General features: G+C 36.3%; 9 protein-coding genes and 2 long non-coding RNA genes across 17 annotated transcripts in view; 6 read left to right on the forward strand and 5 right to left on the reverse strand.

The window, feature by feature from the left end:
• Positions 1-45,192: 45,192 nt before the first annotated feature.
• On the forward strand, positions 45,193-156,227 carry LOC125779274 (uncharacterized). Its single transcript, XR_007423242.1, has 3 exons — positions 45,193-45,819; positions 113,999-114,035; positions 156,135-156,227. It is a non-coding gene; the product is annotated as an uncharacterized LOC125779274 (long non-coding RNA).
• Positions 78,057-79,397, forward strand: LOC105225117 (odorant receptor 94a-like). Its single transcript, XM_011203454.2, has 4 exons — positions 78,057-78,805; positions 78,868-78,967; positions 79,023-79,289; positions 79,344-79,397. The coding sequence occupies exons 1-4, from the start codon at positions 78,057-78,059 to the stop codon at positions 79,395-79,397; spliced, it is 1,170 nt and encodes a 389-aa protein (XP_011201756.2).
• Positions 156,228-159,169: 2,942 nt separating the features above from the next.
• On the forward strand, positions 159,170-342,930 carry LOC105225098 (protein sax-3). 5 transcript variants are annotated; one of them, XM_049459802.1, is made up of 15 exons: positions 195,893-196,299; positions 199,132-200,019; positions 301,437-301,627; positions 306,847-306,949; positions 309,900-310,184; positions 310,320-310,460; positions 315,260-315,391; positions 317,204-318,141; positions 318,216-318,335; positions 318,600-319,020; positions 326,892-326,987; positions 327,240-327,486; positions 327,724-327,887; positions 331,798-332,029; positions 339,393-342,926. In XM_049459802.1, the coding sequence occupies exons 2-15, from the start codon at positions 199,797-199,799 to the stop codon at positions 340,813-340,815; spliced, it is 4,716 nt and encodes a 1,571-aa protein (XP_049315759.1). In that variant the 5' UTR covers positions 195,893-196,299; positions 199,132-199,796; the 3' UTR covers positions 340,816-342,926. The 5 variants fall into 5 exon arrangements, with proteins under 5 accessions (XP_049315899.1, XP_049315759.1, XP_049315698.1 ...); XM_049459741.1 differs by having other exon boundaries at positions 195,893-196,277; XM_011203435.4 differs by having other exon boundaries at positions 195,893-196,127.
• Positions 187,665-188,442, reverse strand: LOC105225096 (C-type lectin domain family 3 member A). The gene is made up of 3 exons (XM_011203432.4): positions 188,242-188,442; positions 188,068-188,176; positions 187,665-187,996 (listed from the first exon to the last, which is right to left on the reverse strand). The coding sequence occupies exons 1-3, from the start codon at positions 188,389-188,391 to the stop codon at positions 187,728-187,730; spliced, it is 528 nt and encodes a 175-aa protein (XP_011201734.2). The 5' UTR covers positions 188,392-188,442; the 3' UTR covers positions 187,665-187,727.
• LOC105225097 (perlucin-like) lies at positions 191,416-192,239 on the reverse strand. Its single transcript, XM_011203433.4, has 3 exons — positions 192,052-192,239; positions 191,866-191,974; positions 191,416-191,803 (listed from the first exon to the last, which is right to left on the reverse strand). The coding sequence occupies exons 1-3, from the start codon at positions 192,190-192,192 to the stop codon at positions 191,571-191,573; spliced, it is 483 nt and encodes a 160-aa protein (XP_011201735.2). The 5' UTR covers positions 192,193-192,239; the 3' UTR covers positions 191,416-191,570.
• Positions 342,931-402,762: 59,832 nt separating the features above from the next.
• LOC105225095 (C-type lectin 37Db) lies at positions 402,763-403,741 on the reverse strand. Its single transcript, XM_011203431.3, has 3 exons — positions 403,467-403,741; positions 403,289-403,397; positions 402,763-403,228 (listed from the first exon to the last, which is right to left on the reverse strand). Exons 1-3 carry the CDS (start codon positions 403,686-403,688, stop codon positions 402,975-402,977), a joined length of 585 nt encoding a protein of 194 aa, XP_011201733.2. The 5' UTR covers positions 403,689-403,741; the 3' UTR covers positions 402,763-402,974.
• A 3,987-nt stretch (positions 403,742-407,728) lies between these two features.
• On the forward strand, positions 407,729-418,343 carry LOC105225093 (apolipoprotein D). 3 transcript variants are annotated; one of them, XM_049446784.1, is made up of 6 exons: positions 407,729-407,888; positions 408,007-408,121; positions 408,396-408,526; positions 408,587-408,666; positions 409,372-409,467; positions 409,644-409,887. In XM_049446784.1, exons 1-6 carry the CDS (start codon positions 407,866-407,868, stop codon positions 409,778-409,780), a joined length of 582 nt encoding a protein of 193 aa, XP_049302741.1. In that variant the 5' UTR covers positions 407,729-407,865; the 3' UTR covers positions 409,781-409,887. The 3 variants fall into 3 exon arrangements, with proteins under 3 accessions (XP_049302741.1, XP_049302740.1, XP_049302739.1); XM_049446783.1 differs by lacking the exons at positions 408,007-408,121; positions 408,396-408,526; positions 408,587-408,666; positions 409,372-409,467; positions 409,644-409,887 and adding exons at positions 413,502-413,616; positions 413,768-413,898; positions 413,963-414,042; positions 415,224-415,319; positions 418,103-418,343 and having other exon boundaries at positions 407,739-407,888; XM_049446782.1 differs by lacking the exons at positions 407,729-407,888; positions 408,007-408,121; positions 408,396-408,526; ... (1 more) ...; positions 409,372-409,467; positions 409,644-409,887 and adding exons at positions 413,194-413,378; positions 413,502-413,616; positions 413,768-413,898; ... (1 more) ...; positions 415,224-415,319; positions 418,103-418,343.
• A 2,339-nt stretch (positions 418,344-420,682) lies between these two features.
• LOC105225092 (apolipoprotein D) lies at positions 420,683-427,863 on the forward strand. The gene is made up of 6 exons (XM_011203429.3): positions 420,683-421,062; positions 423,799-423,907; positions 423,968-424,098; positions 424,378-424,457; positions 424,555-424,656; positions 427,210-427,863. Exons 1-6 carry the CDS (start codon positions 421,040-421,042, stop codon positions 427,569-427,571), a joined length of 807 nt encoding a protein of 268 aa, XP_011201731.2. The 5' UTR covers positions 420,683-421,039; the 3' UTR covers positions 427,572-427,863.
• Positions 427,864-481,579: 53,716 nt separating this feature from the next.
• LOC105232826 (roundabout homolog 2) overlaps positions 481,580-576,716 on the forward strand; it is a 167,343-nt gene continuing 72,206 nt past the window's right edge. The window contains exon 1 of the mRNA XM_049446780.1: positions 481,580-483,403. Coding sequence (XP_049302737.1) covers positions 483,265-483,403 — 139 coding nt within the window. The 5' untranslated portion in view covers positions 481,580-483,264. The remainder of the gene's footprint in view (positions 483,404-576,716) is intronic.
• Positions 523,807-576,716, reverse strand: part of LOC125775832 (uncharacterized) — a 207,430-nt gene continuing 154,520 nt past the window's right edge. The window contains exon 3 of the long non-coding RNA XR_007421396.1: positions 523,807-524,934. This is a non-coding gene — a long non-coding RNA (uncharacterized LOC125775832). The remainder of the gene's footprint in view (positions 524,935-576,716) is intronic.
• Positions 570,701-574,091, reverse strand: LOC125775831 (uncharacterized). Its single transcript, XM_049446781.1, has one exon. The coding sequence runs from the start codon at positions 573,844-573,846 to the stop codon at positions 572,788-572,790; it is 1,059 nt and encodes a 352-aa protein (XP_049302738.1). The 5' UTR covers positions 573,847-574,091; the 3' UTR covers positions 570,701-572,787.

Consider the following 576,716-nt stretch of genomic DNA (forward strand, 5'->3'; position numbering starts at 1 on the left):
AACACACGCGACTGCACGCGGTGATGGTTGTATAAATTGATGATGAATGTGCGTATAAAAAATGAGACGATTAAGGTTATGGTGATTAGAAGTTAAAGGATGAAAAGTAGAAAATAAATGATCACTTGTATGCATAGTTGGGTATATTTATGGTATACATATTGCATATACAAATGTCATATATAAGGCTGGACCCGCCAAGAAAATATTTAGTATATCCACATGTCATTTGTAAGGCTAGAACCATGAAGAAAACAACAACTCATAAAAAACAAAGCTACGAAATCCGTTAGAACACTTTTTTGCCGCAAGATAATGGGTTATGACGCCCCAAGGTATGCTTCACCATTATTTTCGCTTATGTGCTCAATGAAAGCAATGAAAACAACCGTATCATAGATACCCCTGAGCAATTACTTTGATTGCTGCGTTCGCTTTTATTATGAACCAATAATATTTGCATTAGTTCAAGTCAATTGCAACAGCATCTCGTCTCACTGCAAGTCTCAACCGCAGATAAAAAAAACAAAACATGCAGAAAAGCAGCCAAGAACGCAGGGGCTGAAAGAAATTGCGAAAAAGAAAGTTGCAAGCAGCAAACTGCTGTTATTCCTTACGAGGGTGGAAGGTCAATATCGCCCAACACCTGAAGGGCTGCACGTAGCGCGCTTGTAACAGCAGATTAGTTGAAGAGGAAATTAATACCTCACACTTTCTGCACATCTATCTCACTTACGGCCGATTGGCGCTGCGTTGCGTGTGCCGCTTAATGTGGCATTAGCGCATAATCAAAAGTGCACACATTCCGTCAACAAGACACGAGGGGCTTATTGACGCAGCGCAGGCGGCGAGAGGGTAAAGTTGGCGCGTGCAACATGATACATGCTGCCTGGCTGGCAGCGCTTGGCTTGCGTGTGGCAAGCAAGTTGAGCATCAAGTAAAACGAATCTAATGGCGCGCACGTGCTGCATGCAACGCATTACTTGCAACATGTACGCGCACACACTGCACGACAGCAAACGCTAATGGATAATGGGCGCAAAGCTTTCGCGGAGTGTGGCAACAAGCCATCGGATTGTATTGAATTTTGTGGTGAACGGGGTGGACACTTTCCGGTCACATGGGCGGGCGCTTGGTGGTTGACATCGACTGCACCGCCGCCCCGCTGCTGTTGCGGGCGATAATTTGGACTCAATCCAGGGTTGTGTTGGTAACGGGTGATTTTTTTGAGGTTAGGATTTTCATGCATTAGTATTTGACAGATCACGTGGGATTTCAGACATGGTGTCAAAGAGAAAGATGCTCAGTATGCTTTGACATTTCATCATGAATAGACTTACTAACGAGCAACGCTTGCAAATCATTGAATTTTATTACCAAAATCAGTGTTCGGTTCGAAATGTGTTTTTATCGACAAATTTTGTTCAGCGATGAGGCTCATTTCTGGTTGAATGGCTACGTAAATAAGCAAAATTGCCGCATTTGGGGTGAAGAGCAACCAGAAGCCGTTCAAGAACTGCCCATGCATCCCGAAAAATGCACTGTTTGGTGTGGTTTGTACGCTGGTGGAATCATTGGACCGTATTTTTTCAAAGATGCTGTTGGACGCAACGTTACGGTGAATGGCGATCGCTATCGTTCGATGCTAACAAACTTTTTGTTGCCAAAAATGGAAGAACTGAACTTGGTTGACATGTGGTTTCAACAAGATGGCGCTACATGCCACACAGCTCGCGATTCTATGGCCATTTTGAGGGAAAACTTCGGACAACAATTCATCTCAAGAAATGGACCCGTAAGTTGGCCACCAAGATCATGCGATTTAACGCCTTTAGACTATTTTTTGTGGGGCTACGTCAAGTCTAAAGTCTACAGAAATAAGCCAGCAACTATTCCAGCTTTGGAAGACAACATTTCCGAAGAAATTCGGGCTATTCCGGCCGAAATGGTCGAAAAAGTTGCCCAAAATTGGACTTTCCGAATGGACCACCTAAGACGCAGCCGCGGTCAACATTTAAATGAAATTATCTTCAAAAAGTAAATGTCATGAACCAATCTAACGTTTCAAATAAAGAACCGATGAGATTTTGCAAATTTTATGCGTTTTTTTTTTAAAAAGTTACCAAGCTCTTAAAAAATCACCCTATATTAATCGAAATTTGGGGTGGGGGAATTTGTGGGGCGATTGCATACTGTGGGTAATTTGTCAAAAATCTTATGCGTTGCCAATCGCTTGTTTTGTTGTTTTTTTGGTGGAAAGCGGAAAGTTTACTTCGCAATGACTGTAACTGGGCGCCTGGTTGATTGGCGTTGCGGTTTTATTTGGATGGTGTTTAATGGTGCACACCTCGGCGATAAGATTATACGTTGCATTTGGCCGCAATCGGCAACGGCAAGGGTCATTTAAAATTTGCTTCTCTTAAGAGCAACTGCCGTAGCTTATCGCAATGCATACGTGTGTCTTAAGAAGCGTGAAGAAATTTGTGTGATTGTGATGAGGGAATGTTTAAAACAAATTTACGGAAAATTTCTACTCGAAAAATTCAAAATTTTCGGGTTCTGGAGGGGTATTGAATATGTCAGGGAAAACAATCAAAAGACCGGATTGATTTGTAGACCCTGAAAGTCTAATTGAGCCAAAGAAAACTTGTGAAACCTACTGAACCAGAAAGATGCGCTGACAGCAGAAGGGAGGTAATGGACGTCAGTAGAGAGGCCGGGAAACCATTCATACTTCCTACGGTTTGATGAGAGTCCACTTAGAATTTCGAAAGTTACTTGAGACCAGATGAGAGCGATTCAGGGGAGGCACTGAGTACTAGTAAGAGCCACTAGAAGACCAAGATACCTCCCGGTATAACTAAACAGAGTGACGGAAAAGTGCTCAGGATTAGTGAGATTATCAGACTAGCACTAACTACTATTAAGAGACTCTGGGTGCACCGGAGATTCAGTGAGACCAAGTGAGAGCTATTGAAGGTCAGGGGGAGCCACTGAAAGCCCCGCAGAGTTTGTGAGAGCCACTGACCACTGGTGAGAGAAACTAGAGGACCATTAGACCCAAGTAGAGATAATCAGAGTACTGGAATAGTCTTCAGAGTCAGAGAGATGACCGGATAAGAACTGACTACCCTTAAAATACTCTAAGAGCATCGGAGGATCAGTGAGAGACCGGAAAAGAATACCGAAAAACTAAAAAGAGTCGGCAAGAGACAGTGAAAATCTGTAAGTGCCCGGGAGAACAAGTGGGAAGCGCTGAGAGCACCGAAGAGGTGCAGAGGATCAGGGCGAACCAACGTATTGCTGTGAGATCCGGTGAGAGGAATTGAAAAGGTACCAGAGAGTCAGTCACTGCCAACGCAGGACAGTTTATGAGGGTCATAGAAACATTGAGAGCTACAGAGAATCCCTGAATACCAGTGAGAGGCACTGGGAGCATCATAGTGCCAGTAGAGCCAGTAAGAGCATGGCAGAGACTTTAAAAGCCAATGCAAGCCCAGGAGAAAACCAAGGAGAGCCATTGAGAGCTCCTGGGAGAGCCAGTAAGAGTAAAAGAGGGGCTTTAAAAGCACTGAGAGTTCGGGAGAAAGTGTGGGAGAGTTATCGAGAGCACCTGGGAAAGCCAATATGAACATCGAAGAGGTTTTAAGAGCTGTTGAGAGCCCGACTAAAGTCAGAGAGAGTCACGGTGAGCCCCTGAAAGTATCGCAGAACCGTTAAGAGGCACTGAGAGTAGCAGAGGGACTGTGTTAGCCCGAAAGAGCTAATGAAAAAAGCGGAGCGGATTTGAGAGCCACTGACAGCCCGGAAGAAATAGTGAGAACTTCTGAGCGCCACTTAAACGCTTTGAGAGCCCCGGAAAGTCAGTCAGACCATGGAAAAGCCACAATTTCCTACTCTAATTTATCCGAATTTTTATCTCAGTTATATTTCGTATACAGAATATCAAATTACAATATTTATTTATTTACAGCAATTATACCTTTGAACCTGCTAAGCAAACAATTCCGATTAAATATTTACAATATTGAAAATTATTTTTTATTTTTAATGCTGAAATGCAAAAATATTTTATTCCATTTTTAATGAGAGAGCAAGCGCTATGTTTATGCTCTAATCCACAGTTTAACAAACTATTTCAAACGAATGCAATATCAAGTAGTATTTAATTACTCACAATTCCAATCAAAGTATCGCTTTTCATAAATAGAAATTATGCATTTAATTATTTACAGAGCTTATCACCTGCTTTTTGTGCCTCCAGCGCTCTAATTACTCTAAACGAGAGATAAAATATTAATAATAATTTCCGCATTAACGATAGAAACGCTAAAAAGTTCTATTTACATATGTGTATATGTGGTTATATGTGATTGTATACGAGTATATTCGTGTATGTATGTTTGTACGGCTATATGTTTGTAGTTATGTGTGTATATGATTTTTTTCGAAAGTCATAAATCCCTTAGAATCGATAATAGCATAATTAATTGCGCCGGAAATTACTTTTACTAACCCACACTCTCGCTCTCTCTCTCTCTCAAACACACATGCATAAAAAAATTCGATTTCAATTAACATTCATATTTCCATGCGGAATGCCGACAGTTATAATCCCTTGAAAACGATTGGGGTATATGTGTATTTAAACCAGTAAATATATATGTATGTACGTATATGTATGTATAGTCAGTGCCAGAAATTGTTTGCGCTATGTCTCCAATAATCCATTGCATAGCAAAAGAGGGAAAACAAGTCGAGAAACCTGTCAAATTACTTTCGGGCTTCAATGAAAATGAAATTGTGAAATTTTATTAATCGTTTTTATTTTAACACAGCTTCCATATGTATATACTTACATATATATATTACATATATATTAATTAAGAGGAAATAAATTTGATTTGCACTCGCAACTCGTGAAATATCGCCAGCTTTTTCGAGCTTACTCCAGCCCTCATTTGTCTGTTGTGTAGTATTTCTTCCTATTGCCATTTATTGATTTTTTTTATCTTTCTATTTCATATATTAATTTCTATTTAACGTCTTTTCTATATAGAAGTTTGATATTTTTTTATTCTTACGAACTTCTTCGCTGCCAAACAAACTTATGTCGGTGTGAAATTGCGATTTTTATTTGCGCTTTATGAAAGCGGAAATTGCTCCATATGGTGACGGAAATGCTTGAAAACATAACCGCCGGCATATTGAGTCTCGATTGCTGCGACGCATGCATATTTATATATATCGAATATACATATTCATATATATTCAATATTATATTTATGTGTGATTCGATTTGGTTAACTTAAAAGCGGTAGTTTAAGAAGGACTGTTAGTACTTGGCGTCAGAGGAAATATCCGAAAATTCATGTAAATATGCCAATGATTCTGCTGGCTTTTAAATCACAGAACTAAAACTTATTTAATATTCTTATTAGCGCAGGTGTGCATCTTCACTAAATTATGAATCATATGTGAGCTAAATATCAGCATTGCGCCTAAATGTAGGCAACCGTTACAATTCTCCTTTTGCAATGGTTCAGAAAATATTCAGTGCTTCAATAATTCATTGAGAAATCTTGTTCGAAAATTAATGCATTTAGTCAAAATTATAATATTATGGTTTAACTATTTATTTCTTTTCTATAAGGTGTGTGTCCTGACTAAATTATGTTTCCAATGAATGCTGATATTTATCAATGCGCCTGAATGTAGGCCAGGCTTTCCTTTTTTTCATACAAATTCTTTAATAGTATCATATTTTCTTAGTTTACTTTGGAATGAGATTTTATATTTCATTTATAAAAAAAAAAATTTTTTAAATTAAAAAATATAATACAATATATAAAAACCTTATTGATGAAAAGTATTTTCCTGTATTAATACAACATTTTTTTCCATTCGTAGGTATGTGAACTAAAGCATATTTGGCAGCTGTTTTGTTACGACAACAAAAGTTGGTTAGGATTTCTCCGCGTCAAATTTGATCTTGAGTGTAAAAGGAGTCTATAGAGAGTTAAGTTTAGACTAATAAGCTAATGAGTTCCGCATAGACCAGTTTTGGTCCTTTGCGAAATAAAATGCTGTTCCCTTGCGAAGTTAATGAGGAGTAGATATTCCTTGGGATTGCAGCGCTTGTACAGAAACTGTGGTCTCTTAACAAAACCTCCAGTGTCTCATATCGTGGGGCTCCCAAATGCTTACAGCGAAGCCTTTCGAATGCGGGAAAAGTACCCAAGATGTAACGTTTCCCTGGTGCCTTGCTCTTGACATTTCCTGCTGTAATTTCGAACTGGCAGCTCCATGCTGCAGATGTGAGCCGCCACCAGACGGTGGTCAATGAGTATTCCAACAATGTTCCTACAATCCGTTCGATCGAGTTCCGCTAGGAACTTTGTATATTTCCGATCTACCATTTTGCATACGGCTTATGCACCCAAGCGGATCGTTCCATCGTGTTTGCTTTTTACTTACCATGCTCCTGTCCAGATCATCGTGCAGACAATGCATGTTTTCCTCAACATTTTCGGATGACAGCTCTACACCAACCTTGTCATTCTCGCCCACTATCCTTCTGCCCTCGATGTCTTTGTCATATGGCAGTCAGTAGAAGTGAAGTCGCTTTGCTGTGGCGACACTTTCCACTGCATTTCTGCTTTCTAAGACACTTCTGGCTAATATTCGGAACGAGGTTAAAGCCTTCATTGCTGATTGGGTGTCCAGCTGCAGGTTAAAAGGGTACCTTATGCATAACTCTAAACATATGTTCGCAGCAACTCCGTTCCTCTTAAGTCTTTACGGCAACCTTCTTTATTCTATATTTACTCTAAATCTTCTCTTCCAATTGAAAAGTGGGATCATGTAGCAGATGCTTGCCAAACTGCCATTACCCACCGAGTCATGCCCGAAGGTTCTGTGTTCACATGCAACCAATAGTCGAGCCACCGGTTTTGCCGAGTAGCTTTTAATGAAGAGGTCTATAGACGGCAGGTTCAGTATTAGTGTAAAAGCCGCCATCTGAGTGGTTCTTAAAGCTTCCGTCTCTGCGAGTCTATTAATCCTTTTTTTTTTTTGGCTTCCGATAGAATTTATATAACTTCAGCCAATAACTCTTTCCAACTTCATATACCCACAACCAATTACAAAATACATACATACGTGTGTCAATAATAAATTTCTCAAAACAAGGAAAGAATTCAATAAAGCACGCAATTACACCCGACACGTCTCCAACTCGTGAGAACGTAGGTGTTTCTCTTTGAGCAAATATTTCAATTAAAAACTCCAGCAACTTGTTTGTTTTAAAATTATGGCTGCCGGGTGAGCGAAGGTATTGAAACACATACATAGATTAATTACAAAAAAAAAAAATGAAATAACAGTAGAAAAAATGAAAATTTCACTTGAAAATCACCGAGTTATATTGCTTCGTAATTGCATTAAATTCTTTGTCCTTTTGTGGATTGGGAAAATTGTGAAAAAATTGCGAGAAAACCCACGTCTACAATCTGAACTAAGGCTATTAAAAGTGGCTAATTGGCAGGGCAGCAGTTACAAGCGATTTGGATGCAATTGAAATACCGTTGAACAGTGCTTTGTATGTGTATGTGAACGCATTTCCGTTAATTTGCTGATGTATTCCGTGTGTATGTGTGTAGAATTGTATGCTTGTTTATGACTTGTATGAATGGCAATTTCGCTTTCATTTCCGTTCGATAGCAGGATTCGCGTAATAAAATTGCTGCAGGGGGTTGGAGAATCGAAAAGTGTTTTCATTTCGAGACAAGTTAACTATATAAGCAATATATGATTGAAATAATTTATATGTTTTTATGCAATTATTTATTATGTATTTGTTTTTTAACGATTCCACAAATCCTTTTTATAGTTTTATAAATTTAAGGTTAAGTTCAAATTTCAATTTTGATAGAAAACCTCAAAGAACATATTCCAGTGCTTCGTCAGAGATCTAATATGTGATCTCAACTTGCTTAAAGTAGGTACTTTGTTTAAATGCATTGAAATCGGGAAGTCTTTTGGACCCTAAAGCTGCTATGGCAGTTTACTAGTAGTTCTTATTTGTCAAAAATAAGACGATTCGGTTACATTTAGGCCGCTTTTGAGTAGATTCCATTGTATAAGCTGACTTCTCGAATCTTTTTCATTTATTTTATTATTTCTGTTTTGATAGTTCTCCCTTATCAAGGTACTTAATTTCATGAGGTGCCCTTTATTTTCTTCAACTCTCTCAAACCAATCGAAGTCTACACTCGAGACTATCTTGGATATTCGAAGTCATTGCAGAGAGACCAGAGACTTTTCTTCGCTGTTAAATTGTCTGATTTTCATCTTAGGTTAGGTGAATAGGATGGTTTCTCGTGAGCTCACGAATAATCCCACTATGGATCAAAAAGACCGTCGCATATCGCAAAAATGCCTTGCGGCGAACAAAGCTGACCACGTGAGTGCCAATGGGTAGGTGTTCAGTCAGGACCTCTATCATTCCGTCGATGTGACCTTTGCTAAAAGCTAGGCTCATTGAAAAACCTTTTACGTTCGACTCTGCACCAGAAAGCTTTCCAAATCCCACAAGTGCTGGTGGCTAACTAACTGCGGATTTATCTCGTGCGAAGCCTAAAAAACCAGCGCCCCAAAGCACAAAGACAGGGAACCTCAACTCGTTTCCATTCTGATGAGATTTAGACTCCTTCTGCGTCAATGCGGCGCTGCCACGCGTTTTTCGAAAATTGAACACATTACGGAAGGCATTTTCCGGAATAGCGTTGATAGTCGATGTGCATGCTGCTTGGATCCCCTCTGTCATCTCAAAATGCTTGTCTTTCATCGGCATTTTCAAGTAAGGGAACATAATAAGTCCGAGGCCCTCATCTGGGCTATAGGGCGGCCTCGGAAGCGTTGGGATGTCGGACCCGATGATTCTTCGTTTGAGTCTCTTGAGGACTACCACGTAAAACTTGGCGTTGACGGTTTGTCCAGGAGAAACAAGTTGATGGTGGACGATGCCTTTGATGTCAAAAAAGGCAATAAGCATTGACCTCATTCCGGCCCTTTAAAAAAGCCTGGTGCCACCGAAACACAACACTTCTTGCTAAAGAAACATCTTGGTAAGCCTGCTTGATCTCTGTCGCAGATTTACCGACTTTCACGCATAATTTAACCTCCGCTCTAACGATCACTGCATTTTCACCTTGCACCACTCACAGAAACACGTCGCACAAAAATGTTGGTCCTGACTCTCCACATGCTCGGAGTCAACTAATTAGCTGCTCAATCGTTAGCTAGGAACGCCCTCTACCGAATCCAGTCGGTGCGCGCACGTTCCGAAGTATAGCCGCGGCGGAAGAAAATCCGTCCTATTACTTTCCGGACAAACCCTGTACAGCTTTGTTCGAGAAGTTATAAAAATAAAAAGGAGTTTTTTTTAGTAGTGGTTCAAAGCTCAAATCTATTCATGCTAATCACTATTATGAAAGAACTTTTTCCTTGGGCCTGTTGTGTACTTATATATTTGTGTTATTCTACTATATAATAAGTAACCCCATCCAAGTATGTCTCTCAGTTATCATAATTTATTTGATTTAAACGTGCTCAACACACTTAAAGATTCCCTAATTTTTTTTTTGGGCCATTTTGCACTCTCCAAACCCATAAGGCATAAATATAAAGTGCAAAACCAACCATTTCCCTACAAACTTTTCGTTAATCTTGTACAACAGCAATTGGCTTAGACTAAGCATTTCCAAATCCACTCTAAATCATAAGGCACACATTACACCCAGAAATGATGCGACACAAAGGGATTTAATAGCGTTTAAAAGGCTGCCGAAGAGTGCTTATATCTTTCCCATTGAGGATTTTTATTTCGAATATATTTTATTCCACATTTTTTCATTGCAAAAGAGAGAGAGAGGTAGGAGAGCGCAAAAATTGGCTTTTCAAAATGCCATCAAACGCAACTGTCGCCGTGTCAGTCGGCAAAACGTCGACTAGCCAACATTAGAAATGTGTCTTGCGTGCGATTTTATATGAAAATTATGCCGTGCCGCTGTTGGAGCGGCCGTAAAGAGGCGTCAAGTGGGTAGAGTGTAAATGAGGTTAGGTAAGGGAGGCTGTGCAGTGTAGTAAAGCTGCTTCAAAGCAAAGGTTTATGTAGATGCTCAGTAAATGTCTTGAATGTAAAGCGGAAAGTAATAACAGTAATATATTGGAAAGCAGTTAGGCTGAGCGCAAACTGAAATGGAGAGAAGAGGAGATGCAGTGTTTGTTAATATGGTGAATATGCTTGGTGAGATTTTACCAACTTTTTTAGGTTTTTTTTATAAAGTTGGATGACTGTTAGGGGTTTGGTCACTCCTCGGTCCTTCCGCTATGTGCTCAGCCTTATTTTTCGAAGTGTAAAAGTCACTTCTTCAAAATACGAAGGAGAAACCTTCACACAGGAAATATTTAAACACACATTTATTAAGATTATTTATGTTTAAGGCAAATCACAGCATATTTATGGTATTTATTGTTTACATTAAAATCGAAAATTTTTATTGCCTTACGGAAGCGTTTCGTGCGCGTCATAAAACGGAAGTGACGCGCTGCTGCTGCTGTTGGAGAGCGCGTTCGTCGAAAGCTTTTCCTACTGAAAATTTACCGCTTTATTGCGCGCACAATTGCCGGCATTTAAATTCAATAAAATGTGGCTTAAACAGCGCATTTACACTTGTTTCCGCAGCACATAAAACATCCGCGCCGCGGAGCTTGTCACAAAGCCGCCCGCTTGGCGGACACCTGACACCTGCCGCGCGGCAATTGAGGCGTACAACTGTCAATGTGTTTTAACGTGAATACCTGCCACTAGTAGACTTAAATCCACGGCACTCAAAAAGTACAACGGATCAAAATCAAAGCGTTGATCAGCGCCCCAAAGCATAAGTGCATGCACAACACTATACTTTGGGAACCATAGCAAAGTGCCGCCCCACACTTACACTTTGGTACCAATCAGTTCGGGTGAAAACCAAAGGAAAAACACCCTAGCCACCTTGGTCGGGTACGAGGCCTACCTAAACCTCTGCCGTACTTTGGGTCCGGCACCCGGCCGCAGTGCGACTCCACATTGGACAAAAGCCCTTCCTGCATTTAGGTCTAAACCACAGCCACCACGAATCTCCCCAAAGGGCCGAACCCAATGAGCAGATTGGAGCGAACTCCAAGGGCATTACTGCTCCCCGTGGTACCATGTTTTAGTCTTTGGTATGACCTGTAGACCACAGTGTTACCTGTGATCTACTGCCAGTCGGGGACCCTAAGAACTCCTAGGAATTCTTAAGGACCCGGCTGTATAATGTGTTGTTCGTCATTTCATTTTTGTGTTTGTTATATAATCGCAAACCCATTCAAATAATATGATAATCATTTCGATATAGCACTTTTCTGACACCTCATAACCATGCCGACATTAAAAATCTGACCTGTCAATGTCGGACATAGTGCATTTGGATTTTAGTCGCCTTTTACGACAGGCATGCCTTACCGCGGGAATATTCTCAATCCCCCTCCCCGCAGGGGGAGGCGTACAGCAAGCCGTTGTCCAGCCTTGTTGCAGCTTTTTAATATTCCCATAAACACTTTCGTTGAATTTACACGTTTATGGTGAGCTGCACGCCCCTCTCTCCCTGCAACACCAAGCGGCAGTTTTTCGTTGAAATTTTTCTTTTCCATGCATGTGTGTTAGATTGAATTGATGTACATTGATATGCGCGTATGTGTATGTATATGTATGTGTGGGATGCATTTGTATGTTTATGCATGTATGTGTCTGTGTATGCGCGTGCATTTATTTGTATGCATTTATTATTGGCATTTTGGTATTTATACCCGCATTAAATTAACATTTTTTCACTCTCACCCGCATACTTGTGAGACGGTCACATGTGTTGGTGTGGGTAAACATTACTTTTGTTGGTGTTTTTTGCATAAAAATGCAGGAAAAATACTTAAATTTCCTTTCGTTTTTATTATTCGTTGCTGTGCCCAACAAATGTCGAGTGGCAGGGGGCTGCCACAGCTGCCTGCTGGCGGTGCGCCGGTGGAGCTCATACATTTTCATCAATGGATTTTCTTATGCTTCACATTAGTTTGCTTGTGTGTGCGTATGCGGGCCGTTTTATTTGATAATCCTATCACGTTTTCGTCGAAAACCCGAGTTTTGTCACCACAAAAACATTATATTATAAAAGTGCGGGAAAAGCAAGAAGCCGAAAACAGGAAAAAAGGCAGTGAGGCAGTGAGTCAATGTTTGTCTATTTGTGGAGTTGCCAGATTGTTTCAAATTTTTTTTAAGAATATTATAAAAATGCTTGAAAATATGAAGCCAAAAGCTTGAAACAAAGTATGGAAGCTATGTTTGTCTTCTTGTAGAGTTGCCAGATTTTATAAAATTGATAAAAAATGATATAAGTAAAATTGAATTATAAAAGGCCCAAAACACGAAAAAATGGACTATGGCAATATTTGTCTATTTTTGGGGTTGCCAGATTTTTTTGTAAACATTTTTGATAATATCGTCCCCTCAATATAACAATAGCGTATAATTTTTTTTGGGTTTTGAGAAAATCGAGTTTAAAGTTTTTGTCAAATCAGATGTCTATACACTTATTGAAGGGAATTTTTGAACATGAAATTATACACCATTTTTTCTAATGACATTTTGACCCACTTTGCGGAAGTAGAATTTGACGAAATTTTGACCAGACATAGAATCAATGATGGAGATTCTAAATATGCAATAAAAAAATAATGGCGTATCAGCACATACGCTATTGTTATATTGAGGGGACGATATTATAAAAATGCTGGAAAAAACAATAAAACCAAAAATGTACTGTAAAAATGGCAATATTTGTCCATTTGGGATATACCAGATTTTTTAAAATTTTTCTATAAAATAATTGAAACTATATTAGAAATAGTCATATACAAGAAAAATTGTAGAAACAATATTTGTCTATTTTTGGGAGTTACCTTATTTTTAAAAACTTTGTGCTATGAAAATATAAATAAAGGTATATTTACATATCTATTTTGGAGTTGCCAGATTTTTTAAAATTTTGTGCAATTATTGTTTATTAAATTATATTATTAAAAGCAAAAGATAGGAAAAAATATACGGATACAATGTTTGTATATTTTTGGGGTTGCCAGATTTTTTAAAAATTTTTTACAGTTGTAATTAAAATAAAATTATATTATAAAAAGCCCGAAAACAGAAAAAATATACGAAAATAGTGTTTTGCATATTTTTGGAGTTGCCAGATTTTTTCATTTTTTTTTTGTTTAACTATAATATAAATAATACTATATGAAAGAAAGGCAAATACGTGAAAAAATGTTCAGAGGCAATATTAAAATATTTGTAGAGTTGCCGGATTGTTAAAATTATTTCGACTATTTTTCTTAATAATTAATACACCTAGTTGGTCTATTCTCCTCAAAACTTTCAGAGATTTATTTAAAGACTTTTTGACTAGTATAGAAGCCAACTGACAGTAATGAACATTTCGGTCTTTGACAAGACTTTTTAAAGGGCTTATAGATCCAACTTTTTCCTCCTTGTCTTCTTCCTCAGAAATAAGTTTTATGAAAAAATATTTCGGAACGAGTTTAAAAATATTTCTGTATGATAAGGCTTAAACCCATAATAACCAGTTATTTATTGATATAATCGCCTTATATCTGATTTGTCCAACTTTACTTCACAATTACTCAATATTTATTATTACCTTTCATGAATACTCTAGAAATCTGGCAACTTTGAATGCGAATCTTCGATTTTCTTTACCTCTCACATGCACGAACGAGGAAACTCGCTCAACAAATCATGTATGCATGTGATGAGTAGGCAATTATAATATTTGTCCCTTTGTTTTATAGCTTTTTTTGGGTATTAGTACCGTGTTCGGTAAAGGAAAAGCTGTGTGCTTGCTATAGGGATATACTCAAGAGATATACGAATACATAGCTGTGAACACATTCCTAACTACATGCAAGTACTTTTATGAGCAATATTTTCATGGCTTTAAGATCGTTTAAGGGATAAGTATTTTGATTTACAATTTGTGGCTCGAACGATACCTGCTTCTTCAATAAAAGGAACATGGCATTTACATAAATGATTTGTGCTTCAATGAGTTGTATCGTAAATTAAGAATCATTAATTTATTTGAGTATGTTCAGCAGAATGTGATGTTTAAAAATTCTATAAGCTCTGTGGAGGTGAAAGTGTCTAAAAGGTAATCTATAATATCGAGTGTTTCTCATCTATACAATTTAGGAATGGATATGGCAACACTTGATAGATAATTGATCGATATTCTTTTTTCTATTGTGACTTAAGATTCTCAAAGGTTTAGCAAGACCGTTAGTTTCACTTCTGGAAAAACGTTCTGATGAGGTCACCGATTATCCAACACTTTTCCATAAAGTCACCGTCCGATCCTTTACTGTTTGAAATGAGTGTACACGGTAGAAATCATTATAAATAATTTATAGTTAAACATCACGCCTTTCGCTTCATTTACTTTTAATCTCCTGAGTGAGATTCAGAATCCTGTAATATCTGTTCCGGAGAAACCCGATTATTTTTCCAGAAAGAAAAAGAACAAAAAGGTTTTGTGAAATGTGATGTCGAACAAGAGATCGGATCTCTAAGATAGATACTGAAGAATCTTGGATTCCACACCTTTACCAATCCGGTAAGATTATGTGGTATTCGGAACGTTTATTTCATAAAAATATATGGAGTTTCAGAAAGTCAAGAAAAAAATATTAGTTTCCCCCACCCCCGTCTCTTTTATTCCAAAATTGGTATAATATTTCACGAATCTTAAATATTTATTTGTGCCATAATGTCCAATCCTTTGTCAGAAAATCCTTTGTTCAACATTTTTCACCTGCTGCCGTAAGCAGCGAGTCAAGTAGGTGCTTAACGCTCATTTATAACGGCAGCAAACACCCTCTCCCGCACCTCGCCAGAAGAGCGTTCGCAAGGGTCCTAATACCAAAGCAGCACTTCATGCGAAAAGTATGCTATTTTTACAAGTTCCGCGTAGCCACACAGACACATATACATATGAATACTTTGAAGCATAGCACGCCGTGCAGCACGTGTGTGTGGCATGGAAAAAATATTAACGCAGTAAACCTAAAAATGATTTTCACACGTTGAAGGCGGATCAACGCCGGACTCAACAAGCTAAACAGCCAGCCAAGCAGCTAAGAACAATCGGGATTTTCAATAGCTTTACGATATTACTTTGTATAAAAAGCACCTGGGACACGGGCGCAACGAAACACACACACATACATACATAATGTGGCAATGTGGCAGGTCATAATCGTTTTGGGATCAATGGAGATAGGAAAAAAGTACGTGAAAATACGTAAAGGAGCAGTGGGGCGTTGCGCGGCGGAAGCAGCAATATTGAAGTGGCAGAGCATCGAAAATATATTAGAAATACATATGTTGCAACATACATATGTACATATTTCATAGCGCTGCGTGCCAGACAGGTTGAGGTGGCAAAGATAAACGGCTTCTAAATATTACTACTTCCATGCACTTATTGCTGTTGTTCTTGTAGCTGTTTTGCCTAGCATTTCGCTAGCTGCGCTGTCGACGTCCATCCGTTGTCATGCATATGCAAGTGTCACGCCCACATACACACATATCTCTGCATTTATAAACACTTGTATATTGGCAGCGCGCATGAATAATAGAATCCGAAATGGGAAGCTCGCATGTGCGTGCTGTTTACTGTTGCATCTGTGGCAAGTGGCAAGTAGCACCATTGTGCGTACATCAAACCGACTGCGTGTGGTGAAGAGCACGATTTTTGCGCATAAATAAAAAATATGAATCGATAAGCAGAATGTGGCAAAATCGTAAAAATAAAAGTGACGCTGAGTAACCTCAAGTCTACTTTGCATAGAAAAGGTATTTAGGTATGTGTGTAAGCACATAGAACGACCTCGGTTTTCTTGGCTTCATACATTGCCTGAATATTGAAGGTAAGGCATAACATCCCTGAATTTTAAATGTCCTTATATGCTTACCAGATTTCCGTGATTGTGACTGTAATTCGACAGTGAACCAAGTTTTTACTATTACCGGATCATATGTGAGAGACAATTGACGCGAAATCCATGTAAATATTTTCGGGATTCATAAAGTAACATACAGAGAAAGAAATAGTTAATAAAGCTGGAATAAAACCTCAATTATTACCGCTATCGTATGAGATTTTGAGTATCGTAACTCCGTTGAATTCATCTGTATGGTTAGGCTAGTTTATGTTAGATAAATAGGATGATTTTCCACGAAGAATTCAGCAAGGGACGCCTATACGTTGTGATGCCTAGAACTCCTAAATTTTGTTCAAAAGGACCGACACATATTGACAAAGTGTGTAGATCCAGTTATAAATGTATTGATGTGGCTAATGCCTATTCCAGCGGAGATGCTTCACCTTTAGTCTGGCGGTAGCTGGCCCGAAGAGTAGAAAGGTACTAGTTGTTTCCAGTTCATATTTCTCCCTGCAACTTGGGTCCCTAAAAATCTTTATCACCACCGAAGATGAAGGTAACTTCTCTATTTAATTCTGCAAGTCGAGTTATTTTCACCAAGAGTAGATTGAAGATCAAAAGGGAGTCGCCTTATCCGAAACCTCGTTTGGTATCGAACGGCTATGGGAGGTCCTTGAGTGAGTGCCAATGGGATTGTCTCTAGTTAGGATACCTATCATACCCACCATGTAAACCTGGCGAAAGCAGTTACAGTTTAATGTACCTTTTATGTTCCACTCTCAGCCAGAAGACTTCCGCGACCCTACAAGTTGCTAGTTGCTGACCAAAGCTTTCTAAGCTCTTGCGAGGTCCATAGCAATAACATCCGAATGCGCGAATGCTCTTTCCCATTCTGATGGGATTGGTTGATTTTTCTTGCAAACTCATTGGTTTAACAATTTTCGACAATTCCCCTGTGGCCGGGTACCCAGACAAGTGTAATATGTAATTAGGTTGATGTTATTGCTAATGAGGTCGTACCCTTATTGACTAGCTTTGAGTTCACTTTGAGTCTGATAATTATATGGCAGTCTGAAACAAGATGGGTCTCCTGTGCCTTTTGTCCAGTGACTCCATCCCACCCACTTATCCCTTATTGGTATGTGCTCGGTGATGTGGTCCAAGTTTTAAGCGGTGCCGTCGATGTCAGAAAGGATTTCGGAATCTCGCTCTCGGGGACCCTTAATAAGTTCGGTTTCACCGAGTTTGATAGCAACCTTGTCAGCAATGCAGCTATCGAAATGACTTAAATCTTTGGCATTAACACGAGAACTCTTTCAGCATGAACGCCAACCTTAAGTTCCTCCAGACTTTGGGAATATTGAATAATCTAACACAATCTGCGTGGACAGTGGCCAGTGAACTGAAAGACACCTTTACCGTCAGCTGAAGTGGCACAGGAAAGACTTTATTAATTCCCGGGGAATTGAATGGTTTCAACGAATTAAATAACCATGTGAGGTGGCGCTTGTCCAGAAGATCTAAGGCTATACGACCCACCTGAAGCGCTCCGAGAGGCACTTCATCAATAAATTGTTTCTCAGGAAACTGAGCATCTAGGAGTAGTTTTACTCCATCTGTATAGCTTTTTCCTTTTTTTCAAACAATTACCCCGGCGGGTTCATACGTGAACTAAAAGATTTTTTGAAGCGTTCCTAGTTATACGATATTCCACAAACTCTTCAAAACTGAGCTCCAGACTTTGACTTAAAGCCGAATTTCATAATGTCACTCTAACTTGACCCGTTAAGCCTAACAGAATAGGGTGAATGCGGCAGCATCTCGAAGTCCAATTCGTGGATTTTCTATCGTTTCCACTGACTTGTGACACGTTGTATTGGCTTGGTGGAGCAGCACTTTTTTTTTGGTATGTTTCATAAGTTAAAGTGAGTTCAGCAAAATTTAGAAATAATTCGAGGTTCAATGATGAGACATAGGGTATCTATAGTATTGCGTAGAAACGGATATCTAGGGATAAGAATCAGTTAAGGAATACTAACCATATTATTGTAGATAAAGCCTGGAAAATGTGATGGAAACGTTCTCCTACTAGAATCACTAAACGTTCGGTTTCGAAGCGCACAACTCGATTTAACGGTATCCAGAGAAACCTCATCTCAGCGGCATGGTTTTAGAGGAGCTATTATTGAAAAGAATATATAAAGTTGGAACTAAATAAGTAATTTCTCGCGGTGTCAGTTATTGGTTTGGTCTTTTCGGAAATACTAATTGATTTTCATGAATATATTAAATTTTAGGATATTGGGCTTGGGTCCTAGAGTTTAATCTCCGTCAAAATATTCAAGAGGAGGTCTCCAGTACATTTCTTAAAATCGAACAACTTCAACACCGAAAATGAAGGTTTACATTAGTCAGCCTTTCAGTCTTTATTCGTACTTAATCGTGTTCCGGTTTTAAGTGGTACAAAAAGCCACCGAATGACACTTGCATTAAAAAGTTATACGTTACCCGAGCAGTTACCACCCCTATCTCGCGCAAAATAATAATCCCGAACTACATCATTAAAAATAACGAGGCACAAAGTGTTGCAAGTTCAACAAAATTACAGCTAAGCTTTAGAGATAAGCATCTTTATGTGCACTTACGCATACACTTGCATATTGATGCGTTAAAAGGCAATTTGCCACACCAGCAAATCACTCAAGCAAATGGCAACCGATAATGGTGGCAGGCAAGCAGGCGGATTATCCCACCATACCTGCACAGGCTGCCACTTGCAACGCCTTATTTGCATTATGTTAAAGTTGCAAACAATCAACAACAACAACTACTACTGCTACAAATTTTAATGCTGATGGTGCAACTCGCAGCGAACTGCTTGTTGCAACTTGTTCACAAATTAATTGCATGCCACATGTAATGTAGTAAAATGCATTTCATTGGCAAATTAGCACCAAAGGCCCAAACGAACGCGCAGAGGTGATGAGGAAGGCAGTGGAGTGCTGGCGCGCCTCCACTTAAACACAAGCACGCCTTACTTCCGTTCCCGGCGCACACGCTCCATTACAATGCCGACCAGTCAACGGCGCAACCCGCGCGCCCAACAAACTGGCTTGCCTACTTTCTTGCAGCGCATTGCCGTTGTTAGCGGCATGTTGCATGCCGCTTGTAAGTCAGTCAGTTATGACAAAACAAGTTTGAGTAGCACTCATTTAGTCGTTTTAACTGCCCTAATGATAAGCTGTGCGCCGGCAACGGAGGGCGCACACCGGCGTTGCAACGCCACTCGCTGCAGCTTCATGTGGCATGCTAAGCACGCGTGTGTTGCATACACTTAATAAGCACAATCGCATGCGAGTCGTCACCACCAATTCGCACACTATCAGCTGGCAGCAGTTTCTTCCCCAGCACTCGCTGCTGCCACGCCGCGCTCATCTGCGTCGCCTTGTTGCAAGTGTGAAAGCCACATAAAATGCATGTCTTTACAACCTGCCATACAATAAATACCGGAATTAGTGTTGTAATTTGGCATTTTCATTGCATTAATGCGGCAAATGCATTCGTAACGCGCGTTGTTGTTGCATGCCACATGCAGCACATTTGCATAAAGTAGTTCGCGCATTGTCGCAAGTGCCTCTCACATGCACGCGAACTGCAACCGTCGAGTATTGGCAGCTTTGTTGCATGCAACAACAACAATAAAAACAACCGCTGATGAGTGGTAAATTAATTTTGTGAGATTAAGTCGCTGCTGCTGCCGCCGCGCTTGCTGATCACGCCATTGCCTAGGATGAGTCGGCTGAGCCTAGCTCAAGTTGCCTTGCCGTTGCACTTCCCACTCACCATAAAACCGCACGAAAACGCCTGACAAAAGTGCGTGTGTGTGCGCGAAAAGTACGCCTGCAACGCCGCGTTGATATTTGGCACGCAAGCACATTCAAATTTTATGCCCACAATCGGAAGTGATAACACGCAGCTTAAGTTGAAGAGGATTTCTAATTATCACACGTTGCGCTGTACCCAAGTTGCAGTAAGCTTTAGTACGGGAGCTTTGCAGTGAACACTTTTAAGCCGATATATGTCATAATATTTCTCAAGTTATGGAATCTATGATAGGCATTGAAGAAAAAATATGGAAAGATCGCTGTCGTGAACTACCTTAACCGAAGGTAATCAGACTACATCATCCCGGGATTAGTTTACCACTTTTGATGAGGGTATCCTCTAGACATGAAGATGGACTGCGGAGTATGGAAGATGTATAGTCGAATGATCTTCACGTCTTTCTTTCCAACCGTCTACCAAAATCAGCGAACATCTTCCAAGCGAAAAGAGTTCTATTGAACAACTACGGGCGGATACGGAAAGCCGCCTTATACACGGATAGCCAGGCGGCACTGATAGCTTTATCGACTCCAAGGATCAATTTCAGTGTATTATAAAAATACAGGCAAGCTTAAGGCTTTCTGACAGGTTAACTCGACGTATCAAAAATTTTGATTCCTGGTCAGAGGAAAGTTTACTGTAACGAAACGACAGACCAGTTGACAAAGCTAGGGACCTCTTCAGACTAATCCCGAGGAGAAGTTTTCTAAATTTAAAGGCTTCCGCGTCTTGCTTGTAAAAACCCCTATTGTACAGTAGTGCAATTCTTCTGAATGAGACGAAAAATAAATCTTAAGTAAAGAAATGCATAACAAACCCTCTACGGAGACCTGTTATCGTATTCAGTACGACAAAATACGATCTTCTCATCAATCTTTCAGTATTAACCCTCTAGTATAAGAAGCGCAAATACAATGCAAAAAATTTGTCGAGAGGAGTTTAGATCTTTAAGAAAAATTAGACTGAAATTTAAGTATGTAATAATGATCTTTAAGGTACTCAAAATTTCCATAGTCTGACGTCACACAAGCTGACTGCTGTGGTATAGTGTTTATATGCTGAAACTATGTCCAATTGCTTACTGGTATAATATGCATTATGTAATTGAGCTTCTGCAGTTTCATGTACGTAATTATTATTCATATTTATACATACTCAAATACTTTGTGTGTTCTTAGTTACTCGAAGCAACTTGGTATAGAGTTTTCGGCTGTTGTGGTTTGTTATTAAATATTACTTAAAGAAAGTGCGTGCCATGAAATTTGGTTAATTTGGAATGGTTTTGGTAACTTGTTAAAACGAAATCATTTGGTATATCCTTTAACTGGAATACTTAATGTAAAGTCGGTTGGTTGATTAAAAGGGAGACCCAAGAGCGCCAGTCCCACCTCAGTGCTTCAGCCTTTTTCAATCACCATAAATATGTTTCATCCTTACTCTCCAGGGCTATAATTTCATGGTGAATAGTCTTATATAAAAAAGAAATTCCGACTTCCACGGCAGAAATGTGAGCATCTTGGATTCAACAACCTTCCTCTCCAAGCTCATTAAAGAACCTCACTGCATCTTTTCTCCATCCACTGCTACATTATCACAACTCTACAATTTGGTTTGGCGACTCCATGATCCAAGAGATGCGGCATAAAATCGAAGCATGATCCGATTTCTGGATGTTCGGACTTGTTTTCACTTGGAAACTCAGACTCTATGAGACTGATAGCAACTTTCGCAGCCATACAATACGAACTGTGACTCTGAACATTTTTATTCTGTCTTAGTAGTAAGGGCTTTGACCGAGTGCTATCCAATGGGTATCACTAGGTAAAATTGTCATGAGAGTATCTCTTTCTCTTCCACTGTTCGGTCAATCAGGGTGATCATCTGCAATCGAATTTAATTCCCTCAATAAATCTAAGATAGGTTCAAAGCCCTTCATCGGTACACTATAGCATAAAGCTGCCATACAAACTGACCGATTCTAGTTCTTGTAAGAAATCTTTTGTATTTGTAAAGGATATTAATTCTACGGTGCAACCGAAGTTAACGTTTTATATTGTTATGTACCGCAAAGTTCCGCTACACCCACTAACCGCATTAGTTTTACTTTCCAGTAGAACATTCGCAGTCACTGTGACCACGCAGTGCTTGTTCCAACCTTTTCTATTGTGATTACTGTTTCTTTGCATATCTGCTTTATCTCACAGCCAACTCATTGTGTGTTTAGCATCTTTTGTGCTCCAAAAAACTACCGTATTGAACGAATTATATTTATCATTATTAGAAATCGAAAAGGCATTATAAATATTAGACAATAGAGAAGAAAGAAAGAATTCTGCGGCTTACAAGCGCCAGGGCTCATTAATCATCGCACAGTAGACAGCGAAAATATCCGCTTTTAATTAGCTTTGACAAAATTCCAATTAAATCGAGGAGAAAAGTGTGAGCCAAAAAGCTGCAACAGCAACAACAACCAAAGGCAACGCTTTGTGTGCGTAGAAAAATAAAAAACGCTTTGACAAATCACGACGAAAAATATTTTTTTTTCACCAACTTAACTTCACAAGCAATCAAAATGCCGTTGTATCCAAAAAGGTAACAGACAACAACAATAACAATGGCAACAACAGTATGAGTTACACATTAAAAGTAATAAAAACAAAATCAGAGCCACAACAATGCGGCGAAGTGCTGAGATAGATTTAAAAAAGTACCGTAACAAACGTAATGAGTAATGACAATGGGAAAGCCAAAGCCCAAGCCAAAGCCAAAACCAATTTGAACAACAACCACACGAAATTTATGCAGCCACTTGAGCTAATTGCCGGCTGCACTATTTGGAGCACAGACACTTACATAAAAATACACAAACAAACACATGCACACATATACACACATATGTATGAAGCCACGCGCTGCAAGACGCCCACAAATGCGTTTCACACATGTGCTTGTGCGTTTGTGTGAGTGCGTGTGGCATAATCGTAATTCAAATCTCCAGCATCCGAGAAAGCGTCTTGTGACAGCCGAAAAAAGGCTTGATTCATGGCAGCAAATGAATATCCAAGTAACACTCGCACTCGCACACACACTCACCAGGCTCAGCGGATTGCTCCATATGGCACGCCATAAAGTAAGTAGCGCGCCGGCGAGCGAGCTAGCGAGTGTGGCAGCACTTCAGCGCGTAAACACAAATGTTATCTCGGAAATTTATTGTGTAATCGCATCGATATGGCGACACCTACGGCAAGCAGCCACGCAGCCGCGCACTTAAGCCGCGAACTCTGCGCTCCACAGTGGCACAAAGGGCCGGGACACATCGGCAGGCAAGCAGGCAGCGTGCCACAATGCAATAACCAGTCGAGGCATTAGCGGACAGAGGTTGGCCGCAGGAAGCGCATTAGTGGCTATTGGAGCAGCATCCGCAAGTGGGGGCAGTTACATAAATATACACATACATACGCACATACACATACATAAATACTTAATATGTATGTATACGTGACTCGCTTTGTGTGCGTACAAGCTGTGGAAATTTCTTATCTAGCTGCTGCGATGCCATACTCGAGATATCTGCATGTGTGTATGCGCATTTCCGCGTATTTCGTGCCTGCATATGTATGGGTGTGTGCATGTGAACGTTGCTGCTGCTGTTGTGACACATTTACTCGCCGGCTTGGTGCGTGCAACAAAAGGTTGCAGCAATTAATCTTCACTTCAATTGTGTATCGTGGCAACGTTATGCTTATTATTATTGTTATTATTGTAGCTGATCATGCATATATAGTGTGAATGTAAAAATATTTAACATTATACGCACATAACGGTTTAATATATGCATAAATAATGCAACCGGGCTTCCCAAATTCTGTCGGGATGGAAATGAGCAGAGGTTACCCTATATTCGTGTGTTCGGGATATTTGCATCCATGCACCTAGCATGAGCTCGGCAATCGTTGGTCAGCAACCAGTACATTGAACTGCTAGCTCTTATCAACGGTCGCTTTGCCATAATGATAGGTTTGCTCATCGGACACTTTCCCATGATCACTCACCGAGTGAGGCAAAAGGTTTTGGAGGACATAACGTGTAAAACTTGTAATTAGAAAGATGAGGTGGAAAACTCTCCACTTCAGCTCCAGTTTTCGTTAGACTAAGGTTGAGGTATCTTGGTTGCCATACTTTTACAAAACCGGCTGGAATTGATATTGGCAGCCTCCATAAATTTGTGTTATGTTCTAGCCGTTTTTTTTTGTTTTTTGTTTCGAAGGTGGAATCTTTCATAGATGGCGTCAGTCCTAGACAGCATGCTGACTAATACTGCACGCTAAGGGTACAATTTTTTCGGGACCACACCTAGTAGGGATTATCATAATGTGCTGAACTTGCGTATAAGTACACCCACGTACTAAATCCTAACTCCGACTGCAGTTCACTGGTCCTACGGAACGATGGTTAAGCATTTCTGCACAGGCTTCAGACCAAGCCCAGGCAAAATTATCTCATCATGGGCACTTTTCTGGACTACTCTCTACTTCTTCTGTTTTCGATACTTCTTTGCGTTTCATTTCTTCTCAGTTCCTGGAGAGTTATTGCGAACCAATTCTTCACTTTATTCAACTCGAGTTTGCATTGTATCGTATGGTACACAATATTCTCTGGAGTCATAAGTTCACTGATAATAGTCTCTATGTCGCTACTCTCTACTTCGAATTTCGGGCAGTAAAGAAAATGTTCTGCGCGCTTTCACTACTATTTAGGCAGTCTGTCCGGTTATCGTGACCGTATTTATAAATCTAGTGAGATTATTGATGGCCCCACGAGAAATCAGTCTACGAGTATTACCTTCCTTACCTCAATATACATAATTATTCTAGTGCTTAATCCAGATTCCATCACGCTTGTTACTCCCGGATGTGACAAACTTTAGTGCTTTCTGGAAATTTCGAGTTTTTCAGTTTCATCTAATCTTTAGAGTGCTCTTCGCCAGAATGTTGAACAGTTCCGACTTCATATCCATAAAACCACGTCTCACCAGAAATGAGGCACTTAATATATGTACATATATAGGTCCTGAGTGTAGCATTGAAAGGTTTCATACTCAAAATAATAATGTTGAGTCGATTACCAGAAATCTAAGATCATCTGCTACCACTCTGGTGTCAAAACTCTTATCAGACCTCAAAGCATCTTATATTCACTCCTAATTTCATGCCTCGTCCTTTTTATGAAGCCTTCTTAAAATTTTCCCTGAAAAATATTTGCTTTTGACACTGTGTTAGTCAAGACCATGCGGCTGCACTTTAAAGAGTTGAAAGTGTAAAACAAAGGCTTAGTATTCTAGGTAACTGATCAACAGAAAAGGGTACCTCAAATGAGTTTATATAACCGTCAGGTCTCTATGACCCAACATCACCACCAACGGTTTAACACTTACCTATTCGCTTGAATTTCGACTTTGAGCGCCTCCAACTGCCTCTACTTTATGCGTCATAAGCCAACCAACTCCCATAATTCCCTACCTTCTTCTAAAAGTATATTGTAGCATCAACAATAAGCCCCCTGCCTGCCTTCTAATTGAAATTCGCTAATCTTATGCAGCATCCGTGTCATAAAAATGTTGCTACACACGCATAAATTCGCTCAAACAAGCGATGCTCACTCATTCAAACGTAAAAAGGTATGAGCACATGTGATCATATGTAAAATTGCCCAATATAATTTGATGTTTTAGCCACCTTTTTAATGATCTCACACACATAACTTTTTAATAATTTTTTAATCCACTCGCTTCTGGCTCTTCTTCTGTGCGCGCACTTTTATTATCAATTCCCTGCGCGCTTAAGTGGTGTCTATATGCGCTGTCAACTTTCGACGACCTCGGCGCGGCAGCTACTTAACGCCACCACCAGCACCACCAATGTCACCAGCGCTGCCACCGCTGCCACCACATTATGAGTTTTACTCGAAATTGCTGCTATTTTTATGGGCTTTCCCTCTGGTCTCCGGTGTGAGTATCTCAGTGTTGCTGTAAGAGTCTATAAAAATTGCGTTCCTGCACTTTTTGGTTACTTTGAAGACTTCAACGACGCTGCAGCGCCGCTACTTACACTTCGTGTTTGCTCCGATCTACCGATCTTCGCGAGTTATTTTCGTTGCTTGCAAGCGTTTGGCGTTCCAACGTGAAAATATTTTCGTATTAATTTCTATTTTTTCGTTTCTTTTTAATTTACTTCGAACTTTTCTTCAACTCTTCTAAAACATGTCACGCCTTGTTTCCCCAGAAGTGCCATTAAAATCGTGTTTTATTATTGCTGATAATCAGGCATTTCGAATGATCTATTTACTATGCATTTGTGTTGTGGATTTTATGTGCTCGCAAGTTGGCGGTCGTTGAGGCGCGAGCATTTCGGCTGAGTAGCCGAGCGTGACACCATAAAATATGTAAATGGAAATTTTATTGCATAAATTAATATTAACTAAGCGCATTTATTTTATGTTATTATTAATGCTAGGTGTTGGCGCTTGGCTTCACTGGCTGATTGAGTGGAATCCTTTGCTTAAGTCACTTAAGTTTTATGGCCACCGATTGTTACTTGTTGCGTTCGTATTAAGTAATGAGCTAATGCGTGTTGGCTATTAAAAAGTGCTTAGTGAGCTTTAACGCTTAAAAATTGAAGAAACATATGCTTAATGTCGTAAAAATTCAGTTACAACTCAAAAATTATTTAAATATTCGAGCGATCACCAAACCGCTAATGGATTTTCTTAGAAAATGCTCACAGTTTTGCTTTTGTCTGACCTGACTGAACTCGAAAAAGATTTTTTATAAAAATTGAAATCCATAACGATCACGTATTTTTTCATACATTTTGAAGAAATTCATTTCAGTTCTTCTATTTAAAAGAAGGAATATCGAGAAAAATATAGAGATAAGACCTATAAATAAGAAAGGAATGTCGAAAAAAATTTTGTGAGGAATGATATAGTATATGGTCTAGCAGAAAGACATCCGTTATTTTTACACTAAATTGAAGGTTTTATTTTGCATAATTAGAATGATTTTAAGGGGTTCGTGGTTTTCAAAAATTCACTTTTTCAGACGATCCAATTGTTAACAAAACAGGAACGAAATGAGAGTTTAGAGCACCCCTTAGTAGATAATTCCCTACCGACTTCACCATATCTATTCCCGTTAGGATGATAAGAATTATCCAGGTTGTCGTCGACATCTAACGAAAGATCCAAGGAAAGTGCTATTTCGACGGGGTCGAACCAAAGGAAAAAGGGTGTCAGATGAGTGGATTGGTGGGGCATGCAAAGAGGTGGCCAGTGTCAGGCGGAGACTCATTGCACGCAGAATATATGTTGGATATGTCAGGTTCTATTCTAGATAAGTAGGAATTTCACCTGCTACAATATCCAGAACGAAGCTGCGCAAGAGTCATTCTCGTTTATCGCGGCAACTCAGGCTCTTCGTCTGTAATGGGTAGTGGTTTGACTCCAAGAACGCCATTCACTGGAAGGGAGTTGGTGAAGGTGTTGATGGCTCCACTGCGAATGGTGGTCAGTGCTTGCGTCCGAAGTCCGGTCTGTGTATTGTTCAATTTTCAACAACAAAAAAGTTCCCGTCCGTCTATTATGGCTTGGCTACAGTTCCGTCATGAGAAAACTGTTAATTCGTGTGACAGTTCCACTTCAGTTGTACTACCTGAGATAGCGTATCAAATACTATGCTATTTAATACATTGTATGGTAATTTTCTCTGTTCTATACTCTTGTTGAATATGTACCTCTGCTGTAAGAGTATGGCTTTATAAGTTCAAGAACTGTGATTTTCAATTATTAGTTCCCATCATGGTTTGAGTGCTGTTTCGACAGAATCCATGTCTAATAAAAATTATCAAAAAAAAGATGCAGGCGAAACCGAGAATATAAGAAATAAATGTTTTTTTTTTTTTAATTGTCAAGAGGGTACTCAAAACACCTCGAAGAATTTATTCGAACTAATTTAGTTTGAGGTTATTTACTTACTATAATAATAATACATACTTATGTATGTATATAACATATACAAACTTTTCTCGAACATAAACTGACAGTTGCAGCACACTCTGAAATATCCAAAATCCATAAAATGTAGCGCCCAAATTATTGCTTATCACCAACAAAACGAAACAAAAACAAAAACAATTATTCACACATAAATTGAAACAATTTGAAGCTCAAAACTTTCTTGCCACACAATCTTCATGGCAAAATGATAAAGATAAATGATAGAAGTTTTGCAGTTTTTGTCGCAAAGAAAGTGTTAAAAGTAAGGGACGACAATGCAATTTTTATTCGAATGGCAAAAGTGAAAAAGAACAAACAAATGCAGCAAACAAAGGCAAATAGTCTGGGAAATTCTGTGAATTTGGAGTGTTTGCTTTGGAAATTTGCATATTTTTGCGCGAAATTTTCGAAATCCGAGTTGCTAGACAATGAGGAAATCATAACAGGAACTATTATGGTAATGGTCTTGCCAAACGGAAATTATATTTTTGAAAACAAAGCATAAGAAAGTGTTAGAAATGCTGCTTCACTGTTTTAGAAATTTTGTTCATAGAACTACAAATGCATAAAAAGAAGGAGAAGGAAGTGTCATTCCGTGTTGTGACTGGGAAGTTCGCAATTTTCAATCCCACAAAAGATGGTTGGAGTAGTTTGATTTTATTTTATTGTTGATTTTTGAGTTTTCTCTGGAGTTAAATACAGCTTAAGCTAAACAATGGAGAAGAAAGTACCTAGGTGTCTCCACTCACCCTCCAATAAGATTTTTATCCTTACGGGATCTATTGGACTAAGGGAAAGTAGTGTACTATATTTCCTGCGTTCCATTCTAACCCAAAGAATCTTTCAGTCGCTAAGAAACGGGTCGTTGACCAGAGCCCGCTAAGATCATGCGAAGTCTATTGGTCCAGTGCTAGAAAGCAATACGCCAAAGGAGATACAACTTGAACCCTTTCGGATGTGAGCGAAGCAAAGCTACCACAGCTCATCGGTTTTGCAGTTGTCAGTGATTCCGCTGTGACCATGCTCTCTAATGAGTCTAATGATAAAGAAACTTGATGCCATTCCAGTAAGAAAAAACAACCTTTGACTTAATTTGAGCATACATTTAGCGAGCTCAGCACTTGCGTTGCCGCTCTGCTGTCAGAGTAAATGTTCACCTTTCTGAAAGAGGCAACATTTCCTAGAAGTACGCCCGCGAAGTATGAGTTACTCTATAATCACATCGGCATCAAAGTAAAAATGGAGGTACCAATGAAAAAACATTTTTTTTTTTCAATAATCTCTCTTTAACCGAAAAAGAAGAAGATATTTCTCTCTCACTTTCTTCCAAACACATTTGACAATTTTGGTCAGTTATTGGTTCAGAATCATGCTGCTTTCCGTCAGCTCCAGTCTTAGTTTTCCTGACTACTGCAGCGTCTTTTAAGCGGAAGTGGCTGCCATATAGGTAGCAGTAGATCCATCAGCAGTCCACTCCGATTGTAGGGCAGCGATACTAGCCTTTAGGTCGCTCAAGGCGAGTGATGAATTGTCTGGGCTCCTTATCTCTAGTATCGAACTATTATAGGATTAGACTCGTTCGCGTTCCTAATCACAGTGGTTGCAGGAAGCTCTAAGGTTGATGAGCTTGCTAGGACAGGTACTTCAGTCTCAATAACTGCGGAATGGGAACCACGTCGGAACTCCACGGGCTTCGATTCATCTTAACTGGACTGTTGGTCTTCAAACCAGCTAGGCAAGCGTTGGTCCACTACCAACAGCTGTCCAGTTGCAAGGTATCTCTGGTTTAGGGTCGTAAGAGTTTTAGTTAACTTTTTGCTCTCAGCAAAGTTCATATTTCAATTGTTGTAGGAATTCTAAGTGGACACTGTCCGATTACGATTCATGGAGTAAATTTGAATCATCTCAACACTTCCTTCTTGGATTAGGATTAGACTCGTTTTCGCTGTGAGGTTAATGAGCTTTCTATTACAGGTACTTCAGTCTCAACTTCAAAGTCGGAACTCCACTGGCTTCGATTCTCGTGGTTCACTTCTGGCTGCAGACTGTGTCCAAGCATTGGTCATTCATTTTTGATATTAGATTCAAGGTTTTTGACGATAGCTAATATTCAACCACAGAAGTCTTCCGTCTGGGTTCATAAAGGATATTATGTACATAACAGTCAAAGTATAATTGCCTGTCAGGCTACGGGATCAGCCACCTAATCTATATACGTATATGTTTATTGGACAGTTTGAAGTTCAACAATAGTGGTAGGATGAACCTTGCTAAGAGTAAGTGGAGCATAAAAACTTCAACTTTAATCTAGCAATGAAGTTATTTACCGTTATCCAATAGTTATTTGAGAAATTGTCACCTTCATTTATCTACTTTATCCCTTCTTCTTCTCTGAGGTAGGGTTAAGAAACCATAAAATTGACTCACTCCGCCTACTAATCATACTCTATAAAACGCAGTCGAGTTCTAAAAGTTACTAATTTACAAAATACGACAGACACTTCGGTATGCACGTACCCATAAAAATTTTATTTCAATAAATTAAAGAAAAAAACAAAAAACTGAATGACAAATTACATTTCTATGCGAGCTCACATATTTGAGACACATGAACCCGCACCTACACTGCACTACAACCATTTAATTACTCACCTATTTGTGTATAGAAGACTCTTCAAAGCTCCATGAGACACCTCATATGCATACATTTACTTTTATTCACATCACTCTCCAAATTTGTTTTGTTATTTTTATAATTCCAACGGCGCACAGTGTTGCTTTTATTGGCCTTTTAATTTCTTGTTACATTTTAACTTTTTATGTGCAACAAACGGTTAATTTTCACAGTGACTTTACACATGTTGTCGCTACAAAATACTTGTAATGGAATGATAATTAAGAAAGCTTTTGCATTTTATAGATTTGAATAACGTCTTTTTTTGCTTTTTATTGCGCTAAGACCTATTTTACTACCTTTTTATATGGAAGAAATTGAAACTGTTACACAGTCATTAAACAAATAATAAAATCAAGTATGTGCGACCAATGAGTGATTTTTATTGATTCCCTTTTTTATTGGTTTTGTATTCGTCTACATAAATAGAAAAAAGAAAAGGCATGAATCATTGCGAGTGGAGCATGTGGAGACCACCTGGTATTGCTTAGTGTGGCTGTAAGCTCTTTAATTTTTTCTTCAGAATCAGAGCCAATTTTCGAGCTTTTATGGAGTTAAATGTATGTGTATATTCTTTAATTTTAGTATATAATTTTTTTGAAGAAGTTTTTAAAATTGTATACCGAAACCAAATTTTGAACGTTGTACCTTATCTTTGATAAACTCTGATTGAAAAGCCTTTAAATCAGACATCTTTTCAAAAGTGAATATAAAACTCTTCAAATCGACAGTCTCACAGTGAAATCATGCTAATAAATAAAAAAATACTACAGAAAGTATCTGAATCCAGCGTAGGATGGTCCTTCTTCCGTCCCCAGTATACCGACAAGTGTTGAATGACAAGATTCTCACAATTATTTCGGCAAAAATTTTATTAGAGGTTTTAAGAAAAACAGCTCTCTAAACCTAGAGTTGATAATAGGGCATATCTGCAGTACCTAAAAGGTTCATGTTCGTCTTCTCGGAATAGTCGGCTCAAACTAAATCAAACACTGGTTTAGAGCATTCGAAAACCAACCAGAATTTCGTAAACTAAGCTGTTATTATAGTGCCTAACTGGAAATTCGCTTTGTCAGACTCTCAAGTTTTAGTTGTTTCAAAACATGACTTTGTTGCGCGGACGTCCAAGTACTCACAAGTTTCTGTCTCTCTTTAAATACCTTCTTTTACCACATAATCCAAGGCTTGAGCAATAATATACAAGATTTATACAAGAGATTGTACGCTTATCGCGAACTATTTGCTCTTGTGTTCGGAAAACAGGACAAGTTAGGAATCCCAGCGATAGATATTCCGAATACCTCACTAACTTCGACTGCGTCTCTGATAATTTGGACTACTGCGTCAGAAAACCTACTCTTACTGGCATCTTCGCTGCATGCATACCTCTAAGAGATATGTGGGTGGGCTGGAGTATCTTGAGAAAACCGCAGTAAGCTTATTCACGGATGAATCGAAGCTGTAACAGAAGATTGTAGGGGAAATCTGCTGTCGGAAGTGCTCAATCCCCTCCTGTTTTAGACTGAGGGTTTCGAAAGCCCTCTGGCCATAAGTGAAAGATAACGGTTTCCTTTAGCTTTCGCCAGACTAAGCTTGAAGCATATCGGTTGTCACACTTCATGCGAACACGGCGAACTAGCTGATATTGATATTAACCGACTCAATAGGCTCTAGGAATTTTGTCGATAGGCGATGACCTTCTTGATCCATGTCTACGACTTCTGGGCAGAATGAACAGGTGTCTCTAGCTATCCAAGTATGATTACTTGTGACCTCACTAAATATCAAAATTTTTATCTAACCTAACCTTGGATAAGGTTCAGAGTCAGCTTCCGTGCTATGTTATAGATTTAAGTCATTATGCGAGAGACATTGACATAAATATGTCGTACAGTGACCTTAAATACAGTTACTTCTTATCTATATATGAGAGTAGACGTCTCGTGAGGACTGATTAATGGCAAACTCTGGATAGTCGTGGGCCGTTCACAAGAAAATCGGATCTGCGTAACCGAAGCGGTCGTGGATTTTCCTTCGCTCAAGTAGTATCAACTTGAGATGATCTTATTAGGAGAATGTTTTTTTTTGTCACTGGGACAACAAGGTCTTAAGTTTTGGCCGTCGTTTCGATGAGAAAAAATGTAAAACATAGGGTTCTATCTGACATACTCTCAGAATACAACAGAAATAAGACATCCGACTGTGCGAAAGAAGCAAAAATTTTTAAAAAATATGGGCTTTGGATTCAATTCAGCCTCTCTTTAAATATTTAATGAACTTGCAGCTCCTTTCACTGAAATTGGCACACCACCTTGATAATGATTTCAATTAAGAGCAGACTCTTCATAAATTGCCTGCCAAATACTTACTTACCTACACAAATGAAATCCGCATGGCATTGACATTGAGCTCTCTGAGCACATTTCGACGGCAATGAGGATTAAAAATACAATAATGAGTATATAATTATCATTATGAGTATTTATTATGAAAAGTCAGTGATGCAAAAAATTAGAAACGCATTTGAACGTTAATAATTATTCGCAAAAAAGAAGTGAACAATAAAGCCAGGTATATACTTATATTTGCTTGAATATGCATGCGAGCGAGAGTTCGGCAGCTAAAAATTGAGAGTTATTGCAATTTAAATGTCAAACGCATATTGACAGCGAACCCCAAAGCTAGCTTTCGGATATGTGTGAATGTTTTTGTATTTGCAAAAAATTTATGTGCATTTAAATAGACGTCTAAAGCTTAAAAACGCCGGGCTACCTGCCGAGCAGCTCGTTAATGTTGTCACTTTAAGCCCGAAGCGATTAAATTTTGCGCCACAATGAAGACGGACACACGCACACATACCCCCAACTATACCTAGAAAGGTATACTAAAGCTCGACGACTAACAGCGAGTGTGTTGGAGCGCCTGAGCGTTGGAGAACGGCGGAGAGCAGCGTCTGGCAGCAATCCGAACAGACGAAATAAATTAAAATCACACAAATGAATCTTTTATTTATGGACAGCTTTAATTAATTTAATGTGGCGCGCCAATGAATGTCACAAAGGCTACGCTGTCGCTGCTCCTGTGTGCTTATTTTTTGTTCGGGTGTGGCCGCCGCCGCTGACTTTTGGTCGGCAAGTAGCACTGCGAGCTGTCAGTGATGATTCTTATCAGTTCGGACAGCTGGTAATATTTCATTATTGACATTGCCACATTAAATACGTGGAAAATGCAAGCAGGAACCCTATAAATGGATGGATGCATGAATGAGTCGTTGAAGGTGCGAATTCGTGGCGCGAATTTTGCATAAACGGGGATGTATTTACTCGCAATATTTAAAAAAATAACAGTTAAATCGTGTATAAATAAGGACATTTTTTCAACTCGTTGGAAGTGGAATTGAGAATGCTATGTGGCAGTGTTCAAGATGACGGAACCAGAACCATGCATCGCAGTGCGGTCCCACACTCTTAAAGAGCTGCTCCGTACGGAGGAGAGAGTGGGAAGAGAAAAGCACTGGAAGCAAACAGCAGGAATGCGCCATGCCAAACTGCTTCTAGAAGGGTACATCCTTGCATGGTTTAAAGAACTAACCAACCTCCTTTGAGACAAATTCCGTCTCCTTGCCGCGATCTACACAGGACACTGCAGGCTCAGGAAGCACTTGTCCAACATATGTAGGTATAGTTTCTTGCGTATACTGCCGGTTCTACGACGTGGAACAGGGAACCTCAAAATACCTGATTCAGGATTGCCCTGCATTTTACAGAAGCAGGCTAAAGACCTTAGATTCTATTTACGTGGACAGGGATCACATCATCTCAGTCGCGCCCAGCAGGCTCTTGTTCAGGATGCTGGACCTTGGTGACCATATGTGGTATAGGGGTGGGCACAATAGACCGTAATTCACAGTGCAATATCTGAGTCGAACTCAGAAAACTCTTCAACAATCTCGCAATGAAACAGACATATCTGCTATTACCATTGTACTAAGACTTCAAATACCATTAATTAATAGACTAAAAAGTAGGACCAGACCTTTAGCATCAAACTCAGATCACGTGCGGTCGGATATGTTTCGAAATTTGAGTTTAGTCTGGAAGAAACTAAGTGGAGAAGATATATCAATCCTCCTCTTCAGTATGTTATTCCAATGGAAGGATCTGTACAGCTTTTTGTTCCGTGATCTGCATGGAATAACCTCTGTGTTAAGAACATAGTTATACCTGTACTTTATAACTGGTCTCATAAGGCTTTCCAGCCAAAAAAAATCGTAAAATTTAGATCGAGAGTTCGAAAATTAAAACTTTACCGATCAAGCGTCTTTATTTGAAGGAAGTTGCTTGTTCAAAGCTATATATCACGGATACGATTACCTTGTATACCCCACAATTCAGCAAAAAAATACAAACAACTAATAAAGGCATCGCCGCATAATTTATATGTGGTATTCCATATTAACTACATATACATACATATTAGGTACATTGCGGTTGCCTACGCCCGGCTAATATTCCCTTCTCAATACATCTCTCAATCAGCCAATGCTCCTTCGCGCTGATGTGTGAAAACGCAGTCAAGCGTGTGGACAAACGATCAGGCAGCAGCCAACAGGCAACCACTCGCAACCAGCCAGCGAAATGCAAATGTGAATCGAACAAGCACACCACACTGTATATGCCAGCGATTTACATATCCCTACGCGCATGTAAATTTCTGCATATGTAAATGTATCTGTGCATGTTTTTCGGCTACATTAATGTTGCCAATCAGCGCAAGGAGCATAGAAAAAATTTAATTTTTTTTTTCGTACAGACGATTTGCGATTTTTCATGCAAGTCTCCTTCTTGACACACATACACACCAGCATCACAAGCTTTGCATGGCCCGAACGGTGTATCCACTGATGCGGAAGGCATGGACACGCAGCTAATCACCTGGAAATAATGTATTACCCTAAAAATGTCTAAATGCCGAATGCCAAATGGCAAGCTAGCAAGCCGACAGGCTGCTTGAGTTGACTGCCTGAAGACGGGAAAAGGTTAAATCTATCAGAATCAATGAAAAGGACGCAGTTCACATATGCCACTGCAGTAATGGCCAGCGAAATGTCTATGAGTTTATACTGCAAAGACATCTGCTTCAGTGGCTGACTGACTGGCTGGTTTGGTGGCTGGGTTGGTGGCTGGTTAGGTGGCTGGGTTAATGGCTGGTTTGGTGGCCGGCTGGGTGTTTAGCCGGTTGGCAATCGAAATTGGCTGCCGCTGAGTTGGACTTGAATAAATTTGCTCACAATTGGCTGGCTATTGATTTTTGGCGGAGGTGATTTGGAGAACTTAATGATATGGACATCAGGCCAAGAATTAGCAGTATTTATTGAACGAAGAAGTATGTAGTTTTAAAGTTAGCATAATTTGCTTAAAGAGATTATACTAGAAATTATTTACTAAACTTGTACACCATATCATTCACGAATATTTGAGTATGAGAAAGCTCTTTGAAAGTGGGTGTCGCGGGAGCTCAGTTTTAAACCAAAACAACGACGAGCTGATGATTCGGAGTAGTGTTTGGAGATCTTCAAACGTAAAAACTCCGAATTTGTTTGTCGATATATGACAATGGATTAAACATGGCTCCATCATTTCATTCCGAAGTTCAATCGACAGTCATCCGAGTGGACTGCACACGATGTATCCGCTCCAAAGCGTGAAAAAACAGTCGGCTGGCAAGGTTATGGCTTCTGTATTTTGGGATGAGCATGGAATCAGTTTTAGTGACTGCCTTGAAAAAGAAAGGACCATCGACAGCAGATCCACCCTGCAGAATTCTGCTGAGTTGACAGTCCTTGGTCGACTGAAAATCCGGGTCCGTTCTGGTTGCATAGACTCGACAGTCATGGGAATGGAATTTTGGGGCCCTCGAAACATTCGTGCAGAATACGCTCAAACAGAACCAAGACTTGAATTGTTCCTGTTATTTTATGCAAAAAATAAAAGGAAACCTCCATATGTTAATCTCTTCCATTACTGGCTTTCATCTCGTTATTAAACTAGTTTTACTACAGTAATTTTAAATATTCCTTAACTTTATTATTCTTACTTATTAAAATACGCACAAAAAACTCGATATAAGTATATGGTAAAAGCATAACTCCCAGCAACTTTGGCTTACCTACTTCCGTTGTCGGCAGTTAATACCTTGAAACTTCCGTTACCTGTTACCTCTTTGCTCCAATTGCAAAAGCTGAGCGAAAACAGAATTTTTCTACGCACCTTGACTTCTACGCGCACATTCGCCGACTGCCTTCTACCAACAACTTGCAGCACTTACAACATTTACTCATATGAGATTTATTTTTTCCGCCCGTCGACACTGTTTCGTACAAAAGTTAAATTTAATTAAAAAAGTTTGGCATTACCAGCGCAAAAGTATGTAATAAGCACGCATGCCAGGCGAACCGCCAAAGTCGTGGCGTTCATAACCGCAGCCAACACAGAAACTTTAAGCAGCTGATAATGCGCGAGGCGGGTTAAGGCCAAACACGAAGATATGCGGCCGCTAGAGACTTGGCGCAGTGCGGAATGTAGAACAATAAAAAAAAATATATATAAAAAATACTATTTTGCAATAAAATATAGTATAGAAGTACTAACGAAATTAACTCATTTCGAAGTAGTTACTTTGGTAACTAGTTGTAGTCTAGTTATATTTTGCAAAAAAATAATAAATTATTATTTCATTTATTTGTACGGTTGTAAATTTAATGACCAAATAAGATAATTATTTTCAATAAATTTATTTCGTAACTAGTTACTTTTGGTCTAGTTTGAAACTAGTTTTATTTTTATGTAATATATCCAAATTGAGCTTCAAATTAAGATCTAATGGCCAAGAAATGTTATAACTTCCAAAACAAAAATCGTCACTAGTTACTTTTGGTCTAGTTTGGAACTAGTTTTTTTATTTTTATATACATAATATATGTAAATTGAGTCCCAAATGAAAATTAATATTTTGTGTTATTTATAATATTCATTGCAACTAGTTATTTTCGGACTACTCCTTTAAACATATATTTTAGTAACTCTTTTTCTCGCTAGCAGTTCAAATTACTCTTGTTTTATACATAGTATTTAATTACTGCTATGTGCTTGTAACTTGCGTGGCATTTCGCTACAAGAATTCACCTTCAACAAATATTTTATTAAAATTATTTTTATTTTTTAATGCCGTATGCTTTGTTGTTGTTTTTAATTTGTTGTATATTTCTCTGCACTGTTACTTTGCTGTTATGCTGCAGGCTTTCAACCTGCTCTTTATGTTGCCTGCCGTAATCTGCCTCCACTGACTTACTTGCCACAAAAATGTGTGCGCCTGCGTCTTTTAATTGACTCATAAGCCGGCGAGTTATGCAACATTGCAACAAAAACAAAAAATTTATTCAATTAAATAAAAAGCATAATGCCATTGAAATAATTAAATAAGAAGTTTAAAGTAGGTTGAGATTCTTATATTAAAGAAAGTAGCATGACTAATGGAGTTTGAAACTGAGTTGAAAGAAAGCAGAAATTAGAAAGAAGTTCAAGGAATGCTTATGTTTGAATTAAATGAGGGATTAACAATACTGAGGCAAAAGATGTCAAGGATTCTCAATTATCTAATTGCATCTATCATAATGGGCTCTAAGTAGAGATCTAACAATCAATCTTGTGCAGGCTTCTTTGGATTCAGCCTTTTTGGATAGTTTGCTGAGCAAAAATGCTCAAAAACATAATTAAAATCCATCTTAAGAGCAAAAGAGAGAGAGATGACTACATCTCTACAGCTTCATAAGTCTCATATATACATATACTTACCCGGCGATCTTTCTTATACATACATATATCCCGAGAAATCTAGCTTTTTCATTACGAGCTAAATTTTATACAAATATTACTGTCTAACCCCCTTTTTATAAATGCAATTTTCACTTTTATTACGCCAATTTCACAGGTTGTAATATGTCACGGCATGTCATGCCACATTTCCTCATTCCTACAACAACATGAGCATAACTTGTTGTATAATTTTTTTAGAGCACAACCACATTAAACATAGAGTTGCCACAGTGTTAATATAATTATAAAGATAATAAATATCTCTCGCAGAGATAGGCTTGACCGACCTTCACGGTTAGTAGTTTCATGAGCTTCATATAAAAACAGATTTTCAGAATGAGATTGTCTTAAATCAAACAAACTTTTCTATCGACAAGCTTCCTCAAAATATATCAGTAATTCCAGAATCAACAGAATTTCGGTAAAGAGCAATAACTTTTCGGAATCGGCAAACGATAGAGCAAAACCATTCGATTGTTCAAGTAGTATAAATAGTTTTGTCGAATACTGAAGAATTGAATGTAGGCATAAGCATATCTCCAGCTCCAGTTGCTAAGTATCGAGAGAATGTTTTGGGAACCTTACACTAATTGCCATCTGTGGTGGACGACGGACAGACTACTCCAGCAATGCCAATTAATGTCATTCTACACGTTGCACCTGCAGACATAGCTGGTCGGTGCTTGGCGGCGAAGGTTGAAATTTTTTAATGCTATGGCTGCATTCCTTTCAATCTAGATTACTGCACAGGAATGTTCTTCTGATGGTTTCTTCTCAGTTCACACCAGCGAGGGTTTGTAAGCGGAATGAAGCCGTTGGCAAAGGGGTGCATTGAGCTTTTTCATGGATAGATCGAAGATAAAGGGGAGAGTTAGTGTCGGATTCTTTGTAAGGAGCTTTCAATCAATTCTGGTTTAAAACTATCAGACCACCGTAGCGTCTTTAAAGTAGAGGTGGCTGCCTTCAAAGCAGCAGTAAATGTACTGTTCTGAGGTAGAGCTTCCTTTAGAAAGGTGTGCATTCGCTTCGATTGCCGAGCGGCTTTACTAATTTTGAGTTTGCTGACAATGCGCTGAAAAGAAGTCAAGGAGAGTTTCAACTCATTAGCAATAGCTTCAAACTTTTTCCATACTAGACTCATATGGAAGCTTGGTCACAGAGGAATCTCCGGAAACTGTAAAGCCGATGAGCTGGTTAGAAAGAACAAAATTTCCCCAATTTTATCTGCTCAGAATCGTGTCGGTTCTCTGATGTCTTATTTGGTTTTGGCGTTGGATATTTGGACCTCCAGAGCAAACGTTGCTTAAACATCAGAATTTGTGCGACTACGAACCGTAAGAAGTCATCCGAACTGCCACAAAGTGAACCATAAGTAGTCCTCCGAACTAGTGGATTTTGGCAAAGTCAATCTCTCAATCAATTATAGGTCTGATAGGTTTACATTCTGTCAGACGTTCTTTTCAAAAGCTGTATGGAGGAATCATCTGTTTGATCGATGAGGATCCGATGATTCACATTTTAGGAGTTTATGGGTAACACCAGTGGCGGATCCAGAGGGGGAAAAAGGGAAAAATTTCTGCGTGAGAACTTGCGAAGAATACTACAGGATCTCAGTGTACATTCCTCTATTGGATACAATTGGCGAAGATTTGAAGATGCGCTTTTCTAGAGAAGTATTGTCTGGAGCAGATAAAACAGTGCGGAAATATTAAAGATCTCCGACCCCAAATCGCCAATAAGAACTCACCTGTGATTGGCAAACTCTTAACGATCCGTGCCTAGGTGTACTTTCTAAAGCGAACTCAACTTTTTTGTTCAATTTACTGAAACTGGGACACTAGTCTGACAATTTATTGCGACTTGGCAACCCTGCTGCTGGCATGTCAGTGGGCGCATCCTAGACATTTTTTACATGCTAACAAACCGGATATGCGCCATAACCATTTATGCAGAAACTCATAAAACTAACCAGGCAAATGCACGGCAGACAATCACACGCACACACATACCGGTAAAACATACACACACATGGACTAAACTTACATTTACACACATCCAACTACACCGTGCCCTACCAATATGGCCCATAGTTGTATTTACCTTTGCTTGAATATACATACATATATCCCATTACAGCTAACCAAACTGTCTGTCTCAATTCCCCATACACGCCCGCATAGTTACACCAACTCCGTTTCCCCCCCCACTATTGCTTTGGCGAGCGTTTAGCGCACGCGATGTCGACTTGTCACCAATGTCGTAAACTATTTTGTTAACATTATTCAGGCATAAACGACGATGATTACGAAATGACTTTTTGTTGATTTATCTTTGCTTTTGTTGTTGGTGTTAAATTTTTTTCTTTGCGATTTTTTCCACCGCCATTTTCATGTCGAGTAAATGGGAGCGCAGCACTTGTCGTATTGTTTCGGCGCTATTTGCGAAAGGGTTGCCATGCATATTTACCGTTCTACTTTCTAATTTCGCTCGTGTTGTTGTTGTAATTTAAATGTTTCATGTTTTCTTTGGCGTTTTCGCCATTTTCGGTGCTTTACCGCAACAAACAAAAGAATGATGACATGAAACGGTGTCTGCCATGAAGATAGGCAACTATTCAGTTGGTGTTAGAGCAGTGAGTTGAGGCGGACTTGTGCTGGTATGCCCCACAGCTGTGACCTCAAAAATAGTAGCGCTACACTCTTGTTTATTTTACGAGAGCGAATGTATTTTTAAGCTTTTGCGATTTTTGTCTTTATTTGTATGTGTGTGTGCGTTCTAATGTCCACGGACTGCGACTACAGCTCGTCCGCTCGTCTAGACAGCTTTTGCCAAACCCATGCGGCTCGGTAAAGGTGAAACTAATGCAAATGGGTGCTAAAACAAACATATGTACATACCTAACGGAAGTATAAATATGTATATATATACAGGACCACCGTTATGGCTATAGCAACTCACATTAGACCTTTAAATATACACACTCCTTTCTAACACTTCCATTTCTAGTGTAAAATCAATCCCGATTAAACCCGAAATTTCGGAATTTTAATTTAACAATATTTATATTTTGGGGATAAAACCCTACTTTAATTATAAATGCAAAAAAAAATTTTGGTAAACAAAACTCGGGATCCCGAAATTTTCAAATCGAGCTTTTTAAATTTTTTTAACAAAGAACTTTTTTTAATTTAAAATTTACCAAAACAAAAATACAAATTGAAATTCCTGATCCCAAAGTTTTCAAATCGAGCTTTAAAATTTTTTTAACAAAGAAAATTTTTTTAACATAAAATAAAAAGTATCAAAACAAAAATAAAAAACAAAGATTTTTAAACTTTCGGGATCCCGAAATTTTCTACTCGTGTTTTCGGGATCCCGAAACTCAAAACGTTGCATAAAGCATTCGTATCCATCTGCTTACTGCCGTTTGTTAATTTTGTAGCCTTTGGAAACCCGATTCCGAAACTTAAAATATTGAACTTCTGTTCACCTGCTTTCTGCCGCTTGTATACATGTATTTATATGTAACTCAAAACTTTGCATTTCTATTCACCAGCTTAATGCTGTTTTTTTTTTATTTTTAGGCTTGCTTGCCTTTCGGGATCCCGAAATTTCAACCATTACACAATCCACTTACCTTCCTATACACCTGCCTGCTACCGCTTGTTGATTTTTAGACTTCGTAGTAGCCGTGTGCCGCTTCGTTGCACCATTCGAATAGTTATAAATTTTGCAATGAATTTATCACCCAATTAGTTTTAACAGCTTTACCCGCGTACAGACACTCACTCACGTGCGCTCACTCACTTTCTGCTGTGCACTCGTACTACTCATACAAGGACAGCAGTTCCACTACTTTCGTTGTTTCCTATGTCGTCCTGCGGTTACAGTTACCAGCCGGCATTGTGGCTGTTGGTGTCTAACGGTGTCACCGCCACTAACCTCGTTGACATTTGATGTATAGATTTTAAATGCCTGGGCAGCGTATTGTGGGAGCTTGTATTGTATGTACACTTGTGAGCTAAATGTATGTCCTGTAGAACAGAGCACCAATTTCGACGGAGGGTAGTCATCGCAAAGAGTTGTAAGTGGTACTGATATGTAGGGATTGCTTTTACTGCTCAGTTTCGAAAATTTGTGACCAATATTCCGAGTTTTTGTTCTTTACACCCAGGTAAGAGCAACAACCGAGCATTAAACTGCAAATTGTTTCGAGATCTTCTAGATGTCCCCTAAACTAACAGGTATTTTTAAGTGAATTTCTTATTATCGAATGATGTCAAACATATTATATATACTGCTTGACTATCAGATGACCTTGAGTGTATACATTAGCTTACTCCCCATGGTTAAGGTCTTCTAACATATTATACATATTGGTACTTCTTCAAAAGTTAACACCAATAATTTCTTTACCGGGTGTATTCCGGTTATATACGCTGATTGAGCTGCCTTCGTTGCAGGTGTTCAATATCCGCCGGCCATTTAGGCAATTAACCTTTGATATTTTGGTTTTGTTGCCAACGAATAAATAACGGTAGACAGAAAATATTAGTTTGATTGAAAGTCAATTTTCTATGAAATATTCATGCTTTTTATATTCGAATTTGCATCAGCATTGTATGATATAAAGTAACAGTAAATAAAGTAAAAAAATAAATATTTTTGAGCTGCAACTGATGTGGCAGTGAATACAATTATCAAGGTCCTGCGAGCTTCAGATGTTGATAGACTAGAGCTTACATGCTACCCTTTTTTTCGAGTTGCGAAAAATCATCAAAAGACGATTCAATGTTTGAAAGCACTTATTATAATTTTATTGATAATAAAACATTGTTTTACTTTTAATTATTTCTCATCTTACAACAGCCCCAAAAATACTATAAAAGTCTAAAAATGACATAATTAGAGTGTAAATGATTTCTTAAGATTCTTAGTCTAATATTTTGCTTGTAAGGATTCGATTCAGTTTCAGAAATCCGTATAATCTTCATAGTGTATACTTTCAAGGTCAATAAAAAGGCTCATATGCAGTTTTTTAAAACATCAAATGATCCTCCATTAGTTCTTATTTAATTTATAATTCAAAATTAACATTAAATACAAATAATACTTTTCTCCCAGTTTATGTATGAAGCAGTAATGGTAAGCTTTTATTATGACATGATCTCAAAGTCTTGTCCAAAGGCTAACGGAATGAACTTTTCATACTCTCTATTCCTATCAATTTTGTGATGTAAGGGCTATGCATTTATGTATGTAGCTGCTAGTGCGAGGATTGCCATAGTTGTAGTATTCGCTTTTTAAGAATAATTTAATGTTTTCTTACAATAGAAATCCTTTGAAAATCAGAATACCCATTCCTGAAATTTTCCACTTTCAACATAAGTAAATAAAGTTCAATCCTTTCCAATGCTAATAACAAAAAATCATAAAAAAGCCATGACTTAAAAACTATTCCATAAAATTATAAACGAAAATATGTTTGGAAGTTATTGGAAAAGCAAGGCAACGAAAGATAATATCAATAATTTAGTTTCTCTTCTGGCCTAAAATATCTACAATTTTTTTAACTCTTTACTTATTGTATTAATTTTTTACGAAAAATCAATATTACGAAAAATCAATATGATTGTACGATAACTATCAATAAAATAAAGTATCGAGAATTAGCTCGACAACTGGGTTCTTATATAAAAATTATCTTTAATCATTGTGTTACTTAGTTATGAGAAATCGAAATTACTTCCGATAAATTTCGATAACATATGTACAGATTAATTTTAAATTACTATGTTATTAACTTATTATATTAAAATCATACAGCATAAAAATAAAAAAATTTAAAAAATATCGATATTTCTTAATTTGTTGATAGTTGGGTTCTAATATCAATATTTTAGTTTCACTTTTAGCCTAAAATATCTGCATTTTTATTAACTCTTTGATTATTATTTTAATAATTTACGACAAATCGATATCATTGTCCGATAACTATCGATAGCATAAAGTATCGATACTTTTTAAATTACTCCAGAATTGGTTTTACATCAAAACTTTTTTGTATAAAAAAAATTAAAAAATCGATAACATTGTTCAAAAAAAATATCAATATATCTTAAATTGCCAATAATTGGGTTCTTTTGTCAATATCTTAGTTTCACTTTTGGTCCAAAATATGCTATATTTTTATCAACTTTTTATTTTTTATGTTAATTAATTATGAAAATTCGAAATTATTATCCGTTAACAATCGATAACACGAACATATCGCTTTTTATTTTGCGTTCTCATAGATTCGGAAATGCAAAGCCACTCAAAGTGGGCAATAAATTTATACATAAGTATGTACATATGTATATATGTATGTGATGTCCATTTATATTTTGTTATTTTTTTTTAATATTTTGCATAATCATTTCTCTATTAAGATGTCACACTCTAATTATAAGTGTGATGTTGTTCTACTAAATTCTCACATCCTAATAATATGTAAGTGAGCGTTGTTATTACAAAAGCATTGCCTACTACATTTTTGTTGCAATTTGTTTTTATTTTGCGCATTTTCTCTTATTTCTCTTTGCAGTCAGAGCCAGCAACAATTAAGGACAACAGTTACAAGGTCACGCATAAAATATTTCCGCTGCCAGCGCTCTGTGTTAATTAGTGAAGTTTCTGTGCTGCTGGACTAAAATCAACTTTTGGAGAAGTAAAACTATAAGCAAATTATTATATTAAAATAAAATATTATTTCACAAGTCAACAAAGTGAACATAGTGCAAATAAGTACAGACGAGTATATAATTAGAGTAAAAAAGTAAATAAATGAATTTTTAATAGTGCTTGAGTCGTTCGCTGCGTTTCGTTGTTGCTTCGGTTTCTTATTGCGTTGCTGCAATTCGTAATTTTCGCGAAGTTTCTACGGCAAAAAGTAATCGCGTGTGATAAGTTTTGTGCAGTGATTATTAGTGTAATAGTATTTTTATTAATTATGCGTCGTGTGTTTGATCGGTCAATGAAAATCGAGTGTGAAGTGTTGCATTGAAATCGTTTAGTTTGTCGGTAGTGTGTCAATGATTAGTGTTATTTAATAAAATATGCGAAATCGCGAGTGAAAATATAATAGTAATAATAGTAGAACTAGTAATAAAGCAAAAACTAAAGTGAAGACTGACTCTACAGGACTTTATTTTCTAAGAGCGGATAAAAGAAGAATAATGAGGAGAAGAATATGTGGTAAGTGTGCGTAAAACTGTTTTTAAAATAATTTGTTACATTTATGATTTACATTAAAGTACATATCGCTCATTTGCTGCAAGACCGGCATAAATCAAAAAACATGATTTTTGAGTTAATGCTGCAGAATTGTTCGTTATATCATACTTCATGTTGAGTGAAAAAATTCATATGAATACCTCTTATATGCTCCGCTTGAGAAGAGGTGTAAGGTTAGAGTCACCGTGTAAGGTTGTAGTCAGTTGAAAACTTTTAACGCGTTTTCTGGAAAATTGATTTTTTTGACTTATGCCGGTCTTGCAGCAAATGAGTGATATTATGTATTTGTAAAAAAAAGTATTTTCTAACTGGGAACAGATCCATAAATTCACCACAATGGTTTGGTGAAATAAAATATTTCGCGCTCTCTTGATTAATAGTACTTCAAAAACAATATAATTTCTCATTATTTAGTACACAACGCAAAAATGGTTTAGTTAAATTTTTTCCCGAAGTCGGTGCCTCTTCTTTGGCCCTGGGCAGTAGTTTAAGGTGGTATTCTAGTCGAGAGGCCTTAATTTCAAGCATTTGATTGAACTTTCAAAAATATTACAAATTAAAATTTTGAATTTTTTGTTGCATCATGTGATAGAAAAATACTTAAAGAATATTCATGCCATAATTCAAGTAAATCTTCTGATTTGAACGTGAGATATCAAAGCGATCGCCTCATAGGTAATTTCGAAAAAACGCGTTTTAAGTTTCATGCACAGATCTAACTGGTTCAGTTGCCACGACACTTAAACAGTAATGATTTAAATTTTGAACAATTTTTTTAGAAAGATACTTTTGAATATTTAAATTATCGAATGAATAAAACTAGAATATTTTCAACTCGCCATGACTCAGTTAAGGTTATGCAAGGAGATTATCTAAGGAAAAGTAAGCCATCTTCCCAGTTCTATAAGAAATGTAGGAGAACCAGAAAAAGAGTGAAGATTTACTAACAAGGCTTTTGACGATACTTTTACGCTTTTACTTGACAGAAAACTCCACTCCTGACCAGTTATGATTTCGTTTCTCTGATTTGTTAGTATATTAAAATTAGATACATTTTTATAGGTTTACTAAGTATATACCGGTAATAAAAGTTCCAAATCTCTAGATACCTGACTATATTTTATGTTAAATACACATTATATGATTATATGATTGACTTCTAAATACAAATAAAGGATAGACCGTGAAGCAAACCTTTCTTTCATTTATTTTCTGCAAAAAAATACAAAATACTGATGAAAACAATCAAGACTATCATACGAGTATACTATATGTTCGTATGCCTAAAAAAAATCCACCTGAAATTAAAATACCCCTCCACCTTCCCCCTTCATCTCTTCAAATCATCTTTTATGAGAAATGACTAACCACCTCTCAAGTTTTGTTATTTTTCTTGCCCAACAACAAATAGTAGAACAAATTTCACTTACACTGATTGTGATTGCTTTAAAAAATGTGCAAAAAAGCGCTCTAAATATACTAGCATGCACTTCTAACACTTGTATAGACTTTGGGGTGCAAAAGAAAGTTGGGATTTTTGGTATGATGGATGTGAATATAGTACGTACCCTGTAGGAAATTGTTACCCAAAAATTTATTGACGCTAACTAAAGATTTTAGGCAGGTTTTAACTATTTTTTTATAAATCCTGAATTTTCGGGATTGAGAAATGTGTGGGTTCTAAATTTTTTTTTGTGAATCCCGAAATTTTTCGATTGAAAAAAGTGCGGGTTGGGCGGAATTTAAATATCATTTTATAAATCCCGAAATTTCGGGGTTGAAAAAAGTGCGGGTTGGGCGCGTTTTAAACATTTTTTTACAAATCCCGACAAACGAAGTTATAAATTTAATTTTCGGGATTGGAAAAAAATTATATCGGGATCCCGAATATATTATCAATATATTTTCAATAGAAATTCATCAATGTTATAATATTAATGGTTTAGCTAATTTGTTGTATTCATTTGCGTAGGCAAGTGATATAAATTTTAGAACATAAAAATATGTAAAATGCGTAACCTCGGATTTTTTCAGTGGTAGCAATTGAGGAATGAAATATTTCCTAAAATCAATTGATGACTACTACTCGATTGTAGTATTATATTAAAACCTAATTTGAACCCAATGCCCTTCCGGTTGCGTAATCCGAATGTCGAGGAACGGACCCTCCTGTGGTTGTTTCGGGATTCCCGTTGATTTATTTCCGGATTTTTCTCGTATACTACGTTTTTAAAAATTTTGAGCAGAATTTTGAAAACATAACTAGCAAATCTTTCCTCCATCTGTCATTGATACTAAAATTTGAACAACACATCCTTACAGGGTCCTTAGAAGTAAGCTCGCCTGGTATGTACGCTTTCTCGATTGCTTACAATTCATACTCAGCAGCATTGATTTACATTTTAATGCTATTAGATGAAGGTGGCTGCTGCAGCTTCAAAAAAGAAACATTGCAAGTATTGCAAATTTTCTGGGGTGTTTTTGCCAACAACTGCTTCCCTCGCTTTCTTCCTTGTTCCCCATCTCCCACAGCGGCGCAACCACTTGACTTTCATATCCGGTTTGCATGCTTATTTGATTATGTGTTGTCGTTATTGCATTTGTTGTTTGTGCACTCAATATGTTGTGGTTGTTGTTGCTATCGCTGTAGCGTTTTCTACAATTGTTGCTTTTTTACTGCTATTTTCTTGATATGTTCTGTCTACGTGTGCGCTTTTTATTTCCTCAGTCATTTTTTTCTGCCTTCCCCATTACTTATTAGAATCACATTCCCGTTTCTAGTTGTCCTTCATTCGCTCTTACTCGGAATAGTTTTCTAATATTCGCTATGAGGTTTCTATTTATTACCCCCACCTTTTGTATTCTTTTGGCCATTGAAGCGTTCATATGTTTGCCGGGATTCTCATTTCAATTTGCAATTGCGCACTTGATGAATGTGGAAAGTTGAATGTTTTGAGGTTGGGGTGGTTCTTGGTAAGACAGCGGAAGTATGTGGGAAGTTTAGTAGAAAAAATTTGCTTGGTGATGAATGTAGAAAGGTTTTCTGAACGTGGTAACTGGTTTTATTATAGTCTATATAGCATAGTATCAAGTAAGAAATCGGAAGATATCATCAAATAGAAAGGGATTATTTTCGATTCTGTTCGAAATTAATATCACGTGATTTGTCTCATAGTTTCAGGTTAGGTAATTGGTTTTATGTCATGAAGGCATTGTGTTGTAAAAATATGTGTTAAATAACTAAAAATATAATCGATATTTTAGTCGATAATTCTTGATACTCTAAAATATCGATAATATTTTTACGCTTATGTCTTCTATATGGACTAAAATATTGGATACAACGTCTCACTTTGTTTTTGATGTTCATGTATGTACAGTATTAAAATAAAAATACAAAAAAACGATAATTGGTTAAAAAAAATATATCGATGATTTTTTAATTACTCGTTAAATTAGTTCTAATATTTATATTATACAGTTTTATAACAAAAACATAAATAATCGATAACACTTATCAAAAAATTTATCGATAATTTTTTCAAATGCTCGTTTTCTATAGAGACAAAAATGTTCAATAGGATAACCATAATATTAGCGAAATTTCAGTTTTTTCTTCATGTATATTTACAATGGAAAATTACATATAAGCAAATCGATGATTTTGTTCAAAAAATTTATCGAAAATTTTTAATTCGTTCGATAATTGAGATCTAATATTTATTTTATACAGTTACAAAATAAAACATAAATAATCGATAGCACTCTTCAAATAACATATCGATAATTCTTTCAATAGCTCGTTTTCAATAGAGGCCTAAATATTAAATACGATAACCGTAATGTTAGTGAAATAATACATACATCGACAATTTTTTCAATCACTCGTTTTCCGTAGAGATAAAAATCGATAATTTTGCTCAAAAAATAAATCGATAATTTTAAATGGGTTTTATAACAACATTACACAGCATAAAAATATAAATATGTGAAAACGAAAATTTTATTTAAAAAAAAATATCAATAATTCATTTTTTTATGAAGAAAATAAAATGTGGCAATGATAGTTATAATATTTGGTTGTCAAAAAAGTCTTGCGGTATTTTTATTGAATATATTTTTTTTTAATTGAAATTGAAATGAATTTTTGATGACTCGTGCCCAGCTCTTGACCGATGCTACGGCTGCTACTATGCCGGTCTCTTTCGACCAATTCAGCGATTTTATCGCAATTTTCGACGACAGGCCTTCCGGAGCGCGGCGCATCTTCGATCACCTCTACCCCAGAACGAAAACGTTGAAACCATCGTTGTGCGGCGGAAATGGAAACCCAATATATTGTATCTACATATATAAAATCAGCATTAAATTAGAAAAATTTCTCTATAATTTATTTCTTATTTCGAAAGAATCTCTACTGTATTCTAGAAGAAAATATCGATAAATTTGTTTTAAAAATTATCGATATTTCTCAAATTGTCGATAAATTAGTCCTAATATCAATATTTTAGTTTCTATGATAGTCTAAAATATCCAGAATTTTGTTAACACTTTTATTATTATGCTAATTAATTGCGAAAAATCGATATGTTTTCCCGATACTTATCGATAACAAGATATTATCGATTTTTATTTTGAGTTTATACTTAGTTCGGGAAAAATTTTGATGCAACTATTACACAATATATTAGTTCTCCCACATTTATAGAAAAAAGGAAATTTACGTTTCAAATTGAGTATCATTTTTCCCCTAGCAATCTTGACTCTAATACAGTTATCTGCAAAAAATTGTGCCACATTCGAACATCATCAGCATCAGCAGCAGCGCCCACTCCTGCTGGTTATGCAGAAAAGAGAAGGAAAGTAATCACGACAATTGACACAAATCACATTAAGTTCACTAATGAAATTTTTGAGATCCTTAACGAATGTGAACGCGATGATTGATTTCACGCCAAAACGATTTCAATCAGCACTTCCGATTTTCTTAAATCACACACACACACATACACATAAATGAGCATGTGGCCGTTGCAGCTTTTCTTTTCATGCAACATTCACAGCGCACAGCGTGCCACGTCCTTGCAACATTTACACGTCGGAGCTTGCACGGGTAGCGGTGGAGGAGGTGTACAGAAGAGAGGGCGCTGTGATATAGGGCTTGTATTTCCTTGCACAGCTGGCGGCAGCAGCGCTGATGTGGGGTCGGTTAGTTGGTCCTGCAACCGGCAAAGCTGCAAGTCAACTTACCACCCTGAAGAATTGATTGGTTATGGCGTCGCTGCTGAGGTTTGCAGCCGCTGCCGTTGCAATGTGTTCATTTCCGTTGCAGGAAAAATAATAAAAATAAAGAAATTACGAAAATTTGCTGAAAGAAAATGTTGCGCTTTGATTACGTGAAGCAGGGTGAGCGGAAGCCAGCCGATAGAACGTACGGACGGACAGCGCACGAACACTCATTGCCGGCTGCCACACTTCACAGCTTTATTGTAACAAAATATGGGTTATGACATGCTGTGCATATCAAGTCATCACCTACCCGCTCTCACGCTCCTCGCTCGCTTTTTCATATTTAACCTAGAAATGGTAGAAATTTCGACACGAACGTCTTTCCCCGCGCGCCCGCCTCCGCTGCATTAGCGCTGTATAGTAAATTAAGCACTCGGTGTTGCGCCACTCGGGGCGCGGGGTTGGCGGTATTGGTTGTAACATTTTGTTGGCTGGAAAATCAACTGTAAAATGTGCGGGTGACATGCTGACACCGGCGATAAACGCTGCTCGAAGTCAACAACTCGGCTGATAGCGGCGACGTCACTCGCTCGCTCATTCAAATGCCTTTGCTGAGCTGTGGGAAACTGTGTGTGACGTATATTGAGAGTTGAGAAAAAATTCAATATTACGATTTTGTAACCGTTTAACTGGTGGCACCAACACATATAAACAAATTCACGCACACACTGCCATTGATTTCGTATTCATAGCTGTTGTGGCTCTTCATGAGAATTTGTTGCAATTAATCGCTTGTCGTTGCCGCTTGACAAACCGACATTGGGGCAGAGCGCTCGGCAGCCAGCAGCAATCGCTGCGCTTTGCTAGAGTTGCGAGTTTCGTTTGCGGTCGCGTGATTGTAAGTGTTTTGGTCACACACAGTCACAATTGGGGCACATGCCACTTTTAATTTACCACAAAAATCATGCGAGTGCGCATTAATTGACGGTTGAAAGGGCTGACAGCGATTGTGATGCGTTTTGAGTGCAGCTATTAATTTTGGATTTAAGAGAAAAGAGATTAATATAGAAGGCACACTTTCAACAAAAGCGTGCAACAAAATTTAAAATTTCACAATACAAGGGTCTGGAGTTTTACGCAGGAACCCAGAAGCAGTTTTTTATTTAACTAGCCATCTCTATAAAAGAAACCCGTCTGAAGAGTTTTTCCAATAGAAATCTTTCATCATTATGTTCTGCAACCTTAATCTTTCACTTCATATGCAATAACATCTATAAAGTAGCTTGATATAATACATTCAAAAGTACCATTATTTTAAAATATTTGGTAAAAGGCCTTAATATATAAGTTAGGATAGGTTAGGTTAGTTTAAGAGGTGGATCCTTAACTGGGTATCTTACTTGGACAGATTAGATGGATTCGCTGGTCCTATATACTTAACAGATCACAAGATCCCGGCAAACAGAGAAATCTTTTGGGTATATCACAAATGTTGTTGAAAGGGCTAATGTCAGATCCGGTTATGTCTTTTTGTTCGCCGAAAGAAGACTGATGCCATATTTCATCGTCAGTGTTGTGAAGAATAGACAATAGAGAAAAAGTGCCTGGCTGTTTCCATTCCACTATCCTCCATACAACTTTGACAACTAGCGTCTGACATGTGTTTAGGATTACCTTCTGGAAGCCTATATATCAGTCTCCTGAGCCAAAAGGATCTCGCAGTAGTATGGGACCTAGTCGTCGAGCAGCGCCTACTAAGCACATGTGAAGTCCATTGGTAGATTAAAGACCGCAAGACAGGAATGGAAGTCCAACTCTGTCCAATTCCAATGCGGCAAGAGTGCTCTTTCTCGATAGCTCATAGGATTTTCAGTTACAAACGATTCCGCTGTGACTTACCTGATCAAACCCAAACAAATCTGCTGACAAAACAGTTTAATGCTATTTCTAGTGAGAGCAGATACTACTTGACATGTTTTGAGTGCACAATTAGCGAGTTCACCGCCAGTATTGCAGCTCTGCTGTCAGAGTGAATCCTCACCTCCTAAAGTTGAGATTGACTGAGAGTTCCTTACAGAATACTCCCTGTTCAATCTTACCTCCCTCTTCTTTACTGGCGTAGACATCGCTTAAGCGTTTATGGCCGAGTTAACAACAGTCCGAAAGCAGTTTCTTCTTTTTGCAATGCGCCGCCAATTGGAGATTCCAAGCGAAACAAGGTCCTTCTGCACCTGGTCTTTTCAACGGAGTGGATGTCTTCCTCTTGCTCTACCTTCCCCGGTTAGTACTGCGTCGAATGCTTTCAGAGCCGGAGTGTTTTCATCCTTCCGGACAACATGACCTAGCCAGCGTAGCCGCTGTCTCTTAATTCGCTGAACTATGTCAATGTCGTCGTATATCTCGTACAGTTCATCGTTCCATCGAATGCGACATTCGCCGTGGCCAACGCGCAAAGGACCATAAATCTTTTGCAGAACTTTTTTCTCGAACACTCTCATCCGTTGTTGACATCGTCCAAGCCTCTGCACCATAAAGCAGGACGGCGAGTGACTTATAGAGTTTGGCATTTGATCATCGATAGAGGACTTTACTACTCAGTTGCTTACTCAGTCCGAAGTAGCATCTGTTGGCAAGAGTTATCCTGCGTTGGATTTCGAGGCTGACATTGTTATTGGTGTTAAGTTTGGAGAACTAACGGCGCGTTTGTTGAGGCCAATGATATCATCGGCGTACGCCAGTAGCTATAAATTTTTATAGAAGATGGTACCTTCTCTATTTAGTTTTGCAGATCTAATTATTTACTAAAAGAATAGATTTAAGAAGTCGCATGAAAGAGAGGTGACTTGTCTGAAGCCTCGCTTGGTGTCGAACAGCTCGGAGAGGTCCTTCCCGATCTTGAGGGAGCTTTTGGTATTGCTCAACGTCAGTTTACACAGCCGTATTAGTTTTGGAGGGATACTAAGTTCAGGCATCGCAGCTTCTTCCCTCCTAGGTCCGACTTATAACATATAAGTTCGTTCTGTTTATGATTTCTTTGCAAACTTTTTAACTCCCGGAACAAGAATTGGATTTTTTGGATGATTAATATTCGTTTCTGTTCTCTGAAGTCACCGTCTACTACTGTTCCATAAGTTCATAAATTTATACTACATGGTCCTGCTGACTTATTGTTCAAATTGAGTAACAATATAGGATTTATTAGCTAAAGTGCTTCTTTAGGTTCGGTTAAAGAGGCGGGGTTTTCGAATATTTTTCCGAATGAAACCTCTTTTCTTTGTTTTTGTTAATGCTAGCTTTTTCTTAGGTAATTAAGTAAAGTAAGCACAGCATTAGTATATATCTATTTAATTTTCTTTAGTTATAGTCGAAGTATTAGCATGGAACACATGCTGAGATGCCGAGCAATTAAGCGCTGAAGTTGCTCTTGTGGCCAGCCCACCAAGGGCGGAGCCGTACGCGTCACAGCACAACCGTTAGGAAAAAAGCTGGTTCCCCCGGAGCTTCTAATGTGAATTATGAAACACTTTGGGCAGCTGGTTTATTGTTTTTCCTAATTTCAAAGATACATATATGTATATGAAAATATATACATATATGTATGTAAATTTGTATATGTAGCAATGTATAAAATTGTACGAGTGGTTTATTGTAATTGTTGTAGTTTTTGTAGCGCCGACAACACTTAAGTTCGCCTATAAATTAAATGTTGATAAAAAGCCAGCAAGCGGTCAAAGTGTTTTAAGTGTCCGCTGGCAAGCGTTTTGACACAAACAAGCGTGCAGACAGATGGACAAGAGCAAACACATCCATAAATACATACTTACAAATATGTGTATGTAGACATAAGCCTTTTAATAAACAAATACTTTGGAGTGCATTTAAAGCTCGTAAAAAAGATAAGTGCATGATACATATGTATATAAATATATATATGTATATATGTTTGTAAGTACCATAAGTACTATATCTGTGTCTATGTGTCTGCTTGTGCATCCGTCCACCACGTCACATTGTCTCTTGCAATGCATCCAAGGCTTAGCGCTGCTTTCTTCATTGTTTTTGTTTAATTGTGAGGCAACCCTGTGGCGATAAGATTTCTCTCTATTATTTTTGGAATTAGTTGAAAATTAAATCAAAATCAAAGAGGAAATTCTAATAAAAACAAATCATAAATAAGTCACAAATGTGGCGCATTCTACACAAATAACAAGTAGTAAAGTAAGCCTCTACACAAACAAATACATGCGTTCATGCCTTTTGAAGGTAAATAAAATGAGGAATCACTGCAAGACACTGCGCTTCCAACTGGTTCACTGCACTTTAAGTGACCCATAAAGTATCATAAAATTGCTGTGAACGCATGCCACACAGATGCAGCACTTCTTGCAGTAACCCTGTAGTAAAAATTTAGGCGGGAAATCCATTATTTCTTCATCTAACTGAATATTATTATATGTATAAAAAAATTAATTGTTTATATTTGAGGTAGAAAATGTGGACAAAAAATAGTGCTCAGTGTCTGTGACTTATACTATTTAACAGCCGTTTCTTAAGTTCATAAACTTTATTTTTTCATTAATCTTGCTTTCCGGTTGAATTTCGAATCATCTTAAGGCTTGAGGGTTATTAATATGTTCTTAAATGGAAAAATATATTTGTTTCTGTACTGATATTTCAACAAAAATAAAGAAAACTACTTCCTAGCAACCGTTCCATAAGTTAATAAATTTGTATTCTTGAATAAATTTACCAATATGCTGTATTTATAATCACTTCAAAGCACCAAAGTCGTCAATCTATTTATAATAAAAAATATTTTTCCTGCTGGAGCGGTATTTTATTAAAAATAAAGAAAACTTCTTCTTAAAAGCCGTTCCATAAGTTCATAAATTTGCATTTTTTACTTAACTTACCAACCGGCTGTGTTTGGAATCATCTCGAAGCACCAGGAACCTCAGTCTGTTCTTATATTAACAATATATTTCCTTCTGAATAAAAATAAAGAAAGCTACTTCCGACTTCCGTTCCATAAGTTCATAAATTTATATATGTATTTAAGTAACCTTTAGCCAACTGGCTGTGCCTAGAATCATCTTAGAGCAAGAAGGTTCTTAATCTGTTCTCAAATGAAACAAATGTATTTACTCCTGGACCAAATTTCAAACAAAAATAAGGAAATTTAGTTCCATATTGCTGTTCCTTAAGTTCATAAATTCAGTCGGCTCTGTTTTTATTCGTTTGGATCTAAAGTTACACTGACCACCAAATGTCTGTATGTGCATCTGCAATGATCGCTTGATACATCACTTTGGTCAAGTTATAAAATCTTCTTAAGTAATTCAATTTGAGCTCTGAGTAACATTTCCTATGGGGTTACATTTATTTTAGAAACTCATACGTATCGTATGTGTGGTCAAGTAACGGGTTTTTAAGTTGTTGCCGTAAAATCACTAAATATTATGTTGTGGAGACTCGTGCTTTGTAGCAGTAAAAATCATGAAAAAATTACCTGGCGCCTTCTAGTACCAAAATGTAAATTACTTAGACTTCTACAAAAATTCCAAAGGTAAAAAAAAATGAAACTAATATATCTAATCGATTGTTAGTAATACTAAATGGCGAAAGCAGATCAGTTTAAATAATTGTCAGTTATTTCACTACCGGTTTTTTTACTCTTCAATCAGCTGTTTCCTTACTCAATAGCTGTTTAGGTTTTTAAGAATTTTAGAAAATTTTTTTCTAAATGAAACATAGTCTTGCTAGAGTAGCCGATGTCTCTTGATTCGCTGAACTATATCAATGTCGTCGAATATCTCGTACAGCCCATCGTTCCATCGACTGCCGGTACTCGCCGTTGCCACTGCGCTTTTCTACAAAACTTTTCTCTTGAACACCCCAAAGTCCGATCAGGACCGGAAAGATCAAAGATTTGTATTGTTTGGCTTTGGTTCGACAAGAGAAGACTTTATTTTTCATTCCTACATCGTCCATAGTCCAAATTGGCACCTGTTGGCAAGAGTGATTCTGCGTTGGATTTCGAGACATTGTTGTTGCTGTCGTTTCCAAGATAGACAAAATTAACTTTTTGCTAATCTTAAAGAAAATTCTGCTAACGGTTTGAACTCTTACTGCTACCAACTTTATTTATTTCCTTGATGGATATTTATGAAGAAGGTTCCACAGTTGAAAATTCACTCGAAGCTTTACCATGATCATGGATATCATCTGAGAATTGGCATATAACCTACAACGGAAGGAAAAGGGTTAGAGGCCAGTGTTATGAGATGAGATTAATTCGCTACTAGCGTAGGAGTGCGTAGGGCGGCTGAACAGCCTATCAGTTTATAACTGAGTGTACCTTATAGGGTACAAGAGTATAGCCGAGAATGGACCAGCTGACGAGCTTGCCCGTTCGGCAACATCCAATAGTATGGTGGGTCTAGAACCCTGTGCAAAGGTTGGTCCTCTTACTATAAAGAAGCTGCTTTACAAGGAGGAAAAAGTAGGCAACAATTCCAAGGCGTGCACCAGGCAGAGTTGCTAATGAGTAGTTACAGACTGAGTCGTTTAAAAATGTAAACAAATTCCGGTTAGTTTTAATATGCCACACCAGACATTGTAAGCTTAAGAAGCACTTATAGTTACGACATGAGCCTACCCTCTTATGCAAACTCTCGAGAACCTGTTGATTAACTGCGCAGTAGTCTGTAGACGCATGATTAAGGCTCTTGGATCCATGTTTTCGAAGAGAGATCAAGTCGCCTCAATGGCACCCAGCAATATATTGGAATTTATCAATCTGTTGGTGCTATATGAGTCGTTGTGGCAGAGGGGAAGTCGCGTTACTTACCTCATTTATTATTTATGTATCTATCTAGAGGCATTTATACTTCGAAACTGGGCTTCGGGAGAAAATTATTTCGCCTAAAAACTTAGACAACTTTTTACAAAATGCAGCAAAATTTATTTACAGAAGCAAAATACGTCAAAAACGTGAAAAGTTTTAAAAAATGTCCACAATTTCACTAATATACGAGTATGCAATCACGTAAAATAATGCCAATAAACTAAATCCAAATTACTCAAGCAGTAGCTAGAAATCACATTTCTTTCAAACAATTGTTGTTGTTATTCCTGCAGAGTTTCAAAAAAAAATTTAAATTTTTGCAAATCAAATGCAAACGTGGAGCACTTACTTGGACGGACCGCCTGTGCTGACGTGCCACAAAACAAGCTTCCTTCAAGTGGCTGCGCTTAATCAAAAAAAGGAACAGACAAAAAATGAAAATGGAAATGAAAACAACGGAAGGGTTTTAGAAATTGCTTTGGCATTTTTTTCGGATTTTTTTTTTGTTGCGGCACGTTTCGATGATGAGGCTAATAAATTTTACAAGTGCCACACAATGGAAATAAGCGGCAAAAAAAAAATTTAAGAAACATTTGCTGCAGTGTTTTCAATAAGTTTCTTATGTGTGCTGTTGTTGTTGTTTTGAATTGCTTTGCTGATTTGATTGGTGGTATTCATTCATTTGCTCATACCAGCGTTTAGTCTGCAGGCTCGGCAAACAGCTGGCTTACTGACACACATATAAGCACAGGACTTTACACACACACACAAACAGGAAGATTTTACTATTTTACCTTTTCGGAGGAAATTGAATGAATTATTTGCCGATTTTTGCTGCCCCACAATGCGTAGCTGTTCCTGCATTGTTTCCACAACAAAGGCGCTGTGAAGTGGTGGCGCGGTGGCAAGCAGCAATCGGCAGTCGGCTATACGCATTAAGTAGCGTGGCTTTTGATGGAATGCCTGGAGAATTTGAAAGAAGTTGAAATACACACACACACACGTACAAACTTACACATATGTGCTTGTGTGTTTTTGAGCTGCTCAAATCAGCGTTCATGTTGCACTAGTTGTTGCTGTTTTGTGTAAAACATCAGCGAAATTTTTATAACATTTCACAATTCCTTAGAATCTTAAGTACTCTCGGCGCTGGCACGCATGTTGTGCTGTTATTAGACCATCTTGCTTGGCTGGCAGCCATTCAATTCTGTGGTACGTCCTTTTCGTTGTACAATGCGTGAGTGCATTGGTATATATATGTTATATATAGTTTGTTGGAAAGCCAGAAGAGAAGGGATGTGTGCGAGATTTCAATTAATAAATGACGTACCGTGGGCGATTTTGGAATTTTGTAGAAAAAAAAAATTTGGTAATTTTTTAGGTTTTTCGTGCAGCAACTACGAGTATAACAATATAATGGGTTGTTCGATGGTTGGCTGAAAAGGCAGGTTCAAGACCGTACGCGGCCGCACTTAGGCGTTCATTAGACCCATTATGCTCCCGGATGGTATCCGGCAACTCGTTCAATTTGGTAAACGACCTCTTTTTTACATCCCTGCAACCTAATATCTCTTAAGTAGGAGCATTGACAGCTGTGGAATATACAATTCGCTCAAATAATATTCCAACGTCTTCTCTACGCATGTTCTTTCATCTTACGCCAAACCCACCAAATTTGTGAAGATGGCGTTTTAAGGATAGGTGTCCTGTGTGCTGACCCCTACAATGTTTCTAAGTTCTCTTTTGCCTAAATGTAGAAGTTTATTAGACTAACAATACCCCAGGTTAACTTTGTGGTATACTCTGTTTGCTAGTGTACTAAGACCTGAGATGTTCCTCTAAGATTCGAAAGACCCTTCAAAAAGCTAAATGGTCTAGATCAGCTTACGGGAACTGCAATCCCAGCTGCCCCCAACCAACTCGTCTGCCTTTTCTTTTCCTGCAACTCCTATATAATAATTTATTTATAAATCCAGTTAATATTACCTGAGTTACTTGCTGAGAGTACAGTCATTGCGAACTTGCCTGTTAGAGCAGAAGCGTACTTGGCACCTTCTGTTATACCTTAAATTTTGGTTTGAAAGACTGAACTGTAATAATTTAGTGTTTAGCTAACTTCTGTGTATGGATTATTACAGAAGAAACCCGTTCCTGTGACTGTTTCAGCCTTTGATCCGTCGAAGCATATGTAGAATGTACCATTGGAACTATCGATCCCGAAAACCATTGGTTCATAATTTTCTACTGGTGAAGACGTTGTTTCGGACCCTATTGGCAAATGATTTAGCAGTACGCACTTTGCCTTCAGCCTCTCCTCTGTCTTAGCCTCTTCCGCTGACATATGCTGCTGGTCCTTCAAGCTTAACTCCGGTCTTTGTGTTGGCAGTTTTTGAGCTAGTCACAAGCGATGGCCCCTTTCGGAACTAGTTCCCTCAGATTCTTTTATAGGAGGTCCGGACTCTTTTAGTTCTTCATGTTTATAATTATTTCGGTTCATGTTTTGGAGCCACACTGAGCAATTTAAGGGCACCCAGCCAGGTTAAACCTCGGCACGTTTCACGTGACACCTTCCTCCTTATCGTAGTAAGCCTCTGATCTGAATTCGGTGTTATTGCAAAGCACGAACACACAGATAAAAAGTTTGACTTTAGCTAGATACCTTCCAACTGCAACAGAACCTTTGCGGTATCTATTATCAGTCAGCAGCCTCTAGGCGGTTCTTGCCAACATTCCGTTCGCTTTTTCTTTCATGAACAGTCACGGTCGAGTTGACAGCCATAACTGAATCCTTCAGTTATTATTACATAGTTCGTTTTTCATGTCACTTCATGCCTCCAGCAGAAAAGTATTGTATTCCACCTTGGCATTCGTGGTATTTGTCTGCGTGCGCCAATTGTTTTTTCTTTTCACTGCTTGGCGCCAAGTGAAGATCCCAAGCGAAGCCAGGTCCTTCTCCACCTGGTCTTTCTAAAAGAGTGGAGGTTCTTTCTCTTCTTCCCGGCGGGTACTGCGTGGAGTATTTTCAGAGCTGGAGTGTTTTCGTCCTTTCAGACTACATGACATAGCCCGCGTAGCGTCCTATATCTAATACAGCTCATCTTTCTTGCGGAAGCGATGTTCGCCGTGACCAATGCGCAAAGGTTCTTGGGTAGGGATGGTTCGTCTTCTCAGTTCAGTTAGCCTTCAAAGGAATGTTCTTTGGTTACACAGAGAATACTTGGTCTAAGACCGGAAGTCGTGAGCTGCTTGGGCCATATGTAAAAGAATCGTTTCTACACATGACTTCGTCATCCAACTTTTCCTATCTATCAATAAATATTTGTCCCTTTATCAATATAAGATCTACCGATCATAGAATTCAGTTTTGTCTATAATGAGATGTTATACTATACTCAACTGGTCATAGATTGTCGAACAAGTGGAGCTGTTAGCCGAAAGCCGACAAAAACCATGAAACCTTTGATTAGTGAAGACTTGCGTTCCCTGTATCACATGGCAGCGGTATCTTTTCAACCTTAAATATTGACATTCTGGCTTTTGGTTGAAGGTGCTTCTAAGAAACCACTTGAAAAAAGATGAACCGGAGCCGAAAACTTCTCGTACTCTGGTTTGTCCACGTTTTTAAGGTTCGGTATACTAATCAGCGTTACGTCAGCGAATGATTACTCCTTAATGAAACGATTTTTCAATGTGATTGAGCTCCGACTTATAGGAAAAGTCTACTGCCTTCAAATATTGTGGATTTTACTTTCGTCCCACGGTACCTTCATCCACATTTTTCTTTGGCTTTACCTATTCAATCCACTAGCCCCGTTTTCGGTGCGCTTTTTGGGTTAAAGTAGTGAGGCACAACATAAAATTGAAATATTTGCGTGCAATTTCCATTATATAACACAAACATTATTGAAGCGTATTGTTTTTTCCTTCGCTAAACGCAACATTTTGCGATCTTTATCAAGTTGCTTGTAGTAACTTCTCAGCACATACCCACCACCAAGGCGCGGATTGCGCCACACATGTGCGATGAACTGCATCCCTTAGTGGAATACTTTGCAGCGCTGGCTTGGCCTTACCTGCCAACAGTACCAAAAAAGAAGGAAGAAGCAGTTCTAAGATTGCAGAAACTTTCAATTTCATGTTTATGCGCCTTTTCGTACTTTTGTACTTCCGCGAGTAATTTGCCCTCCTTCATTTTTGTTGCACACATTTCGTACCACATGCAACAGCAACGGGGGAAGATTGCGTATGAGCTCGAGTACTTCATATGAAGGGGTAGTTTTTATTTGATTCTAAACGCCTTACAATATGCAACACCACACTACGCATTCACTCGCTTGTCGTGTAGTGATTCCACACGAATGCCTGTATTTATCGGCCTCACTAAATTCTTCCCGGTTTCTTTATGCCTCAATTGCATTTGTTTGTACGCACTTCCTTGCCGTGCAGTCAGCATTTGCCATCTACCGGTGCGTACTTCAAACTAAATGTTCACATATCCCCTTTATGTCACATGCAACGCCTCCACCCCCACACCGCTACAATTTTGACTTCGTTTAATTTGTAGCGCTCTTGACTTTTGCAGGCAGCAATAGCAGCGGCAGCGACGCAGCGCTACCAGCAGCACATTTAGCAGTTTTAGCAATTCTACTCCCCCAATGAAGTTAGTGCTTCGCCCCTGCAACCCACTAAACTCCATTTAGTTGCGCTCTTTTAACTTCTGCTAGCCTCTGGCAACGGACGCATGTCGGCATCCCTTTTAATTATGCCAACCTTTCGCATCTTTATCGTTTATTTACCGTTGAGTGGCTTCATATTGTACTGACATTAAGTAGTTTCCGACAAAAGCCTGTCGTAGCCGTCACTAACTCTTGCAGGTATGGCCCGTCTGTATGTCTGTAGTCGCTGTAGAGAACTCCTTCTGTTTGGAAATGTGTCCTCCCTTCTCATGTTTCGCTTTCTCTTGAAATATCTTCATTACTTCCTCAGCAGTTAAGTGATTTTTAATAGAACTTATCGCCGTTTTAATTATTTGTTTGTGTGCTCTAGTGTGTGTAGGCGGATTTGCCTTGCGTACTCCTTAAAATGGAAAACTAAAAGTAGAATGTTGTATAAATATTTTTACAGCATATGTATATGTTTATTTAAAGCTTGGATTGCCATACCACCGTCCTCTTTTAGTAAGAAACTCGTTGCATGTTCATCCCTGTCTTCGAGAAATTGTATAGAATTCTGTCGCTAACCGGTTCCTTTATCCGGAGTTTTCATAGACAGCATCGAAATGGACTCTTAAATCCAGAAATTCCCGAAAAGGCGAGAAACTCTAGGGTGAAGGGGAAATAACACGTAACTTTGGAAAGAGTTTTTGACAGAAAGAAAATTCAGGATACAGAATGAATATTTAATTACAGAAGTACTTGGAAAGGTTGGGCTCATACGCTCAAGCAAAATCTTTGGACTACACAAATTTATTCATTACGAAGGTTCACTTTGTCTAAGTAATCGAGTGAACCACGGTGGTCTCAATCTTACCTGGAATATATTTGACATTATACTTGTAAATTTGAGTACAAATTCCTTTCTTATAGTTCTCTCTGACGTGAAGTTTAGCTGGATCTAAACTATAGCTAGGCTTTAATTTCTTAACAATGTTTATTGAAAGAGATTTTCCGGAACAAATATCAAAAGTTGGTATAAGCCGTAAGCTCTTACTTTATATACCTTACTTGTTTGTTCCCAACATAGCCAGATCAACTTCATAGTTTCAGATCTGAGTTTTTAACAAGACAAACTTCGTAAACTCTGCAGTAACCTTTATAATTACATAACCGCTTAGCTGTGAATCCAAGTAAAACCGAAATGGTTTTACTTATCATCCAGATATCAGTTACAGAGACATGTCCTTGAATGGCTCGCAGCTACGCAGGAAAATTGGAGGGATAGTCTTCTGTTGGGAGCTTTAGGCTACCGGACTAATCTAATGTTTTTTAGGCAGAAGCGGCTGCAATTAAGGTAGCAGTGGATTTAATGCTCAGAACAGCATCTTTATTCAGAAGGTGACTATTCACCTGGATAGCAGAGCGGCAATATTAGCCTTGAGCTTGAAAATATAAGAAATTAGAGAAAAAAGAGAGAAAAAGTATCATGCTACTTCATCGTTCGTTCGGGTTCGTTCTCTGGAAACTGCAAAGCCGATGAGCTATCGAGATGGTACATCTGTATCCCGCTCCCATCGAAATAGAACGAGTTGGATCGCCGCTATCATTTTGTGCTCCCGCATTGGATCTATGGACATCGCTTGCGTTTACCAGCTCCTGTGCGACTGCAAGGTTTATTGCCCAAGGGCTCATCATGCAAGAATCGTATCTTACGGGATATGTTGCTATAGACATTTATGCTGTAAGGCCATAAAGCTGGTCGCAAGCAAACTGTTAAAGTAGTATTGAAGTATGTGAGGTGGAAACTGAGGTTATAACATCTCAGCAGTTATACCTTCAGCGAACCAGCAGACATAGCCTAAACTGTTCTTGGGCCGTCACACGTTTTTGAACGGCTCAAAGTCTTTTTTCGATTTACAAAGGTTTTTATGATAATTGTTTATGGGAGCTGTAGGTACTACAACAATTGGTATCTCCTTTTTTTTGGATCAACCATTAAACTTAACCTTTCTACGTCCACAACAGCAAGAATACAGTAATGTACAGTGGCTTGGGTGAGATTGGGCGAGAGATCCCCCATACCATACCTTCGCTACAAAGTATACATTACCGGTTTAGTTGAACTTTATAGCAGCAACGATATTTAAGTTCAAGCACTTATTTTTGCTGTGGCAACTTTTGCGCGTGGAAGTAGAATAAAGGGCTTATTGGCGTTTGTGGAACCAACTGGCTTAGATCGTAGGCCGTTATGGCACCATAATAATCGACTATTTGATGCCTGAAATTGAAGCGCGAGATGGCGCTACTTTCCACATATCGCATCAATCAATAGATTTATTGAGATAACGTTTTGAGCTGGTGATTGGCCTCTAAGTTCATGTGATATCACACCGTCCCACTTTTTCCTGTGGAGACATGTAATGTCTAAAGCATATGCGAACAATTCCGCTTCGATTCAAACCTTGGAGCAAAACAGCATTTCATACCAATACTGTATTTTTTTTTATAAATTGCCATTATACTCCTAATTTGTGTCTATACACTTTATATTTCCATCGAATATTAATGAGAACTATGAAAACCAGTTCGTAATGCACTCGGAACTTTCTTGGAAAAGAAGTCATTATTCAAATATTTGCTTTATTCAAATTTGTGTTCTACTTTGGTGGCCTTTGCCGGCCCATTAGAACGCTTTAACTTTTCTTTCTTTCTACTAAACAATATCTCAGCATTCGTTACCACTGTCTTTTATCACTTGCTAACAATGCATTTTTTATTGATTCCGACCAAAACATACCGACAAACAAAGAGGAGAAAAAATGTTTCAATTTTCCATATGCTTTCAGCTGCTTCGCCTGAATTTCCATATTCATTGTTTAATTGTTCGACATTTTGGGTGGGTGGGCACTGCTCATCTATTTTCCAATTGCTGCCGAGTCATAACGGTCAATGTGGCTGCAACTATGACTTTGACAATTCTGCTTGACTGTGTGCTTTTGAAGCGGTTTGTCGCCGACAAAATTTCAGCTTTTCATGTGTGTGTGTGTAAATATGTATACAAATGGTACGAGTGACCACACACCCGTAATTGTGTTGCTAGCAAGTTTATGAGCATGAAGGCATAGAGATAGATGGATGTAAATACATGTCTGTATGTATTGTATATAGATACACAAGGCTCTTGCTAAATTCTATGTCTCATAAATAATAGAGTGCCTTCATTTTTATTGTCTACTCATGTATATATGAATATGCATTCATTCATATGTATATTTATGTTTATAAATATGTATGTGTGCGTGCATTATGTCATTGTACAATCCAACATCGATTGACTTTGTTGTTAATGTCTAATTATAATTGAGATTTATTTGCTATCATTTTAATATAGTTCATATTTACACATACAGACACAACTAATTGTTTCGTTACGCACACATATACAAATACATGCATACATATGTATGTATGTACAATCATATTTCACAAATGAATAGCTTTGCTTGAATTTCTCTTTGGAGCATACTTTCTGCTTGCTTAATGCCAAGCAAATGATAAACTGTTTTCTTTATTCAATTGTTTTCCATTGCTTTGGTCGAAGGTCAATTGTGCAACATAGTTGGGATTTTGTAATTAATTTTCTTGATTTGCCGATTTACATACATATGTGAAATGTCAAAACTTACAAACCATTGAACATGCAAATGCTTGAATGCAAATATTATTGCAAGATAAATAATTTAATGCCAGCATTTCGATTGGAAACGAACTCTTGTTTAGAGGAAGCCACAGAGTCTTGCTTAAATCAACTAAACTTCAGTCAGTTGTTTGTGCCGAACTAAAAGAGAATGGAATTGGAATCGTATTAAGGTATTGCTAGGTCATTAAATAAGTGATCCATTCTTAGCAGACAGTCATTCAGGTCATAAATCAGTTGATATGCGGCTCAAGTTCGTCCCTGTACCATATGTCCTATAACTTTCGATGAGATCGCATACCTACTCGTTGCAATTATTTGGTTTCTACATGCTCCTCTGACCAGCACCTGGGCAACTGCGAGATCCTTTTGACACAGAGTAGAACGCAATAGCTCTACTGAACTATAATATGTACAAACCCATAGCAAAGTTCGTAATCGTAGGGATTCTTACCCGATACTGTCAATGTAAGACTAAAAATTGTCAGATACTAGTTGTAAATGTTGTTGGAGGGTGAGTCGCATACATCCAGACACGTTCTCCTCCATTGTTCAGCCGTTGAAAGACTGAGATTGTCTTGGCAGCCTTACCTTCGACGAACCAAAAGACATAGCCGAAACTGACATATCAACAAAGGTTTTAGCCTCAAAGCGCTTTATCAATTTGTAATGGTCTTGTAATCTATAATATAGAAGTCTTAATACCACACTGGACTGGCGTTCTAAGCTGTTCAAGTGAGATTCCTGTAAGGATCGATCTCTTAACCTAACATAACTTATACTACTGCTCAATCCTCGTATGGAGACACCTAACATGACTATTCGCTCATCAAAATTTCTTCTGGAGACACCAGTGTAAAGCTCACGTAAGACATTGATGGTCTTCTGAAAGCATTTCAAGTTTCAAGATGACCATTTACTGGTTCAAGCTGTGGCAGAAACAAATAAATATTAGAGTTTCGAGGGTTGACCCAAACAATTTATTGTTTACCGATTTTGTTTATTTTCTAAACGGGTCCTAACCACTGAGAAGAAATCGCATAAATATTATATATAATCCTTACTATATATAGCAGTTACTTTAAGAATTTATAACTGTTTGCACATGGAATACATTATCAAAGTTGTCCAATTTCATGGCAGGTTTGAATTCAAGCTGTTTAAGGAACGTTGATGCTTATATATAAAATTTTCTGTTTATGTAAATAACAAAAGATGAGATGGTAAAATATCGTCATTACTAACGCAAGACTGTCGACTTTAGCTATATTATTGAATATGTTTATTATCTATATATTTTATAACTTAAAAGATTATCTTCTACGTATCAAACGGCCCATTTGTTGACTTCAATTTTCGATGACTCGTTCAAGTACTTTGCTTGGTAACTGGCGAATGACACGCGTGTTGTTTTCCTTCAAGGCCTGAATCGTAGCAAGATTGTCCGCATATATTTTAGATTTCGATAGCAAACCATCTTGGTGACCAATCGGGCGACCCAAAACGTGAATTATCTGCTCGCCGAAGGGTTCTCTCAATAAATCTATTGATGCGTTATGTAGGAAATGGCACCATCTCGTTGAAACCAAAGGTCCCTGAGATCACGAGCATCCAGTTACGTTCTCACCGGCCTTCGAACCAATACCAAACCGTTGTTTTTTAAGGACGAAATGGCAATTTTTGAATCTCTTCAGGTTGCTCTTCGTCTCAAATGCGGCAATTTCGCTTTTTTACATACCCATTGAGCCCGAAATGGGCCTCATCGCTGCACAACATTTGGTTCGAAGTCGTTAGATCTTCATGGAAATTTTCAAGAGTCCATAGAGCGAAGCGATGTCGCTTGGGATGGTCGAGCTTCTTCAGTCCTTGCACAATCTTTATTTTGTACGCTTTGATACTCTCCACCGTCTTCGTGTACACTCTCAGCTACGACTGCTATAATTTCTTCAATGCGTGCTGGACGTGGTCTATTCAATCGAATATTATCCAATAACCTATAGCTTATAGCTTAGGTGCAGCCGAATTGAAAGTATTTTCTCGATACTAATGAAAATCAATTCAGTTATTGACACGCGCACAGTTAATAGTATGAGTAACCATAACGGAACCAGTAACAAAGCACATGTGATAAAATTTACATGTAACCGAATTTCGACTATTGAATTTCATGTGCTCTTAGACATAAGGTTGATCATACAAAGCATAAAGCATATCAGAAAATCAATTAAAATTTTTTTGGAGAATGCTAAATAATCAAATGAGCCAAAATAGACAGCTGGACAGTGGAGAAAAAATGCAGCAAATGAGAGCGTGAAATTTCGAAGCATCAAATAAATTGAAAACACAACCACATAAACATACACCAGAGCAAAACAAAAGCGGAGATCAATGCATAGAAATCACACTTTGATCGATGATGATTAAGTGGCAGCATTAGTGCTGCAGCAAAGCTATCGAAGCTGCTGCATGAGCAAACTGGGCGCACAAAAGTATGCTGCACTTTGTGATTACTTGTGTGTTTGTGTGTGTTTGCGAAAGCGAAGGGGGTTCAATAGCGCTGCCATTTATGACATAAATCAATAGCAAACCGCACAATTACAAATCGAATTAAGTGCGAGCATTAGAATAGAAGGGAAAGAGCGAATGCGTCTATTGAGTTATGCAGCAAGCATTTAAGCGCTTTACCAACGAAGGCAGCAGAAACAAACTTCCCACAAGAGAACAGCGCATGGCCAGCAACAACAACCACAGCTGAATAAAGTCAAAATTATGACCAGCTCCAGCGTTGCACTTCCTTTGATGTTTCGTATCAAGCAAACCATGTGGCAAGTATGCAAGGTGGAAGCGAGTTAAACTCGAGCTGAATTGCGCTTGGCATTCAGATTGATGGCGGGCTCATAACAAGCGCGTGATTGATATACATCAATGGATTTTCCAATTAGTGCCATCAATGGCCAAATGGCAGCTCATTTAAATCCCACGTTATGGATGGCATTTTAAAGAGGCCGCCGCCAACACCAACAACACCCCCATCGTGTATGCTCTCACAAGCGGCACCAAGAGCTCGTTTGGCTGGCGAAGTTAGCTTGTCGCAGTGTTGACCTATAACTTCTACGTTTTCCACTGAGTATTTGCAGAGTCTATTTTGGGGGTTACGAATGCCATTTGGCGCAAAGTGTGGCACGTAGCAAGTGGCGGCGTCGACAGCCATGCTTAAACAGGTAGTGAAATTATCCGGGTAACGGTGGCGTATTCAGTGAGTTTGTAGGCATGTGGAACGAAATTCAATGTCACTCCACTGCAAATGCACTAAGGAACTGAAACTGAATTGATAAGTCGGACTCGAACCCTGAAAAATTTGAACTTTTTCAAGTTACCGAGACAAACTTGGAAGATCTGTAAATTCTCTTCACAAATTAGGAGATTTGTTTCAGCTTTTCATTTTGCCTTTTTGTAAAACGACGAAGTTTTCATCAAAGCTTTATAGTCCACCTCAGCTGCTTCGATACTACACGAGTTTGTCCGAATAAAAGGACTTCGTATCTCAAGAATTAGAAGTCCTGGTTGATGCGGCGTCAGAAGTTCGAAGAGAAGATCATAAATTCGAATCCTCAGTGTTTATACGGTACAAACTCAGTAAAGATACAAGATATTTTTTCACTGTAGATCGGTTCCTCAGTACTCAGGCATCTTCGACCTTAGGGATTTGGAAACACCCATTGATTTAGTAGTAAGGGGTTGGGTGGAATAGTTTACTCATCGGTACTTCTCTAACTTCTTCTTAAAGTTATAACCAAGCCCATGCAGAAGATAGTTGTGAACTTCGATCCTAATGGCCGTGGAAATGCCTGACCCAGCAGATGTAACTAAGTCACACTGTGTAAATCCGTGAAGTGATCAAAGCATACGATACTTCAATGCAGATATCGGAGATTCCTCAGCCCAACACGCAAACCGAGTCAACAACCGCGCGTTTCTCAACAGAGTGGAGCTCTTCCCCTTCCTCTGCTTTCCCCGGCGGTTAGGAAGATAAATCAGATCCTCTGAGCAGCCAAAAAAGGCGAGGCGTTTGAAGGGGAACTAAAGTGAGAAGGTGAACTAAACCTCCTGAGGGTTCCGCACTGGGTTTGGGACTCACCACATAAAGAACAGTACCACTACCAGAAGAAAACTGCCTCGTATGAGAGACCATGGGGCCCCACAATTTCATAAAGTCTCCAGACTCTTAAGTCAACTGAGCTTCAATGAATTTTGGTGCTTCTTTCATATATAGGAAAAGGAGTTGTTGTAAAAGTAATTTCGGAGAATGCTAATCGAATTAAAACAAAGCTCTATGAACTCTAAACCAGTTTTTAAAGCTTTGTTTTTTGGAACAGTCTTCGATTTCCACCGAATGTCTTTAAGTTTTAATCAGACTACAATCCATTCTGAACTACAAACTCTGAATTCATAAAATGTTCTGAAGACACCGCCATTCTGCAAATACGGCCCTGCGCTAACTGTAAAAGCAACGCTAATGCAGCAAAGCAATCCCTCAAAGCGGCCCATCGAAGCGCTGCCATTGTCTGCGTAAGCTTCGGATACACTTAGCTCCGAATGTGCATTGCCTGGCATTAATGTTGCAAGCAGTAAGTTGCAAGTAGCGCTAACACGAAAATGATGAGATAGATGACGATTTATTAGAAAGCTGAGGCGCGTTGAAGACGATGAATGTACTCGTCGCGCTGAAATACGCGTGATAGTATTTGTGACTGGTAGTTTTCAGTGAAGTTGAGAGCTTAGCAGCACTTAGACGCGCTTAGATTTTCAACAGCTACAAGTGCAACTCGACGCGGCGTTGGAGAGAGTGAACCTACTACACACACACACTCCGACGGTAGCGGAGTTCATGCGATTTCCACGAGCACATTTCGCTATAATCCTCTTTTCGTATTTGCTGCATTCGCCTGTGACGATGAAGTGTAAAGTCCTGAAGTGGAACGCGGTATTAAATGCACGGGCGAAGGGAAGAAGATTAAAGTGGAAGTTTAGATGGCAGATGTGACATTGTTTGCATAACTAATTTTTTTGTAACATTTTAAAGGACATAATAAATTCATAAACGAGTACAACTGGGGTGCTTGGAAAAGATTGTGAAGACGTTTTTGGTTTGGTTTTGCTGCCAGGTGATTGCATTCTTGAAATGGTTGGGAATTTTCTGCTCTTAAGAATTGTCTCAATGTATCAAATCAGTTCTAATGTAAAGTGACTCTCCAGTATTAATAAAAGTAAGACTTTTTTGAAAATACGGGACATGTCCTATACTACGAATTTCGGTTTGAATATATATATCCCAGCAAAAGTAGCTTCAAGAGGGTTTCTTTTTTTATAAATCCGTTTATTCTGTAAATTTCAAGCGGCTCTGCACTACCTCTTTCAAGAGAGTCCATCTGGAATCCATTCCTTCCCAAGGCAGTTGGATTTATATCTGGCCAAGAACTATTCGGTCACGATTTCAGTGCAATCTGCGAGTAACGAGCTGTATACAAGGGACGATTCACAGGTTTCGAATACTGAAGCCCTTTCAGATATAAAAACCAATAAGTAGTTCCGGTCAGCTTTCACCGGCTACGGAAAAAAATGTTCAGAGAAGTTTTGGGTTGGACATGGTGTGTATTTTGGCGCCATAAAATTACCAAGAATCTATGAATTTATGTTTCAGGGCATAACCAATCCCACACTCTTATAGAAGTTTGAACCTGCTCGAGTAAGTTCTGCAGCTCGTATTATTTTCTCCAGCAGCAGATTGTAGAAGTCACACGATTGGGAGTCGCCTTGTCTGAAACCTCGTTTGATATCAAACGGCTTGGAGAAGTCCTTCCCGATTCTGACGGAGTTTTTGGTATTGCTCTACGTCAGTTTACATAGCCGTATTAGTTTTGCGGGGATACCAAATGCTTTTTTTTATGCTGTCAAAAGCAGCTTTGAAATCGACGAGTAATGGTGAGTGTCGATTCTCTTTTCACGGGTCTTTTCCAAGATTTGATATATGGTGAATATCTGATCAGTTGTTGATTTTCCAGGCCTAAGCTCACACTGATAAGGTCGAATCAATTTGTTGACGGTGGGCTTTAATCTTCCACACAATGCGCTCGATTGAACCTTATATGCGTTGTTGAGGGGGCTTATCCCACGGTAGTTGGCGCAGATTGTGGGGTCTCCCTTTTTGTGGATTGGGCAGAGCTTACTTTAATTTCACTCGTCGAACATGGTTTCATCCGACCATATTTTGCAAAGAAGCTGATGTATGCTCCTTATCCTTCTTCGCTGCTGTAGTTGACTAGCTTGGCCGACAATCCATCGGCCCCGCCGTTTTGTTGCACTTCAAACTAGTGATTGCTATTCGAACTTGTTCATGGTCGAGCAATAGAACGTCTGCTCCGGCGTAATCGAGTGGAGAATCGGGTTCACCATCTCCTGGTGTAATGCTTTCACAGCCATTCAGCAGCCTGGAGAAGTGTTCCTTCCAAAATTTTAGTATGCTCTTGGCATCAGCCACTAGATCACCTCTGGAGGTTCTGCAAGGGTTAGCCGCCGCATTTTTTTCGTAGAAATTTCGAGCATAGCCCCTGTCGGCCAGCTTATGAAGCTCTTCATACTCACGCATTTCGGCCTCTTTCTTTTTCTGTCTGCAAATGCGTCTCGTTTCACGGCTGTTCTACCAAATATTATTTTCGGAATGCGGGTAATGGTTCACTTCAGAATTATATATTCAGAAAGCTTGCGTGGGAAGAGCCGAGGTGAATAAAAGCTTAATTTAATGGAACCAGACTGCGTACAGTTTAGATGTTGACTGTCTACCCCTGGAAAAATTGACCCTAAGTTTGGGAGTATGCCTTTAAAAGCAAGCCTTGTGAAAAAATGTTTAGCTGTACTGATCATCTATTGATAGTTCTCTGCTATAAAACTAACTGGGATCTCTTTAGAATTTACCAAACTAACTAAGATCTCTTTGGAACATTCTAAGTCAAAACAACTTTCAAATGTATTAAAAAGGGAGACTTCGGGAATTCATTTTACGCAAAGATTAAAGGCTGGTATACGGGGGTACGGGAGTTTTCATAGCTTCATAAGCTTCATAGAGAGTATAGCATATGTAGAGAATGAAGAGGGGAAGTCGGAGAAACTGATGGACAACTAGTTAAGTCCTTTGAACATGATGGTAAAAATATTGATAAAATGAAGATGGTAACTGCCTGCCTGTATGTAGTTCGGTTATAATTCTAATCAATTTTTATAAATCGAACATTCTTTTTAAATTTTTTTCTACTTTTTTTCATTTTTCGATTGATTGCTAAACTGTCAATCCAAATATCGGCTTACAAAGCATTTTCAATACCGAATTGCGAACCTAATCCCTTGTCATTGGCTGTGCCTCACTTGAATTTCTAAAAATTGATTAACTAATCTCAGAGTAAATTGTCAAATGACACTTTGCACGCGCATAGTTGCAACAAACAACAACAACAACAACAAGCGTTTGTATGCACGTTCGAAGAGCTATGCAATCGTTGAAATCATTAGAATGCTTGTTGAGAGCGCCGAACGCCAATCAAAGCGTTCGAAGCGCCGCAGCGGATTCGTGCAACATTCTGTAATATGAGCGCAACGGCAGTTTTGTAGCACAGATGAAAACATATATTTGCTTGTTTTACACGGCCACCCCGTCGAGGTCACACGGCGCGCTACCCTCTCCACCGCGCTATTTACAAAAGTGATAAAATCATCAGATTAATTTGCGATTTTTCGTGCATTCGCTCGAATTCACATGAGAATCGACGTTTGTGTGGGTGGCTGTGTGTGTGGCGAGTTTGAGGAAGCGTGCAGCCTCTTTGGTTTTAAGTTTGCCATGCTCTATTTTGACGACTGCAAACCCTTTGTTGTTGCATTGCGCGGGCTGTGCAGCAGAGGCGGCAGCATCATTTTTCAACGTGCGTCACGTGCCACAGGCGGCATGCAAGCGCAATTATGTATATGGCAAGCATTTATTTTCACTGTGTGTGTGTGTGTGTGATTTTATGGCTCATGTTCTCATTTTGCAGTGTTTGTTGTAATTTTTTTGCGCTTGCAAATGGTAGCTCGTCGACAATGTTGCAAGAACTAATGATTGCTGTGGCAACAACGCCAATATACATACATATATAAACAAATACAGGGTGTGGGCGTCTGTGGCATCACCGCCGTGTGGCATTGACTGTGCGGTTGGTCGCTTTGGCTTACTGGCTGTATAACGGTACTGCTGTCGGTAACGTCTGTGCGTGAGTTTGAGTTGCACTATGCAACCAGAAGCGCGTCTGTTTTTTTAGTTGTGTCGCTGCTGCCATAATTTTTATTGTGTGCTCTCCTTTGTTGTTGTTATTGTTGTTATCATTCTGCAAATCGTTCTATTTTCCCCCACCACCTTTTTGTATGGACTCTTTTTTTGTTCCTCTTTGTGACATCGCAACTATTTGTTTTTGTTACTTTTGTTGTAACTAATCAACGCCCGCGATCGGCTTCAGCACGCTGCGCAACACACGACCTTCGCATTGCCGAATGTTGCAACGCAGCTGCCTTCATTGTAATTACGCGCCAGATACGCAATCAGTTCATATATGTTTGTGTATTTGTATGTGTGCGTGTTTGTTAAAAATGTTGCCATATAATTTTTATTATTCCCTTTCTTTTTTTGTTCTCCAAGGGTGACAGTTTTCATTTCTCTATTGTTGTGCCATTCTTCTTCTTTTCATCCTTTTCGGTGCGCCCTGATTGTGAGGGTGTATTTTGATTTATTATTTTTCTAGTCCAAACAAAGATTATTCTCATAATCGCTCAATCGTAAAGCGCTTCTCGACGTCTGCCACCTTGGGTCGCCTTGCGTTCGGTAATTATATGGTTTCCTTTGCGCTTAAGTGCCGTGTTCCTGTGCGAAATTGCTTATTTTTGTAACAAAACCTCGAAACGAATGATTGGAAGATTATCTCTGTGTGTATTTTGGAAGTTCTGTGAGAAAAAAATTCTAGGTTATGTCATAGTTTGTATAGAAGCTTACTTTAAAAAAGACAAGGACTAATTTTTCTTAGTATTCTTGTCAGATTCTATCATTTAATTACTTTTATTTACCATCTGATTCAAAAGATTCCCGTTTCTTGAGTTAAGAATAAGAAAAACTCTATATAAACTCTTCTCTAAATAGTGTAAAAAATGGTCTGGATATTATAGCCTAAACCTTCCCTTTTTGAGAACCTCTTTCACCTTAGAAGATAGCCTTTAAATCCTCTCTTACATTTCCTATTTGGTCTGATTTCAAGTGCTCTCACATTTAAACAATGAACTTTCTTTTAAACCTCGACGCTTAGATGGTGACTTCGACTCATAAAAAATTAAGATTTTGTCTTAAAAATAAGCCTCTGATTCAGCTGGATTATCATCTTGCTTGATGTTAGTCATTTAAGTTACACTTACTTCTTAATAATATATTCTGTTTTATCTTACTTCTTAGGTCTGACTAAGCCTTCTCCGTGTTATGAACCTAACTCAGCTAAGAACATAGTATTTTAGCTAATCATCTCTTAGATTCGCTATGTCATCACTTTTTTAGGGTTCTTACAGCTGTACATTGGACTTTATTCTCTGCAGTCGTGCTTAATGTGGTTTCTATTTCTTTGGGCTTCAATTCACAAACAGTCAAACTATTGTCTCAAACTTATGTCTTTGTTTCAGCTGCAGTTTCACTTGTCTTCCTTGATGTCATGCATTCCATTTTTCCTTTGTTGGTGTTATGACTGCTGTCCTTAGGTATCTTCGATTGGATATACAAAATACAAAAATTGAATATACACATTCCGTTGGAGCTCTTGGCCATAGCAGCCAGAAGTTGGCTTTCAATCCTCCTCAGGACTGTTTGCGAAGACCTAAACCATCCAATCGCACTAAACAGCATTCCATTGGAAATTCAAAAGCTCAGCCATAATGTATCTAACATAATACTAACCTAGCAGCAACATACCTATTCTGCCCTGAAGTCTTACAATTTTTCATTTCATTAGCAAAACTACAATGAAATATTGAGATGGATTTCCAAACATTTTGGAGGTATTAGCATTTAGTCAGTTCGTTCGAAGAGCTCATCATGAGTTGGCTTTATAGGTCCCTGTGAGCTTCGACTTGCCAGGAGCTTCTCAGCCACTACAAATGCAATTATTTTGAACTACTTAGGACTAATTTTTAATACAGGAAGTTTTCATGGAATAGGGACTTACGTCTAGTGTAGCTAATTGGCTCAACACAATAGCTGGAAGGCTGATGTACATACGTATGCAAATAATCTAATATTTGCATCAGTGGAGCCCTCAGAACAACGTCCAGCTAGGCACTAAACTTAATTTTACATTATTGGGTTCCCAATATTTCCTTACCTTTCTAAGAAGAGCGGGAAACAGGCGAAGATGGAAGGTGGCGCGCTCTCTGTAAATCAAGATACTGCCTTCCATCTACCAGACCGCTATAATGTATTCCAAGCGAAGATCACAGTTATCATAATAATTGTATATGACCCTGGCTACTGGCAGACATTTAAGCGACAATATGCTATAATCATAGCAAAGTCTCGGTTTAATCATTCCATGACGTGTTCAACAAGCAAGTAAATGTGTCTTGTTTACAATATGGACCGAATATGCTTCCTATTAAAATTAAAAATATAAAAACTTTAGTAGGAGTGCTAATAAGTTTCTGGCTAATATACATACTATACATGAAAGTGGATTAGGAGCGCTGTATAATGGCTACTGTAGGAGTTTTCAGGAGGTAGAAGAGATCTTATATGCGAATATAAGACTCTAAAATATATGGGAAAAAATCGCAATTATCGGTAGATGATTTCTTGATGACGTCTCGGTAATTGTACTGATAAAACTTTCCGTACTTATGAATTTCATCAGAAACATGGGATTGCTGAATGAGAAGGCAAAAGAGTGAGGTGACTTTGGGCCCAATGGTATCACAGTGAGCCCCTTAAAGTCCTCGGTGCGCCGTTAGACAGCCATTCTACCTACCTTCCTGTCTACATACCTAACTACTTTCGTATCATAAAACTTTAGAAAGTGGCGAAACGAACAAACAATACTGTATGTAATCTAATGGACTCCATTAACCAACTTGAGATAAAATAGCAAATGCTCATACGATTTTAAGACTGTATTAACATACTACACTCTTATAGAGAATTCAACTGGATATCCTTTTTGCTGTTGAATATATCTTTTGTTTCCATTACTATGAAAAGCAACTTACTTAACCTCAATTTTTAGCAAAGTTCACAGTTTAGGAGTTTTTTTTAGCCCACCTAACCACGAGTCGCATAAAAATACTTCTCGTTCAAATTTTTTCCAATGCGACCAATTTTCGGCTTAACAATTACTCCTACAAGTTTAATTTCGTGACTAACAATACTGTATTTCTTTGAAAAAGTTTGTAATTGATTACGAAATGACCAAGCATTGAATGTACGCCCAAAAACTAACCAAATTATGGCCAGCTAACTGTAATTAAAAAACTTTTATCGAAGTTTACTTTTAATTTTTGGTTGTAATTGTTGGTTTGCTCACTAAAAGCAATTATGAAAAGCCATAACGGTACATCTATATTTATGCTAAAGGAAAGGTCTTCAATTATGCAGAGTAGGAGGAAGATATATAAGTAACTTCAAGTTGGCTTAAGCTTGTCAGTTAGTCCAAAGTACTACTTCGCAATGGAGCTTCGTCAGCACGATAACTTATCCGGCGGACGGCGCGTCATAAAAATACTAAAACTGCTGGGCCTTTGGCATTACGGGGGTGCTATGAGAGTCCCCTACTTACTTTACTCCGGCCTGTTGCATTCCGTCTTTACTATACCATACACCATAATGATGTGCATGGACGTGGTGCAGGCATCGGATTTGGAAAAATTCACCAACACCATGTATATGACGCTCACCGAGTTGGGTTTGGTGGCGAAACTGGTGAACGTTTGGTCTTACTCCAGATTACTGGTCGACTTCTTTACGGCTTTTACACACGATCAGCTGTACCAGCTGCAGGACGGCGAAGAGCAGCAAAGTTGGCAACGTACGCAAAAATATTACAGCCGCGTAGCTTTCCTGTACTTCACGATGAGTTTGAGCACTTTGGCCACAGCCTTTGTTGGTGTACTCTACAGTGAGGATTATGAGTTGCCATTTCCATATGCGCCACCCTTCGATTGGCGCACGCCGCGCGGTTATTGGTACGCGTACTGCTACGAGTTGCTGGCAATGCCAATCACATGTCTGTCGAATTGTGCCTTCGATATGATACAGTGTTATATGTTGTTGCAATTGTCGCTGTGTTTCAAAGTGATTTCCGGACGCTTGGAACGTATGGGTGCTTTAAAAGTATGTAGTTCAACCCATGGATTTAGCGAGGTTAGCTTTCATCGAGACTTTGTCGACATAGTGCGGTTGCATGCGCGCACGAAGTTGTAAGTTTTAAGTGAAGTGTGGAGAGTTATGAGAAATTTTGTCTAAACATGTAACCTTACAGACTCTCTCAACAGTGCCAGACCTATATCTCGTTTCCCTTTCTCATACAAATTATTAGTTCGTCTTTTGTGCTCTGCTTCAGCGCTTATCGTCTACAGAAGGTAAATATCTTATCTTTATAAAAACAAGTCTACATTTTTTGTCAATAAACGACAGGTGCCGATTCTGGAAAATCCCTCGCAATTTCTCACGCTCGTTCAGGCAAATTTAATTATGGTTTTGCAAATTTTCATACCCTGCTATTGCGGCAACAACATCATCGAATATTCTAGTGGTTTAAATAATGCCACCTACAATGCGGAGTGGTTCCGTTGCTCGCCGATGATGCGTAAATATTTGGTCATTTATATGGAAATGTTGCAGCGTCCGGTACGTGTGCGCGCTGGAAACTTTTTTGACATCAGTTTGACCATTTTCACCAAGGTTGGTTATAAATGTGAATTTTGACTATATATTACTTCAAATACTTTTTTCTAGACCATGAACAATACATATAGCCTAATAGCACTCTTATTAAATATGAACAAGTGAAACGGAGCCCAAGACAGTTCATTGGAAGATCTAATTGTTTTTTATAGATTTTGTTTGCTCAAAATTGTTCATATTTGTTTTTTTTTTTGCTGAAGACGATCTCTATAATCAATGCTTCTTTGTGGCTAATATTGCATGGAAAATAAATTGCCGGTTTTTGGGAAACTAATTTACGACAAGTCTTTCAGTTTACCCAGCCTAAATTAGCAATAAGTTTCTTAGTTTCCTTTGAGATAATTTTGCTCGCTAACAGCACCATCTGAGAAGTTTTGATAGAAACTAAGTTCGACATTAAGATATGCTCCGAGCTCCTTTTCGGGATATGTTATTTAACCATAAAGGTCCATTCCTAAGAGTTATTGTTAACTAACGTACACAATTTTTATACCTTAGCTCCTTTTTTCTTTAGTGAAAGTATTTACGAATTAATACCACTGCGATCAAAAAGTAAGGTGAAATTATCAGTTAAAACTTCCGGGCATCAGGAAGGAAGATAATTCATTTTATAAGCTAGTTGGACTGTCTATAACCTTTGCCAAGCGTCTTTTTCTGAAAAATTTTTGTTAGTAACCAACGAAGAATGTTTTGCATTCGAAAAGTGTCAAACCTCGATTGGTTCTTTCGTAACGATAATGCACCATATCATACAGCTTTGGTTTTTCTCGACCTATTTGCCAAAAACTCGTCTTACAACGTTCCGCAACCGCCTTTTTGGCTTCGTGCGACCTCGTTGACCAGTTAATGGGGGACGTCGTTTTGATACGACCGATGATATAAAAGACGGTTAGAGGAAGGTTTTCTGCTACATATGACAGATAAGGTAATTTCGTTCCAGCGGATGAAAGAGTTAAGTGATACAATACCATTGGTCTTTCTTCCAAGGAACGGCATTATCAAAGGAGTTAACTTCACCAAGAAGTTCAAGATTATCCTTGGCAACAGGGTTGAATGATTCCACTCTCGAGCTACTGCTTAGGGATAGCACAATTAAGTGGTACTCTGACGAACTTAAAACGTAGGACTTAATCGGTGCATGATTCGCATTACCACGCACCAAATTTTCCATACTTATGAGAAGCTTATGGGAGGTTTTCGGAGCATTTTTCAGGCAGAAGTCTTAGCCAAAAGTCGATGCTTAGAGATGAACCTCCTACGCAACTATCGCAATAGTCAAGCGACACTTAAAACAACCACCTCCCATGAGATCAAATCACTACTGGTGAAGGACTGTAGAGAACGGCTGATAAGCCTAGCGGAACGTAACCAAGTGCACTTCATATGGGTGTCCGGTCCCAAAGGTATAGCCGGGTATGACCTGACATACTTCTTTCGTTCAGTAGCTTGTTAAAGGCAACTTTTTTTTTTGAACTTTTTAAGTTCTTGAAAGTCACGAATGGATCATTTCTTAATAATAGTCATACGGTGCGGGTACATTTTAGTATTTTGATCAAAATATATTTCAGATTTAAATTTCGTTGATCAAACAAGTAGACTGTAATTCTCAACAAGTGTACGTTATTTATATAATAAATATATGAACTTTAAAATATCGGTAAACATTATTATGAAATATTTTTTTTTTAAATAAACATTTAATTTTATTCAACGATTGGTATGTGGTGCTCAACCAATGAAAAAACGTACTATTACTTAGTTAAAATAAATTAGTTCTAGCTGGCCACCAAGCAACTTCAGTCAATATTGGAACAAATCAAATAATAGACCACATTATCGAACCATAAAGGCGATATCCTACCAGAAACTCGAAATGCTTGCACCACAAGCTGCACACATTGCAAACGGAATGCACTTTTTCCAAACACACACTGCAAATATTTGTAACGGGATATTAACCGAAATTCGTTAGACATTATGAAAACTCACACAACCATGCGAAAAGCGATTAGTTGGAATTACATAAAAATAGTAAAGCACTAATGTCTGTCAGGGAAAGGACATGTAGAAATGTTTGAGAGGGACCAAAGCATATAAAAATAGACCTAAGTGAAACTATATGTGTGACTAACACACACATATGTATGTGCAATTTAGTAAATATGTGTGCATTTAAGTCACCCAAATTCATTGGATTAAAATACGCAAACTCTACAAATTCACACATGCGCAGATTACGACCGCAAACAAACGCACAGACACTCATAGATATATATGTATATGTACATATGTATATCTACAGCCAAAAAGCAAATATATGTTTATTATACGAAGAGGAAACGGCGCTAATTTACCTTGCATGCATGCGCCGGCGCAGTGAAGTGTGCAACGTGCAGCATGCAACATCCAGCATGCAACCAACAGTGGCCAAACAATAAAAACAACAATGACATACGAATTGCCCGGATTTCCGTGCGTATTTGCACAACGGCCGAGCTGACCCCTCGGCCACTTGATGACTGTATTAGCACAGCCAGCCCGCGCTGGACCACTGCGTGATGCTCTCTAACGGCAAACGCTTGAGCACTCGAGCGCATGGCATTATCAACGCTTTGACGCTAAGTCATTCAATTGAAGCGACCATTGCGAATGCGACTTTTTGCGCTGTGATTGCCAGCTGGCGCATATTTTTGTCAGTTATACATACATACATACATACATATATACATTTTCTGAGGGGGTTGCATGTTTTGGGTATCTAATCAAAGTGCTCGAATGCGAAACAAATGAATTGTGCAAACAATTGTAAATCACAAATGCATTTATCACACACATATATACTTGTATATACATATGTGTATGTGTGCGCGCAATTTAAAATCGTAAATTTACTTCGTTACTTGCGAAGAACCATTCACGGTCGGCATTAGGTAGCTTGTGTGCATCAAGGTGTTAAGTGTTGATTGTATTGATTAGTGATTTCGAAAACAGCAAATCTCCAAATCACATTTGGATTTTATTGCCGCACACACTTCAAATTGCTTTTGTTGCTGACGCAAGTAGCATTGCGTTTTGTAGTTTTTGTTATTTGAAACTATTGTTGCCGTAAGCCGCTCAAATTTCACACAATTCCAATAGCTCTCTAATGCCAATGGGAAATTTCGCCAATGCGACGACCTTCAAATTTTGGCAGCTAAGCGATAAATCTTCAAATCCCTGCCACAAGCGCTCATACAATGACAATTTTTCGAATTTTACTCGCAAACTAACCATTTTTAGGTTGTGTAGTAACCGATACTTGAAAACATTGTAAACTGGTTGTAAATGCATTGTTTTACAGCTGTTATGGGTGTGTCAAATAACGGTAGAGTACAAATTAAAGTGCACATTATACAATTGTGGCAAGCTTCGTAGTATATATGCATGTACATACATGTACATACCTATATATGTTGATACATATGTATAGCAGCTGAGCTTTATAGTATATGTCTAACCCAAGGCCCACTTCAACTCTCTCTTCAACTTCCTTGCAACTGCAGCCGAGTCATAAAAATATGGTAGTTTCACGACGTCTCCAAAAAACCGCAAAGTATTAAAAAATAGGAAAAAAAACAATGACCGTCAACACAAATGAGTTTCTGCTTAAACGAATCGACACCCGCGGTACTAATATGGCAGTTTTACGATCTTTAGAATTTGATACCACTTTGCAGTTGGCGAAATTTGTGCGACGAGAAACGACAAGTTCCGTAAATAGCAATGCAAAGTTAACAAATTAGAGACAAGGTAGTAAAGTCGAGAGAAAAACAAATTAAAACAGGACAAAACGTTAACTTCGGCATTATTGAACAAACAGTCCATATAAGGACTGGATTTTTTTCGATCAGTTTGTATTAAAGCTCTATGTTATAGTAGTCCGATCTGAAAAATATGTTCGCAGATTGTGGATTGGTAGTGTGAAAAAATTTAGATCGATGTGGTGCACGTCGCCTCCTATCTGGTGCATCCTGGGTGTAATCTAAATGACCTGCGGTCTTCACGGCCTTACCAACTGCTGTACCTGACCTTACCATTGACTTAGACTATGAATAGAAATTTACGTTCTGGATTTCGGTTTGAAACCTAGGCTGGTGGCTGTGGCAATTTGCCACCTGAGTATACGGAGACTCAGCAGATATGGCTGGTGGGTTAATATCAAAATAGCCTCCGTTCAGTTAAAACCAAGGCAAGTCTCGTAGTAATCATAATGAAATCGTGAACAAGTGGAGTTGACCTGATAGTGAACAAAAACCTTTCCTGCGTTTCCTTTCACACTGGAATTAATCTCTGTTGCGGACAAGACCGGGAATACCGCCTGGCTGTCCGTATATATATTGTTTCTTTCTGTATCCTCCCATATTTTTTCAATAGAACTCGTCAGCTCTTCTCTATACCAAGTACTTCCAACTCAATAACAACCTCTTTGGTTAAAAAGGCATGAAATAATCTTGAGATTGATTTCCGTCCATGTCGTAATCTCAGTGCGAAAGTCTTTAAGCTTTTTGAACAGAAACTTCAAATTTAATCCATACATACCCATTCTGTACTTTTATGAAATTTACTTATGTACTATTAAGTATACTGTACTCAGAAGAAAGGACTCCATTCGGCTCTAGGTCTATTGTGCCCAATCTTAAGCCACAATGACCCACCTAACCTCAGCATATTGATAAATTCCTGTCACAGCGACCCACCAAGCTTTATCACATTGATAAATTCCGGAAATCAATATTGTTCCTGGCTACTATAGAAGTTCTAAGTCTCTCACTAGGGAGATCACAGATTAATTTGCTAGCATCCGTCTTGAGACCCCTGACCTTTCCTTTGTACGATAGAACCACGGTTCTTGGATCAGAAGGATGCTCAGATTGTCCGATGTGAACCTGCCCGCGATGACAGTGCAGGTTTATCTTAACAACTTCCACATTGACGGCCACTATATGATCGGTTCATCATTGCCGTCTTCCGCGCTGCCATCCATCGGGTCCATTAGCCCCTCCAGAGGCTACTGTGTAGAGGGAATCTTCTCTCCTTGTATGCATGTGCTCATGCCAGGGACTTCCAGGGTCTCAGCAGTCGCAGCCTGCTTTGACATGCTAGCGTCGATGTGAGTGGCATCCTCATTCATCACCATATTCTCCGTCGCTCCGCTCTTAGTGGCAATTTTAGGCTTATATGACCTTATGACCACCAAGGTGATTCGTAGTTCAGGCGGAAGCTTATTTTTGACTCATCGTCTATACAAAGGTTTAGTCTCCATCCGGAGACTTCGTGCTTGCTGCTGGTTTTTTATGAGCCCGAGAGCAAATTCAAATGACTGTGCATGGACGGAATCTCGTCTTCCGTTTTTGAGGAGAAGTTGAGGCCTTCTCAGGCTACCAGCTTGGGATTGATCTCATTCAGCCACATAGCGGACCTCTCATCCTTGTAGTCTACCTGCACCATGTCTCCTCTCAAGTGGACCCCGTGGAAGGATGCTGCGTTTCCAGAGCCTCTGAATACCTTTCCCATGAGGAGATCCTGAAGCAAAGAAAGCTCTTCCGGCTCCAATGTCTCCGCCGGGTAATTGAGAGGCAGGATAGCCATTTGGGTGCCTTCTATATACGTATAACTACGTCGTTTTTTCTCCAACCGGATTTGATTTTCGATTTGTTGGTGTTAGGTTCAGTCATCTTTTCCTTACAATAGCTTTTGACAACCCGCAAGAGTGGTGGCATGCAGCGCCTCTCATGCCCTTGCGTCTCAACAAGGTGCCTGCCATTCGCAGAGGGTAGTTATGGTTCAAAACGGCTAAAAGAATAATCTAAAAATATTGTCTTTTTATTCTTATCTTAACTGAAAAACGTATATGCCGCTTGACCTTCGACATCTGCCTAAGCGGCGGCGGCAGCTCGACGTAACTTTCGTTATGACCTAAGAATACTGAAAATTGCTAGAACATAAATATAAGAGCACAATACCAGGGAAAAATAAAGTCTCCACGCCCAACGTGGTCAAGCTGAAAAAGAAAGGTTATAAAAAGTCGAACGCACTTGAAACGTACAAGTTGTAAATCTGCATGTACCGCTAAAGCACAAAAACACGCTCGTAAAAAAGGTCTGAAAATTAATTCAACATATGTCAGTTATGCACTAGCGCTTTTATGTTGCCACAGCGTTGCATGCACCTACTACAGCGGCTCATATTAACGTGCGTGTACGCGATTGTGGCAAGCAAACTTGTTTGGAACGTGCAACCGCTTGATGCTACAAATCCGCTGCGCTCGCCGTTGCACATCCAGCCGTACAGCTATACAAGTCAATGCAACTGTGTGCGTGCGCGTTAAACAATAAAAGTCGCTTTAATGATCGGGAACGTCATAAAAAATATATTATGACATTTACATGACATGTCTACGGTTACGCGCTATTTTCGACGCTTAAACGTCAGACGACGGCAACAACAGCAACTGCGCACAGCCGTTAGAAATCCATTTTCCAGTGAAAATACGTGCGATTGCTTGTGGAGCATGCGCCGCCGCTTTGCTTTGAAACTGCTTTACAGCAAACAGTAGTTGTTGTAGAAACTTTGCGCTAATCTTTATTGCTAAGTAAGTACACATTCGTTTATTAGCGGCTTAAGCCGGGCGGTGTCATATGGAGTTTACCTGCCGACTTTACGTCTGACTTTAGTACTAGTCACAAAATGAGTGTCTACAATTACGTAGATTTGCGATAAGATACTTTCAGGGGAGTTTAGGATTGGCAGTAGCAGCCTAGCGGATTCCTTTGTGTGAGCTCTCTCGCAATTGGTCATTATGTTAATGAGTAACTCTCTAAATGATAAGGAATTCGTTAAAGGCACTTTCTATAAAGGGTATTAATAGACCTTTTGCAGACTTCTGGGTTAATTGATATAGACAACTCAAAAATGGTTTCATAATCGGTGTCCTTACATCCTGACTCGAAAAATATATCAGTCTTCAACTCGATCCTCTTTGTATCACATACTTTCACGCTTTATTTGGCAGAGAAGGTTTCAAGTTAGGCTAAAAAAGGGTGGATTGTGTAGAGCCACGCGGACCACCAACAGAACTCTTAACATATACACGGATGGATCAAAACTGACTGATGGAGTGGGCGCTGGGATCTGTTCCACGGATTATGATCTCAGGCGACCCTTCAAACTTCTGATATATTGCAGTGTCTTCCAGGCCAAAGTCTTAGCGGGACACCGTAGTAACCGACATAAACAAGATCGATATACAATATAATATATATACAAGTAGTACGTCGTTACGGATGGGTGGGTCGAAGTCTTCAGCTCAGCGTGCAAACTTGCGCTGGTTAGCTCCTGTTCACTGCTAATACCGAAAGGCAGAGGGAAACCTCTCTGATGTACTATCGAACTCTCAGAAATCAGAGTGTCCCGCAGACGTTTATTCAACAAGACTCCTAGAACTGGGTCAACTGATGACTGGGCGTTGTGTAAAACGGAGCTTTCAATGTACAAGTCCGAGTTAAGAAAGGCACAAAGGACCTCACGGAAAAGCTTCTGGGGAAAAAGTAGAAGGCTGTCAAGAGAGTTCTCTAGGTTCAGTCGTATTCTCGGAAAAAAACACCGTTTCCTCAGGTTATCTTAAGGATGCAAATGGAAAGTGGGCCTTAAGCAGTGATGATACACTTCAGATGCTCATTGATGCTCACTTCCCGAACCATACATCCTCTGGAGAGATACGCGCTCGGAGTGCTGTAAGATGACTGCCCGTCCTTTGTAGACCTTCTGGATGAACGATACTTGACCTGGGCGATCAATTTATTCACACATTCCAAGTCCCCGGGACTGGATGGCATCTTACATGCACAGCTGCAACAGGCCATTAAGGTGTCATGCAGCAGATCGGCATTTATCTATGCGAACTGCATCAGATTGGGTTACATCCCGTGGCCCTGGAGACGAGTCAGAGAAACGTTCATACCGAAGGCTGGTAGAAGTTCCCACATTACGGCCAAGGACTTTAGGCCCCTCAGCCTTTCCTCCTTCTTACTAAAAACTGTGGAGAGACAGATGGACTGGTACAAAAGGAGGTGCCTACAAGGTTTAGCTCTCTCTCCTTTTCTATGGATCCTGGTCGTTATGGACGTGCTTAAAAAACTTGAGGATCGTGATTACCAGGATGTTGAAAGAAAAATCTTTGTTTCTTCTAAAAACTTCTGGAGTGAACTTGAAAAGATGCCCAAAATAGGAATATATTTTTCTTGCAAATCCGACTAGATCGAACTTGATAGGAGTCTTCCACAAAATGAACGAGGAAAAATCTCTCTTTTGTACACATCCTACTGGATCGGATTTGACAAGGAGTTTTCGTATGGATATACAAAGTTAAATACTTAGAGTATTTGGACTTGATTACATAAAGATGAACCCATGCCCAATTTTCTACAACTTACCGACTGCTTCCTCAAAAATTACTAATCTTGGTAATGTCTCTCTGTGGTTGGATGATCTCACGAACCGGATCAAAACCAGTGACCGATGTTTAGATCGTTTCAACGTGTGTAACCGAAACCAACCTCAGTTTTTATACGGTCCAGGACCAGCATTATGTAGAAATATTGGGTTTCATACATATTTGTCGCCACAACAACAACTATACTTGGCGTCAGAAGAGGGTTTTCACAATTAATTAAACTACATGTTTCTCTTCATAAGCCAGTACAGTTCAGTTTATATAGTCCAACGCCTTGCCTCCAAAACCTCCACTTATCTGCTAAGAAACCGCAATTTTTCTTCAAGTTATCATTGCGCTTCTTATTTAAATATTCATTTATCTCTCGTTGGTTTTTTATTTATACATTTACATATAAGCCTTGCTTTTGTGTGCTTTTGCAATTTGTTATGCTGCATGCCACATGTGGCAGAGGCATGTCCTGCCACCCACACCAGCTAAATGTCAAGCCAAACAAAACCAAATGCAGGCACTCATGCTTGGCTAAAAGCGGCATTTAACACACACACCCACACATGGTCACATATACACAGACACATACAGTTACACGAAAGCACGTGCAACACATATGTACATATTTACCAACAAAGCAATATGCATACAAAATTACAGTCTACACATACATTCATATATTTATGCGCTTGTATTCAGTAACTTAACCGCTTGCTTGTAAGCGCATTTTCCTATATATGTGTTGGCGTGTGTGCATTTGTATGCCTTCCACAAATATTTGGACTATTTGTCGCCTACACAGTGTCGCAATTACCATGTTTGCTTAGCGCGTTGCATGACATTGCATTGTGTTGCATGCAACATACCATCCATCTTACCCTCCCAGTCGACGGCTTTATTCAGCTCAGCGCATTGTGTTTGCCAGCCATGGCGCATATTATCCTTTGTCAATGACAAACGCCTTCCTTCACGCTGTCAACAACTTCAATTCTCAGCCAACACCATCCCGCATTCATTCTATGCCCCAACACCGATGCGCTGCTCTATTCTAGTCTAGGCTTTGAACTGTGCTGCATTCTATTTATTCGATTTGCTAAAATGTCACATGCGGTCGGCCAAATGATGCCACACATCTGACGCCACTGCGCTGGGCTCAAAGCTGATTTCGGTTTGTCTTCATATTTTCATATGGATTTGGCGACTGTCGTCTCTGTATCGGCGCTGGTATTGTTGTTTGTAGCCGCTGACGTGTTGGCGTTGAAGTACAGTGTTTCATTCTCGCCGAAAATGTAGAATTACTACGGTATCTTAAGTAGAGGTTTCGAAAAATAAAAAAGCTTGCGCTTGTGATGAGTACGCTTAGAAGACATGTCTCTGCTTTGAGATGGTCGATTGGCTTCCGTTTCGAAATGGCGATGAATAAACAATTCTTGAAAGCGTTGAGCTTTGCCCATCCTCTAACTTTGTTCTTTAAAACCTTTTCTTAAATATACATTTCTTTCTTTTTTGCTGCGAGGAATGGGTTAGATTAGATTAATCTGGCTAGGCCAATAAGCCTCGCATAAACCATTTTGGTCCTTTGCTATACCAGATGGAGTTCAGTTGCTAAATCCAGGAGGAGTAGTCATCCCTTAAGATACCTGCACTTGACTCAAATTTTAACAGACTCTGCGTCCTCACTATCAATCGTGGGGACCGCAGATGCTTTCAGCATAGTCTTGTCAATGCGTGCCAAGTGCACAAGAGAGGCTCCATTGTTTCCCTGGTGCGTTGCTCTAGACGTTTCCTGTCTTCCCGTTCTGTCAGGCCTATCCTGCGGTTGTATGTCGCTACCAGAGCTGCAAAGGATAAAAACCAAGAAAATGAATCTCCAATCCCCGAAGAATCCGAGTATATATTCTATGTTGAATAAGTTTAAGCGAAATAACTAACTTAAAGTGAGAACAGATTTGTTTGACTGTACGATCTTTTTGACCCGCAGTGAGAAGATCTCCGAACTACTGGCTCTTATCAAATGGATCTAGCCGCAATGGTTGGTGTTCTGACGGGACACTGTCCAATAGGTTCACACGCGGTGCCGCTAAATCTTTTGTCGGATGCCAAAGCTGTGTAGCGTAAGACGAGGTGTAATCGTCTTTTCACTGCCTACTCTATTGCCGGAATAAGGTTGAACTATCTCGGTACACACACCTTTGGGGAATTTAGAGAAGTTGTTAGCGTCGATCTATGGGGATGATCCGCTTTTAGGAGGGAGCACAAAGGACAAGCACTTATCCACGTGAGAACCATCGATTTTGGACAAGCCCTACGACCCAACCTACGTACGTATAAGATCAAAACTTCTAGTTTTCCTGATATTGTTCTTTTCTGAATCTGTTCGTGACTCCAATTTTCAATATGTACAGTTTTGTTGCGAGTTTCCTTAATGAATCAACTCCAAGTTCAACTTACACCAGGATTATTGGACCTTAGCTCCCAGCCCGTATTTAGTTGTGTTGTTCTATTCAATCTCTCTCGACTTTGCTTTCCAAGCTTTTATAGAAATCATTCTGGTTTTGAAAACTGCGAAACCGAAGATATTAGAAATGTCGGTATTCTAATATCTTCGGTTTCGCAGTTTTCGATACCAGAATGATTTCTATAAAAGCCCTATATCATATACAGGTTCTTTACTAATTCTTTTACGGAGAAAGTCCGTCTGTCATTGCCATACGGTCCATGATATCCAACTAATGATGTGAAACTAAAACGGTCTTCGGGCTATTTGGAAGTTGGATTTAGGCAGACCGGAGATCGACTCGATAAAATACCCTCAAAAGCTTTCCTAATCCTCAAAGCAGAAAGATTTACAATTATTTTACTTACTCTTAGTGAGTAAAGAACTTTTTATATGCTTTTATGCTAAAAGTAATGCTGCTGTTAAGGATATTATGACTTCGGTACAGCCGTAGTGCAGCCGCTTTTTCTTGTTTTTTCTTGGCGCCAAAATGTAGGCAACAAATACTAAATCTGTTTAAATATACATGTTTCTTAAGGCCAAACTCACCTAGGAACACTGTATCTCTGCAGCAGCGACTTATTTAAAGTTCTGAGTGTAATCACGCTGCCTTGTAAATGTTCATATGTATATTTCTCTGCGTCTCTGTGTGTGTTGAGGTCTTGGCAGCGCCCCAAATACACAATAACAGCAAATTATTTAATATTCATAACATAATTTTGTGTGTTTTGCATTAATATTTGTTTTGCTATATTTGTTGTTGTGGCATGGCTTTGTGTTGTTGTAAATGCCGGCACTGCTGCACATTCTTCTAACATTGCCGTTATTTTTATGGAATGTATATATGTTTATGTTTGTCATATGTGTGTGTGTGTGCTTGTTTTATCAGCTGCAAATTGTACACTTGTAAGCATATTTGTATTTGTATTGGCCTGTGTGTGTATGTGTGTGTTTGTCTGCGTTTATTATGCAATGCAATAATTCTGTGTCAGCATGTTGTCTCCTCCGCATCGAGTAATTTTTAATAAAGTGCGCCTTCGGTTGCCACAGTTACACGCAAATATCCTGCCGCTTCGCCCCTCAACCACATCCTGCCTACAAACACACACACACACACATACTTGCAAACATAAATTCCTTGTTATCTCTCTTAAAGTGTCCTTTGTCCTTTTGTGCTCTTCTACTCTTCTTATTTGCATTTGTGCTTTTGTTTGCAACAACAAAAACAACAAAATCAACAACAACGACAAAACAAGCTGTTTGTGTTGTGAATTGCTCTTGAGTTAGCTCGCTCGGTCGTCTCTCCCCACCGCTCCGACGGCTGGTGTGTGTGCCTTTATATTTTAATCAAAAGCTCACAAGTTCACTTACAACAAAATTCTGAGAATTAAAATGTGGAAAATATGCATTTATCTGCTGGTTTTCATAGATTCGTTTTAGCATTTTAAATGAAGTGTGGCAAAAGCTGTCAACACTTCAATTTATATTCATTTGTGAAATGTGTGCGCAAGTGCAGCTTCGAGTTTTCTCGAGTCCTTGGCAAACTCGAACGTTTTTTCAAGCACTTAAATTACTTAATAATAAGGAAAATATGGTGTAAACACAGGTGCCACATATTTGAAATGAATTTTCTATGCAGAAACTGATTAATTTTAATAAATAAATGTGAACATGTCTGAAATTATATGCGAAGATGCTCGAGAACGAAGAAGAAGATGAAAGAATTTTGACTTAGTCAGCACTTTTAAGATCGCGGTTTCGTATTCTCTTGAAAAGCATTCTAAAATCGCATAGCGTTGGGTCTGTTATACACCAATTAATACTTTATGTGAACTGTCTGAGTTTTGGTCTCTGGTCATAGTAAAAAGTTGGCAACTGCAAAGCCGATGAGCTAGCCAGAGGAGGCATGGGAATGCGACTGAGTGGGATTTCTATTGGCGCCTTACGTTCTAACACCGGACCTATGGATCTCGCTTACGCATAGAAGGCACTGGCTTGTCGCAGAGAAGATCCACTGAACTACTTGCTCTTAGCAAAGTTTAGTTTGTTGCAATCGTGATGGTTTTTACTGACATAGACTTAGTCGAAACTGACATTAGCTGTCTCAACAAATTTGTGTTAGACTCAAAAAGCTCTGTTGATTTGTAAGTGATCACTTACATACTCGTATGAGTTTTCGATGTCAAGATGTACCGACCTTCTAAACTGTCTAAGTGAGATCTCTGTTAGAATCGACCTCTTAACTTAACGTGAATATGCTCACACTCTTATCTCAATTCTTCTCGGACACTCAGCTACTTCTCTGGTTTCACCGCCTCGTTCTTCTTTCTCAAGTCGCTAGTGCGGTGAATGTTAGTGACAGGAGATATTTTGTCTTTCCATCGTGCACCATTCATTTCCATTCCATTTTCCGTTCCATTTGCTTCGCTTCCTTATCCAGTCTGGATAAATCAGAACTAACGGCGCGGTTTTTGAGGTCAATGATATCAATATCATCCGCGTACGCCAGCAGCTGTACACTTTTGTACTTTCTCTATTAAGTTATGCAACTCGAATTATTTTCTCCAGATAGCTGGACTTCAAAAGCGGTGGGCTATCATGAGCTCTTATGTTGTCGCAAGTGATGCACTGAGCTCTTCGGCTTGCATAAGTATGACTTATCCCCAGTTAGCTAGTTAGTTATTTCTAACTGGTTATTGTCCTATCGGTCTCTACGCAGTAAAGTTGAGAACCTTTCCACATACCAGCATTAGAAACTATTTGGAGGAAAACGAGTTAGAAAACTTTCTTCTTGAGGGTCCCGGCCTTTGCGAGATCAAGGCTTAAATACCTGTGAGCTCACAATTTGAGATATCTCGCTGATCTGGTGGGGTTAGGAATAATTAATGCTGGCTTTAATGTGCTTTGACGACTTAACAGATCTAATTACAGAGGTTTATTTTATTTTATTGAGGAGTTTACAGCTTTCTATGGTTTCACAAATTACTTTATACAGTAGTTCAAGTCTGATCCCCCACATTAGGAACAGATATTGAACTCAACCTATCCTAACGATAGTTTCTAAGTACCCTTAACTGTCAGATCTACGTAACTGGTACGGACCGGGATTTTATCCGGCCAAGGACTGTCAAATCGACAGGTTACTGCCGGTACTACAAAAACAAAATAGTTTCTAAGTTTAAAAAAAGACTCGCCGAGTGGTATGCGCTCTAATATGTCTATATCGTTTAAGATTTTTGTGATCACTGGTTACTTCTTGCCTAAAATCTCACTTGTCTAATTAGAAATATAAATACTAAATTGAGAAGTTATCGATAAATGAGTGTGATACTCGTATGCCTGATTTAACTCAATATTATTTTTTACTACTCGATTTCTTGGTTTCAAATTTTATTTATGTTCAACATAAATGCTCAATTTAATGGTACATATACATTTAAAACATAAAATACGACGAACACTTAAGAAGTTGTAATAAAACTGGCCGGCTTACAACAACTTACTCACGACCGAGGCGCAGTGATAACTTCATTCAAGTGGAGATGTTATATACAAACATTAAGACTACTTAAAATGTACGACTCGAGGCGGTCTTGTGTTCATTACCATATTTTATCTTTTAATATGAAAATAAATACCAGCCAGATAATGTAGGAGAAGAAGAAGAGTCCAAAGGATATGTGCGGAATTTATAGCTACTTCTGTATATAGAAACAATTATATGTAGTAAATATGTATGTATGTATGTATATAAAGAGTGTATATTTATCATTTCTGTTGCGCATACTTGTATACATACAAATGTATATAATATATACTTACACAAAGTTATGTGTACATTTATTTCTTTGCTGCTTCACTGATTGACTCCTGCTGATATCTGCTGTCGAAATTTGATCCTGAAAACATTGATTTCAAGACCAAAGGCATTTTACGAACAAAGAAACGGCATATGCACATATACAGCCACATTCACATGCATATGAGGGCGTTTTAAATTTCTTCATTCAAATAAAAGTAGACATTTATGCGTGTGCGCTTACATATCAGTCAGTGTTGCATGTAATTGCTGACAGTTATGGGCAACTTGCAACATGCACTTGCAATAAATATACAGCTCTTACAAATACACATATATCGGGTTCAATTGCCTGCAGCGTACAGTGCACTTGTTAAGTATAGACGCAAATATTTACATATAAATATGTGCATATGTACATATGTATGTATATGAAATATATGTATATTAAGATGAACCCAAAAAAAAAAAGAAATATCGGATTAAGGAGTTAAAACGACCCTATATGTAGATAAAAAAAATATCCCCGCGAAGAAGAATTTCTAGCTTAATTTTGAAAGCTCTTGATGAGCATGAAAATATCCCATATAAATAAAACTTAAAAAATCTGGTTTAATTTAAAAAAATCGCGATTCCTTTAAAGCTTAAACTTTTCTAAGAAATTTGCCTCCGGGGATTTTTTTTCAATTCAGGGAAATTTTTTTCTCTTGCTGGGATATTTGCATATGGGCTTCTTTTTATACACATGTTTGAGTCGTAGAGCACTTTTCTTAAAATTCAAACTTAGGGAGATTTTTTAAATTCAGGGAAATTTTTTATATTTTCAGAGATATTTTTTTACATTGTTTTTCTTGTAGAGTGTTAAGTTTTTCAAAAATTCTATCTTAGGGACATTTTTTTCAATTCAGGGGGAATTACTTCTCTGCATATTTTTCTTTGTACATGGGTTCTTTTTTATACTTTGAAAAAATAATATTTCAGGGGAAATTTTATATTATAGATCAAAACATTTTCCAAGAATACTATATCAGGGAAATTTTTCCAATTTCAAGAAATATTTTCCTTTACAAGGATATTTTTTCTCCTATATAGATTTCTTTTTATGCATAAATTCAATATTGTAAAGCATTAAATTTTCTTAAAACTCTATCACAGAGAAAATTTTTCAATTAAGGAAATAGTTTTCCCTCTCATTGATATTTTTTTTTGTATATGGGTTTCCTTTTATTTATTTGTTTGATATTTTAGAGCATAAAATTAAAAAAAATTGCATCTCGAGGGGTTTTTTTAATTCAGAGCAATTTTTTTCCTTGCAGGGATATTTTGTCTGGGCATATGGACTCATTTTTTTATCATAAAATCGATGTTGTAGAGCATTAAATTTTCTAAAAAATTCTGCTTAAGGGAATTTTTTTCAAATCTGGGGAATTTCTCCCTTGCATGTTTTTCCGTATAGGGGCTTTCTTATATCCATTGTTGATCACAAAGTTTGCTAAAAATTGACTGGGAAATTTTTCTCGTGAAGGGATATTTTTTTCTCTCTTTTAATCCATAAATGCCATATTGTAGAGCATACTTTCTTCTAAAAATTCTATCTCAGGGAAATTCTTCAATTTAGAAGAATGTTTTCTCTCTCAGGGATATTTTATTATCCATAAGTTCGATATTGTAAAGCATAAAATTTTCCAAACATTATATATTAGAGGAAGTTTTTTAATTCAGAGTATTTTTTTTTGTTAGAAGGGATATTTTTTCTCCGTATTCGGGTTGATTTTTGTTCAAAAACTCGATGTTGTATAGCATACAGTTTTCTAAAAATTCTCTCGGGTGAAATTTTTTTCAATTCAGAGATTTTTTTTCTCTCGGGGGAAATAAATTGTATTCTTTTGGCACACCCTAATATCAAGAATTCATAATCAGTTTATTCTAATTTATTAAATTCTGCTTCAAGACTTTATTGGCTTAAGAAAATTTTCACAGTTTTTTACTTACATAAATATTTATATACAATTGTAAGTATGTATTTACTCATATTTTATGCATTATACAGAAAAATATGATTTTACAGTCGCTTTGTTGTTGCCTTGGCCGGCAATGAGCCCACACACAGCCAAATAAGTCAACACCCTAGGCGCTGCAAATTCCTTTATTTATTTACGACGCTTTCGAAATGTAATATTTCTGTGCATAAATATATACATATGCAGTTATTTGAATAGAATCTTCTCGGCTCTTCTTTTTTGCAGATAAAAAGTCGATTTTTGTTGCTTTTTTCTCAGTTCTTCGGATTTATGTTTTGCTGGCCAAACTAATTTCTTTAATGGACGTCATATTTCTTTGTGCTTTAGATAAATCTGAGTAGTGTTGCACATATCACACACATACATACATCTGCATATGTAAACACGCATTTATTTACTCGTATTAATACATTTTTGTTTGCCTCTTAGAATTCGATTCTTTTTGTGTGTTTGCTGCAGTTTTTGGTTTTCTTATGCTTGCAACAGCGACCATTTCTTTGTCTGACCTGTCATAACTGTTGTTGCCACCAACACATGTGGCATAAAATATTGGACTTGTTATATGTGAGCTTAGAAAACCCTACAGAAAATTTATTTCGGCGATAAGTTGATTAAGACCTTCTTTTTTGCCAAAAAAATCAAAATTGTTGTCGAAATCAAAAAAGAGGCCAATCTTAGGTGTAAATAGAATTTGGTTCTCAAGAAATGTTTATTTAGTTTTTGTCTTGTAAAAAATCTAAAAAATCTATAATAAAATCTAAAAATGTATTATGTTGTATCTGAGACTCAAACCCTCTATACTGAAATGGAAACCTTCGACACAAACCCCACGAGTACGAAAAAGCGAACGCTTTCCTGTCTCCTTTGTTGTCACTATCAATCTAAATACCTTGAACATTTTTTGATTTGGATTCTTATAAATTTTTCTGCATATATTGAATAAATTCAAAATTGTTTTAGGTTTGGAACTTCGCTTAATGATTTATAGTATTAATCAAAGACTGCCATATACAAAACCAGAAATTTATTTTACAGCAAATATGAATGACTTTCCAGCAGGTTAGACTACAAATTATTTTATAGTACATATGTTTCTTCTAATCTCCCTTAAACCTACTTGCATTTGTATAAATCTGCCTTCAAATTGGCGCTTGCTGTAGGTCTCGCCTGCCGACTGCCGCATATCCTGCATTCGCCGGTTTGCGGCAGGACATGTCTGCCATTGTCGCTGCCAAATAAAAACTTAATTCAAACTTTTAATATTTCCAAAAATTGTTCCTTTCTTTGGCGCATATTTCGTTGGCGGTTTTGGTGTCGGTTGCCAAATTTAGAGACGCCAGATTTATTTTTAATGTTTGATTGCGACTTCTATTAAGTTAATGTTTATGGTGAAGTTTCTGTATTTAGTGTGTAGGATTAGAATTATGATTTTGTTATAACAAAGTATATGATAATGATAGATCGAGTTTGATGACTTTTTCTCCAGTTGAAGAGCTTTTTGCTGAAGCATCATTTTCCATGCGAACTACTTGGCCTACCAGCATTTTTTGGTTTTTTATGGGCTTAACTATGTATATTAATATCGCCGTAGAACTCATACAGTTCGAGGTTTCCTCTTCTTCGTTATCTATTGCTCATGCGGACGGATACACAGATCTTGTGGAGAATAGTTCTTTGGAATGCTTTAAGTGTTTTCTCATCATGGTTCGTCATCGTTCATGTTTCAGTGGTCTATAATAGGACGGGGATAATGCGATTTTATAGAGCGTCTGCTTCTCAATTGCCTACTGAAAAAGTTATTCTGCATTTGATCTCCAGACTTAGATTTTGGTGGAATTTTTACTGGCTTCGAGGTATACAAGGTCCTTAACTTTTCAAAATTTACAGCTGAGAGAGTAAAAATATCATAAGCCGGGATAAGGTTCTTGTGATAACTTTAAAAATATTTTTACTATGGGCATCAGGCTTTGAAATCAAAATAGGGTTTGGTTTTATTAGATAAAGAGGTCAGTTCTTTAGACAGCTTAGATCGCCGGTTCATTGTGGTACCTAAAACTCCTATATAATGGATCAAAAAACTGTTACAATCTGACCCAACGCTTTGAGCCTATCACAAACTTGTTGAGACTGCTAATGTCGATTTCGGCTGCCTTCTGGTTTTGCCTCTCCTCATGACAACTAGCTTCTGAAAGAATTTTTAGTTTTACCGCATTAATGCTTACAGCACAGTTTTCAGTGAGAAACCTTTCGTTTACATCAAGAAGAGCTTTGCTAAGGACAAGTAGTTTAGTGGATCTCCTGCCTTTTAATCTATGTCGAAAAGATCTTGCAGTCCGACAGGAGCTAGTCGCCGACCACTGCCTTCTAAGGGCACGCCAGGTCTATTGTTCCAATAATAGAGCGCAAGATGACAACAGAGTTCCAACTCGTTCCGATTCCGATTTAGCGGGGAACGGCTGCTTGCTCATCAGCTTTGCAGTGTGCAGTGAATCCGCTATGATCAGGTATCAAAACGATACTGATGAGGATACTATTTCTAGTGAGGACAGACAGTCTTTAACGAGCTTTGAGGACCCAGTTAGCCAGTTAGCGAACTACGTGTTGTTATTGCCGCTCTGCGGTCGGAGTGAATGTACATCTCCCTGGAAGAGGCTGCACTACGTCTACAGCCACCTTAATAGCAGCCACTTCTGCCTGAGAGAGGTTTTTGCCCATCCACATAGTTCTCTTCGGTATATGAGCAGAGAATAAGCCGCCACGAGTGGCCTCTGCGACGCAGTGATCCAAGTTTTCAAGAATGCAGTTGTAGGAGGAGGGAACCCCGGCGTGTGAGTGTTCGGACTCCTTCATATATTTAACTTTCTGGAGCACCAATATACCTATTAGCAATATCAACGGGTACCTTGTGTAAAAGAAACTTCGGTTATAAGAAAAATATTATACACGAGTTTTGACAATTAAGTAATGAGACTGGTTTTATTGCCGCGCTTGTGGTAAACCTGTGACCTCGAAATTTCTCTTTTTCAGGCATGCCTCCCCTCTCCATTGATATATGTACCATCGATTTAGCTTGTTCAGTTCGCCTGCTGCGTCAAGTTGAGTAGACGTGTGTTTGCAGTGCTCGTCACGAAAATGGAAAAACGAAATCAAGAGCAACGCGTCGCTATAAAATTTTGCGCCAGATTGGGCGAAACAGCTTCGGAAACGTACGCTAAAATTGTAAGAGTGTATGGTGATAGTGCTCTTAGTCGTGCCCAGGTGTTTCGATGGTTGTATCCACGCGCCCCCCGCCCGAAAAAAGCTCGCTTGAGCAAGTCGAAGATGAAAACGATGATTATTGCCTTTTTTGATAGCCGTGGCATCGTCCACAAAGAATTCGTTCCACCGGGGAAAACTGTGAATCAAGTCTACTATTGCCAAGTACTCGAAAGATTGCGAAAACGAGTCAACAGGGTGCGCCCAGACATCGCTCGTAACTGGATCCTTCATCACGACAACGCGCCGTGCCACACCGCCCTCAGCGTGTCCCAGTATTTGGCCTCTAAAGGGATCGCCGTGTTGCAACAGCCGCCTTATTCACCCGACATGTCACCCTGTGACTTTTTTGTTTCCTAAAACAAAATCGGTGGTCAAAGGAACCCATTTTGAGTCGATTACGGACATCCAGGCGGCCGTGACGAGGGTACTCGCGGACATCCCAGTCGAAGCGTTCCAGAAATGTTACGAAGCATGGAAAACGCGCTGGAATCGCTGTATAGCTGCTCAAGGGGACTACTTTGAAGGGGATGGCAGAGTTGTAGATTAATTTTCCATTATACGGTTTTTATGGAATCATCATTATTTAATTGTCATACCGCGTAGTTATATTTTTTTTCAACATCGAAAAATGTTTGACAAAATTTTTATTTTTTTTTAACTTAGTTTCAAAATATTAAAAAAATATAGACTAAATGAGAAATAAAAAAATATATTGTGGCAAGTTCTAAAAATTTGAATATTTTTTTATAACTATTTGCATTTTTTCAGTGGCTGACAAACCTGAAGGAGCTATTGTAGCAGCAAGTATAAATAACAAAAACAATTTGCTTTGAAAACACAACAATTTTTACGACCTTTTGATTATGTTTATTTATTTGCAAGCCATTTTACACTTCAACTTAATAAAACAAAGCAAAAGCGCTATAACTTTAAAGTGCTATTACTTAGCAGCACGAGTATGCCGTAGACGTGTGAATGTGTGTGTGTGTGTGTGAGAGAGTGTATGTGGCATGCTTGGTGGGCTCAGCAACGCCAACGCCAAGCATTGGCAATGCCACCGACGCATTGGCGCTGTTTATGCAACAGCAAGCCACAACAACAACAACAAACGTGACAACAACAGCAACAAACGCGGCAACAACAACAATTGCAACGTAACGCTTGCATTTCGCACATGAAAGTGAAATGTAAACAGACGGAAAATGCACTCAAAGCAAACAAAAAATCATCTTAACAAAGTACAAGTGGAACTACAACAACAGCAACAGCAGCAACAACAAAACCTATACGAAACAATTTGAATGGAGAAGACAAGAAATGCCAAGTGGTAAAAATTATTATGGAAGAGAGAATTTTTAAGTAGGCACTCAAGGTAGTCACGCTAGGGGGGTATGCGGAGAGCGCGGCGCGATGCAACGAAGACTACAGCTGCAGCTGAAGGTGAAGATGCAAATGCACAGATGAAAGTAAGATTTGCAGCCGAGCGGTAGTTATTGTTTGTGTGCAACATTACTGCAGACGTGAAGCAGACGCTGACGAATGACAACAGCAACAACAACAACAATACACATTTGCAGATAAAGTTGAAGCAATTGAAGCTGCAGATAATGCAACTGATGAGGATGATGATGTGCTGGCTGTCAAGTCAAAGTCAAGAGCGGAAGAGTTGCCTGCTGCATGCTGCCGGCTTGCAACAACGGTAGCAACCAGCAATCAGAGTGCAATATCAATCTGCAACAACAACAACCATGACAACGGCAGCTAAGAATGCCATTGCTGTAATGCAGGCTCTCGAAAATAAATGACAACATCATCACAGCTGTCGGCAACGTCTTATATTGGCATCATCCGCCGCCACAGGCGGACGTCGTCCAACTTGATGGGCGAGTTGCGGCAAGTGGCAGTCGCTATATGCATACGAGTGAATCGGCAAGCAGCAGCCGCCTGCCTAGTAGCCATTTAGTCAATACAACCGACAATCATCGTCAACATCTCGGCCTGTCAACGGCGGCGTTTGCAACAGGCAGCGAACCGGTTGTCTGCCATGTGGATCGGCCCTATAGTAAGTAGCAACAACGGCAGTAAACACCTCAAGACAGCAGCAGTCAACACAGGGTACGGAGCTGAGGCGCGCGGTGCGGTGGCTAACGGCATTTTCGAGTGCTCAGCATTTAAGTAATACGGCCAATAAATGTCGCTCATTCGCTCACTCGTGCTTGCAACATGCATACCATGGATGACTGTTGCCGACTGTTGATTGCATGAATGGAATTGCATTTGTTGTTATTCACCGGTTTGTTGTCGGCCGGCTGACGTCCGCTGTCGATGTGTTTATGTCTTCACAAATTGAGGGCGAGCAGCAGTAGTAGGCCACTCAGCGTTTTTTTTTTTTGATTCAGCCTTGAAGTGTGAGTCGTTTGAAGTAGTGGAAGTGAGAATTTTAGTTTCCAAAGCAATGCAATTTTTTTAAATGTATTGCACATCGAGGTTAGTTTGGGTTAGAATGACTAAACCACAGAGAACAAGTCATAACAGTCACTAAGAGCTGTAGTTTGGTCAAGTTTAGAAGTCACGGTGACTTTCGTCTGTCGATTCAAAAGTTCAATTAACGGCATCTCGTGGGCATGGCAATGGGTTGAATACCAGATTCTATTAAGATAACTCAGTTTCTACGCAAGTTATTGCTAGCGCGAATAGACGAAAGTGCGAACGGAAGGATGAACCGATGGATGGACCGACTTATACGAAACGTACGGTGACAGACGGACGGATAGACAGACGCAAAGACGAACCAACGAAAGGATGGATTAACTGAAGGACGAACAAACGGACAGACTGATGGAAGGACAGACTTATACGAAATATTCATTGGATGGATGGCGACAGACGGGCGGATAAACGGAGGTAAGAACTAACGAACGGAAGGTTGGATTGAGTGAAGGACGGACGAAAAGACAGATAGACAAGGGGAAGGACGAATTTATCCGAAACAGTCGGTGACGGATGGAGATTAATGAAAGAATGGATGGATGGAAGGTTGGATTGAGTGAAGGATGGACGAACAGACAGATAGACAAGTGGAAGGACGGATTTATCCGGAATACTCGGTGATGGATGGATCAATGGACGAATGGATGGACGGACACAAGGACAAACGAACGGACATATTGATGAATGGAAAGACGGACTTATTCTTAAGTACACCGTCAAAAGGTTTTTACAAAAAGTATGAACTGAGACTCTTGACTTTAATGAAGTACTAGAATTTTGAGGCTCATCCCTGTAGGTAATATTGTATTTTAATGGGAGCATTAACAATGACACTGGTACTAACGTTCTTCTGTGATTCTCGAAACTTGAGTTACTGAAAATGATAGTATCTAACTAATTAAAGGACTATTTGTTTGTTGGTATCTGACTAATTCGGGAACCGTTGTTTCAGGGTAGTTGGCTAGTTGACCAAAACAAAAGGGGCCGATAAAAATCTGAGTCCATTTCAATTACGTGGATTCGACTGCCATGAAAACGGATTACCTCGGTTGTTAGTTCTCAGAAATTACAGACCTTGCTTGGATAAGATCGGTATCCATTCCAGTAACAAATAACCGGTAACAAACCTCTCTTGTTCGTTGACCTCACTACCGATCACATATTGATGGATATTTTGGTATTCCTGTTAGATCCTAGGACGCCTTGATGATAAAACTGTTGATAAATACCGGAAAGATCAGAGCTGAGTGGCAAATAGTTAAGATGGGAAAAACTGACAACACTGTTGTACTGTTAGATATGGGCTGAAATCAAATTAAGGAATTTAGAGCTACATGTATATAAATACAGCAAGCAAGGAAGCATAGTTTCAGACGAGTTTCAACGCTTGATGGTTTATGACTTGAAGCTCTCGATATTTTTTCAACTTTGGTTATAAGTGGCAAGCTAGGACGTTCCTGTATATAGTGAAAGTTCCCACTCACGTGTGAGTGAAGGTTCTTGAGAACTGTCTTCCGCTGCAAACTGCATCCACTCCATGTAGGTTGAACATATTCGCCGAAGACTTTTGATCTCTGGTGGGAATTAGTCACAGCAACTTTTAAAATTTGACTTAAATGAAGTCACAAGTACCTACCATTATAACGGTGCATCTCCTCATTGCTAATAAATAATTTTTCAATGCCACTTGAATGCATCTAATAATGACACAAGTGTCCTTGCAATTTTCTACATCATTTATTGCCGCTGCTCTTCGCGCTTCAAGCCGAGTAAATAAAATCGTATTTGAATCGGCACCCTTACCAAAGTTAGAGAATGCCCGGATCACATGACATTTTGCAAATACGCATACATATGTGGTGTGTGTATGTACATATATAGTGGCTAGATGAAAGACAATTGAATTGCCTGTTTTTACTCGCAATTAAACTTGAAAAATACAACAATGCGCCATAAGGTGGATGCTTGCGGGCCGGCCGGTCGCAGCGCAGCCGAAAATATGAGAGTGACAATGATTTATATTTGACAACAACAACATTTAACGCAACAACAATACGTAATTATGGCACATGTAAACAGCGCGATTAAATATGCCAACTGATGCAACAACCCAAGAGTTGCACGAACAGCGCGCCAGCCCAAGCGGCGACAGGAGCGGAATGGGACGCGGCGATCTATAAAATTTTTTTTCATTGCAGGTAATAAAAACTGCAAGCAACGGCGTTGGTAACAGCTGCGCTGGGGTGACATGCATGCGCACCCTTTATGCAACATCCCTCTGCGCGCGCTGCGTCGTTAGCCGCTTGGCTTCCACGTTGATTGCCTGAATGCTCAGGCGGCTGGCTGGCTGGATGGCTGGCTCTCAAGCGCCGCTGGACCGCACGGCTTGGTTGCCTATTTGCACGCTTGCAATTGTCGAGTGGCACTTTGACGCTTTGTTCATATTCATCTCGAAATAATTACTTTTTGAATAACATTCAGTGCGCGCGCAGCACACACACACACACGCGAACGCGCTCACTCGCACCAAAGGGGGTTAGCAGGCGGTCGCTTGCGTTGTGTAATCAGTGAAAATGAAAAATTGCCTACCCAGTCCAAATCTCACCGGCTTCTACGGCCGTTTTGTTGTTCCTCTTTTGCTTTTATTGCATTCGTCGCTTTTGGGTTTGAGGGCGTTGGTTGCATGCCGCATGGGCTTGTTACGCCCGCTCACATATGTTGACTTCGCTTTCCTGGCGCTGCAAAAAAGTGAAATTTCAATTTTGAAATTCAGCCAAACATCAGGTTAAATCTTCTATGCAAATGGCAAATTAAAAATATGCACAAACTTAAGCATACACTCATACACACACACAGCCGCACACTTGTTACGGTGCCTGTGTGCGTTTGTCGCATGTCAACATTTTTATATGACATGTGCACCGCCGCCACCGTCGTCGCCGTCACCCTTGGTGCGTAGAGTCAACATGCAAATAAATGCGTGTTGCATGAACCCTTTTGTGTTGTGCTCAGTGTTGCGTTTGAGCCGCAGCAACAATAACAAATGTGGCAATGCAGTTGCGTGGCGTATTTGCGTTTTCGAGGTCCACGAAGCGCTGTAGATTGCAGTGGCAGGTTGGTGAAGATTGGTGGGGATCTGGTTTTTGATTTTACAAATGTTATTGAAGTTTTTGAGATCATTATCTTTTCTAACAAAACAGTTTATCAGTTTTCGACACAATTTGATAAATTTTGTTTTCTGATTAAATCATATACCTTTAAAATACAAAAAACATGAAACAACAAAACACAAAAGTAATCTTAACCTCAGAGAGAGCTGAAATAATCGCCTTCGGTCGAACTTTGTTGAAGGCCACTTCGATATGAAGAAGAATACCCACAGCACAGGCTCTATGCAGAAGGGCTCTTCCAGCCATGATACTTAGGAGAGAAAAAGCAGAGGACAAGAGCTTTCAAGGACAGACATTCATACAGAACTGAAGACCTCAATGCACTCATCGAACGCGCTACCAGATAGCCTTCGTCGTCTTGAAGTTGTCAGGAGGAACTAATCTATGGGTCCCGCTTCCTGTTTTTAAAGTTTCTATGTGGTTCTCTGGCCGGTCTTGTTCTGCCCAGTTCAAAATAAGTATTCCTATGATCGTAGAAGAAATCCTCAATAAGAACCCCACATTCAGAGGTTAAGAAAGAAATTTGCTTTGCTGCCAAAGTGAGGTCGAGGAGTTTTTCCCTATATGCAGTTACAAAAGTTTCACCTTTTCTTAATATAGAGATCTTCACTGCAAATGAAACCAAAAAGTTACTCACCGCCAGCGTTTATGTCTAAGCATCCCCAGACCATATGGCTTGAGTTAGCGTCCTAACCAATGATAACAACGCCGACCTTCTTTCATCAGACATCCGCCAAAATCTACTTCAGTATCACTGGAGGTGGCTTCACATCGTCTTTGTGCGACATGTAGGCTGAGATAAATCATAGTTCTGAGACTTCGCTCTACAACATAGCAGTCATAAAGTCCTCATAGCTGAAATTACGTTAGAGGAAAGCATTTAGTGCCTTTCGGACCAGCAGACTAGCTCTGTCTACTGTACTGTTGACTTCTATTCCTGTAGCTTTTGACTCCTCTGCTTAGTCGCGGCTCTCATATTAGGACGACATCGGTTCTGTCCCATCCAAGAGGAAACAAAGGATTGGTGGATACCGCCTTCGTGTACTGGAGATTAATCTGAGGAACCTTCATCATCTAGATTTTTCTTCAGCAGTGCGCGTTCAGCACTTGCAAGACTCTCAACACAGGCCTCCTCGAATTGCTGCTCGAAGGGAACGAGTCTACATTCATGCCCGCTTCGGACTCTGTTTCCTTTTTTCCTGTTGCTCATGGATGCTGTGGGACATCCGCCGAGAGCATTAGTCCTTTAGAACTCAGAACTTTTTGTCGATGTAGAAAAAACTATCAAATAATTCGAAGTGTGTAATGGTTAAGTTAAATTTGGAATCAACACAACATAACCTACAAATTTTTATATAAACCGAAGCTAAGGTTCTCATGTTTGTCCTCTCGATTACAAAGTGGGGAAAAGGAAGCGGCGCTGTTACTTACCAATAAAAAAATCCTCAGCCTTACACCTCCTTTCATCAACTACGCCACTGCGCTACTTCAAAACCCCCCGCTCACCACTTTGCAACAGTGTCAACGTCATCACCATTACCAACATTTTTGTAATATTCGCCCTCATTGGCATACTTATGTACACCATATCCAGCGACTCCCACATCCCTCCACCCGCAGCTTGAAAGCCCTTGCCGTGCTCATCATCAGCATCAGCGCTCAGCGTCAACATTCTCATCAGCGGCTAAGCAAATATTTGCATAATGTCCGCAATGTGCAACCATATTAATTGCGGCCTACGCGTATGACAGTCGCACTGCAACGTCCACATGATAAAAAAAAAAATAACAACAACAATGAAGCAGTTGTGCAGTCAGTGCTAAGCATACACAGATTGGCTCCGCTCCGTACGCTGCGCTCACTTGACAACTCAGCTCTCGTCGCCGCCGGTTTTGTTATGCCATTTTAAATACTAACACAATATACAATTTAATATTTCAGTTATTTATTATTCTTTTCATTTACTCATAAACTCTTTTTTAGTGCTTTTTACCCTTCAACCCAATTGTCAAAGTGTTCGTGCCACAAATGTCGCGCTGCAAACGTTAAAAAAAACGGCAAAGTGTATTTAAATTCGAAAAACAGTTGCGGTTATTGCTTTGTGCCGTCGCCGCACTTGTTTCCACTATTTTTTCAAATGTTTACATACGGTACTTTAAACATTTTGGGTGCCCTTAAAAATTGCGACATATTGGCTTCGAATTAAGTCGCTTAATCAAATTACACTTTGCGGCAAGATTGATTGGCTAGTTGCGTTATAATTAAGCAGCCGAAGTGGTGGTGCGGAAACTAGCTGATTTGCATATGCAATTTGATTAAAACACACTGGGTGGGTGGGGTTTGGAGGTCACAAAACTACTAGTATTTTGCTTTAAAGGTCAAATTGTTGTAAAAAGCGGTTTAGAATATGGAAACTATTAAGTTTTCTGATTTCAGTTGCTTAGAGCTCATCACACATCAAATGGTCGCCAAAAGTTCGAAGAATCCTTCAATGAAGATGCGTAAAATTGCGACGAGCTCGCAGAACGATGCCATTAAAATGTCGTTACGATCGATCCAAAACCTCTTTCTACTGGGGAATGGTCGCTATTAATAAGGGGGTCTGGTCTCTCCTCCGACGCTGTTTTGATCTTGTCAACCCTGGGCAGCGATATTTCGCCTTCAAAGAAGAAGAAGAATTACAGCGGAATCGAAACAAAGTTGATCCATCTCTGTAGTGTATCATTACTGGTGATGAAAATGTGTCACTTAGACATCGTCAAGGAAAACAATGGTGGTCAAGTCGCGATAAGCCGACGCGAGGTAGAATCAGTTGCCTTATATTGCCTAAGTGCTATACCATGGCCTATACCAATAATGGCAATTAATGCTAAAGGAAACATAGCACCCTGGATTTTTATCGGCAGTCATATTTAAGGCTCAGGAAAACTGAAGATAAGAACCGCTCCGAAAATATACACGCTGAAATTTTTCCCTCCTTCAACTGCCTTTCTGAAACTTGGATCACAGCGTTGAATAGGCTACTTGTTGTGGCTTTGCCGACGAGGGTTATATGGATGGAGATAATTCGTTGTAGAAGAGGTGTAGTGAGCTTTTTTGCGGATGAACCGAAGCTTGGACAAAAGATGGTGAAGGAAGTTTCTTGTAATAAGCTCACGCCAATCTTAGATTTCGGTGACCGGACAACTGGAGTATTTTCAGACAGAAAAGACTGCTATTAAGGGGGCGGTAGACGAAGTGCAGCCTCTTCCACAGCGACGTGCATTCACTCCGACAGCAGAGCGGCAATACTATCGAGGGTCTGCCCTCATAAAGTAACTTTATCAACTCGTTGTTGTTGTTGTCAGAGCAGGAGTGTTCTGCCGAATTACAGTCCTAGGCCGGGTGTTGTCCACATCCATCGGAATGGGACTGAGTTGGATTTCCTTTAACATCTTGCGTTCTAGCACTGGAGCAATGAACTTCATGAGCGCTTAACAAGCACTGGTCAACAACCCGCTCCTGTGTGATTGCGAAATAGTTTAGACCTAGAGTAAAGCAAGCGATCGAGGTAACTACATACTTGTGCGTAGGTAAGTCTAAACGCGATTGTAGGGGTTTTTCCTGGAGTCTATCCAATAGGCATTCATACGGTAATACTTAAAATCTTGCCGGGCACTAGTTGCCAGGAGGAGAGAGATGTGGAAACATTCATGCATTTCTCCATTGTCTAGCGCATGGAAGCCGAAACTGTCATGGGCCGTCTTAACAAATTTGTGATCAGGGCAGGTACCACAACAGACCGACGTTGTAAGCTTTCCAAGTGAGATCCCTGTTGGGATCGTCCTCTTAACTTAATCTAATATGCTCAGCAAAGTCTGTAAACTATGTATATTGTCTTATCGCTTAGAATACTTTGAAGAGAAACCTATAAGCCTATAAGCCTAGGAATTTAACCACTTTGGCACAAACTCAAGCTCGAGGTTAAGAAAATTGATATAGAGAGTGAAGAAGAGGACAAAAATCTGGTCTTAAGCACTATTCAGCTCAAAGGATGCTTTGGACTGAAAACTGGGAAATGAGGGATTTTCAGATTTACTCCATAAACTTTAATAAAGTCAGCTTTATAGTTTCGCACGACCTGTTTACACACTTCTCTCTTTGTTTATGTTCATTTGGAGATGTCTAACAAAAACAACTCAAAACGTCATTTGAAATAGTTCTTGGTATTGCTTTTATTATTTTTTTCCGTGAATTTTTTAATCCAGCGTCCAATGCGCGCATCAAAACTAAACGAGCACAAAGAGTTTGTGTTGAACGAACACGCAAATCTCTTGTGACAACATAAATAACAAACACATGATTTAGTAGTGGTGTGCACAGGATCAGCGCAGGATCACTAGGAAATTTACAACCGGGATTACAAGCAAAGCCGAGCGTGGTCTCAAAAGTTGTGATTAAGCAGAAAACGCGTTTTCATACAAACATACTTATATGTTATAAGTAAAAACTGTGGTGTGGCAGCACAGAGCGACAAAAGGAGTGCATAAAAGTAAAAAAAATAATAATAATAACGGCACCCCGATGGTGCGGCACTCGAATAAAGTGATGATACACATGCAACACACACACACACTTGCACTCAAAATGCGAATGTTTCATAAAGCCAAGGAGGGATGCTTGCGGCATAAAGGCAGCGGCTCGTGTGATTAGCCCGACACGCTTGCGCTCGCCGCTCTCTTAGGCCGGAAATGGGCTGAGCCGTGTTATAGTTTTCGAAGCCTTCCACTTTTTTATGTTATATGACGTTGTATGTGTGTATACGGGTTTTATGGGTGCATGATTACGTTATAGTTTTTTCATCACAATTTCACTTTTTCCTGGATATCCGTTGCGCGGATTTGGCACATTTTGATGCGCAATAAATTTAGTTTCCTTTCTTTCAATTGATTATTTTTTTATTTTATGTTTTTTGTTGTTGGTATCCAGCTGTTTTTTAATTAAGCATGGTGTGCAGGGTTGATTTGGAGGGGTGGCCTGCTGTTGAACAATGCCTGGCAAGTAAATTACTTCGGATAACATGACCGAGTTGTGTCACTTGCGGACAGCAAGGGCACCAATTTCGAAAAGGCGGTTTATTAAGAGGGATGTAGGGTAGTAGAGGGAGCATGTTTTGTCGAGGTGATGATGGTTTATCAGTTGTGACGTAGAAGCGAGAAGGTATTTTTATGAGGAGAACATATAAAGGTTGAAGAGAACATATACAAGTAAAGAGAGATCAAATGTTTCATTGGCAACTTTGATAGTGCCACAACAATCACAGGTATTCTTGAGATAACAGATATGTGAATTATGGCAAGGTCCAAGCCTAAGTGATATCTATAAGATTGTTAAGATACTGAACATATTAAAAATATTAGCAACAAATCGACGAATATACATTCAGATGGGTCAGAAACACCCTCCACACTTCCTTGCACCATTCCGAAACAGTAAGAAGTAATGAGTCAGCCAGCATCAAGATATAAAGTAGTATTGATATTAGGAAACTAGGTTCTTAAATGACTTAGTAGACTCAATTGAGTTCATTAGAATCTTAATCGCAATACTTGAATATTTCGAAAATTAGTCTGAGGTAGAACAACGTCTCGGTTTTAATTGCTACTTTAGAAACTAGGAAAGGTTTCTTGGATAGATATTGTGAGTTTGGGTATAAATACTTGGGTTTCTACTTACCTCTCGTTTGTCTCTTCGTGATTTGAAACAAAACCGTTGGATATACATTAAGCTGGGCTAGAAACACTTCCCCACACTTCCTTGTACCATTCCGAAACAATAACAACTAACGGGCCGATAAGCGTCTAGATATCAACATATATCGATAACAGGAAAGCTTGTTCATAAATGAACTGGCTCACTTAAGGGAGTTCATAAGAATTTTAATCGAAAGATTTTAATTCTTACGAAAATCAGTATTTTGTGTAAAAAGCAAAGATTGTCAATGAGGTCAAGGATTCAAACAACCAAACCCAGTTTGATGGTCACGGGAAGAGTTAGAGATTGAACATTATAAAATGATATGCCAAAAGTTCATGAATCTACTCTGTAAGCCCCTAATAACTAACCTACATTATTCCACAATTTATCATCGCTTTTTATGAACCTCTTCAATGTCCGAACGATCAACTCACTCGCCATACGCTCCGCAATGATTGATGATGTACAAAGTCGCACTAAGCCCACTTAAGCATAAAATACAAAACGCAAATAGTTCCGTTGCGCAAGAGTGCAGCTTCCAGCGGAGGTGGCGAACATGCAACACCAATGAGATGACCATTTAACAGTGATAGTACTTGCATGCCACATACACCAAGAACAACGGCTTAAGCGGCATGCAATCTATAACAGATTAAGCAGTGCATCATGCCAACAACAACAGCAAAGCCGAACAAGCCCATAAGTCCACAATTTGGCCTAAGAAATCCGAGACACGTAAGCCTTAACTTGCAACAAAACATTTCGCAGGCCGTTCGGCAAGGCGAAATTATCCTGCGTTGTAGTGGAGAGGCAAGTACGCATTTAACGGGTCTTGTAAGCAGTTATGTAAGTGTGAAGGGTATTTATCTCACATATGTATGTATGTTACATGCTCTTGTTTCGCATTCATTGCAACACTCATGATTATCCTACTATGTGTTTCGGTTTTGTGCGGCATGTCACTGCTTTATGTCAATGTTGCACATATGTATATATGTTGTGTAATAGCACTGTTGTATTATATATGTATATATACAGTGTTGGAAAAAATAATAGAAACGGGTTGTTTACATATAATAAATCAATTATATCAATACTTGTTAAAAATATTTCTTGAAATGGCCTACCCTGCACAAATAGCTGTTAACAGTTACTGTTTTGCAAACCCGTTTTATTCCGCTAGTTTGTCTTATTTTTCCTTTATATGCGAGAGAGTGAACAAGTGAATAGTAGCGCTTGGAAAAAATAATAGAAACAAAACGTGTTTGTTAATATTTTTGCTTTTTAAAAGGTAAAAAATTTGTTTTTGATGCTTCTAATTGTGTTTTAAAATAATGTAAAATGAATTAAATTTATACTATAGGTTATTTTGCCATAAAAACTAATAAAATGGGCCGAGCCAAACACTGCACGGAAGAGGAGAAGAATGTAATAATTAACTTGAGAAAAAAAGGAAACTCAATGAGTAAAATAGCAGATATGGTTAAATGCTCCAAGAAGAAGGTGTTCACTGCCCTTCATAGTGCAAAAAAGCCTGAAACACGAGGTAGAAAACGAAAAATGACTGCTGGCGATGACAGGCGTTTAATTCGCCTTTGCAAAGCTAACCCTTTTCTGTCCTCTAGAGAACTGCAGGTGGAATTAAATTTAAATGTATCAACTCGAGCCATTAGGTACAGGTTGGCAGATGCCAAGCTTCCTGCCAGAACACCTAGAAAAGTACCCTTGCTGAGCCTTAAAAACAAAAACAACAGGCTTGCTTTTGCAAGAAAACATCTTTTCCGTCAAAATTGGAAAAATGTGTTATGGTCTGATGAGACAAAAATTAATATGTTTGGATCAGATGGTAAACAATATGTAAGACGTCCTACAAACACAGCATTTGATCCAAAATACACTAGAAAGACGGTTAAGCACAGCGGGGGTTCCATTATGGTGTGGGGTTGCTTCTCAGAGGAAGGCGTTGGTCCAATATTTTGGATAAAGAACAAAATGTGCGCAGTTGACTATGTTAACATATTGCAGACAATAATGCTTCCCTATGCTAAAGAGGAAATGCCAATAAGGTGGGAGTTTATGCAGGATAATGATCCTAAACATGCGTCGAAACTGGTAAAGCAGTGGTTTAAGAAAGAAAGGGTGCAAGTTATGGAGTGGCCGTCGCAATCGCCAGACCTAAACCCCATTGAACACCTTTGGGCAGACCTAAAGAAGAGAATCGGACCTTTTAAAGCCAGCAATAAGGACGAATTGTGGGCCCAGATTCAAAAATCGTGGAATTCAATTCCAAAAAGCGTTTGCTCAAATTTGGTTCATTCGATGCACCGAAGATGCGAAGAGGTAATTAGGCAAGGCGGCGGTTCAACAAGATATTGAAACAATAATATTTTTGTAAGAAGTTTGGGTCAAACTTTAATTTATGAAGAAATTATATTATGTTTCTATTTTTTTTTCCAGGCCAAAATTAGAAAATGGACCACAATTTATTTGTGTCTTATAGCACTTGCTAAATAAATCTAGATTTTGATTAACTTTAACAAATATATTAAATCGTAATGTATTTAAATTGAAAGAGTTCTACAAACAATAAAAATATATTGAAAACTGTACGTTTCTATTATTTTTTCCAACACTGTATGTACATACATGCAGGCATATATATATTCATACATTTGGCACACAAATACATACATTTGTAGATTTGTTTGAACTCATTACATCGATCTACTTATACGGCCTTAATGTCGGCCAGCTTTCTGTGGCATATTTTGCTTGTGTCATTAGCCGATCACTGCTACCACTACATATTACTATAACTAAGTGTTGCATGATTGCAATGACATTTATCTACTCGCCGACATAGTTGTTTCCCATGCGTTCGGCTTTTGAGCCTTTGCCATCGCCTGCAACTGCTTGTCCTGTCTTTTGCTTTGCCTTTCAGCTTGTTTTTGGGATTTTGTTTCTGATCTTAATGACCATGTGTGACAATATTGATTAACTGGATGCCTCGTGTGGCACTTAAGCCGGGTGAGAATTCTGCCTGAGGTTCATTATTATTGATTAAGACTCGTTTGGCAAGCTATTATGCACACGCACTCGCAAAAATATATACAAATAAATACATTATACATACATATGTAAATTATGAAAATGCATTTGCTATTAAATATTATTATTATAGTTAATTAATTATATAGTTAAGAATATTTACTGAAGTTATCAAGTTTCAATTATTATTATTTTTTTCTTACAGTAATTGGGCACTTGAGTGGATACTATGTAACACTAAGGTCAGTAATGTCATTTTTAACCTTTTAACAATATTGAACTTATTACATTTCTGGAACTGAACTTCAAAACAAAACAAAATAAAAAGTACCTTCGGTTGCGCTGAAGCTATAATACCCTCCAAAGCTGCATTTCTTGTACCATAAAAGGGTATAAAAAGATTATTAACTTGATTTGAAACGATCGGTTTGTAAGGAAACTATATGATCAAGTGATCCGATCCTAACAATTTCTTTGGAGATTGTGTTACTGCCATTCTTGAAGATATCTCGTCAGAGGAAATAGTTGTCCATACAAACTATTGATTCAGTTTGTATGAAAGCTTTATGATATTGTGATCCGATCTGAACAATTTCTTTAGAGATGGCACTATTGTCTTAAACAATAACCTTTGCCAAATTGCTTGAAGATGTCCCATCAAATAAAAAAGGTTTCCTTACAAGGACTTGCTTTTAATCGTTCAGTTTAGTTTAGTTTAGTTGTTATATCCAAACAATATATTCGGAGATTACAACGTTGTCTTAAAGAATCCTGAATTTATTGGATTTTCTTGTAAAATAAAAAAGTTTTTCAGTCTTGCATTCCATATATTATATGGATCAGTTTGTATGGAGTGATCCGATGTCGGTGATTCCAAAAAGTTTCAGATCGATATCTCAAATACTGAGGGACTAGTGGAGAAGTGCAGACGGCAGGTTAAATTAAATCAGATCGTCTCGTCGATTATTTATATCATATATTATATACTCGTACTTCATAGGGTATTTCCTTCTGGGTGCTACGAAGTTCTTGTCAAACTGAATGTTCTTGTTCAAGGTATAAAAAGTAACAATCAGCCTTGTCAAGCCACACCTGGTGCTTGATTCCAACCTTGTTACCAACTCTCCATGACTCATTGCGGTTTCTAGACCAAGACTTCTGTTAAACACACAGTCACTGTGCTTAAATTGCTTTGTGAACTTTTCATCCTAAAAATTGCTTTTACTAAATTTTTTTGGTTAGTACAGTTCCATTATTTCATCAGCAGTCGATTCAAATTGGATTATAATTGTAAAATCCTCCCTGAGGCATTGAAGTCATTGTAACTGATATGGGTGAATCTGTAAAGGCAATGCCAAAAAACTCGAATTGATCCAAAGAAAATTTAGTACCGACAGGCAAAGGTATATTGTTTCCTTACTATTTGTATAAAGTTTCGTATATCCCTCTATTAGAGACGCATAGTCTGCATTTTTTCTACATTTATCTTCAAAAATGTTTTGTCGCTACCATATGGAACGTTTTTCTAATTAAGAGTCTAGACCCAGAATCGATTGATCTTACTCATTTGAACATATATTTGTCCGTTGTGTTACCCAAAATCCTCTTAAAGTACATCACCTCATGGGTCGGCCAAGATTATCAGAAATTCATTTAGGCAGTTAATATCAATCACAACCACTTCGCTAGGCTTTCCAAATGTGGGTCTATTGATATATTTGAATTCCAATATGGCAAAAGACGAGCAGTATTTAGCCGCTCCATGTGTTAACCTATTGAACAGGGTCCAGTCAGAACATTTATAATTTTGGTGAAATTCGCTTTGCTAAGAGCCAGTATTTCGGATGACTTCTTACGGTTCGCTTTGGACCAGAAGTATCACGTAGTGGCACAGGTTCTGTTTGTTGATCAGTGTCTGCTGAGTGTTCAGTCAAAACATCTAAAATTGTAGAGAGATGACTTTGCAACAACCGGATGACCTCTTGCGGTTCACTCAGGGCCAGAAAAACCTCGCAATCGCACAGGCTCTAATCGTTGATGCTGAACGCCCCAAAAATCTAATGTTGGAACACAAGACAACTTAAAAAAATCAAATCGTTGCCAAACGGGAAATGTTCCGTTCTTAGCATGCTCTATGGTTTAGCAATTTACGGCGCTTCCGCTTGGACCAGGCACCCATAAAAGTCGACTCTAAGGTAATTCACTATTTCACTGATTTTAAGCTGAAGCAGACTGCAATTCGGAGCGGTATATCTAACGCTTCTTTGCTGGCAGCCACCTCCACTTGAAAGATGCTACAGTAGTTTGGATGCCTGACTACAGCTGGTGACAACATTTCCTCCTAATTTACCTTTTAACTTCTTACTATCCGTGAGAAAGCTCACTGCACATTTTCTTCAACAGATTTGCCCGAACCTTCTCCAGCTTTGCGATGAGGTTGTCTAGATTACAGAATGCAAACGAAGTGGTGGAGAGCTTCAAAGTGTTCCTGTCCATGGTTCCTAATATAACCAGCTTTGGCAATGCCTTCCTCATTTTGTCCTCGTTGTTTGACTTCCATGATAACTTCCTCTTAGGATAAGGCCTAAGTACTTCATCCTGTTTACTAACTACTGTCTACTGAGTTTCCCAAAGAGGGAACAGTAGTTAGGCATTTTGTATCTCCTAGAAAATAAAACTAACTCAGTTTTAGTTGGATTTAAGTCTAACCCATTTCTATCTGCTCACTTGGTTATCGCATTTAGATACCTTTGGGTACGATCGTAAACTGTATTTAGGAATTTTCTGATTACCAAAGCGGCAACATCGTACAACCACCCGGCAGCCTGGTTCCATCCTTTTGCTTCTGTTGAACTTTTAGAAATAAGAGAACTTTTCTCTGTGGCCATAATTCACTTGAGGAACAACTCGCCTTACACTGTTCTGCTTTGAGCCGCGCTTTTAAAAAGTGATTGCCAGTAATTTGCCAGCAAATCGTGCGCATTTTCTCACACATTTTCCTAACACTCAGACAAATATTATTACGTAAGTGAATTTCGTTGTTAATCTGCCAAATATGTGACAAACAAATATCATTAATTTGATACAGAAGGCGAAATGTTCCAACATAAATCGTAAATGTGCTCAATAACAGGCGAACGAGCAGGCAAACACAGGAGTTAAGGACACTTGAGAATGTGAAAAATCGACACACATTAATACTTGCATTATCGGCAGCGGCACAATGTGTGCACAAAGCAGAGCGAAAGGATAAAAAGGACATCACTTATGGGTGTGCGTGTGTAACTAACAAGCTAGATAGGACACTTCAGGAGCACACACATAAACAAAATTTATGTCAAGGATGTCGGCAAATGTTTTTCAATATTTTTTCCTTCGAAGCGTTTATTAATCTGTAGCGGTTACGCTTGAGCAACTTGGCAGCGGTGAGGATGCGCAGCCTGTTGGTTTCGTATCAATAACCTTAAATATTGTTTCGACTGTTTTTAATCGCTTGTCAAGCGCAGCCGCATTCGGAAGTCACACACTCTTCAAATTCGTCACAGCTAATTTGCAGTGACAATAAAAAATGCAACAAAGAAAGGCAGTTACATGCATACATTGCAACATGCCGGCATTATTCTAATTAACAATAGTGGTGTTTGTTGTTTTTTTTTTTAGGAGGCAAAAGGTGTGCAACCCGACGGGTCTTCTAAATTTTTTTTTATTCGAAACCGAACTTTTTAGATTTTCCAATGCAGTTCGGTACGGTTAAGCCGCTTGCCAGTTGTTGCCACGAAAATTGTTAGTTTTTCCAAGCTTCTGAGGGGAAGAAAAGGGAAACTTTGCTTTGTGTGTGTGTGCGCTTTTCACGCGCTCAAATGCAATCGACACTGTGTTGCTAATTAAAATAAATGATCGATCGTTTGCATTTGTCCAAATAATCAGAGTATACATAACGGCGAGCGGCAGTACAACTACTACACCAGCAAACACACCCTTAATCCAGCGCGGCATGTACTTTGGTTGCCCCTCAAGCTCGCAATTAGCTAGTTGGCTTACTTTGTCTATGCGACACTATTCCCTGCAACTACATTTTCTTGTTTGTGTATGTGTCTGTGCGGCAGTCACTCTTATCGCTGGCAGCATCTCGCAAAACGCATCGAATTTCATGCACACGCCATGCCAGGATTTGCTATGCTAATGTCCTTCAGGCAACGTTCGAATTGAGTCGCTCCGTAAATCATGCAACAACATACACACCCAGTTGTTGTTGCCGTTGTCCAAATATGCATTGCGCAAATACGCGTACGCTGGCAGTCAGTCATTCGTGGCCGGCGCTCTCGCTTCGTGTGCGTGCGTCAGTCGCATAATCTTACATTGCAATTTCAAGGATTAGTGGCTTAACTCTATGACCGGATTACTTGTGTTGCTCAAACAAGTCCTCAATCCCTGCCTGCCAGTCGCTTGTTTGCAGTCATCCTCTTCTCGCAGCCTCTACCCGCAGTTCCTTCGGGTTTCTTGTGCGAATATTTTCAATTTTCCAGTTCCGCTTTAATGCGCATAAATGGTTGCAAATAACTCGCAACGGACGGGTCTATGAGGTCAATGGGAATCGATTGATAAATATGCTCTTAGTATGTACACTCAATTGTATGTACCGTTGCTTGATTTGATTTGCCACTCAAGCAATTTTATGGCGCACTTTTTCACACGGTCCGCGGGTCCGGAGTTTCAAGCGCAAATGAGAGTGACTGTATTTGGTTGTAAGGTCTGTTTGAGGATAATAATACGAGATTTGCTGGTCCTCAGTTTACGGACGCTTTAATCAGCTGAACGATATTCAGAGGTAGGGTCGCTGTTTTGTTCTTGAAGACTGAATCCGTATTCATTTACCGATGGTGTAGTTAATGAGTTCTTGATACAAAGATCTCGCCTTCATGTTCTCATATTGTATCAATTAACTGAAATAATAATGCTTCCTCTTCTGCTTGAATATTATGTTCTTTCTTCTAAAAGGATGCTTGTAGAGTTCTAAATATAGTTGTTCCACAAGTTTTCTACAAGCGGAACTTAAGTTCATCCCCACTTGGCATTTCTAATAATGTTCAAGCATTTGTCTTGATCTCCTACCAGTTGTTTGAACACTTTCCATGCTTGCAGAACTAGAAATTCGGTTACCATTTTTCACACAGAAAGTTTTCTTTCGAATATTCTCTGATATGTTGTTATCATTGGCCAATTCTCTGCATCATACATTAAGTCGTGATAATGTGGTGTGCATTAGTTTTAGCTGCCGAAATTATATGGATATCCATCGAGGTAATATAACTCTTGCTGAAATACCTTTTTGTAACTTGAGATCCATTCTCGGATTGGATTGGAACCGAAACAACCGCCTACAGTGTTTCTACCCGAAAAAACTTGCAATGAGATACACTAAAAGCTGCCTTTTCGGATACAACTAAGATCAATAACTTCAAGGATACGAGGACGAATCTTATTCAGATTCAAACGAACATGAAAATAGTGATAGTGATAGTGATAGAGTGATCAATTTCGAGGTTCTCTACTTTTTCAAAGTAAGAAATCATAAACATCAAATTTAATAAGTAATATTTATTATCATTAGAAAGAGCATTCTTTGTGATTTATTTTTTGGAAATTGTGTCTCTCAAATGTTGGCTGCGGCTACGTCTCAGATGGTCCGCCCGTTGAATCCAATTTTCAATGACTCATTTCGACTGGTAACTGGTGAATGACACACTTGATGTTTCGCTCTAAAGCCCGAATCAATACAGGACTTTAGATTTTACACACCGCCACAGAAAAATGTCTAACGGTGTGATATCACCCGATCTTGGTGGCCAATCGAACTCTCAATAAATCCGTTGATTGATGCGATGTGTGGGAAGTGGCACCGTCTTGTTGAAACCAAATGTCACCGAGATCTTAAGCTTAGCCGTTTCGTTCTCATCGACATCATTTTTTAAGAAATATGGACTGATGAGTCCACCGACCGGCCACACAAAACCGATGTTTTTTCTGGATAAAATTGTACCTCTTGAACCTTTTCTGGTTGCTCTTTGTCCCGAATGCTGCAATTTCGCTTGTTTACATACACGGCATTCAGCCAGAAATGGGCCTCATCGCTGAACAAAATTTGGCGCAAAAACGACGGACCTAGTTTTGGAACTTTTCAAGATTCCATAGAGCGAGGTGATGTCCCTTGGTGAGGTCGAGCGTCTTCAGTTTTTGCACAGGCCGTATTTTGTACGCTTTGAATTTAGGATCTTGACATAAATGCGCCATATGTCAATCCGAGTTATTGCGAACGGAGTATATCGACTCTCCACGGTCACTCTAAATGTACACTCTCTGCTACGATTGTCAAATTTTAAATTAAAACTAAATTAAACTAAATATTATCTAATAATGAATAGTAGGTCTCAAAGTGGGTTATGCTGTTGCGAATAGTACAATCAGTAGGCCAATTAGTTGACCATCAGTCGAGCGAATAGCTCGTTGACTGTGAGTTTTCGTAATTTTCATTTGCATCCATGGTTTTACTTTCTGTAGAAAGGAAGTAATTCTGAATAGTTTGAAATTTATTTGCTCTTTTGTTCCATTACTATTTTACTGAAGCCAGAATAATATCTGGGAGACTCTAAAATATGAAAACCTGAAGAATATTAATTTTCAATTTCATTTGAATGTCAAAAAGTTCAAAGATTGGCTTACAGACTGGTTTACGGAATTGGTCATACTGACTGGGAAATGAAGTTTAGATTAAAGAATCTGGAAAATATCATACATGTCCTTGTTTTAAAAAATATATTTTGATCGCTGGATAGAAAGTTTAGAGTGGATACTTTTATTAGTTTTTTAACTTTATCTACTCTAAAGTGATTACTTTAATATTGTGAAACAATATTTCGAATAATGAATAATATAAAAACGTAAACTTAAAACAATTTTCAAAACAAAAAACCATTAAAAATACATTAACAAAACCAAAACATACCACAACACTCTAAAATAACAAATTCTTCAGAAACAAAAAGAAGCAAAAATACCGAAGCTATTAAGGACAGTATTTAACAAACCAAAAACACTAAAAATTTCAAAAAGTAAAGTACACAACACCCAGCGCTTAAGCACTTCTCCAAAGATTTGTTGAAAAATGTAACATTAAAATAAATGAAAAATGCGCTTACATGAAAACATTTCAGCGTTTCGGTAATGTACGATTTTTTCTCCACACTCCGCCAGATGCGCGTACGGCGCTCCTGCGCATTCCTTGTTAGCTGCCTGAATCAAAAAAAAAGTGGAAGAAATGTACACAACTGTTTGAAATATTCACTCGTTAGTGTTGTTATTGTATTCGTTTTTCAAAATCTCCGGCATTCATTAATCAAAGTGACGTATTTTAAAAAATGCACAGCTCAAGTATCTTCGTGTTTTTGTGGCTCGCATCATCAGCGTCAATTGTATCTATTGAGTAAAGTACCGCTTGTTCTAATGTTTGAAGTTTTTCGATTTCCTTTCGATTGCTTTTTGTTGCAATTTGATGAAGTGCCCGGTTCTTAACACTCTGTTGGGTGTCCAATATGCACCGGTTTGAGCCATAATCCCTTAAGCACATTGCGGGCTTGTTAAGTGTCGACATAACGGGGTGTCTTGCATGTTCTTACATACATCGTAGTTTGGTAGAGAGAAAAATTAGAATGAGGAATGGCGCGCTCTTTGATGCTATAAATTCGTAGGTGAAATTGATAAGTGGCATATTAATAATAAATATTATGCAAGAGATTGTAGGTGAATGTTAATGTGAGAAGAGAGTTTGGAATTTATTGGAGAGTTGACCGACGAAACCACGTTGTGGACATATCTGAAGATTTGTAGGCATTTTTTTCTGTCTTAATTAGTTGTGTATCGTGGTACAGCTTGTTGTGGATCTTTCAATGTACTTACCGATTGTGGTTTCCTCTTCTAAAGTACTCTGAAACAGTTCCGGAGATGTTTCGGTAAGTCTTATGGATAACTAAAAAATACAAATAGGTATCAATAATGAAAAACTGAGGTTTTGAAGGGTTTTTAGGTTAGAACACGATAGATCTATAATAAAATAAAAATACCCATAAAGTTAAGGATACGGTTAAAGGTAAGCCAGTCTAAGAAAAAAGATAAGGGTGTGGATGTGAATCACGATGAAGATGAGGATGGGTATGAGGATGAGGATGAGGATGAGGATGAGGACGAGGATGAGGATGAGGATGGGTATGAGGATGAGGATGAGGATGAGGATGAGGATGAGGATGAGGATGAGGATGAGGATGAGGATGAGGATGAGGATGAGGATGAGGATGAGGATGAGGATGAGGATGAGGATGAGGATGAGGATGAGGATGAGGATGAGGATGAGGATGAGGATGAGGATGAGGATGAGGATGAGGATGAGGATGAGGATGAGGATGAGGATGAGGATGAGGATGAGGATGATGAGGATGAGGATAAAGATGGACATACAGGAAGGGAAAGTGAAGTCGAAGCCGTTCTTCGTATCCCTACCGCTCTTTTTAGCATTCTCCGTGCAACTTTTCAAACAAAAATAGCAACAAAACCATTTTTTAACTGTTTATTTGTCACTTAAGATCACGTTGTCGTCTACAAAAATATTTTATTTCCATTTTCAGTCAACACATTATCCTCGAATTGCGTAAATCTCAAAAACTGAAAATTTTAAACGACCTACGCCACTTATAGTTGCAACTACAAAAACAATTCACAAGATAAATGCAACTTTAAAAGCCACAGACATGCAGTTAATAAATATAGCAGTTGTTGTTTTAAAATAAATTTATAATTTCAGCAGCGAAAACACTCATCCGACGCAAATTAACACACAATTTTCCATTTCCACTTTCATAAGCAAAGCAAAGCAATGAAGTATGAAAGTAAAATAAGAAAAAAAAAACAATAACAATAAAAAGAATAATGCACTTAAGTTAAGGGCACAAGGGCGTCCAAGCGGTTGCGTCAATTTCCAAAGCAGCCATTAAGTTCTCTCCGTCTGGCAATGTGAATCCACATATGTTTGCCACTAAGCATGTTTGTGTATTAGTTGTTGTTGTAGTCTGGCCAACTGACTGTCTGTCTGCCAATTTATGTACATATCTATGCATATTTGTAGCGCTGAATATGACACAAAAATAAATTCTCGCCAAAAGAATGTTTCAAGTTGCAGGCGTGAAATGTTGGCATGAGCAAATGGAAAGTTTCCCGTGCAACACTGGGCGGGCAGGCGATATGCTGCATGCCGCAGTTGGGGTTTGAAGTGTTTATTGGATGTTTGGCATTATAGGAGAAAATTGTGTTGAAAAAGTACCAGGTTGGAATGGATTTAGTGATGGAGGAGACTTATAGAGAAAGAAACTCGTAGTGTGAAACCCAAAATGCCAGGATCTAATCGATTTCAAGATCGAAGAATCTTATAGAAAAACTATATTTTTCCAAATTTCTTGACGACTAAGGAAACTCGAATTATTTAATATGGTTCGGTAACCAGACTGATGGCTCTTTTGGCCATCTCATCAGCTCTTTCCCAGAATTTCTTTGTGGCCTGGAACTCAGTATATTTGGGGAAACTTCTTTATGTTGTTAGCCTTCTCAGCCCCTTTCCTTACCACAAAGTCTTCTGCCTCGAAGATATTTCATTCACCAGCCTTAAAAGTTATTTGACATCCAGCTTTGAGCAATAGGTTACAGTTCCCATTCCATTTTCCATTTTTGACCCGTCTGAACTAACGAGTTTCGATGTCATATGAGTCAGTTCCTTATTAATATAATAGACAAAGGAAGAGCAATTGAATCTTTTATTTCGGATGAGTCCACAAGTTTCGCTACTTCTCTGCGATAGTTCACATCAATTTTAAACATCTAGTCCGGGTCCCGGTCCGAAAGTAAAAAGCTCCAGTTTCAACTGTTGTTAAAGAGGGGGGTTCTCAAGACGGTCCGGAGCTCAGCAACTTTTTGTTGCAGTCTTTTTCTTTTAAAATTAATGGATCAGATGGACCATGTCCCATAGTTTACCCGGGACCGGCTTTCTCCCCACGGCCCAACATATAGTTTACAACTAGTTCCGCTCTCACGACAGTCGGGTCTAAATAACCAGAACGAACTGTGATATTAACCGGCCACGAACTGTCGATACGGATCCGCTCCTTGAAATTACTTCAGGAATGTTTTCTGCCGCAGTAAGAACAATTAAATCCTCCACAGCGCCATCTATCGGATTTCATAAATTAAAATGTTTAATCACCGAACCCAAAATATTTGTTTGCGATTAAATTTTTGATTCATCAACAGAAAATTTTCAATTACCAAACAGTAAAGTGAGCTGCTGTTGTATTGAATGCAGTTCTGGTACTTATTTGACACAGTGTGGCAACTTATTATGACACGTACAGCTGTGTATACGCAATTAAATGAATGTAGTGAAAATAAAGTATGCAATATTTGAATGAAAATAGAGAATAACTGCAAAGTGCTAATTGAAAAAATAAATAAACAGAAACTTTTGAGTATATGAATGAGCAAGTTGAGGCGTGCGTGTGTTTGTGGCAGCTGCAGACAGCGTAAAATGCGTGCTGGCAGTACTTGCAACATTTTTCGAATTGTGTAATATTTAATTGCGCATAGACACACAGCGAAGTGGGGTTAAATAAGTGGGGAGCAATGCAGGAGCAGTGCCCTAGGAGGCGACAAAAGTGACTGACAATTGGCGGATGTGTGGAAAATTAAGTATTTAGTAGCAGGATCAGTAACAAAATTAGTCTCAGCGGCTATGTGTGGTGGCAGGATTTAATGGAGTCATGTGCAACAATATGCATTAGCAACTATTCTTCCATGCTGTTGAGACCCCCTTTGATGTTATTTATATACATATTTTGTACATTGCTGTATGTAAAGCCATAAAAATTCCCGAAAAACTCATAAAATTGACAAACAAGAAAAATTAATTTAATTTTAAATTTAGTTCAAGTGCAGAAGCCGAAAGCCAAAAGGTAATCACAGCATCACGGCAAACCCCTAAAGGGATTAGGGTTAATGCCAACGCACCAGCCGCACCAACGCACCACACACATGCAATCACTTATGTATATGCCATATTTTGAGTGCAGTTGTTGCACAAATGTCAAATGCGACAACAAAAGTCACATGCAACTCTTCGGTAATGGAGTTGTTTTCATATATAGAGTATTGTTGCTTTTATTGTTGTGCGTTCTATGCGCGTATTCGCTGCCCTGTGTTTGGGGGAGTAGGTTAATTGCTGGCCACAATAGTTTTTCGTCGTGAAAATCACACGTAACACAGTCGTCACCGCTCATTAATTAACCCCTTAAGTGCTTAAGTGGACTTATAAGTAATGGTGAAGTGACTTAAGAACACAAATAAATGCACAGACAAACACATACATAATTGAAGATAAACCTGTACAACACATTGTGCTTTAAATAGCGCAGACGTGTTGTAGCTAACCGCATACTTAACGTAATATACGGTGACATAATGAAGAATCCTGATGAATTGAATTTTGCAGTTCTCCTGGTTGATGTATAGCCGCTTTCTGTATGAGGTAATGAGACAATATAAAAATTCCAGACCAATCGTTGAAGTCTTAACAAAATTTGTAAGCACTGAATATTTAGATCTAAGAATGAATTTTAGAGATCGACAGCAAATTGTTCACTCTAAGTTAGTCAGGTAGTGTCTAACCTCACTTGAAATCCGTATAGCATTATCAGATTCGTTTGGATGCCTGGTTATAGAAAAATCGCTATATTATAGCTAGAGGGGGGCTATAACCTACCACATCGGCACAGGAACGGGTTGGATCTTCGTTGTCATTTTGCATTCTAGCAACAGTCCTACATACATATGTAAAGACCTCGCGTGCGCTTAACATGCGTTGGTTGACGTCTAGACTCTGCCCTACTGAGAGATCCTTCAAGTCCAGCGTAAAACGTAGAAGATGTACTGCACTGCTTGTTTTTAGCCAAGTTCATCTCACCAAAATTGTTGGGTTTCTTACCGGACATTGTCAAATAGATATTCAGGCTCTAAGGTTAAAAATCCAGTCAGAAGAAGGTGAGGATGAAAATATTAAGGCACTTTCGCCTTGTTTGTCCATCCTTTTCAAAACTGAGGTTGAAAGTTCTCGGCAGTCACACCTTCAGCGAATCAGGAGACGTACCCGAAACTGACGTAAAGCACCTCAATAAATTTGTGATCAGCTGAAAGTGCTTTGCCGATTCGTGAGGGTCGTTTTATCCAATTTGATACAAGAACTGCATATGGCTGAATAGCGTTCGAGCTTCGATCTTAACCTACATTTTATGGTATGTGACTTCACTCAAAGAAGCGCATAATTGTACCGGCAACATTTAGGTTATGTTAGGTTAATCTTGAAGGTCAATAAGACACGCTTAGACCAAATAGGTCCTTTGCGATACCAGACGGAGTTCACTTCCTAAGTTCAAGAAGAGTATTCATCGTTTAGGATGCCTGCGCTTGACGCGAATTTTAACAGACCCACAGGCCTTACTGTCGATATCTCCTTCAGTGTATCACACTGTGGGGATCCCAGATGCCTACAGCGTAGTCTTTCCAATACGGGACAAGTGAACATGAGACGATTCATTTTTTCTCCGGTGCCCTGCTCTAGACATTTCATGCATTTTTTCGATTTATCAGCCTCATATTGGGGCGTGTGTCGCCATCAGACCTGTTAGTATTTCCATCATGTTTCTACAGCCCCTTCTATCGAGTACCAACAGAAATTTTGTAAATTAAGAAGAAGCTCGGCAGAGGAGGTGGAGGTTCCCTTGACGCACCCTCAGCTCTTGATTTTGGACCATCAGGCTGGTGACTGGGTTTTTCCGCCACCTCCTGTAGGACAAGTGAAGTGGACTTGATCTCTTCCATTCTGATATCCTTTTCTACTTCACCATCTCCATCGAGAAGATTGGCGTCCACCACGCGAGTTATGGTTACCTTCGCTTCAGGAACCGATGAAATACTGCTGTCGTTTCGCAATATCATTGGCTGCCCCCGCTGTCTTGGACGCTGTCGGTTTGTCGTCCGCGTGCTTGACGTCTAGCTTCTCAGCTACGTCTTTATACTTCTTCTTTTTCGAGGGTGCCTTTAGTTCGCTCTTCGATGAATGCTGCCTATTTCCAATGAGATTATCATATGCTGGATCCGAGGCAGTGTGTGACTGCAACGGTAAGAGCTCGTAATCAGAAAACATAGAACTGTTGACGATAAAATGCCTAGAAAGGACTTTTTTTTTTACTGAATACACATATCCCAGCTTAGTAAAACATGTTCAATTGTCGAAATACATAAATTAATTCCTCATTGAAAGGCAAAACTTATACTGGTCAGTGCACGCAAAAAATGTTTGAGATATTATACCGTAGTTCTGGTTCCTTCAACAATCGGATATACGAACCAGATTTTTTACGACCAACGACTGTGAACTCGCCAGCATTTCTCCAAATTACCTTCGGAATGCTCTTTGCCGCTACAACAACAGCAACAACTAGACATTGTTCGAATAGTTATGACTCGACTAAAGTTACTGTAAGGTTGCTTAGGCTAAATAGTTCCTCCAAACCACATTTTAGTTCACTCGTAGCCCTAAAACGGGAAGATTAGTTCTTTTAAATATAAAGTAGTCATTGTGTGATCGATATTTTTAAAAATTAGGTTCCGGAGGCAATATGGAATAAAAACTCCGTCGATAGTCCACGATCCAATATTAACATTTTTTAACATACAAATGCTTTGTTTAACTAAAAGTAGTCACAAGATCGTCTCACATTTACTATATAAGATATAATGAGGGTATCTGATACTTATAATTAGAAAAAGTTCAGAACAGATAACAAAGCAGTCAGCTTTTCATCCAACATTTTCAATTTAGCCTTCAAAACTTATGATATATTTTGTAATGTATTCCAAAACAACTAAGTAAACCACTTACATATGTATCTATGAGATCGTATAATGTATTTGAAGAGAAAAAAGCAGACCGAAAAGGTGACGATCCCATAAACAAATAAAACACTTAAGCTAAAAAACTAAATCGCCAATAAATTTTACACTCAATAAAATCATAAATATCAAAAGCATGTAAAAAGCAACAATTTCAAACACAAAGCTACTCACAACTCGATATATAGTACTTATACATATTTATGGCTGGAGGCTTCATTAAGTGGCAGCGAGTGTCATGACACAACAAAACGCTTCCACATAAAATGTGGCAGACACCGCCAGCCAGCGAAGAAAGACGCCTACAACCGCCAAAATCGAGTGCGAGGGAGGCGATCACTACGCTGAAGAGCTACAACAACTGCACGTTGCTGTGAGATCGAACTAAAGTAGCTAGATGCTTGCTGATGGCGAGGAAAGTAAAGCGAAGGAAAAGAAAATAAAAAATAAAACTGCAGAAACTTAATGAATTCACTTAATGGCACATTTGTCTTGAGCGCTCGCTGCTGCACTCTAACAAAGTGATCTTGAAGGGCGTACACAACACTCAAAGCGAGTGAGCTCTGCTTGCAGACGATCGCTACATAATGCCGAGTCAATGAGGCGGTCGGCCAATGAGCCGCGAAATAAGAAAACAGACAGATGCACGAGTGACAAGCGCGAAGCAGATGGAGTAGAGCTCCGCACTGGATGTAGATAATGTTGCAAGTAATCAATTGGTGGCTTGCCTCAATAAAGACGGCGGTGTGTGTCGGGTTGGTATCGGCGTTGGTGGCGCTCCTCATTTCAACGCTTTGGCGTTTCAATGCGGCTGCCAAGATTTTGTGGAGGAGTTGGTGTGTTAGTGAGAACAAGATCAACAAGTTCGGTGAAAAAGTAACATATTTTACCGAAGCCAGAGTTGGGCTGCGAGATTGATGATATGCTAATGAGTTTGCTTCTGGCAACTCCGGCTGTGTGTGGAGCGGAAAGCTGGTGGTAGCTGCAAACTAATTGTAGTATTTTTAGTGATTGCAGGTTAGAGACTTTAGATCTGATCTTCACTTCCTATTTTGTTATAGATTTGATCGGTAGATTTTGTTTTTGTTTTAATGCATATGTTTCGGATATCCGAACGAAATCTTTATGTATTTTCTGGGAGCATGACAAAATGAAATTTAATGGTCCAGTGAGCGCTGCTTGTAGACTCCCGAAACCCACTAATACTACAAATGTCCCAATATTATCTGAATCCTCAAGAAATCATACATTCCTTATTGAGGTTCGGATAGTGTAATTTTGGGTAGTTAGGGAGGTATTCTTGTATCTAGATCCAATTTTCGCTATCTTTGAGTTAATTTTTCTTGGACCTAGTAAACAATGGAACTAAAAAGTAGTCTAGATTTGGTCATATCTATAGCCAACACACTGTGTTTCGGTGTCCGTTTCCGCGACAGTCGAAGTGGTGGAGTCCGGTCTACGTAACTGAAAGAGCCCGGATTTTTATCCGGCCAAGGACTGTCAACTCGACAGATACAACAGCAACGTCGTAATGAAGACGTTTCTATGAAGGTTTCTCTATGAAACTAATGTGTCGTCTTACCACGGTAGTACATCTCAAGTAATTGGATTTGCATCAGCCTGATACTCTTCACAAGCATTATGTTCTCGTTTTAACTTTTAGAGCTCAGACGTTAAGAGGATCTTTCTATAAAGTTTCCACTCAAAGGTTGGAATGACGTCAAGTCTCGGTGCTCGATCTTCTGACCGAAATCGTAAGTTCTATTCCAAATTTTTTCAATTCCAAATCTTCTTAGTGGTATTAGTATGGCCTGTAGTACCAATATACTGCCGAACCGATTTCATTGACGATTATATATATGCACCGGTTATTGGTTGTCGTAACAGCTTTCCCATAACTTTCCAGAAAATATTCCTCTCTACTTGTTGCGTATCTCTTCGTAGCCCGTCATTGTTTCACATTCTTCCTCTAGCAGTTGCTTTTCCCACTGTCTGCTCGCAATCTTGGCACTGTGTCAACTTTGACAGAAATGTCAGACGCGCCTATCGACATCATTTATCAATATTAAGACAAAATTAGCAAATTTCCATTTACATTCTCTCACATATATTTCTTCCAGATTTCGTTTCACTCACTCGTTTATTAGCGGTCTCGAGCCGAAATTATGCCTTTTTAAGCATTTCACGCGAGTATGTATGTGTGCGTGCTTTTTTGGCCCACTTTTTCTTCTTAATCTGCGCCAATTGATGTTTTCGTCTGAAGTGGAGCATATCTTTTGCTGCAATGATATCTTTATGGCATTTCTGCTGATTTATGACAGACGGAAATGACAGGCGATATTGAGCGAAATCTTAAAGATTTTTATTTTACATGAACGCTCCGAAAGCATATTCATTCATTTCACATGCGTGTGTGCCTGGAGATTTCTGTTGATTTTTCGTAAAATGTGTGGTGATATTTTGAGTGTTAATTGCCTGAATTAACCCAATTTTCACGAGAAGTTAAGTGGGGCTTTTAACTCTTTTAGTAGTGGTGATTCAAGAGTGGATATTTGAAAGTGTTGAGAGAAGCCAATTTCTTAGATTTTGTTATTTAATCAATATTTTCTTAATACTAAGGGGGCAGAGATTAAAATTGCTTACAAATCTTAAATAATATATATTAAGAACCATTTGAGAAGTACACGAATTATTTATATCCAGCGAATGAAGTGATTAATATGCATTTTAAAAAATTCAAACAAATGAATGAGAAGCATTGAGAATGTGTCAAAAAAGAGAGAACAATTATGAGATACGAGCTGACGAAACGAGTTGACAGCTGTTTCGTAGAAAACTATCACATATAAAGTTTAAAAAAACACAGTAATGATTAAGGAAATTCGAATGTTTTTTATTTAATGTTTAGTACTATCAAAACGATTGAGTTCTGGATAAAAAATCATTTGAATAGCCATGACGTCTTTTACAGAAACGAATTCGAAGAACCCAATTTTTTAGCACTTCTTCCAATAAATCAAGCCATGCGTCATGAATAGCACGTTCACTATTGACTTCTAAGGCTTGAAGAGAGTCTGGTTTATTTGACAGCTTTTTTTATTTGGCGCATAACTCAGATGAAAGTGAACCTCATTAGAGAATATGATTGTCTTAAAAAAACGATATCGTTTCAAGCTGTTCCAAAACAAAATCAGCGAATTTACGTCATTCACGGTGGTCCAATGGCTTCAGTTCTTCAGTGAGAACAATTTAATACTGTTGCAATCCCAAATCCTTTCACAAAATATGACAGGTTGTGCTGAACTGAATAATTTGTAAATGTTGTTGTGGCGTATATCTTTCCAAATCGAAATTGTAATTGTTTTCCTGAAAAGAAAGAAAAAATATTATAATTAGAATTGACATAAGAAAAATCGCCGAAACGACACTTCATCATATCGTCTCTAATGGAAAACCTTGATTTTTATTTAATCAGCAACATTTTTATATTTTACATACATACATACGTATGTACATATGTTAAAGGTCTTTGATCTTTGACAAACGATTTCTAGACTGTTTTGAAAGTAAAGCACTTTCGAAAATTTTTTAAAATTTTGTGATTGAGATTTAATTGAATAAAAAAAATCTGGAAAGATGGCTGATAACAACAGTTACGTTCATAAATTACTTTTATCCTTCCTGGCCTTCCTGGTATGCCCACAATGGACCAAAAATTCTTCAACCAGCAGAAATTCACTAAAGAACGATTAAAATTTATATCAAAAGTCATTATTTAGGCTATGTGGTAAGGTCTTTAGTGTTTCAAGCAATCATAATAATTATGAATTATCAAAGACCTGACCATAAATCAAGCTTAAAGCCAAGACTTTGCGAACTCTTGCAAACACAACACTTAAGTCACATAAAATTTAAAGAAAACCGCAATAACAAGTCGGATAAATGCGGCAACACAAGCCAATAACTACGTACGAACGTAAACCAAAGAAAACACCAACAAAAAACATGACACCGAACAACAACAAAGAGCTAACCGACCAATCAACCGCTGAGCTGACTAATTTATGCAACTCAATACAAAAAAAAGACAGAAAAAAACAGTAACAAAAACCACAACAACGAAGCAATTAATGCGCAACAATAAATAAGCCGAAAACACAACAACAAAATTAACTGAAATTTCGGGCGTTTTTCGTGAAGTATTTTTCGGCGTACAGGCGGCGTACCCGGCTGGAACGTACACTAATTGACACCTTTCAGATGTCATTAATGAGGCGATAATATGAGTAAGAAAGCAGAAAAAATAAATTGGCAAACACAGATAACGCAGGCAATGAGGGAGAAAAGGAATACAGAGACAAAGAAAAAACAAAAACACCAAGAGAGATTGCCGAAAAGCAGAGGAAAGATCAATTAATGCAAATTCATCTGCTGACGGCGATGAGATGGCAACAATTTGCGAATGAGCGACGCAGAAAAAACAACAATAAAAGTAGTACAACAACAAAAACGAGCAGCTAATGAACGGTGTATAATTTGTTGTTGTTTTTTTTCTGTTTTTTTTTTAAGCAGAAAAGTGTGCAGGAAGCGCTGAAGAAAGCGCTCTGAAGCAGGACACTTGGTTAGGCCGGCTAATATATGCATATATGCACGCATTTTTGTTGTAAACAACAGCTTAGCGGTAGTTGAATCATGCAACGCTGGGAAGCGTCACTCCAGCATGCGACCGTTGACCACCCTGATGAGTGGCAGAAAAAATCCACAAACACACAGTCACACACATTCTTCAACTTCCTCAACTGGAGTATCTGGGTGTGTCCCAGCGCTTATTTGTGTAATTAATCATTTGCGATACGAATGCGGTGGCGTTGCCCGATGATAAGCGCGTTTAAGTGGCGAATAAGACAATGAAAAAATGTCAAGATTATAAGCAAACTTCTTCTTCTTCAAAAAAAAAGACTAGAAACCACCGGAAAAAATCCAAAAACAGCATAATTGTACAATTCATTCATCCCTGATTCATGTGGAATAAATTCAGCTCATTTCCCACGCACGCACGTAATTTATTTACGGCACTCAATCGCTCTAATCAAATCATCACCATTACCAACTGCAAACGTGCTGAGCGGAGTGTGTAAATTCTACGTTGCTGCCGCAAACGTTTGAAATGCCATCTATCACCTAGTAACTATGCGCACTAACACACACATCCACACAAGTATGAAGACATGTAGTCAGTGCCTCGCAGTCATTTGGTTTGCGAGCAAAAACTCATTTGAAAACTACACACGCACATCGGCAATTAAGTTTTGCTGCATCCTTGCTTCGGTTTTCCAGTTTTCCTAATATCCTTTCGACAGGATATATAAGCATATATGTGTGCAACCTGCTGCACTTCTCACGCCGCTACACACACACAAGCACAGTTCCAACTATCAATATGTAGTGCAGCGCTTATCTAGAGACTCTTCAGCTAGTTTCTAAATAAACCATTCGGTAGTGAGTGGGTTTGTGTAAGTGTTCGTGTGTGTTATTATCGACGGCGCCATGCCACGTCCAAGTATCTTGCACACGTCTGCAAGCATCCTTAGCAAATGCAAGTGCAAGCACATACAGTGGATCGAGATATAAAAAGAAGTACTCAATTCTTACTTAGGCAAAATACTGGTAGAGTAGACTTTAACAAGCTTCTTTTGAAGCGAATTTGTCAGCTGCAAAATCATTTAGCAAGCAGTACCAGGACCGACTAGATAAAGACATAAAAATCTTCCAGCCAAGCTTCCGCAGCATTTGGTGCGGTACTTGCGATGTTTGTGGCCTTTTGATATCCTGATGGAACACAATTCCGGATCTTATTGGCCAAAGCTACCCGCTTCTAGGTGATTGTTTTCCTTAGATGGTCCAATTGGCGACCTATATTGGGACCTATATTAGCCCGAATTAAGAGTTTGGCCGCAGGATAGCAGTCCATAGTAAATTATTCCTCTGCCAATGCCTTTCTTTCTTCCGACGGCTCAGTTATTGACTGTATAAAATCGAATTAAGAGCTTCCTCTACCAAGCCCAACATTTTCATTTGACGTTTTCGTAAGTGACCCAGAGTTCTTCATCAGTAACCACCCACTTTAGAAGTGGATAGGTTTTGTTGCGATTCAGCAGAGACATGCAGATGGAAACTTAGTCCATGAGGTTCTTCTCAGCCTTATTTAGGTTGTCCTAAGCGGTTTTTTGTGCAACGATTCGCTCCTAGAAATCAAGACTGTGCTTACATGAGGGTTCGATTTGATTTTCATATATTTATCAATATTTTTGACACCCCAGAGTGAGCCGAAATGGAATCGACACTAAGCAAGAAACTCAGTACTATACCTGTAGTGATTCGAATTTGAAACAAATTTTTTCATCGAACTGATCTCGTATTTAATAAGATAATGGAAGAAATATTTCTTAGGAATTCCAGCCCTCAATGCCTCAATTCTACATGTTGCTAGACTTAGCTGGTGGGTGCTTGGTGGCGAAAGCCGCTATTAGACTTGGGAATCTGGCTATATGAGGGACCCCGGGCAGGGAAACACTGAAATTCTTCACTGCTTCGATTGCCTTCCTTCCAACATTTCTTGGCTCTCCCATCTGCGAGGAATTCATGGGCGGCGCGAAACCGTTGAAAAGGATTACAATAAGCTTTTTCCCGGTTGGATCGATGTTAAGGGGGAGAGTAGGTGGTGGAGTTTTCTACCAAGAGCTCTACGTCAAATAAAAAATGCAATCCGCTCAGACAGTTGGAATCGCTGGAAACTGCAAGGCCGATGAGCTGTCTAGGGAGGGCACCCTTTCCAAAATTTCATCCGACTCCTCAGCTCATCAGGCGCTGGTCAACAGTCACAACTTGTAAGACTGCGAGATCTTTCTGGCCTGGAATGAACCGTAGGAGGTGATCTGAACAACTGTTTCTTAACAAAATCAATCTTGTCTAGATGTTATGACTGGACACTGTGCAACAAGTTTACACGTGGCTCTGCTAAATACTCTCTCAGACGGTCTTTGCCGAAGCGGTATGGAGGCAGGTGAAGTGGAATGATCTCATCACTTCCTTCTCTATTGCCCAGCTTTTGCCAGACTGAGATTGAAATATCTCTATACATAAACTTTGGGCACAACTAGTGAAGTAGCTGGGATTGATTAACCGCCTTGATAAATTTGTGATAAACACGAAACGCTTCGTCGTTCGATGAGGATCTGCTGATCTTTGACTACGCAACGACTTCCAAGGATCTTTATTCTCCGTCTACAGTTTGCTGTCCAGTCTTGCAACTGGTGCTCGTAATTCCGGCATCATGTAGCAGAACCAGGTGACCTGGCACCCAGAGGCGAGCTTGGTTTCGAACTGTTAGGCTTTTCAGTCGTTCTATGCGGTTCTAATCTTGTTGGCTAAGATCGCCTTAAGTATCATTTGACTATCGCTGACCGATTGCCTGCAGCCTCTTCCATTCCTTGTACATTTTCTATTCTTCAACTATTGAACTCCAGTGCACCACTGTGTTTGTGCAAACGATAAGGATATCTTAAGGATGTGTCACAGTATCATGCCATAGCCACTAACTTACGTTTGTTGTTGCATTTCCACATATCCTTGGTGCATGCAACATGATGCAACTAGCATTACGGGAAAAAATACAGCTGTACACTCGTTCCACTCAACGTGTGGCGTCACGTCAACTCGTAATGACTCGTTTATCAACAGCAGCAAGAAAATGAACAACAACAACGCCATGTGATGCATCCACGTTGCAAGCGATCGTAATCAGTGTGCTGGACCGCGCTGCATTTAAGCGCAACGTTCGCTAGTTGTCGTGTGTATTTGTTTGTGCCCCGTCTATGTGGCAAGTGCAACTGTCTTCTAGCTCCTTCAACGCCTCGACAAGTGCATGCAATTCTTTCTTTCCTTTTGTATTTCGGGTTGTTACTGATCGGCGTTATTATTGTTTCAATTTCGGTGACACTTCTGCGTCCTTTTCTTTTGTTCGTGAGCCACTTATTCCAGCATTTGTCTTCCTTATGCTGGGCATGTCCTTTTCGGCAGCGCTGCTCGTAAATACTGTGCGTCTCTTTGATAAATACAGTTGTGTTTGTGTAGTTGTACAACAAATGTTTGCCTTGGTGGAAAGTCAGCTTGTCAGCGATAAGCAATCAATTGGCGCCAAGTCTTGCGTAATGTTTTAGTAGCTGTTTAAATTTTATTATATTTTAGTGTTTACCGTTCTCTTTTTATTTCTTTTTTTGTTATTTACTATTTGAAAGCGCCGTTTGACAGTCGTAATCGTTGTAATTGATCTTAGTTGAGTTCCCGGACTGTAATTGTATTTGGATTGGTATTTGCACTGCATGTTTTATTGCTTTTCGGAATTGTTGACAGTTAGAGTAGGGAGATACCTTGACTTTCTACCCTTAGACCCGTTAGTTTGCAAACGTGATATACATATGCTCTGAAGGAAAGTAGATTTCTAAGAAAACTAGCGAAAAATTTATCGAAAAATATCTCCACTTAGGCGCTAGCTGTTTCTTTCCACAACATTCTGATATCGTAATTTCGGTCATAGGCCGTGTTGTAAAAGAAAGAGGATTGCACCCGGATTAGTTTTTAGTAAGCGTCTCGTCATGTAGGAGGATGAAGCGAAGAATTCCTGCAAAAATCTGGCATTATTTGGTTCCAATTGGCAAGGTGGGAGGAACACCTATTCCACCTTGGTCGGGTTCGAAGCTAATCTAAAACCTCTGGCGTGCTGTGTGTCTGGCCCCCGGCCGAAATGCGACTCCACATTGATTGGAATTTTTCAGTTCTCTCTGCATTTAGGTTTAAACTACTACGAAGCTCCCCAAAGAGCCAAACCAAATAAGCAGATTGGAGTGAACTCTAAGGACTTACCGCTCCTTATGGTCCCGGATTTAAATATCCCGTCAGACCTTGCAGGTTTTGCTATTACCAATTGAGCAGCCATCAATCTTCATCAACCATCACTGGTGACAGTTGTTGCTTCAACTTGAAATATCTTTTCATTAGCAGGAATCTCACTCAAAACCTATAAGATCAGTCAAAGCTGAGTACTATAGCACTATTTCTGACAAAGCTTTGTTTATATACATATCTAGGCAAAGCCAAAATAAAAGTCTTACTGCATTTTGGGTATTAGTCGTCTCGTACAACAGTCATGCTTTATCGCAAGAAATTTCTATCTTCTTCCCTCTGGGGGACTGCAGAATCCATCGTGGTTTTACGTGGGTATCTGCCTGCGAAGGCCCAAATCCACGGTGCTTTCTATTGCTAGAAGCACATAGATCAAAACAATGCGTTGATCAGTGCCCCAAAGCATAAGTGCATGCAAAGCACTATACTCTGGAGAACCAAAGCATGAGTGCCTCCACATACACTTATACTTTGGTTCCAATTGGTTCGGGTGTGAACCAAAAGAAAACACCCTAGCCACTTTGGTCGGGTACGAGGCCCATCTAAAACCTCCGGCACCCGGCCGCAGTGCGACTCCACATTGGACAAATGCCTGCATTTAGGTTTAAACCACAGCCACCACGAATCTCCACAAAGGGCCAAAAACCCAATGAGCAGATTGGAGTTACCTCCAAGGGCTAACTGCTCCCCGTGGTACCAGGTTTAAGTCTTTGGTCTGAATTACTAGCTCCCCATAGACTCATTGACTGATTACCAGCTGATTCGCTGGGGGACTATAATAAGATTTATACTCCAGTTTCTGCTGTGACAGGGACATGAATTTTGGAAGCCCCAACTCCTTTTATAGACGAGCGAAAAAGTTTGCCACCTACCATTTCGATAGCAAACGGGATCCTGTACGTAAGACTGGTAAACGCTCCAACCCGAAAAACAGCGAATATTGTGATGGACCCAGTCAAGACTCCAGACAAGTTGAACTTTTCCCGAAATTAAATCATCTCCGAGATTACTATTAAAGGGAACGAAGCATCACGTCTCTTACGACTGACTGAGCGGGACAGTTATGGATCATCAGTTTCAGAGAACTGTAAGAAGAAAATTAGCAGTGAGAAAGCAAAGGAGAGCAAAAAGTTTTACGCATCGACCTCGAACTGGTTGGTTTAAAACCGGCATGACTCGTTTTAAAATTGTCCTCCAGTAGGCCATAAATTTTGTGGAAGATGTTGAAGCCATCTGCTCCCTGATAAAGAGTTTGCCCGAGCTATGGCATAACTCAAAGCTGAGTAGTGCAATGTTGTCCCTAAGAAGAGGTCCATAGACTAGTAAATACTCACAGCTTCATTAGGGATAAGGCGGCTGTAGGGATTACAGAGTTCACTGACTATGCGAACCAAACAAAATACAGAATTGAGGACTAGTCTGTGCTAGAACCTTAAATAGTGAGTAAGAAGTTCCATAAATTATGGAAAATATACTCCAAATTTAATCAGTTCGACAATCATCAAGAAAGTTTGAGAATCGCAAATCATTTAAAAAAATTGCAATGAAAAAGTGACTAAAGAAAAAAGGATCCGTGGTTTGATTACAGGCATATTTCTTCTACGTTTTTCCAGATTAGAAAAAGAACTGCCTACGATTTCGAAGACTTTTCCGTCTTTATATCAGAGGTGGGAGATAGGTTGCTTTTAAACCTATCTCTGTTATATGGTTTTTCATATATTAAATACTTATTAGTGTAGAAATGAGTAGTCTGAAACTTTGCTTGATTCGGTTTGGTCTCGAAAGCTCATGATTTGATTTTTTTGCTGTGCCCTGAACTATAGTTGTTAGGCTAAGTTAAGCCTCAACACGTGTCTTGCCTTATTTCCGTACATTCAGCGATTTTCTTAAAAAATATTCGTTCATTTTATTTATATATTTTATTTTTAGTTGAAGTGTGGTCCCTCGCTTTTGTTCCACGAATTATATGTATGTATATTTATTGTCATCTTACGTATTAATGAAACTTACGTATACCCAAATTTATTGCGAACAAATCGAAGGGAGTCCATATACCATATGAACTTGCTCTTCGCTTGTTCGAAACTCACAATGAACAACGCGTTTGGCGAAATTGCAGAGGCGTGAACGCATGAACCCGATTAAGTGTGCTGAGAAGCGTCTATAAATTAATCACGAAGATACAAGCGCGTAAATTCCGGCATTTCAAGATAAAGCACAACAACAATTGTGTATAAAAATACACAGACACCGCAGACTACACGAAAATATGTCGAAAACCACATATCACACATCCATTTTGGTGCAAAAGCCCATTTGCACAACGAAGTGCGAGCAACTAACAAAGAACAGTGACCGAAGAATTCCAATGAATCGCAGGAAAAATCGGCAGCGCCCAAAGCGCGCCTGTTGCAACTGCCAACGCCGGCAAGTGAGCTAGTGCAAGTGCAGTAGCACCTACCGCGGAATGAAACCTGGCATACACCGCGCCTCACGCGCCGCACACCTCGCGTTGAGGTAATTAATTTCAGCATTAAGTGCTAATTTCACGACAACGCGATTATTATTTTTTATGGCGTGCCGGCAGTAGCGAGTGCCGGCGTTGTGGAACGCTGCAGCGTTGCATTGAAATTTGTCTGGGCTCCGATTCGACGTGGCTGTCGTTGGCGGGCACGTGCAAATGCAGCACAAGATCTTGCACACTCAGCAGCGCTGTGTAACTTCGTCGAGCCATTGCGTGCTGGAAGTTGGCAGTGCGTGATTTTATGTCTTTATACGCCGGCACGCAGCTACTAAATTGGCAAGTGCAATTGCAGTTTTTTTTTTTATTTTTAAATAACACCCATGCAACTGCTACTTAATTAAAGCGCATAATGTTTAGTTATACATCAGAGTATGCGCGGGGTGCAGAGTCTAGCTAAGGCACGTGTCATAACTTTGAGCATCGGCATCCGCTTTCCTTACAGAACACAATGTAGTCAGTTGGATTTATTTCCTTAACCTCAGCATTGGCTTCCAGTCGGCTGAAGCTCATCTATTCAAAAGTATTCAGTTTTCCAGTTGGCCGTGGGTTTCTTACTGACGTCAATAGGTCCTTATATCGAGCTGGAAAATAAGAATAGATTTATATTTCAGAAATATTGCGAAATAATTGATAAGTTTCAACAAATGAGATTAGTCATGGCTTAGTATCGTATTATACACTTTAATATCGGGTTAATATCATATTTTGGTCATTAAATCGGCTGGAATGCAGCTAGACGATTGTTATGAGCTAAAGTTTACGTCGTGCAGGACATCGACGCTTTTTGCGACGTTTAATAGAGACTTGATGTCGAATTCTGATACTTCATCCAGTCCTTAAAAGAGGGAAGCTTCTAGATATCTAAGCCAAGTTCTTGATAAGGCCGCTTATAAGCAGAAAAGGTGTTCAAGTATCTCTCTTATACCTACTTCACTGGATCCACTAAAAACGGGTATAATACCTAGCCATCGCGACGTTCAGGGCTTTATTATCGGAGATTATTCTCTGTCTTTGTTTCTGCTACTTCATCCAGTCCCTAGCATTGTGAAACTCCTAGAAAAGGTGTTCAAGCATCCCTCTCATACCTACTTCGCTACACTTTCTGGATGTGAACGATGAATTCACTAAGAAGTGGTACAATTCGGAGCCACTGCCTAGTTCAGAGTTTCACTATCGGAGAATATTCTCTGCCTTTGCTTCATACTCCCAAAACCAGGCTTTAATTATAATCAATAACGGTTTGTTGAATTTCTAAGAGCTCTGTTGAGTTTTCAGGAACGTCCTACCTGTTTTTAGGTCGTAGAGATACTCCGTAACAATCTAGGAGGTTGTCATTATTCGCTTGTGGTCGGATTTAGTATTCGAAAGACATAATTTTCCTAGAAAAACAAGATTAAAGGGGACAACGGAGTTTTTCAAGGCAACCCAGGTATTTATCTCAAATGATGTACGAAATCTTAAACTGTATGATTTGCATTCTCAACGGCTTTTTCTATAAACTTGTATAAACAATAGATATCCGAAGTTATTTCGGCCCTTTTACCATCCCTCTTCTTATTTTCTCGTCCGATCTATTACTGTATTTAAGTAATGGATTTTATTAGTACACGGTTTCTTATCGCAGGTAACATTAAAGATATCATTGACCAATTTAAGACCGTTGTGATCCGTAATTAAGTTAGCTTGTGGGATTGGAAAATTAATACCTTATCGACCAACTGCTAATCCACACTTAGAGAGATTCAGTTCGATGAGGATTTCTTAGCAGTCGCCGCACGCTCGGTTCATTCTCTTTTTACATTTATCTTAAACAACATATTTTGTTGGATATTGAGCTCTATATAAGCCCAGGAAATATTTTTTCCACTTGGATGGGCTGTCTTGAAACACTGCCCACTTACAATTGATTTATTGATAATCAAACTCGTTTTATGATGTCCATTTGCCTCTGGGAACTGCGTATGTATAACATTTTTCTTGGGTGTCATTGAGGACTGAAGTCAGACGAACAATCTCTTATGCTTTTGAGGGTTGTGATCCTAACTTAGCTAGAAACATAGGTGATGGTGCTAGACTTTACTAAAATGCGACAATCCCTTAACTGTTACCTTGATCAGTTGTGGGTTTAATGTTTTCTAGTTTCTTCTCATTTTCATTGCTCCACATTTTGAGAAAATGTATCCGTACCTAATCAGATGAAATCGTTATCTCTTTTAACTTAGGCTTCAAACACGGCCACCAAACTAATAAAGTTTAATGTAGATGTCTCTACTGAAGAACACACCTACAATTAATTATAAAATAATTGCTAATAAAATTCAAATTTTTATTACCCAGTACAACGAAATTTTATAGCCCTTTCCAAAGAATGGGGAAAAGTCTTGAAAAAATATTGCATTTCCTTGTGTCAACAATTTCGCTCATAAATCTCTTATCTACGATCTCTCACTAACTGCGCAACAGACAGGTTACATCTTCGACTATTTATTTAGAGCATGAGAAATATGGTATAATCAACGCATGGATATGAATATCACTCGAAAAGTATCCGATAACTAACTACCGGCCTGTGCCTGCCTGCCCATAAAGAGAGTCAACCGACCTGTAAATGAAATTAACAGATACTCGTACGCGTATTATGTTACCGCACAGAAAGGCCACGGACAAGTTCATAAATTAGGTCAATAGGCATACGGAACACACGTACAGACCGACTCACGGAAGAATATAATAGAAAAGCGTAACGGAAAAGGAAGTCAAGCAAAGTGTGTAAAGAGAGTAAAAAAGCCGGCACTAGGATAGAGTCGTTGAGCAGTTGAAAAGCAACGGCATTTTCAAAACAATGCAAATAAATAAAGAACAATAATAAAAAACAAAAACGAAAACAACAATCAAAACGAAACAGTACCCCACAAGAACACAGGTATACTATGTGTTTGGTATTATCAAAACGAGTAGGATTTCAAAAACTGAATGGAAAAGAAATAGAAATAAATAAAACGTGGAGAAAGTAGGGGAGATTGAATGCGGATGCACCAAATGAATACACCTACCTTTTATGGAGTACATAGAGTACTTGGTATTGAGACAACTTTGTGAAGCTTCTCAGAATCGAATTCATATAAAAAGAATTGGGGTGATTGAAGTTCTAACTTTCTTTAAGACACATGTTTTGGAAGCGCCCGTATTTAGGGATCTATTACTCAAAGTCCTGGCATTAATCCAGAGGGTGTTTGCTTAGAATTTTACCGACACATTTCTCAATTCGTTAGAAATGTTCAAGAAGACCTATCTGATTTTGTTGTATAGTCCTCGAAGTCAAGAGAAGAGACGCAGTGAGCCTTTTCTCGGATGCATCGAAGCTCAAGAGTAAGGTTGGCGGGGGTGTCTTCTATCGAAAGCTCTCAATCAACTCTTGTTTCAGGCTACCACATCATTGCAATGTCTCTTAAGCTGAAGTGGCACCCGTCGAAGTGCAGCTTCTTTTAGGAAGATATGCCTCCACTCAGATAGCAAAGCTGCTGTACAGGCCTTGAACTCACTGACTGTGAGATCAAAGCTAGTCAAGAAGTACAGCAACTCACCAGCAGAAGCATCAAGTTACTTCCATATTAAACTTGTCTGGCTGCCTGACCATTAAGGAATCGCAAAGGAAATTGTAAAGCTGATGAGCTTGTCAGAAGAGGCACATAATTTCCATAAGCTCATTATAGTGCTGGATCAATGGGTTTCCAGCGAGCTCAGCAAGCGTTAGACAGCAACCAGCACTTTGGGATTCAAAAACCTTCTGTAGCTGCTAGTTCGTAGCACGGCTCACATCGCCGCAAAGACGCACTTCTTAACTGGACACTGTCCCATTAGCGCTAACGCGGTGAGGCTACAGCTTTTAGAGGACACAACTTGCCAAAGTTGCAATGAGGAAGATGACGTGGAAACATCTAGATACTTTCTCCTCCACTGTCCAAATTTCGCTCGAGTAAGGTTAGAGAATCTCGGTTGCCATACTTTTAACGAAACCGGCGAGCTGAATGGAGTAGATATTAGGCGCCCCAATAAATTTTTGGGAGACTCTAGGCGTTTCGTCGATATGCGACGGTCTTTTTGATTCGTATTTGTGAGTTCCGGACAGCACAACGGACAAGCGTGTTTTAGCAGTCAAAGTGAGGTCTTTTTTCGTGGCTTCAGCCTATACTCGTATCTCCAACGTAACCTAACCCCAGCTGAGGTTAACACTTTTAAAATCTACAGTTATTTAAATTCTACTTGGGTATAAAAATCCAAACACCGGCTAATTGTGTGTGTGTGGAGGTGAGCAAATCTCTTCAGGCAACACGCTGTTGACAGCGTCTCAGGCGCTGATGGCGGTAATACTGTTGACGAGGAGTATACCATTTGTAGCGGCAACACAACCCGCAGACCCAGTTTATGATTGCAAGCATTGGGAGCGGTTGTTCTGACGGACGGTCAGTCGCAGTGTTTTCTTGCCATTGCTGCTGCTGCTGACGCTGACGCTTGCGGCATTCAAACACAGCAGACTGGATTACATTTCAACATTTTCAGGTGTCACCGATAAGCATCTAAATACGGGTCGGCCAACGTGTTGCCGCGCGCACCGAAAGCAAGGTAAACCGCGCGCTGCACATGAAAGCAGACAAGAGTGCGAATGCCGGCAGTGCGTAGTGCGAGCGCGCTCATACTTCGTGGTGGAGAGAAGTCGAGCCAGAAGTAAGGCAAAGCTGCGGTGTGGTCTCATTATGTGGAAATTTCACATAATCCCGCATTTTTCATTTGATATGCGCATAAAGATAGCGGCCAGAGTCCACAAAAATGAATGAAACAAAAATGTGAAAAAAATACTAAATAAATAAACGTTATATAAATAGTTGAATAAACACCTGAAGAATGAGGCTGGCAGTCAGCGGTGTAGAACAACAATGCAGGTACACAACCAGTGGCGAAGATTGATTGCGGTGCACGGGGCAGCTATTTCGCGTTAATTTAATATAAATGATTTGCATTCAACGCATTTAGTCGACGTTCAGCCGTTCGCTTACATACAGACCTGCGCTGATAACGCTTGTAAGCCAGGCTTTAGTTTGTCTTCGAAATTGAAGGCTGTGAGAATCACTTTGTGTGGCTTGTGAGAGAATCACATTTATCGCGCTTCACGCCTGACATTTATGCGTATTATCGGAGATATATTAAAGTGATGAAGAAGTGTTACTGGTTAGACTGGAATTAAAATGTGATACGCTTAAGGACATAATAATCACGCATCTTAAGACCTTTTCGTATTCGATCTATATATTCAACCTTCGCTCAGGTGTTTTGTAGAATGTTTTAGGTATTTTTTCTCAAAAAAGAAATATACTCGGCGGTTCATCACTACCTGCTTAAGATAATGGAGCTAAGAGTAAAATCATGAGTTGCTCCACATCTTTCTTCCTCAAAGAGTTGTGAGCTTAATTGCAGAGCCGTATATAACGTCACATTGTCTGGCGATCACATTTGGCCTGCTGAAGACAGTCCTTTTTGTGAAACCAGCAGAGTTCGATCTCCTGTATCAGCAAATTGCCATGAACCCATCATAAGTCCGCTTTGTTACTTTATTTTTATTACTGCTAGTTCATCTAAATGCCTCAAAGTGTGAGATCTACAGGGCTTTAGTTGATTGATTGAAAAGAGTAGGCGCGCGAGCCCCAAACTGCAAATGCCGAACTTAAGCCATCATTAGGGCCATTGTGCTCCCGCGTGTTAACCCAATTTAGCTTTATCCAGCAATTCCGTAGAATTGGTAAAAGACTTGATTCTTTTCCCCAGCCAATGTCTCCTGTGTTATCTTAAAGTGCAGGAACGTTTGGAGCTGTGGAATACGGTCGAAAGCTGGGCATTCGCATTGATAATGTTCCCCCATCTCACCGTCTTTCAAGCATGCTCTGCATTCTGTCAAATCGACTCAGCCAATATTCTGAAAATAAGATCTAAAGGTTAGACGCTCAGTGACGACCCCTACAATATTACTTAGTTCACTTTTGCTTGGAAGTAGAAGATCTGTCCACCTTCAAAACTACCAAAAAAAATAAGTTCCAAGACCTGAGGTGTTCCTCTAGTGTTCGATCCGAAAAATTGAACTTTACTCAACCTTTGAATAGTCTGTCGCAGTTTGAGAAAATTGCCTGCACGGCTGCCCTCCAGCGGAGTAACTCGTCCCCTTTTCATTTCATTCTATTGCAAGATGATTTTTACCGAGTTTCTCACTGAGAGTCTAGTTATTGGCTGCTTGTATAACATAACGCAGAATATTTGGTATTGAAGCTACGGAGAGCCTTAATCATAGCATTATCCATTATAAGGTTTATGAACTTGCTGGTCAGAGCAGAAGCTCACTTGGCTCCTTCCATTACCGCCACAATTTCGATCTTATAGAGATAGAACTTTAGACATTTGCCATTTCCGGTATTTGAAAAGTTTGAAGCCAACTTCTATGTATAGATTTCTTCAGAATGAGTCTAAAAGCTTTAGGCTTCATATCGTCTTTTTCGAAGCAACTTCTAAAACTGAAATCTATTAAAATTTTAACCTTTCTGTACGGATTAGGAAAATGTCCATCTTTGATCCCACACCTTCACACATCCATATGATCTAGCTCTGTTGTTGATATATAGATCTGATGTAGAATTCCTTCTCTCGAAATAATGCCCTACCAATAATGTATCGCCGCCTTGATCTAAGAGCCTGAGTGGAGAGGTTTGATTTTTTGGCTTCTAGCTTCGTTTTTTTAAGCCATCTTGTTTAGGTCGATAATAACGAGTTGTCACAGCGATTTATTCAAAGGATCGGTAAGAGTAACTTTGAGGGACTCTTCACTGGTTTGAATTGTTAGACATCAATCTTTGTGGAAAAATGTTAAAATGTAAATGTAATGTACTAAGCCTTAGTCATTCCAATTTTAAGGGAATTTTGTGGAAACAGTTTTCTATTTCGGACTTAACTCAATACTTACTACCAATTAACACAAATTTAGAGTCCAGTAAACCCGAAATATAAAAATCTTCGAAAAAAATTTCAAAAATTTTCACCATATTCGAAATTCATCTCGAATAGTCACCACAAATTAATGATCTATTAGTTTTTCGCTCTAGATAATAAATCTTTATGTATAAGTATTACGCGCAGAAAATATTAAGTTAATCAGTTGCGCACTTAATCAACACAGATTAACTCATTATTCAACACTTTCGGTGGATCCCAGCCAAGCACGCCACATGCTTAATACCTCTAGATACATATTTACGCCAACTTGCGTGTATTTATTTTGGACTCTTTCGAGTTCTCGTGTCAGCGCTTGCTGCCAAAGCTAATTGTGTCGACAAACGGCAGCCAACAGTAATAACAACAGCAAGAACACGATCTTCAGGCGAAAAAAGTAAAGAAATCACAAAAATCTAAAAAAGCGCACACAGAGATCACAAAGTATTCAAATGAAATTGAAAAGCAAAGTATTTTCAGTGCGAGCGGAAAGTTTGTGTGTGCGGCATTTGAAGAATTCCCTCGGCCCAGTCATTCACTTTGGTTATTTGCCGCTAAGAAAATGTCATTAGCGGCGCCCATGTTGCGGTACAAGTTGAGGGCGATGTGACTGTGGCGGTGACGGTGACGAGTTGGCATTATCTTCTTTAAGTTTTTTATTTCCTTTGCAATATAAATATATCTCTGTTCCCTGAGTATTGTGGATTTGTGGCATGTTTGCACATTCGTCTGTAGATATGTTCATGTACCTTCCACCTTTACGCATCAGCCACTCCGCTTATTGATTGTGTTGATTGCTGGCTGTCGAAAATATTTAATCTTTAGAAAACACTTCAATACGAACATGAATCGGAAATGGTATGCTAGTTTGGGAGTCAAATTATAGGAATTGAGTCTTTAAGAGCTGTGCTTGAGAGGATAGATCGTATATTAGTGTAATATCAGCTCCTTAGTAGCTAAGAAATATAATGTAGCAGAACCATCGTCTCACAAATACACAGCATACTTCGGAACAAAGTTGTCTTCCGCAAAGACTTGTTTCTTAGAAGATAGATTTCATGGAATTATATTACCTGCGAAGACCTATATACTGTCAATAGATTTGTGAGTCATATGATTTCTATTCACCACGAAGCAGATGGCTGCCACGTCTTTCACTTTTTCGAAAAGAGCCCTATCGATTTCGAAAACAGACCTATTTTATTGGGATGAAAATATTATATCCATAGAACAGCCTTAAAAGCCACGTCTAAGAAGGTCTGTTTTTCTGTAAATGTGTTTCATGTCAGTCAATGAAGACGTAATTGAATGTTCCTTTAAAGTTCCTTAAGCTGTGGCGCATTACTAATCTGTTCAGTTGATCCCGTGCAAAAGACATTATGATCAGCTCTCTTCGATCATTTAGTGAAGAGTTGGTCCCTTGCAAGACCTATAAAACCAAGCTCTCTTCGAACTTTTAGTGGGCGCGGTAGTCCAGAACTTATTTCTCAGTCGATTCCTTTAGTGAATTGGGAAGTTGGAGTCTTTTTCTTGATCCGGTCCCTTGCAATAGCCATAATACCTAACTCACTTCGAGCTTTTAGTGGCCTCACCAGTTCAGGACTTTTTCCTCTATCGATGCCTTGCAAGAGCCACAATGCTTAGCTAGAGGTTCGCAGTCTTTTTAATGCTTAGCTCTCTTCAAGCTTTTTGTAACCTCGGCACCTCGAAGAATTTTTTCTGACTCCAGATTTAAATTTTTTTTGGACTGAATCCCAATGACCAGAGGGTTGATTTCGCAGACGGTATCCATTATTTGGAGACTATGTCTCTAGAACTGTTGGACCATTTATCAATCCTTTCCTCAAGTTCTTCAGTTGTTCCAGTCCCTACCACTTTTCAGTTCCATTTCTATTTGATAAATTTTTTTTAATCATCCATGAGTGGGGCTTAGGCTTGGGTGAAGTTAAAATGACTATTCGAATTTCGATATACTATAGACTACCATATCTAAACATGACTTGATATTTCGAAGATTTTTCAGACTCTCATAACCATGTTATATTATTTACAAAAAAAACAAAAATCTCCAGATTTTGTAAATAATATAACATTTGTTCCCTTATTTCATAGATATCAAAGATCTTTATGTCAGTACCGTTCGATTATAATTTTAATATTTAATTTTATTATACTTTCCTTATTGACCTTTGAACCTTTCCCCTCCAAGTTGCCCACAGCTACTCTTCTCCTTTCTAAAAATTCTTCATTCTGTCTTTCCTAACCGCACTAAATCTGTCATTAAGTTGTATGTAATTGTTGTGCAAGCTTCTTATAATTGTGTCATCCTTGTTGTTGTTATCGTTGTACTTAATTGGTTTCATTTAATTTATGAACAATACTCAACGTCACTGGCTGAGAATTTATTTTGGGATCAGCAGTTGACTCGACACTTGATTTGTGATTTTGTTTAGAGCAATTAAAAATTCCACAACAAAGATTTCGAAATACTTAAGTAAGTGAGATAACTGTGAAATTGTCGCATGCATTAAGTGCATTTGGAAATATATACACACATGCACATACTTTTGAAGATTGTTCAAAATGTAAAGATATATATGTATATATATAGATGTATGTATATATAGATATAGCTGTTTTGTGTTCAAGTAATTTATTTGAATTAAATCCAAACGAATAAAATGAAATGATGTTGCAAGAGTGATTTCAAGTATTTGCTTAGCAATTTCCTAGTGGATAATAAATCTCGGAAATCCTGCTGTTGAATTTTAAAGAAACTTTTCACATTTTAATCTTTTGTTTGCGCAATTTTTTTTCATAAATATTTGTAATTTTTATTAAGAAATTAGTTTTTCTTAAAAGTTATTAATAAAGTATTGTTTAACAAATTTCTTAATGTAAAAATCATTGCACATGTAAAGTCTTTTAGCTTTCTTGGTGAGCGGTGTTTATAGTGTTTAACCTCAAAAACTTGGCTTCTAGCTGATTTTCGCTTTGGTTCATCACATGCATCAGTGTCTTTTCTATGAAAAATACAAAGGCCAACAGAAATCAGCTTGAAAATGGGAAAAAATACCACTGAGGTACTTCGGAGTCAGTTTGTAGAAAGCACAGGAGAGAAAAATTAAGAGCTTAGGGAATGTTTCGGAAGTTTAAAAACTCTAGTAACTCTTATCTGGGATGTTTTCGAAAATATCTGAAGAGCTGCTGACTATTGAACCAACAAGAACTAGGAAGGACCAGTGAGGATCAGTTAGAGCTAACGAGAGCTGGGGTAGCAAGCCGATGGGAGCTCGGGGAAACCGGTAAATACCGTTACTAAAGTTATTATTATAGCGGTAAGAAACACCTCTGCGTTAATTTGAAGGAATGCTGCCGATTTGATGGTGTTTGGTCGGATAAAAATGCTGATCTTACACCCGACTGGCTCTGCAACGAACCAAGGGAGTTATAAATAGTTGACAGGTGCAGGGAAAGCTATGAATAATGATTGATACGAGATGAGAGTTAGTGAGAGTCATTAATAATTGGTTAGAGTCAGGGAAAGTAAAGTAAAGATCCTTTCAGAACAAGTATGAACAGTCGAGAATCGCTGAGAGGAAGTAAAAGCCACGACGAGCTGTTGAGAGGCAGCAAGAGTCAGTGAAAGCCAGAGAAAGTCACTAAGTAAGAGCTTTGATTAGGTAATTCCGAAATTAAAGGAGACGAGAGACATGGAAAATCAGAAATTCGATAAAACTGATTCGTAAGAAATACAGTACCTCGTTCCATATATAATCTTCAATAGTAAAAGCCCTTACTAGATTAAATCTGGGTCCGTTTATGTTACGTGCACCCAACTGTCGTGGGAACAGACCAAAGGAGTCGTAAATAGGCAACTAGTGTAGAGAAGAGCCAGTGAAAGTCAATGAGAGTAGAGGAAAGTCAGTGAGAGCCGTGAATAATTGGTTAGAGTCAGTAAGAGTAAAAGTAAGAGCCTTTGAAAACAGGTGTAAGCCATCGAGAATACTTGAGAGCCAATAAAAGCCAAAGAAAGCTGTTAAGAGACAGAGAGAGTTAGTGAAAGCCGAAGAGAGCCACTAAGTAAAAACTTTGATCTAGATTGATTCCGAAGTTAAAGGAAACGAGAAGTATGGAAAAAATCGAATCCTTAGAAATATACTAATTCCACCCAAATATGATCTTCAATGGCAAAATCCCTTTCTGGTCCGAGTTCGTTGCGCACAAAGAGAGTCGTAATTAGTCAACTAATGCAGAGGATAGCTAATAATAGTCTGTGAGAGCTAAGGATAGTCAGTAAGAACCATTAAAAATGGATTAGAGCCAGTGAAATCAAAAGTGAGAAAATTTAGGAGCAAATGTGAGTCATCGAAAAGCTATGAAAGTCACTAAGAACCACAGAGAGATGCTGAGAGCCAGCCAGTGTCAGCGAGAGTCGGAGAGAATCACTGCGTAAAAGCTTCAATTAGGATTAAATTCAAAATTAAAAGATACGAGAGACATGGGAGGACAAGAACTTAACAAAATCGATTCTCAAGAAATATATTTCTTCATCCTACACAAAATCTTCTACGACAAAAGCCTCTACCTGATTACCAGAAGTATCCCTTTTCTTAACTAACTTCGCATAAGCTTCTACATACCCTGTCTTCTTGTCTAATCTGTGACGTGTACACACTCCTCAGGCGATAGCTGCCACACACAATCTGACCGCTGCCAACAGCCAACAGCCGGCTGCCATGAGTGAGTCACGCAGCGCATTGAAGATGCGCCAAAATGTCGACGTGCCGCAAATTTAGCGACAATTTTCTGCCTTTAATTCACGATTTTTTCGGTTAACAGCAAATTATTTGTTCTTCGTCGCTGCTTATGCGGCTAATTCAAATGAAATGCAAATGCCACATTTGTGGCGGCGAAAAGTGAGCAAATCGAGTTGGTGGATATTGTGAAATGCCGAAATAAGCTGACAATTACAATAAACCGCAAATGCGTGGATGCGCCGCTAATGCCTCGAAATGTGTCCACCTAGGCGCTCGTATGGTTGTCGTTGTTGTTGGCTGTCGAGCGCTTTGTGGCATAGTCGAGTGAAGGCATTCTTCCACTTCATAAGGCCCCAAAGTAGCGCGCTTTGTGTCACGCCACTTGGCTGCGTGGCATATTGACGTTCACATTTGTGTGTGTGTGTCACACGCTGACAATTGCAGATGTGCACCAACAACAAATGCGTTGCATGCATACATACGTATTCACATTTTTGTTCTACTCGCGCATTTTCCGAGGCGGCAACTATTTTTGTCCGCCTTGGCACTTATCGACACAGCACCGCAATGCAACAGCTTCACCTATATGCCACCATAAACACATTCACATACGCAACATTTTATGCGTACATACTCGTAACGCTTTGTTGCACGCGTATTCTTATTGCTGCGCTCGCACTTATGTTGCAAATTAGTTGCTTTGGAATTAGCGCAGAAATAATTGTCTGTTTTTGACTTGCCTTGCAGTTTACTAAGCAAATAGTATTTGCTAGACGCATCCCCAACATTTGTTAGCGAAAAGCTTACGGAAATTGCCAAAAATATACGCAAGTTTATTGGCCTAGTTGCTTTTCTGAGAATTTCAAATGATTTCCACGCATTGAAACTGCGCAACTCTGTTGAAAGATTACTCATTTGTATTGGGAAGTAAATTGAGCTCGATTGGTGCTTAAGGCTTTATTGTGGCGGCAGGAAAAATGTCTCAAATAATTTCTTGGAATGTTGCCGACTTGATATTCTTTGGCTTGATAAAAATCGCGGTCAATTCCAAGGAAGTCTTTAGTCAAGTTTGGTTCCAAAGGAGCTTGAATCGAACAAACTAAACTCCATCTTTTTTTAATTGCGTAGACAACGCTTACACCGATTATAGCCGAGTTAACAGCAGCGCACTAGTCGTTCTTCCTTTTCGCTGTTTGGCACCAATTGGAGATTCCAAGTCTAGCGATGTCCTTCTACACCTGATCTTTCCAACGGGAATGGAGGTCTTCCTCTGTTGAAGTGTTTTCATTCATTCGGACGACATGACTTAGCCGGCGTAGCCGTTGTCTTTTAATTCGCTATGTCACTATGTCAATGCTATCGCATACTGCGGCATTCGCCGTTCCTAAAGCGCCAAGGACCAAAAATTTTCCGTAGAACTTTTCTCTCGAAAACTTGTAATGCCGACTCATCAGATGTTGTCATCGTCCATGCCTCTGCAACATATAGCAGGACGGGGATGACGAGTGACTTGAAGAGATTTGTCTTTGTTTGTCGAGAGAGGACTTGATCTTTTGGGAAGAGTTATTCTGACTGTTTCTTTGATGACAGGAGATATTTCGTCTTGCCCTTGTTCACTACCAGACCCATTTGATTCCTTTCCTTATGCAGGATGGAGAAAGCAGAAACAACGCCGCGGTTGTATGAGTGATAACAATATTATCGGCGTATGCCAGCAGCTGTACACTCTTATGGAAGAGCAAAGAGAATGGAGCCACGTGTAGAAGTTCACGCAAGTGAGAAAAGTTCTCTGAGTGTCATTTATTTTGGAGGTACCAGAAACGATTCACAATTTGCGGTCTTAGATCAAGTATCCTCTGAATAGACAAAAAACAATCGCTCGAAGGCAAGCTAAGGTAAGAAGGCGAAACATTACCCAGGCTTGTGCGCAGGCACGTAGCCAGGGGGCGGGCTAGAGGGCTGAAGCCCCCCCCGAAATAAGGAAATTTTTGAAATAAATCGCAAATAAAAAAGATTTATCACTGACTGAATCTTTAGAAACTCTTATAACACAACCCTCAAAGACATTCAACACCTCTATACATAACACCACAGAACTCGTAAACCAACAACTACACTAGCACGTTGACTGAAACTTATCAAAAGTCATTACTTAAGGCGTTGTACAAGATCCTTCATCTTGATAGTTGACGTTGGGTCTTGGAGGAGGGATGGCTATGACCGGAGACAGCAAAACTTGATCAGGGCATTCTAAATGGAGTTGCAAAACCAGGATAAGACAAACATGTAAATCCAAAAGCACGATATGTTTTCATTGCGCTAGTCACCGATTGAACCTTACGCTTTTCTAATACTATGCCATTACCTTCAGTAGCAGCACTGCCTTGTATTGTCAATGGAAATTAGCAAAATTTATTTAGAAAACCATTCAAATATGCAAACACAATCTTTTCCAGACGTTATACAGAAGCACGCACCATAAAGCAAAAAAAAGATCGGACTTGTTCGCCTTTGTGAAACAAGCGTTTATAGAAAGGCATGACGCATTATTAAGCTTTGTGGTCAATTTTCGTCTACAAAAAGCATCAGCGCTTTCTTAGCAAGCGGTAGAGAAAAGGCGATTTTTTGCATTAGTCTATTCGTACTTGTGTGAGTCAATTGTTCAGCTTAACCGCTGACCACTGTCTGTGCACAACTCCAATGAAAAAATCTATGGATGTTCTGTATCAGCAATGACACCGAGCCAAAGAATTAATAAGAACTCTGTCCACCAGATAATATAAGACAGCGGTATGGTTTTTTCAAACGATATTTTTCCAAACAGCATCCACAAATGTCTAAAGATCTTTTTGACACTTTCGCGTCAAACTACTTCGTGCTAATCCACCTTTGCACAAGCCCTGAAGAGCCACTTCATAGTTACAATTATTTGTTCCAATGCGTGTGATGCTCTGATTCAAAAACATGACAGAACGTTTATTAGCTGAATGAGGTATGATACTCTCGTACATTTCAAATTCTACTCCCAGGTTTTGGCTGCCAATTGGTAATGCCCGAAGAAATTAAAAAATTTAACTATTTACTTCGGGAGAGACAAATGATCAAAGAACAGCATTACAAATCAGAGTAATCGGATTGTGGTGTGCCAAGCTTATATCAATAGATGCCAACCATCGAAGTGTTGAAATTACTGCAACATTGGCCCCCCCCCCCCCGATGCAACGTATTTTAAAATATTCACACCTAACTGCTTAACAATATTATCAGACTCTTCCATTGACGACCCGCTGAAGGTGAAAGAACTTCTTTCAACCTAAACAAAGAATAAAAACTATTACAACGCAGTGTGATGGGCAATGAGCGGCTGAGTGCACTTTGCTGTTTATTGCTAGTGCACTGGGATATTAAAATAGATCCAGATGAAGTAATTAATGATATGGCAAACAAGAAGAAAAGAAAAATATTACTTATTTAAGTTACAACTACCAAATAATTTAAATAATATGGATATGAATTTATATTGTTTTTTTTTTTTTAATAAACAGAAAATTTAAAGTTTATATATGTTTTTACTTCAGCCCTCCCCGAAATGAAAAGCTGGCTACGGGCCTGCTTGTGCGCAGGGTTTCGGACCGGCCATGTCGTATATACATTTATTTGTCCTAGCTAGTAGTCTACGCTTCAAATCCTTCCATTCTGAAAATTTTCATCCTCTTTGAAGATATAATCAGAAAAGGGTTTCCACTGTTGTAGTATTAGAGGGCTATAAAATCACTAAAAGCAGTTCGTGTTCGATACTCTTCGAAACTGAACGATCATTTTGAGTACTTTTTATGGTTTTGTCCCTTCATAATATCTCTTTGAGTTTTATAAAGTATTGTAACACACGAAGTTACTATGTATTTACCAGTGCGTAGAACACAGGATGAGTCAATTTTATTTTTAATTGAATAGACGATGCATTTGTATATCCAGAACAGGATATAATAAGTCTGCCACGAAGTTTGTAACTCTAATCACCGCGAAGTGCACAGTTGATTTATCCATGCCCGTCTGTTTGTATATTCGCGGACTAGTCCCTCAGTTCTTTCGCCTTGAAATTTTACACACAGCCTCTTCTTCCATATATATAGGTTGCTCTTTTATCGGAACCGCCGGCATCAAACCACTATAGCATGCATACATCCACTTTTCATAAGCACTTTTTCGGATGGTCTTCAGCTCTTTCAGCGTATTTTGTTTTATCACTACGATCGACTGGAAACGGGTACCACGCAGCGGTAATTTCAGTTTGGTTAACAAAAAAAAACAATCACACGAAACCAAAAATGCGTTTCCGGTTTTCAATTCGGTCACAATCGTATTCTTTTTGAAAAAAGTTCAGCTTTATCGGGACGATTCAAGCAAGAAAGCTTTCATACACAAAATACCCAGCAAAATCGTTCCAATGGACTAGTCACTAGAGATGTTGAGCTCTCCTGTCATATCTCTCACACATGCCTGAATATTTTCAAGCAGCGCTTCACCTTCCTTTCGTTCACTTTTTTAATATTTTCATCAGTAGAAGAAGATCGAAGGGCTCCCAGTATGAGGCATGTCTTCAACGATCTCTCGACCGTCTTTGAAGTCTTTGAACATTCGTAAGCTTGTGTTTTTGATAAAATTTAATCACTGTAAGCCTTTTTAAACATTCTCAATGCACTTGTATGAACAAATTTTTGTTCTTGAAATATTTTCATGAAATTCGAAAGGTGTTATTTTCGATGGCAACGCTACAATATCTGAAATAAAATGGTAGATCAGACCACTATATCATATAATATTATATAAAGCAGAAATATTAACTGAATGATAAAAATCAAGTTCTTGTATAAAGAAAATTTTATACTTGTACTCTCACTTCGGTTCCTTTGTAACTTGCCCTCAGTGAATACTTAAGGACTTTTTCATACAAAGTTTTTAAATTAAATTAGTTGATTTATTTAAAATTTGTAGTTAATTTTTATTATCTTGTTTCATATTTTCAGTGGAAGATAACAATAACCTAAGAAAACAGTTACATGGTCACCCTGTGAACACTATTTGGGTTGCTAAAGCTTTGTAATAAAAGCGAAAAAAGAGTGAGTTAAAAAATTAAAAAAATATTAATAATTAATCTATATATGTATATAAAAATCAATGCCTCTTTCTTTGTAATTTCATCACTCATAAACGGCTGAACCGATTTGGCTGATTTTTTTTTTTGTTGTATTTGTTATTATTAGGAGAAGGTTCTTATGTAAGAAAAAATTACGAAAGTTGCCGGAAAACCCCTAAAAACAGCACCTTTTTTCTTTTCCCATTACAAGACTTTTTTAGTTTTGTATATACATACATACATACATATGGTACATTTTTCCGTAATAAAAATGATTGTTTGTTTTTTCGTAACAGCTAAACGCTCGAGAACGGCACGGCACCAATCTTCATGGAAATCAGAAGTTGTTCGCTGTGCATCTGGAAAGGGTTAGATATAAAGAAAACCATATACTTTTTCATAAGGAAAAGTCGAAAAAAAATTGGAAATTTTCCCCAAAGTGACTTTTCATACAATTCTTTTTTGTTTTGTTTTTCAAATATTTTGATTTGTAAATTATTTGCAAACGTTCAATTTGTGGTACGCTTACTTTTTATTCCGGGAAAAAATTATTTGGAAAACTTATTCATGTGAAAAACTTTATTTGTGTGTTTCAAAAAGAAGTGATCAAATTACAGATTGAAATTTGTTACGAAGCAACGAAGACATCGCGCTAATATCCGGTCGGCGTTCTTTTTGCCATCACGTAATACAGCAAGACTTTTCAAACACAGCTACGATGTTTAAATGGAACTTTAGCTTTGAAGCATACGTATGTATATACAAAGTATGGTGGCAGTCAGATGCTGGATATGTAACTCGGTTGAGTTGCATAAAAGAGGATTTGCCGCATCGCAGACATTCCTTCTTTGAATGGTGGATGGTGGTTACAACCAGATCAAATTGATGAAATCATTTCTGCGGACATTTCCTTCATGCAGACAAAGATCCATTATTCTACGAAGCGATGAAAAACAATACTGGGGCATGGCCTTGACGGACACCACAATCCTCACTTGCAATAAAATGCACGAAAACACTATCCACACGTTCGCTTTTTCTTTGCGGAAACGCAAACTGGAAATGACCGGATATCCAACTCTATCGCGGGGAGGGGGAACTCATCAGAACGACAATTGCAGGACATTTACCATTGCAACTTAGAGTAGTGAATATCGAAGTCGACAACATCATGGAACATAACCATATTCGCCGACTTATTGTCTAATTCACATTCAAAAATCTCATATCAATCGTTTATGTATTTTGGGCAGTTTGGTGTAATCTATAAAATACGTTTGTAAGTACGTCACCAATGAAACCAAAAATATGCGAATTATTGGTCTTAACGATACGGTCGATACGTGAACTGCATAAAGCGGCTTTGTAGGATCTTTGACGTTTTGCAATTCATGAACGTTTTTTCGACTGTGTTTCGTGCGTTCGCAGTTCATTTGGAGAATGGCTAAAGAGTGTTTTTCAACCCAGAGAATACAGTACAGCCAGCGGAAACACTTCCAACAACATTGACATTGACGAGTTTTTTCTCAAATTGCGTCAGTGATTCGTTTGCTCTATTCGGAAATGCCTTGATATTATATATCGTCGAAGAAATAGTTACGCAGACAGCAAGGTCAACCAGTAGATTGACATCCAGGTGTGTTCTCAACTAATTCCTTAGGACGTATTTACATAATCCACGCGAAAAACGACGTGGTTTAATTTCATTTGAGTCATTGCGCACTGTGAACGGTAGAGTGTGTGTAACTTTGCATGCAAGCAATTACAACTGCTGGAACGTGATAATAAATGTAATCAAACGATGGACGATTCGATAGCTACTTCGTATGCCACTGAAGTTCGCACACTTTTCGCGATGGTTCCATTCGACATATAGACCTTCAACTTCGCGTCAATTACGGGTATAACGAAAAAAAATTACCTTTACCGCTGAGATTTTCACATTGATTCACTAAGAATTGGAATAAAGGCAAAATTCCGATCGTCTTGACAATGACAACGAAGTCCGTTAATTATCCAGTGGAATTTCTAAATTCTTTGGAGACGCTTTGGTAGTGCCGCAGCATCATTTCGCGTCTCAAAAGTTGGTCAAAAAAGAGTCGGTCATTATTATGCTTCGCAATCTTCATGCGTCGAAAACTTGTGCAATGGAACTCGACTGGTTGTGACGGCAGCCCACCCCTATCGAATACCGGGGGGCAGGAATGCTTTGATTCTACGAATTCTTTTAAAATGTCCCAAACTACGATTTTGGCCATTTCAGTTCAAAACCTATTCAGGTTTTTCCCGGTTAAATGCATTTGAAATGACAATCAACAGAACACAAGGATAGTAGCTAGGAAGAGTGTGGATAAAATCTGGAAATGCGTTTTTCACTTAACGCGCCAGATATACGTGGCGTGTTCACGGGAGTTCAAAAACCCATGTTCTCTGAACATTTACGCACCAGAAAAGAAACCAAAAAAAATTTTCTTCATCAAGCTGCGCTACGTTAAAAAAAAAATTAGAAAAATCGCAAATAAATGATTTTCAACGCAATATAAATTCAACTTTCTTTTTATTTCAAAACATATAATTTCACGCAGGAAAACGGCTGCGGGGTCAGCTAGTATAATATAAAAATAATACGAATTAGAAAAAAAATTTGTGTTGTTCGGATTTTTTCAGTTCGTAAATTTTTTTTGAGAAAGTTGTTTAAAATCGGGGTTCTTACATTCTGTGTCGCGAATATATTCGTTTCAGTCGTTTTTCGTCGGACTTTTATTCGTTAATTGCTAATGTTACGCAATCTGTATTATTTTAAAGAGATCGGTTAACTTGTCGGTAGTGTATCAGAGCATTGCATAGTGTGTATTTTTCTGTTGTTTTTTTAATAAAATAATGCCACGAAATTATGTGTTAAAATAAATAAAATAAGTGATTGAAATGCAATGGGATTCGGCAAAACCACAAAATGGAAAATTTCGGCCTCTTATCGGCAATCAAGACAATCTACAGGCATACATATGGTAAGTTTTCGAAAAAATTAATAATTTATTTAGTATATAATTAATTTAATTAGTATTAATTTTTACAAAATTAATTAATTAATTTTAATTTAATTAATTTATTTTAATTAGAAGTTTAATTTAGTTAATTAAAATTAATTTATTAATAATTTAAAATTTTTCTTGAAATACCTAATTTTAGTAACTAAAAATTTTATATTATTAATTAAATAAATTAAATCTCTAATTAAAATTAATGCAATTTTTCTTGAATTTCGTAACTATTTCTATTAGCTAAAATTTTATCTGCAATAATCTTCAGTCCAATACACAAGATACTTATACTATTTTCTCTGTACTTAACTTGCCGCAGCAGAACAGAACACACGACTCCCATAGCGCCTTCTGATATAATCGAAACACCTAAAGGTGATTGAAAAAAATGCGAGTACGCACTTAAAGTTTTATTCTAAAAATATTTAAAGATTCTATTAGGTCCGCCACTCATACACACTTACTCAACGCTATCAGCTAAGTGATTATCAATGACTGCGATGAGTGAAAAGGTGTGCAACATGCCACAAGCAAAAGGTTAGGAGTCATAAAAACATGCAAGCAATACAAGAGAATATTGCTGCAATTGCAACAAAAAATTGACAACAACAAAAACAATAAAATTCCAACCCTTATCAAGAGTGAGCATGAAAAATGAATTGAATAAAATCGAAATTTACAAAAACACCAAAAAGAGCTCACAATTTAAATCCCTAAAAATATTGTTGATAAAACGCGTAAAGATGCTGAGCCAACGCGGCAACCAGCTGGAGAGTTGTCATTGTTATCTGTCGAAAAGAATTTACACCGAAGGAATAAAAACAAGTGCGGCTGCTGGAGCGTCTTCTTCTGCTCCTTCGCCGCGAACGCGCTTTCTGGCAAACGCACGGCGACAAAGTTAAAGCGCAACGTATCAACAACAAAAATATACGAATAAAAACAACAGCAATATACAAATAAGCACAACAACAATATATAAATAAAAACAACAACATACAAGTAAGTGTACGCAGCACAGCAGTCAGTCGCAACACACCGGCCGGCCGGCCGGGGTCGCCTTGTTGCAAAGGCGTCGATAAAACCATAGGGGGCCATAAATTCTTTAGCGCTCCAGCAGGCGGCCGTGCGACATGCACGCCACATTGCCACGCACGGTGTTGCAAGCACGCTGCTGCCGTTGGCTGGCTCAGAAATCAATGATTGGCAAAAGCCTTGCAGCAGTGTGGCTGGGGTTGGGTTATGGCCTTGCAATCTTAATACAAATTCGATTAAAAATCTCGCCTGTGCGTCTGCACACTTTTTGCTGCTGCTGCTGTTGTTGTTACTGTTGCTGGTGTTGTGTTAGACGCTGGTGACAACTAACGCATTCGCCACTTTGTCTGCGCTTTGTTAGCGCTGCGCGTTGTTGTGCGTCTAATTTCTTCCTCATATCGGCGCACATTCATATCTGTCAGCGAAGCTCCATGCCTTCGGCTGGCTGGCTGACTGCCTGCCTGGCGGCGTTGGTGTAGTGCGATAACTCTGTCACTTGCTTTGGTATTTGAATATTTTTTGTTGTACTATTTCTTATTCTTGTTGTTATTAATGCTGTTGTTTCATTGTTTATTGATAAATTTGGCTGTGATGGAGAAGGGTTAAGCGGTGTGCATATTACTCAAAAACCATCGCTTACACATGTACTAATGTTTATATGTACATATGTGTGTATGTATATTAGGGTGGCTAAAAAAAAATCGACTGTTTTCTTCTCACTCCGTACTCCGCAAAATTATTGAGATAGACAACTCTAAGAAAGGTTCTCCAAGTATGAGCTCTAATTGTAACGGGAATGTGTTCCGCCTAACGGTTTTCTATATTTTTCTTATTATCATTTTTATCTCGCTTCCAACTTAAAAAAAATATATTTCGTTTTATGGATTTTGTAGGAAATTACATGCTCTTTAAAAAGTTATTAGCGAAAAAAAATTGTTTGACAAACCCTAATGTACATACATGTATATGTAGAAAAGTATCTATTTCGCTTTATCAATTTTGTAGCAAATTGAAAGCTCTTCAAAAAAGCATTAACGAAAAAAAAATTTTTTTTGACACACCCTAATGAATGTACATGTATGAACATACATATATACATATGTATGTAGAAAAGTATCTATTTTGTTTTATCAATTTTGTAGCAAATTGAAAGCTCTTCAAAAAGGCAAAAAATTTTTTTTTTTTACCCACCCTAATGTATGTATGAACATACGTAGAAAAGTATCTGTTCGCCGCGCAAACAAAAAAATTGTCAGAAATATTTGATGCATGTTTTTATTATCGGCGCTGATTGAACGCTTCCCCTCACATGTGTTCTCATTCTTGTTGCTTTTTAATTTTATTTCTTCATTCTTCATTCTAATTCTGGCATCTACGTTCGCTTTGTTTACTTGTGTCAACCACTTTGAATCATGTTTCTTCCAAATTCAATAGATAATGGATTATTAATAGATTTATGTCGGTCATTAACGTTATCATAATTGTATGCAATGGATTCCTTCGCCTCGATTTAAATGCGCGTGCATTTAAAGAACTCTTTACGGATTGATTTATGGAAATTTACAACCAAAATAATAATAATAATGAGGGAAAAAGAAAAAAAACAAGAAAACTTATGGTATAAAAATTACTTTTTTTCCACTCAAAAATATAAATTCTACATTTTTTTTGTTGCTGTTTGAACTAGTCTGCGATGGGACTTCAATATTTTACTACACAAGCTGCAAGTTTTTAAGAAGTAGAACTTGCGAGGTCTTATTTTATGTTCCAAATAACTGTTTTTTAGCTTGCCTTACTGTCATATACCAGAATTTTCGGAGAACTTAGAAAGAGGCGTCTAAGGTGATCAAAAATTCGGATTTATCAAGCAATACACCTAATCCCAGCTGGAAACTCCTATGTGATTTCGCTTTTTTTACTACTTTGAAACGTGTTACAGACTTTGGAGAGTGTCGAATCGTACATGAAACTGACATACACATATTTTTGAAATAGACTGGTATAATCAAATACTTCGAACTTCAAACAGACTGGTATAATCAAATAAATGTGAAATTAATGCGACTATTTCAGGTAATGTTGACACTGTCTAGTGTTGAATTCGTCTGCTCACCCTACTTTAAACCACTTTCGGACGGGGAATAGCTTCTATATGCTTTTGATGACTCCTCGAGAAAACCCTCTATAAAAAATAATATACGAGTACAGTCGAACAGATGATATGGTTGCCAAGTCCCGAAGTATAAAATGCAAACTACGTAACTCCGTTTTTTTTTCAACATTGTTCCCTTCAAGGCTGACACTGATTATAATGATCCTCCAATTTTTCGATATCAATTTTGTAGTATGATTTGAACTTTGGTTAAGAATAGGACTCATTTTCGGCGATCACCTCGTCATTCGACGAAAATTTCTTCCTAGTGACCTTTCGAGATCTGAGGACAGAAAGTAGTTGCTGGGGGCCAGATTTGGAGAATACGGTGAATGCGGAAGCAATTCGAAGACCTAGTTTGCTTTGCTTCAAAGTAGGCCTCAGTTTCGAGGATCACCTCTCCACCTCTAAAATTTCTTTGCAGCAAGAAATAGTGGATACGGTAAAAACGAAAGCAATTCGAAGTCCTATTCACGTGTTTTTTCTATCGTTTTTACTGACTTATGAAACAGTACTTTCTTTTTCTCCAAATGCAGCAATTATCTGAGGATTTTGTCCTCAAAGTGCTCCAATAATGTAATGTAATAGTCGCTATTAATGGCCTTTTCAAAGGCAGCCAATAAAAGTTATTCCATACGTATCCCGAATTACAGACGCCATAAACAGCCGACTGTTGCGTTTTTTCATGCTTTAAAGCGGGTTCATTGTGTGCAGTCTACTCGGATGACTGTCGATTGGACTTCGGAATGAAATGATGGAGCCATATCCATCCATTGTCAAATATCGACGCAAAAACTCGGCCTTATTACACCTGAACACTGCCACGAATCATAAACTCGTCATTGTTTTTGAGCTCGCGCGGCAATCACTTTGCAAAGAGTTTTCTCCGACCCAAATATTCGTGAATGATATGATATACACATACAGTGCCTGCTATCTCGAGCAACTTCACTGTTTGGTCATCCAAAACTATTTTGTGGACTTTTTTGATGTTCTCCTTGGTAAGAACTTGTTTTGGGCGTCCACTGATTTTCACTGCCTTTAGTGTTCATTTCGCCACTTCTAAAGGATGCCAATCCTTGATGGTTGATTTTCCTGACTCGACTGCTGTAAAATGTATACAGCGCCTTTAAAGCTTCTTTTTTACTGGCGTAGACAGCGCTTACTCAGCTACTTTTATCCGAATTGAAGGGCACGAAATCTGAAGATCTTATAACTAACTAAAAATCATATTGATTTAATTCTACTCGTAGTTGCGCCATCTTTGCGTCAGACCGGGGACTTTTCTAGTAATAGCGCCATCTAGGTGTCAAGTCGAAGACTTTTCAATTTTTCACAGGTAAAAAAAAGTTAATATTTTCTTGATCGGTCAGTTTGTATGGCTGCTATATACGATAATATACCACGTACCGGGTATAATGAGCTTTCCAGATTTAGTCCACACTATTTGTCAGTTAAGACGTTCACTCGATGGCCTCCATCCACTAAGTTTAACATGGTCGTCGACTAAAACTTCCAACTTCATCGCAAAAGAATATGATCAATCTATGATCTGAATTTCGATCCGCTTTCGATATTCTTCTCAATGGAAGCAAGGGTACCTGAAATCTGTTTGAATACAGCTCTAAGAGCATTTATAGTTAAACACCGACAACACGCAACAACATACAATTTATCATCATATGCATGTTGCAACAACAAATACGCAACAACAAACAACACTTAGGGACACTCATATCAATAGGCAATAAATTTGCCTTACCAATTACAAAGGGCTTCCATGAAATCACTCATTATGAGTAATAAAAATTTCCGAATACGTGCGAACATAAAAGTATGAGTTATGAGCCAGCACACACATACACACCATATGCACACACACAATTCCGTAAAATGCATAAAGCTTTTCAACTGCATCGGCCTACCTGCCTGCAAGCCACCACTTGGGCCAAGACCTAGGGCCGCAAGGTGCAACGGAATGCAGCAACAGATATTTCACGCAAATGTTCATAAAGTTACAAATACACTTGCATATGCATATGGCTTATTCACAGCTTTGTTGGCTCATCGACACAATGGAACGCCACTTCTGCTGCTGTTGCTGCTTCTTCTTCTTCGTGGACCAATAAAGGGTTTCTTGGCCGTCGTATTTAATGCCGATTTATGAACTTTTATTTGAATACAAAACGCAGAAATTTATTTGCCATACATTTCTCATATGCACACACACACTTACAGATTTTTTTTATTTCCTTTGCCCTGGGCTGTGCCACACTTCATTTGTTGCCGTTGCGCTTGAGTGCATATAAGAAAGAAGGAGCAGGCGGAGGAGGAAAAGCAGCAACAAAAGAGTGATCTTAGCCTGCTGGCGGTTAGTCGCTGCTGCTTCCCAAGGGTCTGCTGCTTCTTCTTCTTACGTTGCTGCTGCTGCCACTCTTCCTCCTTTTCAACTTCTTATACTTTTCGCCTGGTCTGACCCGGCCGACCGCCATTCACCGCGCTAGCGATTTTAACGATGAACTTTTTCACTTGTACTTCAACTCATATTTATTATTCGATAATTTCTTACGTTTACAATTGGTTTGTTTCGTTTAAACACTTAAAATCGCTCGCACACACACACCAATCGGCATTCACAGGCTCCACAAGCCCCACGAGCGCGTTTACGTATGAGCGCCGATATTATTTATTTTTCTTTGTTGTTGTTGCTCTGCCACTTCATTTTGCTTTTGTTACATTTTATGTGGGTAATAAAATTGGCAGCCCCACAATAACAACAAAAAATGCAACAACACCCGCGTTTGGCTCCGCGTACTTGGCCAACTGCGTTCCGTTGTTGTCGATCGCTGTAGCCAATGCGCATTCAACCTGAAACTATGTACAAATAACTATGAAAAATTTCTGTTGAAGAAAGCGCGTTTTTCTTTCTTTCTTTCTTCCCATTTTTGCCTACCTCTAAAGCAGCAGTTATGATTTTAATATTTTACGAGCCCATTTTCACAATTTAATCGATTTACGCGAGCGTGTTAATGGAATGCCATGTGGCAAGGCGGCAGCTGCCGTGCGCGCGGAGCTCGTTGCGGCTTCGACGGTGCCTGCTTGTTGCTGCTAATTAATAAGTTTTACAAGCATATTGCTTTTGCATTAATATTTTATTGACTTTTGTTGCCTGTGCGTCATACTCGCAGCTCGGAGCTGATTCTTTATGGACTGGCAACACTATTTTTGGCGGAGTTGTTCATTATATTGCGAAGTTTTGCATTTCCGTGTGCTCGAATCGCTTCGTGAAATATATTTTTTGCTAATGATTGGTATACGCTATGATATGAAATTAAAATAGAATTCTTTACGTAAGACCCCATACCAGTGAGTAGTTAGAAAGAAAAAGGTAGTTCAGACAAATGGCTTGGCAAAACCGTGAAATCCATTTTGGTAATATTAGCTACGAAAATGCTAAAGAGAAACACTTATGTTTATGTTTTTATTTTACCAGACCGTGTCAGAACTATTCTTCCAACCGATTCAGTACTATCCTTCCATTTTTCTCAACTTTACCGGATCTTTCTCAGAATCTCAAGAAACGTTTTCCGCCACTTTTTAAATATCAACCAAAATATTTCTCAAGACCTAAAAAAATAAACCGAGAAATTATTTGACGGTACCTTTCAGCAACACAAGGTCTCCGTTTATGTTTCCTGGTATCTAGAAATCAACCCAAATAACTTTCTTATAGTTCGGAATAGTCACTTTTTTGCCAGAGCTTTGCAGCAACTGAAGGTCTCCGTTTACGTTTCCTAGTATCTTAGAGATTAAACCAATCATCTCCCTATTCGTTTGGAAAATAACGTGTCAGAAATTTGAGGGAATTCCAGATCTCTTCTAATTATTTCCTTTCAAAGCTTAGTCCGTATAGTACTATTTTCAAGACCAATATTTTTTAATATGATTGCCATAAGACAAATAGATTACGATAGAACTTCGTGAAACCTTGGAGTAACTCAGTAAATAGATCTCCGATAACGTTTCCTAGTCTCTGAAAGATCAACCCACGTACTCTACATTATACTCAAAGTATTAAGGATGCTTTATGGACTTTCAATACTAATTTTGAAGAAGTTATTGATTATATGCTAATGATCGGACAATATTTCTGTGTTGCTAGTTTGGTTTGAAATAGCCGAGGTTGGTTAGAAATCTTTAAGTTGAAACCCACACAAGTAACCAGAGAGAAAAAGAGAAAGATCAGGAATATTCTTTGGGAAAATGTTATTTTTCTTTTTCTTTATTGGCGTAGACAGCGCTTACGTGGTTATAACCGAGTTTGCAACAGCGCGTCAGTCGTTCTTCCTTCTCGCTGTTTGGAGATTCCAAGTGTTACCGTGTCATTTTCCACCCGTCCTTCCAACGGAGTGGGAGAGTTTGTCTTTGTTCGTCGAGAGAAGATTTAAATTTTAATTTCCTAGGCAGCCCAAAGAAGCTCCCGTTGACAAGAGTGGTTCTGCGTTCGATATCTAGACTGATATTGTTGTGGGCATTAATACTAGTTCCAAGATAGACGAAATTATGTACGACTTCATAGTTATGACTGTCTTCGGGCAATCTATCCTCGTAATATTAGGTGCAAAAAAGTTGCCGATAAACAGATAATTTTTCTTGTAAATAACAGTGGTCTGAATATGATTTAAAACTATCCTTCCATGTTTCTTAACTTTTCCGGACCTCAAGTGATAATTTCTATCCTTTCAACCATAAATCAAAACATTTCGCAATATCAATAAGACCAAAATATTGTACAATTAATGGTACCTTATCACAATTCAAGTTTCTCTTCATTAAGTCGGTATAGAATTCAAGATCTCTGTCTTAGGATCTCTTTTAGCCTCGATCGATCTTAAAATCTCCTAAGTAAATCAGTATAGAACACAGCCGAACTTATCCGATAGTTCGGATATCTTAGGTGTCCGGTAGAACTTGTTGAAACCTAATCGTAACGAAAAGTCTCCGCTTATGCTCTCAAGTCGCCTAAACAACAACTCAAGCATTTCTCCATTATGTTGAAATAGATATTACCAGAGTTATACCGGAATTCAGGTTCTCTGTCTAAAGTTTTTCAGCTCTTTACAGATCGATCCGTCGGTCTCCTGAACAAAGCAGAATAAGCCCGGTTGAATTTTAATGATATTTCGGGTATCCGGTTAGATTCGATTATATTTCAAATAATTTGGGATAGACTTTGACTCGATGTCTCCGGTTTCTTCCTCTAGTCTCTTAAAGATCAATTGAATATCACTATAGTATTCTCCATATTCTGTATTCGAAAGTTAAACGTTTTTAACCAAGGCATAACTAAAAGTTTCTGCTTACGCCTTCTATTCTATTAGATATTAAGATAAAACAAACTTTCAAGGTTTTCTTGTTTCAAGAAAAAAATATACATAAACCAAAGGCTTTCGTCATAAGCCCTAATGGAGTGTGAGAACTACGCGCTTGGACAAATTTTGAATTCAGAATATAGTTTTGAAACAAGTTACATAAATTATGGAAAACAAAGTTCCTTACTTTGTTCTAGTTAAGAGTTTTTACCATAACTTTGAAAAGGGCAAGAGTTTTCATTTCAACCTAACCTGGAATTTCCCTCCTATGTGCTACAAGGCTTCCAATTTGTCTCTTCATTAACTATAATTATACTTATTCCCTTTTACTTTTCCATCATACATATATTTATGTGTCTTCTCTTTACCAGTACTTCTGATTTTCTCATCTTCGACATATCCTTGCGTTAAATAATATTTATGATTATTGCAAAAATTAATTGAAACGTCGCTTAATAACCAGTTAAGTACATTGGCGATGATATTCGGCATGACCTAAATGCAAATTTAAGCCAATAAAAATATGTTTGCGAGTCAGTAAACAGAAAAATAACTATCTTGTTCGTCTAGACCGCAAAAACGCGCTTTTGAGTCAAGTTGAGATCAAAGCTAAATGGAACCGCATAATTTGACTTAAATGAATGACGAAAACGTTAACGAAACTGCCACCGCAAGCTGAAGCAGAGAAGAGCCAAATAGGCTAGGCAGGTCAAAAAGGTAGCAAGGCACGTAGACAACGGGATAAGGTTAGTCGCAAGACAAGCGAGCTCATACTTATCGGGTTGCGGCAGGCTGAGAAATGAGACTGGCTTATAAAAGATATACAGAAAAATGCATATTAAACGATAATTGGGTAAACGGAAAGGGTCCAAGCCAAAATAGAAATAAAATATGTGTATTCGTTAAGTAAAAGGATGCACGGGTAGGTCGGCACTGTGGCAAGTTAAGGAACGATCCTCAGAAGAGGTAAGATATCAGCAAGCATATCGAGTCCACAAACAAAATAAGAAGAATGGTGATCGTAAAAATATGGTTAAAAACCAACAACACAAACAACAAATGGTTCACATAACAGGCGTACCCAGTCAAGCGCCAGAACGTCACAGACCGTGAAAGAAAGATCAGCCAAAAGCAAAAGGAAGTAAAATATGCCGCCGCCCAGTTGACTCCGTGCAAGCGCTGACAACAGAAACACTCGGCGCAGCTCGCCAAAATGACTGCAAAATTAGTTGTGAACGCGACGTGCTAAATGCCGCGGCCGCCAATTGCAACAACAGCAACAACAACGAAAGCAGGATCGGGTCTTGCGGTTGGCGCACAGGTAAAGTAGAGCGTCTTCAAAGCGATCGCCCGATAACCGCTCTAATTGTTAGCACTTCGTTGGTGTATGTGTGTGTGCATGTTCGGCTGGAAGCCGATTAGCGAAATTAAAATGCTCAATAAACCGATAATTTGTGAATTTATGCCACATAATTTGTGTAGGAAATTTGAATTTGAACGAAAAGGCAAGGAGCATGCGCCGAAACGCAATAACAAGAGCTGGGCAGACAAAGACTTCGCGTTTATGTGTGCTCAGAAGGACTCGTTTATGTTGCGCATGCCCTTCTTATGTTGGCCCGCATTGTGTTGTCACGCTCTAAGTCGCTGGGTATAAAAATAGTTTTGGTTTGAGGAGCCATGGTTTTTTCAGCCGTTTGTAATTCGAGTGGTTTTATGAAGTATTTTTCAAATTTTTTCCGGTTTTTGTGTGCGGGCAGGGTTACCAGGTATAAGAACTGGGAATATAACATTGAGCTAATCAAATCTTTTATCCGTAACCAAGGTTATTTGCAATTCCCCCTTGAGTCTTAGATTGTAGTAACTTTCCTCGAATATAAGCTCTTACATTAGGTCTATTGAAGTCATTGGGACGAATCATCTGTAACTTATTTGCATTATTGATCCTGTATAACCTCCATAGCTTTCTATATCCCTCTCCCATATCTATTTTCCTGTTTCTCTATTTCTGTCTCTCTCTATATATATCTTTTTTTGCTGTCTCTTTCTCTCCGTCAGTCCTTTCTCGTTTTCCACTTGACACTTCTAAGCCTGAATCTTAGGTTTTGTTTCCTCATTTATAAAAATGGGGTCTGATTTATCTCGATGACCTATTTCCCACACTTTCGGGAACGGTATCGATAAATTCTGGTCTCAGCTACATCATTTGGTACACAGAAAAATTTTCATGTGCATATTATTTAAAAAAATGTTTTCATTCAACCGGCAACCCTACTTCAAACCTCTAATAAGTTCTCCACCAATACATATGTACACATATTATTTAAAAATAAATACCACACACTTCTAAATTAAATGGGTAAATGCATTTTATGGTTTCATAATTCGGTTTTGTACTCAGTATCAATGGAGCGTAACCAAACAGCGATTTGTCAAGGATTTCGGCGGGAAAATAAAATGAGTTACCGCAAAGGACACACAAGGAGCACACACATTAGTACATATGTACATATACTACATATTGACAGATTGTGTGGGAAAAGTAGGGCATATGCGTGGATTCGCTACACCAGTCATCCTGTGATGGTGACAATGACAGGACAGTGACAGGGCGCGAGAGACAGCTGGGAGTGTCCGACAGCGGTCGAAAATTTATTTTAAAAAATATAAATTTTGAGTGGAGGTTTTTGTGATTAGAAGGGGAAAACGACATAAATTGTAAAAAATATATTATAATTTCGATAAATTCAAAAATTTGGGGAAATTTATTTTCGAAATATATTTCGAAGAAATCTCCGAATATCTTAAAAACAATACATTTTGGGAAACATGTTTTCGAAATATTAGAAACAAAACTTGAAAAAAAAAAATTAAAAAAATGAAGAAAATATATTTTCGAAATATTTAAAAATTTGGGAAATTTAATTTGGAAAAATAAAATAATTATATTTTCAAAGGCACCTCCGAAAAACTGAATATTTTTATAAAATAGTTAAAAATTTGTATAAAATACATATTCAAGAAACTAAATTTCTGAAAATATATATTCGAAAAAAATGTATAAAAATAGACTGCATTAGAGCTTGAGAGATAGCTAAATGTATAAGAGTTCCTTAGAAAATTTTATAAAAAAAAATTTTGAGAGGAGGTTTTTGCAATTAGAATGGAGGAATACTTAAGAAAATGTTTAAAAATTTGTTGGAAATATATTTTCGAAAAATTAAAACAAAATATTAAAATTTTAGTTTAAAAAATTAAAAAAAAAATGTATTGAAAATGTATTTTAAAACTAAAAAACCATAGAATATATATTTCGAAAAATTCAAAAATTTTAGAAAAAATTGTTTGAAATATTTAAAAATGTTGGAAAACATATTTTCAAAAGTTCGCTACAATTTCCGAATATTTTAAAACTTCTATGAAATGACTAAAAATTTGTAGAAAATATATTTTCGAAAAAATTAAAATATAGAAAATATATAAAAAGATATTTTCGGAAAAATAAAATGTAGAAAATATATTTTCGAAAAAATAATTTGATGGTAACGGTTGAAAAAAGTCCGTATGGTAATAATGACTGGATAGCCATAGCTGAGGGTATCAGAATAAAAAAATTAGTGGTTTTGTTATATGTACATATATCCCAAAATTAAAAAAAATTTAAAAAATATAATTTCGAAAATTATAATTTTTTTCGAAAATTTAAAATATTTTAGAAAATATATTTTCAACAAATTAAAAGAGTTAAGAAAATATATTTTCGAAAAATTACAAGGTTTTAGAAAACATATTTTCGAAAAATTAAAAGATTTTAAGAAATTTATTTTCGGAAAATTAAAAATTGTAGAAAATATATTTTCGAAAGTTTTTGATTGGAAATGTAAAAAAAAATCTTTCTCCACAAAATTTTCGTGATTTTTTCTTTACTTTAAATTAGTAAATTCCAAATTTGTGCAATTTGAATAACCCTTTAAAAAATTTCCTATAAAATTGAAATTTTGAAAATAGGTTTTTGGGATTAGAAATGAGGAAGAATTTACAATTTTTATTAAGAACAACTTCAACAACTTGGAAAACTTTTCGAAACAAAAAATAATAGAAAATATATGTATGTATATTCGAAAAATTGTGGAAAATATAATTTCAAAAAAATCAAAAATTTAGTTTCAAAAAATTTTAAAAATTGTGCAAAATATATTTTCGATAGTTTTTTGAATGACAATTCGGAAAAAATATTTCTATAAATTTTTCTGCGGAATTTTCTTAAATTTAAATTGCAAATTTCTAAAATGTTGCAATTTGAACTGCTGGTTAGAAAACTTCATAAAAAAAAAAATTTTTAAATTTGTATACTGTGATTAAAACAAAAATAAAAGAAATCAAAAATATTTTTCAAGATTTTTTTGATTGAAATCTTATTAATTTTCACAAATGATTAAATTTAAGAAACATTGTTATTTGAAAAGTTTTTCAAAAATATAAATCTTAAGTGGATATTTTTGAGATAACAACAAATGATTAATAAAATGGCAGAAAATATATATTCGAAAAAAATTTTCGAGAATTGAAGAAAATTTATTTCGAAAGTTTTTGTTTAAAAATTTGGGGAAAAAATTTTTCGTCTTCAAAATTTTAGGTTGCAATTTTTTTAAATTTAAATCAGTAAATTCCAAAAATATTGCGAGTTGAAATTTTATTATTATTTTTTTAATTTTATTGATTTCGTTATCGTTGCAACTATGAAATATATAATTTCAAAAGCTTTCCGCTCATATAAAAATCTTTCAAAAAATATTTATTACACGTCTCTTCTCTCTTCAAAAAATTTGCTCTTCAATATTTCTGGTTCATCGGAAATGTTTAATTTGTACCGAAAGTAATTTTGCCCACATGAAAGGCCACAAAGTGGTTTTTCGCTTATTAAAATAAACAAAATTTTTCAATAATTAATTATGACCGGTAATTCTGAGCTTTATTATGCGCTATTTATTATCTCTGTAATGGATATGTTATGCTTTCATTAAGCGAAAAATGCTCACGCACACACACACAACCAGTTTTCGAGATTTTTCGAACATATGTGATAAAATATGAAATTTGTCTAATTAAAATGTTTGCATTAATACCGCAAAGTGGACGGCAAAATCCATAAATATGTATAATGTTATTTACAGCCACTAATGCACTAAGCCACCGCTGCCGTAATTATATATGAGTGTATAAAATAGTAGTAGTGTGGTGCAGTTAGTTGATATTATGTTTGCATTTGCACATTTTTCGACAACAAATTTACACTGCACTTACATTTGAAAATAAATATTTTCGCAACTAACTGTAAAAATAAATATGGCATGCAAATATTTATGAAAGCAGAAAGTTAGTTAAGGTTCTCTTAAAAATTGTGTTTGGTTTCAGATGAGGGCTAGCTATATATGTAGATTAAAAAAAATCATTTCACAAAAGCTGTATTACTATAATTAATACACAACATTAATATATCCTAGTGTGTTTTTAGTAAAAAGGAAATTTATGATTTTATATGTAGAATATTTCGAAGATTATGACAATTCAAACACTAATCAAAACAAGAAAAAGCCTTAACTTCGGTGGCATTGAATTTATAATAGTCTTAACAAATACAAAAGATTCTTTACAATAACTCTGATCGGTCTATTTGAATGGTAGTTATAATAACTATTTGCTATATTAACTTGATCTGAACAATTTTTTCAGAGATTGAACCGTTGCCTTGGACAATAACCCATGTCAAATTCGGTAAAGATATTTTCTCAAATGAAAAAGTTAAATTTCAAATTTTCTTATTCCAATTCTAAATTTATACTTTTTATCCTCTCTAAGTTCATCGCTAGTTAATTCCATTTTTGGCCAAGATGAATATTTCAAGTTACTGTAAACAATACAAATACCGCTCGTATGTCAGAACGTATAACATTAAAAATGTCAAAGTTGAAAGTTCCTTTTTTTATTCAACGGTGCATATGTACTTATATTAAGAAATTTCCTACATCAATAATTACAAGCTTAAAGTCTACATCTAAGTACTATACACCCACCATTGCCATAATTAACCCTAATTGATATTGAATTTCTTCACGCCCAGTTCAAAATTCACAGATCACATTTTATCGCTGTATATTAAATATGAACGCCGAAGACACTGAATCATGCTCGATATAGTGTTGTTGGTAATTTCGCTTTTTTTTGGCTTCAATGAATGTTACTCACCACAGATCAGATATTACACACTGAACTGTTTTAAATTAATGAAGAGAAAGACGTAAGGCGAGATAACCTTAATGGAGTTGTTTACTGTCATCATTGATTCGATGTGTCACTGGTGTTGACGGCATTCTTGATGGATCGGTATATATGTACTTGGGAGAGTCGTTCTCATTTTTTCATATTCGTTTGGTTTCCAAGTCCCTTGAAACTTCCAAAAAATTTGGTGGAAGGCAAGTGATCTAAGCCTCGTGTTCTATTGGAAAGTTTAGTTTAGAAGGAGGAAAAATTTTGATGGACACTTTTCCCTTGAACGTGATCGATTTCATTATTCATTAAATGTTTTTTCTGTTAGGCATTTCTTGACCAGATATAATGCGTATACCAATAGAGAGGACGTCATTCAGGCAGCTCGTTTGAATCATGTCTTTTTAAGTATTTGTTTACAGTTTTGTCAGTGTGTTTTGTAAGGTTTGCCGTTTCATCATGACACGTTCACCTTGGTATAACGCTTGGCAATTTTCCAAGATTATTACGGAAATTCACCGAAATTACTCCGAAATATTCACAAATTCAAATTCATTGAAAAATCATCTTCTCAGATGTAGCCCATATCTGGCTTAATGGTTTCGTCAGTGAACAAAATTGTCGCTATTTGGGTGAGTAAAATCCTCGTGTGGTTCCGGAAACGCAACAACATGGTGCAGATTTCAGTATGGTGGCATCATCAGACCCTATTTCTTACGAAATGAAAAAGGAAATGGCGTTACCATCAATAGCTGGCGTATTACGAGTAACATGATGGTGACGACGCGGACGATCCAACAAGATGGTCCGTCAGCTCATGCTTTACGTCTAACAATGGACACCTTGCGTGTAAAGTTTCGTGACTCGTTAATTTCGAGAAAGGGTGTATGTTTCTCTGGGTGTACATGTGTTAAATCAAAGGTTCGACCAACAATACTCGAGGACTTCGAAGACAACATTCCATGCACTATAGCCGAAATTCCAGCCGAAATACTGCATCGGCTCAAAGAAAATTAGTGCAAATGGGCGGAGATATGCCATGGTGGTCATTTCACCGACATTGTATTCAAATCATAAATGACATAAAATTATTAGCATAACCAAAAAAAAAACATCAAAGCCACTTTAATCAAATATGAAGGTTTTTTTCATTTTATTAGCTTCGCGTCGGTATTTTTGGTAGACTCTATATATAAATCTGGGTTCATTTCCCTTACCAACTACGCCATTGTATTTTTTTGTTATTGAGAGACGGTAAAATTACGACCGTGGGTTGAGTCCTGTAGATTTGCTAAGAAGACTACTAATTCAGTGAAGCTTCGAAACTGTTTATATGAAGTGACCGCGCCAAAGATCTCTATATATAGTGCTAAGGTTCAAGTATAAGTCAACGTATCTGGCTTTAGAGTAAAAAAATGTTTTCTTTGTTAGTCGGGAATAGTTAAACCAACGCCTCAGCCTCTAGTGTATCGAAAGTTGTGATCGGAAAAGGAGGATAAGCACAACCAACAACTTCAAAAAGCTGCAAAGGCCAATGCTAAGAACACATACGTAATAGTTTTAAATGATTCAGAGTACAACAGACAGTGTGGAACACAATGGGCTCGGTTATAAAACCGTTTTGCCTTAGAACAGAGATGTATTCCACATGTATGTATGTTTGTGTGTACATAATCTCACATGCGACGTGATGTACTTAAGTGAAATTGTAACATTACGAGCAATAAACAATAAAAATCAATTACAATGACAGCAGGCCACATCATACACTATAAAAACAACAGCAACAAGACATTGTTACACGTTGCATGAATCGAGCAGCAGATGTACACCCAACAATAATATGCAGTTACGAGGCACACCCAATATTTGTACCTGTCTGACAGCAGAGCATTTAACTTAGGTGTCATATCACCGGAGGAAATTCAAGAGCAGAGACGCAAAGGCGCTGGAAATGTTGTTGGTGCCTATGTGGCTGCGTGGCAGGACTGACTGGCAACTTCGACAGCTTGCGACCCACTCACAATGGGTTGGGCAGGAGATGACACATGCGTATGACAAATATATACGAATATATGTTTATATGTATATACATACATATATGTACATAGGTATATAAATGTGTAAGATAGATATACATACATATGTATATGTTGCTGTGCTTAGTTGCATGTGTTGCTGCTTTTAGTAGAAAAAATTGTCCAAAGCAGACATTCGCTGAGACCAAACGGTGTGTGCTTGCGTGTTAGGTACTTACATAAATAATTATCCACATTAGTTTATGTATGTATGTATGTATATATGTATAAAAGCCTCTAAATATACACCTTCGAAAGCATGGCTCAGCAATTTGGCCAAAAAGCCGCGCTTTTAATAATTCAAACAACAACAAAATGAAATTTTTTATAAATTTCCACCGATGACTTGTCATAAGCTATGCGGCATGCCACAAGTTGTACGCGTCGCTCAATAGCACGTTGCAATGTCAATGTCAGCACGTGTTTTCAGTTTGTTTATTTAGGTTCGATTTCAATTAGTCGACTTGTCATTGCTGCCACATGCACTTTCGTATGTACATATGTATGTAAATATGTCAAAACTTCATATAAAACGCCACAAGCACATACTTTGATACACACATATTACTTTAGTAATTGTTGCCCACACTGGCCGCCGGGTCATTCCACAATTCCTGCGAATTTTCAGCTTCGTCGCGCATTCAACGGAAAATTAACGATAGCTTAGTGGCGCACAATTTGTTTCTTCGCCGCTTGCAACGCGCAACAACAGTAAAAACATATGTAGAACAACAACAACAACAACAATGACAACAGCACCGCACTAACTTGTAATTAAAGCATTCAAAGGCGTGAAGTGTCGGCTGGATGGTTGATGGCGATCGACACCGACATCGACATCGAGTTCGCGTTCGAGTTCGAGTTCGCCACCGCCACGGGCTCTTCGATGTTATCGCCGCCTGGCGATGTGTTAGTGAAACCGTTGCTGTTGACATTGACACCAAGTGAGCGTGTAGCGTTAATGGTAGTGCCACCGTCAACGTTCATCAAAATCGGTCGGCAACACCAACAACAACAACAACGGCGAAATTTCAAAACAACATCCTCAATTTATTTTAGGTGCCACTGCAGCTCTCAAATATAATTGCTTATATGGACAGTGTGTTGATTTGGATTTAGTTTGGTGAGATTATATATTTTCGATGGTAAAGAGTTACATTAACTAATCTCTATCCTCCTTTATCTTTATAACTTCCTCTGAGCAAAGGGGGATTAGAATAGAAGTCTGCATATTGACATTTGTCTCAGCGGGTTAATGCGGTCTATGAGTGCAACAGTCAAATGGCAATCTCATTGGCTGTCGCCGCTGCCTTGCACGTTGTCGGTTTGTCGTCTGCGTGCTGGACATTTAGCTTCCCGGCTGCGTCTTTGCACGTCCTTTTTTCGAGGACGGCAGCATCCGATTGGAGAAGTGTGCCCGGCCGTTCTTCACCTCCTCTCTAGCCCAAGCGAGGCGTTTCACCTTTCCTTGCTTCAGGCTGGACTTGCCTTTGAGACGGTTGCATATTCCGACCGCCGCCTTGTAGCTTGCTTTTGCCTGTAGCCCTTCCTTGCTTGGATTCTTCCGGGACCCTCTCTTGTTGCTAGAGTTGGAACCCTCGGTCGCCTGCACTGAAGTGCGAAGGAGTTATTCTTCCCACCGCAAGCTGTTCCCGCTGATTGGAGGTGTGGCCGCTGACGATACATCTTTTACGATGTCTGTGCCCACCGGTGGTCTCCTATCGACGTTTAGACCGATAGCCCGTCTTTTACGATGTCTGTGCCCACCGGTGGTCTCCTATCGACGTTTAGACCGATAGCCCGTTTTGCTTCTTTCCTTCGACGTCCTCCATTTCAAGTTTTAGATTCGGTTGGTCTCTACCCCTAGCGTTTTATACCTACCGCCAGGTACCGTTCACCTACTTTAGACGATGCATATGAAACAATCTAACATAAGGGGATAATTGGGATAATACGTCAGCATTCGCTAGGAACTGCCTACCTGCAATGTAATGACTCTGACAGGAACCAGCTTGAGATCATGACATCGCAAGCAGCGACACCCATTGCCCAGGCGAAACCCGCACGGGAGATACAGCTAAAAAGAATTTCTGCCGACCGACTGCAGTATATTTCAGGCAGAGGTCTTTGCTATTGGGAAAGCCGCTGAGCTGGCCTCTAATGGATTAACAGAAAACTCCAGAGTCAACATCTACTTAGACAACCCAGCAGCACTCAAGACTTTAACCTAGTTTTCTGGTTCGGGCAGAAGTGTCTTGAAAAGAGCCAAAAGCTTCCGAAGCTTTTTTTATATTTTTTTCTATATATTCGAAATTCTATAAAATTTTTCTATAAGTCCACTGTGCAACAATGCGTTGCACCATTAACGCCTCGCCGAAAACTATATACTTACGATCGGTTGCCGACTCTCGTCTGACGCACTTTAATTTGTTAGTTGTTTGTTGTAGTTGCTTGATTTAATGTGGTTTTGTGGGTATACTCGTATTTCATTGTTGTTGTTTTCGCGTGACGCTTCTGAATCGCCTTGATTGTTCGACGCCGATAAACGCATGCGCGAACAAGCAACCGCCGCGTCCGACCATACGTTCATCAGCCAAATATATTTCAACACTCGCTGATTTCACACATGCGCTTGTGTGTGTAGTTCCATTGGACCGCCCGCTGTTATTATTAACGCCTCCGTAAAATTTTCGTCGAAATTCATTTTCGTTAATTTCTTCATTGTTATTTTACTTCTGTAAGTTGGTTATGTGTAGTTTTTGTTGCTTGTCGGTTTCATTAATTGTTGTTGTTTCTGTTGTGTTTCGATCGGCGGTGGTGATTAATATAGAATTAAAAAGAAATTAAGCCAATCGACAGCCAGTTTTGAATGTGTTAATTTTTTAACAAATTTTCAACATAACCTTTAAATTGCCAACAAAAGTACTCACCCTCCCTTTGGATTGTTACTCTGTTGGTTGATGCGATGATCTATAAGTTGTACAGCTGTATTTATCAGAATAAAGGGTTTTCATAGTCCGTTATAAATCGGTTTGGTTTTTCGACCAGAAACAGGATCGATCCTGGGACTCAAACCGAAATCCATGTTTCGCGAACTCGATCTAATTGGTGCTTCCCAATGTTATTGATGGCTTTGAAGTGGAACACTGTCTATGTCATTGGTTTGTTTGAGATAATCAGTCTATATACCATCTGATCAAATTTGACCCGGACTGGTATATGGCACATACAAATGGACTCGTTAAAAAATGTTCCTAGATTGGTACAAACTTTTGCCTATAGCATTAGGCCATCTAGCTCAATTAAAAAATGATTACTTCAAAAAGCTAAAGAAACATTGATTGAAAATTATCTCAATCGCATCGAAGAGATAGCAGACGATCTGAACTTCTCTTATAGATGGACTCAACACATTTTGGTTAAAGTTTTGGGTATAAGGCGTGTGAATGCCAGACTCGTACCAGAGGATCAGTTTCCATAACTACAACGATGTCGAGTAGAGGTCACAAAAGATAAGCTTGAGAACGTAGTTCAGAACCATCGATATATCAAAAAAATCCCTGACCTGCCATAGTAAACCCCATAAAAGTTTTGTTTTTCTTTTCTTATTCAACATAGTTCCCTCCAACCTCGTACTTTTCGAAACCATTTTTGTAGTTTGCTTCAAAATAGGCCTTAGATCCGGCGATCACCTTTTCACTAGACGAAAATTTCTTCCAAGGGAGCATTCTTTTAAGATCTGAGGACAGGAAATAGTACCTAGAGGTCAGATCTGGAGAAAACGGTGGATGCTGAAGTACTTCGAAGCCCGATTCATGAATATTTGTTATCGTTTTCACTGACTTTTGTTATGTCGGTTTTTCAAACGATCCTAAAACGCTATGTAATAGTCGCTGTTGAAGGTTCTTTCTTCTTTAAGGCAGTCAATAAAATTTATTCCATGCGCATCTCAAAATTCAGACGCCATAACCGACTGTTGGTGTTTCCACGCTTTGGAGCTGGGTCATCGTGAGAAGTCCACTTAGATGGCTGTCGATTGGACTTCGGTACGAAAAAATAGAGCCATGTTGTCATAGAATGATATTATTCACAAACTAATGATTCAAAAATCGAGGACTTCTCACGCTGATATGTCGTCGAAACTGTCCAACAATCTAACTAATGGCACACCAAACTAACCTCATCCATATTTAAACCCTATTCAAATGCTCGGTTATAGAAACCCCTTCTTTTGTGTCATATTTTTAGCTACAACAAAGTCTAGCTTTCATTTGAAGCCCGCTCCGAACTCTTACACCCTTTTATTCACCAAGTTTGCACGAAAGCAAAAGCAAACACCGAAATCAAAAGAGAAACTGCGTGCGTTAAAAATTAGTCACGCATCCAACAAATAGGCGTGTTGCATGCACCTACACAGTATGTAATAAAAGTGCAACGACAAATATGTAATTAAATATGTGTTCATACACGCATCGCAGATGAGTAAGCTCACTTTGAAAGCCAGCTTGTGCAAATCAGTTGCGTACACAGCGTTCATTCAACACATGACACACCGCAAAAACGTTGCAACAATGCTTGGCTGGCTACAGCAACATCAACAGTTGACAGTTTTACAATGAAAGCGTTGTTTTATTCGCATCATCTCCTACACAACATATGCTAATTGTGCAACAAAGTGGGTGTTGCATGACAAATTCAGCGTGTGCCAATAATGTGGCATGCGAAAAAAAGTGAAAAGTTGAAAATTAGTGACAAAAATAACTCAGTGACTTGAAGTGAACAGTTTGTCATATATAGAAAACAGGCAATTACATTATTTTTTATTTTTTGCCTAAATGTAGGCAAGGTTTTAATATATCACGCATTTTTCGTTTAAAAATGATGAACCTTGCCTACATTTAGGGTTGTGTTGGTAATCATTGTCAGCTTCGAAAAAACATGCCAACTCTTTGCCTGCTCTCATGTCATACCACATCTATATTTACTTTACTGTAAGGTCATGCTTTCGCTCTTTGTCTGTTGTCTGCCACTTGAGTTTTCGTGCTTTTTTAATAAATGCTTTTCAAGTTCTTAATCGTGCAAAATTTTGACTTTTATTTTTAAGCGTTTTCGATTGCTTGTTCTCTGTAGATAAGGGTTAAAGTGGAGCTTCAATATGCATGTACTCGTATGTGTGTTTGTACTGGTATAAAGTCTCAATTGAGGATTAAAATGTCATCTATTGAGACTGTTGATATGATAATTAATTTGTTCTCGGGTTTTCTAGTAGATCACGTTTCTATTTGTGTGAGAAATTGTTCAAAAATAATATAACTAGAGTTCATATGCCTTTTTATCATATCATCTATTATATAAATATCTATTAGCGACCGTCCTTTTTTGCTATATAAGGAAATGGAGTTCAAGACGGGTATCGAATTAGAAAATTTTAGATAGGTAAAGTGCAGCGAAACTTTTCCAAGATGCTTCATTTCGTTTATAGAAATCGGTTCTATTCCTTTGGTTGATCTCTCAGCTTGGCGAATACTTATTTTCGGTCCTTTGGGAGCCAGACGTGAACAACTGCTGTAGTTCGATGTTAGCTGTGGGCAGGGTGCCCGAAGCCTATAACAAAACATCACCTATAAGTCTTAATGTACGAGATTTGATGTGTTTTTCCCTTCTCTAACAAAAGCGGAACATTCGAAAAGAAAGTGTTGAGATAATTCTATCTTATCTCCTTCCAAACAGCTGATACAGCTGGCTCCGGTAAGGTGTTCAATTTTATTGCATGAATTCCGATTGGATAGTGTTCAGTTAGAGCTCCTACAGCAATTGAAAGTTGAACATTATTGAGATCGACGAGTTCCCTAGACCTCTTCGGATTTATCCCTGGCTAGAATGATTTTGCGACCACACTGTTTCCGGTAGTACACCAACACATGCTGAGATGGTCTGAGGCTCAACAGTTCAGTAGTGAAGCACAAGCTGCCAACGGAGCTTTCACTCGTTACCATTCCGCAGTTATTGAGCCTGAAGTAGAGAGCTCATGAGCCTTACAGTTTCCTGAAATGCTACTGAGGTAGCCAAACCTGTGTAATCATAAAGAACTCAATGCCTAGACCTAGAGTTGCGGTCGAAGTCAGCGAACTCAAACTTAATATCACTGTCCTCCGTATAGCCACCACTGAGGCTAAGCTTCGGAGCAGTAGATCCACTGCTACCTTTATGGCAACCAACTCCGGTCATATATACTTATATAGCTTTCGGGTATGTCTACAGATGTTATATGAAGCGATGCGCTCGGGAGCACAAATCGTGATTTATTAGTTTGTGCTCCTTTAGGTCCATCATTGTGAGCTGCAACTCGATCTTAGCCTTAGTCAAGGCATGCTGGCCTGATGTTGAGGCTTGTCAGAACTGAAGAAGCCTGGAGGGGTTATACTTACAGTCCTTGCAAGTATATTTAACACTCTTACATTTTAAAGTATTTTTTCGAATATTTTCCACAAAAAAATCGTCCAAGTGTTAGACCATATATCTTATCGTAGTACCTCAGCAGTAGGTAGTGGTGTTCGACGGTGATACCGTTGAGTTGAAAAGTCTTTAGTAGCTGATATGAAGTTAAGAATTGCTCCCTTTCTTAGTCCCAATACTTCTGAGAACAACGGAGGTCTATAATACATTTTGTAAAGCGATTACCCAAAACTAGTGAGAGCATTTATTCAATCCTGAAAAAATTAAGTTTACCAAAAATTTTAGTGCGCTTGAAATTCCAATCCAAAAAGTCACAAACACAACAGTTAGGTCTAAACACACTACAAAAGCAGACAAAACGCTTTATCGCCATTATTTCATGGTAACCTGTCATTTTGTTATGGAGATATCTTTATCGAGTCACATACTTATTTATGAACTTATAATAGGCGCTGTTGGTACAACTTATTTATCTATCGTCTGTATTAAAAGACTATATTACAAAATTTTATGATTTTTCATAGTGAAAGCGTCTTTTCATTGCCAACACTCAATGCTCAGTTCCATTAAAAAGCCATTATTCTGACCTATTTTTCTTGTTTTCCATTATGGAAAAAAATTGCCTTTTTCTTTCAACAAACCAATTTGTATGCCAATTTAATCACGATTTATGCACTTTATCACTCTTTTATAGTGAAGTATTATTGTTAAAACGAAAGCTATGGAAAATTGTAAATGCGTTGACAAATCGTGACAAAAAAAAACTCGCATAGAAATTAAACGCACAATTTTAAGTGGATTAAAATAAGCCCTGCTGCTAGGCTAAATTATGCTGTGCTATTGTTTTGTGCCGAGAGAGATAGAGGAAAAGAGAGAGTGTGTGTTTAAATGTTTATTTAAATATACATAAAATTAAACATACATATATTCTGATATGTACTTATGTATGTATATTTTATCTACGCTTGTCAGTACTTGTGGGAAATTATGTAAAAAAGCTTAAATTTTTTTAATGAAAATTATAGCTGCATCTGTCATCGGATCTCAGAATAAAAGTGCAACTGTGGAATTAGTGAAAATGTGGGAAGAATTTATTTTTATAATATTGCTAAGCTTTATTGGTACTGCTGACATTGGATATTGTATTTGTACTAATAACTTACTTAAAGTTTTCGTGGTCACTTTACCCTTCAGTTACTTTTAGGCTCTCCAGCGCGTCTTAAAATTCCTTTATATTAAAGTTTGCCTCAGAATAATAGAGAATTTAGTTCTTTTCTGAAGTCAAATCTTCTTTAGATATATGTAGAGCTAGCATCATATATCAACATCTTCTTGTATTATTCTTTGGTTATTTTTTTAGTTCCTAATAAAGTTTATTTATTTTTTAATTTCAATAAAATTATAATTTTACTGAAAGCTTATTTTTCGAGCTTTTATAATTTGCAAAACTCTAACTTTTCTAGGAATTAATTTTAAAAATTTTTATTTGCTCTACCTTGTGCCTTGTGTTATAGTGATGAAAGCCCCAAGAGTTCTAAAAGCTCTTAAAAGCTCAATTGGGGGAAAAATCTGCATTTGGTAGAATATGTTTTTTATTTAGTTAGTGTTAGTGATTTTATCGTTTACTGTTTGTTTTTTTAATCTCAAATATGATTTATATAGGGTGATTTTTTAAGAGCTTGATAACTTTTTTTTAAAAAAAAACGCATAAAATTTGCAAAATCTCATCGGTTCTTTATTTGAAACGTTAGATTGGTTCATGACATTTACTTTTTGAAGATAATTTCATTTAAATGTTGACCGCGGCTGCGTCTTAGGTGGTCCATTCGGAAAGTCCAATTTTGGGCAACTTTTTCGAGCATTTCGGCCGGAATAGCCCGAATTTCTTCGGAAATGTTGTCTTCCAAAGCTGGAATAGTTGCTGGCTTATTTCTGTAGACTTTAGACTTGACGTAGCCCCACAAAAAATAGTCTAAAGGCGTTAAATCGCATGATCTTGGTGGCCAACTTACGGGTCCATTTCTTGAGATGAATTGTTGTCCGAAGTTTTCCCTCAAAATGGCCATAGAATCGCGAGCTGTGTGGCATGTAGCGCCATCTTGTTGAAACCACATGTCAACCAAGTTCAGTTCTTCCATTTTTGGCAACAAAAAGTTTGTTAGCATCGAACGATAGCGATCGCCATTCACCGTAACGTTGCGTCCAACAGCATCTTTGAAAAAATACGGTCCAATGATTCCACCAGCGTACAAACCACACCAAACAGTGCATTTTTCGGGATGCATGGGCAGTTCTTGAACGGCTTCTGGTTGCTCTTCACCCCAAATGCGGCAATTTTGCTTATTTACGTAGCCATTCAACCAGAAATGAGCCTCATCGCTGAACAAAACACGCGCGCGAAACACATTTCGAACACTGATTTTGGTAATAAAATTCAATGATTTGCAAGCGTTGCTCGTTAGTAAGTCTATTCATGATGAAATGTCAAAGCATACTGAGCATCTTTCTCTTTGACACCATGTCTGAAATCCCACGTGATCTGTCAAATACTAATGCATGAAAATCCTAACCTCAAAAAAATCACCCGTTATGTTTCACACAGTGAAAGCTTAACTCTCGAGCTTTTATGATTTGCAAAACTTTAGAAGTCTAGGAATCAATTTTTTACATTTTTGTTTGCTAGATCTTGTTTGTTGTGATGGAAGCTCAAAAAGCCCTTAAAAGCGCAATTGATTGAAAAAGCTTTCATAAGCGTTAGGAAAGTTCCCTTGATTACCTATTAAAGATTATATTGATATGAGTCTTAGTTTGTGAAATACTAATATACAAATTGAGTGATTTTGAAGCCAATAGGGTTTTCACTTTTCTGAAGCCCAAATTATCTTTCAAAATAGTTTACAGATTCTTCCGGTATTCCAGCAATGTCAGTAAGATATCTGACTGCTAATCGTTGATTCTTAAGCACCAATTTTATTCACGGGTTGATGTTGATGGCCATCATGAACGAGGTTCGTCGTCCACGCGTTCTTGACCCGCTTTGAATAATTTGTACCAATCAGAAAAACATTCTCGCCACAAACAATTATCACCGAAGACTTTTTCCAACATTCTGAATCGTTGATTCCGCACACAAAATTTAAAGAAACTTCTGAAGACAAGCGTATACTAACCACTAATGATGTATTGTCCAACTGATAAGCTTCCAAGGTATAATATAATAAGAAAAAGCTTACAAAACTGTGCTTTAATTTTCGAGCTTTCGAAGTACTGTATAAAAAAGCTTTCATTCGAGCTTTCCTCAAAAGCTTGTCTTCAAGCCAGAAATAGTTAATATTTAAAAGTATAACTTTTTTAAGCTGGTTATAATTACTACTGATTCTTTATAAGCATCGTAAAATTAGGATTAAATATTTTTGGGTTCATTTTTTAATTTAGATATGGTTGAAATCATCATTGCAATTAGCATAAATCACGCTAAGCATAATGGCTTAACACTTTTCACTTTTCTTGCCACTTAAAATCTTATCACAGCTAGTAAAGGGTTTCTGTAAAGACACACTCAAGAGTAAAGTGATTTTGTGACCAAAAAATAAAAAAAAAATTGAGAAAAACTTCAAAAACTTGTTGGTCAGTCAGTTTTTACTGAGTGCCGGGTTTATTAATGAGTGTTTGCAGAGGTAAAAGCGGATTGTCGATAGAAAGAAGAATGAAAAAAAAATGTGTGTAGTATACAAATGCCCACAGGCCACTCTCTGATTTTGTTCTCACCAAGCGAGCTAAATACAAAGCAGACGATATTGATGATATTGAGTTGAATTCTAAGCGATAAATATAAAGAACACTCGATAGTACAAATTACCAAAAAAAATCACAAAAAAAAAATGTAAAAAAATGATTATACCAACTGTATAAAGAACGAGGTAATTGTTATGCCCAACCGAAGAAAGTCGTCAATTTCGTCGATTCTTTCACGCGGCGTGTGTAAAATTCGAAAATGTTAGATAGTAAGGGGCAGCAAATGAATGAAAAATCGAGTAGGAGGGCAATTGATGGCAAAGTAAAGAAAACATTTCACGCATGCGCAAAGCTGTATAGAATTATAAGTAAGTGTGCACACTAATCAACACACACACATATAAGTATATGCGTGGCATACACGAAATTACACGCACTGCATCAGCAAGGTAGGATATGGAAGGTATAAGCATAGTTTAAGACCGTAATAAGTAAATGGCGGTGATGATGATACCAAAAAGAGAAAACAACGAAAAGTCAGCTGAACCTTTGACACGGCCAAACAACAATACAAGTATATAAATATATACATATATGCTGCAATGATAGTGGCAATAAAGGTAGCGAAACAGGAAAACGTTGAGGCAGGTAGGCAATGTAGACTTGGCGGCGGACTAGAGCTGGTTTTTTGGTTGTGTGGTTGAACTGAGGCAGGTGTGTTTCGAGGGAAGCTATGTGCATACAATCTACGCGTTTGCAGCACGGTTGCTAGCGTATTTGACATCAAGTGCAGCTTCTTCTTTATTCTTGGCTCCTCGCTACCAGTTTGCTCACATATCCTTTGCAAATGAGAGAGATTTGAAAGACTCGTTTCTTTGCGTTTTGTGTGGATTTTGTTTTAGTTTTAAAAGGCAATAACTGTGTTGTTGTCATATGATATACAGTATACACAAACACACAAACATATATGTATATATACAGGTTGATCGCATTGCCAATTTGACACATACATATGTATGTGTTAATTTCCAACTACCGCTACATTTCGGCAGGTAATATGATCTTCTGTAAGACTTATGATTATTGCCTATTTTGATGTGTGAAGGAATGTTCCGAAATTTATTTGCCTTATACTAATGTTACTTAATTTGAGTGAAAATTGGCAACAGTGTATATCATTTTAATTCATATGTTTTTTCAGCATAATTTCAATATTTTGCCTGTAGTAGACACATTATTGCCTACTTCATTCGAAAGTGAAAGAATTTTCCGGTTTTTTTTTGATATATTCCGTCACCATTTTATTTAGCCGATAAGATTTAACAAGCATCCACAATTCTACGCACAGATAGCTTAGAAAATGCTATGTTTACATTTCTTTGTTGTTTCGGCTACCTTTGCCACTTTCTTCTGGCAGATAAACTTATATTTGGCGGCACAATCCTCATCGGACCACAAAGATGCCACAGTTTTTCCAATCAACAAGCACTTGTCGCTGTCATTGCCATTGGGTTCGTTAGTATCCCAGTTGGATGTGCTGAACTTTTCGCCGCCAATTCCCCAGACCCAGTTGCTGCCAGAAAGTCGGTTGCCCGCGGACCAGTAAGAGGTATCCTTTACATCTTTGTGTAGCAAAAACGGCAACATAATTAAATGATAAAATATTTTTAATCTTTATACAGCGCATACCCACCATACAATTCACGAAAGCCCTTGAAGAGTGTTAATAAGTTGAAATTTTCAGGTGCCACCAGTTCCCAGCCTTGTGAGTAGCAGTAATAGTTGGCTTCAAACCAGGAAACCTAAATATTTCGCATATTTTGTACCGTTATGTGTTTTGTTCACCTCAACCGTGTGTCATACTCACCTCCTTGCTGCTCACATAGTAATCGGTGTTGTCGCTTAGACTGCCCGGCCAGCCGAAGGAGAACTCATTATCCTCGCTCAGTGGTGTGGCTTGACTAACTGCCAGCAGCGCCAAAAATAACAGCACTAATTTACCGCTAGATTGTTTCATTTTTTAATGTTTGCTTTGCACTGTTTTGTTTGCAACTAATTTCGGTGAAATTGCTCGCCGTTTTTATATAGAGAGAAATTTTGCTGTTATTCCCGGTTTTTTTTTCTTGTTTTCAATACTCTTGTGTACTTAGAACATAATCGATGGCCTGACTTTGTGTCGGGCAATTTAATGTACACGGATTAAAAACTGTTAGTTTCAATGGATATTTTAGTTAAGTTAGTGCAAATATTTTGATTATTGTTTGTGTACATAGTGTTGTTATTAATTATTAAAAATACTCGATATATGTATATCTGATAGGCAATCATTTATCATGTTTGTTTAAGCTTTGGTGTGGCGTTACTGTAGGCATACAGTACATATGTATATGTATATACTTGTATATACCTACCAAAAATATATATATGCACACATTTATCCATTATCATATCACAGCTGATAATTTTGTTGCTTTTATTCAATAAAAATTATAAAATATAAGCAGTCATTTCACCTGCCACCAAAAGTTAATGAAGATCTAAATGATTTGTTGACATTACTTATTATACTTATTTCCATTACTTTCATATTATATAGTAAAGGGTGATTTTTTAAGAGCTTGATAACTTTAAAAAAAAAAAAACGCATAAAATTTGCAAAATCTCATCGGTTCTTTATTTGAAACGTTAGATTGGTTCATGACATTTACTTTTTGAAGATAATTTCATTTAAATGTTGACCGCGGCTGCGTCTTAGGTGGTCCATTCGGAAAGTCCAATTTTGGGCAACTTTTTCGAGCATTTCGGCCGGAATAGCCCGAATTTCTTCGGAAATGTTGTCTTCCAAAGCTGGAATAGTTGCTGGCTTATTTCTGTAGACTTTAGACTTGACGTAGCCCCACAAAAAATAGTCTAAAGGCGTTAAATCGCATGATCTTGGTGGCCAACTTACGGGTCCATTTCTTGAGATGAATTGTTGTCCGAAGTTTTCCCTCAAAATGGCCATAGAATCGCGAGCTGTGTGGCATGTAGCGCCATCTTGTTGAAACCACATGTCAACCAAGTTCAGTTCTTCCATTTTTGGCAACAAAAAGTTTGTTAGCATCGAACGATAGCGATCGCCATTCACCGTAACGTTGCGTCCAACAGCATCTTTGAAAAAATACGGTCCAATGATTCCACCAGCGTACAAACCACACCAAACAGTGCATTTTTCGGGATGCATGGGCAGTTCTTGAACGGCTTCTGGTTGCTCTTCACCCCAAATGCGGCAATTTTGCTTATTTACGTAGCCATTCAACCAGAAATGAGCCTCATCGCTGAACAAAATTTGTCGATAAAAAATTTCGAACCGAACACTGATTTTGGTAATAAAATTCAATGATTTGCAAGCGTTGCTCGTTAGTAAGTCTATTCATGATGAAATGTCAAAGCATACTGAGCATCTTTCTCTTTGACACCATGTCTGAAATCCCACGTGATCTGTCAAATACTAATGCATGAAAATCCTAACCTCAAAAAAATCACCCGTTATATGCGATAAATCCTATATCTAATTTGATTGCTAAGATGATTCGGGTCGGATCGGGATAAGCAGGAGACAAATTAAGTGTTAGGGCCTACATCTCCTGAGAATTTTTTGAATGTATATAAGGAAATATTTTGGCTCATATATAGTCATACGAAAGTCGTACTCGTATATATATTTTCCGAAATGATCGAGAGTAGGAACTAATAATTAATTGATTGTTCCTAAGTTGTTAAGAGAATTTTCTCAACCCATAATATACGGATAAGATGGCTGAAAAGTGCAGTATAAAGTAAATCGAACGTAGAATAAATCTACGCAACAGGAGGCACTTCGGACTGAGTAGAGAATTGAGTCATTCTTTTGCTATATGCAGAAGCATGGATGATAACAACATCTGATGAGTCGGCGTTACGAGTTTTCGAGAGAAAGGTTCTGCGGAAGATTTATGGTTCTTTGCGCATTGGCCACGGCGAATATCGCATTCGATGGAACGATGAGCAGTACGAGGTATACGACTACATTGATAAAGTTCAGCGATTTAAAAGTCAGCGGCTCTAGCTGACATGACTTAGAATAGAAGGAAACACTTCAGCTCTGAGAGTATTCAACGCAGTACCCGCCGGGCGAAGCAGAGGAAGAGGAAAACCTCCATTCCGTTGGAAAGACCAGTTGAAGAGGAACTTGGTTACACTTCAAATATCCAATTGGCGTCAAACAACGAAAAGGAGGACGGCTGGCGCGCTGTGCAAACTCGGTTATAACCGGGTATATGGTGTCTATGGCAATAAAGAAGAATAATATCCTGCATATGGTAATTTTGGCAAGGTACAGGTATTATTTACAGTAACATAAATCATTCATTTCGGTCAATAAATGGAATTAGATCGCGAACTTTTTCTCGAGAGCATTTTTCACAACTTTCGACGTCGATTATCTGAGCAACAGAACAACGATGAACTTATTTAATTCAGTTTTTAGCGATGAAGCTCCATCAGGGACCAGTGTTTCTCAATGGTATAGTGAATTCGATCGAGCATAACTAACTTGAGTTGTTTAAACTCAATGCAGAAAATATGTTCAAGAAATGAAAGTGACGAAACCTGGCAGCAAATAGCCTCGTATGTAGACTATGTGCTACGCACTAAAGCAAGGGACATGGATACAGACTTCCCGACCCCGGATCATTCGAGACAATAGAAGGCGACTCAAATAGCATCACACTGAATACAAAGCCGCAGGCATCCCTGGACTCAGATGAAGTAGAAACTGAGCTGCAACAAGTTCATCTTGGAATATTTGTCCTGAAGTAATGCGAAAGCTGTCCTGGGGCAAGGGAAAATTTCTTTGTAGAAGGGTGGAGTGTTTAGTGGGTACACCTTCCATTGGATGACGATCCCTATAAGATGTGGTGGGTTTAAACCTTATGACCTAAAATAAACAAAATATTGTTTGGAAATTCATCGAGATATCGGATTCGAGGCCTGGATATACATATATAAAAGAAAAACCTGCTTTAAATTTATACTGCTTTATTTTTTTATAATCGTTTTTTGGTTGTTCTTTTTTAGTTTTTTTACTGTTTTTGTTTTGTTTTATATCACATATATACATCCAAAAGCGCCATTGAAAATATTTTTTCCGCAGCGGGGTCCAATTATTATTCTGCATTAATTTGTGGAAACTGTTTTCTGGCAGATGAAATCATTCTGTACAGCACAATCCTGATTGGCCCACAAAATATCAGTGGTATTAGTTTGCACTAACAGACAATCACCAGAGGTGACTGGTTCGCTGACAGCCCAATTGGTGAAAGAGAAGTTCTTACCGCCAAGACCCCAAAGCCATGTTGACTCGTTTGCCAAACGGTTGCCAGCAGTCCAGTAATTATTTTGGGTCAGACCTAACGGCACATAAAGCACACAATAAATACTAATGAAAGTGGAAAATGTTACTCAAACCAACCGAAGAGTTCAATGAAGCCTTTTAACAGAAGGTCAGATGTGAAGCTGTTGGGTGCGACCAGCGACCAGCCGTTGGAGTAGCAGAAGTAGTTGGCAGCGAACCAAGAGACCTTTTGAGCCAAAAGTGGTTGCAGGAATGTATTAAATATTATTTGTGCACAAATATATAGCAAATCTCGGCACTTACGGGATTCTGGCTAACATAGTAGTCGGAGTTCTGTTGCAAATTGCCGCGCCAATCTTCTTCAATGACTCCTGTCGCCTTAGGGTAAGGTGAGGCGAAGCTCACTCCGATCAAGGCGGCGAGTAAAAGTGCGAAGTATTTCATGGTCGAATGTTTTGTTAACGAAATCTGATTGATAACTGATTTGCAAACGAAAATATTTCACTTTTATAGCCAAGCGTTTAGCTCTGTTTTTTGTCGAATTTTCGTTCGGTGTAGTTACTTTTTACGAGAATTATGATGGATAGTTACTGATAGTAAACACAAATCGGTGAATAAGTGAGTTCATTATGAATATGCATATGTAAATTATTGCGAGCGTAACGGTAAATATACTTATGTGGTTTGGAGCATGTGATTAATTACGCATTCGTTAATTGGTTGGAGTTGCTGATGGAAATGGAAAAAACAAGGTTTCCAATATTTTCTAAATAATGTTGATATATTTAATTGTACGAAACGTATTTTTTGCTTGAACTTTCTTTTGAAATGTCAACCTATTTTATCGCATGAAATCCATTACGGAATTTCCCTCAAACATGAGATATTCTAATGAGTCACTCGTGGCAAGGCGCTCGTGACGAGGCTCTAAAATTAATATGGGTTTAGTTAGGCCGAACAAAAAATAGGATATTTTTTAAATTTATAAACAGTAAATATTTATTATATATATGTATATGTACTTTAGTTGCTTTCGGGATCCCGAAATTTCGGGATTATGGTATGTCAGATTTATAAAAATGTATACTTAAGTTACTTTTGAGATCTCGAAATTTCAATTCTGAATCCCGAATTTTCGGGATCTAAAAATTTAAGAAATCAAAATTAAACTGGTGCTTTCAAAAATTCAACATTTTCGGAAATTTGCAGTGGCATGAATAAAACACGAAATAAAATGGAACATGAGTGAAAAAAATTTAATATTTGTTAAAACTGGTTTATATCTGAGCGCAGAATCTAAAAATGTTGAACATATGTAATATTATGTATGTAATTTGAAGTAGTGAGGCGTAATCAATAAGACACTCAATTTCGAACTCAAATTCAGGTGACGATATATTCTAGTTACTATGGAATCCCGAAATTGCGCTTTTGTATACTGAAATTTTGGGATTATGGTATATCAAATTTATAAAAATGTATACCTATGTTACTTTCGGGATCCCGAAAGTGCAATCCTGGTTCCCGAAATCCCGGGATTTAAAGCTTTAAGAAATCAAAATAGAAATGGAGGTTTTAAAATATGATTTTTTGAGAATTTATAACCAGAAAATATATAATTTAGTTACTTTCGGGATCCCGAAAGTGTACTTTTGAATCCCGAGATTCAAAATTTCTTTAAGTGTGTATTTTTTGTGTTATTTGAAAGAATTTTTTTATTATTTTTTTTTTTGTAAATTATATAACTTGTAAATTCAAAATATAATAATTTAATTCCTCAAAATATGAATAGAAATATGCATATACCAATTTCCTAAGGGGTTACTCTCTCATAAACGTATACTATATCTATATAGCTATTATGAATTCACATATGTACATACAAACATACATACATATACCGACACATAGTAATTACCGTCAAATAATTATTTCTCATGGTGGGTTTATAACAAAGTATTAGATAAATAATCATAATATTCCGTCTTAAAAAATATAATTGATCGATTTAGCTAAGGCAGGTGGCACTATTACAAGTGCTCGGTGTTTGATAGTCTATCAAAGTTCTAAAATATCCGATAAAGCTTCAAGTAATCAAGCACACGTGCGATTAATATCGACAAAAATACTTTGTGGATCTGGGTATACCAGATAACTCTAGCTTACACCTACACTTGGATTTGTTGTGGTCTCCTCATATGTTTGAAATTTAATGAAACAACTCTTACATGTATTTTCTGACTTAGAAGAGCCTTCGAAAAGAATCAGGAGAAGCCGTATATTTATGAAGTCGTAGATGGATTCATTGAAATTTGAGGAATGCACTGCGACCTGCGGTGTACTGAGCGCTCTCCTGTTAGCAAAACATTTCGCTTAACTCAGTCAAATCAGAAAGGCTGGTACAGCTCTTAGGTTAAATAGTGCAATGTGCTCTCTCTCGGCATTTAATTTTCCCGTAGCCTAACACTTTCTTTTTGCAATTGAGGGGTAATCCAGTTGTATGTGCTATTTTGTCTCTGCAGTTTGGTCACTGAAGCTGATGACACAGATTTGTGAAAATGTATCCTAATCTGTTCAGATGATACCGCAGCCTTCAGTGACTTTTATAAAATCTCACAAGTCGCCTTAATTTTTCCTGGGAAAAGCGATTAGATTCGTGAAGCATTTTGTATCAAACTTTTGCAGACTCGCCTGTCAAAGCCCAGACACTGGTGCGTTTTCAATTGCCTCTTTCCTCTTTCTGTAGCTCCTCTCGTGAAGTGTGGTGGCCTACAGCGAAGAACTCTTCCAGTCCCGTTGGGCTGGTTGCCGCAGCTTCTTTCATCAGGAGTTTGACTGGCTCATTTCCATTGATGCTTCTGTGCCCAGGGATCCTTGATAGTAGGACATTGTTTTCGGTGGCAACTCTGTTAAACATTTGTAGGCCCTCCAGTACCACTATTGATTTGATTTCAACGACGAGATCGCTTGACGTGCTGCTTGACTATCACTGTTAGTGACAAATCATTCACCGTTATAGCTTTTCTCTGGAACTATCTGCTAAAGGCATAGATATCAGCTTGAAAAATCCTTGGAAACCTACCCATCGGTAGTGAAAGTTGGGTATGAGGTCCCCCTATACTAGACCCAACTCGATCCAAGGTCATTATTGATATTTTTCAAAAGGTCTTGGTCCCGTGAAAATATTAATTTTACCATTTATCGGATGGTACGCCTTAAAATCCGACTACCATCATAATGCGCGAGTTATTTGGCGACTTATGCTAACGCTAAGTTTGCGAAACTATCGATAATAATATCAATATATCGATTGTTTATCGGATTATCTAATCGATACATTCATTTCAATACTAAATATCATTTTTTGTTACAGTTTAGCGAGTTAGTTTTTAGATATCATACCAAGTTTTTTCATGTTTGGGCTGAATATCGATTTTTTTTTTGTTTAGAAAACTGTCGATGCATTTACGAAGATAGTAGGCATTACAGCCTAACAACAATGTAAAACTCTTGAAATATTCAAATTTTTTGAATTTCATGATATTGAAAATCGATTTCCGAATAAGAATTTATTTACGAGTGTTAATCGCGCTCATCTTCCGCTTGAAACGACAAGCCAAGTATCATTCTTCCTCTAACATCAACAATACAGCAAAACACCGCTTATAAATGTTGCGCAACATTTGTTGCTGAAAGTGAAAATGCACGTAAGTGAAATGAAAACAATTGCATGCGCAACACAACAAACGCACACAATCACAGGCACGCAACAACAATACAATCCACCACATGCGCGTTCCGATTCACGGCGTTCCACAGCAAAATCAAACAAAACAAAAACGGCCTCGCGCACTGCCTTTGCAGTTGACATGCAACAAGCGTTTGCCGCCGCCCGCACGCTGCAAATGACCAACAACACACACACCTACGCATGGCACACACACAGATACAGCTACAGTCCACAATATTTTGGGATACGGAACATTCGCCGACTGCAAGTGTGGACTGTATCCGACAGATACGCGCACGAATCTCGTGCTGCGTTTCGTTTCACATACTCGTGCATATGTGTGCGTGCGTTTGTGGGTTTCTTTTGGTGGTTCGGCCGACTGCCCGGTTTGGTGGCTGCGTTGCAGTTTCCGCCGATTGCTCGAGTCAGTTGCTAAACGTTTGCCGGCCTTTTTGGATGTCGAAAATCATTGTTGTAGCGGTAGTGTGTGCCGTACGGTTGCGCTCGGTCTCAATTCGTCGTTTACGTGCGGTCGATTTTCCTGCTACCTGCCCAATTAGTTGCTGAAGTAAGGCTCGCTAAGGAAAAGCGAGAATCGTCAAGCCTAGGCTTGAACTGCTCTTACTCTACACTGTGCAACACAGAGTAGGTAGACGCGGGTGTTTCTTTGTTTGTGTTTGTTCTAAGCGCGCGTTGTGACAGAGTTCTAACAAACAGAAAAATGTTTCACAGATTTTCAGCAAGTATTGGAAATTTTACGAAGAAGTGAATTTTTGTGGCAAAAAAAATCGTTCGCTGTGTAAGTTACTAAATGCTAGTAGGTACGTGAAAATGTTTGCTGGACGTTGGCTGATTGGTGTATTGTGTTTGGAAAAGGTTGGAAGTTTGAAACATACATTTTGAAAAACTTTTTTTGAAGTGTCTGAATGTTCAATTTTTGGAAATAAATTGGAAGTGTGAAGAATATACAAAAATTTTTGAAAACAAATTGTATAATAACGAAATTATTTGAATATTTTATGAAAACTTATGAATCGCCAATTCATGTTTTTGATTTAAGTTACCTGTGAACCCGTTCGTTAACCAATTAACCAAAGTATTAGCAATTATAAGTGGAACTTTTTATATGAATTTTTTGGAAAACTATTGGATGATTTTGAGTTTTTTACAGTAAAAGAACCATGAATTTAAATTTATAAGTTCTTAAGTGTAAAAGATGACAAAATGAATAAAATAATATGAAATGCAAAGTTAATAATGAAGAGTTGTGCTACAGTGTATTTTGAAGGCATTCTTGTATCTTACCATGAGTGAGAAATATCGCTAAATAGTTGAAAAAAATTAATGGATAATTGAATACTATAGCCAAAATGTTTATAGAAAGATATGCATACAAAAAATCTATCAAAATTCGAAAATGATTCTGAGCCATTTGAAGAATACTTCTTATGGTAGTATTGCTTATAAGAAGTCATATTTAAAACGTAGAATAATACGAGTATATGAATACATACCATGAACTGGTTATTTTAAGTTCGCTACGAAGTTTGTTACACCCAGAAGGAAGCGTCGAAGACCCTACAAAATGTATAGATGAATGATCAGCATGCCATATTTAGTCGATTTACTCTTGTCCGTCCGCCATTATATATCTGAATTAGTCTCCCAATGTAGTGAAATAACTGTTCAGATCGGAGTACTATAGAAAAAAAAAATTAATATACTACTGTGATCAAATTAAATTTTTAATTTGTATTTCGCCTGTTTTTTGAATAGGTTTTTTTCCTCTAGTAGGTAGTACTGTTAGTGATATCTATGCTAAATTTCACGTCAAAATATTCATTAGTATTTGAGATAAGCGTCGTTTTGTGAGGCTCTAAAAGTGAATTCTTCGATTGTTACTATGTCTGAATTTATTGAACAAAGAAGTGCGATAATGTACCATCTCATACTGCATTGGTCATTCGTGATCATTGCACCACATTTTCAACTAATATCGTGCAGCAACCACCGCATTCGCCTGACTTACCTTCGTATAACTTCTGGCTATTCAGCAAATTCACATGACCACTCCGAGGACACCGTTATGACTCAATTGAGGATATAAAAGCTGAATCGAAGAAGGCTCTGATGGCCATCACGACGAATGATTTTTCCAAGTGCTACGATGACTGGAAAATTCGTTGGCAGAAGTGTATTGCAGCGGGTGGGGATTACTTTGAAGGAGAAATGGACAAAATTCACCTTTTAATTTGATCACAGTAATAGCAAAAAGCAATTACGGAAGTAATTGCACATTTTGAAAAAAAAAAAATATTCGAAATTCTTGGAAATATTTTTTTTTCAGGGTGGCGCTTTTATATTAGCTAATAGGCAAGCAAAAAATATAAAACATTTTTTTATATTTTTTTTTAAACACATGTTCAATATTTGCGTTGCCAGGCATTCAAGAAATATTTTTCCACAAACATTTTACTAAAAAAAATCAAGACAATATTCAAAATAATATAAAAGTGTATAACAAATAATATAATAAAAAACTAAAATCTATATATATTTATAATAAAAATATTGAGAAAATAAACAGAAGATATTGCGCAAAAAATGTACAGAAATATTAAATTAAAAATATTGGATTATGAAATAGAAAAAATTGTGCAAAAACATGCAAAACTATAGTCAGAAACCAAACCGATACACCATCAGTTTTTAATTTTTCTTATTGGAAAATAATTAACAAAAATAAAAAAAAAATATTATAATCTGTGGTAAGGTAGTACGAGTTTATAAAATATAACGAAAAAAAATTCATTGTGAGATAAAAGTAAATAAATATAACAATAACAACTTTGAAATGTATTAAAAAATAAAAATAATTAACTAAAGAATATAAATAATTATAATAAAAATAAAAAAAATCATAAAACCAGTTATAGTTAAAGAGTGAAACAAATTTTATAATAAAAAAGTATTAAAAATAAGAATTAAATAAAATAGAAAAATTATAAAAAATAAATAATATTAAACACAATCAAAATATCAAATATAATATCAAAATATAAAGCAAAATAACAAAAATTACAACAAAAATAAAATATAAAAAATTTATAAAACATTAAAAAGAAGGCGAAAAAATAATGAAACTAAACCGTATATAAAAAGAATAAATAGAAAGTATTCTCATACATAGTATGAAAAAATATTAAATAAAAATTAATAATTATTATTAAAAAATTTAAAAAATAAAAAAAATATAAAAAAATTATAAAAAGATAAATAGTATTAAAAACAAATAAAAAAATAATTAAAACAAATTTTATGAAATAATAAGATCTAAATAAAATAATAAAAATATTTAGATATTAAAATAAAAGATTAAAAACACAACAAAAAAATATTAAATATATTTGTAAAGTAATACTAAAACTAATTTAAATAAAAATAATAAAAAAAAATTTGTAAAAAACAAATAAATTAAAGTACAAAAATTAAAAAAAAAATAAATAAAAATATAAAAAAATAATCAAAATAAAAAAAAAATTTGAATTTATTTATGTTAAAAACAAATAAAACATGAAAAATAAAAAAAAGTAAACCTGTAACAAATATTTTTTTTCTTTTTTATTAAATTTTGTTCTCAAAAATCATTGCAGATTGGCAACCACTGGTCATATTATTAGACTTAAGTGAAATTCTACGGTTTATTAAACTCAAAGCGCAAAACTAAACATAAATTTTTAGATAAAAAGGGCTAACTGGACTTGCTGACATTGAAAAGTGCAACAAAAATATTTTTAAACAAAAATATACACAAAAAGTGAAACTTAAATCTTTGAAATAAAAATAATAATAAAATAATGCAAAAATAATTTAAGCTTAAAAATAATTATCAATAAAATATCGCAAATATATTGAGATTCTACAACAAAATATTGCAAAAAATATGATTTAAACAAAAGAAATAAAGCAAAGTGCCACAAATTAAAGCCACATTGTTGCAACAGCAATTCACACTTGCAACAAAACAACGTTAGTTTGCTGAAATGCTAAACCGTGGCACTCACATGCAGTTATAGGCAAACAGCTACAATAATAAAAAAAATCGTATTGACAAAGAAGAAGTGTTTTACTGGCAGCCAGTGAGCGCCTGCAGCTGGACGACAGCCAAGTGCAAAATACAAAAACAAAAGCAAAAAGTGAATAGAATTATAAATCAAAATCGCGCAAATCAAATATTGAGTGGAAACGAACAAGCAACAAAGGATTTGCTACAACAACACGCTTGTGTTTGCACTGCAGTTTACAAGTTTCAAATAAAATGCAACAAATAGCCGACGGCAATACGCCACATGCGTTGGCTGCGGAGTGGCAACAGCAGCAGCGACGACGCCAGCGGACAACTGTCGCCACACAGCCAATGCTAAAAATACATACAAATGCTGCGTCATCGCTGCTAGTGCGTGGCGCGCTGATGTTGTTGTTGTTGCTAATGGTCGACGACAGCGGTTTAGCTGGAATGCAGCATGTTGCAGCGCTTAAGGGTAAGTTTGCCACACAAAGAACCAAAAAAATAGCAGAAAATACAGAAAAAGTTGAAAACAAAATTAGAAAAAAAAATGAAAAGGAGAAAAAGAAGGGATAAATAGCGAAAAAATTGGAAAATAAAGAAAAAATTAAAAAAGAAGCAAAAAAGGGAGTAAAGTAGAGAAAAAATCGAAAAACCAAAGCGCACGCAGCAAAAGTCGCAAGACAGCAAAAACCAAAAATAAATTGTGGCATTAACGTAGCTACTTGCAACATTAGGCTGCGTTGTGGCACGCACTTTACTTGCCACAACGCATTTTCCGGCCAGCCAAACGACAAATTCACCAAAATATCCTCTGTAGGTGTGTGTGTGCATATAAACTTCTTGCAAGTAGGCGTGGTTGTTGTCTTTTTTCCTGCCTTAAATGTCGTTTGTGTGTTTTGCTACTTCCTTAAATTTTGTTGTTGCCCCTGTGTCGCCTGTGACTTGTGCGCGCTATCAGTTGGCGCACACAGTTCGTTGCACAATCACAACCCCACACACATACATACTTATGTACATATATAAATTACATACAAATACAGCGTTGCGTGTCTGTCCGTCTGCATTTTGTCACAGATATCTATAAATAGATATCAAGCGTTGTACATCTGTAGACGCGCTGTGGAGCGCCAGCAAGATTTATTATTATTTATGTGCATGTGTTTGCATTCGCTTCAGTTCAGAATGTCAATGGCTCATCATTTGCCGGCTTAACGGCGACTGACTTTGAGGTTGTTGTTGCTTGCTGTCGGTTGCCGCTAGTAGCACGTTGATTAAGTCCACGAAGTTGTTTTGTTATTTTAATTCTCATTGTTAATATGTCTGTACAAGTATGTACATACACATATAGATATAGCGAGAGCTAGATCAAGATAGACATCCTAAATAATGCTTTATATTTTCGTTGTTGTTGTTGCTATTTTCATTTATCCCACCAGCTATTGCCGCACAATTAGTGCGGCTGAACTTTTGTAAAGCTTGCACTGACTTAACTTAGATTTATATAAGTCCAAATTTTATGTGCTCCAAACGCTTTTGTTGTCATTATTTGTGTTTTCATTATTTTTGTTGTTATTAGTTTTGTTATTATTATTTTTGTTGCTGTTTGTGCGGTATTAAATCATCAGCAATATTTAATAACACTGTTTATTGAAGATAAAACGTTATATGAACATATCTGTTGGTGTATGGGTGATATAAGTATGCGTGTATTTATATGTTAATAACTGTGTGTAACTCATCTTCAGCATTTTCCCCTACCCTCGTTTGTTTTCACTAGATTTTCTATAAGCATAGCAAGGGCTTATACATCATTTTGTTGTCATTTACCGTTAGTGCGCTTGCCTTTTGTGCTCCCTACCACTCAAGATTGCCTTTATCATACCTTTGGGAGGTGTTAAGTCAAAATGTTAAGTGCTCTATGCGCCACAACACGTGTAGTCTATATACGTATTGTATATAGAGTTTAAATTGTGAATGTACTTGCAACACAAGTGGTGGCAGAGAGCAACTGGCATAAAGAAATCTACAGGAACTATTACTGAATGGCTTTAAACTGAGATTTCTAACTTCTAGTTAAACTTAAAGTTGGCGTTTAGTGGTACTTCAGTAACATTTTTGTATGTTTTATATGTTGCAAGAGCATTTGGAATGATTTCTCACGTTTAAAAAGGATTTTCATTATTCCTCTCTTAACAATTTTGTATAAGAGGCCTCTAGTCCCCATTATCCAATGACGAAGCAGTTCTTACTAATATTTGTTACCTTTATACAGTCCTGGAATCTTTGAGATTTTGATCAGTATAACTTCTTTTCTACTAAGAAGCTGCTTATTTGTCGGAACTACCGATTTCGGTGGTATAACATAGTATATAGCTGCCATACAAACTGACGGTTCAAAATCAAGTCTTCGTACAGAAAACTATTTTATTTGTACAGATATTTCCACTAAATTTGACTTAGCGGTTTACCTAAATCAGGGCGCCAAGTTCCGAAGTAACTAGTTAGATCAGACCACTAAAGCATATAGCTGCTTCACAAATTGATAGATCGGAATCAACTCTCCATACAGCTCTACTAGACTAGATCCTTTGAGAGATCTGTCTTCAGACATCGAATACTAAATTCAGGTTTTTCATACACAAATTGTGGTCAGAACAATCAATTCATTGACGAAATACACAAATAAAAGGCGCGAGAAGATCTCCTGTATCGACTTGAACAAATTATAAGTCTGCAGTTAGGCTATCATTTGTCCCATTGTGCTCCCACATGTTAACCAAATTAAGCCTTATCCAGCATATCCATGGATTTGGTAAAAGAACTGATTATTTTCCATCTCAAAGTCTCCTAAGTTGGAGCAATGCAATATGTCCCGTCTCATACGGCTGAAGGCTGGGCATTCGCATAGATAATATTCACATCATTTTCCGCGCATTATACCGACTCCACTTTTATCCATTTTCTGTAGATCCTGCGTTGACACCTACAATTAAAGTAAGCTCTCCTTTTCCTAGTAGTAGCAGCTTTTTGAAAAAGCTGAAGTGTGGGGCTCCCTTTTTTCTAGAAGTGGAAGCTTTTTGGAAAAGCTAAGGCATGGGGCAGTTGCATACATAATTCCCCGAGAGGGCCAGCTCGTCTGCCTTTTCATTCAAGAGGATAATATTGATGAAATTTTTGCATTTAACAATAAGAAAAATAATTTAAAGCTGTTATGAGATAACCTATTTTACAGCTTTTTAACATTAATATCTAGTTCAGGAACCAATCTAAGTATTTTTGAAGCTATTCGAACACTTAAATAACCGAAATCTGTAATATTATGAAGTGTAAAGACTAATTTCCACAGTTCTATAAAATGTTTTGGTACCATAAAAGAGCTGTCCTTTCTGGGTATCTCGTTGTTTTAAAACATCTAAAACTCATTTAATAAGCTACAATAATCTAACGTTCGAACTGTCGGTGCTTCCTCTAACTCAAATACTCTTGTAGTGTTCTTAAATATTTCTTAGTTCATTGACATTAGCTGTCTTTGGAGATGCTAAGGTTTGGAAAATAGCGAAAGAAAATGAAAACTGGCATACATTTCTGCTTCTAATAGATTATTCCTTTAAAAGATTCACTTACATTCTTATATTATTCGATATGAGAGCAGCGCTTAAACTTAGCAAGCAGAGAAATGGCGAATCGAAGACATTTATTTGGTTTAGTTCGCACATGTTTCGAGGTGTAATAAAAGATCTCAGCGTAGTTATGATATGCTTTTTTAAACAGGTGAGAAAAATCTTTTCATGGGGGTTTTTTACATACATATACGTGGCGGGTCCCAAACCTATCACAGAACCTTGAGGAGGGATTTTTCGCCTTCTCTCTTTCGCTCGTATTCAAACGGGTATTTTTTGGCTCCACAGAGGATACTTGGTCTATGATCGGAAGTTAAAAGCAGCTTGGTCCATATAAAAAATTATCGTTTCTACCACTTCCAAGTGAATCGTCGCGCTCTGAAAACTTTCCTTCCTTGCATGAACTTCCATACATGGCTCCATCCTCTTTCAGCTATAACCGCGTAGGCGGTGTCTATGCCAATAAAGAAAAAGGAAGAAGAGTGAGTAATCAGAAATTCTAGATAAATGTTTTTCATTGTCTCAAATGTTAAGTAAAAGAGTTATATACAGCTAAGGTAAGCTAAAAGAAATATCACCAAAAGCATAGTAAGCAGAGAAGCAAAGCGCTTTAATATCTCACTGTCAAACTCTACTCAGATTCCTCGGCGGATCCTTTTTCTTCGAATCTGATAACTTAAAGAGAGGCCTTGAGCACATTTTAGTTATTAGCGTGGTGTAAAAAATGAAAATATGAAGCAAAAGTAATGGAAGTCTACAATATTATAATTTTTTTTTTATTTTAAAAGTTATTTTGAAAGATACTTAAGCTAACATCACAGCCTTAGCTCAAAAGCTGCCACATAAATGTATAACTTGCTCCACTACTTTTGACTACTTTTAGACAGTTAAGTTGAGGAAATTCTTCAAGGAAAGGTTAACCTTCTCAGCGCTACATAAATAATTTCAATAAATAAGTTGCCATTCAAAGTAATTATCTTGTAGAAAATTTTTGGCCAGCACAAAAAAATACTATAACTCATATTTCAACACCACTTCGTTCGCAGCGCTCTCGAAGCCAACAACAATTGTGCACAGTAAAATTAAATTCCATATGCAATCACCTACAAATTAGGCAGCACAATTGGCTCTAACAGACAGACAGACGTACATAAGTAACTACACTAATTTCACATCCAAATAAGCATTCTAAAACAATTTGTGTTGTGAAAATTGCCTGTTCAGATTCGCATAGAAGATTAGTTGTACTTGCATCATACATGCAAACACACCTACACATGCGGCAAAACACACAATCAGCGCGGCAGGCGGAGAACAGCGAGAAAATTGCCTACCAAAAATGACCTACTTTCAGACGTAATTTGACGGCTACAACTACAAATACATAAACAAATAAATGTATGTATGTGTGTGTGAGTGCCTGCGCATAGTTTGAGCTATGAGCGCGCGCACAGATGCTGGCAATAACTAATAAAAAAGTTGGCAGCAGCAAAATTGAAAATAAAAAGCGCATTAAAGCCGAACGGCTGAAGGATGCCCGCAACAAAAACAACAAAAAATATGCAGAATAGCAATTCAAATAAGCGAAAATTCGCAGAAGTATATAATAATAAATAGTGGGCTGCAAAAGCAGCGCGGCAGCGGCATAAAATATGTGTTGCAACATTAACGGAGAGTACCTACAGACAGGCGCGCTGGGTGCCACGTTGACCTGTGAACAAATGTAGGCATGAGGTTACAAGCGCACAGCGCACACGCGGCAGCCTTGAGCAGCAGTTCGCCTGCATTCTTTATTGTAGTTGTTGTTTTGGTTTTTGTTGTTGCTTTCTTCTGCTAGCCGTGAAGAAAGGTGGCAATTGCGCACATTGTTGCTAGTTTTGTGTATTTCTTATTTTTCTGCGTCCATTTTTTTCTATGCGCCCCACTTTAGTTGCATGCCGCATCGCCGCTTCCATATAACTCATCAAAACGGTCTCTTGAGGCTGACGCTTGTTCTTGTTCGCATACATATTGCACTATCACTACTAGCTGCCACTGCCACAAACACGCACACACACACACATTATTTGTTGCATTGCCGGCTGGGCTAGCTTGTAGCAGTTAGTTGTACAACAAATGGTGGCTATGAATTGCTTTTGCAATTGTTGCAGTTAAAAGTTGCAAGCGGCTAAGCAAAAAATTGTTATAAAACACTAACTACAACAACAAACAAGCGTTACAAAAAAGTGTAGTGTGCCGTGCAGCACAGCGTGTGGCAAGTAGTGGCGCTGGTAACACCGACTCTTAGCAGCACGGCAACAAGACAAATGGTCCCACGGGTGACATTACCCTTTTTTGTTACAAGGACACAGGCGTTGCAAGTTAGCTTATGCGCGCAACCATTTATGCTTGTTGTTGTTGTTGCTGTTGCTAGTGGTTGTTTGCTGCATTCGTGGAGATTGTTGTTGCTTTGAAATAAGCACGCAGTTTCCCCCAGTGACGCAAACAAGGATCTGCTTTGCTGATAGTGGCACTTGCAACAAGGCTTTAGCACTCGTTATAGTTGGTTGGCGTTAGCGGGGTGGCTGTTGGGCACGCGTAGCGGCGCATATCTGCAAACATGCGTGTCGTTTAGTGCTAGATAATTTTTATTATTGCCCAGCGCGTACAGGGATTTACTCGTTTTTTTTATTTTTATTTATTTCATTTTTAATGACAACTTGCACTTGCTGCAACAGTGACAACTAACGCATGGGTGGCAGTGAGTTGGTGGTGGTTGCTGCCAAATGGCATATAAAACGCACAATGTTGGAAAATAATATGTGTTCGGGTGACGCAAACCCGTTCACATGCAGCCTTTGACCGTTGGTGCTGTGTGGCAACTACAAGTAACCTTTAGGGAAGCGGCTTATTTTACATTTCTGTCAGAGATATGTGCAAATTCATGCATTCTGATTCAAAATTATTTTTTGGAACGAGTAGTTACGAACTAGTTTCGTGGTAATTGATTATGGACCAGTTTATTAAACGCTTTTAAAACTTTCATTATGTCTAAAAATTATATGTCAGCCAACTCAAATATATAATTTACGAAATTCTGAAACTAGTTCCAAGCTAGTTACTTCTACACCAGTTGTAATAAAGCTTCAAATAACACAAAAATGCTGCTTATCTTACAAGAAATATATTTACTTTTCGAAATTATTGCATACGTTGCAAGCGCTGAATTCCAGCAGGGTGCACAGTCACACAATTGCTGCCGCAGTATGCGTGTGCGTGTGAAGGTGTTGCATGGAAAATTATGTGCGATTTATTGGATTGCGTGTCACACTTGGCGCACGTCAACGCCTGTTAAGAATTGAACAACGACACCAACAACAACAGCATCAGCAGCGACGGCTGCAGGCACGCTGCAGTCACAGCCGGCCAACACTGAAGGCGATCACGTGCGATAGAGCGTTTGAAAAAACAGCGCAACGCCACGGTAAACAGCGGAAATTGCACGTACAACAACAGCAGCAACAGTAGTAGCGAGATAAATGACAACACGAAGCCATTGGCTGGAGCACCGCAGACTCCAGCCAGCGCTTATGTTGCGACACGTTGCCCTAGCAAATGACAACAATCAGCTGCAACAGCAGCAACAACAGCAATAAACATGCATATGCCCTGGCGTGTTGTATCAGCTTCGGCTATCACATACAGCTGCATACATACATACATATATATGTATATACTTGGTGATTGCGTGCAACATTGCTTTTTTGTCCTCAAAAATAATTTCGTTTTGATTTTTAATTTATTTCTTATTTTTATTTTTAATTTTTTTTTATTGCTTGAGTGTTTTAATCATTCTTGTTGTTGTTAATTACAACCTCAAGTCCGGCTTGTTCGGCGATGGCTTATCATATTTTTTAAAAGGCATTTAATAAGCGTTTAAACGGCGATTACTCTGGAACACGCACTCTCTAGGGGCAACTGCAGAGCCTTAGCATTATGTTTGAGGCACCAATGTACTAGAGAATGTGTGTAAATATATAAATATTGTAGTTATGTATTTATAGACATTCAGTTTGTTGCAGTCAGTTATCAGTAATACCCTTGTGAATACCATTAATTAAGTCTGAGTTTTTAGTTAAGTTAGTAGACTTTTTCTTCATCGTAAGCAGTTCGCGACTAGTTACGCTGAGTAATATTTGGCAAAGGTGTGAAAAAATGTCATTTGTGGTAAATTGATGTTAACAACTTTTACATTGAAGCCAAAAAAAAATCACTTTTCTATTAAAAAAAAGTAATAATAAAACACTACTAACTAGTTATTAACTAGTTCAAGAGAATTTAGATTGGAAGAATTTTTATACAAGGGCTCATTTATTGGCGCGATTAAGACGGGTTTGTTACACATTCCATATTTAGAGCGATTAAGCAAGTTTTAGACCAAGTCTGGGAAGTCAAAATGCAACCCTTAGAACAAAGGAGTTATCAAAACAGGCTTTATAAGCATGTGAAGTACTGCAATAAACTTTTGAAGTCAAGAATTGTGTTAAAATTAAAGCTGTGCACAAATTTTTCCATGATATGTAAACTAGTTACATACGGACTAGTACGTAACTAGTTTAACAAAAACATAAATTTTCGAAAATTTAATCAAATTAAATATTTTGACAGAGTTTTGTAATAAAACGGAGCAATTTAAAATTAAAACTCAAGATAAATATGGCAGAACATTTACATTTTATAATATAAAAAGAATGAATATTTTCAAAAATTTTTTAAAAAAAAATATTGAAATATCTTAAATGCAATTAAGAACATAAAAACTATAATATTTTTAATTCTTTAATTCAATTAAGTATACAAAAAGTAAAACATTTTAATAATCTTATCTAATTTTGAACTAGTTTCCAACTTCCAAAAGACCTAGTTCAAAATTGTTTAAAAATTAATAATAAAAGCATAATTTTGTCCAATTAAACACAATTTTTTTACATTTAAAGTTCAAATTAAAACTAAAATTGAACAAAAAAATAAAAAATATGACAAATTATAAAAATTTTATACAAAAATATTTGAATATTTTCAAAAATTTTCACAATTTATACTGACATGCTTGGAAAACGTTTAAAAAAAAAAATTATAAAATTAACGTAAATTAATATAATTTGTAACTAGTTACAAACTAGTCATTAAAACACTTTTGAAAGGACTAGTTTAAAAATGTTTAAAAATCAACCAAACTAACCAAAAATTAAATTATTTAGTAAATTTAATTTAAATTTGAACTAGGTAGAAACTAGTTACTAAAATGCTTCCAAGATTACTAGTTCAAAAATGGCAACAAAAAAATTAATTTATATCATATTTAGTACTACTAAGCACAAATTACAGGTTATAAAAAAAATAATATTTTTTCGCCCATAATTTTCAATTAGTTACAAACTAGTTACTAAAATGCTTCCAAAAATACTAGGTCAAAATTGTGTAAAAAAAATTAATTTAAACCCAATTTTGTTCCCTTAAGCACAAATTCTAGTTTATTAAAAAATTAATAATTTTCCACACATAATTTGCACTCAAAAATTAGAACCTTAACGGAAAAATAAGGTTATTGCATTTTTTTGAAGAAACAGCGATATTAGATATAAAAGTAGAGAATATGAATATGTATACAATATTTTGACCTTTTATAACAAATTATTTGTTTATTGTTCGCGCTCAGAAGTGTGGAATTTGAAAAGCTGAGTTTGGATGGAATTTCACACTTTCAAAATCAACGCTACATATACATACATATGTACATATATTATATGTAGCATACACACATACATATTACCATTACTATATTTTAATTAAAACCAAAATTTACCGTAAAATTCTCTATGTTTCAACTCAAAACGAGCGTTGTTGCACTAACTATGCAAATATGCCGCAGGACTTCCTGTCTGCTTCCCAAGCCATAACTGAAAAGAAAGAGGCAAAAATTGAAGAAAAATGCGCTTGAGAACATGAAATTAATTTTCGAAGGCCTACAGCCATTCTGAGTCACAACTACCTCCAACAACAACAACAAGCACACAGCTGCAAGCGTAGAAAATCGGTTGAGAAAGAGAAGTTGGGAAATCAGAAAAGCCATAAACATTGAAAAAGGTTAGCCGAAAAGTGCATTGATTTGCTTTGGCATTTGCATGGCAGGGCTCAACGTTGCACGGATGTGGCTGCAGCACTGCGCATTGGTAGCGCATATGTGTGAGTGTTTGCTTGCAACTTCGCATTTGCTTGGTGGTGTGTAATTAATCTTCCAACGAATTAGCAGCCGCCAGCTATGAAATAAAAAACAACAAAAACAATAAAAACAACAAGAATGAGGACATATGTATGTATGTGCTGGCTTGTGGCATACATAATTCAATTACCAAGCGCAACTTTGCTTAGAAATCGTTGAGAAGTGACGCAGCAAGTGAGTTGTAAGTAGGCAGGGGCAGGAAAAGGAGGCTTTACTGTACATATTTGCAGTGAATCTGCAAAAGAAAAGTAGAAAACGAGCCACAAATAATATTAATAAAAAACAAAAATTAATATTTGCAAGAAAATAATCCCGCATTAAGGCCACAAAAACAACAGCAATAAATGCAAATCGGCGAAAAACTGGCCACAACGCGTGCTTCCTGTTTTTCCACAATTTTCTTCTCACAAAAACCGTGAGGCACACTAACGCTGCCACCACTGTCTGCCTACAACAATAAAAACCAACTACAACAATTGCAAATTTTAATTACTTTTACGCGACGCGCCGCAAAAGATGATAGCTAATAAATTCTATGCATTTGTTGTTGTTGTGCTGGCGTTGGTCAACAGCGCTGGCGGCCAGCAGCTAAGCCCAGCATGACACAGCGCATTTAGACGAAATTATTATTGAAGTTTCTATGTAAATAAAATAAAATATTGCAGGTTGCAAGCCACAAAAAGTGGCAAGAAGCAAGAAAAACTGCAAAAAAAAAAAAAATTAAAATTTACAGCTATAATGCCAGGCGAATTGTGGTGCTGCAGCAATGCTTTAGAAATACATATGCATATGCAAATAACAACTTGCCACATAGTGTTGCATGGTCAGTTGGTGTATTTATACATATATACATATTTATGTGTTTCATGTATATGTGCTTGCAGCACAACGCTGACGTTGCGAATCAAGCGTGGCAAGCAGTTGCTTATGCTTGCAACATCTACATTTGTACATAATATTGTGGACAAGCCTTGAACATATTATGGAAATGTGAAAATTTTCCGCGCCAACTATTAGTCTGGTCCGCCTAACCTAACCTTGGCTGCCGCTACTTGGGTTAGGCTGCTGTATATGCAACTGCCGGCCAACGTCACTCAGTGGGCTTGCTGCACACACAATGTTGAATATGCACAAACACGCGTTTTTCACTTCTCACCTGCATCAAATTTCAACGCCCACTTTGTTGTCTGTCTCTCTGCTTTTACACTCCTACTTTAGTGCGTAGCCGCAAAACGCTTCCGCGTTGCATGCCACATTTTTTTTTGCTCGCAACAAATGAATTGTTTTACGCGTGGCAAGTGTTGCACTTATTTTCGTATTTTATTTTATATACTTAATGTGCATAATAAAGCGTACTCATCTTGACCTGTGCAGCCGTCATCAGGCGAAATTTGCATTGCAATGATAAGCATCTAAGGGGCGATGTTGCATGTAGTGGTTGGGAGTGTTATTCTTACATACAGTGTATATATTATGCAGCTGTGTAGTATTTGAAGAAGCGCTTGAGTCACTGAACAGCCTAATATGCATATTAACACTTAACCCTTGAGTGCAGTTTGGGGTATTGTGAGCACCTTCTGCCTCGAGCATAGGTCAACCAAGGTATGAGGTTCATTACTAAAGCATAGTTCCGCATTTTGTAGCTATAATAACTATGAATTAATTTTACAAATAAGCAAGTCGCCTTATTGTTAAGAAAAATGAATTTTTATGAATCTTCTGCGCTTGGTTTGCCACTTAAGTATCCAGAATATTAAAAATTTAAGGCGAAATACGAAGAAAATGAGCTGAATTCAAAACCAGACTTAATAAAATAAATTATTACGCAAGAAGAAAAATATTGTAACTAGTTGTTAACTAGTTTCAAAAAACATTACCATGTCACCAGTTGAGCACATTTGGTTAAAATAATGTTAAATATAGTTGAACTATATTGAAATATTAGAAATAATGTATAATTTAAATTTTAGTATTATTTTTAAAATATTTTGCAACTGGTTACAAAAATATATACTTTGCGACTAGTTGAGAAGTAGTCGTTTACTACTCAAACAAAATCTTATACTAAATATTTAAAATTTAGTAATTTTATTGTATTTTTCTAACTAGTTACGAAAGTAGTTACAATATAACTAGTTGCAGACTGGTTGTTAAAAAACTATTTTAACTCTTTAAAATTTGTTTAACTGCTTTTTTCACTTCTACATTCATAATTTCCAATTATGCATACATACACATATATGCATGTATATGTACGAGTATGCAACATGCATTTCATTCAATTATTCCCAGCGTATCGGCTTGTTGCCTAAGCAAATATTTACGATCGAATTCTCATATAGCTTATGCCGTTTGCAATCTTATCGCATTGGAGATGAAATTTAATATTTGCAAAATTTAAAGAATCTTCAAATCGAAAAAGGAAGTGTGCACTCAAATGCGCTGCGGAGTAAACAAGTGCTGCAACGCACACACACGCTCACATGCATACATACAAGTACACACGCACATATATGTATACCACATCATGAGCAAGCGTTGAGCGCTTAACGTCCTCCAAGCAGGCACTCTTAGTTTTATATGAACCCTGCAACGTACAAATGTGGCTGTTGCATGCTGCTGCACTTGACTCCCAAACACACACACACACACGTATACGCACGCAAACGAAAGAGATCAAGTGTTGCTGATTTCCTGTCGCGTTTGCCTTAAGCTTTTTATCAATGCTTGACATCTAATATCGCGCTTTGGAATTAAATTTAATAAAGCAACAACAACAACAACAATAATAGACGCAATAATGCAGCACTGCAATGCCACACTTGCACACCTAAGCTGCCGTGCGCAAATATTTGCTGCGTGCAACATTTAGCAGCATGCCTCGAAATTTAGTAGCTTCTATTTGCAACAATATGTGGACAATTGTTATGTTGCATGTGCGTGTATGTGTGTGTGCGCATGCCAGCGCGTAATAGTTGCAAACATGCGTCCGACATGCCGCTAACCATGTACGCCAGACACTCGGCTGGTAGGCAGGCGAGCTGGCCAGACTGTAGCTGTCATGTGGCAAGTGCCACAAGCACCAACTAGCAACAATCTGCTGCAGCAATCATTGAACCATGCACAGACTGTGTTGAGGTGTTGAATTGCTGGTATGTTAAATTGCTGCTGCTGCTTGGCTAACGTGCAACATGTCCACTTGCCGCGCGATACGGCTTCGGCTTGCTTGCTTGCCTGCTTTGCTGCTTGTTGTACGGTTGCTTTATGTGAAATCTACCATAAATCTAAATGAATGTCAACCTACACTGACAGCAATTGCTGCTGCTGCCAGTCGTAGCAACTACTACAACTTGCAACAATATGTTGCCTCGTTACTACCACGTCGCTTCGGCTGGCTGTGCTGGGGTACGTTGCAGACGCCACTTGTGTGATAAGCAGTTTGGCAGCCGGCAGCGCAACGGCGGTGTGGCAAGTAGGTAGGCTCAACTTGATATTGCAATATATTTGTGTTTGCATTTCTATTTGTCTGTGGCATGCAGTGCGCGTAAATCCAAATGATGCACCACTTGCCACACACTTACAACAACACACAGCGTTATTTTATTAAAACCACTTGAAACTATATCTGGTTTATCGCTGCTTTAACTAAAAAGCGCTGAAGTGGTCATTTGCCGGTCGCGCTCAAGCCGTTGTTGTTTTTCTTGTAGTTGTTGTTGTGTGCATTTCGCTTCAACTAGTTGCGGCTGCGTAACCATAAAATTTCGCTTCGCTTCTTCGTATTACGCCATACTTAACGTTGCTCTTCTTCGCATGTTGCTGCTGTTGTTGTTTCCGCTATCTGCTAGAGCAGCTTAATTTGTTGTTGTGGCTTTGGCAGGTTCTTACCATATCTTAAATCGCTGCAGCACTAAGTGCTCTTCATATTGGTAATGCGACATTTTTCACTTGAAAGGATCTTTTTCAAAGCTCTTTGGCAGAACGGTGGCTTGTGGCAACAACAACGGTTAAAGGAATCGATGTCTCGAATCTCAAATTAATTATGAATGTATAAAAAACGACTTAGTTCGGCTACTCGAACATAGTTGGTTTTTGTTTTGTTAATATATATCTATAAAAGGTTTTGAAAGCTCTGCAAAGTACTCCAAAAGATATAGTTTTAAAATCGTTAAGCCATTTATAGCTTAAACTTAGTTTACATATTCGCATACAAAACACCATTCATTTCTTAAAGTATAAAAACTTGAAAAGACTCTATGAAAGCTTTGGAAAGCACTCCATGAGCTTTCAGGTTGTTTGAACTTACAAAAAAATTTATGTCAATTTAATTTAAAAAAAAATTTACTTTATTAAAAAAATAAAAGTAAGTAGTAAAGTTCTCAAAAGCTCTGTAAAATTGCAAAAGCTTTACATTTATTTTAAAGAAAACTAAGAATATTGCTTATATGGAAAACATATATGTACATATATGAAGAAAGATTTTGCTTTACTAAGTTTCTTTGACTTGTTTGCTCTCCCAAAAGCTTTCAAAAGCTTGTTTAATCGAGCAGAATCGTGTAAATATTTTTTTAGGTACTGAAAGCTAAGGACTTCGAAATTTATTTCAGTCTTCATACTTCTTTGTATTAAGCACCAACTGTCTTAAGCTGAAAGTGAGCTTTTTGCATAGATACGCTAGTTAAACTTTCGTGAATGTTAGGATTAGTAACTGTTGTGATTTTCCGGTAAATGTTAAAATTTCTTTGTATGTGAGAAAAAAATTACATCAAACGCTGTTAGAGATTTTTTTAAATAGTCGAGCTTTTGTGAAAGCTTTCATACTATAATTAACTACTATGAATAAAGCTTGTTTTTTTGTTAAAAATTGTAATACAACAAGCTTAAAGCTTTTAACTTTCAGGAAGATTTTCAAGAGCTTCCACGATTATGAAAGCTTGTAGTTTTAGACAATATATGCAGCGTATAAAGTACAATTTTGATAACCAATAAGTTTTTTTAAAGCATTTGTAAAAAGAAAGCTTCAAAAATTTCAAGCAGATTTTTCAGAGCTTTCATTATTATGAAAGCTTCTAGGTTTTGGGTCTTAGGTATTATGCAAGACATACTTATAAAGTAGGCAGTTTTGGAAAACGACTTTTAATAGCTTTTGCAAGGTGAAAGCTTTTAAAATCACAAGGCGATTTTAAGGAGCTTTCATGATTATAAAAGTTGAAAGTTTTAAGCATTATACGCTTAAAATAAGTAATGTTTTAAGCCCCTGTTCTACTCTCAAACTTATTAGTTATTTAAAGAGTCCCTTATTGAATCACAAATATTCTAACAAGACGTTTTGATCGGCTTATGGATTTAAAAAGCTTTTCGATTTTATGTATTAAAATAGTCACTAAAAAGGCTTAAATATGCCGCTTAAAATGCGTCCTTTGTCATCACTGCTCACCTCGCCTAAACTTCACTCGCATTTGTGGCATGCAACGCGGAAGTGCAACGTTCACATATCGTCTTATGAGCATTAAGGTTTTCTGTACTCATAATGCATGGCCGTTAGCTAATGCTTCCACCGCAGCCGCTGCCACTGCCACTTCCAAATCGTCGCATAACCAAAAAGCATTTAACCAAATTTGGTCACCGCGCTCATTTATGTAGAATTTATTAAATTTTTACTAAAACTGTAATATGAGACCACTTGAGGAGCACTGGCATGAATGCCATAAAAGTGAACACACCAACACACACACTTAGAGAAGCGAGATACTTTTGCCTTAGTGAGCCAGCAGACGGACGCTTAGAAGGCAGCTAGCGAATATGCATGCGGCAGGTAGTCAGCTGCATGCCACTTGTGGCATGTGTGTGACATGCCATAATCTGCGGATTGGAAAATTCCAGCCTGCCACACAGTGCTGCATGCCTCGACTAACGAGGCACATATATGCAATATGCAGCTTAAAATAGCAACGCTGCGTTGGGCAGCGACCGAAGGAAAAGGGCCAGAGGAAGTGGAAAGGCATTGGTGGTTAGTACGGAAAAATGCCAGTGTGTTGGCAGGTAGAAAAGAATCTGCAGTGGGCAGCTGCAATTGAGCTGCCGAGCTGCCTTTGATGCCGCCTCACTTGTTGCAAGCGCAATTCATTACAGCGAGTGACTTGGTCCAATCTTTTCCGATATGAGATTTGCTTGTTTATGCGGTCCATGCAGCATTTCAATAAGTCAAGGCAGCGCTGCAGCGTACTTGCAACATATTTGCATATATGTGTGTATGTACATATACATATTTATATTTATGCTTGTGTGCGTGCCTTTGAAAAGTGCTTTGCTGATTGATGACTGTCCTGGCTCAAAGTAATCGAGTGCGCTGCCAACACGATACACTTCTTTGTTGTATTTGTTGTTATTTTGTGCTTCTCTGCTGCCATTACTGCCATTGCATTGACATTTTGTTTACTGTGCAGCGCAAATAGACGGAAATTTACTTCAAAAGTCATAACAACAATTAGTTGACTAAATGACTAACTGCCTCTGCGGCTTCCTGGCTCGCCACACAGCGCCACGTGTATGTGTATGCGTGTTCAGCTGCTGCAAATTGGAGCCAACGAAACATTACAATTTTTATGAGCCAGATTGAATTACTGATGTGGCATGCAACATCTATGCACTGCGTACACATGCGCGCGGCCAACAGCCAGGCCGTTCACTTTGATGAATTTAAATATTTACATACGAAATGCGTGTAAATAAACAAAATAAAAAGGAGTACTATAAATTGTATATATGTATGTATAGTTATATGTGTGTCTGTTTGTACATATATTGCATGTGTCCGTGTGCGTGTATATTTAGTCTACGGCAGGCAAATTGTTTATAGAAAAGAAAATGACATCAATCGCAAACGACACTAGGCGCGTCAGTCAGCATGTAGTTAACAACAACAATAAAAATCACATTTTTTGTTGTTTGCATGTGTAAATAAATCACATAGGAGGTCGCTTGTAAGGGGTAAACGCGGTGTGTTGCACAAACAAGCAACCTTTTCTCTTTGTTTTTAGTAAAATAAACAAATTGACGACGGAAATTGTAGAGAGCTCAAAGAAAATGCTTCAAAAACCAAAAAAATACGAAAATATTAAAAAAAATAATTAAAAAAGGTAATAAAAATAAAAAAAAAAAAAATTATTAAAAAAAAAATAAAAAAAAATATAAAACAAAAATTAAAAATATAAAGAAATTAATAAATTTAAAAATTGAAAAATATTTATAAAAAAATAATATTAGAAAATTATAAAAAAAATAACAAATATAAAAAAAAAAAAATAAAACAATTAAAAAATAAATAAATAAATTTTCATATTAGAAGAGATCATAAAAAGAAAATAAAATATTAAAAAAAATAAAAAAAAGAATATATAAAAAAGCAATTTTCAATTAGAAAAGAAAAAAATATTTTTTAAAATGAAAAATTATAAAAAAATAAAAAAAAACAAAAAAAAATACAAAACAAAAATTTTTAATAAAATTAAATAAATTTAAAAATTGAAAACAATATTAAAAAAAAATATTAAGAAATAAATAATAAATATAAAACAAAAATATAAAATAATACAATTAAAAAAATAACAAATAAAAAATTTTAATTAGAAAAACTAATAAAAATAAAACTAAAAATAAAAAATAACAAAGATTAAAAAAAAATCAAAAAATTTAAATAACTTAAAAAAATAAAAAAAAATATAAAAGAACATAAAAAATATGAAAAGTAAATAAAGTATTAAAAAATATAAAAGTAATATTGATAAAAATTCTTAAAATAAAAATTAAAAACATATGTACATATGTATATAAATTGGTAAAAAATTAAAAATAAAATAAAATCTTAAAAAAGTCAATTGAAAATCCAAAAAGTCGAAAAAACTCCGAAATAACACAAACAAAAAATTTCAATCAAATATTTACATATTCATACATACATACATGTAAATATATGCACGTGTCTACAAAGAAATATTCAATTATTGCACTCTCACACGCAATTACATTCAAACACTAAATGGCAAACAACAAACGATTCACCACACATTTTGCGCCATAATTTCATGGGAAAATTCTATTTTTCAATATCTTATTCAGACTCGTGCAATTTGAGCTGTTGAAAGGTGCGCATGCGCGGGCGCTATGCCGTCAGTGCTTGACTCATGCGCATAGCGCTTGCTTGGTGCCGCCGTTATTAGCATGTCTAAAGGGTTTTCAATTAGCACAAACTATGTAATAGAATGGTATTTCACATAAGAGAAGGCATCTAGAAAAATATCTACAAAAAAATTTAAATATGTTCTGTGGTAGAAAGAACTTGCCGCCAAATGCAAGAAGATGTGAAATATACATATTATTTTGTTGTAAAACATTGTGGAAAGTTAAATTTTAAATAATTTCACGCTTGTAGAGATTAACTGTCTTGCGGAGCAGCTTTTAGTCTCAAGCGGAATGACTATGTCTTTGGTGGATGATATTTTGGGCTGAATATGAGTGAGATGAACTGTGATATGGATTCATTCCATAGATTTATTGGAGGCTTTTAAATGATAACTAACTATTAGCCAGCCATCCCTGATGAGATCATAAAATATAGTATATGTATGTCATTGGAGGTGTGAATTTACTTTTTCTGCGCATTTACTGGACAGCGTCACTATATAGCTTTCACTCATTGCCTTCACCATAAAGCTTTCACTAAAAACCTTCCTTTTGGCAAAAATATTCACATTTTCTCTTTAAAGCTTTAAGTGGAAATTCTTTTTTATTTAAAAATCTTCCCAACAAAGCTTTCACTTGAAAGCTTAATAATTTTATATTTGGTCAAATGCGTAGTTTTTTTTACATTTTAAGTTCTATATAGACTTTTTCTCAGCATTCACTAAATTCACTTTTCTTAAAATCTTCACTATGAAGCTTTCACTACAATTTTAGGGCTATAAAGCTTTTACTTAAAAGCTCTACAATTATGATTTCACCAAAAATATTATATATTCATACAAAAGTTTCACTTAAAAACTTCATTAATACTTTCATTATAAAGTTTCCACCGGAAAGCTTTCACTTAAAATGTTAATTTGATTACATGTGACAACTTGTGTAGTTTTTGATAATATTTTGATATTTTGAATATGATTTAAATTTTAATACGAAGTTCCTTTTTTGTTCCCTTAAATTCCTAACAGCATTACTTTTATGACTCAAAATTGAGATAGCTTGCTTCTAAGCGATTTCTGTGATTACAAAATTTTAAACTACCGATATTTATTTCTTTCAAAAGTGGTATACGTATTAGCCAACCTTGTATCTTTGAAATATACTTCCATAAAACAAAAACTTTTTTCGAATCTCACACCAAAAGCTTACCCACTTCGAATTAAAGCCTATGAAATCGCGGCAACGCGTCACGTCCTCGTATCTTATTACAATAGTGTTAATTGATTGCCCATTATTTCGGTGGTAACAACAACAACAACGAAGTAATGTGTGCGAAGAAAACGTGAGCGCAGTTGAGCATCCAATCAAACGGTTTTTTCAAAAGCTTCCAACAAATTGCGCTACACAACACGGCGCATGTCAATGATTTCTTCATTAGACTTTTTTCTATTTTCTTATTTTTTTTTAATTTTTTATTATTATTATTTTTTCAATTTTTATTACTTCTTTTTCAATTTTTATTATTTCTTTTTCCATTTTTTTCTAATAACAATTTTTATAATTATATTACTACAAGCATGTGTTGATTACATGCGAGGCGTGTAAAATGTATTTCGATAATTAAAACATTAAAAAATACAGAAATTAAATTAATAGAAAAAATCAACTAAATGTTGAGTGGCAAGTAAACAACACAACTCAATTAAAATGTTAGCAACGCCTACCGAAAATGTTGGGTAGGTGAGAATGGTTGAGTTGGTTGGTATGTAGAGATTAGGGTGGGTCTAAATTTTTATTAATTTTTTTTTTAATTTTTATACTTCGTTGGTTAGTAGACACCTTCAGACAAATTCTGTAGAAGTAGAAGGTTTAAGTGTAAATAAAAAGGTCCGCTACTATTTGAATAAAAAAAAAACTATAATAGAGAAAGGCTTACGAAAAAAATGATGAAAATGAGAAAAAAATAAATATATATGAACATACATAGAAATATTTATGAACATTAGAGTGCGGAAAAAGGCAATATTTTTTTCGTTTGATAATCTTAGGATTTTAGACACCTCTATCTCCAACTATGAGGTCATAATTGTAAGGGAAAGGTACTGTTTTCTACTTTTTCTTATTATCAGATAGAAAAAAACTTCAATACTGCCACCAAAATATTCGTTTATTTTGACCCACTTACATATTTAGAAACATTAATAAATGTAGGTATTTTACTAAACTAAAAAAAAATATTTAAAAACACCAAAAATATTTTTTTTTTTTATATGACCCACCCTAACACACCGAAAATTTTGGCCCACCCTAATATATGTATGTCCATATTGCATACATTTTTGTGGAATAAAAAACACCAAAAAATATTTGATTATTTTGACCCACCCTAACATATGTTCATAATGAACGTATCTTTGTAGAATAAAAAAAAATATTTAAAAACACCAACTACAATTTTTTTTCCAATACATACAATCCTGCTCACCAAAAATCTACAACATTTTGTCTATAAAAGACACAGGCACTCTAAAGAACATGCAGATACGTTCACACACACATACATACACACTCGTGAGCATGATGCTTGAAATGAAATGAATTCTAATTAAGTGATATTACCTTTCGCCTACTAATAATACTTATGCCAAGCATTTTAGACGAAAAAGAATATCAAACACACATACACAAACAAATGCATACACACATCAAGCACCGAACCGCTTAGTTCCAACGCCGCAAGGAAGGTGTGTGAGCGGAAAATGTGATAAAAAAAAATTAAATAAATTCAAAAATACATTCGCTTTGTATGACTGTGTTTTTTCTGTTCTTCTGCTGTCTTTCAATGACGCTTCGAAGTAGCAAGCTAAGCGTGTTCCAGCGTGCCCTGAGTGTCTTCTACTCCTCCACGTCAACTTAATTTATACCAAATCATGCTGAATCAATTAGTAATCAAGTCAACATAAGAATCAAGAAATATCAACTCATCACTTTTTCACATACAAAAACGCTGAAAACAACAACAAACAGCGCACAGAAAAACGCCGAAAACAACAAAAAACACATGCGAGCTGCATATGAAGTTTTAAAAGTTGAAATTTGAAGGGTAAAAATCGAAAAAAATCATTGTGGCACCTACATACAGGCATGTTGCACGAACAATGGGCGACGCACACACATATGGGTATTACTTTAGGCACTCAAGATGACGCTGTGCCGTGGGCACTACAAGCATGAGAATAGTTGGCAGTTGATGGCATAAGCAAGCAAACACACACACATTTATAGTGAGACAACAACACAACAGCGGCAGCATACAAGCCTAACAACGCCATAATGACTTGACGAAAAATTTCATACACGCTTTGTATGAATGCATATATGTGTGTGTGTGCTCTGAGTGCGCTTCCAAGAATTCTTAACTCCTCCGATAGTAGTCTGCGAGATGGAGTTAAAGGTGCGTCCAAAAAAAAGAAGAACAATAAGTAGAAGAAGAAGCAGAAGTATTGAAAATATGTCTCTAACAAGCGCAACATTTTTCGGCTGAAGCTGCCTGCACGCCGAAATAGCATAAATACCATAACATATAGGTCTGTTTGTAGATCGGCTGAATGTTCGTCTGTCCGTGCCTTATACAAATCACTCTTCGCGTCAGCGCTGTTAGCCCGGCTGCTTGTTGGCTTACTTATTGGCCATTGAATGTTTGTCGTCTGCTTGCCTCAATGGCTTCCTGTATGCGACAAGCATAACATCAACCGTGTTGCATATTCACTTTTGTATACATATTTACATGTATGCATGTATGTCATCAATTTTATTGCAGCAGCAACACAGCAGGCCACAATTGCATATTTATTTCGCTTTTTATGACACTCGGATATGTGTGGGGACATTAACTGCCTGCGCTTTGTTGGCATCGAGATGCTTATCAGCGGTGGCATGTCCAACGCTGAGTTGATAGCGATCAGCTGACTAACTTGACTTGAATTTTGACACATTCATTCATGGGTGGGTGACATTCATGCATGTCTTCTTCGACATTAATATTTATTGGAACGAAGTTATTGTGCTTTCATTTTAATATATGGAAGTATATGTTACAGCTATTAGAAGCTTGTAAGATCTAGTCAATGCGGAAGCAAAGCATTTAGTTTCATAACACTCAATTAGAAAATGCTAAAAAAAAAACAGTTTACTTTGGAGAGCTTTTTTTTCTTCAAATGCGCAAAAAGTTGTCTAAGAGAGCTTTTGATAATTATCTGCGAAATAACGAGCTTTCTTAGGTTCAAACACTAAAACCTTTTTCCAACCATTTTGAAAAAGCTTTTTACAGTAAGAATAAAAAAAATTTTAAAGTACAGAAAGTATTCCATAAAGCTTTTTAGTAGTTTTCCGCGAAGCATAGAGCTTTCTTTACTTGAAATTCAAATACTATTTTCAAAAGTTTTCAGAAAGACTTTTTCTATCATTAATCCAAAAAATATTTTTTTACTTCATAAGCTCAAAAATATTGCCATAGAGCTTTTCAAAAAATTTGCGTCGAAGATTAAGCTTTTAAGCTTAACTGCCTAAGAACCATGTCCAATCTTTTTCGAAATATTTTTAAGCTAGATAATAAAGAATTATTATTTTTTCTTCAAAAGCATAAATAGTTTTCAAAGTAAACAATTTAAAACTTGAAGTAACGAGCTTTCGTTGCATTAAACACTAATAAGTTTTCGAAATATTGTTAAAAAAAAAAGTTTTTAAAGCTATAATTAAAAAGCGTTTAAGCTGTTATAACTAATACTCATTTCTTGAGATGAGATTTGTTATTATAATTTTATTTAGTCTACTAAATATTCCGCCAAAAGCTTTCGCTGAAAAATTTTTGTTAAACTTGAGTTTATATTTTAAATAAATTTATGATATTAAGGTCAGCATTTTTCAGTCTAGTAAGATATTCACCCCAAATTAAAGCTTAAGCTGGACTGAAGACCATAGAAATGAAATGAAAGATATATGAAAGCTCATATACAATTATTATATTATATAAAGCTCTCATATTGACCTATGTTGACATGTAGGTTTTTTTTATAATTTAGAGAAATATTTGTTTTAATATACGTAAAAAGGTTTGAGAGCTTTCATGTAAGCTTTTGAGGAAAAACCTGAAAAAGCTTAGTTAAAACTCAAATGTACAAGGATTTCAATGCGTTTTTCTTTCATTGAATCTTTTGATATTTTTGTTTGTAAGAGCTTTTCACTTTACAAGACTTTCAGTGAGCTTTTTCATAATTTCGTTTGCAAAACTTGCAATAATTGAACCTTTTGATATTTTGGTTTGTAAAAGCTCTTAACTTTACCAGGCCTTAAGTGAGTTTTTTCATATTCTAGTTTGCGAAAGCTCTTAAGAAGTCTTTCTGTGAGTCTTTTAATACTATTTTGGTTATAAGGGCTATTAACTTTGCAAGTCTTTCACTGAGCTTTTTAAAAATTCAGTTTTTGCGAATTTACTAGAGATTCCAAATTTTAAAAATATAAAAACTTGTACTTTTACATCATGTACTAACTACAAAAATTCTTCCTAGTCATATCGAATCGAAATAACTAAAGAATATTATACTCATCTCTACGCCTCCAAGCGTCCGTAAAATATAACAAAAGAGGACTAAAAGTCGTTGAAGAAAATTAAAGGCGGCATCGCTGCCTGCACAATTCCCTAATGAATCAATCAATAAAATCATGCACTTAAGTCATTAAGAACTTGTATATACAAGTATTGTATATAGTATATAGGTGTCTGTTTATTAATTGGCATTGCTGGAAAAAGCAACGGCTGGCGGCCAATTCAACTAACTAAACGAAATGTGACTTGCTATCATGCCTTTGAAGTCTGCTGCATATAATATTTAGTACTAGTATGATATGTTTAGTCGAAGGAAAAATTAATAAAACAAACTACCCTCGCGCTCGGGTTCGGGCGCTGGGTATGTGAGAGTGCGCTTTTGCTTTCCTTGAACTTGCTGAACGTCATTAATGTTAATAAATACAAGCAATTACGATCATAAGTCAACTGTGCGGATACTTGAGTTAATTAATCACTTATAGCTGCGCGCTCAATAGCCGCGCGGTGCGTGAGTTTGTGTGCGCGCAGGCAGCTGCAACGATAGCGCTGGCGGGCGCTGGACGCGCGGCATACCACTTCCTTGAATTGTGGGACGGCGCATGGAATGCAGTGCCCGGCGGGGCAGGAAAGCTGCCATAAAGCATTTGGGGCAGCGACTTAAAAATAAATTGAATGCGGACGGAGGCGTGAGGCATGCGAAGAGCGTTGGCAGAGCCGTAATGGAGCTACGACGGCATAAAGAAATAACTAGAAGAACAAGCGCGACGAAATAGCAAAATGCGCCAACGACACGCATGCGCAGCGGCATATTTGCATATTTAAAATATGCATTACAAAGTGCGCACTTGAGTGGTGACTAAAAGCCAAAACAAAACAACAACAAGAGCGAACGAGCGCGCACAAAAGCAATGCAAAAACCGAAGCAAAGTCAACACAATAAGTGCTTGGTATAAATGGAGTAAAAGTGAAGTGTGTAGACGACCGGTCGGTCGGGCCATCAGCGGCAGCCGTCCATCAGCGCGCATCGATACACCGGCTGAAAGATGAGACGGCGCGCAGGACAGACGGATGGCCGGACAGACAGGCGGTTCAGTGATCAAATGTGTGCGCGCGAGGTTCTCATGCAGGCGCGGATGATTGATACATTTGCGTCTCATGTGTTGCACACATGCGGCGCGGCAGACAGCCGGACAGCGGTGCAGAAGACAACTGGCCGCAGCGCATGCAGTGGACGCATAAAGTAAAAAAGCAACGTAATGGCGCACAAAAACAAAAAGTGAACTAGAAAAACGGTGCACTGAAAAGAGCAAATTGAAATTCAAGTGCCCCAACTAGTGGCGGCGACGGCGGTGGCGCTGACCGTGAAGTACGTAAGTTGCCGGCGGCGGTCAGCGAGACGAAAAACCAGAGCGTGATCATCAATAAACCGCTGTGAGCTGTCAATAAAAATCAACGTAAGACGGGTAAAGGAAAAAAACAAGCATGTTACAACAACAACAATGTGAAAAATATGTATAAAGTGAAGTTTGAAGCAACATTTTAGAACTGAAAAAGCAGCAAGGCTTTGGCTTGATACAGCTTGAGCTTAGCAACATTGAAGATCGCTGTAAAATATAATACCAATATATACCCGTTTTATAACCGAAATTCAAGTATTGTTATGAGTATATGATAACCTATATAACCATTTAATAACCAAAACTCAAACTTGTTTCAATGTGAGTGTTTGGTAACTAAGTAGTATATAACCGATTTGTAACCGAAATAAATTTTTTTTCAATATGAGATAACCAAAATATATTCCAAAATCTAACACATATCTACAAATTACCATACATTCACATACTCTCATGCAAATGCCTTTCATATGCGTGCATAATTCTCTCGTTTGCGCGCGCTTCTTATGCATCCTCTCACCACTTTGATTAAGTGATTTCACTTTGGCACTACAACAACAACTTTCGGTGCAGACTTTCTTATTTATCTACACGCATTTCTAAAGCTCTTGGCCTCATGTGTCACGACCCCCAGTGGTGTTGATAATTTGTTGCGAGCAACAAGTGCAGCGAGCGCTGAAGGCAGCTGCTGTAGCTGCAGCGAGCAACAAAAAAGTCCACAAGCCATTGCTGATGTTTTTGCAACCTGTTGCTGTGCTGCACAACTTTAGATTTATGGGAAGCTGAGTGTTTATTAATGAGAACGGAAAATTGGTTGTTATGTGTGGCGACATACTTAAATAAATCTACTAACTTGCATTATAGTAAATATAGTCAGTCAAGCTTTAGGCTCTAGATAAAAATACCTATAAATACATGTATATATGTATATATTTACTACGATTTTTATCATTTTCGTAACCACTGACTAATATCTATTTATCTTCTTTCTATTTTCAGGTAAGCATCATTTAAAAACTTCCTTACAGTTATCTATATATAACTTAGACCAACAAGGTATGTCTTTCTTAAGCTGAAAAATATCTTTATAAAGCTTCTTTTTCGTAGCAAAAAATACTGAAATTTAGCCAACTCAAGCTTCATTAGCTGAGCCAGACAGAAATTCAGTCTGTCCAACATATGAATATAAATTCTCTTATGGCGAAAAGTAATGAAATTGCTTTAAAGCATCATTAGACAACAAGTCTAAAAGAAATTCAATAGCTTTAGCAACTAGTTCCTGTGCGATTGCGAGAACCTTCTGTTCTTGAGTAGAACGTATTAGATCTACTGAGCTACTTACCTTCAGAAAGCGTAGGAGCTCTTATTTGTCCAATATACAAGGTTTAAGACCTTAGTAAGGCCTAAGATCTTGTCGGACGCTAGTTCTTTAAATTGTATGAAGGAATATAAGCTGGAAACATCCATTGTCCAGCCTTTGCAGACTGAAGCTAAAGCATCTTGGCAATCTTACTGTCAGCGAAACAGAAACCAAAGCCGACATTGAAATTAGCCCCCTCAACAATTTTGTGATAGTATCACAGGGCTCTGTAAGCATCGTATGATATAGTTGTTGGCAGTTGTAGGTACCACAGCGGTACCTGGCTGCACTTGGTGTACCGCAGCGGACTGGTCTTAAGACCGACCTCTTCACCTAACCCTACTTAGCTACTATGTATAAGCTTTTCATCACACTAAAATTTGCTGGGGTACATATTTGTCACAAACATCGTGCCACATATAATAATTAGTACTTCATATTTTTAAAGCTTTTTAAGCTTTCGTAAACAAAAGCTCTATAATAAAAATTCATAAGTAAAACAGCAGAACATTTGTACATATATATATAGGTCTATAAAGGTTATTATTTTGTAATATCAGAGAATTTTAAAACTTTCTTGTTAAAAGCTCCTAAAATTCGTGCTTTTTTCAAAGCTGTTTATGTCGTGCTTGAATGAAAATTCATATGCAGCCAATCTTTAAATATTTTTAATATGAATTTTCAGAACAAAAGCTCTTAAAAATCGTGAGATTTTTAACTTATTAAGCTTTCATGATCAAAAGCTCTACAATAGAAACTCATAATTAAATATAGACCAAATATAAGTAGTTCTTAAAGTAGTTTCTTCAATTTCAGCATTAACAAAAAGTTTCAAAGCTTTTTTCTCAAAAGCAGCTCCTAGGAATGGGGAATTTTTTGTAACTCCTTAAGCTTTCATGAACAAAAGTTCTACATTAAAAATACATAAGTAAATATAAACCACAAATAGAGAGGTCTTTAATAGTTTCTTTCGTATAATCAAAATATTTCAAAGCTTTTTTCTCAAAAGCTCCTAAAATCGTGCTTTTACGAATCTTTTTGTGTAATAAAATTTCATAATTAAATATAGAACATGTATAGTTTTCTTAATATTGCATATGTATATTATCAAAATATTTAACAGCTTTTTCGTAAAAAGCTCCTGAGAAAATAGGGATAGCTTTCGTGTAATTTTTTTCAAAGCTTCCAAATGAAAACTGATTCGTATTTCTGAGATTTTTTCGTTTTCTAGTCTTTAAGCAAAAGCTCTTTTCCATAGTTTGGCAAAGCTTTCATTGAAAAAGCTCTGCTGTTGCTCTTCAAAGTAATTCTTTTTGCAAAACTAAACTTTTTCTTCCTTTCTACATAATTTCAGCAGTTTTTCAATGTACTTTGCTTTAAAAAAAGAATAAAAATATTTACCGTTATTTTAAATATAAGTACCAGCCGTTTTGAGCACATTGCAACATGCCACACATCAATCTACTTAATGGCGTATGACAAAGTGAATATTGCATATTAAAATACAGCAAAAAAAAACTTACAACAACAAAAACAAAATAAAATAAAACAACAACAACAAAAATAGAAACAGAAACGTTGTACCCTCACTACCAAAAGCATTACTAACTAAGCGCTAAAGGTTCATAACGGTTGTGTGGTATGCAATATGAAAGCTCATTGTTTCAACAGAAAATATGCGATAGAATACTGAAATGTGTATATACAAACATACATATATATGTATTGGTGTGTACGTGTTCTTGGCGCGCTACACCTTTTCACGTCAAGCCATAGCGGTTAACTAGTTCAAGCTTTGCAGCAGTGTGTTTGCAACAAAATAAATGTGGCTATTACCAATTTAGCTGGTATACGACATGCTTGCGAGCTTTGCTGATTGCTGTGCAGCCCTATCAAGGCAAGAGACACGCAGACTATGCTTGCCACATTTTTGGTGTTGTTGTGTTTTTTTTAGAACAATATCTTCGCTGTCTGCTACCTTTTGAACCGTCTATACAGTCATAGTCAGTTCGTCAGACGTGCCACCGCCCGTCCGTCCCGGCGTTTGTCAGCTTGTGTCATCATTACGTTGCGCCGTTTGCCGACGCTTGCGTGTGCAACATTGTGTTATTGTTATTATTATATATTTTTTCAACAACAACAACAACAACACCAACTAGCATTTAAGCCCAAATAAGTTGGCAAACAATGTGGTTGCTCGCAATATAGACGCTGCCCCGACTGCGGCTGTTGCAAATAAGGCGAAGCATGTTGGCTGCGGCAAGTCGGCGTGTAGTTGAATTCGTTAAAAGGGTTTTTATTCGCGCTTTTACCGATACAAGTACAACAAAAACATTGCAAAAATATATTTTCACTTTTTGTGCTCGCTTCTGCACTTTTTTCTTTCGTTTTTCGTTTCCATTTTTATTTATTGAATTGTTTATGTAAACGCATTGCTGTCGCAGCCGCCGTGTTGCACTTGCTTTGCTCCTTTTCGCCTGTCGTGCCCGCTTTTGATTGAGTTTTGTCTACATTATGTTGTCCGTTTTGTCAGCAGCAGCCGTTTTTGTTGCGGCAACCTTCTGTTTAGTTTGACATTTATGCGCGCACTTGCCGCAAATTGTGGCAAGGATATGATTTCATGTGAAACCCTATTCATTTATGCAGCGCTGCGACTTTTTGCCTTGTTTATTGTCAACATTTTGCGGAATTGACTTGCTGGCTTTGGAGCTCGAAAAAATAAAAATATGAAATAAAAACAAAAGCAACAACGCGAAACGCTAAAATAAATTACGAAAAAATATTTTTTCCGTCACAACAGCGCTGCTGTCACTTCCGCTGCCTTTCGTGCGCGCCACTTTTTCTCAAGGTTAAGCCGCCGCGCCGCCGCTGAGTACAAATGTGTGCGTCATTTTGTTGTTGCCGACTTAATGTTCGACACTTTTGTCATAAATTTCGATTTTGTCTGGTTATTAAATTTAATTGGTTTCCATTTTTTATCATAAAATTCTGTAAATTGTTCTATGCAACAACAACTACAGCGCGTTCTTCTTGCTGCTTGCTTGTGTTCCTCTTTATTTGGCTTCATTTGTGGCAGCGCTATTATTTCTCGCTTGCCCTTATTGTTGCTGCTGTTGGACATGGGTCATCATTAGTTGAGGGTGCATTTTGTCGATTAGCGCATTGCCGGCATTTATGCTCTAAATTTGTATGCAGTTATGCTTCCCTGTTTGTGGCTATGTCTGTCTTACTTAGTCTTCGGTTTCGGTTTCATTTTTGGTTTGTGTTGCGTTTTTTTAGGCTGATCCATGGGTCATTAAAGATTAGTGTGTTGTATTATTTATTTATTAGATTAGTGGATAAAAAATGATAGGCTTTTGAGGGTAAATGAAAAAAATTATATAAATTTTGCTGCTTGCCACAAAAATGTGTGATCTGAGAGATAACTACACTCGCACTCTTCTTTATGTTTGCTCGCTATAAAATAATGAATGTTTGATTAAAAAGTCTATAGCATTAATTTTCTTTGTAGAACTAACTACTATACATATATTGGAAGTATGAAATTTCTTGTTTTTTACTATATATAGAATATAACTTATAAATATCAACTAGGGTGAGTCAATTTTTTTTTTTAATTTTTTAGTATTTTGTTTTTAATTCTTGAGATATTTGTTCTAAAACGTATACTAATGCATTTGCTGCATTTTTTCTTGACTCATTCTCCCCTTTTCATCTCTCTTTTTTCCTCTGTAGCTCTTTTGCGTTTCTTCTTGGCGCCGAAATGTAGGCAACAAATATCAAAAGAAAAAATTTCTTAGTTAAATCATTAAAACATTATCGTTATGATGAAAAAACCTATTAAAAAACTTGTTACCATTTTTATCATGCATCGGTTCACTATAGCCATACAAACTGGACGATCAAAATCAAGCCCTTGTATGGAAAGCTTTTTTCTTTGAATAGGTATCTTCACGAAATTTGGCATGAGTTATTTTTTAAAGTGATGATGCAGAAATGCGCAGAAATTTTTTAGATCGGTTTACTATAGCATATTGCTGCCATACAAACTGTTCGACCAAAATCAAGACCTTGTATGGAAAACTTTTATATTTAACAAGATATCGCCACAAAACTAAACACAGTTCATAATCCGAAGCAAAGCTACAATCTCAGGAAGATTGGTTTAAATCGGTTCACTATGGCATATAGCTGCCATACAAACTGAACCATCAAAATCAAGTCCTTGTATGGAAAACTTCTTTGTTTCCAAAGCTATCTCCACAAAACTTAACACACTTCATGGTTTCAGTCAACACTATAATCCCCGCAGAAATTGTTCAGATCGAGCTACTATATCATATAGCTGCCATATAAACTGACCTGCCAAAATTACGACCTTTATCTTTTTTGTACGTTATTTATGCCAGAAAATATTTAAATGTGAAGCGTATTATATATTTCTTATTATAATTATTACTTCCAAAATAATTTTCATTTTTATTTTAGTAAGTACTGTTGTTATATACTGTATTCTGCGTTATCCTTAACCAAAACCCTTGAAGGTAAAAGTACTTAGTTTCGCCACTGTCACTAATTATACAGTTTACACCGTTAAATGACTGCAAATTATTAATAAATATATACATAATACAACTATATATACATACAAACACACACACATATATAATAAAACTTTATAGCGCTTGAGCCAGCAGAAATTCCCACCATTAAAGCAGCACACAACATTGAGTAATTAAAATATGCTTATGCCGCCCATTTTCAAGCGCACCTATCGGCAACAAAAACAACAAATATAGAGTCGCAAATGTTGATAAAAATAATAACAAAAGTAATAATGAAATAATGCCACTTCATACTCACATACATACATTCATATCGACCAAGCTTTGCCACCTCGCCACACAACAAATCCCTCGGGGCCGAATGGCGTGTGATTCACGCCGCGTTCAAACGAAATAGTTGACCAGCGCGCCACCACCTTTCACCGTCGCGCACCGGCAAAGCACATATTCACATGTTGCACCGGCAGCAGGCCGCCAGCCACTGTTGCCAATGTCATGCTACCACTTTTTGCGCTGCCGTTTTCGCCGCCACCAATGTTGCCATGTCAGCATGAAGCGCCCCATCAGCAACATCATCGTCGTCAGTCCCCACCAAACACCGACCGGCCGACGAAGCCGGCGCGCAATAATGGCGCACTGGCCGCAAATGCCGTCGTCAACGTGCTGTTGCATGTTGTTGTGTGTTATGCCACATAGCTGCTGGCTATGATGACAACAGCGCTTAATGATGACAGCAATGAATGCAAAAGTAACAGCAACAACAACGCGAAAGGCGAGCGCATGAAATGGCAATGTTGTTGCGCGTAGCAACGTCACCGTCGACGTCGACGTCGCAGTCAACTAATGACAATATGACGCGGCGGCAATGGTAATGTCAATGGCTGTTGATGGCGTTTATGATAGCCCGACGACATCAACTATATTACGGCCGGCATACATACATACATATGTAGGTGATATTTAACTCGCTTTGTTGTTGTGGCAAGCAACTGTGTGCCTGACTGTTGCAAGCAAGGCAAAGTATGACACAAAAAGTTAACCATTCGACGTAAAGGTTGAGGCAAGCGTTGAGGTGGCAAGTGAAAAAAATGCAAAAATAACAACAAACGACATAAAAATGTGGCAAAAAATTGCAAGAAAAATGAGAAAAATGCGCGCGCACTTAATTAAAATGAAATTTACGTGGCAACAACAGGCAAGGCCAGCAAAATGACAGACATAAAAGTTGCAAGCACACACACACGTGCAAGCTGACAATGATGATGACGATAATGATGACAGTGATGACACTTTGGCTGCCTCGCACTGCTGCTCAACGACTGTTGCATGAACGTGTGTGTTTGTAGTTGTTGCTGGACTAGTATTTAACTGCCACCTGATAGCCGGTGAACAACTTTGGATTGCTCTCAGCTGTTGTTTTTGCCATTTGTGCTGCAGCCTCGTTGATAATGTTGATAATGAGGGTTACCCCGCTTCAAAAATGTGTTCACACGCACACATGAACGTATACTCGCATATGTATTACACCTCTTTCCACTTGCACTTAATTATTTAAATTTGAAAATGAGAAAATGCGTACAAAATGCTGTTGAAAATGGAAAGTGAATCGCCTTTGTATACAGTAAGCACTCATTTATGTATATGTATGTGTGTGCGTGTGATACGGAGCGCCGCATTCCGTGCAGCAGCATTTACAGCACTCAATTATGTAGCATATAAATAAGTAATGTTCATGTACACGGCTTAAGGATAAATAGTCCCGTGGTTTAATTACAACCGAAAGTGCATTTGGCCACACATACCTTCACAGCCGCTGTAGTACCATATTTTTTTGGTATTATATACATACATACATATATGCTTACCTTCATGTATGCTTATTTTTATATATGGCAGCATTAAATATTAAACGCAATCCGTTGCGATTATATATACGTTTATTTGTTACCTGTAAGCTGCCCGGAGAGCCTTTCGACAAGCTTAAATGCAACAGCAATGAATAAAAAGCGCGCACAAAGCTTAAAACATATGATATTTAAACCAAAAGCTTTGCTTGAAACAGCAATTTTTATGTTGAGGCTTTTACTAATCTTTCATAGTTTTAGGGGATCCAGGTTTCGGATATTTTTTCTAAAAAATCAACTTCAAAAAAGCTTTTGAGCTTTTATAAATTCATAGTCTAATTTTCTCAAAGACTTATTTTTACATCTTGCAGAAAAATATACGTCTGCTCTCACAACATGCTTTCTGAGCTTTTGAAAAAAGCTTTCGAACTTTTACTTTTAATGTTCAAAGTAGTTTTTAAGCTCACGTAGCTTTTGGGGATGTGGTGTTCCGATATTTTTACTAAGAAATCATCTGTTCAAGAAGCTTTTGAGCTTTTGGAATGTTTTCATTTAATTTTTTTGAATACAAAATTCAACATATTGCAGAAAATTACAATTTCATTCTTAAAAAATGCTTTCTTAGCTTTTGAAAATGGCTCTTCGACTTTTACTTCGAATGTTTGAAGAAGTCTTTGGGCTTATATAATAATTTTAAGTATTATAAATGAGAAGTTTTAATCTTTCTGAGCTTTTTAAAAAAGTTGTTGAGCTTTTAAGCTTTGAGTGAAAGTAAATCAAAGAAAAGCTTTACAATTTTGCAGCGAATAGGTTTTCTATTCTTCTAAGTAGCTATCTGAGCTTTTAGAAAAAAACTCTTAACTTTCACTTCAAAGTTGACTCTTCAAAGAGGCTGCTGAAGCTTTTAAAATTTTACTAGACGAGATTTTGAGCTTTTACTATATTTTGATTAAGTTATATAAGGAAGTATGTTCCACTTTGAAACTTCAGAAAAATATATATGATTTAAACAAAACTTTCAATGTTTGTATCTTTCAAAGTAAATTCAGCTCTTTCCTTCGTACTAAAAGTTCATGAAAATTTTCGGCTGGTGATCGTAGAAAAGGTTTCTAACTTTCACACTACAGTTTTTGAACTTTCGCTGGAAAATACGTTATTCATATAAGCTTACTGATCCTTTGAAAAACTAAGGAGCTTTTGAGCTTTTTAGTTATTTGTAAAACAAAACTAAAAAGGGCTTAAGCATTTTAAAATCAAATATCATTTATTATATAAAAAATTATAGATTTGTTATCGGCAGTTTTTGTGTTGAGCTTTTTAAGGCAATTTCGAACTTTGAAGCTCAATGTAAACAAGCTTTTTATATAGCAATTGAAACAATTTAGTTTTTATGGACTGTTAAATTACAATAATTAGATAATGTCCAAAACTAATCTGTCTGTGAAGCTTTTGCATGTCTTTTGAGCTTTTGAGTTTATCTGAAAAGTTAAATATACACAGATATGTTCAAAAATTTTTTGTCATATATTCAGAAATTTCTACTTAAAAAGTAATTATTTTTAAGCTGTTTCAAAAGCTTAATAGCAGTTCATTATCTAAAAGACAGCTAGCTTGCAATCTAGCTGTCAAATTTTTAAAGTTTTTACGTGGCCCATCAACTTCTACTACTGGAACTACTTTTTCGGGGTAGCAAAAGCTCGAAAATTCACATAATATTGAAAATGTTGAGCACATTTTAAACATATACTTGTATTACATATTGATATCTGTTATACTGATATACTTGTTATATGTAGACTCAAAAGTTTTTGTTTCTTGTCGATAAAATTCCATGCCTTTTTCCAACTTTTTTTTAACACTACCAGTCTTTAACACAAAACTACAAATCAAATAGGAATTTACGCGCCACACGAATCACGCATAAAATGACTGCGAAACATCAAGCAACCCAATAGTGACAGGACACCAAGGACTAACAAGAAAACGAGAAAATATTAACAGGAAACACTGAATGGCGACACGCTTATTATTTATTATTGTGCGCCAAGCAGGTAGAGCAATGTGCGAATTGTGTTATTGAAGTGTGTATTTGCGTTCGTGTATGTGTGTGTTAAAATGCGTAACGCTTGCTTTTCGTACCGCATATCCTGTTCTCTACAGTTATTTTGTCTCTACGGGCTTTTGTTGTTGCTTGTATGCGAAAGAATTTGAGGTTTGTTCGCAAAAACTAAGAAAATTCTGACAGCCGCTGGATTTATTTATGGACAAATATACAACATATAACAACAAATATACACATACATATATATGTGTATAGATGTGTGGTGCATTTACGAGTATTTGTGTCAAATACTACTTGGTATTTAGGCGCTTTAGAATTTAGATGCCCCATGGGGTGTCACTAATATTGTTTTACTCGCTTTCTTCCTTTCTACACGCTCTGTGTCTGTGTCAATTACACTCGACCGCGCACAATAGGATTTTTACAAGCGTATAGGATGTGAATAGAGAGACTCTTATATGTCTATATATATTTGTTTATGTGCATGTGTGTGTGTGGCGATTGTGTGTGCCGATACGTAAAGAAAAATTGGTTTAAAGCAGATTTTAAAGATATTTTCGCACAATAAAATTCTGTAGTTGGGCTTAGCGAATGAAAAATGGCAGCAATGAGAGCGAGACCAAAGAAAATTGTGTAGAAGAAAAATGTGCTAATGCTGCCTACGTGTATGTGTGTGTGTGTGGCTGTGTGTCATACCTGGCTTTTCACCTACGCCGCATACATATACTTACATGTGTATGTGTATCTGAAATTTTCTTTTTGAAAACCATTTGGGTTCGTCGAGTGGCCACTTTCACGCTTACCTGCGCATGCACGCACACAAATACACGCATTAAGGTACCTTGCCAGTATATACATGTGTATGTATGTGTGTAGTCCCAATCCTAGCTGCGTAAAATGGAAAGAAAGCAGATAACAGCTACTATGAAAGCCGGCTCAACAAAGCGCGCTAACGAGAAATGGCTGCAGCAACAAAAACAACAATAATAATGCCGTTAGAAACTGTAAGCCGAAAACCGAAATTATTGGTAACATTTGTCCGAGCGCAGATAATCCGCAGTTTTTGTTCACGTTGTTGTTGTTTTTATTATTTTTCACCGCTCTCATATGCTGTTTCACCAACCTTTGCTGCTTTGTCTTTTACTTGCTGCTTGCGCGTGACCAGCTGCCGCATACGAGTGCACAGGTACAGCCGCTAGATTTTATAATAAGTATGCCGTTATGTACAAATATATAACTACCTACCTATGTATGTAGATATCTTTATAACGGGTGATTTTTTTTGAGGTTAGGATTTTCATGCATTAGTATTTGACAGATCACGTGGGATTTCAGACATGGTGTCAAAGAGAAAGATGCTCAGTATGCTTTGACATTTCATCATGAATAGACTTACTAACGAGCAACGCTTGCAAATCATTGAATTTTATTACCAAAATCAGTGTTCGGTTCGAAATGTGAAAATCCGCTTTTTTATCGACAAATTTTGTTCAGCGATGAGGCTCATTTCTGGTTGAATGGCTACGTAAATAAGCAAAATTGCCGCATTTGGGGTGAAGAGCAACCAGAAGCCGTTCAAGAACTGCCCATGCATCCCGAAAAATGCACTGTTTGGTGTGGTTTGTACGCTGGTGGAATCATTGGACCGTATTTTTTCAAAGATGCTGTTGGACGCAACGTTACGGTGAATGGCGATCGCTATCGTTCGATGCTAACAAACTTTTTGTTGCCAAAAATGGAAGAACTGAACTTGGTTGACATGTGGTTTCAACAAGATGGCGCTACATGCCACACAGCTCGCGATTCTATGGCCATTTTGAGGGAAAACTTCGGACAACAATTCATCTCAAGAAATGGACCCGTAAGTTGGCCACCAAGATCATGCGATTTAACGCCTTTAGACTATTTTTTGTGGGGCTACGTCAAGTCTAAAGTCTACAGAAATAAGCCAGCAACTATTCCAGCTTTGGAAGACAACATTTCCGAAAGAAATTCGGGCTATTCCGGCCGAAATGCTCGAAAAAGTTGCCCAAAATTGGACTTTCCGAATGGACCACCTAAGACGCAGCCGCGGTCAACATTTAAATGAAATTATCTTTCAAAAAGTAAATGTCATGAACCAATCTAACGTTTCAAATAAAGAACCGATGAGATTTTGGAAATTTTATGCGTTTTTTTTTAAAAAAAAGTTATCAAGCTCTTAAAAAATCACCCTTTATATCCATGTATACTCCAGTCCCCGCGTGAACGCTATACGCAGTGGCTTGCATGTTTATTTTGAATTTTCGCTAGGATATGCCTTCCAGGAAGCAACAGCCGCCGTGTTACCACGCACCTACGAAGTCCTACAACTCTCACACACACACGCACGCACACATACACACAACAAAATTTATGTCCATCAACTTTTATTTCGGCACTGTCCATTCAGCATTGCTTTCCGCTTTGCTTCGTTTCGGCCAAATTTCGGCCGTGTTTTGCCAACTCGACGGTTTGTCGGCCCAACGCCAGCTGTTCTACTACTCAGCCCACACTAACTGCTATGGCACTTTGTTTTTATTGCACGTGTTTTTGTTTTTCTTTGCCCATTTTTGTTCTTTTTTTTACCTTTTGGTGGCTCTATTTTGCTTTCGTCCAGCTATCAACTTTTTCGTTGCGTTTCACTTGAAAAATATCGGCAGTTTTTCCTCCATCCTTCACCGCATCCTTCTTCGGCGCTTTGACGCTTCACTGCCGTCTGCCTCGCTTTCTTATTTTTATCCATTTTTCGCCTTTACGAGTAGCAGCAAATTAAATTTTTCTATTGTGAAAAGTTTGCAAATAAAATTTAAGAAAACAGCAGCCGTAAAAACAAAGAAATGAAACAAAAAATTAGCCAAGTATTTTTGAACTTTGTTCGTCCAAATGTGCTTGGTCTAATACAGTTTGGGTAAAAAGGAAATATTCAACAGTTTTGCTGGTTTTCTAAAGTTGGCTGTTGCACATTTGTTAACAAAAAGTATATATAATTGTTTGAAAAAATTGTAAAGAATATTGATATTTATGTAAAGGGTTGAGCCTTATGTAGCTCTACATTCATAGTTGTAAAATCAATGGCTTTTCACTTAGTTGATCACGTTTGTCTTTTAAAAACGTCATATGCAGACCTTTATCTCAATAGCCAATCTGACAAAAAATTTCAAATAGCTGCTGTCGTTGGTTTTCATCAATGTGCTTTGCTTTGGAGAAGGTGTGATCCTACTTAGAAGCAACAAGTTTGACGAAATTAGTTTGGTCGAAAAAAGCTACCTAAAAACATTATCAGAAAAAAATTGTTATAATCTATAAAATCCAAAGTAATCTTGCTGAGAAAAGCAAGTTCAGTCGAAAAAGGTACATTACTAAGAAAAAACCTATATCTCTGAAACGATTTCGCAAATATGAAATGCGTTTTAAGTTTTCTTATCCCACAGATATATTGAATGATTACAATGTGAAAAATATCTATTTTAAGATCAGAACGCTTTCAAAAATTAGATCGCAGTAAAATGTTGGTTCCAGTCAAACTATTTTTTTTTTAATTTTTTCCTTTCAAAGTTTTCACCAAATCTTACAAAATTACTACGAAACCAGAGAGATTGAAAATATTAATTCATTCTGCCTGTTTAAACATTCGTATCTGACACAGTAATAAATCGTATAACTTCTCCGAAAATAGTGAGATGAATCTTTTGGCGGAAAATCATTTCTGGAAAGCGCAAGAAGTTTGTAGATGGGAAACAGTATAAAATTTCTTCTTGTTTGTTCACTATTTCTTCCTTCTTTCCTTCAAAAAAAAGTCAATATTTGACATTAAAAATGACCTATAGTCTTAAGAATACCGATTCCATACATATGTCGGAAACAATAACAAATCTTATGTAATTCTTCATGCAATGTCTAAGCCGGTGTTGGTTCTTTATTAACAATTTTTTCTCAAGTAGCTTATTCTTAGCGTGAATAGTTAGTTAGAGCGATCTCTAATACGATTTCAACTATCTTCGAAAGAGATAATTTTCCCATTTCCATCGATTTCAGTATTGTGATACTTATTATGAATTCCCTGGATTTCTCGCTTGTATTTTCATTGTGCTAAAAACATAGTGTCTATTTTTCCATAACCTGAAACAAGAGGTCACTTCAAGTTTCTAGTTTTTTCAGAGAATATTTGGTCTAAGATCGGAAGTCGTTAGTTCCTTGAGCTTATATAAGATAATTGTTTCTAGGCACTCCCAAGTAAATGGCGCTCAGAGGAAAGTTCTCTCTCTTCTCTTTCGGAAACTTCTACACATGGCTCCATACTCCGGGTAGGCGGCGTCTACGTCTATAAGGAATACTATAGCATATAGCTGCCATACAAACTGACCGATGAAAATCAAATTCTTGTATGGCATCTTTTGTATTGTTAGGGGTATTATGGCTTAACGTGTTTATTTGTTTCAGATTTCTACACATTTTTCCTACTCAGCACAGCTTTAATCAATCTTCTTGCTTCCTTTTGTCTGCACATTTTTCTCTCTTCTTCTTAGTATATTTATTATTGGCAATCTTTGTATTTGCAAATTCTGCTGCTTAACATTCTCAAGCCTTTTTTCTTGTTAATTTCACAGCTTTGAATTTTCCTTTTGGGCAACATTTGCCAATAAACTGTTGCCTTTCTTCTTGCTGTGGTTGTTGTCTTCAGCGATTTTTAATCTAAAATCTGCCTCCTTTGGCTACTAAAGAGCCTTAAGCGTTGCTGCCGCCGACGCTGCGCTTGCTGCTACTGCGCTAGGCGTCACCCAGTCAGACCACCCAAACTGCTGGCATATTATATATTTTTTTTCTTTCTAAAGTCGTGTCTTTTTCATGCTTTCAGCTGCATTTTCCTTACAAAATCATGGAGCATTCGAGTGTTAAACTAAATTTTTATTACAAACACATATTTTTCATGTTGCATTTTCATGTTTGTTGGATTTTTATTAGCTCCTTTTAGTGCAAACGTTGGACTCAGACACACATACAAGTGGAATTGTATATTTTTCTATATGAAATTTCGAAATATCTTGTTAATGAAATAGTTTGCTTTGGAATTGCCGCCTCGATTCCTTACTTACATGTATATAAATTTTTTTATATTTTTTTATAGCTTATTCTTCCCTTTCATATCCCTTTCTTATCCCACTTCTGCTTCATTTGCTCTTTATTAGCCGCCGCTTTCGAGCCGTAGCTGTCTAAGCATGCCTGCTCATAGTCTGCAAATAATCATAACAATAGCAATAACCGACTTTTTCACATCTACCATATGCGTATGCATGTATGTATGTATGTATTTGTGTGTGTGTTGGCAGCTAAGTACAATAACCATTTAGAACAGTTGGTTGCTCACAGCCATAGACAAGGTCAATGTGAGTGCCACAATCAGCAACATATTGTTCGTTGGCCATGTTGCGTAGCTAATGTAACTGCCTGCAACAACAAAAACAATATCGACATGCATACAGTGTGGCATATGCAGGGAAGTAGAGTAATAGCAAATAGTTGTTTAGAAATATAACAAGACATTCATAAATGGAAAACCAAACAATAAAGCGAAATGAAAGCGCAAGTGTGTGTGTGTATGTGCGTACGTTCAGTCAAAAATTGACAAGCATTATACGTTTGTTGCATACACTATATACTACATATGCACATACATATATCATGCTCGCCTGGTTATAAGTGTTGACGGAATAGCTGGAGTACACAAACAATAAAATTTACAAGATGCACGCACACAGCCACAAATTGTATTCACACACGCACACATATACATACACATATACACGCAACGAAATTTATATAAATAAAATGCATTTGCCACACCAACTGATGCTTTTTGCCACAGATAAGTGAAGTATTTGGTGCACTCAAAAGGAAAACAACAACAACAGTAAAAGCAATAGCTAATGATGTTGGTGTGGCTATAAATTTTATGGGATGTCCCTTAAATGGCGCACACACACACATTTATCACACGCTTTCCACACAGTTCGAGACGTTACAGTCTCTCCTTCACCGTCTCTTCTCGCCTTTTTCAATTTCTCGCTTTTTTTGTGGCAACATGCACAGCAACAACTGTTAGAAATATGCGTTTTTTATCGGAAAATGAATGAAATATGCTACAAATATCTATTTGGGTGCTGGCACACACACGCACATACATTTACTTACTCGTATGTGCAACTCCTCTGCTGCAGTTCATGCAACAAACTTTTAATTTACGAGCATTCAGTGTTAAAGGATGCATACAGACATTAAAGTTTTCCAAATTTTCTCATCAATTTTGGTAACAATTGGTTTTTGTATTTTTATGGCCTTTTTGCTTTGCCATCAGTTTCTTAAAATACATACATACATACATATATAAAGTGAGTATATTTGTATGTACAAAATTATATACTTCATATCCATCAGCTTGCTCTATATGCTGCTGTGGCACACATTTGTTTATGCCACATCATGTGGCAGTGTGTAAATTGATTGTTCGTGCAGCTGTGGGAATTTTCTAATTTACTGCCCAACTCCTAGTTTTCGTTGCAAATAAATAAATCTTTGGGGCACACGCAACTACTTTTTTCTTAATTAATTGGCAACCTTTCACCTTGAAGCTTAAATCTCTAACAGTGAAAGTGGCAGTCCTATTTAAGCAGCGAGTGCTATAAATCTAATTAAGGAAGCTTAATGTAGTCGTGGCGCATGCTTTATATAGTATATACTTTTCTCCTAAATGAAAAATCTGCATGCCACAAACTATAAATTTAGGGGTCTGTTTTATTGCTGAATGATTTGTGAACCCATAGTTTATTATGAATATAAAGTATTTCTATTTTTAGAGGGAAAAAATCTAGGTCACATATTAGTGGCTATTTTTTTTATAGAAATCTAATTTTAAAAAATTTCTCGAAGAAAATAATATATAATAAATTAGTAAATATTGAAATATAATTAAACCCAAATCGCTGTTCTTTAGTTATCTTAATGGAAACAAAAATAGACGTTCATAAATTAAAAAGTTTCCTCCTAAAAACTTGTTTCTGATCGTTCAGTTTGTATGGCAGCTATATGCTATGGTCATTCGATCTGAACAATTTCTTCGGAGATGGCTTTATTGACTTAAGTAAAAAATCAGACAAAATTTCGTGAAGATATCTTTTCAATTAAAATAGTTTTCCATACAAGCACTTGATTTTGATCGTTCAGTTTGCATGCTTTGGTGACACGATCTGAATGATTTCTTCGGAGATGGCATTATTGTCTGAAGTAGTAACCCATGCAAAATTTTGTGAAGATACCTCTTCAAATAGGGTATAAAAACATGCAAGTATTGAAAATATTTCGTAAACCCGTTCTCTAGACATGTGGCAATCTAACTTAGAGAAAGTTAAGATTCGGTAATCGAAGGTATTAAGTATATACTTAAGCATAGTATCAAGTGTAAATACAAAATTATTAGCTACTAGGTTAAAATAATAAGGGGGGTGCATCAGATTATCCCTACCAATAGGAGCTTCTGCCAAGTCTTTAACGAAGTGGTTAGCCTGGCGATATTCTGATGGAACACAATTCCCTTTCTATTGGCAAAAGCTGTCCGCTTCTCAGCGTTTGTTTCCTTCAGACGTTCCAATTATTAAAGGTACACCTCCGCAGTAAGAGTTTGGCAGTAAAGGGAGTAGCTTATATTAGATGACTCCCTGTCAATCCCAGCAAACACATAGCAATACCTTCCTGATCGTCCATGCTAGCTTGGGCACCATTTGCGCCGGTTCAGTGCGATTCGACCACGACCGTTTTCACTTGAGGTTGTCGTAAGTGATCTACTTTTTGGCAGTAGTTACCAACTGTTTCAGAAATGTATGCATCTTGCTGCGATTCAGCAATGATTTGTGGTCAGAAATTTTGTCAAAGAGATTATATGCTCTAACTCATCTGGCATTCATACATGAAACATCGCGTTTCATTTAACCAAAATATGCGAAACAGGTTTTTGCGCCATAGTTAGCTCCTGTATAAACGGGAGAGTGCTTACTTGACGGTCGCAGCCAACAATTTCTATTATTTTAACAATATTTTCGACAAGTGGTCTGCCTGAACGTGTTGCAACTTTGACATCTAAGTATAGTAACGGTATTGACGAAACCAAAATTGAGCTTGAATGACTCGTACAGTTCACGAGCATAAAAACCACTCACGTTTTCAGCCACTTGACTTGCGTTTTTGCCTCTATCGAAGAAAAACTGTAAAATACCAAGTCTGTTCTCTTTGCTAGTATCCATCTTTGACGCGTCTTCAAGCAATACTGAGTCAAGCTGTTACCAAACTGTCTGAAAGTTTTTTTAGCTGAAACCTTAGCTTTCTAATGACATATTGCGTAACTCGATTACGTTTCCACAACGACTCGATACAGATTACTAAAGCTAACTATTGGAAAAATAGATTTCTTTTTACTAGATCCAATATACTCCTCACTAATATATAGTATAATACATATTAGCCGCTAAAATTTATGAAAACTATATACTACTATATACTTACATATATATACTCGTATAAGAAAAATTAGTGCTTTTCGCTTGCCTTTCATCTCTCTCCTGCTCTCCTACAAGCAATCACACCAAGCGTGGAGAGCAACGGTTGCCACAACAAGTGTTGGCGAGTACGATTTCATTTAATTTATTCATTCACAATTACTTTTTAATCTGCTGATACGACTGATGAAACTGTGCTGCTTAATTTCCGCGCCGTCAGCGTTGCCACCATGCAGGAGCTCTTCTTAAGGCTTAAGCTAACGCTGCAAGCGCTGAACGATTGAGCAGCTTTTAATTGCAGACGCAAAGTATTGCACACATACATATATTTGTGTTTTTTTTTTTTTTTGTTTTTGTGTTAATGAAAGCATTGCAGTGCTATAATAAAATCACATAAACCTTTTTTCGCAAACAAAGAGAGAGAGAGAGAGAGCAACAACAGCAGTAAGGATTAAAATAAAAAAAGAGAATACAAAAAGTAAAAACTAAAAGAAACGCGGCAAAAACAATGAAGCGCTGCAGTAAGCCAGTCAGATCATCACAAAAACAATAACAATAATAATAATGTCTGCACGGTGGCTGGCTGCCACAAGGAAAGGCGCGGCGGTGTGGCGAAATTTTTTTAAACGAAATAATTAAATGAACATAATTCACAGCGTTCACCGCCTGAAGCGCTGATGGTGGCGGTGGCGATGGCGGTGGCAGTGGCAGTCGACGGCATGGTCGACGACAGCGCAATCTGCACTGGCGGCAATGCTTACTGCACTTCCGTTGCAGGCAAGTTGGCTGTGCGTTCAAGTGGCAAGTATATGTGCATATATATTTATATATATAAATATATGTATGTATGTATGCATGCTTATATATACATATGTATGTAATCGTAAATGTGTTGCACGAATCGCAAGCGCTTTTTTGCCGTCGGCGCTGCCGCAGAATGACAGCAGATTTTTCGTTTGCCTCGCAAACATCTTGCAACATGCCTTTTGGAGGTACAATCCACACACAAATGTAACATCTTCAGCCTCAACAGCAAGCATACATACATACATACCCACACATGTGTATGTATGTATGTGCCACCTCAGCGCCCAATGCCTCGTATCTGCAGTAATTAATATTTTTGTTGCCATAATTTATCTGCAATAATTTGTTGCCGATTGCGTACCGCCTCCCTGCTGCCACAAAGCACACAAAAGCATGCACATACAACTGCATGTATATATTTGTAAAAAATTATGCAACTATGTTTGTTGCATGTTAGCATTTTTTTTCAGCGAAAATTCCATTTTTTTAGCAACTTCTTCGGCATCTTTCTTCTGCAGCGCCTTCTTGTGCTGCCGCCTTAGCTCCACGTGCATATGCGAATTTATATTTTACTCGTTGCACACTTACATACAGATATGCATATGCTTTTTGTGGCACGGTTGACTGCCACTGCAACAAATTGTTCAAATGGAAATGTTGTATTCTCATGTTTGCGCAAAAAATGCATTTATTCATACATATTAATGTACAACTGCTTATGGACACACATACATACATACATACATACCCACGTTTATGGTATGTTTAAGCTTATGTGGGCCTCATGGTTACAAATGCATACATGAGCACACAAATCGATTAAGCTGTTTCCAACGTGTGGTCAGTGCCGGAGGAGGGTCGTGAGATATAAAAAAGAATTAGCGAAAAAGATGCGGCGAAGTTTACATTTTTTTAGTGTAGACCCTGTAGGAAATACTTCTTTAAAAAAATTTTTGGGTTCTGAGAAGTTACCTGAATTACATATGTATATAAAAAAAAAATCACTTTTAGTTGTTTCAAGAGTTATTTTAAGAAACGCAACAATAAAATTACCTCTTTCTATGAATACGATAAAAGCTTCAAAAGCTCTTTTCTGCAAGAGAAACAATATTGAAGTGTTATTCAAACTGAAAATATTACGCGATATGCCATAAAAACTAAAAATGTATATCGGCGGGAGAAAAGCTCGCAATGCTTAAAAAAGTTTGAAAAGCTCTTTTTATTAACGGTATGCAAACAGTATTGAAGTGTTATTTAAACTGAAAATATTAAACATTTTGCAAAAAAAAATAAAAATTTATACTGACTTATATTGAAAAAGCTCATAGTTTTTGAAAACGAAAAGCTTGAAAAGTTCTTTTTATTAACAGTCGTTATTATCGAGGAAATATATCAGTTTAAAAGTTTTTAGTTGTTGTAGCTTTAAACGTTGAAAGCTTAAAAGCTTTCATGCTAGAACAATAACTAAGTTCTTGTGTATGTGCTAAAAGTTTCAAAGCTCATTTCTGCTAACAAACAATATGCAAATATAATTTAAATTATGTGAAAAAACTAAAATATTTAATGACAGAAAAAAGCTCATTTCCGTTGTTTGAAAAAAAAAATAGCTTGAAAAGCTTCTTTTATTAAAGATAAAGCTTTTGACAGCCAAGCAAGGTTTACACTATTTAAATGAAGTCTGCTAAAAACTTTGTTATTTTTTTGTTGCAATTTCAAATTTGAAAAGCTTAAAGGCTTTCATATGCGAGCAGTGGAAAAAACAAGAAAATTGTTTGTTGTTGTGCGAAAGCTTGAAGTATGTAGCTAGAAACGAAAGAAATCGCTATCTGTCGACTCACATCAAAAGTTTGCGTTTTTAATCAACTTTGGAAGCAAAGCTTTTAGCTGACCTGAAAGTTAATGCTAATAAAAAGCTATCCAGTTGCTTAAAGAAATTTTTGGTTTAATTTTCATTAAAAATTTCGTACTTTGTCTTTATAGTATGTAAGTTTGAAAGCTTAAAAAAGCTTTTGAAGGTTAAACTAAAACCTTCAGCTTTACATTTTTAGTGCTTTAGAAACTTCACTTTTATAGTTTTATTGCTCCTAAAAACTTAACAGCTTTACATAGCAAACTGTACTGAAAAAGCTTTCCAACTTTCTTTTAAACAAATTTAAAAGTTTTATTACAAAGCTTTCCTTGAAAATTTTTTTTCTGATTTTAACAATTTCAGTTTTTGAAACGTCTTTCTTTGCGTCTTTGATTTGACTCAAAAATTGTAAAAGCTTTAAGGAGCTTTCGTAATCTGCATACTGAACAGTGGAAACAAATGCTGCTAAATATACCAAAAGTTCTGTTGAAATTTCTTACTCGCCCTCATGGCCACTTCCTGTTCCTTAAGCACATTTGTGCCTACAATTCCTTTCAAGTTTCTGTAGATTTATTAAGAAAATATGAAGCGGGCGGACAACTTCGCGCAGGAGGCAAGTAAGCGCCTTTACATTTCATATTTGTTTTATAAGCACTCAACGATGATTGCAACAACTACAAGTGCATATGTACAAATTTACGCATTTGCGCTGTGCGGTCGCTCGCTTGCACACACACAGCCGACAACATACGCTTTTACTGTTATGTGTGTGTGTGTTGAGTAACTGCGGCATTAAGGATGCGTAGCAAAAATTCAATTCAATATATTAGCGTTGTACTCACTGCTTTATGTTTTTGTTTTTGTATTTTTTTGTTGGTGTTTTCGCAAATAAATTGCAAACTTTTTATTTTATTGCTAATTTTCCCTGCCACATGTGCCGCGCCGCCGCCTATAGATGAAAGCGCTGCTGCACCAATGAAGCTGTGCGTCTTCATACAGCGCTTGGGGGCAGGCTATTGGTTGCTTTTGTTGTTGTTGGTGCCTCATCATCAACATGACCAACCGGCGTTTATGAGTTGTGGGCATTTGCGCTTGTAGTTGTATGCTTGTATGTGTGTGGCAGGTGCACTCGCTGGTGTTTACCTACGCCAGTGTGTGTTTTGTTGTTGTTTTTTGCTGCTAAACGCCAACATTATGTTGCCAATGAGTTATAACTTTATTTTCAGTGGGCGCCAATGCATTAGTTGACCGGCGCATATGCACATATCTAAGTGTGCATGTGTTGGTGCAGCGCTTGCATGCGTTCGTCTAAGTGAAAAATGTATAGGTTGCGGCAAATTTAGGCGCTGTGCGTCTTGTTTTGTGGGAATGTGAAAATTAAGTTGCAAACGCAATTAATAATTGCTGGCAGTGGCTTTTTATTGTTGTAGTTGGAAGAGAGTGCAACAAACGCATGCTATGATACCTAAAAGCAAATTGTCGCTTGTGAAGTTATGAGTAAATTTTTTTTGGAAATTTTGACTTCAAAATTTAAAAACTTCTTTTCTCATATTTTTTTAAATTCAATGAATTATATATATGTAAAACTTATTTCGATATTTTTTTTTGATTTTTTAAGTTTTCCTTACAATCTATACCCTTTGTGTGTCGAATTTTGCCCAAATAATCGCCTTGTATTGCTTTTGTAGGCTCCCTCATGCAAATATTTTACCTTTTCTTAACAACAATCGCTCGCACGTCCTTTCCACGTTTTTAATGCGTCCGCGCCTGCGCACATTTTGCGCATATTTTTCTCACGTAATCGCGCTACTTTGCATTTACTGTCAAATTAATCCAATTTAACGTTAAAGTCCCCAGCGTATAACGTAATCACCGTTGAAAATTACGCGCAATGGATACGCATGCGCGACCGACAATGCTTAATGGCACTGCACTGTGAAAAACTATTGAGCAATTTTAGTATAGAGGGCATTTTCAACTGATTGCAAATTTACTTTTTTCTAGTTATGAAAATTTTATAGAGAAGAATCTTTATCCCTGGAATATTATATACTAAGTTGGTCTCGATGATTGTAACATCCAGCAGGAATCAAGTGAGGTCTTATAAAATTTTTACATAAATACACAAATGATCTGCATGGTGAGCTGAGTCGATGCCTGTTCGTTTGTTTATAAAAAATTTCTTGGATCAAACTACTATACTATATATCGCTCATTTGCTGCAAGACCGGCATAAATCAAAAAACGTGATTTTTGAGTTAATGCTGCAGAATTGTTCGTTATATCATACTTCATGTTGAGTGAAAAATTCATATGAATACCTCTTATATGCTCCGCTTGAGAAGAGGTGTAAGGTTGGAGTCAGTTGAAAACTTTAAACGCGTTTTCTGGAGAATCGAATTTCTTTGCAACAAATGAGCGATATGTAACAAGATAACCTCACGAAAATTTTCAAAGTATTAATATCCAATGTAACCGTACAATCTCCGATTATATCGTTCAGATCGAACCATTATATCACATAGCTGCCATACAAACTGATTGATAAAAATCCAATTTTTGTATGAAAAACTTTTTTATTTGGCGAGATATTTTCTCGAAATTTTGTACAGCTTATTATTTAAAAGAATGATGTCATCTCAGAAGAAATCATTAAGATCGGTTCACTATAGCAGATAGCTGCCGTAGAAACCGCTTGACAAAAATTTAAGTCCTTGTATGGACAACTTTTTTATTCGACGAGATATCTTCACGAAATTTAACATGGATTATTACTGAAAACATTTCTATAATATCCGAACATATCGTTCAGATCGGACCACTATAGCATATAGCTGCCATACAAACTGACTCATCAAAATTAAGTTCTTGTTCGGAAAACTTTCTTATTTTAAAAGATATCTTGACAAAATTTTGCACACATTATTTTCTGAGACAACTGTATAATCCCTGAAGATATCGTGCAGATCGGACCACTATAAGGTATAGCTGTCATACAAACTGACCGATGAAAATCGAGATAAATCTACCTATACACCCTTCTATGCTATAAGAATAATGCAGCTGTGATGGTTATTTAAACTTTGAAGCAGCCATAGCTAACATGTTTGCTTTTTATTTCCAGAAAATTAAAAAAAAATTTAACAGAAACAACAAAAAAATATATATTTTTTAATAAAATTTACATATGGATATATAATATATTAATTTTATTGCCTACATTAAATATATATTTAATTTTTTTTTAATAATTTTTTTTTACTAATATTTCGTTTTTTCTTTCTTTCAGGTAAGTTTCAACAAAATCCACGTTAACGGTAAATATATACATTCAAGCTTTTACTATATCAAAACACTTTACAAATGTTAAACATAGTTAAAAATGCAAAGGCTTCAACAAAAAATTTCGCAGTGCAGCATTTTATACACAATTTCTGCACAAAATATACGCACAGAGGACGCGCAATTACAACAACACACCAAATATTGCCATAATGACAACAATGACAATGCCAAAGAATAGCCAGCACAGCAGCCGCTGTCTCTTCGCAGAAGCGCACACAGCCAAGGCAGTACGCTGATTTAGGAGGCCATTGCGCAAAATGTTACCTTAATTGCCTACAATGTCCAGCCGCAGTCGCAGCCGCTTTAAATGTGACCAGCCAGCCAGCGCGCCAAGCCAAGCAAGCAACCGCGCCGAATCGCACGAGCAGCGCGCAGCGTATGGCGAATGCCTTTAACAGCCAGTTAGGCACATCAAAAGGCCTTTTAGCAATATTGCTGTGGCTGCTGCTAGAGTCTGGCCTCCGCGATTGGCCGTTCGGACGATCGGTTCGTTATCTCGGCGCAATGTTGCAACGAATTTGCAATATGGGAACGAATCGCGGCAACTGATCAGCCGCATAAAATAATGAAGCAACGACGAAAACGAACGAAAATGAAAAAATAATAAATGAAATGCAAACAAAAATTGCAAATTGCATAAAAAATTCAATACAAGCTACGCTACGCTACGCTTATGTTGCTGCTACATGTTGCGCGCAGTTGTCGGCTGCTGTTGTGGCTAACCGAACGACGAGCGCGCGATCGCATTCCGCGGCGCGGCTAATACGTCGATTTTTTCAGAAGCTAACCAAAATGTGTTGCGCGCGTACGTAAAAATGCCAATAATGGTCGCGACCACTGCCGCGCGCAAACACACACACAGCGGCGCGCACATGTTACGTTTGCCGCGCTACGCACATTATGCGACTATGTTGCGCCCGACAGCGGCTACGGTTGCCACCGCGGCCACGGCGGTTCACCAAATCAGATACACATTTAGATTTTTCTGTTCTGCATAATGGCGATTGTTTACCATACATAAAATGTAAGCGCGGAACATCATCTGCGTTAGTGGTCGCACATCCGCGCGCGTTGCGCGCCATCTCTGACCAGGCCAAGGGGTCATTGTTATGTGTGCCTTTGTCGCCGCCTGCATGACACTATGGCAGCGGCGCGCTCAGATACGCATGAGCGATTTTTTGCGCTGTAATACTCCCCGCTTGACGCGCCTCACTTTGTTGCTGCGCAGGCTAGCTTCAACTCAAACTAAAGCTTAGCGCGGCGACAAAGGCATCCGCAGTTATTCTCCTTCAACATTTGCATGTGTTTGCATTTTAAGTGTTTCTGCTGCATTTTTTCGGCATTCAAAGTGGCAAGCAACAAATAAAATTGCAAGAAGTTTACATAACGCGCAGAGAAGAAGAAAACCCAAAAATCGAAAAAACTATAGGTACAAGTATTTATGTTAAATTCTCAGTGTTGAAAAATTCGCGTAAAATCCATTCACCGTGTCGAATATTTGAATAATGTGTGAACGAATTCTGTTTGCTTTTCGGTATTTGTAACAGACACGAAAAGTTGCTTTTTATGCATTGTTGCAAATTCAGTTGCTCACTTGTCTCAAGTAAGCTGGTTCGAACCTTTCGGCTTTTGCATATTTAATGCGCTTCATTTTCATAATGAGTCATGCAACTCAAAATCAAAACTTTCAGTGGTAAACTTGCTGTGAAACCTCTTAATCCGAGCTTTTATTTTTTACAAATATATAGTGGGAGCATGGCTAAGTCCGTTTGGTAAAATATAGCCACATTTTAATGAAGTTTTGAACATACTTTGAACAGCACAGCTTTTATTGAGCTTTTAAAGCAGTTAAAGCTTTCATTCAAAATTAAAACTTTGCTTGAATTGCATACGATTCATTTTCATAATGAGCATGATATACGAAATCAAACTGCTTTATGGTAAACTTTACCTGAAAGCTCTTAATCAAAGCTTTTATTTTTTATGTTCATATAATTTACAAAATTTAGATGAAGCGTACTCATAATTACACACATTTACTTAAACCAAGTCAAATTTTTATGAAACTTTGTATAAGCATAGCTTTTGCTGAGCTTTTTAGGCAGTTTGAATTTCTATTATAAATACAGTTTTTTTTTAACGCAAATGCAGTGTTAATCACGTATGAAAATTTGTTTCTTAGAAATCCCTAGAGCTTTTTCGATAGCTTTTTAAGATGACTTCACTTTCTCTCATATAAGTCTTCATACCGTAATGGTTGAAGTTTATTTTAATTTTTTCCTTAGAAATCCCCAGAGCTTTCTGCGAGCATTCTTATACAACTTCATTTTTTCAAATATGAGCTTTAATACCATAATTTCAGACAATGCCAGCTTTCGCTGAGTTTTTTCGGCAATAATTAGCATTGATGGAAAAATTATATAAGGTAACCCCTCCCTTAAATAAGTCATTATTATTATAATAAAAATCTTGTGAGTTTAATTTTCATAAAATTTGAGCTTTTTGACTCCAGAGCTTCAAAACTTTCAAAACTTAATTTTTGTAGAGCTTTTGGGAATATAACTTTATTTCTTACTAGAACCATAGAATTTCTTGACATTGTTGATGCTTAGAGTTTTCCACTGTACTTTTGCTCTGATGATTATAAATAACAGGTTTCATGTGCTTTCGCGCTGAAGTAGTACTTTCTGGAGAGTATTTTCTAGAGCTAGCTAGCTTTCCTGTAATAGAGTTGACCCCACATGCTTTGACACAATTAATTTTTGATCAGGAAACGCTAACCGTGCTTTCAAAGTATTGTTTTAGGAGCCAGCCATATTTCAGCGCGAAGCAAAGCTTTTTGAAGCTTTATTTGTTAGCATTCACAAAACTAGTGCAACAAACATTGTTAATATGCAAGTTTCTCATAAAATGACGGCATGTAGGAATTTAATTTTTATTTAATAATGGACGAAGTTTGTATCGGCTTGAAATAATAAGCTTTTCTGAAGCTTTCAGTTCAAACCGTCTTTATAAAAAATTACGATTTTTACTTTTTTTCTTGCTTTCGACCCATGGAGAATGTTTGTGGATTGTTTTCTTTTGAAAAATATACTATGAGCTTTTATAGTGCGTTTTGGAAGCTTTTTAGTATCAGCTAAAAAGCTTAGTTATTGATCGCGTATGTATTAGTGACCTGTTATTACTATAAAGGCAAAAATTCGTTTATAAATTTTGATGAGCTTTTTCCATAAAAGCTTAAATATTTACTCATGTTTTAAAATAATTAATTTTTATATGAAAACTGCACACAAATCATGAAGTTGAAGAAATTTGAAGCAAATATGATTCTATATAAATAAAAAGAAAGCTAGCAAGAAAGCTTTTTCAGTAAATATTACTAAAATATAAATTTTAGTGTAAATTTGCGAACATTTTTGTTTTCATTTGAATTAAAATACAACAACATCTTTCTTAGTCATTGTATATGCAGAAGCTGCAACAACAGCAATACACCAACAACGAATGTTTGCGCAAACAATATTGCATGCAATTAATTTAAAATTTCACAGTAACAAAAACAAATATTTTTATTAATATTTTTTTTCTTTTTGAAGTTGTCAGCTTGCCTTAAATGCAAAACTAGATTGAATAGTAAAATATTTCAAATACACATGTAAAATACGTTTCGCTCATAGCGACCTCCAACAAATAGAAACTCGCCCACAAAACTTTTATAAGTGAGCTTTCATTTAATTTGCAGAAAACTAAATTTACATATAGGCGAGTGAAAAATATTTGAAATGCAAGTAAAGCCAAAAAGTGCCTACAAGCTGACATCAGAAAGACATTTGGTGAGGAAAGCATAAACGTTGCAAGGTGCATGTGCAGTGGCAACTAATAAAATGAAAGCAAAACATGCAACAGCCGAAGACAAAACAAATATTTGTAAAACCAAAATGATGAAATTGTAATAGAAAAATAAAATTGAAGCATGTCAGCCTGTGCGAACACTTGCCAGCACAAGGAGGACCAGAACAGCAAGCAGCAACATGTTGCATCGCATAATAGACAGTAAGCTGCAGCGGCAGCGACAGCAGCACAGAACATGGCAATCGAAGAAAAACAAGCTAACCAAAAGCACCAGCACCAGAGCAAAAGAAGGGCAGTTGAGCTCTAATAGCACACTACAAGCATATGTATGGCTGTATGTTGCATGCAACAGCGATGTGTATGGCCTGCAGCCGAAAAGTACAAGACTGTGTTTGTGTGCGCACAAATCAATGCACAATTTCTATTAGTGAGCAAGACTGATGACCAAAATTGTGCGCCATGTACAGACAAGAGCAGCACAAATGGTCACAGCAACAACAAAAGCATACAACAACAACAATGCACGTTAGCGACTATGAAAAGTGCACTGAAATGATAGAAAAACAATGCTGTGTGGCAGCATATGCACGCCGCATGCCACTCAGCATTGAGGAATGCACGCATGCGCAAACATTGCACTTTCGGTTCACACACGCGCACACAGACACATGCACTTACGCAAAACTACCAAAGCAGCAGTAACAGCTATTGGATTTTGCTTTTTGCGCTGACCAACTAATGGCTGTAGCCAAGTTTTCCGTTGCCTTGTACCCGCCGGCGTCTGGCTGACCGTTGACTGCTGCCGCCTCTTTGCTCGCCAGCTCACCAGCTCTCCAGCTTTTAATGGGCATGTTGCACTTGTAAGCAAAATCTACGCTTGCACATGCAGTCTGTATGTTTGAGTGTGTGTGTGTGTGCATGTATTTATGCATGTGTGCATGTGGCATGCCCCAAAGCAACAGCAGCCGACAACTGCAAGTACAATGCAGTGCTACAGTTCATTGCAATATCAATTGCTGCCGCTGTGACTGACTATTATTGCTGCCGTTGCTTTTGCTGCTGCTGATGCTGTTGTTATTGCTATTATTGTTGTTCGCTCGCTGCTCGCTTTTGGTCTGGCTGTTGTAGTTTATTTTTGTTGTAATGCTTACTTGCACATTACCAGCGTCGAGTTGAAATTATGAGACCACCTTTGAGCATATTTGCTTGTGTTGCATGTATTATTGTTGTTATTGCTGCTGCTGCCGCCGCCGCCACGGTTGCCGTTGTGCGCTGTTCATTACATGCCCTCAACTTGTTGCTCACTCGCAATGTCTTTGTTTTTGTTATTCTACATGCGCGCCGGCCCCCCATACATCAATCGTTTGTTCGCTCGCTCGCAACGTTCCTTCGTTCGTACGGTCGCTTCGTCGGCTATTGTGCAAACAATTGTTGTTATTGTTTTTGTTTATTTGGTGGAAGAAATATTGTATGTAAAGTGATTTTTGTCTTCTTTTTCGGTTTATTACTTTTGAAATGGCTCCGCTTGGCACTTTGCTTTTGTCATAAAGGCTTTTAGGTGGCATAGGTCCACAATAGACATATACATGAGTGTGTCCGTTTCTAATTTGTTAAGTAAAGTTTGTCTAAAGAATTCATTTTCGATATTTATTATTATTTTTTGTACATGTACGGACTCATATTTTGGTTTCAATATCAAAAGAGCTTTTGTGTATTTGACACGCTGTCGGCGCTGGACCACGTACGTCGAACATGATTGGTTTTCGCGTTATCTAGATTTAAAATTTCGTCTTTATGACATCATTTCATGCACTCTAGAGCTTCATATTCGCAAGCTTTATTGAAAATCGCGTATTGAAATGTTTTTCTTAATCAAAACAGATTTCCTTTATGTTTAAGATATTTTTCAAAAGCTTTTAAAAAATATTCAGAAAGCTTTTACCGAGCTTTCATGTTCAGAAAACTAATTACACACAGTGTTTAGCTTAAGAAAGATTTAATTTAAATTAGAATATTTCGTACATGTGAAGAAAAGAAAACTTGAAGAGTTTTCCAGAAAATGTAGAACGTTTTCATCGAGCTTCATAAAGCTTTCGCGGAAATTTCATGTGAATCATGAATTAAAAGGCTTTCGAGAAAATGTAGAACGTTTTCATTTTCAACGAAAATTGAAGAGCCTTCGAAAAAATGCAGAACGTATTCATCGAGCTTCGTAAAAAAAATTGAAAAGCTTTAGAAAAAAATGTAGAACGTTTTCCTCGAGCTTTTATGTTTAATTTAAATTTATTTGCATGCAGTATCGTGTCAGAAAAAATGTATTTGAAGACAAAAAAATTTTAAGAACTTAAGAGCTTTCGGAAAAATGCGGAAAGCTTTCATTTATTCATCATTCATATTCAGATTAAAATTAAAATTATTTGCAGACAGTAGGAGCTAAGAAGCTACTTTTGAAAGAGAATTGCAGAGCTTTCGAAAAAATGTAGAAAGCCTTTATAGAGCTTTTCAACTTAAACGTATTTGAGTCTTTAATTATTAAAAAACTGGGTGCTAGAATAGAAATTCTGGAAGCTATTAGCCAAATATTACGTTGAGCCTTTTTCATTAGCCATTAACTATCAGTTTTATAACTGTTAGAACAAATCAAACAAGCAAACAAATTTTAAGAGCTTTCGGAAAAATTTAGAAAGCTTTCATCGATTCATCATTCGTATTCAGCTCAAAGATATTTGCGGCCAGTAGGAGTTTTTTACAAGCTTTTCATAACATCTATGAGCTTTTGGAAATATTTTGCTCCTGTTTCTATTTTTTTTTTTATAAAAATAGCGAAAAGCTTTCTGCAAGCTTTTCATGTCTATTGTGAGCAACTGTTTTTGCGTTTTTTACAACTAACTTTGATCGCAGGGTTCCTGTAAGCTTTCCATATCTGTTGCGAGCTTTTGGAAAGCTTTCGCTATTTTTTTTTACTTTTTTTATAAAAATAACAAATAGCTTTCTGCAAGCTTTTCATATCTGTTGTGAGCTTTTACTATTGCTGTTTAGCAACTGACTTTAATCGCTAACTCTCTGCAAGCTTTTCATATCTGTTGTGAGCTTTTGCAAAGCTTTTGTGCTTCCTTTGTACTTTCCTCACGCGCGTCGCTTTCACTCAACTTGCATTCACCGATTCTCCTTTTATTTATTTCGTTCCTTTTAGGTCGAATAAAGTTACCTGAAACACCGCTCCGAAACTATTCACAATCACTTTGTCATGCACTGTACGTACATTTTTCTATCTTCAAATAAATTCCTACATCTCCGCACTTTCTTTGCCACCAGCGTTGTCTATGGCTTTTGTGCTACGCCCTCGACAAACTCTATTATGTGCCTCATACGAGTACCTACAGTTGTCTTGAGAGAGCTATGCTTTTTACTGAATTTTTGTGTCTGCAAGCGGTTTGCTGTAAAAAGCTACAACTCTTATTTTTGGTGCCAAACTACGTTTCTGCTTAAATATTTGCTTTGTCCGGATTCTTAGCTTGCAGCTAAATTGATTTATTCATAAACAATGGCTGCTCACTTTTACAATTCTTCGCAAAGATTGAAGCTTTTGTTTTGTAGACTTATGTGCATAGCTCAGTTTATTTCGAATTCCTGCTGCTTCCATATTCACTCGCATTTTACTGTTATGTTAATTAAAGTAGCATGTGAATTTAATATTTGACTTCAGAGTCATGCTGTTAATGTGAAGCTTTGCGCATGCGCTTCACTCGTTGCTACGAAATGCAAGGTACTTTAAAAATATGCCGATCTATTCCCTACACTTTACTCTTGTTTTTGGAATTATTATGCATCCATATGTGTATTTGTTTACCCAGCTACTGCCATGATTTTATCGCTTTACCTCATAAAAGCTTTTGTCACTGAAGCTGCCGCCATACTTCACATTATTTATTTTTTGTATTCCTCAATGAGTTTTTTTGTTGTCGGTATATTGCTTTGAATATCGTGTTTCCCACATGTAATAATTTCCAAACATATTTGCATGAAGAGAAGCTTCTTATTTGCATATTTTATGTGACTTCACGCTCTTTGCTAGGCTTACATAAAAGCTTGATAAATGTCTTACTTGAATTGTTTAAATATTGATAAATTGCTTAGTGGAAGCAACATGCACACACGTAGCTTGAGAGTATTCAAATGCTGGACGATTGTACATTTCGACATGCTTTTCTGTTAAAAGCTTAAATATTCACAAATTTATGCAACTTTTTTTGAGTAGCTTAGTGACACTAAGTCGTTCATTTATATGTTAATAATATTTAAAAGGATTACAACACTATTTTCATAAACAAAAACATAAAATGTGGTTTGTAATTTATCATGTCGCTTCTTTTTGAAGAAGCATAAAAAGCTGACAAAAGCTCCGAAGTATATTGAATTGAAAAAAAAAAAGTATTTTGGCAAAAGTTCAGGTTTTTATTATTTTTGTAACGGGTGATTTTTTTGAGGTTAGGATTTTCATGCATTAGTATTTGACAGATCACGTGGGATTTCAGACATGGTGTCAAAGAGAAAGATGCTCAGTATGCTTTGACATTTCATCATGAATAGACTTACTAACGAGCAACGCTTGCAAATCATTGAATTTTATTACCAAAATCAGTGTTCGGTTCGAAATGTGAAAATCCGCTTTTTTATCGACAAATTTTGTTCAGCGATGAGGCTCATTTCTGGTTGAATGGCTACGTAAATAAGCAAAATTGCCGCATTTGGGGTGAAGAGCAACCAGAAGCCGTTCAAGAACTGCCCATGCATCCCGAAAAATGCACTGTTTGGTGTGGTTTGTACGCTGGTGGAATCATTGGACCGTATTTTTTCAAAGATGCTGTTGGACGCAACGTTACGGTGAATGGCGATCGCTATCGTTCGATGCTAACAAACTTTTTGTTGCCAAAAATGGAAGAACTGAACTTGGTTGACATGTGGTTTCAACAAGATGGCGCTACATGCCACACAGCTCGCGATTCTATGGCCATTTTGAGGGAAAACTTCGGACAACAATTCATCTCAAGAAATGGACCCGTAAGTTGGCCACCAAGATCATGCGATTTAACGCCTTTAGACTATTTTTTGTGGGGCTACGTCAAGTCTAAAGTCTACAGAAATAAGCCAGCAACTATTCCAGCTTTGGAAGACAACATTTCCGAAGAAATTCGGGCTAGTCCGGCCGAAATGCTCGAAAAAGTTGCCCAAAATTGGACTTTCCGAATGGACCACCTAAGACGCAGCCGCCGTCAACATTTAAATGAAATTATCTTCAAAAAGTAAATGTCATGAACCAATCTAACGTTTCAAATAAAGAACCGATGAGATTTTGCAAATTTTATGCGTTTTTTTTTTTAAAAAAAGTTATCAAGCTCTTAAAAAATCACCCTATATGAATGAAGGCGAAATATTAAATGGAAGGCTTAACTCAACTTGCTTATGCATCAGAAAATACAGGGCTAATATTAACAAAATATATTTGTATTTGAATTTTGTATGAAAGCTCTGAGCATATATGTAAGTAACCCATTTAGAGCTGCTTAGGAAGTATCAGTGAAATTTTCCAAAGCTTTTACATGTTGTTTTTGGAAACTTAAACTTTGCTTGAAGACTATGAAAGCTCTGAGCATAAAAGTAACCTACTTAAAGCTGTTTAGGAAGCATCAGTGGAAAGCTCGTACACGTTGTTTTTGAAAACTGAAACTTTGCTTCTTCTGCTGAAAAGTATGAAGCTCACTTACTTAAAAGTGCTTTGGAAGTATCAGTGAAAACTTCGAAAGCTTTTAGACGTTATTTTTGAAAACTTAAACTTTGCTTTTTAGTTTAAGAGCTTATAAAGCTTTCACAAAAGTACGAAAGCTCTAAGAATATGCGCAGTTGGCTGTAAGATACAAAAGCTCAGGCCACATTAGTAATATGCTTAAAAGTACTTGTGAGCTTTTACACGTTATTTTTGAAAACTGAAACTTTGCTTTAAAGTTTAAGATATTATGAAGCTTTCACAAAAGCAGAAAAGCTTTGAGAATACGTGCTACTTGCAGTAAGGTATGAAAGCTCTGAGCGCATAAGTAATCTACTTAAAGGTGCTTACAAGCTTTTACACTTTTCTTTTGAAAATTTAAACTTTGTTTTAAAATGTAAGAGGTTATGAAGCTTTCACAAAGTACCAAAGCTTTGAGAACATGTGACAGCATTTCTTACAAAGAACCATTGCAAAGTTTCGTAAGCTTTTAAATATTTGTAAAACAAATTTTTGATTACTTTAATCAAAGCCAAGACTACATCTTACTTTCTCAGAAAAGCTCCCTTAGCTACATGTGGAAAACATGGCTTGTACTTTATAAATAAAAAGTTAATTGAATTGTAATTTTTGATATGTAAAAGCTTGAGTTGGTGTTAATTATGATTTTATGCTTTTTTTTGTACTAAGCTTTCGAAAGCTTTTCATCATTTTGATGAAAAAAATATGTTTATCAATTTTTGATTTTTGGCAAAAATTGCCGGAAAAAGCTATAACAAACAAACGTGATATAAACAATTTTACAAAAAACTTAAAAGCTTTAAGCCAAAAATAATTATTATTCTACACATCAGCGCTTTGGCAAGCTCTCCGCATACATAAATCGCCTCCTTCAAAGCCCACTTCATTTATGCGTTTATTAACGTCAAGCCAAGCCATGTAGTCACTTAATTTACTTGAACAACAGCAATTTAGCCACTTTTTTGCTATTTTGAAAAATTCTCACCGCTGCGCGCTTGGTTTCCTTTACGGAGCACATCAATGTCGGCGCGCAATTGCTCTAAGTAGTCCCCGCGGTAGGAAACAATAATGAATATATCTGTCTTTTTTAAAATTCAATGCGATTCAATTATTTCACAAACGCTGCGGGCGAAGCAAAAAATTGCCTTCACCAACATTCGTGGACCGAAGAAGGGAAAATAATCGAAAATCAATATGAATAAATCGGAGCAAGGCGCACAATGATTTCATATCGCGGCCGAGCGCGCTACACATGCCGCGCATATAAACGCTCGCGCTACGTAGGCGCAAAGCCGCCGCTGCGCATGCGCAAACGCAACATATGTACGCATGCCTTCGTTTTTTTGCTGGCTGACTGCATATTCCACTATTTATGCGCGTTTGTGCCTACACATGCATGCCGCGCTTATTACTGTTTGCCCTTTTTTGCCTTAACATTGTTGCTATTCGTTTGCGCCGCTGCTGTTGCGCCTGCGCACTGTGCCCGCAAGGCATGCCGCATAGGAAAAAAATACACAATACACAATTGTAAGGCTTGTTCGCGCCCGCTTCAACGTTCTTTTGTTGTTGATGCGCAGCCGCGGCCATTAGGCTGCATTGTTTTACTTCTTCCTCATGGGCTGCTGCTCCTTTTTCTTCTTCTTCTTTTTTTCTTCTTCTTCTCCTCAGCATATTGTTGCAGCTGCTGCCCGAGCCACCAGTGCGCGCCTCCACGTTATCTCTGGCGCGGCGCTTTACTTGCTTTTGTTATTGTTGCGCATTGTTGTAGTAGTTGTTACTGCCTTGGTGTGTTTGTTGCTTTTTAGTTAGATTTTTTTGCTTGCTTTTGGCTTGGCTGCTGCTCCTGTTATTGTTAAGTTGATAACCATGTTCAAATAAATCACCTTTCGCTACTTTTTGCTTGCCCATAGTAGCTGCCGCCACTGTCGCTACTACTAACAGCCATACCGGCAGCAGCCGCCGCAGCGTTGCAACATGTCCTTTCCTAGTTGTGGCGGTGGCGGTGGAAAAAAATGCCGCGTTGCATGTTGCTCCTATTTATTTTTCCGCCATTGTTACCGCTTGTGCATTGTTTTCATATTATTTGTTGCTCATGTTGTTGTTGTTGTCGCTTGTAGCCTGGCGCGTTATCTTGACTTGATGCCATATTTAAATGCATACATGAGATATGCTTTTATTTATTTATATATGCATTATTTTAACATTTTTGCTCAAAGGCAAAGCTTTTCGCTTGAACTGCTGATGCTTCTTCTTCTTTTTTCGCTGCTTGCGCAAGACCCTAAACATGCAAGCCAAGTGTATGCACATACGTCGTAAATATTTTATCTTCCTAGCACAATGCCTTCAACTATGCTGGTCTGCATATGCCGAATATACACCATATACACACATATATATACATATTTACCATATATATAAATATATAAGGTTGCCGACATTTCTTACTATTTATGCATTGTTTAGTTATTATAACCATCTTTTGCTGCTGTAGCTTGGCCTCGCTTGCATTGTTCACATTTTTGCTTGCTTGCAGTTGGCGCATCCTTTTTAGTTACCTTCGAGCATGCTAACTCTGAAATATGTTGCGCTTAATTTCACATAAACATAAGTTTAGTTATGCAGCAGCCCAACCTCCTGAACCTCCTGGCTTCAATTGTGTCCAGGCCTTCCATTGCCAATGCCTGGCAAGCGTATGGAAATCTTTTGCTTCCCTAAAAAAATAAATTTAAAATTGCAGCTCAATTCGTTGCAGTCTTCAAAAGTTGCGCCAACTTCTCCGCACCCTCCTCGCTCTCAGTTGTTGCAACACTTCCTTGTCTATTCAGCCAAATCTAGCTCCTTGCCATCCGTCATTTCTTTCCACATATGTGAATACCTGTATACAAAGTTTCACTTCTCTATTTACTTTTTCTGTTACTCTTTGCCGCTATGCTTCAATGCAGCTGCTAAATTGTCTGTCCGCCCCTACAATATCCGCCTTTATTGTCCATTTGTCATAACTTCAGTACTTATGTATACTCTTAGTGTAATATTAAGCGCTTATGTTAACGTCTTCGCATTTGGAAAATCACAAACCTTCAGTCATACTGAGGAAATGCAAATGGAAATGTTAATAATAATAATCACATTACTTAATATTTGCTAGAATAAAAGCTTGCTTTATACATGGTTTATCAAGCGTGATTGCTAAGAAGGAATATTTCAGGAGTTCAAAGCTATTATAAAACACAATCTAAGTATAACAAAGCGGGCTAAAGTAAAAAACAATCTGCTATAAATATCCAGTTTTAAGTGAAAGCTTAGCAGAGTCACAAAAAGCTACCAATGGATGAGTTAAGACTCTACTTCTTTAACAAATTGCCAAAAAATCATCTAGTTTTAAGGGAACCCTTTACATAGTGTCAAAAGGCTATGCTATAAATCAACCAGTCTGAAGTGAAAGATCTCCATATCCCCAAAAAGCCATCTGGGGGTGTGTGAAAGCTGTTTTTCTTTGACAAATCGCAAAAAAAGTCATCTAGTTCTACGTGAAAGCTCTGCATAGTATCAAAAATCTACTTTTAGATGTGTGAAAGCTCTACTTCTTTAAAAAAAAATCGCTGCGTGAGAGTGAAAGCTCTATTTTTTAAATATAAAGTTTAAACCTTTCTGTCAGGAATTTGGTCAAGCTCAGCTAATCTTAGTTCAAGTAAAGCTTTATGAAATTGTTTGCAACAATCCTCAATTTGCGACAAATTATTTAGAAGCTTTTACAATATTTAAAAGTTATGGAAGACCTATCTGACCTAGTTTTTTAGAAGCTTACTGAAAGCGTCTAGTAACTGAATTTATTTTCAGAATATTTCTTAGAATAAGTGTTTTAAAAAATTTTATTAAAAGCTTCTAAATTCCACTAAGCTTTCAAAACCTTTTCAGTCATATCTAAGAGATTAGGAATATTTTAATCTTTAAGATGTATATGAAAGCTTAGTTAACCTCTAATGCGAGTGCTTTAGAACTCAGATTGATGAAAAGGCTTTAAAATAAGTAGTGAAAATATATTCAGAATATTTCTCAGAATAGCGGTTTTTAAAAATTTAATCAAAAGCTGGAAAATTCCATTGAGCTTTCAAGAGCTTTTCAGTCATATCTAAGAACTTGAAAATATTTGAATGTTTAAAATGTATGTGAAAGATTAATTAAGCTCGCTTTCGTGTGCTTAAAAAGCTTAGATTACTTTAAAAGCTTTATGTTACAAAATAGAATTTGAATCTAAAAATATTTTTCAATAATATTTTTTAATATTTAGTACATGAAATCAATATTAAAGCCTCACAATCACCAAATAAAGTTGTCTAGGTTGTAAGCTTTAACAGCAACAACTGAATGCTCTGATTATTTGTACCCGTCAGCAAAATTCCATTGTGAAACATACTAATTATGAACTTCAAGGTCTCCGCACTCCCCTACAAAGAAGTATTATGCGAACTAATTTTCCAAAGCTTTTGCTATTAGTTGCAATATTTGCTCATACTATGCGCCTATTCAATTAGCGTCATTTGCCGAGGCGACCACGCGCATAACTCAGCGCCAGATTGAGCGTATTCGCATTGCAATATAAACTTAATGCCATACGCTTACATACTATAAGCTTATAAAGATTTAATATGTATGCGTGTGTTCACAAAAAAAAAGCGCTGGAGACATGCAGCTCACGCCTCTTGCCAACAGTGGTGCCACCTACAGCCGTCAGCTGCGTGCCGATTACTGCATTTACAGCGCGCTCGGCGCTGGCAGCCGCTGCGGCGATTTGATTGCACCAGCTGAAAGGTAGTGATTTCGGCTGGCAAGCGCATTTAATAGCTGCTCTACATATGCGCGCTTAATGAAGTGTGCACGACATACTCGCAAGCACATGTGTTGGTATTTATTTGATGCAATAATTTCTGGCTTTGTTGCCTTAAATCAAAATCTAGCTTCATTGTTTGAATGCAGATTTTTCTGTGTCGAAAAAAGACAAAAAGCGAGAAAGAAAAACGAGAAAACGTGAGCTCTTGGCAGTCATTAAAAACCCACGCGGCTACGTTGTTGACTCAGTGGTGGAAAAAAAAAATGTTGTTGAATATGTATGCCATACATACATACACATATGTATGGTATGTGTATTGTTTATATAAAGATAAATGAGTTTATCTGCATACTCAAAGCATTCCGCTTTTTTAGATTTTTTTTTATTAATTTTCTACTTCTCTTTCCATGTTTGATGAATCACTTTGACAATTAGCATATCGAATTAATTAATAACTAACATATTTATGCATATGAGCGCAGACAATTGGGGTTACAGGCACCAGCAGCTTGAATTTAATAAAATTATAAACGAGCAAATTTATCAAAAATTAGCATAAATTAGAGACATAGTTAAAGCAAAATTGTAAAGATGGCTTTCTGTGTCGAAGATTTAGCTAACAAAAGCTTTTTGTTAAAAAAAAAAGAAATAAAATAAAGTTGAGATACATTTTTTTAATATAATAATAATTTGAGTTAGATTTTTCAATGAAACTTTTTAATTAACATTTTATTGGCCATGAAAGCTTTATTTAGAGCTTTTACAATTATTTCAAAGTTTTTTAGACATGTGAAAGCTCAAAAGTAAGGAATTGTATGAACATACCTCTTTGAAAGCTCTGCAGTTTTGGATATTATAAACTGAAAAATTTTGGTGAGCGTACGAAAAAGCTTTCAAGATGATGAGTAAATTTTTAAAATCTTTAAAATTATCTACTCTTCGAGAAACTTTCAGAAAGGCTTCAAACATTTTGTTTAAATTTGGCGAGCTTTCACAAAAGCTTCGAAAAAGCTCTGTGGCACCTGAAGCTATAAAGAACTTTGTTTCAATATTTTCATTTAAGAAGAAGAATTTTTTTTCAAACTGCGAAGCTTCAAGAGTTTAGTTTATGGAGTTATATACGCAGTAGTATTTTGGGAACCTTTAAAGAAGCGTCAAGAAAGCTTGGATGCGAAATTTTTCCACCATAAACTCCTAACATTTTTTACTCTACTTTTTTACTATGGAATGGGTTCTTGAAAAACCAAATAAGTGTTACGCTAAAAAGCTTTAAATGCTTCCAAAAAGCTTCGAAGCGATATATTTCCATAAAAAAACTAGTGTTACACAGAAAAACTTTAAAAGCTTATTAAAAGCTTCGAAGCGGTATATTTCCAGCAAAAAATTAGTGTTGGGCTCAAAAGCTTCCGAAAAGCTTCGAAGCGAGGTGTTGCCATCAAAAAACTAGTGTTATGCTAAAAAGCTTTAAAAACTTCCAGAAAGCTTCGAAGCGAGATATTACCATTAAAAATTTATTAAAAATGTATGCTTTACCTTTTCTAACGGCGATAAAATCATAAAGTATAAATATCTAGATATATGTAAAATACGTTAATGAAAAAAATTCAAGTACCACACCAAAAATCTTTAAAAGCTCTCAGGAAGTTTCAAAGCGAGTTAGTTTCACCGGCAAAAGCACTAAAGTATAATGTTTAAATTTTCTCATTTAAAAATTTAAAAGGCAAAGCCAATTTTTCATTATTGTAGTATTTTTATATTTTTCAAAATACACACTTCTCAGTACTCACAACATGTCCCAAAAATAGGCGCAACAAATAGAGGTAATTTTTCATAAACACTCGCTATTGTGGAAAAGTCTTAATGCGCGTAAGATTGATGACTGTCTGAACAAAACAAACAATAAAAAACAGAAAATGTAAAAATACAAAATAAATATAAAAAAAAACAAAAACCAAAAACACAAACCCAAACAGTTTAAAAGGCGCGAGCAAAATCGGTCGTGGCATGCCACTAAACACACAAAAACATCAATGCTCGTGTATGTTTATGCAAATATGTACATAGCCATTTGCATGCGTTATATGCATATGAAAAATCCGAAAATATTATATATTCCGTCACACAAATTCGAAGGCGTGATTTCGCTACACTCGCGGCATGTAAGCTTTTTGCTGCTGTTGTTTTTATTGTTTTGTGGTTATGTTAATGCATTTTTTTGTTGTCCAACTTAAGCCCTAGACGTCGCTACACCTTACAGCATAGAAATTTATCAAATTTGATTAAGTGTGTCGAATTTGCTTTTAAGTAGTTTTGGCGCTGGCAGCAACAACAAGTAAGGCAGCTCTATGCTAGAGAGCAAGTCTTCGAAAATAAAATAAAAAATAAAGTGTCAAGAAAACATTTAGCGGCAATTTGAGAGTTGGAAAAAACATTTCGGGCAGCAAAGAATAGCAACAAATAAAAGGTATATTTTATTTTTGTATCACGCGCACGGCTGCCATCAATTATCACCGGTTGCGCCTCTGTGTCTACGCCGCCTGTTTTCGGCTGTTGCAACGCTTGGGCTAAATATTTTTTCTCTTTATAAATTTTCAATGCTCAATTTTTTGACAGTGTCAAAGTATTTGACATGATTGACATGTGGACATGTTAATGCGCGCCTGTGTGCAATGTACGAACACATACAAATGTACCTGCGTATATACATACTTGTGTATGTGTAGCTATCTACGTGAAGGTTTTTTAGACGCCTTTATTGGCGTTTTGCTGATAATTTTTTTTCAATTAGAAAAATTTAAATAATTAACTCAATTAAAGTAACTGTCAATTTTTATTCAAATAAAAAAATTTAATTAAAAAAAATTTAAGAATTTTTTTTGGCATAACGTATGCTTTGTTTGTTGAATGGCCTTCGCATACATGCTTGCTTCACCCACCATTTTTTTTAGTTAAAAATGAAATTTTCTTATTTTGAAAATTTTAAAAACTTAAAAAAAAATTAATATAAATTTTATTTTAAAAATTTAAAAAAAAAATCTGCTACAAAAAAAATATTAAAGTAAAAATACTGTTGAAATTAATCCTTTGCTTTCCTCAAATAAATTTTTTTTTTGCATAAAAAAATTAATTTTAGTAAGAAAAAAAATTTAATTTAAGTTTAATAAAAAATTTTAAACCATTTTTTAATTTAAAAAAATTATCATAATTAGCAAAATTAATTATTATTTTTAATTTAATTTTTTTTCATTAAAATTAAAATTTTTACATTTTTTTGTATTAATCTTAAATTAAAATTACGAAAAAATTTAAAGAAAATTTTAATTTAAAAAAAAATTTAATTCTACATACTTTATGTTTTTTTAAACATAGTTTTAAATTTATTATAATTATAGTTATAATAATTTTTTTTAATTAAAATTTTTTAATTTTTTCTTATTAAAAAAAAAAAATATAAAAAAATTAAGAATAAAAAAATTTTATTTTAATTAAAAAAAATTAATTTTAATTATAATTATTATTAACATTTAATTATCAAAAAAAATTATTATTTAAAAAAAAATATTTTTTTATCTGTTTACTAAAAATGATTTTTTTTTTTTAATTTCATTTGAGACCTTTTTTAAATAAAATTTTTTGTGCTGTCATCAATCACAAACTTTAATTTTATACCAAAAATTCCGTTAATTATTGCACATAACCCTTCAACAACATCAAACGCGCGCAATTTTTCAACAACTCGACGCTTGCTTTAGCCTCTTCAGCCCGCCTAAAATGTGCGGCATTGGCCGCCGCTGTCAAATAGTGTATATATTTATCTCTCATGCCACAGGTAATTACAAGCAAAGTGAAAAGTAAACAGCATATTTAGTTCTATTCTCCACTTCCACACATAATTCATTAATTTTCCATGGACCAAACACGTCAACCAACAGTTGAAGTGCTGACTCAAAAACAAAAACACAACAACAAACAAACAGACGATTTCTCAACACTAATGAGTTCACGTGCACTTGCCACACTTTGTCTAATGCATGGCTTGTATGTCTGCCCACCGCCCCTCACAGCGCCTATAAGTATGCATTCGCTTGCACTCACACTCGCACTCGTTGCTCTAACATCACTTACCGTGCCCGCGTTGCTTGTTGTTCTAATGTTATGACAGCTCATCATCAACTGTCTGCCCGAATTGGCTGATTGTCTGTGCTAAATGCCCCTTCCGTCACTACTATACTCGCGCTCCACGAATATCAATCGGCTAAACAGAACTGGTCTGTCTGCAAATTCATTCATCTTTCAGCGTTTGTCGGCGACACGCACACTCACACACACATATATACATATTTTTGTAGTGGCTTCATTACTTAGTTACTTAGCCCACTCCACAAAACACTAAATATTTAGCCAGCTCCGCTTCCTGCCTGTCTCTCAACCGTCACACACGCCTCGCCTGTCCATCTCCACAATCCTCGTGTCTGTCTGTCTGTCAGCAATTTTGCGCTTTTTCATCTTCGCGCTGTGCCATATGTCCAGCCGTGAAACTGTACATCCTAATGACATTTTACTTTTAGTTAACGCGCTTTCGCAAATATGCACTCATAAATTAGTTTCGTTGTGTCGCTCTGCCACTTTCCTCTCATGCATGTGTGTGTGTGTCCACGTCCGTTTTCGTCTATTCATCTAGCTGTTTGCTCTGTATGTGCGCCGTTCTTTGAAAAACTACTCAGCTGCCACTTGTTTAACGCAACAATATCTTCCTGGTAATTAGGCTTAATGATCCATAATATGCCACTTCAAGCGCTGCGGCAACTACTCAACACGCATAAAGTGGATGTGGAGAAGTGAAGCAAAAAATGCAAAAACAAAAAAATTGCTGTTGATGAAAATAGTTGCTGCTAAAACTGCTGATTCATCTAATTTGACATTTTCCTTGAGTTAGTCTAATCATTCAATGGAATTTCGAGGCTGATAAGATCTTACTTTGTTTTCTTGATGTGATTGTAGACTGTGCAACCATTTTTTGAGTCTAATACCAGGCGGAAGCTCTAGTTTTTATTATGAAAGCTTTCAAACGTAATCCTCAGTAGTTCTCATTAACTATTTGCGCTTTAAAACGAAGAAATCAATTCCGAACTTGCTTAACAAGCAGGCAAATGAGGCATGGAATGGAATATGGGCCACACATGCCAACTAATAAAACTTAAAAGGAATGGCATAAGAACTCGAGTAGTTGTACTAAGAGTTTATTGTCCAATTAGTAGACATGTCAGCGGACCAGGAAACCATATAGTGACTATTGCAGAAGCTGTCAGGAGGCAGAAGAAACGGCGACTGTAAACATCTTCTTCAAAGATTTTTATGGGAAAAGAATCTCAACTACAGGTCGAGTGTCTCTTGACAATACTTCGGATGTTCCACGGATAAAATTCTAATGAACTTCATTAGAGATACAATGTGCTTCATAGAGAGGACAATAGAGTGTGGGGGTTCTAGTTCCTCTAGTTTCTCAGTGGGCCTACTAAAGTTCTAAGTACGTCGTCAGACAGTCACTCTACCTATTTCATAACAAAGCGTTGAGAATTATCTGACTTCGTTTTGAAATAAAACAAAGTTCATGAAATTTAGAATTTGCAAGTTCATAACTCTTCGTTAACTCTCAATTTGTTCACGAACTGTTGAGAAATTTACAATGATCCAGTCTTTAAGCTAGTCGAACTATAAAACTAAACCACTAAACCATTAAAATTAATAAAAAAACTTCACAAAATTTATTAGAATCACAAACTGAACGGTCAAAATGAAGTCCTCGTTGGGATCTCCGTAGACTCATTTAACCACGGAGCTGCTGATACTTCGGAGATCCAAACGAGGACATTTTCACCGATCAGTTTGTACGGCAACTATATCCTATAGTGAACCTATGTATATCGATAACTCCGACAAATGAGCTACTTCTTGGGGAGAAAAGAACTAGTTCGCATATAGACCGACAGACGGTCAGATGGACAGACAGACAGACTGACAGAAGGATATTGGCTAAATCAGCAGGAGCTCATCACACTGATTATTTATATATATATTTCATAGGCATTGCGACGTTTCCTACAGGGAGTTGCAACCTTCGTGGCGAACTTAGTATACCCTGATCAGAGTTTAATAATGGCTTTGTCATATTACATTCAAAAAATATTTTTTTTTTTTTTAATTTTAGTCAGGCGCAAGAGTGCGTCATATACATTTCTATCAATTTCTCTCCCTTTTTCATTACCCATATTTAACACCACCCTAAATGTAGATGAAGATGGGTGGTTATTTCAAAATTTTTACACCCTAAATGTAGGCAAAAATTGCTGATTTTATATGATTCCAAAATTGTTGCCTACATTTAAGCTCTCGAAAACAAAATTCAGCTAAGTTTAGCACCCATGAAGTAGTTAAGCTTTATTTGTAATAAATTTCATTTCATGGTCACTTAACCCTACTTTCTAGTTAGCGACTGCTTTGAAATTTATACATAATATTATTACATTAACGCTCCTTATACCTCTCAGCGCCTCAACATTCGAAAATTCACTCACCTGGCAGTTATTTTAACATGAAAATTCGCCTTGAACTTTTGCAGCCAGCCTTTGAGCTAAACTTGACCTTTTGTTGGCTTCATTAATGTAATAGCGAAACTTTAACTTGAGAAAGGATTATGTAGACTGCGGCATACAAGTATATAAATATATATATTAACACACATATGCTACGAAGTCTATTTATTTATTTATAAAAGGTAATCAAAATTAATTAAGCCCACACAACAAATAATCTCAATTACATGACCAAAACGGATCCGAGACACTTGCCAATTAAGGGTCTATTGAACTTTGCCGCTGAGCGCCAACATAAAGCCTTAAATGCTATAGATATGTATATGAAATGGATACTTGTACAAATAAAAACGATTTGTGTATATTTATATATACATATATGTTGTTTGCTGCGTCTCTCTGTGAGTGTAAAGAGCCAGCCATTTCTCGGTCGCACATTCAAGCATATTATGTCACACCAATAAGTCGACATAAAATCATAATGGTAATCATGATATGACATTAAAGAGAGCACAACGAAAAGACAACAGCAACAACAACATAAATAGCAGCAACAATCACAAAAAGAACAACAATAATGAGAACAGCAGCGAGCCAAGCATAACTTGACATTAGACAGCCAGCCAGCGGACCACCAACGAAATTGTCGTCTTTAGCATGACTTGTCCAAAAATAAAGTGATACTTTATTGTTGTATTCATATTTTTGGTGTTTTTGGTGCATTATGCTGAAACAAAATCTGCTGCTTAAATGCTTACAAGCAACTTATACGAATTTATACGAATTGTTATTGTAATGCCCGCACTTCGTTCACTTCATGCTGATTGTCGCGGCGGCGAAGCATAGAAATTCACACGAAAAATGAATAGAACAACAATAAAAAATGATAATAATAACAAAATTGCCAAAAGCAATAACAACAATGGGCAAAGAGAAAGCAAAAATGCGGAGAACAGCGCAGAAAAACAATAACAAGTGTTATTAAATGGTTAGGAGAGGCGACAGGGAGGGTAAAGAAAGGAAGTAGGAGCTAACACACATACATTTACACAAACACATACCCTATAAATATATGAATTGATATGGATATTGGGGTGTAACCAAAAATTAAGGCTATTAGCGCCAACGAAATAACCGCAAATCCCATAACACATACACACATTTACAGATACACACACACACACAAACAAATACAAGATATAAGCAAACAAACAAATATTGCAGCACAATTGAAAAAGGAAGCGACAAACAATCAAGCAAAAAAATTGGAAGCTGCCACAAAGTCATATCGTCATATTCTCATATAGCGTTTGCGGACTGTCTGTCCACCACAATGCCGCGAAGCGACTGTCCACCAATTTAATCAACGTTTATTGGTTGAAGAGCCGCAGACAAATACTCGTACACCGCCAGCTTTGGGTGTCGGCGGGCGTGAGAGTCTGCGCATTCACATACACAGCCAACATTTAGTGTGCGTGTGTGTGTGTGTGCTGAAGAGGGAACGACAAATTGGCAACAATTGTAATGAGTTTAGATTTTTATGATGGCATTATTATGGTTTCTACTTACATTTTATACATTCCCGCATTTCGTTCGAACATTTCCAATGATTTTGAAGCATTTTTTGGCAATCCAAGCCAACAAAATATACATACAAACAAGCGCAAAGACTCTGAACAGGGGTCTTACTCTACTTGCCACAAATGTAAATACGCCCGTAATGCTAGAAGCGCCAGCGTTTTGATTATTGCCAATATTGGCGCTGTCGTTTTGTTATTGTTATTGCAATTTATATTATTTTCATTGTGGCCCTAAGCGGCCAAGTGGCAGCCAAGTGACTTTCTGCGTTTGTTTGAGTATATGTATATATTTTCCTTCGTTTGTAATAATTTGGAACTGTGCAGTGTAGTGGCCAGACATTTTGGCCGAAAAGCTGATATTTTTTGGCTCACAAGCAGTTCAAATACCCGAAATATAAGCCGATTTATGAGCAGCAGCAAGTTAGACGCTTATGCTGGCGGCAGCAGAAATGAAATAAGCCTGTGTCTCTTGTATTTTTATGTTTTTTTTTTTTAATTGTCTTATTAATTATTTATTTATACTAGGAGCCTACGCTGTCGAAGCTGTGTACAGGTTTATATATTTTTTGGCCTTGTCATTTACACTGGCGGGTAACTGGTGGGCGTTTATGGCGATTTAATGAAATGCTATTAATATTTATATTTACTTAATTGAGAAAGAGTCATGTTAGATGTTGGTCAGGTACTGTATTTTAGCTCGAGACAGCTATTGTGGTAGGAAAAATAATAAAGCGTCTAAATCAGTCGCTACTAAATAGTAATTAAATGTCTGAAAGATTATCTTTATCACAGACCGTTTGTTATTACTAATTATTTCATACGGAGGGTCATTACGAGGAAAAGACTAATCTTTAAGAAAGCCATTTTACATAATTCCATTTACGATAAATTAAATATAAGATTTTTCTCAAACAATTTTTTTACCTCGTATGCGAAATGACTTCAAAATTAAAAAAAAAAAAATGTTGTCTACTTTTAGGGTTTTTATATTAAATTTTAGTAAAGTCATACACCTTTTAAAAAATACGAAGAATTTTTTAATGGGTCTTCCTTTAAAAGTAAGATTCATATGTTATTATAAAATGTTGCCTACCTTTAGGATGTCTATATGAAATTTTAGCAAAGTCATGCACCTTGCTTGAAATACTGAGATCCATTTAGATTAATCTGCCTTTAATTAATTTTCTACTACTCATTTAGATTAGTCTTCCTTTGACTAACATTTTTAAAAGGCTGTACTTTGCTAAATCTAAATTTTATATTCAAAAAATTAATTCTGTAAAAATACTGCAATAATCTGAAATAATATGGAGCGTCATAAAAAATTAGCAGTTGAGAGTTCAAACGATACTTCATTCTGTTCTTTTTAAATATATTGTGTATACCCATTTTCGACGTTTGTTTTTTATGGATTGAGTTATTTAAGCAAAAATTAAAAAACTGATAATCTTCTTTTCGAAAGGAATGAAACAAAAACTTGGCGATCTCTCTATCACTTTTATTACCCATTTACAATACCATCCTAAATGTAGGCAAAATTTGTTGATTTTACATCATACAAAAAATGTTGCCTACCTTTAGGCTTCTGGAAATAAAATTTAGCCAAGTTTTACACCCTTGTAGTTCTTAGCTTTTATAAGTAATACATTTCATTTAATAGTCACATAACCTTACTTTCTAGTTGGGGACTGCTTGTTAAGTTTCATATAAAGTATTTGCATCTCTGCTCGTTATACTTTGCTGTGCTTCAACGAACGAAAATTTACTCATCTGACAGTTATTTATATATGAAAATTTGAGATTTTGTGACCAATTTTTAAGCTAAACTCCTTCTTTTATTGGCTTCATTAGTGTAATAACTAACCTCAAACTTGAGTAAGGATTATGTAGAAAAATTTTCTTTGTCCAACTTGAGATTGTATTCTTGTGAAATTCCTTTATATCAAGGAAAAACTAACTGTCCCTGAAGTGTTTTTTTTATTTTTCTCATCACAAATTCATATAATTTCGTAGAGTTTGATCTCACATCTCCATTAGTTGAACTGATATAAGTATACCTGGAAGTAGTTGGATGGCTATATGAAAAGCTACATAAGTTGGATGTTCTAGTTTCCTTTTCCCGATTCTCTTAAAAAAAATTAGACTAAGCAGTCAAATATGCTATATACCTTCTTAAGAAGTATAATATTACATTATATATTATGCATATATAACTAAAATCACATATACATATGTACATATGCATATGCACACATCCATCAAGATAGTGTCATAATTTCATTTGTCTTTAATCAACTATAAATGCCCCCGAGTGTACATAGTATATCCCAAAATGCCAGTTAAAAATCTGCCAACAACGAAACGCTGCAAGCAAGCACATGGACGCATCTAAAATGCCAAATCTAATCTACCCTCAACGCAAATCTAACTGCCAAATTTTTTCATACAGCGCCTCCCATACATAATCCAGAAATCCAATCCAGCTTGGAACTGAAATAAAAAAGTGCATATACTACATATGTACATATGCACAAGTATGTATTACGTCTGAGTATTAAGTATGACTGGCAGTCATCTTTGCCATTCGGTATATTAAATGCAACCCTGTTGTTGGCTGTGTTTTTGTGATTGAAATCACTTTGGCATGAAATCAATCATCTGATGTTGGACAGATATGAAGGCACGCACATTCAATAACACATATGTGTCTGTATATAAATGCAGTGTGTGTATATATGCGTGCCGTTGCAGTGTTGCAACAAATGCAGCGCAGCGCACACAGCACTATTATCTGCTTTTAAGATCAGTTTTTCCCCATTTTCGGTTATGAGCTCAGACCTTGCTGCATACATTCGTTCGTTTTCTTTTTTTGTTGCTTTTGTTCTTTTGATTTTTTGTTGTTTGCTGGCCAGCAGCGAGGGGTTCTCTCGATTTATGCTACATATTAGTTGTGTGTAGGTTCGTATGCTTATGTATGTGTGCTTGTGTGTGGGTTGATATACAATAATCATAAATAACTGACTTGCATTGCTTAGTTGCTTCTGCAGTGCTGCTTGCTTGCTATTATTATTTTTGTTTTCGTTGTTGTTGTTGTTGCATATATAAATATTTTTATTGTATTTTTATTCCATTGCAACTCAGATGTGTTCACATGTGGACTTTAGGGTATGACAGCGAGCTTTTAGGGCGTTATTTCAAGCGAAATACCAAGCGGGTGTGCGGTGTGTGGATGTATGTATGTGTGTGAATATATTTATTTGTATTTGTGAACTTGCTGCATTGCAGACTTTGAGCACATAATGAATTAATATCGTTTACATTCAAATATCATCTTTATAAATAATCATCTAAATTTTTACGGATAGTATATGTGTATTAGGGTAGCCCAAAATTGTTTTTTATTTTTATAAAAATATGTAAATTACGGAAAAAATATGGTAAATTTTTGCATTTTATATTCAAACATCATCTTTATAAGTAATCATCTATATTTTTATATACTAGGGTGGGTCAACAAAATTTTAATTATTTCTTTAAGATATCGTAAAAATGTTGTTTGAAATCACGAAAAAATATCGTATTTGTAAATAATTATCTATTCTTTTATTATATGCATATACTAGGGTGGAAAAAAAAAAACATTTTTAATTTTTTTCCTTACATATGGAGAAAACAGCATTATAAATGACGAAAATATTAAAAGCAGGTTTTTTTTAAGTTTGAGTTCTCAATGTACTAGGGTGGGCAAGAATCATATATTTAATTATTTTTTTTAGAAATGAGAAAAAATTATTGGAAATGGGGAAAACATTCAGGAGTTTTTTGTTGAAGTTTGGGCACTTAACATACATATGTACATGCACTAGTACTACTAGGGTGGGCCGAAAAAAAATTTTTTTATTACGAAAAAAAAAAAATCTTTAAAAATAATCATTTAAAATTTAATATTCATATATTAGTGTGGGTAACAAAAATTTTAATTTATTTACTCAGTTACTGTGAAAATATCGTTTAAGTGAAAAACATCATTTTTGTAAATATTTTATATATATTTTTACAATTATATACTAGGGTGGGTAAAAACAATATTTTTTTTTCTCGGATACCGTGAAAATATCCTTCCAAATGACGAAAAAAATTAGTAAAGGTTGAATAATATGAATATAACAGGCGGTTAATTATGAGATTTTTGAATTTCGATCTTTTTGACTCGCCCTAATATTTACAGATATTGTATATAAATTTGACATTGAAAGTAAACAAATGAGCACCATAAAAACGCGCAGTAATATTTTAGAAAATATTTGTTTTCAGCTTTTTTATTCACTGCGCGGTGGCAGCGGTCAGCGGTTGCGCCATACTATCTTCGATCACATGTATATATGTATGTACACATGTATATATAATATACTATAAGTTCATACATATGCTATTGAAAAATTCACCTCAAAGCGCACACACTGTTGCTTGCTGCATTTATTTATTCACATTTCAAATTCATTTTCCATAATTGTCCGCATTTTCATCAAAAGCCAAGCGAAGAGATGAACTAGTTATGCGCGCGGCCGCTTGCCACAAAGCGGTAAACAAAAATAAGGCTATAAACTTGTTCAAAATCGAACGAGACTCACATAAGTATGTATGTGTGTATGTATCGTAAAGAGTGAAAAAAACTTGGCGTTTGTACAACACTTATGCCATTGAATTAAAAATATTGCTGCGACTAGTCCGCCAACGCAATGGCATATACATAAATACATAATTACATATGGAAATCAATATTTATGTATATAATATTTGGATATGTACATTTATACACTCACAAAGAAATATACATACATATATGCGTTTGTAGATTTTTATATTTTTGGCTTTATTTGAAAGAATCCCTCAACATTGTTCTCTATGGCACTTTTATGTTTGACTGCCCTTTGACCCTATAAGTACGCCACTTTTTTTGTTGTTGTTTTTCATTTTTGCTTTGCCTTTCATTTGCTCATCGATATCATCAATTTAACAACATCTGTTCGCTTTTCTGCGCACTGAAGTGCTGCGCTGCAATTGACTGCTTTTGTTCAGCTGCTGCTTTGCGATATTTTGACAGCTCGAAGGTTTCCACGCTTTGAAATTTTCGAAACGAATTTTAATTTCGGACGGATTTTTGAAGCTTTGCAAATGCTTTAAGGCAATTTGTGTGCGTCGGTCATACACAAAATGAAAAAATTTGGTGGTTATAATGCAGTTTTTTATTTTCGTAATCCTTACTTTGCTCATTTTTGCGGCAATACTATTTAAAAAACCATATAAAACTCTTTTGAAAATTTTCTAATAATATTTTTCTTTTTTCTCTTTACAGGTAAGCACCAAAAAATGTTCGAGAATTATATTTCTATCTTAAATAAGCTGGTTGGTAAGCAAATAATTAAAGAATAATTGAAAAAGTAATGGAAAAAAACGGGTTTGGGGTAAAAAATAATTTTATATTTGAAACATTCGATTCTTTTCAGGGTTTTTAGGGTTTTATATTCAAATGTTTTACATTTATTTGAAAAATGAAATGCTATTTTGTGGCCGCGCTGAAATGTAGGCAACAATTTTACTAAAAGAAAACGCCATTTTAATAAAAGTGTTGCCTACATTCAGGCGCTTACATAAAAAAGATTTGTGAGATATTAAATCTATACTGCAGCACCGAAGCTGCTACATTTCTTAAGTCATAAAAGGGTATAAAAAGACGTGATCTGGATTTTGATAGTTGAGTTTATATGGCAGCTACTATATGCTATAGTAGCCCGATCTCAACAGTTTGCACTGTGATTGCAGCCTTGCTTTACGCAAAAAGTTATCGGAAATTTCGTGCAGATTTCTTGTCAAATAAAAAAGTTTTTCATACAAGTACTTTATTTTGATCGGTCAATTTTTATGACAACTATATGCTATAGTGTGAAAAATTTCAGAGCGATGTTTTAAAGACTTCTCGTATATAAAGGCAGACGAGTAGCCAGACGGACATGGCAGTATCATCTCAGCTCATCCACTGATTATGTGTACTTTATCGGCACCCGACGTTTTCCTAAGAGCTACAAACTCGTAGCAAACTTAATACACCCTCTTTAGGGTACACTTGAATCACTACAAAGTCAAAACAGAAACTGTTAGACGCCGAGGACAAAGTCTTTAGACAGCTGAAGACAAAAACTTTTGTATGTTCATCACATTTTTTTAGTATTGACGGCATCTTGGCCATCTTTAGTTTATCGGTTTTTAAAAACAAGCCATTAGAAGTCTCTATGTAGCTTCAGCGTAATCTTATTTGGCTCAAAAAATTGCCAAGATATCCATCTACAGCCCGAAAATACCAACAGCTCAACATGCAGCACTAAAATCCTGGAGAATGTCATTCAAAGTCAACCTCACACTGTCATGTTTCACAATTTACTAAAAATTACTCAAGAGTAGCCCCCAAAATGAACGTCGTAAAATCAAAATTGTGGCATAAAAATATCTCGGTAGCAGAGAAAACAAAATTTATTCCATACTTGCAACATCCGTATAACACATTTAAACCACTCCACAAAAAAGTAATAAACAAATTTATTAACGAGCAACTTTCAATATGTTGTTGTAAGTAAGCAATATGCTTCAACAAACTTATTTTTATTCCACAAAACAGAGAATAAAATAGCGAAGACATAACCTCAAACGGCACTCAAATCTTTATAGCCGCATAGCAGTGAGTATGTGAAAATTTCGTCTGGCTGCAAGTGCCAAATCGTTTGCTTTGTTATGACTATTTTTATTATTTTTTTTTGCTTTTTCGAAGCTGTCATTTATGCGCGCTGTAATTTGATAAGCGTTTGTCTGCTTACAGCCACAACGAATTCCTTTGCTGCTCCACTTGATTATCGCCGCATATCAATTTGTGCAAATCGAAGCACTAAAAGCAACCTAAATGTATGCTACTATTGCGGAGCAACTGGAGTTGTTGTTGCAATTGTAGTTGTTGCTGCAGTTGCGGCAGCCCACCCCACCCAAATGAGCATCGCCGCCGGCCTGGCGCGCCATTTGGCTATGAAATATTCGTATTTGACTTTGACTTAATTAGAGCAGCAATCAGCAGCAGCAGCTGTGTGGAGTGGAGAGAGGCGCAGGCGACAGCAGACGTTAGTTGAAGAATGACTGAGTGGCTGCGCGACTGCGAGGAACAGCTGGCATTGGACGCAGAGCAATCAAGTGCACTGTGATAGTATGGAATAGTTGCCATAGCATACATTTAGGGGCACATTCTTATTAAATCACATGAAGAAAAGGAGTGTGAGTGCGAAAACGAAGTGTATGCATATCACATGTCAACATTTCAATTACAACTCAGCGGTTTGCTGAGTGAAATTTCTTGCAATTTTTATTTGTATTTTTCCCCCAAGAATTTATATCTTTTTTTCCCCACGGACTGACTGACTGACTCTAATTTAACACCTTCAGGCGCTTTGCCTCATTAGCCAGTTGCCAATTGGTTGGCAACAAATTGTGTCTTACGTTGCTTAAGTGCGGCTGGTGAAGCGAAAAAAGCGTGATGAAGGACGCTAAGGACATGCGTGCAGACGACTGCAAGGCGTAGATGAACAGAGCTGTGCTAGAGTGTGAGCGCACGCGAAATTCTAAGGTTGTTGAACGTGCCAAAGCATAAATACGCCGGCGGCACGACATTGACAATGTGTTTCTCTTGAGTGCAGACAATATGCCAAGACAATCAAATGAAGGCACACACACACACACATTCCTGCGTATATACAGTCGCACAGTCATTGCCGTTAAATAATAAATGTAAGCAAAGCGAAATTGTAGAAAAATATGCGCAAATAAAACAAGTTGCTCGCACCGCCGCGGCGCACAAAAGTTGAAACGAAGCAAAGCACAAAAACAACAAAGAGGCAAGGAGTTGTACAAAAACAATAGCAGATCTTGGAAATAGGGTGCGCAACCGGCCCGCAGGCGAAGTGTCCTTTCTTATTGCTGCTGCTGAGGCTGCCTGCTTGTCACAGCTGCTCTCCTTAGTGCTAACGAGCCATGCACTGCTAGAAGTTGCTACCACACAGACAACTGTGGCAAGCTGTCATGCTTTTGCGCTTTGTGTAAAACAGACATACATACACACCACATACATACATACACTACACACATATATGGTATATACACATATATATCCCTCAACAGCTTCCTTTCGCTTCCTTATCCAATATCCTTTCAGTTCCATCGCTTTCGTTGCATTTTTGCCGCCGCACAAGGATTACCAATTTGTGGTCTAAGCACAAATTCCTCGCCCTATCCGCCTAATCCTCAGCCAACACGCATTCTCTACTCTGCTCTGCTGTCGCCTCCCTTTGGCTACATAATTGCCGGCATTTCATTGCCACAAACGTTTGGCTCTTTGTGGACATTTACATAATTTATTTGATTTTTTGATTTCGTTAATATTATTTGTTTGCTTGTGTTTTCTCCCTTGCTTCGTCGTCCAAACACACAGTGATAAAACAATAAAATTACCACAAAACACACGCTCCCCAGCGGCAATTTCCTACTCACTCTCGCTTCCTTTGTGGATTGTCAGTTGTGCGCTGGGATATCCGTGTGTCCTTTTTGCTTCTGTGTGTGTATGTGTTTCTACGTATTTCATATGCGCGTGTGTGTGTTTCTACGTATTTGATATGCGTATGTGTGTGTTGGTTATTATGATTTTTGGTATGTGCCATAAATTCATAATCCTTTTGTTTATTAAGCGATTTCTGTTTTATTTGCCTTTGGTAGTTTGGGAAAATTTATTTGAATAACATGTGTTAGTAAGTGGCGCGAGCATTTGTATGTATGTAAGTGTGTGTTTTAAGTGTGTTTGTATGCAAATCGATTTGAAATTGTTTTTGGTAGTAGCTTTTAAATGACTTTTAAATGTTGCTGAAGTGTATTTAAATACTTTTGGCGCTCATAAATGGGTTTAAAGTGATATTTTTTAATATTAGATTTAACAATTTTTTTTATTAAATTTTATTATTAAATTTTTTTGTAAAATTTTTTTAAAATTGTTCGTAAAAAAATATACTTTTTTTACTTAAGCATCCACTCGAGAATTTCAAAAAGAATTGATTGTTATTATTTCCTATTCATGGAATGTATAAGTGTTAGAGGATATTCTTCGAAAACTGGAAGGATATTCGACACATAGTTTTTGAAACAGAAGCGTATTTCTACGCAATTTTTAATAGAATTTAAACTTTTTTTTCTCGAAAACGCTGATGAATGAATAAATTGAAGTTTTCATATGACTTTCAGAGATAAATTTATCAGGATCGAGTAAATTTCATCAGATATTCTCCATCTCCATTGAAGCAATTGAAACCGTCTATTATGAAAACTCACCGAATAGTATTTTTCAAGATGTTAATCGCCTCGGACTTATCTGCAAAGAGAAGTAACTTCACATAGTCCCACAAAAAATGATCCAGTGGTGTTTCATCGCACGATCTTAGAGGCCACGCCGCAAGCTCACGCTGTGTAATAATGCGTTCAACAAAAATTTCCTTCGACAAGATGATTACTTCGTTGGCTGTATGACATGTAGTGCCATCTAGTTAGAACCCAAGGTCGTTCATATCATCAACCTCAAGTTCAGATACGAAAAAGTCATTAATCTGGGCTCTATAATGTTCCTCATTGACTATCATATTATGGCCGCCTTCATTTTTGAAGAAATGTAGACCAGTGCGTCCCTCTGTCCATAAGGCAGACAAAACAAGGACCTAATGTATAATGACAGCGTCTCAGCAATGGCTTGTGGTTTATCATCACTACAAAGGCGACAATTTCATTTATAAAGGTGCCCATTCAACCAAAATCAAAGCATCATCGCTGAAAAAAATTTTCTTGTGAAAATCGAAATCAATGGTCCTCACGTTCACCGAATGCCTGATCATCGTTTGGCTTCAATTTTTGCCAGAGTTGGATTTTCCAAGCACATGAGTCAAGATCATTCCGAAAAATCTTCCATAAAGTGAATAGGCACGGCCCCCATTGCGCTCAAGTGCGGACAGACTCACTTAGATCTTCTTCGATACTCTACTCTCTATTCAACAACAACAATAACGTCTTCGGTTTGCTGCTGTTTTTGTAGCGGCAGAAAATATTTTGAAGTCATTTGGAATGGAATGCTGGCGATTTTACAGTTCTTGGGCGGATAAAAATCCGAGTCCATTCTGGTTATGTAGACCTCACTGTCGCGGGAATGGAATAGAACTCATAAAGTACCGACGTCAACGTTTTCGGGTCGCACTTCTCTTTAGTAGCGTAGTTTATTATAATTTTACTGCTTTCTTGAACTTACTTGAACGTTTTAATTTAATTACTTCTCACTTATCAGCTTTAGAAATGAAAATATCACACTACACTTGCAACAAATCAATTTCCCTCTAAGCTTCTTATACATACGTGCATTTTCCAATATCAATACTGAGGAAGATGAATATACTATGAAATTACTCGAAATTGATATTTTGTCACAGAGTCAAGCAGGCTATCAGTATAATCAGTCTAGCAAAGAGTAAAGGTCAATGCGGTGTTAAATAACGCACGCATACAATTTTCAGTAAAGAAATACATAAATATAAAGAAATTAAAAATCGTAATAAAATTACAGTGCCGATGATAAGCAGACCTACTTATACTTAAAAGCCGCTCGCAAGCGTCTAATAAATTACACACACACATGTCAGCCTCGTCGGCGTATAGCGCGTAAAATATGGCGTTCATGCATTTATGGCTGCGCCAAGCAATTTACCGCTATAATTTGGTGTTTTCTCTTGCGGAAGCAAGTGCCATGTTTTGGTTAATATTCGGCGAGGAATATTATAGCAAGTGGTTAAAAATTGTTTAAAGAAAAATAAACAACAGCAATAATGAGAGATTTATTCTCTAAACAAAATGTTACAATTCGGTTAGTTGCTTGTATAAATGTTGTAGTTTCAGGTTATAGTTTAATAAATTATGTAATACCTGGTTATATGCAGATATCAATTACTTCGAATAAAGTGTGCACACTATATACATCTCAGAACAACACTTAATTTATCTTGACAACTCCGAACGCCGACATATTTATAGCTTGGATATGTCTATATGATCTGGTGAGAACTTATTAGCGCAAAAATAAACATATGCTTGGTAAATGAGGTTAAGCGACATTATAACCTTAATGAATTGGTATCCTAAACTAGAAATATCTTTTTTTTTTTGAAATTCTACCCTTTTAATTACAGATGTTCACATAAATTGGTTTGTGACTTTGCTAAAAATGAGCAATTATTACATATCATGCTCCTAATTGTAGGCAACGCGTTATTACAACTTCTTTTGAACTCTATCCCAACTCCCACAGTGCTGAGAGTCAGCGTACATGTTAATATTGGCAATATTATCAACTAAAGCAACAAAATAAAACTATATATAGCAGTATTTATGTGACATTTTAAAGAACGGGGATTTTTAGGAACTAAGAAAAATATGCTGTGTAGTTTTTTGAATATATTTTCACATATTTTAAGAATAATTGGAACTTAAAAGAAAAAAATTCTTATAAAAATACTGTCCGTATAACAACATACGATTGAAAAAAATTAAAAATTTACAAAGAGCCAACATTTAAAAGAAAAATTTAATTATTGACAAAATTTCAGACGTTTTTTGTCTGCCAGACTTGAATCTTTAATCAGTTCTAAAAACTGGTAACATTAAAAAATGATAGAAACAATTTTATGATCATCGGACCATTTCAAGTAAATATGAAAGCAATAATTTTGAGAAAAACCTGTAGATATATAAACTAATTGCCTGTAGGTGGCTGTCTTCGATTCACCATTACTCTGCTCGCTTCTACTCTCTTTTAAAAAAATTACAAATAAAAGCAACGAAGTAATCGAGTTGAATTCGTTCAAAAGAATAAGCGGAGACCTCATCCAAGTGCTATTACCGCTATCCTCAGTCAAACCAAGTTTTGATGTTATTTTGCATATAATACTACATATATATCAGTTTCACTATTGAGAATTTGAATCTTTAGACTTAAAATATTTTATAGTGATTTAGAGAAAATAAAACTGAAACCTATTTTAGGTCGAAAAACATATTTTTCATAAAAGAAGAATCAAACATTCGAAACACTTTTTATAAGCACTTTTTTGGGTGGCTTTTAGTTTCTTCAGCAAATTTTGTTTTATCGCTTCGTTCGACTGGAAACGGGTTCCACAAAGCGGCAGTTATCATCGTGTAAAATTCATGAATTATTCTTTCACATTTCCTGCCGTTTTCGACGGATTATCTCACGTAAACGCCTCAATGCGTCCAAATAGAACACCTTATTGGCCATCTGTCCCTTCGGAACAAGATCATGATGCACCAAATCACAAATATTAAAAAAAAACAATGAGCATCACCTTGATTTTTGGGCAGCTTTAGCGTGATTTTTTTTGGTTTTGGCTTGCTGTTTTCGCTCTATTCTCCTGATTGTTTGTAAGGTGAACTCAGAGAACCATGTCTCACCAGCAGTTATAATATACTCCATAAATTTGGAATCGGAATTCTCAAGATCAAATATGTCCAAAAAGACCTATTTACGGTACTCTTTTTGAAGAAAATTCAGCTTAATCGGGACGAGTCGAGCAAGATCGCGTGTACACTCGCTTCTCCCCACCGCTTGGCGAAACGAAGACTGCTGGTATTGGCTAATGGCGGCAACAATTTTGAAGGCTGTAACTCGAAAACTACATGAATTACGGACTTAAAGTTTTAGTATGTTATTTTAAAAAGTATAGCCTATTGAAATATGAAAAAAATTTATTTACAAAAATTTCACTCAAAGTGTGCGCCTTTCAAACTACTTTACTTAATGAGTGAAGCTTCCTCGAATTGTGCAATTTTATAAAGAATCTTAGATTATCAGGTTTTTTTGAAATTCATGCCCACACTTAAATTATTTGTTTATGATTACCATTATCTAGCAATGTTGCCTTTTATTTAATTGGCGTACGTGCTTTTGGCATCAATCTTACAACAATTCCAACTCCGTACATGCAATCTAAGCACACACACATACACACTTACATTTTTTATACCTCCTAGCAATGCTAAAATATTTATGTTAATAACAAACTCGAACAAAAAAAGCATTAAGAAAGCGCGCCAACACTCCACACCCTTTCAGGTGAGCAAGCCCAGCACAGACATGGCTGCGTGTGCTTAGGTGTGCTTTTAGGTGCGTAGGAATCGCTTGGCAGCTGCTGTGATGATTTCTACAACAAACAGCAATTTCAACATTTCAAATATACTTCCTGTTTGTCTGGCTGCAGCGCTTTGTTGCGTGCCACATTGCAGCTTCGCTGGCGTGAATTATCAAAAGCAATTGCATTACAAGCGTAAGTACAAGGAAAGTGTAAGCACACACACATACATATAGAACATATCTACATATAAATGTGTATAATTCGTGTGTCTGTGCTAATGTACATATTGTTGAGTTTATTTTGCCACAAACAAACAGACAGACAAATATACAAGCAACGCGAACAACGCGCAGATAAAAGCGTCAAAAGGGCCGCGAGCGTGTAAACACCGGTAGCGCAGCGTTGATTTATTGTCTATTTACCTGCGCATAGAATGGCACATCAAACAAACACACGCATATATGCATCGCCATATAAATATACACATCTGTAGGAAAGCGCGTACATACATTGGCTTGTAAACTGTGTGTCTGCGCGCCGTCTATTGACTCAGACATGCGTTGTGCCGCTATTTACACGCATTTGGCCAGCGCGCGATTGTTTGTTGGTTCCAATAAAATGCAAGGTGCGTCTGCCGCTGCTGTGGCTGCCACATGCAGTCATTGTCAATTGTTTTTGTTGTTCTTTCTCTTCATTTATTTGTCATCTTCATTATTTTATTTGCTCTGGCGCGGCGTGGCGTGGGCGTTGCAAGTGGCTATGTGCTGCTTCTTCTTTTTCCCATTTGCTTCTTCTTCTTCAAAAATCTTCTTCGTTTTCACAATTCTTTTCTGTCTGCTTGCACAGTGGACGCAGGTGCGAAAGCTGCCAACACTTTTGGTGTCAACGCCAACGCCTACTCGCCACAGCTAACTAACTGCGCGCACTCTGCCCCTCCTCCGCTTGAGTTTGGTTGTGTTGCACGTGACAATGCCACTTATTACGCATATCGCATGCAACTGTGAGTATGCGCAATGCATGTCTGTGCTTTCACTCGTCCGTCTGCCTTTCTGTCTGCCTGTCAGCGCTTTGCTGTTTGTTGTTGTCGGCTCTGCATTGTCTCCTTTTAGCACAATTTCCTGTCTAACTTAATCTTTAAGTGTTTGTATACATGAAGCTTAGACACATGCATACATATGTATGTAGATATGTCTGCCCACATTTGGGCACATCAAAAGCTTTACGCACATTTCTTTCGTATTCTTCTATTTTGCTTCGCTGGAAGTGCGCTTTTGTTTTATGTTTTTATGGCTTTATGATGGCCAAGCGCAAGGAATGGTGTATGCAAATGGAAATTTCCGCGTTAAATTTGTTGGCATATCTGTATATTTATATAGCACACATTAATTTAGAGATATACTAATGCAGAATGCTCATACTAAGCACGAGCTGGGCTGCACTTTAGTACTATGTATGCTATGTATATGTATGAATATAAGCATATATGTATGCGTGACAAAAGTTAATATGTATGTATGTCTGCATCTATGAATATATACATATGTTTATCTGTACGTATTCACGTCCATATATTCACCTTTTAATGTAGGCGTCTAGTAATTAGGTGAAGCATTGTGCAAACAGGATGTTGAATTAGTTGAATAATTACGCTAATGTGCGAGGAACAGCAGCAAAGTCATAAGCCTAAGTGGGCTTACGAGAGTTTTCTGCGGCTTTATACGAAAGGGTTAGTGTGCAAGTGCATTTTGGCTTAACGCAGTCGTCTAAGTCGTTAGAAAATTAAATAAGTTCTGCATTTATGTTGTATTTGTTGTAGGTTTGCTACTTATTTTGCATTTTATGTATTTTTTTATGATTTTGTTGGCTCTTAAGTACTCCTGAATTTTATTGTATCAAATTCAAATCGATATGGCAACCACTTTCCACAAAAAAAATTGTACAAAGTTTTAAAAACCCCTAATAATAGTATGTTGTATAGAAATCACAGAAAAATAATTCAATAACAAAACGATCTGGCAACCCATTTCCAATAGAAAATTAAAAATGCAGTGCTTGTAATGCGAAAAACTGTTAAGTCACTGCAGAATATTACCAATAAAATTTAATAGAATTCAAACCAAATGAAATTTTGAACCGATATGGCAACTCACTTCCAGTAAAAAAATTAAAAATTTAGTGCTTTTAAAGCAAAAGATTTTTAAGTCACTCACAAATAACAAAAAAAATTCAAACTTAGTAAAATTTTAAATCATTGGCAACCCTATGGTTAAATTTTCTTATCTGTTCAAATTAAGCTGTTTATAAATATTATTATTTAAATCTTTTGAAAAATTTTTGAATGAGAAAACAAAAGTGCTTAATATATCTAATATTAAACGATATGGCAACCACTTTCAAAAAAATGAATTATATATTTATTTTTTAAAACTACAATTAATCAAATTTCAATAAAATTCATTTCAAACAGATTTAAAATTTTCTATTGCAAAGCGATCTGGCAACCCAATTCCAGTAGAGAATCAAAATTATGCAACCTTCAATGCCAAACTTCCATGCTTCTAAGGAATTGTAAAATATTTCAAATATAATTTTTCAAAAAAAAAACAATTGTTTTCGGTTATTGGCAACTCTATTGTGCCATATTAACTTATGTTCCAATTCAGCTGTTTATAAATATGTTTGTAACAAGTAGAGAATTATCTCGAAACATCTATGAATGAAAAAAAAAACTTTATTGATTATTATATCAAATTCCAATCGATATGGCAACTCTCTAAAAACTTTCTTTCATAGTTTTTAAAACCAATAATTAATTGTTTCCAAATAGATTTAATGTTTCCATTGCAAGCCAATCCGGCAACCCATTACCAGAAGTATTAGTAAAATTGCAGTGCCCTTGGGACAAAACTTTTCAAATATATATAATATTTTTTTATAGAACCTAATATTAATATATTAATTGTATTTAAAAAAAATTAAATGTTGCAATATCAAACCGAGATTTTCAACATTTCCAGCAATTTTTTTTTTTTTTTGAATATGTGGCAACACCAAATTTATAAGAATTTCTTTATTCGAGAAATTTCTTTAAAACCAAAACATTTTGTCTAACAAACCAAATTTCAACATTTCCTTCAATTTGGCACCAAAAAATTTCCTAGAAAACTGAGCTCCTTACTCAAGAAAAACTAAGCCTCGAAAGCGTTTAAAGACAGACAGGTCAACTGCTAACATAAAGCACGAATAGCAGACAATGCGACTGACGCTCGCACCTGAATTTGCACAAAGCAACAGACATATGTATCTACACACACCTACATGTCTTCTCATATAAAGAAGCACTGAGTGAAATCAGCAAACACTGCCGTAGAAAGTCAGCAGCTGCAGCTGCAACACGCTCCGCACTTTGTGTCGCTCAATTGAACGTTATGTGTTTGTGAAAAGCAGGGGAGGCGTGGCAGGCAACTTTTGCCACAAATATTTTGCTATCTCACATTGTGGCAAGTGCAGCTGCAAACGTTAAGGTAGCCAGCTCGAAACAGTAGCAGAAATCGTAACAACATTCAAATTACAAAGCAAACAACAATAAAAGCGTGGACTTGCAGCAAGCTTACTGCCACAGTAGTTGCCACTTTTCGTTGCTTTTGCTTGCAATTATTTGCATGCACACTTTTGGTCGCCAATGCATGTGTGGGTGCTGGAGACCTGCTAGCTCGCTTGTGCGCCAAATTGCCATTGTTTGGCACGCGTTGGAGTTGGGTTGGCTTTGTATGCGATTTTGAATGGTCATAAAGGTATATATGTAGGTATAATATAAAATTATTAAATCGCTTTGTAGCATTGAACTATTTTCTTCAATGTGTGTCTCACACAGTTATAGGTGGGAGTATTCAAAGCCTTCTGAAATCATTTAAATATAAAACAATGAAAGAGTATGTACATATACTGAAAAATATCGGCAATGCTTATTTAATACAGTGGAAAATATTACTATTTTATTAATTTTAGATTTTAAATACGGTAAGCATTGTCTCTTAGACTACTACTTTTTCTCTTTATTTTTTTGAGAGCTTATCACAATTAGAAAATTTTTTACGAAACAGCAAAAACAGCAATTATTTAAAATGTATTTGATTTTTTTAGTTTTATGTAAAATCCCGAAATTTCGGAATTATGAAAACAAATTTCGGGATTATGAATTTTTCAGCATTTATGTATAGAACGTTTAAACCTGCAACTACAACACACTAAACTTTACAACTAAATTGATCTATTTTTGAGTGCCCCAATTTATATGGGATTGCGAAAATTTCGGAATGTTTTAGTTACTGTCCCGAAAAGCATAATTTATCATTCATAAATATTCTAAATCGTTAGATTTCACACCAAGAAACGTGAGTTATAAAATATTTTTTTTGGTATTTTAATTTTATGAAAAATCCCGAAATTTCGGGATTATGAAAAAATTTCGGGACTGATCCTTAATAATACCATAGAAGTATAGAAATGATTATTTGGAACTTAAATGCGTAAAAATTAACGATTATCATAAATTTTTACTCTACCTCGTCCTCAATCGTAATGTGTAACTGTAAGCGTTATCTAACGTTCTCACAACGCAAGGCAGTAAACCTCAAGTTCTGCGATCTAATCTGTCAAGGAAATGTTTCTTATCCCCTGATGCTTGAATCTCGTAAGCTTAGCTGAAATGGTCAGCATCGATAGCCGCTTTTCAAGTAAGTAAGCCACGAAGTTCGTAAATATCAGGCGAAATCGTCGGAGATCCTATAAAGCCTATATGCATACATATGTATATGAACAGCGTGAAGAGTTTAGTCAGGCACGCCTCTCTGTAAATATATGAACTAGTTTATCAGTTCTTGTAATATATTTCGCACACGTTCTTTGCTCTTCAGGAAGCTTATCATTTATCAGAACCATTGATATTAGATCACTACAGGGCATACATATGTAGCTGCCATACAAAGTGATTGATCAAAATGAAGGTTTTACATGGAAACCCCTATTTATTGGCAAGATATCTTCGCGAAATTTAACACAGATTATTATTTAAGTCATCGTTGCAATCTCTGAAGGAATTGTTCAAGTCCGATACCTGCAGCATATAGATGTCACAGAAACTGTTCGGTCAAAAGCAGTCCTTATATGGAAAAAAATAAAAAAAAGAATGAAGACAATATTACAATAACAGAACAAATTTTTCAGATCGGATCACTATAGCATATAGCTGTCATACAAGAAACTAGACTGTCTTAAATGGAGGTCTCAAAGGAGGTCTCATGATATAGTACATTCCCTTAATTTCTATCGTTTGAAATCGCAAAGCGAGCATCAAGTCATTTATATATATATTTTCCTATCTGTCTGCATATAACTTTTCATATATTGATAACGAAATGCATATGTATGGCACACATACACCCATCTCTCATCATGGGTGGCCTCTATCCATCTTCACATACGTATATCACCATATGCATATGAGCTATTGTGCTCCCATTGTTTCTTGTTGTTTCCCCTTCATACTAACTGTGGTCATTAGAGTTGTAGAATTTCCGCATCATTATTGTTTTTGCTTTTGCCACAATAAACGTCTGCATACCTGTTTTATTCTGCTTGCTGTCACCAGCTTTTATGTTATTATTCTACCGTTTATTATTGTTGCTCCGCTTGCATGTGTAATTATTGTTTTGGTTTGTGTTATTGCGCAATGTTTTGATTAGATGCCCAGCAAGCGGCAAGGAAGCCGTGCTAGTAACACAGCCACACACAGCGAGGCACTCAAGGAGAGCAAAATCTACTTTAAACACGAGCTTATGTGCAGTGGCATCATGTGTCCTCTCGGTGTCTATTGAAGCGTTTTCCAGCATTTTACATGTTTTTCTTCTTGTCTGTTTGTTGTTTTCTTATTTTGCTTGCTTTGCTTACAAAGGCTTTGGCATTGATTTGAGAGGGGGGTGTCAACGTAGCCTTGCATAGGGGCATGCAGCTGCATTTCTAGACTGGAATTTTTGCATGCAGTCGAGTGTTATTGTTGTTGCTGTTGCATACATGCCTTTGCATACATTTAGGCACATGCCTTTGCATTCATTAAATCGAACGCTTTGGGCCCACTTTGCTTTCGGCACCGAGCGTAGCTCGCTCCACCAGCCGCTTGGTCGGCCTCCACTGCGTATAAGCAATTAAACGCTCTCAAGTGTGCATACGTGAGTGTCTCGGTGTTCGTGTGTGTGTGTGTGTGTGTGTGTGTGGCATTGCTGACAACTTAATCATCACTCTGGCAATGGCAATTTTCCTTCTGCTGTTGCATACAAATCATTGCAGGCTTCAACTTTTATGCGCCGATATTCATGCATTTGCAGTTATTGCGCAATATGTGCTTAGTGTGCATGTGTGTGTGCGTGTGTACGAATGCTGGTGTTACGTATTTGTCTCGTGCTTGTATGCAAATATTTAAGCGTATACCGTTATCTGTGTAATCGTTGGAAAAGTTTGCAAAGTGTCTGCTATTGCAGCTGCACACCTGCCTCGAGCTGTTTTTTGCCGCAACTTTCACAGTTATTGTTACCGTTTCCGTTTGCTGCCCCCGCCACCGCCTGCCTATAGTCATACATTCAACTCAGGTGTTGGGTTTACTTTTGCTTTCTCTCTTCTATTGAATGTGACATTCTGCGCCTGGAATTGTTGCAATTTAAAGAAAATCAAGCAAATTTCATTGTGTCTGGGCGTTTGCGGTTGACTGCAATTGGCAGCCAGCTGGCTGCGCTGCGACGCTTATTTTGTAGTTTGTTTGCTTCTTACTTTTATTGGCATATTTTATTCATAGGTGATTGCAGTAGTTGACAAACTAGAAGGAGATTCTTAAAGTTTTGAAAAACTTGGGTGTTGCCGCAAGCGAAAGAATAAAGAAATGAATAAATATTAGAAAAAAAAAAACAAAAAAATTAAAAAAAAATTACATAAATTTTAACTGTACAAAATTAATATAAAAGAAAAATTGAACAAAATTTTATTTGTATAAAAAAAAAATTTATCTTAAAAATTAAAAATATAAAAAAGTGCAGTTAACAAAATTTTTTTTAAATTTTAAATTAAACAAAGTTAAATAAAATAATCTAAAAAAAATATAAGAAAGAGAAAATTTAAAAATTAAATTTTATAGGAATTAAATAAAATAAAAAAAAATATGTTTTAATAAAAAAAAAATATTTTAAAAAATAAAAATTTAATAAATAAAATATATATTATTTTTTTTAATAAAATGATTCAAAAATTAAAATTAAAAAACGAAGTGGAATACAATTAAAATAAATTACAATATAAATAAATTAATTAAATAAATTTAAAAAAATTGTCAAGAAATAAGAATAATAAAACATAGTTTTTATTAAAAAAAATGAATGTAATTAAAAAAAAATAATAATTAATAATAATGAACCGAAAATTTTATTTAAATATTTAATATATTTAAAATAGAATGCAAAACAAATAAATAATATAATAAAACATTAAGTGAAAAAATATTAATTATTATAAATAGTTAATTAAATTTTAATTTAATTAAAATTAAAATTCTTTTCAAACATAATTAAAAGATAAATAAAAAAAAGAAAAATAAAAATCTGAAGTAAAAAAAAATGGTACATAAATTAAAAAAATAAAATTAACAATAATAAAAAAAAATTTAAATTATATTTTTTTCAATCAAAATTATAAAAATTTATTTTGGTAATATTACTATCTCTTTCCAAAAAGTCTTATCGAAGCCTATGGACACTAAACTTTTTTGCAGCAACAGAAAAACATCACCCTTATAAAGGACAGCAACCAGTTGTCGAAAGCCAACCAGCGGCTTAACAGCTGATGATACCCAATAACAACCGAAACCTTTTGCTAATACATTATTTACACTTCAAAATACATTAAATCAATGCAAAAAGGTAAAGGAGGGTGAGGGTGAAACCGGTTGGACTAAAGGGAATCTTACATATATCAGATTTACAGTTTTTTTTACAAAACTTAAGCCCATTTAGCTTATTCAAGACCTAAATTCGTTTTCGTGCTGTAAATGAGTAATTTTAAGAAAAACAAACACGAGAAAGACACTCAACAAACAAATTAGTGTTGCCACACTTGTATTAGACGCGAATAGCATCTTACTTGAATTTACATAAGCTTGCAGTGCAAGTATGCCGTACATTTAAAGCAGACGCTACTATATTTAATATTTTTTTTTTTAAGAACTAGACGTGAACTAGTTACATAAGGTCTAGTTTAGAAAATATGCTTTAAAATAGATTTTTTTTTTTTTAAATTCTCAACTCTAAATAATTTTATCAAAACTTATGACAATTGTTAATGGTCTAGTACTGAACCAGTTACATAAAGAATTGTTTAAAAGTATAAAATTGATTTGCTCTAAATGGCAAATATTTTTTTTTTTTTTTTCAATTCTAAATAATTTTAACAAAGCTTATGCTAAATTGCTAATGGTCTAGTCGCGAACTAGTTACATAAGGTATCGTCCAAAAGTATAAAATGGAAATGTTTTTATTGTTATCAATTTAAAAATATTTTGATTAAAACATTTTACGAGTTGTTGTCGGTCTAGTCTCTTACTAGTTACATAGGGAGTGGTTTCGAAATGACAAATATTTTTTTTTATAACTTTCAACTCAAAATTTGTTTACCAAAGCTTTTGACAAGTTATTGTCGGACTGGTCCCAAACTAGTTACTTACGGGTTTGTTTAAAAGTTGAGTTTTAGTGAAAAATATACTATAATTAACTGTTCAAAAACATATTTATTCAAACTTATTTAGCGATTAGCAACTTTTACTCTACACTCAGATTACGCAGCATAAATATGTGAATGCGTAATATCTTTGTTACAATAATTATTGCTTACCTCACTAACTGTGTATACCTAAAGAATCAAGACACTGAGTGTGTTTGAGTGTCATAATGCGCTGACAAATGAAGAAAAATTGCGAAAAATCGCGTAACAAGCTGTTTACTTATTTAAAACGTTAAGAAAAATGGCATTGAGGGCGCAAAATATAACAAATTGACAGGAGAGAAAAGCAATGCATGCAGCCAATACTTACTTTACATATAACATACATATATATTTACATCTTTATATATGTATATATATATCTTTGTGTGTATATCTGCCTCCTATGTATTTGCATTTGTTTTTGTGCCTTTATATTTGTAAGAATGTAAAGCGCTGACTTGAGCAATTTATATGTGTAAACAACAGATTACGTATCAAAAGGGCAACTGTGGCATTAGTAGCAGTAAACAGCAAGGTTTTTTGCGTGATGTAGTGGTGTGGGTGTTAAGGAGCACATAAATGGGATAAGAAGCTTAAAGCACATGCAAAGCGCATATTTACACATTGTCGACGGAAGAGCAACTTAAACTCGTGCTTATTTACATAAACAATGCTATACATAAAGGCGGAAATGTAAAGATAAAAAATGTATACTCGTAAGTAATACCTCTTGAGTGGTGTCTTTATATGTAAAAGAGACAAGGCAGTGAATGGTGATTTACTACTTCTTAAGCAGAAACATTGGCATCAGCTGGGTATTGCCGGAGACCAAGCCACTTAACAGCAGCCATGTAGCAATAATTGGCTTTAAAAAAGATTTTATGTTTATATATACATACATACATATGTACTGTGGATATATAATGATATAGGATTATTAAAGCAACCATATAGTATTATATAATATTATAATTTTATTTATTTGTGGGCTTTTAGTGCAAAATATTGAAATAATTTTAAAACAGGTAGGAATACTCACATAAATACTTGTATATTATTTGTAATTGAATTTGACAAAAGTGTTGAAGTTTCTTACATAAAAATGCAAATTTTAATAGAAAACGAAAATATAAATTAAAATGAAAAATAATGTAACATCACTTTTCATAAGTTTGCAGGCTAAGAAAAACAGAATTTGGGTTTTGGTTATAAATTTGTTATATATAGGTTATAAATTGGTTATATATAGGTTATATATAGGTTATAAATTGGTTATATATAGGTTATATTAGAGCAGAAGTGTGAAAAGACGGTATTACAATGAAAAACTCAACTCGAATTTTTTGATGACCCTTGTTTTACATTTCAGCTGACGACATGTATTGGCAAAAATAAACTTTCTTACAATTTTACAAAAATTCCAGCTCAAGTAAACTTATGTCAGTGATATTTCTTATTTATTAATTATAATTTATTTATTATTAAGCAATCGCCGCAAAACGCCTCTCCTACCTGCAATCAACACCGACCCACCTACAAAAAAGCTTCTTACAAATTTAGTTACTCATCCGCCCTGTCCAACATCCAATTAAATCAACGTCAAGGCGCCATTAGCGATCAGCTAAGAAATTACGCAAATTTGTTGTTGAAATTTTACAAATTTATTTGTGCACACCCTTTCGCCGCCTGCCACAGCACGCCTCACTCCGCTTTAGCTATTCTTGTCCATATTTTTAACCTCTTGAACGCTTCGGCACTCATTAACGCCAAGAACTCAGCAGCCTTTTAATGTCACTCAACATTTGCCGCCTTTCAACCAGCACTGCTATACATGCCATTCTACTGGTGTTGTTATTGTTGTTGTTGCTCTTGCTGCTACTGAAGCTTAACAAACTGAAAAGTGTTGACAGTGAAAGCGCAAGGCGGTGGGCGGCAAGTGGCATGCGGCGCTTTGTCCATTAACGCCACTTGACCAGCAGCTGGTACAACAACAACAAACATTAAGGTACAAGGCAGCTTGCGCTCACTCGCTTGGCGATATTTCGCTATTAATTATTAAAAATGCGCTAAACAGCTTCTCAGCATTTTTTTCCTACGCGCCGCTATTTTTAAACTTTTCTTCGCAAAAAAAAAAGTAAAAAAATACAAATTTTGTTTTGCTTACATTTTCTGCTTACAACCAGTTTCGTGTGTCCTTTCTAATGCACCGTTTTTTTTATTCTTTTTCTTGTGTTCACTCTTGCTGTCACTTTCCGCTGTCTATTACGTCGCTGTCCAAGGCGCTGGCCGGCGCTGACGTACGCGCTGGCGTTAATGCTGGCGTTAATGCTGGCATTGGCGTCCGCCGACCAAGCCTTTTCTGCGCTAATTTTTTGTCATAATTTTTAATTGACACTAAGTACTTGAATGCGCTTTTATGTGCTTTGACGACCGGCAGCCTGAAAAGCTGTGAGTGGCAAGCGGCAAACTGGCGGAGCGAGAGAAGAAGGCGAACTGACGATGATGGCGGCTTATAGGGGATTATAGAGCTTGTGATGGCTTAGAAAAAGCGGTAAACAAAAGAAATAAAAACCAAAAATAAAAATGAATAAAAAAAAAATACAAAAAAAACCCAAAATAAAAAAAAGCCAACAACAATAAATAATGCTCCGAAGTAAATAAAGTCCTCAGCGTGCTTTGTTTTTATTGTGCGCGCATAACTTCACTCAGCGCTTATTGCCCTCTTTAAGACGCCGCACTTGTCCTTTTGAGGCGCTGTGCGGATTAGCAGCTGTCCAGCAGTTAAGCTCGACAGTAGTAAACAACAGACAACAAAGCAATTAGTAGTTAAATTTTTTTTTGTTGTCTTTTATTTTTATGTTTATTACATTCTTTTTCCAACTTTTTGTTTTCTATATTTATTTTGGCAAGCCTGAGTAAGGCGCTCGCTTAAATCCACAAGCATATTTCCTGTTTTGCCAGCTGTTTGTTAAAAATGTATATTTGTATGCATGTGTGTATATGTAAAAAAGCTGTCCTGCCACTAAATGAACTTCATTTTAATTACAAGACATTTACGAAATTAGTGAAGAGGTCATCAGTGAAATATGAGCGCACGCCAAACGGGGGGCAATTTAAGGCGAATATTTAGGCAAAAAAAATATAAAATAAAAAAAGGTGAAAACGTTGAAAATAGTCCTTTGAGTATATTATCAAAGTAAAAAGTATTTCTGTCGTCCATATTGTTTTGTTCAGACTGAGTTAATTCTAGTGAGTGTTAATTGCACAAACGTAACTACTCGGGTTCAAGTTGAAGGATAAGTGAGTACTTGTCAAAAGTGCGCTCGTTTTTGCTTTTAAGAGACTGGGTGGTTGAGGAAATATTTTCAAAAGTTTAGGAAATTAAGTTTAAGTTGGAGTGAAAGACGTTTATATGGTAATTTTCACTAATTTAATATGAGTAGCAGTGCTAAGTGCTTTGGTATCCGGAAAAAGGCGGTTTTGTTTTAAAAAAGTTGTTTGTGTGTAGGAAAGGGGTTTAAGATACGGGGTTTAAAAGCACTAGTCAACTTAAAGTTTGCTTAAATTGTTGCAGTAGGGAAAGGTTAAATTAAATTTTAGCAACTTGAGGGCTTCTAAAGTTCAGAATGAAACGCAAAGCCAAGCCTCGTAGAAAGCGAAAAAAGAAAAGAGATATCTGTGAGCTCAAATCCAATGGAATTCTTTCGGCTTTGTGTTTTGTCAAATATAAACAATATATAACCAATATATAACTAATACATAACCAATATATAACCAATATATAACCACTATATAACCAATATATAACCAGTATATAACCATTTAATAACCAAAACTCAAAATTTGTTTTATTGTGAGTGTTTTCTTTTATATTGTTTTTCTTCGCCTGTGAATCTATGAAAAGTGATTTTACGTTAATTTGCTTTTAAGGTTAAGATATGTTCACATAATATATGATAGAGACTTGCATCTTTGGACAGCAGCGCCATCAGTAGATATGAAGCATTTATTTTCTGACGAGTATTTAATTAAAAGTACCACAAAACAAGCATTTTGAGACACAAGCGAATAATTTCGAAACTTATTTTATGAGCTTCATGAAAATTCAAAACTTTTTTGAACCAAATTGCTGCTTACCCATCACATACATTGCACCTATTTCCATAAATTTCTATTCCCAACAACTAAGCTCTTTCTAAATTAAAACTCAAACCAGTTCTTTCTAATATTCCCTTTCTTTTTTACCACTTTCTTTTCTAACTACCAGCAAGCATAACAACTATTCCGTAAACTGTTAATTTAGCTTGCTTTACGCTTGCCTGCATTCAATTTCTGCACACCACTGTCTACTAACTAGCCGTAATAGTGTTGTGCTCTCACACTGAGCGTCCTCGACGTTATCCGCTCTCAATAAATCTACAGAATTTAATTTCCGGCTAAAATCCTGTAAACCACTAGGCTTCTATCTTGAGCTAGTTGTGCCAAAAGGTCGCAACAGCAACAGACAAAGTAAGAAATACTCAAAAGTAGAAACAATGACAATAATAATGGCAACAACAATAAAGAAATTTAAGCTGTATTAACACCTTAAACCGGTCTACTCGCCAGTTGGTCAAAGAGAGAGCAAAAGAAGCCACTTTAGAGCAAGCGTAGCCTTTTGCATTCGAAGTAAAACACTACTATTAACTAACTACGCTATGCGTTTCTTAGGCTTTGGTATAAATCTTCTCCTTAACTCGTTTAGTTTTTCTCAAATCTCTTTACTTTCCGCTTCTATTGCCTTTGGTTCTCCATTATTGTTGTTTGGTTTGTTTTTTTGCCAAGTATTTTTAACCCTTCATATACCTCTAGACTTCGTGTAATTACTGTGCATTCTGTTTTTTAACACACTATGTGTTATGCGTACGAGTACAGGGTGGTTCATGTGGAGTAACTGCTTTTTGAGGATTAAAACAGGAAAATATTATATTTTTTTGAAGGATGAAACCTTTTTTAAGATATTTGGTAAAATATTGCTTTATTTTAGTTTTTGCTGTGCTTTTTGTAGCGGTTGAAAATATTTCGGAAATAATTTCGAAGAATAATGCCGAGTTGACAGTCCATGGCGACGTAAAAGTCGAGATCCCTCCCGCTTACTTAGATCAAACTGTCGTGGAAACAGTCTCTACATAGCTTTCGAATGAATTACTTGATACTCATCACAGAGACCTGATTGTCCAATAAATTGTTTGAATAAAGTTAGTGCTTCTCGGGTCCCACCAAAAAATACCAAATGGCATCTCGAAGGTGATAGATTAACACTGTTGAAACAGCTAATGACACAATTTTCTAAGCTGGCAGGCAAGAAATATAATTCGGGATCTGTTCTATCGAAACTTCAGGAAACCAAACATTTTTCCATATCATATCTTGAAGTTCCGTCGATAAAACTCACTTACAAAGAATCCGTAGCACTCATTATTTTCAGAAATGGCATTTTGGTCAATACCAAGCAAGAGATTTTATTCCGATTGGGTTCTATCGAAACTTTCCGGAACCAGAGATCTTCTTTACAGCTTATCTTTCAGTTACTTCAGAGTTTTCAGAAATAACAGTTTGATCAATATTTTCATATGAAAATAAGGTCTAAATTGCCAGCTTTCCAAAATTGCACTTTCTGAAGAAGCATAAAGATCACATGAGACTAATTTTCTGTCAAGTTTTCTGTCCGCAAATCACTCCCACTCTCAGAAAAATAAAATCAAGCTTAACACACGTTATGATCCACCCCATACACAATCCTAAAACACCTTTGGCAAGTAACACTTCGGTCCAACCGCTTACCAGTGTCCTCCTCTCTATACAATCTCCTTTATTTCCGTGTATTTATGTCTTTCAGATCGTTGTTATACTCTGTTTCGATTTATATCTGTTTGTTTCTCATTAAAATTTATGCATTGTGTAATAATTTTTGTGGCCTGCTCTGCGCTCTGCATGCCCGCTCATTCTCTCGCTGCTTTATTGCATCACATTTGCTCACATTTGATGTTAATTCAATTGTTTGCTAAGTGAATTATGTCCTCTAACATCCTGTCGTGCTGGCAGCGCTTTATTTATGAGCATTTCTCTCCAGTCACTTCCTAGCCGCTTAACTAAGCAAGGTTGGCCGTCTTTCGTTGGTCGACTGTGAGTCTCCGCTTGCCCGCTGGCAGCTTTCGATAATTGAGTCCTTATTTATGTTTATGCTTGCTTACTTTTTGTCTTTGCTTTACTTTGTTTTTGTGTTGTTAAACATTTAAGGATTATCATCCTACTAAAGTGTGCTAAGTGTCCCTATTCGGCGCTCACCTACATTTCCAGCTACATATTGGCGGCGTTAATTATCGGGCATTGTGGTCACGCTGTGTCTTTGGCCGCGTAAATGCGTAATAAATGTTAATGTGCATTGAAATTTAAATTACCCATCGTTTTCAATTAGTTATTGTGTGTACGCTAATTGGGATTTGGATTATTGGTTTGTGCAATTTATGTGGCTGCCGGGTCTGTGTGTTAGAATTATTTGCTCGTAAAGTGGAATTGTAGTTCGTAAAAGCTTTATTTAGTGTAAGTGTGAAAGTAATTTGCGTGGATATTTAAGCGGCTTTGATGAAGCAATTTGGATGCGACGAGTTGGAGTTTTGCTGGAATTGGCGCACATATTTTATTGAAGAAAATCAAATATTTTCTTCGCTCAGAGGAAATTCTTCTTATTTTTTTCTTTCAGAACCAGTTTTCGAATATGAATCAACCCAATCCATTTCAGTTTTTCTATCTCATTAAATTGTCTCATAGTCAAACGATTTATGCGTAAACAAATCAATTAATTGTCCCTGAAAATCAACCCTGCTAGTATCAGAGTATCACACGCGTAATTTATGTTACACAATGAGGCAAAATATCCTTCAAAGGACACTCTAAATTTAAATGCAAATATTAAAAGAAAACTACAGGATCCCGCTTAACAGGAAATGTTGACGCATTATTATTTACAATATTTACAATGTCATTAAAGTCGCTTCAAAGGCAGCCGATGACTTCGGAATGCAATTTCTACGAGCATAGCTGGCCTTGCCTCGCGGGCAGAATGTGCGCGCCCGAGGAGGGCTGTTTAGCAAGATTGAGAAATCGCTTGCCTGTTAAGAAGCGAAGCTGAAGAGTCGATAGCCTCCCATAATGAGAATTGTTGTTGCCTGAAATTTAATTATGCGCTGGGATATTTTAGGCACATTCACATCTCTTAGACAGATTTATGCGAAAACACAAGCGGCATAAGTCAAGATGGGTATATGTAGTAGAGGATGTGTATGGATAACAGCGTGAGTAGGGTCAAGCAGCTACAGCATAATTTACGATAATATTTGACATTTTTAAGATGCTTCCTATTTTTATTTTTTTGTTTTTGAATTTTTGTTGTCAATAAATTGTCTGTATGCTTATACTCGTAGTAAGGCAGTAGGCCGTACGTTTGCAATGGCAAAAATGGGCTGAGTGATTGCTTGAGGCTTGTAAGGTATTAAAATTATGTTATTGTATTAAAGGGACTGAAGATTTATTACTATTTTCTTATTTTCAAATACTTCTTAAGCAAAAAATATTTTTTCCGAATTTCTTTTACGAATTTTTCTTTATTTAACGAGCTCAATCGTATTGCTATAAAATATTTCAATATTAAGTTTCTTCAAAACTTACACTCTCCTCTCTTTTTGTTTCTTTTTAGGCGATAATCCACGCATTATCGAACACCCTATGGATATGACAGTGCCAAAAAATGATCCCTTCACATTTAATTGCAAAGCCGAAGGTGATCCAACACCATCGATACAATGGTTTAAGGATGGGCATGAATTGAAAACGGATACGGGCTCACATCGGCTTATGTTGCCAGCTGGCGGTTTGTTCTTTTTAAAGGTAAGTGAGATTATAAAATTCTACCTATATATGCATACATATATAGCAATACAAAAACATAAGTTTAGGCATATGTACATATATGAAATAGATACATGAAAGAAACATTATCTACCATAGCGTGATTCTTCAAAGTGAAGTAAGCGAGTGTTATTTCTGTTATTTTTTTATTCAGAAGGCAAGCCTGTTTTGTTTATTTAGTCTCAAACATTTATGCATATATAATTAGCTAAAGTCACATTGTCAAACAGTATTTTGTTTTCGCATAAATGTCGTGCATAAATATCTTCAATAGCTAATCAATTCATGGCATGCATTTAGGCGCACATCTCCCCATACCTTTCCACTGTATAAAGTATGCTTGCTTTGATATTAAGATTATTTATGCAATATTTTTGCTCGTGCATAAATATTTTCAAGAAAATTTGCATGTATGTAAATTAATTTCGATTCATGATTGATTTAAGTGGTTTCACACATGACTAAACGTTTGAGAAGATTGACATAAGGCATATTTTTTAGAATAAATATTTGTAGGCAATGTTTGTTTATTGAAATATATATGAAATAAAGAAAATTGATTAAGTTACATGAATTTTGAGCAATTTAAAGCAAAATGTTTAGAATCTCAGAGAAAATTAGCCTTTGATGCCTTGTTTATACTTGTAAATAAATACCAGCTTATACTATATCACTGGCTGAAGTTGCCATAACAATTATTCATAAGCATATTAGTGATTACCTAATGAAAGCTACACAAATTTTTACTACCCTAGTATGTACAAAGAAACACTGCGAAAACATGAAAGCTCTTAATATAATTTATTTTTTTATTTTTTCAGCTAAAATCATCATTTTATCTCCCATGTTAGTAGAATTTCCAACGTTTAGCTAATTTTCTCAAAATATAAAGGAAAGCTCATTCGCTATAGTGAAAGTTGGAACTGGGTGAAAGCTTCTTAGATTCAGATATCGTAGTTTTACTAGTTTAGATTGCCAGGAAAAATTTTTGTAAACACCGCGAAAGCTCTGTTTAACTTTTCAGCAATATTTCTTTGTAATTTCTGGACATTCATCTTCCTTGCTTATAAATGTTCGTAGTATCACTAGTTTAAGTTGCCAGGAAAAGTTTTCATAAGCATCAAAAAAGTTCTGTGAAAGCTCTGGTGAACTTTTCAGTAATATTTCGTAGTAATTTCTAGATTTTGCGCTTTCACTTTCCTTACTTTTAAATGCTTTTACAATATTCTTTCTTTTTGCTAGAAAGCTTTGCACTAACAAAATCTACATGAAAGCTATTCTAAATTACATGAATTGTTAACCAATGTAAAATCAGTATAAAGCTTTTAGTATTGTCATTGTTGGTTATATTGTTTCAAGAGAAGAACTTAATAAGGCTAGAAAATGAAAACTGAATTAGCAAAAAAAAAATTTTAAAAGCATGAAAGCTCCCTTTATGTTAACAAATTGTAAATTCTCTTTAACAGAATCCAGCTATTTACTACATAACTAGAAATTCAAAACGTTAGCTAATTAAAAAAAATCCTTTAAAGAATATTCGCTTTAATGAAAGCTTTAATAAAGTAAAAGCTCTATTTACAGTGTGAAAGCATACTTCATTTAGACATTGAAAAGCGTTTACTTGCAGCTTACTTTTTTCCTTAACTTTAGAACATTCCTTATAGGCTTTAGAATAGAAAAATATGTATATTTCGAAATTTGAGTTTTCTATTCTAAATTCTCTATTTGCCGTGTTTTAATTTATTTCTTAGATTTATTAACGAATAAAATTTGAAAATTATGAGCTTACAGTTTAAAGTGAAAGCTCAAACATAGTGATGAAAGCTGAAATTGGTTTTAAGAAAATAACTCTGAAAGTTTTCGAATTTTTATTTCAATGTACTCGTATTGCTTCCACATTCTTTAAAAAATTAAAAAGTTATTTACTTAAAGCTTTATGTGAAAGCTCAAATATAATAATAATAAAATAATTAAAGCTTTAGCAAACTTAAAAAGGCATGTATGCTCGTAAGTAGCATTAACTTACTCAGAGTTTCTATATTGCAATATACGTAAACTTTTTTAATAAAATTAACTTTTTCTTAATTTGAAGTAAACAAATTTAAATGTATGAAACATATCTACATATAATAAAAATCAGCAAAGAAATAAAAAATTGTTTCAAATTAACCTTCTCACATCAAAAATAAATGCAATTTTTAATAATAATGCATAAAATATTTTCCATTTGACTTAACAATTTCAATTCATTTGGAACAATTATTTCAAAAATATAAACATATCAGTTTAAGAGTCGGAAAAAAGTGCTAAAAGGCAGCACAAAGGCGCATCCTGTAGCATTTAACAAATAGCAGACCTCTTTAATGCCCTTGAGTTCTACTAAAAAAAAAAATAATAAAATAAAAGTTAATGGCTCTGAACATTCATCAAAAGGCTACGAGGGGCTTCAATCAGCGTACTCAATAGCGCTCGAAGAGACACACACACGCATACACACATATATGTAAGGACACTTGTCGTTCGACCAACAAATGAGAGGTACGAGTTGACACCCATCAACTGGCGCAAATTTTTCAGTGCTTCTAACATTTTGATACAAATTGTAGTGTGTTGCAAGTATACACTTCCATACACGAGTGTGTGTTGGTGTGCGGGTCGAACACATTAAAACTCATTCAACTTGCAAAATGTTGACTTTGTAACTTTCGCATTTGTATTTACAAGCGCTTTTATACTTTGTTGCCTTCTCACTACAAACGTGTGGATTTCTAATGTGTGTGGAGGGCAGGAGGCGATGGTGGTCGGGGTGGGGCAGGACAACGTTGTCAATTAACTCGAGTGAAGAGCAACAACGAATTTTTGTTGGCTTTCTTTTGGCTTTGCTGCAACACAAAAGTATCTCTTTCTTTGCTTTGAAGCCGCTTTTAACCCCTCAAAGCGGCACAAAGACAACAAAAAAACGCGGGTGAATAAGAGTAAAAACGGCAGTAAGCATCCAACAGTAGATGCTCGAGATAACGCACTTGCGTAACATTTTTAATTAAATTAAATGAAGTCGGACAATGTGTCTTGATGGGAGAGTATGTGTTGCTGCTGCGCTCGCTATTTGCCACTTTGTTGCCAGTCGGTTGACCGGTCGAGGGTTGTTTTCTCTACTAAATTGCAAATGTTTATACAGAGTTGTTCTTGCATTTGTTGTTTGGTGCTTGGCGTTGCCTTTTGCCTATTGTCCTCGCAGCGGCTGTTGAGATTTTAGGCGGCAGACAGAGATTTTGCAATATTTGAAATTTTCACTTTGATGTTTGCTAAGTTGCAACAATTTTGACGCGCACGTGCTGCCTTCAATTTTGGGATACAACAAAATGAGGAATGCTAAATCTAATACATTAGAGGATGTGGACAAAAGTTCACGTGCTTGATGGTGAAAAGAGATCTTAATCCAAATTTTAAATACGAGTATAGGTAAGAATTTTGTATGAAAATGCGTAGTTTTTGAAGCTAATTTCTAAGTGAAATTAAGCACTTGAGGTAATTAGTTTATGTTATCAGTTGAAGGCGCTTTCATAAAAGCTCTCAAATTTGAAACTTTGTGGCATCAGTCACGTTAGATCTATTGCAAATAAACAGGTGGATTATATTATTCTTTGAAAGTAGAAAAATATGTCCGATATTTATTTAAAATAAAAAAAACCGGTTATCTTCTGTTATCTATATAAATTCTATAATAAATATAAACTGTAAATATGAAAGCTTCTATGAAATACATCGTTTATGAAGGGAATAATGATAAAGTTATACAGGATTAGAATGAAGGATATTTCGTTAAGACTTTCTTAGAAAAAACGAGAAGATTATACAAAAGCTTTTATAACTTATTTAGAGCTTTCATTTTAATTTAAGTAAAGTGTCTATATTAAAAAGGAAAACTTCACTACTCCTTAATCAACTTTCAGAACAAATTCTAAATGAAAAATGTCTTATTCTGTCGAATTTTAGGCTTAGAGCTTACACTTGAGCTTTCTTTAACAAAGAAATTATTCTTCTTTAAAATCTAAAAGAATTAAATTAAATAAATTCTTTTACTAAATCTCAAATGAAAACTGTCTGGCTCTGTAATTTTTTCTCCCAGGAGCTTTCACTTGAGCTTTCCCTAATAAATGAATTATTCTTTTAAAATACCTAAATGTACGAAATTAAATACATTTTTATACTAAATACCAAATGCGAAATGTTTTGCTCTGTAATTTTTTCTCCTTGGAGCTTTCACTTGTGCTTTTCTTAATAAACAAGTTATTCCTTTATAACTTATAAAAGAACTAAATTAAACCAGTTCTGAATATTGCAGGATCTAAATGTTTCACGAAATATCTTGTGAAAGCTCTTAAGTCAAAAGCTTTCATAAAATAAGTTTTTCTTGTGTGAACTAAGAACATTTACAGGTCTATAACTTAAAAATTTGATATGTAAAAGCTTGCATTAATAAAGCTTTCAACTAAACTCATCTGAGCTTGAAGCTTTATTTCACAAACACATTAATCCATTAATAACTGCTAAAGGAACTGAACTAACTGATTAAACTAGCACTCACGGCCTGCATAATCCAATGTAAATCATCTTGTGAAATCTCTAAAAGTCAAAACCTTTCATCACACACGTTTTTTGTGTAACTTGCGAACACCTAAAGAATAGAAATAGCTTAAATATTTTTTTAATGAAAGCTCTTACTAATAAAGCTTGAAGTTCAGCTTGAGCTTTCTTTAATAAAAAAAATTATACATTTTCTAACACTAAATGAAACTAAATTAACAAATTCTGTTACTTTTACCTTATACTTAATGTAATGCAGATAATCTTGTGAAAGCTCTGAAAGACAAAGCTTTCATCAAAAAAGTTTTTTCTGTGCTTTTAAAACTTTTAATGCAGCTAACACAAAAAAAAAATGGACTTTAGGCTTATTTTTTACTGTGAAAGCTTCTGAAGTTAAAGCTTTCACTTTAACTGAAGCAAAAATGCTTTTTTCGGCTAATTGTTAAAATATATCTTTATTGTTAGAAGTAGTTATATAATTAAAAACACAACCACTATTTAAAATATTTATGTATAATGTCATTAAAAAAACATCTACTCTCAATAACCGTTATTAAAGTTTCCATATTTGTTGTCATAATTATCTACATTTTCTATTTTCCTACTTGCAGGTGATACATTCACGTCGTGAAAGTGACGCGGGCACGTATTGGTGTGTGGCAAAAAATGAGTTTGGTGTGGCACGTTCGCGCAATGCCACGCTGCAAGTTGCATGTAAGTGAAATTAGCGATATTAAACGAATAAGAGCTAATAACGTTCACAGAAAAGAAAAATAGTTTGCTTAGGGCTTATGTAGAGTATAGTGTTAGTGTAACATCACAAAGTAATAGGTGCTTGCGGTAATTTATTAACTGTATAAAATATTAAAATGCAACGTCAAGAGTCAATTTGCATAAGTGCATATTGACAAGCAGCTGCTAACAGTAAAAAAAATAATAAAAGTAGATTGTTGATCGTTGATCGATTGGGTAAATACTTATAATTAATTGGCGTAAAAATGCTGTTGAGCTAATCAGTTATATTAGGTGTTTGAATTAATCAAGATTACGCATATAATTCTTTTACATTTCATTTGGCAAAAAATAGCATGCTTGCTGGTAAGCTTTTAAGTCCTTTTGCAGTGCTAATGTTTATAAACTAATCATTGTATATATAACTATGCAAAAGTACACTATTCGACTCCTCTGACTGCCACCAATTGCTGCCAGGCAACTGCATTTACAATTCAATATCCTTCCTAGCAGTTTAATAGAAACATAAATTGATTGATATTTTCAATATCTGCAATATCCTTTCTCTCGTTATGCACATCTTCCAACTATCTTTGCCAGTTATTGCCAACTAATAATAATGAGTTCCATTCAATGGATGGTTTACTTGGCAATGCAAATGTTGAAATGGCAAATAACGGCAATAAAGCCGGCTTTCGCAAAGGATATTCGCAGTTGGAGAGCGTTTTGCATTAATATTGTTGTTTTTGTGCTGCTATGCAATAATAAATAAATAAATCACAGGTAGACTGCTGACAGAAATGTCTGTGAAAGGTTTATGGATGCATAAAGCTTTGCAAAGTTAAGCATATTATTTGCATGGCGTGCCTCATTAGAAAGGATAAAAGCGGCGGTGGAGTAGTAACGCTTGTAGGAAGAAACAAGGATACAACGGAGGATAACTGGATCTTTGACTAAAATTATAATTGTAATGAAAGGTGATATTTGTAGATGGTTGGTAATTTGATGCAGATGGGTAGAGGAAATTCAATAATTAATTAAGTAAAGGAAATTAAGTGAAATAAATTAGAAAATTATTTTAAATATTGCTAAACGTGTGGAAGTTGGAATATAACTGAATAAATATTAATTTCAGCTGCTACGAAACTATATTACCATTAGGAGGTACATTTCTTAGACTATAAAAGTATATGAAAATACCATTATCTCCATTTTGATCGCTTAGTTTGTATGACAGCTATATGCTATAGTTGTCTGATCTGAACGATATCTTTTGAAATTTTATGTTCACCCTAGAAAATAATGTTTGTCAAATTTTGTAGAGATATCTTCTGAAATAAAAAAGTTTTCTGTACCAGAACTTCATTTTGATCAGTCATTTTGTATAGGGTGATTTTTTAAGAGCTTGATAACTTTTTTTTAAAAAAAAACGCATAAAATTTGCAAAATCTCATCGGTTCTTTATTTGAAACGTTAGATTGGTTCATGACATTTACTTTTTGAAGATAATTTCATTTAAATGTTGACCGCGGCTGCGTCTTAGGTGGTCCATTCGGAAAGTCCAATTTTGGGCAACTTTTTCGAGCATTTCGGCCGGAATAGCCCGAATTTCTTCGGAAATGTTGTCTTCCAAAGCTGGAATAGTTGCTGGCTTATTTCTGTAGACTTTAGACTTGACGTAGCCCCACAAAAAATAGTCTAAAGGCGTTAAATCGCATGATCTTGGTGGCCAACTTACGGGTCCATTTCTTGAGATGAATTGTTGTCCGAAGTTTTCCCTCAAAATGGCCATAGAATCGCGAGCTGTGTGGCATGTAGCGCCATCTTGTTGAAACCACATGTCAACCAAGTTCAGTTCTTCCATTTTTGGCAACAAAAAGTTTGTTAGCATCGAACGATAGCGATCGCCATTCACCGTAACGTTGCGTCCAACAGCATCTTTGAAAAAATACGGTCCAATGATTCCACCAGCGTACAAACCACACCAAACAGTGCATTTTTCGGGATGCATGGGCAGTTCTTGAACGGCTTCTGGTTGCTCTTCACCCCAAATGCGGCAATTTTGCTTATTTACGTAGCCATTCAACCAGAAATGAGCCTCATCGCTGAACAAAATTTGTCAGCGAAACACATTTCGAACCGAACACTGATTTTGGTAATAAAATTCAATGATTTGCAAGCGTTGCTCGTTAGTAAGTCTATTCATGATGAAATGTCAAAGCATACTGAGCATCTTTCTCTTTGACACCATGTCTGAAATCCCACGTGATCTGTCAAATACTAATGCATGAAAATCCTAACCTCAAAAAAATCACCCGTTATAACAGCTATATGCTATAGTGGCCCGATTGCAATAATTTTGGCAGAGATTATACCATTCTCTTGCAAAATAATTCGTACAAAATTTCGTGAAGATATCTTGTCACCTAAAAAAGTTTTCCATACAAGGACTTAATTTTGAACGTTCAGTTTGTATGGTAGCTATATGCTATAGTTATCCGATGTGAACAATTTCTTCGCGTATTGCACCATTGGCTTAGATAATAATCTATACAAAATTTTTGTTAAGATATCTTTTCAAGTGAAAAAGTTTTTCATACAAACAAGTGACTCCGATCGTACAGTTTGTATGACAGCTATAAGCTACAGTGACCCGATATAGGCGATTCCAACAAATTGGCAGCTCTGTAGGAAAAAAAAGACATGTACAAAATTTCAAATCGATATCTCAAAAACTGAAGGAGTAGTTCTCGTATATACAAAACAGACTAACAGACAAGCACACAGCCGAAACAACTCGCTTGCTCAATTCAGTACTAAAATATTAAAAATTTTATTTTTAATTATATACCAATTACAATATTTATCTTCATTATTGGCTCTCCTATATACAAATTCCCTAAAAACCCCCTCTCAACTCTCTCCGCCACAGTTCTACGCGATGAATTTCGCCTCGAACCGCAAAATACACGCGTCGCCCAAGGCGAAGTGGCGCTGATGGAGTGCGGTGCGCCGCGCGGCTCACCAGAACCGCAAATTTCATGGCGTAAAAACGGACAAACAATGAATTTGAGCAGCAACAAACGCATACGCATTGTCGACGGCGGTAATTTGGCCATACAAGATGCGCGTCAGTCGGACGACGGGCGTTATCAGTGCGTGGTGAAAAATGTGGTGGGAACACGAGAGTCGGCGACGGCGTTTCTAAAAGTGCACGGTAAGTCAAAACGGGTTTGAAATAAATAATTGCAAAAAGTAGAAAATAAAAATAATATATTCTAACATTTTTTTTATAAATCAACCCTTTGTACGCATTTCCTCATTTTATCGCTTTCTTCACGTTTACTTGCAGTGCGTCCATTCCTCATACGCGGACCGCAAAATCAAACCGCCGTGGTTGGCAGCTCGGTTATCTTTCAGTGTCGCATTGGTGGTGATCCATTACCGGATGTCCTGTGGCGACGCACCGCTTCAGGCGGAAATATGCCATTACGTAAGTGCTTATCTGCATAGCCCTTTGTCTTTGTGGTGTAGTTATATACCACACATAATACATAAATGTGTGTATTTATACATATATCGCTTAACACCTTATTTAAATACGCTTTGACACATACATACATGCATACGTAGTTAGTAGTGTCACACCACACTTTGGTTGCAAGCTTTGTGGTCAGCCACTGCATTGCAACTGATTTAATGCGCGAACTTGTCACCATTGCAACGGTTTAAAGAGGGAATATTCAATAGAACTGCTGTTGCGACTGCAGTTAGTGTTGCAGCAGTTTAACTTTGAGCGACTAAAGACTCCTATTTAGTTTTAGACAGAATTTTAACTAATAATGCGATTCGATAAAGTAAGTGGTATAAGACCAAAAACTGTTAAAAGTCAATAATACAATCAAACAAGTAACTGGCATAAATCGAACAACTGGTTTAAGTCAATGATACAGTCAAACAAGCAACTGGTATAAATCAAAATCTGGTATAAAACCAAAAATGACCTAAATCAATAACGCAATCGAAAAAGCAGCTGGTATTCATCAAACAGTTGATATAAAACGGTTATACAATCGAACAAGTAACTGATATAAATAAAATAACTAGTGTAAGTCAATAGTACAATAAAAAATCAACTGATGTAGGCCTCGCAGTTGGTATAAATATATTATATAATCGATCCTTAAACCGGTATAAATCAAAAACTGGTATAAATCATAAATACAACAAAAAATCAACTAGAAAAATCAGACATTTGGTATAAATCAATTAAACAATCGAACAAGAAACTGGTATAAATCAAACAACTGGTATAAGTCAATAAAACAATAAAGAATAAACTGAGAATAGTTGGTATAAAACAATTAGACAATAGAAAGCATAACTGGTATAAATTAAACAGTTGGTATAAATCACTCACACAATGTAAAAAACAACGGATAGGAATCATTCAGACTGATATAAAGAAATAGAGATTTGACTGTAAGCATTTCTACCAGTTTAATGCGGTATTCGTCTTTGCTTTCTATGATTTAAGAGGGCGGAGTGCTCAAAAAGAAAGACAAAAAAATGACAAACAAAATATGTTTTATTTGGTATAATTTATGTATTAACAAATAATTCTATACTCAATTAGATACATTAACGACTCCTATGGGCTTAATGTCCACTGTTAGATTTTTTTAAAATTCGCCATAACAATCGCTGGCTCGAAAACGGTTCTGGACCCAGAGTCTCTTAAGCAAAATTGTTCAAAGTGATCCCACAAAAGTGATTTTTTTTTAATTTTTCTGGCTCTCTGTAAATCGGCCCGCTCTAAGGTATATACATACCTCTTCAAAAAACTCACAAAAACGGGTTTTTTTCTGACCAGCAACTGGTTGTAACCCCTTAAAAGAAGCCTTGAAATGCTTAGCTTCTCTGATTAAAGAAAAATTTCTTATTTGTTCAGAATGACTTTGAGCAAATTTACCAAAGAGTCAATAAACTACTGCTCTGTCAAAAAATAACCACACATAGTAAATACTAAGCATATAAACGACATACATAGATAACAGTAAATGCATATGCGCTTATATATTGCCCTCTAATTAACTGTACATGCGTGTTTGACTTCTTGAGTGCCATCTTAGAGCAACAGCAGACAGTGGCTGTCCAACACCCACAACCGCAAAGGTAAACTCCGTACAAGTGCACTTGGTCAACGTCTTCTCGTCTTTGTGTATATATGTAGTGTTACAGACAACTGATGAGCCGAGTGCTGATGAAAAAGTACTACATTTATTTGCGGTGGCAGCAAAGTCATTTTGTTGTTGGCTGTTTTGTTGCTGTGTACCGTTATGTCGTGTCTTCTGTCCACCAAAGAAGTAAAAGTCTAGCACTTACTTGGTGTTGTTGTTGTTAGCCGGTGTAGCTCGAACTGCCGCTGTTGCACGTACCGCAAAACAAACTGCAACTTTTAATTCCGTTAATTGCCAATCTCTGTTGCCAGCAATCAACATTTGTGCTGTTGGGTTTTGCTTGCACAACACTTGAATGGTGGAAAATCAGCAGCACGCACACACACCGGCGCACACGTGGCAAGGTATTGGAGCGCAGGTGAGGTTTAGCTGACTTAGTAGAGTTGGGGTTAAAATCGAAAGCGGAGGGGTGTTGCGGTGGCATGTGGCAAGCCAAAGGATGCGCGCAAACAGGACAATGTGGTACAACAACAACAGCGCCGCACATACGCTTACATGTTTAGCCACTAACCTATGCAAACAAATAAGAAAGCGACGGCTGAGTGCCTTTACATGTGTGTGTGTGCCACAAAACGCTAACGAGCAAAGGCTGACTGATAAGCAGGCGGGGGTGTGTAGTTTACGACCATCTTTCTATGCATATACGCATATATTTACATATATAAGCACACATACATACAAACAAGCGCAAATACCTGTCTGTTTATCTGTCTGTTTGTTTGTTTGTGTTGAGGTAAGAAAAAGTTTTGCCAACCGGACGCGACACTGCGCTTGTTTGTGCTGTGTTGGCGTTGGCGCTGGCGTTGCAGCAGCGGCGCGGAAGTAGCAAAAGCAAATGTAAACGCCAAAGCTTCCGTAAACTTTTGTTAAGCAAACAATTGCCAGAGACAACAAAAACATTGCAAATCCTGGCAGTCAGCACATACACACACACCACCCACACTACGCTGCCATTTGTGGGCGCATATAACGTCATCAGCATGCAGCTGGCAGACATTGCAACATATATACGCATGCTTAATATTAACTTGGCTCTGCCTCAGTGTGGCACCTTCAGCAGTTGCATGCTGCTAAACACGAAGTGTCTGCACCCTCTGCTTATTGTTGTGCGCATTTTTTCTTCTTGCTTGCTTGCTGCATGTCACAGCTGTTTGCTAAGAAATCCAACACTCGACCGGCTGCAGCGCTCTCGCTCACAACACTTGAACTACTAACTAACCTAGATACATACACACTAATGTAAGGCAACTGCAACGTGCCTCAAAATAAACCAGAGATTTTACAGCTGCCAACTAACCGGAAATACAAAGTGTTGATACAGCCGTGGTAGCAGGGGCTTAAAATGTACCTGTACTACGTAATACAACGGTGTTTAGAAGGACAGGTGTGACCTGAAGTGGCAGGTCTTCGCTGAAGTGGCGAGGTGGCTTAGTTGACGAAGGCAAAGGCTTGGTTTGTAGAGGGAGGAAGAAGAAAGTGATGATTTGAGAGACCTTGCTGATAGAAAGAATGCCATTAGTATATAATAGGCGAGCCTTTAGGGGACTTAGACAATCAGAAACCTTAAAAAAAATGGCCTGATATTGAAAATTTGTTACAAGAGTTTGCAAATGAGATAATTTTTTCTGATGTGCTTAATTAAATATGTGTTTGTGTGCATAAAAAATTTTATATTCTCATTTATATAAGAATTTTTGACAGTTTTTATATATTTTGGTTTATCTAACGATTGAAAATTTTTCGAAATTTTTTACTATGCTCTCGATTGAGAAATCGCCAAATTAATTTTTATTATTTTTTCTTGCAACTAACGATTGAAAAATGTTTTGAGAACCACAAAATTTATTCTAAATCGCAAAAAAAAATTTTAATTTAGAATTTCCTAGTTTCCTAGACCTCTTCACCAACTCACTGTTAAGAAAGGTGGCATTTCTTACTTTGTTAGAACACCAAATAATATACCAAGATTATTCTACAACCCTTTGGATATAAAGTTTGAAAAATTATTTATGATTTTCTATAAAATTCTTATAAAAAAATCGAGCGCTGAGTGCAGAAATTTTCTTAAATTTTCCTTATGTAATTTTCGAGATAAAATAGCCATTTCAAAATATCTTATATTAAAAAAATATTCATTCATAAGGATTTTTGCCTTTTACCCTGTAAATAAACAGAAGTTTTCATTCAAACCGAACTACCTACTTATCCTGTCGGTATATAAAACATCAAAATATGGACCAAAAATTAAAAAATTACGCATAGTCACGCTTTTAAAAGTCAAAAAAATTCTTCACTGTGAAACCAAGTCTTCAAATTGCCCGAAAATATACAAGAAAATACACAAAGCACCCTTAAAATGCATAAAAGAGTACAACTGTCCAACTTCCTTAACACTGAAGTAAGCCATAAGCCATAAGCATTGCGATAAACACGGCATACAGTGCACCTGTGCGTATACGTAACCTCTATTGTATGCGAATCTACTTGGGCCTATTTAACGCACAACAAAGCCACTAAACTCGAAAGTTTAAGCATAACCTGCAGAAACAATACAGCAGCTTTCGTTTAAAACAAAAACAAAAGCAGCAACAAAAACAACTGTAATGACACTAACCAACGAACAAAAGCAGTGGCAGCGCTAACAACAATTATCAACGCTGCTTTCGCATACAATACGGCTGACAGTGGTGCACGCTTTTATGCCGTTTTTCGCTGCCAAATTGCTGCTGATTTTCGGCAATTTTTCACCTTTATTCGGAGACTTTTATTGTTATTCACGCACACAAAGCTATTTTAATGCGCCCCGCCACCCAATGCACAAAGCTATAGAATCAAAAACACATACTTGTACATACATATATATACATTCATACCATTATACTTAACTACGCACATTAAGCGTGAACTATTCAAGCCTCACCGGTTTGTTTGACCAACACTTGAACTTTAATTCGCTTTTTATACCAACAACACACACATTTCATTTCTTTACATTTGCTCATTTCTTTTTTCTGCTTTTGTATTCCATTTCCATCGCCGCTTTTCACAACAGGTCGTGTGCACATCCTCGAGGATCGCAGCCTGAAATTGGATGACGTTACGCTGGAAGATATGGGCGAGTATAGCTGCGAAGCGGATAATGCGGTCGGCTCAATTACAGCCACGGGCACACTAACCGTACACGGTGAGTTAATTGCTATAAATATTATTGCTGTTGCTATTGTTGTTGTTGCATGTGTGTAGTTGTGTGCAAGTGCAAATTACTCACATCACTACACAGGAGAGCGCACAGGGATGTGCTAAAAGCTTTATTGCACACATATAAGTGCACATATGTGTGTTTATGTGTTGTAGTTGTTGTTAGTATAAAAGTTTTACGGCTCATTTGAAGTGTTTTTGTGCAGCGCCATGCATGCTGTGAATGAGAATCAAGCGTTTCTTTGATGAAAGTTTGCATAAAGGGTGCCGAAAGTTCGACCACAGCTTTCACTTGTCAAAGTTTAAGCTGCGCGGTGTTAGTTAGTGTGCTGAAAGTTAGTAAGATCTGTTGAGTTGGTATTGACTAATGAGAGTTTCGATTAGTTGGTTAGTAGAAAAAAAGGTTAGTAGGCTAGATATTGGAAAAAGACGAGAAGAACTTCAGTTATTTATGTGTAATGAGGAAGAAGCTTAGTAGGAAATTTCTTTCATGTGGGGAGAGAGACAGCAGTATATATGTGTGTTGTATACCAGAATGTGAATGCTAAACGCCCAACACTACGCGCAACACTAGGTGGCATAAGTAAGAATGCAGAATTATTAGAAGGCTTCAGTTTATGACCTTTCTTGCAAATTTTGAGGCTTTACAACATAAATAACATAAAGAAAGATTCGAGGGATTGAGAAAGTAGATTCATAAAAATATTACCAGGCCTGTACTTCTGAGTTTACATACCTATACCTGAAAAGTTCTACACAAAACTCGAAGTATCGATCGATTGAAAAGCCATCGTAGAAACTCTCAATTTATTTCCAAAGTTTGGCAAACTAGGTTATGGACTTGAAGAATGAATATAAGAGGATATCTCTTGATATATAGCGAGTTCTATGCCTTTCCTTAACATAAATGAGAAACGTGGAATCAAGAAACTGCAGAAGTGAATTATTTTTTCTTTCACTAAATTTTACTAAGAAGGAAGAACAAACTTTCCCAATAAGGAGCCTAAAGCCTAAAAGGAAAGGCTTATCTATGCAGAAAAGTACCAACAGAGGATTTCAGCAGTTGAAGAGCTCGTCAAAGAAGCTCAATATATAAGAACATCAAAATATAAGCGACATTTTTTCTTAACTGTAATTAAGGTGGAAACATATCCCGACATTTTTCCTTCCAATCTCCAGCCTATGCAAGACTGAGGCTGAAACTTTTTTGCGACTCAGAAGACTTAGCCGAAACTGATATTGCCGTCCTTAAATATTTATGATAGGCTCAAAGCGCTTTGTAGCTTAGTGAGAATCTTATTATCTATTATATGAAGTTTATGATGCCAAGGTAAGGACCAAGTGGAATATTTGTTATGATCGACCTACACCAAACCTAACCTAGTTGTTTGAAAAACCTCTGTAGAAACTATAATTATATACATACTCAACGATAAGTCAGTTGAAGCGATGATGACCCCGATACGTCGCAGCGATTAAAATAAAAAATATAGCCCAACTGTCAGACCATCTATACAACACCCTGTGTCCTAACAAGCCGCTCACATCAGCAGCAACAACATAAAAATTAATTACCTGACCGCACTTCAAAAACAGAAAGAACACAAAGCGGAGAAACGAAAATCATGAAAGGAATACAACAACAAATGCAACAACAATATGCGCTTAATATGTTCATTGCTTTGCAATAACATTTACCGTTATTAACAACTTATTTACTTTTGCACCCCCCAAACTTATGTATTTTTGTCTTTTTATTACGTTTGCACTCCGTCACTCGCCTACGTAACGCCAACAGCACCACCCAAGTTCATCACACGCCCCAAAAATCAACTCGTCGAAGTCGGTGATGAAGTGCTCTTCGAATGTCAAGCCAGCGGCTATCCCAAGCCCACACTCTACTGGTCGGTCGAGGGCAATAGCTCGCTACTCTTCCCCGGCTACAAAGACGGGCGCATTGAGGTGACGCTAACGCCCGAGGGTCGTTCGGTGTTGTCGATATTGCGTTTCGCACGCGAAGACTCCGGCAAAGTGGTGGTTTGTAATGCTTTGAATGCGGTTGGTAGTGTAAGCAGTCGCACCGTTGTCACGGTGGACACACAATTCGAATTGCCACCGCCAATTATTGAGTTGGGTCCCGTCAATCAAACGTTGCCGGTGAAATCGATCGTAACGCTGCCGTGTCGCACCAGCGGCACGCCAACACCACAAGTCTCTTGGTATTTGGATGGCATGCCAATCGATGTGAACGAGCACGAGCGTCGCAATCTCTCCGAGGCGGGTACACTCACCATAGCCGATTTGCAGCGTAATGAAGATGAAGGCCTGTACACGTGTGTGGCGAGCAATCGTAATGGCAAGTCATCGTGGAGCGGTTATCTACGTTTGGATACGCCAACCAATCCAAATATTAAATTTTATCGTGCACCGGAGCTATCCACACATCCGGGTCCGCCGGGTAAACCGCAAGTGGTGGAGAAGACCGAAGATTCGGTGACACTATCGTGGACGCGCAGCAATAAGGTAGGCGCCTCCAGTTTGGTCGGCTATGTGGTCGAGATGTTCGGCAAGAATGAGACGGACGGTTGGGTGGCTGTGGGCGCACGCATACAGAATACTACTTTCATGCAGGTGGGCATGGTGCCGGGCGTTAACTACTTCTTTGTCATAAGAGCAGAAAATTCGCATGGGCTATCGCTGCCGAGTCCGATGTCGGAGCCGATCAATGTGGGCATGGTAAGTGCGCGATATCTGGAATTTGTATTTAAGGGGTTATGTAATACAATGTCTTCCTTGCTTCTCTTTTGCAGCGTTTCTTCAATAGCGGCTTGGATTTGAGTGAAGCACGCGCCAGCCTGTTGTCCGGCGACGTAGTGGAACTAATTAACGCCAGCATCGTGGACTCGACAAGCATGAAATTGACGTGGCAGGTTAGTTTAGCGCATTTTCGCTGTTGCTTTTCCTTATACTTCTCCATTCTTCGAACGACTTAATGGCACGGTGTCAATATCAATGCAATAGCGAAGCGTGACAAAGCTCTCAAGCAGCTAAGTCAGCGCCACCTCACACCTGCCGGCGCGCGGCAAGCGGTGTCGCATCGCCAATCAAATTGCCCAATTTTCCCCAAATCCGCTTCACATTTTTTACAATTTTCCTAATTCTTTTTGCCGTTTTTTCTTCTTTCATCTTCTCAGATAATCAACGGCAAATACGTGGAAGGCTTTTACATCTACGCGCGTCAATTACCAAATCCGCCAACAAGCACCGCAGCCGCCGGTACGGAGCGCAGCAGCGCGAATGCCAATCCATTGCTGGCGGCACGTAGCGGCAGTTCGTCCTCATCCTCAGCTTCAGCTGATGCTGCGACGGCCGCATTGATTTCGGCTAAACCAAATATTGCCGCTGCCAGACGTGATGCGGCCGTTAAAAATGCCGCCACCGCAACCAGCAGTACCACATATCGCATGCTAACGATATTGAATGGCGGTGGCGCCTCCTCCTGCACGCTAACTGGCCTGCTGCAATATACGCTCTATGAATTTTTCATTGTACCCTTCTACAAGTCGGTCGAGGGAAAGCCGTCGAACTCGCGTATTGCACGTACACTTGAAGATGGTAAGTACACAAAAATACCATTACATACGTATAAATAAGCAAACAATTAAAGTGTATGAAGTAAGGCAAAATAGAAGCATCAAAGTATTGACAGCGACTCAATCGTCGGTGGGGTGTAGATGCTCATGGCATTGATAGTGAAGGGGTTGATTTAAGTGTCTTAAATTTATATGTTTATTGAGTGCTGCATTACAATTACATTGCGAAAACTTTTGTATACCTGCCAACCATTTATATGTAGTCGCATTTTTACATTTAGAGAGCACATTGCAATACTTAAAAATATTTCTAAGCCGCCTCCAAAGAAAAATTTTATATGAAGTCGATTATTTATATGAACCGATTTTTCCAAATTTCACATTTTATGATAATTTTTGTATTTATACCAGTTTTTGCGAATCGAACAAACAACTGGTATAAGTCGCTTAAACTGGTATAAATAAAGAAACTGCTGGAAACCAAAATAATTTGATTATAAAGGTAATCAGCTGCGAATTTCATTATTTTTGTATACCAGTTACAAAGAAAGTATTATATTTTATTTCTATTTTCAAAGAAAACAGTATATTGTAAATATTTTTACCTAATTTTGGCTTTTATAGCATAATTAAAAGTTATACCAGTTTTTGGATAATCAAATAAACAGCTCGTATAAATTGCATAAACTGGTGTAAACCACAAAAAGCGCTGTAATATATTATAAATTGAATATGTAATGGTGTTGTGCCACCTGCTATACTATTCATATCTTCAAACCAGACTTTCATTCTATCTCTATACCACTTTTAATTAAAATATTGTATAAACACTTTATTCTTGCGAATTTGACGATTTCTCAGTAATTTCATACTTATACCAGTTTTCAGCGAATCGAACGAACGACTGGTATAAATCTCATAAACTGGTATAAATCACAGAAACTGCTATAATCTAATATAGACTGAGTATGAAGCAGTTACGTTGCTTCAATGAGTGGCCCACATATGTAATTTCTTGCATTTAGTTCAATAACAAAATTTCTTTCTTGCTTTTTGCAATGTTTGTAATTTCCTTTGTGAGAAGAAAACGAGGCGAGCAGTGAAAATGCGAATCGAAGTCGGCTAATATTACCATATGCTATTTTTCTGTGCCAATTTGGCTCTCAGCCAGGTTTTTGTAACCAGCAAGAAAATATCGGAAACACTACTGAACTAGTTATCTTTAATTTATGTAAATAGGGGCAATCGCATTAGGCGCATGTGCCGCAATATGCTCCATAAAAATATAAATGCACTTACAGTCAATAAATACACATACCTCTACATAAATGTCGCACAGATTTCGAAAACCAAGGCACAGAATTAGTAAAGAGGGACAGCAAAATGCATTAATCTACTCTAAAAATGCTGAAAAATACCGACACATACAGTATATGTTTCATAAAATTACATTCCCAGCCATATTTCTCATTCCACTCATTAGTTTTGCAACCCTCATTTCTTCTACAAAAAAAAATACTCATTAGTTGCTGAACGGCCTGGTCGCCAATCTGATTAACAACAACACGCTTTTGCAAACACCCTTCTTACATATGTACATACAGCACACATACACACTCAATAGTTATTGCTTGCTTCAGCGCCAATCCTTTGTTCCCTTTCGTAACAATAACCTAATTTCATAATGTAACAACGCAACAAATAATAAAAGATTGAAAAATGCTTGACGAAGAAGAGTAAAAAGAGGCGTACTCGACAAATTTCATTTCGTAAATGCGAACTTTTCGATTTCAATCGATGCGTTGCAACATCAGCTGTGCCCTAAATGCTAAGTAGCGTCCTTAGAGGTGGGCCGGTGCGGCACACATGTGCCAGGTTTCATTTATTTTGGGTTTGTCGTACTCTCTTACTCCACCGACACTACGCTCTTTGCCGCTGCGGGTAATCAGAGGGTCGGCAATTTCAAGGGTCGTTTGAGAAAGTGTTCGCAAACACAAAGCGAATGCCGTAATTCTGTAATATTGTATTGAATAATATTGAAAAGTAACACAAGGGATATTGTTTGCGGAATATTTGTGAATGTATTATATTTGTTGCTTGATCCTGCATTGAACTAGCGCGTCCTTGCATGAAGCATATGGGAGCACTGTGAGAAGTCATGCGTTAAGCGTGTAAATACAGAAATTAGTTAAGTTGATGGTGTGCAAACTTTTTGTGAAAGTAAATATACAATTAGGTGCCGAATATGAGTGGAAATGTTGAAGTAAACTTATATTTATACTTTTGTATGTACTACTATACATATACTGGGTATGTGTTTCTGAGAGCTGTTGCTTTCGTTTATATATCGTTAAGCTTTTGAGTTAGCGCTCTGAAATCTTGCACTTGATCTTTTCTCACCAAGCGGCTATTTACTTGTTGATAACGTCAATAACGGAACACTATAGCGTAGAGCTGCCATACAAACTGAACGATCAAAATTAAGCGCTTGTATGGAAAAATTTTTTAGTTAACGAGATATCTGCATGAAATTTGACAGAAGGTAATGACTCATATATTGCTACAATTTCCAAAGAAATTTTTCAGATCGGATGACTATAGCTTATAGCTGGCATACAAATTGACCAAATAAAATCAAGTCCTTGTATGGAAACCTTTTTTATTTGACAAGATATCTTCATGAGATTTGGTAGAGAATATTTCCTAAAGCAACGCTATAAATTGTTAGAAAATTTTTCAGATCGGTCTATTATAGCATATAGCTGCTTTAGACAGTGCTACAATCTCCAAAGAAATTTTTTAGATCGGATCACTATAACATATAGCTCCCATACAAATTGATCAAACAAAATCAAGAGTTTGTATAGCAACCTCTTTTATTTGACAAGATATCTTCATGAGATTTGGTACAAAATATTGCCTAAAGCAACGTTATAACTTCCTGGAAAATTTTCCAGATCAGACTAATATAGCATATAGCTGCCATACAAACTGAACGATGAATTTCAAGTTCTTATATGGAAAACTTTTTTATTTGACGAGTTATCTATATGATATGTGGCATAGATTATTAAACAAGACAGTGCTACATTATCCATAGAAATTGTTCAAATCCGATCAATAAGCATATAGCTGCCATACCAAGTGACCTGACAAAATCAATATAGATCTATTTTAATACCTTCTATGCTGCAATAAATGGATCTGTGAAGGGTATTATAGTCTCGGAGTAACTCAAGTGATCAGATTTTCTTATTATATACATATATCTTTCCGTCGCTTTATCTTTATTATAATTTTCATCTTTACCTGAGCGCAGCCTATATATTTTATAAATATTTTTTATATACAAAACAATCATATTCATGTACATATTTGAAAGTTTCTGTATAGATATAGAACTTCTATTACTTGTACGCAAATTCCAAATCCACACCGATTTTCTGGCACAATACACCTAAACCTATTTGCAGAGTCGCGTTACAAAGTTGTTGCACAGCAAAAATTTTAAATCAAACTCATTCCGTATTCATCACATTTCCACTTTGGAATTGCTTTCTTGCGCTACAGCAACACATACTTCAAACCAGCACATACAAGCACGCAGATTCCTACACCCACACGCTTTCACAGCAACCCACACAACTAGACTGCTATTAGAGCTAGGCAAAAAAAAGGGAAATTGTGGAGAAATTGCAATTGCAATTGCGAAAAAGATAAACAACAATTATTTTATATGCAGACACAAATACATAAACAAGCAGCACACACACAGCCGTACGCATATACATTTCCCAAGCGAAACAGATTTATCATAGCATACATGCAGGCGCTTGTGGAGCATGCTGGAATACGCAGTAAGCAGCGACATGTAAATAAGAGCCAACAAAGGAAGAAGGTGTGCGCTGGGACACGGCACATCGATTGATGTATGTGTGTGTGTGTGTGTGGCGCTGTGGTGCCTGCGGCGCATTATGCGACTGTGGTGAAGTGGGGACGCGTTTCGAGTTGAGTAAACAACCGCAAAAGTTCCAGCGTTTCGCTTTAAAGGCGTTTTTATTTGTTTGCAACAGCGTATTTGCTGAGGTATTGCCACAAGTGCAGCGCGAGTATGCAGATCACATACAGGCGGCTGCGCATGTGAGCATGTGTGTGTGTGTGTGGGGATGTGAGGATGTGCGTTGGCGACACAACTCAAATGTCAACTGCTGTTTCGTGCTGCAATTTGTATGCAATTTGAAAAATGATGCAAAAGAAAAGCACAAGCCAGCAAAGTAAACGGTACTTTACATATGCATGCACATAACATGGCGGTTGCTGTCGCACACATACATATGCATGTGCTCGTATTTGCCAAACAAACACACACGCGGACACAGACAACTGGCAGGCACGCTAATTTGTCGCCTTGTGCGCCCTCGGCACTTCACCGCCACATTTGCTGCTCCCTTGAGATCACGCACACTGCGCTGCCAGCAGCGCTGCCACCTTCATTTAGCTAAATGTTTGATTGTGTTGGTGGCACTGCTCACACCAACTACCTTTCTTTAATAAAGGGTGATTTTTTAAGAGCTTGATAACTTTTTAAAAAAAAAAAACGCATAAAATTTGCAAAATCTCATCGGTTCTTTATTTGAAACGTTAGATTGGTTCATGACATTTACTTTTTGAAGATAATTTCATTTAAATGTTGACCGCGGCTGCGTCTTAGGTGGTCCATTCGGAAAGTCCAATTTTGGGCAACTTTTTCGAGCATTTCGGCCGGAATAGCCCGAATTTCTTCGGAAATGTTGTCTTCCAAAGCTGGAATAGTTGCTGGCTTATTTCTGTAGACTTTAGACTTGACGTAGCCCCACAAAAAATAGTCTAAAGGCGTTAAATCGCATGATCTTGGTGGCCAACTTACGGGTCCATTTCTTGAGATGAATTGTTGTCCGAAGTTTTCCCTCAAAATGGCCATAGAATCGCGAGCTGTGTGGCATGTAGCGCCATCTTGTTGAAACCACATGTCAACCAAGTTCAGTTCTTCCATTTTTGGCAACAAAAAGTTTGTTAGCATCGAACGATAGCGATCGCCATTCACCGTAACGTTGCGTCCAACAGCATCTTTGAAAAAATACGGTCCAATGATTCCACCAGCGTACAAACCACACCAAACAGTGCATTTTTCGGGATGCATGGGCAGTTCTTGAACGGCTTCTGGTTGCTCTTCACCCCAAATGCGGCAATTTTGCTTATTTACGTAGCCATTCAACCAGAAATGAGCCTCATCGCTGAACAAAACACGCGCGCGAAACACATTTCGAACCGAACACTGATTTTGGTAATAAAATTCAATGATTTGCAAGCGTTGCTCGTTAGTAAGTCTATTCATGATGAAATGTCAAAGCATACTGAGCATCTTTCTCTTTGACACCATGTCTGAAATCCCACGTGATCTGTCAAATACTAATGCATGAAAATCCTAACCTCAAAAAAATCACCCTTTACAATGGAGGAAGAGTATAGAGCAAGGTAGAGTTGGCGTGTGTTTATCTAAATAGAAATTGCTTTGCTTTGCTTTGCGTTACTTAGCTACCGTTGCAGCTTAACTTTTCTTTTCTATTCTCCGCACTTGATGCATACATGCATAATAATGAGCGCACTATGTGTGCCACAAAATGCGGTGTGAGTTGTACACAGAAAGCAAATATTACAAAAAAGTAGAGCTAGAACAACAAAAGTGTTGGCATGAACACTTTGGCACAAAAGAGTTGGGCGTAGACGAAAATAGCTTAGCGAAATGAGTTAGAATTGCCAGCGTTGCCACAAAATTCCAACACTCAATCAACTGGGATTTATGCACTCAGACACTTACACTCACACTTGTTAACGGACGCTGCGGAATTGCTTTGTGCATTTTATATTATATGTGCGCTTTCTATATGCATAATGTGTGTTTACGTGTATTTATATGTATATGTATATGCATATTTATGCATGATAACCCTCACTTTCATTTCCATAAACACTTTCTTCAAATTTAAATTGAATTGCTTTGCACAGAATTTAATGTGTTCACAAGTTAAATAAATGATAATGAAAAAAATTATGTTTTAAGTATTTTAGGCTAATATTAAGCTCAACATTTTTGCGTACTTTAGGAATAATATCAAGGGCTACATTTTAGCTTTACTCTATATAAAACCAATGTGGCTCAAATGAGTACCTTACCAGAAGGTTAGACTAGGTTAGATTGCTGATCCCTCAGGAAGTCGGGTTACCATGCTTAGACTGTTATTTATGAACATTCCTTTGTGAGCTCAGATGAAAATCTTCTCCAGTTGGACAACAGCTCTCTAGTGGTAAAGCGACCTGAAGCTATCACAAATCTACTAAGGTGTTTTATTGCTATTGCCACTTCCTTAGCTAGATGTCTATAAGTATAAGATCAAACCGTTTTTTTTAGCAAAAGCCAGGTATTTGAGAGGTAGTGGTGTCCAAATTACTGATACAGCTGGCATTCGGTATGATGCTCAGTCATATTGTATGAATCCCAAGCGAACAGTGTTCAGTTAGAATTATCTACAACCAATGAAAGGTGGACTTTGCTGAGAGCGAAGAGTTCACAAATTTTTTACGATTTACCCAGGAAGCCAATTTTTACGATTTACCCAGGATCAGAAGAACCAAGCGACTGTACAACTGCTGTCGTTGAGCGAGGCTTGCTGAGCTAGTTTGAGTTAAGTAGTCAACCACAAGAGGCCAACCAAAACCACAAAAATCCAACGGCCTATGCAAGGAAAAGAGAGTACTTAACCTCTAGACCACACCTACCAAAAAAATTTTGCTGTGGAGAGATAAGAAGCAATTTGGAGTATATTTTAAGGGATTATGTGGGTTTCTGGGTTTAAAAAATTCGATTTTTTTATTGACTTATTAAATTCTACAATACCTCTGAATATTGTCCTAAATTTTCAAGTTGGTCAGAGTTATAGTTTCGGAGATATAACCTTGATAACTTGTGCGCTCGAGGCTAGGCTAAGTGCGCCGTCTTTAAACGCGTTTTTCTCGAAACAATGTTTTTGAGCTCGGTTGACAAGATTTCCTTAGAACTACCCAACCTATCTTCATAAAATTTTATGAAATTTTACACAGGTCTTTGAAATACAATTCCTAAAGACTTAGGCGAAGAATTTTTTTCGTATAAGGCAGTTGGAAAAAAAAAAGAAAAAATTTCACTGATATTTTAGTTTTTTTTGAAAAAATGTGTGGAAAAGAAAAAAAATTGTTGAAAAAATGACTGTTGAAAATTCTTCCGAAATAGCTGGACCAATTGTTTTTCCCTTCAATAATTTTTTTTATTCTTCTAGGGTAATATTTATTTTTTTTTTTGTGGATTTGAGATCAGTTAAGCAGACAAATCTTTCTCACGGCAAGAGATTACTTTTTGAAGGTCCTTCTGGAGTTCGCTTATGGAATCAAGTGAACTTTTTCGAAATAAATCACCGTTTATTAAAAATCATTGAAGTATGTAAAGCAAATTCTGCTTTTTTTTAATAAAATAACGCCTCATTAAAAATAGAAATGATTATAAGATAGTATTTTTGTAAACATTAAATCCTGCAAAATATATGAAACCAGATAGTTTTTTAAATAGTCCGAAGCAATTCTGATTTCTTCTGTCTGATAATAAGAAAAATATAGAAAACAGTAAGGCAGGGTATTTTCCCCTTAGAATTAAAAGCTAATACTTCGAGACACTAAGGTTCTAAGGACCTATCGTAAAGAGTCCCAAGGGTAGAAAAATAATCGTTTTTTTACCCTCCCTCTTCAACATTTTTTCCAATTGATTATCTGCTATTTATTTTTAATCATGTGTAACTTTATTTTATTTTATTTTTATATTTACAGTTATCAACGAGACACCATTTGGCATGGAAGCTGTGCTATTGAATTCCTCAGCGGTATTTTTGAAATGGCGAGCACCAGCAATGAAGCCACAACATGGTGAGTACCAAAATACATAGAAAAGTGTTATATATGTGTGGAAAAATCATAAAAGAGTAGTGGAAATGAAATATAAATGAATAACAAAGTAAAGATTTAAATTTAAAATCGATATGGCATGCTGGAAAATTTTTCTAAGTCTATATCTTTGGTCTAAGTAAGCACTAATTTAATATTAAATTTAGTGAAATAGATTTCAGCTCTTCATACACATACATACTTTCTTTAAACTCTTAATTTCTTTCTTTACAGGCATCTTACTATTCTATCACGTGATTGTGCGTGGCATTGATACGGCGCACAATTTCTCACGCATACTAACAAATGTGACCATTGACTCTGCCTCACCCACACTGGTGTTGGCCAATCTAACAGAGGGTGTGATGTATACCGTTAGCGTAGCAGCTGGCAATAATGCTGGCATTGGACCATATTGTGCGCCGGCAACGCTGCGCTTGGATCCAATAACCAAGCGGCTGGATCCGTTCATTAATCAACGGTGAGTACATGAGATTTGGCAAGGAACGAGAATGCAAAATTATTGAAATTAGAAAAAAATATTAGAATATCAGAAAAAATAGATGCCTGATTCTACCAAAATATAATTTTCTAACAAAATTTTAAAATATTTTCGTTCAAATTCAATTTTTTTTTTTGATTTTTCTAAATTAAAATTTTTTTTTTTTTTTACAAATTATTTATATTTTTTATAAATATTTCCTGGTTCCATCTACAGCTACCCCATCAATCAGGACCATGTCGATGATGTGCTCACACAGCCTTGGTTCATTATTCTGCTCGGCGCCTTTTTGGCCATGATGATGCTCTCACTCGGCGCAATGGTTTTCATTAAACGCAAGCACATGATGATGAAACAATCGGCATTGAATACAATCAGAGGTGAGTTGACAGTACAATGTTTAAGAATATTTCACAAAAACGCACACAAAAAAAGAAAAGAACACTATTAAAATAAAAAAGATAAAAAAAATTGCTCACGCATACATTATACATATGTATGTGTGTGCGTGAATGCCGAGAACAGTTGTCAGCTGATTGCTTTGCCGGATGGAGTCAGCTGCAGCAGCATTGACGGCGACGCCTGAATGTCGGCAACGGAAACATTTAACACGCGTGTTACGTGCGTGATGCTGTAGAACAACACATGCACACTATTTTTGTATGTAAACATATCGACACAGTCATATATATTCAACATGACCATGTTTATAGTTATATTTGCCTATACTGAGACATGCAGATCTGAGGGAACCTGAATTGTTGCGAAAAATAATCTCACGTATTTTGTTACATAACAACTTCGTGATAGCGCGAATGAGCCAAGTACACTAGATGAGACCACACGTCTCTTATTAGCAAGCAGAATATTTATTTCTCTTTTAAATTCGTTGACTTGATTGTCATCTTCTTTTCAAAATTGTTACACTTTGCAACAATATTAGTCTACAATTAGGCGCAGTTTTTTCTTAATATTGTATTATAGCAACGAATTTCGCTAGTTAAAGTTTATTAATGTCCATAAATCACATATTTAGAATTAAAGCTGTTTTCCGAATTTGTACTTTCCTATAATTTTGCCAACTTGAATTTTTCTTAGCATACATCTAGGCGTTGCAAGCTTACAATTAGCAGTTATTCTCATAGTTTAGCATCATTTTAATATAAATTTAATACAACCGATGCTAAAAACAACTATCAATCTATGTAAGTACACTAATTTCCGTCAGTGTTTTTCAATGCAACCTCACGTTTGTAGGTTAGTTTTCCTCATTCAATTTCTTTTTCTTTATGAACAATGCTAATATTTGCTATATAGTGGTGGTTAAATATGTTGTACCATGCACTAATTTCATTTTCTTCAATATATTTCTGGCAACAAATCGATAAGTTAGCATTTTTACATACTTTATACAAATTATTGCCTACATTTAGGCTTGCCATAAAATATTGGAAATTGTAGTTCATTCGATATACCAGCCAACATTACTTAATTCAACACTTCAACCAATATTACCGCAACACCACTGATATACATTGCATACTTTTGGGCGTTTAAAATGTTTAAAGCCACAGCATACAAACAAACGCCAGCTTGCTTGCAATTTTTATGTAGCACAAGTACAAATTTGCAACTATTTCGAAAAACTACTACAACAATAACAAAAAAAATGGTGAAAAACAATATGCAACTACATATAACAACTTAAAGTTGTTGCTGAACTACAATTACATACAATTTACTGTGTATTGCCGCAAAGCAGCCACTTGTGTGTCCAAGTGCGTTGCACGCCAAACTAAAGCACTCAAAAGTAATAAATGCGCACCATATTTGAGCACTGTTGAGCGTGTGGAGTGCCAACAACAATAATAACAACAAAAACTATAGTAGCAAAAGCATTGTTGTGCAGTAACAACAACTACTTGCCCACCAAGGGCTTCAAGCAGCAGCAACAGTTAAAAATATGCAAGCAGGTGCATGCCGCTTGAGAGTTTATACATGTATGTGTGTGGGTATGTGTATATATGGACGCGCATGTGTGTTTATGTGGTAGCATGTGTGCGTACCTGCATTATATGCGCTCGCTCGCCACTGCATTCACTGAAGTGTACTTAAATTGCGCATTGCGCTGCCACCCAAAAAGTGTGCTTGGTCAGCTGGCAGCAGCCACACGCACACTCATGCGTATATTTATACTTGTAAGTGTGTGTAGGGCGCTCACACTCACTTGGCGGCACACACACATGCATTTGTTCACCAATGAAGTGGCATGAGTGTCAGCCAAGGGCTGGTGGGTGGCATGCACATATGTTTGTTGTTGCAAGTGCGCACGAAATTTCATGGTTAACTGCTGCTGTGTTAACGGTACATGTTAAATATATTCAAAAAAAGTATATATATATTAACCAAAATGTAACAATGCTTGGCGTGACAATGACAAAAAATAAAAATAAAAAATAATAATAATAGTTGCAGTTTAAAAAATTAATTGTATATGTGTACACACACACACAAGCACATGTTGCTGCATGAAAAACAGTTAAGAAGACATATAATGCAATAAAATTTAAAAAATAAAATTGCAATGGCAATAAAACACTTGACTGAGCATTGCGCTGTTGTATTACTGACAGTTTAATTGGTTCAATGCGCGGCTGCAACAACAGGAAAATGAACAACAACAACAATGTAAGCAATTTTTTCATTGTTTGTTGCCAATTTTCCACTTTATTGTGATTTTTTTCGCCCTTCCCTGCTTTGTTGCATTATTTTTTGTTTGGTTTGCTTGCTGCCGTCACTGTGATTTTCCGCCATTTTTCTTGTTTTGTGTTCCTTTTTTGTATTTGTTTTGCTTTTCTTTTTTTTGCTTTTTTTCAATTTGTTCCTTTTTTGCATTATTTTTCTTGCTTTTTCGCTGTGCTCACTCACATTTCGCAACATTCACTTTGCTAAATGCCATACAACGCTACTAACTATGCCGGCCATTCTGGTCACTTGTCTGCTATAATGGCATTAAAAGCTTTCCAGCACGCGCACGTGCTTTTGTGCGTGTGTTTGTGTGTGTGTGTGGAAAGGAACATTGCATGCAACAATATTTATGCATGCGGCGCTGTACACAGGACAATGATGGTTGCATGTGTCATTTATTAACACATGACAAAATGCCGCAGACGCCCACAATGCAACCGCGTATAAAGTGCCTTCAGTGCGATTTATTTTTTTATTTATTTAAAAAAATGTTTTTTTCTTGTTTTTTTGCTTTTTTATGCAAATAAATATATAGCAAAGCGTTTAATGAAAAAAGTTAATAATGCGCATAAATCAAATGCGTCGAGAAATAATTGCGTAGTCAGCAGCAGCGGCATTTAAATTGTTGGCAAAATATAGCTATTTAATATATTTCAATTTTTTGGCTAAAAAAATTAAATTTTTTTTTGTTTAAAAAGTATTATTTCGTGTTATGAACAAGAATAAACGTTAACTATGCTTGCAGTGAAGCTATAATAGCCCTCAAAAATGCAAGTTTTCATACAAGAACTTGATTTTGATCGGTCCATTTGTATGGCAGCTATATGCTATAGTGAGCCGATTTGAACAATTTGCCTGGATTTTGTAGCAGTTTCTTATGTAATAATCTGTGCAAAATTTCTTGCAGATATCTAGTCAAATAAAAAAGTTTTCCATACAAGAATCTGATTTTGATCGGTCAGTTTGTATGGCAGCTATATGCTATAGTGATTCGATCTGAACAATTTCTTCGAAGCTTGAACCATTGGCTCAGAAAATAATCCTCGCCAAATTTCGTGAAGATATCTTGTCAAATTAAAAAGTTTTCCATACAAGAACTCGACTCTGATCCTCCTGTTTTTATGGCAGCTATATGTTACATATAGTGGTGCGTTATCGGTGGTTTCTGCAAATGACGATTCTCTAATAAATTTTGTCGAGAAATCCCTTTGAGAAGAGTTTTTAGTGAGCGATATTTAAAAAAAAGTAGGGAAAACAGTAGAGAGTATTAAGTTAAGATAGAGAAATAATAATAATAAGCTTCTAAACATTCTCTTAAAATTAAAAAAATATTAAAATTAAAAAAAAATATCTTAAGCTAACCTAAAAATTTGTTCAACAAAATACTTTGAAATTAAAAAAAAAAATGTTTTAAAATTAAAAAAAAATAAAAAAATATATTTTAAAATTAAAAAAAAATTAAATTGTAATATGGTGCATAAATTCAAAAAAATTTTCCACCTGCAATATCTTTCAACTCTCATTTTTTTATACCACTTTTAGGCGCACACCCAAACGATGTGCTCAAAATGCCTAGCCTGTCGCGCAACGGCAACGGTTATTGGTTGGATGCATCCTCCGGTGGCATGGTGTGGCGCACATCACCCTCAGGTGACACACTGGATCTGCAAAAGGATCAAATCGCCGACTATGCACCTGTGTGCCTGACAAACGGCACTGTTGGCGTGAATAGCGGTGAAAGCGGCAGCGGTGTGGGCGAACGTAGTCAGCAAAGGTGAGTTGCCATTTCACTTAAAATTATGGAATTTTTATTGCCGTAGTAGGTAGGCATTGTGCCTGTTGAAATTTTTGTGTAGCATAGTTTTGGGCGCTAAGCGTAGTGAGCGATTGTGCTGCATTTCAGATATTATAAATGGTAACAGCCGATAAATTGCACAAACATCTCAAACGTGGATGCAATATACTGCTTATAATTGAACTTATATTTCTGAGCGCCTGAAACTATGCAACGTTTAATTGATTTTTATATCTTTTTTGGTAAAATTCATATCTCTGCACTGAAAATGTAAGTTTGCCGAGCTTGTTTGTAATATTTGTATGCTCTACTCAATGCAGCAAGTGCAGGCGTACTACATACAGACAACCTAGTTGCTTGCAGTGGCTGCACGTGGCTAATACTTGGCGCATTTAGTTAACAATGTTAGCAAGGCCTTCACATGAAAGTGTGCCACTGTAACGTTTGGCATGCTTATTTTTGAATTTACGCCTACTAATTGCATTGAGTTGGCCTCCACTTGCCATTTTTGGTTTTGGAAGTTTTCGTATTTCGGTCGTCACTGGACTTGTGCTTGGTCTGCACGTTGCTGATAGCAAATGAAGGCACTTTGTGACACCACTTTTCTTACGAATGTTTGCTTTCTGTGCGTATGTGTGTGTTTGAAAATCTAAAATTTAGAGCAACGATTGAGGAGAAATTGAATTTTAAGGCCTTAGGACAGTGTGGTGTTGTAATTTTGATGAATTTTGTTGAATAGAACTCAAGTGCGAAAGAAAAAAAATTGCACAAAATTTAATAGACATTATTTTGAGAGGGGTTAATATTAGTGGAAAAATTTTCAATCACTTCTTTTTTAATTTTCAAAGTTTCGATAATTCTTTTTTTTGAATTTTTTATTCGATTTTTTTATTCGAATTTTTTTTCAACTTTTTTTTCGAAATTTTTCAATTTTTCAATTTTTTCAAATTTTTTTTAAATTTTTTTTTCAAATTTTTTTTTAATTTTTTTTTCAAATTTTTTTCGTATTTTTTTTTCGAATTTTTTTTGATTTATTTTTCGAAAACTTTTCCAAAACTTTTTTTTTGAATGCCTTTCAATTATTTTTGTTGCTGTTAAAAATTAATTTTTTTTTCAATTATTTTTTTTTATATACAAAATATCAAATTTTAATTTATATAATTTATCAACTAAAATTAAAATTAAAATTTTAATGACAAAAAATTTTGTTGTAAAAGTCCTCAAAAATCAACTGTAAATTTTTGCTTTTTTGAAAAAGTTCTGCCTTTAAATACTTCTGTCATTTTAATTACTTCAATTACAATTAAATAATTCAATTTCAATATCGACTGATCAAACATCTGCAAGCCCTCTACTTAACATTGAATTTTCATGTGTCAGCGGCAATAAGCAAAAACTGTTGTTGCTGCTTTAGCTGCCGATGTGGCTGCCTAAATAATTAATAGCTCGTGGCTGATGGATGTGAGTAGTTTAACATAAATTAATACATTATTAGTACTAATTAGTGTATATAATTATTGTGGCAGCAAGGTAAACATATTTAAACTCGCAGCTACAAATTCGTAAGTGGGTGCACTGAGAGAAACCGGACTAAAGGCAGATAATACGTACTGAAGCTAAGTGCTCATACATGAGTAGAGAAGCTTAGGAGAATTAATATAAGATTAAGGAAAGCTTTGAATATACATATATAGAGGTTAATTAAAGCAGTTAATGTTAACAATTACGTTTATTTATGACTATTGCTATTGAATTTTCAGTTTCAAAAATAGCAGTATTGGTTTTTAAGATTAAAAAAGAGTACAGAAAAAAGTTGCTTTGTCATCAGTAGCGAGATTTATGGAGTAATATTTTAAGCTAAAATTTTTTAATATAATTTTTTTATAAGAAAAAAAATTTAGAAGGTTTTGACATTAGAAACATAGATTTAAATATTTTTTCTTTAAAAATTAATTTTTTCAGGTTTTGAAAATATTTTTTTTTGTACAAATTTTCAATATTCTGAGCAGATTTAAGTCAAAAATCATTTCGATGTAAGTTAAAATTTTCTTATAACTGTTTTTATTGAAAAAACAGTCGAACAGTTTTTGATATGAATAAAATATTGAGTTAAATTACTTTCTTTAAAATATATTTTTTTACATTAAAAACCTTCAATAAAATTTTTTTCTTTGTAAAACATTTTCCTTTATAAGGAACTTTTGACAATAGAATTATTTATTTAAATTTTTTTCTCAAAAAAAATTTTTTTTTTAATTTTTTTTCGGTTCATTTTTTCTCCCCATTCAGCGCAATAATTTCTCTTAGGGTACGCTCCCACTAAGTAGCGTAAATTAGCGGCTACGCTTTTACGCGCTAGCATGTCACGTTGGCAGCCATTAATAATTCAATATTTGAATTTGCATATTTATGCAAAAAAAACTGCCGTGCTGCCATCAGAGCGAGAGCGATATTTAGACGCACGAACAAATATACCGTTATGTGTATTTGTTATGCGCTTTGAAGTTTCAAAATATTTAATACGCATTGGTATTCGGCATTTACGCAAATGCCTCGCATACTTTGCATGTGTCGATGTGGCATTATTAGCGGTTAATTTGTGGCAGCAAAAAATTCCGAACAAATTTTGTATGAATTGTGCTTGCTTGATTTGCTTGTGTAATTGTTTATGGTAGAGAGAATGTGAGTGTGTATTTCACATTTCGAAAATTGTTTAACTATAGTTGTATGAATATGCCTGTATGTATGAAGGCTTGAGTGCTTGTGAGTGAAAGTTAAGTTGAAATTAATTTTTGTCAAAAAGCTTAAAAAATTAAAAAAAAAATTGTGTATAAAAACATAAAAAAAATTAAAAAAAAAAATTGGGTCGAAAATAAAAATTATAAAAAAAATTATTAATGAAAACAAAAAACATTTTGTTAAAAAAATAATAACAAAAATTTTAAATTTAAAAATAAAAAAACATTAATTATTAAAAAAATTTAAATTTTAAACGAAAATATTTCACAAGTTTTTTTTTAATTAAAAAATTTTAATTAAAAAATTTTAAATTTGTAACAAAAATATTTAAAATTTTTTTTTTAAATTTTGTCGATTTTTTTATTCAAATTGTGAAATAGTTTCACATATATTTTATATACTAAATTTGTATTTGTCGTTTAAAGTGTTTAAACGCTCTCCTCATTTAATCACTCATTATTTGCTCACGCGCTCTCTTTAGCCGCCGCTTTAATATTGCCCATCACATCAAACACTTCAATACGTTTTAATATCACTCATACGCCCTGCTGGCCTTTAAATTTTTAATTGCAAATTCCCCATGAACTTTACTCAATTTCAAATTGCATAAAATAATCATTAACTGCTGTGTGCATTTTACTGTGTAATTTGTATTAATTTGTTATTAATTTACGCATAAAGGCGCAGGATAAAGCGTGTACCTACAGCTATCATATCGCGCTCACACATGTCTGCATACACGCATAGTGTAAGTGTAAGTTAAAGCTTAAAGCAACGCGTTTATCGCGACAATTGCATTTTTACATATTTAATTAGTCATTAAGGCACATTAAAAAAATTAAATGTAGCAAAAATAAAGAATTTCACAGCGTGGTTGCTATGAGCATACACGTGTATGTATTGCATATGTAGTGTGCGGCTTCATATAATATAATATATTATATGTATGGATACAGAAGCAGTTGGTGCGTAGGGCTTTCTCTGCTTTTGGTTTAAACAACTCCCAGTGAGCGAATAGTGGAAAGCTTACAAATTTTTGATTAAGATTTGGTTGAACGTTGAACAAGTGTGAAAAATTAGAAAATTTTTAAAATAAAAATATTAAAATATTTAGAGAAAGTATTGAAATGATAAAAAATGTTAAAGAAAAAATTAAAAAAAAAAATAATAATAAAAAAAAATTTTGATAAAAGTAATTTAAAGATATTAAAAAAGACAAAAAAAAATATTTTTATAACTGAACAATTTGAAAAAAATTAAGAAAAAATTTAAAAAAATTAATTTAAAATTTACAAAAAATGACAAAAAGATTAAAAAAAAATTAAATAATTGAAAAACAATAAAAAAAACTTAACAATTTGAAAAAATTAAGAAAATATTAAAAAAAAACCAAAAAATTATTTTAAAAATTACAAAAATGACAAAGAGATTAAAAAAAATTTAACTAATTAAAAAACAATGAAAAAAAATTAAAAAATTAATATACTTAAAAATTAATTTTAATTAATTAATTTAAATTTTTTTTAATTAGTTAATTTTTTTTTAATCTTTATTTTATAAAAATTAATTAACTAATTAAATAATTAAGAAAAAATTAAAATAGTGAAGAGAAATTTTTTATTTAAATAACTAAAAAAGAATGTAATAAAATTTAAAAAAAAAATTTAAAAATTAAGAAAATATATTTAGAAAAAAATCTTCACACAATTTCCTTCAGCTCAACACAATTTGCTCACTGGGTGACGATAAAGTAGTTACTTATATGAGAAATGTACCCACGTTTATATAATACATACATTCATATGTACATGTATCGCACACTAACTACAAAAGTGGCATAACTCAAAATTTTCAAACCCAAATTTTTCCTATATATCAATTCGTAATACACTTATCTGCCTACCCAAGACATTTCATAGTCATCACTATCTTACTTAACTGAAAAATCTAAGTCTATTTTTGTGTTAATTGCCACCGCTAAGTCCTGTACATTTGCCATTTTCGAGTTGTGCTTATTTTGTAAGTAAGTGTGCCGTATGTGCATGTATAAGTACGCCCGCGCAAATAGTCAAAAAGTTATAATAATAATAAAGTAAATATTATCATAATATCCGGCAGATGTGCCAGCAGCAGCGCGTACCGTTATGGAGTGTATCAAATAGCTGTGCGAAAATAATTAATAATTATTAAAATTTAATTAAAGCAAACAAAAAACATGAAACAGCGCAACATAATTACATACAAAAATGGGTGACACACATACACACATGCACATGTGTATGTATGAATGTTGAAAATCGTGCAGTTACCATGTATTTTACCAGTGGCAAAGCTTACTTCGACACACAACTTATTGTATGTGTGGAATTCACACGCGTTCGCTGGCGCTTTTCCCGCGTTTTCCGGCTCCAACTGCAGCCAGTTGTGCTTGTGTTGACTGTAACGCGCAATTTTCACAATTATTGATGACAATAACGGATCAAATGCAGTGCACAGTAATTGCAATCATTATGCTTGTGTAGTTGTAGGGGTCCATGTTTGTTTAATCAAGCGATTTTGGACGGAAGTACAGCATTTGCTACTTAAGTTGCGTATTTTTAGGTGAATTATTTCTTTTTTTTAAATTTTCTTGGAATATTTTTTTAATTCTATTTTATGTTAATTTGTTGAATAATTTTTGTATAAATTCGGTAAATGAAATTTGGGTAGAAAATTATTTATTTTGGTGTGGGAAGTTAATCAAATCAACCCAACCAAGGGCCTGGCAACATTTTATTCAGTGCTATTTCAGTGCAAAAAAAAGTAAGACTTTTTAATTTAAATTTCCGTCGAAAACCCAATCGTCGAAATATTTTTTTTCAAATTATGAAAAATATCTTACTATTTTTCGCTCTTAGTAGTATGTGGATACCAATAAGGCGTCTATATGTTTTTGAAAATTATATAGCTATAATACAACAGCTTTTGTATGCTTTCTTTTGCTTGAAAACTGCACAAATACTCACTATTCTATGACATTATCTAAATACACCAAGTAGTGAATGGTTTTTTGGAAAATGAAAGCGATGCCAATTCTTTTGGGAAATATCGAAGTATCTGTAAGTCATCTTAGCAAAAATCCATATACTTTTTCGGCAAAAGCCAACAGTTTTGGTTGAAGAAATTATTTTTTTTGGATAACATTATAACTGTTAGTACCTTAAGTCAAAACAAAGAACTATTCCACCTAACTTCAGAAAGAAAAAAACACGCTTAGAAGTATAATTAACAAGCACAAATGTTAACTTTAGCTGCACCGCAGCTACAATGCCCTTCTCAAATAAAAAATTTTATTTACAAGAACTATAGTGATTCGGTCTGAAAATTTTTTTTCGAAGATTGCGTTATTGTCACAGGTAATTATCCATGCCAAACCTAAAAAATACAGTACAAATATCAAGAAGTCAGATATAGAGTGTATCTGAAGTTATAAAGCGCAAATAAGCGACTATACAAAGTATTTTGAGGATTTTTCAAAGAATGAACTTTTTGGAAAAATAAAGAAGAATACCAAAGCGCACAATTGAGCTATGAAGAGGTCCAAGTACTTGTTATTTTCAACTAAGCTTAAATAAAATTGAAAAAATGCAAAAAATCAAGACATAGGAAGTCAAATCCCAGCAGAAAATTTAAAAAAATATGAAGTCGTCGCTTTCCTGATCAAGGAATATAATTCAAATTATTTTTTAGGATTTTTTTCTTTACGAGGACTAAATATCTCACTAACCCAATAACTTCACCCAAACTTTATTTTTGAAAATTTTTAAAAGGTCTATTAGCCGCTCTATTTCTAAAATTTTTACTCTACTCATCATAAACATCACAAGAGCAGCTTAGGTAGCTGCATAGCAGCGGCTTAGGCGTCATTTTATTGCATTTTATTGTAATGCTCACCTCACTTTTAGCAAAGCAGTAACCATGACGGCAGACAATCACAAATGAGTGAATTTTTCATATTTTTTTGTTGTTAAATTTTGCCATATTTTTACAAAATATTTTTAAGCTTTACACTGAGTCGCGGCTTAAATATATTTATTTGACATTTATTGCAAGGTTTTTACTTATACAAAGCTTAGCGCTTCATAGAAATATATTTTTTAGAGCGCGCTCAGCTGAATGTAGGCAAAAGCGCATTCAAATTCCTATCTGACGCTGACCATTTGCCGCATTTCGGCGTATTAAGCCTTAATACCGTAACCCATCATAAATATACGCGTACATGCGCTGAGTATTTGGCTGTTATCAGCTGTGTGGATGTGTGCGTGAGCCAGCGATGCGCGCCTATAAATCGCGTTGAAATCCAGTGAAAAGCGTTAAAATTATGATTTCATTGGAAAAAGGAAATCAGTGAAATTTTGCATATTTTTCCGGCGCACACTTCACCACTTGCCGGCAAATTCAAAGCCTAAAAGCATGCTATGTTTTATTTTAGCATGTGCCAGCTTTTGGCAATTCATAGCCGCCATTTATATACCTCGCCATAATAAATGTTGTTGCTTTTGTATTCGTGCTACGTATTTGGTTCATGCTCTATTCTATATTTTTGTTATCTTTGCCGTTGCAGATATGTCGGCGAATACTCGAATATACCCACCGACTACGCGGAAGTGTCCAGTTTCGGCAAAGCGCCCAGCGAGTATGGCTGCGGTGGCGCGCAACGACACGAGACCAGCTCGCCAGCGCCCTACGCCACATCGGCCATATTGAATGGCGGCGGTCAGCACCAGCAGCAGCAACAACAGCAGCCGCGTTATCAGCAACGGCCAGGCGATTTCCGCATGCAACAACAACAGCAGCAGCAACAACAACAACAACAATTTATGCAGCCACATCAAAGACCCATGCATCCACACTATCATCAACAGCAGCAACAACAACAACTGCAGCAGCATCAGCAGCAACACTCTTTGGGCAATATTTACCAGCCGATGTCGGTGGCCAGCGAAACATATCCGAGCAACTCGAGCAATCGGTCCGCCTATTCGGAGCAATATTACTACGCCAAGGAGAAGATTCATATCACGGAGAACAAGTTGAGCGGCTGTCACACCTACGACACGGCAGGTGAGCAACAACAGCAATTGCAACTACAACCTATGCAACAGCAATTTAACGGTGTTGGCACGCTGCGCCGGCAACATGGCATGGGCGCCGGCAGTGGACGCTTTAAGGTTATCATGCAACAACAACAACACCAGCAACAGCCCAGCTTAAGCATCGAGAAGCAGCAAGTGCAGAAAATGAATGCTTTGAACAACAACAACCACAACGGCAATGGCGGTGGCCATGATAACGGCACCACAGAGTTGTCGAAAAATTTGCTGGATTTAGATGCCGGCTCGTTCTGTTATAATGGCCTGGCCGACTCCGGTTGCGGTGGCTCGCCCTCGCCCATGGCAATGCTGATGTCGCATGAAGATGAACAGGCGCTATACCACACGGCGGACGGTGACTTGGATGGCGATATGGAGCGTCTGTATGTGAAGGTGGACGAACAACAGCCACAGCAGCAGCAGCAGCAGCATAAACAACAGCAGCAACAACAACAGCAACACATACTGCCTTTGACGCCCTCAAATCAAGTGCATCCCAGCGTGGCCATCACACTCAGCGCCAACAACAGCGGCAACAGTTGGCGCACAACGAGTCAACAACAGCAGCAACATCAAACACAACAGCCTTTCGTGCGCGCCGCTTATCGCGTCGGCAGCGGCAGCAATAACCTGATGATGACTAGCAGCAGCAGCAGCGCCGCCAAGAGCAACAGCAGCAGCATCGGCGGCAGCAGTTCGCTGAGTTCGTGTTCGGAGAGCGCGGAAGAACGGCAACAGCAACAACATAAGCTGTTGCAAGGTGGCGATTGTGACTTGATTTATGCGCCCAGCAGTGTGGCAAGTGAACGTAGTTTGTTGAGCAGCAGCGGCAGCGGTTGTGGCAGTGGCAGCGGTGGCAGCATGTCGGCTCATCCGCAAGGGCCGTTGGTGTGACCGGTAACGCAGTGCGTTAGCGTGACATGTGGTGTGGGTAAAGGCACCAGTGTGGGTGTATCGAAAGGTGGAATGGGTTTGATGGGTTACGCGGGGTTAGATGAAGGCAGTGCGTGCGATGAGGCAGCTCAGGTGGATTATTACACACGCGAGGTGCAGGAGTTATTAGCGTGGTGTGAGCGTGTGAACAAAGGCCAGTTGGAGTCGAGTGAGTGAAGAGATTGAAGGGATATGGGTGGGTTCGGAGGCGCATGTATATAATCGGTGTATGTATATGGGTGACGCGGGGCCTAAGGTGTTGATAAGATTGGTAGAATGTTTTCTTTAATTTTTCTCGACTAATTATTTTATGATAGAATAGAAAATAAATTTTAAAGAATTTGAGGTTTCTCTTAATTTTTATTTTTAAAATTTTGTTCTTTAATTTTTTTTATTTAAAGAATAGAAATCATAATAGCTCGAAAGTGCAACGATTACTGAAATGAAACGTTTACTGAAGCCTGAAACATGTTTTAGCGTCTTAAAAACTATGTTTAACTACCTTTTATATCTGCAACATGTTGCCAGCAACATTTGGAATTGAAAATTTACGCTAGTTTTTATAAAATTTCAAAAGTGCTTACATTTAGCGCCAAAATAATTTTTTTCTTCTGGCAACATTGTTGCGCTACAATGTTTATGCAAAATGTTGCGCAACATTTTTCTTAAATTTATTTTTGAATTGCGTTGCTAAACTAGATACCTTTTTTATGTGCATATTTTTCTACTTTTTTAAATTTAACTAGACTTAAGCAAGCAGGACACCTAAAGGCCTCAGCGATGCTGTTGTTCCGTTTATAATTTTTCTTCGCAACGCTTCAAATGCGTTTAAAGACTGATTCTATAATATAACTGTAATTAAAATGCTGCTGAATATTGCTGGCTTCAAAATGATTTCATCAGCAAGTGAGTTTAACGTAAGAAATAATATTCGCCAATCAATATTACGAGTATATAAAGCAAACTGCAAGTGATTGTTGTTGTAGTCCTAATAAGAAAGTAAACTATCACACAAACAACTACAGACATATTATACATATAAATGGTAAATAATATATTAGGGGGTATATAAATGATGAACACTAGCACTGCCAGCGAAATACGAACACACGAACACACGCACTCACACATATACACAAACAAGTACACAGGGCGGCAATGCGGATTTCATCGTGAAACTCATTGCAGGCGACACACTGTAAGATAGGCTGTTATTGATGTGAAAATTGCATATAATAAAATGTACTAAAATATAGAAATAAAAATAAATTTAAAAATATATAAAATTAGTAATTATAATTTTTTTAGTAATAGATATTCTAAGGTGTCATAAGAATATGGAAAAACATATTTGTATGTAATATGCTGCCAAGCAAAGAAATATACGCAAAAAATCGCGAATTAAAAAATTGTAAAAATAAATTGTATTGAAATTTATGTGAAATAAATATGTTCAATGATAAAGTAAGCAATTTAAATTGTGTGTGTGTTTTTCTTTTAAGAATTACTTTAATATTAAATGTAGTGAATTTTCAATTAATAAATTGAAAAATAAATAATTTTTTTGTAAATAGAAAAAACTATGATTTAAGTAAAATTTATATGAATATCTGTGTGTACTGAAAATTACGCGGAAGTATGGTAAAAGGGGGATAAAAAATGTAACAGAAAGATAAATTTGATATCTACATAGTATAATAAATGTATATAAATATATGTATGTACATATAAATCTATATAAAAGCCAGTAACATACTTTAATGTATTTACGTACAATATGTGTATGAAAAAGTTATTTGTGTTGCTTAGTACAAATTTTGTTCAAGATTTTGTACATCAACTCTCGGCAGTTAGTGCGTGGGAACCTTTGCTTAAAAGGAAACAAAAATAAAAAAACTTTAGATTTTAAATTTTTTTTTAATTTAAAATTTTTTTCAAAGAATTTTGAAATTTTTTATTTCATGCGAGAAAATTTGAAATCGAATTTTTTTTAAAGAATCGGAAGTGAAGATCTAAACTTTAAAATTTTCCTTGAATATAATTTTTTGAATGCCTTTACTGCATCCAAGAAAATTTCCAGGCGAATTTTTTTAACTAAATAGAAGTGAAAAATTTCAGATCGTGTTTTTTAAATTTAAGTGAAATTCTAAAATTTAGATTTTTTTTCGGAAATTATTTGAAAATTTTGATTGCATACGAGAAGGGTTTAAAACTAATTTGCTTAAAGAATTGGAAATGAACATCTTTCATGCGAAAATATTCCAAATTTTAATTTAAAAGTTTTCAAAAAAATTGCTTGCAATTTTTATTGCATGCGAGAAATTTTCCAATTGCACTTTTTTAAAAAAACTGGAAGTGCAAAAATTTCATTTAACTTTTTTTTAAGTTTAAGTAAACTTCTAAAAATTAAAAAAATTTCTAAACAAAAAAAAAGTGGAAAGCTTTTATTGCATGAGAGAAAATTTCAAATCTAATAGTAAAGAAATGAATATACACTTCTCAAAATTAAAATTTTTCTTAAAAAAATATTTTTATAATTTTTTATTGCATGCGAGAACCATTGTTTTATTTTAAACAGGAGCTTTCACTATCACAAAATTTTAATTTTAAAACTTTCGCTATCAGAAAATTTTAAATTCTTCTAGTCAGACTTATTTAGAAAAATTAAAAGTGAAATTTTAATTGAAAAATTTATTTATTCTAATATTTCGTATTTCTTTAATAGAAAACTTTGTTTTACTGGTTCTAATTTTTTTTATCGCATGCGAAATTTTTTTAAAATGAACGTGTCTCAAAACTTATAATTAAAAATTAAATTTGCTATATGTTTGTATATGTATATGTTTCATTTAATTTTAATGTACTTTTCATAAATTTAAAAAATATCGCATGCAAGAAAATTTTCAAAATTTGAAAAAAAAAATATTTCAAAAGTTAAAATCGAAAAATAAAATTTAATGAGTTCGAAAAAACGAACTTTATTTTTTATAAAACAATGCTACAATATTTTTCAACGCAGCTATTTTATCCCATGCGATAAATTTTTAGTTAAACAATTTTTTATACGCTAGAAAAATAAAACTTTTTAGTAATATGCAGCTTTTCATAGTTTTTTCTCACATGCGAGAAATTTTCTACCACACAATTTTTTTACTGAAATATCGATAAACAAGAGTTGAGAGAGGGCTCATGTACATAACTGTATACGCTAAAAAATATTGATTTTATGTACATAGCTATCGGTGTATATAAAAATAGACATACATATATACATATATAAAAAATATAATATTAAGTAAATATACCATAAATTTAAAATAAAAATATGTTTATGTGTGTAAATGTGTAATAATAGCAATATTATGTAGTATTTAACTGTCAAAAAATTATATTTAAATGCACATAATGTAAATTTCGAAATTTATTTCAAAAATGCCCACAAATAGAGGCAAAAAATACCGCGAACAACTATTTTATTGCCACCAAAAGCAACGCGGGTGGCCTATTTTCACATACACACAAATAATATTTCGGTATTTAATTTTATGAATGTATTTCAAACTGTCTCGCCATAAGTTCACTAGTATTAGTTACATTAGTTTGTAAACATTTAAGCTTAGTTGCCGCGTGACTGTAAATTATTCGCTTTATTATTTTAATTACTAACATTTTTACAATGTACTTCCGTTTAATTACAACTTATGTGTGTATGTATGCATATATATATACCGTTATATGATTTACGCTTGCAAATGGAGCGCAATATTTGTAATAATAAGTACCTTTACGCTTAGACTAAGCATTCGAGTTGGCAGCAATTTGTATACAAACACACGCACGTAAGCAGCACAAACACATGCTACACTGACACATACATACATATGTTTAGTGTTTACAAATTAAATTTAGTTATATAGTGTTGTTATTCTAGTGCTATCTTCCTAAAAACTACTTTAAAATTAATATATGAGAGAAAAATAAAATGAAATTTATATAATAATTATATATATGTAAATTGTATGTGTGTACGTATGCATGTATTGGTAAGCGTATATTTGATAATTGCCTTTTCATGCAAAAGGCTAAATTTATAACTAAATAATAGTACATACAACATACAAACACTATGAGCATATGTAAAATATTGCCGCAGCGCACAAAGCAACAAATGTGTGTTGGGCGGGGGGTCTAGCAATTAGTATGAATAAATGCCATAACTATCAAATGAAAATTATAAACAATGGTGTTTTTATTTAAAATGGAGTTTTAGGCGATTATTTATTTTATTTAAAATTTTTAAAAATAAATTTTTTTTTTTATATTAATACCGTAGAAATTATGCAATGGGTAAGCATATGTAAGCTAACGGTATTAATTGTATATGTATTGGTGGGTCAAAAAAAGTTTAAATCTAAAAATGAAGAGCTGTTAAGATCCTAAATATTACTGAATTTTATAATAAAGGTAAGTAAAAGCTACGTTTTTTTACAGAGAAATTAAAAAATGGAAGCATACGCGCAGGGGCTATGCTGGAATATTATAAGTAATGGATACGCTGTTCAAATAAGCAACTTTGATTGAGTGAAAACAGCAGTAAGGTGTTAAAATTCAAATAAATTCATAGAAAAGAATATATCGAAGCATATGCGCAGGAGCTAAACTGAAATACTTAAAATAATCTACTTTCTGAGCAACTGGATGACCCTAATTGGTTGAAAGCTGAAGTTTTACGTGTATGAGCATAATTTGAAAGCGAAAACATTAAAAATCGGAAAAATACTATAAAAAAAAATTATAGAAACATATGAAATATGCACAAAATCTAAAGTAAAGTTGGATAATGAAGACACTATTGCGCATAGAGATAGTAAAAATTCCCAAACAAAACTCAAAAATTTGTAAAATGTTCACCAAACAGCTATATTAGGAAGTTTGAAAATATCGAAGCATATACGCAGGCGCTACAAAAGACAAAAATGGAATTAAAATCACAGGTGTGCAGTGGGTGAATATTTTAATTGATTCCATGCTATAGTAAGCAGCGAATATGCATTTTTGAATTGGTTTGCTAAAGTGTTTATAATATTTTAGCATCTCTACATAAGTCAAAATCGAGACACGTGTTCACGCCACTGATATAGTGAAACTTAACAGAAGATATATTTTGTACCAAGGATTTTAGGGCTGATTTGAATTCAAAAAATTGCAATATAAATGGAAACATCTAATTATTTTTGGGTATTTTTTATGTTTTTAGTGATATTGTCCTTATACACAGCTTCAATATGTAAAGTTTCAACGGAATACCTTAAATATATATAGTCATAAATATACTTACAACAACCCATATTTAAAGGACAACTACATTTTTTTTAATAATTTATTGTACAAAACTTTGTCACTTTGGTAAGTCCAAGCATGACCTTAAAACACCATTGTTTGTTAGTTGAGTTCATGAAAAATCAAATTGTATAAAAGATTTGCGGAAAACACTAATAAAATTATAAAGAAATATAATGTTCTGATCGTCAGCAGTGCATAAATAATAGCATACAAGCAGATTAGGCGAAAATTCATAGCATATCCTCAGGAGCAAACGTTTCTTTCTGGAGTAATTTTCATGAAAATAGTATTTTCATAGCATTTTCCTTTAATCGACACAATTCTTATAACAAAATCTATACAAAAATGTCTTTTGCGATAAAAATTTTGTATTTTGGCCTCTCGAGATAAATATTTTTGCAAACCAATTTAAGAAATGAGGCTTATTTAAAAAAAGGAGATAAATAAATATGAAATGCCAGCGACGTTTAGTTAATAATTTGTGTAACTAACTAATGTTTATTGAGATTTGCGTAGCAACGCCTGGGGATATGCTACAAAAACTGTACTTGAGTTAAGTTTTATAAAATTTTGGCCCGTACTAAAGGGTGATTTTTTAAGAGCTTGATAACTTTTTTTAAAAAAAAACGCATAAAATTTGCAAAATCTCATCGGTTCTTTATTTGAAACGTTAGATTGGTTCATGACATTTACTTTTTGAAGATAATTTCATTTAAATGTTGACCGCGGCTGCGTCTTAGGTGGTCCATTCGGAAAGTCCAATTTTGGGCAACTTTTTCGAGCATTTCGGCCCGAATAGCCCGAATTTCTTCGGAAATGTTGTCTTCCAAAGCTGAAAAAGTTGCTGGCTTATTTCTGTAGACTTTAGACTTGACGTAGCCCCACAAAAAATAGTCTAAAGGCGTTAAATCGCATGATCTTGGTGGCCAACTTACGGGTCCATTTCTTGAGATGAATTGTTGTCCGAAGTTTTCCCTCAAAATGGCCATAGAATCGCGAGCTGTGTGGCATGTAGCGCCATCTTGTTGAAACCACATGTCAACCAAGTTCAGTTCTTCCATTTTTGGCAACAAAAAGTTTGTTACATTCACCGTAACGTTGTGTCCAACAGCATCTTTGAAAAAATACGGTCCAATGATTCCACCAGCGTACAAACCACACCAAACAGTGCATTTTTCGGGATGCATGGGCAGTTCTTGAACGGCTTCTGGTTGCTCTTCACCCCAAATGCGGCAATTTTGCTTATTTACGTAGCCATTCAACCAGAAATGAGCCTCATCGCTGAACAAAATAAAGCGCGAAACACATTTCGAACCGAACACTGATTTTGGTAATAAAATTCAATGATTTGCAAGCGTTGCTCGTTAGTAAGTCTATTCATGATGAAATGTCAAAGCATACTGAGCATCTTTCTCTTTGACACCATGTCTGAAATCCCACGTGATCTGTCAAATACTAATGCATGAAAATCCTAACCTCAAAAAAATCACCCGTTAGTATGTTATTTAAATTTATTACAACAATTGCTATTAATAAATAACTTTTTCAGAAAAATTTTGTGTTTTATAGCCTAACGAAATAAATATTTTTGAAAAATTATAAATAAAAGGGCACTTATTAAGGAAAAAACAAAGCAATTAATATCAGTATTATTTTATAAATAACAAATTTTTGAATTCTACACATGCTGATCTTCGCTATTTGGCATTTGGATAGCAACGCCTCGGGATATGCAACACGTTTTAATAAAAATGTATATTTAAGCAATTTATTATAAGCATCTAATTTATTAAGATATGTATATAAGACCAAATATAAATATATACATACATATAGCAACAACGATATGTAATATAATCAATAGAAAGGTAATTTTATTAACAATTAATTGCCGCAAATTCCACACAATTACACACAGTACATGTGACACACGCTACAAAATAGACAGGAAAGCATTCATTGACAATAGAAAATATTACCGAAAAGCCTTAATTGCTACAAATATATGTACGTGTATGTGTGTGTGCACACAAGCGCAACGAAAGAACAACATTTTTAATTAATCCCATCAATGTTGTGGCATGTTTTACAAATTTGTAATTTTAAAGCGGCGCTGCAGTTGCTGCTATTGTTGTTGTTTTTGCTGGGGCAATGTAGCGCTGTGAGTGAAAAACTGTGCAAAATCCGAATGCGGACTAGGAATGGTCACAAGCCAAGTGAATAAATGCGAATCAACTGCGATATGTTGTTGTTGTACGAAATGGGCGGTTATATAGCTGCTGCTATTGCTTTTCTTGTTGTTGTAGTTGCTGTTGCAGTTGGGCAAATCACATTTGACCAGTAAAATATTCATGCATATGTGAGAGCATACATTACAAGGTAGGTGTCCACATACTCCAACACATACATACACGCACTCACAAAACTGTATATGTGTGCATGTGAGTAATATGCTTGTAAACTGTCTGCTGCTGCCGCGCCCGCGCCAGTATTACGCAAATTCATTTCAATTAATTTGAGCACACTGCTACAACAACAAGAAAAACAAGAGCACGGTAGCAATTCATATGCGTCTGTGTAGTGGCATTGGCGCAAAATACCGTTAAAAACTTTAAAAGCTTTGAACGTGAACATTTTCGTATTTAAATATTTATTTTTAGTTTCCACATGCTGACAGTCGTTCGGAGCAATGCGAAATCCGCCCAAATGATGTTTTCACATTTTCGCCAAAAAGTAAGGAATAAAATGTTGCAGTTGCAGGAGCGTTGTTAATAGTGCAGCAAAAAATATGGGAGTAGAAATGCGGAGTTGTTGTACTAGTTTACTTGTGGGTTGTTAAATTTAAATTCATAAGTGAAATCATTTTTCAGATTAATCAATTTAAATAGTGAAGAGTTGTAGCATGAAAGGCTTTCTCTCAAATGAGACCAAAGGATGAAGTCTATCAAAGCAGGAAAATCCATTAAAGGATAATTTACATTTTTTTATTGAAAATTTTAGGTGCTTAGGATGGCAAAAATAGCAGATATTATATTGTATTACAAAGAGCTATGGATCACCAAAATTATAGAGCTACGAATTTAAAATCATATATGGGAACAATTATGAAAGGTGGTCTACAGTGATTTGATTTCGATAAAAATGAGACAAACCCAAGAAAAACCATAAATTGGTACATTTTTTTATAGCATATAGGGTATAAAAAACTCTTTATTGTAATTTTGATTGGTCAGTTTGTATGGCAGGACTTGAGCCTAATCGAAGAGTTGTATGGTAGCTATATGCTATAGTAATCTGATCTGCACAATTTCTTCGGAGATTGCTGCGCTATTTTAAATAATAATCTCTACCGAATTTCATGAAGATATCTCGTCAAATGAGAAGGCTTTCCATATAGGCACTTGTCTCAGTTCATTCCATTTGTATGACAGCTTTATGCTATAGTGGTCCGATATCGGCGATTTCGACAAATGAGCAGCTTTATTGTTAGAAGAGAATATGTGCAAAATTTCAGAGCGATTGACAGACGGTTGGACGGACAGACATATAGGCAGACGAACATGGCTAAATCGACTCAGCCCCTTATGCTGATCATTAACACACACTTTATATGGCACTTGTATACTATATTGGGTCTCAGACGCTATTCCACTCACGGTAGAAAAATGTAAAAAAAACATAACCGCAAGCAGCGCATTAATAAGAACCAGAAAAAAATTTTGAGCCACCACCACCAAAAGCAACAGAAAATTTAATAATTTTTTTCTCTGAAAATAATTATTTTGCATTTAACAAAAATGCACAACCAACGGCTTATTTTCACGCTTCCTGCTTTAATTTACAACTAACTTCCGTTTGCTGCTTGCGTTAAGCCAGCTGTTGCACTGCCAGCTGTCGACCAGCCTTTCCTGCCTTGCTAGATATACATAGAGTGTGTGTGTAGACTAATTAAAAACTAGTTTGAAATTTTATTGAAATACTTTTTCTAGGTGTATACTGCCATAACAATTTTTTGACGAAATAACTATTTATAAAGCAAAGGTGACACAATTCATTGCATACATTCAGGCGTCAGACAATTTTCATTGCCTACATTTGGGCGAAACAATAAATAAAGGTAGTATGCTAGGTTAGAGGCAAGCATTCTAGGTAATTTTTGAAGCACTATTTAAGGTTTGTAGTAGTTATTTATTAAAAACTAAGGCAGCACTCTCAATATCTTGCCAAGATATTATATTTAGTATGAAAAGAGCAAAATATGACGTTGAATTTTTCCTACGAACAGTCAATAAATTACGGTGCTTAACAAATATTCTGTCCTTGCTGCAATGCATTTTTTATTTTATTTTTATTCTATTTTTTTATAATTAATTTTATTTTTTCTACTAATTTCATAGCCACCATTGTTGCGTTTGCTACTTACGCTTGTTAACTCAACGTAAGTGTGTGTGTGTGTGCCACACAATGACATTCTCGCTAAACTACAATAAAAGTTTTCTCGTTAGCGTCGCTAATTACCGCCGCCATTGTCAGCAAACAACAGCAACTGGAAACATTTGTTGTAGTCATGCATGTATCTCTATGTTCGGCATATGTGAGCATGCCTGTTTACACATGTGTCACTGTAGGAAAATTTTAAATGTGAAAGGCAATTTGTGCCAAAGTTGACTTATCTATCAGTGGAAAAATTTTATACACATGTCACTCCTTCGTAAGTTAATAGACAAAATTGGTTTTTAGAAATTTTTAAATGTCTTCAAAAGGCTTATGGTACATAGGAACTTTTTTTAGTAAACGAACCAGATGAAGAAGAAAACATAGATGATAATAATCTAAGAAATGTTTTCTTATGTGCTTCATCAACTTATTTTTGTCAATACTACTTTGAAATAGCAGCAAGCTACTATACTTAATCATCAGAATCAGAAGCGAAATCGCTGGCAAATTCAATGAGCTTGCTCTGCTCAAATCGAAATAGTATCTCAGCTATCATCTCGCATTCTAGCACTGAACCAGTGACTTAGTAGGCGATGGTCGCCGTTCCGCATCTGTGCGACAACATGATTTAGTTGTAGAGTAGAACACAGAAGCTCCACTGAAATACCTGCCTAGATCAATGTTCATCTTGCCATATGCGCAGAAATTCTTACTACCCATTGCCCAACAGCCACTCATGCGGTACGATTAAAAATCTTGTCCGACGCAAGTTTGTCAAAGTGGTATGGAGGGTGTGATGTTGAAACATTCAGACACTTTTCCCTCCATTGTCCAACCTTTGCAAAACTGAGGTTGCAAATTTTCGGCAGTCTTACCTTCGTCGAACCAGAAAATATAGTCAAAGGTATATGTTTATAGTGGTTTCAACATTTTTGTTAAATGCTCAAAGCGCTTATGATCTATTATATAGGCGTTCTAAGCCGCCCAAGTATGATCCAGATTAAGATTGGCCTCTAGATCTAACCTAACCTTAGAAAATCATTGTTATATGGGAGATAATTCCAGTTAGCGCTATGCAGAAAATTATACAGACCGTGAATATACAAATCATTTGACTTCGCACAGGGTTGGTGCGAGAAGAGAAATCATGTTGCTTGTACAAAATACATCTATACAAAAAATTAAAAAAAAAAATTGTAAAACCAGTGCAGGAATGAGTAGCTGAAATGATTTCTAAAAATAAGTTTACACATACAAAACACATACTCAACATATTTGTATAAATAGTAAGAACAACGACTAAAACTTCCTCATCAGAATCGAACTAGTCGGAAAACTCCACAGTTATGTTGATTTTTTTTTTGAAAGTATCAGCATACTTTTTTAAATAAAAGTTAATTGAATAGCAATGTATTACTTAGTTTTGAACCAATTTGGAACTAGTGTATTTCGTACCAAAATCTGACAATTGAAATATGTACGAACATGAAGTTGTCTATATTCACTCGATTTCACATGAGGGCTTTTGCCTGTCAAGAGGCAGAGTGAAAGATAATAATAAATATAGCATACTTCATTGGATTGCCAGCTCCCTTCGCTTGAGTTTCTTTAACTTCCCATAAAATGTATAGTATATATCTGATACCAACAAGAAAGTAAACAAGTGGAATTCAACACAAGGTAGTACGTATGTGGATACCATACCGAAATAGTGAAACCGCTATCATAGCAAATCTTGAAAGAGGTTTTCGGTGAATCAGTTTTATCAACAACACAAGCCCACTTGTAGTACAAAGCCTTCAAAGATGGTCCAGAGATCATTGAAGACAGGCCTCGTTCTGGACGACTTTTGAGCTCTTCAACTGATGAAAATATTTAAATAGTTAAAGATATGGTAAATGAAAATCGGCAGGCAAGTGTTAGAGAGATTTCATGAAAGCTTGACAAATCTGGCGCGATCTTGCTTGACACGTCCCGATAAAGTTGATTTTTTTTTTTAAATAGTACCGGAAACAAGTCTCTTTGGACATGCTTGATGCATTCACGGAGATCATCTCAACTGAAAACAAGTAACAAGAAAACAACTATAGGAATGAAGTGAAAACTACGAGTCGAAATAAAAAAAAAAAAACGTCAAAGCCGCTCAAAATCAAGGTGATACTCTTTGTTTTTTCGATATTCGTGATATCATGCATCACGAGAGGAGGGACAGACGGTTTATTTGACCGGATTGAGCCGTTTGCCTGAGAACATTCATCGAAAACGGGCGGAATTGTGAAAGAACAAGTCGTAGATTTTACACAATGGTAATGCACCATTGCATCGAGCCATGATTGTAACCGAAATTAAAGCCAAAAACGAAATGAATAAATGCTTAAATAAATTTTAATGGGCTGAGGATTATTTATATAAAAAAATAGTTAATCGAAGACAAATTGTTTGAGGAGGAGTAGTGTCAGAGATGAAGGAAAAATTTGCAACTGATGTGCTAAGAAGTCAGGGGTACGAGTATATGAGCTGTCCTGATTAGGAATTACAGTTAAAAAATTTCCCATCACGTATAGCCATTTTTTTCATTAGTAAGTAAATGCTGGTGATTTGACCCCTAGAACCCCTCACTACAACACAAAAAAGATTCAAAATGTTATGAAATTTTTACTATAACTTTCGGTTATAAATTTTGTAAACTAGTGTAATCATATACATACTTATGTCACAATTTTTAATCAAAATCGCAGTATAATCGAATGAAAAACTTTGAAATTAATAATTGCTCTGGTGGTGATGATTTGACGAATAAAGAAAGCGCAATAACGTAAATATTTACACATAGACTACATAAGTACGTACGTATATATAATTGTAAGTGCCTTAGCTAACATATTTCCACACACAACGAGTGTTATTGCAACCCTCAACATACCACGTCACCGTTAGCAAAGGATAATTGAGTTACAAAAGGATAATTGCTATTTAACTCGTTCCGCCTTTAAATAAGCCAACACACGCACACACACTGATGCATACATACATGCAATATTTCAGAATTTTCTACGCCTTAATGGCGATTTAATTGAATCTTGTCATAATTAGTTGTTTAAAATTAAAAACGCTGGTTTTTTAAACTAATAAAGCTCTGGCGCATGTGTTGCATTGGAAGAGTAATGCGGTGATGAGGAGAGGTTACGAAGCGTAGGTTGTGCATGCAACAGCTGCCGTTGATGCAACTTTGATTACTGCCGGTTTTATGTGCCGGCAGGCATAGTTGATTGTTGCTATTTTCCACAATTTTACAAGGGTTTTAGTTAAACAATTTTTAAAATTTTTCTTTTTGATTATGAAACTTAAACTAAGTAACAGGCGGAACATTTAAAGTAGTTAAAAATTTGAATATTTTGTCATACCATAAAATTCATATATGAACAAATGGGTGTCGTATGAAATTTAGGGGCATTATCCCCTTTGGATGTCAGGGATACCCTCAGGTGTTTGAAGTGCTTTGTTATATAATACACTGCATTGACCCAATAAAAATGGAAAACGCGTACCTTCAGCCGGCAGTAAATATGAACTAAATATTTAGAGCTCATTTTAGATGGGAAGCCTAGTATCGAAGAGGAAAGAAAGCATTGATTAAATTGAATTGTCGCAGAAGAGCCGTTGGATAAAGTGTGGTTTCTAACTAGAAATAGCTTTTTGACTCTACTATTTTATAGTCAAGCCCATTACGTTCTTGAGTAGTACTTAAAATGAACCTTTCTGTGATAAAAAGCTCAAAACAATTAACGATAGGTAGACAGCTAGAGAGCGTTCAGCGAGCTACGCTCAGAAACATATATGGTGCCATAAGGTCTATACCAGTTATGGCATATAGACAGTACTCAAAGATGCTGGTTTTATAAATGAACACATGTTTTAATCCTCAAGAATTTTGGTACGTTTTGTAGCATGGGATGACCGATTCGTTTAATGGTTGCGTTCGAACTGAACTCTTCTTTATTTTCTTTTCACTTTCATGTCGCCAGTTACAAGTTTAAAAATTCAGGGTTGCTTATTTGAGTAACATTAAAATAAGGTATGATACATATTCAAAAGTACATCAGGGTTGCTTATTCGAGTAACATTAAAATAAGATATGATACAAATTCAATAGTACACCAGGGTTGCTTATTCGAGTAACACTAAAATAAGGTAACGATACAACATAATACAGTAATCACATTTATATTGCTACAATTCGGCCGTCCTGACCATGAGATCACCTGATCTCAAGTGAGTGACTAGACTTCGCGTCCTTTGAACCATGGTTTTATATTTTCAACTGCCCATACCCCGTGGTATGGGACTCGAGACTGTTGAAACCCGTCGACATCTCTAAGTAAGTAACGATCGTTTCGTAAAACTTTTTTCAAATACCCAATACGGTCCCTTAAATTTAGGAATCAGTTTTTTACGACACCCCTCGTGAGATCGAAATTTTTTATAACTACCTAATCTCCCTTTACATATTTTCTTGGCGCTCGCCTTTTTTGTATTAACAAAATTTTGTATTATACTGTTGCAACTGTTCTTGTTTTTACACTCGCCTTCTCACGAATATCCTGCAAAATTTCGATTTTCACATGACTTATCAAACTTCTCTTAAGTTTTCTTTCAGCGAATCAAAACACTTCACCTCTTGATTTACACCGAATAACATTACGCTCGGGTGCTCCCCGGTGTCCTATGTATCGTGTTATTTAAAGCATGCTCTATACTTTTTTTTGTTTTTTTGTTTTTTTTGTCTATTACCGAATTCAAATTGGTATCGTTTATCTGTATTTAACATTTTTGATATCATTGTCCCCAACTCCTATTTACCCGCTCTACCTGACCATTTGCCTGTTGGGGTAACCTGTAGGCGATCTTAATATGCTGAACCGAGTTTTGTTCTAAAAATTCTTTAAATTCACCAGATGTAAAACAACTTCTCTATCAGACACAGATGCATTTAGGACGACTGTAAATCCGGAAATAACTTTGCACGCTTTGAATCGCTTCTCTAGTATTTGTTGTTTTGGTAGGGTAAAGTCTGACAAATTTTGAAATGCATCAATGACGACAAAAAATGTGTTTCGTTTTTAATGAGTTATCAATCGGACCGAAGTGGTCAATGTGAACAACTTCGAAGGGAATTCTTCCTTTGGAATGCTATGTAAAAAAAACCCTCCTGCGCCCCACTTTTGGAAGAGAATACAAATACATTTCAAGCAATTTTTTATGTGTCTATCAACCTTTTCTCTCAACTTAGGGAACCAATAGCTTTTCGATATTAATTCTACTACTTTATCTATTCCACATGGCCAACCTCATCATGATATTTGTAAATTACATTACCCTCCATATCTTGTGGAACACAAAATAAAACTCTGCCATCATTTTTTTTTCTGTACCAAAACCCCATTTCTCATCTCAAATAATTTATGTTCTTTTCTTCTAATAGTCTTTTTCCACTTTTGTAAATTCTCATCTCTTCCTTGACATATAATCAAATTTTTCTTCAAAGGTATTTTGTTTCTACTACTAGAATATTACTGGAACCGACTTTAGAGCATCAACATGCTGCATGTGTTTTCCCGCTCGATGCTCCAACGTATAATTGAAGTTTTGTAATTCTAAGCCCATCGTGCTATTCTAGGGTTAAGTTCTTTTTATTCAATGTAAGTGCAAGTGAATTACAATCTGTTATGATCTTGAAGGGTTTTCCTTGAAGTACACACGAAATCGTTTCAAAGCACTAACTATTGCTAAAGCTTCCCAACTCGAAGCTGTGATATCGTGACTCTGCTTCTGTAGTTCTTTTCGAAAAATAAAAAAATTGGGTGCATCTTTCATCTTCTTTCCGTTGCAATAAAATAGCCCCTAATCCTATCGAACTTGCATCACATGTAACTCGGTGTAATCATTCGGGTCATACAACGCAAGTACCGGGGGCGCCTAGCGCAGTTTAGATTTCAAAAGCTCAAACGCATTCTAATTCTTTTGCCCCAAACGAAAATATCTTTTCCTTTTTTGTCAAGTCGAACAGAGGTTTTGCCAGAATAGAAAAAATCCTTCACAAACCTCCTGAAATACGAACACAAACCTATGAAACTTTTGTACTGTATGAACGTTTTTTGGCACCGGAAAATTTTTATCGCTTCTAGTCCTTTGCCATCCGCCCTTTATTCCTTCACCGTCAACAATATCACCCAAAATAATTCACGCTTGTTTGTAGAAATTCACACTTGTCTAACCTTAATTCAAGTTTTATTTGAGTTCTCTTATTAATACTTTTTCTAGAATTTGGAAATGGTTCTCTAAGTTTTCGGTTGCAATCATGATATCGTCTAAATACACTATAACATTCTCCTTCTTTTATCATTTCTGCAAATATTTTGTGTATAAACCTTTGAAACATCGAGGGGGGGGGGGCTGGTGCATTTTTAAGTCCAAAAGGCATTCTCGCGAATTCAAACTGCCCAAAACGGAGTCACAAAAGACGTATATCTCTCTGACTCTGGATGCATATTAAACATGAAAAAACCCATTCTTAAATATCAAGCTTTGTGAATATTTCTTTTGTCGCTAATCGGTCTAACAAGTCATCATTAATGGAATCGGATAATTATCTTTCGCGGTTACTTTATTCAACGTCCGGTTAATCTACACACATTCTAAGATCTCCCGTTTTTTTTTTTTACTAATACAATCGGCGACGCATATTCGGACTCGCTTGGTTTGATATATCCCTTTGCTAAATAAATACTCATCTATCAACTTTTGCAACTCCCCTTTTTTCTACATACGATAACGCCGCCGCGGGGAATAATGAAAAGGTTTTATGTTTTCTAATACGAGTCTCATGTTACACTTTACCAATGGTTCATCAGGACGTTCGGCCGTGTACATACAGTTTTTTGTAATATTTATTTAATTTTGTACATATTGAATGTGACATATTTTTTTCCCACATTCAGACTTAGTTCTTTCCCTTTATCAAAATCAATAAGCATTAACCATCTTATATTTCTAGAACTTTCATTATTTTCACTATTACTTTCCACCTTCATTAATTTGATCTAATTTCTTATCACCCAATTTTTTAATTTCATCAACAATACAATTTTGTAACCATATTTGCTTTACATCGACTATCACTCAATTATTTTTCCGATCAAATTATCTCTTTTCTTTATTCACATCAGTTAACGTTTTATTTTCTATTTGCATCAACTATCATTTTTCCTATCATTTGTTTTCGTCAACAATACACTCAGTTTTATTTATATCACCCACTTTTGTTTTTTTTCTATCATTTGTTTCATTTAACGTAACTATACACTTTTCTACTTTACAATTTTTTATTACAATCTTTTTTGAACCCGCCCACTTTAGGTTTACCTTCATCGTTTACGCTTGCACATTCAACATTGTTATCATCAACACTCTTTTTTTAACTCTAACTAATGTATTCTCTTTGATCTCATCCTTGCATATCAAACTAAAAAATTACTTGCTTTGAAAAAGTCTCTACCCAAACTACGTCATACCCCTATAGTCTCATCGGCCACTACGATCAAATTTATATTGACAAATTTATTTCAAAACAAACATTACAATTAAATTCACCAAACATTTCTAATTTTACTTTTATTTAAACCAAATATGGAATACAAACTGAAAAATTATCATTAAATTCAATAGTATCTGTAAGGATGATCGTTTTTACAAACTTATTGTGCTTCCTGAGTCTATGAGGCATTCTAAAGATAAAATACATTTAGTATTATTACTTACAATAAACTTTAAATATCTTACGTATGGGCTCTCATCTGCACGGTTTGTTTTGAATCCTCGTTTGGGCACGTAGCGACTTTATGTTCCATGCCTGCCACACCCATACACGCCCCAACCTCTCGCTTCGGCTTCCGACATGGCCACGGCCATGTGTCCAAATGAGTTGCAGTTGAAACATCTGACATTAGTGCTAGGCATCTGCATCGAGTCACGTTTCAATTCAACTCTCCCGAACGCCTGCAGAAGCTGCACTCTTGTAGTGTATGCATTGGATATATGCCTGATTCCGTAACTGCTCGTCCGGCATACCCTCGACAATATGGTCCAATCAGCTCGCATTCATCCATATTCAACGGATCTGACAGTAAACTTTTTCATTGTAGTATTTTTGGAAGGTTTCACCAACCGACCACTTGCGCTCGCTTCAAACTGTTTTCGCAGCAACAACTTGTTGTGTGTTGGTGCAAACACCGCTTGCATTTGCTGCAACAAGGCTGTCTATATTTTCGGTGATAACAGAGTCCCTCGCGTGCAGCCACACTCTTGGCACTACCTTTCAACTTGCTTATCATTACAAGCGCGCAGCGCGCTATGATCAAGGTTAAAAACTTTTCCAGCACTTTTTTAACTGTTGAATCCATATGTTGAAATTCGGCCCACCTTCGTATTCTGTAACAGATCTTTTACCATCTCCAAAGGTATAGCACCGACACTCCTTACCGTAGCGCTATCTTTTTTTTCGTTTCTTACTGTACCCACAGCGCCATCGCTGTTCAAAGCGTCATTGTCATTTAAAGCGCCGCCGTCGTTCAAAGCGCTGCTGCCGTTGTTCAATGCGCCGCCGTCGTTCGAAGCGCCGCCGCTATTAATCGTTGCATGTTGTATGTTCGCTCTTGTCTGTTATATGTTGCGGCTGACATTCGTTTACGTCGCCATTTAAAACACTCGAAGCTCTGCCATTATCGATGAATCATCATCCTCTCTGTCACCACCAGCGGCGCCCGCCCAAACCACACTGCCCGATCCAAGTTTTGCACAATCACCAGCTTCAACGCTCGAACTTCTTTGGTCAGGAGCTCATTATTGTGTCTCCAAATCACGCTCCGCTGTCCTCCTCCAAAGGTGATTCACCAACGCCCACCGACTCAACCTCCTCGCCAGCGAAACTAGGGCAATCGCCACGCTCAACCGCAGGCACATCGCCCAACCTTATTGCTAGGGCACTTTTGTTGCCATGAGTCGGGAGTCCCAACCGCTTCAACCACTCACGCAACTGGGCCGCCGTATATATATTAGCATCGATGCACTCCATTTAAAAAAAATTTGTTAAAACTTTGCTACTGTACCCGAATCCCACTTCTGAAATATTGTAGCATGGGATGACCGATTCGTTTAATGGTTGCGTTCGAACTGAACTCTTCTTTATTTTCTTTTCACTTTCATGTCGCCAGTTACAAGTTTAAAAATTCAGGGTTGCTTATTTGAGTAACATTAAAATAAGGTATGATACATATTCAAAAGTACATCAGGGTTGCTTATTCGAGTAACATTAAAATAAGATATGATACAAATTCAATAGTACACCAGGGTTGCTTATTCGAGTAACACTAAAATAAGGTAACGATACAACATAATACAGTAATCACATTTATATTGCTACAGTTTTGACTTCCAACTTTATGGAGTGATCAAACTAAATACTGACGGTATTTTCTTTGTACACTTTCCTATTGATAGAACGGGAACGTGTCTCAGCTCGGCTTCCACCATACGCTCGAGTTTATTGAAAACTCGAGATTTGCCAGGGTTTGGATAGTGCTGGCTTGCCAATAAATTTTGCGGTGTCGGAAAGATCTCTTCACTCTCAAAAAGGTGAGCCTTTTTATTTTGTAGCTGTCCTAACAGGTCATTGCCCTATCGGTGGCAATATCTTACCGAACGCCAGTTTTAAAACCTATTTGGAAGAAGATGAGGCTGACACATCTTAACACTGTCTTCGTACTTGTTTCGCCTTTGAGAGGTAGAAACTTAAGCAACTCGGATTTCACATTTCAGACATCTCGACTTGGCAGTGAGAAAGGAAATAATACATGAAGAGCTGATTACAGGAGCGCTATTATCTGGCTTTGCAAAGTTCTGTATTTAGTAGTCCAGGTGGGATAACGTCTTAAGGATCAGCCATTTAATCTAACCTACCTTAAAATAAAAAGATGACCGTATCCATATTTTCAAAACGCTTTTGCAGTGAAAATGTTGGCTAATTTCCTGAATTGAAAGATGTTGATGTGGAAAACCTTTGGTTCTAACAACACGACTCTATAGAACTAACGACACAATCAATTTATTGAAAGACACTTCTTGTGAACGCGTTATCTCTCATCGCGGGCCTTTGGCGTAGCCTCCAAGAACGTTTGATTTAACATCGCTTAACTACTGCTTGTGGGGTTACGTGAACTCGCTTGTCTACGCAGATAAGCTTGAGACGATTGACTCCATGGAAGAGAATATTCGGACGTCTTGGCTGACATACGGGCCTAATTGCTAGAAGAAGTCGGCGAAAATCAGGCTGCATGATTTCTTCTAGAAAACAATATGTCTAAAACAACATCTTCAACTATATCCTACTAACTATACATATTTTTAAGAAAATATTTTTTTTTGTTCACCAAATAGTATAGGCTCACATGCAAACTAAGTATAAATTTACGAAATAAACATTTAAAAAAAAACTTAAAAATTGTAAAAAGTAAGTAGAAATGTCGATAAGAAGTGGCAAAGTAATGCCGCAGATCATTGATATGAGTTTCACGCAATTCTCGGCAAAGCGTACTAAACTTATGAAAAGTGTAAAGTTTAGCTGCAACTTCGCGCATTTATCACAAATGCACAATGAATTGCTAAAATCTGAACTTTTTGTAATTTCAAGTGTCAATTGTGTGCGTTACCGCAGCTCACACGCACACACACGCCGCTGCTAACAGTGCTTAACGACTTCTTAATAGCTTTTCCCATCAACTGAAGTTTCGCTTTTCATTTACGCTGATTGCATTTTTGCGCATTTTTCCAAAAAGCGACCCAGTGCCAAGCACTTTTTGTTGTGTTTGCTACTCTCTTGCTTTCTTTTTTGTTTTTTAATGCTTTTTTATTTTTTTATTTTAGCGCGCCGCTTAATTTTTTGTCGCTCGGCCGTTACAATGCCATATATCTCCATATGCGCGCATGTACGTGTGTGTGTGTGTGTTGGGAAAAATTAAAAATTCGCGCACATAGCACTTCGGTCTGTCTGCCCGACTACTGTCGATGAAGTTTCATTTTGCACGCGTACTTGTGTTGACTGCGCTGTAATCCTGTGCCGCCGCTTGTTTTTCTGCCGTCGTATATTTGAAACTCAGCCTGCCACATGCCACATACTACGCCACACTCGACTAACAAGTGTGGCGCTCTTTGTTATTGTTGTTTTAACTTCACATTTCAATGAATGTAAAAGTTTAATTTACATTCCCGACGACTCAACTGGATTCGAGGCGGCTTGTCTGAATTCGCAGGATTGTTGACTCGACGCGACTTGATGTTTTTATAATTTACATATTTTTCTCCTCTTTTGTGATTTTTCGAATTTCACTTTTTCACATAGTGAGTGCACTGCTTTGTTGCTTTTGTGTTTTTAAGTTTTTATTTTGTGAAAATTTGCAATATTTTCCGCATATTCACTGAATTTAATGAATGGGCAAAACTAGGAGATTGTGTGCCCCAAATATTTCCGATTTCACGCTGCTGGTGATTTTTAAATTAAGTTTAGGATTTTGGTGCTTAATTTAGCATTCGGAACGCGAATTTGTTTTAGTAAAATCATTGACTAAAAAATATATCGCAGGATAATATAATAAGAATGATAGCCATTCACTTGGGAGTGGCCAGAAACGATTCGTTTACATATTTCTCAAGCAGCTCATAACTTCCGGTCTTAGACCAAGTATCCGCTGGGTAGCCAAAACACATTCGTTTGAAGAATGAAATGACTAGTAAAAAGCTGCCTCGGATGAGAGACCCGCCTTTGATGGCAAACATTACAAACGTACTTAGGATTACGATTTAAGAGAATGCAGCTGTTTGATGTCCTCGAAAGAATAAAGGCTGACGTAACCGCCATATAAGAAGTTTAAAGGAGCGCAAATTCAGAGTGGGAGTCGAGGTGGGAGAGAACCTCCGTAGCCGAGAACTGGCATTCACCACGGAGAATGAACGTCTCGCCACAATCTGCATCAAAGCAAAGTTCTTCAACATATCGCTGGTTTGCGCCTACACTCCGATGGAAGAGTAGAACGATCTGACCAAAGATGCCTTCTATGAGTGATTGAAGCGCTCCTATGAGAGCTGCTCCGCCCCGATATCAAAATCATGCTTGGCGACTTCAACGCGAAGGTGGACAAAGAAGGTGTCTTTGGCACTATGGATGGTAAATTCAGCCTCCACGATGAAACATCTCCAAATGGGTTGAGGCTGATCGACTTCGCCGGGGCCCGAAATATGGTAGTACTAGATTCGAATCGGACCACTATCTTGTTGCAGCCAAGATTCGCACCCGCCTCTGTGCAGCAAAAAGCGCACGTCAAGAAACACAAAGAAGACTCGACGTCGAGAAGCTGCTCCTGCTATCTGAGAGCACTCGTCAGCAACTCGGTATAAAGGAACAGTGGGACAGCATTTCAAGCTTCTTACGTATAGCTGCAACCGAAACCATTGGTTTTCGGAGAAACCAAAAACAACATAAAAAACAGACTGCCTACCTCGCAAAGTTACAATCGACTACAACACGTGCGGAATGGGATGGATACCGAGAGTTGAAGATGAAAGCGAGACGCATTTGTAGACGAAAAAGAGAGAGGCCGAGAGCTCGATAAGCTGGCCGACAGAGGTAATGCTCAAAATTTCTATGAAAAGATGCGGCGACTAAGAGAAGGTTTCAAGAACGGAGCATATACTTTTACGACCCCCAGAAGTGATCTTGTGACTGATGGCCAAAGCATACTAAAATTATAAAGGGAACACTTCTCCAGCCTGCTGAATGGCAATGAAAGCATAACGTCAGGAGAAGGCGAACTCGATTCCCCAATCGATGAATATGAAGCAGACGTTCCATTGTCCGACCATCAGGAAGTTCGAATAGCAATTATTCGAAGGAAGAACAAGAAAGCGGCGGTGGCCGACACCACTGTTCCCCTAATGAGTGATAATTGAAATTATGTAATTTTAAAGTTTCGCACATTCACTTAGGTGATGACTAAGCGTTGTTTATAAACGGCTGTCATTAGCAACTTCAAATGAGTGAAAAAGCAGAAAAGAAAACTCATCGAATAACCAGCAAGCAAAAACTTTGAAGTTTAACTTGCGCTTTCGCCACTCGAATTTACAATTCATTTCCGCACATGCGGAGGAAATCAGTCATTTCCTTACCCGCAAAAATTACACTCGAAAATAAATACTTAAGAAGTTGCTGAGTGCCAACAACTAACGCGCCAGCTCGCCCACTCTCCAGCAAAAACAACAACAACAACAAGGGTAAATATTAATGGTTGTTGTTATTAAACAGCAAATATCGTTAGCGTTTCGACGCATCAGCGCGCCGCCTCAAGTGCCGTTTTGGCAGCGCGTGAATAGCGGAAAATAAAACCGAGAGACAGACACAGTCTACTTGCAACGCAGTAGTAAACCTTGTGGCCCCCAAAAATGTCGAGCGCGATTTGTAGAAACACCAGCAGTGCATGATTTGCTCGTTCTTCTTACGAACCGACAAATCCGTAAATGAAGCGAAAAATGTGCGCCAGTGTGTGTGCGTTTGGGGAGGTGCGGTGGCTGGCATGATTTGGAAATTTAGTGAAATTTTCAGTGTGTGCGCCTTTGGTTGGCATTGTGATGCTATCGGCGCGAAGAGCTACTCCCGCGTAGCAGTGAGTCCGCCGTCGCCAAAACGAGCTGCGAAATTTCAATTCAAATTCAGAATTTTGTTGTGAATTCGGCATTTCAATTGAATTGATACGGAAGCGGTGATATGCTTGTTTACTGCCCCTGCCCGCAAAACGCACCAGAACTAGGCAAACGAGGCTGTTTGCGGTATTAGTTCGAGGTGACCCAGTAAGACAACTTTTCGAAAAAATGTGATGAAATAGCAGGAGAAAAAATCAAGACAGCACGGTTGGACTTGTCGACAGTTTAGTTTATTTTAATATTCTTTGCCAGCAATGCATTTGCGAGATCCTTTTCCTTTAAGTTCCTTTAAAAAGTTATTTTGAGTAAACGAGACATGTGTCACATTACGGGCTGGGTCCAGAGTATTTCGGAATTTTCTTTCTATGAGTATATGGTCAAAGCAAATAAAAAAAAATTGCAGAAAAAATTTTATAAAAAAATTTACACAAAATTTCATAAAAATTTCATTAAAAAAATTTACAAAAAAATTGTATAAAATTTCACAAAAAATTAAAAAAAAAAAATCATAAAAAAATTTTGTTAAAAATTTTACAAAAAGATTTCATAAAAAAAATTTATAAAAAATTTATATAAAGTTTCGTAAAAAAATTATAAAACAAATTTTATAAACAATTTTACAAAAAATTTCATAAAAAACTTCCCATACAAATTTTAATAAAAAATTTTGCAAAAAATTGTTTAAAATATCATAAAAAAATTCATAAAAAGTTTTACAAAAATTTGTATAAAATTTCATAAAAAAAAATTTACAAAAAAATTCATAAAAAATGTTATGAAAAATTTCATTAAAAATTTTAATAAAAAATTATAAAAAAAATTTCATGAAAAATTTTAAAAAATTTCATAAAAAAATTTACACAAAATTTCATAAAAATTTCATTAAAAAAATTCACAAAAAAATTGTATAAAATTTTAATAAAAATGTATAAAAAAAAAATCATAAAAAATTTTGTAAAAAATTTTACAAAAAAATTTCATAAAAAAATGTATATAAAGTTTCATAAATAAAATGTATAAAAAAAATTTTAGAAAAAATTTTACAACAAATTTCATAAAAAACTTTCCATACAAATTTTAATAAAGAATTTTGCAAAAAATTTTATGAAATATCATTAAAAACTTCATAAAAAGATTTACAAAAATTTGTATAAAATTTCCTAAAAAAAATTTACAAAAAATTTCATAAAAAATGTTATGAAAAATTTCATTAAAAAACTTTAACAAAAATTATAAAAAAATTTCATGAAAAATTTTAAAAAATTTCATAAAAATATTTATACAAAATTTCATAAAAATGTTTATAAAAAATGTCAACAAAATTTTATTAAAAATTTCATACAAAATATAAATTAATTATGGTTTATTTCAGTTGCAACTCTTGTGATATCAAGTAATCGATTATACAAAATTTTAGTCTCAGAAAACCTTTTCCATACTAAAATGTGCATAATATAACTAACATTTCCTACAGGGATGCACAGTCAGAGCATAGTCTACAGCGAGTACAATCAGACGACGTCAAGAGAGGTGTGTGTGTGGATAGCATGACTTTGTTCTACGCCCGTGTTTGTTGGCTCTAAAATCGCAATGATTTTTGACTTTCCCATTTTTTCGCCTACAATAACATAACTACAGTTTGTTGTTTTTGTAATTGATAGTGTCGTTGTTGTGTATGCTTTATTTTTGACTGCACGGGCATTGCAACGCTGTCACTCTCCAAACTCCTTGTTCTCATTGTCACCATTGCGCCAGCACCGCCTCCGGCTACAATTTGAACAACATCTCAGCTGATTGCTTGACTGACTGACTGAACAACTGACAGAGGTGGAAAGTTTATTTCGGATTATCAAATTTCGTTATAGTTATGTTGTTTGTGTTCGGTTATCGGTTCGTTGCTGTATTTAACAATTTCATTGTTATTTCCCAATAAACGCCATTTCCTTCGTAGTAATTTATTTGCTAATGGCTGTTGTTTTTCGTGTAGCTGTCTTTGTCCATGTTGCTTTTGTTGCTACTTTTGCCATTTCCTATTGTTTGCTTCCGTCATTCACTATTCGTTGAATTGTTTGCTTTGATTCCACTTGCCAGCCGACAGCCAACAAAAATCAGTTGACATTCAATGGTGTGGCGTGACGTCTACTGCTGTCGGGGTACATCATCAGACTGTGACTAAATGCCGCCGAGTGCCGAACAATACCTTTAATAAATAGCTCATTAAAGCACTTTATTATTATTTGGAAATTAATGAAGTTAATTAATTACTCTTAAAGTGTTATTTGGACTTCAAAATGGCAAAGAGATTTTAGATAGCACTTTTAACTTCAAGAAAAAGGACGCCAGTTTTCTTTTTGGAGCATGAAACATGAAATCAGAATCTATTATTTCTTATAAGGTAATATATTTTACTTTTTGGATTCGATTGCCCTGCGTTAGTTGTTCATTACACTTTTGTCAGCTATCGAATCAGTAAAGTGAAAGATTTATCTCTTTTTATATGGATAGTATTGCTATCTTCTAGCCTTTGTTCCTATTTGTAGTATACGTCCTTGTATTATCGACCAATCCAGCGTCCGACTTATTTTTCGCTTCATGAATTTCAATTGAAGTCTTATCTTCTTACAAGACCACGTCATGTTTCAAGATCACCATTAAAAAGCATTTCTTATTATATAAAAGGGAAACAACGGTCTTTTTTCACAGTCTCAAAGAAAGGGTTGTAAGACCGATTCGTTATTAAGAGATTTATGTTAAAAGCAATTTCTATACCGATGTCACTATTTTATCCGAGTGAGAAAAGTATGCGAATACCATCAATCAAATGCTAACGAAAGAATTAGACCATCCGTTCCCCCGGTTGTAGGGTCTAAGTAACTGGAACGCTCCGTGTTTTTTCCGGTCAAGCACTGTCAACACCGCACTACAGCAATAACCGTCCCGTTCAAGCATATATAGTACATACTCGTAGCTCACTCGAATATTTGGTTGACTTTCCACTATCGGGCCTTTCGAGACATGACTTAACTGGTCCCACTGGTCTCACACCGTACTGGGTGTTAATTTATGTCGGTTCCTCTTAAAAGAAATGTTATTTTTTTATATTAGAGTAGGTGACAGAACAATAATTGAGTCCACTCAAGGCTCTGAATTCCTTAGTTATACCCTTATTGTAGTTGTTCTACTTCAACTTTGTTTTTCACCTTTTACTCGCAGTGATCTCAAATTCACCTTAGCATTTCTCAAAACAATTAGTGCCAACCACACAATAGTTAGTCTTAAATTACTAAAGTTTAACATAAATCAGTTTTTTCCGAAGCAAAACGTTGTTTTAATCAAATTAACAGACTTTGTGTAAATCAAACAAAAGCTGAAAGAGCGAAAGATGAAAGAGAAACCAAAATCACAATGAATACAAAGCCACAATATAATGTGATATATCCAAGCATACAAACTGCTTTTACTACGCCATGTCTTCAAAGCACGAAACCATCAATATTCAAGTCAAAAACAACACAAACAATGAGTGAATGAAGCTTGAGGCGATAAAAATCAAAACTTCGCTTTGGTCATTCAATCAGGATAGCACAGCCAATTCATTTAAACGAAAGCAAGTACAGGGGACCAAAAAGGGTATTTACACACACCCGTAGATATGGAAAAGTACTGCATGCATATACATTTGACTACACATGGAACATTTTAATATGTATAGTTTTTAGAATTAAGGTTTCAATTTCACAAATGATTAGGACATTACTTCTTCTGTGTGGAAATTAATGCGGGGTCGAGTAATTAGTTTTCTCTGAGAATAACTATTTCTTAAAATGAATACTTATAGCGAAATAAGTAGAGGCAATTAATTAATTTAGGACAATAACCTCAATGTACAGAGTATTTTTTCTTAGACATCTCTCTCTCTCTCTATCTTCCTATTAAATTGGGCCACCAAGTTTCAAGCGGAAGTGTTAGGTCTGTGAAATTTAATTGAATAACTACGGGAGGGTACAGAGAGCAACCATATACACATTTATTCAGGCGGTATTGCTGGCCTTGTCAACCTCACAGATTAATTTTGGTGTACAATTACAGGAAACCTTTAAGCTCGCTGTCTCGAGTGTGAGTCTGAGTGTTCCACTTGTCCATAATTTGAGTACTCGGCCACAGGAAATTTTTTGGGATGAAAAGACTAGTTGACAAAGCTTGTAGCCTCTTTAGATGAATCCGAAGCGGAGTTAATACTATGTCCGTTGGGATTGATCAAGAGGGATCTTTTTGTGCATTTTGGATAAAAACTATAGCTCATAACACAATATCAAGCTACAAGATAACAAAGCAGATACGGCCTGAGTACGGCAGGAGTAGAATCAAAGACTTACTAACAAATCCAGAAATGCCTGTAGTATAAATAACACAGCTAGTATAACATTTAAGAGAGCTTGCGCTAAAAATTAATCTGACTTATAACAGTAATGCCGCAGCTAGAAGAAACACGGAAACTGTTTTCCACTTTCTCTGAGAATGCTGATCTCTATCACAAACCGAACATAAAATACTTAGAAACCATCAGGTATCAAACCTTGAATGTCTGTCAAGGCTAAATTTTGTAGATGCTAAATTTAAGACATCAACAAATTTCTTCATGGGGTGACATATTATGTTGGAATCCTTAATAGTACCTTTGATCATAACCAGTCGAATAAGCTCTACAAGTCCGCTCAGCTACCAGTTAAACTGCTTAAAGTAATGGATGTCATAGAATCACCCCAAGTCCTGGAATACCACAACAAAATTATGTAGGATAAGGTGTGTTCTGGACAAAAGATTAGCTCTATATATAAAAGAGTAGTCGCAGTAATATGTCAGAGGTCAACACAGGACCTTAGAGATCTCACATTTAGAAAACAAGTTCAACAACGTTTGAGAATTACTTCTACGGATGCGAAGATCTTTGGGTGGAATATCTTCCACAACCTCTAATGTTGCAATCTAAAATAAATAGTACTCTTTGTACCATTTCTTACTCAAAGCCGACTAGAATCTGACAGATTTCGAAATTTTGAGTTCAGTTTCCTTCAATTAAGACTTGTTTGTTATTACAATGAATTCAACTGATAGAGCATATAGGTATATTATTTAAGTCTTTTTCTTTTAGTCTTGAACCTTAAAGGAAGTAAATATGGTTGACAATTACTCGTACATTTAAGGTTATCGGCATGTCTGCTATAAAATCTACTGCTATCCCCACAAGTTATACACCCGTATGTACGTACTTGCTTTTACAAATATTTGCGTCTAGTAATAAGTACTCAGGGTATTTAGGAGAAAATTTAATTTCAGCTAAATTTACCGTTATATGGAGATTTCTTATGAATTAGCAAAGCACAATGCTCCGTATGGCTGACTGAGAGCAGGAGAGAGCTAAATAGTTTTGGACTGTATAACTACACACATACACACATGTGTTTAATTGAACGTTCAAAGGAACAATTTGTGCATTCGGGGCTAACGTAAGGTTATATATTAGTGTTGTCGGACGTGTGTGTGAATATATGCAGTTAAGTCAATTATAGTTAAACGTGCACGTTCATAAATGCAATTAATCCACTATATAGCAAATTGTTGCTGCCGGCAATTGATGGGTTGCTTCATGAATGCATGTAGAAAATTGAATTATATGCCAAATTATGATTAGAAATGTTGTGGAATGCTTTGGGTCCAAAGGAAATTGAAGTTAAGGTAGAGTGGATGCCGGTATTTTTACATATATTCTTTGAGGACCAATTTCAAATTATTTTCTCAGTAGTCTTAGAAAACCAAATTGAGCTAAGTTTTTTATAAAGATTGTTATAGATATTAGAAGAACAATTAGTATTTTAGATATATTTAGGGTGCTAGAGGGCTAGTTTCAGGTATTGCTCTATGCAAAACATTTGTCATTATACAGTATTAAAGATAAGTACGCAAGTTAGTCTTTCAGTTTTTGAGATATCGATCTTAAAGTTTGCACACAACCTTTTAATCCCAATAGGCTTCTCATTTGTTGGAATGGCCGGTATCGGAATGATATAGAATATAGCTGTCTTACAAACCAAACGATCAAAATAAAGTTGTTGTATGGAAAACTTTTTTATTTGACAAGATATCTTCACGAAGTTTGACACAGATTTCTGATCAATGCAACGCTTCAATCCCTGAACATATGACTCAAATCGGACCACTATTGCATATAACTGCCATACAAACTAAACGAACAGAATCAAGGTCTTGTATGGAAAAGGGTTTCATGTTAGGAGATATCTTCTCGAAACTTAGCACAGATTATTACCAAAGTCAATACTTTCATCACTGAATATATTATTGAGATCCGATGACTAAAACATATAGCTTCCATACAAACTGGCTGAGAAAAATCGAAAGAAAGGTATTTTTATGTAGATGGCTGGTATAAAAAATTCAGCTGTGAAGGGTATAAAGCTTCGATGCAGTTAAAATTAATGTTTTTCTTGTTTTTTTCTCTTTTCTTTTATTTTAATTTTTAAGGTTAAGGCGAGAAAATTGAAATATTATTGGATAAGTATGTAACCTTCAAAAACTTAGCATATTTATTTGGGTTTTTAATATATACATACCAAGAAAAAAACGTATTAAATTTATTTACAAAAAATTTAATTCCACAAAAAAATAGTAATCTCACTTAATAAGCCGACTCGACAAAAAATAGGAAAAAAATTACAAAATATACCTAGGAAGTCTCCCAAAGTAAAAGATAATATAAATTGCCAATATCAACAAATCCAATTATTTAGTAATAACAAGTCATGCATCTTTGCAGCTTAGAGTAAAAGATAACAAACATGTTCCTATACAAGGGTACATACATATTCATATACATACGTGTATGTGTATATGGTATGCTATGTTTACACAAGCAATTCAGCAACCAATCAACCATCCAACAAAATCCATGCAACAAGCCGAAGCAAATCGAGTAATCCTTCCTACAAGCTGGCCCACATCAACGATCATCAAGGATATCTCACATCAAATGTCAGACTTAACCGTTGACCATGAAAAAGAGGATATGGCTATTAACTTGATGCTTATTAAGTGCATGAAAGCGCACATACACAAAGCGGGCATGTGAAGAAATACAATGTTTGGAGTGTTCGCATACGAGGAGCTATCATACAAACATATGTAGGTAACTTGTCAGTATAAAAATAATATGTACCCAAATACTTCTATACGAGTATAAAAGTAAATCTGTTTCTGTGTATTGAAAATAGTCCTTCTATTGTCAACCAAAGCAGACCATGTTAAAGGAGACTTTTTGATGGCATCCGATAGATTTATTAAATGTTCAAAGTAGTGAAGTTTTTACATAGTTGAATGTATAAATCTAAGTAAATTAAGGGACTAGTATTGTTCCCTTTTATGTAGTTATGTTTTTGTCATGTGCCTTTAGATTGATTTGAGCTTCGTTTGCTAATTACAGGGCATAAGTCATCCTGTTTGACATACTAACTTCCTATGAAAAAGCCGAAAACCCTACATCAACCCACTCCATTTTACACAACAAGCTTACAATTTGGTCTGTTGCCGATTATCTTAAACTGCTTGAGGGTGATATTGGTAAGAAACAATAAATTCTTTGTATACACAGAATGCGAAATTATTAGAACCAGAATTTTTCCTTCACTATATTTATCATAAGAGAATAGAGTTAAATGTAGAAAAATATTCATCATCTACTATTTGATAGGCCTTAGAGAAATTAAAGAATTGTCCAAAGTCTTAAAACATGTATTATGCTAACTGAAGCTAAAAGTTCAATGTGGGTTGCAAAAAAGCTTTTTTATAGAGCTTTTACAAAGCTTAGTGGACATTTAGACGAATTTTCAGTCTAATTAATAAAAAAAATTAATTATATCTTAGATTGGGTCAAAATAAAATGAATGTTCTTTCACCGATTCAAACTCCGAAAAATTGGTTCATAAACCCTTCTAAGAAAAGCTCTCCAAGTATGGGCTCTTAATTGTAACGGGAAGGTCGACCGCGGGTTTCAATTGTTTGCTTATAAGCAGATGAAAAATAAGCTTCCAACTACTTTTTTGACCCACCCTAATATGTATATCGATTTTTGTCTTGGAAATGACACCATAGCGATACTAATGCTAATGTGCTTAAACCCTATAAGTCTGTGGAGCTTTTAGCTAATCATCCCTTTATAATTTCCCTTACTCAATATTCATCATTTTGTATATTTATCATCCGTGAAGTCATCGGAAAAATTAAAATATTGTTTGAAGTCTTAAAACTTATATAATATTAGGGCTAGCTGAAGCTTAGCTCTAAAGCAAATTGAGCAGAAGCTTTTCTATAGAGCTTTCTAAAAGCTTTGTATAATTTTCGTCAAATTGTAGGTCTAATTTTTATCAGTGAATATTTTTATAACAATTTTCTTTTAAGAATCAAGAGTAGTGTACAAGAGGAAGTATTGAGATCATAAAAATTACTGTTAAGGCAAGGATTTGTATTAACTAATATTGAGTTTAGAACTTAATTTAGATTTTTTTGTTCCTTTAGTTGTTTTGAAAAGATTTCTGTTTCTTCCTGTACTTCTTTATTTGAGTCTTCTGCTTATTTTTTGATTATATTTATTTTAATCTTTATTTTCACATTGACTGTGATACTACGAGTATATCTAAGTACATGTATATTTATTTTTTATTGTATGGTATGTTAGAACCTTTTATAATATAAGATATCAATCATAGACACAGCTTCAGTGAGTTATTACGTTTTGCTTTGATGATACTTCTCAAAAAATGCTTGGAAAATATGAAAACTTGAACTGATTCGATTTGAATATGAGATTATGAAATATCTTTCGTAAAAACACAAGAAGAAGTATTTAAAATCACAGAAACCAACTAGAGCAGTGTTGAAATCTCAATGTTGGATGTTCCCATACCGATCCTAATATCACTATAAACAATTTCCACGAATACAACGATTATGGATGAGTGCCTAATAGCCGGCGTCTAACGGTCGGCCGTCCACGCTTACCCAAACCAATTCCCTAAATTAACTGCTGTGAGACAGTGGAGACATGCTAACACCGCGGGTGTTCCATCTGCGTAGGTGAAATACTCACAACAATCACATTAACCACACATTTCATGTGATTTATGTGTTTTGTTGAGTTTTTTGCAATCCCACCTAATAAAAATCATAATGCGAATAATGAACCGTACGTAACGGAAATGAGAAATGGCAATGTGAATATTGGAATAAAGGAAAATTGTCATTTTGTTACAATAATAAACAAAAAACGAAACGGCAATTGCAAAACAACAACACATACACCACAGATGGTGAATCCAAGAAAAACAAGAGATTAGATAAGTGAGGACGCACTTATGTATGTATGTGTGTGTGCATGTAGGGTAATCTATGGCGATGCGTTAACGATGTGAAGGTTGCGTAACAAACTTCCGTTATGGCAACATGCAGTGCGCGGTGATGAATGATGAGGTTGCTGTAAACTTGAGCACTATGATTTGTGTTGCTTATCAAATAAATATGAGTAGCTAAAAATATACGTGTGTGCGTAGTGTGTTTATTTTGTGCTTTTTATGCGAAAATAAGATTTTACGATTTTCTTAAGTGCGTTATAGAACATTCCTGCGGTTTTCTTAGTATGACGCTTGGCGCATCAACTGGCGGGCTTATTATATAAAAAATGTGAACATATGTACACTTAAAGCTGTGTGCGTATATACATATGTAGTGAACGACAAATATTTTTGCATTTAAGTTATGTTTATATATATCCATTATTATTATCTGGAGATATTACAAAGTTTATTTATTTTTAAATTTTCGCCTAAAACTATGCTACATTCCATAAAGCTTCAATATAGTATATATGTATGTGCTTACATAGGCAAATTTTAACTTTCATCAAAAAAGACATTTTTTTTATAAAGACAAGTCTATTAGAGAAGAGTGCAAGGAATTTTTGTGAGCTTCAATTAATTTATACAGCAACAACAATAAAATTACGAAGCTTGTGAGCACATATATTTTATATATCCTACATACATGCCTATTCGGGCTCACCCACAATTAGTATGTAAAAATTGTTGGTAAGAAGTGGAGACTGTTCATATGAGAAAGTTGAGAGTGAAAAAAGTGTGGTGGACCATTGGTTACGCAAAGCTAGACAATGAACAAGACAAAATAATTTTCAGCATAATTGCACCTGTAGTTGCAGACAACAATAAAAATAAGCACACAACTTTTAAATAAAGACAGACAGCCGGCGCTTGAATGGAGTGTGCTACGGTGCCTATGAAAATGATGTTGATGGGAGTGAGCCAGCAGCTTCACCTCAAAAACCGCACGTCGCATGCTTTTCAAATTAAAAATTCCAACGAAATTTTTGTATTGTTAGAGTTACTTGTGTGAGCACTTTCAGCAACAGGTCAGAAGAGTGTGTGGATACACGGGAACCTGTATTTTTGTGCAAAAATGCGAGGCAATTATAAAAGCAACTCTATTTGTTCAACTAATAGAATCGGTATGTCTAATTAAACCTCAAACGTATGGTTGTTATTAACAGATGTTAGTGACTCTTCAAAATAATTTTTGGTTTCCCAAAAGTCTAAGACTATCAAGCTTAGGACCTTAGTGATCCAAAATTCAATAATATCTCTTTTCAAAGTTCATAAAATATGGCGTAAAGCGAGACCTTCCTATTTCACTACAACAAAAATCATTAATATTTCTCTTCAAAAGTCACAGGTTACCTAAAGGTCTAAGGCTACAAAGCTTCGGACCTCGTTGATCCAAAAATAAATAATATTTCTCTTCAAAATTGATAAAATCTGAGGTAAAGTCGACCCTTCTTAGTTAAGTACTGGCAGCCAAAAGAAACTGTGACTACATCCACGTATCTAAACGTTGGCTATTATTTTTTTGGCTACTTTGTACTAGTTCCGAACTAGTCATGGTGCACTGGAACTTTCTCTGCCGGGTATAAAAAAACGTATATTAATTTATATCTTTATTCCAGTTTATACTCTATAAAAGCAAGTGTGTGTTATACATTTTTTCGCATGCTCAGCAAAGTCTGCAGCAAAAGATGATACGGAAAATATGTACGAGCGCAATTCAGAAAAGGGAAAATACAACAGAAAGCCTTTCGTAGACGCGTGTGAGTTGAAAAAAGTAAACGGCATAAACCGAAACAGCGGTTAGGTGCTGAATTTTTTGAATGCCACGACAAATTGAGTTGTAATTAATGAAGAGTTAAGTGGCGACGACGACAATGATGACGATGATGAAGCAATTTTTATGCAAAGTTGTCGGTGGAAATTTTTATATGCACCGTTATTTTAAGGAGCGCTACATTTACAGCGAATGAAGCTTTCTGGAAAAATATAAATATATCTCTTAATGAAGTACGCAACACAGCCATTGAATTTTTTAAAGAGTTTCCAGGATAGGTATCGTATCTTCGATAATATACCCAAGAAATGAGCTTGTCAATGAGTTAAAAAAAAAAATCGTGAAATTTCTAAACCCACGTAACCCCTTAAAACATATCAGTATTCAAGTAAGTTTTGGTGAACCTGACTAAATGGCTTATTAAAATTTTTTGAGCTTTTAAGTGTTAGTTTCAGCTTTTGGGAACTTTGAAATTAATCTGGTTTTAAGTTTATTTTTTCAAGGCAGAAATTTGTGTGTAGATAGACCCTAAGGACCTTTATATTATGCTATACATTCGAAAGAAAGTGTAGACTTAGCACTGTTCGTAGGCAGAAGGCTTACTATACAAACGGGGGAAATTCCATCGCAGCTTCTTATTATCTTATACAAGAAGAACATATATCCACACAAAAAATCAAAAACTAGTTTAATACTCCAAAAATCTTCAATTCCTTCCATAAAAACACTTTACATTTCTACACACAGTCGACGAGACTAACCTAAACTAACCTTAAATTTAACTGAAACCTTTTATGAATGCTGGCAAATCGACTATTGTCTTTTCCAAAGCATTTGTAAAGCGAAATCATAACAAATAAAATAAATAAATGTTATGACGACGCTAATGAGTCATAAGACAATGTGAAATATTAACGCACATTAGTCTAGCTGCAACAACAAAAACACCACGAAATGTGCAGTTGAGTTGAGCACAACAGCCTGCTAAATGCTCCAATTGAATCAATAAAGCATGGCAGTACAGATGGCCGTCGCTTTCTCCCGGCGAATTCCACTGGCAAACGTTTTCCATCATCGTGCCTTTAGTGCGACAGCCAACAGTCAGTCATGAGGCTAGCTAACCAGCAAGTGCGCCAGCAATGTAAATTGCTAATAATTTTCAACAAAAGCACATTCATCAGCATTAGTGGCAGTGGCGATGGTGGCGGCTGGGTCGCAGGTCCTTTTGCTCGCTTGACAGTTTATTCAAATTTCGGAGGATTAGCCGTCTGCGTGGAGTTAGTCCGTGTGATTATGTATCTCAAACTAAGCGGCAGTTTGTCTTTGTGTGAGTGCTATGTGTCGCTTGCTGGTTGCTTTACGCCCTTGTCCTCTGTTCACTGTGGGCCACGTGGTGTTCGTATTTGCTTAGCGAATGTCCTGTCATTTATTTTGCCTACGAGTTCAAGTTGACTTAGCAGCAGCGAGTAGCGAGTGGTGAGGTCCTCCTTTTATTTGGTGTGAGTTTTATTGTTTCCTTTACATTTATTTTGTTTTTTTTTTCAGCTTTTCTCTTCAGCTCAAAAATGATGCAAATATTTCAACAGAGCTGATTTCCTGTTGGTGGCAAGAACAAAAGAGATCAGCATAGTTTCGCACTACACTCTGCTAGTCGTTTGGTTCTAAAATTCTGTTCGCTAGTTTGTAGCGATTTAAGGAAGCGATTTTTCAGTTTTTTTTTCATATACATATATGTAAAGTGTCTGAAGTTAGTTGGAACCAACTGTTGATTTGTTGACGAAGGGAATTGATTCAATGATCAGCTAAAACTCATCCCTGGTCTATCCTTAATAGTTGTTGATTAGCCTTAATCCTTTTTGTCTATTTCTTGTCCAAGGGGCAATATAATATTTCACATCGCTTTGCGTCAGAGAATCTTTAATCCTAATCCCATACCTTAGAAGCAGAAAGATATTAGATGTAGTGCAGACAAAGCAGTTCCGGCAGGGAAATCGGGTGCATATAAACCGTGTTCCAGGCCAATAAATCAAATGTTGAAATGTGGAATTCTGGAACATCTCCTATGCTCTTGCCCAGCTTTAATGAACTCGACTAAGATATCTAGAAGCTTCGCAGTTCTAAGGCTCAAAGTTCGCAAAAAGCGTTGACGCGCTATACAAGCAATACTTCAGCTCAAATTAAACTTAACCTCTGTCTGGCATTACTAAGGATTATTAAGTCTATGTATGGCATGACAATCAGCCAGTAATACTTTGACCTTCCTTTAGCTACTTGTGGATATGCTTTCTGGGTGCTTCAGCTAGGTCAATTTAGCTAGCTTTTCTTAGTTGGACTAATTGGAACATTAGCCTTTTATCATGATTTTTAAAGAAGATGAATTGATCTGTAATAATCTCTTTACCTTTCAGAGTGTGATCTCTCTAAATTATTTGAATTTTTATCCTACGGTGACAATTGGTTTCCTTCGGACTTATAACTCCATTAGTATCAAATTTTGGGCAGAGTAGACCGGAATACAGTAAGTGAAGGAATACTGAACAATATACTCGTATAAGGGAAAATAATTGATTATTTTAGGCACACAATTTTTGCAGTGAAGTTTCGATCAGTAGGCCTTGTCATACAGAGTATAAACTCTAGGGTCTTTTAGTGATGCCACATAATCAAGTCATTATTGGATGATATTCGATCGTGTAGACCATTTCCAGCCCGCAGTAAAGAAAATAGAGCAGTCGTAGCTGATAGTGCAGAGCGTGGAGAGTCGATCACAGCAACTAGGGCTGACGTATGGACTTGGTGCAGCTTACGTCGGGATCTTAAATTGAAAACGTAGAAAATACAGCTTGTGCAAGCACTGAAGCCGGTCGTCCTTTCCAAGTGGGATCTCTTCGCTCTATGGACTCTTGAAAAGTTCCAAGAAGATTTGACGTTCTCGAGCTAAATTTTGTTAAGCTATAAGGCCAGTTTCTGGCTCTATGGGTATGTAAACATGCAAAATTGTCACATTTGCGACGAAAAGCAACCTGAGAGATTTAAGAGCTGCCAGCAAAAATAACAATTTGGTATGGTTTGTGGGTCGGTGGAATCATCGGCCAGTTACCAGCCGAAATGCTCGTACGAGTCATCGATAATTGGACTCAACGAATGGATCAGCTGAGACACTGCCGCGGCCGCGTTAATTTTCAAAAATTAAATCTTCTAAACAATATTTCAAATCCACTTGCATTCCATCCATTTATTATAACAATAAAAATAGAAATCACTAATGTTTGGGTCAATATGTCATTGTCGCAGGGTTAACAGAAATTGAAACTTTTACATCAAATGCAAAAAAGCACGTAAATATTTCTCCAAACTTAATTAAGTTAATTTGCAAAACGGTACAAAAATACTTGTGATACAAATGCAATTAATTCTGTATTCATGAGAGGACAGTTCGGTATAACCAAAGGATTCAGTCCCACAAGCACAAAAAAGATATTTTTGAATATATTACACTAAAACACTAAAGAACAAAATGATAGTAACAGGCTTGAACTAATTATCCTACGCTAAAAAATAAAATGATATTAAACGTATACAAAGTAGAAAAGTAGTAGTCAACCTTTTAGTCAAAACTTTTTGAAAGTAGTATGTTTTTTTCTTTATGGAACCACTACTTTTGGTCGCGCAGTGTACTAAGCGAGGCAAGAAACTTAATTTCTAAACATATTAGGACATAAACTATAGAGATTTTACCAACCCGAGTCAATTGCAGCATTGCGCAACCCCATTTCGGCTCTACACCTCCTCTCATTTCTCTTTCTTCTCCTTCCGCTCTTCATAAGCCACTCATATCTATGTTTGTATGCTGAAAAATGGTGTACAATTGAAATTTCCAAGCACATTCCGCAAACTAATAAAAATTAAACAGAAAACCACTACTACTTAGTACCAAAACCGAACGCATGCATGCTTGCCATCCCTCAGGATGCCCTCAAAGGATGTCCCAAAAAAGGATGTGCACAAAACTGGCAAAACTACAATTTGTTCAAAATTGTTATGCAAATTACGTGTGCCCGAAAAGATCACGCACGCAAATGGCACACGAACTATGTATGTACAGTTAAGTCGCATGAAGGAGTAAGGATGAAGGAGTGAAGATGAAGGAATTGACCAACAAATAAATATGAACCCAAAAAGTGAAGCGCACTGGACATTTCCGCTAATATTTATGTTATGAATACAAAACAACACAAGTACTGCAGATGATGAAGCTAGTGTAACAGAAAATGGACTAGTTCAGAAACCATTTCTTAGAGACTAACTGTTGACTAGTTAGTACTACTAAGAAGTTTGACGATTGTTATAAGTAAAGGAATGAGCAAAACGGTTCTGTGTTTGATAACATTAAAAGCTTTTTGAGTTGAGTTGATGGTAAAAGTAAGTAAAGTCCTCTCTCTTCTTCTTACACTCTTCGCTACTTTAGTAGCACTGAGAGTGATAGCGGAGAATCGAGTGCTTTGTCTGAATTTGTTTGAGGTACAAAACGACATTATTGCTTTTGGAAGTACATATTTCGAAAAAGCTTCACAGTTGCTTTACGAAAGCTCACGTTGCATACGACAAGGAATTTTAATTGAAAAATTTGTAAAAGGGGCCAACCGTGAAAGTTTTTAATCTTGATCCAAAAAAATTCACATTAACTTTAAAATTTATTGTAAAAACACCACTGATTTCTGCTGGGTAGCTTTAAGCTTTTTAAGCTCTCATGCTTTTGAGCGTATTTAGGAGCGAGAACAAACAAAATATGATGATATGTGACATGTTGCTATGAATACCAAATACCAATGCAACGTTGTGCATAAAAGGCACCAAACTAAGCAGTTCTTACCGCACGCCAACGACAGGAATAATATTTTACCGATACGCATAGGAGCAAAAGTTTATAGTGGCAAGCAAGAAAAATGCAACGTTTCGCATTGGAACTAAGATTGAAAGCTGATGAAACTAATTTATATAAATTTACTAAGTTAAGTAGAATTTAAAAAAATAATAATTTATAAAAAATTTCAAAAACAAAAAAAATGTATTAATATTTTTTTAGCTGTCGAGCTTTGAAACAAATATTGGAAAATCAATTTTTTTTTATTCATTTTTTATTTAGCTAAAAACGAAAGCTGCTAGTTTTCAACACATCACTGTGCTAATTTGTCAATTCTTTACTACTTTTGTTTACCCACAGTTTCCGGCATCCCCTATGTAAGAAGTTTTCTTTCGAGCGCGGAGGAGCGGTTGTATTGTTTTAAGCTCTTCATTGAAGTTCTGATTTTTTCGATTAGCCCGAGTTAATAGGAAACGTACGCAAAGCATAAATTCGGCATTGGTGTATATTAATTTAAAAGTCACAGGATAACAGATATGAGGGTCAATTTTGGATTTTTAAGCCTAGAGGCGGTATCGGTGCGGAATAGCAGAAATGAGAAGATGTGGATTTAAGTGATGCAAAATAACCAAAAAACCAAAAATTCAGATTTTCTTGATAGTTTGGCCACTCACAGGAAATTAAATTGTGATGGTTAATAAACAAGTTTTTTTAAAGATATGTGTATGAAATTTATATTTAATAAATATATAGTGAAATTATATATTTGGATAGTATTATAATATGGCACGAATAAATGGTACTCACCGAAGGTCGATGTTATGGAAATCTGTAAATAATAAGCAATGAAAATTATTAGTTTTTGTTAGAATTTGTAAATTTGGGTTTAAAGAACTGAAAAAATAATATACATATAATATAAAATAAAATTTCTCAAACAAAATTATCAGCAACTTCAGTTTTCTTTGTTTATCTCTTGAACTGAAGAAATTACAAAAAATCAAAATTTTTAGGGAGATCTTAAATAGTCGAAAAAGGTTAAAAAGTAAAACAAAAATTGTGATACTAACTAGAAGTATAGAAAGTACAAAGTAGGATGAACAGAATCCCGACATAAAAACCACCGAGGCTCAACGGGGTTGAGTTAACAATTAAGTAACAAACGGAGTGACTGGAAGCACAGCAAACTGTTGTGGAAACCAAAAGAATCCGTCTGGTTACCGAATCAGAACAAGAATTACCACCTTCACTAAAACAATATACAATGAAATTTCCGAATGGTTGGAAAAGGGATCCTCCAAGAAAAAAAATTGTGTTTCTTACACACACGGTCTCGAAAGGATGAGATTGCTAAACGTGGCATCCGCGAGTCTACCAGAAATATGGAAATAGTTAATAAAATCGATATACCTATGAAATAGAGTTTCGTAAAGGACTGATAGATAAACCGGAATATCTAAATAACATGCTGGGTCAGCAAAATCATGAGCAGGAACCCCCAAGAAAACATGCATAACCTTTACTCACACGATTCTGAAAGTACTGCAGAACGGTTAAGGGTCTAAAGACAGTTCACAACCTACTGACATCACATGCGAGCCGGATGAGTATAAATTACGACGATACATGCAGTAAATGCAGGGAACTAGGTAGAATTAGAATTAGAATTATTAATTGAGGTAATGCACCGCGACCGGGTCTATTGTGCCCTCTATTATATCACATGACCTCACAGAGCCCAAGCAGCCTGAACAGTTCCAGGAGTTTGCCGGGCTCAAGCGAGGTTATGTGATCCCTGCTGATATACACTGAATCCAGGGCCTTAAGCCTTTTCCCACAGATTGCTGTGCAATCCTGGATAAGGTGTGCTGGTGTCTCCTGTTCCAGGTCGCAGAACCGGCAGTTGGCACCGGAGACCATGCCCATGTTGGACAGGTGCTTCCTGAGTTTGCAGTGGCCGGTGTATATTGCGACGAGGAGACGGAATTTCTCACGAGGTAGGTTAATTAATGCTTTAAACCTGGAGAGGTTATACCCTCCCAGGAGCAGCTTAGCGTGGCGCATACCTGCTGCCTGCCGCCAGTGCCGCTCTCTATCCTCTCTTTCCTCCGTGCGGAGCAGCTCCTTAAGAGTGTGGGGTCCTACCGCTATATATGACTCTGGTCCCAACATCTTGGATGCTGCTGCCGTGCGGGCCAGCTCGTCGGCCTTCTCATTACCTTCTACTCCCTTGTGCCCTGGTACCCAGATTAGATGTACCCGATTGCACAGGGACAGGTGGTTTAGCCTTTCTATACATTCCTCGACTAAAATCGATTTGGTCTCGTATGATAGAATCGCTTTTAGTGCCGCTTGACTATCACTGAGAATAGCTATGCGCTGGTTGCGATAGTTGCGGCTGAGGTTGACTTCCGCGCACTGACTGATGGCATAAACTTCAGCTTGAAAGATACTTGGGAAGCTGCCCATAGGTATGGACAGCTTAGTACGCGGTCCCGCAATACCTGCCCCAATACCTTCCGGTGTTTTTGAGCCATCAGTGTACCACTGAATGGTACTGTCTTCCAGTAGCTTTTCCAGAGTGGAATCATTCCACTCCATCTTGCTGCCTAGAGTTACTTTAAAACTGAGAGAGACACTGGAATAGCTCCTATGCTTCTGTTCAGCATCATCTAAAATTCTTCCTAGATGTCGAGGAGTTTCACAGTTCAATCTGCTGGATCGGCCAGTATAACCTAACCTAATAAATGCTAAATATATCACATATATATCACATATATAGTAACCAAAGATTTATAGTTTACCGCAGAACAAGAAGATAAAGTATTACCAGGTGACTTTGAACCAAAATCCATATACGGCCTTTTTGGAGCCCACCTCAACGAGCTGCTCATATGAAATCGTGTCCATGAAATGAATGGGTAAATGCAAATTAAAATTTAACATAAAAAATTTTCTTCATCCACTAACAGAATCGTGCAACGCTCTAACAATTCCATATATCCTTACAGATATTCAATTTCGCGATACTAATCTTTGTTGATAAAATCTTATTTCTTGTGGACACTGTTACACTGAAGCTCCAGTTTCAAGCTTAACGACCAAAGGCCAAATTATGCGAATACCCAAATCTTTTCATTTTCAACAATAGAACGTTATTTAGGCCTGAAGTTATACGTATGGTGTTACTAACAAACAAAAAAGCTCAAAATCAAATTTTTAGAAAACAGGCAGACATTTCCTAAAACGATAAATCAAATATTTCAACTCCTAATATATAACCCACCCACACATACATACGTGAAAACGCAAATAAAAAATTCACCGCTAAAACACGAAATCAGGCAGACATGCAAAGCCGAGAGCATTCAGCCTACGCGCCTTTCCCATGCAAAAGCGCACCGAGAATCGTGTCGACACAAATAAATTCACTTTCAATACCGCCGAAGATTAGTACGACCGGCCTTGGTGTGTGCGTATGCGTTTAAGTGCTATTAGGCCTTCAATGTCATTGCATTGTGTCATTGCCGAATTTGTAGAGAAGTTTCGGGCAGCCTGGCCACTATTCTAGGCGACTTCCGTGCGATAGTGAATCCGTTTGTTGTTGTACGTTGGCATTGTTGTCACTCTTGCCGGGGTTAACGCCATAAAGTAGGCAATAGTGCAGCGTCGTGTTATTGACAGTCGCGTTGGCATGAGCCGCTTGTGCAGGTGGACACTGCTTGCATTCGTAATGGATCGACTGTGTCGGCTGCGGCTGTGGCTGCTTGGGTTTCGTAGCCGTTTGTGCTTCCTTCCTCTACTCGCTTGCATTTAACCAGTCAACTGCGACTAATATGTCTCTATCAGATAACGTTGCGTTGACTGTAGCCACTTGATGGGCTGGGTGATTGTGTTGTTGTGTTGCCGCTGATGATGGAACTTTCACAATTGAAAGTCAGTTTGGCATTACAACGATTGTGTTTTCTCTTTGTGTATTTGTGTTGGTTGTTTGAAAATGAAATTTATGAAGAATAAAGCAAATCGTTCGTTCCTTAGTATGTCTATGTGATTGTTTGCCTATAATTGAGTCTTCACAAATTGATAGAAGCGATTATATGGCAAATTTTATTTTCAGTTTTGTGGATTTGATAGTTATGTTGATGATTGCTGGATAGTATTGATAGGTAATTTGCTTTTATATTGACTTTCTTTGGTATTAAGATATCATTATTCTACCAGTAAAGGATTTTTTCAAGCTTGGTTGTGAAAATCCTCCTTTCTAAGTGATAAGGCTTGACTTATGAAGCTTTAAGGTCTCCTTCCTTCCGAAACACTTAACTGACTACTTTTATATTCTACATATTTCTCTCTAAACTCTACTGTAGACTTTCTCAACAACGGAGAGTTCGATTTGCCAGCTCCATCGTAAGAACCATAAAAAACCATAACAATAAAAAATCTTTGTTTTTTATAGCAGTTTTAGACATTATTTTTTTTCTAACTATCTTTCTTGCAACACAGGCTAAAGTGACGTCATTGAAAAAGTCGTATGATAACAAATCAGGAAAGTACTTTGCCCAAATTCTTGAGTGGTTAAACCATAATCGTACATTATCCAGTCGTACAGGTCCAGTCACAAAAGATATCTCCTTTTTATATAAAGTTTTGAAGTATCTCAAGTTAAACTATCTGACCAGCATTTTAGCTATCCACAACACAAGTTTTCATATCTATCAGTGGCATAAGAGATTAGACAATATGAGTTACCTCATCAGCGTCCATTATCATTATCAAAGCAAAAAGATTGGGTTTATTATGCTTGAACGTCTTGAAACACTGCTTGGAATCATGATCTCGTCATTGTTTTTGGTCAAAACTGAGCCCGCGCGGCACCCACCTTGCAAAGAGCTTTCTCATACACAAATATTAATGAATGATATGAGGTACACGTTCAGTTGATATCTTTACGCTTTCTCGAATAACTCTCCTTTACCGGCATCTTAAACTATTTTGTGGACTTCTCTGACGACGTCTTTTGGGCGTTCACCGTCTTCAGTGCTCTCTTCACCACTTCCAAGCTTACCATACCATTCCTTGATAGTTGATTTTCCTGAGACAGTGATTGGAAACTGTTATATCTGTAAGAGTGTACAGCTGCTGTCGTAGGCCAGCGTCAACAACCGCGCAGACTGGATAAGGAAGAGAAGCAAATGGGTCGGTTAGTGAACGAGGATAAGACGAAATATCTCTTGTCATCAAACATACAGACGTCGCACTCCTTCTCGTCGGCTCCCATGTCACTCTTGATAGTCATAACTTTGAAGTCATAGATAACTTCGTCTATCTTAAAACCAGTATTAACACAACAACAACAATGCCAGCCTCAAAATCCAACGCTGAATATGTCTTGCCAACAGGTTTAACTTTGGACTGGGTAGGGAATTGAAAAGTAAAGTCCCCTGTCGACGAATAAAGACCAAACTCTATAAGTCACTCATTATTACCGTCCTGCTATATGGTTCAGACACATGAATGACAACAATATCTGATGAGTCGACGTTACGAGTTTTCCAGACAAAGTTTCTGCGGAAGATTTATTGTTTTTGGCGCATTGACCACGGCGAATACAGACCAGGTGGAGAAGGACCTGGCTGCATTTGGAATTCTCAATTGGCGCCAAACAATGAAAAGGAAGAACTACTAATGTGCTTTTGTAAAATCGTGTAAGCAGTGACTATGTCAATAAAGTATAGGAAGTTTAACTGTTATTCTTTGCATTCCAATTTTTAAGTTAGGAAAGAAATGATATGAAACATGACAGAATTTACAAGAAATTACTCAAGCTCTGAGAATGACTACCGTTTAACTCTCGCAAACATCAACTGTATCCAAGAAAAATTAACTGAAAACCGGTTCCACTTACTATACTCAAAATATTTAGCCCCAGAATACATATATTGTTTTCATCTCTCACAACCCCCCGTTATATTTTTGTGACACTTCCACATGTAAACATGAATAATTGATTTGTTTGATGGCGCAATGAGAGTGGTGTGAAATTCAGCAGCTGTTGCCACACCAACAACAATGACAAACATACATACAACCACCAGCTAGCAGACAGTGAAAGGCCAGTCAATCTTCTATAGCTAGCACAAACCATTTCAAACCCCCCACCACCTGCTTGTTGGGCATTCAATCCTTTTTCGCACTAAAATATTCATTTCGACACGCAATGATCTGTGCAGGTTAAATGTCAAATGTGACATTTGTCGAACAGCAACTGCCAAACAGCAAGCGAACCTTTAACGACACATTAGTACATAACTCCTCGGTCGCGGAGTCGGGGAGCTTTGTAGAACGTAATTCCTTGCGAGTTTGTGATGGATTTGCTCAGCGGCAGCGACGAAATGCTCGGAATACCAAACAAGCAAGTAGTAGCATTTGCCGAAAGGCATCAGCTGACAGAAAGTAAATCCGGCATTGGCGCAAAGTAAAAAAGAACAGCGTCAAAATGTAAGTAGCGTCAAAGTTTCCTTCATTTCTGGTTTGCACCAACGATTGACATTTGAAGGAAACTTTATGACTTTTGACAAACAAATACAACAAACAGCTCGTATCTGCATTCGGTAATTCGCACGCGTGAGTGATGTGGACGCTCGTGAGCAATCATTGTGCGTACCGTTTTTTTTTCAGGTTTTGTTTTAGCTTTGGCGAGGTGGTAGGGGAACGGTTTGGTCACGTCGCTTTGCGGCTGTTGGGGATTTCAGCTGAACCCGTGAGCTTAGCCCGCAAGTGGAGTGTTCGCCTGGTTGTGACAGATAAAATTGTTGAAAGAAAGTTGTTCTTGTGCGCACTTCTATTTGGAGCTTGTAGATTTCACTAATTATTTGTCAAATGAATCTAAAAAGTTTAAATTATTTGTAATGATTTTTGTTTTTTTTTCAATAACTGTATTAATATCAGTATGATGTTAGCGGAGAAACGTAATATTGTAGCCACAGTCAGCTTTTCTATTTCCGTCTCTTTATTATTAAAGACCACCCTCGTAAGAACTTGGTAAACTAAAAACGTAAAAATTAGAAACGGAATACCTAGGGATGAAAAATGCGATCGGGAGAATATGTAAAACCAAAGTGTGCTTCCAAGTGTTTAAGCCCTGATCTCGCATATGCAGAACCATCAAGAAGGAAATGAGGAGATGATTCCAATTCGTTTTTTTTCACACGAATAGATGAAGCAATGACCTGTTAGAACCCCCACAAGTAGGAAAAGGCTAGCCTGAGAGCAACGAGCTCACGGCATCGCTTACGTTCGATTTTGCGAAAGGATCCACAGGGATCTCTCGACAGCGCTTGGTAGGTTAGTGCTGACCAAGTTCCTGCGAAGCCCAACTACATATATGGTAGCAGAACACACGAGGAGAGGGAAGCTCCAACCCGTTCCCATTCTACTGTTAGCGGGCCTATGGTACCCTTCCTTCCCAGCTCATCAGCTTTACATTACGCTGTGGGTTAGCACCGATACCAGTCTTATCACAAAGTGCTTCGTTGCCATTGATAACGAGGTTAGGCATTCCTTAACCAGCCTGGAACCCAAGATTAGTGAGCACCAGGTAAATTTGTGTGGGAAAAAGATCAAAATGCTTGTATTTGCTAGAAGCCTTTTCTTCCTCTCCGGGACAGTGGTCTAACGAAAGAAATATATTACTTACCAGTATTGCGATATTCGATATATGTAAGAGTTTGGATGTAGAAGAGCAATTCACAGTAAATGATTCCCTACCCGATCCAACAAAATCTTCCTCACCGTCAACTCTGGCTTCATCAAAGTTATCACCTCCTCGCCGCGAATCAAACACCACCAATTTAACTTGACGGCGTCGTAAGTGATTCAAATGTTCTCAAACAAACTTTAGTAAAGACTTTTATGTTTCTAATTCCTATTCATTACATCAATGCAACATAAAGACTACTAAAACTATCTATTCCAAAGAAGACATAAATGATTTCTTTCTACAAGACACAGATTTTAATCATTGAAAATCGCTTTACTGTTGTTCTTAAGATCTATACGCTTTTGCATTTATTTGAACCTATTGTCAAAGCAATTTTAACCACTTTGATTGAGGTGTCTCTGAAACATGGGTTCTGAATGCATCAACCGCCTCCTTAGATGGCGAAAAACGTTGACGTCTTAGTTTATCTTTTACGTACACAAAAAAAAAGAAGTAATTTAGTGCCAAGTCAGGACTGTACGAAGGATTGCTAATCAAATCTATGCTTTAAATGGTCAAAAAAGCAGCTATTTCATTCGATGTGTGAGAGCTCGCATTGTCTGGTGAACAGTGACCCGTTTTCAGTGGTTGATTACTCTGATTTCTTGAAAGAAGGCAGGCAAAAAAATGATGGTTTACCAATCAGAATTTATTGTTCTGCATTGTTCCAGTAGTAAGATTGCGAATTGACCAGTTCTTCTAAAAAAACAAACAACTATTTGCTACGAAGTGCTTCTTAGTCGAATAACTTGTTAGATACGGCTCTTTTATACCTATATTTTTGGTCACCCAAAGGATAGCTCTCATGCACAATACACACACACACACAACAGTAAGCAAAAAATACATATACATATATAGATCTTAGATCATCGTCGAGTATCACTCACATCATCAAAAAGTAATACTGTGCTGCTTAGAGAAATCACCCCTGCATATTGATGGTACAAAACACAGAAAGGAAACCCAAAAGTTAACCCCGTTAGAGTGTGGCATTTTAAATGCGCCATTAACATGATTTATGCGTATTTAATTTTATCATAAATTTCATTCAGTAACTGGATAATGCAGCAACAGTGACGCATCAAAGCGGCAGAGAGCAAATGTATTAGCGCAAGTGGTGTTGTATATACATATGTATGTATAAGTGGGTGTGTGTAATGCAGAGAAGTAGTGCGGCAGTTATTTATTTGTGCATTTATACAGACTGCCATTGAGTCAAAGCGTTTCATGATTATAAGCATTCATAAATTTAACAGCGATCATAAAGTGAGCGAAGCAGCCAATTGGCATTAAATCAACCACCGACTTCGGAGTGCATGAGTGTGGTTGTGTGAGTGTGTGCTGGTTGTAAGCGCGGTCTTTGCAGGTTGCTCACATTAAAAGTTCTACTTACAGCCGATTAAATCACTATTAAATGAAATTAGAGTCAACATAAAAGAGTGATGCCGCCAATTGTTCGCAGTTCATGCTTGCAGCGCGAGTGTCCTTTTTGTTCTTTTTGTATTTTGCTGCATAACAAAGGACAATTTGCAACAGCAGCAGCGGCGGGCAACAAAAATCGAAAAGGCGCTTTATTTTCCAAACACCCAACAAAAAAGCAGAAATGGCAAATGAAAGTTTAACATAATTGAAAACGAATGAGAGTAAGGGTGGGAGTAGAAAATAGGAGGAGGAAAGTGTAGAAAATGTATGGAGGGAAAAGAGTGGGACATTTTTGTGTGCATTTCGTTTGCTTCGTTGCTGCGTAGCCTTGCAAAATTTGCAAAACGTTGTCACTATAATAACCATAAACGCGCAACAAACAACAAAAGCAACAATGAAAGCGAAACATTTCGGGCGAACAATAAAGAATTTTGTACTGAAAAGCGACTGCAATCACAATGAATTAATTATCATGCAAACTAAAGTATTTTGTGGCCATCTGCCGCTCTAGCGCCTAAAAGTCGACTACACTAAAAAATTATTTGAAATTTAATTTAAGAGGGACGGTGATTAAGAAAGTATTTTGGTGAATTTTGAGTGCTAATTTTTTAACTCTGAATGAATTAAGCAATTATACAAAGTAAAAGATAGAGATAAAACTTAAAAAGGCATAATTTGTAGCCTGAAATGCAACCCTGCATTATTGTTTGACTAAAAATATGTATAACCGAAAGGAAACATTTTATATCTGCAATAGACCATCTGAGTCTCTAATATTTAAAGCTCGAGAGTTTCTTTTCAAAATCTAAAAATGACTGAAGGCGTTCCACAAGTTCATAAAGTAATTTTCAGTCTGGGCTTTTAATCAACGAGCTTTTTATATGAAAGAATAAGTAAGGAAAACGACTGCGATCACAATGAAATAAAATGTATTATACGAACTACAGTATTAAAGCTTTTTTGAAATGGGAATTCATCAAGCAATGCTACAAGACACAAGAGAGATAGAAGCGGTAGAAAAAAAAATTAAAAAACATAGAATATGAAGCCCAAAATGCAACCCATAGTAATAATATAACAAAGAGGAAACATTTTGGTTTATCATTATAGCATCTGAACCTTTAATCTATAAAGCACGAAGGATTCTTTTCAATACGTAAAAAATTACTGAAGGCGTTTCACAAGTTCATAACGTAATATACAGTAAGTGAATTCGATAAATGTTTTTTTAGGACCGATTTTTTTCTCAAAAATAATCGATTAATTACTGGCATTAACATATCTTGGCATAGATGCTCAAATTAGACTGCTCTGAGAGCTTTCTTCACGGTTTGTGTTTCCTGATATTTTATTTTCAATACAAACAATTCAAAAAGGCACCCTTTCATACGAAGCTATCTCTATTTTAACCTTTAAGCCCGCCAAACAAAGCGTTTGTTGCTAATTTCAGCGTCCAGATCCAGCTTCACGGCTGGTTTTCTTAACTACAATGCTTTGCACCACAAATAGTTGCAAGTAATTTGCAGTTTGCGTAAACTTTTATCGCCACACAATAAGACCAAAATGTTAAACGGTACACAATAAATTGATGAACGACCAATTTTCGTGCTTTTGTGCGTAAAGCTGTTTTTGTTGTCGGCCTTATTATCTCGTTACTTTATGTGCAACCATGAAAAGCTCAATTAGTTGTGTAGTTTGTTGGTCAAAGCGGTGAAGGCGCTAATGAGAATATTGTGAGGTAATTGCATAAGAATCGCCGTAAACGCCTGTATTATTAGTTACACAATCGAAAAGTTTATGCAAAGCTTTTGTGATGAAAGTTTTAATGTAAGTTTGGTGAAAGTTTAGTTAATAGTTGTGCTGTTTTCTGGTTTTTGGCGAATATTTTTGATTTAACGGACACATTTTTCTACAGTTAGACAAGTTTGAACTTTTTCTAAAGTTTACTTAGTTATTAGAAATTAAGCAGAAAATCAGCTAAGGCTCTAATAGAAAAAAGGCTGAAGGTAAGACTGCGGAGATGTATCATCCTCAGCTTGCAAAGGCTGGAAAATGGTGGAGAAAGAGCCTGGAATTTTTTAACACAACTTTGAACCGCTGCATCGGTCCAGATTTTTAGTCGTACCGCATGAATGCCTACTGAACTTTGACTAAGAAGAACCCATACTAATGCGGCAAGATGAAGTTCGCTTACGACAATTGGTTCTGAAGATCTCATACATTATACTCTACGCCAAAAGGAACTTGCATTCGCACAGGAGCGGGTCGTCGGCCATCGTCTGCTAAACGCTCGGCAACTCTATTGGGCTAGTGCCAGAAAGCAAGATGAAAATGGAGATCCAACTCGTTCCGATTCCAATGATAGCTTGACAAAGGTGCCCTCTCTGGCTAGCTCGTCGGTTTTGCAGTTGCCAGCGATTAGGTTATGACTGGATACCCAAACGAGTCTGATGATGCAGTATGTTGATGGTATTTCCAGTCAAAGCAGAGACTGCTTAACTAACTCTGAGCGCACAGTTAGCGAGTTTAGCGCTGGTATTGTCTCCCTGCTGTCGGTCTGAATGCTCAAGATATTCTTATGAAGTGTTTATATTTTTCAGATTTCCTAACAGAGCGAAAAATATGTTCTGAAAGCCTCTATTGAATAAGTCCCAGACCTTTTTAACACAATTTCGCAAAAGTTTTAGTAAAATTTTCTACTAACTCTCAGACATATTATTCCTCTTTTTCCATTATTAAATCTTCACCACCATCTGGACTCTAGCAAACGGTCAGCGGTACTCCTCACTTCCGCAAAGCAATAAGTAACGCACATTCGTCGATAATGACGAACAATTTCTCATATTAGTTTTTTAAAGCCACACACATACATATGCCTCCACCCGGCGACTTGTGCCTACAAGTAAATCACACTATTACTCCCCGACATTCATCTAAGCATCTCCTTAGCTTCGCCGTGCTTGTGTACTCATAACTTATAGCTGACAATTTGCACCAGCTGTGAGCTTTGACATGAGCTCTAACTCAAACAACGAGAGTCAGCCGAGCGCTCGCGCTGAAACAAATGTTGACGTTGATGTGTGTTGTTGTGAGTGTGGTGTGGGAAGCACCCTTGGTAATGCTTATCGCATATTTTTGTGTTACGTAATATTTCTTTATGCACGCGTGCTCATGCATACATACATATGTACATATTGCGGCGGCAGTCACGTTATTCGCCGCCAACTCGTAGCAACTGTGGCAAGCAACAAAGTTCAGTGGAAGTTCGGCCATCAAAGATGCCAGCCGTAGTTTTTGTTTGCCACCGTTATTGACGCCTCAAGTTCTCGGCGAGTACTTGCAAAGCGCAGGCGGTTCGATACTGTGCACAAGAGTAGAGAGATATGTATGTGGGTCGGGCGCTGAGGGCACGAAGTTGCTAGTCGAATGCAACATTTGTGCACGGCAGCAGCCTCAGTTTGTAAGCAATACGTGACAAGACAAAGAATTTACCAAGCTCGAAAGGAATCTAGCTGGAAATTTTAAAGTAATTTTTGTAAAGTTTCATTTCTAAGCTTTCGAAGGGAGCTTTTAATAAAAATTGGAGCTTTTCTAGAGCTTTGAGACTTTTAATCAGCAATAGTTTCAATAATTTTAGAGACTTAGGTTTCTGATAACCTCCATACTAACTATAGTAACTCATATTGGGACTGCAGAAAACCTCGCGATTATAAGCTAATAGTACTATGTTTCGGAATTTAAGTGCCTGATGTCTTTTAAAATAACATTAACATCTCGGTTTCCATCAAAATTTGTTCCCAGAATAAGCTCTGAACTTAAGTAATAACGGTTTAAATAGATCCCTTTGAAAATTTTCACTCGTGAAACTAATTTCTTCGGAAGTATATGCCATTTGCTTAGGTCCCCAAAGACCAAAACTCATATTTTCCGTCGAATCCCCAAACCTACAACTATTTTCCAAACATGCTAGGCCTTCAATTTCCAACCGGGTATTTTAAAATGATTGCCACTCGTGTATATATTTCATTTATTATATTCCAATTTGTAGTATCGGTAGTTTTTTCTCCCTAGGCCATGTTCTACACGTAAATGGGGAAATCAAACATAATTCGCCGATGACTTTTTCAATATTTCCGAAATTGTTTTCTAATCACAACGATAGAGAACTGAGCTAAAGTAAAAAAAAAGCTGGAGAAGTGAGAGCAGAATTACGGGCAGCAGAGAAAGAAGGGAAAAAAACAAAAAAAAAAATCATGGTGCGAAATGATTGAAATATTGGCAATCGCGAACGTGCCGTTGTAACTGACACTTTGTCAGTTGGGTTTTTGTGCAGTGTGTGCTTTGAGATTTTGGTCTGGAATGGCTTAGAATATTGGTTATTTAAATGGAAAAAGGCATTACCAAAAGTCGAAAGTAAAATATTGTGAAATTGGCAATACCGTAGAGAATGCAATGTTATTGGATTGGGACATTGGTGGATTTTTGGAAGACTTTTCAAGAGCATTCAGTTTTAATGTTGGATAAGTTAGGGTTTTCGACGTTCGATACCAAGTGAGTTTTCAGACAAGGATGCTCCTTATCATGTGGCATCTTCAATCTATTGCAGAAGAAAACGATACGAGATGCTGAGCTAAATAGAGAAAGTACAATCTTCAATAAGAACGGCATACGCCGATTATATTGATATCATTGGCTTCAACAACCGCGCCGTGAGCTCTGGTTTTTCCAGACTGGGTCAGGAAGCGAAAGGTATGGGCCTGAGGACAAGTATTAACACCATCAACAATGTCAGCCTCGAGATCCAACAAATGAGAACTCTTGCCGACAGGTGCTAAGTACTTCTGACTGAGTAGGCAATTGTGAAGTAAAGTCCTATTTTGACGAACAGAGACCAAATATTGTTTGTTTGATCTACAAGTCCTCATCATTCCCGCCCTCCTACTTATATGGTGCAGAGACATGATCTATGACAACATTTGATGAGTCGACGTTACAAGTTTTCGAGAGAAAGGAAGATTTAAGGTCTTTCACGCATTGGTAGCGGCGAATAAAGCAGTCGATGGAGCGATGAGCTGTACGAGATATACGACGACATTGACATAATTCAGCAAATTAAGAGACAGCGTTTACGCTGGGTAAGTCATGTCATCCGAATGGATGAAAACACTCCAGACCTCAGAGTATTCGACGCAGTACCCGCTGGAGGAAGCAGAAGAAGACTCCCTTGGAAAGACCAGATGGAGAAGAACTTGGCTACACTTGGAATCTCCAATCGGCGCCAAATAGCGAAAAGGAAGAACGACTGGAGCGCTGTTGTAAACTCGGTTATAAATGATCAGCGCGACGAGCTGAATCGAGTAAGCCATGTCGGTCTGTCTATCCGTCTGTCTATATACATACGAACTAGTACCCCAGTTTTGAAGTTTTGCACACGTCCTTTTCGAACTAAGAAGCACTTCATTTGTTGGAAAGGCCGATATCAGGCCACTATAACATATAGCTGCCGAAGAAATCGTTCAGATCGGATCACTACAGCATATAGCTACCATACAAACTGACCGATTTGTAATCATGTAAAGAATTTTTGTATATGTGCGGCCGAAATGTATGTCTTTTTTAATTCAATTAAACTATGTTTTTGTCATTTCATAAGCGGTGAAAAGCTGCGTTTTAAGGCTGCGTGGCCACACTTCGCGGTGCATTTTAATTTAAACAATTTTCGCTAAATTACATTTATAAACCACTAATTGAATTAAAGGTCGGCAAAAACGTTTCAATGTATTCCTTTCATATAGGCACAAGGCTGAAGAGCTGCGTATGTACACATATGTGCATAAACACACCCACACAAACAAAAAGCTGAGCGCTGAAGTGAAGCGATGCCGCTCTTCGCCTGACCAACAGCATCGAACGCTGAATGAATTACAACAACCATAAAGCAAATGTGGTTTAAATATAAGCAAGAGCAAGTGTTCATATATGTATGTATGCAGATACCGTTAACTATACGTACATTGATGTTGGCGCATAAATTTCAGCCTGCTGGTTAAAAGCTTGCAAATATTGTTTGTTGCTGTAATTAAATTCAATTCATTTAAACCACATATGACTACTAGAGCTACCAGAGTTTATGCCTGAAATCCTTTTAAAAACCACACCGCCTACACATGGTCCCATACACACATACACACACAAACAGTGCTTTATATACACGCACGGGTTTAAATGCACTCCGAAGCACTTAATTGACTGCAGAAGCGCAGCAAGTGAGAGTACAGCTATTTATACCTATGAGCATACATACATATATAGACATGCACTCGATTGATAGCTGCCCCGATAGGCCTTAATTGATATAACAAGGATAATACGTCCAGTGTTGCCGCTTTATTGTCAAAGGGCTTTCTTAATGCATTCTGCAGCTGAATTGTAAAGAAATTGCACTCAACTCAATCATTTAACCTTAAAGGGTACTTAACCGTAAATTGCTATGAATTAGTGTCCGTGGAAAAAATATGAATAATGAATAATTACGGTATGAAATTTGCAGTTTAAAGCGAGAAAAAAGGAAAATTTTTAGAAAAATTATCGATGATCCACCCGTTGAATCCAATTTTTGATGACTCGATTCGAGCATTCCGACTGATAACCGGCGAATGACAAATGTGATGTTTTGCTTCAAGGCCTCAATCGAAGCGGGATTATCCGCTTAGACTTAATAATTTACATATTCCCACAGAAAAAAGTCTGACGATGTAATATCACATGATCTTGGCTGCCAATCGACCAGCCTAAAACGTGGAATTATTTGCTCACCGAAATGTTTCTCAATAAATCAATTGATTGATGTAATGTATGGAAAGTGACGCCGTCTTGTTGAAACCAAATGTCACCGACATCACGAGTCGCCATTGACGGTTACGTTCTCCCTGCATTTAAAAAAAAAAAACGAACTAATGATTCCGCTGGCCCACAAATCATACTAAACTGTTATTTTTTCTGGATGAAATGTCAGCTCTTTAATATCTTCAGGTTACTGTTCGTCATTTGTTTCATTGCCCACATCCCAGCACCCAGTACCTTTGAAGGCCGAGTTACTGGACTAAGCTCAGCCAACCTAAAAAATTGTATGTCTTGGGTCAGGCCAAGAATCTAGGTACCATGCTCAAAACAACACAACTTTTCTCCTTTTTCCGACCACAGGGACAGCTATCAATGTACAGAAATAGATCTAAAACAAACTGATGTATATATGCGACCGATATACTCTCAGTCCACCCAATAAGTTTTGTGTAAGATCTAGACCAAACAGTAGAAAAAGTCGTACAATTGGTGCCTTCGAAACAGCACGCACCCTCCGTAGGGCGGTTTTCACCTCAGACAAACCATAGATGAATGGGAAATTTAAGAACCTTCGACAGAACTCTCAAAGGGCCTTTAATAAGGCTAGGCATTCTTATCGTGAACAATGTTGGGGTGACTATGTTGGGGTAAGACTGAATCTCGTGAACGCAAACACAAATATTCTAAGGCAAAACGCAACTCATGGCATTTATCGTAAGTGAAACGTCAAAAATTAAATTTTCTTATAGAAGACTGCAGAAAATACATACAAATGATGTATGAGCCAATGTTTTAGGCCAGCCGTCTTATAATTTTGGGCATGGTATCATATTCGACCTTATTAATGAACTCGGGTTTAGCTGGAAATGGAACTGGATAACGGAGACCCACGAGGAACTAAACACATCGTTTGCGTTCTCCAGTAGTCGGCAAAATCTACATATTCACCAACGCATCAAAGCGAGTAGCAAGAGCAGTATTCTTTTGCAGCAATCCATACACAGAGAGCAGCTTCAAACTAAATGATTGCAATACAGTCTTTTAGGCTGAAATTTTGGACATATCAGAAGTTGCCAAGTGGGCTTCTGCTTTAACCCGTATATTTATAAACATTGTAGGGGATAGCCAATCGACAATTAAGGCTATCCGTAGCGCCAACACTAAGTCTCACTGCGTTACGTTATGCAAGACGCAATAACTAGACTTTTCATAGGTAACTCAGTAAATATCATCTGGGTACCCGGTCATACAAGAAAAGAAGGAAATGTATAGGACGAGTTGGTCTGCTCATGGACAGCAGGGGACACAATTCTCCTAAACAGCCCCACGCCATTCATATTCTTCAAGCGTTGTTTGAAGCAATTGACCCTAGAAAAATACCTCAGATCTTGGAAACCAAGCAACACAGTGCATACCATAAGAGACATTGGTTGTTTTTTTTTTAACAAATCCAGTAAGTTGCTGTATAAGGCTTAAATTGGTTACCAGCCGGGATCACAATGGGCCTAATGATGGTCCAAGTGTGGCCGCCTACCGTATTTTCTCAAAATGAAAAGCACATATTCTTAAGAGTCCAAGAAAATTTTGAAAACTTGCTTATGTAATAAACCCAGCTGTTTTATCATATGACTATGACTGATTCCTTTGCTTATCCGACAGCGGTATGCCTAAACATGTAGACGGCTAGCTACGCCATAAGCCATAAGCCCCGACTAACGCATTAGGAGCGCTTGATTTCACTTGATAAATGTGCTTCATTTACGCTTACCCATTGTCTCCCAGAACATTTCACTTAAAACGCTTAGGCGCATAGCTGACGAGGAAAGCCGGTCAGAGATCACGACGCACCACATATGGTGTGAGCGTGTTGGAGGGGGAAGGCTAAGCATCTGTGTTAAGATGGCCAAGAAGAATCGACGGATACTTGTGTATTACAACATTTGTAAGCACACAATACACATACAAACAACCACACAAATGCTTGTATATATGTGGGTGTGTGTGCAACTCTGTGTGGTTGGGTTAAAGCTAAGTAGTAGCAGCAGCTTGTTGAGTAACTCACATGGCCACAAATAATTTCGACCGAAAGCAGCAGGCCACCACCGCTGCGTAAGCTCGAAGCGAGTATGTCGGACGTGATAAATATGTGCCTAGACATGTGCAAATGTATTATTTAGGTGTGTATGTGTGCGTATTTGCGAATGCTTGGCTGGCTCGTGTGCGTGCGTGGGTAGTAAACCGCAATGAGACAAAGTTCACAACATGTACATTGTCAGAATTTGACATTTTAAGGGTGCTAATAGACGCAACAAATGCCAAGTAATTTATGACCGGCTAACTGGCGGGAGTTTGCAGACATACAAACACACGAACAGAGGTGAATATGGGCAGAAGCTCATACAACTTTTTGGTTATTTATATCCTTTAGTGTCTATACGACTAGTCGGCAAATAACTAGTAAAGAACTAGTGCCGTATGACAATATTAATGTCAGCCGCTTTAAATTCCATTTCTACCACAAAATCTCTCTCTATCTCTCTCTTCTAGTAGTAGGAGTAGTAATGCTACAGTACTACAAGCTCTGGACTTGAAACAGGAAAAAGGTTAAATTCGAAATTTTTCAATGACAGAAGAGTATCAACTTTGGTGGCGCAAAAATTACAAAAAAAAACGCGGAAAGTGTTGTCAGTTGTGTTTTATGCAGGATTGGCACTTTTTAAAGGCAGGAGAACGCCTGTGCTTGTGGTCAAACTCTACGTGCCATATTTACTTCTGCGGCTTTTTTTGGAAACTACTGTTGGTATGGAAACGAAACGATGAGAATGGGTCAAATATTAAACATAAAAGACTTTAAAGCATGGATTTATGTAAGATTTAATGCTGATTAAAGACATTGACATTTTGGCATAATTTTTTTTTAAGTGATTATTTCGGAATTTTGTTTAGATTTATTGCATAGTGACCGATAAATGCGGTGCAAGCCGCAACCAGAAAATCGAAAATATTTATATTATCTATATGGGCTCTAATACTCCCCGAGCCGATTTTACCCTTTTTTGGCATCACAAAAATATTCTCCACCTCAGTACAAAAACTCACAGCTTGACCTATATGTTCGGAAAAAAATCTGTATGTGCAGTGGTGTCCTTATATTTGGTGTCTGGAGCATTGTCCGATTTCGACAATTTTTGAGCGTATGATCTTAACAACACAAGTTGAACCAAGTTTTACCATAATAACTTAATTAACGTTTGATTTGTATACTGTAAAAGTGAAAGAATGAGATGAAATTTAGAAGTTTGTTATATGAAAAATAGGCCTAGTTTTCAAACCGATATGGTCCATTCCATACATTACAATAGTGATAATTGGATAACTTCGCACACCAAATTTGGTTTGAGGTAAAGGACTTCAACTAAAAATGGGCGGTGCCACGCAAAATTTATACCCGTGGTTATTAACAGATTTTACTCATTTCCACATTGTATGAAGAACTACCAAACAGGCTGTTTATCAGCAAGTTTAGTTGAGTTAGTTTCAGCGGTTTGAAAAAAATTTGCAATAAAGCATTTATAGGGCAGGGCCGCCTTTCACTGATGCGATCCCTTGCAACAAATCCGATTACGCTCATCTGCAATAACAATCCTCCCCAGGTGCCAAAGAACATGCCAAGATTCATCAATATATTTTGATTTTTGTCAAGTTACAACTTACGTACACACACGGACGGACGAACAGACAATGCTAGGAAATTGTAGCGAGATATTCCCTGGATAATAATCTGTATTAAATTTCTTGACAATACGTTGTCAAATAAAGAAGTTTTCACATATAGACATGAGTTGGATCGGAATGGAAGTGTACAAATTTTCAGGCTATTATCTCAAAAATTAGTACAAGCTTACTAAGGATTACTGAAATATAATTTTGAGATATGTTGATAAAGCTTCCTCTACTGAAAATGGGATTATTGAAGTCGGGTTTTAACTCTGCTTGATTATAAACCATATATAAAGAGTCAATATTAGAATTGGTCTGATAGATTATAAGTTTACGTCGACACTAGAGTACTTAATACACGACTTTGTTCAACATTAACCTCCCTACTTGTTTATTAATTCAAAAAAATCAAACCAGAACGAATAATGCGCTACAAAGTCAGCCACTAAAGCATGAATACATTGTATATAGCGGTTACCCTGCTATTACAATTACAAGTAATTAAAATTACTCTTTTGTAGTAAGTACAAATATTTACTAATATAACAAAAGAGTGTACTTTAAAACTTTGTGTCAATAACTCAAATATTACCGACCACTTGAGTGCTATTTGAGCTGATTAAATGTATCAAGTGTCATTTATTACTAGCTTATGTATACATATATTTGTATATATGTGTGGGCTATACAAGTGCATCTACTTTAACGTTCTATGTTCCAATGTATAATAGATGAGACAACTTAAGTAGCACTCAATTAGAGGGATTCCACTAATTGCTGAGGAACACAGGAGGTACAAACTTGACTTTGTTAATTTCGGATAGGTATCGTAAAGATAAGAGTGTCATAAGCGAAAATGCAGCAAGTTCTTCATGCTAAAATATAATAACAAATATATAATAAATTGTATTGCGGCTTTTACCGTCGATCTTCAGAAGAATAAGCTCGTGAATAAGCATTGTGTTTGTTTACCTTAACAAGTCGCCAGTTTTTGTAAACCGATTTAACCAGTAACTATCGAAAATAATGTAAATTATATTTAACACAGTTATTACTGGTTCTTCAGAGCTCATAGAAAGTGATACTCGAAAGAGTATAATTTAACAAGCCATCTAATATACCGCTTTTCTCCCAAATCGCCATAAGTGAGTTCTAGGCTTAAGCTTTAATTACAAAAAAAATGAATGAAACATGGCGTTAAGATAAGGATATACAAGTAAAGCGTTGAAATGCGAGGGTCGGCAAAAGCAACCTGCAGAAACCTCCCCGAAGGTGTGGACTGGTAATAGATGCCACCTCACGACCATGGTACGGACGGGCTGGTAACAGTTTGCCTCTGTTCTAGTTGGGAGATATCTAGCTAAGATCTGACTTTATAGTTCCGTGTTCGCTGCTTTTCAATAACACAGCATTCAGATAGCAAGTCTTACTAAGGTTTTACAGAAGGATGAAATGAAGGCGTCATGCCACCCGTGCCGATCATCAGCCTGGCTGAGGGCCGTTAAATAGCCCCCACCTTCGCAAGCGAACCTACTTTCCCTTAAACTACTGCGTTCAAATTATGACCCAGGACCACAATAATAAAATATTAAAGGAATGTGGTTTCCTTGGAAAAAACGCCGGGGAGAACACGTTGTTCCGTGAATGAAGCAGGGTTTTTAACGAACTCGAAAAAAACAGCACAAAGCCAGGAACTAAGCTTGGTCTAAATGTAGAAACTGGAACTAACTTTAGAACTAAAGCTGTGCCTAGATTTAGGAAGTTAACTACTAATAAAACTAGAGGCAGCCGGAATGAAATCCTGTATCTAAAATATGGCTATAAAACAAGGAGGGGAAGGATATACCGAAAGTGTAACTGCTTGAAGTACATCTGCCAAAGAATGGCCTATTCTTAATGTTGATGATACAGCGAAATCATGGTATCCTGAGAAGCATCGTATTCTCTACATGCTCAGAAGAATACATGTGCAACCGCCAATCAATGAAGAGCTCCAGGAGTCCATTGAATGCGGTTCTATCTAATTTGAAGATTGTAGCGGCAGGAAAGAGACGTATGTAAGTCAATTGAAGATGCTAAGCGGTCGGCCAAATAGCCGAAGACAAAGAGTGTGACGCCCGCTAAATCGTTTGCTATTGTGGTCCGGAACTGCATTACCGTTGATGTGCTAGATGAAGGAGATTCCGATTGAAAAATACCCAGAGCGCAATGGAAATGGGAGCAAGCAGTGCTGACAAGCATGACGTTGGAAGTTCTATTAATTCCTCCCGGTCGATCAACATCATACCATTTGAAGTAATTACTTTAATTAGACTAATGAAATCCCATCCCTAAGCCTCGGTAATACATTTTTTTTTTTTTTTGAAAGAAGTATAAAACAATTTGATACAGAATTCTTCAGATTTTCAGCCTACATCGAGAATTTAGTTATTTTAATGGGGTTTCCTGAAATTTCAAGAGCAATAAAAATGCAACTAGACTTTATGCACAATTAATATTTATTTGGAATTTTTCAATAGTGGACTATCTGGAAAGAATTCGTTACATTTGTTAACTTTAGTAATATTTTTTAAATCATTTTTGAATATTTTTTGACTAATATTTATATCTTTTAAGCTTTCAAGAAGTCTTGCAACATTTTTCAGAAACGACTTCTCTTATAAGATTTCCGAAACAACCTTTTTCTTCTTCCTATGACTCCACTATATTGGTGGTTGGATATCTATCCATTTGACAAATGAAATGATGACTATTCTCGCAGAAATCATCGTCCCACTTCAAAGAGTTCTCCAGCAATTTCACACAATGCTGACCGCCCATAAAGTTATCGGGTCGACCCATTGCCCAGTTTGTATAACTAAATTTGGAACCATTATAACCCCAACGGAAGTTCTGTAAGTCGGTTAACTTATTGCCAGAAGTCCAGAAATCGCTGCTCTCCAGATCTGCGAAAGGATAAAACGAATACGGAAAAGCGGAGAAAATAATACAAAAAAAATACTTACTGAAGTAATTTATATAATTCTGCACTTGAAATTGCTCCGCTGCAGATTCAATGCTGACCAGCGACCAACCATTTTGTTCGCAGAAAGCATAAGCCGCAAACCAGTTTAGCTGCGCAAACGATTAAAGTGCAAATCTGGGGATTACTAAGGACTTTTTAAGAATTAAATTAGGAAATACCTTGATCAGGGTGACAATGTATTTGCGCTGCGGAGAAAAGGGTGCGTCATGGCTGACGATTAGCTGCCCGGACCGATCTTCTGTGGTATCATAATCTTCGCAGGTGATGTCGCCTTTTGAAAGCTCGTCAGATTCTGAAGTTGTTGTTTCCTCGGAATCAACTGCAGCTAGCAGCAAAAGTGTGATTACAGACAACAGCAATATTTTTTTCGAAAATAACATTTTGTCACTTTGAGAAAGAAGTCGGAACTGTGTGGGGTTTAGAAAATGATGGGGCTTTTATAACGAAAACTGCACCAAAATTCGAAAATATATTTGAGAAAGTATATTGAGTATATATATACATATGCATGTATACAAATAAAATTTGTTAAGTTATTGTAACCAGGGCTTAGTTTTCACTTAACTATGCCATAAACATTTCACTTTATGAACATCATGAACACAGTAACGGAAAATTCTAAATTTTTTTCAAATTAGTTGATAAAAAGTATAAATAATATATACAAACTAAAGATATTTACTTAAATACGTATGTATATAGTGGATGTGTATAGACCCTTGAGGAAAACGAAGTTGATATTAAGTAAGTAAGCCGCGTTTTGAAATTGCTCTTTCCGATAAGGCTTAATCATTACTATTCTTTCATCGAATTTAATGTGTATTAAAATTATAAAGGGTTCATATTAAAAAAAAAAAAATGCTCGTAAGTGTATTATTAAATACATATCTACGAACACATAGATGACATTTAAATTCAAGTTCATGGGCACCCACGAAGGTGGCGCTTTGTGGAATGCAATCCACTTGAAAGCATTGCGGAAAATCGAACCACAGATGGCGCGCCAGGCAGCTGTCGATAAAGCAGTGCAGAAAACTACACTTATTTCCATGGGAGAAGTGGTGTGGGGAAAATATTTCTAGAAAATTCATTTTTAGATGCGTATATGTGTTAGTAAAATTTACAAACTGACAAATGATTTTAACTTCAATGCTATTTTTAGAAAGAGCCGATAGATTTCCAGAAAAATCTGCTTAGCCATTAAGAAATTTGGACATTTAAGAGACAATTTGTTTACTTTTTGGGTTTTTTTTACGTAAATAATATTTGGCCTATGGGCGAAAACAATGTGTGGGAAGTAAAAAAAAATTATGTTTAGTAGAAAAAAGAACCTCTTGTTAGAAATTAAAAAAAAAATCGATATTTTTAAGCTAATCCTATCACTAACAAAGTTTTTTTTCATGTACATTTTTTTTGCAACATGTTGCAACGGAGTATAATAATTTTGTTCACCTAATATTAATAATAATTCTTTGTCTCAACTAAGACTAAACGAGATAGACATAGAATTCTATATTATATAAATGAACAGAGTGAAGGGACTCGTCTCTTCTTCTCAAATAACATAAATTGAAATTTCATCTGATTCTTTCGCTTTCCAGTTTACCTATCAAGAAGGAATTAATATAACGAAATAAAACTTGCACAAATATTTTTCTTGAGTAGTGCCAGCGTATTACCAAAAATTATCTACATCGGGTCAAAACCGTTCAAGCGCTAGGTACGGAATATATGGACCCCAATTATCTTATAAAACTCAGAGAGAATCCTAATCTTATAATAATATGTACATGTGCCAAAAATCACTTGAATCGGATCAATAATTCACTCAGTTCCCATATACCTAATAGGAAAATTTACGAACTTCAGGATGACTTTATACTGCTGAATATATTGGCAAATTTGCGCCCATACAACTAATGTCAGGATTTTCAAATATCCGGGTCACATTTATCCGCATATAGTGGTGATTTCTTAACGAAACTCAGATATCATCAGAGTCTTGATCAAATAGCAAGGCAAAGCTTAGTAGAAGCCGAAAAAACCACATCAAATCTGATCAAAAATCCAGGATATGTTGACAGTTTTCTTCGATTGTCGAAGTTGTGATGCACTCCGAATTCCTTGCAACCAGCGAAATACTATTTGAGTGTTATGCGTCGTTTACGAAGCTGTTCGTAAAAAGAGGACGGAATTATGGGCCGACAATTCTTGATTTTTTGCAATACGATTATGCACCGTCGCAAACTGCATTGATTCTTCCCGAGTTTTTCGCCAACCAATATCGTGTCGCAACCATCGTATTCGCTTTATTTAGCTTCGTGCTACTTCTGGCTATTCAGCAGACTCAAACGACCGCTGCGGGGAAACCTTTTTGAGTCAATTGAAGATATTAAATGTGAATAGCTACGCGCAATGAATTCTATTCTGGAAATAGACTTTAATAACTCTTTCGAGGATTGGAAAAAACGTTGGCACAAGTATATTGTGGTCAAGGGGATTTGTTTGAAGCGAACGACATAGATTTTGAAGAATAAATTAATAATAATTAAAATTATGAACAAAATCTTACGATTCCTTGCTCATAGTACTATATGTGTATTTAGCTCCCGGTTGGCGTTATACCGTCTATATGGGTCAATATCTAAGATATCTTAAAATAAATTAACTGAACGCCGAATATATCAAATTTACTTAGCAATGACTCCACTACAGCAATAATGCTTCCTGAGTGGAGTTCTACAAGATAGTTTCCGTGTGTTAACATTTGTCTCGATATCTTTGTGACTTAAGATAATGAGAAGGTAAGCTTAAAAATGGGATGGGATAAATTCAGGGCTAACATCACTCACGTTCAATATAACGCCACATTGAAAGCGAAAATATTACTTTCTTTCATAAAAAGCCTTAGATATCAGTCAAAATTCTAAGGTAAAACTTAACAGAAATAGAAATATTGGTTATGATTTTCTCACGATCTGTAATATATGCAACCTCTTGAACACTTTAAGATGAGGTGGCAATTTTACACTTAAGTATAATATGATTTAATTATTAGAATTTCTTTTCTTTCTCTCATTCTATACTTCCACTATACTTAGACTTTCATAGCTTCAATTATAGATTCACTATAAATTGTTCAAAGAGGAGCAGTATGCATTTCATAGTCTGTCACGAGATATAAATTAGAAAAAAAGCGGTGTTTTAGACGTATTTTGCATTTGGAAGCCATTTCATTTCATTTTAGTCATGAACTCAGTATTTGCGCAACTGAAATTAAAATGGAATATTATTATCTAAAATTTTATACTTCTGCAACATGTTGCAACAGAGTATAATAGTTTTGTTCAGCTAATGATCTGAAATAAAATAATCGAGGTAGATAAATGGTTATATATTGTATATAAATATTCAGAATAATGAGACGAGTTGAAAACATGTTATATGAAAAAGTGACAACGTGTTATATAATCACGCTCACAAAACGTCATTAAAGGAAGACCTATAAAGTACCATAACTTAACACTAAATTAAGATCACGCACAGAGAAACGCAGTAGCAAGGCACATGTGAGCAAAAAGTTTTGAAAAAGTAGGTGTGGCATGTAATTGAAGTTTAGAGAGAATCCCAATCTGATAACAGTATGTATGAATGCCAAAATGGGTTGAATTGGGTCAATACTTCTCTCAGTCCCATGTATAACATAAAGATTTTCGAACAGCCGTGCGACTTTATACTGCATATACTCGTATTGGCCCACATTAGAGTTATTTTATTAAAGTAGAATGGGAGTTTTTTTATAATAACGTTGCATTCTTGTTCTTAGAATGAATGAAACCAGCTAAAAACTTGTCCGAAACCCCACATAACTAGCACACCTTATGTACCTGAAAGTCTTACCCCGCCTTTGAAAGAATATAAAAATATTCGGTAATAGACGAACTCAGCACTTCCCTACTTGTTTTTGTAATTTTGTTGATTTGAAATTACAAAAAATTGTGTGAAAAAGCAACAGCTGTTTTATTCTTTATCATATATGCCCTTTTTTGTTCGGTGTACAACACGGTAGTTACTTAAGTTACTTATACGTAGTGGTGAGCCGATAATTAATATTTCTCACCAAGCCCTTTAGATAAATAATTATGCAAAATCTAACAACAATAACCAAAACATAAGGCATACTCTGAGGTGATAAGTTTGAATTGTTAACTTAAAAATAAAGACAATAACTAATAACAGCAATAAAAGATTAATAGAATCTAAAACAAACAAAAAAAATAAATAAATATCTAGATTGCTGCTTTTGCTTGTGAATATTGACATTATGCGTAGTGTGAGATAAAGCATATCAATGCGTGATTGAAGGCTTTGAAATTGAGCAACTTATCTGACTTTAGCGTCACAAAACCGGCTGTAAGGCATTATTATCAGGCATCAGAGAGCCGGCTAAAGTGGATTTTTCCATATATAAACAAAAAATTCGCTAGACAGACCAGAAGCGTTTACAACGACGGTAGTGTTTTGAAGAAGCTAGAGCAAAGCGCAGTTATCGCCAAAATGCAAAAACAACAATTGATTTGGTGAGTTCATTTTAATGATTTTGTTACTGTTATTAATTACTATTTAATTAATAAATTATGTATGTATTTATTTATTTTATAATTTATTTATTTTGTTGTTATTTTTGTGTTCTTTCAGTGTTTATTTGTCACTGATTGTTTTGGTTTCGGCCAAAATGGTGGCAAGTCAGGTCGTTAACGTGGGCTCTTGCCCATCTAACATCGAAACTGTACAAGATTTCGATGCAGAAGCGGTAAGTTCTGAACGGATTTGTTTATGCATTCATTACCATACAGAAATTGAAAAGAAATTTTGACATATTCTAAAGAATTTTTATGGTTTTTCTTCTATATATAATATTTGAAGTATTATTTGAATAAGATAATAAAATTGAATATACAGATAATAAAAAATTAATAAACATCATAATCAAATGAAGACATTTAGAACTTTTTGATTTTATTTATATAATGAGTATTAATATTTATCGTTAAAAAGTCTATAAATATCTAAAACAATCTTTACAGTATTTGGGTGTATGGTATGAGTACTCCAAGTATCCTTTCGTTTTCGAGGCCGGCGGTAGATGTATACAGGCTGAATATGGAGCCTTAACAAACGATACGATTTCAGTGCTGAATAGCCAACTATCAAGTTTGTAAGTATTTACGTGTAGGTACGATTTGAACTCAAAATATAAATATGTTTAATATTACAGGAATGAAATATCATCTATTTCTGGTATAGCCAAAATTGTTGGACCTGGCAAACTCTCCGTGCGTTTTTATGGTGTTGCTTGTAAGTCGAAATTTATAGAAATTTATAATATAAGTAAAGTTTCTTATTAGCATGGATTTTATTCCAAATTTGTAAAATTTGAAATTTAGTAAATTTTTTGAAATTTGAAATATTTTTTAACTTTTGAAACTTTTTAAATTTGTAAAATTTTTGAAATTTGAACATATTTTGAAATTTGAAAGATTTTTGAAATCTTTACATTTTTCGAAACTTGAAAAATTTATTTAAAAAAAATTAAATTTCGAAAAAGTATTGAAACAATTCAATTTTTTTTTTTTAATTTTTGGATTAAAAAAACTTTTCAAAATTTAACCATTTTTGATATATCTTTTTTTCAAAATTGTGAAATTTTTGAAATTTGAACATATTTTAAAATTTGAAAGATTTTTGAAATCTTTAAGTTTTTCGAAACTTGAAAAAATTTATTTAAAAAAATTAATTTTCTGAATTTTTTTTTTAATTTTTGAATTTATTAAACTTTTCGAAATTTAACAATTTTTGAAATTTCGAAATTTTTGAAATCTGTAAAATTTCTGTCAATTTTAAATATAATTAAAATTTAGATTTTTTTAAATTTTTGGAATTGGATAAGTAAAATTTTAACTAGGTACGAACCAGTTATTCTCGGTCCAGCTGGCTTTTCATTTCGTTTGCTTTTTTTTGTGAAAATTTTTAATTTTTTTAATACGCTATTTTACTTTGCAGCTCTTGCTGGGTCCGCTGACTACTGGATCTTGGACACCGATTATGATAATTATGCCGTCGTCTATAGCTGCAGGAAACAATTATTCGCACATTCGGGTAAGTGAAGATGATTAAACAGTAAGTAGTGCGAGTAGCAATATGAATTGCTGTTAGTTTATACGTTTGTATACATAATTATCAAAAGAATAGTACATATATACTGAAAACTGTGCAGCCTAATCTATTTAATCTGAAATGTTATTTAAACTATCTCCATTTCGCCATTATTTCAGTGAACGTGTGGATCCTCACACGTGAGCGCGATCCCTCTGAGGATATTGTAAAGGAAGCTTTGGCTGTGCTTGTTTCTCAAGGTGTATCTTTGAATCCTTTGACTGTGACCAATCAATCAGGTTGCTCAGACGCATGAAAAGGAAACCACAACAAACTATGGAACCATGGAACCTGTAAACTATCCGAAACTATGTAAACATTGTACATAAAACGAATAAAACACTATAAATATCTGCATCAAAATGCTTCTCAATGTTTTATCTATCTAAAGATGTCTTAAAAAATGTGACCGCACTCGAAAATATCTCTGGCAGAAATCTTTCCTAAACGCGATGAATTTAATACCGGCATTGTAATATGATCAATTATTTTTATAATATTTTTAAACAGCTGACAACACACAATCTAAATATGCCTTCGGGAATAGTTCAAAATTGAGTGAAGCCTCAATATGTCAGATAGTACCAAAGCGTATGCGTTTTGCATTAGTGGAAAAAAGCAGCAAAAATGTGAGGGCTGAGGCTAATTTTGCATTATTCCTCTCTATATCTGCATTTAACTTTTTATTATAAAGTTTTTTTCTATAAGTTAGCGGGTAAAGTCCAAGGAATCTATGGTAGCACAGTCGCTAGAACTGCATTAAAAGCCGAGACCAGCTGGTTTGAATCGAATTTACTAATTTATTTTATAAAGCGGGACTTATTTTACATAAAACTTAGACTAGGAAGGCTATAAGGTCTTCTTGAAGAGCCTTATACGAAATCGTTGATAATATGAGGTTATAAGATGAGGTATCTTAAAATATTACACTTATGTGTTATGAAATTGAAAGCCAAGAATTATAGGAATCAATGATCCAGATCTTTCCCTCATTCTCATACCTTCATTGCACTTATACTGTCATGGCTTCTATTATAATTTTTCTATTAATTTTTCAAAGCGGAGAAATAAGCATTTCACTATCTGCTATGTGACGTATTTTCCATTTGGAAGCCTTTTCATTTCATTCTGTAATAATCGGATTATTTGCGCAGAAGAAAATAAAATGAAATATAATTATCTAACTTTTTATACCATAAAAATATTTATAAGAGGTTGCCTGTTGCTACAGAATGCAATAATTTTGTGTACCTAACGGTAGTTTGTAACAGTTAAAACAATCGATGTAGATAAAGGCTTGCATACACATACAAGTATAAATATTCAAAATAACGAGACGAATGGAAATACGAGTATATATTATGTCTTAATTCTTACCCTAGTTACAGTTAGGATACACTGACGGTTAAGTATCAGTATGTTTGTGCTATTGGTGAGAAAATGAGCTTCGAACAAAGAGCCACCATTAGATTTTGTCTTAAAACTGGTAAAACTTTTGCCGAAACGTTTGAATTGATGAAACAAGTTTATGACGGTGATTGCCTATTCCGTAGCAGAGCGCACGAGTGGTTTCTACGTTTGCAAAGTGGTTGTGAGGACATAAATGACGATCAACATGTGGGCCAATCAAAACCCGTGATCATCGAAAATTGCATCGAAACTGTTCATCAAAAATCTGCCGAAATCATCATTGAAATTCATGGAAATGTAATTGAACATCTCCAAAACATCGATTTATCGCATTTTGATCGAAAATTGGGGCTTACGAAAGGAATGTGCACGGTTTGTTCCGCACAAATTTACTGGCGACCAAAAATTGCTCAGAATGCAATATTCGAAAGACGATTATTTGACCAAAAATCACATTTTAACCATTAACCACGCCCAGTATTCACTTGATATGGCACCGAGTGCCTTCTTCCTTTACGGAGAAATGCATTTGCTTATGAAAGGAAAGCGTTACGCAGACGTAGAGACCATTCAAAAGGCTTGCACCGGCATACTGGCGAGCATACCGGCCAGCGAGCTAAAACACTCGTTCGACATTGAATCAGAAAGAGACTATTTTGAATAAAATAAATTGATTTGGCCGAAAATACCATTTTTTATGTTTTTTAAGGTCTTGTTTACTTTGGAAGCCACATTGTGCTATGTCTGAGTGCAAAAAGTGGTTGAATCCGGTCAGTACTTCTTTTAGTATCTATATGCCTAAAATAAAGATTTTCGAACTTCCTGTTGACTTTATACCGAATTTATCGGCCAATATGAGAGTGATTTTATTAAAATAGAGAGAGCGAGTTTTGATGATAACAGCACATCTTTGTGCTTAGAATGAATAAAATTGGGTAAAAACTTGACCGAAACCCCACCGCCTTTAATCCTTGCAAGTTGAAATAATATAAAATGTTCGGTAATACACGAACTTAGCACTTCCTTACTTGTTTTGTTAATTTTGAAATTTCAAAAATTTATATGAAAAAGCAACAGATGTTCTACTCTTTTTGATATGCCCTTTTTTATGTGGTGCATTATTTTACAATATTTACTCACGTTACTTATACGTAATGACAAACCGTTAACCAAGCACAAAGCGAGCCTTGCAGGAAATTTCAAAGTAAGAAAATATTGATCTCAGTCAGGAAATTAAATTACGATTTTACTATTTTCATTTATGGAACAAATTGAAGTTCTTGAAATTTTATTTTAATATTATTATTAAATGTTTGTATACTACACCCCTTAAAGTTTTTGAAAATTATGTTCGTTTTTGAAACTCTTATTAAAAAATGATAAAAAGTGGAAGTTATTTTTGACATTTTCTGCGATAAAATTATTAATAAAAGGCACTATTTATTAGTTTTTTCATATATGATTCAAGATGACTGCTGGATAAGGTATTTGTGAAACCATCAGCAATTAATCCTCAATATGTCCTTTAAATCCCTTAAGAGTTAATCGTGCTTTTGGAAGTTTTATTTCCTAAACATCAAGGTATACATAAAGAGTAAAAGAACATTTTTCATAGTTAATTCTGTACTGTGCTGAAGTGTCAACTATTGCAGTTTTTATGGATGTTTCCCGCCAGAAAGTGATTTTTAAGTCGTTGTAGGTGTGATATAATATAATTCTTTCTACAACTGAAAATTTATAGTTAGCTACTTTTGAGATATATTTCTGACTTTCAATTAATAAAATTATAGAAGAGAATGAAATTTTATTTAAAGCTCAAATTATAAGTGTTAGATTTTTTTAAGTTTTGGTTACTTTTCAACAACTTCTACAATTATGTACCAGTTATGTACCGGTTATGTATCTGTTGGTTTACATTATTTACATTAAACCCATTTCTACCTTTCGATGCAAAGAAATATTTTAAAATATCATACTTATTTCTCACCAAGCCCTTTAGATAAAGTATTATGCAAAATCCAACAATAACCAAAACGCATACTCTGAGGTGATAAGCTTGAATAGTGAACTTAGAAACAAAGGCAATAACTAACAATAACACTAAAATAAATAATAAAATCCAAAACAAGTAAAACACAAATATCTAGTATGTTATATGCTTGCCTTTGCTTGTCAATATTGACATTGCGCTTAGCGTGAGATAAAGCGTTTCAATGCGTGAATGAACGCTTTGTGAATGAGCGACTTACCGGTGCTCGTTTATTTAGCGGCAGAAAACCGGCTGTAAGACATTATTATCAGAAGCGCACTTTAGCCAGGTTATTTCCATATATAAACAAGAAATTCGCTAGTCTGACCAGAAGCGTTCATAACGACGGTAGTGTTCTGAAGAAGCTAGAGCAAAGCGCACTAATACCCAAAATGCAAAAACAACAATTGATTTGGTGAGTTCATTTTCATGATTTTGTTATTGTTATTTAGTGCTATTTAATTAATAAATTATGTATGTATTTATTTATTTTATAATTAATTTACATATTGTGTTGTTATTTTTGTGTTTTTTTCAGTGTTTATTTGTCACTGATTGTTTTGGTTTCGGCCAAAATGGTGGCAGGTCAGGTCGTCAAAGTGGGTCCATGTCCATCTGGCATCGAAACTGTACAGGATTTCGATGCAGAAGCGGTAAGGAATTTGAATAGAAAAAAATTTTCAAATTCTAAGGAATTCTTTAAAAGTTTTCTATATATTTGAGATATGATTGTATTTTGTTTTATATAATCAGAAGCAATATTTATTACTACAAAAATTTAAATTTCTACAACAATCTTTACAGTATTTGGGTGTATGGTATGAGTACTCCAAGTATCCTTTCGTTTTCGAGGCCGGCGGTAAATGTGTACAGGCTGTATATGGTGCCTTAACAAACGATTCGGTTTCAGTGCTGAATAGCCAACTATCAACTTTGTAAGTATTTACGTGTATTGACATACGATCTGACATCAAAGTATAAATATTTTTAATATTACAGCAACGAAAAATCATCTATTTCCGGTGTTGCCAAAATTGTTGGACCAGGAAAACTTTCCGTACGCTTTAATGGTGTTGCTTGTAAGTCGAAATTATAAAATTTCTAACGATTAGTATGAATTTTGTTCGAAATTTTAAATATTTTTGAAATTTGTAAATGTTAAAAGCCTTTTAATTTTAAAAAATTTTGAATTTGAAAAAGTTTTTTGAATTTACAAGACTTTTGAAATTTTCGAAACTTAACACAATTTTGAAATATTTAAAAATTTTTGAAATTTGTAAAAGTTTTGAAATTTGAAAGTTTTTTAAATAAATAATTAAAACTTTATAGGTTTTAAAAATTTTTGAAATTTGAACATAGTTTAAAATTTGTAAGATTTTCGAAACTTGAAAAAATTTCAAATTTCAAAAATTTCAACATCTGAAATGTTTGATTTTTTACTTTTGAAATTAGCAAACTGTTCGAAATTCAATTTTTTTTTTTTGTTTTTTTTTATCTCTAATATTTTTAGTTTTTTAAAATTGCGAAATTCTAGAAATATGTACAATTTTTGAAATCTACAGTTTTTAAATTTAAAGTTTTTCTAATAAATAATTAAAACTTTGAAATTTGAAAGATTTTTGAATATTTCGAATTTTGTAACATATTTGTGAATTTTGTAACAGTTTTGAAACATCTTAAATATTTGATTTTTTGCAATTTTCAAAATTTAGCAATTTTTTATGTTTTTTTAAGTTTTTGATATTTTTAATTTTTTGAAATTGCGAAATTTTATAAATGTGTACATATGTATGTATAATTTTTTAAATCATTTAAGTAATTAAAAAATTCTGAATTTTCAAAAGTTTTGAAATTTGAACATATTTTGAAATTTGAAAGAATTTTGAAATTTTCAAAGCTTTCGAAACTTAAAAAAATTTTGAAATTTAAATTTGTAAAGGTTCGTAAAAGTTTTGAAACATGTTAATATTATATTTTTTTTTTTAATTTTTTAATTTAACAATTTTTTAAATTTTTAATATATATATTTTTTTTAATTTCTAAATTTTTGAAATCTGTAAAATTTTTGAAAACTTTAAAATTTCTGTCAACTTTTGAAAATAATTAAAAATTCAATTTTTTTTTTAAATTTGTAGAACTATGGAAAATTAAAATTTAAACTAGTTACGAACTAGTTATTTTCGGTCCAGCCAGCTTTTCATTTAGTTTCCTTATTTTGTGAAGATTGATAATAGTTTTAATGCACTGTTTCGGTTTGCAGCTCTTGCTGGATCCGCTAATTACTGGGTCTTGGGTACCGATTATGATAATTATGCCGTAGTCTACAGCTGCAAGAATCTAATAATCGCACATGCGGGTAAGTAAAGATAATGAAACAGTCAGTACAGAGCAGTGAGGTTTTTTTTTGTAGACGGGATATATGAAATCGCTATATAAAGATGAGATTTAAGAACTTTATGCAATTTTGGAGTAAGATGCGAAAGTTTTTTAAATTTTGTTAATACTTCGATACAAAAATAGGTCTAAAATGAGGTATTCTTTACTTGATTCTCACAACCATTAAGCCATATTTTAGCAAAGTTTTATTTGGAGTACCAAAAATAGCAATGAAAATCATAAAAAATTGTCTTAGCAAATATAAAAAATACCTATTTAAAACTATAAATATTATGGTTCCAAAACTTTTTAAATAAAATTCTAAAATTGTTTATTTTTAACCTTTGCATTCAAGTAACTTGTGATTATATTTTAATAATGTTAAATTATATATTATAAACTTATGTCTATTGAGTTCACTGGCGGTTCGCTACTGCGGCATACTAACAGAATTATTAAATAACTATGCATTTTACGCCTTCCTTCAGTTAACTGCATTGCATGTGTCATTTCTGACATTTTATTTTTAATTATTTAATCTAGAGTCATTTAATTTAATCTATGGTTCCATATATGCCAAGCTTTGCACTATAATAGTTGTTGTATAATAATTAAATTTGTTTATAGTAAAGTGCACTAGAACACTCACCACTGAATGGACAATAATACTCAGTGTTTTGTAGACAGACAACACATGTACATACACACACACATACCTGCCCATATATATATTTAATTAATCTACGACGCCGATCTTTGCCAACGCGACTCATTTCTAAGCGCTGCACTTGATACGCGTTAGTTAAATCATTTTGTTGTTGTTGTTGTTTTAGTGATATTTTTCATTTACTTTGAGCCGGCAAAAATAAAGTAAAAACAATGCAAAACAAAACAAAAATAAAAAAACAACAACAATAATAAGTTTTCATAAAAATGTGAATAACTCAGTATGAGTGAACTCTGGTGTCAGAAGCGTAAACCGGTGCGTCTGACATAACGAGCGCGTCAATGTGCATATATTAGGGTGTTACAAACAAATTTATGAACTTTTTTAAGAAGAACTTTTGTTATTTTTATTTCGTATTAAACACTTTTAAGTTTTAGCAATGTATTTTTTAAGTAATTTTGAATATAATAGTGAAAAGGATAATTTTTTTTATAATTTTTTTTTTAAGAAAAAATTATGCATAAAAAATCTTTTATAATATCATGCAAATTTGAAAACTCGAAGCATGATTGTTGAGTTTCAGGTCAAACTTGACAACTTACACAAAAAAAATGAATTTAACAAAAAATATTCTATTAAAGTACCACCCTAATGTGATTCAAACTTAATGTTGCTAAGAATATTAACAAAAAAATATATTTACGAGCTACAAAAAATATAAAAAACTGAAAATCGTGTAAAATGGTTTATTCAGTCGATCGCTAATTGCTCTTCTAAGAATTTCTAGCAAGCTAGTTAACAAATAATTTGTCATCGACATTTTATTGGCATTGTTAATTGCAAATTTTATTTTTTTTTAACGAGTATTTCAACAATTACAAACTATTGTGTCAACAAGTACACCTCGTCTTGCTTGAACTTTAAGCTCTGTATAATTTAAACTGGCATTAGGGTGACACTCAATTATTTTGGACAACGCATACATTATTTAAAATTAATAATTTTTACTTTAAATATCAATTTGTGTTGCTTAAGACTATTTAATTTTATTTTTTCTATAGCTGTTCTTGTGTCAAACTGTGGTTCAGAGTTGCCAAGCATAAGGCATAATTTATTATTTTTATTTTTGTTGGCATAAAATCATTTTAAATTGAGGCTGCTGTAAATATTTTCAATACACCAATGATTCTTATAAAATTTATTTTTTTTTGTACCACCCTAACATGTTTAAATTTTTTTATATATGTACTATGTGTATTAGCACATTTTTAAATTACATTTTTTGATTCTCAAGTCAAAAAATTTAATATTTTTGTACCACCCTAATATGTTTTAAATTGTTGTATTTATGTATGTATGTTTTATCAGCACATTTTTTAAGTATATCTTTTGATTCCCAAGATAAAATAAAATATTAATATTTGTCAAAATATATGCGTGCAAATTATGAACCACCCTATTGTTTCTGATAACATTTCCTTAATTATTATCAAAGTTGGCATAGAGCACCTAAATGCCTTTAGTTGCACTATAACACTGCTGATTGTAATTTTTTATTGAATGTAGAACAACCCTAATATGTATTTACATCTATAGTGCATTTTGAAGGCTGTTTAATTATAGTAAACATCTTCTTCAAAGCTTTTTATTACGCACAGCTTGACGTAAAAGAAAGTTTCTAAACAGTAGCTTCATTTGTTTTCAGCCACGTGACATAAATACAGCTAAATTTATCCGTTATAAAACGAGTAATCCCATTTTTTCGTACTTTTCATTAAATTCCCGTATATGCAAGTGCATCTGAAACGGTTGCCTCTGTAAAACATCAGCGCCAACACACGTGATAGACCTACAACAAGAATTGTTGCTGTTTTATATAACTATATATGTACATAATTATCAAAACAAAATATATAGTATATATTCACTCTCAAAACTGATTAGTTTCATACACACATTTAATCTATAAAATATATATTTTACCCCACAAACCATAGAAAATCAAATACTCGACTTCTAAACTAATAAAAAAAAAAACAACAACAATAACTTTAATTTTTCGAAATTAAAATATCTCCATTTCTTCATTATTTCAGAAACCGTGTGGATCCTTACACGTGAGCGCGACCCATCTGAGGATATTGTAAGAGAAGCTCAGGATGTACTTGTTTCGCAAGGTGTATCTTTGGACCCATTGATTGTGACCGATCAATCAGGCTGTCCAGACTCAAAATGACACTACTTGTAGTAGTGACATTACGAAAACAATAAGCAATCCCAAGCTATGTAAATATTGTACATAAAACGAATAAAACACTATAAATACCTGCATGAAAACTCAATGTGTTTATTTATTTGGTTGAAATTTTTCTCGAACGCGATGAGTTTTAGACCGACATTGTAATTGGATTACTTAATGAATTATTATTTTTTTCAATTTTCTAAAAAATATCTCTAAAAGAAAGCGCTTTTAAAGTCGATGAGTTTAATTCCGTCATTGGTATGGCTGAGCTCAGGCTACTGCCGTGATCACAGCTGGCGGAAGTGGACGGCCTGTGCAAGGTATGTTAGTTGCGAATAGTAATACGCAGCCCCCGACCAAGAGCTGAAGGATATGAGGGCTTGGCACAAAATTCCTCAAGTGCAAGCGCCCATCAGAATCGAGGCCAGAAAGATTCTGATTATGGAATACTGGAAACCCGGAACGAATTAGTTTGACAAAGGTCTGGTATGGGCTATATTCTATTACCTCGGTAAGTATGAGTGATATCTTCACGAAATGGCTAGCAGGCTAATACTGTTCTCACCTCCGTCTCATTAAAAACCTGGCAAGTCTTCAAGTACGTTCAATGCACACCGCCATAATTTTGTAGCCGTACAGGTTCAGTTGCGACGAGCTTCGTTCCCAAACCTGGCTCTAAATATAAGCTCCCATAGGGACTCTCCCTAGTTGCATAGATAACCATGGAGTTCATAAAGGGCAACCCATTGGAATAAAAATGAATACACTACAACAACAAAAAAACCGCAACATGAAGATCAAAAATAAAGAATAAGGGAACGTCTTCCGTAGAAGTAGCAATATACTTAGATCCCCTACATTCACCATCACTCCTAAACAACCCGACAAAACTGGAGAAAAATTGCCTCAAGGGAAACTCCGGTAACACAAGCAACACCAGCAAAACAAAGAGAAGAGAAGATCACCCCAGTTGCCACCTTAGAAGAACCTCAAAACTCACCGAAACAGGAGTACATTATTTAAATATGACTGGCAGAAGAGGAAAATTATAAAAATTCAAGGATATTGTGCAAATTAAGCGGGCGGCGATGGTTAAACAGAAGAACGTTAGCATGGATGTTAAAAACTGAGCGGCAGATGCAACAGCTAGATGCAGACTTCGAAGTTACCGCAGAAACTAGCTCTTCGCAGAAAATGAGAAAAGACGGGGTCATCTAAGCAGACACATCGCGAAACCAGAGTCAATTACCTCAAAGCGGCGCGCGACAAGACATGTGGAGCCTCGAGAAACAATGGCCGAAAAATACGGCCAATGAAAAAAAGTTTTGCATGAAAAAGCAAGGAAGACCCCCGCAAACGAAGGAATTATGGAGGAAGCAAAAGAGAGTCAACAAGGGAGGAATATCGTTGCAAGTCAGAGAGCAACTAATAGGCCCAAACGACAATCAGAGGTCGTGATCATAAAGTTAGTAGAAGGTAAGAGCTTCCTCGAGGTCCTAATATCTGAAAGAAGGTAAATCTTAAAGAAGCAAATTTTAAGATCAAAGGCATCTGCAAAACAAGAGCCGGGAACAGTCTACAAAAGCCAGTTTCTGCAAGACACCCAATCCCTCCCTTCAAAGGAAACTATAGAGCTTAAAAACCTCAATTCACTTGCAACAAAAGACGATATATCTGGATGTACATTTAACGAATTTAACGAAGTTGGAGTAGCTGGGACTCAATTTAACCCCTTAATAAATTTGTGTTAAGCTCCAAACGCTTCATCGATCTACGAGTGTCTGGTGATCCACTTTCAGCAGTTTTGAAAGTAAAAATGAAGCCGTCTGAGAATAATCGATCTTACAGAAAACTAAAAAAAATTTCATGAATGAAATTTATTAAACTCAATGTGCGATTACTTACTGGTTTATTTCTGAATTAGGCTTATTATGTGACATTTTGTCATGTAATTGATTTTTATCACTTATTTAACTGTTAATTTATTATTATTGCCAAAATGAAAAAATATAAACAATTACTGAATCTGTGAATGCGCCAAACGTAACATAACAAAATATTTCTTTGAACTTTATTTGCACAAACAGAAGCTTTGAGTAAACATACAAACATACACTTCATATAAATATATACGTGTATACATGTATATACAATTCTAAAACATAAATATACACCTATTATGTATGTAATAAATGATTATGTAAAATGAGCATATGCGATGGCAAGCGAGATAGTGCTCAGCGAAGGCTTAGCGTTCTTTACAAATTATTTATACTATATTTTTTTAGAAATATTTTTTCAATACGTTTACTATGTGTCAAATAAATAATCAATTCTATTGACGTTACGCCGCCAGTCATTTAAGGCGCATTGATGTTATTGTTATTGCATTTTATTGGATGTGGCTATAAATTATGCGCGAGTGGTAGGATGAGCTTTCAGTTGATTTCCGGCAGCGGCGCGTTGAACTTTGCAATTCCAAACATAATTGACTAGGAAACCGGGTTATTTTGTGCAAAATAAAGCGAAATCAGTTTAACAATAAAATTTTGAGGATCAACGCATTGCAAATTAAATTGTGTGAAACAGCAATAAAAAAGGATTCACAACAATTTCGAACTAAATTATTAATTTTGTACACTTACCGACAAAGTGTTTGCGAAAAACTGAGAAGAAACAAACAATTAAGTGTTAATTATTAAAAATTTAATTTAAAATACGAAAAAATATAAATTATAAAATATACGAAAATATAAATTTTTCGGCTTGAATAATAAGAATACAGTGAGAAATGAGTCCACAATTAAGAACGAGGTGAGCTTCAAATGAATTAAGCAAAATATTTTAAAATATTTAGATTTCCAAAAAAATCTGAGTTTTAAGAATTTTCAAAATAAAAGTTTTCCAAAAAAATTTTAAATTTTCAAAACTTCAAAAAAAAAATCTTACAAATTTTCAGATTTTAAATTAAGAACGAAGTGAGCTTCAAACGTAAAGGGTGATTTTTTAAGAGCTTGATAACTTTTTAAAAAAAAACGCATAAAATTTGCAAAATCTCAGCGGTTCTTTATTTGAAACATTAGATTGGTTCATGACATTTACTTTTTGAAGATAATTTCATTTAAATGTTGACCGCGGCTGCGTCTTAGGTGGTCCATTCGGAAAGTCCAATTTTGGGCAACTTTTTCGAGCATTTCGGCCGGAATAGCCCGAATTTCTTCGGAAATGTTGTCTTCCAAAGCTGGAATAGTTGCTGGCTTATTTCTGTAGACTTTAGACTTGACGTAGCCCCACAAAAAATAGTCTAAAGGCGTTAAATCGCATGATCTTGGTGGCCAACTTACGGGTCCATTTCTTGAGATGAATTGTTGTCCGAAGTTTTCCCTCAAAATGGCCATAGAATCGCGAGCTGTGTGGCATGTAGCGCCATCTTGTTGAAACCACATGTCAACCAAGTTCAGTTCTTCCATTTTTGGCAACAAAAAGTTTGTTAGCATCGAACGATAGCGATCGCCATTCACCGTAACGTTGCGTCCAACAGTATCTTTGAAAAAATACGGTCCAATGATTCCACCAGCGTCAAACCACACCAAACAGTGCATTTTTCGGGATGCATGGGCAGTTCTTGAACGGCTTCTGGTTGCTCTTCACCCCAAATGCGGCAATTTTGCTTATTTACGTAGCCATTCAACCAGAAATGAGCCTCATCGCTGAACAAAACACGCGCGCGAAACACATTTCGAACCGAACACTGATTTTGGTAATAAAATTCAATGATTTGCAAGCGTTGCTCGTTAGTAAGTCTATTCATGATGAAATGTCAAAGCATACTGAGCATCTTTCTCTTTGACACCATGTCTGAAATCCCACGTGATCTGTCAAATACTAATGCATGAAAATCCTAACCTCAAAAAAATCACCCGTTATAAATGTAAGAAATTTCAGTATTAGGCAAATTGGCTAAATATTGATATTTAAAATGAAACATTATGGAATAGCAAAAAAATTTTTAAACTTTAAAATTTTGAAAAAAAAGTTTAAAACAACTTTCAGGAATTAAAAAAATAAACAAAAAAAAAGTTTTTAGAATTTTCATATTTCAAAAAAAAAAAAATAAACTTTTTTTTTGGATTTTAAAATTTCATAAAAATTGGCCTTTGAAAATATTTCCGGTTACAAAATTTTGAATCTCAAAAGGAAGCCAATTTACCGAATTCTATAAATTAAAAAATTTTGAATTTTTGAAAAAAACAATGAATTATTTTGAAATTTATTCAATTTCTAATAATTTTTTGAAAATTGGATTTTGGAAAAAAAATTAAACTTCAAATTTCCAAAAATTTTAATTTTTTAAATTTAAAAATTTAATATACGAAATTGGAGATATCTTAAGGTTTAAACTTTCGAATAAAAAAATTAAATTAATAACTATTTGAAATTTTTTAAATACTTTAAATATTATTGGAAAATCAAAATTTTTAAAAATTAAATTTTGATAAAATCTAAAGATTTGAGTTTTTTTTTAAATATTTGAAATATTTGAAAATTTTAAAATATTATTGGAAATTCAAAATTTTTAAAAATTAAATTTTGAAAAAAGTAAAACTTAAAGATTTGAATTTTTTAACATTTAAAAAATTAATATAAGAAATTTTTATCCTAAAAATATATGGGTATTAAAAATTTTTGAAATTTGAATTTTTAAAATATATAGAAATTTTGGAAACTTGAAATAGAAAACTTTTAATTTTTTTTCAAATTATAAATTTTTCGAAATTGAAATTTTTTGATTTTTTTTTTAATTATTAATTTTTGGAATTGAAAATTTTTGAATTTTTCTCAAATTATAAATTTTTGGACATTGAATTTTTTATTCAAAAAACATATGGATATTAAACATTTTTGAAATTTGTTTTTAAAATATGTGACCTGATTTACGAAAAGGGGGCTTAGGTGTCAAAAAATCAATTTATAGCGAGAAACTGACTAAACGAGTTGTTTATTTTTAACTGCTGTTTCCCAGAAAACTAGTTTTCGCACGTTAGCTCCCTTTTCGTAGACCAGGTCACATATATTGAATTTTTCGCAATTTTTAAAAACTTGAAATTGAAAATTCTTGAATTTTTTTCAAATTATAAATTTTTGTAAATTGAAAATTTTTATTTTAAGAATATATGGATATTGAAAATTTTTGAAATGTGAATTTTTAAAATATATGGAAACAATAACATAAATTTTTTTATATTTTTCGGAAAGCGTAAATTGAAAATTTTGAACATTTTTCGAAAGTTAACATTTTTGAAATTTGAAGACCGAAACTTTTTGAAACCCGAAAATTTGCCAATAATTTTGAAGATAATGTATAAAATCTCAATATTATAACAAAAAATGTTGACAATTTTCGTTGAAAACTGCCTGCTTTTATTTAAACCCCAAAGCACCTTTCCCGGTTCTAATGATTCCTATAACTGGTATGGGCCCTACATATGACTAATGCCTACAATTTCTTAAATATCTAATCTCTTTCTCTCTCTCTTTTCTCTCTCTTAGTATCACCGCTGCACTTTTGCTGCTGATTTCCCACTTGACTGCGGCGCAAGTACCCTTCCCACGCAGCTGTCCAGAAGTGAAGGTGCCTTCAGACTTTGACGCCGATGCTGTGAGTTAATTGTTTAAAAATTCGATGAGAAAATTTCTAAAATTTTTTTTATACTTCCAGTACATGGGCACTTGGTATGAGTACGCCAAATATCCGCACATCTTTGAGATCGCTAAGCGTTGTATGTTTGCGCGTTATACGAACAAAGGCAACAATACAATCGGTGTGGTGAATACATCGATTAATACGATGTAAGTTTGCTTTAAATTTGTAATTAAAAATATATTTATTTGTGCATATATATTATATACATATATGTGTATATGTATAATAAATAAAATCGTATGTATATATATTTTTGGAAATAATTATTATTCTCTGGTAATCCCATTCCAGAACCTCTTTTTATTAGAAAATTGTTCTAAAAAATTATTGGATTAAAAATTTATGTGAAATTTTATATACTTAAAGGTCGTAACAATGTATGATATATTGGATTTTTACTAGAAATGTACATTTATTACTTATAGCACTGGCCACACCACAAACACCACAGGAGTTGCACGCATGCTAGCCCCATCCCAGATAAATGTGCTCTTCAGTAAATACCGTAAGTATATTTAAAGTTTTTTTCTAATCATATCACTTATTTGTAAATCCAATTTTCATAAAAATTTATATTTATTTCCACTTTACGTAATTTCCAGCAAACGCCGTTGATATTCCGAATTACATTGTGCTGGGCACTGATTACAAATCATACAGTGTGGTCTACAGTTGTACTAATCTCACCTCATTCGCGCATACAAGTAAGTGATAGAGATAAAGTATTTATATTTTTTTTATAGAAAATTTAACAATTTTTACTGTTAGAAAATTTTGTGATGTTGAAACCTTTTAGAAATTAAAAAAAAAACTAGAAATATTTGAAAATTTAAAAATCAATGTAAAAAATTTTCAAATTCGAAAATTATTGATTTTAAAATTTTTTAAAAATTAATTTATATTTAGGAAAATTTTTAAAATTCGAAAATTTTTGAACTTGAAAAGAATTTTAAATGTGCATGTAATTTTGAACATTTTTGAATTTTGAAAATATTTGACGAACGATCTTAAAATTATGAAATAGTTGGAAATTTATAAGAGGCACTATTTAAAAATTGTGTATTTTGGGAATTTTAAAATTTCAAAAATTTATTTTGAAAAGTTTTCAATTTTGATTTTTTTTTTTAATAAAAAAAATTATGTGAACTAGAAATCTTTGGAAAATAAATGCTTAAGCCTTTGATATTCGAAAATGTCTTTTCTTCAACCGAAACTCATAAAATTTTTTTCCGAAATTTCCAACAAACACACTTCCAACCATAACATAATACACGACGTTAATGTTATATAATATATATGAATGTACATATGTACATGCATAAGCAATACCTGCTATATAAATATATAAAACAATAGCTGCTTAGACAAAAGAAATCACATCCGCTAATCACTTTGGCTTTAGCACAGAAAAAAAAAACAAAAACAACGAAAAAACAAATTACTATGCAATCCGCAAAACAATTATGCTCATCGTAAATAAATTAAAGCGCGTCACAATTAATTTATGCAGACAGCCATACCAAATATGCAATTAAACACATAAGTACGCCAGTATCAGTATCTGGGTACATACATACTCACATACGTGCAGGCTGGAACGTATAGCGTGCTTAACGTGCTTAATTCATACGATCGCAGAATGAAAACCGATAAAACGGTGCTCAGTTGTGTCTAGTTACTTTTCCGCATTTCCTTAAGTACCAGACATATAAAAATATGGATTATACATATGTATGTATATTAATAAGCATGTGTATATGTCATATTTATGTTATATTAGTCTGCATTACCATTCAGCGATGGAAACCATTTTACCATATTTTACCATATTATTAAAAGGAATACCAACAAAATGCTTATCATACCTAACGGTTTACGCTGAAGCTTTATAATAGTTAGAATGTCAAACACTAACAAAATTTTGCGAGAAATTTTTGGCATGTAAGAAGTTGAAAACAGCTGTCAGATTTCGGCTAAGATGATGTTATGGATTGATTTCGATACATTTTCGATACAAATATATTCTAATTGTACCAATTTCGGTACATTTTTGATACAATTATACTCTAATCTGACTGAGTTTCAAGAAAGTTAACTCCTTTATAACTCAACAGACTCATCTTAAATATAACCAGATTAGTCAAAATTATTAGGTTTGGTTTCTAGTGTTTAGGGTCTAAGGATATATTTCGTTTTTGACCATAACAAAAACATCATATCATAAATCTAGGATTCCATATTCACACTTTAAATGCTGGTGATACCAGAATATATCATTTCAATGGGATATATTGGTGAACTAGGTGCATTTTTGTTGCTGACTTCAGCTGACTACAGACTTTAGCATACCAGTGAAATATGCCGTGAAATAGATGGAATTTTGTGGGTGAATTTTGAAGGTTATTCCAGCCACTTATAGATTGTATCTGTTCAGTGATATACTATATACTATATAGCGGTGGATTAGGTGAATTTTTGTAGCTGACTTTAGCTAACCACAGTCTCTGTCATTCCAGTGAAATAAAGTTGTGAAATTTTTGGATTTTTTAACTGATTCCAGCTATTCATAGAACACATCATACCATATGTCATTCCAGGAAAGCATAGTGGTGGAATAGGCAGATTTTTGAAAGTTTTTCCAGCCATGTATAAAACATATCACTCCAGTGAAATATAAAGGTGGATTGGGTGAATTTTTATAGCTGATTCAGCCACCTATAGACAGTACCATTTCAATGGGATAGAGTTGTGGAATAGGTAAATTTTCGTAGCATATATTATTCTGGTGAAATATAGCTGTAAATTAGGTGGATTTTTCCATTTTTCCTGTCTCCAGCCTTTCGTATAATATATCATTCCAGTGAGGTACATTTAGTGGTGGGATAGGTGGATTTTTATAGCTGTGGTGGTATAGTAGTTAATTATATCTAACTCTAGTGACAAAAATTTTTCGTCGAGATCTAATAACGTGAATTCTTCATTTTCCCTAAGCCCTCATATATTTGTGGAGCGCTGTTTGAACTCACAATGTACTTTCATTCTCGAATTTAAAACATATATGTATGTACTATACAGGTATACTTAAAAATTATATGTGAGTACGGTTAGATAAAGTTCGACCACTGAACGTTGGCGTTCGATTAGAGCAGAAAATTCTTAAGCTTTCTAACAAACCAACATTTAATATCAAAAGCATAAAATATTCTAATCAAATCTTATTCCAACCACTAATTTTCAATTTTTTTTATACCTTTCAGAACTACTTTGGATCATGACACGCGAGCGCAAACCCTCCGCCGAGGCTATCAGTGCAGCGAAGAAAATCATGGATGATAACAATTTGCCACAGTCGTTCCTGCTGATCGCTGATCAGGAGAATTGTCCCGATGTGGCTTCCATCTATGGCACGACCATTAGTTTCGGTGATAACACCAACACCAACAATAACAACAACAATGCTAATAAAATTAACAAAGCCCCTAGCAATGCCGTAGATGATAGCGTAATTTTGAAAAGGATTGCTGCCGCAGCCACAAGTACCGCTAACCCGACCACAGCCGAGTTTGAGCTTGTGGACACCACAGCAGAGACCGCGGCCAATGTCATTGAATTGGCATGAGAGTTGTTTAGGCGCATTTGGCAGCGCATCATGGATATATTGTCGTGGTTTTTTGCTTTGCCGTGATTGAGCTTGGGCATTGAGCTCACATATTTACTTATTTACATACATACATACATATTTACCATTCCTAACGTACAGTGTTTGTAGACGCCGTTAGGTGCCTACTTTTCATGCAAGTTTCACTTATATTTTGAAACTTTTATGCGAGTATTATATAGTTTGTAGTTGGTAGAGTTAAGTACAAATATGTTTGACACTAATAAATATTTTGAAATTATTTTTCGAAAAATTTTGAATGATTTTGAAAATGAAATTTTTTTAAATTCCGAAAACTCGTGTTAATTAATGTTCTAAAGTGTACTATGAAGATATTTAGAAGAGATATCATAAAATTTGTCTTACCTTTAGTAAGACCACCCTTAAAAGTATGCAAGGTCTCAGTTGGGTACTTAAACAGAAATAGAAATAAAAAGTGTTGTCTACGATTAGCGCATTTCTTTATTTTAGCAAAGTTTCACCCCAACATTTTTTTAAAAAGGAATATAATAATAATTTACAGTCAGAACTGTACCTTATGGGTATATTTCACAAAGTCGACTACCTTCTGAAAGTGTTCTTGTCGATAGCAATCCAACCACTGTCTTGTCAAAACCTCAAATGTCAGTTAAATCCCCTGTAAGGTCTTATTCTCCCACCTTATACTGTCCACTTCCTTCTCTCCCTCCTTCCCTTCATATTTTCTCATGACTGGAAACTAAAACTATGTTGTCTAAATACCTTGACGCTACGACATGTCCATAATTTCACCTAACTTTATCTGCGTTATAATGGTGTAACGAGATACAACAATATTTAACCTTAAAATTAGAAACTTTTGCCATTGTGCCGACCATAACAGCTGGTTTAATGCCGTTTATGGTTAAATGAAAGCCATTCAATCTGCGTCAAATTGAACTTTGCTGAACTTGTCTAAAATAAACACATAGATGAGTAGGGCTAAGATTTTTGCCAGACAAAGCTAGCCACCAATGTGGTTAGAGGTGTGGACAATACACTGTGTGATGAAAGTATTCAAACAATATTTTGCAGAAGGATGGTTACCATAGATAGGTAAGTGAGATGGATGTCTGACGAAGCACCTAATCTTTCGGGCTTGTGATTTGTTATCCTAAAAATTATATCATCTGGAGAAGTTATGGAAACAGATAGTAATATTGTTTCTATCCGGATGTAAGAAGATACATTTTGTATATAGAGTCGTATATAAGCAACCTCTTTCAGGCGACTACAATGCTACGAAGGTTATGATGGATTTTTCATGGCCGGAGTTCAACCAAGAGGAGTATTACGTATTTACTTTTAGAGAAAACTTGATTACCTCTCTTGTGTGGAACTAGGAATTAAAGAAGCTGCCAAAATAGAAAGCTAGAGACTAACTGAAATAAAGACTTATAGCTAGGCACTTCCAGAACAGACTATTAACTCAGCGTATCGGTTACCAATCTTATTTCTAGACTTTTTTTCTCATCCCAGAAATATGTGTTACAAAGTTATAGATAAAGTGAATGAGACTGAGGGAGAGTTGCTCTCATAAAATCCCATAATGAGATAGAAATAATCTCAGATCTAGTTAAAAAATATCGTGTAGGCTACGATAAATGTAGCACCATATAAATGTCTGATTAATTTTATCACACACTATAACTTCATTTCACATAAATGGATAAAGACAAACTTTTGGTCGTAACAAGTTCGCTTGACCGCTTGGCTCAAGACGCATCAAGCTGCTCGCTCGCTCGCTTACATACTTTTGCGCTTAGTGAGTATGTCTACTGCAGAGCGTTCGAATTCACGCTGATTCTTGTCGCAACCACACAAAAATGGATTTGGCCGCTTAATGGGAAATCATTAATTAGTTTAGTTTTCCCAATAACTTCTGGGGTGGGCAACGTCGTTAATTGGGGTTGGTTTGTGGAGAGCTCTGCTGGAGAAAGCTATGTTTTTTCCGCAACTTAATTTCAGCTTGACCACAGGGGTTGGTGCGATGCGAATGCTGATGAGTTGGTATGGATTTGGAGATGAGAACTGAGATATATACGTATGTACATATGTACATTCCGTGAGCCAGGGGCAGACGTGCGTAATGCAACTTTCTGTGGGATCAAGTGCCAGAAATTACCAAAGCTCAATTAATGTGCAACACAAGTAGTTTGGAGGCAGGCTATGACCACCGTGGTTGTTGTTAATTTTTTGTGTTTCTATCGTTGGGAATTTGGTTTGGTTGTTAATTTCCTTGTCATTTTCACTTAGAAATACCAAAAACCATCAATCAGTGCTCAAGAAGAAAGTCAGAGAAAGTGGACCAAATGCTGAACACGACGTTCACTGTTGACAGTCATAACTTTGAAGTCGTAGATAATTTCGTCTATCTTGGAACCAGTGTAAATACCACCAACAATGTCAGCCAGGAAATCCAACGCAGGATTACTCTTGCCAACAGGTGCTAAAAATCCTCTTTCGACGAACAAAAACCAAACTCTATAAGTCTCTCATAATTCCCGTTCTGTTATATGGTGTAGAGGCTTGGGCGATGACAACAACTGATGAGTCGACGTTGCGAGTTTTCGAGAGAAAAGTTCTGCGAAAGATTTATGGTCCTTTGCGCGTTGGCCACGGCGAATATCGCATTCGATGGAATGATGAGCTGCGTGAGATATATGACGACATTGACACAGTTCAGCGAATTAAAAGACAGTGGTTACGCTAGCTAGGTCATGTTGTCTGGATGAATGAAAACACTCCAGCTCTGAAAGTATTCGACGCAGTACCCGCCAAGGGAAGCAGAGGAAGAGGAAGACCTCCACTCCGTTGGAAGGACCAAGTGGAGAAGGACCTGGCCTCGCTTGGAATATCAAATTGGCGCTACGTAGCGAAAAGAAGAAACGACTGGTGCGCTGTTGTTGACTCGGCTATAATCGCGTAAGCGGTGTCTACCCAAATTAAGAAGAAGAAGAAGCTATATGGTGCAGAGGCATGGACGATGACAAAAACTGATGAGCCGACGTTACTAGTTTTCGCGGGAAAGATTCTGAGAAAGCGAAAGAGAAGCAGAGGAAGAGGAAGAGGAAGACCTTTGGAAACACCAGGTAGAGACGGACCTGTCTTCGCTTGGAATCTCCGACTAACGCGTTGTTGTAAACTCGACTATAAAAGCGTAAGCGGTATCTACACGAATAACGAAGAAGGATATAATCGCAGGGGACCAGATCTGGGGAATACGGTGAAGCTCAATTCATCGATTTTTGTCATTATTTTCACTGACTGAATGATGTGTCCAAAAACCTGTGCAGCTCGAAGATAAGGTGAAAAGTTGTGACTCACCGAGGGAATAAATAGGCTTTTCAGGAATCTCTGTTAACTTTTGAGTCTATGCTTAAACATAACTCAAGCAAAACCACATGTCAAAGAGCTTCTTCCGGTGTACACACACATCCAACATTCAATATAAAAAGAGCATAAAGCATTGAAATACCCGTCTGCCTCTCTTGAGACCTTTTTGCAATCTTTACATTTCTTACCACTTCAAAGTGTGAAGTTTTTCTATTTTAGCGAAAAGTTCTTGTTTGTCTGGTCGGACGTATTCCCCCGGGACTTTGTGCCACTGGTTGAATTGTTTGGGAAGTTTCGATTTCAATTGCTCCCCTCTTTAAAAAGTATACTCTGTAACTTGACTGTCTGGCGGCCGGCGTAGAGTGTGTGTGTGTGTGGAGACTACTGTTAGCTGACTTATAAGTACACTCGAAAACGTGTGTGTGTATATGTCCGTTTACCCATTTGCAGTTGCTGCTCGCACAGATGAAGTAGTTTTCCGGCGCAGCGCGGCACCGCCAAGTGGCTGTGGTCACATTTAAATGCACATTTCATGCTTCCGCTCAGCGTCCCCAGCTACCAACTCCCACTGAAGAAGCTCGCATGTATGTATTCTGCTGTTGTTGCTGTTGCTAGTGATTGCAACTAGTAGCCGGTGGGTTGAAAAGAGCAATACGAGTGGGCGGACATATGTGTGCTTTGTTTTTGTTATTTTGTGCCACCCCTTCGGTTGGTTTGATTTGGTTTCCGTTTGGTGGTCGTAAAAAGTCAATCACAATTCCCCATGCAATCACAACAAGAATTAATATTTAAAGAGGTCATCGATGCGCCGCAACGGTCGTTAAAGTTGGCGTCAATTCTTCGTTATACTTTGCTGGTGTTTTTGTTGTGCAAATATATTGTATTTAATTTTTGAAAGATAAGCAGAAGCTTCGATCTTTGAGTGGTGGCTTCTTTTATTGAGAAATAAAAAAGTATCAATAAAACTCAAGTCGAAGAAGCATATGTTATTATCCTTGGTAAAGGGAGACATCCCTACAATTTATTGTTACCACAGGTATTTTTTATGAACTTCAACACTTTTTTCACTTTTTCCTTATAATTCACAAATGTAGTCCTTAGAATGATTTCAATGCTTTCTTCACTTTTTGTTAGAAGCGGTTTTTCTAAAAATTCAGATGGATGGATGATAAGACCGTCCTCGGAAGCTGATAAATGTTATATTCGAGGTTTCTTACAAAAAACAAAAATTGACCAGAACACTATAAATAAATTTAGGAAATATCTCGGTCGTATGAAAAGCGAATGCTATTATTATTATACTTTTGAATTTTGAATTAACGAAGTAGAAGTCGGGAATTTCGAACTAAATAAAACTCTCGAAAAGATGCACTGTTTTTGAATAAAAATCGTAAACTACTATTTAAATAATAAGCTTTAGAAAAGCTTCCCTAATACCATTACAAAAGCCAATACAAATACCATTACCAATACCAATACCAATACCAATACCAATACCAAGACCAATACCAATACCAATACCAATACCAATACCAATACCAATACCAATACCAATACCAATACCAATACCAATACCAATACCAATACCAATACCAATACCAATACCAATACCAATACCAATACCAATACCAATACCAATACCAATACCAATACCAATACCAATACCAATACCAATAACAATACCAATATCAATACCTTTACCATTACCATTACCAATACTAAAACCAATACCAAACCAACACGAACACCAATACCAATACCAATACCAATACCAATACCAATACCAATACCAATACCAATACCAATACCAATACCAATACCAATACCAATACCATTACCAATACCAATACATACATATACCAACAATATTACCAATACAAATACCAATATTTATACCATTACCAAAACCAATTCCAATACCAATCCCAATACCAATTCCAATACCAATTCTAATACCATTACCAATACCATTACCAATACCAATACGAATACCAATACCATTACCAATACTAAAACCAATACCATTACCATTACCAATATCAATACCAACTCAAATACTAATCGCAGCTTTTCAGAAGCAGGTTTGAGGCTTCCGGCAATGCCAAATAGCCGAAATGTTTCGGTCAACTTTACAGACATTTCGAATAAATCTAATAATGGTTGTTGTGAAATGTAAAGACTATTTTGTTACAGAAATCAGACAACTCTTTAAATAATAATATTTAATCACGAAAGCTTTCCAAGCTCATCAAGCCTTCGGATGGATGCATTTTTTTACTTATATAACCGCATATACTACTAATGATATTTGCATTCCTTATAAATATCAAATAACTTATTTTTTACGAAAAATTGCATTTGAGTGTGATGCCATATGAAATATATTATTTATTATATGCTGACTTTGTTTCTTGGACAAGTCTTCGACAAGTCTACCTTACTGTGTGTCATTTTTATTACATTTCCACACTTTTTCTATTCTTTATTGGTTTAAGCGTATACTTTATTTATGCGCTTAAAATGCAAAAACATCCCTTGGTTTAGGAGAGGAGGTGTGCAATCGAATCGTAGGCATAGCATTTAAGCTATTAAACCTCTAGAGGTCAAGTGTGTGAGAGAAAGTGGGATATGATGAAACCGAGGCTGCAAAAATTTCAAAGAGTGTGGCAAATATAAAAGAGAGAAAAAAGCCAAAAACACTTAACTGCAACAATATCGCTGAGAACACTGACAGACGAAACAATATGAGAAGCACATATGCTACATAAATATATAAATATGCAATAAAGTATAAACTTTGCCAAATTGGCCAAAGTCAGTGACATTGTCTCGTCTGTAGGTTGCCTGTCACATTATTGGTGTTTCAAAAAGCCGCGGAAAATGAGTTTCTTTGCAGGCTTTTTACAATATTGACATTGGCTGACGACAACTTCAGTGTCAGCAACTGCGTGCGTTGGTGCTGAATGTCAAGCAGGTTTCGGCATTCCATCACGTATAGTTATATATATTTACACCTACACTAAAGGGATAGTGAAAACCAAATGTGAGGATATTTCTAATAAAAAATTAAAAATATTTCCATTCATAGCTCTTACTGCGTAGATGAATTCTTGTATAGCAGAAAATATAAGTTCGGTCCGCTTTGTGGGTTATATATCATAAAAGGTCAAGATATTTGAACCTTAGTTCATTGGGTTGTTTCAAAGAGTATGCTTGTCTTCCAGAAGCATTACAAAACATCCTATTATTCCTTTAAAAATTACTGATGATGATAGGGAAGATCCTTAAAGCGTTATTTTTCGTCCTTCCCAAAGATACATTTCAACAGTCTGAAGTACTTTCAGGACTCTTTCTCAATTAGTTTTGGATTTTGTCTAATGAAAAGCTTATAGAACTTATTTTTAGATTTAATACCAAGCCAAAAACAAAAAACCCCAAAATACTGAAATGCTACGAATTTACTTTCAGTTTTATCATATCAATGTATTTTAATTGTTCCGCTTGCTAACATAAATACACATAGTCATGTGACAATCACAGCCAAGTAAGTCAGCAACTAAGCCAAACCATCAAAGCCACCGTATAATACAAATACGTAAATATAGTAACAGTTCGCGGCTAACCACAGTCAACAGTTGACGTACGAAATTGTGGACTGACCGAAAACCCGAAAAATTAAAATATTTATTTTGTTGGAAAAGCAACATACAGGTGTATATTTACATTTGTCGCACTGTTTGCTGTTGTGCATAGAATTTACGGTAAATCGTTGTTTGGTAATCCGCGGATGAATAGCGGTATAAAATGCCCACCGGTGGAAATAATAAACAAATGTACGTATGTACTGTTAATAAAAAGGTATGTGCTATATAGAAATTTATATATATTTGTATATTTAATAGGAATAAATCTACTACTGCCACTGCTATTTAATTTCGGCTAATGTGGCAACGTTGCCGTTGGACCACGGTTGTCGGCTGTCACACAGTTGGCATTCTGCGGTCAGCATAGACACAATAGGTAGTGAAGATAAAACAAAAACAACATTAACGGGTACAACAATTAGCTAAAATCTAAAGCAGTCAGCAACAATTAGTAAAAAAAAAATCGGTCGGTATATTGAAAGTGTAGTTTTTTTGAATTGGGATAAATGGCTAGGATCTCTCAGAGTTAATGAGGAGTTTTTATGACAGTGGCTCAGTATTGACCAATGTGAAATGGAGAAATCGTGGGTACCAATACCAATATAAATACCAATATCAAAAGCAATATTAAAACCAATACTATTACCATTACCAATACTAATATCAAAATCAAAACTAAAACCAATAAAATACCATTACCATTACAATTACCATTACCAATACCAATGTCAATACCAATATCAAAAGCAAAACTGAAACCAATACAAATACCATTACCATTACCATTACAATTACCAATGCCAATACCAATGTCAATACCAATATCAAAATCAAAACTGAAACCAATACAAATACCATTACTATTACCATTACCAATAAAAATACCAAAACAAATACCAATACAAACAAGAATAGCAATGGCAATACCAATACCAATACGATCACCTATTCTATTTTCAATACCAGTTCAAATACTAATACCAGTACCAATACCAATGCATTATCAATACTTGAACCAATACCATTACAATTACCAATATCAATACAAGTACCAATAGCCCTACCAATACAAATACGAATACCAGTACGAATACCAATACCGATACCAATACGATTACCATTACCAATACCAATATCTTGCGGGGCTTAACAGAACCAGCTATGAGGTTTCCGAAAAAGCCCACATACATCCTCACTAATTTTTCTTAGGTCCATAAATCATGTACCCATGGCAATATACACCTTAACAACAACCTATGCAGCCAGTGTTGCATGTACTCGCGTCTAATCAGCAATGTCAGAAAATCTAATCGACATCTTAACCACGGTACACAGCTGCTGTGGCGCAACATTTCTGTTGCACGCAAACTTTTCGCCTGACTGTGGCAAGGATTTGCGAATTTTTGTCACCGCACCAACACACACAAACACTTTTCGCACAAGCTGCACGAGCTGAAGTGCCAACAAAGTGTTGAACGACATTGAAACGCTACGTGGAGCCAAATGTCTGTGTAGGTGAATGTGTGTCCAATTGGTGGCTACATTGACAAATTTATGTGCAACACGCCAGTCGCAAAGTTAAACTAAATACTACGCGTACGATAACTCGAGCACTCTCGTCTGCCATCGACAGTTGTCGTTGTTGGCAAAACTTTGCCAATGCCTGACTGCCACGCTGTCAGGTTGCATGTTGCCACATTGGCACCGTCATCACATGCGTGTGTTCTTACAACGTGTGTTGCACGTTGTACATGTGGTTGTGTGGCACGTTATGCGTTGACTGGCTTTTCCAACTGCTTAATCAATTACACAAGTTTGCGAATTCGCCGTTACTACCTGCTGAGTAGAACGGCACAGACTTGGAGTGACATTCGTTTATGAAGAAAGGTTTGGTAACTCCATTTGCACGTTTTTGGTTCGGTATATTTCTTTTTGTTGTCACGACAAGTTTACAAACTTAGAACTTGGAGCGAACGCTGGGAACAGTCGTTTAAAGTACTTGTTACATTTTGTTCTTAAGTTAAGCTCATAATGATAAGGTTAATATTAAGTTAATTGTTTAGTATTTTAAGTAAAGTTATGCCAGCCGTACTAACATAATTCTAAAAGATCAAATTTGACCTGGACTGGTACATATGAAACTTTCATGTGTAACCTGAACTCCATATGCCAGTGAGGGTAAGGTTGGCAGCTATTTATTTACGATGCAAGAATTTTGTCGGGCGATTTTTATATATCGGGTAAAAGAATTCCCCAGAAGAGAACCTCAGGTCTTGGATCACTCGCAACAAATATCATACAACAGTATTACTTTGGATTAGTGTTGATAGTGGACAGACCAAAGAACTCGTATTTTTAGACAAAAGATAACTTAGTAATATTGTAGGGCGGAGAAAATGGGAAAAGTAGATTTGGAGGAGTACAGAGCACACCCGGAGCATGCTAAGACGCTGGAGCATTATCTTTGCAAATACCCAGCCTTCAGCCGGAAGAGGTATATTCCTCCGCTTCTAATGCTCCAACTTACAAGACATTGACCAGCTTGGGTGAAAAAAATCAGGTTTATACCAAATCCAATTTGTTGCTGGATAAGGCTTAGATCCGTTACCGCACGGAAGCACAATGAACCTAATGATGACTACAATATGGCCGCCTGTGGTCTAACGCTCATGCACGTCCCTTTTCTCAACCTTTATCAATCAACGAAGGGAACTTAACCAAAATGTGTTGAGGCGATGATTAAGAAATGTAAAGATCTACTATACCACTAATGACAACAAGACAATTTAAAAGCGCTGTTTCTTTAACTTTTTCTTTTATATTTTGATATTTTCTTTATTAATAGAGGTGGATGGATGAGTATTTCGACAAATTCATGACCTTCACTGAATCACGAATTCAATTAGACTTGGATTAGGTTTAAACTTGATTTAGTTAAGAACGAAATGCAATTTTAAGTCAAGCCAAGTCGAGTCAAGTCAAGTCAAGTCGAGTCGGGTGAAATCAAATCAAGTCAAGTCAAGTCAAGTCAAGTCAAGTTAAGTTAAGTTAAGTTCAGTTAAGTTGAGTTAAGTTGAGTTAAGTTGAGTTAAGTTGAGTTAAGTTGAGTTAAGTTAAGTTAAGTTAAGTTAAGTTAAGTTAAGTTAAGTTAAGTTAAGTTAAGTTAAGTTAAGTTAAGTTAAGTTAAGTTAAGTTAAGTTACGTTACGTTAACTTAAGTGAAGTTAGGTTAAGTTAAGTTAAGTTAAGTCAAGTTAAGTCAAGTCAGCCAAGTCAAGTTCAGTCTTCTCACCCTCTAGTTATGCCATACATTTTCATTTTTGTAAAAAGAATATTCAAAGTCACGTCGAAATTCTATATTCCCATCATTTTTCCTACAGGATATTACACCATAATTTATGTAAGTAAGTGACCTTATTTATTTACCTAAGAAATATGCAAATTAAGTAGCTCGTACAAGTATGATCGATGTGTTTGCAATTCAATTATGGCAATATCTAATGAAAATCAAAAACAAACAAATCATATTCTATGAAGTCTTAAAAGCGGAGAGTGGAATGAGCAAAGCAAACGCTCGAAGAAAAGCCTTTCGAGCACAACATATGGTATGTGTTTATTGATAATTGAAAACTTACACAGCATTTGCATAACGTCAATGTTTTTCATGTCACACACACACACAAACAAACAACACACATAAAACTCCATATCAAAAATCTACACACATACAAACAAAGCTATGAATTTCAAATGATTTTTCACTCGGCTGGCTGCAAACTTTTGAAAATTTTAAAAGCATCGCACTTGCCTCGCAGGTGTTTTGCACAAAAATTAAGTCAACTGTGTAAGCACACACACTCACACATCTACAAAAATTTCCAGATTTCCATAACAAACTTATGCATGCACGCAACTGTAAGTGAGAATACATTTACGTGCAAAATTTAGCTCAGCCGGGTGCGGGTTAAAGGTACAACGCAAAAGTGAGAGACGATTACATGTGCAGAAGCAGCAGGGACTTTTATATGCAACTCAAATATGTGTATGACGCACTGCATGTGTGTATAACGGTGAATATGCATTTTGCCGCTCGTCATACCTGCAAGTACTCAGCGTGCAACATTGATCAATCTGCCGCAGTGGGCCATGAACGAAATGCAATTTGCATATATGTACGCGCATTCACATTTGGCTTGCAACAGCGACAGCAGCATCACAATGTTGCATGATAGACATGCGAGCGCACGAAGGTGTTACACTGCATAGCATAAGCACACATATACATATACTCATGCAACTATGTACATATATGTATGCTGCACATGTAGCATGCCACGCGCTTAAAATAATGACTACGAGCTGCCGCTGCCATTGCATTGACTCCTCCACAATGCTCCAGCGGCTGCAAGTGCAAGTGGTAAGGTGTGCGCGTATGCATATAGATGTGTTTGTGTGTGTGTTTGCTCGTCTTACTTCATCAATAATTCATATACTGTGCATTGCCTGGTAATGCCTCGCCTCACACTTTCCAGGCAGTCACTTTTGCCGCACGTATTTGCTTATGTCTGTGTGGTTGGGTATGTGCTTGTAAGAAGTTGGTTGGTATGTATGTATGTGCGCCTGGAGCGGTAGTGTTGGCCATTCAGCAGCACAATCATTTGCTGGTCAGACTTCATTCACATTTAGCTGCTTATCTCGTTAATGACAAATGTGAAACCGTACAGCTGGGAGTGATGGCAGAGTACCGAAAATGGTCGGCTGCACAGTGTGTAAAAAGCGAATTATTTAATGCAAAAACAATATTTTAGCTAAAAATTTTAAGAGGAGTTTGAAATTTTATTATTATAAATTTAAAAAAAAATTTAAAACTTTGTAAAAAATAAATAATATAAAAATAATAAAAAAAATAAATATAAATATTTATAATAAAAAAATATTATTCACAGTCATATACAAAATATTTTAATGATTTTTTATAAATTTTTTCATAAAATTCTTTTCAGTCTATAAATTAATTTTTATAACTTTTTTTGTAATAAATTAATTTTTTTTAAATATTTTTTTTTTAAATTTTGGCAAAAAAAATTTAAGAAATAAGTAAGTTGAAAGAAAAAAATATTATTAATAGTTTTGTACAAAATAGTTTTTGTTCTATTTTTTTATAATTTTTTTTTATAAAAAGTCATTTCGGTCTATAAAATAACTTTAATAAATTTTTTATGATAAATTAATTTTTTTTTAATTAGAGAAAAAACTTTTTAAAAATAATTGAAACGAAAAAACAATTTTTAAATAACATAGTTTTGAAATTTTAAAAAATTTTTTTTTTTATAAAATATCTTTTTTATAAAAATTTCAATCTACAAAAAAATTTTTTTTCAAAACTACAAATATTGAGTTTGAAAAATTCTGAAACCTTTTCAAACCTAATTTTAACGCGTTCTACGATTTGAATAACATTTTTCGCCCGAATGTAGGCAACGATAGAATTTTTATATTCCACAAAAAATAGCCTACATATCGGCTGACATCCAACGAGATTGGCATGCTCTGCTAATATTACTACAACTCTCCCACCTACAAAGGTTAAATTGCTTTTAAGTAGCTGTATTCCAAAGCTCTGAAGCACATCAAAACTGTCTTGAGACCTGGCGTTTATGTCTTAAACATTTACCAGCTCTTACATGCGTTAGTACAAAAGCTAACGGCCAGTAGTCAGAGTCGTCTACACAATAATCAGTAAGTCCTTTGGTAATGCTATGTCTATTATTTGTGTCCTGAAGGCAAATTAAAATCAGCTCTTGGACATATTTACATGGATGATGAGTATATATAAATGTTTGTTAAGGAACACTGATTGCAGGCCAAGTGTGTCCATGCATGTGGCAAGTTTGTATGGCGTCGTGCATGCAACATTTATGTATGTGTGTCGGTTAGGTTTACGACGCACATTAATTATTTCATTACCCAATTGAGGTACGTGCGACCGGATACAGACACTGTGAGAAATTATTTATTGCGTGGGGGCAATATTTAAGGTTCTTCATGCAATAAATATTTTAATAAAAGTAGAAGAAATGTTCAATATATATTTATATTGTTTTTAAATTTTACTGCATGAAAGGTAAATATTTTTTGTAGTTAAAATATCGGTTTATAATTGATTTAATAGCCTTTCTCGACCTAGAAGCATTAAACTATTTTTGGTATAGAAACAAACGCTCGAAAATATGTACATAAAACGTTGCCTACATTTAGGCACATTTCTTAGTACAACTTTCTCATTTTTATCGGAAATTAATTTAAAACAATTTATTTTTTTCAGTGTATAGAAGAATTATATGAGTTTACCAATTATGTGTGGCCTATTGTGAGCCGCTTGCAATTGTGTCCTCATTTATGACAGGTCCAAGCTGACAATGGTGTACTGATATTTCAAAAATATAGATCTATGAGCATCACAGTTAGAACACAAACCTGTTAAGGCTCTTTAGCGCACTTCTGTTGCAAGAAGAATTGCTTATTAAACTTTTTTTGATAAAATTTCGACTTAGAAGTCACAAAAGAAACAAAAGTAAGTATAATTTTCAGTATTATTCTTAACAAAAATATATTCTACACACACATACACATTTACACAAGCATTTATGCAAAACAAAATATGCAAAAAGGTTTTTCATTGCTATGCCACATGCAAATTTAACATTTTAACATGGCATATTTTAAGGCGCGAATGCCTTCACATAACACTACCTGCCTTAATACATACAAATCATTGCATATAAATGTATCTAATATATGTATATACGCAACGATAAGTGCAACAACGTTGGAGCAATATTCTCGCCTGCCACTCGCCGGCCCATTTGCCATTTATGTTGCAACGCGTCCTCTCATGTATGTATTTATTTGGTAAATTTATGCACAATAATTAAATTCATCAATAACGCATCGATCAATCAATCAATCAATACATGCATCAATCAAACGACCAGACAGTAAATATTTTCATTGCGCTCACGTATGCACACACACACATGCATACAAGCACATGACACACAACAAACGGCGAGTATACAGTACCGCGGTGTTTAAAAATATTTATTTGTGTTTGTTGCCAAATTGCGTTTGACGCTTAACAAGTGTTTGTACTTTCGAAATTTTCATGCAACATACAAAAAAAAATTAAAAATTTTTACATTTTTCAAATTTCCTAAATGTTTTAATTGGCCTGCAAATATTAAGTGAATGTGTGGCACGTGTGTATTGTGTCACTATCAAAGCATGCTAAGCTTCCATAATAATTTGATTGATAAATTTATGGTGATTAAATTCTGGGAAGATGAAAAATCCTAAAAAGGAGTGTTATTCTTTTTTTATTCAGAAATATTTGCATATTTGTAAATATTATTAAAACGTACTTTGAAGCCAAAATTTTCCAGTTAAAGCAATTGTATGTAGGTTCTTTTTAAAGGAGGAAGTGATTAGATGATTCTGTTTCATCTTCTTCCAAATATACAACCGCCATCCGGTAACTTCTACCACCATTTAAACCATTATACCTTGGTGAGACCGAGGAGTTTTCAAGACTCAATAGAGAAGTTTGAACCGCAAGAAGCCAAGGAGGTTTTACCTATTCTAATGCTGCAGTTTTTGAGACTGAACAATTTGAACTGGCAAACTTATCATACTTGCAATATCCCGCAGCGGCGATGCACCAAAACCGGTCTAATAATAAAATATCTCCTATATATGTATATAACATTTTTTCACTAGTCTTGTGTCCGCAGTTAGAGAACTCAGAGAGAGAATGAATTGTCACAACTCTGAAGTAGGCTGTACTTCGGACCAAGAAGCCTACTGCTACCTTTATGGAAGTCACACCCCTTTGGAAGAGAAGGAAATCAAAACCAGCGGCTGTTGGAAAGACTCCGACAGTGCACTCCTACTACATCCCCTGCCGCAAACAGATCACCGCCACTCTCCTCTATCGAGTCCTCGAGTATATGAGCAGAAAACCGACAGCAAGGGCTAATTTCGGCAACCTTACAGTCCAAGAATTTTGGGATGAAGTCTAACTGTGCCAGTATTTCAGGTTTTTTTTTAAATCATAACAACCCTAAACCTTTCCCCAATAGGTTTCCACGAATATTTTCTTATTTCAGACTTGTAAATTGTGAGTCTTTCCTTATAGAACGCTTAATAGTTGGTTTTTCCATTACTACGGGTCTTATTGAAGAGCCATCAACAAGAAGCCCTGATTTCGGACAGTACAAATGTTCACCTGAAGGATTTCCTTCTACCACATGGTGATATAATTGGACAAGAGATCTCTAGGTAAGCTTTACAAGCCGTGCTAAAGATTTCGACGCCTTATCCAACATGTGTGGTTAAACTAGTCTACACTCAGAGCCGCTATCCGTCCTACAACAGGTTCTCGCTTTCATTGTGTACAAGTTTGTATGCCACAAAAGCAATGCAAGAGTTAACCCACGCCCTTATGGGACGATCGCAAACAAGGAGTCTTCTCAACCAAAACCCACCACAGCAACTGAATTAAGACGGGTGGAATATACTCTGAGGTCTACTATGGTTTTAACGAGATGAAAGCAGTTGCGACATTAGACCATCAGCCAATCTTGCTGAGTTTCATCCAAGCATACTCAAAAGTCAGCGTGTTGACTGGGAAGACTATGTTACCAAATACATAAGATTGGTTCATTTTGGGTATTTTTGGATTTTTTAAAACTGTTATATCTTCAATAGAAGTACATTCTCAACACTATCGAAAAGAATTTCAATCGAGTTAGGGTAACACCACTTTTGAATTGTACATCCTGGAAAATAAATATTTTGTGAAGAACGTTTCAACAAACATGCCAAATTACTTCAGTTTTGCTTTTTAAATATTTTATCCTGACTTTTAAAACTCATATATAATGTTAAACAAATAAAAATTCATTTAACTCAAACTTCACTTTTGATTAATACCAAAAAAGACATCAGCAAAGTACGAAGATTTGAGTATAATCCCCCGCATAATAGCCACAAACGCTGTCTAGCTTGAAGTACAATGAGTTAATGAGAGAATTAACAAAGGCATGGCAGGCATATCAACACGCAGCATGCAAGTAAGGCGATGTATTTATTAAAGCGCAACTATACAAACATATTCAACACATACAAACATATGCATGTGTGGGTGCATGTGTGCGTAAGAGCACATTGCTGCTACTGTTAACATTTGTCATTATGCATTAATAGCAAAGCATTAATCATTTCGTGGCGAAAATAAATGTTCAGACGGACCTATGCCGACACCCACACACACCAACCCAGACTCAAGCGGATATGCAAAGGTAAACACACGCACTCCGCAGTTTGGCAGTTTGACTGCAACGAACGAAAACTGAAATAACAGTACACAAAAGATCGGCGGTTGGGCGAGCGAAAGCTAAACAATGAGGCTTTTGTGCACAAACAAGGCGTTCCAGTCGTATATTGGAGCGCCGAACACACTTTATATCTTTATGTGTGTGTGTGTATGCTCAAGCATATGTGTAAATTAATACGCACCATTTGGAGGGGGATGCCGGCTGTTGGCGTTTGTAGCTAGCGTGCCGGCGTCTGAGTGTAAAACCGAAATATAATGAGCACCAATTTAGATTGGCAAACAGCAGCAGACGCATGAATGCACCCACACCGTAGCATACTTTAAGGCTGGAAAGTCGCACAGACGACTTTACACGTACGGAAGGCAGCCAGCCGACCGGCCGTTATCGTTTAGCCAAAACTGCCTGCTGCAGGGCACATTTCGACCATCAGGTATATGCTTGATTAATGTGTCGCTGCTGCTGCCGTGGCTGCCGGTGCCAGCGAGTCTGAACGTGGTGACAAAAGTGCAAAGGAAACGGCTAACGCACATGCAGCGCATACATATATAACGGTAAAAATAGCGCATAAACGCATTTGTGTGTATTTTTGTTTTGTATATGTGTATGTGTGTGTGTATATGTGGGTTTTCATTTCCATCAGCCGCGCGCCTTTGTATGGCTTTATCGCACCGCTCGTGCTGTCAATGAGTGCGGACATTAATTTTTGGCATTGGTCATATTGTCCAGCTGACCAGAAGCATACACATACATACGTATACCATACACATTTGCATGCATGTATACCCTGCTGCTAAACTATATTTAGCCTATTAATGATGAACGTGACGAGCTCAGTAGATTCCCATATCTATCTATATATACGCGTACTGTCCAGAAATCTTTGAGATATCGGCATGAAATTTTGCGCACGACCTTTTATTCTTAAGTAGTTACTTATTTGTCGAAACCAACGATATCGGACCACGACAGCATATAGCTGCCATACAAACTGAACAATCGGAACTAAGTGCTTGCACTGAAAATTTTTTTATTTGAAGAGATATCTTCAAGAAATTTGGCATGAATTATTTTCTAAGGAAAATATTTAATCTCCGAAGTAATTGTTCAGATCGAATCACTATAGCATATAACTCCCATACAAACTGAACGATAGGAAACAAGTGCTTGTATGGAAAACTTTTTCATTTAACGAGATATTTTCACGAAATGTGGTATAAACTATTGTCAGCGGCTATGGTGTAATCTACCAAGAAATTGTTCAGATCGGACAAATATAGCCTATAGCTGTCATACAAACTGACCCACCAAAAGCAAGTGTTTGTATGAAAAACTTTTTTATTTGATAAGGTATGTTCACGAAATTTTACATAAAATATGGTCAAAGACAGCGCAATAATTTTCAAACAAATTGTTCAGATGGTACAAATATAGCATATAGCTGTCATACAAACTGATCGATTAAAATCAAGCATGAAACTGTAAGTACTGCACCTGTGTGGGGTATTCTAGCTGTGGTGCCGCCAAATTTAATGTTTTTTTGTATTCAATCGTTCCATCTATATGTATATACATATATACATGCCACTCAACCCTACTCACCCACTCAGCCGCCGTCGTCACATTTTCAACTGAATTTCGGCGCAATTTTCTTGGGGCAATGTGGTCAGAGCAATATTCACAGCATTGCAATCATCATCAGCACCACATCATTATCCAGCTAAACACATGCATATGTATTAAGCGACAAATGCACAGACACTCATACACACACATCTGATGGCCCGCCAGCTGCTAGAAGGTTATGTAATTTTTGCAAATTATGCGCAATGGCATTCACCTTCGAGCGCGGGCATGAGCTGCTACTTTGGCCACCAATGCTGACTGTCGTTATTTATGCAATTTAGTTGTTGTTTTTATTATGGTAGTGTCCAGCAGCAGTGTAGACTTGAGCTAAAATATATTTCTTTTGCACGTTTTTATTTTATTTTGTATCCATATATTACATTTTTTGTCTCACCCCGCTCGCGCTTCGCCACATTTTCGCTCATCCAAATGTCGTTAACTAAATTGCATAGATTAAGTGCCTTAACGCTAGCAAAGCTGCTGAAGTGTTGCTTACCTCGGCTTTGCTGTGAATAACCTGATATTTGCACGCGCGCAGACACACCTACTGCGTATATACCCTCAAACATACATACATATATGGTATGCGTGTATACATATGTCAGCTCACCGTCGCCGGTGTCTTGCATTTGCTTGCACTTTCGCTGTACACGCTCGGCTGCACTTTTTCATTTTCATGTAACAGACTTTGGTTGGGCGACGAAATTACTAAGTACAGTTATTTTTTTACTGGAATATTGTGAGGATATGAAAAGTAATACACTTGAAGAATATTTGGTGTTAATAAAAATTATAAGAACCAGAAAATTGTCCCAAATATTCCAAAATTTACGCCTTTTAGGAATCTTTAAGAAAGTGCTAAGGTTCAAGATTCCAAAACCAGATTTTTCATAGAAAAAGTGCCTCTTTGTTATTGATATGGATAATAGTACTAAAAATAAAGATTTAAAGTTCATACTAGCTGTGCATTCAAAGCTAGTCAAGGAGCGTCTGATCATATTAGGAAAAGCATCAAGCTACTTCATCTTCAGACTCGATTTTGGTACTTGGTCATAGCGGAATAGGCAAAGCCGATTAGCTAGCTAGAGGACCTTGCTCCACTCACATCGGATAGAACCGAGTTGGATTTCCACTGGCGTCTTGCGTTCCAACACTAGATAAATGGACTTTGCGTGCACTTAGCAAACGCTGGTCGACAAGAGCTTCCTGTGCGACAGCAAGATCCTTTTGGCCTAGACTAGAACGCTTGGGATCAACTGAACTTCTTATCATGAGCAATGTTCGTCTTGTCGCATTCGTAAGAGTTCTTAAAAAATGCCAATAGGCATTCACAAAGTAAGGGTAAAAAATATGTCAAATTTATATTCACTGTCTGGTGGCGATATATGCCCGTAGAATGGAGCTGACAGAACGAGAAGACTGCAGAAAACGTCTAGAACAGGGCATCAGGAAAACAATGGAGCATTTCTTGTGCACTCGTCCCGCCTTGACAAGACTACGCTACGTATATAAGCATCTGGGGTCAACACGGTATAATACACTGGAGAAGGTATCAATGTTGAGGCCCCAGAGTCCGTTAAAATTCATGTCAATCGCAGGCATTATAAAACATGACTACTCCTCTTGAACCTTGCAACTGAACTTCATCTGGTATCGCAAAGGACCAAATTGGTCTATGCATGGCTTATTGGCCTCCCAGATTAACCCAACCTAATCTAACCTATATCCAGGCACTTTATCCTCGATTGTCTAGCCTTTGCAAGGCTGAGGTTTAAATATCTCAGTGGTCTTACTTTCGACAAATCAGAAGACATAGTCGAAACTGACATTAGTCTTCTCAACAAATTTGTGACAGGCTCAATGCGCTTTGTCGATTCGTCGGGTCATATAATCTAGTATGAAGGAGTACCGCAATGGATCGGCGTTCTTTGCAGAGCTGCCCAATTGAGATCCTTCTTAGGATCGACCTCTTAACTTAACCTAATCTAATTTAGCACACTAAGAAATTTCATAAAAAAAGGATTCTAAAGAGTAACGTATTCGAGAGCCATGACGGAATGAACAACCGAACTCTGGGACTTGACAATATTAGACTTCAGAAGACTTATATTTATATAATAAAAAAATTTATCTTTGTATAAAACTATCTTTCTTATGAACAAAAAGTCTAAGTAAATAATAAGCAAAACATTGAATCTTACAAATAAATTATTTATTAAGAGACTAGCGAACAAGTTATCGTGAAATATAAGTGCTGAAGTTAGATTGAGACTTAATACAAAGAGAGCGGAGTTATAATTTCTAGAGAGAGTAGAGACTCTAAGGATAATATCCTAAAATTTAAAAAATGACATAATTATTGAGAGAATATTACTATAGAGATAGCCTGCAGTGAGTTTCATATGGTCACTTACTTTCAAATAGAAGCAATATATCAATGCCAAACACTATTTTATTACATGGGAGAACATTTTAAAACTAGGGTTAATTTAAGTATCTAACTGAGCTTGACTTTTTGGGCTCACAGAGAAGTTCGAAAACCGACTCTGTCGACAAAAAAACACTTTGATAATAGAGGACTAAGAAAAAAACACTTATTTGAAGAGCGAAAGTCGACAATTTCTTCTACAAATAAGAGAAAAAGGCATACTTTTTCTCACAGTGTAGAAGTAGCTTTCTCGAATGCTCGCACATAATTTGCACATGTTCACACCACCCAGCGCTGAGCTAGGTACTTAAGTGTTGCTAGTATTTCAAGCAAGACGATTGCATTTACTAAATGTCACACGGGGCGTATAAGCAACGTGTGTAGCACATAAATCACGCTGCCAACTTGCCGTCGCCCCAAGCGCAAGCGAATATACGAGCACTCTTCCACTTTTGTTTTTGTTGTTGTGCACACTTTTCTTATTATTTCTTTTGCGAACCACCCTTTTGCATTCAAAATTTCACCTTTGTTTACATGCAACAACAAACACACATATACTCGTAAGTACCTGTATATGTGTACATACATACCTACAAGTGCAATGTACATGTGTGTGTCGTATGTGTGCGCTGCCCCTTTAAACATTTGTTGTCTACTTATTGCACGCTGCTTGCAACATTTCATTTCCCTTTGCCGCATTCGCAGCTACTTTGGCTAGCCTCGCTTGCTTTCTTATTTACTCATTTCAATTCCGCACACTTGGCAGCTTTCAATTGCTTCGGAATTACTTATGTTTGTGCAGGCAACAACAAGTACAAAACACACCTGATTCTTGTGCAGCTAGTTTACGCAACGGCGTCTCTATTACCGACTCCCTCGTCAGCAGCTTATGATTGTATGAGTGCTTAAGCAGGCATACTTGCATTATCCTGACAAAGGACATGCCACACCGACTGACTGCGTGCAAGTAACGGTAAATGCCATTTGAAATGTCAACTCACTAATGCTCTCTAATTGCATGCAACATATGAGCGGGAGTGTGTATATTATATAGGCATGTGTATAAACGAGAACATACTTGTATGTATATGTATGTAAGTATATTTGGCAGGTGGAGGCATATCCTTCCACTTGCATTTATTTTAGTTTTTATTGTTATTGTTGTAGTTCAGATTTCTGGAGTTAAAAATTGAAAAAAATATGTAGACAATGTCACAGACGAAAAAAATTAAATGAAAGTACATGTGTGTATATATGTATACATAGAACCATGCAAATAATTAGCTGTAATACAATATTCAGCGCTAATGCATGTAATGAGCGTGTAATTGAATACTAACTCGCTCGGGGTTAATTTGTGAGCACAAATTATATTTACAAGTCATTTCAAAAGCACTTCGAGAATTATATGTATATGTTAAAGTCAATATAATTACTTAGTATCTGAGTTTTTTGAACATTTAACTGTTCTTAAAGCTTATATGAACATCAATAAAATATTATTGAGGGGAAATAAATCCTTAGAAGTCAATTATATCGGATTTTAAAGACATAATCAATAATATTGAGGAAAAATATTGCACAATATTATTGTAACATTGCGCAATAATATTGATGCAATCCTTTTCGAAAATTTATTAATGTCAAAATATGACCGATATTATTGATATAAATTAGTTATTAAAAATAATGATGGTATTGATAGTGACATGATGATATAAAGGGTGATTTTTTAAGAGCTTGATAACTTTTTTTTTGAAAAAAACGCATAAAATTTGCAAAATCTCATCGGTTCTTTATTTGAAACGTTAGATTGGTTCATGACATTTACTTTTTGAAGATAATTTCATTTAAATGTTGACCGCGGCTGCGTCTTAGGTGGTCCATTCGGAAAGTCCAATTTTGGGCAACTTTTTCGAGCATTTCGGCCGGAATAGCCCGAATTTCTTCGGAAATGTTGTCTTCCAAAGCTGGAATAGTTGCTGGCTTATTTCTGTAGACTTTAGACTTGACGTAGCCCCACAAAAAATAGTCTAAAGGCGTTAAATCGCATGATCTTGGTGGCCAACTTACGGGTCCATTTCTTGAGATGAATTGTTGTCCGAAGTTTTCCCTCAAAATGGCCATAGAATCGCGAGCTGTGTGGCATGTAGCGCCATCTTGTTGAAACCACATGTCAACCAAGTTCAGTTCTTCCATTTTTGGCAACAAAAAGTTTGTTAGCATCGAACGATAGCGATCGCCATTCACCGTAACGTTGCGTCCAACAGCATCTTTGAAAAAATACGGTCCAATGATTCCACCAGCGTACAAACCACACCAAACAGTGCATTTTTCGGGATGCATGGGCAGTTCTTGAACGGCTTCTGGTTGCTCTTCACCCCAAATGCGGCAATTTTGCTTATTTACGTAGCCATTCAACCAGAAATGAGCCTCATCGCTGAACAAAATTTGTCGATAAAACACATTTCGAACCGAACACTGATTTTGGTAATAAAATTCAATGATTTGCAAGCGTTGCTCGTTAGTAAGTCTATTCATGATGAAATGTCAAAGCATACTGAGCATCTTTCTCTTTGACACCATGTCTGAAATCCCACGTGATCTGTCAAATACTAATGCATGAAAATCCTAACCTCAAAAAAATCACCCGTTAGAATTCTTATATTTTATATGTAAACATCAAAAAATGCTATAAAGAGAGAAAAAACTTTATGCGCCAATTACATATATCGGATTTAGCAGAGAGAATAATGATGATGATAAATTATGCGAAATGTTATTGTAATATTGTGCAATAATATTTTTTTAGTATGATAATAGTAGTAAAAGAAGTAATATTAACTTGATATAAGTTGTAAATTGTAATCAATAATATTGAGTCAATAATATATTTGTGCTTTATGCATACATATGTACAGCTGATCCGGAGGTTTCAAATAATTTTAAGAGGATGCCAAATGCGCAAAATTATATGTTATGTCGGAATTATTGACTAGTTTTAGAAAATATTATTGAACATATTTTTTCAATTATATTAGGCGGATTTACGTTAACATTTTTAAGTCAATATTTTGTAACTGAATTGGGCATTGATTAATATTGATATTAATAATTGAATAATTGTAACAAATATTGATGGAAAATATTGCACAATATTATTGGTACACAATATTGTAACACTACTATAATTACCCCAAATGTTGAACTTATCAATTCATCTATTGAGTTTAGTTGAGTCTTTCTGATATAAATGTGTATGTGATTGCCAAATTATTGACCAAAAATGTTGTATAGCAACATTGATGTCAAACCAACATTCGCAAAATATTGATACAAAATATTCAATAATATCATTAACGCAAAAATATTGCGCAATAAATTTGTTTCAAAACATTGGATCATTCTTCTAGCTAAACATAGACATTTTCATGCAAACATTTGGAAAATAATGATTTAGAAATGCAACAATTTTATTGACACAAAAATATTGCACAATAAAATTTATCCAAAATATTTTGTAATTGCTATAATTTCTGATTATGACACTATAATTGTGGAAAATCGATTTATTTTGACAAAATTTTACAGGTTTGCACCACTACCAATATTATTTCTGATTACTCGGACTCTGACTCTGATTACTGATACTCAAGAATACATAGAAAACCTCCGCCTCTATCAAACCCATCCTATCCGCCGTATGGTATCATTGCATAAGATGCTTATCAACCATTTAAGCGCCTTTAGAGGATATTTCTATTCAATATGTTTATTAGCAATGTAAATTATGCCGTTATATTTATATTGTACCCCCGCTGAACGCACTCACTTCGCCATGAATAAGTATTTAAATAAGTATGCGTATGTAATTATACTTTCATACAGGCACTTGCGTGGTAATTTGCATTAGTCACCCTGCTACGCGCCATACCCCCCTCTACTGCCGCAGAAAGCAGTGACGCACAGCGCTTCCAGCACATTTACTGCTAAACGCCAACAAATATTTTAGCAATTCAAATTGTACGCTTTAATTTCGCCACCGAATAGTTGTGGCAGCTCTTAGCTTGGCAGGTGGTGGTTGTTGTTGGTGGATGGTAATTGTTGCTGGAGATGATGGTGATTGTTGTTGGTGGATGGTAATTGTTGTTGGAGTTGGCGCTTGGCATTAAGTGTAAATTTGAATTTTTCAAAAATAACCAAAGGCGATATTTCCAAACATAACGGGCGATGCTGAACGTTGTCGCCTGATTTTGCTCGGTCCATGGTTGTTTTTTTGCATCAATTTCCATTTTCATTGCGCAATTTAAGTTCGCGCGGAAATCGTGTTAAATTTGTTGTGAAATTTAGTTTCGAAATTAAGTTTTGGCTGTGGCCCAGCAATTGTTCGGTGGAAATTTGTGCGAAGCAATTGCAAAACTTTGGTGATTAAAATTTATTGAAATACCAAAAATTAACAACAACAATAATAACAATAACGAGTTCGCAAAAGCGGCTATTAGGTTACTGAGTAAAAGGAATTTGTTGCGCGGAATGCCACTTTGTCACCAAACACTGCATTATTTGGTACTCAAAACTGCGTTGCAATGCATTTAACTTTAATTAGTGAAGGGGTAAATAGAGAAAAAGCAACAACAACAGAAATGCAAAAACAAAAAACATCAAATAATATGTAAAAGTCATCATATTGCAGGCGCATTGTTGAGACTCAATGATGCAACATGTCAGAAACATATACACACAGACAAAGCCAAAAGCACTCAAGCGCACAAAGCGAAAATTTTCAAAATTCCACATTTGAAAAATGGCTCCGAGCACTTTGTTTTGAATTTTTGCAAAAATTTTTGACACTTCACACGCGCTTCATGAGCGCCACACAACAGTTGAAGTTGTTGAAATGAGATATACCCCCTTTATATAGTATACGAAAGAGAGAGAGAGTCATCCGCTTAATGCAAATGCGCATGAAGGAGATAAAGTAACAGGTAAGTAGAAGGCTGTGCGTGCGAAGAGTATCTGCATTTATTTGGGTTTACCGTTTCAAGTGTTGACATTTCACAAACGTTGTTGTCAGTTGCACGTGTGTCGCGCTTATAGAACGTTTGCGGAGAGTGGGACAGATTGCCATGTAATTATTGACGACACTTGGCTTATGTTCTACATACAACATCGACCAGCATGCAACATGCCAGCCGGGAAACGAAACAAAACAAAACATGCAGTCAAACAACGGTCATAAATCAGTTGGCCGAAATCAAATACTATATAAAATATTTTTGATTCTATGCAATACATGGCCGGAAGGCTGCCACAAACCCAGTGGTGAGTTGAATGGGCCAATGCAATAATTTAGTCTTTAAAAAGTTCAATCCTCAAATGGGTTGGTTAAAAATTTTGCCAGAGACTAACGGAAAAGTAACAAAAAGCTTTTTCGTGAAATAAATTGAAAAATGATTGGGACAAACACGTCTGACTACAAGGGACCTTAACCACCAAGGATTGGTATGCTTTGTTGAGACGAGGTGAAATGAGCCCCGAAGCGTTCATCGTTCAACGCTTTGGACGCCCAAAGGTGGTTGTTACCAACGAAAACATCAAAAAAGTCCACAGAATAGTTTTGGTTGACCGAAAACAGAATTTTCTTGAGATATCAGGCATTCTAAAGATATAAATTGACCACTTTTGACCAAAAACAACGACGAGTTAATGATTCGAAGCAGTTTGGAGATATTCAAGCACCCGAGTTTTCACTTCGAAGTCCAGTCAACAGTCAATCGAGTGGACTGCACACGATGAACCCGCTCAAAAGCATGGAAATACCTAACAAGGTTATGGCTTCTGTATTTTGGGATTATTGATTACCTCAAAAAAGAAAGGAGCATCAACAACGACTATTATATAGAGTAATTGGGCCGTTTGAAGGACGAACTCGCCGAAAAATCAGTGAAAATTATGGATTTGGCTTTGAACTACCTCCACATCCATCAGATTCTCTAGCTCTGGCACGCAAACGACTATTTCCTGTCCTCAGAAAAGGGAAAATAATGCTCGCCAATAAATTTTCCAGTCCAATTTTCAAGCAAAGCACGAATCGTACTACAAAAATGGTATTGAAAAGTTGGAGGGACGCTATAATCAGTGTATCAGCCTTGAAAGGAACTATTTTGAATAAAAAAAGGTTAATTTTGCCAAAAAAAATTTTATTACTATGGTGGGCCGGAGATTATTTCATTTATCTGTTATTTTGAGAGAAAGCTTAAACTTGATGAGACAGCTTTTTCTCGGTCCGCAAAGGCATGTCAAGTCGCTTTCATCGAAATGCGTGAAAACCTACTCCTTCATTGATACTCGTAACCAGAAATCCATAAAGCAGGAAAAAATGCTGTTGTTCACATTTTTCAACAACGATGGGAAAATATATAGAAAGAAGCGCTGTTAGAAAGACAGAAATGTTTCTTGAAAATTCTCACCGAATTGAAATTTATAAATGAAACTAGTTATATATCAAATAAAACTAATGCTAAAAAGGATTATAATCAAATTCACTACCCAACACGTTTGATTCACTTCATGCAATCATTAACTCGGCTGCACAATTACAGCAATATATTTTTGCCGAACAATCCGCATCGTGTTCGAGTGCTCGTTTGTCTGTCTGACGCCAGCAGGCTTGTGCTGTTATTTCATATTTCAGCACTTTTCGGTATTGTAGACAATATGAATCCTTTTCGACATGGCTGAGAGTATGTGCTGAAAACGTGAATTACACATATTATTGGCAATTTATTTGCGGATATGATAAATGACTACTTTCGTGCGTTCCATTGACGGAAATGAATTCAACTCAAACTTTGAACGGTTTGGGAATTAAAAATTTTCGTGTGTTAGGAGAAAGATTATTCTGGAAAAAATATATTAGAAAATATTTTACAACCAAAGTTAAAAAAAACTCTAATAAATGTTGACCTTATATGGCAAATGATTGCCAACCAGACGTTGAGAAAACGGCGCTCAAAAATACCATGTAAGATATTTGGCACCGATATGAGAAAACTTTAAAGCTTGTATTGAATCGTGAAAATTTATAGAGACTAAAATTAACATTTTTTTAATGATGTTCCTTGGAAAAACTTGTGTGAAATGGAGTAGCCATTAAAGGACGTTTAAAAATTTTCGCATAACGTCAAAAGTAACCGCAATATGGTAACTAGCTGGTGAAAAGAAGCGACCAATTCAAATAAAACCGAATTTGTGTCAGAAGGTACTATATAGAATAGCCCATGCATCCTTTGAGAACTCTCACCTTCACTTTGCCGAAAAGGTGAAGTACTTGGGCCTCATCCTCACTATAAAGCTGTCATGGAAGACAAGTGTTGAGGAGAGTGTAAGGAAGGCACTGCTTGCCTTATATTACTGTAAAGGAACCATTGGCAACGGTGGGCTCCCTCACCAAAAGTTGTGCTACGAAATCGTAGTTAACCAATACTCTCCTTTGGAACACTTGTCTGATGAAGAGCCAGAGAGTAAAGCAAACAGCAAAGCAGCTAGAGCGTGTTCAACGAGCTGCTCTCATTAGCATCAATGCTACACTACGATGGCATTTAATGTCATTATACGAGTACATATAGCACCCTGGATATAGCCGGCAGTTGCATTATTGTGAGGGTTACGATCAAACTGCGAAAAGTGTACCCACTAAGAATCCCAGCGGGGCATTCTTATATTCTCTGCCACTTTAACTGCATTTCTGATATCTTAGACCATTGCGCCGCCGAACCTACAGCTAGCGGAATCTTCTCTTAGCACAAACCTTCGAGAGATATGTGGATGGGGCGGAGTCGATTGGGAAGAGGCACAGTGAAATTTTTCACGGATTTATCAAAGCACAAAGGGAAAGTCTTCTGTCGGAAGCTCTAAAGCAGCTCTTTTTCAGACAGCGACTCCACTGTAGTGTCCTTCAAGGAGAAGTGGAAGCCATCAATGAAGCAGCAGTTTATTTACTCTGGTAGCAGAGCTCCTGTACAGTCCTTGAGCTCAACGAAAGCATATCATCGAAAATTGTAAAGCCGATGAGCTTGCATGAAAAGGTACTTATGGACCTTGGGCGAGCTTAGCAATCGTTAGTCAGTAACCAGCCCTTATGAGTTTGCAAAAGCTTTTTGGACCCTAGTGGAACATAAAAGATCCATTGAATAGCTAGCTCTTAGTAATATTCACATCGCTGCAATGATACTACCTGGATACTGTTCATTGGCACTCACTTGGTGGAGCTACAGATTTTAAAGATGCCATTTGTCAAAGTTGCAATGAAGAAGATGCTGCGAATTGACTGAAATTGAAATTAGCTGCTTCAATGAACATTCTATAAGCGAAGATTGCAACCTTCAAAGGATATCAGAACTTATATATATATATCCTTTATTTATATCCTTTATATATACATATATATTTATTAACTTCTTTGTTGCTATGTATATGATGGGATATATGTATGTAGGTTGGATTAACCGAGCTAAAAAAGGAATAGAGACCGAAAAACTGATAAAATAAAACACTTTATTTGGGAATTTAAAAAATGCTGTACAAAAATTACTTTTAGGTCAAATCCTACTAATTGAAATGCAAAAGGTAAAAATATTATCGAAACAGACTTAAAAAACTAATAACATCCCACAATAAGGTAACTGAATGCTTATACCAGAGCACATAAATTAAAGTAAAATTGCGGCAGATAAATATGAAATTAATTTATGTTACATGAAAAATGGCACAAAGTCGAGTGAGTGTGACGCAAGTGTCAGACGTGTTGGGTCACAGTGGCTTGGCGGCACTCAAAAACAAAAAAACAAAGCGAAACTACGTCACCGTTATAAAAACTGGCACAAATAACTGCATATCATTTAGTGAGGTATGTGTGTGTTGTGGCATTTTTGCTCCAAAGTTGCATACCAAGTTGCAAGTTGAAAGCTGTCCGTTATTGTGCGAACGCTGGCGCAGCATTGTGGCTACCAGACCGACTACCACGCACTGACCTCGATATTACATATCCTACCAGGGGTGTAATGCATATGCACTTACATACTTATATATTTTTGGTGAATGCATATTATTAATATTTGTGGAGCGTGTGTGGGCGGCAGTGGTGTCCTTCGTTTGCTGGCGCTTTCATGTGTGGCGTTATCATTTTGTTGCATGCGTTGGTAAATATTTTTGTTTTCCTTTGTCTTGCATTCTTTCGGCACATAGCCGCTTTTTGTCGAGCTGTTATGCTGCGCACTCAGTCAGATTGCATGTGGTACGCAATTCATTGTGGCATTCTTATGTTTCTATGATATGTTTTTGCCACTGTTTTCAAAAACTCACACAAAAAGTAGGCAAATCTCTCTTTAGTCTCGTTTTTGTGGTGACAGTTTGCCTTGGTACGAAAAAGTATAACTTTATGGTATAAAAATTTTACTTTACATGTGGATATATTTTAGAAATATTAACTTTTTAAAGGATTAAAAAGTATATATGTGGTTTTAGTTTTATTGCGAAGCTTGTTTAATGCAAGCAGTTGTTAGAAATTTATATGAGAAATTTTGTGGTCTAATATATAGTATAAATACTATATATATTTCTTATAAGATGAAATGGCAGAAGGTTAGGGAAATCAGATGGCAGATCAGATGAAATATTAAGCGAATGTTACTAAACAAAGGAAACTATGAAGTATATTTAATTTAAATTTTAAGCCCAACTTCTATACGGAGTTTGAAGCAAATATGTCGCTTATGTGTTAGCTGGCTGACATGCCAATACGAACTGAATGAGTTCACCCTGCACCGGATATTGTAGTTAACGAACGCAGCGACTGGACATAGACTATTTCAAATCTACCATACAGATAAAAGTACATGTCCGCTGTAGTAAAGAAAGTAGAATAAGCTTCACACGATTGCGGTGATGGATAAAAGCATTACGTAATGATATTTTTCTTTCCGTTTTACATTCAAAAAGCACAGAAAAATACTTGGTAAATATATAAGATAGAAATGAGTGGCTAGTTTGCAGGATTTTAGTGTCATCAATGGTGCTCAGCCAAGCACTAGAACGTCTTACCGCATTTATTTCTATGGATGAGTATTTTTCTCTAAATATATGTAAGTATTTGGTACCACTTCTATTTAATACTCATTTCATTCCATTCATTTTCCTCTTATTATTTACGATGTATGCATACTAGTTCCTCCATTTTAAGCTATCGATCAGTTTTGAAAATGTCTTCGGTGCCACCGAAGTTCGTGTTGGTTTTGTTTAAAATGAGAATTTCAATAAAATTTTTTAAAAATTTATACTTTTTTGAGCTATAAAAATAAAATCTATTTTAAATTAAATTGTATTTGTAAAAAAAATACTATATTTAGTTCATTTCAACATTTATGTCAAGTTATTTTGTTTTTAGTTTAAAGAAAAATACAACCCTGTAGACATTTCCTACATTACATGTTCGGATCCGTATTTTTAATTCCCACTTCCTTTTCTCTAATATGATAACATAGCGAATAACGAAAGAGCGAGAAGTTAAAAGAGCAGAATTTATTTTCCGTACTCACTAAGGCGCTCGTAAAAAAATGCTCTTAAAGTCAAGAGAGAATGTTCCTCTCTCTGCAAACCAATTGCTCTTACATCAAAAGCTCGTAATGTATCAATGCAATTTGGGATGCGCAGTCAACTTCTCATTTTTGTGAATAGTTGTTGCTATTTCGATCAATACATAATTGCAACTTACATACTGGTCATTTGCTTTTCCTCGGCTTGCTGCTTCTAACTTCTTCTGACTGCTACATAATCCTGTATTCACACATACACACCTTCACATGTGCCGACATACGACACTCACTCGTGTTGGAACAAAGTGACGAGTAACAGACCCCGTAGCGTCGGATCGGGTTTGGTTAAGCAGTGTTGTATGGGTATTGTCAAACTTTGAAGATTTTTATATACAAATTTTTCTCTTTATAAATAAAATAATATATTATTGGAGTATAAATAAAAATAAAAAAAAAGTATAAGGTATTCAAGCCTAATATATAGCCTAATAATGTTTATCATATTTTTGGAATCCTGACTAAACACCCATTTTAAATAAAATATTAAGCTTAAATTTACTGAATTATAGCTTTTAATTTTTACCAAAAAAAAACCTCCATAAACTAATAACTAAAATATTTTTTTAAATAGAAATGTAAACTTGAAGATATAAACTTTTGAAAAAAATATATTATTGTAATTATAAAAATATTTGTTTTTGCTTATATAGAGTTCATATAATGCGTTGTAGGAAATTATTGCAATGAACCTAATTGAAAAAATTAAAAACTGGTTTCAATAATTTAACTTATACTGCCATTTTTCTCTCCATGATTGTATATTATATGTATATGTATATTGCACTTGCAAATCGAAAACTTTCAACAATTATGTGCTGAACACAGACAGACTTCAAACGACTTCTGTTAAATATTAAAACACATACGTTCTTAAGGACACAGTTATTTAGACAGCTGCAGGACTACATAACTGTGTCTTTAAGAACGTGTGTATTTTAATATTTGTGAGATGTCGCTGGAAGTCTGTCGCTCTCTATGTGTTCAGCACATCACTTGATTCAACACCACCCCCTCATGTTTACACGCCCACTGAAATGCAAAAAGTAACCTACTGCTAAGCCCACACGCACCATAAAAAAACACTTTATTTGTCAATTTTCACTCATGCACCCTTAGATTATCACATATTAGTTCAAAACAGAAATTTTCTCTCCATCGAACTTCATTACCAATTATGTATATCGTAAGCGAAGAGCATACTAGCTAGCTTGGCGTGCGCATCCCGTTCGCATGAGAGCGCTATACATATGATCTCTCTGTATACAGTGTCACCAACACAACAACTATCTAAATTGTTTTTGCGCATATTTGCAAATGCATTTGTATTTTGTTGCTGCTGTATGTTTGTTCTGATTTTCTCGAACATTTTGGCACATAGCAAAGGAATTTCAAGGCCATTCATATATACATGTATGTACTAACGAGCATTACCGCTACTAATAACTGTATTTTGTTCACATATTTTAAAATTTTAAAAACATACTCTAAATGAAAATATACATACATATAAGCATTTTCACTTACTTGCGACGTATCCATTTTAGACCAGCCTCCATTGCCTTGATATTTGCAGCTCCTTTCCTCACCTGCACAATTTTTACACTAACACTTTCACACGCGCTGACCCACGCAACGCAATTGCAACACACATCTTTTCACTCGCGAAATAAACACTTGAAATCGTACGCACGCACTAATATTTTACACGCTTCCTATAAAGCACTGCTGTTGAATCGCTATCACTTTACCGAATCACTACTCTCACTTTTGCTTGGAATTACTTACACACACAAAAACGCTTTTACTAACGCGCCCGCACTAACTTTTTTCTCAATTCGATTGAAACACTTTTCGCACTTTCATTTTTCCATAACATATATTAAGTCGATGATATTAAGTTTTATTATTTAATGCTTAAAATAGTTTTCTTGTAGTGACCATGTCAATTACCCTTCGTATTGCGCCGTTGGAAACTTAATGCGCAGCTCAGGTTGCATTTGCTTTCGAGCATGCACTTCGTGTTTTCGATATTACGGAGAAGTGTGTGGAAGCGAACGAAAAACTCTCGTTTGATATCAAAGGTGATAATCTATTGTTTTTGCAGTCCTTGTTGAAGGTGTTTTTAAACTTTTCCAGTGAACGAATTCGAAAGTGTGTTAAGCTCATTAAACAGGGTGCAACTGCAGGCTTTTATTTTTAAAGTTTTATTATATTATTATTTACTGCATAAAATACCGGAATCCCTAATTTATTCGTATTCATTGATCTGTTATGCTAAAAGTAAAAACAAAATATATTTATATTTAGTTTTATTGTTTATGATCGTTTGCTGTTATATGTTCCACAAATCTTTATGGATTAGCCGGTTATGATCGGATATCATGTCTTTCATAATTTATCACTTGCGTTATACAATATAATGTAAAAAATATAATTGATAAATATGAAGAGCACTTTGTTAGAACCACAAAAAAATATTGCCATAAATTAATTGGTGTCCATAGAACATTTGACACTCTCTCGTTTTGCGCTTTCTTATTAGCTACTCTCGTTTTAAAATCTTTTCTCGCATCAGCTGTGCATCGTCATACGGATAGGGAAGTAAGAAACTAATAAACGGAAACTGACGAGTAAAGTTGGATACGCACACAGAGTTGCAATCTGTAGGCATAAATATTTTTTACCACTTAACATTAAAGAATAAATATATAAGAAATGGTGCTGTGATTAAAAAGAAAATTTGGCATTCTTAATATTAAAATTAATAAAAAAAGAAATATACTTATAATGTATCCAAAAAGAATAACCTAACAAAGATGACCTGATGAGAACATCCAAGTTTTAGTATTATTTATTCCGGAAACGACAACTTCGTAGGGAGCCAACTGAGGAAACACTTATTGTAAATTAACTATAACAGTTAGATATATGCTATTGCGGCACCTTTTGTAAATAATTGTACATATGTTCTGCACAGTCGGTATTTCATCCGCTCAAAGAAAAAATCTTAAAAAAAAAAAAATTGTTTTCGAAAAACTTAAAACTTTTTCAACGCGAATGCAACCCTGTCGCAACCAAAGTCAATTAGACACCTTCACATCCGTTACACGTCAACGTTACTAGTTTGTTCTAACGCGAATGAAAACGATAGCAATTCAACAACAGTAGAAGGAAATTAAAGTTTTCGCAGTAAATTTTGTGTTAATTTGAAAATAATTTCATTGAAAATATATAATTCAATGAGTGCTTTATAGAAAGTATGTAACATATTAGTGCATGCGTTCGATTTCAAGTGTTTATTTAGTCGAAAAAAAAATAAGTGTTGCTAGCGAGTTGCAGGAGTCGGCGCGTGTGAAAGTGTTAGTGTAATAAAAAGAGTGCAGGTGAAGAAAGAAGCTGCAAATAGCAAAGTGAGGTAAGGCTGCTTTAAAATGGGCATGTTACAAATAAGTGATTAAGCTTATATGTAGAGGTAATGCTCGTTAGTACATACATATTTAAATGAATGGCCTTGAAATTCCTTTGCTATGCGTAGAAATGTTCGAAAAAATCGGAACAAACATACAGTAATAACAAAATCCATTAAGATTTGTAGAACATACATATATATAAATCGATCATAAACACCAAAACTAAATATTTTGTTTTTACTTTTAGACTAGCAGATCAATCAATACGAATAATTAAAGGATTCTGATATTTTATGCAGCAAATAAAAAACTTTAAAAATAAAGGCCTGCTGTTGCACCCTGATAATTGAGCTTAACACACTTTCGAATTCGGTGATTGGGAAAATTAAAAAAAAAACTACAACAAGGACTGCAAAAACAATAGATTATCACCTTTGATAGCAACCGAGAGTTTTTCGTTCGCTCACACACACTGCTCTGTTACATCGAAAACACGAAGTGCATGCTCGAAAGCGCATGCAACCTGAGCTGCGCATTAAGTTTCCAACGGCGCAATACGAAGGGTAATTGACATGGTGGCGTCTCCAAGAAAACTATTTTAAACATTAAATAATAAAACTTAATATAATCGATTAAATATATGTTATGGAAAAATGAAAGTGCGAAAGGTGTTTCAATTGAATTGAGAAAAAAGTTAGTGCGTGTAAGTATTTCGAAGCAAAAGTGAGCATAGTGATTCGGTAAAGTGAAAGCGATTCAATAGCATTGCTTTATAAGAAGCGTGTGAAATATAATATTAGTGCGTGCGTTCGATTTCAAGTGTTTATTTCGCGAGTGAAAAGATGTGTGTTGCAAGCGAGTTGCGGGATGTGGCGCGTGTAAAAGTGTTAGTGTAAAAAGTGTGTAGGTGAGGAAAGAAACTGCACATATCAAGGCAATGGATGGCTGCTTTAAAATGGATACGTCGCAAGTAAATGAAAATGCTTATATGTATGTATATTTTCATTTAGAGTATGTTTTTATAATATTAAAATGTGTGAACAAAATACAGTTATTACTAGAGGTAATGCCTATTAATACATACATATTTATATGAATGGCCTTGAAATTCCTTTGCTATGTGCCAAAATGTTGGAAAAATCGGCAGAAACATACAGTAGCAACAAAATACAAATGCATTTGCAAATATGCGCAAAACCAATTAAGATAGTTGTTGTGTTGGTGACACTGCATACAGGGAGAGCATATGTATAGCGCTCTCATGCGAACTATGTGCGCACGCCAAGCTATCTAGTATGCTCTTCGCTTACGATGTAACTGGTAATGAAGTGTGATGGAGAGAAAATTTCTCTTTTAGTATTATATGTGAAAAGCTAAGAGTTCATTAGTGAAGGTTGAGAAATAAAGTACTTTTGTCATCATGCGTGTGGGCTTTGTAGTGTTCGGATATTATTTGCATTTCAGCGAGTGAATTCGAAAATGCTATTTATTGCAATGGGTGTTGTTATGAAAAGTGATTGTTGAATGTAGTGCAGTTTTCGATTTGCAACTGTGTCTTTGCTGACATATAATATAATAAATAATCGACTCTCTACTCTTCACTTTTGCTACGTTCAATACTTCTTACGTATGTATGTATATGTAAATACATTATTTCAATATTTTCGCGCATCGGCTGAGGAATGCGATGAGAAGGGAAGTAGGGAGTTAGAAATCGGAAACAAACGAGTGATGTAGGAAACAATCACAGAGTTGTAATATTCGGGCTAAATTTAAAAATAATAGAGGTACCATAAAATTTAAATATCTGTAAGCAGTAACATTTTTAAAATACTTAATAATGTCAAAATAATAAGTCGGAGTATAAAATAGAGTAATGGTGAGGAAAATAGCACACTTTTGTAATAAATTGTAAAAATCAGTTTTTAGTTTTATCAATTAAAAGCATCGGAATAATTTTTATTTTATTTTTATATTCATATATGTATGTATTCAAATATTATATTTTTTATTTATAAAAAGTCGTTTAAAAATTTAATTTTTTCGTTAGTGAAAAAATATGTTTTCTAATGAGCGACGTAAGTCGGCGCATGTGAAGTTGTGTTTGTGTGAGTGTATGATTATGTAGCAGTGAGAAGAAGTCAGAAACAACAAGTTGAGGAAAGGCAAATGACATGTAAGTTGATAGAAATGGCAACAACAACTAACATAAATATGAAGTTGACTGCGCAGCCCAAATAGCTTTGATACTCGTTTAGCTTTCGATGTAAGAGTAATTAGTTCGCAGAGAGAGTGACATTCTCATATGGCTTTATGAGCATTTATTTAAGAGCGTATTAGTGAATGCTCATATATGTACATATATAGTGCCCTCTCGATTTCACGCTCTTTGGTTATTCGCTGCTTTAGCTTAATAGAGAAAGGGAAGTAGGAAATTAAAAAACGGATCCAAACGAGTAATATGGGAAATGTCCACAGGGTTGCAATTTTATTTAAACTAAAAACAAAATAACTTGACATAAATGTTGGAATAGACTAAATATAATATTTTTTACAAATACAATTTAATTAAAAATAGAGTTTAGGTTTATAATTGTTAAATAAATAAAATAATAATTATAATTATTTCAATGTTCATTTAAAATAAGAAAAAACATGAACTTCAATGGCTCCGGAAATGGAATACTCTTCAGAAATAACGAAGTTTACAAACAAGAGCTTGATTTTAGGCACACAGTTTGTATTACCGCTATACGATATAGTGGTACGATCACAATTTAATTTCCTCACATATTGTAGCTTTGCCTTAGAATGTTATATATCCCAAATTTTGTTAGAAAACCTTGTCAAATGAAAAAGTTTTTCATACTAGCAATTGATTTCGATCGTTCATTTTGTATGTCAGCTATATGCTATAGTACTCTGATATCGATGATTCCAACAAATTCGCAACTTCATAGAGAAAGAAGTACGTGAAAAATTTGATTGATATCTCAAAAACTGTGGGACTAGTTCTTGTATAAGAGAGCCTAATCAGTTCAAGTATTTTCTTTGGCTAAGTACACCTCTCTGCAAATATACTTATATATTTTTCAAAAAAAAGTATAATATTTTAACAAAGCGACAGCCATTTAGAAACAATTTGGAAAGTTAAATTGCCCACAGCAAAGCTCTAAACAGCACATTACAAATTCACGAAAAAAACCTTAGTGAAAATCAACAAAAAGTTAAGCGCGACAAGCAATAAACACTGCGTGCTAAAAATATGCGACAAAGAATGGAAAGAAAAAAATAAATATTTAATTTAATTATATCAGACTGACACCAATAATGGCGACAAAAACAGCGCAAAAAATGTCAATAAGCCAAACAACAATAATATCAAACACAAACAAACTGTATTTACGTATTTACATGTGTTTGTGTTAGTTTAACACTCGTAGGGAAATGCGAAAAAGACGAAAGTCAACGTCATTGTCATTGCACTAATATTTAATAAAAAATTCAGAGGCACGTCTTTGTGTCAAACCGAGAAAAACTGAGACACGAGCAAGCGACGGCGTAGAGCATCCAAAACAAACAAACTGACGGACAGCTTCCACACTAACAACACACATACTAGTTGCTAGTGGTAGTGGTAGTCTTACAACAGCCAGGCACTGCTTGTGGCAGCAACAGTACATGGTACATATTTGACACCAAATTACAAAAATCAAACCGAGTGTACAACAACAATAGCAGAGTAATGATGCCGAGGCTGTAAATGTGTCACAGCGTCTATGGCAAGCTATGTACATCAGTGTCAAAGTGACACTGACAGCTCACATACACACATATATGTCAGCGTCGAAGATGGTAAGGGCGATGGAATGGAGCTGATATGGGGCTAAGTCAATGTGCGGGTGGAGACAGTCTATATTAAAGCCAACTTAGAATGCTCACATTGTTGCTTTTGTGGCAGGACTGAAGCATTTGCTGCCGCTTCTTTTATTGTTGGGGTCTGGGAGCGTGTGAGTTTGAATAGGAAAAGCGGTGCAAAAGATTACTTCGAAAGGAAAAAGCAACTAATCTCTGCTCTTGCTTTATTATTGTTGGTGGAAATTAAGTAAATGAAATTGCCGGAAGCGTGCAAAGCTTTTTTCTGTAATTTGTCCTCTTTCTTGGTGGGATCCTGTCTTGCATTAAAAGTTGGAATTGTCAAAAGTGGTTTTTATCCGACATATTACACGCTCTTTAAGCTTTTTGCGAAAAAATGCCTATAATTCAATTAAAAAACTGCGTAATAACTTTTCTGAACTTGTGAAACAGTCTCCCTCGGAGGATAAATATTAAACTACTATAGTTGTTTTTAAACCGACTAGTATTAAAAACTTCCACTTAATAATAATATATCGTATATTTTGATTAAAATTCTATACAATTTTTTCTTGGAACTGATAAACATAAAGTTTCGTCTATATCTATGTATTACTAATAAACAAAAGAGACCAGTTTTAGCTAATAGAAGAGTAATTGCGTTTCATCAGGATCACGCCATGTCACACATTGATAGTCAGTCGTCAGATGCTCCGAAGGATCGATTGAAAGGTCTTTTTGCATTTACCTGATAGTGCGGTTCCAAATTGTTTCTGCATTTTGCGAAAATCGAGTGCTCCAGTTTTCTTTCTTGAGGTTTAATGAAATTTCCATAAAAATGGCAACAAGTCGAGAAACAAAACGGTTAGGTTAGGACGTAGGGTTGATCCAAAATTGACGGATTTCACTAGGACAGATATTCGTACTTTGTGTTATCCATAGACTTCTAAAAGTTGGATCACCAGATTCTCATCGATTGAAGAACCCTTTTGTGTTTACCTTCTTCGCCTTTCTTTATAGAGCTTCAACAGAGACGAATCTCGAGGAAAATGCAAAAATTCAGGTTGTTGAACAGGGTTTTCTGAGCTCATGGGAGGTCCAAAGGTGTAACGCCAGAACGCAAGAAGACTTTAGAGCACCGACTAGATTCCAATCAGATGAAATTGGAGAAATTGTTCCCGAACTAGCCTGCTCATCGGCTTTGCAGGCGATTCCGCTATACCTGGGCACCCAAACGAATCTAATATAGAAGAAGCTTGAACCTGCTGACTAGTTCTGAGCCATACTCAGCGAGTCTCTTTGAAGGAAACTGCACTTCGTGGCAGTACATCTACTGCTACCTTCATAACAGCCATCTCCGCTTGAAGAATGCTACAGTATTCTGGTCTGAAAATAAAGTTATTGAAGAGCTTCCGACAGAATATCGATTTTTATTTGACTCTTATCTTTGCTCTCCTGCGGAGATTAAGCTTTGGGAACGTCAGCTTTGCGATGCCTTTACCATATTTAAAGACCCACAAGCGTACGCAGCTGGATTTTGTGCTTCATGATTACTCTCTTCTGTTACCCTTCCTTTGCGGTTGCTAATTCCTGCTGGACAGTTCTGGGCAAATCACAGAGAACGCACAGAAGAGATACCTTGCAACAACACGCACTTTTAGCTAATTTGACTCACTATATGTGGTACGCGTTACGCGTACCTTTGCATTTGCATTGGTGCCAGTGTGTATGCGCAGCGTTGTGGTTGAACTAGTACCATGTTTTGTATGGCTTTGAGCAGCTTCCTTTCAATCTACATACATATGTCCCTTGCCTTTTGATGCTCTTTCAATGTTTCTTCAGCGCCCCTTCGCAAACACTCCTCTGGCGTATGTTCGGTCTTTGTTGCTTCATTTTGCATTTTGTGCGTTCGTCTAATTTTTGGCACAAATTTTGCACTGCTTGTTGTAGTAGTTATCATTGTAGTTGCTGTTCTTGTTTTTGTTGCTGCGTAGATTTTCTTTTGTGTCACATATTCACTGTGCTGTTGTCCCCTCGTTTCGCATTAAAGCGATAAGCCAAATTGATTCAGTCCCCTGCTAGTGGCCCAAACGCACGCAAAAAGCTTTGATTTCACACACACACATCCACGCACAGATGCGTATGTACGCACGCCTGCTCGTGTGACACGTGATATGCTGCAAGTTGGCATTCAATTAATTAAATGTTCCAAAGTTACAGATGCGGGTCTTAAATACTCACCCACTCATTCATTCACAAGCACGCTCCAAATGAAGCCAGCACCCAAGCATCCATTTTTGTATGTATATTTGTATTTGTATCTATCGGCCGAGGCTTCGTGTACTTCTAGACGAGGTAGTATTGCTAGAAACCTCTCAAGCATATATCTATCCATTCACATACGAAAAGTTTTGAAACATATTTTCTATTCCATGCACCCGCATTTTGTTTATGCTCACCCATATCCATATAATTTGTTGCACACTTTCGTCTCACCTCCGTTTTGCTCGAATATTCGCACATGTGCAACTCAATTCAACTGATGGGTCAATTTGATTAGACTTACCAAACAAATGAGAAATAATAATCGTACACGTTCGAACATTTGGGTTAATCGATTCAATTGTTGTTATTGTTGTTGTTCCAAATATTTTGTCGTGACATAAAATATGGAAAGAAATGCAACGCAGCATTATTTTGTTGAAATTATGGTAAATGGTTGAGTGATATTAGTTTTTCTAATTTCCTGATACATTCTGAATTTTGAAGTTAATTTTAAGGAGAGTTGAGAGTGCTTTTAAAAGCGCAATATTTTAGTTTCTTCGAAAAAATTTATTAAATTTCCTTCTTAAACCAAAATTTTGTGTAAGTTTCTTTGCGACCGTGATTCTATTTTTTTTTCCAAAAGATGCTATTAACTCTTCTGTCTGCCTCTAACACAATAGAACGAAGAGATCGGTGCTTTTGCTCCCCCTGACACTTAAAGTTTTTCAAACAGTTACAGATATCATTATAAATACGAACTTTGGCTACTATAGCCTATAATATCTTTCAGAGGTTCGCTTCTTATAGCATAAAAAGGTACAGAAAGGTCCTTTTCAACGATTGAATTTTGATCGGTCAGTTTGTCGGACGGCAATAATGGTTCGATCTGAGTTAGTTTTTCAAATAAAAAGTTTTCCATACAAGTAATTGTTTTTGATCAAACAGTTTGTATTGCAGCTATAACAAATAATTGTCCGATATCGGCGATTCCGACAACTGCACAGCTTTTTGAAGTTAAAAGAACGTGTACTAAATCGATATCTCAAAAACTAAGGAATTATTTCAGGCAGTTGTAGGACAGGCAGGCGCACATACAGACGGGCTCGCATAAATTGACTCAGCTCCTCACACTGATTTTTCATTATATGTACTTTATCTCCGACGTTGGGTGTTACATCGTTTTAAATATAATGAAGAGTTTCCTTAATAAATGGCATAACTTTGCTTTTCTTATAATACCAAAATACCAAAGGTGATTCAGAACGAGTTTAGCTGAGCAGCAATTTACTGAATTATTGTTTACGGTTCCCATCGAAATGTACGAGAATGATATATTAGCTGGTCAAGTGAAAAGTTCCCGGTCTATTATAGTAAAACACATTCTTTTGGCACAATTTTTTTTTTTGTTGTTCAATATAGTTTCCTTCAAGGGCGATATACTAATTATAGCGACCCTCCAACTAATCGATACCATTTTTATACTCTCGCAGCAAAGTTGCTAAGGAGAGTATTATAGTTTTGTTCACATAACGGTTGTTTGTAAGTCCTAAAACTAAAAGAGTCAGATATAGGGTTATATATACCAAAGTGATCAGGGTGACGAGTAGAGTTGAAATCCGGCTGTCTGTCTGTCCGTCCGTCCGTCCGTACGCGCAAGCTGTAACTTAAGTAAAAATTGAGATATCATAATGAAACTTGGTACATGCATTTCTTGGCTCCATAAGAAGGAAGATGGGCAAAATCGGTCCACTGCCATGCCCACAAAATGGCGGAAACCGAAAACCTATAAAGTGTCATAACTAAGCCATAAATAAAGATATTAAAGTGAAATTTGGCACAAAGGATCACATTAGGGAGGGGCACATTTGGACGACTAACAAAAAACGTCAGAAACACTAAATTTTAAGGAACTAATGGCTGAAGGAAGCTGCACCCAGCCTTTTTTTTTAAATTGAAAATGGGCGTGGCGTCGCCCACTTATGGACCAAAAAGCATATCTCAGGAACCGCTCGACCGATTTCAATGAAATTCGGTATATAATATTTTCTTAACACCCTGATGACATGTACGAAATATGGGTGAAATCGGTTTACAACCACGCCTTCTTCCAATATAACGTTATTTTGAATTCCATCTGATTCCTTCTTTGTATAATATATACATTAGGAACCAATGACGATAGCGGAATAAAACTTTACACAAATACGGTATTTGAGCTGAGGTATCCCTTGTTGAAAAATTGTCGTGATCGGCCTATAACTTTTCAAGGTTCTTGATATTGAACACGAAGAACTCAGTGCCTAACCTAACCTAACCTAATTTTTCACCGAAAATATCGGTAAATCTCTCAGAATTTAATTCTAATTAATTTTACAGCAAAATAAAAAAATATGTAAATGACGGATAATGAAATCTCGATTATAACTTTATCATGCGAGAATATGAAATGTTCGGTGACACCCGAACTTAGCCCTTCCTTACTTGTTGTAGTACGATTTGTTCTTTTCTTCAAAGTAGGTCCCAGTTTCGGCGATTATCTTTTCATTCAGTGAAAATTTCTTCCCAGCGAGCATTTTTTCCTTTTCCTATGGTCAGGAAATAGTCGTTGGGAGCCAGATCTAAAAAATACGATGAATGCGGAAGCAATTCAAAGCCCAAGTTATAGAGTTTTGAAATGTTTTTGAGCGGGTTGATCGATGCAAAAACGCGGCCTTATTACACTTTAACATCTCCAAACACCATCAACTCGTCGTTGTTTTTTACCAAAAGTGAGCTCGCGCGGCACCCATTTCGGACAGAGCTTTCTCACACACAAATATTTGTGAATGATATAATGTAGACATAGACAGATGATAACTTTAGAGTACCTGCAAGCAAATAGTATTATATAAGTGAATGATTTATGGTTCACAGAAGAGTTGCGCAGAGCGAATGAGAAACGATCTTCCAATGATGATCTCATTGATACTCCCAGAGCACAGGAATGACAGTAATTTTTCATATCTTCTAAAAACATATGTCGTAGTTTAAAGAGAAAGGTTTTTCAGCCAGGAGTCAGTATGAGTCATCTCCTTAATCATATTACAATAATAATTGTTTGGATTTCTGATAAAGTCGTTAAAACAAATGTTTATCAGAGTCATCAATTCTTATAACTTTTCGACAGATGACGCTCTTAGAGGCAACTTTTAGTCAGCTTTAAAATATTTGGTTCTGTCTTTGGCCACTTTTAAGCTGTTGTTTATCTTGAAGAAACGACCTTATATTGGCTTTATTTTCCTTTTTCTTTGCTATTGATTTTCAATAATTTCACTTTCAATATTTCTGAACATACTCTTATAACTTTTATATACTACTCTCCACTTTAATATGTATGTAAAACACTATGTGCCACGCAATTAATCAAAAGTGAAAAAAGTCACTGTAAATAATTACCCCAATAAAATTGTTTCACCTTCATAATTTTATTTGCATCAAACTTTTCAACTTCTCAAGTTCGCAAAATAAAACAACACCAACAACAATAACATTAATAACAATGTTCACAATGGCATTATAAAGTGCAAAACTGAAGCGCGGCAAGCATTTGAACAGGGCGCTGCGGCGTGCGGAAAGTGTGGTCTGGCGCCCTACAAACAACAGCAAACCACCGTCAGTCAACAAGAGCAACAACGGCAGCAAAAACAATAGCAGTCAGCGCAGAACTTTGTCGATACGCTTCAAACAACAAGCGAAGCTTCGCCTTTGACACTTCACGCTAAGCAAAAAAGTACATAATGTAAACTCTCACTTTCCCGCACCTCACCTCACCGAGAGCAGCAAGTGAAGCCATTTCTTCTCGTCCACGCACCGTTACTCGGTCGCTCTTTCATCGACACCTCTACTTGCCACACTTTCGCGCATTGTGCTTAAGTTTTCCACTTTTCACTTTGACTGCCAGTCAAAGCGCCGACAACCGACAACAACAACAAAAAATAATAAAAAAATATATATTGAAAGTTATTGTTTTTAGTGTTGGTGTAGTGGCATTGGCAGGATTATGTTGAACGTGTCTACTATTGTTGAATGTTGCACGTTGCACGCCGTCGGTGGCAAGGTAGGTGCAAGTGCGAAACCGCATAAAGCGAGGGAGCACGAAAGATTGAAGCGACACACAAAAGAAAAACACACGTAGGGAAGACTGTTAGAAGTGCCATCGACAGGATATGCATCGAGCAACAACAATGCGGTGCATGATGTGAGAAAGGAAACATAGAAACTTATTAAACACACATAAATATGTATCAGTAGTTTCACATATTCATATGTGAATGTTTGGATTTAGTTATCTCAAGGTGTTAGGCAAAGCTTTGTTGCGCTTTAGTTTTTTTTGAGGGAGCGTGTGTGTGTGGCGTTGCATCTAGTTTGTGGTAACCCTGAAGTATACGAGTACACTTGTAATTTTCCGCTACTTTTAACAATCTTAATCAGCTAGGGGTGTTCCCCCTTCGCTTTGCCTAGAGGGTTTGGTGCTATACGATATATAATATTTGACATTTATAGTATGATAAAAAGTGATAGGCCAATTGGATCACATTGAGTATATCCTTGGTACTTGTTTCAGAAAAATTTACGCTTTAAATGCTGCCAGCAAATACAAGCTATTATATAAGTAGACTAAAATTTCAAAGGTTTCTTTAAAACTGTGCTTTTTAAAGGCCCTATGGACTTCTTCAGAGAAGAAACAATTGATGACAACTCAGAAACTGTTTGAAAAAGAAGAATTGAGCCAAAGTCCCTTATGATGTATAGATCATAAAGGGTGATTTTTTAAGAGCTTGATAACTTTAAAAAAAAAAAAAACGCATAAAATTTGCAAAATCTCATCGGTTCTTTATTTGAAACGTTAGATTGGTTCATGACATTTACTTTTTGAAGATAATTTCATTTAAATGTTGACCGCGGCTGCGTCTTAGGTGGTCCATTCGGAAAGTCCAATTTTGGGCAACTTTTTCGAGCATTTCGGCCGGAATAGCCCGAATTTCTTCGGAAATGTTGTCTTCCAAAGCTGGAATAGTTGCTGGCTTATTTCTGTAGACTTTAGACTTGACGTAGCCCCACAAAAAATAGTCTAAAGGCGTTAAATCGCATGATCTTGGTGGCCAACTTACGGGTCCATTTCTTGAGATGAATTGTTGTCCGAAGTTTTCCCTCAAAATGGCCATAGAATCGCGAGCTGTGTGGCATGTAGCGCCATCTTGTTGAAACCACATGTCAACCAAGTTCAGTTCTTCCATTTTTGGCAACAAAAAGTTTGTTAGCATCGAACGATAGCGATCGCCATTCACCGTAACGTTGCGTCCAACAGCATCTTTGAAAAAATACGGTCCAATGATTCCACCAGCGTACAAACCACACCAAACAGTGCATTTTTCGGGATGCATGGGCAGTTCTTGAACGGCTTCTGGTTGCTCTTCACCCCAAATGCGGCAATTTTGCTTATTTACGTAGCCATTCAACCAGAAATGAGCCTCATCGCTGAACAAAATTTGTCGATAAAAAAGCGGATTTTTTTTTTTTTTTTTTGGTAATAAAATTCAATGATTTGCAAGCGTTGCTCGTTAGTAAGTCTATTCATGATGAAATGTCAAAGCATACTGAGCATCTTTCTCTTTGACACCATGTCTGAAATCCCACGTGATCTGTCAAATACTAATGCATGAAAATCCTAACCTCAAAAAAATCACCCGTTATATAGATCTCTAAGAAATCAGCTGAATATTTGAGACTTTCATGGCTTCTTAACTTCAAAAGTATTTTACGGCCTTAAAAATATTTTATCTCTGAGATTTGACTTTTAGACATATGTATCTTGAAATTTATTTTAATGGACATGGAAGGGAATCACGCCTTACACCTCAGTATCGTTCCGTTCTCTTATGCTAAGTAATGCATATTGTTCGCTCCGAGCATTTTTGGATTGAATCCTCTCTCGGCGATACAAAAAAAGTTTATTATCTTGGAGGAAAAGAGATTTGTTTGTACTGTATTCTATTGCAAAGCATTTAATATTTGTTTCCCAGTTCGTGTGTATCCGAATAGTAGGTTAGTTGGGTGAAATGCTTCTCTGACAAACTACCTAAGCTTTTAGGAAGCCTATTGTAGGACTACCGGGAAAGCTCCTCAGTATATTATCTCCTCTCTGAATCCCTTTGTGCTTCTGATAGGGTTCATCAGTACAAAGATTTGAAACAGTCTGCTGGTATATCTGTCAATTAAACAATTCCAACAACAATTCTTGGCCATTCCTTTTGAATTTTATTAGTCAGGATGTGTGGCCATATTCCGTTTCTATTTAAGCAAATTGGGGACTGAATCCACTGAAACTCAGTTGTATTTATAACATGTTTTTTGCCATCTACAAGTAGCCAGAGGCATATAAATTTCCTTTTTTCCCGAATTCAATACTACGCTAGTGCCTGCTCTGACTAGTTCATCCTCTTATTCATAGTTACCAGGTACATCACTATGTCCCTGAAACTGTGTCAGGTTGATCGTGAAATAGGATGTAAGACGCACTAAGAGATCAAGGCATTCCTTCACTCTCTTTGAAAAAACCATAAGAGACTTCAGCGATTTAAAAGCCGCTTGGTAAGACACAGAACGAGACATAGACTATAGCGACTCCACAACTCTTCGATACTATTTTCGTTGTATGATTTGTCCTTTGCTTCAAAATAGGCCTCATTTTCGGCTATCGCCTATTTATTGGAGCAAATATTCTTCCCAGCGAACATTCTTTTGAGATCTGAGAACAGGAACTAGTCGCTAGCGGTCAGATATAAGGAATATGATGGATGCCGAAGCAGTTTAATGCCCTATTCATGGATATTTGTCATCATTTTTACTGACTTATGAGACTGTGCAATGGCTTGGTGGAACAGCACTTTATTTTCTTAATCATCTCATTATAGTTTTTGGTAAAAAGTGAGCTCGCGCGACACTTTCAGCTTTCTCATAGCCAAATATTCGTGAATGATATTATAGACACGTTCAGTTGATTTATTAGAGTTCCTACTATCTGGTACAATTTCATTTTACGGTCATCAAATAATTATTTTGTAGACTTTTTTGATGTTTTTTCGGTAGCAGCCTCTTTGGGATGTAACTCACAAGCTAATGATACGAGACTGTAAAATTTATAAACGCGCCTTTTTAAGGTTAGGGCTAACCAAAAAATCATATGAACTTAATTTTTGTAGTGCTATCTGTGTGTCAGGTCGGGTATTTTTAATTTCAAATTGATCTGTTATAACCCTATTTCCTTTGTAACTATCGAAAAATTCAAATATATATAGATACTGTAGGTATCTTAAATTTGGATGAACCAAAGCGAGAAGGAATTAAATATTTTAAAATTTACTAGTAAGCCAATAAGTTGAAAGCAGTGATATGCTATGATAATACAGCGCAATCAAATGCCACCACAACCGCATTTTAGCTCCACAATCTTCTAAGCAATAAATATATGTTTAAAAAGCAAAAGAACATTACATTGAAAAGCGCCCGAGTTAGGGCTGACCCTAACCTATATTTTAAGCGCGGCGCTGATGATTCCAATTATCACATGTTCAAGGGTCAGTCACAGCCATGGCGCAATCCAGGACACATGAAATCAAGAAAGATTACACACGCTCATAAATAAATGTACAATGTTCGCTCCCACTCACAACAGTATCGCCGATTCCGTTATGAAATCTTACATATAAATATGTTTGAATGGGGAAAAACTTAATAATATTTCTGTTTCAATTCTGCACCCCACCCGCAAGGAGGTCAGCGCCATCAATCCCACCTACTAAGTTATCTGTCAGGCGTTCTTGCTCTCCGCCACACCAGGCCCTTAGTAATTTATCATTCACTCAGCGGGCAGCAACTTGAGCAACGCAGCGTCTGCATTGTTCTTGTTGTTGGTTTGAAGTGTGGCAGCATTTGTTGTTGCTTATTACAAAACATTACCACAAGCGCAGTGAGTCCAGGTTGGTTGCTTGGTTGGCCGTTGGCCGACTTTCCCTGCTTGCAAAGCCCTGCTTTGGGTTAATATTCGTGCTTCCACGCTTGCTGCTGCTGTCAGCTGCTGCGCTTTGTCATGTCTCGCTACTTCAGCGCACATACTTAAGGCATATACATACTAACGGTGAATGTATATTATATTATATATATAATATATTATATACATATATCCACATATAGGTAGGTCTTGTTTTGTGCGGCGGTTTTCTAGGTTATTTTTATGCCACATCCTGACGTGTCTAAGTTCGCTCAGCTTTCTTCCACTTTTCCGTCTTCCATACACTTTGCTGCCAGCATTTTTCTTGGTTTTCATTACATCCGTTGTTGCACTTGAAGTTCCACACATACACATACATGTATGTAGGTGTGTAGGGATGTGTTCCTATAATGCTGCGGTGTATTGTTCCAAGTCCCTTTTTAAGGATGGCTAATGCTTGCAGCAACTGTGTCAAATGCTCATCATCTTGTGCCGCCATGCATGAGTGTGTGTGTGTGTGTGTGCGTGTGCTTTTCGCTGTTGAGTGCTTGAGAAATCAGGTCGCAACCTCACAGTTTTCATTACGTGGCTCGGATTTTAAACTTGAGCTACGCGAAGATAAATGCGCCAAAGCGAAGCCATGGAACGACGTCACTAAAGCCAGCTACGCCAATTAACAAGGATTTACATTTTTTGTTGTGTACGTTCGCGTTCGCGCTCGCTTTTTTTCTCTACCGCCCGAATACTCAACCGTACACAGATGTGGCGTAAAATGAAAAATAATTGGAAAATTTAAAACATTTACCAACACATCAATATTGTGTGCGTAGTGGAGTGGTGGTTCTTGGTGGTGGGACAGGTGAAAGTGTTCGGCAGCAATCTGTAATGCCGGAGATGCCGTTATTTTAAGTATAGCATTTCTAAACTGAAACTAATTCAGTTTTTGCCACGAGTTTGTCGACCCATTATTTGTTTTCATTACCTTTTATCTCACTCAGTGTGTCTCTTTTTTGGTAAGGACATGCCAATAATCCTGCAAAATCGAATTTGTCCATTTCCTAAAGGATTTATTTTTATGTGAAAACGTAATTAGTAGCACATTAATAAGAGCTTTAGCGGAAAGTTTTAGTTATTTGTATCATAGTATCATTTGTTATTCGTTTAGGGAGGTATGTATTCGACTTTGCACTTAGGTTGCAACAGATTTTTGGTGAGAATTTTTTTTTCTGAAATTTTACTCCTTTTGTTTATCTAACCAGATTACGATGGTAATTTTTAGTAAATATTGCATATGTAAACATTTTGTAAAGTCCGAAGTACTATTTCCCTATTTTTTTTTATTCTGCGTATTCACCACCGCTCCTAGATGTAGGCAATATATTTTTGATTGTTCCTTAAGGTGTGAGTCTCGGCTAGAATTTACAAACAAAAAGGTTTTTCAACTGAGGCTCGTTTAGAATTTAGAAAAAAATATTTTTTTACCTTATGTACAGTTTAGTATTCCGGAATCATTAAACAATTGGTAAGATAGTGAAAAAAAATATTTCAATGCCCAACCCACTATAACAAAATTAAAAAAAACATAAGTCCTTAAAAGGGTGTTTCCGTAGATTGCTGCACTTGCCGCAATTTTTATTTTAATTTTTATCACACTCAAAAAATTTATAAAAAGTCATATGTGGTATATTGAAAAACATATTTAACAGAGTCTAAATAAAGTGATTTACTCCACTTTCCTTTCGTCCTGAAGAATTTATCACAGATAGGTCTACTTTGAGGTCTTTGGACCCGTTGAACAACTTAAAGAGTGCTATGGAACAATATACTAATATCGTAATCTACACATAGGCGCAAACTGAAAATCTAGCTAAGTCGCACACCTATTGATAATCTGTTGTTGTTAATTGCAGTTGCCCTGAAAATTGCAAAATAAATTTCAAAAATATTTTGTAAAATTCTAAATTTAAAGAAAAATTTTCTTGGAAGAATCTACAATGTTTCTCGAACAAAACTTTCTAATATTTAAAATTTTTGTTCGAGAAATTTTATAGATTCTTTCAAGACAATTTTTTTTACAATTTTTAATATTGAATACTTCTATTTACAAAAAAATTTAGAAAATTTAATTAGTTTTAAGGGATTACATGGGTTTCGTCGGATAAAAAGCAGTTTTTTTTTTAAATAATTTCATATAAAAATTATTAATTTTTGTAAAACTTTTTATTGTTACAAACTTACATAATTATACAAGAAATTGTGAAATTAAAAAAAACCGTGCGACGTCCTTTCTGGTGACCCGTCGGAAAAAAGAGGCGTTGACAGAATAACTCCTTATAGAATCGCCTAAAATGAAAAAATACGTGTTTTAGTTAAAACTTTAACTTAGAGCTTGGGCGAAAGAAAAGAAAGCTTGTAGATCGAATTTTTGACAGACAATACAGTTCCGAGAAAAACGATTTGAAAGACGGCACACTGAGCTTAGCTAGCTTCGAGCGCAAAAGTATCTCCGAAGCTATTACTCGGATCAACTTGTAAATATAAGACAATATTCTAGAGATGTTATAGAATTTAATAAGATAAAAAAAGTTTTTGATTTTTTGAAACTGTGAAACCTATGTAACTCCTTAAGGTTGGTAATCTTTCCGGAGGGTACTTCTCAATATTTCCTTCTTGATTGAGCCGCATTTGTGAGATCAAAGCTCAAACACTTGGGAGTTCTTGATTTAAGACATCCCACCGAACCTGTGCAAATATATATTGACCACTAGGAGGAGTCCAAGTGCGATTTCGGGATCAGCCATCTAACGTAACTTTCAAAAATTAAGAAAAGTGTAAAAATTTTTGATTATAATTACTCTACAGTTACTCTACAAACGTCTAAATACTTTTCCATCACACTGTTATCACCACTCGTTACCAGCAACAAACCGAAAATTGAAACGAACTGTATTTACTAGTATTCAGCGAGTTGCCACAACGAGCGAAATACCTGCATGCGAACTGCTCTCTCTCAACTCCCATTCGCACTCCTGTTTACTGCGCCGACTCACCATTTTCGCCGGTTCACGGGCATAAACAAGAAAATAGCGAAGCAAGCACACTCACGAAATGTCTGTCTTCTTCGTCGCTGCCATGAATATGCCCACACGTTCCAAAGCAAATACCGAAAGTATTTGGGAAAGCCACTTGAATTCGTTAATTTCGCTTAAGTGAGTGAAGTTGTAAATGGAGTTGTGATAAAGTTGCATACAGGAATGAAAATATTTCTAGCCGAACGATTTTATTTGAGTTCAGCGAGTATACACAAAGACTCCAACTATTACTCTTGTTTTCCTTGGTTGCTGTCGTTATTGTTGTTGTTGATGATGATGATGTTGATGAAGATGGATGAGTTTCAGTGCAATTTATTAATTCAGGTATTTACTTATGTGGCAGGGAGAGAAAAATTACATTTTATGCGTTGAGAGTTTATCGACTGTACAGTTATGAATTTACTAAGCGTATGCTTGATGAATTTCTTACGAAAATTAGTATGCCGTGGCTTATATTAATGTAATGAATGAATGAAAGCAGCGATTTCTTTAACTTTAAGGAGTCTGAAAAAAGTGTGACAGATCAAGGAGGTTTGCTTCGAAATTTTGAGTGAGTGAGTTATAATTTCACAACAATTAGTCTCTTTCGAGTTTTGGTGTACTTAAAAATTCGATGGTTTAGGGAAGGTGTAATCCCCTTCACAACTTAAAAGTTTTCTCATACAAGGACTTGATTTTGATCGCCCGATTTGTAGGGCAGCTGTATGCTATAATGTTCCCATTAAAATGCTTCTCAAAGAAACCGGGTTTTGTCTTCTTGCTGATGAGGTCATGCATTCCTTGTCAAGTTTTGATGGCATAATCAGCGAGCTCAAAGCCTGTATAGTCACTCGACTATAAGAGTAAATGTACACATCTCTGAAGCAGGCTGGTACATCTCGGTGCCTTGATGACAGCAACCTCCGCTTGTAAGATACTACAATGGTCTGGAGAATCTCGAAAATCCCTCTCAGCTGTGTGAGCAAAGGAGGTAGCGCCAGGGGACAGTTCCGCGATGCACTGGTCTAGATTGTAAGGTGCCACAGTTGGATTTGAGTGCCACAGTTGGTGTTGTCCTAAGTGCACCACAGATGTCGATTAAAGATGCTCCTGCTACTTAGCCAGAGTAGTTTTTCCAAGCTCCCCTACCAGACAGCGAACCCGTAAAAGATTATTGGTTTAACTACAGTCTCATAGAGCCAGAACACCACTTTTGTTAAGAAACCCTACCTTTTCCCATTTGCTTCCATACAACAATAAATAAAGCGACTGATGCCTTCCTTGCTCTCTACTCTATACTTGACTTCAATGAGACCTTCCTATCTAGAATAGGTTTATAGAAAAATAATAGAATCATTTTTCGGTAACGGTACTCATTGTAACGCATAATTGAAATTGTAGCACCTCAAAGTAGGCTATGTTTTTGGGAGGCGTGTGATTTTTCTTGATGTAAGCGGTTTGTTGAATGATTTTTTTCAAATTTTTTGGAAGTTTGGTTATTATTTTTTCGATATACATATATGAGTAACGGTTATAATTTCTTTGTAAACTAATCTCATATTTCTCATTTTCTTTTTTTCTCATATTTTCAGTTTTCTATACTCGAATAATAAGTTTTTTTTTCTAATTTGCAATTTTTATAAATTAAATTATCCCCAACTTTAAGGCCTTTAAATTTGCCGCTCATAATTCCATATTAAATATGTGCTGCCTTTGCTCCAAAACCACCCACAACTCGTATCATAACAAAATCTACCTTTTAGTCGAGCAAACAATCAGCTGTTTGTGCAAAAATTCTCGCCGCCGGTAACTCGCTGTGCAACTCTCCGTCGCTTCGGCCGAACACAAGTACTCGTACACTTTGGTCGTGCGATTCCCGGTTGAAGCTGAAAATTCCTCGCTACACACCTGCGATGGCACTCCGAAAGGAGAGTGCAGTAATTTTGCGCCCACAGGAATTCGCTCTTTCGGAGTCCAGCGCTATACCGAATATTTTTGCACATGCCACGAATACAGCACGGCCGTCGTAGCTGCTAGACGAGCAGCAACGAGTGCCACTATATGAGCGCTTCGTAAACAGCAATTCACCACACTTTGTAATTCATTCATAGGCGTTTATTGGTGTGTGTGTATGTGCGAAGGTGTGTGCGTGTGGTGGCGTGTGTAAATAACTTCAAACTTCCTGTTGAAACGAAGCAAAGCAAAGAAACAACAAAAACAACGCAACTTGTGCGCTCCAGCAACTGTGTACTTCCTGCCAGGACACGAAATTCAGTTGAGCTTTGGTTATCGTGCGCAAAGGCCGCAACTACGGTTGTTCGACGTCGTAAATGTTGGAATTTTTTTCACGCAAACTGTTGATGATAAGCCAATACAGAGTGTGTAATGAACAGTTTTGCTCGGCAAAGTGTTGAAATTATTGAAATTGTGACGAAAAACGTTTTTGATTTTAACTTAAAGTTGTAAATACAGTGCTGCAACTAACGGTAGTTGAGTGTGTGTGCTTTAAATTATTCTCTAGCCGGCAGCGCTCGCCGTGTAAGCGGCTAACTGGCCGTTCAAAGACAGTGCTGTGCGAATTTTCAAGCGTTGCAGCACTTTTAAATTGCCAGTGACTTAAATTCCTGCGTGTGTGCGCGTTGTGACTTTTGCGTTGCCTACATTTAGGCACTTAACCCAACAACAGCCGCAATTTAAGCCGCCTCCAACATCCTGCTGTTGCGGTTAAGCGCTTGTTCCGGTCGCGTTGCTTGCGCTGCTTCGTCAACGCATTAATATTGCAGTCGTTTGCTGCGTCACGCCGTCACGCCGCCGCCAACATTTGTTTATCATTGACGCCGTTACTCGCTAATTGCTTTGATTCGTCGTTGTTGCAGACGCTGCTGCTCCGCTCAAGGCTCGTTAGCCGCTGTCTGGCTTCGCTTGGGTGCTAACTTACACAAATCCATTTTGGGTTAAGTGCGACAATTAATTTTTGTTGTAATTATCGGCGACGTAGTTGGCAGGCGTTAAAACTGTCTAATTGAATTGAACTGTGGACGCAAACGAATTTGTCGGGCGAGCGCTATTTGTTTGTGTGTATGTGTGTGTCCGTGTGCATTAGTGGTACTTGAAACACTTGTGTATGCTAACGGTGCTCAATGTAACGCTTGACTGAAAGTGTAGCGCCTTGAAGTAGGCTATGTTTTTTGGATATTTGTGGCTTTTCTTGCTGAAAGTGGTTTGTTGAGTGAATTTTTTCGAAGTTTTTGGAAAATTGGTGTAATTTGAAAATTAATTTTGTTGAAATTGTTAAAAAAAATTTGTTTAATACAATTTTATTGCTGCATACTCTAGATTATGTGTGAAACTAACTCAAAATTTCCTTAATAAAAATTGATTTGGGTATTAAATACTATCCAAAAACAGTAAAACCGTAAAATAAACAGTTCTTGGTGGCTTAGCGTGTGTGGTATAATTTTATGACGAAATGCAAAAATACGTAAAATTTAATATCTTCAAAAAAATTATACGTAAACTTAATAAAAATACAAAATTTGTAAAAAATGTCTATAAAGTGCTTTAACTTTAAAGAAAATGTGCGCTAAACTAAATTTTCAAACAAAATTATTTATACATACACCAATTTTAAAAATTATTTTGACTTAAATACAAGCCAGATTTCCATAGTTTATGGAAAAATAATTAAATATGTCACCATAATGGTATTTTCATGCATAAACAACATAACTAGATATTTATAAATATATAAATATATCAAAAATCCACAAATTTAAGTATTGCAAAATGTTTGTTGCAAAGTTCGCAACAAAAAACAACGAAACAAACACAATAAAATTAATTTAAAACTAAATTTGAGCGACAAACAGTGTTAGGTGCAGCAAAAGTAATAAATAAAAAATACAAAAATTGACATCCCTGCAAATAAAATGCTGCTGCTTGGCCTCTTCAACCACCTGCTAAGCAGTGGCAAGTTTTGGACGACGCGGCGCACCAACGCCAGTCAACACATGGATATACGATTTGTCTTCGTTATATTTTTTCTGCTCAAATGGTCGCATGCACAAGGTAAGCCAGAAGAAAGAATAAAAAACAAAATAAGATTAAAAAAAAAAAACACAAAAAAAAAAAATATTAAAAAAAAACGTATATAAAACGAAAACAAAAGACAGTAAAAAGTATAGGAAAAAACCTCAAACAAAGACAATAAACAAAAGTAAAAAAAAGAATCTCAAAACAAAATATAAAAAAAAAAAAAAAAATTTTAACCGTATAAAAAAAAATAAAAAGCAGCAAAAAATATACACAAATTCAAGTTGCCAAACAAACAGCAACGAAAATGTAGCTAAAACCCAAAACAAAAACATATAAACAACAAGAAAGAAAGAAAAAAATACCAAAAAATGTACACAAACCATCACCAACAACACAAAGCTCATTTAAACTTTTTGTGCTTGCGTTGAAGTGCAATAAATTTATTAGTTTGAAGTTGTTACAACACAGCACATAAATAACGGCATTGTTATAGGCGAGCTCTGTGCAAATGTAAGCCATATAAATGTAAAAAGTCCAACTTTTCCGGACGCTTGTTTGAGGCGATAAGCGTGTGATAAAGTGTGGCGAATGCTCGTGTGTGTGTGTGTATTTGTGTGTCTCCAACTTTAAATGTGCCGCTATCTACTTAAGTAGAACGGCATAATACTATGTAGATTACCGCTATATGTATACATTTACACACCTTCGTACCGAGTTAGGATCCTATTGGCGCTTTAGTAAGGTCCTTGCCATGCACACGTTGATAACATTGCCTCAAAACAGGCGGCAATGGACACGTAATATGATTGTGTTTAATGTTTAGTACGTGACCAATGAACAGAACGGAACTTTTGCTTTTAACGGTACTGCCTTTCATGCATTTTTTTCAAGTAAAGCTTTGTTTAAGTGCGGAGTATTTATGGTCTAGTCTAATAAATGTTGGTTCAGTAGGTCAGGTAGCGCATTTACATATATGCTGAAATATATAGGAGCTTTGTAGACAAAAATTAAGCGTGGCATTTTAAGTTAAGGTTAACATCAGTAGACAAGCTGGAAAGCAAGTTTTCACAAGTAAAAGTACACTAAACGATTCAAAGCTGATTTTTTATTTTACATATTTGATATTTCGTGGCGGCAGCTCTAAAAAAAGCAGGTCTTTTGTATATTCTGAAAAAATTTATATATGTATAGTAAGACTTCTTAATACTAATTTCGCGAGAAAACCCATTTGTTGCAATATTTTTTTTCTTATAGATTGCTGTGATAGTCAAGAAACATCTCTGCCAAATGTCACATTAAAATAATCTTTAATGTTTAGTATGCGCTTGTCTCTCTGAAGTACATAAAGTGCATTCGACACTATTCAATCAAGTAGATCCATTACATTTTGTATGCGAAATCAAGTATCTGGTACCGGAAGATTAAGAATGTTGGAACAGCCGTTTCCAGAGTAGTGCCATATATTTTTTTAAGCAAACAAAAAGTAGACATTTTAACGAACAGAAGGATTTCTAACTTTTCTGATAAATGTGATATTCTGACGTTAGAATTTTTGGTTTTTTTTTTTATTTCGACTTAGTATTAAAAAAACCTGAATTTTCAACAATTTTCAAGGAGAAAAAAAATATTTCTACTTGATTCTACATGAGAAGGAAAATCTACTCAAAATTTCGTAAAAATTTTTGAGGTTACGAGAAAAATGCCTTCATACAAAGGTGTTACATCCTTTTATTACCAACAATTCTGACATATTACTTTTTTTATAGGACTCCTAGTTTTGCCAGAAATCGAGCTAAACAATTTTAATCATTAACAATCAAACCACGCCGACGTCTCCTTCTTCTTCTTAAACTCACATTGCCTGTTAATTTTTTTCATTAAATTTTTGTTTCTTTTCCGAAGGTTTTTTAAACAACTATATGTCCAATTTTTTCACTTTTTTAGCACTTTCAAAAATAGTTTCTTCACTGTCCTAAAATGCTATTGCTTTTAGACCTAAAACCCATAAAACAAGTAAAAAATCGAAAAATTATTTCATGCAAGAAATAGTTATAAGAAATAATTATAATATTTATATGAGTCTTAAGTAACTGTTTGCCTCTCTGAGTTTTATTAAGGTCACCAATGTAAAGTCAACGCAATGTTTGAATATCCTGACATTAATTACATGAAGTATAGGACAAATTTTCTCCCAATTTTCTTCATTTTAGAAACAAAGATGCCGACTCATTGATCGATATTTTTGATAAAAGTTCTCGCCAATATGCTGTGGAGTCCGCATTTTGTTTCAGAGAAGTCCACTTTTTTGTCGAAAATTAGGATACAAGTAATACTCTACATATTTTTAAATCCCAGAAACCATTATTAGAAATTAGATTTTCACATGTTTTATGCATTTCTTTTGTGACCTCCGCCCGATGTAGTTTATGCAACATATTCAGATCTTTCGGTACTGGTTTCGCATTGACCGAAATGTGTCGAGTGGTTGCATAAGAGATGTTTAGATTCTCCATTACATCTCTCACATGAGGCAACTTTCCTATGAATTTACGACCCCAAATGAATGCGACTAAGTGGCTTTTGTTTGTAATAGAATCCCTATAAATATTTCTGCAATATTTTTTTACCAGTACCAGTTTCTGGTTGAGTCCGGGGCACTTTTGATCATTACTTCGTTGAAACTAATTTCAAATATAATATATTTCTCGAACTAGCTGAATTATTGCACTATGTATGTATATTACAAACTTATATTAGTAAAGAGATTACTGCATTAAAGGTATTTCCTATAAATATACATATATTGATAATAATCGTTTCTCCTTTTTCTTAAATGTTTAAAATAGTATTAAATACTTAACTACTTGACTTAATTGACAAGAAATCTTGCATAAGATGTAACATTGAACCAATAATAACTGAAAGTGGCCAGCATCTTCTTCTAGCCTTCTTATAATGAGTACACAACCGCATTTGTTTCATTTATTTACTTATAATGTCTCTCTAAATATGTATGAATAATATCTCCAAACATATAAGAGTGTAAAATCGACGACCTACTCTCATTTAAGTGACTACTGTTTTTTAAAGTTTTCTAATGATACCATCATAGGTTGTGGTGCTTTAGTCTACAATACGTACTATCTACTATCTATTTCTTTGGGAGTACAAAATTTTGAGTTCACAAAACATTTCATAATACATGTTTATATTATATTTTCTGTAATGCCAATTGGTTACAACTCAAAAATGTAGTTAATCTATACTAATTATATAAAATCGCTTATATGAAAAATGTTTGTAACGGCTAATCTCCTAAAGTTCTGAAGCGATTTTTATAAATTTTTTTTTAAATAAAGCATTTGCTCTAGGCTCGCGAGTGGCATACTTTTTTTTTTAATTTTCCGAAATCAAATCCTTTTTCTTTCGGGTTGAAGTTTTTGAAAAACCAAAAATATTGCAAGCATAAGGTTTTTCGTTCACCAAACGCAGTCTACAGCGAAGCGCGCTTTGTGTGTGTGCGTGTGCCCTTTATCGTTTGCGGCACGCACTCTCTCTCTCTTCCATCTCTGCACATCTTTTCCAGCATAACGTAATGAAGTAAAGTACAAAGCAAAAAAGTTTGCATATATAAATGATCGCAGAACAAGTGAAATAACGCTAAACAGCAAAATCAAATGCTCGCGTAAATTGCCGTATGTATGCATGTATGTAGATATGTACATAAATACAGTGTCAACTATATTTACTCTGTTTTACAGTTACTTGTTTTGCAGCAACGCACCGTTGCTTGAATTGCTTGTCTTATTGTCTATGTACTTTTTTGTAACAAAGCACATTGAAAATAAAAACAGAACGCTCTCCGTAAGGAACATCCAAAAACCAATAAAATCAAATATTAAGATGTAATGTGGTTTTCATGTGTGTCTGCGAAATACTTTCTGGTTTCTTCTAACTTTATTGTATTTATGATCGTATTCTGCAAAGGGTAGAGTAAAATTGGAAATTTATTGTCTTTAAATCAAAAGGTAAAGATTAGATTTAAGCGAAACTAATTTGGTTAATAATAAATATACGGTTTTTACAATAAAAGCTTTCAGAGATGCCAAAAGCAAAATCTCAATTATTTAGATCTTCATCAAATAGACGGCAAATTCAGCTAAGACGAAATGAGACGGTCGACGAGAGTGCAAATCGCGTAGAGAATGATGCAGAATAGACAAGGGGCGATTGCTTTCAAATCAGCGTTTAACTATAGACAGGATTGTAATTATTTGGACCATTCCCTTTTATTCATTGGTCGAATGAATGGCATTTGCAATTTTTGTAAGGCTAAAAAGTGGGTGAAAGACGCACCAGGTATGTGTTGTAGCTAGAGCCATGTAAAACTAATAGATATAGGTGAGCCTCCGCAGACAAAGCGCTGCTTACAGGCGAGCATCAGTCGTCTGTCACTTTAAAAAAAATATAAGAAAATACAATGGTTGTTTCGCTATGACTTCGTTTGGTGGTAATGAAGTTAGGGAGGGTAATTTCATGCCAACGTTTAAAATACATGGACAAGTTTACCACGTTATTGGGAGTTTACTTTACCCATATTAAAATAAAGAATATATTTCACAGTCTATTAAGGCTTTTCTGATAAGATAGACTACCATTATCATCACAGCAGTAGCAAAAAATTCTCATATTTATATTACGAATCGTAGCACCAACCATTCACTGAAACATATCACCTTTAATGACTAAAAATGTACTACCTGTTCACCTTAAATCCAATTCCTGTAATATACTGAGAGCATGGCCGCCACTGAGAATTTGGGTTAACAGGCAGCGACTGTAATAAATGCAACTCAATAAGGAAAGTCAAAGTTAAAAACAACAACGGAAGTAAACAAAAATTTGGCAACCAACTGCTTGCCAAAATACACGACGATTTTCCCAGAAAGCAACAAGAAATTGAAGTCCATACTAATATCGATTTCTTACCTAGCTGTGCTGGCGCTCGCATGAAATTGTAATCAATATGCAGGACTCGGGCAAACGTGGGCAAATAGAATTTATGCCTTTTTGACTGCAGGCTAGGCGGTCAACGATATGAACTGCAGCTACATGGCTGTGCGCTTGATATGTGTAAAATATGGAAGAAAATGTAAGAGAGAGAAATTGAGCAAACTTTATGCTTAGGCTAAGTTATAAATAATAAAAGCTAAATATGTACATGCATGTGCATAAAATAGCATAAAATCTGCCAAAATTGTTGGGGCCGGCACAATAATTTCGTTAGTTTTAAAGGCAGCCTTTCGGTATGCCCTTGAGTGAAGCATACATTTAGGCGCTCAAGCAAAAAATAACGAAAACCCAAACAAATCGAAAGAAAGCATGTGTGTATATGTGTGCCTATGACTGACGAGCACCTATGAATGTTAGGTTCGGATAGCAAGCATTGAAGCGTGGTACAGTGTGGAGAGAGAGAGAGAGCGAGAGCGCACATGAGGGCCGACTACCTTTCACGGCGCATGAAATTTAGCATTCAGATATGTAAATGATAATTGCCTCAATGGTGAAATGAATAATTCATATGCTGTTAGATGCGGCCCAACAAATGGACAAGCAATTTTCACGAAAATACAAGCGAACGCAGAACAACGACAAAGCGTTTTGCGCGCTTGCTTTACATTTATATTACAAAATGTTTGTTGGTGTGTGTATGTGTGAAATGCATAAATGGAATTGTATATATATGTATGTGTGCGTGTGAGCCCATTTAAATGCAAATAAATCCCCTGATTAAGCGCTGAAAAAAGTGCCATTTCGCAAGCGTTAAGCGCTTGAGCTTCGAAAAAAAAATGCCAAAATGCGCAGCCGGTGGCTAATTCATTTTACAATTCCATGCTCAGCCAATTGCCTGAAATGTGTAATTGAATGAATTAAATGCATAAATAAATGAGTGTATGAATAAGCCATAAATGAGCGTGTGTGTGTTCATAATGAAAGCGCGCATATCCGGCAAACATTTATAACACGCTCTCGCACTGCGCTGCTGTGTGGCAAGCGTACTGAGGCGTAAAGCGAGGGCGCGAAAAAATGTTTATTTATTTAAAAATTACCACATTTAAAATTTCGCACACAAAACACGCTACTAACTGTAGTATTTCACGCAAATAAAAGCAAAAAAAGGGAAAAAACTAAGGCAGCAGATAACATTGCGCGTAAAATTGCCGCAATTGTTGCATATACCCAGGCGCTGTGCGCTCAAAGCGGCGTACAAAAGCATGGCGGCGGCAGAAACAAAAGGGAAATTACAGCGGCCGCCGTAAAATGCCAATAAAATCGGCAAAAATCAGCAATAGCTTCCGCTGGCGTGCACCAGCATGTAAAGAGCGTGATGTGTGTGCATGTATTTATATTGCTTGCGCTTATTTTTTATGCAGCACATATGTATGCAGATGTATGTGTGTATGCACATTCGCGTCCTTTTATTTTATGACCGCTGCAGGATTTATTTATACTCCAGCGTAAAATCGTGCATATCCGCGCAGAGCTTGTTTATTTTACAACGCTGTTACTCATACCGATTACACCCTGTAGGAAAATTGGCAAGATGTTTTTATACTTGCTAACAGTTTTCACAAAATTTTTTAAAGTCAGCTAAAATTACCTTTGTTGAAAAATTAACCGAAGCTAGTTTACAAATCAAGGAAAAAACAAGGAGTAGTTGATGCACTAGTTTTTTCGAAAGTGGTCCACAACTAGTTACATTGCGTACAGTTTAAAATATTTATTTCAGTAACTAAATTGAAAGTATATTTTATGTTGTTTTATAAATTTTAGTAATTGAACGAATTACTAGTTCCTTTGAAAGTAGTTATAAACCAGTTAGGTTGAAAGTAGTTATTTTGAAAGAAGTAAGTAACTAGTGAGCTTGACATCCTTTTGACACCAGTTAACAGAAATTTGCAAGAAAATATTTAGGACAATAAAAAACTGGAAGTTAGGATATAAAATATTTTAAAATTCAAATATTCTATCGCAGAACGAGTTGTTGGGAAGTAGTTACTAACTAGTTACTTTGAGATAAGATTTAATTTTTTTAATAACTATATTGGAAATCAGAATACATACAATTACATACAAAATTGAGTAATCTATCGAATTAGCAGTCCCTTGGAAAGTCGTACTTAACCAGTTACCTTAAAGGTAGTTATTTTGAAAGTAGTTCACAACCAGTCAGCGTAAAATAAGTTGCAAAGAGTAAGAGTTTGAAAAATCTGGCTTAAAATCCTAATAACCAAATGGAAAACTAGTGTTTTTCCGAAACTAGTTAATAACTAGCTACTTCAAAACCAGTTAAAGAATACAAAATAATGTAAATAACTTTTGATTCGAATTAAAAGAAATCTTAATAGGAAAATTTCGTTTAAAATCCGAATATTATATCGGGTTACTAGTTTTTTCCAAACTAGTTCATAACTAGTTACTTTAAAACCAGTTGAGGAATATATATTTAAGGAACTAAATTTTCATTAGAATACAAAAAATTAAATAATATAAAATACTAGTTCTAACGAAAGCACTCCGCAACTAGTTGCTTTGAAAGTAATTAAAAATTATATACATATGTATTTAAAAAGTAGTTAACAATATTAATATTTGAATAATCTATCGAATGATTATCGAAAGGATTTCGAAAAGATAGTTCATAACTAGTTACTTTGAAACCAGCTAAAAATATACATATGTTATAATGGTTTCCATAAACGGTCATAAGAACATTAAAAAAGTTTAATTAAGGACGTCCTAACGAAACTAGACCGAAACAATCTTATTAAGGACTAGTCCTAACAAAACTAGTCCGAAACTAGTTAAAACACTCTCAACACTACTTATTTTTTTAGTTCAGTTTTTTAGTAACCAAAACTTGGTGTTTTTGGCTCAGAAATTCTTAATCGTTCAAAATATGAAATAATATTTTAATAAAACTAATGAATAACGAGAGATCAACCTTTATTATAACACGTAAATATCATCCAAATGTAACTCAGCAGTACTTTCACAATATACAGTTATTATTCCTGGCTTGCGCTGGCTTTACTCACTATTTACTTATGCATATATACATACATACATACATACTTTTATATATTATAACATATGTATATATTATAACATGCTGCCACGTCTTTTTTGTACACTGTAACGTATTTTTCCCACTAGTTGACCGTTATGTTTACTGATATATTTGACCAACTGTGCCTTTGTGCATTGTGCCACGATTGTATGCATTGTAAGCGCATATGTGTATGTGTGTGTAGCGTGTCCACACTGCGCCAATGGCCGTTTATACGCTCCGGTAGGATCCAAAGCTTATAAATACATATGCACGTATGCATGTTTGCTTGCATGTCTGTATGATGCGTTGAGGCATTTAGATTGTTCGCCATGATAAAACAACGGATCAGACAACCAAATGACAGGATATTATTCAATTGAGCACAGTTTACAAGGTACAAGGCTTGCCATATTCGCTTAAGTAAATATCTATAGTATATACACATTCAAATGTGTATGTGTGCATAGCCTCTCTCTATTTATAAAAATACATATGTAGATACATACATATATATACATATAAAAATAGACTTTCTTATATGTCCGTGAAACTACGAAGAAATTTAAGCATTTTACTGACATTCTTCGAGTAAATTTATTGAAATCGTGAAAGTGTGCTTGCTTAGATATTATTGAAGGAGTTGGCAATTGACTGGAAAATAAACACAAAATTGTAAATATAAGGCAGTTTTTGAAAAATATGCTTGAAGGCATTATGGTTTTCACTTTCTTAATATTTTTTATCAACAAAATATATTATTCATTTAAAAAAAACTGCAATAAAAAAGAGGATATTACAGAAAGCTTTGAGCTCAAGAATTCTTAGAACAAAGATATCAACATTTTTAATAAATTGAAAGAAAATAAATGAAGGTTGCAATGAAAACTTAATAGATTTTATTATATAAGAATTTTTCAATAAGAAAAAAATATCAGTTTTCTGTTTCTTAAGAGGTTACGTGGGTTTTCACTGCCGGAAAATTCTTATTTTCACTAATTTTTTTCTCATAAAATAAATGAGTTAATTTAGCACAACTTTGGGTATATCAAAGAGCAACATTTGAATAATATTTTGTGATATTTTCATAACTTTGTTTTTGGAAATTCAGCCATTGACAGGAAGTTTTCGTAGATACGACCCAAAAATTTCTCCACGCAGTGGTTAGCATAACAGACGAAGGATTCATCAAAAAGTTAACTTTCAGTATATGAGAATACGTTGAGATTAATCGCAGAATTTGAAAAAGAATTCATTTTTGGCAAAGTTGCAAAAAAATAATAATTCTTGATAAAGCTGCAAGCAAAATTGCAATATTTTAGGCATAATTTTTAAAACAAATGGGATTGAAAAATTAAGATTTATCGAAAAAGAATTCTTCGCCCAATCACGAGGTCATTCTATTTAGAGAATTGTAAAAAAATTCAATAAGATCGTTTTGATAGTTTCTGTGAAATTGTGACCGCTGACTTTGGAAACAATGTTTTAAGAAAAACACGACTGATTGAGTCTGACAAACCACTCTCTCAAAAGTGCTATCTTCCAAATTTTTATTGCTATTGCCTTGAGACCTTGGGAAAATATTCTATATAATTAAAAAAGCTGACTTTTGAAATTTCGAAATCGCCGTAATCCACTTACAATCTTAATAAACGCCAGAAAAATGTGTAATTTATGACTTTGTGAGCTAAACGTTGCCTACCTTTAGGCGCATTCGTGTAATTTATTACACAAAAGCTACTGTGAATGACAATTTAATTGTTTTCAGATAATTTAAATGATATTTAGATCATAGTTTGCTTTTCAGACAATAGTTTGTAACCTAAAATTAAAAGAGGAATTTCTAAAAATATTTTTATTTAAACCAAAAAATGCTTTTAATTAGTTTTTGCTTTTTACTTTTGGTTTTGAGTTTGAATAAGCTTAAAAATAATAATTTTAGTTCAGTTTTTATAAAACAGTAGCACATTTTAGAATGTACGGTCCTGTATGCTAAACGTTGTATACAATTAGGCGCTTTCCAATAATGTATTAAATAAGGTATAATGACAAATCATACAATGCCGTCAAATATTGCCATCAAATGGTTTAATTTTTAAGAGATGAAAACAGCTTATCTTGTTTTCCGACAAAACTATGAGTACTATGAAAAAAAATTGTATGGCAAAGTTGTAGGTAGTAAAAATATCTATACTTTTTGTTTACACAATTTTCACATAAGCTGAAAAAATTTTGTGAAAAATTCGAATAACTTAATTTTTGTTTTTGTAAAAAATTTTGTTTTCTTTTTCGAAATTTGACACAAACTTACCTTGTTATATGCCAAAGAGACTATTTTGGATAAAAATTGTTTTTTTCTTCTTATATTGATCAGATATCGGAAAAAAAATATATTTTTGGTAATAAAAAAAATTGGTAAAAATAGTTGTCTCTCCCCTAAATCAACTCTTTCGCATACAAATGACAAGGAATTTGTGTCGTGACATGCTTCACTTAAACAGAAAATTCACAAATAGTAAATGCGCATAAACGCCGCGAAATATGCAATGGAAATGAGGACAACGAAGCGGAATCGGCGCAAATGCGGACCTCGACATCAATAAGAGCACAAACGCACGAACATTAAACTGAGTCTGAATAGATGAAGTAGACACGCTTAGAAACACTTACATATATGTACACAGATACAATATCTATGGAATATATTCTTATACAAGTGCGTCCCTGGCACATACGATTCGTGTGTGTCTTCGAATATATGGATGCGTAGGCGCTTGTATGCCAGCAGCGTGCTCACCGCAATCAACAAAACAAACGGTGCGCCACACACAAGCAATGCTGGCGATAAACCGGCGCAAGTGTGTTGTTGTTGTTGGCAGGGTGGCGGTTTATATTGAAATTCAATTGCAGTGCCAGTCAAATCTGCTGAGCCGTGATGTGCGCGCACGGTGGGTTTATCATTCATTGATTATGGATGTGGGTTTGTATGGATGTACATATACTCGTACATATATATTTATATACATGTGTGTGTATATTATAGTTTTTGTACCTTGCTAAGGGCAGGCATATGTGAATATTTGATTCAGTCGCCCTCTCATATCTACTTTTGTTAGGTTTCTTTTCTGTTTGCGCTTGGCTACTTTTTGTGCGAAATATCAAAACAAATAACTCTGAAACATATGTACGGAGGAATTTTATATTCCTTTGTGAGCAAAAAACCTCACATGTGTGTATGTATACTTGCACTAAAGTCACAGTGACAGTGTCAGTTGCTGCAAGATATTCACTTGAGACGCGATTGTAATCTCGAGCGGCTATCAATTCCATGTCCCACCGAAAGTCGAAAGAAAAAACTGTTGCAGATCAAAGTAAAAGTGTATAAATGAAGAAGGGAATATGAAAAGAATACGAAGGTAAAAGAAGTTTTTAAAATATTTGCTTAAATAACCAGGCTGATGCAATTTACTTCGAAAAAAGAAACGTATTTCTTTAGAGAGATTCAAAGTGTTAAGGAGTACTTATCAAAAAATGTTATAAAGGTAAAGGTAACTATATAAGATACATTATAGAAGCATACTAAAGCAGCAGTTATTAGTATTAGAAATAATATTATAGTAAAATCTAATTACAACTTTTTCGAACATTTGGAATTTTAAAACCAAAGTTAAAAATTGTCCTTCATGGCAGCTTTTGTTCCATAAATTATATTACACGTCAATGAAGGCAACGTTTAGTTGATTATACTGTACGTTATAAAATTTTATATCTCTCGAAAGTTATTGAATGGAATTATCAAAAATATTTTTATTTTAAACCATGAACCTTTCCACTTACCCTCAGATCGCTAAAAAAATAATTTTCCTTTCATGTTTGTTATTTGATATTTTTTTTACTTTTGGTTTTTACCCAGTATGAATGTTTTGCTTCCAAAAATTATCCAGCATGGTCGAATTTGTGAATGTACTAATTTTATAAGACGGGACATAAAGTGGAGGACTGGGAAAATGGGATATTTATAAAAAAAAATCATATATTTATAAAATCTAGACTTTGAAATATGAACATATAAGGATTAAATTTTCTTCGTTTTTTGAAATATATTACCTATACAAAATCGTTTTGCTTTTTAGACCTGCAAAATGCAAATTAAGCAACCTTTGACTTCTGATCAAATTTGACACGCACTGAAAAAATCAGCTACTAAACCAATACATGCTAAGCCTTGATTCAATTTTCCATATAGATAATTGTTAGAAGCCTCGGCGAGGATAGCCTTCAAAGCCTTCAACCAATTTTTGATTTTTGCGGTAATCGCTAGATTGATGTACAGTCTTCTTCTTTATTGGCGTAGACACTACCTACGTGGTTTATGGACAATCATATGCTGTTAATAATATGTTTAATAAACTTGGGGCCTTGTCAAGAGTCTCTTTTGCGATCTCTACCAGACATTGTTTTTGCAAAAAATATTGGTCTTTTTGTACACGTCTGACATTAACACACTAAATACCCAAAACATCAAGCAAAATGTTGTGATTCTTAAAATTTTTCGATATTCTCATCATTAACAGAGTTGAATGGACTAATCAGAGAAAAGTTTTCGATGATTTTACGACCTCTACTGAATGTCTTAGGTTGCTAAAATACTTATGTTCGTTATAAAGTAGACTTTTCAAAGCAAGTTTTTTACACTTTAGACGATTCCATAGCAGTACTTCTATTGGAAACATAATTGGATAATTGGAAACGAAATCTTGGGTATTGTGGTGGTTAAAAACTGCAAAAATGTCTGCTCGAGCCAAAAATTTGTTGAAGTTGCAATAATGGTCACTTTTTTATGTGAGGCAACTTTGGGTCAGATCAGCTTTCTAAACAAACTCTCGGTATATGCTTCAGACTATTGTTGGAGATAGAGAAAAAAATTCTGTGAAAGAAAAGGTTGAAATAACTTCGAGTATGCCTTTTCATGAGTCCAGAAATTCATGGAATTTCCAATATTGTCTTGGCTAGCATTACTAGATCAGAACTATAAGTGTATTCTTAATAATATTTTCTCTATATTCACCCTCATCATTGCCAAAAATTCATTAATTAACTCAACTATTCACGCTCTAACACAAATTTAAGCGTGAAAACTTCAGAAGCCCTTTCTATTTCTAGTTCCTGTTTATTCATGCAATTACACCTGTGTCTGTGCGCAACAATTTCCAACATTCCCAGGTGCTTGCTGAATAAACTTCCGCGTAAAACTGCCCATTGTGTGGTAAAAACAACAACACCATTTTCGCACAGCGCACAGCGTGTGGCCATGATAATGAGGATAACAACGGTGTTTGCACAATAAACGCGATATTTATGTAAAATGTTGGCTAGTAGTTATTGTTGTTGTTGCCTTTATCATCAGCAACAGACACAAACGAGGAAAATTTTGTTGCTGTTGCTGTTACTGTTGTAGCGGAAAGTACAGCTGTGAAAACAATTGGCAATGGCAAAAGGATGCAACGCACTCACACGAATACATACACATACACACATATGCAAATAAATATGTGTGATGTGTGTGTGTGTGCTGACCTATACGATATTGTTGCTCTTATTGTGATTATTGCTTTAATTGTCGTTGTTGTTGTTTCTACTTTTATTGTTTTTGTTGTTGTATATGTGTATTGTTGCTGTTTTCGTATTTGTTGCTGTTGTTTTTGTTGTTGCTGCTTTTGTTCCTGTTGCAGCTGCTGCCTTTATGCTCGTCCATGTTTTCACTGCCACATTCTGTCTCCGCCTCTGCCGCTCCCGCCTTCGCTGTATCCGTCCCCACCCGCTGCATCTTGTCAGCGCCGCTGTCGTCATGTTGCCTTTGTCGCACACCATGTTGCGCACATCAAATAAAATTGCTTAATTAACTTAATCAAAATATTGTTGATGTCCTTTTGCGGCGGTGACGTCTCATTTGCCAGCGTTCACGCCACGCTTCGGGCTAAATGAATGAATACTTGTATTGTGGTCGCTGTATTATTGGCAAGTGCAGGTGTCCAAAAACACATACAGTCACACATATATGTATATGTATATACAGATATCGGCATGTTGCATTTGTTGGTGTATGTGTGCCTGTATTGGCGTCAGCCTTTATCATCCTTTGTGTGTGCTGAATATTTTTATGTGAAAGTGGACACTCACGGCTACACATACATACATACATACATACATTTGTATATATGTGTAAGTATCTTTTTTGTTGGCGGTTGTCGCATAGACACAAGGAAGTGCTTACTTTTGCATGTGAGAGTATGTATCTTACAAGTGTATACCTCTGCTGGTCTACATGTATGTGTGATGTAATGTTATTTTTCTACCATGTTGTTGCCCAAAATTTCCGTCTCATAATTATGCGTCGGCACGTAATATTTTTAATAAAGTTACATCAATAAAAATTAAAAGCTTAATTCATTAAGCTTACAGTTATATACACATACATGTACATAGGTGAAGTTGAGAAGCATAGCCAAAGGCGCTGAATACAAATAAGCAAAGTAGCAGAACAAATATTACAGCGCGTTTGTCAGAGAAACGCAGCGTTCGGAGTTAATCTGTATGGCAAGTTCATTTCTGTGGCGCCAACATATATGTCTTCTTCTTCTTTATTGACGTAGACGTCGCTTGCGCGGATATAGCTGACTGCAGCCCACTTATATGTATGTATGCATAAGTAATGGCAATTTTTAAGGAAAATTAAGTAGATTAAAGGATGGTATATAAAAATATATAGCGTAGAAGGAAAATGTCTGCAGAACCTTTTTCGATAAGGCTTGCTTAAAATTTATCAAACCGAAAGCTAAACCGAAGCTAATATACCTCTCAGACAACGAGGATCACTTTGAGAGGAACGACAGAGATCTTGAAGAAAACATTAAGAATTTTAAAGTCATGAACAAAGTCTTACTATTTTTTGAAAATGTGTCGTCAAATAAAAAGTTTTCTATACAAGAACTTTTTTTTGATCAGGCAGTTTATAAGGGCGCTATATGTTATAGTTATCCGATATCGTTTTCAAAGTATATGGAGTTTATTGCGTAAAATAGGGCGCGGTCAAAATTTCAGATCAATAACTCAAAAACTGAGGGTTTTGTGTATAGTTTATTGGGTCTCCGACGTTTCCTTTGGGGTGTTTCCAACTTCTTGCAAAGTAGTACACGATGTTCAGTGCTTAAAATCCTTGACGCCAAAGCTGCTTTAATTTCACGCTGCTTACTTTTGGACGAACCTTATATTTCATTCAACTCCATGGTGGATTCTTTACTTTTCAACCACTTTATATCAAACAATTTTCCTCAAAAAAAAGAAAAGTGTGATGGTTTTTTATTAAAATTATTTTAAATTTCATGTTAATTTCATAATCAATTTATATTTAAAAATTTTCGTTATATTCTTGACTGCAATTATGTATTTTTAAGCGAACTCTGGTCAGTATGGGCATGAATTTAAATAGTATGAATTAAAATACTGGAGAAGAAGCTATTTTGGTAGGGAAGTGCCTAAATAATATTCACTTTTTGGGTTCAAAAATCCTTAATTACTATGTATTTATATATTTTGAGAAGTAAATATATTCTTAAGTGGCTATAAATATGCGAGAGACCCAAATACCCAAATTAATATAAAATTCTTCCGTTAACCGCTACAGTTCTCTTTCTCTTCTGAGTTATTTACATTTCAAACTCAAATGGCTTAGTCCACTTAAATCTAATCAATTCAGTAGAAGAAAAAATTCTTAAATTTATATTCTAAAATATTTCATATCAAGCTAACACAGCATTCACTGAGACTCGCTTTCTTACTCCCATATCATTATGCTGCTATCACTTCCGTGGCGTCGCTATCAAATGACTTTGCTCCATCGCATCACAAGTGCGAGTAATATACCTACATTCGAGTATGTGCGAGTATGAGAAACGAGAAATGATATGCAGAATCTTTTTTCTCTGCTTCTAGTCACACATGCATACGAAATGTTATCTAAAATGCAAAAAGAGTTCGATGAAAAGAACGTGACTTTGTGAACGTGAGTCGGGCAAAAATAGGTCAAATGCTGGAGTTAGTGCAGAGTCATTTAACGCAATGGCATCGTCACATGTTCGCTCTCATGAGCGATTAAATGCGAAAAGTTGTAATAAATTTAGATAGCATATGTTATTCTTATCAAACTTTATGTGATTGAAAGTGTCATGGGGTAAATTTAAGATGTTAGACATGCGCTTAAATATTGGAAATATCTTGTGGCATCAATATTAGCTAATCTATGTTGATAAGGAGGGGTGAAGTTATGATTAGACGCAAAACTGATGGAGGTAGCATAGGTGTAGGGTGTCTGATCTTTGTTATGGATGGAAAAAAATTATCAAAATTATCCGTAATCACTTTAGTCGTGGCCATGTAGAACTTTTTAATGTTCTCAAGCTCTGAATATTCGATTCTGCTAGTCATTCTTACTTCCTTTCTTTAGAAAAATATGGGTTTGAGAGATCTTAGACCAGAAATTGGACACATTAACCTAACCAAATTGAGCTGAGCAAATAAGTTTTGATGATTACTACTACTACTGACTGTGAATTTCCCTCTTCCTTTTGTATTAGAAATTATTTAGAATACCACAGTGCACCACTTAAATTATAAATAGCAAACTTTCGGGCCAAAATTATTCTCTTCTAGAATTTTCGCGAACATTTTGTAATCGTTATTACTTCAAAACCCGACGAATACTCTTCTCAATTGAATATTTCTAAATTTTCCACTTCTTCGCCTTAATATGCTTAATTTTTAGCTCATTTTATTCAAACTAGTTATAAAGGGTGATTTTTTAAGAGCTTGATAACTTTTTTAAAAAAAAAACGCATAAAATTTGCAAAATCTCATCGGTTCTTTATTTGAAACGTTAGATTGGTTCATGACATTTACTTTTTGAAGATAATTTCATTTAAATGTTGACCGCGGCTGCGTCTTAGGTGGTCCATTCGGAAAGTCCAATTTGGGGCAACTTTTTCGAGCATTTCGGCCGGAATAGCCCGAATTTCTTCGGAAATGTTGTCTTCCAAAGCTGGAATAGTTGCTGGCTTATTTCTGTAGACTTTAGACTTGACGTAGCCCCACAAAAAATAGTCTAAAGGCGTTAAATCGCATGATCTTGGTGGCCAACTTACGGGTCCATTTCTTGAGATGAATTGTTGTCCGAAGTTTTCCCTCAAAATGGCCATAGAATCGCGAGCTGTGTGGCATGTAGCGCCATCTTGTTGAAACCACATGTCAACCAAGTTCAGTTCTTCCATTTTTGGCAACAAAAAGTTTGTTAGCATCGAACGATAGCGATCGCCATTCACCGTAACGTTGCGTCCAACAGCATCTTTGAAAAAATACGGTCCAATGATTCCACCAGCGTACAAACCACACCAAACAGTGCATTTTTCGGGATGCATGGGCAGTTCTTGAACGGCTTCTGGTTGCTCTTCACCCCAAATGCGGCAATTTTGCTTATTTACGTAGCCATTCAACCAGAAATGAGCCTCATCGCTGAACAAAACACGCGCGCGAAACACATTTCGAACCGAACACTGATTTTGGTAATAAAATTCAATGATTTGCAAGCGTTGCTCGTTAGTAAGTCTATTCATGATGAAATGTCAAAGCATACTGAGCATCTTTCTCTTTGACACCATGTCTGAAATCCCACGTGATCTGTCAAATACTAATGCATGAAAATCCTAACCTCAAAAAAATCACCCGTTAATATATGTTCATTACTTTATTCATCATAGCATACCTTTAGGCGTTATATTTATATTTATTTCATTTCATGGCAAAGAAAATGTCTACTTCTCAAACGGTTAATGGAATATTGAAATTAAATATTATGACTACATTTCTACCGTTATATTTTAAATAAAAAGCAAAATTTTATAATTTTTATTATTTGATACAGTTTAAGCGCTCTTTTTTTAATAAAAAGTCAAAGTTTATAAATTTTCAAAATTTTCTTTAAAAAAAATCTTTATAAAAATATAAAATTTTAATTATTTTTCATGACTCGAAAAATCTTTTGGGAATGAGTTTATGCTGTGATTGTTTTTTCTACTTTATGCTCATTCTTCGGTTACTGCGACTTCTTAAGAAAACATGATGCCACTGCCAAAAGGCTATTAATCATATTTTAGCGAAGAAAAGAATAATATATTCTTTGGCTGACCTGTCAATCACACCAAATTGCCCATTGTTAGGGAACCATTACACAAGTTTTGAAAAAAAAAAAAATTTCAATAAAAAAGGGAATTTGAGTGAAAACGCCCTCAAGTAAGCATTTGCTTCATAAAACGTACCGAGAATATAGTGTGTTGTTATTGTTCTGCCTTCTATTATCATATTTGGCAAGTCATCATTGAAACTTTTCGCGACTATAATACTACAAACTCTCTAAAAACTCAGTCGAAGCCTGCGAGACTTTTATTTTTACTTTTTTTTAATATAAGAAGCCTAATGAATACAGTTATGTGTATGGTACATTAAGTATTAGTTATACAGTTGTTGCATTTCGACTACCATTATACAACGAGAATATTGCAAAAAAGCCTCCACCAGGCCACTTATTGTCGGCAACAAGTATTCGAGTTCCAACTGCATTGCTCGGGTAACGCGCCAGGCATTCACTGGTAGAGGTAGCGCGGACATAATGAACGCTCCCACGTTTGCTGGTCATTGTCGTCTTTGGCCCGCGGTTATTTGCCGAGTTTCTGTGTCAGCAATTAAAATTCATTCGTCATTCAATTTGTAATTATTTGTACGTATTTGCCGCACGGAGTTGCAACTTCAGCAGGCAGGCTCACAGCGGCACCAACCAACCGTCTGCCTGAGTCATCAATACTTTACAGTTATGTGACTTCGATGTTCGCGCAGTCAAAGCCTTTAGATATAGTTGCGATACAAAAGCTAAAAAACAACAAAAAAATCAAGCAAAAAACATTTAATTTCAGCAGTCACGTGATGTGTTGTTGTGCACAAATAAAGCTTTTAACAAGTTGGTTCGTTGATTCGTTCGTTCGGACGTTCGCTTGTGATAAATTTTCACGACTCACACAATTGAGATCGAAATCAGTTAATGAAGCATTCTTTACAACATTGTGAACAAAATCGCAGTGCTAATTTTGCGTAAACACGCATGTCCTGCGACAACAAGGATACCAGCTGGCCGACAAGCGCGCGCACTTAGCGGAATGTGGCGTGTAGTTATGTCATAATTTCTACATACATATACTCGTATACAATACATATATTTATAGTGAATTCTCGTGTTATTTTTACTTACTAACGGCCGGCAAAAGTGCCACTGTTCGCATGCAGAAAGTAGAGGCTTCCGTGTGAGCTGTCGTGCATTTTAATTAAATTTTAATAAAATCAATATTACTTAATTGAGACAGCAAACAAAAATACCGCCACTCAGTCAGGCAGTCAGTCGCTCACTCATTGCTCACGGTTTGCGCTGACTATCAGCGCTTGCAGAGTATCATGCGCCCGCGCATTAATGCAAATAATAAAATATTAAAATGTGTCATGAAATGTGGAAAATGCGCAAATAAATTGAGGCTTGTGCCCACACTATGCAAATGAAAAAGGAAATGCATATTTAATGGCGTTGTAAATTAAAATTAAATTGATAACTAATGGATAGTGAGGTTAAGTGCAGTTACAGTTTTTAAATGGAAAAGTCGAAAATAGAGTGAGGAAATTTTAAAATAGGAGAAAAAATTATACAATAAAAGAAATATTGAGTTAAAATATATTTTAAAAAATTTTACGAAATTATAATTGCTTTAAAATTTACTTATAAAAGGTAAATGATACTCTAGTCTGCTCTACCATTAAAGCTGCCAACAATAATAGAGTTAAAATGAGCGACGCAAAGTGAGAGAGAATGAAAAAAAGAGAGAACAATCCGGCGTAAAAGAGCTGGAAACTATGCGGATAGGTTAAGTGGCTGTCTGATTACCGAGCTAACCCCTTGAGAGCCCCATAGTAGACGCACCGCGACGAATATCCCTCGCTCTGTTGTCTTCTCTATGAATCTCCCTGTGCTTACGATAAAGTTCATCGATACAAGATCTTTTATTTGTGTGACTTCTCAAGCTTACTCAAGAAACGCTCGACGGTTAGTTGCGATTATTTTGCTTTAAAGAGCCTTACGTTCGCATGGAATATGTTTTGTAGACACCTTTTCTTCTACCTCCTGGCACCTACTACAATAGTCATTTTATGGTACATCTAGTATGCTGGCAAGCTTGCAAATTAAACAGGTACAGGTTCTTAGAAGTTAATTTACTATGGTCGATTTGAAGAAGATTCATTAACTATAGTCTTATCTGCCTCTTTTGGAATATCTCTCAGAAGCTCTCTGTCAGTATATAATTTAGACATTCTGTCAATAAGTTCGGACTCCGAAGAATACTTACCTTTCTAAATGCAATCTTTATCACTCGAAGCCTTCATCCGATCTTCCTCGACTTTAACGATCTCATTTCCCGATGCTAAGCCTGCGGCCTTGTATGTATATCATGAATCCCTTGCTTCGTAAATCCATAGTTGATCTAAACTCCACGTTTCGCTAGCGAGTTCTATGTATTCCTCTGTTAGTAGCAGTAGGTGCTGCATCGTGATCTTTTTAGTCTCCACGTCAGATTATGCCGCGGGGCCCCCCTTTAACGAATCTCCACCCCTAATGTAAGCAGATTTGGGTTGCAGGCTCTGATGAGCTGTATTGTCTGATGCGGCTGATGTAGACGAGAGCCATACCCTTACCTTTGGTCGATATGCGATGTCTTTCTTAACAGCTGCTTCTGACTTGGCTCCGAGGTATACCCTTCCCAACCGTGGCTGTTGTGGCCTTATAAAGTTGGACCGATCTCTCATCATCACAAGTTATAAGGACACAGCATGAAGTCTGTAAACCTATTGGACAGTGTCCAGTTTGACTTTGCTAAAAGTTAGTAGTTCGGATAACCTCTCACGGTTACTCTGAGCCAGAAGGATCTTGCAGTTGTAAAGGTATCGGTCGTTTATCAGCATTTGGTGAATTCATTGGAGATTGAAACGTTTAACGCCAGACTGCAGGTAGTCATCGGAGAACCGACTCGACTCCAAACGGATGGGAAATTGGGGAAAGGGAGCAACCCCAGCAAACTCAACGGCTTTGCAGTTTCCAACGATTCTGATGTGTCTGCGTACCCTTACGAGTCTAACATAAAAGAAATTTAAAGCTATTGCTAATGAGGTAAGGCACTTCTTGACTAGTTTTATACCCATAGTCAGCGACCTCAAAGCTTGTATAGCCGCTCGCTTGTCGGAATGAATGCACTGAAAGACAGTGCACTTCGGATCAGTACGAGTATATCTACTTCTGCTTTGATGACAGCTAACTTCGCTTAAAAAGGTTAGAAATCAGGATTTGATACTAGGGTTGGTTGAAGAGACAAAACAACAAGCACAACTACCAAAGAAGCAATGGGTCCGATAGACAATAGAAAGGAGAATCACTTCTCGGCTCAGAATACAAAAACATGGTAGAAGGTTCTCAACAATTATACTCCTAGAGTGCTTAACAGCACAGCGCACTGCTTACTTCCGTAATTAACTGCCAGCAAAGTCAGCTATTAGACTTAGGGAATCCTTTCTATTAGTCACCTCTAATGAACTTCAATATGGTATCCAATACTGCCTTCTTCTCTATAGAAGCGTGAAAAAGAGGGAGGTTGATAGAGACGCAGATTTGCGTGGTGGTGTTTTTTCATCAAAATTAGGCGCTCAAATCGCTATATCAATAAGGCTTTGTATAGGAAAGTCATCGGAACTACTGGTATAGGGTTTCTTGACGATATTTCGGGAATTGCACAGCTAAAACCATTCGTACTGATGAACTTCATCAAAAGTAGGGGATGATTCAGAGACGAAGCAATATACCGAGAGGATTTTAGTTCTAGTAGTTTCACAATAGGTCTTCTAAAGATATAGGTGCGTCATCAGAAAGCCGCTCTACCTACTGACCTAACTAAGTAGCTCTAACCATCTCTGCGACATAGCCGGGTATGGTCTTCAGATACAAATAACTTATCACAACAATTTTGTTGAAGATATGAAGGATGAGGTATTCATCGAAGTTGTACGAAGAAAATTGTTTATAAAAACAAAAACAACAACAACAAAAATTTATGTTTCTTGAAAGCAAAGGCAAAAAAGCTTTTTTAGGAAATAATCACCGGTATTTCTACAGAATATCTCAAGTAGACTTCGTACTTTATTAGCTCAACATGAAAGTTGTTAAATAAAAAGGCTAAAAAAACAAAAATTAAATATTATATGGATATACATTCCATTTTAGAACCCTTTTAGCCATTTCCTGCAATAAAAATTTAATTAGAGCGAAATTAAACATACATATGCCACACACACACACACGTAGAATAAATGTCTATAAAAAAGCTTTTGCTGCAGACCACATTCTTAAATTACCAGCATTGAAATTGTCACACACAAGCAAAACTGCAATAATGCACAAATTTACGCACACACATACACACACAGTGTGATTATCACGCCAGCAAATGTGCGAGGCATACACTCAGGCGCACGTAGTTGCAATAAATTTTAAATTGCGACACATTAGCACAGATAAAAACTACATACGAGCGAGCAAATTAAACAATGCAAATGCCAAAAAACAAACAACAACAACAAACAAAATACACACGCATATGCATGAATGTAAATACCAGGCCACATGCCAGAACTAATGTGTGGCAGTGTGCGTGAGCGCTTACTTTTGCATGCACAAGTGACAGCAACCGCAGAGCCACAGCATATGTATGTGTGTGTGGGCATAAATTCCTGCTGTGTGTGAAATTGCTGCGCGCATATGTATGCATGTGTGTGTGTGGTGTGTGTGAGGGGCAAAAAGCGCATGATGAAGCAAAAAGTATGTTGACTTGGCAAATATGACAAAGTGTGCATTAGTTGACAGTTTGCACTGTCACAGTGCCTTGTTGGCCGCCTTTGCGGAGCCTTCACGACTAAAAATACGCAAAAAGCCGCATGGCAGAGCACCGCGGAGCATGGCACAGCACCTCACCGCAGCAGAGTTCGGCGCGTCAGGAAGCAACTATGCAGCCCTTTGTCCTGTGCGTTCGTGCATTCTCGCTGTCGCCGTATCTGCTGTTTGGTCTTTTAGCGGTTTCTCCTGTTGAGCTTATCTGTAATATTACAATGGCAATGCGCTTTTTGACGCTGCCGCAATTACAATGAAAAAGACCGCGACAAAGACAATACAGCGCGCGCTGGGAATGATGTGGCAGATTATGGTGGATAAAAAGTGCAAAAAACAACAACAAAAAATAAAAGGCAGTGCAATAAAATATAAATATAAAGCAAATACAATGCCATATAAAGTGGCAGCAAAGCAAATATGCGCGGCATAAGGACAGCGCAAGCTGGATAACTTATGCTTGTATTCATACACACCACACACATACATACACATATACAGGTATTATGTATATTTATATACAATTAAATATGTATGTGCATGCGTCGCATATGTGTGGCAAGTATGCATAAAAAGCACTTTAGTAGCGCTGGTAATGGTGCGCGTGAGAAAATGCTCTCAGCTCTTCTGTGCAGAAATGTCCAAATGTGTGCTTTAATTAAAAATGTGTCACAGGAGTAAAACGCTTGTGCCGCACAAAGGAGTGCATGTGCGACTGGAAGTGGCGAGCAAAATGTGAAATCATAAAGCTAAAACCAAATTCCAATGGTGCACAATAACGCATGATTGGTTGCTATAACAAATGAAAATCTAGCACAAATTACCAAGTGCTCGTTTAGAAATTGCCGGAGGCGAGAAATAATTGGGACTCGTTCCCACGACAGTCGGGTTTAAGTAACCGGAATGGACCCGGATGTTTATCCATACAAATACTGCCACCTCGCATCGTTTTCGAAATTATTTCAGGAATATTTCTGACGCTACAAAAGTACAGATATAGCTTGATATAGATGGAATATATATGTTTTCTGCCAAAAATGACAAATGACCGAAAGTACTAAGTATTTTATGAATCCTTATCTTATTATCTCTTGAAATGCTAATTAGATCTCATCTCACATCTCCGAGTAGGATAGGTTAAGGCGTGAGGTTGATTTAAAATCGTTGAATCTCTCTTGGACAGATATTAGTCCCTTTTCTTAACCATACACTCCTAAAAGAAGGTTCACCAGATCCTAATCGATAGACGAAGCATTTTGTTCTTAACAAAAATGATCAAGGCGATTAGTATCAATCACAGCAACATCCCTAGTTTTGTCACCTACATATATTTCAAACTTCAAGAACTGAATAATTGAAAAAGAAGTAACGAGAAGATTTCACCGCGCTTTCTTCCATAGCTTTGGCAGCTTGTGAGAGAATATTTACCAGTAGCGCATGTAAACCTATTGGACAGTGTCTAGTCAGAACACCTATAATTGTGTCAAGTTTGACTTTGCTAAGTGCTTGTAGGTCGGTTGACGTCTTACAGTTCACTTTGGTTTAAAAGGATCTCGCAGTCGCACAAGTTCTGGTCGTTGAACAACGCTTGACCTCCCGTGAGGTATACTGGTCCAAGACCAGAGCATCCATTAAAATCGGATGAAATTGGGACAAGGTCAACTCATCGGCTTGTAGTTTCTAGTGACCGCAGTGACCGAGCTCCCATATGAGTCTAATATGGAAGTGGCTTTAAGTTATTGCTAATAAAGTTTTAAGCGCACAGTCAGCGCCCTCAAAGCCAGTCTAGCCTGTCGAACTGAATGCACTGAAGGAAGCTCCACTTCGGAGCTGAATATTTACTGATGCCGTGATGATAGCCACCTCCACATGAAATACGCTACAGTGGTCTTATAGCCTGAAACTAGAGTTGATGGATAGTTGGTCCTTAGCTTCGGTCCTTTCTTGAAAAACTCACTGTAAGCCTTTTCCAATGGCTTTGCCTCGAGCACAAATATCTCGTACTGAGCTGAAAAGTAATTATCAGAAAAGGGTTCTGCCAAATAGTAATCTCGTTTGGACGGAATTAAATTGAAATAGTGGAGACTTTTAGCATACCCAGCCCTGGAAGGATGGGGTCATGTGTAGAAGTTCACGCAAGTGAGGAAAGTTCTCTGATCGCCATTCACTTGGGAGTGGCCAGAAACTATGTAATTCTTTTACATATGGCCCAAGCAGCTCACGACTTCCGGTCTTTGGCCAAGTATCCTCTGGGTAGCCTAAGAACATCCGTTTTAAGGCAAGCTAAAGTGAGAAGGCGAAACATCCCCTACATAGGGTTGTGCCCTAGGTTTGGGACCCGCCACGTAAAAAAAAAAACACCCAATGAAAACTTCGGCTATAATCGCGTAAGCGGCGTCTACGCCAATTAAGAAGAAGAAACCCTGGGACCCTCAAATACCCAGATTTCTTAAATTTAATAGTAGCCTTGGCCATATAGCACCTACCAACTATGTCTTCAAGTGCAATCTGTAGAATGGCATTGAGTGCTGTTGCCAATACCGATGTAGGTCGCTCTTTGAACTAGCTAGAACTGCTCAGCTGGTGTAGTTTTTCTAAGCGCCTTCCACCGTGCATGGACCCATAAAAGAATATCGGCTTAACTACGACTTCTAGAGTCAGACCGATGCTTCATGCTTACTCCATGATATTTGACTTCTACGAGCGCTTTCTTCTAAGGTTAATTCCCAAATACTTCACCCTGTCTACCGGCTGAAGACTAGAGTCTCCCAAAAATATTTATGATACTATACCGTATTATGTATGACGACTAGTTCCCGTCGAGTAGTCCTAAATAAAAATTTGCTCTATACCATCCTACTCAGTAATGTTCTATTCGATTATTAGTTTTATGATATGCTTCAATATATAATACTAAACCACTAATACTATACTATTTCATCAAACGTGAATAGTGTTCAGGCAACTACATACTAGTTGCTTTACATAATAGTAGTATAAGTATAACTTGATAGTAATATAGCTCTAATAACATTTCTATATATCACAAAAACTATTGTAAGAATATATAACTATAATACATAAATGCATAACTCCCAGACACTTTACTCCGTTGTGACCTAAAAACACCAACTCAAATTCAAACTCACAAGACCTTCGCCAAAAAGCTTGAGACCAGCGCTATCGTACTTCAGAAAAACGCCATCTTAACCTTTGAATGCTTAAAGGAGCAAAAATAATAACAATAAAGGAGAACAATAGCTGAAAATGGAAAACAAAAGAGTCCTCGCTACGCGCAACAGACTATAATTCAAAAGTCTCGCAGCGCCAAGAGCATAACGGCGCAAGTGAAAAACAATGGCGGAGCTACAAACTTTGAGCGCAACAAGCGCAAAAAAGAGAAATATAAGTAACAACAAAATAAAAAAATATATAAAAGAGCAGCAAAAATAAGTGAAGAAGTGAATATATCAAGAGTGGAGAGCAATGTTTTTAAAATAGGGTTTAGATGTAAGTTCCAGGCTCATCTTTGAGATCATGACGAAGCCTTAGAGTGCGATTATTTTTAACAAAAGTTTATCTTAAAGCAGTTTTTGAGATGAAGAATAATCCAGCGAATATTTCCTGTTCTCAGATCTCAAAAGAATGCTCACTAGGAAGAAATTTTTGTGGAATGAAAAGACGATCGCCGAAACTGAGGCCTTTTTTGATACAAAGGACGAATCGCTTTACAAAACTGGCATCGAAAAGTTGGAGGGTCGCTAAAATCAGTATAATTAAAGGGAGTAAAAAACTCGAATTTTGTCAAAAAATATGCTTTACTATGGCAGGTCGTGGAATTGACCCCTTATTTTGGCAATTTTTCGAGTTCTCGTGCAACGATTGTTTCGCATTTTTCGTTGGATTTGTTTGTTGCTTTCTTTTACACTGTGCTATAAGGGTGTACTACACTATCATAGCTCGCGATACCGCATCGATTGGACTAGTTTCTGTAGTTAAAGTGCTCGAAAGATTAACTCAAGGCATATTCTCATATATATTTGAGAAGATAACTTGACAATTTTAATATTTTGTTCCATAGATCAATAGCTTATCAAGATGGCCTAATCGGATTAAGAAGCTAATATAATGCGAACGTCATTATGATCAAAGTGGAAGAAAGGAACTTACTTTCTGGTATGTGAGAGTAACCTGTAAACAAAAAATTGTTATAAAATATTTTTAGAAAATATCTCCAAGGAGTTCTCTTTTGGCTCAACAATATTCTTCAGTTGTTTTTGCATCTTTTCTGCTCCAAGAAAATCGCCTCAATGGCATACGCGCGCCATTGGCAGTTTATAAATTTTTAAGGAGCCCTAAAAAGTGCGCTAAAATCTGCAAGAGCAGCTTAAGTGTCTATTGTTTGGTATTGTTAGTGCAAGAAGGGCTAACATTCAAGTTGAAGAAAGGAGACTATTTTATATATTTATAGGTTGAGAAGCACCTAAAAATAATTTGCCAATTTTCAAATAAAGTGGCTAAAAACGCCAGCGGACGCACACACACACACGCAAGCTGAAAGAAATATGACAAAGCTTAACAAAAGCTTAAGAAAGAAAACGGTAAATGCATAGTTAACGGAAAGTAGCCACTGGTATGGACGCAATGACGTAACGGCGAATATCGGACAAGTGGTATATTGACCGAGTAGAGGATATGACACAGTTCGCCACTCTGAAGTGCCGAAAGATGTAGGGCCAACAACGGTGGGCAATAAGTACTTAAGCGCTTAAGTTTCAAAGTACAAAAATAAGAGTGCTTTGTTGCTGTTGTAGCACAGAAAAAATCCAAATGAATTTGTGTAACTAATAAAAAATGCAGAGACTAGAAAATAAAAAAGACGAAGAAGCATGTGAACAATGTTGAAGAAAGGCGAAAAATGTAGAAAAAAGAGTCGAAGAAAGAAAAGCAGCAAAAACTTATTGACATTTAAAAGCTTTTCATGTAATCATTAAAATTGCAAAATTGACATTTTCAGCACAAATCGACAGTAAGCAGCATGAGTAAGGATACTAAGCAAAATAGAAGCAGTAAAACTGAAGCGAAAGGATATGCCAGGAGCAGAGCTCTAACTGGCTCAATAATAAATGAAAGCAACATAATGAGCACACCAAATGCATTGTGGTTTAAATTTGAGTTATTTTTTTGTTGTAGTTGTAGCTTTAGTTGAGAAAGAAGGATTTGCATAAGCGGGTCACGCGCGTAATTTATAATTCCCTCGCTTTTTTATAGTTTTCTTTGTCATTAATAATTTTTATTTGCTTTTCTATCAGGCAGATATTTTAAATGGAAAATATATAGCCGTATATATGAATTTATAATACACCATTAAGTGTTCAAATAAAAATTTATGCAACTTGGCCGCAAGGTTACCCCTGATAAGTCATATTTCTATGTCGAAAGCCGCTTGGAATTGTGTTTGAAGACAATTAAATGCGATTTAAAGTGTGCTCAGATACCAGCGGGTTGCATAATATCTATTTCAACACACACACACTAATAAAAGTTAGTTGTTGGCAGTAGAGGAGGAAGCGGGGCATAGTTTTTTTCACGTTAGCTGCGTTAAGAGCCTTAAATGAGTGCATAAAATGCTTATTTTTCCTATTAAAAGAATAATCTGCAGCTAAACGCTTGAAAATAATATTTCACCACCCCTCAATATCAGTTATTCATTTAATCTGTACATTAAAATGTCATGAAAGGTTCATTTTAAAAAGTGGAGAGGGTGAGTTATAGGCTGTAAGGGTTTAACACATAATTTTTCGTTGATTTAGAGTCCCAGATCTTTACTTTTGATCATGAACCATGATACAGAAGGAAAGAAGATGTTAGCACAGTGACTTGAAAAGTTAGCCTTCCTTCACTGATCTAAATGACGAAGAAGCTGAAATGAAAGCCTAAATATTCTATACATCGAAAAATTCTTTTTCTAACGCATTTACTTTTCAAATCGATACAAACTCTGAACAAATAATAGCAAATCAATTGCAAAGGGCTCGGAATGACACATAGAAAATTGTATTGAATCCATTGAATTTTTAGTTCGCCCTAACCCATATTTTTATGTAATAATTTTTGGTTCCAAAAACCTAAGCTCAATATTTTTGAAAAAAATCTTCCATTATGTTCGGAAATCTAATTTCAACAGCAAATCCAGATTTGTTCACAATTAAAAACGTTGCCTACATTAAGGAACGTTTTAGCGCAGACACGCACCTTATGAAACTTTCGTCTTCCTTTCAGAATATTTTGAGTTTCTTATTCAAAATATGATATCATTGAACTGTCGTCACTGAACTACAAAACAGACTGGTTGCAAAATATTTTTGAAAAAAAATCTGTGCAGAAGTCTGATTCCATCAGCGAATCAAAATGAGTTAACGATAAAAAGCGTTGCCTACATTTGGGAGCGCTTTATCAGAGACGCACACCTCATACATGTTTTGTCTTCCTTTCAGAATATATTGAGTTTCTTATTTAAAATATGATATCCTTAAACCATTGCCAACGAACTCCAAAGCGACAGTCTCGTTGCTTATAAACCTATTATTACAATCCGAATACAAATTATTTTCTACACAATATCTACAGCCATTACAGCTGACTGCCCCACACAGATACCTCAGATGCAATAAAAGTCAAACAAAAGCTATTATCATATAAGCCAATAAAAATGCGTCTGTCCGTCGCAGCAAAAATCATTTGTTCTTATGAGTTTTGTGACAGCAAATAGCCAAGCGGAAACAGCACGAAGGAGTGGTGGCATAATTTGGTAATAAAAATAGATATCAATTTGATAGGCAATGAAAGAAAGCTTCTCTACCGTATCGAATTACATGTGAGTGGAGCTGAGTGGAGGCATGAGTAGGGGGCGAAGTGCAAGCGCCATTAAACGCAGGTTACTGTGACGCTTAGATAGCTACAGCATGCGATAATGCATATAGCAGATACGAAGCATTTTTATCAATGTATGTGTTATGTATCATTTTATTAAAGCCGAAATTAATATTTTCTTCAAACAACCCCATACGGTTTGGGGGGGCGCGGAAGGTATACAAATCCAATTTATTTGATACCAATAAATGCTGACAGGCTTCTCGCACAACCTTTGTCAATTGACTAAGACGCTTAATGACAGAGACGAACGGTATTTATATACACATGTGTGTGTGTGCTGTATGCTCGGATGTTCGCTATATCCTTGCTGCGTTCTTGGATTTTGAAATCGTCGCAAATCGAAGACAATTGCATGTGATTTGTAGCGTTTCACTTTTCATATTGAAGGGATTAGCGGTAAATGGGATTGATTGAGTAAAGGCAGAGTCAGCTGAGGTAATCTATACCTTATATATATGTATGTTAAGCTGAAGCGACATTCGTAATGGCTGCGAGCTAAATTGGAGGCATATCGTGTGATATAAGCCGCTTTTCGATTCCTTTCGGTGCTCAGCTGTATTAAATCTCATTGCTGTTAAGCCTTTGTGCTGGAGTGAATTGCTTTTTTGTAGGGAATGCTATTTCGTATATATTCGATTGGTTTTAATCGCAGTGGCCCCAAGAATTAAGCTTTTTTCCTAAAAGCATTAAAAAATAATACTGAAATTGAACTGGGTTTCTTTGCATTTTAGGAGAAGACGAAGGTAATACAAGCTAGTTGAGCGAAATGAATTTTGACATATGAGCATATTTAGTTTAAGGCATTCTCTTGAGATTTATTATATGATGTTATGAACCTTAAGCTGGTCGAAATGAAGGTTATATTAGGTTAGCTTATGAGGTCAATCCTAAGAGGGAACTCGCTGGGACAGCTTACAACGTCACTTAAACCCCTATACAATGGACCATAAGACCCTTACAAATCAGCAAAGTGCTTTCGTCGATCACAAATTTGTTGAGACCGCTAACGTAAGTTTCTAATATGTCTCCTGGTTCGCCAAAGTCTTAACTACCGAGATGTTTCCGCCTCAGCCTTGCAAAGGCTGAAGAATGGTGCCAAGAAATTTTTGCAGTCGCATAGGCGCGGGTCGTCAACTAGCGCTTGCAAATGCGTGCGAGGTCTATTAGAACGCAGGATGCCAATGGAGATCCAACTCGGTACCATTCCAGTGATCGGGGAACAGCATCTCCTGTAGAGCTCGTAGGCCTTGCAGTTGCTAGCGTTTCCACTATAATCAGCCAACGAATCTGATGATAGAGTGACTTGATCCTAGTTCTAGTGAGGGCAGGCAATCTTTCTTTAACTTCGAGCGCAAAGTTAGTAAGTTCAGAGCTCCCAAAGTGACTGCTGAATTCCCTGAAAGCTGCTGAACTTACAGAAAACTCATCTCTTTAACTTCGATATATGTATACTCCTTCCCATCCACATATCTCTCGTCGGTTTGTGAGTAGAAAAGGAGCCGCTTTGTGTACCCTTAAGGATGCAGGGATCCACGGTTTCAGGAATACAGTTGAAGAAAGAGAGAACTCAAGCGTAGCTTTGTGCGGACCCCCTCAAATGGTCGAAAATGGTATTATGTGCTTTGATTTGAAGATACTGGGAAGCTTTTTAACCAACGGTTGAAAAAAAAAATTAAAATTTACAAAGGTTATGTTAGATCCCGTTGATCCCACAGGATAGCGAAAGAAGAACTCTTAGACTGTAATGTTCTATACTTTGTAAAGCGAGACGAAAAACTCATATAGTTGGGTATTAGCTATCGGTAAAGCGCTCTAAACCTCTCATAAATCTGCTTAGGCGCTTTGTTTCGATTTTCGCTATTTCACATGGATATCTAAAAGTATGAGATCTGAGGTGTTTTTGCCTTGATCTGGCACTATAGAAAAGACCCTGACTATGAGAGAACGAAGATCTCGCTAGACTTGTTCCGATATACTTTGAGCCTTTTTCGCTGGTAGTTGATCAAAGTTTGCTGAGCTGGTCTGAGCCCGAACAGTCTAGTAATAAACTGTAAGAAGCCAACGGAGCTCCTACCCGTACATATTCCATATCGTATTCCATATTGTGATTGTTGTGGCAGTAGAAAAAATATCAAATATTTTTGAGGAATACAGTCAAGTTGCCGACAGTCCTTGGTCTTATATAAGTCCGGGTGCGTTTCGGTTACGTAGAGCCGATTATCGTAGATTGGCTTCTACCACCTTCACGCACTTTTGAGACACTGCCATATATATACACATATATATATGTACACATAATCTGTGATATCCGCCGAAAACGGTTTCACGCAGACTAAGTCAGACTGCGGTAGATACTCACACAGGCACAGCTGTTCGAAATTTAATACTAAAACATCAAAAGCTGAGGGAAATGCAAACATATTCACATATTGTATACATGAGCTCTAAAAATAGCATATCAAAGTCCGGGAAAATATAAATAAATTTTATAAAATAGAAGTCACATAAATAGGTGGGTCTTTATGCATGCATTCCACTTATTTATGTATATTGGAACAAGAAAAGTCACTTCGCCGTAAGCGCTATCATCTGCGCCATGGCGCTCTGCTCACGCACAACTATAAACTTAAGCAGATCAGCGTATTCAGCTGCGCTTATGCCATACGCTTGCGGTTTATTTTCTTTGTTTGGTATTTTCCATGCTTCGAGTTGTTATGCTTGTTGTTGCTGCTATTGTTGTTATGCTAATGAAATTGCCAAGATGCCATAGCACGCACACATTCGGCGAGCGCGTGCCACCCTCGAGCCAACTATTATCCAGCAAATATGTATGCGGTATCGAAGTAAAACCGAATATCAGCAAACAACTTTGCATACTTCAAGGGGTCTTAGCCGCTCCCCCGCGCCTCATAGACAACAATATCGAGTGGACACTTGATGTTTAGCCTAGGCAGCGATGCGTCGCAAGTGAAGTGCGGGTAGTTGAACAATATTTGCGCATATTGTAGCTATACACAAACACATACACGTGCTTGAGCATTAAGCAAGTAAAGAATTTCACACACATATATATATGTGTTTGAGCTTTCCTGGCATAAAAATTATTTGAAGCGCCATCACAGTTGAGTATACAAAATTTAAATATGCTTCGTAATCAGATTTACCGTTATTGCATGCATGTGGGTTATGCTCCCCGCTTTGGGTTTTCATTTTTGTGCCATTTGATTTTTGCCATAATGATGAGGGTTTATGATAAATGATTGGAAATATGTTAGCTAGCATTGATTTGGCTACGCACAAAAAGCCGTTGAAGGTATAACGGAAAATAAAAATCGTTAAATTAATTCCAATCACACACCAATACTTATGCTCTACACCCACATGGCATTGTAGCGAAGGGTCAGAGCGCAAGCAACAGCATTCAGGTTCAGCAACATCACACTATTGTCACCCCCTCAGCTGTGCTCTGCTTTAACTGTGCCGATCGCCTGCAAGTATGTAGCTAACTTTGCCGCAAAGTTTGCGATTGCTCTACTTGACAGCCCCAAGCTGCGGCGGCTCTTAAGCCCTGCTCTCCATCTCTCTCGCTATCTCTCTTGGCAGTCATACGTGTCTCCGCTTATTTTTTGACTTTTTATAAAATTTTTTTTTCTATTTATTTGTTTGTTTGCTTGTGTATTTGTAGTTTGTTTGGCCTGTGCTAAGTAAAAAGTTTGATGTGTCCACTATGTCGTAGCAGGCATATAAATTGAAAAGTTTAAAAAGGCCTGCGCTGCTCGCACAATGCCAGCACTGTGAAAAGTTTCAATTCGTTTATGTTGTTTTCGTAGAATTTTTCTTTACTTTTACAGTCAGTTTTGTTGCTTTTTTTCTCCATTTTAAAAGGACTTTGAAAATTTTTAATCATGTCATTTACAAGTTTGAGAAGTTTGTAAAATGTTCTTGACTACTTTGGAAGCTTAGGAAAAACACTTTAAAAGCGCAAATTAAGTAGTTTAATCTGCAAGGTATTTGCTGAGGATTTGCACAGAATGTCGCACATTTATAATTATTTCAGTAGGTATACCAGATACTTATAGTACGACAAATAGCGAAAAAATATTGCGTGAGTTTTTACGGATGCAAAAATTTAATATTTAGTGAACTCAATCAACTAATAGTAGTAATTTGTATTAAAAAATTATAACCATTTCTTCAATATAATATATTGGACCAAAATTGAATGAAAACTAAATGCTAAATATTGGAATAAGTCCTTTAATTTGACCACCAATGCCATTCCATATTAGTTTATGCGGTTTGCTATGTCATAAAAATATTTCGTATACTTTTAGGAGAATTTTAGCGGAGACACATACCTTATATAAAATATAATATTTGGTATACATTTAGGAGCATTTTAGCGGAGACACACACCTTACATTAAATATTAAAAAGTCTTTTCGTATTTCTAATCAAACTTCAACTTATTTTTTTTTAATGAACAAAAATATGTACAATTTTGATCGATCACTTTTGAGACAAAGTAATTTTCACAGGCTTCTCTTGAAGCACTCCATTAAGCACTTCTGCATTGATCGAAACAAATGGTAGACCGATGGTGCAAGGTGAGAGCTATGTATATGGTGGATGCATCAAACCTTCGGGTCATCAAACATATATGTGGTCTAGCGTTGTCCTCTTGGAAGACGAAGCCCTTTCTGTTGATCAGTTCTGGCCGTTTTTTCGATTGCTTGCTTCAATCTCATGAGTTGTTGACAGTAAAATGCAGAATCGATCGTTCGGCCAGGCTGGAGCAGCTCATATTGAATGATTCCTTTACAATCCCATCAGACAATCGGCATAACCTTTCGAGGCGACAATCCTGGCTTAGCGATCATTTGTTTGATCACGCTTGGATTATGACTTTTTTCGCTCATTATTGTCGTATTCTGTACACTTTTCGTCTGCTGTTACTATTCGGTTCAGAAGTGGTTCGATTTCATTTCGTTTCAGCAAAGAATCGCAAATGTGCATTCGTTCTAAATATTATTTCTTACATTTAGAAGTGTTCTAGCAAAGACACACACCTTATAACAAATATATTTACGAAATATTGCTTACCAGAAGAAAGTATTCCCTATATTTAGCAGTGGTTTAGCAGAGACATGCACCTTATGTTAAATTTTTTAATAATTATTTTTAAATCAAAACTCAAAATGTCTGAAATATTTACATTTTCAAATTAATATAATATTATTGTAATTAACTATCCGCGACCTTATTATTTCTGTCTATATTTAAACCTTTCTCTTATGACTTACGCGCTTTTAAAAGCATATTTTTACGCTATCCACTAGCACTGTATTTTCTTTGTCAACCTTGTTCTAAAAAAATTTCGAAACCCCACTCACCGCTGCTTGTCTTCCGCCCACAATTTCCAACAAAGCCTTGCGCCTCAGCGCCTTGGCATAGACTATAAATTAAATATGCATACCCTTAGCGGCAAACGCCGATTGTTACGCGGCTACTTGAGTGTTGGCTCCTTAGATTGTGTATGTAAGTGTGTTTGAGTCTACGATCGGAATTTAATATTTATGAAATGCAAATATTAAACAAATAAAAACCAAACATGCAAAGGAATTTATGACGGTCACATTGCCTCCAACCAGCGACCTCAACCTTATTCATATCACTGCGTGATGGAAAGGCAATCGCCGTTCCTTCTTGTTGTCTATTTTTATTTTGATGTTTTTGTATTTTGTTTCTTTTGTTGTCGTTACTGCGTTTGGATTTTGTTTTATTTTTCTTTTATGTACAAGTTGCATGCCACAGCGTTGGTTACTCGTTGTGCTCGTATACTTCCTCCATTGCTTGTTACGCTCATTAAGTGGTTCGAATGCCTATATTCATACGAGTCTGAATGTTTATTTTACGAGCGCTGTGGCAACTCCGAAAATAAAAATCTCAGCTGTTATTTGGAGGTACGCTTGTTTGCTCTATCACACGCGTCCGAGAAGTTGGGGGCGGGGGGGCGACGTGTTAGGACTATTTGTGAGTATATACATATGTATGTGTCTCTGCTTTGCAATAAATAATAAAACTGTGATTTTGTGCTCGTGGTTTAATATAATTTTGTATTCGAATGAAAACTGGCACTTACCTATACCTACAGTGAAATATTGAAAGAAGCATACCTTTTGGCGCTCGCTAATTAGTATCGAAAATTCCATTCAATCAGCTGTTGACATATACTTCTCAAAGGGTTAATTGAATAAGATATAGTATGACAGTTTGTTATATTTACGCCTATTATATGACGCTCGGGTCCTATATCAAATGTATAAATGCGACTGAACTGAAGACCAAAACATACTAAAATATATGCGCTTCATCTTCTTCCTAGCTTGCAAATCAGGAACAAAAAATGAGTCCGCCATGAATACTACAGATGTACTGTGATTGAAAGTCTTACGAAACCTTAAATGGATTTTATGCTTCGAGATCTTCTTTAATCCATAAAATGAACTGAAGAGTATTTTGCAAGTTTTGGTTAAAAATTATTGAAAGTAATTAATGAATAGTAAAGAATAAAGAGAGTAGTAGAAGAAATATAAAACTAAAAAGCAGCAAACGAATCTGAGGAGCATAAAAACAAAGCAAACAACTGCGAGCAGAAAACGGAAGCAACAATTAATAACAAAAGCAAAACAATTTTCGGCATTCCTCATGCGAAAAGAACAAGGCTATGAAACAAAAACTAAATAGAAAAAGCAGCAATGAAAGATAGAAACAAATTAAAGCCAAACAATGAAATGGAAATTAATAAACATAATTGCAGAAACGGCATTGAAAACAATGTAGATTATAGAAAAGAAACGGTTGTGTTGATTGGTAAACAAAAGAGGAAGAGCTATGGAATGTTGCAAAATTAAAACAGAAATTGAAATTGTAAACAGAAGAGCAACGGAGAAAGGGTATAAGTAGACTGTAAATCTTTCAAACCAAAAATAGAATAAAAAATCACTTGAGTCTTGCAAAAACGGCTTGCCACATAACCGAGGATAGGCGAAATGGCAAAATTTTCAGACACAGGTGGATACACAATGAAAAATAGAGTGCGTACAATAGCGGATTCAGCAAATCATTCAAGCAGCTTGGAAGATTTGTTTGCAGTTATTTTTAGAGATTTGCAAAAGTAGTGAAAGCATGAAATTACGCCGCAGAAAAATAATAATAACAAAAACACAAGCTCTGAGTTATTTGCAACAAAAAAGGGCACTCGAACGGCGGCATTGTTAGCGCGCAACGCAGCGCAAACAATTTTGGAACAAACTGCTTTTAGGCGCACCAGCGAGCAACGATGTTGCAATGTGCCTAAGTATGGCCAACTTTTATGCGGCACTGCGTACACACTTCAACCACACTTGAAGGCAACAAAGCAATCATAATGGGTGTGGCATAACCGGAGGTTGCAAGAGAATACCATGGAAATTATTGAAAATAAGACAAGAAGGAGAAGAGCAATATTACAAGTGATTTGGAGCAGATATTTCAGGCTTGCTAGGGAGGTTACAAAAGTTATTGTTATCGAACCTCTTGTAAGGAGCTGCAGCTGCTGCGTGACCGCGCAGTAAAAATTCGCCTATAGGTATACTTAAGCAACGTATGTACAAGTTTTTCGAATGGAAAGTGAAACTGTCGCCAAAGGCTCTATATCTTTTTACATACTTGCAGCCTATTTGTCTAGCTTCATAAGTAATCTTCGCTTGCCATATCACTTGCTTTTGTTCTACATCTCACATTGCGCTCTATTTCGAAACCTTAGCTTCCTTGCGACCTGTTGAAAAAGAATGCATTTGCATTTTTCATTTCCACGCACTTTTCACTTCTCATTCCACCTCAAATCGTTTGTAGCACGCTTGTAATTACTTGCCGCTTAATGCATGAACTTTATAAGTTGCGAATATATGAATATACATATATACATACATATGCATGTTTACACATATTTCCACGAATGCATACATGTATGAAGCTCACTCGTCTATGAGCAACACACCAACAACTATTGCTTGCAGCAGAAGTAGTGGCAGCACAGCCTCTGGCAACTTACGCGGCTCGACAATTAGGGGAAATGTTAACAAGCGCACTTTTCAACTTGCCACCAGCCAGACAGTTAGACAGACGGGTAGTGTGTGTTCTATAGACTGGGTATACAAATTTTTATACATAAATATGTATAGGAGTTTGCGGAATAGATAAATAGCTCTTCACAGGTGCTGCATTGCCTTTAAACTCAAGAAGACAGGTTCGAAAGGGGTACTTAGTAGGCATTTTTGGATCACACTTGGGTAAAGTTGTAAGTGTTCATTGCCCATTCGATAGCTTCTGGGGTAATTTTACATATATATTTTTACCTCATTTTATTATTTTTTCACTTTCTTTCCATATCCAAGCCAATAAGATGGATTTTATGGCATCCTGTTCCCTCTTAAGAGCACGTGTACAATTATCTATTAAAATAAGGATTTTTTAAGTTTCCGAGTCGTGATTGAATCTGTTATTTAACTAATTTTTGAATGTTTCAGCTACCCAAGGTCATCTGATAATTGTATTAACTGCTAATATGGCAAGATAAGTCCGCTCAGAGTCGACTCTTATCAAATATTTGGTTACCAGATATACTGAAATATCTTGACTTCAGTACTCCAAAGCAATTTTTATGACAAAATATTGCATTATCTATAAACACAGCTCCAATGTAGCCATATAGTACTTGCAAGTCAGAAAAAACGTGTATTTTTTGTAAATTTTTTGGAAGAGCCTTTGAGACCTCCGAAAAAGGGATCTGGCGGTGAAGAATTTTCCACTTAAAATTATCACAAGTCTAACAACCCAAAAGTTATTTTATTACTATAAATATGTAAGGTCAAAAAGTTTATTCCTATGACGGCTTAATTATTTGTGAAAAAAATTTATACTGCAGAATGACAGAAAGTACGAACTTTTACTTAAAGTATTATTCTTTCTACCAATACCTGAGAAATATAAGAAGATTAGGTTGGCTAGAAACGTGGATTCTAAGAAGGATCTCACTTGAAGATCTTAGAACCACCGTCCGTTTTCTAACCTAATACTTCGATATATATAAGTAATAGACGACTTATGTACCATGTCTTCAGGTTCGTTCAAGGTGCGACAGCTGAAATGTTTCAGAATCAGTCTTGAAATGGCTCGACAATGGGACAACTTGTGTCCGATATGATTGTTAGGCTTGCCGCATGATTGAACAATTTTAATAAAAACCTATACGATTACGGTAAGATGAGCTTTGCTAAGGGCAAAGATCTGCTACGTTCTACTCTAAACCAAATGGGTCTTCGGTTACAGCTAGCCGATGACCAGGTCCCATAGCAGTGTGAGCGCTAGAGTACTCTCTTGACTTTGAATTTGCTAGCGATTCTGCTATGACCATTAACTCAAACGAGTCTGATAATGAAATTGCTTGACATGATTTCAAGTGAGAATATACGCTTCATATATACCTATGAGAACTCGTTTAGCCAGCCCAGCGCTAGTATTGCCGCTCTGGTGTCGGAGTAAATACTAATCTCTTTAATAGAGACTGCATGTTGCGGCAGTACGTCTTCCACCACCTTATAATCACTTCACCCTGAAAAATGCGACAGTGGTCTTGTGGCATAAAGCGGAGAGATTCTGACAGAAAACTCCTCCTCCAACCTTCCCTCATAGCTCGACCCATCCGTGAAAAAGCTCACTGCGCCTGCTCTCCACCGACTCCTCCATATCCACGATAACGATATATATTGGTATGTAAACAGAGAAAAAACTGCCAAGCACAACCAGGTCGTGTAAAATTTCTAAAGTGATGGATTCCATGCATTATAAGGAATAGGAAGCTAGTTAGAGAGCTGCTACAACTGGTTTAATTTCTTCAATGATTTTTTTTATTATATAATCCTTTAGACTCCAAAAATATGGCTTGAATATAGGTTTGCGGCTCTGAGAAGATTTTTCTGTAATATTTCTTTTCCTTTCTCACTTGTCTTTTCTTTGAGGTACAGATAAACGGCTTGACTGGTAGTTCAAAACATAGCAAAACAGAAGGCAGAATTACAGATCTAAACATGAAAGGATCTCGAATAGGTGCCTATATGCCAAATAATGGCATAAAAGGAGACTCAACTTTATCCTTCTTCAACTCTGCCACCTGTCTCGCTAATAATTATTTTCTACGCTATATCATATATGTATGTATATATAACATACTTATATGTATACTAGTATCTTCATATAAGTTAACAAGGCATCTATCAATGAATATAAATGAAACTTCTTTCAACTCAAAGTTAGATTGCACTCTCCCGCGCTACACATACATACACTTTTGTTACTTACCTAAAACAAATTAATATGTTGGCATATATAACGTTGCACATACATACAAAGCAGCCCTAATGTATGCGTTTACGTATCGTATATATGTATGTATTTCTGTGTGTGCGAGTAAATTAAACAGCACGATGACACTCTCATTTCAATTCTTAGCTCTTCCGCGCAGCGATCTTCTTGAGAGTTTGCTTTGCTCGACGCTCGACAAGGCGCATTGTTATTGTTGATTGCAAGCAATTTAAGTGCAAACATTGTTGCACAGGTAATAGACACACACACACACATAAGCGAGCAGGCAACACACACCTATTCAAATGCAATGATAATCGGTAAAAAGAGTTGTCAGCCGGCAATCTACAGCATTCGAGCGCATTTTTATTTCGCAACTTTTGCAGAGTTTTGCTTTTTTTCACTCCTTCTCACATTCATTATTGCACTACTTGCTAGTTTCTTTTCTATTTTTGTTGTTGTTGTGCAGTAAAACTCCTTCGTGCAACGACTGGCGTCTTGCGCTGCTGAGTGCTGACGTTTAACTTTGTTGTTATAGCTGTGAGTAACTGTTGATTGTTGCTGTTGTGTGCTAGATATCAAGTTGTTATTGTTGTTGTTGTTGCTTTGCATTGTTACAGCTTTAGTTGTTAACTGCTTGCAATATTTGCTTTCAATACACGCACACACCTACACATGGACCCACATATACACACACACATGTGTCTGACTTATGCAACTACTTTCATGTGTTTGTTTGTGTGTGTTGGTAGTTGTTGCGACATCGCAATTGCAATGTTTGCTTGTACTCACTCGCATGTCAGCCAGCCAGGCAGCCAGCATTGTCACAATGCCAACTTCATTATCCTTGTTTATTCCTTTTGAATGCTTGTTTTCCTTTCATTACTTATCTTCCAACGATGATGATTCCCACTCTCGGCGCAAGTCGTTGAGACAGCTGTGGCAGTTAATGATAATGACTTCGTCAGTCGGTTAATTGTTCTACTTAAATGTTGTTGTTGTTGTTGTTACTGTTGTTGTGCTTTGGTTTTTGTTCTCGAGCTGCAAACGAGAGGAAATAAAAGAAAGCCAAATAAATAAAGCAACATTTGTTGAACTCATTAACACGAAGAAAAGATTACTTTGAATGCAAGTTTTAAGTAATGAGTGCATACATATTTAATTTATAAAGTTAATTTAATTCTCTGTGTGACAAAGTAACGGAAGTCAACTAATATGGGTGTGCTTTGTTTGAGGGAAATCGAAATGAGAGTGGCAGTGACTGATGAGAATGAGTAGAGAAATTTGCATTAAAGGGTTATATTCATATGTTAATTAAAAAAAAATATTTTAAGTTATGACAAAAAAGTACTAAGAATATTTCTTTTGTCGCCTAGATTTTATTGCATGATTGTCATCATATGACCTGACATCACGTGACTAATTTTCTTTTTAAGAAATGAATAAATTTAAGATTAATCGGTCTTGTCTTTTACTGTATAAAATTTCCAGGGATATAAAAAAAATATCATATGATCAACACATCATATGATCTGACATCACGTGATTTTTTTATTAATTTGAAGTAAACAATCTTTGTGTTGTAACTAGATTTAATATTTCCGGGGATTTTAGGAAATATCACATGATCAGCACATCATATGACCTGACATCACGTGATAATTTTTTTAATTTGAAGTAAACAAACTGTATCTTTGTGTTGTAACTGGATTTAATATTTCCGGCGATTTTAAGAAATATCACATGATTATACATCATATGACTTGGCATCACATGACTTAAATTTATTCAATTAAATAAGTGAGAGTATTATTTTCAGCTTTGATTTGTATTAAGAGATAAAAAATTTAATTAAATGTATAAAATTATTATCTGTTTGATCTCCTATGAAAAATGTCGCTCGATAGATCATCAAATCTTACAAATATGTATATTTAACTCAAATTATTAATATATTTGCTATTTTTGAAAATTCAAAACTAAGTTCGGTGGCTTAAAAGTGTCTCAAGTGTATTTAAAACTAAATATTATGTTTAAAATTGTATAAAGTCAATACCTCGGATGTGATTTCACATATTTTTTATAACATGTTTCATCCTATTGATATAATAAACTGAGCAGTAATCATTTTACACCCTTTCAAGTAAAATATAAACACTGTACTCATACAGCGCTTATGGACAATATCCAAATTCTCCTTTTTTTACCGAAAAGCCACCCATCTTCCCAATAATAAATTGCATCAAATTAATTTGGAAAAGTGAACTTCAACTCCAGTCACATTTCAGCAAATTTCATTTCCTGTTGCACAGCCATTGAACGATAAACACTCCTCGTTGCTGTTGTTGTTGTCACGCTACAGTTTATTATTTATTTTCTCGCCTCAATTTAATGTCGTTGTCATTTTTCGCATGATGCCTAAAATCTGTTCAATGCTGTTCGTGGCACTGATGGCCGACGCCGAACGACGTTGAACAACGCTCTGACGCTGAAGGCAGAAGTGAACAAATGAATGAATGCACGAAATTTATTGCATCGAAATAAATCATTGATTTTAGTTCCAATTCAATTGGATTTCAATTTTTTGTAATGACAGCCGGCCATGGCTGCTAGTGACGGACTATAATAGAGGCGAAAGCATGCCCTGACAATGACGAATGCGGGATGTGCGTGCATGTGGGAGATGTGTGTGCGACTACTGTGGGTCTACACTGTTTATCTGAGTTATTGGTAACGTAATTTTAGCTGAGTAAAGTTATGAAAAGGATTATTAAAACGAAAAAAAATGTTTATTGCATATTTTATGGCGCTTTACCTTAATAATAAAACGAACCGGGAGGACTTTGTACATTTTTAAAATCAATTTAAAATGTTACTTGATAATATTTTGTGATTCAGCTGAAGTATTTCTAAAGTTGAAACACAGTTAAACTCTTTCACAGCCCCTAAAAGTATGCTGTATAAATTTTTGTGTTGCCAAACCCAAATTAAAATATATTATTCTGATATTTTGAAAACAAATTCAGTGTTTTGAATGTTGGTACATTGTAAGACTTTTATTACAGACCCTAAAAGTATGCTGTATAAATTTTTACGTTACCAAAATCAACTTAAAATATATTCTTTTTATATTTTTGAAAACAAATTCAATGTTTTGAAAGCTGGTGCATTCTTAGATTTTCACTACAGACCCTAAAAGTATGCAGCATAAAACTTTGAATTTTTTTTTCCTATTCAACTTTGCTTTTTTGCTTAGTCTGTCTGTTCGTTTCATACACACTCTAGACTTAGAATGATTTCAAAAATTAAAATCCAACAAAATTCGGTTGCCTTTAGTTCACCGATTGGTTAGCCCCATAGCTTTGTCTCTGTAAGTATCGCCAATGGCAACAACAGCCATTACAACAATACGGACAAGACTGCGTTTTTGAGCACCATCGATCAATGACAAGAGCGCAAATGGAAAAACATTGCCAAAATAAAATCTTTCCAAAACGAAAATTCAAAGCTTTGCCCAAAAAACGTCAACAACAACAATAGCAATATATGAAAAATGCAAATACTTCAGACTTAGCCAGCCAGCAGGCAGACAGTCAAAACATTCAAATCATCGTCAGCGTGCCAAATGCCATCAACAACATCATCGTCGAGTTGTGGAAAACAAATTCATATATATAGTTGTATGTAACTGTTGTCTCTGCTGAACTGCCAAAAATGCAAAACAAAGAAAATATTCGTCAGTCGAAAATCAAAAATAGATAGAAATTTGCGCAAACAATTCCCGAAAATGCAAAGTGCTCGCAAAGCGACGGCTAACACACACATACACACACGTAAGCATGTGCATATTTGTTTAGCGCTTATGTAATGGCATTCAATGAAAAGTTCCAAGTCGACAACAACAAAATCAATAAAATTTCAGCAGCAAACATTTGCATTTAGCCAAATTAATGCAATATCCGTTGTGCGCTATTTTTCGCTTTTAATGTCGGGAAGCGGGAGGTCATGAAAAAATCCATCATCATATATTTAGAAAAAATCATTTAATCAAATACTCCAACTAAATGCATTGCAATTTGTTTGAAGTGTATATTTTTTATTGAAAATTTGTTATATTTATTTTTAATGCTTTATTGTTGTTGCTATTTCGGCGCAAAGTCCATTAAGGGATAACATATGGTAGTGAAAATGCTGCAGCTTGCCACTCAATACTCGGAAATTAAATGCGCATTTGCAAGTGCAGCTTAAATAAACAGTTATTGCAGCTGCATTTGCAATTACATTTATATGATATGCGATATATAGAGATATGTATATGTATATATATATTTTTTTTATATACATATGTATTTAAATATCAGCTTGAACCATCAACAAAACTGCATTAGAAATCAAATTAATAGTTTGTTGTCAATAAAAGCTTTTTTAGTCATTTAGTGTCATTAAAAAGAGTAGTTTTTTACAACCAGTATTCTTAAAATAATATTGACTAATAGTCAAAAATGTACACACACATGATTAAAAATATTAATATTACTGTACAGAAAGACAGTTCTATGACCCGCTACTCATATTATTTATAAAGCACTTAAACAAATCAGAATATTTTTAGTTTCCAAAAATAAGAAGATTATTTTAAAATTAAATTTCTCTTTGAGAACAGTCAATCTATTGACAAAATTGTCGATATATTAAATTTCCATTACTGCTTCATAGGTGTGAGTCTTCGCTAACTTAAAATGAAGTAAGCCTAAATATAGGCAATATTATTGTAAAGTTTTTAGATTTCCTTCATTTTTTGGAAAAAAGATATTACAAACTTACCTCTCTAGTACTAAAACCGCTTATAAATTACAAAAGGTTTCTCAAAGCACGTTTGTTCTTCTCAGTTGTCGATCACAAAATTATATAACATGGTATTTATAGGTGTATGTCTTCGCTAACTTACTAAGTTAATGTCATTGCAGGCAATAATACATAATTTTTTTTCATAATTGGTTAATTATGTTTATATGAAAATCGAGAAAATGTTATATATAAAATCCTTACTCCCGCCTTGTGTGAAAGCAGAAGGGTCTGGATATAAGTAGTTTCTAATCACTTTTGTAAGCATTATTATTGAATTTGATCTTTAAGTAATAGAATTTAATGTACAATAGGAACCTTTAACTCGATGTGGTGTGGCAAAATGCCCTTACGAACCCTAAACTGGAATTAAAAATATTGGCTTCTTATTTTATTGATCGATACTGGTACTGTAAAAAAAATTTCTTTATTTCATTTAGTAGAAAATCAATACTATAACCAGTAGAATATTTATTGAAAGCATTTTCTTCAGGGATCGAAAAGTACTTACCTTTTACATCTTAATACAGATTTTGTATTTGTAATCGATAATTTATGTTGTTATCGATATTTTTATATGCAAGATTTTGTATCTATTATCTATATTTTGTACAGATAATCAGGCAAATTTTCTTATAATCGATTATAACAGCGTTTCATTAGCGATTTTGAGGAATTTCTATATACTACATCTATACTTACTTAGGCATAACAGATTTTCGAAACAGATGTTTGTTGCCTATTTGAGGTACTACAACTCTCATCAATTATGTAACATTTAATCGTTAATTCGATCAAAGACCTCTTTGTTTCGTTGCTTTTATATAGTTCTAGTCTATTGTGGGTAGTTTTAAGGTTAGGTTATATGTACGTTAGACTACAAGGTAGTATCGATAAACAGCAACCATAATAGATAAGTGTTAATTTTTAGTTGATATTTTTTTCAATAAATAAAAATAATCGATGTAAACTAAAAACGTATTTATTCTCAAAACAGATCCTTCTGTCTATATGACGTACTAGAAATCATTTATGGTATATAATTTGTAATCGATAACAAACCTTCTAAGGTATTAGACATTATTGCATTACAATTTTATGGCTCCAATCGGTCATGAATAGTGTTGCTAAGAACTTTTTTCGTAGACTTTTCATTTTTATCGATAAATATAAACTATTATCTATAACTACTAAATTGTAATCGATAACCATAAATACCAATTGCATTACAATTTTATGGCTCTAATTGGTCTTGAGTAGTGTTACTAATAACTTTTTCGTAAACTTTTAATTTTTATCGATAAATAGCAACTGGTATCGATAACTATTATTTTAATCGATATTTCCTACAAAAAATACACAAAACAAGTTTAATTTAATTTGCATTACGTATTTAATTACCAAGCAGATCCTTTTTATCTATGTCTCATATAGAAATCACCTACATACGAGTAAGTAATTTTAATCGATACTTAGGACCATTAATCGCGCTACTTCACTGTAGTAGTATATTTATAGTGAAAATAGTATAATTTTATAATAGTTCTAGTCGTTTGTCGGCAGTCAAATCGATAAATTTTTCCTTACAAAATTCATTTTTATCGATAAAAAGCAATTTTGATTGAAAACGGTTTGTAATCGAAATTTTATAGTGTAACTAATCCCCACCATTTTTTGTTACAGAAAATACACTTATTGAGTTACTGTGTTATTGAAGTAGTTTTCCATAAATAATCGATTTTTATTAAATTTTATCGATAAAAACATTCATAATCGATACTGTTAATTTTTTAGAGTAAATAATTATAATTTCATATATATCTACAGCAATAAAATTAATCGATAATTATGTCATTTAGTTATCGAAATTATTCTCGATAAATTTTATTCTATTTTTATTAGGTTTTATTTATGAAAAAACAACTAAAATCGATTAATCGATAATCATGTTTGTGAGTTATCGAAATTATTATAGATACATTTTTATCGATTTTTATTACATGTTTTTTAGCAATATAAAACACTTTTAAAAACATAAAAATTTAACAAAAATTTTATATATTCGCTATCGATCACCCTTTGTAAAAGACAGGCTTTTGTCTCACACACACATTAAATAAAGGAAAAACACTACCACATGTCAAACGATAGAGCTAACGTTACGTGGTAAGCTGCAGCGGCCAACAGCAGCAAACATTTCTTCCGCCATTTTTAAATTTTTCACACAACAATGATGTTGATTTGATGATTCACTGCAACTAGTCAATGTGATTCGGCTGCCGTGGCACTACAATGCAATCAACGCAAAGCGACACACACACATACGCATACATGTAAATGCTAGCAACCGACTTACAGCGGCCACTGCTCGTTGTATAGTTTATTACGTCGACTATCAAATCCAGTTTTGCAATTTCACAATCACTTGCCACTTGCCGCACGCCGCTTGCCACCAGTCATGTTGCACCAATGTCCGGCATTTGCGATTCAAGTGTAAATGAAATATTCGTGAATTTTGCAAATTCACAAAATTGAAAATTTTTGAATTGTTGCCACACAGCGGAGGCAAGTAGGCGAGCAGAGCATGTTTGAACAATCTTGTTGTTGCTGCTGTTGTTAATTCGACTGGCTGGCTGACTGACTGAATGAATTGGCTGAGCGTTGTGTGAACGTAACATTTATTGAATTTTTCAAACCATCCACAGACATTACGCCAGTAATCTATGCATGTATGTGTAAACACGTAAGCACTTTTGTATATGCGCCTGTGTGTGTGTGTGTGTGTGACGACACGTTTTTGCGTGAACTGACAAACTGATTGTTTGACTACAATTCGAACTGTCCTAACTGGAAGTGAAGTGTAGGTGACAGTGAGTTTGCGAGTGTCTACTAGCGCCTTTCAAGTATATGTGTTTGTGTGTGTGAGTGTTGCACGCACACTGTGCATAGTCAGCTGCAGTGTAGTAGTGATAGAAACTCTGTCAGTGAGTGAGACAATGTGACAGCAAACGTAATAAATGGAATTGCCGCCACGTTGATCCTTTTTGGCACACACACACACATACATATATGTAGGTGAATATACAGCACCTACACAAACTCACTGTGATCGGCACCCACTTTTACAACTATATTTACAACTCTATTAAGCTATCAGCTGCCTCGCTCCACACACGCCAACTCAGCGCCGTTAACTTGCTGTAGCACTACTACCACTACACACACATACATGCATTTCCACACACATATCTACTCCCATAAAATTGCATTTCATTGCTGACGATTCCAATTTTTGGTGTTCTTGCGCGACAGGTGAAGTTGGTGGCATCGCTGCCGCTGTGCCACGGCATCACATTGACTGTCGAACATAACGACGATTAGCTCGTCACTTCGACGCTCCCTTTGACGACGACTAACAACCGGTGGATCGCTGTTGCGAGGATTCTGTGGAGTGGGTGGTTGGTTAGCTTTGTTGGCGGCTTGTATGGCTAGAAATGTTGCTGGCTTTCTTTGTTCCTATTTCATGTCAATTTGACAGAGAGCTTTGCGGATCTGTAGAAAATGAAATTCCACCCACACACACACACACTCATACGCATATACACACATATACAATATAACAGCATGCAGCAGCAATGTTCGCCTAGCGACAATTTTAAATATTAATTTCCACTTGCGTTGTTCGAAATTGAACAAAGTGAATAATTTCCCTTCTTTTTACCTTTTAACGCTCACATCGCTTGCCACTCTTGCTCATACTCACGTTCTTTCTCTTTATCGTTGCAGGTAAGCGGATTACAATTGCCAGATTATGTACCTATTAATGGAGTTTTCGGCGACGGTCGCTCGTAAATGTAAAACTTTGTAAGTCCATATGCGTGTGTGTGCATTACCGTGTCTGCGTGTGTGTGTGTGAATGATAGCATAATGGCATTTTACCGGTTATTAAGTGTGTACATGTAGTTGGCGCGCTATGTGCGCGCACAATGCTGCCGATTAAGCGCGATTGTGGCATTAAATTTGTATTTAAACTTGCATTTTAATAGTTTTGTCGGTGATTCAGTTATTTAAGTGGCATTATTGTAATATGGAAATATGATTGAGGCATTAGTGCTGAATTAAAATACTACTTTGTACTTTTAAGTTGAAAAAATGCGCACACAATGTGATTTGAAAAATATTGAAATGCATTTTTTTATAATCTTTTAAAGCCATTTTGATTAAAAATTATTAGAGTAATAGAATATGAAATATAGTGGAAAAAATTTAATATAATTTATCTAATGACTCCAAACGTATTTTTTTTTGAAGCAGTTAAGCCATTTAACCAATATATTTTGTTTAAACTGTTAGTTTCTGCTTTCAGGTTTAGTCTACAAAGCATATATTTGAGTTAAAAGCTTATATTGAGTCAAACTTTGTATATGTAGAAACCAGCTGGCTATATTGGCGTCTTTTTCGAAGCTCAATTTTTCGATTCTCTTACCAAATATTTAAGTATATGTCAAGAGGAACAAGTGTGGTCTTGGTGCCTTTCAACTCCTGTGCTAACTTTATAAAAGCAAGTTAGAACTTTTCTTCAATATTTCTTTCGCTATAATCGTAAAAGAGACCAAAGAGTCGTAGAATTCGAGTTTGTCACAGGTGTCCATGGATGATTCTGGAAGTGAGAGAGTGGGGTGTAGATGTTGGTTGTTGCAGCTGTAGGATCCACGGGTCAGTTATTGCACTCTTGGGATGGATGGCGGCGCCACTTTTGGGTGTTGTAGAGAAAAACTCCCTCAGCATGGGGCAACGATTCTCGCGTGAAGATTGGAGCGGGATGAAAGTTGGGGGAGACTGCTTGTAATGGGAGCTATGCTGCTTGTTTGAGTTTGACTTGTAAGAGTCCTTTGTTGGCCTCTTGGGTGGAGTAGCGGCACAATACGTGAACTTGGTGCAGATTGCACATCCGTAGATTTTAATGTCGCAGTAGTGCATTGGCAATATGGGGCCACATATCTCGTGATCTACTCCTTGTGTGTTTTAAGGACTAAGCAGATCTTAAGATGGCTCTATACATTGCATGTATAACACCTAACCGAGATGGAGTTTGAATGGAGCCTTTTAGCGCAGACGCAGCAGAAAAACTCCTCTGGACACAGATTGGACTCAATGCCAGCACGAGTCAGGAAGCACGGAGCAAGAAGTTACCCAGTGATAGCAAACTTAATCTAAGACTTATCGATTCAAAGAGGGTTAGATTTCCGAAAAAACAGCCCTTGATTGTATAAAATTTGGGTCAATAATGTTCGGTTGATTTAGCTCCTGGCAAAACCGTACAATGTCTTCAATTTAATTCCGTCGGGAAGTGGCAATTCCTTTGAAGAAGGAACAGGATGCCAACGCCCTATGCCATCTTTCCGAATCTCGTGTACAGAATATAATCTGTCTCTTTATTGATCTGGAGACTTAGCTTTGACTTCCATCTTCATTTACTGACTTCGACTTGCCTATGACCGTCCAATCGCTAGTCGACCCGTACGGATTCCGTCACTGTAGTAGCGGTAGCGTATTTTTCATGTCCACCAGATATGATTACCTTCGTTTAGGGCATTGACGATCTACCACGGTTTTGCATCTTCTCATTCCGACAACATGCCTCATCTATGTCATCATCATTACACTATAAGATTTTGACCCCGCCAAGCAATTCTGCTCCAGCAAATGATGGCATGGGTGCGCTAGACTCGACGTCCAAGCTTCCAAAAGCTTCAGTATTTCCCACCGCTCCTGAGACATCCGTCCGAGACGGTTCCTTCGGTCTATGAGCGCCATGATCAAATCTTGTTTGGGAATCTCGCCTAGCTTCTCGGTTACGTCCCTATACTTCTTCTTTGTCAAAGCCGCCATCAGTTCGCTCTCCATCGAAAATTGCCTCTCTACAGCGATATGCTCTTCAAAGCGATTCGCAATCACTAGATCCAAGAGATTGCACCAGTTACGAGTAGTGAAGCTCGTCCGTTTTTCGCCTACTTTATGGTGTATCGCTTCCTCTTCATTCAGGTTGAACTTTCTTTCGAGTCGGTTATATATCGTGACCACCGCCTTGTATCATGCTTTTGAATTCAACACCTACTTGCTTGGGTTCTTCCGGGGTCCTCTCTTATTGCCAGAGTTGAATCCCTCGGTCACCTGATTAAGAGAGCGAAGAGTTCTGCTTCTTTTTCGTACTAATACTCACGGCGGTTTCATGCTTACGAGTTTTCACGGATTGTATCACCTGCGGTACTGTTGATTTGGCTTGGCAGTAGTACTTCCATTCCGAAAGTGTGGTCGCTTGAATTCTAAAAATTCTGAAAAAAAGCATTTTAATCTGCTTATTACCAAACAATTGGTTGCCACAGATACAAGAAACGCTTCTACAAAAAAAATATTAAATGCGTTCCACTGCTTAAATTTTCCTCGCAATTGTTTTCACCACTCATCTTGTTGATGTGCGCAATTGAATGGTGTTTTTTGAGTAGGTGGAAATAATTCAACCATTCAGTTGAGTAATTACGTGAATACGCACGAAATTTTCAACAACAAAAGCAACAAAAATATATAATCTGTTGCTTGTGTGGGCAGACGTGTTCAATGAAAGAATCGTCAGCAGCCTGCTCACCCCTTTACAATGCACATTTTACTGAAATAAAAGCCGTCAAACACGTTCGCTCACATATACGACCACCTAAGAAGCAGTACCTGTACACCAATTACTCATAGATACCTTATCGGTTGATTGGTGACACGGACTGGGGACATAACCTGCAGCCAAACCCAGATCCACACAACGGCTCGTTTTATGCTTATACCTCAACCCTTTTTTGCTTCGGTTTTCAAAGAATAATCAAACCTGCGTGGCTTACGCTACATTTGGTTGCGACATGCATACATATGTACACATATATACACTGTCATACATACCTACATATGCCTATAGTTGTCTAAAATTTCCCTGCCGATGTGAGTTGCATTTCCAAAGCATACCTTCGGGCGCAAGCACCATTTATTCACATACATATGTATGTATTTAGCTTTGTGTCGCATGTCGCTGCATGTATTCATGTAACTATATATGTGTGTCTATATGTGTGTATCTGTGTGCATGCGGAGTTTTGCATGAAATAGAACTGTCTCAACATTGATTCGTAATCAGTCACCCACTCGAGCAATCAGTCAGTCAGCCAGACAGTCAGTCCGTTCGTCATTCACTCGCTCGCACAGTATGTACTTTTTGTTCTTGTTGTTGTTTTCATACGAGCATTTCTGCATTCATAAACTGCTTGGCTTTGCATTTGCTTTTGATTGAATCAATGCTTTTCCGCTTTTCTGCTTTTCAGCTGGTTTGCCTGAGCCACATAACGCCTGCCGAAGGGCCAAAAGGGTTGTATAAATGTGTGGGTGTGTGTGTGTGTGTGTGTGGCACTTTTGAGGTTTCAATGAGCGCCCGGCCGACACTGATGTCCTTTGTTGGCGGCAATAGCGTATTAAGTTATTAAAAGCAAATTAGGGTTGAAGTTTTCCAAGTGACACATCATACACGTACACACACCGCTTCGCCGTAACAAGCATATGTGTATGTGTGCTTGTGTCAACCAAAAATATTTAAGTATTCGCAAAGCGAGCGAAAAGAGTTTCTAGTCCAAACCAGGAATGTTCTATGGCTGTTAACTGATAACCGGTTGATCATACCGCGCTTGTTGTTGTTGTTTTTTAAATTATTTTTTGTTGTTGTGTTTGCAGTTAGCCTGTCATTGCTGCTGCTGGTAGCGCTAACGAGGTACGGTAATTATAGTGTCGGGTTAGTCGACATAAGCCCACCAGCAAAACAGCACGACACACTCACACACACATGCTTACAAATTTACAAATTTGTGCCGTCACACCCACACACACAGAGGCTTACATAAGCTGTACATATATGATATGTGTGAATGTGTCCTGGAAAAGGGTGAATTGGTGATTTGCTGTAGCGACAGTTGATTGAAATAACAAACATACACATGCAAGAATAAACACACATACATAAACACATCTATATATGTATATACATACAAATATAGAAGTTTTCCTGAAGCATTATGGCATTCCAAGTTATACCCTAAAGAGCGTATATTGAGTTCACGAAATTTTCTAATATCTATGAAAAAACGTTGGACGTCCTATAAAGTATATATATGTATATATAAATGATCAGAGTGTCGAGCTGAGTTGATTCAGCCAAGTCCGACTATCTGTATATACGTGAACTAGTCCCTCAATTTTTGAGATATCGATCTGAAACTTCGCACATGTCTTTTTATCACCAAAAGGCTGCTTATTTGTCAGAATAACTGAAATCGGACCGCTATAGAATATAGCTGTCATACAAACTTAACGATCGAAATCAAGTTCTTGTATGAAAAACTTCTTTGTTTGAAGAGAAATTTTCAAGAAATTTGGTATGGATCATTTTTCAAAGAAAATATGTAATCTCCGAAGAAACTGTTCGGATCGGATCACTATATCTTATACATTCCATACAAACTGTACGATCGAAATCAAGTTCTTGTAAGGAAAACTTTTTTAATTGAAGAGATATTTACAGGAAATTTGGCAGATATTATTTTCCAAGGCAGTAATGTAATGTCCGAAGAAATTGTTCGGATCGGATAACTATAGCATATAGCTGCCATGCAAATTGACCCATGAAAATAAAGTCAGTATGTAGAAATTTCTTTTTCTTTTTTATTTTATAAGTTATTTTCATTAAATTTGGCAAGAATAATTGACAAAGACGACTCTACAATATCCGAATTTATTGTTCAGATCGGCTAACTATAGCATAAAACAGCAATGTAAACCGATTTACTACAAAATTCTTGTATAAAAAACCTTTCTATTTGTGAAGGGTATTATAGCTTCGTTACTACCGCAGTAAACTATTTCAATTGTTGTTTTTTCCTTTAGTTTTCCTTTCAAATCAATTTGCTTGCAGAACGTATTTGTTGTGGTTGTTGCTTTAGCGCGCACAACGTGTGGGTGTGTTGGCTTATTAATGTGTTGGTCGTTAACGCGCACTCATAGACATTCCAGCTAAGGCCAATACACTCACACACTTTCAGATATAAATAATACATTTATGTCTTAGCGCGATAAACGTTAGTTGTGCTGTAGCCATTTTGTATTTGTTGTTTACACATGTTTCGCTTTTGTGCTTTAATGTCTGATGTGGGAATTTTAGCTAATAAATATGAATTAGTGTAAACATATATTATAAACAGCGCACAACTACTCACATGTGCCGACACAGCCCTATGGTACATACATAAACATATGCTTGTGCATATGTATGTGCGTGCGTGTCAATGAAATTGCTTATTGCTTGTGTTTTCGCACGAATCTTTGGCGTAGTAAGCTAAATGTTACGTAAGACATTACTTCATTCGTTCTGGCTGGCAAACAAGTGTTTGTATGTGTGTGTGCGTTTGTGTTACCAATTGTTTATATTTCGTATATATTAATTAAATGTTTACAAGTCATAATTATTTTTAGATTTATTTAATTATACTTTCGGTTGACCTGCGGTACTTTTGGAAAATATATGGATAAATGTTGGAAATTTCTCAACTATCCGTAGGGTATACTCGCGTGATTATTCTTTGGTGGTGTAGACACTTATAGTTATACCTATACTTATAGTTATACTTATACTTATACTTATACTTATCCTTATACTTATACTTATACTTATACTTATACTTATACTTATACTTATACTTATACTTATACTTATACTTATACTTATACTTATACTTATACTTATACTTATACTTATACTTATACTTATACTTATACTTATACTTATACTTATACTTATACTTATACTTATACTTATACTTATACTTATACTTATACTTATACTTATACTTATACTTATACTTATACTTATACTTATACTTATACTTATACTTATACTTATACTTATACTTATACTTATACTTATACTTATACTTATACTTATACTTATACTTATACTTATACTTATACTTATACTTATACTTATACTTATACTTATACTTATACTTATACTTATACTTATACTTATACTTATACTTATACTTATACTTATACTTATACTTATACTTATACTTATACTTATACTTATACTTATACTTATACTTATACTTATACTTATACTTAACTAAACTTATACTTATACTTATACTTATACTTATACTTATACTTATACTTAGACTTAGACTTAAACTTAGACTTAGACTTAAACTTATACTTAGACTTATACTTATACTTATGCTTATACTTAGACTTAGACTTAGACCTAAACTTAGACTTAGACTTAAACTTAGACTTAGACTTAGACTTAGACTTAGACTTAAACTTAGACTTATACTTATACTTATGCTTATACTTAGACTTATACTTATACTTATACTTATACTTATACTTATACTTATACTTATACTTATACTTATACTTATACTTATACTTATACTTATACTTATACTTATACTTATACTTATACTTATACTTATACTTAAACTTAAGCTCTACTTTTTTTTTAAATGGGTTCAAGGTTTCCATAGCAACAAAAAATATGGCACATCCTTGATATCATTTAATATTCGCTTTGCCTCCATCACACATTTCCCATTTAATTCCACAAAGAACCAATTAACATTTTACTTCAAAAAATTATTCCACAACTTGCTGTCAGCGCATCAGTGCAAAAATAAGTGAATTCCACATTTTGTTTCTCAGCAAAAAAATCTGCAACAAATTTATATTACTTTCGACAATCTCATTCAAAGTGCATTTAAAGTTTGCTATACTTTTTCCCAAAGCGAGTAAAAGAGTAAAGAAAAAGCAAAAGTAATTCACTTGCAATGGCCAAAAATAACACCTTGGTAAGTAATTTCTTGCAAACAAGCGGCAAAAGTTTTGCTGCCAACGGCCAACGCCATGACAAACCAACCCATTTGCATGCGCTAGCACTAAAAACGCCCAAAACTATGCAACGGCACACATCAGCAGGTGGCACACGGCACTCGGCGCACGACGATAGCGAAGTGCTCTAGCGCGCAGCTGGAAGTCAGCCAAAGTTTTAAATTAATATATCAAAATTCAATTCCTTACGCAAACAGTTCGCTGCACCGCCTACCCTCCAACCCCCCGGCAGCCATATTGGAGCTCGCATACAGAGACACGCTCACACGAAGTGCAGTGCGAGTACTTCGAGGTGGTTTTTCAGCGAGGTGAATGTTCGATGTTGGAGAAAAAAGCGAAAGCCGCGCTCGGTGGCACGTCTCCCTAGGCGAAATGCAACTTTCACAAGTTTATCCAATGTTACAATTCCTCAAAAAACAAAAAAAAAGAAAACCAAATATCAGGCGAAATAAAAATAGAGCGAACCTGAGCGAAAAAGTTTGGCAAAAAATGCAAATGCACAAGTTTTCAATTGGCGAAGCCTCCGTGCAACTCGTTCACTGACTTCTGGCAACAACAACCACATGAAACATCGCAGCAATGCGCCTAGAATTTTTTTCTGTATTTTTATTGTAAATTGATGTACTCCAAATCAGCATTATATGTATATGACGCAAACACATACAGCACAAAATATGTCGTATAGACACACAGCTCTTAAGCGCCTAAAAGCCGGCAATGAAAGCAGAAAAAAACATAAAAAGCCGACATAGCGACGAGTAAATGGAAATAAACATTGAAATGCAGCCGCATAACTAGACATACGGTGGTAAAAGTGCCATGTGAACCAGACGTGTGCTGCAGGTGAAGCAGTTGGAGCAAAAAGAGTCATATGAAGGTGTGCAGCATTGTGTTCGCCGGCATTGGCCTCGGTTGACGTCGATTGGCGTCGGTGGTGGCTGCCATGCCTGGCTGCTTGCATTTCTTTGCTGCTTGTGGGCGACACATGCACATATGTACGTTCCTTTCTATTTACTTCTTTTATATAAATATCGGAGTGTATGCGAGTATATAGTATGTATAAGCTTGGTGATATGTTTGATCTGTTTGCTGCCGAAATAACACTTTGTGGATTTATTTCTTTTCCAAAAACGAAAATATTGCATTCTTATGAACTTTTGTGGACTGCTTTAAATGTGACCTAGAGCAGCAGTGTCTGAATGTATATATATATAAATTATATAGGGTGCTCTTATAGCAAATAATTCATAAAAAATGAGGAAACTAACTTATTTTTTTCATTTTAAAGAACATTTTTGGGCATTTTGATTATTATCTATGGTCCATCTGTTGAGTCCAATTTTCTATGAATCGCTCAAGCATTTCTACTGTTAACTAGTGTATGTCACGCGTGATGTTTTGCTCCAAGGCCTGAATTGAAGCGGGATTGACCGCATCGACTTTAGAATTTACATATCCTCACAGGAAAAAGTCTAACGTTGTGATCTCACATGATCTTGTTGGCCAATCGACCGCCCAAAAACGTAAAATTATCTGTTTACCGAAGTGTTTTCTCAATAAATCCTCTTATTGATGCGATGTGTGGTAAGTGGCGCCGTCTTGTTGAAACTAAATGTCGCCGAGTTCACGAGCTTCAATTTCAGGCATCAGATATTCAGTTATCGTGGCGCGATAAGGGTCGCCAGTTTTATTCTCATCGGTATAATTTTTAGAGAAATGTGGACCGATGATTTCACCATTCCACAAACCACACCATACCATTGCTTTTTTTTAATGAAATGACAGCTCTTGAATCTCTTCAGGCTGCTCTTCGTCCCAAATGCGGTAATTTTGCTGGTTTACGTATCCGTTGAGCCAGAAATGGGTTTCATCGCTCAACAAGATTTGGCTCTAAAAAAACATCGAATCTTGGTGGAACTTTTCAACAGCCCATAAAGCGAAGCGACCAATCTGTTTACTGACACTTTTATAGTAAAGTTTTCAATTTCAATAGGAGTGATATTTGAGTAGTTTACAGTAACTTTAAATATCCATAGCGGTAAAAAAATGTTCTTCCGATTACTTTTCGATGAACCCTGTTCAATTTTAAGCGATGAAGCTGCATAAAGGACCAGTGCATTCGAGGTCGCAAATCAATACAAGACGTATTTTGTGTAGGTCGTTCAAAATCAGTTGTAGTTGCCGAGACGATTTGAAAACTGATTGTGATGTTGTAAGAAAACTGATATTTCAAGATCGCAAGGGGACATAACATGAGATTCAGACAGCTCTAAGCATTAGTGGGACTAGCACACATGCAATATTATATGAACATTTGATTGTTAGAAAAATTTCTTCACGTTGTATCCGAAAATAGACGACACTCAACTGTTTAAGTGTTCAAAGGTGAGCCAAATTCAACAAAAGGTGTTCGCGCACGACCGCTTATAAGCAAATAGTTCCCTATTTTTTGGAAAAACTGTACCTGTCGCAACCATAGAACAGAGAAAAGCAAACTATGTGTGCTTCACAACCATTTATGTGTCAATTGTCTTTCAACAAATCAGGAAAACCAACCACCAAGACGGATCGCTCTTCAAAGCAACTCCCACATCGATCGAAACAACTGAATTTTTGAGCACTCAAATTATCGTACTCTTGAGTACTTTTTATGGCCGAAAAAATAAACTAGGAGGTCTATATTTTTTGATATCTGAAGAGACAGTTGAAGCGTTAAGAACTTATTGTCCAAAGCGTGCAAAAATTTAAAAACCATAAGGAGATTATCGATGATTAATACTAGTTTTTGTTCTCCACTACCGAAATAAAAAGGCAACTTCATATTTATTAGATAGAGTTCTTTCTGCACAAAAGACCAACTGAAAAAAAGAAATTTAAAAAAAAATATCAGTCTGGACGTCTTCTTAGAAAACCAAAAGAGTTTTCGGTTCCAACTGAACGAATAAAACTAAGCCAAAAATAAATTATCCTACACTGTCCATAGAAATAAATTTGAATCTATGCTTCCACATGTATGTATATGTGCTCATATGTATAAAAGAAAAAGGAAAATAAGAACAACAAATAAAGAAAACAAAAAAGCAGTACAAAACCTGAAAAAACTACAATGTTGCAAGTGCACCAAGTATTAGAACCAACATGCCACATATATATGGTATATACATTTAAATTCAAACCGAAGAACTGAGCGAGCAGCACCAACTTTGGCAATAGGAAGCACCAACACCTTCCGCACCATGCAAACACTCATACCTACATGCATACATATATATATAGACACATACACACATGTGCATATGTTCGCAATCATTCGCAACGCTGGCTGCCACAGCCGCTTTGACTGCTTACTGCTGCTGGCGTTTCGAGGACAAACTTTTCACATCGAATTTTCTAGCTCAATAAATTTTTCAACAAAACTTTGTCATTCGGAAAATGCAGGTGTGCAATGCCAGCAACAACAACAACAACAACAACAAGAAACCACGTTGGCTGCGAAGAGCCAAAAGGCAGCAACAAAAATGTTGTTTACGTGGGTCCCACACTATACACATACATATGTGCATATGCATGTGTGTGCGCAGCCACCTAAGCTTTTTTTGTTGCCTTTTTTTTGTTAGATTTTTTGCTTTTTAGCACCCGAGCGAGGTGCGAGCTCCAGCACCTACTTGCTTTGCCTTGCAACACCGTCGGATTTTTGAGGCACTCGCCGCTTTTCAGTGTTATTATTGTTACTGCTGTTGTTGTTATCGTTTTTGTTGCTGTTGTTGCTATTATTTTGCAACATTTTTTGCCACAAATTTTTTAGAGCATGCTTGCTTCGCCTTTTCTGCGCGCAGCACAAAAGCGCCGGGCGAGCACTTAAAAGTCCGTTTGCGAGCGCGCATGTGTGTGTGTGTGTGACATGTGGTGGCTGCGGCATATGTGGCAAGGCGCTTTGCAACATTGACAGTGTGTGAACCAAAGCATTTGTGCTGGTTGCTTGCTACACTTACCTTATAAGCATACGTTGAGGCGCATGTATATGAAGAGTGTGTTTATGTGCGTGCGCATACTCGTGCGGTGCCTTAACACTTTGTGGCTTTTGGACCGATTAGTGTCAACATGTGTTGCAACATTTCACTTACATGCGGCTCGCCTGCTGCAACTATTACCCATACTTTCCCGTTTGCTGCAATGCCTGTGTGTGTGTGTGAATGTTGGTGTGAGTGTGAGTTCATGTGTGTGAATTTTCATACATGCTTGAGTACCGTTGGTTGATGGTAAGGTGCCGCTTGCTGTACTTTCACTTAGCCGACTGAGGGTGATTTATGTACTGCATATATATACAGAGTATACTGTATAGGTATAAATATATACATTTTACATACATATAAGTATATATATACGTGATTTTCATTATATGCTCAATGGCATCTATAACCAACTTTGTATGCTTCAATTTTTATTGTTCGTTTTCTCAAATTTTTCCTTACTTCTTTCCTACTCCTTATCCGTCTGCCGGCCGCCTACATATACATACTCGAACTAGCTCCTCAAATTTTGAGGCATCGATCTGAAATTTTGCTCATGTTCTTTTTCCTCGAAGGAGCTTCCCATATGTTGGAACCGCTAATATCGGACCACTATAACATATAGCTGCCATACAAACTGAACAATCAGAATCAAATTTTTGTATGGAAAACTTCTTCATTTGACGAGATATCTTCAAGAAATTTTGCATGAGTTTTTATCTAAAGCATTTATAAATTCTCCGAAGAAATTGCTCAGATCGGATTACTATAGCATATAGCTGCCATACAAACTGAGTTATAAAATTCAAGTCTTTGTATGGAAAACTTTCTTATTTGCCGAGGTATCTTCACGAAATTTGGCTTGAATTATTGTCTAAGACAACAAAACAAAACTCCGAAGAAACTGTTCAGATCGAGTGACTATAGCTTATAGCTTCCATATAACCTGAACGTTCAGAATCAAATGCTTGTATGGAAAACTTTCTCATTTGACGAGATATCTTGAAGAAATTTCGCAGGGACTATTATTTATTACTATTAATCTAATCGTTGAAGAAATTTTTCGGATCGCGTGACTATAGCATATAGCTGCCATACAAACTGGCCATTCAAAATCACGTTCTTTTAAGGCATTTTATATATTTTTCAAGCAATTTTTTATATTATAGCTTCACTGCATTCATAATAAGCTTTATTTCTATTATCATTGCACATTTTTTCCCCTTCCCCCACTTCTCTGCTTTAAAAATTTTCCACTCATCCACCTCTCCATAGACTTTAAAGCCGATACCTTTTAGAACAACTGCAACTCTCCAAAACATTTCTACTTGCAGTCAATATGTTAACCTAAACAGACGTAAATATGCATAAAATATACAATATACATACATACTCATTACATATACTTGCATACTCATATGCATTCAGTTCTACATACATTCATACCATCCTTTAACTTTCTTCCTGCTTTCAATTGCATTGGCACCGCCACCGTTATCGTTGTCGTTGGCGCGACCTACTTTCTCAACACTATTTATTCAAATTTGCACAAATGATGATATGTACTTACGTTTATGTGTGCCATCGCATAGAAATATGCATGTACTATATATGTATGTATGTGTGTTCACAAAGACATTTAAAGTTCTTTCACCCGTGTCGTCCCATATGTGCCATTAAATATCTAACTACGCGCATTTGCAGCATTAAAAAAAAAGAAGAACACAATAATAAAACAGCACATTGCAATAAGTTTTGCATTTGTTTTTGTTGTTTGTTATGCCATAAAATTGTTTACTAAGTCAGTGGCGCGCGCAGTTGTTCGAGTAGTTCCATCGGTGGCAACGCGTGTATTTGTCGGCACTTTACGATTTATTTGATATAATGTGGTGCAAGGTCTGCGATCGTTGCAAAAGTCTTGTTGATGTTAATGTTGGAAGGTGTTTTAGAAACAAGAAACTTAAATTAATATAAATTTTTTTAAACTTTTGGTGGACAGTTATGGTTTTGTTGTTTAATAGTGGTTTCTATAGGCATTGCGTGGTGGTTATATCTCAAAAAATTTACCAAATATAGAGCAGTACTTCCATCATAACTTGATTTAAAATGCATAATAATAAAATGTATTTAGGCTTTATATATTTTTTCCCTTTATTTTCTTGTGTGTTTTTCACTTAAGTCATCAGTTTATCACGAGGTTTCATTTGCTCACCAGTGGAGGATGATGTTTAACTCTTCTATTTAGTTTCACTTGCTCTATTTTTGGATACCTTTACGACAGCTATTTTAAAGAGTGTAAAAACTCGAAAACCGGTATGTGTTGGGTTCTAAGTTTCAATGACGAAATGACAGTGTTTTCTTGCTCTTTTCAGCTCATTAAGTTGAGGCCATCGACTCCGAATTTCGACAATAAATTTTAATAATTTCGACTCGTTGTTGGATCGTATCTCTTTTCATAATGAAATGGCAAACCGTTATCAAGAGAAATGTCAAAAAAGCGGGGAAAAATATGGTGTCTACTTTTGTAGTGCCCTATTCAAAAAACCCTATATTAAATCTGAAGGAATCTGTAGACTTGCTATCTGTGGCTAACCTTTTCTTCGTCTACTTTTGCTAAGAATTCCATTAATAATTACGCTGAAACAATCCAAAAATTCAAAATCTATATCTGATAATCATCCTTTTTTCCTTTAGTAGCAATACTCCGACCTTTGATTTTGCTGTAACAAAAAATATAGCATAATTTTGTGCGCCACTTACTCATGACACACGCTCAAGTGTCTATTATTATTACTATTAATATTAATAGCGTCAATTATTATTTAATTTGCAAATGTGCGTTTCATAACAAATTTAATGAAAAAATATTAAATTCCCATAAACAGTTATTTATTTACACTGGTTTATTTTTATTTAATATCCGCAACAAATGAGTCGCTTAATTGCAAACCAATTTTATATTTATATGTTACGGCTGTTTGCGCTTGCAACTATGCCACAATAATAAAAATTGAATACACATAAATATCTATATTTACTCATGCATGTGTATAAGTGTGCATAATTGTGTATGAGTAAATAAGTAATAGTTGCCGCTAATTGATTTCATTTGACATGCAACGAAATTTTTCGAAACTCGCAAACACCACGAAAAATTAAAACATGTGCCAGAAAAGCGGTAAATTATGGTAAAACAAAAATTTAAATGGAATATATAGATACCGAAGAAGTAAAGCGCACAAAGAATAAAATAAATTTTTGTGGGAAAATAAAAAAAAAAATAGAAAATTGACGAAAGAGTTAAGAAGAGTTAAACACTTGTATATCAAGAATTATAACGGACAATAATAAGTAAGGTAGAGGAAGATAAAAATACTACCAAGGAAGGAATGCTGCTTTCTATTGCATTTCGAGTGAGAAATGAGAAGAAAATAAGTAAATATGCACTTCCTTATTAATACATATATTGTCTCATACAGTTACAACCATTTTCCTCCTGTGTGTTAGTGGGTCTATTTGTTACCTTAAATAAATACGTGTAGGAAAATTAATTACATCAGGCAAATATGCAAATATGGCGAATGCAATAAATTACAGCAAAAGGAATTTCGGGAAGCAAATAAACTCAAGCGCACACACTCGCATGCATGCTAACATACACCTATACTTGCATATAATATATATAACATATGTAAGCACTGGCAGAGTCATGTGGCTACAACACTCATAGTCGAATTGCTATGTGGCAAGCACGCGTGACTGGCTGACAAGCAAGTGACTGAGTTGTTGTAGTGCCAGAGTGCAGAGTGGAAATTGATGGTGAGGTTGTAGTTGAGTGAGTGAGCGAGCAAATAATGCAATAGTAGAGCGATACATATATATGTATGTGGTGTATGTATATATGTTTGTTTTTAAAGGCAAGTATTGCCCATAAACCCTTATTTTCGCAAGATTCCTTAAAAATTATTATTTAACTTTGAAAGCTACAAAAGTGTACGCTTGCCATAGACTTGTTTGATTTATTATCGATTTCTTGTGCATATTAACTCTGATTTCATTTCAAGTTATTAATAATAAAAAATAATATACAAAATTATGTAAGAGTGGCAACCCTCTCACTACTGTTTGACCCCGAAAAATAAAAGAAGCAGAAAAAGATTAACTTCGGTTGCACCGAAGCTACATAGTATTGGGATAATATTTTTTAGACTCGTTGGACGTTTTGTGAACAAAGTCAAAAACTCTTCTAAATGAATATCAGCTATTGGCAGAGCTTCCCGAAGCAATCACTTTAAAGCTTAAGAGTTTTATTTATATTTCTTTTATTACCTGGATGTCTGAAAGTTTAAAATCCCAGGTGCTTTTGACTTGAACTCCCAAAGGCGGAAGATTCGAAGAGAAAATATTATGTTTATTCTATCTCATACTCTTCCAAAAAGCTGATGCAACATGTATCCGCTAATAGCCTTGTTGCTAACGATATTTTGATATCAGTATAATCAGGCGAACTACATATTCCTTGTAGGCAATCCCAGCAGCGACTTCTTTAAGCTTTTCCAGAAGATCATTAACAACCATGTTAAAAAAAAGTGGCGTGTGAACTCACTCTTGTGGGATGCGCCTACTCAGATTCCGTTGTGCACTACCTCATTCTGCCACCATCTTTCTATCGCAAAGAAGTTTGAAGATAAGATGTCTAAGTTTCGATTACACTCTAAATGTATTCAAAACTCTAATGACCGGCAAATAGGTTGTTCAATGTCCCGTTCATATCATAGAAAATATTTACTACAAACTTTTTGTTCCATTATATATATGTGGCCTGAAAGTCTATTTCTTGGAATACCACCCCTTAAGTGCAGATGATTCAGTCCTTTTAACGTTTTCAATAAGAATGAGGAGAGACTGATGAGTCCACAACTCTTGGACGAAAAATGCAATCGCTTCCCGGTGGTGCCATTAAATATTGCTTAATTTTTTTGTAATAAACATTTAATATTCAATATAAAAGCAAAAGGTATGTGTCTTGGCTAAAATACGCCTAAATGTAGGCACCACTTTTTTTCAAAATCCCCGAATTATGCTTGGTGGGTAGTCATATATACTTTTTGTATGTTTATATCAGTATACAAACATCCGAAAGCTATTATATTTCATAGTCGAAATGAACGTCAAATCAGAACCGCAAAACAACAGCTGTTCCGGTTTTCACAGAAACTTCCTGCAAACTGCCAAACTAAAGCATACACACCGTGCCCCAACTCACAAATGAGCGAATGTAATTGTATATGAGAGTATGTAACTGCATATGAGCGTATGTAAATACATGAGAAATGCTCGGTCCACTCACTAGCTTACCCACTCATGAAACTACTTAGACTGGCTCACCTTCGGCATATGGCAAGCTAAACGGGTTTGCTGCAACCGAATTAAATCAACGCTCTCAACATTTTGCATGCATACATAAAATCATAAGTATGTTTATGTGTGTATAGTCGGCGCCTTGCAACATTAGCTACTTCCCGTTACATGGCACAGTGGTAGTGCTTTTTGCTGCCGCTGTCAGCCAGCCGGGCAACAACTCGCATGCAACTGCCACATTATTGCTTACGAAAACACGCTGCCAGCATGCATGCTACATTTGCTGCATGCCACATTACTAGAAATGCATACACTTATGTAAATAGCAGTAAAGTAGTGAGCTAACTGTATATTTTACTGCAGTTGCTTGCCTAAAAAGGCACCTATGCATCGTAGGGTATATGCTTTTTCGGAAGAACTGCAACTATTTGTGGCACATATGCCGTTATTAATGTATTACTTGTTGTTTTTATTGCTCGCTGCGCGTGCGACACTCACTTGCCACACGCATGCTGCCTGTTTTAGTGTATAAGTGTATTAGTGTATAGAATTTATGTTGCCACACTCATGTCATCATCTCTTCGTTGAATTATGACAAAGTTAATATTGTTATTAAGCATGCAGAGCGACAGTGCGTTGCTTGCCATACGCATAAACCACATATTTTATTGCACACTAACAAAGTTATAAATATCTATGTCTATTGCCGAGCGCTAATAACGCCACTTTGTATGTAGAGGTATGTTGCACGCATGTATTTATGCCACAGCCACCACATATGGTTGGACTCCGTCGTTGGTTATGTTATTTATGTTGCAAGTGTCAAAGTTTATATGCCTTGTTGCATGTTGTTCGCTTTAAAACGCTCGACATTCTAAATAATTACAAATACATGCAAACGCACACACACATATTTCCTATGCGATGCTATGCGTGCGCCTCATTGTAATTGAGTGAAATTTATTGCGTTGACAATATTTTATAAAAACAAATCAGTTGCTGTTGTGGATAGATTTAGTGCATTCACGCAAATGAGCAGCGCTAAGCCATTAATACCGGTCATATGTTAAGTGTGAAGGAGTTATGTTATGTAATATTAAGTTTTGTAGTACATATTATGTTATGTAATATTATGTTATGTAATACTATGCTATTTAATGTTATGTGATGTCGAATTATGTAATGTTGAGCTTCTACTATTCATGCAGCCCACCCTCGCCATAAATATGTATTCACATTTAAGTGGCTATGAAAATTTACAAGCACGTAAACATACACATACAAACATATACATAAAACATGTACATATATACAGTGGTGTGCACAATTATAGCCACATATACTAATATCTGTTGTGTGTTCCATCATCTCCACAAATCACTGCTTAAAATTATAGAAATGCCTTTAACAGCTGATTTATGCTGGCCTCTCTGCTATATACCCACCTGACTGACCACTTGTAGATATGTAAATATGTGCATATCTTAATCCAACATGTCCTCATTAGTTCTACACAGCAGGTCATTTGCTTTGGACTGCAATATTTATATGCTTGTTGCCGTAGATTAAATATTTACGCACCCAGGCTCCTATTACTGCTTATGAATTTGTGGTGTGAAGTCTCCTAAGCTCTTGTACTCTAATGGGGATAACAAGGTGTTGTCGCTTGTAGCACTAAGTTAAGGAATATACATATATGGGAACTTTTCAAGTGGAACAAGTTGAATAGGCGGCTTAGAGAATAGGAAAGTAAACTGAGTTATTGCCTTGCTCCTTAACTGTGTCGTTTCAACTTTTGTTCATTGGTTTCTCAGTTTCCACATATCTGAGCGTTTTTTAAAAGCAACGAGGTAATATCGGTCATTTGACGGACCTTTAAAACAGGCAATAATTGTGAGAAGTTCATAGTTAGGTCTTGTTTTTTTAAATATGTGGTGAAATTTTAAAACCTCACCACAAAATAAGAATCACGCTCTCACGGTAAACTCTCTTACCTGTTAGCTTTTTATTTTTTTAAATCGAGTTTTTTTTTATTTTGAAAGTATGGTGAATTTTTCAAAACTCACCACAAAATGACGCAACAAATCTTAAAATCATTTCGTTTACTCTTTTCAGCTTCTTGACTTTTTTGAAATTAAGTTTTTATTTTATTATTTAAAAAATAAGGTTAAATTTTTGAAAACTCACCACAAAATATGAAATGGTTGCAAGGAAAAAACTTTTGTGTGTCACACTAATAAGAAGATCTCACTTGCTAATGAACTTTTTGGTTCTCTTGAAGGTGTGGTGAATTTTGGAAAACTCACCACAAAATAGAATATCTGTGCGAAAGATAAATGTTAAATTATTTTTATTATATATAATTTCAATTAATGTTTGAAGGGAGATTTCAAAGCTTTTTATATATCTCTGCTCTAACATACATATAAAGATAACATTTTTGCGCGATAGATAAAGGCTTTTACTATCAATATACATCGCCTTCTAGTTTTTTTCTAAATCTAAAAGTACACCCTCACTTTTATTCGATTTAGCCTACAGAAATTCAATATGGAAGTCTCTCTTACGAAATGTTCCTCTAATTAAAGAAAACTCAGCTCGAGCTTATTAGCATTATTTTTGACTCCAATAATTTTTATCAAAGTGAACGTCTTTCCTACAGCTTATGGAAATCATTTAGGACCAAATATATCCTGTTTATATGTACGAATACCCAATCGGGGATCGGCATATTCGTGACTAAGTCCAATCCAGAGAATTGTGGATCTCTTTAAACACTTCATAGTTTTTTTTTTTGGCTTAAAGCTTTGCTTTGTGCAGATACCTTTACCTGCGTCAAAATATTGTCTTGCTTTATGTCTATTTCTGCAACCACTTACTCAAAAAAAAAAAAAAAATAACTGTAGAGTACTTTAATTTCTTTAATACGGAACAACATGGTTTTAAGTTATATTTCCAATAAGAAGAGACACCTTTACTGCTTCAGAAGGTATTTATTGTTATAAGCCTATGCTTTTGCTTCACAGTTCTCATTACGTTCGTATCTACTTCTAATCCAAATTTCATATAACCTCACATTTATTCAAATAAAGGTCGCTCATAATCTAAAAACTCTCCCATGTACATATATAAACCCCATCTTCACAATGACCTACGAAAACACATAAAATTTTATGACCTACTCGAAAATTTTGTCGCCAGAAATTGAAAATGCCTGAACAAACAGGAATTTGTATGCAAAGCAGAAGGCGATGAGCACGCAAGTTAAGATTGACATCTGTCAGTTTATAATTAAGTAAAGTGAAAACATATTTTCAACCCACACTTCAAAAAATGTTAGCGCTCCTCGCGCTTCTTCAAACCCAAGCCCGTCACAGCCCACCACTTCTTCCGGATAGCTACAAAGTATAATCATTTTCTTATGCCCTGCGTATGGCGAAATTAACGCTGTCGGCATCGTCATCATCATCATCAGCATCAGCATCTCCATCAACAACAGCAACAAAACAGATGCATGCACCCTTACGCTGTGTTGTTTTTGTAGCCCACACTTTGTCTCTAATTATGTCAAATATGCTGGCGGCAAATGACTCCAGCTAGATAGCTAGGTAAATAAATAGCCGAGTGGGTGGGCAACTCGAATGGAGCGTTTACGCCCACCAGCGACTGGCAATAGCAGCATAAGCAAGACTTTTGAAACAAAATTTTCGTGGCTAAAAGTGTGCTGAGAAACAATGTCAGCGAGAGCGCGAGGGTACACAACAAGTGACAGCGGAAAAGCGACAGTTCGGGCGACAGCGAAAGCAAGCCACCCGCTGGTAATGCTTACATTGGCAAAATCAAGTGTCTGCCGCGTCGCTTGTCGCACCGTCAATGTTGCCATTGAGCCTTAAAATATTACGCAATTAAGTATAATTGAAAACTTTCACTTGAAAATATGACGAAAACGTGCCACAGCCGTGACAAGAGGCACTGAGCAAATAAAATGGCTTTAAGTAGGCGCTGCTGGTATGTTTGTATGTGTCGATTTTCAACATGAAAGATGTGGATTTAAGGTCTAAAGTAAATATAGTATTATACAAGATGGAAAAAATGTGCGTTTTGCAGGGGTTTAATGTGCTGGTCTGTACTATTTACCTCCAATTGAGGGTGTTCCACTTGTCCATATTTTGTTTTCATTAATGTTTCATGAAATTTTTGGCATATATTGATTGTTTTTATACTAATATCTTATAATGTGATATATAAATACACATTTCTGAGTTTATTCCAGTTAATCTTCATAAAAGTTTCAGTTTGAATAAAGACTTCTGGAAAAGTGTTCTTTTTCTGAGGCAAAGTAGCCTTGAAATCATTAAAGTCACAAGTCAAGTTAGACAGCAAGTCTATAGATTTTCGGTGTTCTTCTTTCGAACATATAAACGTATTATAAGTAGCTCAAAGTCCTGGCAGCGACGTGACTGCCCACACAGTCGGTCTACGCAACCCGGATCTTTGTCCGACCAAGGACTGTCCACTCGGCAGAATTCTTCCACTACAACAACAACAACAACCACAAAAATTATTCAATTAACCGTTCGTTGTTGCTTTATGCTTAGTTTACAGTAACTTTTTCGGCTTTGTTTCAAGCAAACTCTCAATGGGCGCTTAAACCCTGCAAAACTATTGCTCTTATCACTGCTTTTTGTTGTCTCTTGTCTGTTTACACTACATAAAAAAACCCATCTGACATACAAATGGTAACTTTTATGTTGATTGCTGTCAAAAAAGACGATAATATTGCCGAAGACAAGCGGAACAGTAGCAAGTGGCCTAGAAAAATAAACAAAGATATGTTTGAAGCTCGCATACCGTTATAGAAAATAGGATGGGCGAAAATGGCAGTGTCACAGCTGGACTGCGCGATGTTTGAGCCTACATACTGATATAGGTGGCACTCAAATGGCAAATTCTTAAGAGGTTTCTTTTCTAGACATGAGGCCTTGCCGGATTATTAGTTCGGGCCAAAAATCAATATTTTGTTATAAAAATACAATAATTTTTTCAAAATAGATCGCATACGAGATTCCATTTGAAAATCACGAAGCTGATAAGCAACTATTAAAACAGGGTTGCCATATAATTTCAATTTGGCAATTTTTATTGGTATATATTTTAAAAATTCCAGCATTTAGAAAGCTATAAATATTTTCCAGGGCTCCAATTTATATATTTTTATTATAGGGTTGCCATCCTTATTAAGTTTAAAAATGCACTTTAGTCTTACATAAGGTAATGAGATCTTTCTAGGAACCTTTGACGATATCTCTTTGATTAAATTTTATATTTTCCAAGAAACCTGGTCATTTTGTTTCAAAAATAAAATATTCATTACCAAAGGAAAAAATTTTCAACCAAAAATAAAACGTTTAAATTTCCCGCCTCCACTAAAAAAGTATATCACCCTTTTATGTAACCACCTAATTTATTACTACAGTTATTTTATTTCGCTTTATGCCAAATTTAGACTGTCATACCCTTCCGAGAATTATCTGTGCAAATCAACATTTTGCTGCACAAAACTATTGCCACAGCAGTTTTGCTTCTGCACAAAACCCCAGAGTTGATTTTGTATATGCACATAAATATATATGTCCGTACATATATCTGTATATACCATATCTCTGCACACTAAAGCGGAATTTCATTTCCAGCCGGACAAAGTGTAGAATAATTGCGACAGGTTTGCTCCATAAATACTCTGCATACACTTTCATATACACATACATAAGTACTTATCTATATATACCAGTATTTATAGATATAGTGGGTGGCTATGCATGCAAATATAGTCACTGAGTTTCTGGAAAAGTTTGTCTTCTATTTTCTCCGCTTATCTACTACTATTGCAACCGCTTGCTACACTACACACTGGTTAGTGCTTTAGTGACATAATTGTTTTTGCGCTTGTGCGTGTGTGTGTATGTGTGTGGTCGCTCAGGAAAATTTAGCAACAATAAATTTTGCGCTTAACTTGCAATTTGTCTCGAGAGAGCCAGAATGTGGGAGCAGCAGTGTGTTGTGAAAATGAGTTTTTGGCCAGAGTTTTGCTTGTGTAAGGCAAATATTTGCTCTAATTGCGTAGATTGCTTTAAATTTTGTACGGGAATTTATTTTTCTCCTGAAATTGTTTAAGTTTTAATGACAATGTAATTTTCGGTTTAATTATTTTTAATTTTAATTTAAATTTAATTAACAATTTGTCCTTAAATTAATTTTAGTTGTTCTTATCATTTTAATTATAATATAATTTAAATTTTAAATTAATAATTTTTTTAATTTATTTGTTATTTTAATGGAAAATTATTTTAATTTTAATTTAAATTTAATTAACAATTTGTCCTTAAATTAATTTTAGTTTTATTATTATTTTAATTACAATTATAATTTAATTTAGTTTTTAGTTTTGATTTTACTTAAATTTTTAATTATTATTAATTTTTTCGTTTTTAGTTCGATTTTTTTAAATTGCATTTTAAGTTTTATTTATTATTAAATTTGATTTTAGTGTTAATTTTGATATTAATTCTTAATTTTATTTTTATATAAATTTAATTTTAAAATTTATTTTAATTTTTTTTTTAATTTTAAATTTTTTTTTGAATTGTAATTTCAAATTTTATTGTACATACATATGTTAATTTTTGTTTTAATTTTAATTTGCATATTAATTTTTGTTTTAGTTGTTAATTATATCTCAATTTCAGTATTATTAAATTTAAATTTAATTTTGATATTATTTTTTTTCAGTTTTAGTTTTAGTTTTACTTTTAATTTAAATTTAAATTTTAATTTAAATTAAATTTTAATTTTAATTTTAATTTTAATTTTAATTTTAATTTAATTTTAATTTTAGTTTTAATTTTATTTTAAACTAAATTTTAATTTTAATTTTAATTTAATTTTAATTTTGATTTTAATTTGAATTGTAATTTTAGTTTTTATTTTGATTTTAATTTTAATTTTAACTATAATTTTAATCATAATTTTAATTATAATTTTAATTTTACATCAGTTTCAGTATTAAATGCACAATAAAAATTCTATTTTAATTTTTAAATTGTATTTGATTTTGCATTTTAGTTTTAGTTATTATTTAATTTATTTTGACATTAATTTTTTTTTTAATTACTCTTTTAATTTAAATTTTTCATTAATTTCAATATTATACACTTTCAACTCAATTCAATTTTAATTTTAAATTTAATTTTAATCTTAATTTTAATTTAATTTTTTATTCAGCTTTAATTTTAATTTTAATTTAATTTTTATTTCAACTCTCTTTGCAATTCCGTGAGAGCTACTTAAACTGCTGTACTTGTAAAAGATCGTTGAGTTATTGCGCTTTTGCCCGTCACGTTCGGAAAACAATACAACTACAATGAAACATGATACTTACGTTATAACAAAAGCAAATAATATTAAAATAATAAATAAAATAAACTGAAATAAAAATAAAAGTATGCAGGGAGTGCCATATCACATCGCCTACACTTTTTAATACATCTCTACCACCAACAACAACAAAAACACTCTTCAACCTCGCTCACACACACCGACCGTTCGTTCAGTCAACTATTTTTGCCACTTAAACGAGCGAGCCCTCCAATGCCACACTTCATACAAGTGTATGTGCAACCGGGCATGCGGTGCCTGAACTTTAATGTTGCTCATACGCCTGGTTGGGCGCCATGAAAATTATTGTTTTTGGTCAGTTTGTGTACTCGTAGGTTCATGCGTTGCAACGCCACTAAAATAGTGTCTACTTGACAGCTTTCGAGCATGCTTGTGACAACATCAACAACAACAACCACATTATATATGTGTATATGAAATAACAACAATATTTATTTGTTTCGCTCATAAATTCTTAGAGAAATTAGCATTTTTGTGGTCTCCCTCTTGCTAGTTTCCCCATATACACATATTCATATGCCAGTGTGTGTGTGTGTGTTTGTTTAACTGCCTATGTAAGTGTTGTTGATACGCGTCAACTGCTGGTGTTAGTGTGTCGTATTTTGAGTGATTTAAAGCGGTTTGCTGTGTCGGCATCCGTTGCTGCTGTTGAAACCGGCGCATGCAACTATTTGCCAACAACAAATACAGCAACACATTTATTTTTATTGTGCTGCTCTAAATAGTTGCCGTTGTTTTTGTTAAGGCTCGCGTTTTTTGACTAGGCTTTGGGCCAAATAAATTTGTGTGCCATCCTAGTGGCATACTTTTAGGCATTTAAATTCTCATTACAGTTAACTTGATTAAAGTAATAAATAAGTGTGAGTGTATTTGCCTGCTGTGTATCGTTATCCGCAAATTAAATGTGACGGTATTTTGCGAAAGTTTGCATACAATTTTCGCCAACTACATATTTAATGATGATGAAGCGGTTGTGTATTTGATAGGGATTTCCAGTTTTGCTGAGTCGGTGGCGTACTTGTGTGTTTGATAATGGTTTGTGGGTGGTGACTGTGTTAAAAATAATTCATGGTGTTAATTAAAAGTTAACTTTGGGCATTTTGTTCATGTGTTCTATGGTTGGTATCAGTGTTTCTTCAAACGCGCGGTAAATTATTTCGAAATGGATAAAATTTCAGTATACAAGTATATTCTTCTTAATTTTTATCGGTTAATTCGTACGACTGGACTGGGACAAGTGCACTTCAGATCCTCCGTGGTTTCTCTGATGCCATGCTCTAGACATTTTCTGCAGTCTTCTCGATCTGTCTATATCGACAGCCCAGTGACCGTATTACCCGATGTATTCCATGGTTCATGGACTAAAACCACGTCGTAGCCGCCCTTTTCTAAATTGAGTACAAGCTCGGCAGAGCCGACCTTAGTTTTGTGGAGGTTCATTTGGAGTAATCTCAGCTTTTGGTTTTAGACCATTAGACCGTTGTATGGGTTCTTTCTCCACTTCCACTTTGGAGATCCTTTTTTACTTCACCCGTCTCCAATGGGGTTTTGTTGCCATCCGCGGTTTGGCGCTTCTTAAGGCGAAGGAACACGCATCCAACGAACCTAGCGTACAGAATATCCTCTGCCGCCTTATTGATCTGGAGCATGTAGCTTTGGCTTTCACCTTCGTTTGTGGGTTTCGCCACGCTTCCCACCCAGTCCAGTCGCTAGTTGGAAGTCCGGATTCAGTCGTTGGAGCAGCCGCAGAATATGGTCCGGTTCCAACACGCAAGGTATGTTTATTTTCGCTTTATGCATCGATGGAATACTGCTGCGCTCCACCACCTCCAGTTTTGCTCCTTTCTACAGACTTTGGAGCATTCTCACCGCTTCCCTTACCATGTTGGCGTCGGGTCGTCATTAGATTTTAAGGTTCTGACTTCTGCTTTATCAACTGACGGCATGTGTGCGCTCGGTTCGGTGTCCATTCTCGAGAAGAGGGCTTCTAATAGCTTCATTTACACTATTTTCCAGAAGAATCTTTACCGTAAAGTCTTTAATAAACTTGGGAGGTTTTTATTTATTCGAGATATAATTCCAGAAATTATTTTTTTATACGATTTGACATTTCTCCAGAGAATACCTCATATCAAAAATTACTTTTTTTGTATACCTCATAAACTGTTTAGATATCAGGTTAATAGGTCCAAAATTCCTTGATTACGAATATTTTGTTGAACAATAATAACTCTACAATTTTATTAAAAATTCTTCAAGGAAAAGCTTTCAATTATTTTCTGAAACTTAAGATATGAAATATAAAATCGTTCACTCCTTCATTTTTTTTTTCATGTACAATTTTAGCGTCACCAAATTTTCACACATTTTCAACGAACAAAAACACAAATATAGCTCCCTTACTGTCTTCACACATATGTATAAACGCCCATAAACCACCCAAACATAAACAAATCTGAGTCATATGAGTAAGTGCAGCCAAAAATAACACATTCCTCATAGCTGTCACAGACTAAAAGGCAGGAAGGACAGCAGACATGCAGGCAGACTGTCCAATACACTAACTGATCGGTCAAGAAGTCTAACACTCTTTCAATTACGATAATTGTTGACATATCACGCGCGCCAACACTAAAAACAAACAGCCACAAACACACACACATGCCTACATATACACACGCCGCCATGCGCAATCACTCAACAGGGTGTTTAGGGCAAATGACAAGCGAGTTTTGAGAAATTATGAATCATTGTTAACATTATGAAATGACAATGAAAACAATGCAAGCAAATAGAGGAGAGAGACAACACTGCAAGTAGATCAAATAGCAGCAACAACAATGGGTGGACTGTGGACAGTAAGTGAACAAATAAACCACTGCTGCGAAGGACACCCCCTTGACAAACAGAATTTATGGAAAAGCCAGAAAAAAAAAGCATGTAGAAAGCCGTGTGCATACAGGCAGGAACAAATAAAGCCACATACCCACACACACGCCCTCACATATAACACACACCCATGAGGCGTGTTCCCCTGCTGCGCAAACCGGCGAGCATGCAAGCAGAAGGCGGTGTTTGGGGGTGTAGTTCGGTCGGTTGGCTAGGTGATGCAATGAAATACAAAACTTCAAAAGGGCGTAAATACCAATTGAACAAATATTTTCATTTATATTCTTTTTTCTTTTTTTAGTATTTTCTGCTTTTCTAAATATTGCGTGTCAGCGGTCGAGCGCCCCTCAAAATGTTCAATGAATTTTGGTGACGTTTTTCGTCTTTGTTTGTTTATGTTAGATACTTACATGTGTTTGCTTACATAACACACAGTTTACATAACATACATACACACATGTGTGTCCAATGTTTATTCGACAATATTTTGTTCAGTTGAGCATGCGAGGGAAAACATATTTTTTCGTGCTGTTAAAGTGAAGTAGCGACGAAATTAAATTTTAAAGGGAAATGACAAATACTAAAGCATACTTTTGTGCGCTGAGTACGGAATTTTAGTTTCGATGCAGGCAGCATAAGAAAAATTCTTGCAAAAGAAGTGATTTTTGATATATTCCAGTGAAAAATTCGAAACTCAAAAGAGCTTAATTGAAGTCTGGATTATATGAAATATATAAATAGTATATCAAAGGAGACCAAAAATTGTCAAAGCATAAATTTATTGCCAAATATTTAACAAAAACACAGTTTTTTAATATAATATAGTTTCATATTCTTCGTTGTCCTAAGCTAACCTTAACATATAGAACCGAATTTTTTCTTAGAGTCAGAAGAAAAGTCACCCTTATTGATGATTCATATGCATCTAGAATTATTTTTAGGGAATTATTGAGGAAAGAGGTGAAATTTAATTGAAATTATACTTCCTGGAAGCTTTTCGTATCTTCTGGTACATATTGGTCGAATATCTCCAGTGCTACCATTCATTGTGACATACTATTAGTGTTGCAAAGGTGAGATTTTAAGCTTCATTTAACCAAAAAAAAATTAATTCGGAAATTGAAAAAAGTTACAGCTGTTCGAAAATGAGTGAAAATAACGAAAAAATTCGATTTATTTTGAAATTTTGTATAAAAAAGGGAAAAATGCCACTCATTGCCACCAATGAAATTTATGAAGTTTGCTGCATTAGTTCGTGTAGTTCTGGAAATTTCGATATGAAAGATGTGCTGAAAAACTCGATGAAATTATTGAAAAAATTGAACAGGACCATACCCTAAGCAGTCATTACATCGGCAAGGAACTTAACATTCATCAACAAATGGTTTTGAACCATTTGACAGGGCTGCCTACAAAAATAAGCTGGATGTTTGAATACCACATGAATTTTCTGTGAAAAATTGAATGAACCGAATTAACATCTGCGAATCTTAACTGGAACGAAATGAAATCGAACTTTTTCTGAAGCAAATGGTAACTGGAGACGAAAAGTGGATCAAATACGACAATAATGTGCAAAAAATCATGGTTCAAGCGTGGTGAAGCTCAACAAATGGTCGCAAAGCCAGGATTGACGCCTGGAAAGGTTATGCTGAGTGTTTGGTGGGATTGGAAAGGAATCATCCACTATAAGCTGTTCCAGCCTGGTCGAACGATTGATTCCACATTTTACTGTCAACAAGTGATGAGATTGAAGCAAGTAATCGAAAAAAATGAAAAAAAAATTAACAACAGAAAGGGCTACGGCTACCATTAGGACAACGCTGGACCACACACAACTTTGAAGACTCTGCATAACCTGAGAGATAGTGACTGGGAAGTTTTGATGGATCCAACATATAGCCATGACCTTGCACTATTGGACTACCATTTGCTTCGGTTAATACAGAACTCCATTAATGGAGTCAAGTTAGCTTCAAAAGAGGTCTGTAATAATTATTTGTCACAGTTTTCGCCGAGAAAGCAGAAAAGTTTTACACTGATGGAAAAACGTCTCTAACAGGAAAATGGCAAAAAGAGATCGACCAAAATGGTACACATTTGGTTCTCTAGAGTTCATTATAAATAAGTTGATGTATGATTTGAAATACCAAAAGACTTTTTCGACTACCCAATATTATTCAGACCGATCCACCATAGCATATAGCTGCCAAAAAAATTAGATACTTGTATGGAAAACTTTTTTATTGCCTAAAATTTAGCACAGATTATTTTCGAAGGCAAGACTACAAACTTTTCAGCTTGCTTCACTTTAGCATATTAACAGGAAATTTCTCTATGAAGGACTTCATAGCTTTGTTACCGCTAAAGTTAACGTTTTCTCTTGTTTTTTTTTAACAACACACATTTTTTTTATTTAGTTAAATTTTAAGTTATATCCACCAGCATACCTAAGTTCTTCTAACTTCACATTCAATAGAGAACAGTCTTTTAATTTAAGCAAAACATTTTCAATGTCACAACATTTTGCTGACTCATCCGAAAACCCCATATGTGGGTGTTTCTCTTTTCCACTCTTTTTTATTCTAACTGCAGGCAGAGCAAACAGTAGAGGGAAACCGTGTTGCTTTTATTTTAGCATACCCAGCAAGCGTGTTGAACACAGCCACAGGGCACTCCCAGTTAAATAAAATGAAACAAGCTCCAATCTAACGATAGACTAACAAGCCAGCCAACAGGACAACCAAGCAACCAAACAACCAAACAACCGGCCTGACCAGCTGACAAACAAAATAGTCAACGAACCAGGCAACCAGCGAGCTAAACAAGCGCATGAAACACAAAAAAAAATCAAATCAAAACCAAAAAACAGCAGACGATGAGTGTAAAGTAACATTACATACAGCGTGCTGTTGTTGTTGTAGTTTTTAACATGCTGCAAATCAACGCGGGTGGTGACTGATGACTGAGTGCAAAGGTGGCGCTGACGCTGCCGGCAAAATTAGTGCAGGAAATAAAAACAAAATTGTTGGAAATTAGAGGGATTGTAAGCAAATGTGTATGTGTGTATGATTGTGAACGTGAGGGTTGCAGCGTGCTTATATGTAGGTGAATACATGCTTATATAATAGGCATGCATATATTCACCCTAACATTTAGCACAACAAAAAATTACTCGAGAATAAAAAACTGGCAACAAGCAGGGGTCAAAAAAATCAAGGAAAAAAAAGCACAAAAAGTGAAAACAACGCTCGCTGCCAAGCAAACAAGCCTGCAGACGTTCTCAGGAGTATTTGCGCGGCGAAAAGGTTAAAGCATATACATACATATGTATGTGAGCGGTGTATGGCGCAGTCCGAAAAATGTAAACATGGCCGCAGAACATAGTTTTTGCATTTGTGCCGATGAAGCAGAGGCAGTTGTCAATATTATTGTTGTTGTTTTAGTTTTTTACTTTCAACAGCACAGCTTAATTTGAAAATTTCTTTAAATCTACGCCTTAGCTATTATTGTTGTTGTTTGATTTTTTTTTTTCATCTTCCATTTTGCTCGGTTTCGTCGCTGTTCTTGCATGTATTTTCACTCAGCTCTGCTAGTTTTACTGATTGCTGGGCATAGCATGTGACTTGTGGGCACATTTGCAAGGCTAAAAACAAAAACAAAACCAAAAAATTTTATTTGTTTTCTTGTTGTTTTGAAAACACAACAACACGACGCAGCTTTGCAAATGTTTAGCAGCGACCAGCAATCAACAGAAACCCAACCGAAAATCCCAATACACAAATGACTTAGGGCAAAGGTCAAACGGCCGCGTTTCGCATGCCAAATTAAGTGTGTAAATAAATTTAATGATTGAATGGAGGACAATTTTATTTTGATGGAAATTTAAAAGGTTAAAATTTTTTTGGAATGTACGTTTAAAAGAACACAAGTTGTTTAGGTGAAGGCTTTCCTATACAAAAATAGTCGTAAAAAATGGACAATTTCGCATAAAATTTACTATAATTTAAATTTTTTATACCACGAGCATATAACTACTTGGCACAAAGGAAACATCGGAGACCCTATTTCGTCATCATGTCCGTCTTTTCTTTTCTCTGTGTATAAGGGAACTCCTCCATCAATTTTTGAAATATCGATCTGAAGTTTTGTACATCACCTTTTCTAAAGAAAGATCTTCTATGAAAAACTTGTCTTCGAAAAAATATCTTCAAAACAGTTTTTTCATATTTTGACAAAAAAAATCCCAAAATATTCCCAATACACAATTTCTGTTTAAACTTAAAGGTTACACGAGCCAGACGTCTATTTTTGCATAAAAAACTCAAATTTCTCCATAAAATAATACCGAGAGAAGGCAAATTTTTCAAAATATGAGATAGTTCATCAATAAGCTCCATCGACTCCCAATTGTGTCACGCATACTCGTTATCCAAGTGCTCAAGACTGACAAAAAAAGTTAGCTTAGATGAAACGAACACTCGTTTAAACCTCTTATCGATCGGCCCTTTCCGAATCGACTCCAGTTTACAAAGAGAGTTTGGTTGAACTAATTTTGAACATAAAACAGATAACTTCTCTTCCTCAGATAGCAACATCTAGGCAGCTAAGCAAATAGCTAAACATGAGGCGCTTCTTATTCCACTTTTTTGTACTTCTTTTTTCACTTCAAACTTCGAAAATTTTTCAAAAAATTACTAAACATTGTTTAATGATTCCTCGGGCCTCAGCTAGGTGCAACAAGAACGTTGAAACCAAAAAAAAACTACCCTCAAATCCTCCACAACTGCAGTAACTATGCTATTATTTGTAGATGAAACCTAAAATACACAAATTCTCGGCCAGAATATTTTATGCGTAAAATGACCTAGGATCGAAAAAAATAAAAATTGGCAAAAAAGCGCCGTTTAAAAAAAACTTGAGCTTTGCCAAAAATTTTGGTCGTTTTTACCTGGCAAATTTGAACAAATCAAAACACAGATTGAACATTTTTTGGAGAACTTTATACGAAAGAATATTTCTTTTAAATTGCACACTAAGTGTGCCCCTTAAAGTCTAAGCCCTTATCAATAATATAGTTAGAAATTCTCCACTCACATTGTAGTATAGACAACAACCACAACGAATCTAGTTCCGACACGTACCTTATTTGTTTAAATTCTCACGCAACTGGGAACGAAATTTCAACCTAAATCAATGCCTAAACAAAATAGTATCTGATAAATAAGAAGGAACTTTCTCTTATATACTCCTACTTCGCCCTCTCTTCCGAGGCAACACATATTACTTTACATACCACAGAAATAACTACGAAAATTAATAAATTATAAAAACACATTTTCACTAGATTGAAAGATGACCGTCGCAACATATTTCACTCCATCCCACAGTAAACATTTTTCCACACGCTCTCATTCCAGAACAATTTCCAACAATTTTGTAACGAATTGTAAATGGAACAACAATTTCACAAAGTCACTTGCTACAAAGTAGGGCAACTGTTGAAAAGTGGTTAGTAAATAAATAGTGCCAAGCACAGTTTGCAGTTGCATCAAATAAAGCTGTGGGAAAAATGTTTATAAATTGCCTGACTGTTAGGCGGAAATTCAAAACATGCCACACGCATGCAACAAATGTGCAAAGACTGCCGCAACAAGCAGAAAATAATGGCAAGAGAAATGGTTGGAAAATGAAAATATGAAATGAAAAATGGCAGGAAAAATGCATGCAATAACAACAAATAACGTGTAGTCTAACTAGAATAGCAAACAAGCCGTCGTAATGGCATTCCGGCAAAATGCAAGGAAATGTTGCAGTGAGAAATTGAAGAAATAAACCACAAAAAGATATTTAGAGCATATATGCAAATGCATCAAAGTATATTTTTGTTGTTGTTAAAAAGTGTTTGGTTAGTAGGTACAATTTTTGTGATTGGTAACCTTCAATTTATATGGCCGAAAATATTCAACTTTTGCGGTTGGCAGAGGCTGAATTGAAATACCTTTTTCGAGCGTATCTTCAAATAATCTAAATGGTATTTGAGGACAAAGTTGATTTGTCTTGCGTCTTCCCAAACTTATTAGTTTTTCGTAGAAAATGTTGAAGAATGATTAAGTCTAATAAAAAATAAAACATTTTAAATTTCAGTATGGTTCAAACTTAGTCAAGATAAACACCACACCGAATCTAGTTCAGACAATTACCTTGTTAGCTTTGAGTATATCCTAACTGTGAAAAATATGTATCAATATGGTATTTTTAAATAGGCTTGAATGATAACTTAAGTTTTAACCAAACTAGTATTTTAGCTTTAGAAATTACAACAAAGATTGGGTTTCGACGTGGCACTATGTTAAACCAAGCTTCAGTGCTTGTGGAGAATGCAAAAGTTCTACTTTACACGTTTTAATCGCCGGGTAGGGGGTACAAAATCAACAGTTCTAGGTAAAGATATTTAGTGAGGATTACAGTGGTCATTCTCAATGCTTCTCAAAATCTCTACTGCGCTCTCAGTGCCATTCCCTAGTCCTCCAAGTCCTCTCTGGTACTCTCAGTTTTTTTCCGGTTTTCTCCATGTTTCTCATAACATTTAAGTTATTTTCGCTGGTTCTCCGTCGCTCCGCCTTGTTGTTAGTTACTCTCCCTTCAGGTTCTCTATGGTTTAAGCAGGTTCTCAATGGTTCTCCATCGCTTTTCTCGGTTATCAATTGCTAAACAACGCTCTAAAGGTTTCTCCATAGTTCTCAGTAGTTCTCTCTGATTTCCAATGACCCTCCTCTCTTGTTCTGGTTCTCTCTAAAGGTTTCTCCATAGTTCTCAGTAGTTCTCTCTGATTTCCAATGACTCTCCTCTCTTGTTCTGGTTCTCTCTGATCTCGAGTGGTTTCTCGGGATTCTCAGTTTATGTTCTCGGTAGCTCTCCTTGATTTCCAGTGGCTTTATCTGATTTTTCATCGTTCTCTTTGGTTACGAGTTGCTCTCTCTGGTTTTCCATGGCTTCTTTCTCTTAATCTCAGTGGCTTTCTTTGGTTCTAAGTGGCTCTTGATGCTCTCGCTGGTTCTTCGTGGCTTTCAATGGCTCTTCCAGGATTTAAGTGATTTCTCTTGAAATGTTTAAGTCTTCTCAGTCCTGAAAAAATTTGGTAATGTAAGAATGAAGAGGAACGGATACGAAAATTCTGCTACTATATTTGTACCCGGGGACTGCTTACTGCAGAACTCACATATTTTTTTCGGTCACTTGGAAAGCATTCTCTCAACAAACCTAAATGAGGTAAAGAAAATATAGCCATCTGACCCTTTCATCCCCTTCTTCGTTTTCTGACAGAACAGAGACATATTTCGGTGCAAACTCATTCAATCAAGGAACAGAGAATAATGTGCCTCATCATTTATGGTACACTAAGCGTGCAGCATCTTTAAACCACAATATTTGCATGCAATGTAATTGCAATATGAACAAGCAACAACAAGAAGTTTAGCACCGCCGCATGAGAGATAGCCATAACGAGTGGAGCAACAAGCTCGACGACAACAGCTGAAATAATATGCAACAGTAAATGAAATGAAAGCGAAAAATAACATACAGCCTACAACAACAACAACAATAAACAACAAACAAAGCAGTGACCGTTTTAAGCCTTCGGGCCAAATGACCAGCAAACAAGCAACTGTCGTGTAATGGAGCCAAGGCAACTGCCATGCAACACACAGTTGTAGCAGCGATGATTGCACACGGACAGACACACACGCATGTACGTATATGGAGGCATACATGCAAGCCAGCAGCCGTATATTTATGTGCAATTTGCAATAACAACAACATGTGAGCGCAACAATTTCAATTATGCTGGCCGCTCTGTGTTGTTGTTGTTAAATTTGTCGTTGTTGTTAATTCTGTTGTTGTTGCTGTTGATGTACATTTTGTTGTCAATAATTTTGTTGTTGCCGTTTTTGTTGCCCTTGTTGTCCTTATCATTACTGCCACTATTGCTGCCCTCATTTTTCTGGCTGTCGCCGCTCTTGTTTTTGTTATTGCAGCTGCTAGTATTCATGGCAGCAACAATTTTCGCACCGCTCAGCTGCGCATGTTGCACGAGTAATTGTAATTGTAATTGACATTACATTACATAATATAAAGTGTTGTTGTGCGCATATTGTTGTTGTTGTTGTTACAAAAACAAACGAGGCAGGCGAAAATGAATGGCGGCTTCAACATGCACCAGCATTTGTGATAAAGTCCATAGCAACAACAGCAATAATAACAACAACTACAGTAATAATACTGCATAAACATAACAACAACTACAAGCAGCAGCACCAATAACAACAAGCAGCAGCAGCAATAACAACAAACAGCGCAGCGATATGCCTGTCAAAGGCAGTGAGCGGAGCGCGTTGATCGCACGGGTCATTTGCCTATGTATGTGTGTGTGTGACAGTAGCGCAGCAACCGTTATGGCCGTTGCGGAAATGGAATAGCCGCCGGTCAAATTGTGCTTGGCGTCCAATATAAAATATGCAGCGAATTTTGTGTACGTGTATGCGTGAGTGCTCTTCTATACTCATATGTGTGTGTATGTGTTGCCGAATTGCTTGTTGTCATTGTTGCAACAACATTTATGGCCATGCTACAGTAATTGCTACGTTCACAAACGTGCCACGTTATGCTGCCATGTATGTGTGCTCGTTTGTGTGTGCGTGTGTGTTTGTTCGCTCGCATGTAGATTTTATCGTTTAAGCGCACAATTTTACAGTAGTTAAAATGTCAACAGCTTGCTATTTTTTAATTATTTTGAGGCAACATGCCTCTAGGTTGTAATTGATCTTTTTTACATTGACATTAAAGCAAAGCGTATTTGAGTTATGCACTTGAAGCATGTGAGAAAATAACGGTACATGACAATTTTACAACAAATTATCTGAACTCTTTTAATACCCTTGACAAGTGAAAGAGTTTTCCATACAAAAACTTAATTTCATTGGTTCAATTTGTATGACAGCTATAAGCTATAGTCACTCGATCTGAACAATTTTTTAGAAGTATACTCGGTTGTCATAGGCAATAACTCAAGCCAAATTTGTTGAAGATAACTTGACAAATAAAAAAATTATCCATACAACACTCGTTCAGTTTGTATAGCAACTATAGACAATAGTGGTACGATATCGGCCATTTCGAGAGATAAGCAGCCTTTTACTGAGAAAGGGAAGTATACAAAATTTCAAATTGATATGTCAAAAACTCCAGTATTTCACAAACTCTAGTAACTAAGTCAGAGAGACGTACAACCATACTGACACATTAAAAGACATGTCTCCATTGACACAGCCTGTTACGCCAATCATTTACATATACATTTTATAGGGTCTGAGACGATTCCTTCTGCATACACAAACTTGATGGCACACCTAATATTTCCTCTTCAGATTGTCCAAATTTGCTTTGGACGAATGACATACTATATACACATATTTATTGATTACGTAAATCTACAAGTATTATGATCCATAACTTCAAGTTGTGCAATACTAACGCCAAATAAAATGAGACGATGCAGCAGTTCGAAAACATACTCTTTTGACCAATACAATCCACGAAAGATGGCAATGCGATTGATGCGCAAATTCTTGCCACAGAAATAAACATCCAACTGAAAAAAGAATTATAAAAATATTAAAAGTTTTATACCATTATGTATCTATGAAAAAACCTTTACTCACCACACCTTTCAACTCAACGCACTCCGCGCATATTTGACGACGCCGCGTCAGTGTTGCCACAAGTATAGTCAAGTAAGTGTTGAGTTTTGCGTCCAAATCGGCGAACGTGTCACTGATCGTGCCAATGAGCAACAAGTTCAAAATATATTTGACCACCATTGGTAATAGACCGCCTGAAACAACTCCCTGATAAATAACACACATAATAAACTCTTTGCTGAGATAGACACATAATATATTGTCGAACACCATCAGGTTCTCGAACCAACCGAAATATGCTAAAAAACTCATAAGCAGTTTTTCCGAACGCGTACGTAAATCGAGTGCGTCACGAAGCGCTTCGTTGATGCGCTGACATTCGGCTGTGCAATAAGCTGTTTCGCTCGCCACTTGTTTCTCCACTTGCTGCTTAATGCAGCTGAGCAAATATTCCAGTAACATTAGCAGTCTCAAAATCATCATATAATTCGCGATATAAACGAGCTCAAAGAGAGGAAAGATAAAAATATGTAGGAGTAAGATATTGAAGGTGCGTATAGATGCTGCTAAAGCTACAAGCAACACTATATATTTAAATAACAGCAATAAGAATCTGCGAGTTTCAAGTTTCCATTGCTGCTCGCCACAAAGCTGCGAAATATTGGCTTGTATTTCGAAAAACTGATTGAAAAACTCTTTCAGAAATTGACTGGTTTGCTTGCATTGCATTTGATAGAAAGTTGTCGTCAAACTGCTTATATGCATGATAAATATTACCAACATGTAATACATGGTAATAAGTTTTACATCCGAGAACTGTTGAGGCTCTCGCGAATATGTCGTGAAAAGGAGCAATATCATCGCTATTAAAAGGAGAACGTATGCGGCGACAATAAGATTCATTGCGAATTGTATTGCTAGTCGGAGGTAACAATGCCGTGCTCTGATCTCAAGCCTTTGCGTGCTTTTGTTGTAATACAAATTGGTGAAGAAGAAGTAGCGTATGAGTTGATAGTTGAAACGCGCACAAAGCGCAAAAATGTCCAGCGCCATTTTGAATGCGACCACTTTAAAGTAAAAGTCCGATGGAGACTAATGTGTTGAAACTATTGGACTTAGTATTAAGACTTAAGTATTTCTATGTTGCTATGTGTACAAGTATAGCTGTACATTATCATTAATTGCAACAATTTTTTCCTCAATTAACATTATTAGTGGCAATATACATATTATTTACACACTATCGACCACAATAGGCCTTGGGTCGCAGTATAAAACCACTTTATTATCTTCACGCTACATTTATTTATGTAGAGTTAATGAATAAGATAGGTATTTCTGAACCCAAGCGCAACTTTTGGATTCAGAATTGTGTTTTTATTCCACGAAAAGGTATAAACTCGAGTATAAGGTACGCAAGCAACTGCCAAGTATTCTCATCTGTGATGTTTTTGAAACTCTGTGTTTAACTAGTATTCAAATTTTAACAAGTTGGGTGATTAGAAGTGAAAATATTTAATATAAGTTTCTCAGGAATGATTAACTGTCTACTTAGTTTTAGGGTAGCAGGGAGCTTGTAAGTAGCAATCTAAAGGCACAATTTCTGTCTCATTTTTTAATTTTACATCGAAATCCTGACCATTTTTATCTTTTAACTCCTAGTTTATAAGTGGTGTTTAAGGATAAGTATCAACTTTTGGTTTCTTTTCTAATTTTAGAGAAAATCGGACCATTGTTTTATAGTTCAGCTCTGAGTTCATAAATCGTTTTTTTAATTCTAGACTGAAACTTGGACCATTTCTTTATTATAAAACTCGAGTTTATAAGTGGAGTTTAAGGTTAAACACCAATTTATGGTCCACTTTCTGAATTCTACAACGAAACTCAATTAATTTTTTTATTGTTAAACCCAGAGTTTATGAGTAGTGTCCAACGCTAAACACCAAAGTGATGATTTTTAATTTTAGGCCAAAAATTCGATAATTTTTGTTCCAGCATACGGGCGCACATACCGTTCGACATGCTTTTGGACCTGTGCTATTATGGAGACTATTTTGAATAAAATGACTTCATTTCGCAAAAACCCTTTTGTTATGATTTTTTTAAAGTCCAGTTTACTTTGAAACACACCTTGTGGGATGAGAGAACCAATAGCCTTTTATAACAATGATTGCGTCATCCGACACTGTTCTGAATGCGCAGCAGGTTCGTTGTGACGCCAGTCTGTGTACCAAAGCAACTGCTCCCATGTAGGAACGAAGTCTAGTAGCAGATAATCAAATTGGCGCCGCGTATGAAATAATCGAGCTACTTACACTTCTCATCAGCTTTATCACTAGTTGTCTGGAGCCTAGTATATTGGGCATTGTTGTAGCAATTGCCAACACAGATCTCGCCGCTTTGATATGTGCGGCTACTGAATGAAGTCTGTGATCTAGGGCTACTCCTGGATATTTGATTTATGGGCTCGATTTTATGGTATGCCCATCAATATAAAGTACTCATTACTACCATCTACTCGTATTCCATTTTGTGAGCAGTAGTTGGGAGCCAGCAGTTTCGAGCTATTTTTTAACATTGCCAATGCTTTCAGTACACGGGATCTTCGCCTTATCAAGGGTTTTCGCTACACCTACGTCCAATGTGGTTCTTATGTACTAATATCTTTGTGGCATCTGGCATCGCGACTCTTAGAATACGATTACATACATTACGTTCCAGAGTACAGGGCTGAGAACTGACCATTGCAGAACACCGCCTGTAACTTTGTACTTTTCAGGTTAAAATTCTTTGTCGTCAACTAGTACTCTGTTTTCGAAATAACTTGCCACAATTCGATAACGTAGTCAGAAATCGTTAACTCTGCCAGAGCTCTAATAATTAGAGTCACTTCGCTGAGTTGAAGGCGTTTTTAATTCAGCTGATTTTTAAACACTATTTATAGCATCCACAGTGCTTCGTCGTTTCCGAGAACCGAATTGCGTTGGATACAACCCGGAAGCTCCCTCCGTATATGTACTTTATTGTTTCCAAAGTTTGTAAGGACTTCCGCAAAGTCAGTGCTTCCTCTTGCCCGTTGTTGTCTAAGTCCAAACTTCAGACATTTAGCTCTCAGTTGAGCGACTTTTTCAGACAAACCAGCAAGAGGAGCTTTGTTTCCTCCGTCTTTTCGTCCTTCCATCGATTCGGAGTGTCCCCTTGTAGAACCTATTTTATTTGGCTAATGGCGTATTTGAGCATTTCTATATCTCAGACTTTTGGCTTTCAGCATTTTATTTAGGTGCGGAAATACCAGAGTTTTAGTTATTGCCTACATTGATTCGATTATGTGTATAAGTGTCCGAAATTTTTCATGAAGCTTGAGTTTATATATGATGATACTTCTCCATTCAACCGCCCACGCATTAAACATAGGTATGTATATATTTTATTATATATACATGTGCACACACATATTTATTAATTAAATTTACAAGAGTTCTCCTTCACTACTTCAAGTTGCGTCATACTAACGCCAAATAAAATGAGACGATGCAGCAGATCGAAAACATACTCTCTTGACCAATAAAATCCACGAAAGATGGCAATGCTGTTGATGCGCAAATTCTTGCCACAGAAATAAACATCCAACTGAAAAAATAATTATAAAAATATTATAAATTTTATTTTATGAAAACATCTTTACTCACCACACGTTTCAAATCAGCGCACTCCGCGCATATTTGAGGACGCCGTGACAGTGTTGCCACAAGTATAGTCAAGTATGTGTTGAGTTTTGCCTCCAAATCCGTGAACGTGTCACTGATCGTGCCAATGAGCAACAAATTCAATATATATTTGATCACCACTGGCACTAGGGCGCCTGAAACGGCACCCTGATAAATGACACACACGATGAACTGTTTGGTGAGATAGACACATAATATATTGTCGAGCACAAGCAGCTTCTCGAACCAACCGAAATATGCTAAAAAACTCATAAGCAGTTTTTCCGAACGCCTGCGTAAAGCGAGTGCATCACGAAGTGCTTCGCTGATGCGCTGACAAGCGTCTGTGCAATCACTTGTTTCGCTTGCCATTTGTTTCTCAGCCTGCTGCTTAATGGATCTGATCAAATCTTCTTGCAACATTAGCAGCCTTAAAATCATCATATAATTCGCGATATAAACGAGCTCAAAGAGAGGAAAGTTGAAAATATTTACGAGTACGATTTGGAAGGTACGCGTAGATGCTATTAAAGCTACAAGCAATACTATAAATTTAAACAACAGCAATAAGAATCTGCGAGTTTCAAGTTTCCCCTGGTTCTGACCACAAAGCTGCGAAATATTGGCTTGTATTTCGAAAAACTGATTAAAAAACCGTTTCAAAAATTTACTGGTTTGCTTGCATTGCATTTGATAGAAAATTGTCGCCAAACTGCTTATATGCACGATGAATATTACCGAGATGTAATATATGGTAAAAAGTTCCACATCCGAGAACTGTTGAGATCTTCGCCTATATTTCATAAAAGTGCCCAATGGTATTGCTATCAAAACGAAAGCGTACGCGGCGACAGTAAAATTCATTACATATTGTATTGATCGGCGAAAGTAACGATTCCTTGCTCTAATCTCAAGCCTTTGCGTACTCTTGTTGTAATACAACTTAGTGAAGAAGAAGTAGCGTATGAGTCGATAGTTGAAACGCGCACAAAGCGCAAAAATGTCCAGCGCCATGTTGAAAGCGACCACTTTGAAATAAAGGTCCGATGAAAACTAAGCTGGTGAAATTTTTAGGATGTAGTACTAAAGCTGAAGCATTTTTATATTACTTTGTGCACAAATACAGCTGTACATTATCACTAATTGCAACAATTTGTTGCACAATTAACATCATTAGCGGCAATATACATATTACTTTCACACTACTGAGCAGAATGGAACGACGACGAAAATGACCAATCAAGTGTGTAGACGACTTGGGAGGTGAATAAACTGTTAAGAACTTGGACGATAAAGCCCCTAAGGTATTGGCATATGCGGACGACATTGTCATCTGAATAACGAGTAGGTTTCTGCAGACCATTAGCAGTAGTATGATCCCCCATCGTAATACAGTCGAGAATCCCAAGCCAGTCTGGGATTGAACCTGTATCTGCTTGTGTTCACAAGAAGGCACAAAAATTCTCTGTGGAGGTTCCCTTCGATAAATGGATGACAACTTTCTCTCAAGGATCGCTCCAAGTACTTTGCGGTAGGTTTGAACATCAAACTACTGTGGAAGCACAATGTGTAAGAAAGGGTGAAGAAAGCTAACACCGCATTATATGCGTATAGACAGATGCTAGGCACAAATTGGAGACACTCTCTCATGCTTTGGTGCTAAACAGCTATTGTGAGACTAATACTGTTTTACTCTGCAGTAGTGTGATGAACAGGCGTACGGAATTCAACCTTCCGGTAGCAAATGGAAATGGTTCAGAGACTCGCATAACGGTGCGTAACGGCAGCTTTCAGAACAACTCCAATAGCGGCTCTTGAACTGGTAGTAAACCTGCTAGCTATAGACCTCTTCGCTGGAAACTGAAAAGCAAAATCGGCCGGTCGACTACCGGCTGCAGGTTAATTTACTAATTTACATACAGAACCTTTGGGCATAGCTCGGTGGATAATGACGGTTGGGCAAAGAGCGACTAAATGATCCCACTTTACAACTGAGAAAGAAGGTTCAAAGTGAATATAGAAAATTTCTCGAAAAATTTATACGGATGGCTCGAAGAACGAAGAATTTGGTGCGAGGATATACTGTCAACATCTACGTAGACAGTCAATCAAAGCAGTAACAACTTATCGCATATCGGCTAGAAGTGTCTTAAGAAGTAGAACAATAGTAGAAAGTTCTGCCAGAAGCAAGCAACTTCACTTCTAACAAGAATGGTGTACGGCTAACTCCCGAAAACGTGATCTGGACAGAAGCATGACAAAGAAAATCAAAATAAAAAAAAAAAACATGATTAGTGACCAGTATCACCATCTGGTGCCGACACACGACCGCAGAATGATTAGACTGCAGAACATGTCCATAGCAAGGCACCAAGGAAACAAAGGAGCATCTCGTGTGCACTTTTCCCCCAGACGTAGAAATATGTTCTTCTTAATGCAATGAAAAGATTAGATATATTTTCTTAGAACTGATTTTCTGAGCATACCGCGATTTAAAATGAAAAAGGCAAGAAAAATCAAAATGACAGCCCTCACCCTTAGAGCTGCTCTTGTCTAACTTTTCTACTTTGTTCAACTCCGTCGCAATTTTATATTTAACGCAAGTCTGCATTACAGTATTTTTCACTTTAACCCATTAGTTCCTGCGCTGCTTAGCCTTGCAAATCACTCAGACACACAATAATTAATGAGCGCCTACAAAGAAACTTATTTGCTAAACGCGATTGCGCTCATCAAGGCGAGCGCCCATGCTCCATAAATTATAAGCATTAGCATTTTCTTATATTTTCTTTTACGCTTGCGGCCTTCAGCGCGTTGCAATTTTTTACTCTACGCGCCATTGCGTGACAAGCGAAAACTTTCGCAGAAAAGTTGAGGAAAATGTTGCCACTTTGTTTTTCATTTCTGCACCACAAGCGCCGACGCCTCGGCCGGCCCATAATTTACATGACAAAGGCCGAGGCTATGAAAATATAAATAATGTGTAAATATTGTTTACAAACAAGAAAGTAATAGTTAAAAATAGCGAAAACAACAAAAATAACAAAAAATTACAAATGCAACAAAAAATAAACTTGAAGCATTGCGCTGCTGCTCGCTTGCTGTGGTAGTCCGTTGTTGAGTCGCGTGTCGACTTTGTTTACTCTTGCCACCTTTTGACAATTATTTCGGTGCTTAGTCGCCGTGCAGCCCGCCGTTGCACACGCTTGCATGCAACAAAGAAGTTTGTGTTAAATTCATGCGCTCGTGCGCGCTAGCTTGCCTCTTACAATTTTTCACAACTTAGCGGCGGCAGCAACTTTGTGCGACTTTGTTTATCACCTCATGGTTGGACGGACGGAAGCAAGGACAGACGGGTTGCCACCTTTTAGCGGCGCACAATTTTAGCCACTTTTCGTGCGCGTTGCACGTTGCAATGTTGCAGGCACTCAGCTGAAGTCAAGCCAAGCGTTTTATATCGCTTGTTGCAAGTTGTTTGCCAGGTGTTGGCAACGCGCGCGTGCCACACTAAATTTACAAAGAATATAAACTGTGTGTAATGCCAACAATGCATAACTTTGTGTACTCGTTTGCGTACAAAGGACAATGTGGCAAGCTATTTTATGGAGAAAAGAAGAGAAAATGTAAATTGTTAAGAACTGGAGCAGTTGACAAAAGCGCGTAGTAAGAAAATGCTGAATTCTTATATGCCTCTTATGCATGCAACATTCTTGCTATATTGGCTGCCATATGCTTTTTATAAGCGTCACAGATTGCTGTCGTAAGAATGTTAAATAGGAGAAAGTTAACTGCGATTTCTTAAGCATGCACTTAAAATTCAAGCCAAAGTTTATAAAAGTAGAGTAACTCAAAGCGAAAGTGGGTTACATGCAGTAAGGATTATG

This window comes from Bactrocera dorsalis, chromosome 1, assembly GCF_023373825.1.
Source record: "Bactrocera dorsalis isolate Fly_Bdor chromosome 1, ASM2337382v1, whole genome shotgun sequence".
Taxonomy (NCBI): Eukaryota; Metazoa; Arthropoda; class Insecta; order Diptera; family Tephritidae; genus Bactrocera; species Bactrocera dorsalis.

Bases quoted from the DNA above. Each gene is read 5' to 3' on its own strand.
- LOC105225098 (XM_049459802.1), top strand. From the start codon at position 199,797: ATGCAACAAATAGCCGACGGCAATACGCCACATGCGTTGGCTGCGGAG. The intron at 315,392-317,203 runs GTGAGTTAATTG...TAACGCCAACAG, and splicing joins GGGCACACTAACCGTACACG to CACCACCCAAGTTCATCACA. The intron at 326,988-327,239 runs GTGAGTACCAAA...CTTTCTTTACAG, and splicing joins AGCAATGAAGCCACAACATG to GCATCTTACTATTCTATCAC.
- LOC105225096 (XM_011203432.4), bottom strand. From the start codon at position 188,391: ATGAAACAATCTAGCGGTAAATTAGTGCTGTTATTTTTGGCGCTGCTG. The intron at 188,177-188,241 runs GTGAGTATGACA...CGAAATATTTAG, and splicing joins ACTATGTGAGCAGCAAGGAG to GTTTCCTGGTTTGAAGCCAA. The intron at 187,997-188,067 runs GTGGGTATGCGC...TGCTACACAAAG, and splicing joins GGGCTTTCGTGAATTGTATG to ATGTAAAGGATACCTCTTAC.
- LOC105225097 (XM_011203433.4), bottom strand. From the start codon at position 192,192: ATGAAATACTTCGCACTTTTACTCGCCGCCTTGATCGGAGTGAGCTTC. The intron at 191,975-192,051 runs GTAAGTGCCGAG...TTGGCTCAAAAG, and splicing joins ACTATGTTAGCCAGAATCCC to GTCTCTTGGTTCGCTGCCAA. The intron at 191,804-191,865 runs GTTGGTTTGAGT...ATGTGCCGTTAG, and splicing joins AGGCTTCATTGAACTCTTCG to GTCTGACCCAAAATAATTAC.
- LOC105225095 (XM_011203431.3), bottom strand. From the start codon at position 403,688: ATGTTATTTTCGAAAAAAATATTGCTGTTGTCTGTAATCACACTTTTG. The intron at 403,398-403,466 runs GTATTTCCTAAT...TCGTTTGCGCAG, and splicing joins ACATTGTCACCCTGATCAAG to CTAAACTGGTTTGCGGCTTA. The intron at 403,229-403,288 runs GTAAGTATTTTT...ATCCTTTCGCAG, and splicing joins GAATTATATAAATTACTTCA to ATCTGGAGAGCAGCGATTTC.
- LOC105225117 (XM_011203454.2), top strand. From the start codon at position 78,057: ATGGAGCTTCGTCAGCACGATAACTTATCCGGCGGACGGCGCGTCATA. The intron at 78,968-79,022 runs GTAAATATCTTA...AATAAACGACAG, and splicing joins GCGCTTATCGTCTACAGAAG to GTGCCGATTCTGGAAAATCC. The intron at 79,290-79,343 runs GTTGGTTATAAA...ACTTTTTTCTAG, and splicing joins GTTTGACCATTTTCACCAAG to ACCATGAACAATACATATAG.
- LOC105225093 (XM_049446783.1), top strand. From the start codon at position 407,866: ATGCAAAAACAACAATTGATTTG. The intron at 407,889-413,501 runs GTGAGTTCATTT...TGTTTTTTTCAG, and splicing joins CAAAAACAACAATTGATTTG to TGTTTATTTGTCACTGATTG. The intron at 415,320-418,102 runs GTAAGTAAAGAT...TCATTATTTCAG, and splicing joins TCTAATAATCGCACATGCGG to AAACCGTGTGGATCCTTACA.
- LOC125775831 (XM_049446781.1), bottom strand. From the start codon at position 573,846: ATGGCGCTGGACATTTTTGCGCTTTGTGCGCGTTTCAACTATCGACTC.
- LOC105225092 (XM_011203429.3), top strand. From the start codon at position 421,040: ATGAGTCCACAATTAAGAACGAG. The intron at 423,908-423,967 runs GTGAGTTAATTG...TTATACTTCCAG, and splicing joins CAGACTTTGACGCCGATGCT to TACATGGGCACTTGGTATGA. The intron at 424,099-424,377 runs GTAAGTTTGCTT...TATTACTTATAG, and splicing joins AATACATCGATTAATACGAT to CACTGGCCACACCACAAACA.